The following is a 576716-nucleotide window of genomic DNA, read 5'->3' on the forward strand; positions in this document are numbered from 1 at the left end:
GATGCCAATCCTGAGCGGTCAATTCAGCATGTTGCTGGGCCCATCTGTACCACGCTGCATGGTGTCGTTAATGCAAAGATGAACCTAGCCATGGACGTCGGGAGTGAAGTTGCGCATCATGCATCATACTGCGCACAGTTTGAGTTGTAACACGACGTCCTGTGGCTGCACAAAAAGCATTATTCAACATGGTGGCATTGGTGTCAGGGTTCCTCCGAGCCATAATCCATAGGTAGCGGTCATCCACTGCAGTAGTAGCCCTTGGGCGGCCTGAGCGAGGCATGTCATCGACAGTTCCTGTCTCTCTGTATCTCCTCCATGTCCGAACAACATCGCTTTGGTTTACTCCGAGACGCCTGGACACTTTCCTTGTTGAGAGCCCTTCCAGTCACAGAGCAACAATGCGGACACGATCGAACCGCGGTACTGACCGTCTAGGCATGGTTGAACTACAGACAACACGAGCCGTGTACCTCCTTCCTGGTGGAATGACTAGAACTAATCGGCTGACGGACCCACTCCGTGTAATAGGCGCTGCTCACGCATGGTTGTTTAAATCTTTGGGCGGGTTGAGTGACATCTCTGAACAGTCAAAGCGGCTGTGTCTGTGATACTATATCCACAGTCAACGTCTGTCTTCAGGAGTTCTGGGAACCGGCGTGATGCAAATTTGTTTTGATGTGTGTATTTTTGTATACCTCAGGGAATTAAGTAAACGTTCTGTGCCAAATTGTAGTATATACTTTACACTATGTGCTTTCTGTGTACACTGGTTTTCGTTTCTGTAAGTTCTCAGTAGGTGGCAGCATTTGTCTGGAGAAAGCTATTTACCAAAGTGTCAGCAGGTCTTCGAGAAATAAAGTTAATTTCTGCTAGTTTTCAGCAATTTTTGACTAGACTGTGTTTAGAATTGGATGTAGTATGCTAACATATCCTACTCATAAGCCATTGTTTATTTCGCCACAACAATACAGCGATATATTTTTTTCGATGCAGCACTGGGTCTACATTAGTCAATATACCTAAACGTTTCGTTTTCTAATGGCACTGTTTTCGTAGTTTTTAGGTATTTGACATTGAGTTTTCTGAATATTGCACGTATTTAAGTTGTATTCTAATACAAATAGTATTCACCTTCAACATGTCCTAAATTTTTGGGGACTCACACCAGTTTGTTACATTTACTATTTTAGTCTTATTTTGTTCCAGAACAATGCACTGACCGCCAATATAAACTTTTCATATGTAAAATGTAGACTTACAAGGGGAGGCCGCCAATTGTGAAATTCAGATTCGATTCATACTGCGCATAATAGAAGCTCATGGCCAGAGGTGTAATGTGGCAAAGCACCAAGATGCACTTCTCAGCCGTTGTCGAGAAAATCGAGTTAAAAGAAACTGTTGCGGTGAAATACTCTCTACGATTATTTATTTTTTATAGCGTCGTGGTGCAGCGGTAAGCGCTCGGGTTCGAAATCTAAAGGACGCCGGATCGAATCTCGCGCCATGCAACTTTTTTTTATTATTTGTTTTTTTGTAATTCAAATGTACACACACACACACACACACACACACACACACACACACACACACACACACACACATATATATATATATATATATATATATAAAATTCCCAGCAATCAGTTGCAACAATTATGCATATAATAAGTTGTTGAAAGTCGTTTGTCGTGGAAAAATAAAACTTGAAATAAAACACAATATCACAAATAGTATTCAAGTGGATACAATTTATTGTAAAGTTCGGTATACACTCGCACATAATTAACAATTAGTGACCAGAAGTAGCTGGAGTATCGCACGAACCAGAGTGATAGTTATCACAGAAACATGGAAAGCAGAAAACAGCACGACATCGAGCACATCTGATAAACGATGCGTTTTTACAAGAACAATTGTTTTTTAAATTATCTGTTGGGAAACACACCTGATCGACATTCTGAAAAAATTATTCTATCATTCGTCAGGTTTGATGCATACCAAGCGTATCGTATCATATCGGCAAAAATCGGAGAAGAGAAATGATGGTGGACGATGGAGATATATATATTATATATATATATATATATATATATATATATATATATATATGTGTGTGTGTGTGTGTGTGTGTGTACATTTGAATTACAAAAAACAAAATAAAAAAATTTGCATGGCGCGAGATTCGATCCAGTTACCTTCGGATTACGAACCCAAGCACTTACCACTGCGCTACGACGCTGTAGGAAACTGTAAATCGTAGTGAGTATTTCACCGTAACGGTTTCTTTTAACTGTCGATTTTCTCGACAATGGCTGAGAAGTGCATCTTGGTGCTTTGCCACATTACACCTCTGGTCATGAGCTTTTATTATGCACAGTATGAATCGAATCTGAATTTCACAATTGGCGGCCTCCCCTTGTTAGTGCTCAGGAAGCTACAGGATTTAGACAAGAAAACCTGGGGGCTAAAAAGCAATCTCATGTTCGTGGAATGTTTCTCAAACCATCCTGATACAATTAGGAAGCGATAGCGTGATACGTTGTCTGACTAAAGGTTAAAGTCCCATAAAGGACGTTGTGAACTGTAGGCAGATACCATCACGGATGGTCTTTGACGTATTTGTATCCTACCATTAGTTTAGGTGGCATATTTTGTACTTCCAGCGTCTAATGAAAGTGTTGGTGAACCATGCGGACCTCTGTGGGTTGTGTGTGCGGTGAGCAGAGGTACTGTTTCTGTTTTGTTTTGTTTTGTTTTAGGGCGCAAAAACAAGTAGGGTCATACGCGCACATTTCGGAACTGAAGAACACGAAGACAAAGAGAAGAGTTAAAAACGACTACACGTTAATCCTAAACGACGGAAGACAGCTAAAACAGGGACGCGGAGAAAGGTCTATAAAATACGGCATAAAGAAACGGAGGTCCTGAACTAAAAATTAAATGGCCTTCGCCATATTGCTACGACGAATAAAAAGTAAACGCCGCCGACAGCCCTCGCGTCGTTCGCTAAAACGGCCGATAACTCAGACGGTAAACACAAACGAGAACGTAAAATATTCCGTCAGCGAGTACAAAGTGGTGGGGCAGCACCACTTAATAAATGGCAATGGTTAAAAAGACAGTGCCCGATGAGCAACCTAGCTAAAATGATCTCACAGCGAAAGGGCCGAGAGGAAGTAGTCCAAGCTGCTGGGAGAGGCTTAATAACACAGAGGTTGTTCCCGTGAAGTGAAGACCAATGACGATGCCAAAGGGACAACACCTGCTGGCAGACGGCAACACGGAGATCATTGGAGGGATTGTAAGAACTAGCGGGCTGAGGTACGAGGACTGCAGCCTTGGCAGCAGCGTCGGTGGCCTCGTTATCTGTCAGACCGACTTGACCAGGAACCCACAGAAACATCACAGTGGCTCCACCAAGAGTGAGCAAATGACAGTTGGCCGTTGTGGCCGAGTGGTTCTAGGCGCTTGAGTCCGGAACCGCGCGACTGCTACGGTTGCAGGTTCGAATCCTGCCTCGGGCATGGATGTGTGTGATGTGCTTAGGTTAGTTAGGTTTAAGTAGTTCTAAGTTCTAGGGGACTGATGACCTCAGCAGTTAAGTCCCATAGTGCTTAGAGCCATTTGAACCATATTTTGGAACAGCACCAGCACCGCCTTCTGCGGTTTGCATAGTTTGCAAGGAGACAACTTCTCTCGAAATGTTCCGAACATATAAAATGTTTGTTTTTTCTGTTGTTGTTGTTGTGGTCTTCAGTCCTGAGACTGGTTTGATGCAGCTCTCCATGCTACTCTATCCTGTGCAAGCTTTTTCATCTCCCAGTACCTACTGCAACCTACATCCTTCTGAATCTGCTTAGTGTATTCATCTCTTGGTCTCCCTCTACGATTTTTACCCTCCACGCTGCCCTCCAATACTAAATTGGTGATCCCTTGATGCCTCAGAACATGTCCTACCAACCGATCCCTTCTTCTGGTCAAGTTGTGCCACAAACTTCTCTTCTCCCCAATCCTATTCAATACTTCCTCATTAGTTATGTGATCTACCCATCTAATCTTCAGCATTCTTCTGTAGCACCACATTTCGAAAGCTTCTATTCTCTTCTTGTCCAAACTATTTATCGTCCATGTTTCACTTCCATACATGGCTACGCTCCATACGAATACTTGTTTTTTCTATCGGTCATAAACCTCTCCTCCTGACAGTATTTAACCATGTTTCTAAAAGACATGGTTTTGAAAGAGGAAACCTGCAATTAAATGCACGTTTATTATATTATCATGGTCAAAAGTGGTCCAAATGGCTCTGAGCACTATGGGACTTAACATCTATGGTCATCAGTCCCCTAGAACTTAGAACTACTTAAACCTAACTAACCTAAGGACATCACACAACACCCAGTCATCACGAGGTAGAGAAAATACCTGACCCCGCCGGGAATCGAACCCGGGTATTATCATGTTATAGATACATTAACAGGACGTGTCTTAACATACAAAGCATCAGAAAAACATCCACGGATTTGTGAAAGGTAATATCTCTCCTTTCTCGAATTTAACTTGTAAGTAGGCTGTTTAGGTTTTTATGTTGGTAACGCCACGTAGCGCTCTGTATGAAAACCACTGACAGTGCTGTCTGCAATCTGTGGCTGGTTGGTATTGTTGGAATATTTGCTATTGTAGTGTTGGGCAGCTGGATGCGAACAGCGCGTAGCGTTGTGCAGTTGGAGGTGAACCGCCAGCGGTGGTGGATGTGGGGAGAGAGGTGGCAGAGTTTTGAGAGCGGACGATCTGGACGTGTGTCCGTCAGAAAAAGGAAATTTGTAAGACTGGATGTCATGAACTGAGATTATTATATATATATATATATTATATATATATAATGCATTTTGAACACTATTAAGATAAATACATTGTTTGTTCTCTATCAAAATCTTTCATTTGATAACTATGCCTGTCAGTAGTTAGAATCTTTTATTTAGCTGGCAGTATTGGCGCTCGCTGTATTGCAGTAGTTTGAGTAACGAAGATTTTTGTGAGGTAAGTGATTCATGTAAGGTATAGGTTATTGTTAGTCACGGCCATTCTTTTGTAGGGATTATTGAAAGTCAGACTGCGTTGCGCTAAAAAAAAAAATTATTGTGTGTGAGTTTAGTGTTGTTCAGAATAAGTAAAGAGAGAAATGTCTGAGTACGTTCAGTTTTGCTCAGCTGTTTAAAAATCAAATAAGGTAGAGGTTTTCCAGCACTGTCATTCTTTACATTCAAAGGGGAAGTTTCAAGCTGTGCAATTAAACGCTGCACAACTCTTTACTATTTCTCTTCACGTAAGCTGGAATGTGTAGAGATTACGACTACGACTAACGAATACTGTATATATCCCCCGATAAATACACAATGTTCGATCTGTGTCCTTAAGAACCAGAATACACTTTTGCTTAACAGACTGTTGCCATCATAATGGCGACCAGGCGAATGTTCAAAATATCCCGCGACTGCAGCGTCCTCAGGGAGTAAAGATGTTTTTACAAGGTCTTTGGGCAGCGGCGACAAACGAGCGAACGATAATGGTGTAACACAACATCAATGCCTCGCAATTTGTCCATTAACAACGCCAAGTATTATAATGTTTCCAGATGTCTTCCATACGAAACAAATCCATGTACGTCACGCGCTGCTTATTACTCAATTAGTTGCTCGGTAGGATAATGGGAGAAGCAAACAAGAGACTGATCAACCGTCTCGTTTGAGTCTGAGGGTCTTGTAAACTGCGGCAGCAGTGGCTGCTTGTAAACGGCCGCGGCGTCAGCGGGTCACCAGGGTCAGGCGAGGGAGAGTCGACATGAGCATTCTACAAGCCGCAAAACGCCGACATCCCACAGCTAGTGGGGCAACGTTCAACACAAGCAGGCAGTTTGCTGACGGCATTGTTTATGGAGATGGGCAAACACCAGTTGACTAGGTAACTAACTGGATCCGTGGTTTAACATGAGAGCTGTCTGTTAGAACTTTGCCGGCCGGAGTGGCCGAGCGGTTCTAGGCGCTACAGTCTGGAAGCGCGCGACCGCTACTGTCGCAGGTTCGAATCCTGCCTCGGGCATGGATGTGTGTGATGTCCTTAGGTTAGTTAGGTTTAAGTAGTTCTAAGTGACTGATGACCTCAGATGTTAAGTCCCATAGTGCTCAGAGCCATTTGAACCATTTTTTTGTTAGAACTTTGTAGATGCGTTCTGCTGTTTTGAAGTCAGGTAACCAAATAAAACTTCTTTTCTGTGTTTATTTTTTTTGTGAGTATACGACTCCAGTAGAAAGAAGACCAGCGTATTGCAGATAAATGTACCTTAAATTAAAATTGGCCGTAATATTGATGTTTTATTGGTAGCAGAATCGATTTTCGATCACAGAATGTTCATCTTCAGTGCTGGATGTTGAAAATTTTACACAGCGATCAGTGAGTAAAAACAAAAAACCACAAATACACCTGAATATAAACCAACTGTTGGAAAGAACATACCTGTGGTGTACAAATTAAACTCAGACACTGGTATCAAGTTATCAATAACCAAAACTGAGAAGCGATCGCAATAACTGAAGCCGCTGTTTACATTCACCTATACAGCAGACCTCGGTGTGACAGGGTCTTGGAAAGCCCTTTATGTGGCGTGTGTCACGTGAAGACTTAACAATTCTTTATTTGCCAAGAGATTACTACAAAATACCAACGTGCACTAGCAAATCATTAACTGAATATTTCAATTTTAAAATTGTACATTAAAAACGCTGGCGTGTTATTTTCAAGCAACTTAAAAACATGTCAGAATAAAAATCAACAAGAAGTTATATGGTGTCAGATTACACGACTAGAAAAGAAGAAAAATATACAAGTAACATGACATCAAATGTAACAGAATTTTAATTTAACATATATGGTCGTTGTGCACACAGCACTCCATGGAGCCGCCAATCAATAAATGTACCTTAAATACCAGATTAAGACACTAGTATGTTCACCTATAGTTCTTTTTTGAGCGAATATTCGCCTTGTGTGTATATTTTGTAATCGCTTGTGAAAGGCTAATTGCAACTGGAAGAAACAGGGAACATTAAGAGAATTCCTTAGCCTACCGAATGCTCTCAATATGAGCAAAGAAATACAAATAATTCGAGAGCTATATCTCCTCTCGTTACGGTGAGTGATGAATCAATCATCACCAGAAAGGCAGCGCTAGCGAAAAGACAAGAAAATCTCTGTAAATGAGCGTCCAAATGATATCCATTAATTTCTTTCGTAACCAGAAGGTCCGCCAGCATTTATTAAGCTGTTTTACGAAGCACAATGTATTCTTTGAAACATTAAGTTAACGACATCGAAAAATACAGTTGCATCTCAAATCTGCGTGGCTAAATTTTATGTCATTTTCCTGAAACGACTTGTCTGTTTTCTCTCTTCTTGAATCGTACAAAATTTTAAGTTCCTTCAAGGAAACTGGAAGAAAGTCGCGCGTCAATTACTTTATGATATTAGAGGGAAATTGTAACTCATCATATGTAAACTGGGAGACTCAAGTGATTGGGGCGGATGGTGAGGATAGGCATTCGTTTTATACTGTTCTGAACGTCTCAACCGAGTATTACCTTGAGCAGTTTCTCAGAGAATCAACTGGTGAGGATAACGGTTAAGATGTTCTGGTTACAAACAGGTACGAACTTTTTAAATTCAGTTAACGGGAATAAATGGTCAGAGACCGTTATAGGCTTACTACGGCTGTCATTGGTAGTGTTAGAAAGACAGGAAGCTATTTATATTTGATAAAGGCGGAAACAATTAAATTTTAAAACATCTGAGCAGTCAGAATCAAACATTCATCTCTGAGATTGAAAATGTTGAGTATAAAGCTTGCTCCAAAAGCAAAGAGAAATTCTCCACAATTTTAAACTTATCCGAAGATCTGTTGACCAACAAACACTCCACGAATCGACAATCAGCGTAAGAAGATCAATTTGGGGAATTTCAATCAATTAGAAAATATAATTATATAGCCGGCCGTCGTGGCCGAGCGGTTCTAGGTGCTTCAGTCTGGAACCGCGCAACCGCTTCGGTCGCAGGTTCGAATCCTGCCTCAGGCATGGATGTGTGTGATGTCCTTAGGTTAGTTAAGTTTAAGTAGTTCTAAGTTCTAGGGGACTGATGACCTCAGATGTTAAGCCCCATAGTGCTCAGAGCCATTTTATTATAATTATATGTACCGAACTCTCTAAAAACCGTAAGATGTTTATGCCTTAGGTAAAGTCAATAAACGGATGAAAGTCATACATCCAGTCACTCAGGGGCCATAACAACACCGAAATTATGTCTTACGAAATAGTTTCTCTGAGGAAGATCGTGTAGGGCCCCGCAAGCACGCAGAAGTGCCACAACACGACGTGGCATGGACTCGATTTATGACGGAAGTAGTGCTGGAGGGAATGGACACCATGATTCCTGCAGTGCTGTCCATAAATCCGTAAGAGTGCGAGAGGGCGGAGATCTCTTCCGAACAGCACGTAGCAGAGCATCCTAGATATGCTCAATAATGTTCATGTCTGGGGAGTCTGATGCCCAGCGGAAGTTTTTAAACTCAGATGAATGTTCCTTGAGTCCCTCTGTAGCAATTCTGGACGCGTGAGGTGTCGCATTGTCGTGTTGGAGTAGCCCAAGCCCGTCAGAATGCACAATAGACACGAATGGAAAGCAGGTGATCAGACAGGAAGTTTACGTACGTTTACCTGTCAGAGTCGTATCTAGACGTATCAAGGGTCCCATATCACTCCAACTGCACACGCCCCACACAATTACAGAGCCTCCACCGGCTTGAACAGTCCTCTGCTGACATGCAGCGTCCATGGATTCATGAGCCCGTCTCCATACTCATACACGTCCATCCGCTCGATACAATTTGAAACGAGACTCGTCCAACCAGGGAACATGTTTCCAGTCATCAACAGTCCAGTGTCGCTGTTGACGAGCCCAGGCGAAGCGTAAAACTTTGTGTCGTACAGTCATCAAGGACACACGAGTGGGCCTTCGGCTCCGGAAGCCCTTACGCACGCTGACACTTGTTGGTGGTCCAGCATTGAAACCTGCAGCAATTTGCGGAAGGGTTGCACTTCTGTCACGTGTAACGATTCTCAGCAGTCGTCGTTGGTCCCGTTCTTGCAGGATCTTTTTCCGGCCGCAGCGATGTTGGAGATCTGATGTTTTTCTGGATTCCAGATATTCATGGTACACTCGTGAAATGATCGTACGGGAAACCCCATTCATTGCTACCTCGGAGATGTTGTGTACCATCGCTCGTGCGCCACGTTCAAACTCACTTAAATCTTGATAACCTGCCATTGTAGCAGCAGTAACCGACCTAACAACTGCCCCAGACACTTGTTGTCTTATATAGGCGTTGTCGACCGCAGTGCCATCGTCTGCCTTTTTACATATCTCTGTATTTGAACGCGCATGCCTATACCAGTTTCTTTGGCGTTACTGTGTATGCATGTAACACATAACTTTTAACATAAAATTTCAAATGCAGTAGTATAACTCAACATTATGGTATTTAAGGAAAAAAGAAATATTATTGAGATCGGTCTGTTGCAGAATTTTTGAAAATGAATTGTACTTGCGTATCATAGCCTTTCTGAAGACCGAAAATCTCCTATGCAGTTATCGTCACGGATTCTTGTGAAACGTAGCTCGCTTTATTCGCCGACGATATAAAGAAGGGAGTAGTCACTGGTGTCGATATTGATGCCGTCTTCCCCGACCTCCGGAAACCGTTCGGTGCACTTTCGTACTGTCAACTAATGAGCAAAATACAACTGCCCGGAATGCCAGACTATATTTGAGACTGTATTAAAAAGTTCATTACAAATGGAACATAGCATATCAATGTTAACGGAGAGAAATCTGCAGACGTAAAAGTAGCTTCGGCCGTGCCTCAGGGGAGTGTTATAAGACCGTTAATTTTCAATGCATACGAGTGTATTAATGACCTAATCGGAAATATCAAAAGCTCCGCTTTGCGGATGACAGTTGTACATAAATATAAACAGAGGACATTCTGAGAAACATCAATAAAACAATGTAAACAAAATTCATCACACGCCATTTTAACCACCATTTCTGAACTTAACTAGCATCAAAACCTTCATGCAACCGTAGCGGGGAAACGGTGCATCTGTGACGTTTTTGCCGCATGAAAAAGTATTTCTTTTTGTATCCTCTAAACACACTAAAATTACACTACTGGCCATTAAAATTGCTACACCATGAAGATGACAGGAAGAAGATGCTGTGATATGCAAATGATTAGCATTTCAGAGCATTCACTAAAGGCTGGCGCCGGTGGCGACCCCTACAACGTGCTGACACGAGGAAAATTTCCAACCGATTTCTCATAGACAAACATCAGTTGACCGGCGTTGCCTGGTGAAACGTTGTTGTGATGCCTCGTGTAAGGAGGAGAAATGCGTACCATCACGTTTCCGACTTTGATAAAGGTCGGATTGTAGCCTATCGCGATTGCGGTTTATCGTATCGCGACATTGCTGCTCGCATTGATCGAGATCCAATGACTGTTAGCAGAATATGGAATCGGTGGCTTCAGGAGGGTAATACGGAATGCGGTTTTGGATCCCAACGGCCTCGTATCACTAGCAGTCGAGATGACAGGCATCTTATCCGCATGGCTGTAACGGATCGTGCAGGCAAGTCTCGATCCCTGAGTCAACAGATGGGGACGTTTGCAAGACAACAACCATCTGCACGAACAGTTCGACGACGTTTGCAGCAGTATAGACTATCAGCTCGGAGACCGTGGCTGCGTTTACCCTTGACGCTGGATCACAGGCAGGAGCGCCTGCCCTGGTGTACTCAACGACGAACTTGGGTGCACGAATGGCAAAACGTCATATTTTCGGGTGAATCCAGGTTCTGTTTAGAGCATCAGGATGGTCGCGTCCGTGTTTGGCGACATCGCGGTGAACGCACATTGGAAGCGTGTATTGCTCACCCGGCGTGATGGTATGGGGTGCCATTGGTTACACGTCTCGGTCACCTCTTGTTCACATTGACGGCACTTTGAACAGTGGACGTTACGTTTAGATGTGTTACGACCTGTGGCTCTACCTTCGATCCCTGCGAAACCCTACATTTCGGTAGGATAATGGACGACCGCATGTTCCAAGTCCAGTACGGGCCTTTTCGGATACAGAAAATGTTCGACTACTGCCCAGGGCAGCACATTCTCCAGATCTCTCACCAACTGAAAACGTCTGGTCAATGGTGGCCGAGCTACTGGCTCGTCACAATACGCCAGTCACTACTCTTGATGAACTGTGGTATCGTGTTGAAGCTGCACGGGCAGCTGTACCTGTGCACGCCATCCAAACTCTGTTTGTCTCAATGCCCAGGCGTATCAAGGCCGTTATTACGGCCAGTGGTGGTTGTTCTGGTTACTGATTTCTCAGGATCTGTGCACCCAAATTGCGTGAAAATGTAATCACATGTCAGTTCTAGTATGATATATATTTGTCCAATGAGTACCCGTTTATCATCTGCAATTCTTCTTGGTGTCGCAATTTTAATGGCCAGTAGTGTAGTAGCTCATGTTGCCTGTGTGTTCTATAAAGGAAAGGAAAAAAGATTGAATAATATCTTTTCAGGTAGAAATGGACAGATGTCTACTGCTGACTTGGTATTTCTGTCAATCCGAAACAAAATAATGGAACAGTGGAGTGGAGGAATGACAAGACTTATAAAAACTGGTTTTCCCTGATAGATTCAACATGCGATTTTTCAGTGGTTTCCACAATGTTGCACAAGGAGAACATCGTCATTCAGAAAAAAAACTATACGCCTTGCTTGTTGCCAGTAGCAGCCGAATTGACTGATTCTCTTAAACAAAAATAAGTACAGAATCCAAACCGTGGTTTAACTTTGGATTCGTGGCGCTGTTGTGAAATGATGAACTTGAGAGCTCTCGTTAACGCCGGCTCAGCTCTGCAGTTCCCACGAATTATTTCCCAGTCCCTCTGGATGCTTGCTGAGAATTCTGTCAGATTAACGAACTGTGGGAGTGAGAGGCCAACTACTCTGGAGGAATTATTTTGACTTTCGCTCACTGGAGATGGTAACTAGATACTCTCTGTTACTTTAAGTTAATCTGAAGAACTCTTCGTTTTCGTGGAAGTATGAAAGCTATCTAGAAAGTGAACATGCAAAGCACAGAAAATTATTCACGAAATTCAATATTTTCATATCAGCTTAACTTACGTTTCGAGCGAAAATTTAGCGGCGCTTCGCCGCTACAACTACCAATGACCACATAAGTCTTCATCGTTACCACGACCGATGTCCACACATTTTGAAAGCTTGGTTAAAAAATTTTATATTCCAATGCTTTAGAAGTGTTCTATCGCCTCTTCACTCATTTCATCACATCCTTTTGAACCCTATCGACCCCTGCAAAAGCCTTTCCTCCCAAGTATTCCTTCAACTTTACAAATAAGTGTAAGATACACAGTGACATATCTAGACTTCACCGGTGGTGTGTCAAAGGTTAGTGCCAGAAGAACTGCACCAAGCCATTTGCAGTGTGAGGACAGTAGCGCAGCAAACGAGTTTCCTTGCCATATCCTTTAAATACCCGTGACAGGTTTTATCAAACATGGTTCAGATGGCTCTGAGCACTATGGGACTTAACATCTGACCCATTGTCATTAACGTCCCGATTGCGCTACGCAGTGCGCACTTACTTCATTCTGGTATAGTGAGGCTGTGCCGGGACGCAACAATCCCTTTGTTCTTCAGCATTACACTGACGTGACAAAAGTTGTGGGATAGCGATATGCACACAAACAGATGGTGGTAGTATCGCGTACACAAGGTAGAAAAGGACAGTGTACTGGCGGCGCTGTCATTTGCACTCAGGTAATTCATTTGAAAAGATTTCCGACGTGATTATAGCTGCACGACGGTAATTAACAGACCTTGAACGCGGACGACGCGAATTAACAGACTTTGAACGCGGAATGGTAGTTGTAGCTAGATGGGGCAATCCATTTTGGAAATCGAAGGGAATTCAGTATTCCGAGATCCACAGTGTCAAAAGCCTGCGGAGAATATCAAATTTCAGGCATTACCTGTCACCAAGGGCAACACGTTGACTAAAGGACTTCACTTAATGACCGAGAGCAGCATGGCTCATGTAGAGTTGCCTGTGCTAACAGCCAAGCAGCACTGCATGACATAACCTCATAAATCAAATGGCTCTGAGCACTATGGGACTTAACTGCTGTGGTCATCAGTCCCCTAGAACTTAGAACTACATAAACCTGACTTACCTAAGGACATCACACACATCCATGCCCGAGGCGGGATTCAAACCTGCGACCGTAGCGGTAGCGCGGTTCCAGACTGAAGCGCCTAGAACCGCTCGGCCACACCGGCCGGCCAGGTTTTATCCTTTCTTACAATTAACATCAAGGGGTTGATATAAAAGAAGAGTGTGTGTTGTGTGATTCGTTTGTATTCGTTCATTCTAACGTGTCCGGCGAACTACACAAGCTTCGTCAACCAACACAATTCAGTACAGAATAACGGCTTCTTGTTCTGCAAAAGGACAAACTTCGCACATGGGTATGCGATGAACATAACCGTTTTAAAACTAACGTTCCGAGCAATGACACCAACTGATAAAAAAAGAAAAAGCTTTTCTTACGTTTTCTTGAATTGAATCAGTATTACATGGATAACTATCGGGATTGCGTTTATTAATTAATCAAGACTTATCGTAACAATAAAACAAGGAATATTTGCAGTCCCCCTGTTTCATTTAGTACCCTTAAAGAATGTTAGCACGCACTGGAATCGAGAGAGGTGGTCCACTCTTAAGACACAAGATTTGTATTCGAGAGGGTCACGGTTCACTTTCCTATCTGCCGTTCATATTCAATGTTTCCATGATTCCCCTAAATAAATTAATTCAAGTGCTGGGACGATTCTTTGGAAAGACACTGCCGAGTTTCTTCCTCATTCGTTTTCATTCCGAACTTATGCTCCCTCTGCAGGGGCGCAGCTGTCGTCGGGACGTTGACCCCAAATCGCCCTTCGCTACGTTCTTATTCAACCGTTTTCTCCTCTTCCACGATCACCACTAACAATGCAATACTATACCGCAGACGTCAACACTGTGCTTCACAAGGTGGAGGTCACAACTTGTAGCATACCAAGTATAGAAGTGTGAAACCGGAACTTTTCTAAGCATGGTGCCAGCCGTCAGTATAGGGCCCGTGAGTCCGCGTTTGCAGCGCCATCTGCTTCCTGTGACGGCTGACGACGAATGTTAACACTCAGTAACCCAAATTCCATACACTGGTATCTGCTACAGATACTTAAACATGTCGAGTTTTGTGCCTACGAACTAAGATTTGCGGACAGCATTCGTTTTCTGTTATTATTTGAAGAAAACTGCAGCAGAATCGCATTGAATGTTTGTCGAAGCTTTCGGCGAACATACTCTTGGGAAAACACAGTGTTTCAAATGGTTAAAAAAAGTAAAAAATGCTGATTTTGACGCGAGAAACGACCAGCGCGGGAAACCACCGAAGAAGTCCGAAGTCAACGAATTGCAGACCTTATTGGATGAAGATGATATTCAAACTCAACAGGATCTCGCGGAACAATTGAATGTGACACAGAAAGCCCTTTCTCTTCGGTTGAAAGCTATGGGAAAGTTGCAGAAAGTGGGAAGATGTGCTCCGCATGAACTGAATGAAAGATAGCACCCAGGAATTTCTAAAGACCACATGTGAAATGCTGCTCGCCAGATACAAAAAAAAGTCGTTTCTCCATCGAATAGTGACAGTTGATGAGAAATGGATATATTTTGAGAATCATAAGCTTCGTAAATCATGGGTGAATCCAGGCAAACCATTGACATCTACAGCAAGACCAGATCACTTTGGAAAGAAGACAATGCTCTGTATTTGGTCGGATCGGAAGGGTGTCATCTATTATGAGCTGCTAAAAACTGGTGAAATCGTTAACACTAATCACTATCAGTAGAAAATGATCGATTTAAATCGAGAATTACGTGAAAAACGACCGGAATATGGAAAAAGGCAGCACAGTCATATTGCTCCATGATAACGCTCCATCAAACACATCAAAACGGGTCAGGGAAATGTCGAGGCGTTCAGTTGGGAAATACTAGGGCATGCGGCTTATTCTCCAGACTTGGCTCCTTCCAGTATACCAGGAACTGGCAGCTGCTGGAAGTAATAGTGACCATGGTAGTAACGATGTTGCGGAGGGCGGGATCTTATGTAGACGTATTTCCCTCAGACCGATGTCCAGTGCATATCAGAATGTATATTTTACCAATATCATCGTCTTTCCTATTCCGTTCGCATATAGAACGAGGGAAAAATGACTGACTATATATGCTTCTGAACGTGCACTACCCTCTCTTACATTATTCTCATGATTAATAAGCAAGATATACCGTGGTGACAGCTGAAGTAATCTTCGAATATAGGTTTTCTAAATTTTCCCTACAGGATTCCACTAGAACTATTTTATTTTTCATTTTGGCTTTACCCACCTGTACGACTTTAGCAGCCCGTCTCTGAATTTGTTGACTGTCTGTTATCATGCTGATTTGATAAGGACTCGAAATACTGGAATTATACTCAAGAATTGGTCCCATTAGAATCATGATGTGATTTCATTAACAGGTAATTTGCATTTTCCATTTCACCTGCCCAGATACAGATTTAAGATTATCATCCTACTTCAAACATCCCTAAATATTCATGTGAATTAACATGCTCAAGTTGATCATCTCTAATCTTGTAATCAGATACCATCAGGCACTTTCTCTTTGTTATAGGTGTTATCTTACGTTTATTCACATTTAAAGACGGCTGCCACTCATTAAACCAAGTGGAATTTTGCCCATGGCTTTCTGAATTTTGTCCAATGGCGATACTTTCCTGCATACAACAGCATCGCTAGCGAAGGATCCGATAGTGCTGCTGATTTTACCGGATAATGTGGAAGGGGTGATTAAAAAGTTTCATTTGGAGGGTGCTGACGCAGCATATATGCGACGTAGTGCGACTCCAGTATGGGTATATAAGCACCGAAATATCGGCAAGGGATTAGTGTGGCAACCGTGTCTCTCGGAGTTACGCGCGCTAAATGCGAAATGTTGACTATGGCGATATTATTACCAAATGCATTAAAACAGGAAAAACATGCTGTTATTCTTTTCTTCCCTTTCGAAGCACAAACATGAGTAGACAACCATCACAGAATGAAGAATCTGTAAATGGCAGCATGTCTGCTGAAAACCACTGTTATGAAATAGTGCACCAAATTCGTGAGTAGGGGGATAAGGTGAGCACCAGCACAATATGTTATTGTGGGTTGCCTACATCATGGGCAAGTATACATTCAAGGTTGGTTGATTTGTGGGAGAAGACCAATCAGCGAGGTCATCAGTCCCATTGAGCTAGGGAAGTGTGGAGTAGGAAATCAGCTGTGCCCTTTCAAAAGAACCACCTGGCATTTGCCTGAAGCGATTTAGGGAAATCACAGGAAACCTAAATCAGGATAACCGGATGTGGGACTGAACCATTGTTCTCCCGAATACGAGTCCTGTGTACTAATCACTGCGCCACATTGCACAGTAGATTCAGGGGCAAACCTGTTGTTCTCTTTTGATTAATAGGTCCTTAACCTGTTGTTATGCTAAGAGGATTATGACCCCTGGGGATAATCCATCCTTTTGGTTGACAGTTCCTTAACCTATTGTTTGGTGAAGTGGTTTTCCATGTCACCCCCACCCCTCCCACTGCTCCGTCTCCTTCCCCTCCTCCTCCCCCACCCCTCAGGGAACACCCCTCGCTGATACAAGCACACTTTTGACATCACTTAGATTGACCCTCTGTGAAATCCCGTAGCCCACCCCTCCCCTCCCTTACCTGGAAATTGGATGGGGGGGGGGGGGGAAGCCTCAGTTGATCGGACATTTGGTGGGAAATCGACTACAGTTTATGGAATATTGTTTAAACAACTTAGACAATGTGTAGAATAATGATTATTTAAAAAAATTATGGGATACAAGGCAGTGTATGGAATACAGTTTATCTAAAGAATTTGTTAGGAAACCGACTGCACTATGGAATATTTAAACAATTGTTGCGCTTTTATATTCTGACCACCATGGAAATGGTGAGAAGACTTAGTTTAAATTTGTTGCCAGAGTCAGAGATGTTGAGGATCTTATTTTTTTTACTTTCCTCTCTTTTCGAACCACATTTGTGTCTAAGCACACACGAGAAAATCGGAACAATTAAATATCTAAATGTTCATGATTTATTTCTAAATCCGCCACCACTTTCTGCACATGGACAAATAACTAAAATCTCAGCAACGAACTATTTTGTACAGATCGAGAAACATACAGCAGTCATATTGCACTAACAGTAAAACCCTGCAAGAGGGGTCTACAGATCATGAGTAGAATGAAGTGCAGCATAGTAGCCACTGTTTGGGGGCTCCTGTTCATGTGTCTGTCGCCAAGGCACCACCGTGAAGGTCAAAACCGCCGAATGTTCTAATAACAGATCACATTACCAAATAACACCGATCACGGAACACATATCAGACTCCTTTGATCTCACGGCCCCTAAAAAACAGCATCAAGTGGTGGCATTCTATTGGTCAGGAAATTCCAAACTCGCTTCCTGTCTCTGTCCTCCTCGAGAGGTCACTCCCTGTTTGTCTGTGTGATCCAACATCCCAAAACATGCAGATGGAGGTTTTCATCTCTCCTCAGAATGCAGTGTTCCTATTAGCTAATGCCAGAGACAAAGGGAGAGCTGACTCAGTTTTGATGAGAAGAATAGAGTGGCATAAGCCATTTTCACTACCCTATCACATTAATTGCTTAACTATTTACAGTAATCAAATAGATTGCTTAAAACACACATCTCTACCTTACAACGATACTTCTTCGTAATGAACTATATTTTCGACGTTTGAGTATCGCACAAAAACTTTATGAAAATCAAGTAATGAAATTTCCACCACAAATAGATTGTGGCACTAAATATATCCAAGGTCCTGTGCACACTAACGTTGAACAGCACAAATACCCTAACCTATCACAACATACCACTAAACATATCAGGCGAATATTGGGTGAAAGAAAATCCTACCATTCACGCAAACTACCGATCTCGAAGTGCGTGCTGTTGACCGTCTACAGGGTAGCCCCCATCCGCACCCCTGGGGTGACATGGAAAACCATTTGACCAAACAATAGGTTAAGGACCTGTCAACCAAAAGGATGGATTATCCCCACGGGTCATAATCCACTTAGCAGAACAATAGGTTAAGGACCTGATAATCAAAAGAGAACAACAGGTTTGCTCCTGAATGTATACCTGTCCCTGATATAGGCAACCCACAGTAACAAACTGTCCTGATGCTTAGCTTTGCCCCATACTTCTGTGTTGGTCACGATTTGACATAAGATCCTGGTCGATCTGGGAGCTCAGCAGAAGTTACTCCAATTTAAGTGGGAGACACTCGAACACCCGCCCTATAGATCTGAGCTTTCAAATGGTTCAAATGGCTCTGAGCACGATGCAACGTATCATCGGAGGTCATCAGTGCCCTAGAACTTAGAACTACTTAAACCTAACTAACCTAAGGACAACACACACATCCATGCCCGAGGCAGGATTCGAACCTGCGACCGTAACAGCAGCGCGGTTCCAGACTGAAGCACCTAGAACCGCTCGGCCACAGCGGCCGGCTGTTGTAAAGCGCATGCAGAGTGTAAATTAATATAGTTTGTGTCGAAGTGTGTGTAATGATTTAACAACTGGACATTAAAATGGAGGTAGACAGATGGACACTAAGCGAAAAAAGCCGCCTATACTGTCGCAGTAAGTAAATAACTAAATACACATCCATATCGACAGATAAGCAATAGTCATGGCGATACTTTAAAGCGTGTTCCATCTTTTTGTCATAGAGTCAGCACCCAGCATTATGCTAGCAATAATGATGTAATTTCCTGAAACCATCTGAAGATTAACGTGAAAAGGTTGGAAAACCAGTTCACGGAATAAAACATAATTATTCAAAAGAGCGAATGGTTGTAGTTTTGTATAAATTATTTACATTCAGTTTACAGTCACGGTTCTAAAATATCCGTAATGGATAAGAATAATGTTTTATGCTTCATGTCTATGTAGGACACAGCATAATACGCTCTTCGAACAGAAACTTCTATATCGCTCCTTATGCAGGTTGTAAAGGGTGGAAGTGCAGATATTTCTACTGTTGAATGAGGACGACGTACTGAACAACATTACATCAGTATCTACATCATTTGGAGAATAAGTCGTATATTTTTAGGTTGGTTAGTAGCCCCATGTACAGGGGGCATGGACAAGTCATTAAAGCGTATTTTCCCCTTCGCAGAGTGTTGAAGTGCGGATGCGTGATCGCAAAATAGATAGTCTGCACTGACAGGCGTCGTTCACTTCGCAGCCCAGGTATGGCCATGTAGAAAACATCATGTTGTAATGTTTGTGACGTGTTTGTGGGAAGTCTGTTGGACACAGAGAAAAAATAACTAAGACTCTAATGTACTTCCACATTAAGGTACCATGTATAAAATAGTTGTGCATATACCCGTTCATCCTGAATATTCAGAACATTAGAAATCCTATTGCATTTCCTTGGGGCATACCCTCTGTTACTCTCCTTTCCATGGAACATTAGCTACCCAGTGCAATGTTATGAGTTCTGTCCGTGAAATATTCCTTGAAACAATCACACATTTGCGAAGACACTTTGAATGATCGTATCTCAGCTGATGGCGAGGATGTGGTGCAGAGTAGAACGCCTTTCATAAATATACTATGACACAATCCATTTGTTCAACTATATATGTTGTTCGCAAGATGTCCTGCATGAATAAAGCAAGTTGTGTGGAGTCGTCTGCTGTCAGACACATTTCACGTACTCAAGCTCGCATCAGAAGGTACTTGTGTGTCTCAAGAAACTTATAGTCATCTAACTTGCATGCTGGGATAGTGTTTCGCTGGATCAAACCGTACGCATGTCTTCTGAATTCTGAACTGACCCAGCCAATAGAAAAACTTTACGGGCAGACTCTGTGAGGGCTACGTGGTTGGCAGACAAAAGGTCACTCTCGCCTGGACACAGTTCTTCCGCTTGGTACTGTGAGGACTTGCCGATCTGTTTAGATTCACCTTGTAATAACGAAATGGGCACAATGGACCGATTCGTTGTGGATCGTGGTGAGATCGCTACTGAGTCGCATGCTTGTGCTCCGTTTGCGTACCTTACGTGCCTTTACAGATTGTGGAAGATCAGAGTTACTTAAGAGAGTTGGTTTGCAGTAGTATTTAACGTGGGCAACGTTAGGTCTTTGTTCGAATTCACAAGTGCAGAAGAACACGGGACAATCAACAACCAAATTTTATTCATTCATCCCAGCTTTCAGGTTGTTTATTTCGTTGCTCTTTCACTCATCAAATAAATTTGGTGCTTTAACTCTGATATATGACTGTTTTAAAAAAATGGCTCTGAGCACTGTGGGACTTAACTTCTGAGGTCATCAGTCCCCTAGAACTTAGAACTACTTAAACCTAACTAACCCAAGGACATCACACACATCCATTCCCGAGGCAGGATTCGTACCTGCGACCGTAGCGGTCGCGCGGTTCCAGACTGTAGCGGCTAGAACCGCTCGTCCACTCAGGCCGGCGACTGTTTTCTTTGTCTATTATATGTGAATGGTAATGTCAAGACATGTGGTCTGTTGAGTGGAATTTCTGTATTAACCATGAGACATTCTAGGTTGGTTGGTTGGCTAGTTTGTAAAGTGAAGACACTAGACGTATTTCATTCAATTTATGGACAATATACTAAGCGTGCATATAATTTGGAATTCTTACGAACTCAGTTTTCACTCCCCAGATCGTTATTCAAGTTAACCTTTCACGTGTTCATTATCTCTGTGTGTGTTCACATATGAGTATGTTGTCGAAGGTACTATGTTCGCTTTAACTACACTCAAAGCCGAGAGGGAATAAACTGCTTTCAGCAGCGATTGTATTTTTATTTTACAAGCCATTTGCACCTATGTAGGTAAGTTTGTGCTCGCAGATACGGTGACTTCGAGATAAAATTCTGTTATCTCACTAGCGCGATCATTTCCATTTACTAGGTGTTGTAAAACACAGAGTACAAAACACATTTGTATCGCACGAATTACACCTATAGAATGTAATTCATAAACGCGTAGAGTGAGAAGCCATATGATGTGTGTTTGTAAGGATAGTTTCAGTTTTGTCTTGGTTTCACTGCTGTTAAACCCCCTTTAATTATTCCGTTGCGCAATGATAAAGCTATTGCCACTGCGAGACTTTAAACAAAGTTAGTCACATTGTGTTTATTCTTATACGAGTCAGATTTCATACAAAGGAGTAATATTTCAGTGCATTAGAAGTCGGAGTTATAGTCATCTGAAAGCGCACAGGTTAAAGTAAAAACTAGTGCAAGGATTTCGTGCGTTTTAACACGAGTGTTTTTCTGAAACTGTTCTGTTTCTTTGGGAGAATATCGCGTTTATCCATGAATGTCATATTTTGTTTGCTTAGTATGTGCTCCAGGATCCTACAACAAACAGATGTCAGCAACACTAGTCCGTAATTCTGTGCACCCGATATTTGAATCCTTTCTGTAAGCAGAAGTAACCAGCTCTTTTCCATTTACATGGCACTTTTCTCTATGCAAGCGATTCTCCGTAAATGTGAGCTACGAAAGCAGTTAACTATATGGTATATTCAATGTACACTACTGGCCATTAAAACTGCTACACCAAGAAGAAATGCAGATGATAAATGGGTATCAATTGGACAAATATATTATACTAGAACTGACATGTGATAACGTCTTCACGCAATTTGGGTGAATAGATCCTGAGAAATCAGTACCCAGAACAACCACCTCTGGCCGTAATAACGGCCTTGATACGCCGGGGCATTGAGTCAAACAGAGCTTGGATCGCGTATACAGGTACAGCTGCCCAAGCAGCTTCAACACGATACCACAGTTCATCAAGAGTAGTGACTGGCGTATTGTGACGAGCCGTTGTCAGTTGGTGAGAGATCTGGAGAATCTGCTGGCCATGGCAGCAGTCGAACATTTTCTGTATCCAGAAAGGCCCGTACAGGAGCTGAAACATGCGGTCGTGAAATGTAGGGTTTCGCAGGGATCTAATGAAGGGTAGAGCCACGGGTCGTAACACATCTGAAATGTAACGTCCACTGTTCAAACTGTCGTCAATGCGAAAAAGAGGTGACCGAGACGTGTAACCAATGGCACCCCATACCACCACGCCGGGTGATACGCCAGTACAGCGATGACGAATACCCGCTTCCAATGTGCGTATACCGCGATGTCGCCAAACACGGATGCGACCATCATGATCTGTAAACAGAACCTGGACTCATCCGAAAAAATGACATTTTGCCATTCGTGCACCCAGGTACGTCGTTGGGTACACCATCGCAGGCGCTCCTGTCTGTGATGCAGCATCAAGGGTAACCGCTGCCATGGTCTCCGAGCCGATAGTCCACGCTGCTGCAAACGCCGTCGAATTGTTGGTACAGATGGTTGTTGTCTTGCAAACGTCCCCATCTGTTGATTCAGGGATCGAGACGTGGCTGCACGATCCGTTACAGCCATGCGGATAAGATGCCTGTCATCTCGACTGCTAGTGATATGAGGCCGTTGGGATCCAGCACGGCGTTCCGTATTACCCTCCTGAGCCCACCGATTCCATATTCTGCTAACAGTCATTGGATGTCGACCAACGCGAGCAGCAATGTCGCGATACGATAAACCGCAATCCGACCTTTATCAAAGTCGTAAACGTGATGGTACGCATTTCTTCTCCTTACACGAGGCATCACAACAACGTTTCACCAGGCAACGCCGGTCGACTGCTGTTTGTGTATTAGAAAAGCTAATCATTTGATAACACAGCATCTTCTTCCTGGCGGTTAAATTTCGCGTCTGTAACATGTCATCTTCGTGGTGTAGCAATTTTAATGGCCAGTAGTGTACATTTTCAAGTGCGGTATTGACGAGGGCATGTTGAAAATTTTTTATATGAAAACTCTTAAAGCTTTTTTAATAAATACGTTATTAACATTCTTTGTCTTTATTCTTCATGTCTGCATATTTATTAGTCGATCGATGTCCAGTTATTTGCCGCCGGAGAGACGGCATTTGATTGCGTCCTCGAAAGGTATGGTTTCGGGCGAGAAGCTGGACCACAGACTGAGTGCCGCTGACTGGCTCGGCACCCCTTCCTCAATTTTACACCACGAAGACGACGTGCTACAGACGCGAAATTTAACCGACAGGAAGAAGATGCTGTGATATGCAAATGATTAGCTTTTCAGAGCATTCACACATCGCTGGCGCCGGTGGCGACACCTACAATGTGCTGGCATGAGGAAAGTTTCCAGACAGTTTCTCATACACAAACAGCAGTTGACCGGCGTTGCCCGGTGAAACGTTGTTGTGATGCCTCGTGTAAGGAGGAGAAATACGTACCACAACGTTTTCGACTTTGATCAAGGTGGGATTGTAGCCTATCGCGATTGCTGTTCATCGTATCGTGACATTGCTGCTCGCGTTGGTCGAGATCCAATGACTGTTAGCAGAATATCGAATCTGTGGGTTCAGGACGGTAATATGGAACGCCCTGCTCGGTCCCAACGGCCTCGTATCACTAGCAGTAGAGATGACAGGCGTGTTATCCGCGTGGCTGTAACGGATCGTGCAGCCACGTCTCGATTCCTGAGTCAACACATGGGGACGTTTGCAAGACAACAACCATCTGCACGAACAGTTCGACGACGTTTGCAGGAGCATGGACTATCAGTTCCGAGACCATGGCTGCGGTTACCCTTGACGCTGCATCACAGCCAGAAGAGCCTGTGTTGGTGTACTCAACGACGAACCTGGCAAAACGTCATTTTTTCGGATGAATATAGGTTCTGTTTACAGCATCATGATGGTCGCATCTGTGTTTGGCGACATCGCGGTGGACGCAGATTGGAAGCTTGTATTCGTCATCGCCATACTGGCGTATCACCCGGCGTGATGGTATGGGGTGCCATTGGTTACACGTCTCGGTCACCTCTTGTTTGCATTGACGGCACTTTGAACAGTGGACGTTACACATCAGATGTGTTACGACCCGTGGCTCTACCCTTCATTCGAGCCCTGCGAAATCCTACATTTCAGCAGGATAATGCACGTCCGCATGCTGCAGGTCCGGTACGGGCCTTTCTGGATACAGAAAATGTTCGACTGCTGCCCTGGCCTGCACATTCTCCAGAGCTCTCACCAACTGAACACGTCTGGTCAATGGTGGCCGAGCAACTGGCTCGTCACAATACGCCAGTCACTACTCTTGATGAACTGTGGTATCGTGTTAAAGCTGGATGGGCAGCTGTACCTGTACACGCCATCCAAGCTCTGTTTGACTCAATGCCCTGGCGTATCAAGGCCGTTATTACGACCAGAGGTGGTTGTTCTGGGTACTGATTTCTCAGGATCTGTGCACCCAAAGTGCGTGAAAATGTAATCACATGTCAGTTCTAGTATAATATATTTGTCCAATGAATACCCGTTTATCATCTGCATTTGTTCTTGGTGTAGCAATTTTTTGGCCAGTAGTGTATTTGGAGGATACGTTCATTAATATGTTCTGCAGAAATGATGAGCATTTTATGATGGTGTTTGGTTTGTGGGGCGCTCAACTGCGCAGTTATCAGCGCCCGTACAAATTCTCAACCTTTGCTCAGTCCAATCCCGCCACTTTCATGAATGATGATGAAATGAGGACAACACAAACACCTAGTCATCTCGAGGCAGGTGAAAATCCTCGACCCCGCCGGGAATCTAACCCGGGACCCCATGCACTGGAAGCGAGAACGCGACCGCGAGACCACGAGCTGCGGACATCAGCATTTGAGCCGCGTCGGCCAGTGGGTTCAAGGTCAACATCGATATCGCGGCGCAACGCCACCTGCTGGTAACATGTGCGTGCGGCTATCGTTGTCTCTATAAACCGAGGGTAATAGACCAGTGTCACTTGAGCGGATGTGCAGGATGTCTCGAAGACGCATGCGCCAACCCTTCAGGCAATTCAATGTGTTTGAAACAGGGCGCATTATAGAGTTGAGAGAATGTGGTGAATACATCCGGGAAACAGCTGCTCGTGTGGAACGAAGTGTTTCGGTAGTGTACCGGGCGTGTGCAGAATGGTTCACCGAAACCGTAGATCACATTGAGATGGATGAAGTCGCTCCACCCAGACCACAACACGAGAAGATTGACACCTCATTCGAATGATATTGCAGAATAGCTGCATCCCCATCAGCTCTAGTGAAACAGTGTAAGACTCTATCAGGGGTGACAGTCCGTCGCCGTTTATTACCGCAAGGGTTACGTGCGCGTCGTCCACTTCTCCGCTTACCTTTGACGAATGTGCAGAAACGTGCTAGAAAGCAATGGTATATGGAACGGTGTCACTGGGGACAGGGATAACATCAGATAGTGTTTTTGGACGAATCCAAGTTGTGTTTGTTTCAAAATGATGGACGCATTTTGGTTCGCTGCAGACAGGGGGAGTGGCATCACAGTGATTGCATTCGCACTCGACTTACAGCGCCAACTCAAGGCCTTACGGTGTGGAGTGCGAGGTATGTGTCGAGGGTAATGTGACCAGTGTGACCCACGTGAATGGCATTCTGTGGCCCGCAGCCACACACTTTCTGCTCAAAACCCCAGACGCCATTTTTCCGCAAGACAATGACCGACCACATGTTGCAGCATCAACACGTGCCTTCTTGGTGTCACAGGATGTCAGCCTTTTGCCCTGGCCCACTAGATCACCACACTTGTCCCCAGTCGAAAATGTGTGGGGTATGGTGAAACGACGGCCCAATGCCAACCACCACACATGAACTTTGTAACCAAATGAATGCAGCATGGAAGGGTATACCACAGGACGCAACGTGGACGGATATAACACAGGACGCCATTCGCGCCTTACAACGGGACCATCCATACTGTAAATCACGGATTTTGATGCGCTTCAAATATGTTGTAGAGGAACTTACCCTGAGTACCAGGCTATCCGGTTTTTTAGCGACGGGTCTTGGTTTTTGACAAAATTGATTTTGAAATTCTTTGCGTGCTTTGTATACCCATAACATAACATGTAACCCGAGCAAGTCAGTGGTTAAGGTGCACGGCTACCGCGCTGGAGGTACCGTGTTCGAATCCTGCTCGCATATGTTTTTTTTTATGAATGCAAGACCATCCGGGAAATTTGATTCTGACGTTCAAAAGCCAGTAGATGAATTAACTGGGAAATACAGAAATGTAGTCGTGTCCTGCACGAAATGCGAGAAGTTCAAGAAACTGGTATACGAAGAATTTTTGCGTTGTGTAATTCTTCCGTACATTATCGATTCGTGGGGAGGGCAAACCGATTCAACTTTATACGATATTCACTGATGAAAAGAAGGCGAGCACCTACAACCTAAAAGTGGTCCCACCGAAGTGCACTTCTTATTGGTAGCCCTGTGATGTTTATTTTTACCGACAGTTGAAAATTTTCACGAAACTTGTTCAGAATGGTCCCGACTTCATGGAAGACAATAGGGAGACCGCTTCTAGGGAAGATTCGATAAAATTACATTCGCTAATCCTACATCAATTCAGGGCACCTAATTTTGAAAGCATGATTAGACACGCATGGATCGCATCGAAATTAGCTGTTGAAAGAGAAATCTTTTTGAATGCAAAAGAATTGTGTTTCCCGGTATTGCTCATGATGAAAGCGTACGCCAGCAAGACGGTTGCTTTTATAAAATGCGCACGGTGCTGCAAAAATTTGTGTTTCGGTTGTTTCTATGATACGTATCACCCACAATACTGTTCTGGCACATCAAGCAATGTGGACGATGAAAAATAAGATTTTGTAATATTGTATAACAGAAAAAATTAATAACTGGATATATCTTTATAATTTCGCACACCTTACACTGTTTGTTAATATTCTTTGAAATAAAATTTAAAACTGCGGTCTATTTTGAAAAAAAAAGTACGAGCGGGATTTCAACACGGTACCTCAACCATGGTAGCCGTTAAACTTCACCATTGCGCTACACTGACTTACTCGGAATACATGATATGTTACGGGTATACAAAGCACGCAATGACATTCAAAATCGATTTTCTCAAAAACCAAGGCCCGTTGCTAAAAACACCGGATAGATACTCAGGGTAAGTGCCTCTACAATATAATTGAAGCGCATCGAAATCCGTGATTTACAGTATGGAGGGTCCCCTTGTTAAACGCGTCGATGCCATCGCTCGTCGAACAAGTTATCAGGGACCACGGCGGTCCCTGTGCCTACTAGGCAACAGCACACGTATTGAATCGAGATGACTGAAATGTTAATCGTTTCTGCAGAACATACTAATGTACATTTCCTGTAAATATGAAAAAAGAGAACACCTTGAACGGCTAGAGATAGCACGTTCATATTCAAAGGGACATCCTATATCTAGTCGTTCACGGTGTTCTGTTTTTTTTCTGAACATGAGACTAGAAAGACAGTAAATTTCCAACAAAAATTGTTTGAGAAGCCTATTGCTCCTCTGAGTTTACAAGGAAGTCCTGAATCACTCTGTGTAAACTGGGAAACCAGAAACTAACTGAACATCACCGGGACTTTTGTTTCTTCTCCGTCCAGTTTGTCTGAAGTACCGCTGCATATTTTCTATCCAGTTAAAACCTATTGTTTAATTCACTTCGACGCGCTCTCCAGTCAACTGTACTGTTATTACAGGATCTTTCCACGTATTTTTAAAATTTAATACACGTAAAATCAGAGTAAAGTCCCTACAACTCTTGTCACGTGTGTATTTTGCGCGTGGCTTTTTCCAGTTGTTGATATTCAAAGTTACGGTACAACGTTCCGTTTGAGATAGGTGCCGTTTCTTGATTTCCCTTCACATCCAGGAAGCGAAGAGTGGATGCTACTGCATGCGAAGTAACGGACGCACGGATGCGCGTGACGGAGTGCATCAGCGCGCGGAAGGAAGCCGTGGTTGCGCTTTAACCTTACATATCCTGCGCTCGCTTTCCAGCGAACTTAATAAACCCTCGTGTTAATTGAAGGGTAGCACGATATTTGCTGTTTCCGTTAATTCGCCTGGTGCGCTGGAATTCTGCTATAGGGCACAAGAGGACGGAAGAGTTCCAACGAGCAGTCGAGGCGGAATGGAAATATTGCTTATAGGGATGCAATAGAAATGAAAAATGCGAGTGATCAGGATCATTATTTCAAATTTAAATTCAAAATATTCCTTGTGACGCGGTATTTGTATCCTGTACAGATTTTGTTCTCAGTAGTTTTCATTATAGACATATTCCCTGTCAAGTATCTTGCTTTTCGTATTTAGTTTTCTAATCAGTGTTATGCAAACTATATGTTTACTGATCTGCGTCATGTCAGAGTAGCTTGGCTAGAAATGCTTAACGGAACCTATGAAAAAAAATACACTACTGGCCATTAAAATTGTTACACCAAGAAGAAATGCAGATGATAAACGGGTATTTATTGGAGAAATATATTATACTAGAACTGACATGTGATTACATTTTCGCGCAATTTGGGTGCATAGATCCTGAGAAGTTAGTACCCAGAACAACTACCTCGGGCCGTAATAACGGCCTTGATACGCCTGGGCATTGAGTCAAACAGAGCTTGGATGGCGTGTACAGGTACAGCTGCCCATGCAGCTTCAACACGATACCACCGTTAATCAAGAGTAGTGACTGGCGTATTGTGACGAACCAGTTGCTCGGCCACCATTGACCAGACGTTTTCAGTTTGTGAGAGATCTGGGGAATGTGCTGGCCAGTGCAGCAGTCGAACATTTTCTGTATGCAGAAAGGCCTGTACAGGACCTGCAACATGTGGCCGTGCATTATCCTGCTGAAATGTAGGGTTTGGCAGGGATCGAATGAAGGGTACAGCCACGGGTCGTAACACATCTGAAATGTAACGTCCACTGTTCAAAGTGCCGTCAATGCGAACAAGAGGTGACCGAGACATGTAACCAATGGCGTACCATACCATCACGCCAGGTGATACGCCAGTATGGCGATGACGAATACACGCTTCCAATGAGCGTTCACCGCGATGTCGACAAACACGGATGCGACCATCATGATGCTGTAAACAGAACCTGGATTCATCCGAAAAAATGACGTTTTGCCATTCGTGCACCCAGGTTCGTCGTTAAGTACACCAACGGCGCTACCGGCGCCAACCTTGTGTGAATGCTCTGAAAAGCTAATCATTTGCACATCACAGCATCTTCTTCCCGTCGGTTAAATTTCGCGTCTGTAGCACGTCATCTTCGTGGTGTAGCAATTTTAATGGCCAGTAGTGTATAATAATGTTGCTTTCATGCACCTCTTATAGCGTAAGAAGTCACGGGTCGGTGCTAAAGCTCATGACCATGCATTTACACTGAGGAAACAAAAATCATGGATTACCTCCTAATATCGTGTGAAACCTCCCTATGTCCAGCATAGTGCAGTAACTCGAAGTGGCATGGACTAAACAAGTCACTGGAAGTCTCTTGTAGAAGTATTGAGCCATGGTGCCTCTATAGACGTCCTTAATTGCGAAATTGTTGCTGGTCCATGATTTTTCGCACGAACTGACCTCTCGATTATGTCCCATAAATGGGGTTCATGTCGGTCGATCTGGGTGGCCAAATCATTCGCTCGAATTGTCCAGAATGTTCTCGTGTGTGAAATCTTATGGGACTTAACTGCTAAGGTCATCAGTCCCTAAGCTTACACACTACTTAACCTAAATTATCCTAACGACGAACACACACACCCATGCCCGAGGGAGGACTCGAACCTCCGCCGGGACCAGCCGCACAGTCCATGACTGTAGCGCCTTAGACCGCTCGGCTAATCCCACGCGGCAGAATGTTCTTCAAACCAATCACGAATAACTGTGGCCCGGTGACAAGGTGCCTTGTCATCCATAAAAATTAGCCCGTTGTTTGGAAACATGAAGTCCACGAATGGCTGCAAATTGTCTCCAAGAAGCCTACCATAACCATTTCCAGTCAATGATGGGCTCAGTTGCACCAGGGGACCCAGTCCATTCCACATAACGATAGCTCACACCATTATGGAGCCACTACTAGCTTCCACAATGCCTGATTGACAACTTAGCTCCATAGGTTCGACGGGTCTGCGCCACACTTGAGCACTACCATCAGTTCTTATCAACTAAAACCGCGACTCATCTCACCAGGCCATTGTTTCCCAGCCAACATGGTCACGAGCCCAGGAGACGCGCTACAGGCAATGTCGTACTGTTAGCAAAGGCATTCGCGTAGGCCGCCTGCTTCCATAGCCCATTAACGCCAAATTTCGCCGCACTGTCCTAATGGATACTTTCGTAGTACGTGCCATATTGTTTTCTGCGGTTATTTCACATGGTGTTCCTTGTTTGTAAGCACTGGTAACTGTACTCAAATGCTGCTGCTTTCGGTTGTTAAGTAAAGGCTGTCGGCCACTGCGTCGTCCGTGGTGAGATGTAACGCTTCAAATACTGCATTCTCAGCACACTGTCGACACTGTGGACCTCGGAATATTGAATTCCCTAACGATTTCAGAAATGGAATGTCCTATGCGTCTAGCTCCAACTAGCATTCCGCGTTCAAAGTCTGTTAATTCCTGTCGTGCGGTTATAATCATATCGGAAGGTTTATCAAACGAATCGTCCGAGTACAAATAACAGCTCCGACAGTGCACTGCCCTTTTATATCTTATGTATGCGATACTACCGTCATCTGTATACAGGGTGTTACAAAAAGGTACTGCCAAACTTTCAGGAAACATTCCTCACACACAAATAAAGAAAAGATGTTATGTGGACATGTGTCCGGAAACGCTTAATTTATATGTTAGAGCTCATTTTAGTTTCGTCAATAAGTACTGTACTTCCTCGATTCACCGCCAGTTGGCCCAATTGAACGAAGGTAATGTTGACTTCGGTGCTTGTGTTGACATGCGACTCATTGCTCTACAGTACTAGCATCAAGCACATCAGTACGTAGCATCAACAGGTTAGTGTTCATCACGAACGTGGTTTTGCAGTCATTGCAATGTTTACAAATGCGGAGTTGGCAGATGCCCATTTGATGTATGGTTTAGCACGGGGCAATAGCCGTGGCGCGGTGCGTTTGTATCGAGACAGATTTGCAGAACGAAGGTGTCCCGACACGAAGACGTTCGAAGCAATTGATCGGCGTCTTAGGGAGCACGGAACATTCCAGCCTATGACTCGCGACTGGGGAAGACCTAGGACGACGAGGACTCCCGCAATGGACGAGGGAATTCTTCGTGCAGTTGACGATAACCCTAATGTCAGCGTCAGAGAAGTTGCTGCTGTACAAGGTAACGTTGACCACGTCACTGTATGGAGAGTGCTACGGGAGAACCAGTTGTTTCCGTACCATGTACAGCGTGTGCAGGCACTATCAGCAGCTGATTGGACTCCACGGGTACACTTCTGCGAATGGTTCATCCAACAATGTGTCAATCCTCATTTCAGTGCAAATGTTCTCTTTACTGATGAGGATTCATTCCAACGTGATCAAATTGTAAATTTTCACAATCAACACGTGTGGGCTGACGAGAATCCGCACGCAATTGTGCAATCACGTCATCAACACAGATTTTCTGTGAACGTTTGGGCAGGCATTGTTGGGGATGTCTTGATTGGGCCCCATGTTCTTCCACCTACGCTCAATGGAGCACGTTATCATGATTTCATACGGGATACTCTACCTGTGCTGCTAGAACATGTGCCTTTACAAGTACGACACAACATGTGGTTCATGCACGATGGAGCTCCTGCACATTTCAGTCGAAGTGTTCGTACACTTCTCAACAACAGATTCGGTGACTGATGGATTGGTAGAGGCGGACCAATTCCATGGCCTCCACGCTCTCCTGACCTCAACCCTCTTGACTTTCGTTTATGGGGGCATTTGAAAGCTCTTGTCTACGCAACCCCGGTACCAAATGTAGAGACTCTTCGTGCTCGTATTGTGGACGGCTGTGATACAATACGCCATTCTCCAGGGCTGCATCAGCGCATCAGGGATTCCATGCGACGGAGGGTGGATGCATGTATCCTCGCTAACGGAGGACATTTTGAACATTTCCTGTAACAAAGTGTTTGAAGTCACGCTGGTACGTTCTGTTTCTGTTTGTTTCCATTCCATGATTAATGTGATTTGAAGAGAAGTAATAAAATGAGCTCTACCGTGGGAAGTAAGCGTTTCCGGACACATGTCCACATAACATATTTTTTTCTTTGTGTGTGAGGAATGTTTACTGAAAGTTTGGCCGTACCTTCTTGTAACACCCTGTATGTGCATATCGCAACCAGATGATTATCATCACCTCATCTACATCTACATTTATACTGCGCAAGCCACCCAACGGTGTGTGGCGGAAGGCACTTTACGTGCCACTGTCATTACCTCCCTTTCCTGTTCCAGTTGCGTATGGTTCGCGGGAAGAACGACTGCCGGAAAGTCTCCGTGCGCTCTCGAATCTCTCTAATTTTACATTCGTAATCTCCTCGGGAGTTATAAGTAGGGGGAAGCAATATATTCGACACCTCATGCAGAAACGTACCCTCTTGAAACCTGTACAGCAAGCTACACCGCGATGCAGAGCGCCTCTCTTGCAGAGTCTGCCACTTGAGTTTGCTAAACATCTCCGTAACGCTATCACGCTTACCAAATAACCCTGTGACGAAACGCGCCGCTCTTCTTTGAATCTTCTCTATCTCCTCTGTCAACCCGACCTGGTACGGATCCCACACTAATGAACAATACTCAAGTATAGGTCGACCGAGTGTTTTTGGAAGCCACCTCCTTTGATGATGGACTACGTTTTCTAAGGACTCTCTCAGTGAATCTCAACCTGGCACCCGCCTTACAAACAATTAATTTTATATGATCACTCCATTTCAAATCGTTCCGTACGCATAATCTCAGATATTTTACAGAAGTAACTGCTACCAGTGTTTGTTCCGCTATCGTATAATCACACAATAAATTATCCTTCTTTCTATGTATTCGCAATATATTACATTTGTCTATGTACAGTGTATACAATCAACAGAACAGGCTACAGATGCATAGAAGATTGTAATCTAGCACAGCAGAAGACGCGGTTGCTTTCATGGAGTGAGATAACGCTTTGGTCCAATTTACGACCGCCTTTTTTTGTTTTTTTTTGTTTTTTTTTTGTTTTAAGTCGTTGGTAGGTATTCAGAGGTATACGATACCGGCGTTCTACGCACATGTCAAGCGATTCTCGTAGATCACGAACCGTTGGTTTGTGGGCGTGGAGTTGATAGCTTAACAGATGTATTCCATCACGATCAAGGCAGACGATTCTGGTGGCCAAGACATCAATGTGAGTTCACTATCATGTTCCTCAGACAACTGTGACACGAGACTGGCCTTATGACACAGACAGTTATACTGCTCGAAGATGTCATGTTCCTCGGGGAAAGCCATCGATCATGAACATACACTATGTTATCAAAAGTATCCGGACATACGGCCAAATATGACTTACAAGTGCGTGGCGGCCTCCATCGGTAATGCTGCAATTCATTATGATGTTGACGAACCCTTAGCCTTGATGTCAGCTTCCACTCTCGCTCAGTCAGGTGCTGGAAGGTTTCTTGGGGAATGGCAGCCCATTCTTCACGGAGTGCTGCACTGAGGAGAGGTATCGATGTCTGTCGTTGAGGCCTGGCACGAAGTCCGCAATCCAAAACATCCCAAAGATATTCTACAGGATTAAGGCCAGGACTCTGTGCAGGCCAGTCCATTACAGGGATGTTATTGTCGTGTAACCACTCCGCCACGTGCAGTGCATTATGAACAGGTGCTCGATCGCGTAGAAAGATGCAATCGCCATCTCCGAATTGCTCTTCAACAGTGGGAAGCAAGAAAGTGCTTAAAACATCAGTGTAGGCCTGTGCTGTGATAGTGCCAAGCAAAACAATAAGGGGTGCAAGCCCCCGCCATGAAAAACACGACCACACCATAACACCACCGCCTCCGAATTTTGCTGTTTGCACTTCAAACGCTGGCAGATGACGTTCACCGGGCATTCGTCATACCCACACCCTGCCATCGTATCGCCACATTGTGTACCGTGATTCGTCACTCCACACAACGTTTTTCCGCTGTTCAATTGTCCAATGTTTACGCTCCTTACACAATGTGAGGCGTCGTTTGGCATTTACCGGCGTGATGTGTGGCTTATGTACAGCCGTTCTACCATGAAATCCAAGTTCTCCCGCCTAACTGTCATAGTACTTGCAGTGGATTCTGATGCAGTTTGGAATTCCTGTTTGATGGTCCGGATAAATGTCTGCCTATTACATATTACGACCATCTTCAACCGTCATCGGTCTCTGTCAGTCAACAGACGTGGTCGGCCTGTACGCTTTTGTGCTGTACGTGTCCCTTCACTTTGCCACTTCACTAACACATCGGAAACAGTGGTCCTAGGGATGTTTAGGAGTTTGAAAACCTCACGTACAGACGTATGACACAAGTGACACCCAATAACCTAACACTTTCGAAGTCCGTGAGTTCCGCGGAGCGCCCCATTCTGCTGTCTCACGACGTCTAATGACTACCGAGGTCGCTGATATGGAATACCTGGCAGTAGGTGACAGCATAATTCGCCTAATATGAAAAACATATGTTTTTGGAGGTGTCCGGATACGTTTGGTCACGTAGTGTATGTTCAATATATATGAAATATGTTACACGTGTGGGGATAGTTTTGATCACATAGTGTATTTTACAAATATTTATACTTGTATTTCGCCTTTATCTCTAGCGTATTTCGCACCGCAGTGTCATTCTGAAGCAGCTTAATGTTTATGACGTTCTATCTCCCGAACTATGTGTTGTACAATGACATAATTATGCAGGTACGTTCATTGGTACATTTCGCTACTGTCTACCAAATGTGTTGCCAATAGAGTCAGTAGCCAAGCAATAAATTAAAACGTCACACTTCATGCGGCAATTTTACTGCATGAATAGCGAGAATGTAGCAAGTGATAAATTCATTTCATTTCGTCATTTTCTGGGGTTGCCAGCGAGGGAAATGTTTCGTTAAGATTTGAAATTACGTGCAAAGTTTGTCCAATTCACTAACTGCTCTCATACCCAAATACTGGATGACTAAAGTTTGGGCATTCACGCACTTTGGGCTACACTGTTTTTCCACTACAACCCCCACCCTTCTGATAGGTAGTCGGTTCTTACCCCCACGGCGATGATTTATAGACTGTAAGTGATATGTGCACAAAGTTTGGATGATATCGGCCTAGTGGTTTAGGAGAAAATATGGAACATAAATACACACATACATTTGTGTAATATGTATCATATAGGGTGAACCAGAACTCCACCGCCAAATTGTAAGAGGTGGTAGTATCGAATAAAACAAGAAATAATGTCTAGTAAACATGCACTCTACAATGCATATCTTAAGAGTTATGAGCACTTTTTAATCTTGGTTGCTATGAAAGACATCCCTTCTACTGAACAAGTGCCCATAGCTGTCACGAAATGCGTTTTAGAGCCCATGTTTACTAGACATTTTTTCTTGTTTTGCTCCATAGTAGCACCTCTGAAAGTTTTTCTGTGGGGTTCTGGTTCATACCGTATAACGCCGACATTCGTAGCACTCCAGATGTGTAAATCGCCCAGTTCGCGAGAGATAACGGCGTTTTTCACGATCGGATGAAGACACGAGACAAAAACTTGTATTCAACACCAGTTGGATCTTATTAGCGAATGGTGCCGGGAGAACAGATTTAAAATGAACGAAGAGGCTGTCCCATACCTGAGGGTAAAACTAGACAAACACATTCTTCCACAAACATGTGGGAAAAATTACCAATAAAAACGCTAGGCATGGTAAAGAAATCATCCTCTTTTTCTGAGTAGTGAGATGAAAGTGTCTGCTAAATTTAGACTATACAAGAGTACAGTACTAGCACAGATTATTTCAGGACTGTCTGGCGTTTAACGAGCAAAACCTGCCTCAACGAAATTGAAATTGTCTAAAATAATTGTCTTAGATGGATTTTGGGAAAGGTGTACTCAACGACGAACCTAGGTGCACGAGTGGCAAAGTGTCATATTTTCGGATGAATCCAGGTTCTGTTTACAGCATCACGATGGTCGCATCCGTGTTTGGCGACATCGCGGTGAACGCACATTGGAAGCATGTATTCATCATCGCCATACTGGCGTACCACCCTGCGTGATGGTATGGGCTGCCATTGGTTACACGTTTCGGTCACCTCTTGTTCGCATTGACGGCACTTTGAACAGTGGACGTTACATTTCAGATGTGTTACGACCCGTGGCTCTACCCTTTATTCGATCCCTGCGAAACCCTACATTTCAGCAGGATAATGCACGACCGCATGTTGCAGGTCCTGTACGGGCCTTTCTGGATACAGAAAATGTTCGACTGCTGCTCTGGACAGCACATTCTCCAGAGCTCTCACCATCTGAAAACGTCTGGTCAATGGTGGCCGAGCAACTGGTTCGTCACAATACGCCAGTCACTACTCTTGATGAACTGTGGTATCGTGTTGAAGCTGCATGGGCAGCTGTACCTGTACACGCCATCCAAGCTCTGTTTGACGCAATGCCCAGGTGTATCAAGGCCGTTATTACAACCAGAGTTGGTTGTTCCGGGTACCGATTTCTCAGGATCTATGCTCCCAAATTGCGTGAAAATGTAATCACATGTCAGTTCTAGTATAATATATTTGTCCAATGAATACCCGTTTATCATCTACATTTCTTCTTGGTGTAGCAAATTTAATTGCCAGTAGTGTACGTAACGTTTCGCATTCGTAGCATTGTTTTCGGCTGAGAAAAAAAAAATGCGGTGCATTAATTTCTGGGCAACCCTCGTAGTTACCATCTGTAATGAAAGTCTGTGGCGGTGAGAACCACCAGCCCGATATTGGGTTTGGGTTGACAACGTGGAGAGAGAACGAGGGGAGGGGGGGGAGGTCGGCAGACAAAGAGGGGGAAGTAGGAGATGAACACTGATAAGGGGGAGGAGGAGATGGACAGAGTGGGGACGAACTGATGGACAGAGACAGGGGGCAAGAGCAGAGATACAGAAAGGGAGGTAGGAGGTGATGAACAGAGGAAGGGGCAGGAGGAGATGTGCGGAAATTAAGAAGGGGGGGGGGGGAGAAGAGACCAACGCACGACTCCAGTAAATAAACTGGACAGCAGTGGTAGACCTGCCTAATATCGTGGAGGGCCCCCGCGAGCACGCAGAAGTGCCGCAACACGACGTGACATGGACTCGAATGATGTCTGAAGTAGTGCTGGAAGGAATTGACACCATGAATCTTGCAGGGCTTTCCATAAATCCGTAAGAGTACGATGGGGTGGAAATCTCTTCTGAACAGCAAATTGCAAAGCATCCCAGATATGCTCAATAATGTTCATGTCTGAGGAATTTGGTGGCCATCGGAAGCGTTTAAACTCAGAGGGGTGTTCCTGGAGCCGCTATGTGGCGGTTCTGGACTAGAGATGGGTCGTTCGCGAACTAACGGGTCCAAAGGAACGGTTCACCAAGACGAACGGAACGAGCAAGGAACGAATTCTAAGGAATGGTCTTTCATAGTTCACTTCAGTCGCGGCTTTCTACTTAAAGTTCCCGAGAACGGGAAACGTTCAGTCTCGTTCGCGAACGGCACGTCGGCCGGTCTCGTTCCAGCCTCGGCCCCGTTCCCGTCTGTCTCGGTCTCGGCCTCTTACGCGGGGCCAGTCTTCGTACTTCCACTGCCGACTGCTCGTAATTCAGTGTCCAGTGGTTGTTGTTCGTTTCGTTCGTTTCGCACGCCCATTCTAGATCTGTTTCAAACCTTTTTGTTATTCTATTCAGCGTCCGCGACCGGTAATTAAAATGTATTTGATAGCTACGTAAACTACAAAAAAATTACGGGGTATGTAATACATACATCTCTTCAGGTAACAAAACGGCGTATCAGCTTACTTCACTATTTCGATAAACAGAAGAAGAAATACTTGTAAAAAGGCAAGATTTTTGTTATTACTCATGCAAAGGACGTTGGCACGGCACACACGAGTGGCCATTTTCCGTCTTTTTTTGACCCAAGGTAAAAGATGGTGTTCATTGTTATGGAAGGCAGACCAATCTACAACCGAATGAAGGCCGCTCTTCGTAATCGATTGAGTGGTGTCACATTTTGTAAAGAGAATACGATAGCTCCTACAATGATATTTCAGTGGCACCGGGTGGCGCACAAAAAACCAACAGCCGGCCGCCGTGGTCGAGCGGTTCTAAGCGCTTCAGTCCGGAAGCGCGCGGCTGCTACGGTCGCAGGTTCGAATCCTGCCTCGGGCATGGATGTGTGTGATGTCCTTAGGTTAGTTAGGCTTAAGTAGTTCTAAGTTCTAGGGGACTGATGACCTCAGGTGTTAAGTCCCATAGTGCTCAGAGCCATTTGAACCATTTTTTGAAAAATCGGCCCCGAGTACTAGACTGCTCATTGCCGCTTACCAATCGTCATCTATTGTTTGGAAGCATTAGCTTATTTGTTATTTCTTCACTGCCTAATTATTACATGTTTATCTATTCTGCTAGTAGCGGTCAACAAATCGTGCGTAATTGGCATGCAGTCTGTACTAGGGACCAGTTTTTCGTGCACCACCTTATATTGTTGCAGTGCGATCAGCCACATAACGCTACAGTTGACTAAACGAGATGTTTTGTAGAATCACGACAGTTACAAGTGTGTGTGAATTCAGTTATGAATAAAAACTCTGTACTCCATGTGCGAGGAAAGTGCCCCCTCTTGGCGCCTTCCATCTTCAGTCTACAAATTTTTAATTTTTCAGAAGAACCATATATCAAGCACAATGAACGGTCAAATGAGTAAAACTGAACGGTTCAAATGGCTCTGAGCACTATGGGACTCAACTGCTGTGGTCATTAGTCCCCTAGAACTTAGAACTACTTAAACCTAACTAACCTAAGGACATCACAAACATCCATGCCCGAGGCAGGATTCGAACCTGCGACCGTAGCAGTCGCACGGTTCCGGACTGCGCGCCTAGAACCGCGAGACCACCGCGGCCGGCAACTGAACGGTTCCCAAGAAAGAACGATCACTAGTGAACTAGTTCCCAAGGATGAACGACTTTGCCCATCTCTATTTTGGACGTGTCAGGTGTCGCATTTTCCTGCTGGAACAACCCAATTCCGTCGGGATACACAATGGACATGAATGGATGTAGGTGATCAGGCAGGATGCTTACGTACGTGTTACCTGTCAGAGTCGTACCTAGACGTGTCAGGGGGTCCATATCGTACCAACTGCACAAGCCCCACGCCATTACAGAGCCTCCACCGGCTTCAACAGTCCCCTGCTGACATGCAGGGTTCATGGATTCATGATGTCTCCATACCCGTACACGTCCATCCGCTCGATACAATTTGAAACGAGACTCGTCCGACCAGGTAACATGTTTCGAAACATCAACAGTCCAAAGTCGGTGTTTACGGGCCCAGGCGAGGCGTAAAGTTTTGTGCCGTGCAGTCATCAAGGATACACGACTGGAACTTCAGCTACGAAACCCCATATCGATGATGTTTCGTTGAATGGTTCGCACGCTGACACTTGTTGATAGCCCAGCATTGTAATATGGAGCAAGTTGCGGAAAGGTTGCACTTCTGTCACGCTGAAAGATTCTCCTCAGCCGTCGTTGGTCTTATTCATGCAGGATCTTTTTCCAGTCCCAGCGATGTCGGAGATTTGATGTTTTACCGCACTCCTGATATTCACGGTACGCTCGTGTAATGGCCGTACGGAAAAATCCCCACTTCATCGCTACCTCGGAGATGCCGTGCCCAATCGCTCGTGCGCCTACAGTAAACCACGTTCAAACTCACTCAAATATTGATAATATGCCATTGTAGCAGCAGTAAGCGATCGACCAACTGTGCCAGACACTTACTGTTTTATACAGGGTGTTACAAAAAGGTACGGCCAAACTTTCAGGAAACATTCCTCACACACAAAGAAAGAAAATATGTTATGTGGACATGTGTCCGGAAACGCTTACTTTCCATGTTAAGAGCTCATTTTATTACTTCTCTTCAAATCACATTAATCTTGGAATGGAAACACACAGCAACAGAACGTACCACCATGACTTCAAACACTTTGTTACAGGAAATGTTCAAAATGTCCTCCGTTAGCGAGGATACATGCACCCACCCTCCGTCGCATGGAATCCCTGATGCGCTGATGCAGCCCTGGAGAATGGCGTATTGTATCACAGCCGTCCACAATACAAGCACGAAGAGTCTCTACATTTGGTACCGGGGTTGCATAGACAAGAGCTTTCAAATGCCCCAGTAAATGAAAGTCAAGAGGGTTGAGGTCAGGAGAGCGTGGAGGCCATGGAATTGGTCCGCCTCTACCAATCCATCAGTCACCGAATCTGTTGTTGAGAAGCGTGCGAATACTTCGACTGAAATGTGCAGGAGCTCCATCGTGCATGAACCACATGTTGTGTCGTACTTGTAAAGGCAAATGTTCTAGCAGTACAGGTAAAGTATCCCGTATGAAATCATGATAACGTGCTCCATTGAGCGTAGGTGGAAGAACATGGGGCCCAATTAAGACATCACCAACAACTCCTGCCCCAACGTCCACAGAAAATCTGTGTTGATGACGTGATTGCACAATAGCGTGCGGATTCTCGTCAGCCCACACATGTTGATTGTGAAAATTTACAATTTGATCACGTTGGAATGAATCCTCATCCGTAAAGAGAACATTTGCACTGAAATGAGGATTGACACATTGTCGGATGAACCATTCGCAGTAGTGTACCCGTGGAGGCCAATCAGCTGCTGATAGTGCCTGCACACGTTGTACATGGTACGGAAACAACTGGTTCTCCCGTAGCACTCTCCATACAGTGACGTGGTCATCGTTACCTTGTACAGCAGCAACTTCTCCGACGCTGACATTAGGGTTATCGTCAACTGCACGAAGAATTGCCTCGTCCATTGCAGGTGTCCTCGTCGTTCTAGATCTTCCCCAGTCGCGAGTCATAGGCTGGAATGTTCCGTGCTCCCTAAGACGCCGATCAATTACTTTGAACGTCTTCCTGTCGGGACACCTTCGTTCTGCAAATCTGTCTCGATACAAACGTACCGCGCCACGACTATTGCCACGTGCCAATCTATACATCAAATGGGCATCTGCCAAATCCGCATTTGTAAACATTGCACTGACTGCAAAACCACGTTCATGATGAACACTAACCTGTTGATGCTACGTACTGATGTGCTTGATGCTAGTACTGTAGAGCAATGAGTCGCATGTCAACACAAGCACCGAAGCCAACATTACCTTCGTTCAATTGGGCCAACTGGCGGTGAATCGAGGTAGTGCAGTACATATTGACAAAACTAAAATGAGCTCTAACATGAAAATTAAGCGTTTCCGGACACATGTCCACATAACATCTTTTCTTTATTTGTGTGTGAGGAATGTTTCCTGAAAGTTTGGCCGCATCTTTTTGTAACACCCAGTATAGGCGTTGCCGACCGCAGCGCCGTATTCTGCCTGTTTACATATCTCTGCATTTGAATACGCATGCCTATATCAGTTGGCGCTTCAGCGTACATACCCAGGCTGACATCGAAATATGTGTCCAACGAAAAGAAAACCAACTGAAATCACTCAACAGAGGAAAGTCCACTGGACCTTACAGGATATCAGTTCGATTCTCCACAGAGTACGCGAAAGAACTTGACCCCCTTCTAACAGCCGTATACCGCAATCTCTAGAGGAACGGAAATTTCGAAATGATTGGAAAAGAGTACAGGTAGTTCCAGCTTTCAAGAAGGGTCGTCGAGGAGATATGCAAAACTATAGGCCTATATCTCTGACGTCGATCTTTTGCAGAATTTTAGAACATGTTCCTTGCTCTCGTATCATTTTATTTCTGGAAACCCAGAATCAACGCTGTAGGAATCAACACGGATTCCGGAAACAGCGATCGTGTGAGACCCAACTCCCTTTATTTGTTCACGAGACGCAGAAAATATTACATACAGGCTCGCAGGTAGATGCCATTTTCCTTGACTTCCGGAAGGCGTTCGATACAGTTTCGCACTGTCAACTGATAAACAAAGTAAGAGCCTACGGAATATCAGACCAGCTGTGTGGCTCGATTGAAGAGTTTTTAGCAAACAGAACACAGCATGTTGTTATCAATAGAGAGACGTCTACAGACGTAAAAGTAACCTCTGGCGTGCCATAGGGGAGTGTTACGGGACCATTGCTTTTGACAATATATATAAAAGACCTAGTAGATAGTGTCGGAAGTTCCATGCGGTTTATCGCAGATGATGCTGTAGAATACAGAGAAGTTACAGCATTAGAAAATTGCAGCGAAATGCAGGAAGATCTGCAGCGGATAGGCACTTGGTGCAGGGAGTGGCAACTGACCCTTAACATAGACAAATGTAATGTATTGCGAATACATAGAAAGAAGGATCCTTTATTGTATGATTATATGATAGCGGAACAAACACTGGTAGCAGTTACTTCTGTAAAATATCTGGGAGTATGCGTACGGAACGATTTGAAGTGGAATGATCATATAAAATTAATTGTTGGTAAGGTGGGTGCCAGGTTGATATTCATTGGGAGAGTCCTTAGAAAATGTAATCCATCAACACAGGAGGTGGCTTACAAAACACTCGTTCGACGTATACCTGAGTATTGCTCATCAGTGTGGGATACGTACCAGGTCGGGTTGACAGAGGAGGCAGAGAAGATCCAAAGAAGAGCGGCGCGTATCGTCACAGGTTTATTTGGTAAGCGTGATAGCGCTACGGAGATGTTTAGCAGACTCAAGTGGCAGACTCTGCAAGAGAGGCGCTCTGCATCGCGGTGTAGCTTGCTGTCCAGGTTTCGAGAGGGTGCGTTTCTGGATGAGGTATCGAATATATAGCTTCCCCTTACTTATACCTCCCGAGGAGATCACGAATGTAAAATTAGAGAGATTCGAGCGCTCACGGAGGCTTTCCGGCAGTCGTTCTTCCCGCGAACCATACGCGACTGGAACAGGAAAGGGAGGCAATGACAGTGGCACGTAAAGTGCCCTCCGCCACACACAGATGGGTGGCTTGCGGAGTATAAATGTAGATGTAGATGTAACTCAGCTAATTGTGAATAAGATATCCCCCTTTCGTTTCTGCTGCTTTTACGTCACGTGCCCGCAACACCACCAGGCCGCATTCAGTCTCGTGCTGTCAATAATTATAACTTTTTGGCTCACCATTGTAAGGATTTTTTTTTGGTCTTAAACAGTATAATAACCACATGTCTAGTATCGGTGTAATAATGACATACCGTTTAGTACAAGTACTGCCACTGCTAGGATAGAAACGGCCGGCGAGTGATATCGGCGAGAAGTGTTCCGATACGTGCAGCTGCGGGACGCTGTGGCGCGCGGCGATGCGTGGGCGTGTTGTGGGATGTGGGGTGGGGCGGTGGTGAGGTGCACCCCTGCGCGGATGCTGGTGGTGGCGGGGAGGCGATGCGGCCAGCGCGGAGAAAGCGCGGCGCTGCGCGGCGCGGCTGGTTCAGTGTGACGATGGCGCCCGTCGCTCGCCGTGTGCCTCCTGCTGCAGCCGCTGTGCTCGTCCTAGCGCTGGCCGCTGCCGGCGTCGCCGGGCACGCCACCGAGAAGGTCAGTCCCGCACCCGCACTGAAGCGGTCGGGGTTCCAGCAGCCGGACTCGGGCTCTGCTCGAGTTGACTTGCCTTAAGCTGGGTTTACACTAGCAAGTCGCTTGCAGAAGTTATTGCTGCAAGTTATTGCTAGCCGCTTGCAGCTGTGTTTACACAGCAGCGCAAGAATTAAGCCCGTCTCACACGGAACAAGATTCGCTGTAAGTTTCCTTGCTGGCTCGCGCGGCGGCTACCTTGCGGGCTCCGTCGTCTGCTAGCGGGCTACCTTGCTGGGAACCTTGTAAGATTTTCAGGACAGATCCGGTGCTATTTTTCTTGCAAGGTTCCCTGCCTGCTACGTGCGTTGGCCAATCGTGAGGCGTTTCGTTTGTGACGTCAGACGCGGAAAGCTTGGGCGGGAAGCCTTTGTTGATAGTCGCTTTTCTGCTGTTGTGAGGTGCGGTAGGAAGTTCTTACACTTATTAAATAATGGCACCGCAGTGGTCCAAGGAAGCGATTGAAGCACTGATTTGTACTTACAGGGAAGAACAGTGGCTGTACGTCGTGAAAAGCGCAAACTATTATAATAAACACTTGCGTGCAGAGACACTGGAAAGTGTTGCATATACCAATACATCCATTCGTATAATATTTGCAAAGGATGTACGATCTTCTATCCTATAAAATAAAGTCGTATATAACAGTCATTATTGGTATATTTATAAAATCAAACAGTAATGAAATTGTGATACTTTTCAAACAAAAGTAGGTGTTATGCAAACTAACCTCAACTCTTTATGAAGCATGGAGAGCACACCTGTTCCAGCGTTTCTCCTCTTAATCCTGTTTTTCGTCCATCCTTTCTTTCTTCCTCTCTCATTAGCATGCATTTCTGCATCGTTTAGCACCAAAACAGCTAATAACGCCAGTTTGCTCTGAACATCTGTACCTGAAGCAGCCATCTTCTTTCGATACAACATGCAGCCGATCACAACACAACTAGCTGCCGATCTTGCACCGTGGGAGAGCTTCGGCATGGAAGATAGCCGGCTCGTTTCTCTGCAAGCCGGCAGGCATGCACGCCACCTCGCAAACTTGCGGCGAACCTTGCTCCGTGTGAGACGGGCTTTAAGCAAGATTCTTCCACAAGTTCTTTGGCAAGAAACTTGCGTCAACAACTCGCTGATAGTGTTTACATATGCTTTCAGTACCACTACGAGTGTCAGCCGAAGTGTAAAATGACAAGTAGGCGGGTGAGATATGCTCCAGCTCTTGTAATTGTAATGCAAAACGTGAAAAAGAGAAGTATTTGGGTTAGAGAGTAGATAATGAGAAGATCGCAAAATGGTGCCTGTAATAACCTTTTGCAAGAACTTAGTATCGAGAGCACGGATACTTTTGAAAACTTTTGCAGAATGTCAAACGATCCTCAGTATTTGTTGATGTTAATAGCGCCCGTCATATCAAAACGAGACACAAACTTCGGTACCGCTATTTCACCAAAGGAACGTTTGTTAGTCACCCTATGATTTATAGCTACCGGTGAGCTACGAATAAAATAGGCATTTCATTTATTTATGTGAAACATACAACCAAAAAAAGTTTGAATTTTGAAATCTTTTCTTTGTAGGAGACTCATACAAGTCCCTAATGTACTTGTTTCATATTCCCGTCAGCATGATTTCTCTGATCGTACCCGATGAATGTAGAGCCTTTTTTAACGTCTCGAAAAGGGAAAATTATTTGAAGGTATGTGAAAACACAACAATGAAATTAAATTTTTATTGAAATAAACTGCATTTTACAGAATTATATGCTTATAAAAATGTTTTTTTTTTCTAATGCTCATAAAATGGAAAGTGACAAGCTAAGTAAATAGAACATGTAATAATTACACATCGTCTTTTTCTAGACTCCTAAAACAACAAGCGAGTGGATGCAGGTGGCAAAGGGGTTGTGTCTTAAAGTTATGCTACTTTCTATGTACTTATTTTATAGATGTGTCGAATATCGACGAGATTTCATTTAATGCGCTCATCTTCTTCACTCTATCCTTAAAGTCTCGGTTATGCACGTTCCGTATTTCGGGGTAGCTCTCCACGGCTTCAATAAAATGTTCTGTATCCTGCTTCATCCATTCCCGTTTCTCCTCCATTTCTGAAATTTTTTTGCATGTAATACGTAAAATGGTTGCATAAAATTAAGTCACCACATTAAGTAAAATGTTAAATATGACTTGCGATTCCTACTTGCAGGAAATAGAAACAAATCCTAAAAGCTGCAAGTTACTTGCAGATACTTCTCGCGTGGTGTTCACACTGGAAGCGGAAAACGTGCAGCAAGTCACTTCCGCAACAAATTGCTACAGTCGCAAGTCGACTTGGCGATATGTTTACACTCGCAAATCACACGGCAAGTTCCTCCGCGCAAGTAAATTGCTGCAATAACTTGCTAGTGTAAACCGAGCATTATGGGGGTTAGGACGTCAAACGGGCCTACTTGGAGCAGGAGAATCACCACAGGACATTTTAAGTTCTACTGTCTATACTTTTACAAATAAATTCATAAAACTTTGTCACCGTGACCAGGAAGGATTGAGGACTCACACTGATCGCAGTGGAAGTTCAAAAACGTAGCAAAATACCTTTTTTTACATGTGAAATTTCATAATTTTTTCACGTATTACTCGCTGCATTTGTTGCTATAGGTGCACTTTTCTTCCTAGGTAAGAGCGATTCTTCGGTGAATTATTCATAGCATACAAACAGTAGTTACAGATGTATGAAGCTCTAGAATTTTCCAAATCTATTACAAAACTGTGGAAAAATTGAGATAATTAACTATAAAACCTGAATTTTTTCTAAACATGAACTTTAAAATGTAACAGTTCATTCATTTTTTCATAAATTAAATAACTTCTACAGTTTCATACAATTGTAACTGTGGTTTGTATGCTGTGCAAAAGTCACCGAAGAATCTCTCTTACTTAGGAAGAAAAGTGTACCTATAGCAACAAAAATGGTTCGAATGGCTCAGAGCACTATGGGACTTAACATCTGTGGTCATCAGTCCCCTAGAACTTAGAACTACTTAAACCTAACTAACCTAAGGACATCACACACATCCATGCCAGAGGCAGGATTCGAAACTGCGACCGTAGCGGTCACGCGGTTCCAGACTAAAGCGCCTAGAACCGCACGACCACACCGGCCGACGTACCTATAGCAACAAATGCAGCCAGTAGTAAGTGAAAAAATGATGAAATTTCACATGTAAAAAAAAAGTGTGTTTCGTTACGTTTTTGAGCTTCCACTGCTATGAGTATGAATCCTGAAGGCCGAGCGGTTCTAGGCGCTTCAGTCTGGAACCGCGCTACCGCTACGGTCGCAGTTTCGAATCCTGCCTCGGGAATGGATGTGTGTGATGTCCTTAGGTTAGTTAGGTTTAAGTAGTTCTAAGTTCTAGGGGACTGATGACCTCTGGTGTTAAGTCCCATAGTGCTCAGAGCCATTTGAACCACTTTTGAATCCTGAATCCTTCCCGGTCATGTTGTTAAAGTTTTATGAATTTATTTGTAAAAGTATAGACAGTGGAAATTAAAATGTCCTGTGGTGCCTCCCCTGTTCCAAGTCGGCCCGTTTGACGTCCTACCCCCCTTAATACGAGTGTGTGCCGGAGTACACGTAATACGAGCGTTGTGCTACGCGCTGCACACTACGCGCAACAAAAGAAACTTATCCCATGTGACCGCAATTAGTCTCGCTCCACCTTCTCAAATATCTCAAAATAGTTGAGTTTCTCGTGGCCACTTGTTGACCTTCCTCGTTAGCTCAAAAAGTTTCGAGATTGGTTTAATATAAAAAGGGGGGAAAGGTTAAGAAATTTTTAACATTTTTATGCAGTGACAGCAACTGGTATTGTTTATATAAGAATATACAGCCTACAGTTGCAGGTTAACTTTACCGTTCACCTAGGTTTCAACGTTAGTAATAACGTCTTCTTTAGAACATAAAATATTATTTAAATGTTTGCCTAAAACAGGCCGTGTCCTAAGTCAACTTTATAAAACTTGATGCATAACCGTAAGGTTTTGTCACTTCATTAAACAAGCTGTAGCAGATTCACTCTAAGCCCGTTGTATGGGCCTCGTCGTGTGACTAGTCGACGATGAAGTTAACCTGCAACTGTAGGCTGTATATTCTTATATAAAGGTCGAGAAGGTGGTTTTCATGCTTCAGGCGTTGGTTCACAGTCCCACCCCACTCAATTACAAAGCTCAGAACGTTAGTACAACCGATGTTGTTCATTTCATGCGTCACATTGTCTAGAATGTTTGTTATGTCGTCAAAGCGTTGACCCTGGATATGAATGTATGCAGAATGAGATTTTCACTCTGCAGCGGAGTGCGCTCTGATATGAAACTTCCTGGTACTGGCGGAAGTAAAGCTGTGAGGACGGGGCGTGAGTCGTGCTTTTGGGTAGCTCAGATGGTAGAGAACTTGTCCGCGAAAGGCAAAGGTCCCGAGTTCGCGTCTTGGTCCATCACAGAGTTTTAATCTGCCAGGAAGTTTCATGAATGTATGCACTTTCTCGCTTTGTGCTAGATCTGCATCGATAACACAATGTCTCGTCTCCTGTGATGAATTTTTTCGAGAGAAGTGCTCACCACGCTTTGCATTTCAATCAAATCGCGGCAGACGTCAACGCGTCTTCGTTTTTGTTCGAGAGTTGAGGTGTGATGGACAAATTTGGCACACACTTTTCTCTTCTTCAAAAAGTGCTGGAGAATGTCTTGAACACTTGATCTACAGATTGCTATTTGTGAGACAACAACGATGAGACGCTACGGTCGCATGTCCACTGCCTCTACCTGCTCAAAGCTGACTGGTCGGCTGCGCATTTGTTGTTTACAGTTATTAGTTCAAGCTGCTACCGTTGTTCAGCGCTGATGTCGTTTATAAGCTGCAGTCTCCGCCCGCCATCCTTCTTCCATCTGTTGTCCACATTAAACTATACCCAGTCCAAGTAACTAATAAGGAAAGTCTTTTACGATGATTTGAGAGGAGAGAAGATTACAATACCCTTTCAGGTTTACTTAACTTGTCTTGCTGAGATCGCTTCAGTTCTTCTTGTCTAGGGGTCTGATTCTTGTAGCTGTAAATCTTAACATCAGGCCCTCACGGCTGGTTTGAACTAAATAAATTGGAAGATAATTGTTGCAGGATTTTTCTTTACGTAAATATATTTTCCATTGATTTTCTCACAGTTTAGTATATCATACAGTATTTTGATTTTTCACATTAAGGAAGCCGAAATTACATTGTTCGCACATATTATACAAAAATACATCCGATCATATCAGAGGCAAGCGTACCACTCGGAAATGACAATATTTCAAAGGGTTTACAATTTTTCTTAACAAATTAATTCCTACTAGCTTTTGTTACATTATTAATTTCGATTACTATTTCATAAATGACTCCAGAAATAATCATAGTAAACAGTACAGGATTGCGTTATTAATAACAGAAATTTTGAGTGTGCAAATAATTCGTAATTTCAAATGTTTCTAAGAAAAATAATTTTAACTGTACATTCAGAACTAGCACTTATAGATTATAACATCGGAACTAAAATATTTTATAAAGTAATTCCATTTCGTAAATTTTAGCTTGAAGTATGACACACTGTGTATAAAATTATGTGACAGTTTTCAGAAAAGCAACTGAGATAACACTGACCTGTTCAAAATTCGAAAATAATAAAGGTATCGACAACTACTGTTGAGGAAAAGTAATGCTAGAGGAAGATGTCCCGTTACAAAGTCAAAAATCAAATCATCTCTTAACTTTTTGGACGACTGTGTATTTGCATGTTGACTTTCGTCTTGGTATGTTCGGCCAGTGTTTAATGATTTTTCTGACATTTCGGCGGCACGATTGCCTGACGTAGTCAAAGATCCCCCCCTCCTATCAGCAATTTAAGGTGAATGTGTGATAATACCAGCCAACTATGGTTTCTAAACGTCAGGAAAATCATTTAAAAAAGGTCGGACGGTGATCCCGAGAAGAAAGCCAACAGGAAGTATCTTAGAAACGACGCCGCAATTTTTTAACTGTCTCGGTAGGCTGGTCTTGTACGAGCAAAATATCGAAAAATACAGTCCAGTCGTAGAGTTTTATGTAGAACCACGCTGCTTGTTAATTGAAATTTCGAGAAAGCTAGTAAATGTGTAGAAATGATGTTGAAAACATAATTTCAGGTAGCTATTAACAATTAGAGTGTAATTTCAGGAAATAAGTGCGCTCTTGGAAATAAAACAAAATTGGAAAGATATAGTTCAAATAAATAACGCAAATTTCAGTTCCTCGACAGAAAATTATGTAAAGACAACGATTGTGTGTTAACTTGATCAGATGAAGATACTATACCGTCATCAGAAGCGTCACCTTGAAGGCCATCCGAACCGAAAGTTTTCAGAAAATATGATCCCTACGTTGTCCATTGCATCTGATCTTGCTATTACTAATTATTAGGATATCGTGTCTCTTTAAGAATGGAAGAAGTAGAACCAGTATCCGCTTAAAAAAACGTAATAACTACATAAAATGAATAAAAAGAACTTTAACCCTCAATATCAGGTTTAGCAGAAATGTTGTAATATTATCCGTATCTGCCGTTATACACGTACGAAACGAAATTTGTACAGGTGTACTAAGCAGTATGAAACTACCGTACAAGTGGTCTGAAATAGCTTTTATAACACTGTACTAATAAAACGTTTAATACATACGATAATTGCTTGAGAAACGTCATAAAATAATCAAATATGTGTAGCCTTTAGAGGTTCCGTTCCGTTCCCTTGTCAGTTGACAACACTGGAAGACCTCCGTTTGCGATGGTGACAGAAACATAGTGACTGAACTAACGAGGAATCGCGTTGCATGCTCTTTAGGACGAGAGCAGATTCAATCAGAGCAGCGATTCTGGACGTACCCTCACTCACATGACGATCGGTGGGAACGAGTAACGTAATCGCTTGGTGGTTCAGGTGTTACGGTGTGAGGAGACAGAGTTACATGAGCGTACTGACCCTCAAATCTTTGACGACGGTACAGTTACAGCTCATCGATATCGTGACACTGTACTCCTTCCACATGTGCGTCTATTCAGCGATGCATTCGGCCATGGCTTCACTTTTGTGGATGGGAATGCGCGACCACATCGAAAAGCGGTCCTCTCTATCTGAGTTCTAGATACCTGTAACGGAAATAGTGGCTGATATCAGCAACTGCTCATTGCTTAGTTTAATCGAATGAGTTCTGTTTCTGTATTTTTTTTAAATAGGTCTTTGTCCTTCTGATCGTTTAACTGAGGTTCTGATAGCAAGAAGATTTTAGTAGATTTCGATTACTGAGAACAGGCTAGCTATTGAATGTGCTCCGTCCTCCAAGACGGTACTGAGCACTATCAGATTTTATAGAACGAATGCTTGATGATAGGGCTTTAGCAGCAATTCACGGAAGTAACAAATATTTACGGAAACTGCCCAGCTCATATCTTCCATTCATTTGAACTTACTGCTCTACTAAATCTGAACAGATACAACTGCTCTGCTGAATCAAATCACTAGTAATTTCCTTTCATTATGTGTTATATACTTATCGTTTGACAGTAACGGAAATAACTTACCAAATTTGAATGAATTGGCAAGCACAACAAACGCCATCCTGTGAGAACCTCCACTGGTTAAGTCAGTGGGCTAGTATTCACGGTGAAGCGGTAACAATCCGATATGGCCATCCTCTTATGCGAATTTCCTAAATCACAGAGACGAATGTCGGTCTACTTTCTTCGAGAAGACCCCGGCCGAAACCATCTAGCTTCCTTAATTAACTGAGGTTTCTTTTGTTCCTTCTGGGCTCAGTACTGACGGGACGTTAAAGCCTGAACTTGTTTCATTCCCCCATACGAAAGGAACAGAGTTCAGACTGCTGTCGGAGATACGATTTAAATTCTCGTGGTTCCCTAAATTGTTTCATATTACTCTTGGGATGAATTTTTTAACAAGACAACGGTCGATTACTTCCACAGACCAGCAATGAACTTCTCTCTCTCTCATTACCTCTGTGTCAATGGATCATAAAGAAACAGTAACAAAAACTGAGTATTCTGCGATGAATGGGTGTTTCTCAGAACCAAGAAGTATGCAATCAAGCGAACGTTTGTAATTGTTGTTCAAAACTTCAGGACTAAAGTAACTTTAGCGAGATGTGTAACGCCCGAGTAACATAGCTCGATGTTCTTGGACCACACATAGAAAAATCTTCTGCAATGTAGCTCAGAAGAGACTCACAGGGCCATAGACACGGGTTCCCAGGTAGATGCCGTGTTTCTTGACTTCCGCAAGGCGTTTGATACAGTTCCCCACAGTCGTTTAATGAACAAAGTAAGAGCATATGGAATATCTATCAATTGTGTGATTCGATTGAAGAGTTCCTAGATAACAGAACGCAGCATGTCATTCTGAATGGAGAGAAGTCTTCCTAAGTAAGAGCGATTTCAGGTGTGCCGCATGGGAGTGTGATAGGTCCGTTGCTATTCACAATATATATAAATGACCTTGTGGATAACATCGGAAGTTCACTGAGGCTTTTTGCGGATGATGCTGCAGTATATCGAAAGGTTGTAACAATGGAAAATTGTACTGAAATTCAAGAGGATCTGCAGCGAATTGACGCATGGTGCAGGGAATGGCAATTGAATCTCCATGTAGACAAGCGTAATGTGCTGTGAATACATAGAAAGATAGATCCTTTATCATTTAGCTTCGATATAGCAGGTCAGCAACTGGAAGCAGTTAATTCCATAAATTATCTAGGAGTAGGCATTAGGAGTGATTTAAAATGGAATGACCATATAAAATTAATAGTCGGTAAAGCAGATGCCAGACTGAGATTTTTTGGAAGAATCCTAAGGAAATGCAATCCGAAAATAAGTAGGTTGCACTGCACTTGTTCGCCCACTGCTTGAATACTGCTCACGAGTGTGGGATCCGTACCAGTGAGGGTTGATAGAAGAGAGAGAGAAGATCCAACGGAGAGCAGCGCGCTTCGTTAGAAAATCATTTAGTAATCGCGAAAGCGTTATGGAGATGATAGATAAACTCCAGTGGAAGACACTGCAAGAGAGACGCTCAGTAGCTCGGTACGGGCTTTTGCTGAAGTTTCGAGAACATACCTTCACCGAGGAGTCAAGCAGTAAATTGATCCTCCAACGTATATCTCGCGAAGAGACCACGAGGATAAAATCAGAGAGATTAGAGCCCACACAGAGGCATACCGACAATCTTTCTTTCCACGAACAATACGAGACTGGAATAGAAGGGAGAACCGATAGAGGTACTCAAAGTACCCTCCGCCACACATCGTCAGGTGGCTTGCGGAGTATAGATGTAGATGAAGGGAAATAACACATACGAGTATTCAAAAACAATAATTACACTGAACTCACCACGATTTATGGTAGTTCCTTGCTCCTTACAAAAACAGAACTATGAAGTATACACTCGAGCGAATGTTTGTAATAAACTGGTTTTCAAAACTTCAGGACGAATGTAACTTTTGCGTGATGTGTCACTCCCGAGTAGCATAGCTCGATGTTCTTGGACCATACATTAAAAAAAAAAGAGCTGCTGCAATGTAGCTCAGAAGGGACACGAAGGGAAATGACACTTTCATTCAAAGACAATAACTACACTGAACTCATAGCGATTTATGATAGTCTTCTGCGCCTTACAAAAGGCGGGACACGGTTCTTAGCAGGTTGTGTAATGACCACGGACAGCAATGCATGGTCTGCAACGTGATCCCATACTGGCTACAAAATCGATAAGGAGTTCTCGCAATAGGACGTCCCAACCCTCCACCAGCGCAGGATAGTCGTTGTTGCATATGGACGTGCTGCGAAACGTCTTCCCAGTGCATCCCACGCGCACTTGATGGGACAGACCAGTCCATTCGCCGAAAATATTTCCGCTCCACGAACTCCTCCACCTGCGCTTTTCGACGCGGTCGCGCAATTCCATCCATAAAAATAAAGTCACGGCCGAATGTATCTCTGAATAGACGCACATGTGGAAGGAGTACAGTGTCACGATATCGATGAGCTGTAACTGTACCGTCGTCAAAGATTTGGAGGTCAGTATGCTCATGTAACACTATGTCCCCCACACCATGACACGTGGATCAGCAAACGTATGTTTCCAGGATGCACCATGCAAAACTTTGGAAATTTGTGGTAAGTTCCTATTGGACCAAACTGCTAAGTTCATCGGTCCCTAGGCTTAAACACTACTTAATCTAACTTAAACTAACTTACACGCCGGTAAAGAACTAGAGAAAAAAACTAAACTATGTTATTAGGATTAAGTGTTAAAATGTAAGTAGACTGTTTAGGTTTATATGTTGGTAACGCCACAAAAACAAAAATCACTTGAGCTATTCCTGTACTACGGTAGATTTCTCGTGTTAACATAGAAACAAAGCAGCATATAAAAGTAATGAGGAAATTAAGCAAACAGTAAGCCATGTTTCCAGAATGAGATTTTCACTCTGCAGCGGAGTGTGCGCTGATATGAAACTTCCTGGTAGATTAAAACTGTGTGCGAAAGGCAAGGTCCCGAGTTCGAGTCTCGGTCCGGCACACAGTTTTAATCTGCCACGAAGTTTCAGTAAATCATGTGTTATTTCCGGTTAACATTATTTTATACACGGTCACGGTGACGGTGACTGTAGTCGACAGCTGAAACACATACAGCGACAAGCACCTGCAAAGATTGTGTTCAAGTGATAACGGAGATGAGGATTTAGTAGCCAGCCTTTTTTCTCGCATGCACTCTCTGAGTATCCTGCTTTGCCTGGGTACGTATTTGCTCCAATCTTCTATTAGTTCATCTCCTCCTTCCCCCTCTCTCTCTCCTCCACACCCTCTCCCTGTTCATCTCCTCATCTCCCTCTCTCTGTACATATACTCTTTCCCCTTTCTCTGTCCATGTATTCCTCTTTCCTTTTTCTCTCCATCTCCTCCTTTTCCCTTCCTTTGTGTCTTTCTCGTTCCCCCTCTCTCTGCCATCTTCTCTTCCCTTTCTCTGTGCATTTCTCCCTCCCCCTTGTTCTGCCCCTCTCCTCCTCAATGCCTGGGTCCATATTCTTTTCCTCCTCCTTCTCCTCCTCCTCCCTCCCCCCTCCCTCTCCCCCTTCTCTGTCCACATTATCACCCCCACTCCACTAAGAGATTGCTGGTTCTTACGCCCTCAGTATTTCTCTCCATGTAATATGAATACCAAGTTTGGTTGAAATCGATCCATGGGCCTAGGAGGAACCTTTCATCAACGGCGTTGCTGGCGTACGCACTTGTCACATATATTTAACATATTTACTCATATCTGTCCACATCTTTCAAATGTATCTCTAGCTGATTTCGCCCAACAGTTTCGTTTTCAAGCAGCTCATTGCCTATGACGTCTTATCTTCTGAACTATGTGTCGTACAATGATATAACTTTGCAGCTCCATCCAGTGGTATATGTCAGATACAGCCTGGAAAATGTGTTGCGAACAGAATCAGTAGTACAGAAGTAATAAATTAATACGTCATGCCTGGTGCGGCAGTTTTAGTGCACGAACAATGAAAATGTAGTTAGCGATAAACTTTTTTCCTTTCATTAACGGGTAAAAGTATCGTAAAGACTTCAAATTATGTGTTAAGTTTGTTGCATGTCACTAAGTACTCTCGTTCTCATATACTGGATGACTGAAATTACGCTCCTTGGGGACAAACACACAAACTAACTCTAATACTTGTCTTATCGTGTTAAATTTTTAACATAACATTATACCTCTTTATGAGTAGATTATACCAACATTTTAAATTTTTAAGTTCTTAAGATGAATGGCTGACATTGCGTTTCATCGCTTTCCTCCAGAGGTTACGTACTGAAAGTTTCTTTTGGTCAGTACTAATCGTGAGACTGTTGTGCCAGCCATTTTTTTTCTGAAAGCGCTGTTTCGACAAAAAGTTAACATTACTCAGATACTAAAGTTGATGAGGAGCACAGGCTACAGTATTCCTCATCGGATCAGCAGAAGATAAATCAATACTAACATTTTATAATCTATAATGTTGCAAACCTTTTATTGTTGTCCCACGATGCATGTGTTAGGTTCCTGACAACTAGGTTAATCCAAAAATAACGCATAGAGATCTATAAGAACAGTGAATAGGGGTTTGGATTTCGGGACACAGCAGACCTGTATATCACCTGGATTAGTATCGAAAAATCATATAAACTCATTGCCACTGCCCATATTAACAGACATCTCTTACTTTTTTTTAACGAAATCTAATGACAAGTGTGATGGGTATTAACGAATACCATCGGATGCTCGCTGATTTCGATATTGCAGATTTAGATATAATGAGACAACTTTCGCAAACTGGAGGATGAGCGGCGTGTGACCTAACAGAATACAGATACAGAAAAACATGAAAGTATATTTTCCAATGTTGAAGTATCTCGTATTAACCGTAATACAGTACAGTGTCTAAAGTTTTCTACAATTTCCTCCATGAAAAATGCTGCCAGAATTTTAATGTTTTGTGAGAGGCACAGATGCGGACACATTTACAGAATTATTTTTGAGCTGGTGTGTAAAGTGGCGTCTGCGTTGTGAATCACTGACGGTAACCTGGTGAAATTGCTGTCACTTCTGCCTTGATCTGACTGATGATTGTCTAGGCAAAGATTTTCTGTGCGCATATTTAGAATTGGATGAACGCTCCTATCTGTAACCTTCATATTCTGGAATACTGGCTTTCTCCAAAAGAGCATTACTGTGATACTAATGGATTTGTTGGCAGCCTTAGCAACTAACTTAATATTTTCTAATAGCGTTCGGACGCTCCTGCCATCTGGGAGACAACCTAACTTCAAAGAGACACTCATGGTGCACTGCTAATACAGAAAAATCTCAATATCATTCATTAAACTATTTATTAATAGAAAATGGATAACTCAGTCTTTCCAATGAAGTTTATTTAAACGCTGGGAAACACGTATTAGTTTCCTAAAGGTGATAGATTACTATTCTCGGATCTGTGGATGAGCAGTCGGGTGTAAAGTTCAGTGATTTGACGCACTGTTGCTGAAAATTGATACCTTACCGGATATTTTTTTTACAGAGTCCTTATTTCATCCTCGCAACAAACATGCACACTAGTTTTTTGTATCATCTTCATTTTCCTAGGGAGATATCAATATACCTTTGTTAATTCACACCTAGCGGTAATAATTTTTGTTTCCCTGTCTAATCGTACCATCCCGTAAGTCATACGATATCTGCTACAACGTTCTTTGGATGACACTGAGATTTTTCCACTTTTTCCGTCAGGAATGCGTTTGAATATGTTTTGAAAACTTTCAGTAAGCAATGGTGGATTCTATAGTTGTGCTTTACGTGCTGCACACTGCTCGACATCACCTATGGTATACATGGCTTGGAGTGTAAAGTACACTCCTGGAAATTGAAATAAGAACACCGTGAATTCATTGTCCCAGGAAGGGGAAACTTTATTGACACATTCCTGGGGTCAGATACATCACATGATCACACTGACAGAACCACAGGCACATAGACACAGGCAACAGAGCATGCACAATGTCGGCACTAGTACAGTGTATATCCACCTTTCGCAGCAATGCAGGCTGCTATTCTCCCATGGAGACGATCGTAGAGATGCTGGATGTAGTCCTGTGGAACGGCTTGCCATGCCATTTCTGCCTGGCGCCTCAGTTGGACCAGCGTTCGTGCTGGACGTGCAGACCGCGTGAGACGACGCTTCATCCAGTCCCAAACATGCTCAATGGGGGACAGATCCGGAGATCTTGCTGGCCAGGGTAGTTGACTTACACCTTCTAGAGCACGTTGGGTGGCACGGGATACATGCGGACGTGCATTGTCCTGTTGGAACAGCAAGTTCCCTTGCCGGTCTAGGAATGGTAGAACGATGGGTTCGATGACGGTTTGGATGTACCGTGCACTATTCAGTGTCCCCTCGACGATCACCAGTGGTGTACGGCCAGTGTAGGAGATCGCTCCCCACACCATGATGCCGGGTGTTGGCCCTGTGTGCCTCGGTCGTATGCAGTCCTGATTGTGCGCTCACCTGCACGGCGCCAAACACGCATACGACCATCATTGGCACCAAGGCAGAAGCGACTCTCATCGCTGAAGACGACACGTCTCCATTCGTCCCTCTATTCACGCCTGTCGCGACACCACTGGAGGCGCGCTGCACGATGTTGGGGCGTGAGCGGAAGACGGCCTAACGATGTGCGGGACCGTAGCCCAGCTTCATGGAGACGGTTGCGAATGGTCCTCGCCGATACCCCAGGAGCAACAGTGTCCCTAATTTGCTGGGAAGTGGCGGTGCGGTCCCCTACGGCACTGCGTAGGATCCTACGGTCTTGGCGTGCATCCGTGCGTCGCTGCGGTCCGGTCCCAGGTCGACGGGCACGTGCACGTGCACCTTCCGCCGACCACTGGCGACAACATCGATGTACTGTGGAGACCTCACGCCCCACGTGTTGAGCAATTCGGCGGTACGTCCACCCGGCCTCTTGCATGCCCACTATACGCCCTCGCTCAAAGTCCGTCAACTGCACATACGGTTCACGTCCACGCTGTCGCGGCATGCTACCAGTGTTAAAGACTGCGATGGAGTCCGTATGCCACGGCAAACTGGCTGACACTGACGGCGGCGGTGCACAAATGCTGTGCAGCTAGCGCCATTCGACGGCCAACACCGCGGTTCCTGGTGTGTCCGCTGTGCCGTGCGTGTGATCATTGCTTGTACAGCCCTCTCGCAGTGTCCGGAGCAAGTATGGTGGGTCTGACACACCAGTGTCAATGTGTTCCTTTTTCCATTTCCAGGAGTGTAGTTATATTCCAGATTTTATGGCGGTATTGTTAAGTTATTATTAACATACTCATTTGATGCTCGCTCTGCCTGTAGAATCCTCGAATCCTATGAATTCGTAAGCTTTCTTTTTCAATTTGTATATACAACACAATTTTTATTTTATTCTCAATATTTCCATTGTTTCTTGATTTATATAGAGATTTAATGTCAGTAGTGGTTAGTACAATACTTCATAGAACTTCTTATGGTTAAAGCGAGAATTTGAGTTTATCATTTTATTCTTGAAATATATTCTTAAATTAGCCAGAAATTTAGTCTGAATGGAATGTCTGAGCTGCATTACGAAGTTGTATTGAAATAAACTGTGCGACTTACGTCTTTGTCTGCATATGTTTTTATATTTTACAGTTCATAGCAGTTAGAGTGGTGAAATATTCGTATTATTTCTCTCACATTTTTCTGTGTCGGGAACAGAAATGACTAGTTTTAAGATCCCATAATTGTTCAGGAGTCTCATATTTATTCTCTTACCAGCTTTACCAGGCGAAGTGCTAAATGAAATTGTAACTGAGATGTAGTTATTGCTCATATGTTTGATTGTTAATTCTAGTTCATCTTATAGGAAAATAAACAGAATAAACAGACAATAAAAATGCATTGACTACCTGTGGTTCATTCTTCAGTACTCTTTTTGGTGTCTGTACTTCTTCCACAGGGGAAAGATAATACGATGCCTTTTACACATGCGGCATACGCCGGGACAAGGCAGCTACAAAATTCCAATATTTCGCACTAATTTGTTATATTGTTAAATGAAACCGTATGCAAAAATCTTATTGCAGGCTTCTAGGGTTGTATGGGGGACTTATTCGATGCCGGCCGCGGTGGTCTCGCGGTTAAGGCGCTCAGTCCGGCACCGCGCGACTGCTACGGTCGCAGGTTCGAATCCTGCCTCGGGCATGGATGTGTGTGATGTCCTTAGGTTAGTTAGGTTTAAGTAGTTCTAAGTTCTAGGGGACTGATGACCACAGCAGTTGAGTCCCATAGTGCTCAGAGCCATTTGAAAGAAACTGACGAAACGTTCGAAACTAGGAGGATTGGCTGTGGGGCTCCAAGGGCGCGCTGCACACTCGGCATTGAAGAGGAACGTCCTTCCTCACATAGAAAAGTACCCTAGGGCAAGTACTCAAACATAGCCCACATCGCGTATTCCTACAGCACATAGATCAGAGCTAATTGTCGTCCCCCCCCCCTCCCTCCCTTAGTGTGCATACCATGAAGCGGGAGATTAGAAAGCGATCCAATCTTCAAACTGATTTTACATCCGAACGGTACATTTCAGGGTGACTCAGCTGCCCCTACCGATGCTGTTTTATGCAATGCCCACTACGTCTGTGTCAGGAACAGTGTCCAGATAAGTGACAGCCATGTAATCGATGTAAGTTCCCTCTCATAGCTTTGGGCGACTGTTAGCAAACGGAATGATGCTGTAAAAAATACAAGTGAGGATTGGCCACGAGTTACACGGTATTTTTGGGCCAAGATGTACCTTACTTCTGCTATACTTATCCAAGTGTGTCCAGTTTTTCTTTGTATAATTAACGGTGTAGCCATAGAGGTTCTGGATGTCGCTGTAAGTACTTAATCTTCCGTAAATGGTTCAGAAACGTTGCCTTATAAAGTGTGTTTTACCATCTGAGACAACTAAATTAAATATAAAAATCGTAAGTGTGGAAGTAGCAACTTTCCAGAATATAACTCAATTAAAAGATTAACATACAGGGTGAATTAGCTGCCGTTACCAATGTCGTTCTATGCAAACGTACATAACAGAACAACGTTGTTGGCCAGCTGGCTCTGGAGACGTGAAGCACATTGTCCTTAGTAGATATTTACATTTTCTATGTGTCCTGCCAATAAAACGCAGTCTTTGGTTAGCCTTCCCCACAACATTTTCTGCGTGTTCCTTCCAATTTAGTTTGTTCATAATTGTAATTCACAGGTATTTAGTTAAATTTACGGCCTTCAGATTTGACTGATTTATCGTGTAACCGAAGTATAACGGATTCCTTTTAGCCCTCCTGTGCATGACCAGTCATTTTCATTATTTAGGGTGAACTGCCAATTTTCGCACCATACAGATATCCTTTCTGTATAATTTTGCAATTTGTTTAGATCTTTTTTTTTTTTTTTTTTTTTTGTATCCCACCTGGGAGGCGGCGCGTGGGTCTGCTCCTTTAAACTGAAGGGTAGGCCGAATGCAGGAAGTGAGTAGGAGCAGGAAAAGGTGAAAATCTCTCGGTACTGCAGTGTGAATTAAAATCACCTTTACTTTAGCAACAAGATGAATACATAACTTTGCACTGAGGTGCGAAGCCTTAGACCCGTCGTAAGTAGTGCAAAGTCACTATATGATTCGAAACTGAAGCAAAGTGTCCCAGCCCTTAGCTCTTGATCAAATGCGCTGAATATGAAGCGGAGCTCGTAGGGCTCCACAGCTACGGCTAGAGGGCGCTGTCGTCGGTGTCTGTCGTAGTGCCAACTTAAGAACTTTCACCTACGCCGTGGCATCGTAGCTATCGATATCACACTTCTGATGACTATTAGTTCTTTAAACGATAGCGTCATCTGCAAACAATCTAAGGCGGCTGCTCAGATTGTCTCTCAAATCGTTTATGTAGATAAGGAACAGCAAAGAGCCCCTAACACTACCTTGGTGAACGCCAGGAATCACTTCTGTTTTAATCGATGACTTTCCGTCAATTACTACGAACTGTGACCTCTCAGACAGGAAATCACGAATCCAGTCACATAACTGAGACGATATTCCATAAGCACGCAATTTCACTACAAGCCGCTTAAGTTTCTCAACGCTCTCCCAGTGCGTCTCCGTGTTTTACCTGGTTTCGCTACAGTTTGCTTCATGTGGTCATTCCACTTTAGCTGGCTCCGGATGACTTCTCCTTCATATTTTACTGCTGTTACCGTTTTCAATGCTTCGCTGTCAGTAGTGTAACAAAATAGCAATGGCTCTCTTCGCACATTTATGGACAACGCGTATTACATTTATTTATGTTCAGGGTCACCGCCAGTCCCCGTACCTTATTAAGGGTCACAACATGAGGTACAGGGCAGCTCAAAGTGTTAACGTGATTTCAGGAGCCCGTAAGAAACGCGGACAAGGAACCATTGAGTAGTTGATAGTAATTCTCAATTTGCGTAGTAAACGTGCCATAGCCGTAAAGACGAGGTGTTCCGCGTCGCGGGGCGAAGGTCACAGACTAGGAGCAGCAGGAGCACGTGCAACTGCAGGGAAGGCCGCTGGGTCATCGGCTGGCCTTGCTGCTGCCCTTGCTCCCACCACGGCTTCCTCCCTACTGCCCCACGCACCTCTCGCGTTACTCAATCGCTGTCCTGCGTAACTGGGAGCCCAAAAGCGGTGAGCTACGTAATCTATTAACACCACGCTACCTGTCAAAAATGAACCCCTGCTACCACATTATTACAAAATACTAAATTCTCGTACATGGTAAATCACCTAAACCTTACACTCCTATTATTTCGTGAACCGTACGTGATTTCGAAATCAGGCTTTCGGCACGAGGAAGGGAACGTTGCAAGCATTTATACCCACATCTATATACATACTTCGCGAGCAACAATATGGTTGGCAGCGGAGAGTATCTCGTTCCACTATTAGTCATTTCCTTTCCTGTTTCACTCGCAAATAGAGCGAGAGAAAAACGACTACCTATATGCCGCTGTGCGAGCCCTATGGTCTATTACACTACTGGCCATTAAAATTGCTACACCACGAAGATGACGTGCTACAGACGCGAAATTTAACCGACAGGAAGAAGATACTACGATATGCAAATGATTAGCTTTTCAGAGCATTCAGAAAAGGTTGGCGGGTTCCCGGGTTCGATTCCCGGCGGGGTCAGGGATTTTCTCTGTCTCGTGATGGCTGGGTGTTGTGTGCTGTCCTTAGGTTAGTTAGGTTTAATTAGTTCTAAGTTATGGGGGACTGATGACCGTAGCAGTTAAGTCCCATAGTGCTCAGAGCGATTTGAACCACAAAAGGTTGGAACCGATGGCGACAACTACAACGTGCTGAAATGAGGAAAGTTTCCAACTGATTTCTCCTTCCGCGCGACCGCTACGGTCGAGGTTCGAATCCTGCCACCCATGTGTGTGATGTCCTTAGGTTAGTTAGGTTTAAGTAGTTCTAAGATCTAAGGGACTAATGACTTTAGAAGTTAAGTCCCACAGTTCTCAGAACCATTTTTTTTTTTAAATTTCTCATACACAAACAGCAGTTGACCGGCGTTGCCTGGTGAAACGTTGTTCTGATGCCTCGTATAAGGAGGAGAAATGCGTACCATCACGTTTCCGACTTTGATAAAGGTCGGATTGTAGCCTATCGCGATTGCGATTTATCGTATTGCGACACTGCTGCTCGCGTTGGTCGAGATCCAATGACTGTTAGCAGAATATTGAATACTGAACGCCGTGCTGGATCCCAACGGCCTCGTATCACTAGCAGTCGAGATGACAGGCATCTTATCCGTATGGCTGTAACGGATCGTCCAGCCATGTCTCGATCCCTGAGTCAACAGATGGGGACGTTTGCAAGACGACAGCCAGCTACACGAAAAGTTGGACGACGTCTGCAGCAGCATGGACTATCAGCTCGGTGACCATGGCTGGGGTTACCCTTGACGCTGCATCACAGACAGGAGCGCCTGCGATGGTGTACTCAACGACGAACCTGGGTGCACGAATGGCAAAATGTCATTTTTTCGGATGAATCCAGGTTCTGTTTACAGCATCATGATGGTCGCATCTTTGTTTGGTGACATCGCGGTGAAAGCACATTGGAAGCGTGTATTCGTCATCTCTTGTTGGCATTGATGGCAGTATGAACAGTGAACGTTACATTTCAGATGTGTTACGACCCGTGGCTCTACCCTTCCTTCGAACCCTGCGAACCCTACATTTCAGCAGGATAATGTACGAACGCATGTTGCAGGTCCTGTACGGACCTTTCTGGACACAGAAAATGTTGGACTGCTGCCCTCGCCAGCACATTTTCCAAATCTCTCACCAATTGAAAACGTCTGGTCAATGGTGGCCGAGCAACTGGCTCGTCACAATACGCCAGTCATTACTCTTGATGAACTGTGGTATCGTGTTGAAGCTGCATGGGCAGCTGTACCTGTACACGCCATCCAAGCTCTGTTTGACTCAATGCCGAGGCGTCTCAAGGCCGTTATTACGGCCAGAGGTGGTTGTTCTGGGTACTGATTTCGCAGGATCTATGCAACCAAATTGCGTGAAAATGTAATCACATGTCAGTTCTAGTGTAATATATTCGTCGAATGCATACCAGTTTGTCATCTGCATTTCTTCTTGGTGTAGCAATTTTAATGGCCAGTAGTGCAATATTTAAGAAATACACTACTGGCCATTAAAATTGCTACACCAAGAAGAAATGCAGATGATAAACGGGTATTCATTGGACAAATATATTATACTAGAACTGACATGTGATTACATTTTCACGCTATTTGGATGCATAGATCCTGTGAAATCAATACCCAGAACAACCACCTCTGGCCGAAACAACGGCGTTGATACGCCTGGGCATTGACTCAAACAGAGCTTGGATGGCGTGTACAGGCACAGCTGTCCATGCAGGTTCAACACGATACCACAGTTCATCAAGAGTAATGACTGGCGTATTGTGCCGAGCCAGTTGCTCGGCCACCATTGACCAGACGTTTCCAGTTGGTGAGAGATCTGGGGATTATGCTGGCCAGGGCAGCAGTCGAACATTTTCTGTATCCAGAAAGTCCCATACAGGACCTGCAACATGCGGTCGTGCATTATCCTGCTGAATTGTAGGGTTTCGCAGGAATCGAATGAAGGCTAGAGCCACGGGACGCAACACATCTGAAATGTAACGTCCACTGTTCAAAGTGCCGTCAATGCGAACAAGAGGTGACCGAGACGTGTAACCAATGGCACCCCATACCATCACGCCGGATGATACGCCAGTATGGCGATGACGAATACACGGTTTCAATGTGTGTTTACCGCGGTGTCGTCAAACACCGATGTGACCATCATGGTGCTGTAAACAGAACCTGGATTCATCCGAAAAAATGACGTTTTCCCATCCGTGTGCCCAGGTTCGTCGTTGAGTACACCATCGCAGGCGCTCCTGTCTGTGATGCAGCGTCAAGGGTAACTGCAGCCACGGTCTCCGAGCTGATAGTCCATGCTGTTGCAAACGTCGTCGAACTGTTTGTGCAGATGGTTGTTGTCTTGCAAACGTCCCCATCTGTTCACTCAGGGATCGAGACATGGCTGCACAATCTGTTACAGCCATGTGGATAAGATGCCTGTCATCTCGACTGCTAGTGATACGAGGCCATTGGGATCCAGCACGGCGTTCCGTATTACCCTCCTGAACCCACCGATTCCATATTCTGCTAACAGTCATAGGATCTCGACCAACGCGAGCAGCAATGTCGCGACATCATAAACCGAAATCGCGATAGGCTACTATCCGACCTTTATGGAAGTCGGAAACGTGATGGTACGCATTTCTCCTCCTTACACGAGGCATCACAACAACGTTTCACCAGGCAATGCCAGTCAACTGCTGTTTGTGTATGAGAAATCGTTTGGAAACTTCCCTCATGTCAGCACGTTGTAGGTGTCGCCACCGGCGCCAACGTTGTGTGAATGCTCTGAAAAGGTAATCATTTACATATCACAGCATCTTCTTCCTGTCGGTTAAATTTCACGTCTGTAGCACATCTTTGTGGTGTAGCAATTTTAATGGCCAGTAGTGTAATATGAGAGATTTTTTTTTTTTTTTTTCCAATGTCCGACCGGTAGTGAAATGGCAACCACGGTGAAAATCAAAAATGTTTTATCCGTAATATTTAGCTCCACCTTCCACCTAGTTTTTTATGTAGTCGCTGCTCCCACTTTGACATCTGTCGCGGTGTGGTGCGAACTTCAGAAGGCAGTCTGCTGTGTTTTCTGTTAATTCGCTACGCCGGTCTGAAGTTCGCCGTCTGTGCCAAATTCCGTCCTCATAGCCAGCAGTTCAGTGGAGCGGATAGATGAAAACCAGCGGGAGTCAAGTTCGGGGTCTGTGATGCGTGATCAAACACTTCCCATGGGTAACGCTGCAAGTGCATCGTTGTGCCTGACGTGTGCAACCGAGTACTGTCATGAAGCTGGAACCGCGTGAGAGTCACGTTAAGCGCTAAGCGCAAATTGAGAAGCGTATAGCAAGTGTGACGTGACACCATTTTACGGCGCGACCCGCACGTTCCACAAGCGTCGTGCGGGCCTGCGCATGTTGAGGCGCGATGACGGGTCTGCCGTTCAGTAGCAGTGACGCGCACGTGCCAGAGTCCAGTTACTGATCTATTGCTTGCCAAACTGACAGTGTGTGATTCGTGAATTTAAGAGTTACTATTGTTACACTTGAGTTCCGAATAAGATTTGGATGCTAATGCTGAAGACGAAGTGTTGCTTTATTCATTAATGAATAAAAAATGCAAATCATCAAATACATATATCCTGTTTGAATGGAAAAGAAGTGGGCAATTTCAAACTACGACTTGGATGAGTGATACTGATTTTACAAATTACTTCAGAATGACTAGAGAGCAGTTTTCTGAGGTAAATAGGATCATCCAGCACACCATTGACTCAAATTGATGTAATGCACAGGAACCGATTGCAACTGAACAAACACTGGCAGTATTTTCGAGTAGTTGATGAACACTGACATTTATTTTCTTTATTTAAGAAATTCTTAAGTATTAGCGATAGGAAAGAATCTGTAACAGCAAATGCGAATGCGTTAATCATGGCTAGTGAAATGTAGGTCTAAGGATAAGTGCCGACCGGGGTGGCCAAGCGGTTAAAGGCGCTATAGTCTGGAACCGCGCGACCGCTGCGGTCGCAGCTTCGAATCCTGCCTCGGGCATGGATGTGTGTGATGTCCTTAGGTTAGTTAGGTTTAAGTAGTTCTAAGTTCCAGGGGACTGATGACCACAGAAGTTAAGTCCCATAGTGCTCAAAGCCATTTGAACCATCTAAGGATAAGTGAAGACAAAACTAAATACCTGGTTACTACTAGAATGCCAACAGCAGTAGATCAGGAAATGTTAAGAGTTGGAGCCGTGCAGTTTGAAAAAGTGAACACATTTAAGTATCTAGGCGTGGACATCACTTCGAGAAATGAGATTGAATCCGAACTGAAGAAGAGATTACGGGCGGGAAATGCGTGCTACTTCTCACTGAATAGATTACTTTCATCACGGATATTGTTTAGGAATTTAAAGATTAGAATATACAAAACTATTATTCTACCAGTTATGCTGTATGGGTGGTAGACTTGGTCTGTCACTGTGCAAAATGAAAAGCCGTTTCGAGTATTTGAAAACAAAATTTTGAGGAAAATTTTCGGAGCAAAAAGGGATGACATTAGCGGAGAGTGGCGAAAACTGCATAACGAAGGAGTTCACGAACTCTGTTCAAGCCCTGACATAATCAGTACTATTAAATTACGTAGGCTGCGATGGGCGGGTCGCGTAGTTCGAATGAATGAGGGCAGGGCAGCGCGCAGTGTACTGGTGGGGCACTTAGAGAGAAAACGTCCTGTGGGGAGACCGTGGCGTAGATGGGAGGACAATGTGAAGGCTGATTTGAGGAGCCTAGGTATTGAAGGTGAATGGATGTAAATAGCCCAAGACAGGGACAGATGGCGAAAATACGTTGCTGCGGTAATGGACTCTCGAGTCCGGTATGACCAGTGACTGAGAGTGTGTGATTTAAGAAATTGTAAAATGTTGCTTCCATGCATGTAGGTATTTTATTTTCAACCCACCGACGCAAAAAGTATCGTAAACTTCCCTGCGTTCCCTCACTGCCTCTATTATCTTATGCAATTGTGAAAAGTAAACTAGTCATCCACTGCACAACATGATAGTCTGTGTATTATCAGTAGCTGAGAATAAGGCACGTGACAGGAATGCGGAAGCTAGTAAGGTGTGCCTTGTGAGGGGAAAAGTTCACATCGTTCGTAAAACATTGTTATGAATGTAGGTCTGCCTTTGTTAGCAATACATTTCAACAAATTAAATATATCAAATGACCGCACTCTTTCAGGATACTCATACTTTCGGAATAATACCGACCACTTGTTCATTTGTGTATCCTGTTGCATAATTAGTATGTTATGCTGATACTGTGTATGCAACCACTTAAATGATTTTTCTCGTCACGACAAGCCAATTAAAACATTGAGATTCGTGGAGGTTCTTCGACTGTTTCTAGCTTCCAGTGGAAATGTGATGTCCACATGCATGTAGTATAATGTCTCTTATTAGATCCATATCCAAGTAATCGCAGTGAAACTTATATACTTCAGATCATGGACGCTTTTGACCAGGAACAGAAAGGGGTCACACCCGCGGAAATGAATCCCTTTCAGATTTTTGTAACATACCGTACAGTATGTAGATAACCTTGTTTTCCTTCCTGCTTTGATTCTCGATCACATGATTTTACAATACTTCTTGGTTCCTTATTCACTACCGTAACGATGAATGGACTGTCCCTTATTGCGATCTGAAAACAATGTTTAGCCAGAAGATTTAATCCCTGTGGCTGGTGGCTCACCGGTTATTGAATTATGCACTGTTCCTGACAAAAGAAAGAAACAAAACAAAAAAACTATACAGATGTAAGTCACTGAATAGTATACTGTACGAGGAGTGATTTTTAAGTAAGTACCGTTTTGAAATTAAAAAAAGACGTGCTAAGATATCGCAACAATTTTATTTTTACAGGAAAGCCTGTACCTTAATCTACGCACTGACGCCATTACAATTTGATTCTTCCTTGTTTACGTTTTGTACTGAGTGTTTAAGATGCCTCCGATAATCGTGAGCCCCGTCGACTGTGAAGTACGGGCTGTTATAAGATTTCTTAGTGCTAAAGGCATAAAAGCGATCGATATTCATCGTGAGATCTGCGAAGTTTACGGAGAAAACGTTACGAGTGATGGAATGGTAAGAAAGTGGGTGAGAGCATTTAAAGATAGCCGCAACGGAGTGGGTGTCCTTCGGTCGTTAATGAATGTTTGGTGCAGGAAGTAGACAACAAGGTGAGAGAAAACACACGCTTTACGATTTCCTCCTTTTGGGATGACTTTCCTAATGTTTCTCGTAGTGTTTTGTATGGCATTGTGACCGAGCACTTAAATTACCGAGAATTGTGTGCACGTTGGGTACCGAAAATGTTGACGGATGTGCACAAAACCAAACGTTGAGACAGTGCATTGACTTTCCTTGAGCGGTACCACAACGGCGGTGATGATTTCTTAAGCCAAATTGTTACGGGTGATGAAACATGGGTGGCCTACGTCACACCAGAATCAAAGCAACAGTCCATGGAAGTTGAGCAGGGGCATCGTTTTGCTGCAAGACAATGCCCGTCTGCATATGGCGAATCAGACCAAAGGTCTGATCACATCTTTTCGATGGTTCGATGGGAAACTGTAGATCATCCTCAGTGCAGCCCCGATCTTGCCCCCGGTGACTACCATCTGTTCCTGCACTTGCAGAAACACCTGGGCGGTCAGCGTCTTCAAGACGATGACGAAGTCAAAACAGTGGTGATGCAGTGGTTAACAAGTCAGGGGGCAGACTTCTATGAGGAGGGTATTCAAAAACACTGGTACAACGTTATGACAAGTGTCCCAATATTGACGGAAATTATGTAGAAAAGTAGATTAAGGAACAGGCTTTCATGCAAAAATAAAATTTCTGAAATATCTTAACACGTATTTTTTAAATTTCAAAACGGTACTTAAAAAACACGCCTCGTACTAATGGAGAAAGGTGGAGCGCTTAAATGGTGAAAATCGGAAGACTACTCAATGACAATAAAATTCGCAGCCGCGCGGTCTAGGGCGCCTTGTCAAGGTCCGTGCGACTGCGCCTGTCGGAGGTTCGAGTCCTCCCTCGGACGTGTGTGTGTGTGTGTGTGTGTGTGTGTGTGTGTGTGTGTGTGTGTGTGTTGTCCAAAGCGTAAGTTAGTTTAAGTTAGATTAAGTTGTGTGTAGGCTTAGGGACCGATGACCTCAGCAGTTTGGTCCTATAAGACCTTACCACAAATTTCCAAAATTTCCGATGACCAATGTGGTGTCACCGCCAGACACCACACTTGCTAGGTGGTAGCCTTTAAATCGGCCGCGGTCCATTAGTATACGCCGAACCCGCGTGTCGCCACTGTCAGTGCATGCAGACCGAGCGCCACCACACGGCAGGTCTAGAGAGACTTCCTAGCACTCGCCCCAGTTGTACAGCCGACTTTGCTAGCGAAGCTACACTGACCGATACGCTCTCAATTGCCGAGACGATAGTTAGCATAGCCTTCAGCTACGTCATTTGCTACGACCTAGCAAGGCGCCATAGCATTTGATATTATTTTATATTGTGGTTATAACATGTACCGTCAAGAGAGATGTTCTACAATTATGGATTAAAGTTAAGTATTATATCAACTACGTACTTTATTTGCTACTATTAATTCCCTTGTAATGTTCCAGACCTCACGCCAATCGGCTTCCTCTCATTGTGACTTGGCTGTCTTGCCAAGTCACAACAACCAATACTACCGCTGCCCATAGGCGCCGTGCCGAAGTGAACATATGGCAGGACAACTTTCCCGCTCCCAGCCTCACCCCTTTCGCAGTGCTAGCGTGCTGCGCGGCGCGTGGTTACAGTGCCACTATCGCAAAGTCGCGCGACCTAGTGTGGGCGTGAGTCGCGTCCCCTTCGCGTCGCGTCCCAGTTTGCGCGGTCCCATTCGAACTGGTGAAGTTACAAAAATGCGCCATCTCCTGCACCCCGCCACACGCGCTATACGCGGCTCAATTTGTGCCCATCGTCTTACAAGGGAACCTCCCCATCGCACCCCCCTCACATTTAGTTATAAGTTGGCACAGTAGATAGGCCTTGAAAAACTGAACACAGATCAATCGAGAAAACAGGAAGAAGTTGTGTGGAACTATGAAAAAATAAGCAAAATATACAAACTGAGTAGTCCATGTGCAAGATAGGAAACATCCAAGGATAGTGTGAGCTCAGTAGCGCCGTGGTCCCGTGGTTAGCGTGAGCAGCTGCGGAACGAGTGGTCCTTGGTTCAAGTCTTCCCTCGAGTGAAAAGTTTACTTTCTTTATTTTCGCAAAGTTATGATCTGTCCGTTCGTTCATTGACGTCTCTGTTCACTGTAATAAGTTTAGTGTCTGTGTTTTGCGACCGCACCGCAAAACCGTGTGATTAGTAGATGAAAGGACGTGCCTCTCCAATGGGAACCGAAAACATTTGATCGCAAGGTCATAGGTCAATCGATTTCTCCACAGGAAAACACGTCTGATATATTGTATACGACACTGGTGACGGCATGTGCGTCACATGACAGGAATATGTTCTCGACCCACCCAACTTGTACACTTGGTGAATGGGTAAAAAGATTCTTCTACCTTGCCCGATTTAGGTTTCTTGTGGATCAATAAATTGATGAAAACATAAGAGTTTGTCACATAAACTGCAACAAATGAATGCAACAGTTTCACAGTCGCACTGTTTTCCCTGTGCTCTGTCAAAACGTGTGTTTTTAAGGTTTTCAAATTTTTCCGTGTGTAGACCGTCAAATCCTGCATATGAACAAGCAAATCTGAACATATCTTGGAATTTTGGAGAGCGAAGTTGATTATGTGTGAGTGCATGAACTTTGATAATTGTCTGAAAATAAAAAATTAAACTTTTCACTCGAGGGATGACTTTAACCAAGGACCTCTAGTTCCACAGCTACCCACGCTAACCACAGGACCACGGCGCTCCTACGCTGACAGTATCCTTGATGTTGTCTATCTTGCACATGGACTACTCAGTTTGTATATTTTGCTTATTTTTTTCATAGTTCCACACTACTTCTTCCTGTTTTCTCGATTGAACTGTGTTCAGTTTTTCAAGGCCTATCCACTATGCCAACTTATAACTAAATGTGAGGGGGGTGCGATGGGGAGGTTCCCTTGTCAGCAGGCGTCTCACACTTGGCGGGAGACCCTATTGTTCTAAGGATGTTTATTTGATCACTGTGTACTCAGAAGCAAAAAATGCGACTTGACACAATCGACGGGCATACTAGAGACACTGCACAACACACCTGCGCTACGCTTCATCGGAGTTTTACTGCGGTTTTAATTTCGTGACCGATCGGAGGTTGAAAGGAAAATAGCTCTCACGGTAGTGGTACAGGTACTAAACGCCATGCACAATATGGTGGCTTGCGGGGTATTTATGTAGGTTTAGATTAATACCCACGACCACCACTTACACACATAAAAACCTTCATTCACCTCACGCTGACCTGTGCCTATGGAATCCCACATGCAATGCGTCTCATTTTCAGTACCTTTCATTCTCCTCTCACCGTTTCCTGTACCAGCTCATAAAGTTCCCGCACCACCTCTTCATTCAGATTACTATAACTACAGTTCTCCAAAAGCTGTATGTGCCTCGCCCTTTGATTTTATCTGTTACATGACCAGTTCCTATGCAGATGATTCACAGTTCTTTGTATGATTTCCATAACTGCCGTAGTCTCGTTTTATGAATAGTATTGTGATAAGTTTAGTGCATGTCCGCTGCTAGTCCTGGCGTCTTTTTGGACTCAGTAAATAATTGGTCTCTGTAATTGCTGGTTTCTTGCTCGTGGATGTGGAAGAAAGAAGACTGAAGAAGACTGAGCTTTTGGGCTCCTATAAGAAATTCAGAAGCTCGTGAAGGGAGAAGAGACCGTTTGTGATAGAAGGGACGAATGAGTACGTGGGTAGGAGCAGCTCCAGTTAAGATTTGTTGTAGGAAGGAAAAAATAATGGAGATATATTTCGTATATTGGAAGGTAACAGGATAGGTACTGTTCCGGACGTGGTTAAATTCTGCATAGGCCTCCAACTGCAGGTGTGGCCCCAGGATCCATCTGATCACCCCTCCTTCATCTCCTTTGACAGCCAAAGTTCCAAAACGACCATCTCCTTTGCACCTACCCCAATATGCTGACGAAACCGTTTCCCTTGCAGTTCATTCCAACCTCCATCTATGGCAACCATTTCTTCAACTACATCCAGACCACTTGACATTCTGGTGAAATCAGTATTTTTTTTCCCATGAATCCTGCAAAAACTCAGGCAGTAATTACAGGAAAAACAACTCGAGCATTCCATCCCATATATCTAATATGTGGAAACCCCACCTACAAACTACCAAAAATAAAGGCAACAACAGACGAAAACTATTAACGGCCGATCATGAGGGCTCTTAACAAAGGTCCCTCCAGAGGTTCCTAACGGATTTCTTGAAGCATCTCCGTAATACTTGCGTGTCGATCGAACCTGCCGGTAACAAATCTAGCAGCCCGCCTCTGAATTGCTTCGATATCTTCCTTTAGTCCTACCTGGTGGGGATCCCAAAAATTTGAGCAGTACTCAAGAATGGGTCGCATTATTGTGCTATACACTGTCCTTGACAGATGAACTACACCTTTCCTGAAATTCTTCCAACAAACCGAAGTCGACTATTCGGTTTCCGTACTACCATCCTTCTGTGCTCGTTTCATGTCATATTGCTTTGTAACTTCAAGCCTAGATACACTATGTGATCAAAAGTATCTGGACACCCCCAAAAACATACGTTTTCCATATCAGGTGCAGTGTGCTTCCACCTACTCCAAGGTACTCCATATCAGCGACCTCAGTAGTCATTAGACATTGCGAGAGAGCAGAATGGGCCACTCCGCGGGACTCAAGGACTTCGAGCGTGGTCAGGTGACTGGGTGTCACTTGTGTCATACGTCTGTACGCGAGATTTCCACACTCCTAAACATCCCTAGGTCCACTGATTTCGATGTGTTAGTGAAGCGGAAAAGTGAAGGGACACGTACAGCACAAAAGCGTACAGGCCGACCTCGTCTGCTGACTGACAGAGACCGCCGACAGTTGAAGAGGGTCGTAATGTGTAATAGGCAGACATCTACCCAGACCATCAAACAGGAATTCCAAACTCCATCAGGATCCACTGCAAGTACTATGAGAGTTATGCGGGAGGTGAGAAAACTTGGATTTCGTGGTCGAGCGGCTGCACATAAGCCACACATGACGCCGGTAAATGCCAAACGACGCCTCACTTTGTCTAAGGAGCGTAAACATTGGACGATTGAACAGTGGAAAAACGTCGAGTGGAGTGACGAATCACGGTACACAATGTGGCGATACGATGCCAGGGTGTGGGTTTGACGAATGTCCGGTGAACGTCATCTGCCGGCATGTGAAGTGCCAACAGTAAAATTCGGAGGCGGTGATGTTATGGTGTGGTCGTGTTTTTCATGGAGCGGGGCTTGCACCCCTTATTGTTTTGCGTGGCACTATCACAGCACAGGCCTACATTGATGTTTTAAGCGCCCTCTTGCTTCCCACAGTTGAAGAGCAATTCGGGGATGGCGATTGCATCTTTCAACACGATCGAACACCTGTTCATAATGCACGGCCTGAGGTGGAGTGGTTATATGACAATAACTCCCCTGTAGTGGACTGGCCTGCACAGAGTCCTGGCCTTAATCCTATATAACACCTTTGGGATATTCTGGAACGCCGACATCGTCCCAGGCCTCACTGACCGACATCGATACGTCTCCTCAGTACAGCACTCCGTGAAGAATCGGCTGCATTTCCCCAAGAATCCTTCCAGCACCTGATTGAACGTATTCCTGCGAGAGTGGAAGCTGTCATCAAGGCTAAGGGTGGGCCAACACCGCATTGAATTCCAGCATTACCGATGGAGGGCACCACGAACCTCTAAGTCATTTTCAGCCAGGTATCCGGATACTTTTGATCACATAGTGTATTTAATTAACTTGACTATATCAAGAAGCACACTAATAATGTTGTATTCGAATATTATGTGATTTTCCTACTCATCTGCACTAACTTACATTTTTCTATATTTAGAACAAGCTTTCATTCATCACACCAACTAGAAATTCGAAGTCGTCTTGCTTGCTTCCACAATCACTCAACGACGACAACTTACCGTACACCAAAGCGTCATCAGCATCCTACCACACTTCCCTGGGGCACTCTTCGCGACAACCTTGTCTGTGATGAACACTCTGCTTCAAGGACAACGTACTGGGTTCTATTACGGAAGGAGGCTTCGAGCCACTCACATATATGGGAATTTATTCCGTATGCTCTTACCTTCATTAACAGCCTGCAGTGGGGGACCGTGTCAAACGGTTTCGGAAATCTTGGAATACTAAAGCTGTCCGTTGCCCTTCATTCATGGTTCGCAGGATATCACGTGAGAAAAGGGCAAACAGAGTTTTGCACGAAAGGTGCTTTCTAAATCTTATTCGTGGACAAAAGGTCATCCGTCTCAACGAAGTTTATTGTGAAGAATATGTTCAAGGTTTCCTCTGCAAATCGATGTCAGGGTGATTGGTCTGTAATTTTGTGGGTCCGTTCTTTTGTCCTAACTGCAGTATATACGGGAGTGAAGTCATCTCTTTTCCTGTCGCTTGGTACATTGCTCTGGGCGAGAGATTCGTGATAAATGCAAGCCACGCAAGGGGCTAACGCAGTAGCGTACACTCTGTATAAACGAACTGGGGTTTAATCCAGAACTGGTGACTTCTTGGCTTTCAACGCTTTCAGTCGCTTCTCTACGCCATGGATGTCTATTACTATGTCCTCCATCCGGGAGTATGTACAATGGTTAAACGACGATATGTTTGTACGGTTCTCCTGCGTTAACGATTTCTTACATGTGGACTTCAGTTTTCCTTTTGCCATCTTCTATTGCCACACTAGACTGATCAACGAATGACTGGATAGAAGCCTTCGACCCACTTAGCGACGTCACGTAGGATTAGAATTTTTTCTGGTTCTCGGCAACATTTTTGCTAAGGTACGACAGTGGAAGTTGTATGCTTTAAGCATCGATCTTCTTACAGCCGCATGAATTTCTACTAACTTTTGCCTGTCGTCATTTACGCGTTCTCTTTTGAACCACAGTGCAATAGCCTTCGCTTCCTCAGCATTTTCCGAATTTCATTGTTGAACCACATTGGGTCTTTCTGACCTTAATCCACTTACTCAGAACATAATTCGTCACAGAACGAATTACAATCAGTTTAATCTTTGCCCATAATTCATCTACGTCCATCATACTGTAACCAAATGATGTCAGTTCTATGCCTAAGTGAAATGATGATAATTGCTTATCTGCTCTTTCTAGTAAAAATACTTTACTAGACTTCTTGATGGATGCTTTAGTGATTGATATTTTAGTAACCAATGTCACCATAATGACACCATAACCACGAATCCCTGTCTCTATACTGACACCGTCAATAGGGTCAGGTCTGTTTGGAGGTATAAGGTTGTAATGGTTCTTTATTTACGTGACCATTACGGCACTCCAACCCCAGTTCTCGATACCAGTAATATCGTACTACTTTTCTGCGAAGTAATAGACAAATTTTTGTAACAACATTCACATTTGGTTTGATTAATGTATAGGTACTTCGATGTATCTATATATTACAGTGATATGGTTCTTGTGTGTGTTCATTTCTGAGAGACTGTGATAATCTATGACTTACTTGTAACCGTTTTGGCGCGAATGCGCATAGAGCAGTCTTTGTTTCACTTTGCAGAAGTTAAGTTGTTATTTCGCTTTGTAAAAGAACAGTCAAGTCTTGTGTACGGTTAAAATGGAAATTAAATATATGAAGATTGATACAAAACTGTTTTCTTGGTGATGTGACAATTAAGAAGAAGTATATGTGAATTTACAAGAAGTTTAATAAAAATGTGGGTCGTGAACACCAAGTCAAAAATTATTTCTACCATACCATTGTTCTGATCTGGGATTGATTGATCATTAAGAATTTCCTGAAAAACGCATTTGTTAGATCTTCAAATATTGCTAAAATACAGATCTGAACCTTCTAGCAGTCAAAGTGGTATCAACCTAGAATCCACAAGATGAGTCATAACAACTTCGACGAAATCTACGTGGGAATCCATTCAAGATAAGTGCTAAAATTAATGACTTTTTTACAGTGACTTCATTATTTCCATTCTGACGATACCATCCACAGTCAATAACTTTGTTGTTTCCCGATAAAGCGAACATATGTTGCGTGAGCAACATTATTAATCTGATTTCTAACCTACTTTGCAAGTGGTGGTATTGTTAGAAGGTCTAAAATATTTCCATTTTGTATGGGCTGTCGAACTAGCTGCTCAAGAACGTTTTCGGAAAACGTATTGAAAGGCACTTCACAGGATTGCCTGTCTGTCCCGCTTGCAATGGTCTGTTAACACGCGTTCAGTGCAGCATCCAGTTGCTTTGACTATGAGAACTGCATTTACACAGCAGAAAAATAGCGCGCGACATTCTGCGACGAAGTAAACTGTGGAAAGTCAAAATAAAATGGCTCACTGTGTGATAAAGTTTCGACAGAACAAAATGGGAAATGGTTTTTTAAACATCTCTGCAAAACACTATGAAACATATTGCAGCGAGCAAGTGATTGTACAAGAATACAATTTGTGAGATTAGACGATAGGGCCTACAAGCTGAGAGACGTCACTAAGTGATCTCATCTGCGAGAAAATGAAAGCCGAGACAAGATAGCAAAACAGTAATAGACGATATGGACAAGTGAATTATTACGCTTAAGAGATAGGTATAGGCATGGGATTTGAAAACAATGAAAATGGTCCGAAAACAAGCAAGTGGTTTTTTTTTTGCGATGGATACATTTCATTTATTGAATTGAAATAGATGTTAATTATACGAACACGGCCTCAAGAGCGAAACAGTTGATTTGATTCATGATTATCGTTACCACCATTTTCGGCAGCGGCTGCTTGACATCCATTGCTACATAAATGCTTCCTCTGGACTTCTTTCAACTATACGCACCCATACAATTTCTCTATGTGCTTTAAAGTCATCTTCCCACCTTTCTTTAGACCACGTCTCGATCTTTTCTTATCAGATGGAAACCAACAAAGAATTTCTGTGATTCATCTAGCATCCATTCACCGAGCGAGGTGGAACACTGGTAGGACACTGGACCCATCTACATTTAGGTTTTCCGTGATTTCCCTAAATCGCTTCAGGCGAATGCCGAGATGGCTCCTTCGAAACGTCACAACCGGTTCCCTTTCCCATTCTTCTCAAATCTGAGCCCGTGCTCACTTCCAGATCATCTCGTCGTTGGCGGGACGTTTAATCCTAATGTTCCATCCTTCGTATCACCCATTCGTCTGGGTCCAGGGTACATCTGTCTACTTCATTTTCATTGTAGTACAAATGATACACACATCAAAAAAAGCTTTGCATCACACCGGTTCCCAAAACTCCTGAAGACAGATGTTGACTGTGGATATTGTATCACAGACACAGTCCCTTTGGCTGTTCAGAGATGTCACTAAACCCGCCCAAAGAGGTAAACAACCATGCATGAGCAGCGCCTATTAGACGGATGGGGTTCGACAGCCGATCAGTTCCAGTTATTCCACCAGGAAGGAGGCACACGACTCGTGTTGTCTGTAGTTCAACCATACCTAGACGTTCAGTACCGCGGTTCGATCGCGTCCTTATTGATACTTTGTACCAGGAAGGGCTCTCCACAAGGAAGGTGTCCAGGCGTCTCGGAATGAACCAAAGCGATGTTGTTCGGACATGGAGGAGATACAGAGAGACAGGAACTGTCGATGAGATGCATCGTTCAGGCCGCCCAAGGGCTACTATTGCATTGGATGACCGATATCTACAGATTATGGCTGCGAGGAAACCTGACACCAACGCCAGAATGTTGAATAATGCTTTTCGTGCAGCCACAGGACGTCGTGTTACGACTCCACAGTGAGCAATAGGCTGCATGATGCGCAGCTTCACTCCCGACGTCCGTGGCGAGGTCAGCGCAGTACAGATGGGCCCAACAATATGCCGAATGAACCGCTCGGGATTGGCATCTCGTTCTCTTCACCGACGAGTGTCGCATATACCTCCAACCAAACAATCGTCGGGAACGTGTTTGGAGGCAACCCGGTCAGGCTGAACGACTTAGACACACTGTCCAGCGAGTGCAGCAAGGTGGAGGTTCCCTGCTGTTTTGGGGTGGTATTATGTGGGGGCCGACGTACGCCACTAGTGGTCATGGAAGGCGCCGTAACGGCTGTACGGTAAGTGAATGCCATCCTCCAACCGATAGTGCAACCATATCAGCAGCATGTTGGGGAGGCACTAATCTTCATGGACGACAATTCGCTTCCCCATCGTGCACATCTTGTGAATGACTTCCTTCAGGATTATGACATCGCTCGACTAGAGTGGGCAGCATGTTCTCCAGACATAAACCGTATCGAACATGCTTGGGATAGATTGAAAAGTGCTATTTACGAACGACGTGATCCACCAGCCACTCTGAGCGATCTACGCCGAATCTCCGTTGAGGAGTGGGACAATCTGGACCAACAGTGCCTTGATGAACTTGTCGATAGTATGCCACGACGAATACAGGCATGCATCAGTGCAAGAGGACGTGCTACTGGGTATTTGAGGTACCGGTGTGTACAGCAATCTGTCTCACCCATCTTGCACTTCAGATGGAATAGTTTTGTCATGGCTGCCTCTCCCAAGGCGGTTAGTAGTTCTGAGGGAATGTCGTCTACTCCCTGGGCCTTGCTTCGACTTAAATCTTTCAGTACTCTGTCAAATTCTTCTCGCAGTATCATATCTCCCATCTCATCTTCACCTACTTTCCTTTCCATTTCTATGATATTGCCCTCAAACATGTCTACCTTGTGTAGATCCTCTATATACTCTAAGAACCTTCAACATCGCAGCGCGTCAGCAAACGTTGGTTAATATATTATTGTGGTTTTTATTGTTGTTCTGAAGAAGGTGTAGTTATCTACGCCGAAACCTGGGTTAACACTTAATACTACGTGCTTTTTTCGCAATCGAGGCGGGTTTTTAGTTTTTTAATACCTCTATATACTCCTTTCTCCTTTCAGATTTCCTTTTTCTGCTTAGGACTGGTTTTCCATCTGATCTCTTGATATTACTGCAGCTGCTTCTTTTTTCTCCAAAGGTCTCTTTAATTTCCCTATAGGCGGTATCTCTCTTTCACCTAGTGAAATATGCTTCTAAATCCTAATATTTGTCCTCTAGCCATTCTTGCTTAGCCATTTTGTGCTTTCAGTCAATTTGATTTCTTAGACGTTTCTATTTTCCCCTTTCATCAGTTAAATTCAATATCTCTTGTGTTATCCAGTGGTTCCTACTAGGCGTCGTCTTTTTTCTATTTGATCCTCTTCTGCCCTCACACTATTTCATCTCTTAAACCTTCCCATTAGTCTTCTACTATATTCTTTTCACCTGCTCTAGTCAACCGTTCTATAATGCTCCCTCTGAAGCTCCCAACAGCCTCTGGTTCTTTCAACTTATCCAAGTCTCATCTCCTTAATTTCCTACACTTTTGCAATTTCTTCAGTTTTAATCTATAGTTTATAACAAATAAACTGTCGTCAGAGTCCACATATAACACCGGAAATGTCGTAAAATTTAAAATCTGGTTCCTAAACATCTGTCTTACCATTATATAATCAGTCTGACGCCTTCTTTTGTCTCCAGTTCTCTTCATTGTGCCTTGATAAACTTGTGGATAGTATGCCACGACGAATACAGGCATGCATCAATGCAAGAGCACGTGCTACTGGGTATTAGAGGTACCGGTGTGTACAAAAATGGTTCAAATGGCTCTGAGCACTATGGGACTTAACTTCTGAGGTCATCAGTCCCCTAGAACTGAGAACTACTTAAACCTAACTAACCTAAGGACATCACACACATCTGTGACCGAGGCAGGATTCGAACCTGCGACCGTAGCGGTCGCGCGGTTCCAGACTGTAGCGCCTAGAGCCGCTCGGCCACTCCGGCCGGCCCGGTGTGTACAATAATCTGGACCACTACCTCTGAAGGTCTCGCTGTATGGTGGTGCAACATGCAATATGTGGTTTTCGTGAGCAATAAAAAGGGCGGAAATGATGTTTATGTTGATCCCTATTCCATTTTTCTGCACAGGTTCCGTAACTCTCGAAACCGACGTGATGTAAAACTTTTTTTGATGTGTGTGTTTTATTAAGATCACATACTGATCTTCGTGTATCTATATGCCGTTTCTAGATGACTGGAGCACAATAGCAGATATACTGAAAATGAGAGATGAAAATCAATATCATTTCTTAAGAAACTGATATGGACCCCAGACAACGGTGAAACTTCTTCGAAACATGTAGAAGAAAACTGTTGTTTCTCGAGGCAGAACCCTATTCCTATAAATGTACAGCATACTTTAATTTTAAAGGTAAAGTTTATGACCCAAAGAATCTGTTGTCACACGTAATTCCTGGCCACACATTAATATCAAAGTGAACTTGTTGTCCTGCTCTCGTGATCACTCGATTTGCATCTGCCCTCACCTAGCTATTCTTGTAATCCAGCCTATGTATGTGATGATGACGTACAAATATATCCGTGTCAGATATTTTGAAACTTTGACATGTGCTAAAGCACATTGCTTCACACCACATTACTGTACTCCACTTGAAAATGGGTAAATTTTTATAACTAAATAGTTTAAATAGTGAAATACGATGATAATGTATAAGCTATGTCAGTATGTCCACACCAGAATTTGAACCCTATCCACACGAATGCGAGTCTAGTGGCGACGCCGACAACGTGCTGAAATGAGGAAAGCTTCCAACCGATTTCTCATACACAAACAGCAGTTGACCGGCGTTGCCTGGTGAAACGTTGTTGTGATGTCACGTGTAAGGAGGAGAAATGCGTACCATCACGTTTCCGACTTTGATAAAGATCGGATCGTACCCTATCACGATTGCGGTTTATCGTATCGCGACATTGCTGCTCGCGTTGGTCGACATCTGTTAGCAGAATATGGAATCGGTGGGTTCAAGAGGGTAATACGGAACGCCGTGCTGAATCCCAACGGCCTCGTATCACTAGCAGTCGAGATGACAGGCATCTTATCCGCATGGCTGTAACGGACCGTGCAGCCACGTCTCGATCCCTGATTCAACAGATGGGGACGTTTGCAAGACAACAACCATCTGCAGGCATCCGGAGCAGGCGAGCGGTCTGGAACCTTGTGACCGCTACGGTCGCAGGTTCGAATTCTGCCTCGGGCATGGATGTGTGTGATGTCCTAAGGTTAGTTAGGTTTAAGTAGTTCTAAGTTCTAGGGGACTGATGGCCTCAGCAGTTAAGTCCCATAGTGCTCAGAGCCATTTGCACCATTGGAACCATCTGCACGAAGAGTTCGACGACGTTTGCAACAGCATGGATTATCAGCTCGGAGACCATGGCTGTGGTTACCCTTGACGCTGCATCAATGACTGGAGCGCCTGCGAAGGTGTACTCAACGACGAACTCAGTGCACGAACGGCAAAACGTCATTTTTTCGGATGAATCCAGGTTCTGTTTACAAATGGTTCAAATGGCTCTGAGCACTATGGGACTTAACATCTATGGTCATCAGTCCCCTAGAACTACTTAAACCTAACTAACCTAAGGACAGCACACAACACCCAGCCATCACGAGGCAGAGAAAATCCCTGACCCCGCCGGGAATCGAACCCCGGAACCCGGGCGTGGGAAGCGAGAACGCTACCGCACGACCACGAGATGCGGGCTCTGTTTACAGCACCCGTGTTTGGCGACATCGTGGTGAACGCACATTGGAAGCGTGTATTCGTCTTCGCCATACTGGCGTATCACCATGCGTGATGGTATGGGGTGCCGGTGGTCACACGTATCGGTCACCTCTTGTTCGCATTGACGGCACTTTGAACAGTGGACGTTACAGTTCAGATGTGTTACGACCCGTGGCTCTAACTTTCATTCGATCCCTGCGAAACCCTACATTTCAGCAGGATAATGCACGACCGCATGTTGCAGGTCCTGTACGGGCCTTTTGGATACAGAAAATGTTCGACTGCTGCCTTGGCCAGCATATTGTCCAGATCTCTCACCAATTGAAAACGTCTGGTCAATGGTGGCCGAGCAACTGGCTCGTCACAATACGCCAGTCATTACTCTCGATGAACTGTGGTATCGTGTTGAAGCTGCATGGGCAGCTGTACCTGTACTGATTTCTCAGAATCTATGCACCCAAATTGCGTGAAAATGTTATCACATGTCAGTTCTAGTATAATATATTCGTCCAATGAATACCCGTTTATCATCTGCATTTCTTCTTGGTGTAGCAATTTTAATGGCCAGTAGTGTAATATCTGTCAAGAGATACAGAAACCATTGGAAATTTCTAACTTATTGTTTGTTAGTCATGTGTGCGATTTAAAACAGTCGATTGCCGCAGTATTTTAATGTCGAAGCAGGCATATATGCCGACGAAGTGAACGTATAACACTGTAACTAAGCTCGAAACATCCGAGATGACCATTAAGGGTAGAAAGTAGTAATCAAGTGTTTTGGATCGCAACTATGACTGTAATAAAAATAGCTTTCTTTCATTTGCATACATAACCGCTACTTGTGTACAATGAAAGGGAATTATTGCGCTAGATTAAGTAACGTTGTAGAGTGGTACTGAACAGCAACGGATCATGTGGAGTTACTTCTTGTATAGTGCCTGTTAGCTGATTTTTCCGCGACCCTCTGTGTCCTGAATTTTTCGGGTTTATGTTTCTTTATATTATGCAACCGGACCAACAGAGATTCTGTGCATGGTTCATAGGTAATTCCAATGCGGAGCGTTTATATATACATTAACACCATTGACTGTACGTTAATGACATTCCCACAAGAGCTTTTTACTATTCTTTTATGCGAGACACTAAGAACTAGTTCAGACGTCCAGTAGGAAAAGGGTTCTTCGCAGATGTGGCACTTTCGTCGCACAAAACGTGAATGTTGGAAGTGAATGAAACTGGTAAACGCGTGTAGAGTGTGGTGTAGAGCTACATTGCATTTGTGACTTTGATAAGAGACGGGGAAGGGGAATGAAATCCTGGGATGGTACGTACGTACTCAATACTCTCAGATTATACGCAAAGCTACCATCGAGCTTAAAATTCTCTACCGACTGACAGAAAAGAGGAAGGAAGATTTCGCTTTAACGTCCCTTCGACGACGAGGTCACTGGAGACGCGACACAATCTCCAATTGATGAATGACGAGGAAGAAAACCGGCCACGACCTTTGAAATGAATCATCCTCGCATTCACCTTAAGCGGCTTAGGGAAATCACAGGAAACCTAAATCTACAGGATGAAAAATTATTTAACCGGACGAACTCTTAGAGGTTGCACGGGACATCAAAACAAATATTTCGTTCTAATGCCATAATTTTCAGTGAGCCTTATTTAATCTGGTAGAGGACGTATTCGCTTTGCAGTTGTAATGGTTCAAATGGCTCTAAGCACTATGGGACTTAACATCTGAGGTCATCAATCCCCTAGAACTTAGAACTACTTAAACCTAACTAACCTAAGGACATCACACCCGTCCATGCCCGGGACAGGATTCGAACCGGCGACCGTAGCAGCAGCGAGGTTCCTGACTGAAGCGCCTAGAACCGATCGGTCACAACGTCCGGCTCGGCTGTAATGATTGATTTTGTTCTTATAACGGTTCCTGTTGTACCGGCAGAGGACATACTTCGCTCTTCAGTTGTCATTGCTGTTTCACTTTAACGTTTAGTTGTAAGTCTTGACCAAGGACAGTCCTCGTTTACTAATGGAGCGATGCGCGTGGACCGAGTACACTGATATACACTCCTGGAAATTGAAATAAGAACACCGTGAATTCATTGTCCCAGGAAGGGGAAACTTTATTGACACATTCCTGGGGTCAGATACATCACATGATCACACTGACAGAACCACAGGCACATAGACACAGGCAACAGAGCATGCACAATGTCGGCACTAGTACAGTGTATATCCACCTTTCACAGCAATGCAGGCTGCTATTCTCCCATGGAGACGATCGTAGAGATGCTGGATGTAGTCCTGTGGAACGGCTTGCCATGCCATTTCCACCTGGCGCCTCAGTTGGACCAGCGTTCGTGCTGGACGTGCAGACCGCGTGAGACGACGCTTCATCCAGTCCCAAACATGCTCAATGGGGGACAGATCCGGAGATCTTGCTGGCCAGGGTAGTTGACTTACACCTTCTAGAGCACGTTGGGTGGCACGGGATACATGCGGACGTGCATTGTCCTGTTGGAACAGCAAGTTCCCTTGCCGGTCTAGGAATGGTAGAACGATGGGTTCGATGACGGTTTGGATGTACCGTGCACTATTCAGTGTCCCCTCGACGATCACCAGTGGTGTACGGCCAGTGTAGGAGATCGCTCCCCACACCATGATGCCGGGTGTTGGCCCTGTGTGCCTCGGTCGTATGCAGTCCTGATTGTGGCGCTCACCTGCACGGCGCCAAACACGCATACGACCATCATTGGCACCAAGGCAGAAGCGACTCTCATCGCTGAAGACGACACGTCTCCATTCGTCCCTCCATTCACGCCTGTCGCGACACCACTGGAGGCGGGCTGCACGATGTTGGGGCGTGAGCGGAAGACGGCCTAACGGTGTGCGGGACCGTAGCCCAGCTTCATGGAGACGGTTGCGAATGGTCCTCGCCGATACCCCAGGAGCAACAGTGTCCCTAATTTGCTGGGAAGTGGCGGTGCGGTCCCCTACGGCACTGCGTAGGATCCTACGGTCTTGGCGTGCATCCGTGCGTCGCTGCGGTCCGGTCCCAGGTCGACGGGCACGTGCACCTTCCGCCGACCACTGGCGACAACATCGATGTACTGTGGAGAACTCACGCCCCACGTGTTGAGCAATTCGGCGGTACGTCCACCCGGCCTCCCGAATGCCCACTATACGCCCTCGCTCAAAGTCCGTCAACTGCACATACGGTTCACGTCCACGCTGTCGCGGCATGCTACCAGTGTTAAAGACTGCGATGGAGCTCCGTATGCCACGGCAAACTGGCTGACACTGACGGCGGCGGTGCACAAATGCTGCGCAGCTAGCGCCATTCGACGGCCAACACCGCGGTTCCTGGTGTGTCCGCTGTGCCGTACGTGTGATCATTGCTTGTACAGCCCTCTCGCAGTGTCCGGAGCAAGTATGGTGGGTCTGACACACCAGTGTCAATGTGTTCTTTTTTCCATTTCCGGGAGTGTAGTTGGTGCCTACCACATAGCCAATCACAACGGACATGTGGCACGGCCGGTTTATTAACAACAATATCCTAATCGCCGTACTCCGCATCATTCAACGTTTACTGCCGTGTATCATCTACATCTACATTTATACTCCGCAAGCCACCCAACGGTGTGTGGCGGAGGGCACTTTACGTGCCACTGTCATTACCTCCTCTTTCTGTTCCAGTCGCGTATGGTACGCGGGAAGAACGACTGCCGGAAAGCCTCCGTGCGCGCTCGAATCTCTGTAACTTTACATTCGTGATCTCCTCGGGAGATAAGTAGGGGGAAGCAATATATTCGATACCTCATGCAAAAACGCACCCTCTCGAAACCTGGACAGCATGCTACACCGCAATGGAGAGCGCCTCTCTTGCAGAGTGTGCCACTTGAGTTTGCTAAACATCTCCGTAAGGCTATCACGCTTACCAAATAACCCTGTGACGAAACGCGCTGCTCTTCTTTGGATCTTCTCTATCTCTTCTGTCAACCCGACCTGGTACGGATCCCACACTGATGAGCAGGTCGAACGAGTGTTTTGTAAGCCACCTCCTTTGTTTATGGACTACGTTTTCTAAGGACTCTCTCAATGAACCTCAACCTGGCACCCGCCTTACCAACAATTTTATATGATCATTCCACTCCAAATCGTTCCGTACGCATACTCCCAGATATTTTACAGAAGTAACTGCTATCAGTGTCAACGTGAGACCGGGTCATTTAGCAGGTTACTGTACTGGGTCGAAGTCGCACAGTACGAACTCTGCAATTTGAGGAAGCTGTCCCGAAGCGTGTGGAGGAAGATCCTTCCATCAGCAGTCGTGCAATTGCGGGTAACATGGAGACGAATCAAACGAATGTAAGAAACGTCCTTCATGAGCAATTGTTACATCCACTTCACTTACGGTGTGTGCACAACCTGGAACTATGATTATCAGAGTACAGTTTTTCCCTGTGGTACTTAGAACAGTGTCGGCGCATCCTGGACTTCCATCCTCTGTTCCGTTTACGGACAAAGCAACGTTCGGGCGTGATGTCTTCAACATCCACAATTCTCATGTTTGGAGTGATTTTAATCCATATGTCACGTTTACATGCGCTCAAAAGCGGTTATACGTGAATGTGTAGCCAGGTTTTGTTCGTGACTGTTTAACTGGGCCATATCTCCTACCAAGGCCATTGAATGGCAGGCATTATTACAATTTCTCGCCAGAGCATTGGTAGAACTGTTGGATGACGTTCCACCCGCTACAAGACAGCGCATGTGGTGGATCCACTGTGATGGTTCGCCGGCACATTGGAGCCATCATGTGCGTCGATTCTTGAAGCGACATTTTCCAGAAAAGTGGATTCACAGAGGTGATCTTGCTCCATGGCCTACTCGATTCTCTAATTTGACCCGTCTGGACTTTTTGTGTGAGGAGAGAAGCGCAATCTTGTTTACAAAATCCCTGTTGAATCAGAAGAGGGTCTGGTTGCCCGGAGTAGCAGCAGAAATGAAGGACACCCCTGCTGTCTTTGACCGTTCTAGACGGAACATGACTCGGAGGTCTAACCTTTATCTACAAGTCAATGGACCCTTTTTGAACATCTACTGCAACTGAAGTAACTGTGTTGAGTTGACGTTGTATCTCGGTAATAAAGAATTACAGATCGTTTGTGCCATTGTTTGTCTACTGTAAGAAAGATGTGATGTCCTTGTAAAATGATGTCTCACAGGAAAACACATTAGAAAAAGTGTTTTCAGCGTCCCATGCAACCTCTTAGAGTTAAGTGGTTTTAAAAATTTTCAAGAGAAGATATTTGTTTTATTGTCCCGTGTGACCTCCCAGAGTTTGCCGGTTTAAATAATTCGCATCATGTATATGGCGAGAATGTGTTTGAAACACTGTTCTCCCGAATTACAAGTCCAGTGTGTTACCCCCGCAACAGAGTTCTCGAGATATGTAGTTAAAGTTATGAGGCTCTTATCCTGAGCATAAGCACACAGAACACTACGCTAAAACCTCTGCTCTGCTCGACGATCCCTTCAGGTAATGAGCATATATTCCATCATCAGTACACGAACTGGCTACAAGCAGGTCGTTAGCACTCATGACAGTAGCGTGCGGGCCGCGCGAGATTAGCCGAGCGGTCTAGGGCGCTGCAGCCATGGACTGTGCGGTTGGTCCCGGCGGAGGTTCGAGTCCTCCCTCGGGCATGGGTGTGTGTGTTTGTCCTTAGGATAATTTAGGTTAAGTAGTGTGTAAGCTTAGGGACTGATGACCTTAGCAGCTAAGTCGCATAAGATTTCACACACAGTAGCGTGCGTTTTGTGCTTTCAGCGAGGAAGGAAGAATGCTGAGGTGATCTTGTTAACTTACATCGGATCAATGTCATACTCTAATGTTGAATTAGAGTTTAAGGATTCGGGAACGACGAGTTTGTAACGTATTGCTGTGTTTACGACGTTGCTCATCAAGCCATATACGTTATCTCGCATTTCTAGCTGCTTCTCTCACACAATCAATGGTAAAAATTCAGAAATTCAGGGTCGCCACCAGCCCAAGCCCTTCCTAACCATTTAGAAAAAAACGGAGCTGGAAAATTATTAGTTTAATTACTATCATAATTTAATTACAAGTACGCAAATTTCTTTAAGCAGCCAGATAAATAGCACTCCATGTCGTGTATGAAGCAACTTGATTAATTCAGGATTGGAAATCGGAGTAAGTGGGTAAGATGAACACAACAGAATTTATCTTTCACGTAGATTATTTATTGTATCTAAGTATTTGGCTGCACATCCTAACTACACATAACTGATGCCTGACTAGAAATATTTAAGCAAGAATTGCGTTAGAATGTAACAGAGCACAATTTAACTACAGCAAGAAGAAACACAGAAAACGGGGGTGGGAGACAATGATACTATAATCTCCTTTGCATTCATACCATAAAAATACCTCAGTGAGATTCGCATTACGCTTCTACGCATGCACTATTCTGGACAGAGGTTTAACGAATGCACGAGGCTGTCCGATAATTATTCAACATACTAACTGCGTCTGCTGCTTGCAAACGGCCTAACTAGAGCCCATGGTGCATTCCGAAATCAAACTGTTGGCCTGCTTTGTAGAAAGCGAACGAAAGAACAGATATTCTTGCAGAAATTATAGCTCATTAAACAAGCAAACTGTTAAAATAAAGCCTATTGCGGTGCCGTGGTGGACCAGAAGGGTCATTGATTACCAAACACGTGGCACAAAATCGACACACAAAGACAAAAGGAGCTTCCACACTTTTAACACAAACACCCAAAAATCGCCTATTTAAAGCAATATAATTAATGCACATTTGGAAAAATAACTCGCTTCAGTTAAGCTGAAGTTCGTAAGTATTTCAACAGTTACACATAACAAAGTCCTAACTCAACCTGCTTCCTATTACCTGAAACCCCCCTTAAGAGCTACGATCCGTACTCACCAAGCGTTCACCGAAGAGTGCCCCGTCCTCCTTCGAGATTAGCTAGCTCCCCGTGCAGCGGAAGTTACCAGAGGGGTAGCCCTCCGTCACCAACCTCTCACACAAAAACAGCCTTCGACTAAGATGGGTAAACCTCTCTGTTCAGGTACTGGAAACCTAAGCTGGTCATCCTGTGCTCTCGTTCAAACGAGAAGCAACATCGTCTGCTCCCAGCATAAGATGACCAGCTCAGCGTTTACTACAAAACAAAACCGAAACCCCACATCAAAACACACATATAATAAACAATAGGCCTTATTTGAGTGCTCAGTCTTTCTGGAAGAGTTCATGAATTGAGCTAAAATCAGGTAATAAAGTGAATAAGTTGTACCGAATTCGACAAGCGTCTTATGAAACGACTTCACAGAGACGTTTCAAGGTCCTAAAAACAATGTAGAAGCTCGGTTTTAGCAAGGAAGGAGGGAGAAAGCAGCATTATGTTTTCCAAAGGAACTATCCCAGAATTCATCTTAAGCTATGAAGGGAACCGCCAGAAAACCTAAATCTGGGTGGTCGGACAGAAATATGAACCTCGGGCCTCCAAAACGAGAACAGTGTCTGAAGTACGAGAGACTGGGGCACATTCGCCTCTGGGGTACGATGGCCAATTAGCATTATTTCGATAAGAATACGCTTCCGACTAAGGAGGTTGTTGGCACCAATACCGTTGTCTATCCACAAACGTACCAGTGCTGTTAGATCGTCCAGCGAGGAAGGGCACAAATTTTATGATTTCTTGTCAGTGGAATTCAGTTTTGTTGGCTCAAGATTTTTTTTTTGTGCACAGTAGAACACTGCTCTTACTAAACAAGCAAGTACAGCTATTAACATCCGTAGATTAAGGGTTATTTTGACCATGTATAGGGCGATAAATGTTTAAAACGTTTACGCAAGTGAACTAAAATAATTCCAAGATAGCGACGGGGCACAATGGCCTACTTAAATAAGGGCACGTTGGCTCACATGGCAACCTGTACCGATGGCTCTTTTGTAAGTCTTTTATTGATAGGTCCAATAAGGTCAAAGTATGGATTACACCCAACGCAATTTTTACGTAAGTAAATTGTGTCCTGCATTGATTTTAAGCCGGTGACATCTATTCGGAGTTTGATTTTCTTTTCCCAAAACCCATAGCTTTTGTTCAAGTATTCACCTAAAACGATTGTAATATAAATTTGAAATTATTACTTACGAGACATTCCAGGACATATATTTTCAAGTATCAGATCTACTTGTATCTTCGAATACAGACATTTATTCGTCGTCATTCTACTATTTTGTTTTTAGGATGACACGAAACTGTAAAAAGGAAACTGGAAGGGTCAATGTTTTTGAGGCAACTATAAGATTAACAATGGTTTCGTCCGCCCTCGTGGTCTCGCGGTAGCGTTCTCGCTTCCCGAGCACGGGGTCCCGGGTTCGATTCCCGGCGGGGTCAGAGATTTTTCCTGCCTCGAGATGACTGGGTGGTGTTGTGTCGTCTTCATCATCATCATTCATCCCGATTACGGTCGGAGGAAGGCAACGGCAAACCACCTCCACTAGGATCTTGCCTAGTAAGGCGGTGCGGGTCTCCCGCATCGTTCCCCAACGCTCTGTAAAGAAGCATGGGACTTCATTTCCATTTTTTTTAGAAGTAAAACAGCATGAAAGATCAGTTATGGAAGTAAGCAAAGAATTTAACATTCCTAGAAAATTTTTATAGAAGTGCTGCAATAAATTCAAAGATTTAGAAACTTCCGTAAAGGCAACAAAATTGTTAGATAGATTTGGCTTCGCAGAAACATTTCAAGTAACAGATTTCCTTGTTTTGTAGTGTTTTATTTGATATTTTCGCTATTTTATAATAACACCAAATATAATTGAAATAATAGTGTATATAAAACTAAGATCACTATTACTTTTTAAAGCTTGATTTATTCAAGGATTATCTAAATTCGTAGCTAACACAAACTCATTTTTCTAGATGTTTGAACGTGAAGAGGAAAACATGCATGAAGAGTACTTCTCTAAAGTTAATGACAGATACAGTGCCCTTTCAGCAGAAGAAGTTGGAAGATTTGCTACCACCTGGACAGTTGCTGTCAACGTCAAAGAGACCAATGTTGGATCGGCTATGGAATGGCGAGACCTGATTGGTTTTCAGGATTTCCAAAATGATATCAGACATTCTGGACTCAAACTAGTTTGGTGCGCTGTATTAGCTTCAACAAACGCAATACAGCCTCCTTTTTTGACAACCCGAAAATTTTTTTTCGAGTTTGAAACTGACCCATGCTGACACCTGGAACCTAGATGAAACTGGAATCCCTACAGTACACAAGCCTGACAAAATAGTCGTGCGGAGGGGATGGCGCCATATAGGGTAGCTAACATTTGTTTATCACTATGGCTTTAGCTGTTAGTACGGTTTTGAATAGAGCGTGCCTCCATTAGGCTTTCCGAAGATCCTGCAAGATGAAGAAGATGAGGATGCCTTGTGCCTTAAGCGTCTTAAACTATATTTTCTCACAACAACCCAGGTGATGAATAGATTCCATGCACATATTATAAGGGGTGGGCACATCTGTCATGTCGGCCATCCTGATTTAGGTTTTCCGTGATTTCCCTAAATCGTTTCAGGCAAATGCCGGGATGGTTCCTTTGAAAGGGCACGGCCGATTTCCTTCCCAATCCTTCCCTAACCCGAGCTTGCGCTCCGTCTCTAATGACCTCGTTGTCGACGGGACGTTAAACACTAACCACTACCACCACCACCACCACCACCACCACCACCACCACCACCACCATCTGTCATGTGTTTATATGATGAGGAAGAACGTTTTTAATGGATTATGAACTCGGTAGATCTTTTAGGGCATTCCGACGAAGACTGATAACATTTTTAGACATATTTTTCTTGTCAGGCTATTATTATAACAATGATAACAGGATTTACAATGGTAGTGTGTGTCATAAAGGTCTAGGAATTAGTATTAAAATAAACTGAGTATTAAAGTCGATATAGTTTCAATTAAATAACCGATGTCAATAACTAAATTAAAAGAAAATCATTTGGGTGAATTGCCCCAACTGCTGGGATTATTACTCTAAATATTTTTTTGTGAATAGAAAGACAGTGGGAAGCCTTAATTACTAAGTTGTAATGGTGCAGAACTAACGTACCAATGTTTACACACAAAAGCACTCCGTCTTCAGGCCACAAGTTGCCCATGGGTACCATCCAACCGCCGTGTCATCCTTACCTGAGGATGTGGATAGGAGGGGCGTGTGGTCAGCACACCACTCTCCCGGCCGTTACGATGGTTTTCTTCGACTGGAGCCGCTACTATTCGGTCGAGTAGCTCCTCAATTGGCATCACGAGGCTGGTGCACCCCCGAATTACACATAGAGAGACCAATGAAAATATTTAAAACATTTAAACTGCCAGCTGAATAAAGTCAAGAAGGAAAACATTCGTTCGCTTAATCGTTTTTGTGAGAACATTGGATGGGCAGAAACTTTGGCCAGTTTTAAGAATATTAGTTGTTTTTTGCGTTTTTTTATCCATTTATTTCACCTCACCAGATTAGGACTTTTAGGCCCTCTCTTGCATCTAAACATATACGTTTAATGTTCAACGATAGGATATGTATAGTACAAGAGCAATAGGTAACGGTAATAATAATAATAATAATAATAATAATAATAATAATAATAATAATAATAGATATAATTATGAATATATGGAAATTACACTGAGTTCGCACAATAATCTCGAAAAATTCGCGTTTCCCGTTCGAAAGTTAGCAAGCGAATGAGCTTCGTAGTCGTTGTCCCCTACGACCGGTGGGCCGGTTTTACCTGCACCGGGAACTGACTGCTCGATTACAGCTGCCGAGGACTGCTCTAAGGTCAAAATGAAACTAACGGAATACGAAGTCCTGTATTATTTTATTACAATCCCTTAAGTAGGCGCTACAATCCTTTCTTGGAAATTTATTTGCAATCCCAAAGTTTCCTTTGTCTTGTTTCTTTTTTCTTTTGATGCATTTTATGAAAATATCAATAAATACAGAAGACCGAGGATTTTCAGTGTAAGCTATACAAAACTGGAAAATAAAGAAGAAAAAGTTTCCGCGGAGGGAAACGATTCCACGACCCTCGGATTACGGTGCTGTGCTCTTTCTACTACGCCAACACCTATCTCGAAACTTAGCTAGCATAAATGACTCATGCCTCGCCCGACCCATGCAAAAAATGCCATTTTTTCTAAACTCTTGGCCGTCTGCAGCTCTCATTTCTGTCACTTTGATTCCAGTACAAGCCATGCATTTACCATAAGTACGGAGATGATGAGCAAGCGCAAAGGATGAAGAAGGCGGCCTCTTACGTCCTTTAAGAAACTTAGTCTCGTCTAAATTGATCTACGGAGCCAGAAACACGGGCTCTGGAACAAGATTTTAGGGGACTGGTTCGTGGACACAAGCGGAAATCTTGAAAAATTTGTTAGTTTTCCAAACAGTGTAGCTCAAAGAATAAGAGTTGTCAGCCCATGTATGCCTGCCACCTTTTAATAGGTCCTCTGGGAACCGTTTAATATGTGAACCATAGCTCTTGGCTTCACATTTTTTCCTGAATTGTATTTTGTGTAGCAAGCCAAGTAAACCGCGTTAATTATTTATGTACAGGGTAGATACACATAATTTTTTATTTTTGATACTATAATTTTTTATGATACAATCAAACAGTTTCGGCCCTCAAACGTCAAGGAATAGTCTACTATTTAATGAAGTGTGTTTTAAGACAGCACACAGAATTTCAACCCTTTATATGTAAAAGTTTGTAACAACTGTGTACCAGACCCTAAAAAAAATAAAAAAAAATAAAAAACTGAACTTCAAGTTTAAGTTAAAGCTTGGTTTTCTACCTACCCTGCTTAACACTAATGCATCCCACGTCCATTTTCATCTCGTTTCTGGTATTGTTCGTCCTCCCATTTCTTTTTCCTATTTCGTCTCCTTATTCGTGCTTCCTTTGTGGCTTCCAACACTGATTTCTTTGCGTCGAGGGGTCTCCTGTGGTCAATGGCAACTAAAGTTCTTTGCATATTTAGTCCAACAGTCACGCCCATCATTTCTATAATCTTAAACCTTGACACTGCACCATCACTGAAGCTTTGCAGAGCATTCAGCACACGTATTTTCATAGTATTTAGTCCTGTCACAACAATTTTTGGTTTCTGTTCCCATATACAGTTATTAAAACTCATTGCGGTTTTGAGTTCTACCATGAAACTACTTCTCTAATAAGACATTAGAGACAAGAACTTCATTAAAAAAACAATTGGGAAGATACTGTTTTTAACATACCTGTCTGTGCGACATGGGGGCGTTGTCACGTGTGCAGGCACTTTTACATCTACATTTATACTCCGCAACCCACCCAACGGTGTGTGGCGGAGGGCACTTTACGTGCCACTGTCATTACTTCCCTTTCTGTTCCAGTCGCGTATGGTTCGCGGGAAGAACGACTGCCGGAAAGCCTCCGTGCGCGCTCGAATCTCTCTAATTTTACATTCGTGATCTCCTCGGGAGGTATAAGTAGCGGGAAGCAATATATTCGATACCTCATCCAGAAACGCACCCTCTCGAAACCTGGACAGCAAGCTACACCGCGATGCAGAGCGCCTCTCTTGCAGAGTCTGCCACTTGAGTCTGCTAAACATCTCCGTAACGCTATCACGCTTACCAAATAAACCTGTGACGAAACGCGCCGCTCTTCTCTATCTCCTCCGTCAACCCGATCTGGTACGGATCCCACACTGATGAGCAATACTCAAGTATAGGACGAACGAGTGTTTTGTAAGCCACCTCCTTTGTTGATGGACTACATTTTCTAAGGACTCTCCCAATGAATCTCAACACTGCACCCGCCTTACCAACAATTAATTTTATATGATCACTCGACTTCAAATCGTTCCGTACGCATACTCCCAGATATTTTACAGAAGTAACTGCTACCAGGGTTTGTTCCGCTATCATATAATCATACAATAAAGGATCCTTCTTTCTATGTATTCGCAATACATTACATTTGTCTATGTTAAGGGTCAGTTGCCACTCCCTGCACCAAGTGCCTATCCGCTGCAGATCTTCATGCATTTCGCTGCAATTTTCTAATGCTGCAACTTCGTATAATTTTGAGATCTTCTTCGGTACAATTTTTTCGAGGTAAACTTTTTCTTATTCAGAAAACTGCAGATAATTTTTTAAGACTAAAAGTAAAAAATCGGTTTTTTGACGCTTATTCACGTACTAGTCCCCTTAAACATGGGTCCGTGTGAACGCACCTACGACCTATGGGTTATATCGAGATCTGCCTCGAGGTCTGCACGCATGATTCAAGTGGATAAACCAGTCGGCGGAGTGCATGCGACCGTGGGTGACGGGGCGTAGCGCTGGTCACTGAGAACGCCTTTCTGCTGCAACCTGAATTCTGTGTAGACTCTTGGGAGCTGGCTGCGGGTGAAAGGCACAGAGAGCGTACTCATTCCGCGCAAGGGAACTCGGTTTATTCCTCAACCAATAACGCGCTGCCTTTCGAGTGCACGCGGCCGGATATCCCACCGGAGCTGACTCGGCGTGAGTTGGCACTCCTATGTCATCGCAGCTAAAAGTCTTCGCTCATTGAACCACACTCTCCACTGCCCATAATCATTCCTAGTATCCCCCCCCCCCCTTTGCTTTCAGACACGAGACTAGGAAAGTATGTAAATATATTCAGATTTTTTTAAGCTTTCTCCAATTAAGAGTACACACGACCATCCACATGAACGGCGTCTCATCCCGTTTCTCCCCTGCGTGTGAACTTCGTAGTTGCAGGTACGAGAAACCAATCTCATTGAGACGGATAAAAACTGCTAGTAACTGAATGACTGGCATTCTGCAAAAATAAACAGATTAGGAAGTGAGATACTGAAACGAAACGACAGTATCGAACTAGTGACCACGAGCTTTCTTGTGGGATTTCTCAGCCGCCTGGAGCAAATCTTTCTGTCTAACGACATTTCGGCGGCTTTCGCACGGTTGAAGATCAGATGAAATGATAAGGACAACAATAATACCCCATCCCCGAGCGAAGAAAATCACCCGGCACTCCGCAGTCTAGAGGCAGCAACACTAAACACTGATCACTAGACCATCACCTGTAGACTAATGAGAAACTAAAAAGAGCCAACGAGTTTTGCTATTTGGACAGTAACATAACCGACGATGGCCTAAGTAGAGAAGATACAAAATACAGACTGGCAGTAGCAAGAAAAGCATTTCTGAAAAAGAAAACTTTTTTAACATCGAATATACAGGGTATTACAAACTTGTGTTACTTGTAGGGGGAGGGGGGTGGGGTGAGTATATGATATTCTGAACAAAAACCCATGTCGGGAAACTTACCGTTTTTGTCCTACGGCCGGCCGGGGTGGCTGAGCGGTCTTAGGCGCTACAGTCTGGAACCGCGCGACCGCTACGGTCGCAGGTTCGAATCCTGCCTCGGGCATGGATGTGTGTGATGTCCTTAGGTTGGTTAGGTTTAAGTAGTTCTAAGTTCTAAGGGACTGATGACTTCAACAGTTATGCTCAGAACAATTTGAACCTTTTTTTTTCTTTTTTTTTTGTCCTACGACAGTTTCAGTTCAGTTGCTGAACTCATCCACTTCTGCTTGAGGAACTGAATTAGGCGTGACGCAGTACAGTTATAGGCTAACAATTCGAAAGGATACGTATCGAAACATCCATTTATCACTTTAACACGTTTCTTTGTATTAACACTTAAACATTACGTCTTTACATTATTCTAAACCAAAAAAGAACCCAGCACACTGTACGTACAGAACAGCACTGATGCATTACAACAGTGCCTCGATGTGACGACCACCAACATGTTTAAATATATTGTACTCTCCATTCTGCCTACCCTGTTGCATACCAGGACAAGCAACTCTGAGACTTTTCTCTTCCACTCTCCCCGCACCCAGCAGACGTGGATGCGGAAACGATGCGTTTCCGGACATGCGTTCCTATTCAAAATTATATACTCACTCCCCTCTTCAAGTCCTAGAAGTTGTAACTGTAATTTTTGAACACACTGTAAAATTACGTTTCGTTCATGGTCCAGCCTAATAGTGATTCTTGGTGGAAAGTTCTGTAGAGTTTTTTGGTAACCTTTCTATGTGTTTTCGAGTGAGCTTAATCCGATTTTTTAAAGTACCATCAGAAGTTCGGCCCGGAAATTGGTTAAAAATGGAAGAAAACACGAAAAAATGGGACTCTTTTGGGGTTTTCTGTTATAACTCTGAAAAGATGCAATTTCCGACAAAGCGATCTATGTATTTCATCCTCTTTATTTTAAGAGGCTGAAATTTCCCACAAAATAGATCTCAGTGACTGTCAGACCAACGGTATGGCGCTTAGCGCACGTTGAAGTTACTGTAATTTCCGGCGCCACAACCAAACCCCCACCTCCTGATCCCTCATTGTGCTGTGATGATCGTTCAAACCGCAAAATGAAACCTCCTGCGATGCCGAAATCCTCAGCTCTGAAATAGCGCTAACTTCATCACTCGCTACACGCCATGCGATCGGTCTACCGAAAAAGTCATTGAGGTCTATTCCGTGGGAAATTTTATCCTCTTTATTTTCGTAAACAGACTACTCTGCCGTAAACTACGTTGACAAACCCAAAAAATCCCATTTTATTGTGTTTTTTTCTATTTTTGATCCATTTCCGGCCGGTATTTTGGTGGGGCTTTAAAAATTCGGATTCAGCACCCTTGAAAACATACAGATGGCTTGTCAAAAAACTTTCCGCTTTTTGGCCGCATCATTTGAGTGGACTATCTTCGTAGTTGATGTTTCTTGGAGACCCTCCAACTGTGGCATTCATTACCTACATCATACAATTGAGTGTTAGGAAGTCATTCCTGAAGGCGTTTGTGTGCAGTGTAACCTTGTACGGAAGTGAAACGTGCACAATAAAAAGTTCAGGCAAGTAGAGAATGTGGTGTTACAGGTCATGCTGAAGATTAGACGGGTAGATCGAATAACTAATGAAGAGATACAGAGTCGAATTGGGGAAAAAAGAAGTTTGCGGCACAACTTAACTAATATAAGAGATTGCTTTATTGGTCACATATCAAGGCATCAAGAAATCGTCGGTTAGGTACTGGAAGGAATTGCGCGGGTAACAATTATAGAGGGAGGCCAAGGATCGTGCAGAATAGATTAGCGTGATGAGCTGCATTAGACCAGTCTTCGGAATTAAGAACACAACAACAATAGCATTTCCGGTTCATTTTGACATGGAACATTTGAGGGATGCGGTCACGATATCGACACGAGCGCCTCATCGAATTTATGTCCAGATCTACGGACACTCTCTTCAACCTACTGTATGTTGAATGCTGGAGGGTATTTCGCACTGTTATTTGCTACTGAGTTTCCTGTCCAACCATCGAACAGAGCGTGGGAAAAATAACTTTACGTCTCTGAAAATGTGGTAATCTCAATTACACCTTTCTAACAACGCTGGTACGTATAATGTGACAGAGACAGTAGGATTATTATAAAATTTCTCTCTGATACTGGTTCTCTGAACTTTCTTTTAACGTTTTGTTAAGAGATCGTCATCATTCCTATAGATACGCCGGTGTTAGATGCCTGAAAATCTCGTTAAGACTTTCATAGTGAGCAAACTAGCACCTTACAAGCTTATTGACATGCCTCTGAATAAAGTCCATCTTCTGCTTCAGTTTTACCAGGGTGGAACTCCCAACATTCAGGACTAGGACACACATCTGTCTCGTACACCTTATGTTCTGCCGAAGTCCTACATTATCCGGTAATTCTTTCAATAAATCCAGGTTTCGCATCCGATTTTATTTGTTTTCCTCGTTCAATATCAAATGGTGCAAATGGCTCTGAGCACTATGGGACTTAACCTCTGAGGTCATCAGTCCCCTAGACTTAGAACTACTTAAACCTAACTAACCTAAGGACATCACACACACCCATGCCCGAGGCAGGATTCGAACTTGCGACCGTAGCGATCGCGCGGTTCCAGACTGTAGCGCGTAGAACCGCTCGGCCACCCTGGCCGGCCGTTCAATATCACTTCGTCACGTTACTCCTAGGTATTTAATAAATATGACTCAGTCCAATAGCAAAACACTAATACTGTACTCTAAAGCTATGGGCTTGATTCGCCTGCTCGTGCATATCATCTAGCATAGTTTCAGACTGAAGGGAAACCTATTGCCTAAATGAGGTTAAACTGCAAGATAATGCCCATAAACAAGAGAAACTACTCAATGGTATAAGAGTGCAACATTAGTGGTAAGCTATTCCAGTACCTCTCACAGTATAAATACCTAAGCGTAAGCCGGCCAGGGTGGCCGAGCTTTTCTAGGCGCTACAGTCTAAAACCGCGCGACCGCTACGGTCGCAGGTTCGAATCCTGCCTCGGGCGTGGATGTGTGTGATGTCCTTAGGTTAGTTAGGTTTAAGTAGTTCTAAGTTCTGGGGGACTGACGGCTTCAGAAGTTAAGTCCCATAGTGCTCAGAGCCATTTGAACCATTTGAACCTTCCTTCCGCTTAAAAGAGTCTAGGGCGACCTGTTCTGGAGCACTGTTTCGGTATTTGGGGTCCTCATCCAATAAACCTGGCAGTAAAATCGGAAGGAATTTAGAGACGCATTGCTAGTATCGTAACATTTCGGTACAACTAATTCTCAAGTAATAAAGGTATGTTCATGGGACGTGAGTGTTAATAGTCTGGAGAAAGACGAAGTTGTTCTCGTGAAACCTTGTTTGGTATGTTTAGAGCACCGGTATTTGCAGGCATTAGCGTACTCACAGAAAAAGACATTTAGCCATTTTCCCCCATTCCATTCGCGAACAGGTTTAAATGGCTCTGAGCACTATGGGACCTAACATCTGAGGTCATCAGGCCCCTAGAACTACTTAAACCTAACTAACCTAAGGACATCACACACATCCATGCCCGAGGCAAGATTCGAACCTGCGACCGTAGCGGTCACACGGTTCCAGACTGAAGCGCCTAGAACCGTTCGGCCACAGCTGCCGGCATTAGAGAACAGAATACGATAAGGAATGGCTTGTGTTGTTAAAAATTACCCTTCGGCATACGCTGCATAGTGTTTTCCCGAGTATACGTCATGGATATTTTGTGTAACAGACTTCGCACAAGTTGTGCTGGGGCTCAAGACTGCATCAGATGACTAAATATCGATAAGCATTCGACTGCAGCCTGTTAGAGTCAGGATATGCCGGATTATTTTTGAGGAAAACCACATTAAAAATTGCTGATAGTTGCCAGAGAGGGCGTGTTGTTTACCCATCTCGAATACGACTTGGATGTTTTGACAACTGTGCAGTATGCTCGAGCTGTTGATCTATGTGGAATCATACAAAGACGTATATTACATAAAGAACTACATTCAGAGCTGCCACAAATAGCTGAATCCTGGGCAGAACTTGAAATTTGCAAATAACTTTCGGTACTAAGTTGGAAGAATGGGACACGTTAGATGCGGTGGTTCCATGTCACGGAACATTAGGATCATTTCTTATTTCTGCTTTGTAGTTATAAGAGAGGATGGGAATATGTTTGAATTTTTTACAGTATGGCGTATACCACGTAATTTCTGTTCGGAAAAAATTAAAAAAATTGTCCCTTCGCCTACGAATTTCTCATCTACTTTAGGCAGTGTATGTCTAATGTGTGTCCACCCTTTATACTCCATAAACATGAAGAGAATTGAGCAAATGACAGTCCGAAAAATCAGAACGTCGTGTTTTGAGAGCATTAAGTACAATCTGTGAACATCCGTCTATTTGAATGAAACACTATGACTGTGGCAAACGACAGTACCGACCATGTGTGTAAATTTTTGCTCGCCTTTCTCCACTAACCGCAGGCTGAGATCTGTTTATTGCTCTGCTGCGTGAGTCAGCTGCAATTGAGGCACTGTAATGGCCCGTTATTTACTGCTTAGACACGCCGCGCAGATGTCTGGCCACAGGTGTCTTTTCTCAGATTTATGACAATCGATTCCGTCTGTCACATTACTGACCCCTTATTTTTAAGAAATGTGTGGCCCGTCACGCCAAAGAGACATCTTTCTTCGGTTTTTGTGAAGATGATTCAGCGTCTGACGAACGAAGAAGCGAGTCATCACTGGTGTACACGGAAGGAGCTACACGAGCGACGCTTTGTGTTACCGGCGTTGCTAAACTTCTTTTAGCTCCCGCCGAGAAACTACGTTCCCTGTTTTCTGTTTTCATTCTTGCCCTGCAATTCATTACTTATTTCTGTTCGTAGCTACGAGCCTTTTGCGAATATTATACATTTTCCGGTATTTCCACACACTAATAGGAAATTCAAACTTCTCATTATTTTAATTGTAAACGGTTTCTCACGAAAAAAAGTTGCCCCAATTTCTGATTTTTCATCCGGAACATAAATACGTCACCTTCTCACATTTAGGCAGAAAATCTTCCACCATGCTCAGGGCGAGACAGTTATTAACTTGTCTCGACAACAGTTGGAAAGTTTCCAGCCGAAATTTGGTATCATTTCCCTTTTAATACTAGTTTTAAACATTCCTGTAAACATTACTGTAAACATTTCAATGTGTTAGATCTGATTACTGAGCCAATCTTTGTTCGATATCCTATACAGTTCCTTTTTTGACGTAGATATCGTTTTCACATCCATATACAGAATTTAGTAGCAGACTTCATGGATGTACACTACTGGCCATTAAGATTGCTACACCACGAAGATGACGTGCTACAGACGCGAAATTTAACCGACAGGAAGAAGATGCTGTGATGTGCAAATGATTAGCGTTTCAGAAGGTTGGCTCCGGTAGCGACACCTACACCGTGCTGACATGAGGAAAGTTTCCAGCCGATTTCTCATACACAAACAGCAGTTGACCGGCGTTGCCTGGTGAAACGTTGTTGTGATGCCTCTTGTAAGGAAGAGAAATGCATAGCATCGCGTTTCCGACTTTGATAAAGGTCTGATTGTAGCCTATCGCGATTGCGGTTTATCGTATCGCGACATTCCTGCTCGCGTTGGTCGAGATCCAATGACTGTTAGCAGAATATGGAAACGGTGGGTTCAGGAGGGTAATACGGAACGCCGTGCTGGATCTCAACGGCCTCGTACCACTAGCAGTCGAGATGACAGGCATCTTACCCGCATGGCTGTAACGGATCGTGCAGCCACGTCTCGATCCCTGAGACAACAGGTGGGGACGTTTGCAAGACAACAACCATCTGCACGAACAGTTCGACGACGTTTGCAGCAGCATGGACTATCAGTTCGGAGACCATGGCTGCGGTTACCCTTGACGCTGCATCACAGACAGGAGCGCCTGCGATGGCGTACTCAACGACGAACCTGGGTACACAAATGGGAAAACGTCATTTTTTTCGGATGAATCCAGGTTCTGTTTACAGCATCATGATGGTCGCATCCGTGTTTGGCGACATCGCGGCGAACGCACATTGGAAGCGTGTATTGGTCATCGGCATACTGGCGTATCACCCGGCGTGATGGTATGGGGTGTCATTGGTTACACGTCTCGGTCACCTCTTGTTGGCATTGACGGCACTTGGAACAGTGGACATTACATTTCAGATGTGTTACGACCTGTGGCTCTACCCTTCATTGGATCCCTGCGAAACCCTACATTTCAGCAGGATAATGCACGACCGTATGTTGCAGGTCCTATACGGGCCTTTCTGGATACAGAAAATGTTCGACTGCTGCCCTGGCCAGCACATTCTCCGGATCTCTCACCAATTGAAAACGTCTGGTCAATGGTGGCCGAGCAACTGGCTCGTCACAATACACCAGTCACTACTCTTGATGAACTGTGGTATCGTGTTGAAGCTGCACGGGCAGCTGTACCTGTACACGCCATCCAAGCTCTGTTTGACGCAATGCCCAGGCATATGGCTGTTATTACGGCCAGAGGTGGTTGTTCTGGGCACTGATTTCTCAGGATCTATGCACCCAAATTGCGTGAAAATGTAATCACATGTCAGTTCTTGTGTAACATATTTGTCCAATGAATACCCGTTTATCATCTGCATTTCTTCTTAGTGTAGTAATTTTAATGGCCAGTAGTGTACTTCAAATAACTTCACGGATATCGTATAGTGAACACTGTGTTTTGGGTAATTAACGTGACAGAATTTGTTCGACGACTTGTTGTCCACTATTTCACGACTGTTGTATTAATACCGTTAAAATATCCAGCTGACTGACTTTAGTTATAGTGTCGTCAAGAAACTTAAGATACTTACTGCTGTCAAAGATATAGGTCGCGCTATTGCAATTAATCAGGAGTGGCACCTCGGGCATGTCCGCAGTGCATTATAAGTGTCAGTCATGGTCATAATATTGTTCCGTGTCGTTGTGAGTGCATTATGTCCGAGGTAAGTGATTTCGAACGTGTGCAGACTGTTGGTACTCGTTTGATGGGTGCTTCCGCGACCAAGCTACCCGAAGTGTTGGGTATTTCAAAACGCCCCGTATCGAAGATTTATACCGCATACAGGGAAAGCGGAAGAACATCAGCCACTAAGTCACAACGCCGACGACAGTTTGTGTTGATTGAACGTGACGGACGGTCACTGATGAGGATTGTGACAATAAGTAAGTCGATGACAGCTGCAAAAGTTACTGCAGAACTAAATGTCGCACTCTCGAACCCTGTCAGCACCAAGACAAAACCAAGGGAGTTCCAGAAGTAGAGGATTGCAGGGTGAGCTGGATTTACAAAACCACTCACCAGTGATGCAAAAGCCTATAACAGGAAAACGTGTTGTCGAAGTCATAAGACCAGGATTATAGAGCAACGGGCGAAAGTTATTTGGTCGGATGAATATTGTTTCAAACTGTTTGCAACTTCTGGCCTACTTTACGCGTCGAGAGCAGCACATGTCAGGGGTTCGGTAATGATTTGGGCAGCCATATCGTGGTATTCCGTGGGCCCCATGGTTACTCAGCAAGGTCACATTACTTCCGGGGGTTATGTGACCATTTCGGCTGAACAGGCCCATCCCATGGTACAAATTTTTTCCCCAATGTTGACGCTTTGTTCCAAGACGACATCCCACTGTTCACATAGCATTGTCCAGGGATGGTTCTGTGAGCACGAGGATGAAACATAGCATCTCTGCTGGCAACCACAGTTACCAGGTGTCAATACTATTGTGCCTTTCTGGTCTACTTTGGCGGAAGGGTGCTAGATCACTATCCATTTCCATCATCGTTACCTGATAGTGTCACTATTTTGCAGAAAAATTCCACTGAAACCCACACAGGACTATTTTTATCACGTCTGAGACGAGTGGGCGCTATTTTGGATGCCAGCGGTTTCCTTCACCGTAATAGGCATGGTAACGTGTTGTTTTTGGCGTTTTCATATTTTGTGTCATTCTCTGTACATAGTCCCTAGTATTGAATATCCTCACGATGGTTTACAGCGGCCGAAGACTTTTCTTTTGTGATAATTCGTTATTACAATCTAGACAAACACCTTGTGATCTCATTTGGAGGCACTAGATACACTTTTGCCCACAAATACGACATCGTCCCATCTATTAGCGTCCATATTACCATTGATTTTACGAATTACAATCTTTTCTTGCAGGAAAACTAATATAGGGCCTCTCTCTTGACTCTTGGTCAATGTAACATTTTTTGGGCACGTATATTCAATAGACATGGATACGCTGGTGTATCGCTTTGGAAGGGCTCGGTCGAAGCGTTAGTGATCTAACACTTTCCATTTCTGTGAGGGTAGATTTAGTTTAACTGGAAACAGGAAGTGCACCTAATCATAAAATAACTTTGCCTCATAGTAACTGGAGTAAAAATTGCAGCAGAGACTGCGACTTCGTTTGAAAAACGTGAAAAGCTGCAGTCTAGCAAAGGCCCTGCTTGACGGCTGGGAGCTGATGTCAGTTTTAACTGCCGTACATGCTTATCAACAAACTATTCTAAATTTTATATTAGTACATAAATTTTTATGTCCGCTTTCATAGATAAGTGAACATTGTGTTTGATTGCCACAAGGAAATTCTGCACCCTTCCCTGGAATTACGAGGGGCGTTCAATAAGTAATGCAACACAGCTTTTTCAGAAAGCAGGTTGGTTTTCTTTCAGGATTAAAGATTATTTCCAACTCTTTTGGCTTCAAAACCCTATTTTTTCAACATAATCTCCGTTTAATGCGAACCTGCCAGGTTAGCTGAGGGCGCTAATGCGCTGCTTCCTGTACTCGGGTAGGCGCGCCGGCACCGGATCCAATCCGCCTGGCGGACCGCCGGCGCGAGCCGGTGTGCCAGCCAGCCCGGATGTGGTTTTTAGGCGGTTTTCCACATCCCACAAGGTGAATGCTGGGCTGGTTCGCACGTCCCGCCTCAGTTACACGACTCGCAGCCATTTGAAAACGTACAAACTATTTCACGGCTTACACTAGATGCAGACAGCTGGGGTACACTGATTCCATCCCGGGGGTACGGGGTGGCGACAGGAAGGGCATCCAACCGCCCTCGACACTAACCTCGTCAAATACCATATTAAAAAGGCCGACCCCGCGTAGAAGTGGGACAAAAGCCCTAAGCAAATGAATGTATCTCCGTTTAATGCAACGGCCTTACGCCGCCTTACTAGGAGGACCCGTATGCTCGTACGGTACAACTCTACTGGTTGACGTCTGAGTCGAAGTCTTTTGCTGCGTCAGTAACCTCTTCATCATCCACGAACTGCTTCCCACGTAGTGCATCTCCCATTGGGCTACAAACTCGTTGTTGTTTACGGCCTTTTGTTAGGCTGCGGGCACACACCTTTGAGCATCTCAAGTGGTACACGAGTTGTGCAGCGAGTCAAGATCGGTCAAGTATGCGCGACCTCTGACGCCTTACCCATCGACTCACCGTGCTTTTGTTCACTGTCATGTGTCTGTAGACATTCTGCAAGCACCTATGAATATCTGCGATGTTCTCGTTTTCCGCCAAAAGAAACTCAGTGACTGCTCTCTGCTTGGAAAGCACCTCCGTTACAAACGACGCTTTGAAAGCTACTTATGTAGAACTAACGAGCTACTTGAAGGGAACGTAGCGGCTTCCATTCTGAAAACTGAGTTTAACGGCAGGGAGTTTTATTCCAACGACCGTACATGCTGTTCTGTATTACCTTCTATGACAGCTGCTCCAAAAGACGAAGCGCAGTCGGTCGGAAGCGTCCTGTCGTACCCTGGAATCATCGTGAAGCTGCATTCTTTTTTGAAAAAATTCTACTGAAAATTCGATAGAAGCTGCTACACTGCCTCCTTTCAAGGGAATTATGTGACGTCAGACACAGTTACCCTTTTAGCACCATCCTTGCAGGAATTTTGTGGCTTGGTCTAGTATAAATGTGTCATGTCGGATGCAGCGGTTGTGGTGATTGGTGACGCTGGTGATAGACTGTAGTCAGAATCATCAGGTGGATGACAAATCCAATTATGATAGCTTAACAATCGAAAATGGTAGGATTATAAACATGACTGAATTTGTGAATTCCTCTCAAGAGAGGTCACAGTTCGTAGTAATTGACCGAAAGTCATAAAGTAAAACAGAAGTGACTTATGGCGTTCTACGAGGTAGTGTTACAGGCCCTCTGTTGTTGCTTATCTATATAAATGATTTAGAAGACAATCTGAGCAGCCATTTTAGGTTGTTTGCAGAGGATACTGTCATTGGTCGTCTAGTAAACTCATCCGAAGATGAAAAAAATTGTAAAATGATTTACGAAAGGTATCTGTATGGTGCAAAAATTGGCAATTGACCCTAAAAAATGAAAAGTGTGAGGAGTCATCCACATGAGTGCTGAAAGGAATTCGTTAAACTTCGGTTACACTATAAATCAGTCAAAACTAAAGGCTATAAATGGAGCTAAATAGCTAGGAATTACAATTACGAACATTTAAATAGGAAAGAACACATAGCAAATATTTTGGGGAAGGCAAACCAAAGACTGCGTTCTATTGGCAGAACACTTAGAAAATGTAACAGATCTACTAAAGATACTGCCTACATTACACTTGTCCGTCCTCTTTTGGAGTACTGCTACCATCTTTATCAAATGGTATTGACGGAGTACATCGAGAAAGTTCAAAGAAGGGCAGCACGTTTTGTATTTCTCGAAATACGGGAGAGAGTGTCTTGGACATGATACAGGACTTGGGGCTGACATTATTAAAACAAAGGTGTGTTTCGTTGCGGCGGAATCTTCTCACGAAATTTAAATCAACTTTCTCCTCCGAATGTGAAAATGCTCTGTGGACGCGGACCTACATAGGGAAGAATGATCATCAGAATAAAATAAGGGAAATCAGAGCTCGCACAGTAAGATACAGGTGCTCGGTTTTTTTTTCGTGCTCTCTTCGATATTGAAATAGAGAATTTTTGTCAAAGTGGTTCGATAAAACCTTTGCTAGGCACTTAGGTATGGTCTGCAAAGTATCCATGTAGATGTAGAAGTAAATCCCAAGTTCCAAATGTTTATAATCCACATATAATGGGTGGATTTACTGTCGAAAGTGGTCGCAGATTCAGCAACCCTACAGAATTTATGAGTAGACTGTGGTCGTAGTGAAGCATCTTTTCGTGAAAGCTACCCCCGCCTGCGACACGCTGCCCAATGCTGACGTGCCCTCGTGCGGCCCTGGAGAACTGCTGCGCTACCCTGACTGTGCGCCTTCCGACTTTTTTCTTCTTCGCTGTTCGGCGAGTGCGTGCAGGGGCTTACCCATCCGTCATAGCTCACTATTTAACGTTCTTCTGGCTTATAGCTATTAAACGAAAGTCAGACTAGCGAGTTCCTGCTGCTAGCTGGCTTAATGGTCCTTACAGAGTGCCGCAGCTGCTCGTCACGGTTCCGACTCGAATTAACTCGTACGCCGCGACTGCAGAGCCCATGCCCGTCTATCTTCAAGTAGCATGTGATCTTTTTGCTGTAAGATTGGATTTTTTTGTGTAGATCCGCCGCTCACTGGTAATAAGCTCCTCTGGAATCACAAATAAAGGAGCTTTCTTTGCGTACTATTACAGAGTAGGAGAAACTGTTAATGAGAACTTGTTTACGTCGTTCAAATGGCTCTGAGCACTATGGGACTTAACTGCTGAGGTCATCAATCGCCTAGAACTTAGAACTGCTTAAACCTAACTAACCTAAGGACATCACACACATCCATGCCCGAGGCAGGATTCGAACCTGCGACCGTAGCGGTCGCTCGGCTCCAGACTGTAGCGCCTAGAACCACACGGCCACCCCGGCCGGCTTACGTCGTTCGTAGACAGAGATTTGTAACGTGAAACGCAACAATTTTTTCTCCAAAAAATGCTGAAATATTATGTGAAATGATTTTTCTAATGTAATGAATAAAATAAATTAGATAAACATTTGACTCGCCGCTGAATGATACTTGAAATCACGTACAGCAAATAAGGTGGCAATTAAGAATGTAAAGTTCAATGTTTAAATTAGAATATTAGGATTTTAAAGATTATTAGAGCTGTACATAATTTCCAGTATCTCCACATGTACATCACACTCCGCAAGCCAGCTAATGGTGTGTGGCGGAGGTTACTTTCGGTACCACTATCTGATCCCTCCAACCCTGTTCCACTCGCGAATTTAAAAGCACAAGTGTTTTGCTAGTGTATTTTATTTCTTACTTTTAGACAAATCATTTCACAGAACATTTCACTGTTTTTTTCAAAATCTTTTTTATGTTCAGTTTTTTTCAGAAAGCGTGATATATAATATATTTAAATATTGATATGTATTTTATTATTTTCTTAATTACCTTTATTACTTTCAAGCAAATATTATTTTTTCGAAAACAGAGTTCAGACTGGTCAATTTACTACCCGCATTTGTTTGGCTATGAGAATTCGGACAAAATACATTGTGTAATTTGTAGGGAGTCTTATTTTCGCTCCGGTCAAACATCTGTACAGAAAGAGAGAACATAGAGGTCAATTTCGTACAAAGAAGTCACATAAATGGTATAAAGGTACATCTACATGGATACTCTGCAAATCACATTTAAGTGCCTGGCAGAGGGTTCATCGAACCGCCTTCACAATTCTCTATTATTCCAATTTCGTATAGCGCGCGGAAACAATGAACACCTATATCTTTCCGTATGAGCTCTGATTTCCCTTATTTTATCTTGGTCATCGTTCCTCCCTATGTAGGTCGGTGTCAACAAAATATTTTCGCATTCGTAGGAGAAAGTTGGTGATTGGAGTTTAGTGAGAAGATTCCGTCGCAACGAAAAACGTCTTTCTTTTAATAATGTCCATCCCAAATACTGTATTATTTCTATGACACTCTCTCCCATATTTCGCGATAATACAAAACGTGCTGCCTTTCCTTGAACTTTTTCGATGTACTCCGTCAGTCCTATCCGGTAGGGATCCCACACCGCGCAGCAGTATTCTAAAAGAGGACGGACAAGCGTAGTGTAGGAAGTCTCCTTAGTAGGCCTGTTACATTTTCTAAGTGTCCTGCCAATAAAACGCAGTCTTTGGTTAGCCTTCCCCACAACATTTTCTATGTGTTCCTTCCAATTTAAGTTGTTCGTAACTGTAGTACCTAGGTATTTAGTTGAATTTATGGCTTTTAGACTAGACTGATTTATCGTGTAACCGAAGTTCAATGAGTTCCTTTTAGCAATCATGTGAATGACCTCACACTTTTCGTTATTTAAGGTCAACTGCCACTTTTCGCACCATTCCGATATTTCCTCTAAATCGTTTTGCAGTTTGTTTTGATCATCTGATGACTTTATTAGTCGATAAACGACAGCGTCATCTGCAAACAACCGAAAACTGCTGCTCAGATTGTCTCCCAAAACGTTTATATAGATAAGGAACAGCGAAGGACCTATAACACTACCTTGGGGAACACCAGAAATCACTTCTGTTTTACTCGATGACTTTCCGTCAATTACTACGAACTGTGGCCTCTCTGATAGGAAATCGCAAGTCCAGTCCAATAACTGAGACGATATTTCATAAGCACGCAATTTCACTACAAGCCGCTTGTGTGGTACAGTGTCAAAAGCCTTCCAGAAATCCAGAAATACGGAATCGATCTGAAATCCCTTGTCAATAGCACTCAGCACTTCATGTGAATAAAGAGCTAGTTGTGTTTCACAAGAACGATGTTTTCTAAACCCATGTTCACTGTGTGTTCAAAATGGCTGAAATGGCTCTAAGCACTATGGGACTTAAGAGCTGATGTCATCAGTCCCCTAAACTTAGAGCTACTGAAACCTAACTAACCTAAGGACATCACACACATCCATGCCCGACGCAGGATTCGAACCAGCGACCGTAGCAGCCGCGTGTTTCCGGACCGAAGCGCCTAGAACCGCACGGCCACCACGGCCGGCTGACTGTGTGTCAATAGACCGTTTTCTTCGAGGTAATTCATTATGTTCGAACTGAATGTGTATTCCAAAACCCTGCTGCATATCGACGTTAACGATATGGGCCTGTAATTTAGTGGATTACTCCTAATACCTTTCTTGAATATTGGTGTGACCTGTGCAACTTTCCTGTCTTTGGGTACGGATCTTTCGTCGAGCGAACGGTTGTTAAGTATGGAGCTACTGCATCAGCATACTCCGAAAGGAACCTAATTGCCGGCCGGGGTGGCCGAGCTGTTCTAGGCGCTACAGTCGGGAACCGCGCGACCGCTGCGGTGGCAGGTTCAAATCCTGCCTCGGGCTTGGATGTGTGTGATGTCCTTAGGTTAGTTAGGTTTAAGTAGTTCTAAGTTCTAGGGGACTAATGACCACAGCAGTCATTTGAACCATTTTTTTGAACAGACGTGTCTTTAGAAAGGGTGAGAGGAGCTGTGACAACCTTCCCTTCGGCACAGTGGCGTTGGACAGAATTGTGGCGAAATTTGGTGCTAATGTGTCATCATTAGCCCACCTTACAGCTCACATGACCTTCATAGCTCTGGCCTTGTCTTCGCATGTGGCGACATCTCCCTGTTTGAGGCGTCGCGGAACCCGAGTATGACGTCACTGGGCGCCACGCTCTTGCAACATTACGGAGGAAGGTTGCGGGCAGCATTGAGCCGAATCTCAAACTTCTGCCCATCAATGGGAGACAACTGCGGGGTTTCCAAAAAGTAACAGCTTAATTACACTACTGGCCATTAAAATTGCTACACCACGAAGATGACGTGCTACAGACGCGAAATTTAACCGACACGGAGAAGATGCTATGATTCGCAAATGCTTAGCTTTTGAGCATTTACACAAGGTTGGCGCCGGTGGCGACACCTACAACGTGCTGACATGGGGAAAGTTTCCAACCGATTCCTCATACACAAACAGCAGTTGACCGGCGATGCCTGGTGAAACGTTGTTGTGATGCCTCGTGCAAGGAGGAAAGATGCGCATCATCACGTTTCCGACTATGATGAAGGTCGGATTGTAGCCTGCAGCGCTTGCGCTTTATCGTACCGCGACATAGCTGCTGGCGTTGGTCGAGATCCAATGACTGTTGGCAGAATATGGAATCGGTGGGTTCAGGAGGGTAATATGGAATGCCGTGCTGGATCCCAACGACCTCGTATCACTAGCAGTCGGGATAACAGGCATCATATCCGCATGGCTGTAACGGATCGTGCAGCCACGTCTCGATCCCTGAGTCAACAGATGGGGACGTTTGCATGACGACAACCATCTGCACCAACAGTTCGACGACGTTTCCAGCAGCATGGACTATCAGCTCGGAGACCGTGGCTGCGGTTACCCTTGACGCTGCATCACAAACAGGAGCGCCTGCGATGGCGTACTCAACGACGAACCTGGGTGCACGAATGGGAAAACGTCATTTTTTCGGATGAATCCAGGTTCTGTTTACAGCATCGTGATGGTAGCATCCGTGTTTGGCGACATCGCGGTGAACGCACATTGGAAGCTTGTATTAGTCATCGCCATACTGGCGTATCACCCGGCGTGATGTTATGGGGTGCCATTGGTTACACGTCTCGGTCACCTCTTGTTCGCATTGACGGCACTTTGAACAGTGAACGATACATTTCAGATGTGTTACGACCTTTGGCTCTACCCTTCATTTCTAGGCGCTACAGTCCGGAGGTGCGCGACCACGACGGTCGCAGGATCGAATCCTGCCTCGGGCATGGATGTGTGTGATGTCCTTAGGTTAGTTACGTTTAAGTAGTTCTAAGTTCTAGGGGTCTGATGACCCCAGAAGTTAAGTCCCATAGTGCTCAGAGCCATTGCTACCCTTCGTTTGATCCGTGCGAAACCCTACATTTCAGCAGGATAATGCATGACCGCATGTTGCAGGTCCTGTACGGGCCTTTCTGGATACAGAAAATGTTCGACTGCTGCCCTGGCCAGCACGTTCTCCAGATCTCTCATCAACTGAAAACGTCTGGTCAATGGTGGCCGTGCAACTGGCTCGTCACAATACGCCAGGCACTACTCTTGATGAACTGTGGTATCGTGTTGAACCTGTATGGGCAACTGTTCCTGTACACGCCAACCAAGCTCTGTTTCACTCAATGCCCAGGCGTATCAAGGCCGTTATTACGGCCAGAGGTGGTTGTTCTCGGTACTGATGTCTCAGGATCTATGCACCCAAATTGCGTGAAAATGTAATCTCATGTCAGTTCTAGTATAATATATTTGTCCCATGAATACCCGTTTATCATCTGCATTTCTTCTTGGTGTAGCAATTTTAATGGCCAGTAGTGTATGTTACGCTGTGTAGTTAGATATCTAGTGGGCTAGTGATTATTGCCTTTGGAGTCTCGTGGGCAAAAGCGAAGCCGACGACGCTTATTTAGACAGATTTTCGAAGTGTAGTAATGCGGAGAATTAATTCGGACCCGCCCATAAGTGCTTGCGACGAAATGTGCGGAGCACAACGTCGCGTAGTTTGTCTCGCGCACTTGGACCGGCCACAATTAAGTTTCCCTGCTACGTCACGGAAACTCAGAGTACGCACGACAGTATCGTTTCAAACATCCACGATATTTTTTAAGGCAATACTAATTACCAGACGATTCATCCGGAATACCACTCAACCCATTCTGTAACATTATCCTTGTCTACTCGACAAGTTCTTCTCGATGTTGATCGACTCCATCTCCGGTGGAAACGTGTGAGATGCGAGTAAGCTGAGGAGGACGATCAGGAAAAGAGCGTGTAGGCTTTACGCTAGGCCTGAAGAGGGTTGTGCCGCTAGAGAGGTTTTGCGCCTACGCGATGGCAGTGGAGCAAGATGAGGGCCACGGCGCGCCGCAGTGTGCCAAGAGCAAGGCGAGCGTGCGACTTTTCCCCTCCCGCATCCTCTTTGGCGCGGCGAGCTGCCAAGCCATCTCTCTCAGTCCAGACCCGCCCTGGGAAGGGCTCTAGCTTTCAGGCATGTACCTCCCAGCGCTGGTGACGAGTAACATAGATATGCTTGAAAATGTGCAGATGGGTTGCACGTATGAAATTTCAGCTCATTACTAAGAGGGAACATCGTGAAAAGGTCTGACACTGGAAGACAGTTTTTAACGTAAAAAATGTAGTTATATTTCGACATCGTTCATACACTGAAGCGCCAAAGAAACTGGCACACGCATGCGTATTCAAATACAGAGATATGTAAACAGGCAGAATACGGCGCTGCTGTCGGCAACGCCTATACAGGGTGGTCCATTGTTCGTGACCAGACCAAATTTCTCACGCAATAAGCGTCAAACGAAAAAACTACAAAGAACGAAACTTGTCTAGCTTGAAGGGGGAAACCATACGGTGCTGTGATTGGCCCGCTAGATGGCGCTGCCAAAGGTCAAACGGGTATCAATTGTATTTTTAAAAATAGGAACCACCATTTTTATTACATATGCGTGTAGTACGTACAGAAATATGAATTTTTTAGTTGGACCACTTTTTTCGCTTTGTGATAGTTGGCACTGTAATAGTCACAAACATATGGCTCACAATTTTAGACGAACACTTTGTAACAGGTAGGTTTTTTAAATTAAAATACAGAACGTAGGTACGTTTGAACGTTTTATTTCGGTTGTTACAATGTGATACATGTACCTTTGTGAACTTATCATTTCTGAGAACGCATGCTGTTACAGCGTGATTACCTGTAAATACCACATTAATGAAATAAATGCTCAAAATGATGTCCGTCAACCTCAATGCATTTGGCAATACGTGTAACGACATTCCTCTCAATAGCGAGTAGTTCGCCTTCCGTAATGTTCGCACATGCATTGACAATGCGCTGACGCATTTTGTCAGGCGTTGTCGATGGATCACGATAGCAAATATCCTTCAACATTCCCCACAGAAAGAAATCTGGGGACATCAGATACGGTGAACGTGCGGGTAATGGTATGACGCTTCGACGACCAATCCACTGTCATGAAATATGCTATTCAATACCGTTTCAAAGGCACGCGAGCTATGTGTCGGACATCTATCATGTTGGAAGTACATCGCCATTCTGTCATGCAGTGAAACATCTTGTAGTAACATCGGTAGAACATTACGTAGGAAATCAGCATACATTGCACGATTTAGAATGCCATCGATAAAATGGGGGTCAATTATCCTTGCTCCCATTATGCCGCACCATACATTAACCCGCCAAGGTCGCTTATGTCCCACTTGTTGCCGCCATCGCGGATTTTCCGTTGCCCAGTAGTGCATATTATGCCGGTTTACGTTACCGTTGTTGGTGTGACGCTTCGTCGCTAAATAGAACGAGTGGAAAAAATCTGTCGTCCCGTAATTTCTCAAGTGCCCAGTAGCAGAACCGTACACGACGTTCAAAGTCGTCGTCATGCAGTTCCTGGTGCATAGAAATATGGTACGGGTGCAATCGATGTTGATGTAGCATTCTCAACACCGACGTTTTTGAGATTCCCGATTGTCGCGCAATTTGTCTGCTACTAATGTGCGGATTAGCCACGACAGCAGCTAAAACACCTACTTGGGCATCAAGTGTTGCAGGTCGTGGTTGACGTTTCACATGTGGCTGAACGCTTCCTCTTTCCTTAAATAACGTAACTATCCGGCGAACGGTCCGGACACTTGGATGATGTCGTCCATGATATCGAGCAGCATACACAGCACACGCCCGTTGGGCATTTTGATCACAATAGCCATACAACAACATGATATCGACCTTTTCTGCAATTGGTAAACGGTCCATTTTAACACGGGTAATGTATCACGAAGCAAATACTGTCCGCACTGGAGAAATGTTGCGTGATACCACGTTTGTGACTATTACAGCGCCATCTACCACAAAGCGAAAAAAGTGGTCCAACTGAAACATACATATTTCCTTACGTACTATACCAATATGTAATAAAAAATAGGGGTTACTATCTAAAAAAACGCAGTTGATATCCGTTTGACCTACGGCAGCGCCATCTAGCGGGCCAACCATAGCGCCATCTGGTTTCCCCCTTCAAGCTAGATGAGTTTCGTTCTTTGTAGTTTTTTCGCTTGATGCTTATTTCGTGAGATATTTGGCCCGGTCACTATCAATGGACCGCCCTGTATAAGACAACAACTGTCTGGTGCAGTTTTTAAATCGGTTAATGCTGCTACAATGGCAGATAATCAAGATGTGAGTGAGTTTGAACGTGGTGTTATAGTCCGCGCACCAGCGATGGGACACAGCATCTCTGAGGTAGCGATGAAGTGGAGATTTTCCCGTACGACCACTGCACAAGAATACCATGAATATCAGGAATCCGGTAAAATATCAAATCTCCGACATCGCTGCGGCCGGAAAAGGTCCTGCAAGAACTGGACCAACGAAGACGTATCTGGGATGCCTTGCAACGTGCTGTTCAGAAGAGATCTACACCCTTAGTACTCTTACGGATTTACGGACAGCCCTGCAGGATTTATGGTGTACGTTCCCTCCAGCACTACTTCAGACATTAGTCGAGTCCATGCCACGTCGTGTTGTGGCACTTCTTCGTGCTCGCGGGGGCCCTACACGATATTACGCAGGTGTACCAGTTTCTACTGAGTGGTTCAAATGGCTCTGAGCACTATGCGACTTAGCTTCTGAGGTTATCAGTCCCCTAGAACTTAGAATTAAACCTAAGTAACCTAAGGAGATTACACACATCCCTGTCCGAGTCGGGATTCGAACCTGCGACCGTAGCGGTCGCTCGGTTCCAGACTGTAGCGTCTAGAACCGAACGGCCACTCCGGTCGGCCTACTGAGTGGATTTTATCGCTGACGTGCTGTTCTGGAAGATTTTAAAAATACCCATGTACAGCTGTCATAAACTAATCGTTGCACTCAAAATGATTTCCACCCACAAATTTCTTTACAGGTGGAAACGGGTGGAACCAGAGCGTGTCAGATCTGTAGATCAGGGTGGATGTTCCAATACGTCATCTTACAAAACCTAGAATTTCCCACTGTTAACGAGAATTTGTGTGAGAGCGCATTCTCCGCAAGACAGATAATTCCCTTGTTTCTGTCGGAGACCAGAACTCTTCTCACCTATTTTTTCCCATCATTTTCGTTCAGGTGACGACCGCAGTACCTTGTACTTGTTCCTTTACCCTTCGAAAGGAAATCAATAAGCAGCATCCTTTATTCGTCGCACATGACAGTGACTATAATCTCCCAGGCGGATGGAAACCACTTCGCCTGTTTTTACTCAGGATCACCATCTTCCATTCACTGCTTTGATTACTGTTTCGCTACTGCCGTGAAGTGGTACATTCACGTCACGTAGACGGTAATGTATTGGCTTACAGCATCAGATGAAATACTTTTGATTACCGAGAAATTGGATTTCACATTTTTGATCAGCATTCAACAAATACCGGTACCCCTCCTTCACAAATCTCTCCTACAGACAATTCATGTAAAACTCGATACTACCCTGTCTTCTGATGGAGTTAGTTGTTTCATACATCTTTAATCAACATGTTGTTGAACGGTGTTTCCATCAGTGGTTTCAATGTTGGGACGTTCTTCTTGTAGATCATCTTCACGGAAGTGCTGCCATATTTGAATTATTCAGCTGCCTAAATCATAACTATCGAAAATGAAGTAGCAAACTCCTTATAATATTGCAGAAAGATTGGAAGAATTTTCGTTGGAGATAAATAGTTCAAAATAAATAATTTCACAATGGCGTGGTTTTCAAATTTACCATCATGAATGAAACACAAACGAATGTATTAAATAGTGAAAGCAAGGTATTATTCAGATCTAATTTTCACAAGAAAAAAATGGCTCTGAGCACTATGGGACTTAACATATGAGGTCATCAGTCCCCTGGAACTTAGAACTACTTAAACCTTACTAACCTAAGGACATCACACACGTCCATGCCCGAGGCTGGATTCGAACCTGCGACCATAGCGGTCGCGCGGTTCCAGACTGAAGCGCCTAGAACTACTCGGCCACACCGGCCACGAATTTTCACAAGAGAAACTTTAATGCGCAGCATACACCAACATAACCAAAATATAATGATATCGAATCAACGCAATCTGTATGTCAATTCGAGAACTTTTCACCCCGCGATTTTAAATCGTCATGTCATGAAGCCACCAAGACATCATTTACATTTTATGCCCTAGGGTGCTCTATTAAAGATGATACATAGGAGAAATCGACAAAAATACTGTCTCATATGAAGTTATTATCGTCGGCGTTATAATCTTCAGTCCGGAGACTGGTTTGATGCAACTCTGTACGCTAGTCTAACCTGCGCAAGCCTCTACCTAACTTCTATAACGTGCGTGAGCGTACTTTACATACATAGGCCCAACATCAAACCAAATTGCAACTCATTTAAAGAGAAGAATGTTAATATCAGTTTCTCTCCTAGTAGTAAATTACAGCAAAACGTGATCCATGATGTAAGTCTTTCCTATGTCCCCTAAAGTAAATCAGAAATATACAGGCTCCAGTGTGATTCGTACCCAAAACCCTTCATTGGTCAGACAGGGAGAAATTTCAAGACTAGGTGCAAAGAGCACCTCGATGCCTTAAGGCTTGCCGGCCAAGGTGGTCGTGCGGTTCTAGCGCTGCAGTTCGGAACCGCGGGACTGCTCCGGTCGCAGGTTCGAATCCTGCCTCGGGCATGGATGTGTGTGATGTCCTTAGGTTAGTTAGGTTTAAGTAGTTCTAAGTTCTTGGGGACTGATGAGCACAGATGTTAAGTCCCATAGTGCTCAGAGCCAGCCTTAAGGCTTGGAAACTTGACCAAATCTACATTTGCAGTCCACAATGCAGAAGAAAACGATTCAGTGACAAACACTGAAAGCAACATGAAAAATATTACATTTAGTAGAAAAAGGAGTCTCTACGAATATTTTAGAGGAAATAAAAATGCATACACACAAAAACACTTCCCCCTGATAATAACCTTAATGAGCAGACCGAATGGTTAACACTCCTTTCCTGAAAACTTCCAAAAGTACTTTTTATACTCCAATACAAATAATATTTGCACACCTATCTGCAGAATAATTAGCTCATCTTATAATATTGTACGTACCTACAACAGTCAGTATTATTTTTTGCTCTGGATATTGATAATTTTGCCGCGCGGTATTAGCCGAGCGGTCTCAGGCGCTGCAGTCATGGACTGTGCGGCTGGTCCCGGCGGAGGTTCGAGTCCTCCCTCGGGCATGGGTGTGTGTGTTTGTCCTTAAGATAATTTAGGTTAAGTAGTGTGTAAGCTTAGGGACTGATGACCTTAGCAGTTAAGTCCCATAAGATTTCACACACATTTGTACATTGATAACTTTTAGTGTATTATCATCATCGGTCTTCAAATGGTACATAAGGATTTCACACGTTTCTTGCCCACATTTGTATCTCTATCGTTATATAAAATAAGTTTGTAATGCTATAATTCACAAAATCCCATGTATTAATCGTTTCTGTCTGTATTTAATGGGCCGGCCATAGTGGCCGAGCGGTTCTAGGCGCTTCAGTCTGGAACGGCGCGACCGCTACGATCGCATGTTCGAATCCAGCCTTGGGCATGGATGTCTGTGATGTCCTTAGGTTAGTTAGGTTTAAGTAGTTCTAAGTTCTAGGTGACTGATGACGTCATATGTTAAGTCCCACAGTGCTCAGAGCCATTTGAACCATTGGTTGACGGGCGTCTGCGCTCGAAGTACGGCTTGAAGACATCCTTTCTCACCACTCGACCAAAGATAAGAATTCTCTGGTAGGCGATAACATGGGCTACAGATTCTGAGTCATGCAAGTGATTCGCAACTCGCGCACTGGTACATCAGAAAAATGGTTCATATGGCTCTGAGCACTATGGGACTTAACTTCTGAGGTCATCCGTCCCCCAGAACTTAGAACTACTTAAACCTAACTAACCTTAGGACGTCACACACATCCATGCCCGAGGCAGGATTCGAACCTGCGACCGTAGCGGTCGCGCGGTTCCACACTATAGTGCCTAGAACAGCTCGGCCACTTCGGTCAGCGGTACATCAGAGGAGCGACATTTTAACAGAAAGCTTTCGACCTGCATTCGGTAAGATTATGGCTCAAATCCCCATCTGGACACCCCGCGTAGATTTTCCATTGTTTTCCCAAATCAACTCTGGAGGGTACAAGAATGGAATGTTAATCAGGGAACAACTAGGTTTGTTCACAGATCTGTTCTTTCCGAGAGCGACGCACTTGTACATACCGAAATGGCACGATTCGAAAGGCGGCGTGAACTGGAGGAAGATCATCTGAGCCGCATGCGAGCGTAGGTTTCGATTAAGTCTGGTGGCGCCTTCCGTATGCAGAAAAAAACAGGTACGAGATGTTTTGGTAGGGGCGTTGTTACATGCGGGTCCAGTGCAGAGAAAGCTGCGGTGTGCTGTGCTGTCATTATGGCGCATCGGCCGACGTTACCTCACTCGGCCGCCCAGCTGCCGGACAGGGCTTCTTGCCTCTCTGTTTTCTTCTCCCACCACACTTTCTCTTCGCTTCCCTAGAATCTGCTGTTTTACGCCCGCGTCCTGTTCCGGTTTAATTCAGATCTGTGCAGACCGACAGCAGCTTCACTGTCATTCGTCACTGGTCACACGGGTTCCCAGGTAGATGCCGTGTTTCTTGACTTCCGCAAGGCGTTGATACAGCTCCCCACAGTCGTTTAATGAACAAAGTAAGAGTATAAGGACTATCAGACCAATTGCGTGATTGGATTGAAGAGTTCCTAGATAACAGAACGGAGCATGTCATTCTCAATGTAGAGAAGTCTTCCGAAGTAGGAGTGATTTCAGGTGTGCCGCAGGGGAGTGTCGTAGGACCGTTGCTATTCACAATATACATAAATGACCTCGTGGATAACATCGGAAGTTCACTGAGGCTTTTTGCGGATGATGCTGTGGTATATTGAGCGGTTGTAACAATGGAAAATTGTACTGAAATGCAGGAGGATCTGCAGCGAAATGACACATGGTGCAGGGAATGGCAATTGAATCTCAATGTAGAAAAGTGTAATGTGCTGCGAATACAACACAGCAGGTCAGCAACTGGAAGCAGTTAATTCCATAAATTATCTGGGAGTACGCATAATGAGTGATTTAAAACGGAATGATGATATAAAGTTGATCGTCGGTAAAGCAGATCCCAGACTGAGATTCATTGGAAGAATCCTAAGGAAATGCAATCCGAAAACAAAAGAAGTAGGTTACAGTACGCTTATTCGCCCACTGCTTGAATACTGCTCAGCAGTGTGGGATCCGTACCAGATAGGGTTGATAGAAGAGATAGAAAGATCCAACGGAGAGCAGCACGCTTCATTACAGGATCATTTAGAAATCGCGAAAGCTTTACGGAGATGATAGATAAACTCTAGTGGAAGACTCTGCAGGAGAGACGCTTAGTAGCTCGGTACGGGCTTTTGTTGAAGTTTCGAGAACATACCTTCACCGAGGAGTATACTGCTCCCTCCTACGTATATCTCGCGAAGAGGCCATGAGGATAAAATGAGGGAGATAAGAGCCCACACAGAGGCATACCGACAATCTTTCTTTCCACGAACAATATGAGACTGGAATAGAAGGGAGAACCGATAGAGGTACTCAAGGTACCCTCCGCCCCACACCGTCGGGTGGCTTGCGGAGTATGGATGTAGATGTAGTAGATGGTGAAATAGCAGACAGTATTTGGGAATAGTTGATATTTATATGTAAAAAGAATAGCTCGTTCTATTTAAACTCAGACATCAAAAATCAGAGTCAGTCCTAACGCACGCCTGGTGCAGCGGCGCTCGACTCTAAAATTGCTGGTTCTAATCCTGGTTAACAAGCTCCTTGTTCAGGCCTCGAAGGCCCAAGAGATGTCGACCGACCGCCGTGTCATCCTCTGCCTTCTGGCGCCATGCGTATGCGGTGTATGGAGGAGCAGGTGGTCAGCCGTTTTCAGATGTTGGATCCGCTACTTCTCATTCAAGTAGCTGTTCACTGCACCTCGAACCAGTCCTCCTTCCAAGGAAAATCTTTGGCAGTACCGGGAATCGAATCCAGATCCTCTGCGTGGAAGCCACCTGCGCTCAGCACTCAACTACTGAGGCGGACTTCCAATCCTGCTAAGGCAACAAAATTTCTCCGCTCGTATTCGGCCTGTAAGAGGAGGAGAGGTAGCATTAGACTTTGCAACAACGACTTCACTAATTTGAAACTTGTCCCATGTGTCTCATGGAGAGTGGGGGGGGGGGGATGTGGATGCGGAACTGCGAATAGTGGTCCGTCCGTTGGTTGGGAATGTTAGCCTGGCGGCCGCCTTGGTGCCTTTAGAGAGGAGTAGGCCTTGTATCGGCATCGGGTTTTACCTTTTCTGTTCTTTTATAATCATGTTGTTGTTGTTGTTGTTGTTGTTGTGGTCTTCAGTCCTGAGACTGGTTTGATGCAGCTCTCCATGCTACTCTATCCTGTGCAAGCTTCATCTCCCAGTACCTACTGCAGCTTACATCCTTCTGAATCTGCTTAGTGTATTCATCTCTTGGACTCCCTCTACGATTTTTACCCTCCACGCTGCCCTCCAGTACTAAATTGCTGATCCCTTGATGCCTCAGAACATGTCCTACCAACCGATCCCTTCTTCTAGTCAAGTTGTGCCACGAACTCCTCTTCTCCCCAATTCTACTCAATACCTCCTCATTAGTTATGTGATCTACCCATCTAATCTCCAGCATTCTTCTGTAGCACCACATTTCGAAAGCTTCTATTCTCGTCCAAACTATTTATCGTCCACGTTTCACTTCCACACGTGGCTACACTCCATACAAATACTTTCACAAACGACTTCCTGACACTTAAATCAATACTCGATGTTAACAAATTTCTCTTCTTTAGAAACGCTTTCCTTGCCATTGCCAGTCTACATTTTATATCCTCTCTACTTCGACCATCATCAGTTATTTTGTCTCCAAATAGCAAAACTCATTTACTACTTTAAGCGTCTCATTTCCTACTCTACTTCCCTCAGCGTCACCAAATTTAATTCGACTACATTCCATTATCCTCGTTTTGCTTTTGTTGATGTTCATCTTATACCCCCCTTTCAAGACACTGTCCATTCCATTCAACTGCTCTTCCAAGTCCTTTGCTGTCTCTGACAGAATTACAATGTCATCTTCTCCATGGATTTTAATACCTACTCCGAACTTTTCTTTTGCTTCCTTTACTGCTTGCTCAATATACAGATTGAATAACATCGGGGATAGGCTACAGCCCTGTCTCACTCCCTTCCCAACCACTGCTTCCCTTTCATGTCCCTCGACTCTTATAACTGCCATCTGGTTTCTGTGCAAATTGTAAATAGCCTTTCGCTCCCTGTATTTTACCCCTGCCACCTTCAGAATTTGAAAGAGAGTATTCCAGTCAACATTGTCAAAAGCTTTCTCTAAGTCTACAAATGCTAGAAACGTAGGTTTGCCTTTCCTTAATCTTTCTTTTAAGATAAGTCGTAGGGTCAGTATTGTCTCACGTGTTCCAACATTTCTACGGAATCCAAACTGATCTTCGCCGAGGTCGGCTTCTACCAGTTTTTCCATTCGTCAGTAAAGAATTCGCGTTAGTACTTTGCAGCTGTGACTTATTAAATTGATAGTTCGGTAATTTTCACATCTGTCAACACCTGCTTTCTTTGGGATTGGAATTATTATATTCTTCTTGAAGTCCGAGGGAATTTCGCCTGTCTCATACATCTTGCTCACCAACAGCACAAAAATGATACCACAGTGTACACGTACTCATTACAACTACCTATACTCAACATATGCACTTAGCAGGATATCACGTGCTTTTTTTTTTTTTTTTTTTTTTAGCTTGACACAGAAGTTTATGCACACACGTTCTTCCCACATACCCGCGATCGTTAGTTTCGCACGACACGCAACATACGACAATGGGGAAATGCCCATGTAAACTAAACGCGACCACATAGCACAAAGGCGCTAGAGCCACTAGCTCTCATAAGATGTTTGATGTTCTACGTGGCGGCGTTTCGTCGTGCTAGCTAGACTTCACCAGCTACACATACATTCCCCGAACTTTTGGGTAGCACCTCGCATTATCATGGACAAAATAACTTACGCTAAGGTGACAAAAGTCATGGGATACCTCCTAATATCGTGGCGAACTTTCTTTTTCCCGGCGTTGTGCAGCAACTCGACGTGTCACAGACTCGGTAAATAGTTGGAAGTCCTCTGGAGAAAAACTGAGCCATGCTACTTCGGTTGCCGTCCATAATTGCAAAAGTGATGATGATGAGTTGGAGTGAGGGGGTGCTCGACATCACGGTCATCAGCGCCCTGACGAAGAATCAACATGAAATCTCATGGATGGGGACGAAGGCTGTCTCCACATGCAGAGCAGTTTATAACGTACTAAAGTCTGCCGTCCTTCCCCACCAGTTTAGGGATGAGGCCTGATAGTTCACAAAATTTCACCACTCTGTTAACACTGGTATCGGTATCTGCGAGGACGGTGGGCAGATCTCCAGCGAGAGCAAGGACTGCCCTATTATCAGTATACAGGACACACGTAGCCACAATATGCTGAACTGAAAGCGGCACGCCAAAAACTTCACAGAAAGGTGGATCCTCCCCCCGGAGGAGGAAGCTGTGTGTAAAAGGGCTGACACCAAGTCGGCCAAGCTTTTGTGGTCGGTTTGAGTGTCCGCAGTTTTTGTCCGACACCTGCAACCATTCAGTCTCCCATGATGCATCTGTCAGAAAATGAGACAATGGCGTGCAACGGGATGGGACATTGATGGACAGCACCATCCCAACATGCTTCCTCGGCAGCTTTATCAACGACGTCGTTACCCTGTATCCCAACGCGGCCAGGTACCCAGCAAAAGACCACCTCCTTGCTACGGCGTTGGAGCCGCTGTAAGCGGTCATGGATGAGCTGAATCAGCGGGTCTACCGGATACATTTGGTGAAGCGGTTGGAGTGCGCTGAGAGAGTCGGAACAGACAAGAAAACTCGTACGGTGATGTCTGTGAACCCTCTCCAGTGCCATTAGAATGCCATATAACTCCGCGTCATAATTTGTAAATTGTTCTGGAAGACGCACTTTAAAAACCCTATCAGGGAAAACCACAGAACAATCGAGAGCAATCCCCTGCTGGGATCCATCTTTTAAAGGCACATTCTTAGCCATAGCATGTAAAACTATTTTTTTAATCAGAGAACCCTGTTTAATGAAGCATGAAACCAATGAAAGTTATCTTGTGCGCGGTCGCATGTGATCGCTGGTGAGACACATAAAGGATGTCTAGTCTTCTGTTAATTACTTCTTCTGTTAATTACTTCTTCTGTTATATGTTCTGGAATGGAGTCGAGTGAGAGCTTCGCGCGTTAGACTGGCCGCGCTAATCTGAACCCTCTAATTTTATAAAAAGTCACTGCGTACTGCAGGGCACATACTCGCGCATACTAGTAATTATATAAGAAAATTTCCACTGCGCACGGACGAGATACCGACGTGCGGATAATCAACATACCACTAGTGATTAATATTGTATTCCCAATGTAAGTAGCATAGTGCACTTAAGTAATTATAGTTATGATTAACGCTATTGTGATTTCATTATTTGTTTAATGCATGATCCTAAAATTTCAACATTATATGTAAACTGTATTTTCATATACAAGGTGAGTCACCTAACATTACCGCTGGATATATTTCGTATACCACATCAAATACTGACGAATCGATTCCACAGACCGAACGTGAGGAGAGGGGCTAGTGTAACAGGTTAATACAAACCATACAAAAATGCACGGAAGTATGTTTTTTAACACAAACCTACGTTTTTTTAAATGGAACCCCGTTAGTTTTGTTAGCACATCTGAACATATAAACAAATACGTAATCAGTGCCGTTTGTTGCATTGTAAAAAGTTAATTATATCCGGAGATATTGTAAACTAAAGTTGACGCTTGAGTACCACTCCTCCGCTGTTCGATCGTGTGTATCGGAGAGCACCGAATTACGTAGGGATCCAAAGGGAACGGTGATGGACCTTAGGTACAGAAGAGACTGGAACAGCACATTACGTCCACATGCTAACACATTCTTATTAGTCTTTTTCACTGACGCACATGTACATTACCATGAGGGGTGAGGTACACGTTCGACGGGCGTTTCATAGGACGTGGAGGACGCATAAATTGGCCAGCCCGTTCTCCTGATCTTACACCTCTGGACTTCTTTCTGTGGGGTACGTTAAAGGAGAATGTGTACCGTGATGTGCCTACAACCCGAGAGGATATGAAACAACGTATTGTGGCAGCCTGCGGCGACATTACACCAGATGTACTGCTGCGTGTACGACATTCATTACGCCAGAGATTGCAATTGTGTGCAGCAAATGATGGCCACCACATTGAACATCTATTGGTCTGACATGTCGGGACACACTGTATTCCACTCCGTAATTGAAAACGGAAACCACGTGTGTACGTGTACCTCACCCCTCATGGTAATGTACATGTGCGTCAGTGAAAAAGACCAACAATATATATATATATATATATATATATATATATATATATATATATGGGGTGTTTCAAAAATGACCGGTATATTTGAAACGGCAATAAAAACTAAACGAGCAGCGATAGAAATATACCGTTTGTTGCAATATGCTTGGGACAACAGTACATTTTCAGGCGGACAAACTTTCGAAATTACAGTAGTTACAATTTTCAACAACAGATGGCGCTGCAAGTGATGTGAAAGATATAGAAGACAACGCAGTCTGTGGGTGCGCCATTCTGTACGTCGTCTTTCTGCTGTAAGCGTGTGCTGTTCACAACGTGCAAGTGTGCTGTAGACAACATGGTTTATTCCTTAGAACAGAGGATTTTTCTGGTGTTGGAATTCCACTGCCTAGAACACAGTGTTGTTGCAACAAGACGAAGTTTTCAACGGAGGTTTAATGTAACCAAAGGACCCAAAAGTGATACAATAAAGGATCTGTTTGAAAAATTTCAACAGACTGGGAACATGACGGATGAACGTGCTGGAAAGGTAGGGCGACCGCGTACGGCAACCACAGAGGGCAACGCGCAGCTAGTGCAGCAGGTGATCCAACAGCGGCCTCGGGTTTCCGTTCGCCGTGTTGCAGCTGCGGTCCAAATGACGCCAACGTCCACGTATCGTCTCATGCGCCAGAGTTTACACCTCTATCCATACAAAATTCAAACGCGGCAACCCCTCAGCGCCGCTACCATTGCTGCACGAGAGACATTCGCTAACGATATAGTGCACAGGATTGATGACGGCGATATGCATGTGGGCAGCATTTGGTTTACTGACAAAGCTTATTTATACCTGGATGGCTTCGTCAATAAACAGAACTGGCGCATATGGGGAACCGAAAAGCCCCGTGTTGCAGTCCCATCGTCCCTGCATCCTCAAAAAGTACTGGTCTGGGCCGCCATTTCAAAGGAATCACTGGCCCATTTTTCAGATCCGAAACGATTACTGCATCACGCTATCTGGACATTCTTCGTGAATTTGTGGCGGTACAAACTGCCTTAGACGACACTGCGAACACCTCGTGGTTTATGCAAGATGGTGCCCGGCCACATCGCACGGCCGACGTCTTTAATTTCCTGAATGAATATTTCGATGATCGTGTGATTGCTTTGGGCTATCCGAAACATACAGGAGGCGGCGTGGATTGGCCTCCCTATTCGCCAGACATGAACCCCTGTGACTTCTTTCTGTGGGGACACTTGAAAGACCAGGTGTACCGCCAGAATCCAGAAACAATTGAACAGCTGAAGCAGTACATCTCATCTGCATGTGAAGCTATTCCGCCAGACACGTTGTCAAAGGTTTCGGGTAATTTCATTCAGAGACTACGCCATATTATTGCTACGCATGGTGGATATGTGGAAAATATCGTACTATAGAGTTTCCCAGACCGCAGCGCCATCTGTTGTTGAAAATTGTAACTACTGTAATTTCGAAAGTTTGTCTGCCTGAAAATGTACTGTTGTCCCAAGCGTATTGCAAGAAACGGTGTATTTCTATCGCTGCTCGTTTAGTTTTTATTGCCGTTTCAAATATACCGGTCATTTTTGAAACACCCTGTATATATATGTACACACTTTGCAACCTCCAAGGCGCTTGGAATGGCTTGCAGGAGATCAATCTTCGTGCAGGATGTAGGGCACAAAAGGCACTGGAGCATGTGACTTGTGGTTTGTTCTTGTCCACAATCACAGGACGTATCTTCTGTTATGAAGCCCCATCTCTTCAGGTTCTCTCTGGATCGTCCAACTCCTGATCGTAATCTGTTTAAAGATTTCCACAGCAGCCAGCTCTCGTTGTGTCCAGGTGGCAGTTCTTCAGCTTCTAGCGTCTGCAGGTGAGACGTCGACTTCTTCCATAACTCCAGCCTTGCCTTCTCTGGTGAAATGGTGAGCTTCTCGGATGTTCTCAGGAAGCTCTTTCGCGATTTCAGCCGTTGCCGTGGTGGATTATGTCCGTGCAGTGGATGGGCACTGTTCTGTTCCACTTTCAGTCTCTCCTTGTTGGCAGCCACTGTTCTGCGTACCCATGGTGGCGCTATTCCAACCAGGCAGTAGAGCTTATCAGTTCGGGTAGGTCTTAAGCAACCTGTGATGAACCTGCAGGTTTCGTTGAGAGCAATGTCTACCTGTCTGGCATGAAATGACCTGTACCAGACCGGGAAGCATACTCAGCAGTAGAGATGCACAGTGCCATTGCAGAACAGCGAATAGTTTATGGATGTCATCCCCACTGTGTCCCCGCCAGTTTGCGAATTAGGTTGTTTCCAGCGGAGATTTTCATTTTGGTGTTCTTGCAGTGAGTTTTGAATGTCAGAGTTCTATCGAGAATGGCTCCCAAGTATTTAGGTGTGTGATGATGCTGGAGTTGGATGCCTGACCATGCAATATGTAGCTCACGATTAGCTTCCCTGTTCCTTAAATGAAAGGCACACACTTGTGTCTTCGAAGGGTTTGGTCTGGGTTGGTTCCGATTGTAGTAGCTTGACAGTGTTCTAAGTGCTGTTGTCAGGTTTCTTTCCACTCTTTCAAAGCATGAGCTCCACCAGTGCACTGCCCTTTTGTAGCTTGTGTACGTCATACTACTGCCAGTTGTTTCTATGCATATCACTATCCCGTAACTTTTGTCGCCGCAGTGTAAACAGTAGTTTGTGGCTGCCATTCCCTGGTAGCTCGGTAGGCGTGGGAGAGTGTGGAAAGCAGGCCGCCGCGGGCTACGAGCTTGGCCGTGGCGGCAGCCCCGGCGCGTGAACTTGGCAGCAACGTCGCTGCGTGCTTACACGCACAAGCAGAGCGTGAAGGGAGAAGCGGCAAGTTAACACGCGCCCACCGCACACCGCGAGCGGTTCGCAGCCTCAGTACCCTCGCGGTTACGTCACAGCGTGCGAGAGTCCGCGTGGACCAATACCCGAAAAGTTGCGTTGACGTCCGGCAAGTATGATGCTGCAAAACACTGTGTACTCGACAAATTAACAGAGAGCCGGGCTCAGAGAGCTGTTTGCGTACCGTCGCGTACGACGACGGTATTTGATTTACCACTATCGGTTGCGAGCAATGGCTCGTCCTCCAGAGGTACACAGGTAGATAACTTAAAAGAAAAGACAATCGTGAATTTTAAATTCCATATAAATAGACTTTTATCAAAGATATAAATTTGATGACGAACCATATCTCTGAGACACGAATCGATATTGTAACATTCGTGCAAAAATACACTACTGGCCATTAAAATTGCTACACCAAGAAGAAATGCAGATGATAAACGGGTATTCATTGGACAAATATATTGTATTAGGACTGACATCTGATTGCATTTTCACGCAGATCCTGAGAAATCACTACCCAGAACAACCACCTCTGGCCGTAATAACGGCCTTGATACGCCTGGGAATTGAGTCAAACAGAGCTTGGATGGCGTGTATAGGTACAGCTGCCTATGCTGCTTCAACACGATACCACACTTCATCGAGAGTAGTGACTGGCGTATTGTGACGAGCCAGTTGCTCGGCCAACATTGACCAGACGTTTTCAATTGGTAAGAGATCCGGAGAATGTGCTGGCCAGGGCAGCAGTCGAACATTTTCTGTATCCAAAAAGGCCCGTACAGGACCTGCAACATGTATTCGTGCATTATCCTGCTGAAATGTACGGTTTCGCAGGGATCGAATGAAGGGTAGAGCCACGGATCGTAACACATCTGAAATGTAACGTCCACTGTTCAAAGTGCCGTCAATGCGAACAAGAGGTGACCGAGACGTGTAACCAATAGCACCCCATAGCATCACGCCGGGTGATACGCTAGTATGGCCATGACGAATACACGCTTCCGATGTGCGTTCACCGCGATGTCGCCAAACACGTATGCGACCATCATGATGCTGTAAACAGAACCTGGATTCATCCGAAAAAATGACATTTTGCCATTCGTGCGCCCAGGTTCGTCGTTGAGTACACCATCGCAGGCGCTCCTGTCTGTGATGCAGCATCAAGGGTAACCGCAGCCATTGTGTCCGAGCTGATAGTCCATGCTGCTGCAAACGTCGTCGAACTGTTCGTGCAAATGGTTGTTGTCCTGCAAACGTCCCCATCTGTTGACTCAGGGATCGAGACGTGGCTGCACGATCCATTACAGCGCTGCGGATAAGATGCCTGTCATCTCGACTGCTAGTGGTACGAGGCCGTTGGGATCCAGCACGGCGTTCCGTATTACCCTCCTGAACCCACCGATTCCATATTCTGCTAACAGTCATTGGATCTCGACCAACGCGAGCAGCAATGTCACGAAACGAGAACCGCAATCGCGATAGGCTTTATTAAAGTCGGAAACGTGATGGTACGCATTTCTCCTTCTTACACGAGGCATCACAACAACGTTGCACCTGGCAACTCCGGTCAACCTCTGTTTTTGTATGAGAAATCGGTTGGAAACTTTCCTCGTGTCAGCACATTGTAGGTGTCGCCACCGGCGCCAACCTTGTGTGAATGCAATGAAAAGCTAATCATTTGCATATCACAGCATATTCTTCCTGTCGGTTAAATTTCGCGTCTGTAGCACGTCATCTTCGTGGTGTAGCAATTTTAATGGCCAGTAGTGTATTGTGTTATGAGGGACGTTCACCTGAGTTTCCAAGGGACCTGTGGTAGTAATCGCAGACACCATGTTGTCCGTGGACTACGTAAACATTAGTTCGGATCACGTGCACCAATTCAAGCTTGATGTCTTTTCCTACGGCGATGGAATCTTACAGCAGGAAATCTGTTCGCGTCAGAAGTCCAGAATTGTGGAAAAGTCGTTTGAAGAGCATGATGATGAACTCATATTGATCTCTTGGTCACCGAATTCGCCAGATCTGATGCCGATGGAACACGCGCGGGACGGTATGGAGCACCAGCTTCGCGCCCACGAACGAAAGGTTTGTAGTTTACTGGGATTGAGTGGAAGTGCGCAGACATCTGACGCGACACATATACGGAAACATCTCAAAGCTTTGTCGATTCGATGCCGCGGACAACTGTCGCTGAATGTGGGCAAACAGCAAACATTTTACGAAACTGGTGGTCCTAATGTTTTGGCTTATCTCTGTGTGTGTGTGTGTGTGTGTGTGTGTGTGTGTGTGTGTGTGTGTGTGTGTGTGTGTGGTGGGTAAATTACTTCTGACTCACATTCTGAATATTACCATTAACTCATCTGGCATTGTACCCGTCCTCGCTGTCTGTGGAGAAACAGCAGCCGTTCACTACCCATTGGCATGTTGCGAAAGAAAATTATTCCGCGGTTGCTTCCCAACAGTCCGCTATGTTGTAGAGCTGCGAGTGTTTTCTGTACACCACGAACATTTCTGTGGTTGCTCTAGGACAGCGCAAATGTCCGTTGGGTTCCTTTCACCCGAGGGAGAGGGGGAAACGTCACCTGCGAACGGCTTGTGGCACTTTTCTGCAACCAGCTAGGCGAAAGCCCGCCACGCCCTATTTACTGCTTCCTGAATTGTAACAACGCATGTCACAGACAGAAAAGTTTACAAAAATAATCAAAAATGTATTTAAAGAATTCTGAAGGTTCGAGGATAAAGTTGTACACCACCTACTATGTTATTCGTGTGTATGACCAGAATCGTCATGCTTATAGTTGGCGAATATGTCTTCCGTTCTAAACGTAGATATGATAGAACAACTGCCGTTTACTATACACGTTACTGCACATAAAAATCAATTTATTCGTTATTTATACAATATTGAGGTATTACTGAATACATGAAACGTATTCGCAGTTGCGAATGTGGGCAACCATTAATTGTATAATGGAATGATGACAACGAAAATTTGTACACATTAAATGCATTCTCAATTGCGAATAATGACAACCTTCAGTTATAGAATGGCATGGCAGTGAAAATTTGGGCCGGATCGGAGTTCGAACCCGGATTTCCCGCTTATCGTGAGCAGTCGCCTTACCATTAGGATATCCGAGCACGCTCCACGGCGAGACCCAAATTTCTACATGTCGTCAACTGTGTCTACAACCTGTACTCCTACATTGGGTATGTATATTCCCGTAAAAGGGAGATGTTTAATTGAAAGTTGCTTGCCCGGCGAAAAAATACCATACTACAGTGCCTGTGTTGTTCAGAATTACGATGCAATGTTCCTTCGGACCTACATGTCAGAAGGAACATTACATCGTAATTCTAAACAACAAGGGTGCTGCAGTATCGTATCGAAAGTACCGAGTGATCAAAAAGGCAGTAAAAATTTGAAAACTTAATAACCACGGAATAATGTAGATAGAGAGGTAAAAATTAACACACATCCTTGGAATGACATGGGGTTTTATTAGAACCAAAAAAAAAAAAACAAAAGTTCAAAAAATGTCCGACAGACGGCGCTTCATCTGATCAGAATAGCAATAATTAGCATAACAAAGTAAGACAAAGCAAAGATGACGTTCTTTACAGGAAATGCTCAATATGTCCACCATCATTGGTTCAAATGGCTCTGAGCACTATGGGACTTAACATCTATGGTCATCTGTCCCCTAGAACTTAGAACTACTTAAACCTAACTTAACCTAAGGACATCACACAACACCCAGTCATCACGAGGCAGAGAGAATCCCTGACCCCGTCGGGAATCGAACCCGGCAACCCGGGCGCGTCCACCATCATTCCTCAACAATAGCTGTAGTCGAGGAATAATGTTGTGAACAGCACTGTAAAGCATTTACGGAGTTATGGTGAGGCATTGGCGTCAGATGTCGTCTTTCAGCATCCCTAGAGGTGCCTAGAACCGCTCGGCCACACCAGCCGGCCCTAATATCGTGTCGAACGTCCTTTCGCTCGGTGTAGTGCAGCAACTCAACGTGGCATGGACTCAACAAGTCGTTAGAAGTCCCCTGCAGGAATATTGAGCCATACTGCCTCTACAGCAGCCCATAATAGCAGAAGTGTGGCCGACGCAGGATTTTGTGCACGAACACCATAAATATTCGATGCGATTCATGTAAGGCGATCTGGATGGCCAAATCATTCTCTAGAATCGTCCAGAATGTTATTGAAACCAATAGCGCACAACTGTGGCCCAGGTGACATGGCGCATTGTCATCCATAAAATTTCCATCGTTTTCGGGAATATGAAGTGCATAAATGGTTGCAAAAGAGCTCCAAGAAGCCGAACATAATCATTTCCAATCAATTATTGGGTTCAGTGGGACCAGAGGACACAGTTAATTCCGTGTAAAGACAACCCACACCATTATGGAACCACCACCGACTTGCAGTGTGTTCAAAAACGTGTGTGAAATCTTATGGGACTTAACTGCTAAGGTCATCAGTCCCTAAGCTTACACACCACTTAACCTAAATTATCCTAAGGACAAACACACACATCCATGTCCGAGGGAGGACTCTAACCTCCGCCGGGACCAGCGCCCTACACCGCTCGGCTAATAATGCGCGGCACTTGCAGAGTGCCTTGTTAACAACTTGTGTCCATGGCTTCGTGAGGTCTGCGCCACTCACGAACCCTAGCATCAGCTCTTACCAATCGAAATCTGGACTCATCTGACCACGCCACAGTTCTCCAGTCGTCTAGGGTCCAATCGATATGGCCACGAGCCCAGGAGAGGGGCTGCAACAGGTGCCGTGCTGTTAACAAAAGCACTTACGTCGGCCGTCTGCAACTATAGCCCACTAACGCCAGATTTCGCCGCACTGTCCGAACGGATACGTTCCACATTGATTTCTGCGGTTATTTCGCTCAGTATTGCTTGTCTGTTAGCACTGACAACTCCACACAAACGCCGCTGCTCTCGGTCGTTAAGTGAAGGCCGTCGGCCACTGTGTTGTCCGTGGTGAGAGGTAATGCCTGAAATGTGGTGTTCTCGGCACACTGTTCACACTGTGCAGCTCGTAATATTGAATTCCTTAACGATTTCTGAAGTGGAATGTCCCATGCATTCAACTCACATTCAGCGTTCAAAGTCTGTTTATTCCCATCGTGCGTCCATAACTACGTCGGAAGCCTTTTTACATGGATCACCTGAGCTCCGAGAAAGGACTGTCCTTTTGTACCTTGTATACGCGATAAAATCGTTATCTATATACAGGGCTGTTACAAATGATTGAAGCGATTTCATAAATTCACTGTAGCTCCATTCATTGACATATGGTCACGACACACTACAGATACGTAGAAAAACTCATAAAGTTTTGTTCGGCTGAAGCCGCACTTCAGGTTTCTGCCGTCAGAGCGCTCAAGAGCGCAGTGAGACAAAATGGCGACAGGAGCCGAGAAAGCGTATGTCGTGCTTGAAATGCACTCACATCAGTCAGTCATAACAGTGCAACGACACTTCAGGACGAAGTTCAACAAAGATCCACCAACTGCTAACTCCATTCGGCGATGGTATGCGCAGTTTAAAGCTTCTGGATGCCTCACGGTTTAAAGTTTACGGCCCCTTTTTCTTCTGCGAAAAAAACGTTACAGGACACGTGTATCTGGACATGCTGGAAAATTGGCTCATGCCACAACTGGAGACCGACAGCGCCGACTTCATCTTTCAACAGGATGGTGCTCCACCGCACTTCCATCATGATGTTCGGCATTTCTTAAACAGGAGATTGGAAAACCGATGGATCGGTTGAGGTGGAGATCATGATCAGCAATTCATGTCATGGCCTCCACGATCTCCCGACTTAACCCCATGCGATTTGTTTCTGTGGGGTTATGTGAAAGATTCAGTGTTTAAACCTCCTCTACCAAGAAACGTGCCAGAACTGCGAGTTCGCATCAACGATGCTTTCGAACTCATTGATGGTGACATGCTGCGCCGAGTGTGGGAGGAACTTGATTATCGGCTTGATGTCTGCCGAATCACTAAAGGGGCACATATCGAACATTTGTGAATGCCTAAAAAAACTTTTTGAGTTTTTGTATGTGTGGGCAAAGCATTGTGAAAATATCTCAAATAATAAAGTTATTGTAGAGCTGTGAATTCGCTTCGATCATTTGTAATAACCCTGTATGTGCATATCGCTATCCCATGATTTTTGTCACCTCAGTGCAAATCTCATTAGAGAGAAAGCAACGGAAGAGATTATAAATGATGTTTTCCAAAGAATTAGTAAGTGGTTCTCAGAAATACACTCTCACTAAGTTTTGAAACACACCATATTCAGTTCTGTAGAACAAATAGTCACCAACAATTTATGTAGCAGATGAGCAGCAGTCAGTGAATAGGGTAGAATGTTCTAAATTTTTCAATGTACGCCGGCCGGAGTGGCCGTGCGGTTCTAGGCGCTACAGTCTCGAGCCGAGCGACCGCTACGGTCCCAGGTTCGAATCCTGCCTCGGGCATGGATGTGTGTGATGTCCCTATGTTAGTTAGGTTTAATTAGTTCTAAGTTCTAGGTGACTGATGACCTCAGAAATTAAGTTGCATAGTGCTCAGAGCCAATTTTTTTTTTTTTTTTTATGTACATAGTGATGAAAACTTGAACTGGAAGAATTACATTACTGAGATTCTGAAAATTTAAGTTCAAATACTTTTGCTCTTCGTGTAATTGTTAATCTCGGAAATAAACAAATTAACCTCCGAACATATGTTGCATATTTCTACTCAACAACGCCTTATGGGAAAACTGTCTAGGGTAACTCACCTCTTAGAAAGTATTGATTGTACAAAAGCGAGGAGTGAGAATAATATGTGGTGATCACCCGCGGACGTCATGGAGCTATCTCTTCAAGGAGCTGAGCGTTTTAACTGCGCCGTCACAATACATATATTCGCTAATGAAATTCGTCGTAAACAATCCATCACAATTTAAGAACATGGATGTTCATACCCACAACACGAGACGGGAAAATGACTTTTATAACCCGTTATTAAATCTGTCATTGACTCGGAAAGTAGTTCAATATGCTGGAAAAAAAGTCCTTGATGATTTGCGCAATAAAATAATATATCTGACATATAGCAAACCAAATTTTAGAACTAACCTAAAATCAGTTCTCTCGGACAGCTCCCACTGTTTCATAGACGAATTTCTATTTAACAAACAAACTAGAAAAAAGAACCGCTTGTTGAAGAGTATAGTTGCGTGTGTGTAAAAAAAAAAATTACCTGTCTGTTGGTGCATACATATCCTGTACACTGACTCTTTCCACATCATTTCAATAAAAGAATCGTTAAACCGGCATATGAAACATGTAACTAACTAAGGAGGAGTTTCCATTATTAAATGTCCCCCATCCTCATTTCTTTTCACAACGGTCTCAGAGTCAACTGGCACAGCAGTGAAAATGGCAGCTAGAGACGCAACGGAATGGAACGTCGCTAACGCGGCGTCATCTGGAAGAAGCGTTGCTTTGAACTTCCTGTAGGACGTGGGGTGACGCAATGTACATTCCGGCCACTGACAGGATCGTTCCGTCATCAGTGCCTTCCGACTTCTTTTTGATGAATCGATGCAGCATATCATAAAAAGTACACAGAATGAAATGGTAGTAATGGAATAAAAAAAAACACTTAGACCGTATCGCTAGAGGAACTGGGGCAATGAATGGTATCGTGTATGCCAGACGTGCTTTTTGGGCTAAAGGTGTCCCCTTGAACGATTTTTAGTCGCGTTTTTGGGGCCTTAATTTCATCACGGATAAAATGACAACACACATTTTCCACAATCTTATAAAATTCCTCCAACAAGAAGTCGTCCCGAGCTTAGCGCACCTCTCCTGACATTTTCACTCTTATTTCTGAAGCGCGGAACAAGTTCGTGCATAACTGCCTCCGATGTTATCGCACTTGCGAAAATATTACAAGTTATAGGCAGTAACTTCCAAAGTGCAGGTTTACCCAGTATGCCAAACAAATATGACAAACATTGTCTCAGGTTTTGGATAGCTGCAGACTTGGCATTCAAGTACATTTGTAATGCCTTCCCATATCTTGGTAAAGAGGAAGGCCGACCAGTTGGCAGAATATATAGTTCTTCGCCTCATGGAGCCACTTATAATCCAAGGAAGGGGTGTGACAACAGACAACTTCATCACATCCATTCAACTTATCAAGAAACTTCGTGAGACGAAAACGTCGTTAGTGGGGACAATGAACAAGATCCGCCGAGGAATCGCTAACTGGGGGACGAAGGAGAATTCTAAAATAGAATGAGATTTCCACCTTGCAGCGGAGTGTGTGCTGATATGAAACTTCCTGGCAGATTAAAACTGTGTGCCGGACCGAGACTCGAACTCGGGACCTTGCCTTTCGCGGGCAAGTGCTCTACCAACTTTTTTTTGTATTATTATTTCTTTTTTTAATCTCATTTTGTTCTATATTGTTCGTTGAATTTGTTCGTAGCGGACGTCCGATGACACTCGTTCAGGTTGTTCGTTGATCCGTTTACTCAATTTTTTATTACAGAGGGTAGCTAAACCCTCTGACCGAACACGCTGAGCTACCGTGCCGGCATAACTGAGCTACCCAATCACGGCTCACGCACCGGTCTCACAGCTATACTTCTGCCAGTACCTTGTCCCCTACCTGTGAGGACGGGGCGTGAGTCGTGCTTGGGCAGCTCAGTTGGTAGAGCACTTGCCCGCGAAAGGCAAGGTCGCGAGTTCGAGTCTTGGATCTGGCACACAGTTTTAATGTGCCAGGACGTTTTATATCAGCGCACACTCCGCTGCAGAGTGAAAATCTCATTCTGGAAACATCCCCCAGGCTGTGGCTAAGCCATGTCTCCGCAATATCCTTTCTTTCAGGAGTGCTAGTTCTGCAATGTTCACAGGAGAGCTTCTGTAAAGTTTGGAAGGTAGGAGACGAGGTACCGGCAGAAGTAAAGCTGTGAGGACGAGGCCTGAGTCGTGCTTGGGTAGCTCAGGTGGTAGAGCACTTGTCCGCGAAAGGCAAGCTCCCGAGTTCGGCACACAGTTTTAATATGCCAGGAGGTTTCAGTTCTAAAATACATTCCATCATTGTCCTGAAAAGGTCATACGCCAGATTATACGTTGGCAGTGTACCAAGGAAAAAAGAGTAAAATAGTCATTATTCTCAGCACACTGTTATCTTGAAGTGCCAGTGAGCGAAGGAGAAGAAAAGAAACCAGGAACTGTTATTTTTTATAGCATTTATTATAAATTTCAAGTTGAGACCTCTACCCGTTCCAGAGAAAAAGGGGTCTTAACAATTGGACAGACAGACAGACGAACAACAAATAGCAAATATATATATAGTAATTACAAATTAGGGCCCGCCCAGTTAGCCGTGCGGTCTAACAGGATTGGGAAGGAGCGCCTGGTCCCCGACACGAATCCGCCCGGCGAACTTGTGTCGAGGTCCGGTGAGCTGGCCAGTCTGTGCATGGTTTTTAGGGGGTTTTCCATCTGCCTCGGCGAATGCGGGCTGGTTCCCCTTATTCCGCCTCGGCTACAGTATGTCGGCGGTTGCTGCGCAAACAAGTTCTCCACGTACGCCTATACCACCATTACTCTACCACGCAAACATAGGGGTTACACTCGTCTGGTGAGAGGCGTTCCCTGGGGAAAGGGGGGGGGGGGAGGGTCCACCGGGGGCCGACCCGCACAACAACCCTGAAAGAGTGGTTCGGTGTGGAGCGGCGGAGGGATGAAGTGGACTGCGGTAGTCGTCGTGGGGTTGTGGACCACTGCGGCGGGGACGGAGCCTCTCCGTCGTTTCTAGGCCCCAGGTTAACATTCAATACAATACAATTAAAAATTAACGGTTATCTAAATTTCCTTTTCCTTGTATCGTGAAACCTTGCTTCTTGTCTAATTACATGACTCTAGGCCAACGGGAAGATCTCTATAGCGCTACAAGAGAGAGTTTGCGAGTATTGGAATATGTGACATAAATGGCCGTATCTTTTGACTGCGTTGATCTGGAGGCTTAAAGTTTTCACGCCGCCGAGGAACTGTAGACCATAAATTTCAGCTTGATACCCCTGTCCATTTCTGAGAAAAAGTGGCCATAACAGTCGGACACACATACAAACAAGAAAGTGATCCTATCAGGGCTTTGTTTTTACCAGTCAAGGTATGGAAGCATAAAAACGAAAGAAGTGTCAAATTGGAAGGTACAAAGGAAACAACACCACCGACATCTGAAAGAAATATAGAAAGCCCTCTGCCGAAAATGTCTCCAAGAAGGTACCTTCTCAACTTATCAGTTCAATATTTAGAAACAAACGAGTGAAACAAACGAGGAAATGTTAGGAACAATTAGAAATAGGTCGCATTTCTGGGTAGATATGCAACATTTTGCATCCTAAGCTACAGCTTTGACGTAAAATTTTGATTGAAATGCATGGAAAAATATAGGTTTTTCTTTAACTGTGTTGTGGAGTTTTGCAAATTTCATTATGGTTCAAACGGCCCCTTACTGCTGTTATAATGGCATCAAATTTTCCGTTGTTCTAGTGTTACACGCTTAAGACGGATGAAATTTGTTCCTCATCGTGATTTATCGACTGAGCTGAATACTCGTGACTGGTTCTCGAACCCACGTACGTGCTTTTGGCGTTATCTCTCTTCCAAATATGAACTATTTGTATAATGGTGCGTTCCACATTTACTGTTACTCTCTCCTCGACCAGATTATAAATGTCGTAATGTGATGCTCCGCTTTCTTTTTATCTGGTTGCAAGACATTGCTACGTCTTATAACAGGAAAGCGCAAAAACAACAAAGAGGGAATTAATTGCTCGTTTGAAAACTAATGAGGGGGAACGAAGCGGCGGCATCGCGAGTCGGAGTAGCCCGTTTGGGGAGCTAAATTCCCAAGACAGTTATCTCCACCAGGATCGCTGTAAAATAACAGGCTATTGAGATAGCGCGAGAACAATGGAACCGCGTTCCAGACGCTGAACAATGGCGCGTGTAGGTTGTTAATATGAGCCTTCTTGTGTAACAAGCGACTAACCATTGTCAATTTCTGAGCGCGGCAGACACAGCTAACGCTCTTTTAAGGTTCATTCTGAATTGTGCACGCCAGAAATTTGATAGTCCTCACACACGGACAGCGCTGCTTACATAGATTTTATCTGTTTGGCTGTCAGTTATTTCAAACTGGCATTTACAATTATGAAATATTTAGATCCCATACAGATGACCCATAGTCCTCTGGGAGAGTAAATAAAGAAAAGTTGCAGTCCTCTAGACTTACACCAAGAACTGTTTTAAGTCGCCAGAGAAGATGTGGACACGGGGGGCGGGGGACAGGTCAGTTATTGAAGAAGGAAAAGATTTTCTTACAGTTTTTAGTAATTCGGAACTGTGCCATTGTTTCTGAAGAACATGTGCCCGCCAAGGTATTATACGTTTGCTTATGTGACAGTATGAGCTTCCTGATGCTTCTTCCTCTTACCTTATGAAGAGAGGGCAATATTGCATACAGCTTGGCTAACACTGTAAAATTTAACCAGACCGGCAATCAGCCAAATCGCAGTGGAGAACGTAACCTACCTGTTGGGTGCCTTGGACCAACGGTCGTTCACCGGCTGCTAGATTAGATCTAATTTACTGCACAGCCTGGCGAGCTAATGCTCCACTTCAAAGGAACAAGTTCCTGAACGAGATCTATAGCTCTTGCCTGTGTAGGATAGCCATTAATGCGATGTGAAAACAAACTGACAGTCATTAATGCAAAAATTTTTTTTATCATTACAGTATTTTATTTCGCTTCATGTTACTGCATGTGGTACGGCCATGCCTTCATTCTATCAAAGAACCAATTGTCTGAGTGGATTTGTGGGGGACCTAGTAATGTTGATGTAACTGATACGAATACCGTGCTATAATCACCTCTTTGCCGGAACTTATTCTCTGTCTTGCCTGAAACATACTGACGACGTGTTTATTTCCTTGAATTATAAAACAACCAGAAATGTTCCGACACACCAGCACGGCTGTGGTCGTTGTTGTGCTGATGTAAGTTCGAGCATTACAGACACCTATCGAAGTAAATTGTCTGAACAAACTTAATTGATGTACCCATAACACCACTTTCAAATAGATCTGGAGCTACTATATTCTGTTGGCATGCAGTTAGCTAATCAGGAAAAAGACTATTAGGGTTTTACGTTCCGACGACGACGACGTGATTAGACGTGGAGTACGCGATCGTATTGGAAGTCACGTGAAAGGAAATTGCCGTGACTTCTGTGGACGAACTGTTCCGTCGTGGATTTATACGATTCCTGGAAAGGAATTTGAATCTCGCTCCTCTCCAGTGCAACTTCAATATGCTAATCACTGCGACACCTCGTTCGACGAGGAAACTTCGCGTAATAAAAACAACGGTAGACGAATAAGTAAACTTGCTGCCAGAGACAGGAAGGCAATAAAATAATTGTTACCTCTTAGAAGACCATTGACACGATTTTCTTAAAGTGTTTCATTCCTATGTTAGGGAAGGCTTGTAGCAGCATAGTGTCTGCTATTCACATGTACAGATTATAAATACAACTGAGTAGATAATATTAAAATTCAAACAAGAAAAAGTATTAATCACATTAATTAGAAAAGGTAATACTGACACGGCAATGCATGTGTGTGATGGAGTTGGCGTTGTTATGACACTGAAGATATGTTTTTGTAAATTTGTCGTAATTTATTATGGCCCCAAACTGCTGAGGTCATCTGTCCCTAGACTTACACATTACTTAATCGAACTTAAACTAGCTTACGCTTTGGACAACACACACACCCATGCCCGAGGGAGGACTCGAACCTCCGACGGAGGGACTGAAGGTATTGACGTTCGATCTGCTGTGGTTCGACTGAAGATACACTACTGGCCATTAAAATTGCTACACCACGAAGATGACATGCTACAGACGCGAAATTTAACCCACAGGAAGAAGATGCTGTGATATGCAAATGATTAGCTTTTCAGAGCCTTCACACAAGGTTGGCGCCGGCGGCGACACCTACAACGTGCTGACATGAGGAAAGTTTCCAACCGATTTCTCATACACAAACAGCAGTTGACCGGCGTTGCCTGGTGAAACGTTATTGTGATGCCTCGGGTAAGGAGGAGAAATGCGTACCATCACGTTTCCGACTTTGATAAAGGTCGGATTGTAGCCTATCGCGATTGCAGTTTATCATATCGCGACATTGCCGCTCGCGTTGGTCGAGATCCAATGACTGTTAGCAGAATATGGTATACGGAACGCCGTGCTGGATCCCAACGGCCTCTTACCACTAGCAGTCGAGATGACAGGCATCTTATCCGCTTGACTGTAACGGAACGTGCAGCCACGTCTCGATCCCTGAGTCAACAGATGGGGACGTTTGCAATACAACAATCATCTGCACGAACAGTTCGACGACGTTTGCAGCAGCATGGCGTATCAGCTCGGAGACCATGGCTGCGGTTACCCTTGACGCTGCATCACAGACAGGAGCGCCTGCAATGGTGAACTCAACGATGAACCTGGGTGCACGAATGGCAAAACGTCATTTTTTCGGATGAATCCAGGTTCTGTTTACAGCATAATGATGGTCGCATACGTGTTTGGCGACATCGCGGTGAACGCACATCGGAAGCGTGTATTCATCATAGCCACACTGGCGTATCATCCGGCGTGATGTTATGTGGTGCCATTGGTTACACGTCTCGGTCACCTCTTGTTCGCACTGACGGCACTTTGAACAGTGGACGTTACATTTCAGATGTGTTACGTCCCGTGTCTCTACCCTTCATTCGATCCCTGCGAAACCCCACATTTCAGCAGGATAATGCACGACCGCATGTTGCAGGTCCTGTACGGGCCTTTCTGGATACAGAAATTGTTCGACTGCTGCCCTGGCCAGCACATTCTCCAGATCTCTCACCAATTGAAAATGTCTGGTCGATGGTGGCCGAGCAACTGGCTCGTCACAATACGCCTGTGGTGTCACCGCCAGACACCACACTTGCTAGGTGGTAGCTTTAAATCGGCCGCGGTCCGTTAGTACATGTCGGACTCGCGTGTCGCCACTGTCAGTGATAGCAGACCGAGCGCCACCACACGGCAGGTCTAGAGAGACTGACTAGCACTCGCCCCAATTGTACGGACGACTTCGCTAGCGATGCACACTGACGAAGCCTCGCTCATTTGCAGAGCAGATAGAATAGCCTTCAGCTAAGTCAATGGCTACGATCTAGCAAGGCGCCATTAGCAGTATATTGTTTGAAACTACAGAGTCTCAGTTGTATCATCAAGAACGCTGTATACAACGATGGATTAAAGTTAAGTATTCCAGAAGCTACGGACTTTTCTTTATAGCATTCATTACGTATCCTGTTACAGACCTATCTCTTGCCTGCGTGAGCTAAACGCGTGCATATCGGCTTCCTCAAAGCGCACTGTGTCGGCACTTCTGTCGACACATCAACGCCAATCACTACTCTTGATGAACTGTGGTATCGTGTTGAAGCTGCATGGGCAGCTGTGCCTGTACACGCCATCCAAGCTGTGTTTGACTCAATGCCCAGGTGTATCAAGGCCGTTATTACGTCCATAGGTGGTTGTTCTGGGTACTGATTTCTCAGGATCTATGCACCCAAACTGCGTGAAAATGTAATCTCGTGTCAGTTCTAGTATAATATATTTGTCCTATGAATACCCGTTTATCATCTGTATTTCTTCTTGGTGTAGCAATTTTAATGACCAGTAGTGTAGTTCCAGTATTGGGTAAACTATGGGATAGAATAAAATTGTGGAAAGGAGAGTTGAGGTGGATGTATGTCGGAAGATGATGAGTGTGTATGTTTAGAAAAAGGAAATTGTCAGGGCTTTGATGGTTTAGGCAACGATATGCATTATGGCTCTGGTGGGGATTGGATGCGGTAGGGTTGAAGATATTGTGTAGGATGAGCTGGGAGTGGAACTGAGCAGAGGTATCTAGGTAGGAAAAAGTGTAATTGGAGAATTTAGGGCGATATAGTTTAGGGGAAGTGTGGAGCGGTCAGTCAGTGTGGTTTTTTGGAGAATGTAGGGTACCTAAAAGAGCTGGATACGTTGGAGGACGGTTGTGACAAAACAGACTAAAATTTGAGTTGTGGGAGCTGAACGTAAAACCTTCTCTGGATGGAGGTATTTATAGCAGACTGCCTAAGATTGATGAAATGAGATGGGGTAGGTTAGGCTGTAATTATTAGATGGAGTTGGATTTTGTAGGTTAGGTTATTGTTTCAGAAAGATTTTGGATTGTACATTCATGTTCAGAAAAAAAAAAACAGAACACTTTGAACGACTAGAGGTAGGACGTTCATATCCACAGGCCATGTACATTAGTATGTTCTGCAGAAATAATTAGCATTTGTCACCTCAGTTCAGCATGTGTCCCGTTGCCTAGTAGGCACAGGCTTCGCCATGGGCCCTGATAACTTGTTCCACGCGTGATGGCATCGACGCGTATACGGCGCTAATAGCGACCTGTGGTGTAACCATCTATGCTGCACTCACCTGATTCCAAAGTTCATCTGTGGTGGTTGGCGTAAGTGTCACAGTGATGCACCTGTCGTTTCACCATTTCTCACATATTTTCGATTGACTACAAGTCTGGCGATCTGGTGGGCGAGGGCAAAAGGCTGACATCCTGTGACACCAAGAAGGCACGTGTTCGTGCAGCAACATGAGGTCGCGCATGTCGTCGTGAAAAATGGCATCTGGGGTGTTCTGCAGAAAGGGTATGACTATGAGTAGCAGGATGTCATTCACGTAGGTCACACTGGTCACATTGCCCTCGACACGTACCAACTATGATTTGTGATTGGACCCGATAGCACCCCACATCATAAGGCCTTGAGTTGGCGCTGTCTGTCCTGTGCGAATGCAGTCACTGTGATGCTGCTCCCCCTGTCTGCGGTGAACCAAAATACGGCCATCATTTTCAAACAAACAGTGCCTGTATTCGTCCAAAAACACTATCTGATGCCATTCCTGACCTCAGTGACGTCGTTCCATACATCATTGCCGTCTAGCATGTTTCTGCACATTCGTCAAAGACAGGAGGAGACGTGGACGACGCGCATGTAACCCGTGCCGTGATAAACGGTACGGATTGTCACCGCTGGTAGCGTACGATATGTTACACTGTTCCACCAGAGGCGAGGAGGACGCAGATCTATCCTGCAATGCCATTCGGAAGAGGTGTCGACTTTCTCGGGGGAGGGGGGGGGGGGGTTCTGGTTGATGCGACCCGACCCATCTCGTCGTGTTCCACGGTCTACCGTGACCGAGCGAGGTGGCGCAGTGGTTAGACACTGGACTCGCATTCGGAAAGACGACGGTTCAATCCCGCGTCCGGCCATCCTGATTTAGGTTTTCCGTGATTTCCCTAAATCGCTACAGGCAAATGCCGGGATGGTTCCTTTGAAACGGTACGGCCGACCTCCTTTCCTAATCCTATGAGACCGATGACCTCGCTGTCTGATCTCCTTCCCCAAAACAACCCCAGCCCAACCCAACCCAAGGTCTCCCGTGAACTATTCAGCACATTCACGTTGCACTGCCGAAACACGTCGACCCTCACGAGCAGCAATTTCCCAGATGGACGCCTCACATTCTCTCATACCAATAATGCGCCCTCTTTGAAACTCACTGATTTGGCAGTACAGTTCGCGCAAACGTCTTCGAGACATCCTGCACGTCTCCTCAAGTCACACTGATCCATTACCTTTTTTGTATAACGACAGCCGCAGGCACACTTTACCGTTAGGTGGTTTTGCACTGCGATATCGATGTTGACCTTGAACCCGCGGGCCGACATGGTTCAAATCCTAATCATTTCTGTAAAACATACTAATGTGTACATATGCGGTGAATATGAACGTCCTATCTCTTCAAGGCGTACAGTTTCTTTTCTGAAAATGCGTTTAGTTGGGCATGTTGGAAGTATTTATACAATTTGTGGTCAGATGGTCATTGTAGGCTAAGCATTTTACGCAACAGTGTAATTACCAGGTGTACCGGTATGAAATGAGCGTTTCTTGTGCAAATGAAACACTAATTTTGAATTGAAAAGTAAAAACATTTTATTCAAAGTACTGGCTATTGCTTTCTATACATTCTGACCACATTTCTGGCAATTTGTGGCCACCACGCCAATAGAAATGTTCGTCTTTTGAAGCAAACCAATCAGACACCCAGTTTTCGACTTCTACGTAGGAATCGAAGTGTTCCTCAACCAATGCGTGTCCCATTGATGAAAACAAATGGTAGTCGGAAGGGGCGAAGTCTGGTGAATACTGCGGGTGGGGTAGCAGCTCCCAGCCAAGTGTTTTGATTGTATCCTGAACCAGTTTTGATTGTATCCTGAACCAGTTTTGCTTTGTGTGAAGGTGCATTGTAGTGTAAAAAAATTACTTTGCCATGTCTTCTGGCCCATTCTGGTCTTTTTTCGATCAGTGCATAGTTCAAATTGATCATTTGTTGTCTGTAGCGATTAGTATTCACAGTTTCACCGGGTTTTAGAAGCTCATGATACACCACACCTTTCTGATCCCACCAAACACAGAGCATTGTCTTCTTGCCGAATCGATCTGGTTTTGCAGTCGACGTTGATGGTTGTCCCGGATTAACCCATTATTTTTCCCGTTTAGGATTATTAAAATAAATCCATTTCTCATCGCCAACAATTTGATGCAAAATTGATTTTCTTTCATGTCTTTGAAGCAAAATTTGACAAATGGTTTTTCGGTTTTCCATCTATCTTTCATTCAATTCATGTGGCACCCATTTTCCACACTTTTGGATCTTTCCCATCGCTTTCAAATGGCAGAAATTGTTTGTTGTGCAACATTTAGCATTTCTGCCATTTGTTTCTGACTCAAAGTATCATCTTCATCCAATATTGCTTGCAATTCGGCGTCTTCGAACTTTTTTGGTGGTCTTCCACGTTCTTCATTTCTTACACCAAAATCTTTATTTCTGAACCGTTGAAACCATCTTTTGTATGCTGCTTCTGATACAGCATGATCACCATATGCCTCGACAAGCATTCGATGCGACTCTGCATCAATTTTTTCCAAATGAAAACAAAAAATTAATGCTTTCCGCAAATCATCACTTTCTGGTACAAAATTCGACATTGTTAACACGAAGGAAACATATTATCTTGATTGTTCCATGACTTGATGTATACTAAATATCTTTGACAGATGTCATACCAACCAAACAAAAAAAATAAGGCCTTTTTCACAGCAAATGTTCCCTATCAACACATTTGTATCTTAACGCTCATATCATACCGGTACACCTGGTAGTATGGGATCAGGAAAGTTCAACACTAAATCTACCGTAGGAAATATAAATGCCATTAATGATGAGGTGGTCGATCCTGAGGCAACGCTGACAAGGAATGTGATAATGGCGTGGTTGAAAATGTGGAGGTCTTTATGAATTTGCATTTCTGGCAGAATGCTGAGTTCCCATTCGACACCCTCTGCTGTGATCTCATTGTCAGCTCCATTGATCACAGCAGTAAGGACAAGCAGGCGGCGGGGATGCTGGTGTGGGAGCAACGATGTGTAATGACCAAGTAGAGTTTACTCAACGGAAGAGATTGGATATCAGCTTCTGGCATGTGTGAACCAATATAACTGATTATAAGTAATGATGACGAAAATATCCTTAAACTGATAGTCGATATGATCGACATGTCAGTGCCAAGTCTTCTTTGAATGGCAGAGGAGGATTCCCTCTTTTATGGGTCTATGGAATGAATAATTAATAATTAATCTAAGAGTCTAACGGCAATTACACCCATTTTTTTCAATACTGATCACATAACTGTTACAAGTTATGGATTCTTATAAACAATCTTTTACTAGTCAAGATCACAAAAATTATTTATAATCATGATAATTAGTTTCGGCTAAAGCAGTTAGCCATCTTCAGATATGAAATTTTGTAGAAAAGTGCGACACAAACTGTCATTACGCTGAAGGTTACACAAAGTTAGTATATAACAAACATGTCGAACATTGGTGCGTCTAATCACCAGACCGGCAGGAGAGACATTGTCATCCTTAAATTACATACTAGTGCTTAACACCATGCATAGTCCACCTTTTTATACTGGTACAGCTCGTTGAACATTAATATACACAAAACCTAAAAATATGTAAATCAAATAGAAAATATGACGCATTATTTTATTATACCATTGCAAGGTTGAAAACAGGTAATTCTTACCCAAATGTCTGGTGTCGTCGTATAAATTGTACACGAATATTGAATCATATAATATCCACATTTGATGATGATGATGTTTGATTTGCAGGGCGCTCAACTGCGCGGTCTTCAGCGCCCATACAAAGTCTCAATTTTTACACAGTCCAATTTTTTTCCCACAGTCAAATCTAGCCACTGTCACGAATGATGATGAGGATGGAATGATGAGGAAAACACAAAGTCACAGTCATGAGGCACAGAAAAAACCCTAACCCGGGCGGGAATCGAACCCGGGACACTGTGATCCACAGGAAGCAACGCTGGCCACTATTTTTGGTTGTTCGTTAGTGTTCGTTGTATTTGTTCGGGGAGGGTGTTCCATGAGTCTTGTTCGAGTTCATCGTTCATCCATAAACTCAGTTTTTATTTATTACAGAGGGCAGCTAACCCTCTGACCGAACACGCTGTCACTAGACCACGAGCTGCGAACTTCCACATATGAAGAGTGCCTATCACAAACTGGCGGAGAAATTTATCCCTGTCGCGTAGCATCAGTGAATAACAGAGTAATATTACGTGCTGGGGCTTATGGGGAAAAGCTACGATTGCTCTTCAAAAATGGTTCAAATGGCTCTGAGCACTATGGGACTTAACTGCTGTGGTCATCAGTCCCCTAGAACTTAGAACTATTTAAACCTAACTAACCTAAGGACATCACACACATCCATGCCCGAGGCACGATTCGAACCTGCAACCGTAGCGGTCGCGCGGTTCCTCACTGAAGCGCCTAGAACCGCTCGGCCACACCGGCCGGCCTGTGAGAGAATCGGGAATCTCAAAAACGTAGGTGTTGAGAATGCTACAACATCGATTGCACCCGTACCATATTTCTATGCACCAGGAATTCCATGGCGACGTCTTTGAACGTCGTGTACAGTTCTTCCACTGGGCACAAGAGAAATTACGGGACGATGACAGATCTTTTGCACGCCTTCTATGTAGCGACGAAGAGTCATTCACCAACAGCGGTAACGTAAACCGGCATAATATGCACTATTGGGCAACGGGGAATCCACGATGGCTGCGACAAGTGGAACATCAGCGACCTTGGCGGGTTAATGTATGGTGCGGCATTATGGGAGGAAGGATAATTGGCCCCCATTTTATCGATGGAAATCTAAATGGTGCAATGTATGCTGATTTCCCACGTAATGTTCTACCGATGTTACTACAAGATGTTTCACTGCATGACAGAATGGCGATGTACTTCCAACATGATGGATGTACGGCACATAGCTCGCGTGCGGATGATGTGGTATTGAATAGCATATTTCATGACAGGTGGATTGGTCGTCGAAGCACCATACCATGGCCCGCACGTTCACCGGATCTGACGTCCCTGGATTTCTTTCTGTGGGGAAAGTTGAAGGATATTTGCTTTCGATGTCCACCGACAACGCGTGACAACATGCGTTAGCGAACTGTCATGTAGTGCGAACATTACGGAAAGCGAACTACTCGCTGTTGAGAGGAATGTCGTTACACGTATTACCAAATGCATTGAGGTTGACGGACATCATTTTGAGAATTTATTGCATTAATGTGGTATTTACAGGTAATCACGCTGTAACAGCATGCGCTCTCAAAATGGTTCAAATGGCTCTGAGCACTATGGGACTTAACATCTGTGGTCATCAGTCCCCTAGAACTTAGAACTACTTAAACCTAACTAACCTAAGGACATCACACACATCCACGCCCGAGTCAGGATTCGAACCTGCGACCGTAGCAGTCGCGCGATTCCGGACTGCGACATGCGCTCTCCGAAATGATAAGTTCACAAAGGTACATGTATCACATTGGAACAGCCGAAATAAAATGTTGAAACGTACCTACGTTCTGTATTTTAATTTAAAAAACCTACCTGTTACCAACTGATCGTCTAAAATTGTGAGCCATATGTTTGTGACTATTACAGCACCATCTATCACAAAGCGAAAAAGTGGTCTAACTAAAACATTCATATTTCTTTACATACTACACGAATATGCAATAAAAATGGGGGTTACTATTTAAAAAAACGCAGTTGATACCGTTTGCCCTATGGCAGCGCCATCTATCGGGCCAACCATAGTGCCATGTGGTTTCTCCCTTCAACCTAGAGAAGTTTCGTTCTTTGTAGTGTTTTCATTTGACGTTTATTTCGTACCCGGTCACGATCAAAGGACCACCCTGTATAGTTTACTGCCGGCCTGGTGATTAGACACAGCACCGTTTGTCATATTTGCGTAACCTATTGTTATGTCACACTACTCTTCCTCACGGGCAATTTTCTATGAAATACCTGGTCTGAAGATGATTATATGTTTGAGCCCAAATTCTTAAACATGATAATTTTTGCGATCTTGACTAATGAAGGATTATTTATAAGAATCGCCGACCGCGGTGGTCTAGCGGCCCTGGCGCTGCAGTCCGGAACCGCGGGACTGCTACGGTCGTAGGTTCGAATCCTGCCTCGGGCATGGGTGTGTGTGATGTCCTTAGGTTAGTTAGGTTTAAGTAGTTCTAAGTTCTAGGGGACTTATGACCTAAGATGTTGAGTCCCATAGTGCTCAGAGCCATTTGAACCATTTGAGCCATTTATAAGAATCCGTAAATTTCGACATTTCTAGATCGCTTATTTCCTTTCTGTTTATGCCACGAAACAACAGTTTACCCAACTAATGAGGTTAAACCTGAAGGATGGGATGTTAACATGAATTGATTATCCCGTACTTCGTGGCGCTGTAGAAAGCAAAAGGCACCCGACGTGCTGGTGCGACGTAGGACCGACGTAAACAGAAAAAAAGACAAAACCCTTAAAGTTTCGGTGCCGGCCGTGGAATGCCGAGCCTCTCTCTTGTCGTTTACTAACGCGTATGGCGGAACTGGTCGTGAAACGCTTCTTGTTAGTGGAAGTTGTTCACACGTCTAGCCCGTTGCGAAAATGTGTTAGCAGTCCAAATAAGTTGTTTCGTCAGGGGTACATTAGGTAACGCGCCAGATGAACTGTCTCGTGTGAAAGACGCTGCGAGAAAGCGACAGAGGTGCAGCTTCCTGGACTGCTCTCCTTCAGCTGGCGTTCTGGTGCGATGGCGGTGCTTTCAGTCGGGCTAAGTTCTCATGACGAAAATAAGACGCGCCTCTTCATACTGTGAGTTTAGACATCTAACTTACAACCGATCATATGAGCTCGCGTTAATGCCGCTTTCTTGGAAAAAACCTCTAGACATATGCGAACGCGCGTTGACGCGCAGTTAGAAAGATAGGGGACGCCCGTGTGCTGTTCAGTCGACCACACGTTACCGTAGTGGCGTATTTTCTATGTATTTCTGTTACTTCTCTCTGCTGTACGTTGCAAAAATGAGTGAAACCGAAACCGAGAAAATTGACATCAAGCTACTAACTGACGGAAAACGGCAAGCATATTGGAATATTGCGTCGGAACTGCATAAAGATAAAATTTTTAGACGAAGAGCTTGGCAAAAATAGGTTTCATACTTATGTAAAGTCAACTGTTAGACAGAGAAAAGGCAGATTAGTTGGACAGAATTCATTTTGTTGAAGTGTGCCATAGTAAAGAGTAGCAATCAATGTTGAGCCACATCTTTGCAAAAACATATTCTGTGATAATTATAAACTCCACATCAAGGAAATAGCTGTGTTGTCTTAAGTCACGTTACCTCCATTAGCTATTGTCATCCAGCCAAACTTTTTCAAAAAACTTAGCTTTTACGCTTATAAATACGAAACGTATCCACAAGGCATAAAATTGACTATAACAAGCACCGGGGTCCCTATACCCTAACCAATACTCACTCACTCTTTCTCTTCATTAATCACCATAATAACTGCCTCATTCTATTACAGAATGCATCATAAATCTCGTAATTGTCGTCTCATGTACCTCAAAAACATAAATTCCATTATCCTGTTAAAGCATTAATCATATTCGCTGTCTTCGTCTCAATATATCCTTCAAATAACAATTACCTGCTCTGTTTTCATCCATTTATTTCCACGTAAACAACGCTTCATACCTATAATCGTAAATATTACAGTAGCATTGCTACCTCACAATAGATCCTGAAGAACATCTTACATCAAAATACATATCATTCTTCTTTCCAGAAAACACAATTGCCATCTTAAGAGTCTGTATATCTCATCAGTAGTGGTAGAAAGTGTTAAATGTCTGTGTATTATCATCACTGTGTATAAACAAAAATATTTCTCAAGTGAACAACACATTGCTGATAACCTGTGAATCCTCTCAAAACTGGTTTAAAAAAATACTCTCAATGTTCATTTTATTATAAATTATTTGGGCTTATTCGGTTTCTGTATCAAATTTCAAAGTTCGTAGCAGTTTCTTTAGCGTACGCGTCGTGGCAGCAAATCACTCGAGTTATAGCGCGAAAAAATGGTTCAAAAGGCTCTGAGCCCTGTGGGACTTAACTGCTGAGGTCATCAGTCCCCTAGAACTTAGAACTACTTAAACCTAACTAACCTAAGGACATCACACACATCCATGCCCGAGGCAGGATTCGAACCTGCGACCGTAGCTGTCGCGCGGTTCCAGATGAAGAACCTAGAACCGCTCGGCAACTCCGGCGATAAACGAAGTTAGTTTGGCGACGATAGTTGACCGATTCTCCTCAAAAGTTGTCTGCCGCGCGACGGGAGTCGCTCTGGTATGCGGTGCAATAACACTGTTTATCGCTAACTGTTGCTCTGTGCTGTAACGCGCGAAATATTTTAGTAACAGGTGACATGTCGTTTACTTACTACTCAACTTCATTGTTAAGAAGTACACTTCTGTTCATATCGTACAGTTGCCATGATCAAATTAACATTCATTAACAAAATACACTATTGCATTGCTGGTGCGCCTCTGTCTGAGGTTGCAAGGGAAACCGTAACAATGGCTGCCACGTTAATAATCCATGGTGCTTCATGTGTCGTGGCAACACTTCGAATTCTCAACACGGCGGCCACTGTTGCGCCTTTCCTTGAAGCGGCAGCAGAGAGACGCGCGCCAACAGTCTGGATACTTACCTTTCTACAAATAAGCTCATCTCGTAACTCACGTTACGTAACAAGCTGTGAGAACCTTCACGCTCGACCGAACAAAAGGTCTGACCTTATAATAAACTTGATCATTATGAGCACCTTTCTTTCCTTCGCTACTGCCTTTATCCCGCATTGTGCGCAGGGTGAAGTACGGATTTGTCATGGTGAATTTGAAAGGGGTGGCCAGATGCCCTTCCTGCCGCCACCCCGTACCCCCCCAGACGGAATTAGTGTACTCCAGCTGTCTGCGTCTAGTGGAAATCGTGAAATGGTGTGAATGTGTTTCAAATGTCTGAGAGTCGTGTAACTGAGGCGGGATGTGGGGGACCAGCCCAGTATTCACCTAGAAGGATGTGGAAAACTGCCTAAAACCCACACCCAGGTTGGCCGGCACACCGGCCGTCGACGTTAATCCGCCGGGCGGATTCGATCCGGGGCCGGCGTGCCTATCCGGGTCCAGGAAGCAGCGCGTTAGCGCTCTCGGCTATCCTGGACGGTGATCATATTGAGCACCATATCTGATAATAATGTTGATGATCAACGAAAATCACCTCAGTTGTATTACTACGCATTTATGTGTTAGGACCAGTTTCGTTCGTCGAAGACCTTCAGCACAACTCGGCAACCTGAATATGTTCAACGAACGAAACTGGTCCTAACACAATTAACGTGTAAACCTACTGGTAGAGCTCATTTGGGTATTCATCAATCATTCACACGTCTGTCGTCTAAGGCATTAGTCTCCTGAAGCCGTTGAGATCTCACACGGAGTTATGTATGGCCCTTCTGAATCCATCGATTCCATACTCGCTTAAACATTAGTGAGATTCCGTCCAACGCGAGTAGCGATATCGCTGAATCATCAATAGGTCACGACAAGGCACGAAAGGCCTCGAGAACTCACGATCCTGTCACTGTTCCGACACGTGCTGGTAGCCTTCTCTCCTTCTCACTCGAGGCATGACAGAATCTTCTCACAAGCAGCTAATATTCGAATGCAAGTTCGGAATGAAAAAACCACTACATAATCTTTCCTTATACTCGTATACACAACGTAAAAGGCGTTACTCCTCCCTGCCATCTGCGGTTGCGAAAATACTAACATCAGCATATCGAAGCATCCACGGAAATGTGACGTTTGTTGCATGCCGCCTTCATGCTGTTGCAAATTTAGTGGCCAGCAGTTTATACAGGGTGGTCCTATGATCATGACCGGGTCAAATATCTCACGAAATAAGCGTCAAATGAAAAAGCTACAAAGAACGAAAGTTCTCTAGGTTGAAGGGAGAAACCACATGGCGCTATGGTTGGCCCGATAGATGGCGCTGCCATAGGGCAAACGGCTATCAACTGCGTTTTTTTAAATAGTAACCCCCATTTTTATTGCATATTCGTGTAGTACGTAAAGAAATATGAATGTTTTAGTTGGACCACTTTTTCGCTTTGTGACAGATGGTGCTGTAATAGTCACAAACATACGACTCACAATTTTAGACTATCAGTTGGTAACAGGTAGGTTTTTTAAATTAAAATACAGAACGTAGGTACGTTTCAACATTTTATTTCGGTTGTTCCAATGTGATGCATGTACCTTTGTGAACTTATCATTTCTGAGAACGCATGCTGTTACAGCGTGATTACCTGTAAACACCACATTAATGCAATAAAGGCTCAAAATGATGTCCGTCAACCTCAATGCATTTGGTAATACGTGTAACGACATTCCTCTCAACAGCGAGCAGTTAGCCTTCCGTAATGTTCGCACTACATGACAATTCGCTGACGCATGTTGTCAGGCGTTGTTGGTGGACATCGAAAGCAAATATCCTTCAACTTTCCCCACAGAAAGAAATCCAGGGACGTCAGATCCGGTGAACGTGTGGGCCATGGTATGGTGCTTCGACGACCAACCCACCTGTCATGGAATATGCTATTCAATACCACTTCATCCGCACGCGAGCTATGTGCCGGACATCCATCATGTTGGAAGTACATCGCCATTCTGTCATGCAGTGAAACATCTTGTAGTAAAAACTGTAGAACATTACGTAGGAAATCAGCATACATTGCACGAGTCAGATTGCCATCGATAAAATGGGGGCCAATTATCCTTCCTCCCATAATGCCGCACCATACATTAACCCGCCAAGGTCGCTGATGTTCCACTTGTCGCAGCCATCGTGGATTTTCCGTTGCCTAATAGTGCATATTATGCCGGTTTACGTTACCGCTGTTGGTGAATGACGCTTCGCCGCTAAATAGAACGCGTGCAAAAAATCTGTAATCGTCCCGTAATTGCTCTTGTGCCCAGTGGCAGAACTTTACACGACGTGCAATGTCATCGCCATGCAATTCCTGGTGCATAGAAGTAAGGTACGGGTGCAATCGATGTTGATGTAGCATTCTGAACACCAACTTTTTTGAGATTCCCGATCTTCACGCAATTTGTCTGCTACTGATGTGCGGATTAGCCGCAACAGCAGCTAAAACACCTATTTGGGCATCATTATTTGTTGCAGGTCGTGGTTGACGTTTTGCATGTGGCTGAACACTTCCTGTTTCCTTAAATAACGTAACTATCCGACGAACGGTCCGGGCACTTGGACGATGTCGTCCAGGATACCGAGCAGCATACATAGCTCACGCCCGTTGGGCATTTACATCACAACAGCCATACATCAACACGATATCGATCTTTTCCGCAATTGGTAAACGGTCCATTTTAACATGGGTAATGTATCACGAAGCAAATATCGCCCACACTGGCGGAATGTTACGTGATACCACGTACTTATACGTTTGTGACTATTACAGTGCCATCTATCACAAAGCGAAAAAAGTGGTTCAACAAAGACATTCATATTGCATTACGTACTATACGAATATGTAATAAAAATGGGGTTTCCTATTTTTAAAAACGCAGTTGATATCCATTTGACCTATGGCAGTGCCATCTCGGGGGCCAACCATAGCGCCATCTGGTTTCCCCCTTCAAGCAAGACGAGTTTCGTTCTTTTTAGTTTTCTCGTTTGATGCTTATTTCGTGAGATATTTGGCCCGGTCACTATCAATGGACCACCCTGTATATCTTATAGCTGGAACTTATTCTGATTATTACAAATTTTTATAAACGTGGGTGTGGCTACTGTAAAAGGTTTGAACAAAAATATGGAAACAGCACGACAAATGCATGCCTGAACATGAATGCAGATGTTAGCCAGGCCTGTTGTATTTGACCACGAGCGGCACCTGTGCGATATCGACAAGACGTCATCAGAACTGTGCTCTGTGTAGTTGTGAGTGCGTTATGTGGGAGATGGCCAAATTGTTGGTGTTCATACGGCGGTTGCTTCTGTAGCCAAGGTAGCTAGCTCAACTATATGGTGTTTCAAGAGACATCGTACCGAAGATCCATACCACATACAGAGAAAGCGGGAAAACATCATCCGCTAAATCACAACTCGGAAGAAAGTGTTCGTTGAGTGATCGTAACAGACGGCCATTGAAGAGGATTGTAACGAAATGTAAGGGGACGACAGCTTCAAATGTCGATGCTGAATTGAATGTCGCACTCGTGAACGGTATTAGCACCGAAACAACGCGAAGGGAGCTTCATCAGCTGGGAATTAAAGAGCGAGCTGAAATTCCAACAACACTCATCACTGATACAAACGCCCGTAGCGGGAAATCGTGGTGTAGAAACAATAAAATCTGGACTATAGAGCAGTGGAAGAAACTCATTTGATCGGATGATCCTTATTTTATATTGTTTCCAAGTAATGTCAGTGTTTCCGTCGTAAGAGCGAAACGTGGCGGGGTTTACGTGACGATTTTGGTAGCCATAGCGTAGTACTACACTACTGGCCATTAAAATTGCTACAGCAAGAAGAAATGCAGATGATAAACGGGTATTCATTGGACAAATATATTATACTAGAACGGACATGTGATTACATTTTCACGCAATTTATGTGCGTAGATCCTGAGAAATCACTACACAGAACAACCACCTCTGGCCATAATAACGGCCTTGATGTGCCTGGGCATTGAGTCAGAGCTTGGATGGCATGTAGAGGTACAGCTGCCCTTGCAGCTTCAACACGATACCACAGTTCATCAAGAGTAGCGACTGGCGTACTGTGACGAGCCAGTTGCTCGGTCACCATTCACCAGAAGTTTTCAGTTGCTGAGAGATCTGGAGAATGTGTTGGCCAGGGCAGCAGTTGAACATTTTCTGTATCCAGAAAGGCCCGTACAGGACCTACAACATGCGGTCGTGCATTATCCTGCTGAAATGTATAGTTTCGCAGGGATCGAATGAAGGGTAGAGCCACGGGTCGTAACACACCTGAAATGTAACGTCCACTGTTCAAAGTGACGTCAATGCGAACAAGAGGTGACCGAGACGTGTAACCAATGGCACCCCATACCATCACGCCGGGCGATACGCCAGTATGGCGATGACGAATACACGCTTCCAATGTGCGTTCACCGCGATGTCGCCAAACACGGATGCAACCATCATGATGCTGTAAACAGAACCTGGATTCATCCGAAAAAAAATGACGTTTTGCCATTTGTGCACCCAGGTTCGTCGTTAAGTACACCATCGCAGGCGCTCCTGCCTGTGATGCAGCGTCGAGGGTAACCGCAGCCATGGTCTCCGAGCTGATAGTCCATGCTGCTGCAAACGTCGTCTAACTGTTCGTGCAGATGGTTGTCGTCTTGCAAACGTCCCCATCTGTTGACTCAGGGATCGATACGTGGTTGCACGATCCGTTACAGCCATGCGGATAAGATGCCCGTCATCTCGACTGCTAGTGATAAGAGGCCGTTGGGATCAAGCACGGCGTTCCGTATTCCATATTCTGCTAACAGTCATTGGATCTCGTCCAATGTGAGCAGCAATCTGGCGGCACGATAAACTGCAATCGCGATAGGCTACAATCCGACCTTCATCAAAGTCGGAAACGTGATGGTACGCATTTCCTCCTGCTTACACGAGGCATCACAACAACGTTTCACCAGGCAACGCCAGTCAGCTGCTGTTTGTGTATGAGAAATCGGTTGGAAACTTTCCTCATGTCAGCACGTTGTAGGTGTCGCCACCGGCGCCAACCTTGTGTGAATGCTCTGAAAACTAATCATTTGCATGTCACAGTATCATCATCTTGTCGGTTAAATTTCGCGCTTGTAGCACGTCATCTTCGTGGAGTAGCAATTTTAATGTCCAGTAGTGTATTATTAGCATTTTCTGCGTAGGTCTGCTGCACTGTAGGATACCTGTGACGCATCTTCTCTACTTAATTTTCCACACTCTGATAATCTCCGACATTACTGCGCGCTCAGCGGTACACCTTCAATTCGTGGTGCTTCACTTCGAGACGTTAATTAAGTTAGCAGAGCATGCAATTTGTTCGTACTCTGACGACGAACACTATAATAAACTTTCTGATGTCATGAAAACCCTGCAGTAAAATCCAGTACATAGAAATTATCTCGGGGAAGTCGTGAACGGCAGCGTCGTATCAGATTGGAAGGATGTAACGGTCTTCATTTTCTCCGAGGTGAATCCATCAGCGTTGCTGTCAGTGCCAACTGATAGCCTTCGAAATAACATAGGTGCGCACACGATCGGGTGTACAAGTTGCAGGACTGGGCGGGCTTGTAGAAGCGAAGCGACTTAATCCATATTTTTGTTGCTACCAGAACGACAAACTTTCAGTACTAGTGAAATTTTACGTCTAACTTAAAAATTTAAATACGCGGATACATTGTCTGCTTCACTCGAAGAAGCTGTTAATTTTGGAGGACGTAATACATTAGTTAGTTAGTTAAATGGGGATTGTAGAATATTTTCGTGGATTCTAATACTGGAAATCTTGCGCAGATAATGAGTCCCTCATTTGATTTGAAAAATGGTTCAAATGGCTCTGAGCACTATGGGACTTAACATCTGTGGTCATCAGTCCCCTAGAACTTAGAACTACTTAAACCTAACTAACCTAAGGACATCACACACATCCATGCCCGAGGCAGGATTCGAACCTGCGACCGTAGCAGTCTCGCGGTTCCGGACTGAGCGCCTAGAACCGCTAGACCACCGCGGCCGGCTATTTGATTTGATTTTGGCAGGGAAGCTAAGACAGCTTAGGTCTAACCCGCCACTGCCCTCACCGAAACCGAGTTTATTGTGCGGTATCGCACCCTGTATATCTAGTAAAGCCAACTATGGCCCTTAAATAGAGCAAGGAGTCCCTTTACCAGTTTTTTGCTAGACACAATTTCTTCAGGTCTAGTTATCCCGAAGATTCTTTATCTTTTGCGCTCCAATGCCATGCCTTCGGAGATTAGGTGTGCTGCAGTTTCTTCATCCTACAGATCCTACATTTAGGGTCTTCTTCCGTTATACCCATTGTGTGTAGGTGTTTTTTGAAATTCCCATGGCCGGTCATCAGTCCAGTCATGAATTTAATCTCTTTCCTGTTCAATCCCAGGATTACAGAGCTTCTTTTAAAACACGGCTTATGCATCATTACCTTACCATGTTTTCGTTTATGCACCTTGGTTCAATATTCTACGTGCTGTTTCCTAAGCCAGTTCCGAAGATCTAGTTTTATTATAGCATCGGTGATTGTCAGGAGAGATTCCGGTCCAATAGATGTAGTCGTTGCCCCCATCCTGGCCAATCTGTCGGCTTGTTCATTGCCACAGATCCCTGAGTGGCCAGAGACCCACACTAGGTTTACCCTATTGCTTCCCCCCTATCTCCACCACGGCCCTGTGGCATTCTGCAACAATCTTAGATCTCGTTGCAGAATGAGTCCCTATTCCTTAGCTGAACATTTTTGCTTGTGCTAAACTTACCTACAAATTTTCCCTGGAATGATGTGCTATTCAGTGAAAACATGAAGAAAGGAGAGAGTTGAACAAATCGTCAACAACGAGTAACTGCGAATGTTTTGGTTTTTTTGGGGGGGGGGGATACCAAACAGCGAGGTTATCGGTCTCATCGGATTAGGGAAGGACGGGGAAGGACGTCGGTCGTGCCCTTTCAAAGGAACCATCCCGGAATTTACCTGGAGTGATTTAGGGATATCACAGAAAACCTAGATCAGGATGGCCGGACTCGAGATTGAACCGTCGTCCTCCCGAATGTGAGTCCAGTGTGCTAACCACTGCGCCACTTCGCTCGGTGGGGAATGGGGCACAATGATTTCCGACAGTAACGGAAGATGCAAGTAAAGGTATCCCGCGGAAAGTATAAGCACTAACTACTTTTCCCAAATAGAGATACCAAGTATGATCAGAATAAGTTTAGGATTGACACGGGACAAACGCAGCTATAGACGTGGAGCAGAGTTAGTCGCGTTCTGCACGGAAAACGTCTTAACCTTATATTTCTTTCTACTTGCTCTACCTTGTAATTTATTCACTGTAAAAGGATGGAACTGGAATCAGAATCTGACAGAGCTCTACTGCCCTTTGATTTTAAAACAGTAATATCTTATTTGTCAGACTCGATCATTACGTACATCACTTGATTATCGATTTCGATTTAATATCATAGATCGTGTGTGCCAGGGGCCCTCCAAACCAGTTGCCTGTCACACATGATTAGTGACGACATCCGACGATGATAACGATTCCTCGAAACCGGTGATGTAGTGATGTACACTGCGGTCCATACTGATTAGCAAAGTATTATGGTACCGTAGTCAGATTGCTGTTGTGCTCCTCAATTGAGCAGTGTCAAAATGGTGATTTGACATTAATATCTAGTACAAGTTTTAAGATTTTATACGAGAAGTTAATGTGATTCCGTTTACTAACAACGTTCTCGACATGTTAGAAATTTGTTTGATATTGAATTTAGGTGGATACGATATGGAAATAGAATTCTGCTTTAAAAACGATTTTTTCATGGTGTCAGAGATTTTTGAGAAGAGATAATATTGTAGTTACATGTGACACATAATGTTCCATCCACTTGTGCAATAGCTAGGCAGATGATCGATCGGTTTTATCGCGAGAAAAAGATCACTTGATTTGTATGTTACCTCGTATTACGTTTTCTAATCAGTCGAGTTATTTCTGAAGTAATACGAATAAACCTCAAAAGTTCTTTTGTATTATTCAAGATGAAGCAACATACTTTAAATACGGATGTTTCTCAATTCCTGTTATAGGCTTCTTGGGGTTGTGGAGGGAAATTAGTAGACAAAGTTTTGTTAAGGAACCCATATCTGGAAATTTACCGTTTGGATGTAAAGTAAGTTTGAAGACTGCGTCACTTTCGAATCACCCGTTTCACACTAACAAGGGGAGGCCGCCAATTGTGAAATTCAGATTCGATTCATACTGCGCATAATAAAAGCTCATGGCCAGAGGTGTAATGTGGCAAAGCACCAATATGCACTTCTCAGCCGTTGTCGAGAAAATCGACAGTTAAAAGAAACCGTTGCAGTGAAATACTCTCTACGATTAATAGTTTTCCGCAGCGTCGTAGCGCAGCGGTAAGATCTCGGGTTAGTAATCCGAAGGTCGCCGGATCGAAACAGTTCCGTTTCAGCCGCGCTCGCGAGTGGCCGCTGTTAACTGTTGCGCTGCACTTCAGTGTTTACATCGCTGTACTTGTGCTTCGCCGAGTGCCGTCTGTCCGTTAATCTCCGTGTTCGTTCCTGTTCCTTGTGATCTGATCGCTCTTTCTGGTCTTGCTGCTGCTACTTGGAATTTCGGTTGTTTAACCGAAATTGCTTCGCTGGATTAACCATGGCTACAAACCTCAGGAAGAATACTCTGGTATTTGCTTTTGACAAAGAATCCCGTCCTGTTCAGCCGACATCCCTGGAAATTGATGACTGGATTACACAGGTAATTGGTCTAAATTCTGAAACCGTTCATACCTGGCAACTGGATCAGGAAAAATACTGTGTTTTTGTCAAGTTAATCAGTGCTTCGACTGTTGATAAAGTGTTACGAAAGTGGGGCTATGAAGTAGATTTTGTGCATAGAAATGGTTATAAAAGTAAGGTTTCCATCTATAGAGCGGACATTCATTACAAAACCGTTCGTGTCTTGAATCTCCCCATTGAAATTGAAAATGATAAGATTAAGGAAGCTCTTTCAAACTACGGAGACGTTAAATCAATTGCAAATGAAAGATGGTCGCCTCGCTTTAAACTGCAGTGTTTTAACGGGGTCCGCTGTGTAGAGATGGACTTTAAGACGAATATTCCGTCTCACATAACTGTTTGTGGGTATAAGGCACAAATTGTTTATACAGGTCAGGAAGCTACATGTCATATATGTAACGAAACCGGCCACTTCAGACAGGAATGTCCGCGGCGAACTGTTGTGCTTAAAAGTAATTTGATACAGCGTCAGAAGCTTACCTTAAATGATCTGTTACCAAAGAATAGCCCGGAACAACTGGTTGAGGATGTTTACGCAGCGGGACAAGCTGATGTCTCCCTTCACGATAACAGTCAATTTCCCCCGTTAACAACAAAAGGAAACCCCGTTGCCACTACTCGTGAAACTGAAATGCAACCGAAAAACGACCTCTGGAGATAACTGATAGTTGCTCAGAGGACGAGCTGTCTTTTCCCACTCCCTCACTTCGCAAGCAAAAACAGTGCGATGAGAAGGCAGAGGAACCTGAAGGCAAAATGCGAATGGAAACTAATGAACAGAAAGATAATACACATACGGTACCAGAAAATGAAAGGGGTGTAAGTAGCATTAATTTGCAAGAAACAACAGGTGCAGTAGCCGATTGCGAAGATCAGAATCTATCTGTTAATAAACAAATTCAGGGAGAGGATGCAAAACTGCAGTCTCCATTTGTTTCCCTCGATCAGAAAGTGAGTGAAATTAATAAAGAACGAGGAAGTGGTGGCCAAACTGAAATCACGGTCAACACCTCAGGGCAGGCGCCGGCAACCGAAATTGCGAAAGCGTCTGCTGCTGCTCCAGATAAGCCGCGAAGTAAAATACCGACGCAACCAAATGAGAATGTAGCTCGTAACCAAGGGAAGGGAAAATCCAGTAGGGGCGACCCAAGCCCAAAGAATGTTCAGTCCGAAACGGTCGTACACGAATCACTGGAGGAAAAATCAGAAAGTTTACCAGGAAATCAGTCTGCTTGCGGCACAAGAGAAAACATCAGAAGTAGAAAAAAACGGGACAGTAACTAATAAACTGATTGAAGTGTTATTCCATGTTCAGCCTTCCGAGAAAACTGTTACAGCTAAACTGAACCCTGAACCACAGTAAACTAAATTAGTTCAACAAAACAACTACATAGTGACAGCACAATGACGCAATCTTATTCTGTCACCACTATAAACATAAATAAAATCACGACCGGTTTGAAATTATCGGCCCTTAAGGAATTTTTGTACGAATCCGCGACTGATATTGCCCTGTTACAAGAAGTTCTAATTTCGGATTTGGTAATTCCCGGTTTTGTCAGTTACATAAATGTGTCTCCCGAAACAAGTGTTGGAACAGCTATTTTGGTGAGGGAAGGGATTACAGTAAGCGAGGTGGAACGACTGGAATCCGGAAGGGGAATAGGACTAAATATCTATGATGTGACTATCATCAACTTGTACGCCCCTTCAGGAAGTTCTCATCGAGCTGACAGGGCACGTTTCTTCGAAGATGACCTGATATACTTGTTAAGGAAATCACCAAGACAGTTATTACTTGGAGGTGATTTTAATTGTGTTTTAAATCGAAAAGCTCAGTTACCTAATTTTAATTTCTCAAGTGAACTAAAACAATTAGTTACTGGTTTAGAATTAAAGGATATATGGGAAATCAAATACCCCTCCACTGTTGAGTTCACTTATGTCACGGCAACATCACGTAGCAGGATTGATAGACTATATATTTCTAAAAATCTTGTAACTTCCGTGACAAAAGTAGAAACCGTTCCTACGTACTTTTCAGACCATTCAAGTGTCTTAGCTTGCATAAATCTAACAAGACAGCCGGTTCGCCGATTCAAGAATCAGTGGAATTTGAACACTTCCTTGTTAGTTAATCATGATTTAGAAGATCTGATTAAAGAAACATGGGCAATATGCCTGCGAGCCCGTAGTAGATATGCCACTGCTATTGACTGGTGGGTTAAAATGGCAAAGCCAAAGTTGAGGAAAGTTCTTATTCAATACAGTGCCCAGAGCGCAAGGGAAATGAAATGCACTATAGAGTATTACTATTCCGTTTTGAGAGATCTATATGATCAAGTCTCAGCAGGTTCCTCACTTCGGATAGCAGACATAAAAAAAGTCAAAGCCAAGTTACTTAATATCAAGAGAAGTCAAATGGAAGGGTTGAAGATAAAATCGAAGGCAAATTCGGTGTCAGCAGATGAAACTACTTCCCTATATCATTTAGTGAAGCCTACGAAAAACGGGAGAAGGACTTTTATTGAAGAAATTCGAACAAAACACGGCACGATTCTCAGAACCCAGCAGGATATCATGGACGAGATTTATCGCTATTATTGCGAACTATATTCTGTACATCAAAGTAGTGATGCTTCCTTGGAAGAATTCCTTGACATCCTAGCCCCACAGCTGACAGAAGATGACAACGAAAATTTTCTCGAGGTTGTCAGTGAAGAAGACGTGTATGAGACTCTGTGCGCCTCGCCACCAAAAAAATCCCCAGGACCGGATGGTCTGCCAGCAGAGTTTTACATCCGTTACTGGCCAATAGTAGGTGCGAAAATTACGGACATTGTAAATGAGGTTATTCAGGGTAAAATGATTCCGGCTGAGTTTAAGGAGAGTAAAATTGTTCTGGTGCCAAAAAATAATGGAAACAAAGATTTAAATAATTTTCGTCCAATTTCACTGCTGAATTCTGATTATAAATTAATAGCTAAAATAATAAACAAGAGAATTTCATGCCTTACAGATGAAATTATTAGTCAACATCAGAACTGTGCGCAAGGCAGAACCATTTTTCAAAATCTAGCGGAATTCAGGGATATCGTTGCAATAACTTCTGTAACAAACATAAAGTGTGCTTTATTGTTTTTAGATTTTTATAAGGCGTTCGATGTAGTTAACCATGAATATCTTCTACAGACATTGAAGAAAATAGGTTTCAACGATAGGGTTATCCAGTTGATTAAGAACATAGCAACTGGAATAAATGCTAAAATAGCGGTGAATTGTCAACAATCCAGGCCGATGCAAATACAACGAGGTGTTCCTCAAGGAAGTCCTCTGTCCATGTCGCTCTTCGCAATTTCGCTGGAACCTTTCCTCCGACACGTCCATGCTACATTAAAAGGCTTAACATTATCAGGAAACAAAACAGTTATAAGAGCCTATGCTGACGATATAGGGGTCATTATAGGGAATAATGACGAGGTAACCACGCTAGCAACAGTGATTGATTCGTACTGTAGAGCATCTGGAGCCAATGCAAACGGAAAAAAAGTAAGATGTTAAATCTCAGAGGTTTTGATAATATCAACGTCGAGTGGGCAAAATTAGTCGGACAACATAAAACACTTGGGATCACCCTGACAGCATGCCCTATGAAAATGACGGCTTTAAATTGGAAAGTTGCAGCAGATAAAGTGCAAGGAGCCATTGTAGAGAATTTAACTCGATATATGAACCAAGTTCAACGAACACAGTATATCAACTCATGCATCCTTGCTAAGGCTTATTATACTGCCCAGCTGTTTCCAATACCGAGAATGATAGCGAGAAGAATAATGTCCAAAATCACAAAATTTTTGTGGAGAGGTGAAGTGTTCAGAGTACCTGCTAAAGTAGCCACTTTAGATCCTAAAAGTGGTGGACTAGGATTAACTGACATAACGGATAAAGCCTCTGCTCTTTTTATCAAAAGGCAAGTTAATTTAATAAGAGACTCGCGAGAAAGCATAACCAGCCAACTTTTCGAGATCATTAAACCTCCAAGCCTGCTTCCCCCGATTGACGTGCAGAATATCAACAGTCGCTTACAGCACGTGAGGATTTTCTATGTTGAGTTTAGTTATGTCAGTGTCGAACTCAGGCAGTCCCGACACTTAACATCGAGAGCCATAATGCGGGAACGAAAGAAAAGCTAAGGAAGAAACAAAATAGAACGACAGTTTCCAGACATTGAGTGGACTGAGATTTGGAAGAACATTAGTTCTAATGTGCTCACGTCTAATATAAAAACGTCATGGTACAAGACAGTTAACAACATAGTTAGCACCAATGAAAGACTGCACGCAATCGGACTCTGTGAAACAAATTTATGTCAACAATGCCATCTAGTTGACACAGTAATTCATAGATATACTTGCAGTGGTCACATGAATAGTTGGAAGTGGATCCGGGAGCAAATAGCTCTGATTACAAGAACATCCCCTGAGTATATATCGCTGTCATTGATAAACAGGCCTGAAGCACGCTATTTCCCAGAAGCAAAAAATAACGCTGTGTACTGGTTGCTGGGAAATTTTGTTAACTACGTCCTTAACAAATTAGGATCCGATAGCATCATAGAGTTCAAGGTACACATGCTGTGTGAGTTCCACAAAATTAGAAGCTATTCGAATCACAAGAAAAAGTTCGGTAATATGCTAAAAATTGTATTTGAAAGAATGGGCATTGGTTAATATAAAAAAGAAGACTGTGTTGACAGTGATGTATTATAGTTACCTTAAGGATACTATTTAAGATTTTACAGTATATTTATTATGTGTGCTTTCTCTACTTCAGAGAGTAGTTTTTTGAAATTTATAAGCTAATGTACAGAGCTTATGTGACATTGAGATTGTGTGTCTAATAGTGCCAAACACAAAACATGAAAGGTGCATTATTGGCTTATACTAAAATTTGGAAACAGACAGTTTTTTATAGAAATTTCCTTATCGATTGGTTAAAACCATAAGATTCTATCCGATAAATGTAATATTCAATGGCTGGCACATTGCCCTGTTCATTTTTGCAGTGAAAGACTGATTATATAGATCTGATCACTTGAAATACTTAGATTCAATTAATGTCCAGAAAGTGTAGTTGGAAGGCTAGTCAACTTTATTATATATCTCCTTTCCGCCATTCTCAAGTATTTATGTTTAATTTAATTCTTTCTGGTGATTTAGTCAGTAACACAATCTTCTGTTGTCTTTCCTTAATGTCAGAGCAATTGAAATGATCAAACCGCTTTGTTTAAATAACTTCATGTATGTATAACTTAGTATGTATTTGCAATGTGTAACATTGTTTTTTTTAATAAAGGTTTTATATAAAAAAAAACTCGCGCCATGCAATTTTTTTTTATTATTAGTTTTTTGTAATTCATATATATATATATATATATATATATATATATATATACTATTAATGAATTGCTTATGCATGTTGGTGAAGGCGGATCGCTCTCCAATTGTACCGCCTCCATTTTTCCGTTTGTTTAACAGGGTGTACCAAAGCTCTCCCGTCCGCACTGATTTTCGACGATTTTATAAGTTGCGCTAGGGACCGCATCTACCTTCTTTCGAAGTTAGCTGGCAACTACGCTGTTATGAGGCGGCTCGCTTCGGCCCATTCAACATCTGTCCTTCAAGTGTAACGAGCGAGTAACGGAGTTTGTATTTCATACCTGCCACAGCAAATATGTGTGCGTGGGGTCTATATTCTAATTCGAACGTTTGACTTACGCTATACGTATTCGTTTCGGAATATCGTTTCTACGTCTTCCGTTAACTATACATGGTTAACATTATGAAGACAGTTAATAACATTTGTGAAATACAACTTTGTTTGCGGAAAACGTAATGATGTTCGAAGTCGTTAGTTTTTCCACGACAAACGACTTTCAACAACTTATTATATGCATAATTGTTGCAGCTGATTGCCGGGATATATATATATATATATATATATATATATATATATATATATATATATATATATATATATATAATTTGAATTACAAAAACAAATACTAAAAAAAAACGTTCCATGACGCGAGATTCGATCCGGCGACCTTCGGATTACGAATCAGAGCGCTTACCGCTGCACCACGACGCTGTAGAAAATTATTAATCGTAGAGGGTATTTCACCGCAACGGTTTCTTTTAACTGTCGATTTTCTCGACAACGGCTGAGAAGTGCATCTTTGTGCTTTGCCACATTACACCTCTGGCCAAGAGCTTTTATTATGCGCAATATGAATCGAATCTGAATTTTACAATTGGCGGCCTCCCCTTGTAAGCGTACAGCGGAGACAATGAACGCTGACGTGAGTGCTATACTGCAACCCATCGCGTTTCGAGTACTCATCGTCGAGTTCTCTTCTATGTGACGAAGGATATCCTCTTAAAGATCGAGAGTGAGGCGCGTCTGTGAAACACCACAATCGACCCTTCCAGCTGCGAGCGTACCAGTTTCTCGCAGCCCTCGTTGTATTTACACAAAAATGGTAGGCTCATGCGATATTATCACAACAGGAACTTCTTTTCAGTTTGTGTGCGTACCGCCAAGAGGGAGATTCGAACATGATACGACCTTCAAACTTATTTTATTCCCAAGCGGTACATTTCCGAACATGGGTCCCCTATGAAAACTTCATCTACTAAGTCTCTTCTACAAGCTCAAGAAACCTGTAACAGGAATTGTGAAACTCCCTGTGTATCTGTTGAGCCGAATAGTTATGAGAGAAAAAAAGTACCTTTGTATTATACACTGAAGCGCCAAAGAAACTCGTATAGGCATGCGTATTCAAATACAGAGATATGTAAACAGGCAGAACACGGCGCTACGGTCGGCAACGCCTATATAAGACAAAAAGTGCCTGGCGCAGTTGTTAGATTGGTTACTAGTGCTGTAATGGCAGATCATCAAGATTTAAGTGAGTTTGAACGTGGTGTTGTAGTCGGCGCACGAGCGGTAGGACACAGCATCTCCGAGGTAGCGATGAAGTGCGGATTTTCCCGTACGACCATTTTATGAGTGTACCGTAAATATCAGGAATCCGGTAAAACATGACATCTCCGACATCGCTGATACCGGAAAAATATCCTGTAAGAACGGGACCAACGACGACTGAAGAGGATCTTTCAACGTGACAAACGTGTAACCATCCCGCAAATTGTTGCTGATTTAAATGCAGGGCCATCAATAAGTGTCAGCGTGTGAACAAGTCAACGAAACATCATCAATATGGTTTTTCGGAGCCGAGGGCCCACTCGGGTACCCTTGATGACTGCATGACACAAGGCTTTACGCTTCGGCTGGGTCAGATTGGATTGATGACTGGACATATGTTGCCTGGTCGGACGAGTCTCGTTTCAAATTGTATCGAGTGGATGGTCGTGAACGGGTATGGAGACAACCTTATGAATCCATGGACCTTGAATGTCAGCAGGGGGCTGTTCAAGCTGGTGGAGGCTCTGTAATGGCGTGGGGCGTGTGCAGTTGGAGCGATATGGGACCGCTGATACTTCTAGATACGACTGTGACAGGTGACACGTACATAAGCATCCTGTCTGGTCATCTGCATCCGTTCATCTCCATTGTGCATTCGACAGACTTTTGCAATTCTACCAGGACAATGCGACACCCCACACGTCCAGAATTGCTGCAGAGTGGTTTCAGGAACATTCTTCCGAGTTTAAACACTTCCGCTTGGCACCAAACTCCCCAGTCTTGAAGATTATTGAGCATATCTGGGATGCCTTGCAACGTGCTGTTCAGAAGAGATCTCCACCCCCTCGTACTCTTACGGATTTATGCACAGCCCTGCAGGATTCATGGTATTAATTGCCTCCAGCACTACTTCAGACATTAGTCGAGTCCATGCCACGTCGTGTTGCAGCACTTCTGCGTGCTCGCGGGGCCTATACACAATATCATGCAGGTATACCAGTTTCAAAATGGTTCAAATGGCTCTGAGCACTATGGGACTTAACTTCTGAGGTCATCAGTCCCCTAGAACTTAGAACTACTTAAACCTAACCAACCTAAGGATATCATGCACATCCATGCCCGAGGCAGGATTCGAACCTGCGACTGTAGTGTACCAGTTTCTTTGGCTCTTCAATTTAGCAGTGACATATTAAGCAATGTGATACATCTCAGCTTTCCGGCACGTCGAATAGTGTTGCAGATTAAACTCGCAGCGGAATGCACGCAACGAACTACAGTACACGACAGTAAGCCGCCTGAAACTGAAACATAGTACATACAGTAATTATTGTAGTTACGGGGGTTTGGGAAGGAAACCCGTAACATTTACTACATGCATAGATTGAGCATCAACCCACAACGTACTTGATTACTGTCAGTCCCACGGTAGTTTCGAGTAGATTGTTAACCACTGTGATACATCACTCGGTCTGAACTGTGGTAAGATATTGGGAGATAATAAGAATCTAATTATTTCAGTCAGACGGACTTCACCTTCTTGGCCAATATTCCTATTTCTATTTTCTTGCGTGCTGACATACATTTGTGGAATGTTTTTAACCCGAGACCTGTCTGCTTGAGGAAAAAAGAGACTTATTACCCAAACCAACTAACGAACACACATTTGAAACATAAGACGTTCCTATTTCACTTTTGTATGTCTCTTACCCACTCTTAAATTTTGCGCTTGTGAGAGGTTTCAGTGTCTTGGAGAGTCACAGTCGACTAAACTTTGTTCTTCTTTTCGCATGGTGGAAAGTATTATCGAATAATAGAAAGCAACATTATTTTCATGTGTAACCACTAGTAACTGTTGTAACTATGAGGACCAAGAACTTCAAATGGCTCTGAGCACTATGGGACTTAACATCTATGGTCATCAGTCCCCTAGAACTTAGAACTACTTAAACCTAACTAACCTAAGGACAGCACACAACACCCAGCCATCACGAGGTAGAGAAAATCCCTGACCCCGCCGGGAATCGAACCCGGGAACCAAGAACTACTTGTAATCTTCTTTGAGCAAAACATTATGTAATAATTAATACACAGTCGTGACTGAAGTTAATAGAGGAAACATCTGTGACAGTGATAAACGGAAAATTCCTTAGAAAGCACTGCTCCATTACACGATACAAGCTTTCACGGCCGGCAGTGTTCATTTGTGCGGAAAACGAAATATTCCAGGGGATTAACTACTGTGGTCTAAGAAACGTTCGCTTGCTGACGTTACTTCGATGATTGCGGTGGTCACCTTCAGCGTCACCCAGCAATATGCGAACAGTTCTCGCTGAATGCAGAGGGCTCCGTTGCTTTTGTCTATTGATTCATGCGGATCTGCTGCCTGCACTGCCTTCTAAATCTACATCTACAATACTCACGCTACCTAAGGGTGTGTTGTGTAGGATACCTCTTGCACCAATGTTATCTCCTTCCTTCACTGTTCCATTCGCATATGGTCCTTGGGAGAACGACTGCCTAGAAACTTCGTATGAGCTCTAATTTCCCTGATTTCATGGTGTGGTCACTTCGCGAGACAAATGTGAGAGGATGTAATATACTGCCCGGCTCTTCTCGAAATTTCAACAGTAACATCTCCGCGATACACAGTGCCCCTCTTGTATTGACTACCACTGGAGTCTGAGCATTCTGCAACGCTCTCGCGCCGACTAAACGATCCCATGACGAAACGTGCAGCTCTTCGTTGGATCTTCTGTCTCTTAACCCTAGTTGATAACAGTTCCAAATTGATGAATAATACTAAAGAATCCGTTGAACGACTGTTTTGTTCAAATGGTTCAAATGGCTCTAAGCACTAAGGGACTTAACATCTGATGTCATCAATCCCCTAGAGTTAGAACAACTTAAATCTGACTAAGCTAAGGACATCACACACATCCATGCCCGAGGCAGGATTCGAACCTGCGACCGGATCAGCAGCGCGGTTCCGGACTGAAACGCCTAGTACCGCTCGGTCACAGCGGCCGGCTGACTGTTTTGTGAGCCACTTCTGTCGTAGATGGATTCTTCCATTGAATCTCAGACTGGCATGTGCTTTCCTTACAATTAGTGTTATGTGACAATCCCAATTGTGGGTCGCTCTGGACACCTAGATTTGTTACTGCTTCCAGTAAGTTTTCACCACCAACAGCCTAAACGAACAGTAATGAATCTCTTCACCTGTTTATGAGCAATACGTTACATTTATTTATGTTCAGGGTCAACTGTGAGTGGCTGTACCAATCATCGATCCTCCGTAGGTGTTCCAGCATTTTCCTACAGTCTTCTGCCGTTGCCACTTTCCTGTAGACTCCAGCATCGTCCGCAGAAAGCTCCATGAGGCTACCTACGTTATCCAATACATCATTCCTAGTGCTGGTGTACTTATTTTGACTGAGCGAGGTGACGCAGTGGTTAGCACACTGGACTCGTACACGGGAGGACGACAGTTCAAACCCGCGTCCGGCCATATTGGTTTAGGTTTTCCGTGATTTCCCTAAATCGCTTCAAGCAAATACCGGGATGGTTCCTTTCAAAGGGCACGGCCGACTTCCTTCTCCATCCTTCCCTAATCCGACGGGACAGATGACCTCGCTGTTTGGTCCCCTCCCCCACACCAACAAACCAACCATCCGTATTCTGGTTATCCCTGATGCCTTCGTACTGAAATGCTACGGTTTATGGAATTTCACTGGTTTCATTATACAAAACAGGCCAAAAGTTTCATCGCTTAATGTTCGAGTCTTAAGTATGTTACGGAAATAATTGAGTCAGCCGCTGCAGAGAAAGCTTATGAAAAACAGCACCACCAAATAATTTAATACGTATGCGAGAAATTGCCAATGGACCGAGAAGTATTCTTTCGAAAGCTCGTCGGAATTTATAAGACATGATGTGACTAGAAGCTGGAGAATATTTTATTAGCTGAATGAGATGTTCGTTAAGCAGATGAGGGGTTTTTCCAGCCGCTGAAAGAAAGACCATCAGAGAATAACATATCCTAGTGTGCAGACTAGGGACGAAAATAAATTTGGGATGATGTGTCACTGCCAATGAACACAGCTCGATGAAACTCTGACTATACATACACTCATGCTCATAAATTAAGGATAACGCTGATACATGGTGAAACAACGCTCTGGTGGGCGGTTTGCTGGTTTAAACCACCTCGGGGTATGACCATGCGGTGCATTTGACCTGCGGTCGTCGCACGGTGACGCTGGCAGCAGTCCACATACGCAGAGGTGTGTTGGTGCAGGTCAGAGTACGGTGCAGCGAGTAAGTGTGCAGATTTTTTTCAGGCGTGCTAATGGTGACTGTGTGTTGAAAATGGCTCAAAGAACACATATTGATGAGGTTATGAGGGGTAGAATACTAGGGTGACTGGAGGCTGGTCAAACACAGCAGGTCATAGCATGGACCCTCCGTGTGCCACAAAGCGTGATCTCAAGATTATGGCAACGATTCCAGCAGACAGGAAACGTGTCCAGGCGCAACAGTACGGGACATCCACAGTGTACAACATAACAAGAAGACCGATATCTCACCATCAGTGCCCGCAGACGACCACGGAGTAAGAGGTGCATTCAAGTTCTAAGGCCTACGATTTTTTTCTAATTAACTACTCACCTGAAATCGATGAATCTGGCGTTACTTCTCGACGTAATCGCCCTGCAGACGTACACATTTTTCACAACGCTGACGCCATGATTCCATGGCAGCGGCGAAGGCTTCTTTAGGAGTCTGTTTTGACCACTGAAAAATCGCTGAGGCAATAGTAGCTCGGCTGGTGAATGTGCGGCCACGGAGAGTGTCTTTCATTGTTGGAAAAAGCCAAAAGTCACTAAGAGCCAGGTCAGGTGAGTAGGGAGCATGAGGAATCACTTCAAAGTTGTTATCACGAAGAAACTGTTGCGTAACGTTAGCTCGATGTGCGGGTGCATTGTCTTGGTGAAACAGCACACGCGCAGCCCTTCCCGGACGTTTTTGTTGCAGTGCAGGAAGGAATTTGTTCTTCAAAACATTTTCGTAGGATGCACCTGTTACCGTGGTGCCCTTTGGAACGCAATGGGTAAGGATTACGCCCTCGCTGTCCCAGAACATGGACACCATCCTTTTTTCAGCACTGGCGGTTACTCGAAATTTTTTTGGTGGCGGTGAATCTGTGTGCTTCCATTGAGCTGACTGGCGCTTTGTTTCTGGATTGAAAAATGGCATCTACGTCTCATCCATTGTCACAACCGACGAAAAGAAAGTCCCATTCATGCTGTCGTTGCGCGTCAACATTGCTTGGCAATATGCCACACGGGCAGCCGTGTGGTCGTCCGTCAGCATTCGTGGCACCCACCTGGATGACACTTTTCGCATTTTCAGGTCGTCATGCAGGATTGTGTGCACAGAACCCACAGAAATGCCAACTCTGGAGGCGATCTGTTCAACAGTCATTCAGCGATCCCCCAAAACAATTCTCTCCACTTTCTCGATCATGTCGTCAGACCGGCTTGTGCGAGCCCGAGGTTGTTTCGGTTTGTTGTCACACGATGTTCTGCCTTCATCAAACTGTCGCACCCTCGAACGCACTTTCGACACATCCATAACTCCATCACCACATGTCTCCTTCAACTGTCGATGAATTTCAATTGGTTTCACAGCACGCAAATTCAGAAAACGAATGATTGCACTCTGTTCAAGTAAGGAAAACGTTGCCATTTTAAGTATTTAAAACAGTTCTCATTCTCGCCGCTGGCAAAATTCCATCCGCCGTACGGTGCTGCCATCTCTGGGACGTATTGACAATGAATGCGGCCTCATTTTAACACAATGCGCATGTTTCTATCTCTTTCCAGTCCGGAGAAAAAAAATCGGAGGCCTTAGAACTTGAATGCACCTCATACTGCAGGTAGCCTTGCTCAGGACCTTACCGCAGCCATTGGAACAGTTGTCTCCAGACACCCACTCTACAGACGACTGAACAGACATGATTTATTCGCCCAGAGACCTGCAAGGTGCATTCCACTCACCCCTGGTTACAGGAGTGCCGTTATAGCCTGGTGTCAAGAACACAGTACATGGTCATTGGAATAGTGGTCCCAGATTATGTTTACGGACGAGTCCAGGTATAGTCTGAACAGTGATTCTCGCTGGGTTTTCATCTGGCTTGAACCAAGAACCAGATACCAACCCCTTAATGTCCTTGAAAGGGACCTGTATGGGGGTCGTGGTTTGATGGTGTGGGGTGGGATTATGATTGGTGCACGTACACCCCTGCATGTCTTTGACAGAGGAACTGTAACAGGTCAGGTGTATCGGGACGTCATTTTGCACCGGTATATCCTCCTTTTCAGGGGTGCAGTGGGTCCCACATTCCTCCTGATGGATGATAATGCACGACGCCACCGTGCTGCCATCGTGGAGGAGTACCTTGAAACAGAAGATATTAGGCGAATGGAGTGGCCTGCCTGTTCTCCAGACCTAAACCCCATCGAGCACGTCTGGGATGCTCTAGATCGGCGTATCGCTGCGCGTCTTCAAACCCCCTACGACACTTCAGGAGCTCCGACAGGCACTGGTGCAAGAATAGGAGGCTATGTCCGAGCAGCTGCTCGAGCACCTGATCCAGAGTATGCCATCCCGTTGTGCGGCCTGTGTACGTGTGCATGGTGATCATATCCCATATTGATGTCGGGATACATGCACAGGAAGCAGTGGCGTTTTGTAGCACATGTGTTTCGGGACGGTTTTCTCAACATATCACCAATACCGTGGACTTACAGATCTGTGTCGTGTGTGTTCCCTAGGTGCCTATACTATTAGCGCCAGTTTCGTGTAGTGCGACGTTGTGCGGCGCCACATTCTGCAATTATCCCTAATTCATGAGCATGAGTGTAGAAAGAGGTGCTACAGTATATCACAGAAAGTAATTGAAAGAAATACGCAATGAGACAAACAGAAATGACACTTCTTATTCAAATACAATAATTGAACTGAAGTCACCGCGATTTATGATGGTGACCTGCACATTACAAAAGGCGGAACATTTTTCTTAATAGGGCGCGTGATCACCACGGCTGGCAATGAATGATCTGCAACGTGCTCCATTTCTGGCCACGATGTTGGTATGGATTTCTTGTGGACGGGGGTTACATTCCTCCAGCATCGCGGTTGACAGCTGCGAGACGGTCGCTGGTGCTTGTGGCGTGCTGTAATACTTCTCTCCAAGGTACCCCACGCGTGTTCAATGGGATTTAAGTCTGGGGAACGGGCACGCCATTCCATTACCTCAAAAAGGCGCTTTTAGTGAAGCTGTATTATCAGAATGGGGAATGTGCTAGTTCAGCGTTACGATCCTATCGCCATAGGAAGGGGATTCGAACGGGTAAAGGTCCGTTGACAAATGCAGCTGTGGAGAGAATGATTTCTAAGTTCGAAGCCACGGGTTGTTTAGATGATAGACCCCGTAGTGGCCGACCGAGCACAAGGCGTAATGCTGCTGAGACAGTTCAGGAAGAAATGGTGGCTGTAGCGGGTTCGTCTATGCACTGGGAAGTCAGCGCCCGTGCAGTCGCACGTCGCACCGGCATTCCATACACTACTGTTTGGTTGGCACTTAGGCGTACCCTCCGATGCTATTCGTACAAAATCCATCGGCATCATGAACTGTTACCTGGCGATTTAGTGAAGCGGAGGGCATTTGCGGTGTGGGCGTTTCAAAAGATGGCGGAAGATGACGATTGGTTGAGTAACGTGTTGTGGACCGACGAAGCTGATTTCACGCTCCGAGGGTCTGTCAACGTCCACAACAGCAGAATTTGGGCTACTGAAAATCCTAGAACTGTCGTGGAAACTCCACTGCACGACGAGAAAGTCACGGTATGGGTTGGATTTGCATCTACCGTTCTCAGGCCTTTTTTCTTCGAGGAAATGCGTGATTCTGGTTTTGTAACTGCTACCGTGACGGGTGAGAGGTACGCCGATATCTTACAGAATCGCATCATCCCCAGCCAGGCTGATAAACACCTGCTGGAATGTACGATGTTTATGCAGGATGGCACTCCACGCCGTATTGAGAGACGCGTGAAAGATTTCTTGCTCGCTTCGTTTGGTGATCGTGTGCTGAGCCGCCACTTTCGTCATGCTTGGCCTCCCAGATCCCCAGACCTCAGTCCGTGCGATTATTGGCTTTGGGGTTACCTGAAGTCGCAAGTGTATCGTGATCGACCGACATCTCTATCGATGCTGAAAGACAACATCCGACGCCAATGCCTCACCATAACTCCAGAAATGCTTTACAGTGCTGTTCACGACATTATTCCTCGACTACAGCTATTGTTGAGGAATGATGGTGGACATATTGAGCATTTCCTGTAAAGAACATTATCTTTGCTTTGTCTTACTTTGTTATGCTAATTATTGCTATTCTGATCAGATGAAGCACCATCTGTCGGACATTTTTTGAACGTTTGTATTTTTTTGGTTCTAATAAAACCCCATGTCATTCCAAGCATGTATGTCAATTTATACCTATCTACCTACATTATTCCGTGATTTATTCAGTTTTCAAATTTATACTGACTTTTTGATCACGCGGTAGATAGCTCACGAAAGTCTTGTTAGACTGGTTCTTGTGTACTTCTCGTAAGTGTGGGATATTTACCAAATAAGAGCCTCGCGTTTCATCATAGATTCGTTCGGGAGGAAGGAAGGAAGGAAACAAGATTAGAGCTTAACGTCCCGTCGACGTCGAAGTCATTAGAAATGGAGCACAAACTCTGACTGTGTTAAGGACAGGGAAGGAAGTCGGCTGTGCTCTTGCAAAGAAGCTATCCTGAAATTTTCCTGGAGCGATTTAGGAAAAGCACGCAAAACGTAAATCTGTATGGTCGGACAGAGATTCGAACCCTCCTCGTTCAGAATACGACTCCAGTGTGCAAACCACTGCTCCACATCGCTCGCTTAGACGCTTCAAATAGTGACGTTGTGCACCACGGAGTGGTTTATTGTAAAAATTCCGGGACCGTACGTTCCTGGAACAATGAGGCAACGCCGCGCAGGGTAGCCGCGCAGTCTCAGGCGCTTTGCCACGGTTCGCGCCGTCTCCCCCGGCGGAGGGTCGAGTCCTCCCTCAGGCATGGGTGTCTGTGTTGTCCTTAGCGTAAGTTGAAGTTAGATTAAGTAATGTGTAAGCCTAGGGACCGATGACCTCAGCAGTTTGGTCCCGTAGGAACTTAACACAAATTAATGAGACAACATATTAGTTTTCTGCTTCATGTATTTCTCGAAATCAAGGTGAGCGTAAAAATGCGATAAATTAGAGCTTTTACTGAGTCTTACCAACAATCGTTCTTTCCGCTACAATCCATCAATGGAACAGGAAAGGGGAAAAGTAATCGTGTTACTCCAAACCGTTCGGTTGCTTGCGGAGTATAGATGTACACGTAAAATATTTCAGACGACGAAAGGTTGAAGCATCTAGTGGTCATCAGTTGACATGGACGAGGAAAAATCATATCATTATCATAAATATTTTGGGCAACGTAGCAGTTTCATTCGAACTAAGTCAGATCACGTCTCATAGATTTAATACGAAATAGTTTTGCCCGTGTTATTAAGAAGACGATGCAATGTTCCTTCAGACATGCATACATCGCCGTAGGAACATTGTATCACACTTCTTAATAACACAAGCACTGCTATTTCGTATTTATTCTCCAATTTCAGGCCCTCGAGTCTTATTAAATAAGTCCTTCCTGGACGGGAATACACGTAACGTACGAGTGCAGGTTGTGATACATGGACGGCGCCAAATGGAAGTTTAGGTGTGGCCGTGATTCGTGCGCGGATAACCGATGCGGCTAAGGCGACCGCTCGCGTAAAGCCCGAAATCCGGATTCGAGTACCGGTCCGGCACAAATTTCATTGTGGTCATTCCAATATAAGGCCTACGGTGGGTCATGTTCGTAATTGTGGATACATTGTCTGTGTTGTAGGTTTAAAAGAGTCCTACGTTCCCGGTTAACAGTTACTCCTTCAGCTTATCCGCAGTCTATAGTATTACAAGTGGTTTGCTTTTATTTAGGTAAAGATTTGGAAACTGCAGTTTACTTCACTTGCGATACATTTTGAAACTGTTTCATTGGTTACCTCCACTTCAGTCTATCCGTCTACTCAACAACTCAGTTCAGATAAGAGGTGGCACACCACACATAAAGCTCATGGCAAAGCAACGGATTTTTTGTCATCTCTTGCTTCCGATCTGTGAGTAATGTGTCAGCTTAGCACGTCTGTCCAGGGAACGACTGAGAAGTGTTTATGTGGTGCAGTGTTCCGTCTGTGTACTTATGGATGGTTATGGAAATCAGAATCAGTGAGAAGATGGAAGACGGCTACAGCACGCGATTTACTTCCTCGTAGGGACATCGAAAGAAATCATCGAGCCCCAGCGCGAACGTGACGGACAAATCACCAAGAAAATTCTGCTGTGATCGCAGACTTTGACACACAGTATGATTGTCATATACTCGTTTCTCTCATACATCACCAGCTCGCTGAAGACTTTCGGGATCTGGATATTCCTTTCAGTAGTAGCTTTCGAAACTTCTGTTTCCGAGTCGAGTACCAGGTATTTAGGCTACTCGTGTTTTTCATACTGGGAACCACAGCCATGAATTTTTACATGAAGGTGGAACTTTTCCACTTACGCTGTGATTATTTACACCTCTTCTTTGTTCCATAACTAGCAGAATTTTTGAGCGAGCATGTACATTAGCACATTGTATGAATACGCTGCCATTTTCGAACGTGTGACGCATTTGTGGAACGAAGAAAAGGCGGAATGAATACATCTGAAGCAGAAGAATACCGCCTTGTTTCATTTAGACCATCTGCTAACGTGGACACAACGAGAGATTGATCAGTTCCATACGACATCGCGGATAAAGGCTCCAGCGACTAACCGTACCTGGAGACGAAAACAGTAACATATTTTGCGTTAAAATTTGTGCCTTGTGTCTTAAGAAGAAAAATGTACGCTTTACTTATACTCGGATTTTCACAACTATAGGTACAAATGAAACTGGGCGAGTAGAGGACAATGAAACAAGCAAATAACCCTAATAAACACAGGATCGGATACCAATGGCTTCCCAGATACGACTTATTACGGCTGAGTACATGAGCAGCTTGTAACAGAGTCAGCGAGGATCCAATCTAGATATATGCGCACTTGAGGACAAACACATTAAAATCAGTGCGCTACAAGGCCACCGTTCATATGAAGGCAGGCTTCAGCACGTTTCATCATCCAAACTCATATACGTTTAAAAATCCCTGACGTGTTCCGAATGCACTGACAATCATCCAAAATGCGTTCCCGCAGTTCGTCGACACTCTCAACAGTGCTGGAAAGCAGCAGAGGTTTTAAATATCCCCCCCCAACACACACACACACACACACACACACACACCACACACACCACACACACAGAAAATACGAGTACTTCCGAAATAAACATAGCCTTAGTGTTGTAACGTCGGCGTGAATACAATTGTGCATACTTTTTATCGGGTAAACTACAGGTTTTTGGATGTACCGGGTGATCAAAAAGTCAGTATAAATTTTAAAACTGAATAAATCATGGGATAATGTAGATAGAGAGGTACAAATTGACATACATGCTTGGAATAACATGGGGTTTTATTAGAACCAAAAAATACAAAAGTTCAAAAAATGTCCGACAGATGGCGCTTCATCTGATCAGAATAGCAATAATTAGTATAACAAAGTAAGACAAAGCAAAGATAATGTTCTTTACAGGAAATGCTCAATATGTCCACCATCATTCCTCAACAATAGCTGTAATTGAGGAATAATGTCGTGAACAGCACTGTAAAGCATGTCCGGAGTTATGGTGAGGCATTGGCGTCGGATGTTGTCTTTCAGCATCCCTAGACATGTCGGTCGATCACGATACACTTGCGACTTCAGGTAACCCCAAAGCCAATAATCGCACGGACTGAAGTCTGAGGACCTGGGAGGCCAAGGTTGATGAAAGTGGCGGCTGAGCACATGATCACCACCAAACGACGCGCGCAAGAGGTCTTTCACGCGTCTAGCAATATGGGGTGGAGCGCCATCCTGCATAAACATCATACGTTCCAGCAGGTGATTATCAGCCAGGCTGGGTTCTGTAACATATCGGCGTACCTCTCACCCGTCACGGTAGCAGCTACAAAACCAGAATCATGCATTTCCTCGAAGAAAAAAGGCCTGAGAACGGTAGATGTGGTAAATCCAACCCATACCGTTACTTTCTCGTCGTGCAATGGAGTTTCCACGACAGTTCTAGGATTTTCGGTAGCACAAATTCTGCAGTAGTGGGCGTTGACAGACCCTCGGAGCGTGAAATCAGCTTCGTCGGTCCACAACACGTTACTTAACCAATCGTCATCTTCCACCATCTTTTGAAACGCCCACACCGCAAATGCCCTCCGCTTCACTAAATCGCCAGGTAACAGTTCACGATGCCGATGGATTTTGTACGGATAGCATCGGAGGGTACGCCTCAGTGCCAACCAAACCGTAGTGCATGGAATGCCGGTGCGACGTGCGACTGCACGAGCGCTGACTTCCCCGTGCATAGACGAACCCGCTACAGTCTCTATTTTTTCCTGAACTGTTCAAGTGGTTCAAATGGCTCTGAGAACTATGGAACTTAACTGCTGTGGTCATAAGTCCCCTAGAACTTAGAACTACTTAAACCTAACTAACCTAAGGACATCATACACATCCATGCCCGAGGCAGGATTCGAACCTGCGACCGTAGCGGTCACGCGGCTCCAGACTGTAGCGCCTAGAACCGCACGGCCACTCCGGCCGGCTTTCTGAATTGTCTCAGCAGCATTACGCCTTGTGCTCGGTCGGCCACTACGGGGTCTATCATCTAAACAACCCTTGGCTTCGAACTTCGAAATCATTCTCGCCACAGCTGCATTTGTCAACGGACCTTTATCCGTTCGAATCCCCTTCCTGTGGCGATAGGATCGTAACGCTGAAGTAGCACATTCCCCATTCTGACAATACAGCTTCACTAAAGGCGCCTTTTCAAGTAACGTCAACATGCTGCGACTGCTGGCGCATCTCAGTCTCTCTCTCATTACAGCTCCTTTTATACACTGTTGTCATGCGCAGTCACTGGCGTTTTGCTGTCCAGCGCGATCTGTCGGACATTTTGTGAACTTTTTTTGGTTCTAATAAAACCCCATGTCATTCCAAGCATGTGTGTCAATTTTTACCTCTCTATCTACATTATTCCGTGGTTTATTAAGTTTTCAAAATTATACTGACTTTTTGATCACCCGGTATGTGTTGCGAAATGTAAGTTGGGACGTAACGGAAAAGAAAGGGATGGTCTTGTCCGCTATGTAAGATTGTGAACTGTCGACTGAAACAGCTGGCAATTTTAAACGGGCGCTTAAGAGTTTTGGACAGGGAATTAGTCTCCAGGTGAGGCCACGGAGGCGGTGAAGGGCCAGAGAAAGCGCCACGGCGAAGGTCGGCCGCTCCGATCTGCTCAAGATGCACCCAGCAGACACGCACGTCGTTTACCTTCGTCCTTTCCGGTCACTCCTTTCACTCCGACTGGCCACAGCTTGCATTAATCTCTCCAGAATACGAACGCTGGTCACGTCACCTCGAAAGGCGGGCCACTCTTTCTTCCCGTTCCGCGTGCCGACTTTACTAAAGGAGCCCACTCCTCTTGGTACATATTCAGTTTCATTTTAGCGGGCGGGATACTTAAATGTTCAGGAGCTACTGCCAGAGATGTATAAACAGATCCGCAGTCATACCACTATTTATTCTGCGATTTGAAACAGCGTAACACTTAGTCGACCATTTTTAGGACATATCGACTTTCGTAAGCGATGTGCACTCAGGTTTGTAAAGAAGCAGCGTACAGGGTTTAAAAAAAATGGTTCAAATGGCTCTGAGCACTATGGGACTTAACTTCTGAGCTCATCACTCCCCCAGAACTACTTAAACCTAACTAACCTAAGGACATCACCCACATCCATGCCCGAGGCAGGATTCGAACCTGCGACCGTAGCGGTTGCGCGGTTCCAGACTGTAGCGCCTAGAACCGCTCGGCCACTTCGGCCGGCTTACAGGGTATGGAGGACATTTATTAGCCTGTCAGTAAAGGACTATATTTTTTCCGATGTTTCCTCAGCATTCCATCTTCATATGATTTTCGTCCAGTCAGTCCAGAGGAAACACATAATATTCACAAACCACTGTCTAATCCTTTCCAAGGTAATCAACGAGAAGAATACCTTTAGCAGTTCAGATAAAACTTTTCAGTAGATTAAAGCGACTTCGCCTTTTTTGTGGAAGGCTACCGTTACCAGTGACTGGTCAGTTAGTTGCAGGAAATAGTGGACCTACGTATCATCCACAGTCATTTTCATCGTGTGCTAGTCAGCATTCAGAAATGGCAGAAAATGCCATTTCCGGTCCGTCACAAATCTTAATTACACAAAAATTTCTGCTTAAATTTGATGATCAGCAGTGCCGAATGGAGTGTGATTTCTTAAGATGAAACAATGGTCAGCTGTCTCTTGCGGTGTCTGTGGTAGCAAACGTTCCTAGGACTTAAGCTGATTAGAGGTGACAGTAAATTTATAGCTGCGTCTAGATTATACTGTGACTGCTAATAAGACACATGCGCTAGCTTTGCATCTCTTGAATTATCCCTCGTATCCATGACGTGATTTGGTTAGAGAATGTGTCAGCATATCACCAGTTATAGAATTAATCGGAAACGACCTTCGCCACGCGGGATTAGCCAGGCGGTCTTGGGAGCTGCAGTCATGGACTGTGCGGTTGGTCCCGGCGGAGGTTCGCGTTCTCCCTCGGGCATGGGTGTGTGTGTTTGTCCTTAGGATAATTTAGGTGGAGTAGTGAGTAAGATTAGGGACTGATGACCATAGCAGTTAAGTCCCGTAAGATTTCACACACATCGGAACATTTGGAAACGATCTTCAGGAAATTTAAGGAGGTAGTGGGTTCTTCCCGACGTAGACACTTATTAGCGTTCCATTATTAGAGGATAAAAAGACAAATAATATTAGCTACTTAGCTAATGAAATAATATATAGAGCGGTAACCATGAAGTTATACCAGGGTCGTCCACACAGTAAAGAACGTTTTGGCATAACTACATGAAAACACAAGATATCAACACAAAACTTTATTTAAAAAGTTACAGTACCTTACTCAGTTATTTGTAGTTTGGATAGCTGTCACGGCACTTACTGTAAGGTGGGACCAATTTTTCCGTTCTTATATTGTACTCCTCTGTTGCCAAAGTCACTGCTTTTTTGAGGTCTCTGTTGTTGGTAAACTGTTTCCTACCCAAAAATTTCTTTAGTTTCGGGAACAAGTGGAAACCAGTTGGCGTCACATAAGATGTTTAAGTTCCTGCTCTGTTCGTACTGATGCCGCAATGACTGATGGGCTCACACTCATATCTTCATCGTGTGTACAGGTTATTTCCTGATTAAACATAACACACCATACCTCACTAAAGACCAGTTCATTGCACTATCACAATAAATATTCTTTATTTGCCAGTAAATTTTGCAGGGCCGAACTTTTTGGGCATTTAGGAAACGAATGACAGAACGCACTTCGCATTTGGCGGGATTTTCGATGGGTGCCGACATTTCGAAAGGCTACAGAACAAAGAGCGGTGATCGCTCGGCAACAAGGCTCGGCTCACACTGACTGAGACTGGAGGAGGAGCTAACTAGCTCGCTTGCGACCGCCGTGGTGGGGGATCGGCCCTGGATGCATCGTGCTTTATTTTCTAGACGGCCTTCATCATTATCACCTCGAGAAAATCAAGCTGCGGGCATGAACACTGGTGATGGTGTTAGTCCTTTTCTATGTATTCAGCCTTCACGGCGGCACTTTTTCCCAATGACTGATGACTTTGAGGAGATCTTGGTTCATTTTGGCTGTTCACGAAACTTTACACTTCCAAAATAAACTTTTCGTCGTTCTGTAAATACTTGCCATACAAAGGACTCCTCATCTGAGGAAAGAACAACAAGTCACTAGGTGACACGTGAGGAGACTGCGGCAGTAAGGCAGTGTCTGACAGTGCAAAGAAGAAGTATGAGCTACTGCCCTGTGTACGGCGAGCTGGGACGTTGTGGAACAAAGCCACCCCCTTGGACAGCTTCTCGTGACACTTCATCTCGAGAGTCTCCCATAAAATTGTTAGGGTGAGTTCTGTAGTGTGCACCTGTGACACTCTGCCATTTCTGAGCATTATCTGCTAGCACCACAATGTGGTAGACTCTAAACACATTCAGCATCACCTTGCCTGATGATGGTTTATTTTCGCCTTAGTCAGCTGTTTCCACTTATTCCCCTATTAGCTCGTTTGTGAGACGCTGGTCTTTCAACTTCCAGGCTCTACTTCTCTTGCGATACCCGGTGCTTCACTGAGAGATAGTCTGATACCTCGTTCTTCATCATTCAGACTCATCTGAACAGACTGGAAGCATATGCGACATCTAACCAGCGTTGAAAATATATGAATGCGTGGTATCTGTTCTTTCGGACATGTCCAAAAGAGCAGACAACAAGCGGTATCTGCAGATGTTATATATATTATGTAAACTGAAGGTTGACTTGGGAGAATGGAAAGGAAAGGAAAAAAGGAAAAAAGGAGGGAAAGGGGGGGAAAGGGGGGAAAGGGGGGAAAGGGGGGAAAGGGGGAAAGGGGGGAAAGGGGGGAAAGGGGGGAAAGGGGGGAAAGGGGGGAAAGGGGGGAAAGGGGGGAAAGGGGGGAAAGGGGGGAAAGGGGGGAAAGGGGGGAAAGGGGGGAAAGGGGGGAAAGGGGGGAAAGGGGGGAAAGGGGGGAAAAGGAAAAGGAAAAGGAAAAGGAAAAGGAAAAGGAAAAGGAAAAGGAAAAGGAAAAAGAAAAGGAAATGAGAGGAATTGTTGATGTCAGCTGCATCAGAACTGTGTGTTGAATCAGCCATGATGAATTAAAATGTGTGCACGACTGGGATTCGAAGCCCATATTCAAAAGAACGGACAGCACACATTCATATACACTGTGTGATAAAAAGTATCCGGACACCTGGCTGAAAATGACTTACAAGCTCGTGGCGCCTTCCATCGGTAATGCTGGAATTCAGTATGGTGATGGTCCACCTTGGCCTTGATGACGGCTTCCACTGTCGCAAATATACGTTCAATCAGGTGATGGAAGGTTTCTTGGGGAATGGTAACTCATTCTTCACAGAGTGCTGCACTGAGGAGAGGTATCGATGTCGGTCGGTGAGACCTGGCACGAAGTCGGCGTTCCAAAACATCGCAAGGTGTTCTATAGGATTCAGGTCAGGACTCTGTGCAGGCCAGTCTATTACAGGGATGTTATTGTCGTGTAACCACTCCGCCACATGCCGTGCGTTATGAACAGGTGTTCGATCGTGCTGAAAGATGCAGTCGCCATCCCTGAATTGCTCTTCAACAGTGAGAAGCAAGAAGGTGTTTAAAACATCAATATAAGCCTGTGCTGTGATTGTGCCACGCAAAACAACAAGGTGTGCAAGCCCCCTCCATGAAAAATACTACACTACATTTGCAGGCAGAGTCGTTCGCCTGGCATTCGCCATACCCATACCCTGCCATCGGATCGCCACATTGTGTACCGTGATTCATCACTCCACACAACGTTTTTCCACTGTTCAATCGTCCAACGCTTACGCTCCTTACACCAAGCGAGGCGACGTTAGGTATTTACCGGCGTGATGTGTGGCTTATGAGTACTCGCTCGACCATGAAATCCAAGTTTTCTCACCTCCTGCTTAACCGCCACACTACTTGCAGTGGATCATGATGCAGTCTGGAATGCCTTTGTGATGGTCTGGATAGATGTCTACCTATTACACATTATGACGCTCTTCAACTGTCGGCGGTCTCTGTCAGTCAACAGACGAGATCGGCCTGTACTCTTTTGTGCTGTACGTATCCATTCACGTTTCCATTTCGCTATCACATCGGAAACAGTGGACCTGAGGATGTTTAGGAGTGTGGAAATCTCGCGTACAGACACATGACACAAGTGACACCCAATCACCTGACCACCTGACCGCGTTCGAAGTCCGTGAGTTCCGCGGAGCGCCCAGTTCTGCTCTATCGTGAGGTCTAATGATTACTGAGGTCGCTGATATGGAGTACGTGGCAGTAGGCGGCAGCTCTATGCACCTAATATGAAAAACGTATGTTTTTGGGGGTGTCCGGATACTTTTGATCACATAGTGTAACTGATTCGTCTCGATGGTCAATGAATTCACCACCTTCAGTGCGGATGCACAATTATGTTCGACCTCCAACGGGAATCAAAGTAGCGAGGGTGAAGGACATAGACGGGGGCTGCATATAGGTGACGCTAGGTAGGAATGTTGTTCAGCCGCAAGGAGGCCGAAATAGTCCGCGTAATTGCGAAAAATACTGTGTCTGGCTGGTGCAGTGGTTAACACAGTGCCTCGTAAACTGCCGGCATGGTAGAGGGTCAGCTGCTTTCTGTAATTAAAAAAAAACTAAGTTGATGAGTCAACGACGAACTTGAACGGGTGTCATGGGCCATCCACCCCGAACAAATCCAACGAACAGTAACGAAAGAAATGAGATAAAAAAAAGTAAGCAGGAGATCCCGTGTTCGAATCCCGGACCGGCCCACGTTTTGACTCGTGGACGCTGATTCCGCATACAGTCCTGATGCAGCTGACTTCAATAGTTCCTTCCCTTTCCTATCCTTTCTGTCCCCTCTACTTATAAATTAGAAAGTGTTTCATATGATGGCGCACTGTTGTAGTTCAGTTCCACCACCTCAGAGTTGTTCCATTCAACTGTAGTAAACAATACTCCATTTCAACAGTGGGCTGCACCATTTTGTTTGGTGGCTAATTGAGACTCCATTTCTGTGTGTACTGCAGATGTGTCTCCAACTAGACGAAAAATTAATTACCTAACTTTATTTCTTCATGACGATAATTGAAACTTTATGACTACTTCTCATGCGGCGTACATTCAAGTTATTTGTGTACCAGCCGAGAACTGCTGCTATCGCAGTACAAAAAAAGGCAAATATACTTCCGGATATTAAAAGACTGATTGAAAAGTGGGGTATCACCTGCCTCATTCTTTCTCAGCACCTTTAAAATTTTTCCCAGTATTCGCGATGTTTCGAACATGCAGCTCTCCTCTCACGCCCACAAACCTCCCTAACGGTAACTCGCTCACACGCACTAGTCCATCACTATAGGTTGCTCATACTACCCTCTCCAACCTGTCCACCCTCACTGTCATTCAGGCCATCTCATTCTCACTATCTCTCCGTGTTTCCCTGTCACTGTCTCCTGTCTCACAGCCAGTCTCCTTCGTTCTGTCCTACTACTACTGTCGCCTTTCATTGTTACTGTCTCCTTCCTGCTGTCTCTTAATGATCTCTCATTCATTCCTTCCCACCGTTGCTGTCTCGTCCTCTCTTCCTCGTTGTCATTGTTACAGACTCTGTCCCTCATTATCAGTGGCTCTCACCCACTTCCAATTCTACCTTCGCTTTATTCCTCTCCCTGTCTACTTCACTCTTTTCGTAACACAATTCTTTCATTGTCTACTATGTTCCAAAGCCACTGTGAACCTCTTCTCTTACATTGCTATTCTCTCCTTCACTCGTTCAATACCGCAACCACTACCTACTGCCTTCCAGTATTTACACTACTGGCACTTAACATTGCTACACCACGAAGATGACGTCCTACAGACGCGAAATTTAACCGACACGAAGAAGATGCTGTGATATGCAAATCATTACCTTTTCAGAGCATTCACACAAGGTTGGCGCCGGTGGCGACACCTACAACGTGTTGACATGAGGTACGTTTCCAACCGATTTCTCATACACAAACAGCAGTTGACCGGCGTTGCCCGGTGAAACGTTGTTGTGATGCCTCGTGTGAGGAGGAGAAATGCGTACCATCACGTTTCCGACTTTGCTAAAGGTCGGATTGTAGCCTATCGCGATTGCGGTTTTTCGTATCGCGACATTGCTGCTCGCGTTGGTCGAGATCCAATGACTGTTAGCAAAATATGGAATCGGTGGGTTCAGGAGGGTAATACGGAACGCCGTGCTGGATCCCAACGGTCTCGTGTCACTAGCAGTCGAGATGTCAGGCATCTTATCCGCATGGCTGTAACGGATCGTGCAGCCACGTCTAGATCCCTGAGTCAACAAATGGGGAAGTTTGCAAGACAACAACCATCTGCACGAACAGTTCGACGACGTTTGCAGCAGCATGGACTATCAGCTCGGAGACTATGGGTGCGGTTACCCTTGATGCTGCAACACGGACATGGACACCTGCGGTGGTGGACTCAATGACGAACCTGGGGCATGAATGGCACAACGTCATTATTTCTGATGAATCCAGGTTCTGTTTACAGGATCATGATGGTCGCATCGGTGTTAGGCAACATCGCGGTGAACGCACATTGGAAGCGTGTATTCGTCATCGCCATACTGGCGTATCACCCGGCGTGATGGTATGGGGTGCCACTGGTTACACGTCTCTGTCACCTCTTGTTCGCACTGACGGCACTTTGAACAGTGGACGTTACATTTCAGATGTGTTACGACCCGTGGCTCTACCTTTCATTCGATCCCTGCAATACCCTACATTTCATCAGGATAATCTCTCACCAATTGAAAACGTCTGGTCAAAGGTAGCCGAGCAACTGGCTCGTCACAATACGCCAGTCACTACTTTTGGTGAACTGTGGTACCGTGTTGAAGCTGCATGGGCACCTGTACACGCCATCCAAGCTCTGTTTGACTCAATGCCCAGGCGTATCAAGGCCGTTATTACGGCCAGAGGTGGTTGTTCTGGGTACGGGTTTCTCAGAATCTATGCACCCAAATTGTGTGAAAACGTAATCACATGTCGGTTCTAGTATAATATATTTGTCCAATGAATACCCGTTTATCATCTGCATTTGTTCTTGGTGTAGCAATTTTAATGGGCAGTAGTGTACATTTCTTTTCTCTCCTTCGCTCTTTCTATACCGCAACCACTACCTATTGTCTTCCAAAAAAATGGCTCTGAGCACTATGCGTCTTAACTTCTGAGGTCATCAGTCGCCTAGAACGTAGAATTAAACCTAACTAACCTAAGGACATCACACACATCCATGCCCGAGGCAGGATTCGCTCGCCCACCCCGGTTCTAGGCGCTACAGTCTGGAGCCGAGCGACCGCTACGGTCACAGGTTCGAATCCTGCCTCGGGCATGGATGTGCGTGATGTCCTTAGGTTAGTTAGGTTTAAGTAGTTCTAAGTGCTAGGGGACTGATGACCTCAGAATTTAAGTCCCATAGTGCTCAGAGCCATTTTAAATTTTGATAGTTTTCTTATGGCGAAATTGAAATAATATAAAACCGGATGTCATGCGCACCAAAATGTTGCGTGTACTTCAGTACTGAATCGACATGGGGTTCCCATTCCCAAAAACCTTCTGATGGTAATGGAGATAATTTACAGCATATGCATCCACGCTGCGTCACTTTATTAATGACGTTTTCGCTTCACACCGGATTTTACGTGAAAAATAGATTAACATTTAATCTCCGTTTCTCGGAAACTGGTAAAGATAGCAACAAAGTTTTCGTGTTTGTTTTATATCGGGATCATAGGAATATATAGTCAAAATTTCAGCTATCTGCTGTGCATAGCCGTCTTGGAATTCGTGGCTCCGTTTTGGTACTGAAAAACCATGTTCTTCGGGTTTTCTCAGGAACTGCTTACGAACTAATTGGTGCCTCCATGAACCTCTTGAGGTGCACCATAGATCACATCCGATGCAAAAAAAAAAAAAAAATCATGCGATTTACAGAATTTACCTAAGCTAAAGGACGTGTGTAATATTCAAGTACTGTAGGGTAGTTATAGTAAAACAACCCCTCTATTGGGTATACGATCCCTAGTCCATGGGATATCCAAAACACTTGACTCTACCTTTCTATCACCAACGGGACCCGAGTTCTTAACCCCTGAAAAATCCTGTTTTTTATGCGCGGCATTGTGGACGTGTTAGGTAGCGCATGCGGTTCCACGCATACCGATTCTAAGAACGATCTTAATGCAAGAAGAGGGAGACTCGTGATTAGGAGAGCACGAATTAAACACGGACGGGGAAGGAAGTCAGCTGTTGGCTTGCATGAGGAATCATTGCGGCATCCGCCGTAAATAATTTGGAGAAGTCGCGATAGACTTCCATTTAGTTAGATGGACGGGAAATCGGTGCAGATGACATGTCCAATCTCTTAATCATTGCGTCACCTCGAGAGATGATGGAAGGAGGGAAAATTAGGTTATAACCTTCTGTCGGCGACGAGTCATTAGGAAAGGAAGGAAGGGGAATTAGAGTTTAACGTCTCTTCGACACCAAGACCGTTAGAGGCTCGCGTTACGAAAGAATGAGGAAGGAAATCGACTATGCCCTTTTCAAAGAAATCATGCCAGCATTTGCGTGGAGCGATTTCGCAAAATCATGGAAAACCTAAATCAGGATGGCTGGAAGGGGATTTGAACCGTCGTCCTTCCGAATACGGGCCCAGTGGCTCACCACTGCACGTCCACGCTCGACGTTAAAATCTTCTATTATCAATGAAGTGAAGAGCTCGCAGAAGACATTAATTTAAATTTTTGCAAAACGAGTTGAAGCTTCGTAAGACATAACGCATATTTTAGATGACTTTTATCCTTAGGTATCCGGAAGCTAAATACGGCTGTGCCATGACAAACATAATTTACGTAAATTTCTAATGTTCAATCTTTGCTTTACGATTAAGGCAATTTAGCAGTGACATTATAATCATCACAAAGTACAATTTTGATTGCAAAATTGTTAAGATTAGATTTTAGATTATATTTACTTTCATTCCAATTGATCCGTAGTGAGGAGGTCCTCCAAGATGTACAACGTGTCAGAAAAAACAATATTACATGCCAAATATTTACAACTAAAACAAATAAACTAATGTACGTACCAAATGTCCCAAGAGGAAAGATCTTCATTTTCTTTAATGAACACTATATAAAAGGATCATTTTACAACACTCATTTACTAAGATCGCATTAATGCACTGAATTCAAAATTTACAAAAAAAACGGTTTTTTATTTGTAAGATAATAAACACAATACACATGTAATAGAACTACTGCAATACTTATTTACAGTGAACTCTATACTGCACTGAAATGGTGCATAAGTTAGATTGTACTTTATATATACACACGAAGGTTGGAATTTTAATAGTGACAACTATTTATTTACAGCTCGTACAAAATAGATACGTGTTTCGAAGTTTTACTGACCTTCAAAGTAGTCACCAGCATTGTGTATAACCCGCTGCCAGTGATGTGGAAGTTGTAGGATACTCTTAGCAGTGCCATTTGTGTTGACAGTTCGCACGGCGCGATCTATTGTCCGACGAATTTGTAGCAGTTGTGAAGCGAATGCCGTGAAGTGTTTCCTTCAGTTTAGAAATTGAGTTGAACTCACGAGGGCTTAAGTCAGGGGAGTGTAGTAGGTGATATAGCACTTATCAGATCAATCAGTCAAACAAATCAGTAACAGCTTGCAATGTACGTGCTTGAGCACTGCCCTGCAAAATGGTGGTCAGGTCCTGCAGAAAGTGTAATCACTTCTGTCTCTAAGCTGGTCATCGGTTGTGTTCCAAAAATAAACAGCATAGAGACGGAAGTGACGACATTTTCTGCAGGACCTGACCATTTTGCAGGAATGCTCAAGCACGTACAGTGCAAGCTGTTTCTGATATTTTTGACTGATGGAACTGCTAAGTGCTATACCACCTACTGCATTCCCCTGACTTAAGCCCTCGTAAGTTCAAGTGGATTTGTAGACTGAAGGAAACACTTCACAGCATTCGCTTCACAACTGCTACAAATTCGTCGGGCAATAGACCGCGTCGTTAGAACTGTCAGCACAACTGGCACTGCGATGAGTATCCTACGACTTCCACATCGCTCGCATCGGGTTATGCACAATGCTGGTGACTACTTTGAAGGTCAGTAAAACTTTGCAACACGTATCTATTTTGCACGAGCTGTGAATAAATAGTTACCAATAATAAAGTTCCAACCTTCGTATATCGCCCAAGAGAACAATCTGTATTCGATCCACCCGATAAAAGACCAAATATTAGAAAATTCACCCTTTCCCACATGCTGCACCGAACATTCCTATAGCGTACAATATTAAAATAGTGCGGAAATAAACAGTACTGGTGCTGATTTAAAAGTCGTTCGCTAACACTGAATATATTACTGTGCAGTCATCAAACAGTTCGTGGCAATTGGAGCTTTGGATAAATGAGCAATACGCTGTTCAAAATGGAGAGATAAATCAGTTATTTTTAGGTACATAAAAGCAAGCACCGTAGGAAAATTTTAAAATCACACGTTGTTATTTAAAATCAACCCGTCTCCAGCGTCGCATTTGACAGGGATACATACCGCGATATTTCCGCTTATTTCATTTATATTTTGTATTGTGATTTACCTCCTGTGGATAACAAAGCTCGTTTTTGGCAACGATGGGAAAGAAATAAGTTGAAGTTTGTTGAAAAAATTGCCATGTTATTCACCCTGAAATGTATGAAGGAAGACCACTAACAGTTTAGATCAAGACTGATTGACGAAGAGTTTAAATTAATCTCTCATTCTGCTACTCTAAGTTTTCCTTAGTGAGTCCACGATATGCCTCTTCTTTGGAGATAACTAATCTAGTTAGATCTGTGCGGAATCTGTAAACGTAAGAGAGGGATAATGGCTGATAGAAAGAGTGTGTCTTTTGTCAGCAGCGCTTGGAATGTTCGGATGGTAGAACGTAGCCTGCAAGAAGTAACGTTTCTGGTCCGACGCCCTTCGCGCCAATAGATTCAATGTGGACTGGAGGTTCATTCCAGCACACACAGCTGCGGAGTGAAAGTTTCAGCCTAGAAACGAAGTAATTTCCTCCGAAATATGAGCTTAGCACAAGGCAGTCCAATTACCACTACGCTCGTGTCTAGCTGCACAAGATCCTGAATATGATGTTCCCACATATTTATCTGATGTGCCTTCAACGGATTGAAGACTAGTTAATGGGACAATAAATGTTATCAAATTTGAAAAACGACTGGTTACGTATTACACCTACATAAACCTCGAATTACGAGCTCAGTGTTTAGCCCCTGCTCCAGCCGATTCATGAGCTGTTGGCTGTAGCGTCAAGGTAAGATGGTGTTAATTCCCCGAAGTAATTACCCAACCTATGTGCTGCAGCGCTCATTTGAAGTGGTTGTCTTCGCTTTATAATTCTCTTTGTAATTAATTTGCCCTGTGCAATTTCCGTACAGTTATGACCTTCCGAGTACTGTTCTTATCGGCAATGTCCGTTTATTGTAGCAACCACACCTGCTGACTGTCCACACTGTGTTACTGCCACTTCTTTCTGTGTCCAGATTAAATTTAAAAGTTTTATTCTAGGAGAAGAACGTTGTGTACGTCGTACGTCTGCTATTCGTGCAAAATATTTTGTGTTTATTTTCATTTTTCAGCTGTTTGTACACTACTGGTCATTAAAATTGCTACACCAAGAAGAAATGCAGATGGTAAACTGGTATTCATTGGACAAATATATTATGCGAGAACTGACATGTGATTACATTTTCACGCAATTTGGGTGCATAGATCCTGAGAAATCAGCACTCAGAACTACCACCTCTGGCCGTAATAACGGCCTTGATACGCCTTGGCATTGAGTCAAACAGAGCTTGGATGGCGTGTACAGGCACAGCTGCCCATGCAGCTTCAACACCGTACCACAGTTCATCAAGAGTAGTGACTGGCGTATTGTGACGAGCCAGTTGCTCGGCCACCATTGACCAGACGTTTTCAGTTGGTGAGGGATCTCGAGATGTGCTGGCCAGGGCAGCAGTCGAACATTTTCTGTGTCCAGAAAGGCCCGTACAGGACCTACAACATGCGGTCGTGCATTATCCTGCTGAAATGTAGGGTTTCGCAGGGATCCAATGAAGGGTAGAGCCACGGGTCGTAACACATCTGAAATGTAACGTCCACTGTTCAAAGTGCCGTCAATGCGAACAAGAGGTGACCGAGACGTGTAACCAATGGCATCCCATACCATCACGCCGGGTGATACGCCAGTATGGTGATGACGAATACACGCTTCCAATGTGCGTTCACCGAGATGTCGCCAAACACGGATGCGACCATCATGATGCAGTAAACAGAACCTGGATTCGTCCGAAAAAATGACGTTTTGCCATTCGTGCAACCAGGTTCGTCGTTGAGTAAACCATCGCAGGCACTCCCGTCTGTGATGCAGCGTCAAGGGTAACCACAGCTATGGCCTCCGAGCTGATAATCCATGCTGCTGCAAACGTCGTCGAACTGTTCGTGCAAATGGTTGTTGTCCTGCAAACGTCCCCATCCATTGACTCAGGGATCGAGACGTGGCTGCACGATCCGTTACAGCCATGCGGATAAGATGCCTGTCATCTCGACTGCTAGTGATACGAGACCGTTGGGATCCAGCACGGCGTTCCGTATTACCCTCCTGAACCGACCGATTCCATATTCTGCTAACAGTCATTGGATCTCGACCAACGCGAGCAGCAATGTCGCGATACGATAAACCGCAATCGCGATAGGCTACAATCGGACCTTTATCAATGTCGGAAACGTGATGGCACGCTTTCCTCCTCCTTACACTAGGCATCGTAACAACATTTCACCAGGCAACGCCGGTCAACTGCTGTTTGTGTATGAGAAATCAGTTAGAAACTTTGCTCATGTCAGCAAGTTGTAGGTGTCGCCACCGGCGTCAACCTTGTGTGAATGCTCTGAAAAGCTAATCATTTGCATGTCACAGCATCTTCTTCCTGTCGGTTAAATTTCGCGTCTGTAGCACGTCATCTTCTTGGTGTAGCAGTTTTAATGGTCAGTAGTGTATTAGAAGAACGTTGGTGTACTCTTCAGTTCGTATCACTGTTGTCCCTCTCGCTCTTCCACGCTTTCTCCATCGCATCGTCTACGAAATTTGTGCCTTGTCTGTTATTCTTCGCTAAGTTATTTCATGGTCTTTCGTTAGGTACGCTTTTCGATGTCACCGGTAGGCAGCCTGTCCCATTACGTTAACCGTAATGCCTACCGAATACCGAATAGCTCTCATGGGTCAGCCGCAAAGCATCAGGTGGCATGCTGCCGAAGGACAACACTTTGTCGTCTCCATAATGAAAGTTCCACTTTCGGAACGCTGTAGAAAGAGAACAACTGCAGAGAATGACGCCAAATGTAATCGGTATATTATTGACTCAGGGCAAACGTCGCGGAACAAAAAAGATTAACGAAAAATTTAGCAGTATACAGCGCTGTAAACGCCTTAACGTAAATGGGTTCGGCTACAAATGACGAGTCGCAATACGGCAGCTCTGATTTGAGTTGCACATTCCATCGTCCGTAGTGTTCAATTTGCATGACTGCCCAAATTCGGCAGTCAACAGTCAACACTGTTAGGTAAGCCCATCGACTACGGAAATGTCGTTCCACATCGGATGGGCAAAATCGGTTTTTAAGTGTCCTGACGTCAGAAACAACATAAAAAGCAAAATGACATTGGTTTTCAATTTCGCTGTGGCCGAAAGGTTCTAGGCGCTTCAGTCCGAAACTGCACTGCTGCTGCGGTCGCAGGTTCGAATCCTACCTCGGGCAAGGATGTGTGTGATGTTCTTAGGTTAGTTAGGTTTAAGTAGTTCTAAGTCTATGTGACTGATGACCTCTGATGTTAAGTCCCATAGTGCTTAGAGCCATTTGAACCATTCGGGGCCTCCCGACCAACAATGCCACATGATCATTTCATTATTTTCTTCATCGTCAAAAACAGGCCTTTTCACTATAGAAATACAGTAACATCAGACGCGTGCGAAGCTCTGTACTTCGTGAAATTATGTAAATTACATGAAATGTTACCGTAATTTGTAACAATGGTAATATTTCAAGCAATTTACCTCACTCCACGACGTACAGAGCTTCCAACTAGTCTGATGTTACTGTATTTCTATAGTGAAAAGGCCTATTTTTGACGATGACGTGTATACATGTTGGAGGATTTTAAAGTCTGACATGTGCTGAAGCAAAATCTTTCGGGGTAGCACTTGAAAATGGCCGAAAGACTGAAACTGCAATAGTGAAATTAATAATTTACATAGTCAACGGCGAATATGATGGCTTTTAAAAAATTCTACATGACTGTGAACCCCGACCGTGAGAAGCTACTCCGTATTTCTCGTAGTGGTCATTTCGTGAGACATGTGTGGGACGAAGTAAGATGTTGCCCAACTATTCCAGGTACCCACTCAATTTTAATAGCAAACCTTTTCGTGGTGCATTACGTGTCTCTGGTAATGTCTGCGACTAGTGTTCAGCAATTCCATGACGCTGTCGGTTCTGCTAAACGATCCCATGGGGAAAAGCATCGCTCTTCATTGGATCTTCTCAATCTCTCCTACTCATCTACATCTAGATCTTCATCTACAGCTACATCCTCCGCAAGCCACAGTATAATGGGTACCATGTAACCCTATGTTTCACTTGCAAACTGAGCGAGGGAAAAACGACTCTCTGTATGCCTCCACACGAACCCAAATCCCTCTAATCTTATCTTCATGGACCTTACACGAAATGTACGTTGGCGGCAGTAAAATCGTCCTGCAGTTAGCCTCAAGTGCCACTTCTCCAAATTTTCTCAATCCTGATGGTCGAAAATAACGTCACCCTTCCTCCAGTGATTCTAATTTGAGTTCCCGATGCATCTCCATAATACTTGTTTGTTTTTCGAGCCTTACATTACCAAATCTAGCAGCCCGCCTCTGAACTGTTTTGATGTCTTCCTTCATTCCGACCAGGTGCGGATCCCAAAAACTCTAACAGCAATCAACAATGGGTCGCACTAATAGCCTGTATGTGGTCTCCTTTACAGATGAACCACACTTTCCTAAAATTCTCCCAATAAACCGAAATCGACCATTCATTTTTCCTGCTACAGCTCTTACGTGATCATTCTATTTCATATTGCTTTGCAGTGTTACGCCCAGATATTTAATCGGCATGACTGTGTCAAGCAGGACACTACTAACACTGTATTCGAAAATTTATGAGTTTGTTTTTCCTACTCATCCGCATTAACTTACATTTTTCTACATTTAGAGCTAGAACCCGATAAGGATTACAGACTGATGAGCAATACTTAAGAACCAGTCGAACAAGTGTTTTGTAAGCCATCTCTTTCGTGGATGATTTACATTTCCTTAACATTCTTCCAGCGAATCTCAGCCCCGCATCTGCTGTTACTGCAATTGGTTTTATGTTGTCATTCCACTCTAGCTAGCTCCAGGAAGTTACTCCTCGGTATTTTACGGTAGTGAGAATCGCCAATTGGCTAACCGAACTGTAGAGGATTTCGTCTCCTATTTACAGACAGTACGTTGCATTTATTTACATTCAAGGTCAACTGCCTTGCCCTGTTTCAGTCACCGCTAACGGAAACGAATCCGATGTCTCTTCTCTTGAAGATGATCCACGTGATTATCGTCCCAAAACAACAAACACAGATGGAAACATCGACGAAATGTTCAGTTTGCTATTGTACCATCGAATGTTAAAAATGTAGGAAACAGGTGAAGCAAATAGTTGATGAAGCAATATCAGAAGAATGAGTACGGTACATTTTACAAAAATATTTTCACGCAGAAGAAGGTTTGTTCAGCACTTGCACATACAAGAGCGTGGAGTGAACTGCCACCGGCCAAAACACATACGGCATATAAACAGTTACAGAACATTTCAGTAGAATGCTTCTTGAAAGTTGTAGATACTTTAGAATGTACTCAAACCGAATATAGAAATTAAAATTATACAGTTTTGAACTCATGACCCTTCATGCAACAGTCTAGTATCATAACCACTACACCATGGTGACTGTACTACTCTATTTCTTCTGGTAACAATAGTTCTCTATGAGAAAGCAATATGGGCGCCGCATTTCTGAAATACAAAGTTTTCAGTAATATTTGCGTCGTTTTAAAATAAAACCAATAGATTTTGTGGGTGTCTTATTACTGTGAATGACAAGTGGTTCCACAACATTACGTCAGATGCGGAATAGTAATCATTATAGTGGGCTGTAATCGGTGGCTGCGCTAAAACAGGCAAAGCCGATTTCATCTGCTGTAAATGCTATGGCCAGTTTCTTCTGGAAGGACAACAGGTTTTTTAACGTTGGTTACGTGGCAAACGGTAAAATAACAAAAGATGAAATTACTAAAATTACTCAAACCTTCTCGACCCACTCGATGAAAAAAAAAATGTGTTAGAAGAGACATGTCTTCCAAAAGAAAACAATCGTTCTTCGTCATGGCAATATAGCTCTCAACAATGGTGTATTATGAATGGCAAAACTCTGAGATTATTAGTACGAATTGTTGGAACAGTATTCCATTGCCCCAGATTTGACACCTTCTACTTTCTGCAATTCCCACACATGAAGAATTGTTTTGGTTGGAAAATTGCTTCCACTTAGCGATTCACTTCACGAGGATGGGCTACAGGAGAAGTATGGCACTTTTGAATTCAGCCTCTCTGTTCCTAATTCTCGAAAATAAAAGACCAGAAGCCCTTAAAACCTTCTTCAACTATGTATAAATTTCCGTTGGCGACAGACAGTGTGACTGACAGAATGCCATGACTGCACGCTATTATAATTTGCTATTTCAAAGAAACACACAAAACCCGACTATTTTAAAATCGAAGTAAAAAAAACTGTCTCGCAGATCAAGTTGAACTAGATCTATTTCAATACGCAGCATAACGATACACGAGCACCGAAAACAAAATTTCTTTGGTACGAGTGTCAACGTATTCTCTGTTCAGGAGGAAAATTTGCTCCTGCTCTCGTAATTCTCATTTAAATACTTCGTAAACGATGTAAACGTTTGATTGATTGTGGACAAAGAGAAAATAAAAATGCGATCTTCTGGTGCTGGGTAGTCAGGTTGTACCGTTTGGCACGCACAAGCCGTATCTGGAAATCGTCCCTCAACGGCCATTAACCACGCGTTACAACGTGGCGTTGACTGCATCACGCAACCATTTATCACTTTATTCACCTACAAAGTATGTTCGCATACGATTAATGTCGAAATTTCGTGTCGTTCCATTGTTCTGCCTGTAACAGCGTTACTAACACGGAATACCGCATGGCACCCTATAGAGCCAGATGTCTCAGTGTAATGTGAGTTGAGACCATCAATACCGACGTTTTCCCCTTTGGTTATGACACTGGACATGAATTCCAGTGCAGCAATTTCCAATTTCCTGTCCGGCGAACATTAAGTGTACTGTTGTTTCCGTAAAATCGTTCGTGGCAAATTTCAGTTCGGTTCCTTTAAAATCGATGACCGATTTCCTTCCCCAAGCTTATAGAACTAGGACGTGTCCACAGTCTCTAATAACTTCATCAAAAGGACCTTACTCTTAAATTTATTTAGTAGTACGTAGTACGTACCAAAAAGTGACAAGAGAACTGGACGTGATAATTACAGTAGATGTCCTGTCAAACCAAGACTGTCACAGATATAATTTCTTCCGATCTTTTGAGAACATTCAGCAAACACTCTGGTTTTTGAAGTGTAGGATTAATTTAGAATTTACACGAAGTGCTTTACAAGTACTGTCCGAGATTAAACTAAAATGATCACTTAGAATTCCTGAAAAGAAGGATAAAATCGACAGTCAAGAACCACAATAAGAATTGCGTCGTTCGCTATCCAACCACAATAAATAAGCAATGAAAGAGACAGAAGAGTAAAATTATGTTATATAGTTGTTGTCCATGTGGTGCTATTCCATTATTGGTAACAAGTGATCTTATTGAGGAATCATCTGAACAGTCTAAATAATAGCCACAGTGGAAATTGTTATCTAGGAGATTCTGTTGAAGGTGTCGGTCTGAATATTATTGTACTGGGGTATCCTGACATGTGTGAGAAATTTCTTAAAAGTATCGAGAGACAAACATTTCCTACTCCAAGTTGAAGTTGATACACTAGATTAAGGATCACTGTAATGTTTAGCTGAATTCAATATCTGTTGTAGCTGAACTAATACGAGTTTCTGACAAATTTAGAAGTCAGAATAGCTTGGTTAGTTTGGTACAAAGATCAAACTATTGTCGTTGACAAGTCCATTTTGAGCTTAAGTTAGAACAGCAGTAGTGTCCATGTGTGCTCACAGAACAAAACTTTACATTTTTTGACTTCTTTAATGTGTGGTACAAAGATCGAACTAAGCTCTTTGACTGTGTTGTAAGTTATATCAGCAGTATCAGTAAGTGAGTTGCATGTATTTTGATAAGTGATACAGACATCTTAGATGTGGAAAAATTTAATTTGAGGGATCATCATGTTTTGAAAAATGTGCTACAATATCGAACGGTAGTCATCAACAAGTGCTGCTTAACCTGCAAGTTCTATCAGCAGTGCTATTGTGAAAGCGATGTGTGTCTTTTTTCTAAATTTTATGGAACACTTAAGTTATTAAAGTAGTGCATGTGTTTTGTACTCTATATCTTAAATATTTTAGACATAATTTTATTTTGGGACAAGATCGAATTTTTTTGCAGTCAAGGATCTGTAATTATATTTGCATGTCATGACAAGCCACCTGCGTGTGTTTTTATAGTGGAAATTGTAAATGATTTGATAATTTTTGTTTTTCTGTTTGATATCTCGAAAAGCCAATAAAACAAACTTCGCTCTCTACTTGTGGAACCTTGTCCATCGTTTTCTTTGAATATGTTGTATGTCTGCAAATGGTTCAAAAATGGCTCTGAGCACTATGGGACTTAACATCTGTGGTCATCGATATTGTAGCACATTTTTCAAAACATGATGATCCCTCAAATTAAATTTTTCCACATCTAAGATGTCTGTATCACTTATCAAACTTCTTAAACCTAACTAACCTAAGGACATCACACACATCCATGCCCGAGGCAGGATTCGAACCTGCGACCGTAGCAGTCTCGCGGTTCCGGACTGAGCGCCTAGAACCGCTAGACCACCGCGGCCGGCCTAGGTATGTTTGCATCTCGTATTCAGAGCATTATAAAGTTACATTTTCGAACTGCGAAAATATGCAGTTTAAGCGATACAACGCCTTCCTAACCTCTAAAATAATGATCGGTCAGTTCGTTTGCCTTTAGCTGTGTTGTCTGCTTAAATCTCATACTTTGGAGTATTACTAATAGAATATATTATTTAGTAGGAAGAAAATGAAATACAGTCTATAAATATTTTAGAGAGCCTTGATACCATAGTTGGGATTAGTAAATGCTACATAAATGTCCGTTTTTGTACATAACCTCAAGTACACCTAGATCAAATGTAATAAAAAGTAATATTAGCTTGTCAATAGTATTGGTTATGTTTTTCTATTGTAGAATGTGATGCATTATGTTCTTCCGCCCTAAATTTGTGCCTGGTGATGTGTGTGATACATTATTGAATAACTTGTAAAAACATCAGGTGATCATAGTTTGATCTTTTTACTACGAGTAACATAACCTCATGTAAGTCTATGATCGAAATCCAACACCCTTTGTGTGTTTTGATATGTATTAAGACAATTCAGACACAGAACGATTTTTACTCACTGTGTGCAACCTTGTCCATCATTTTTTAAATTATGATTTCTGTTTTTATCTTGTACTTATATCTGGAGCATTACGATTAGATCTTGGTATTATTTAGTAGTTGATTATGGAAAGGAAATACAGACTGCAAGCTTTTAGACAGCGCTGACAACCTATTTCGGACTATTAAATGTCACAGCCTTTCTCGAAGGTTAATTTCTTTACATAACCTCATTTAGGCGTAAATCAAATGTCAGCTGCTGGCGTAGCATATTATTTTTAACCATGTGTGCCTTGTGCAGCTATAGAACAATTTACGCTTGGAGATAGCATTAGGAAACTTAATCTGAGAGTCCGCAGTCTTGTTTTAGACATCAGTTTTGACGGAAATGTAGTTTTTTACACGGAAATACTTCACTGTACCTTTCATCAAGTGTTGTACAGAAATCGAACTACAATCATCCGCAATTGCCACTTAACCTGTAAATTCTTAACATAAACAGTGTGTGTGTGTGTGTGTGTGTGTGTGTGTGTGTTTTATACTTGCTGAAGGCTAAACTTAAGTATTTTACACATGGAGAAACTGCATGTTGCATCCGTTAAGTAATATTTTGATAAATAATTCAGGTATTTCATATAATTTTTGAAATGGCATAAAATTCAGACCCTTCAGCTACTTTTGAATCGCGCAGAATTCAGATTGTTGACATACTGTTGAATATTGTGCAAAAATATTCTGAATGTTCGAATAATTTTGAACGTGGCATCATCATCATGGATTGCAGTGTCAGTGGGCTGCGAAGCATAGCTGTGCTAGTTGCACCATTTTGAATTCTGAAATTATTTTGTGAATGTTTTGTTAATTTTCCAGTAGCACAGCTAGCTTTTTGCGGCGATTTTGGTTTCTGAATTTTTCACCGGACCATCTTAGATTTTTAAAATTCCCAACGGCGCTATCTTGCATTCTGCAATTGCAGCGCTGGCAGGTGTTGTTTGCTTGAACTGTGGCCCAGGTTTACCATAGCTACTGTGTCGCTCGGTACACGTGAGCCTTCTAACGTTTCTGAAATGAGTACAACGTGCACATTTAAGTAGGCCGTCATCTGAAGTGGTTACAGCTCGATGCGAAGACCAGCAGCTGACACTCAGCATATGTAACTGTAACGAAATGCGCCTAATAAGACAAACAATGTAGCAATAATTAAACACCACCTACAGGTCGTTTTGCACACATTAGTGACTACAGATGATACTTAAATCCATCAACACACTTCTGAATCCAAGAAATAATCAAAGTCATGAAGAAAGGATGGTGGGAATCCAGAAATTAGCTCAAAGACCTTATCATATACAAATGTAACACCCTATGCTTATAGGCTTTAATATCTCTGAGACACTAGGAAAAAGTCAGAACTATACTTGCTGTCTACTGGGCTTCAGTACTTGATCGATTTTAACGGAACTTGATCCAAAAACGACCTACACTGACACACAAGAATGTATTCTTTCGCCAGGACAGCACACCAGCCAACAACTTCCACATTGGCGGAAGTGCATAAAAAATGGTCCAAATGGCTCTGAGCACTATGGGACTTAACATCTGAGATCATCAATCCCCTAGACTTAGAACTAATTAAACCTAACTAACCTATGGACACCACACAGTCGGACGAGGTGGCCGAGCGGTTCTAGGCGCTACAGTCTGGAACCGTGCGACCGCTACGTTTGCAGGTTCGAATCCTGCCTCGAGTATGGACGTGTGTGATGTCCTTAGGTTAGTTAGGTTTAAGTAGTTCTAAGTTCTATGGGACTGATGACCTCAGAAGTTAAGTCCCATAGTGCTCAGAGCCATTTGAACCATTTTGACACCACACACACCCATGCCCGAGGCAGGATTCGAACCTGCTACAGTAGCAGCATCGCGGTTCCGGCCTGAAGCACCTAGAACCGCTCGGCTACCTCGGCCGGCGGAAGTGCATAATTGTTGGGTTTAATTGGTTCGTTATCTGCCTTATTCTCCATGTTTAATCGAAGTGATTTCTTTCTTTTCGCTAACCTGAAGAACATTTGATTCGAAGGGAAGAAATTTGCATCGAACGAAGAAATGACTGTTTTACATTCTGACGACATCTACCTAAATCTGTGATGTTCTCAAGGAAGGAAACAATGTTCAGAAGTAGAATGGTTTGGCAAAAATTGTTTATGACACATTATCAGGGTTATCAATCTTTCCTCATATAACTGCCAATTCAAATAATGTTTCCTTTAACCTGTAATTTGAATTCAGTTTCTCACTTCAGACGAACAAGGTCCCATTCAAAGGAAAAGCGTCTGTAGGCTTCCGTTATAACGCCACGCTTCTGCTGCTAGAGTGGGCACAGTTCGTCTCTCAGCACTTTCTGTTCGTTCTTTGCAACAGCAAAAATTAACTAGCTGAAAATTTCACGGTTTACTTGCCCAAATTGAAGTCAGAATTGGCGCTGCTTGTGAGGTAAACTAAGTGGTTCAGCATCTGATGCAATGTTGCTAACGGCGCACGAATTCATTTCTCCACCGATATTTCGTACAACGACGCGAACTGTGATGAAATATTTCCTCCTTTTATGTCCCACATACTTTCTCCAGAGATACGTGCAACAGGTTTTAAGAACATGTGAGCCTCGGATAGTGTTATAGTTTTCTCCGGAATAATACATTTATAATCAGGTCACGAAACTGTGCGCTACTTGGTTTCGAAGTAGAAGCCGATGCTGAAAGAAATCATGAACGTCTTTAGGTGTGAACCTAGGTATTGGAGACAAAGATCGAGGGAGAAAAACTGTAGCATATTGTAAGTACCGTAAGATACAAGAAATATAGGAAATTCCTTCAGTGCATTACTACCAGAATGATGATACTGGTTCAGAAAGGAAATGAAAGTCTCAGGGATATTTATAATATGACAGTACGCAATAAACCGTCGTCGAACATAATGAAAACAAATTGCCATCTCCAAAGGCGAAACTAATTCTGTCAAATTAAATGCAGGTGATAATTACTTTAATTGAAGAACAAATAGAAAACTTTTAAGGTTCATTATTCACTAAGTGACGATATGGAATGAATTCACAAGGACACTAACATAGAGAAGGTTGTCAACATGTGCGTAATTGTAAGTTCATCGACGTTAAATAGTGCTCCCACGTACACCTAGTCTTTAACTATGGAATCTGTTTTTGGAATCAAATGTTTGACGTGTATGCACGATATTCAAAATACAGAAAAAAGCTGTAATAACATCAACTAAAACAAATTGGGATCATTGTAAAAAAAAAATCTGCATAAGGAGTTGAGAATTCTAAGTGCACTGTCTGAGTGCATCTTTCAGCCGTTCTACATCTTCATCTACATCCATACTCCGCAAGCCACCTGACGGTGTGTGGCGGAGGGTACCTTGAGTACCTCTATCGGTTCTCCCTTCTATTCCAGTCTCGTATTGTTCGTCGAAAGAAGGATTGTCGGTATGCTTCTGTCTGGGCTCTAATCTCTCTGATTTTATCCTCATGGTCTCTTCGCGAGATATACGTAGGAGGGAGCAATATACTGTTTGACTCCTCGGTGAAGGTATGTTCTCGAAACTTCAACAAAAGCCCGTACCGAGCTACTGAGCGTCTCTCCTGCAGAGTCTTCCACTGGAGTTTATCTGTCATCTCCGTAACTCTTTCGCGATTACTAAATGATCCTGTAACGAAGCGCGCTGCTCTCCGTTGGATCTTCTCTATCTCTTCTATCAGCCCTATCTGGTACAGATCCCACACCGGTGAGCAGTATTCGAGCAGTGGGCGAACAAGTGTACTGTAACCTACTTCCTTCGTTTTCTGACTGCATTTCCTTAGGATTCTTCCAACGAATCTCAGTCTGGCATCTGCTTTACCGACGATTAATTTTATATGGTCATTCCATTTTAAATCACTCGCAGATAATTTATGGAATTAACTGCTTCCAGTTGCTGACCTGCTATATTGCAGCTAAATGGTAAAGGATCTTTCTTACTATGTATTCGCAGCACATTACACTTGTCTACATTGAGATTCAATTGCCATTCCTTACACCATGCGTCAATTCGTTGCAGATCCTCCTGCATTTCAGTACAATTTTCTATTGATACAACCTCTCGATATACTACAGCATTATCCGCAAAAAGTCTCAGTGAACTTCCGATGTTATCCACAAGGTCATTTATGTATATTGTGAATAGCAACGGTCCTACGACACTCCCCTGCGGCACACCTGAAATCACTCTTATAAATTAGGAAAAAGAATATTAGTACGTGTTGTAATAATAACTCTAAGAAGGAATATACGAAACAGGTGAATAAAACTGTACAATAAATTTCATAAGGAAATTAAATAAATAATAAAAACTAATATTTTAAAAAGGCGACTGAAGCATTTCTCTCGACTAATACATACTATACAGAAAACGCAGAGTAGGATTTGGTATTAAGGTGACATAAATGAGTAATAAAACAAGCCTGGCATTCTGAAACATGCTTTCCACAGTGTAAAACTTGTTGTAATACATTTTTATGCCTAATATATAAGATGGATAAACTGACCGGAATTCATATTCTCGTAGTCTGTGCAGTGTGCGTACTGACTAGACACGTGTTGCACTCTTTTTTTGCACATATTGCATAAATCCTTGTGAAACCAGACCAATAAGTAATTGTATTATTGTATGTGTGAATTTATTTTATTGTTGAACTAAGCTGAAATATCTATTATCATTATAAAGTGACCTGAGAATGAACATACAACTAACTAGCCATGAAAAGAAAACTAGATAGTTTACGTGTAATTGCTGAAGAAGTTTTGTTCGGGTTATTTTGCGAAAGAACAATGTATACGCAAAGAAAACAGCACATAATACTAGTGTGAGCTGTGTCTCGGAAGTCATTAAGAGGGCCTACTGAAGAATGAGAGAGAAATGATAGAGATACGTGTTGTTACAGTTGTCCCGATCACAGCACTCCATACGAAAGTAAATGGAGGTATTTAGAAAACTCACTTGACGTTGAAAAGCCACTCAGGGAAAGTGTACGAACATACGAGTCAATGAAGAAACAAATACATCAGCAGCTGATGTCCATTAGTCTGCAAGTTAAAGTGGCCTCTTCACCCCCCCCCCCCCCCCCCCCCACACACACACACACACACACACACACACACACACACACACACAGAGAGAGAGAGAGAGAGAGAGAGAGAGAGAGAGAGAGAGAGGGGGGGGGGGGAGGGAGGAAGGTGTGCGGCGTTAACTTCCCCAGGCAACATTATGGCGGATTTTTCTTGTCAAGCTAACTAGAAGTGCGGGACACCTAGACAGTTTTCAGCAATTATGACTGATTATACGTTGGGGAATCCACAGAAATAGAGAAACCCAAACTGACAGCTTAATGGATCATACTTTATTTTGTTAGCTTTTTCTTCAATAACTGGGTTATTTATAAAAAGCGCGAAAGTAATGTGAAAGGAATAGCCATGGCTAAAAATGTTAATTACTTTCTCGCAAATGGAGAGTGCAAGGCCTGCTCTCTACGGTGCTGTGAGTATCAAGCAGTTTAGCAACGGCGTGAGAAGTCATTAGGGCGTACTCGTACAGGTCCTCATAGCGGTGGTCTAACGTAGTCAGTAGGTTTCATTGCGGTAAGTATGGGTAACGAGCGTTTTGTGGTAGGTAAAGTCATGTTTACTCCTGGTAACTACACATACATAAGACTCAATTCAAATTACAGATGCTTTAAATGTGTCATACGGTTACGTAGGACAATGACATTCCCACGAAAACACAAGTGGCCAAACTTATCTTAAATATTCTCAAACGTAACACCTTACTGCAGACTCTAGTTAAATAACACGAGCTTTAAAACTGTATCATTCGGTTACGCAGGACAGTGACCACTTGTGTTTTCGTGGGAATGTCAAACTTGTACATTAAATACACCACTATTCACGGATTATGCCTTATGGCTGTTCTGACTGGCCGACTGCTGGAGGAAGCGTCGTGGGACATGTGATCAGCATGCAGTCAACCCTTGCAACCGATATTGCCAGTAGATGAATCCTGATGTTGACGCTGCAAATTCATTCAAGCGGCTCCTGATTTGGACTCACAGTGGCTGAGTGGACCCAATACCAGACTTCCCTACCTCAGAAATATCTTAGAATGTGCTCGGAATCGAACCCGAGTCCTTCCGCACCAAAGAGCAACGCTAACCTTTTTTTTTTTTCTTCTTCGTATGTGTTTCTTCGTCGAGATCGGTTCTGTGCGGAGGTCGCATGACGTCTCTCAAAATATTAAAGACGAAATATTTACTCACTTTTCCATTACCAAGGGTGGCCAACCGAACCTGCTTAGCCACAGCGCTGGCAAATCATTCGGCTACGCAGGTAGTCTCTTTATTCTCAAAATAAATGAATGTCTCTTATTTACGTATAAAAATTTGTTTCAACAACTTTGTTTTATTTATGTTCATGTGAAAATTGTTCATAACAGTCCAGCTATCGCTTTGTTCCCTTCAATCTTGGAAGTCAACAGATATTGTAAAAATTAAGTTTTATAGCAAAATTTCAAACTTAAACGTGCGATTAACATTAACAGTCACTATTTATATTTCACTGAATAGGTAATAATGTCAAAAATACCGAATACAAGAAACTGCATCCTTAACATCAGACAATAAGGTTACACTTTTTGTAACAGTTTAATATACTGAAGAGCCAAAGGAACTGGGGCACCTGCCTAATATCGCGTAGCGCCCCCGTGAGCACGCATAAGTACCGCAACACGACGTGGCATGGACTCGACTAATGTCTAAAGTAGCGCTGGTGGAAACTGACACCATGAATCCTGCAGGGCTGTCCAGAAAATCCGTAAGTGTACGAGGGGGTGGAGAACTCTTCTGAACAGCATGTTGCAAGACATCCCTGATATGCTCAATAATGTTCATGTCTGGGGAACTTGGTGACCAGCGAAAGCGTTTAAACTCAGAAGAGTGTTCCTGGAGCCACTATGTAGCAATTCTGGACGTGTGGGGTGTCGTATTGTCCTGCTGGAATTGCTCAAGTCTGTCGCAATTCACAATGCACATGAATGGATGCAGGTGATCAGACAGGATGCTTACGAACCTGTCGAAGTCGTATCTAGACGTATCAGGGATCCCATACCACTCCAGCTGCACACGCCCCACACCATTACAGAGCCTCCACCAACTTTAACACTCCCCTGCTGACTTGCAGGGTCCACGGATTCATGAGGTTGCCTCCATACCCGTACACGTCCACCCGTTCGATACAATCTGAAAGGAGACTCGTCCGACCACGAAACATGTTTCCAGTCATCAACAGTCCAATGTCGGTGTCGACGCGCCCAGGCGAGGCCTAAAGCTTTGTGTCGTGTAGCCGTCAAGGGAACACAAGTGAGCCTTCGGCTTCGAAAGCCCATCTCTATGATGTTTCAAAATGTTCAAATGTGTGTGAAATCTTATGGGACTTAACTGCCAAGGTCATCAGTCCCTAAGCTTACACACTACTTAAATTATCCTAAGGACAACCGCACAGACCCATGCCCGAGGGAGGACTCTAACCTCCGCCGGGACCAGCCGCACAGTCCATGACTGCAGCGCCCTAGACCGCTCGGATAATCCGGCGCGGCTCGATGATGTTTCGTTGAATGGTTCGCACGCTGACACTTGTTGAAATCTGTAGCAATTTGCGGAAGGGTTGCACTTCTGTCATGTTGAACGATTCTCTTCAGTCGTCGTTGGTTACGTTGTTACAGGATCTTTTTCCGGCCGCAGCGATGTCGGAGAGTTGATGTTTTACTGGATTCCTGATATTCACGATAAACTCGTGAAATGGTCCAACGGGAAAATATCCACTTCATCTCTACCTCGGGGATGCTGTGTCCCATCGCTCGTGAGCCTACTGTAACACCACGCTCAAACTCACCGAAATCTTGATAACCTACCATTGAACCAGCAGTAACCGACGTAACAACTGCGTCAGACACTTGTCTTATATAGGCGTTACCTCTGTATTTCAATACGCATGCCTTCACCAGTTTCTTTGGCGCTTCAGTGTATATCAGTTTAATTTGAGATTAGGATCTTAACGGAACATTTACTCTGAATGATAAGCTGAAAAGAGTTGATGCTCGCAATGCCCAGAGTCCTCTATGTAAAAGATACACAGCTTAAAATAAAGCTTGATTTATGACCGGTATCTATCACAATTGTACAAAAATAATTTTTTATTTTTCATTCACAGACTCTTTACCTCCAGACGTGGTAATAGATTTCCAAGAAACATCAACTCAAAAACTGTGCACAAGTGCGGATTAATATGTTATTAGAACATAAGAGAGCCCGAAATTTCCCCAGAACAGACCGTATACGTTTCTATCGTATTGTTAATTCATGCAATGGTGAAGTGTGATGGTGTGTCTGAACATTTCTAAAGCACACACATATAGGGCATGTCAGAAAAAGTATCCGATTTCGATATAGCGAAACAGATCGAGGACTTTATTGTAAAACATTCTGAATCACAAAGAAACCTTTGCGTTTTGCCATTCCACGCACCGTTCATATTTTGAAAATGAGGTCTTGTAGGTGGCCTCCGTTATTACGTTGACACTCAGACAATCTGCGACGTACATCGTTCTCTGCACGTTCAAGCATCTATATAGGAATGTTTCTGACTTGTGCACGAATAATGTCCTTGAGTTCTGCGGTCGTGTGTGGACGTCTAGCATACACCCTGTGTTGCGGGAACCCCCAAAGGAAGTACTCATGGACCGATAAGTAGAGAGATCTGAGAAGCCACAAATGTTTCCATTCCTTGAAATGATGGAGTTACCAAACACTGTACGCACTGCTGTCAGTGAAATTTGAGGAGAATCTTGCTGAAACTAAGACTCATTTTCAGGAAACTGTTCAAGTTCAGGTGCATAGAATGTGTCAACCATGGCAGCATACCGCTGAGATTATGACTGTGTTCGTCTTCAAAAATGAAACGACCGATTAACCCACTGAAGAGACAGCGCACCACACTAACTTTGCTCTGTGTGAGGGGCGTTTATAGAGTTCGTGGGGATTACCCCCGCATGGGTCACGACACTTTTGTTTGTTGACGTAACCACTGAGATTGAAATGTACCTCGTCACTCGTTCATTGCAAGTTTAAGAAGCCATCACCGTCCATAAAATTAGACATCATTTCAACAGTCAGTCTTTCGCTTTTCGTAATCACATTCATTCAACTGTTGTACAACCTGTGTCTTCTAAGCTTGCAACTTTAAATCATTCCTTAAAATTCTGTCTACACTAGGACTGGACATTTCAATTACTGCCGCAATTTGTCTCACAGAACGCTTTATACTGTTGGTTATAACATTTTGCGCCTCTTTTATAGTTTCTTGCGAGAGACAACTTCAGGGATTTCCTGGTGATTTCAGCTTAAGTGCACTTCCCGTAACTTCAAAATTTTTCGTCCGTAGCTTGATTGCATGTACCGATGGTACGGGATCATTTCGTCTAAGGCAAAAATGCCGACAGTATTCCCATCTAGCAGCAGCAACGCAGTCGCTGTTTTTGTAATTGGCCTTCCCAGGCACAGCACGTTCAGTCTCGCTCCAGAGCTCCATCTCAGCAAATGGCGTATCTACTTGAAACATATTACAAACATTCAGTGTCGCCAGTAACACCATTCTCTTTTCAAAGAGTAATTAAAACAAGCCCTCTTTCTGCCACACCGTGTGTATTATAGTAATGGATACATGACACTGTAATTGTCTTATCCTTGACACCAAATTATTTATTTTATCTTCATGCGCTTTTTGTTTCAGATCACTCAGAACACTGTGACACAATATAATGGTCTGAATACCGTTTATGCTACATTGGGCTATTGTAATGTTACATACATTAATAAAGGTTTACAAAAGCATTTCCAAATAGCAAATTCATATCTCTCGTCATTAAAATTGCAGCACCAGGAGAATAAAAAACGAAATTTTACTTATTTGCGTATGCAGCATGTGACAAAAATACAAGGTCACAATTACGAAATTATATGAAATAAAATAGTCATAAATGATGAACAGTTTGCGTTAGGTCGTTCAAACTGCACTGTTGGCCGCGGGACATTATGGGAATTGGTATGCACATTGTAGTCTCCCCCTCCTTCCTTTTTCTATCTATTGTCTGTATTAAACAATGGCCAGTCCAAGTAATTAATAAGCAAAGTCTTTTATGAAGATTTAAGAGGAGCAAAGATTACAATATACTTTCACGTTTACTTAGCTTGTCTTGTTGAGATGGCTCCAGTTGTTCTTGTCTAGTGGTCTGATTCTTGAAGCTGAAAATCTAACATCAGGTCCTCACGGTTGGTTTGAACTAAATAAATTGGAAGATTGTTGTTGCAGAATTTTTTAACGTATTTTCCACTGATTTTTTTCACATTTTAGTGTATCATACAGTATTATGATTTTTCACATTAACAAAGCCGAAATTACATTTTTCCCAAGTATTATACAAAAATACGTCCTATCAAATCAGGGGCAAGCTTACGACTCTCACACTCTATGGAAATAATATTCCAATTTTTCTTAACAAATGAATTCCTACTAGTTTTCGTTACATTATTAATTTCGATTATTATTTCATAAATGAATCCAGAAATAAACATAGTAAACAGTACAGGATTGGGTAACTGATAATTGAAATTTTAAATGGGCAAATAACTCGTTATTTCAAATGTTTCTACAAAAATAAATTTAACTGTACATTCAGAACTAGTACTTATCGATTGTAACATTGAAACTAAAATATTTCATAAAGTAATTCCTTTTCAAAATTTTAGTTTGCAATATAACAAATTGTATATAAAATTATACGAAAATTTACAAAAAAGCAACTGAGATAATACTACCATGTTCAAAATTCGAAAAAAATAATACTGTTATCGACAACAACTGTTAAGGGAATGTTACAGGAGGATGTCGCGTTACAACATGCATGGTTTCGTTTAGGATCGAAGCCCACTTTCATTTGGATGGGTTTGTCAATAAGTAATATTGGCGCATTTGGGAGACTGAGAATCCGCAGTTTGCGATTGAGAAGTCTCTTCACCCACAACGGGTGACTGTGTGGTGTGCAATGTGCAGTCACGGAATAATCGGTGCGATATTCCTTGATGCCACGTTGTCTACCGAACGGTACGTGAAGATTTTGCAAGATGATTTCATCCGCATTATCCTAAGTGACCCTGATTTCGACAAGAAGTGGTTCATGCAAGATGGAGCTCGTCCCCATCGAAGCAGGAGAGTGTTTGAAATCCTGGAGGAGCACTTTGGGGACCACATTCTGGCTCTGGGGTACGCAGAGGCCACTGGCATAAGCCTCGATTGACCACCATATTCTCCAGATCTGAACACACGTGAGTCCATTTTGTGGACTCCATTACAGACAAGGTGTAAGGCAACAACCCCAATATCATTGCTTTACTGGAAACAGCCATTCAGGAGGTCATAAAAGCATCGATTTTCCGACACCTTAGCGGGTCATGCAGAAATTGGCTACCGTCTGCGCCACATCATCATCATCATCATCATCATCAATGATGGCAAGCATATCGAACATGCCACAACCTAAATCCAAATATCTGCAATGTCGTCTACATGTTAAAAAAGTGTGTGCACGCAGTAGTTTGTAACTAATTTACGTTTCTTTTATGTAGTTCAATAATTGTCAACCTGTAGGTTTGTAGGCAATTTGGTAATATACAGGGTGCGAGCGTGGAGGGTAAAAATCGAAGAGGGAGACCAAGAGATGAATACACTAAGGTGATTCAGAAGGATGTAAGTTGCAGTAGGTACTGGGAGATCAATGAGCTTGCACTGGATAGAGTAGCATGGAGAGCTGCATCAAACCAGCCTCTGGGCTGAAGACAGCAACAACAACAGGGTGCGAAATGCAGTACACAGATCTGTCGCCTCCACAGCAACATACGATCTAACTCAACCGGACATTTAGACGAAATAAGCTTGGATGACAGATAATGGTACGTCATTACAGCCTTCTTCAGTTCTGTGCCAGACTCCATAAAGTGTAGTAGCTGGAGAGCGGTGGCGTGCCAATCTGTCAGGCACTGATGATCATATGTTTTTAATGGTTGACAGGTCTGAGCCGGCCGTGGTGGCCGAGCGGTTCTAGGCGCTACAGTCTGGAACCGCGTGACCGCTACGGTCACAGGTTCGAGTCCTGCCTCGGGCATGGATGTGTGTGGTGTTCTCATGTTAGTTAGGTTTAATTAGTTCTAAGTTCTAGGCGACTGATGACCCCAGAAGTTAAGTCGCATAGTGCTCAGAGCCATTTGAACCAACAGGTCTGAAGAACCTGCTGACCATTGCTTCAGTAGAACGCATTCTGTGTCGAGGTAGGTCAGGGCGGCACAGCACGGCCAACATGCTGTCTTGTATTACTTTGTTGAAAGATAACGTCACGAAGGCCTCGAAGATAGGTACAGTCACGAGCCTTAACGCATCAGAAATATAACGGCTGCTGTCCAATTCACCGGCTATGCGAACCAATAGTAATCGTGTTTGCCCAAAAGCATTCCCTGCCATCCCACCTGGTCCTGTGGCGGTATGACGATAAAAAATGCATTCTGGCAACGTTCGTTCTCGTCGGAGCCTACACACATATGGATATAGCCCTCGTGATGCTGTATGCATGAAAAGGACTCGCCCGAAAACATGGCATGGTGTCCAGTGTTGTTGTTGGATGCAACACTGTCGGTGAGCCTCTCTCTCCTGTCGCATCAGTAGAAACTGTAACAACGGACGCAATACAGACAGCAAACGATGTTAAAAAAAATGTTCAAATGTGTGTGTGAAACCTTATGAGACTTAACTGCTAAGGTCATCAGTCCCTAAGCTTACACACTACTTAACCTAAATTATCCTAAGGTCGAACACACACACACACACACACACACACACACACACACACACACACACCCATGCCCGAGGGAGGACACGAACCTCCACCGGGACCAGCCGTACAGTCCATGACTGCAGCGCCTGAGACCGCTCGGATAATCACGCGCGGCAAACGATGTTCCATATTGTTCCTGTGGTCAGCTGCCCTACTGAAAACAACTACATTTTTTGATTCAAGGTACGTAACTTGGCTGTACGGCCCTGCGCGGCCGAGTGAGCATAATGCTTATCCTCTCGGATGCTAGTCAAATGGGGCCGTTGACGTCTCGCATGGCGGTGATCTTGGGACTCCGGAATCCATTGGTCCCTTATTCGCATTACAACCGTGGGATACCGACCAACGAGAGCGTCAATACCGCGAAACGATAAACTTTAGTCCTCATGGGGCACGCGGGTGTACTCTGCTACTGTTCAATTCTGACACGTGCTGGGAGAAGTTTCCTCCTTACGCGAAGTATAACACGATTTTCTCACAAACAAACAACGTCCAAATGCGATTTCGGAATGAGATACCTGCTGCGTAATATTTGCTTATTCAGAATGGGATGGCATAACTCAAATTGCTTCGTGTGACTGCACTGAAATAAGAGAGCGCGAGGAAAAGTAATGCCCAGAACTTTTTATGCTATTCTCATTATCGTTTAATGTATTACATGTCAGGCATGTTGCTCGGTCTACTTTCCCACTTCCTTGACGCAAAGTACATCCCTCTGCCGCCAGACGGCCTAGAATTCTAACATGTAACTTGGTGTGTAACGTAACTATATCGGTGCGTGAGAAACAGCATGTTGTAATCGAGTTTCTAACCGCAGAAAACGTGCCTCCAAATGAAATCCATAGAAGAAGGAAAGCTGTGTATGGCGATGATTGCGTCGAAATCAGTTATGTGCGACGATGGTTTGTTCGTGCTCGTAATGAAGGCAACGATGGTGCTAACCTCAACGTGTTTGACACAGCTCGAAGTAGACGACCGCATACGTCGATCGACGAGAGTTATCAGAATCGGGATGAACTTATCAGAGAAAATCTTCGGATGAAACAGACACAGCTCCCAGTTTAGAGATCGTGTACAGGTCGTCATTGCAGAAATGCACAACAAAAAACTGTGTGCAACGTTGGTGCTTCTACAATGAAGAGCCAGAGAAACTGGTACACCTGGCTAATACTGTGTGGGAACCAGCGAGCAAGCAGAAGTACCACAACACAACGTGGCATGAACTCGACTAATGTGCGAAGTAGTGCTGGAGGGAATTGACACCATCAATCCTGCAGGGCCTGTTCATAAATCAGTAAGAGTACGAGGGGGTGGAGATCTCTTCCGAACAGCACGTTGCAAGGCATCCCTGTTATGCTCAATAATGCTCATGTCTAGCGATTTTGGTGGCCAGCGGAAGTGTTTAAACTCAGAACAGTGTTCCTGAAGCCACTCTGTAGCAATCCAGGACATGTGGTGTGTCGCATTGTCCTGCTGGAATTGCCCAGGTCCATCGGAATGCATAATGGACATGAATGGATGCAGGTGATCAGACAGGATTCGTACGTACGTGTCACCTGTCAGAGTCGTATTTAGGTGTGTCAGGGGTCTCATAGCACTCCAGCTGCACACGCCCCACGCCATTACAAAGCCTCCATCACCTCGAACAGTCCCCTGCTGACATGCAGAGTCCATGAATTCATGAGGTTGTCTCCATACCCGTACATGTCCACCCGCCCGATACAATTTGAAACGAGACTCGTCCGACCAGGAAATTTATTTCCAGTCATCAACGGTCCAGTGTCGGTGTTGCCGGGCCCAGGCGAAGCGTAAGGCTTTGTGTCGTGCAGTCATCAAGGGTACACGAATGAGCCTTCGGCTCCAAAAGCCCGTCTCGATGATGTTTCGTTGAATGATTCGCAAGATGGCAGTTATTGATGACCCCTGCATTGAAATCTGTAGCAATTTGCGGAAGGGTGGCACTTCTGTCACGTTGAAAGACTCTCGTCAGTCGTCGTTTGTCCCGTTCTTGCAGGATCTTTTTCCGGCCGCAGCGATGTCGGAGATTTGATGTTTTACTGGATTCCTGATGTTCACGGTACAGTAATGAAATAGTCGTAAGGGAAAATCCCCACTTCATCGCTGTGTCCTACCGCTCTTGGGCCAACTATCACACAACGTTCGCACTCACTTAAATCTTGATAACCAGCCATTGTAGCAGATGTAACCGATCCAACAAGTGCGCCAGACACTTGTCTTATATGGGCGTTGCCGACTGTAGTGCCGTGTTGTGCCTGTTTACATTTCTTTGTATTTGAATACGCATGCCTATACGAGTTTCTTTGGCGCTTCAGTGTGCTTTCTCTGATGATTTCATCAGCCCGATCTGTTAAGACTCGTTGGTTACCGTGCGCGGTCGTCCACTTTGAGCTCTGTTCAAAAATGGTTCATATGGCTCTGAGCACTATGGGACTTAACTACTGAGGTCATCAGTCCCCTCGACTTAGAACTACTTAAACCTAACTAACCGAAGGACATCACACACATCCATGCCCGAGGCAGGATTCGAACCTGCGACCGTAGCGGTCACGCAGTTCCAGACTGAAGCGCCTAGAAACGCTCGGTCACAGCGGCCGGCACTCTGAGCTCTGTCTCAAACGTTCAGGTTAGCATCACCGTTCCCTTCATTACGAGCATTAACAACCAAACGTCGTCCATTACTGCTGTCGATACAATCATTAGCGTACACAGCTTTCATAGTTCTATGGATTTCAATTGCAAGTACGTTTTCTGCGGTTAGAAACTCGGTTACAGCACGCTGTTTCCCACATACGGACGTATTTACGTTGTACGCCAACAGGTAACAAGCCACAATTCCGAGTTCTCTAGCGGCAGGAGGTTGCAACGTGCGTCACCGAAGTGGGAAAGTCGACGGAGTAATATGCATGACATGTAATACCTCTGCCGATATTGGGAACAGAATAAAAAATTCGGAGACGTTACTTTTCAGTACACTCGCGTATAAAATATTTCCATTCAAATCTTGTAGCGCGCTTCGTGCTAGTTTGGCCTTTGTTCCACGTCATCTCGTGTTATTGCTATGTAAATGGTCATCGACGCAGATAGCATTGTATTTAACATAAACACAAAACAGAATACTCTTAGATTCAGTTGAGGGATCGTTAAGTTTCACAGCAATGCGGAATATATTGCGACCTGTAACAAAACTGAAGTAAACATGGCAACTGACAAGCTGCGCCCTCTGCGGAAGGAGCCTGCTAGATCTCACTGGAAAGGCACATGGCAGCACATCGCTCTCCTGAGCGCTAATGCCGACTCTCGAAGGCGGAGTTCCTACTTCTCCTTCAAGTAGCTTTCAGCTGTTCTCAGAAGGATGGGTAGGTCCTGTTCCACTGCTCTCAACAAGGAAAACTCTCTTCACCGTATGACGAACGAAATCGGTTCCTCCTAGTGCCGGTCGGTAACACAGACCTCTCAGCTATGTACGTGGGCTTGCACTTAATGCTTTCACCTATTAAAATCCCTTACCGTCACTGAATGATACTTATTTCTCCATTATTCTCTACTGTTCTACAAAACATATTTCAGACTGTTTTTACTTACAAGTGATACCATTGTCAGCACTAATAAGAACTGTCTATCCCTGCCGTAGCTATTTAGATATAGTTTATTGCATCAGAAGATCGCAGAACGAATTCACTGCGTCCCAATTCTTAGACGCACCCTATCCGCTTAATACGCGTTTCACATATAGCCGTGAAGGCAATTGCTTGTAACGGCATCGTTTTCTGCGCCTCTGTTTCGCGGTTGCAGGTGACCTACGTTCGTCACAGTGAGTTGTTATCCTCCCCACGAAGTGTTGCTGGATGACGGCCTCGGATTCCTTGGATGTGCAGGCCAATACTTCAGAAGCGCTACTGTTCGACTAGCCCAGAGGCGTGGCATCATATAGAAATGATGCTCCTCCGAAGTCTTTCTGTACGCTGAATCGCAATACACTCCGGAGTGCGTCTGGCTAGCTAGGAACATATTACATTCGATATTCCATGTGGCGTTTCTTGGCGCTTTGCACAGTCCACGTCTACATACGAGTATATTGGCCGTTCCTAGCAAGTGGTATATATGGCATCTTCTTCTTCTCAGACATTCCTGTACTTCCTTCTTTAAGATTAGACGGAAGTATGTGGAGGGTGGTCCACTGATAGTGACCGGGCCAAATATCTCACGAGATAAGCATCAAACGAAAAAATTGCAAAGAACGAAACTAGTCTAGCTTGAAGGGGGAAACCAGATGGCGCTATGGTTGGCCCGCTAGATGGCGATGCCATACGTCAAACGCATATCAACTGCGTTTTTTTTTAAATACGAAACCCCATTTTTATTACATATTCGTGTAGTACATAAAGAAATATGAATGTTTTAGTTGGACCACTTTTTTCGCTTTGTGATAGATGGCGCTGTAATAGTCACACACAAATAAGTACGTGGTATCACGTAACATTCCGCCAGTGCGGACGGTATTTGCTTCGTGATACATTACCCGTGTTAAGATGGAACGTTTACCAATTGCGGAAAAGGTCGATATCGTGTTGATGTATGGATATTGTGATCAAAATGCCCAACGGGCGTGTGCTATGTATGTTGCTCCGTATCCTGGACGACATCGTCCTAGTGTCGGACCGTTCGCCGGATAGTTACGTTATTTAAGGAAACAGGAAGTGTTCAGCCACATGTGAAATGTCAACCACGACCTGCAACAAATGATGATACCCAAGTAGGTATTTTAGCTGATGTCGCGGCTAATCCGCACATCAGTAGCCGACAAATTCCGCGAGAATCGGGAATATCGGTGTTGAGAATGCCATATCAACATCGATTGCACCCGTACCGTATTTCTATGCACAAGGAGCCGGCCGGAGTGGCCGTACGGTTCTACGCGCTACAGTCTCGAACCGCGCGACCGTTACCGTCGCAGGTTCGAATTCTGCGTCGGGCATGAATGTGTGTGATGTGCTTAGGTTAGTTAGGTTTAAGTAGTTCTAAGTTCTAGGGGACTGATGACCTGAGACGTTAAGTCCCATAGCGCTCAGAGCCATTTTTTTTGCACCAGGAATTGCATGGCGACGACTTTGAACGTCGTGCACAGTTCTGCCACTGGGCACAAGAGAAATTACGGGACGATGACAGATTTTTTGCACGCGTTCTATTTAGCGACGAAGCGTCATTCACAAACAGCAGTAACGTAAACCGGCATAGTATGCATTATTGGGCAACGGAAAATCCACGATGACTGCGACAGGTGGAACATCAGCGACCTTGGCGGGTTAATGTATGGTGCGGCATTATGGAAGAAAGGATAATTGGCGCCCATTTTATCGATGACAATCTAAATGGTGCAATGTGTGTTGATTTCCTACGCTATGTTCTATCGATGTTACTACAAGATGTTTCATTGTATGACAGAATGGCGATGTACTTCCAACATGATGCATGTCAGGCACATAGCTCGCCTGCGGTTGAAGCGGTATTAAATAGCATACTTCATGACAGGTCGATTGGTCGTTGAAGCGCCATACCGTGGCCCGCACATTCACCGGATCTGACGTCCCTGAATTTCTTTCTGTGGGGAAAGTTGAAGGATATCTGCTATCGTGATCCACCGACAACGCCTGACAACATGCGTCAGCGCATTGTCAATGCACGTGCGAACATTACGGAAGGCGAACTACTCGCTGTTGAGAGGAGTGTCGTTACACATATTGTCAAATGCATTGAGGTTGACGGACACCATTTTGAGCATTTATAGCATTAATGTGGTATTTGTAGTTTTAGGTAATCACGCGTTCTCAGAAATGATAAGTTCATAAAGGTACATGTATCACATTGGAACAACGGAAAGAAAGTGTTCAAACGTACCTACGTTCTGTATTCTAATTTTAAAAAACCTACCTGTTACCAACAGTTCGTCTAAAATTGTGAGCCATATGTCTGCGACTATTACAACGCCATCTATCAAAAAGCGAAAAAAGTGGTCCAACTAAAACATTCATCTTTCTTTACGTACTACACGAATATGTAATAAAAATGGACTTCCTATTTAAAAAAAACGCAGTTGATATCCGTTTAACCTATGGCAGCGCCATCTAGCGGGCCAACCATAGCGCCATCTGATTTCCCCCTTCAAGCTAGACTAGTTTCGTTCTTTGTAGTTCTTTCGTTTGACGCTTATTTCCATGAGATATTTGGCCCGGTCATGATCAATGAACCACCTTGTATACATATCTCAAGGGCAAATGCTGTGGGGATGGCGTTTTAGTGGCAGAAAACTTAGAAGATGCAACATTTCTGTTAAAGAGACTGCCTACACTACGATTGTCCGTCCTCTGTCACAGTATTGCTGAGCGGTATGGCATCCTTACCAGACAGGACTGACGGAGGACTCGGAAAAATTTCAAAGAAGGGAACTCGTTTTATACACTCCTGGAAATTGAAATAAGAACACCGTGAATTCATTGTCCCAGGAAGGGGAAACTTTATTGACACATTCCTGGGGTCAGATACATCACATTATCACACTGACAGAACCACAGGCACATAGACACAGGCAACAGAGCATGCACAATGTCGGAACTAGTACAGTGTATATCCACCTTTCGCAGCAATGCAGGCTGCTATTCTCCCATGGAGACGATCGTAGAGATGCTGGATGTAGTCCAGTGGAACGGCTTGCCATGCCATTTCCACCTGGCGCCTCAGTTGGACCAGCGTTCGTGCTGGACGTGCAGACCGCGTGAGACGACGCTTCATCCAGTCCCAAACATGCTCAATGGGGGACAGATCCGGAGATCTTGCTGGCCAGGGTAGTTGACTTACACCTTCTAGAGCACGTTGGGTGGCACGGGATACATGCGGACGTGCATTGTCCTGTTGGAACAGCAAGTTCCCTTGCCGGTCTAGGAATGGTAGAACGATGGGTTCGATGACGGTTTGGATGTACTGTGCACTATTCAGTGTCCCCTCGACGATCACCAGTGGTGTACGGCCAGTGTAGGAGATCGCTCCCCACACCATGATGCCGGGTGTTGGCCCTGTGTGCCTCGGTCGTATGCAGTCCTGATTGTGGCGCTCACCTGCACGGCGCCAAACACGCATACGACCATCATTGGCACCAAGGCAGAAGCGACTCTCATCGCTGAAGACGACACGTCTCCATTCGTCCCTCCATTCACGCCTGTCGCGACACCACTGGAGGCGGGCTGCACGATGTTGGGGCGTGAGCGGAAGACGGCCTAACGGTGTGCGGGACCGCAGCCCAGCTTCATGGAGACGGTTGCGAATGGTCCTCGCCGATACCCCAGGAGCAACAGTGTCCCTAATTTGCTGGGAAGTGGCGGTGCGGTCCCCTACGGCACTGCGTAGGATCCAACGGTCTTGGCGTGCATCCGTGCGTCGCTGCGGTCCGGTCCCAGGTCGACGGGCACGTGCACCTTCCGCCGACCACTGGCGACAACATCGATGTACTGTGGAGACCTCACACCCCACGTGTTGAGCAATTCGGCGGTACGTCCACCCGGCCTCCCGCATGCCCACTATACGCCCTCGCTCAAAGTCCGTCAACTGCACATACGGTTCACGTCCACGCTGTCGCGGCATGCTACCAGTGTTAAAGACTGCGATGGAGTCCGTATGCCACGGCAAACTGGCTGACACTGACGGCGGCAGTGCACAAATGCTGCGCAGCTAGCGCCATTCGACGGCCAACACCGCGGTTCCTGGTGTGTCCTCTGTGCCGTGCGTGTGACCATTGCTTGTACAGCCCTCTCGCAGTGTCCGGAGCAAGTATGGTGGGTCTGACACACCGGTGTCAATGTGTTCTTTTTTCCATTTCCAGGAGTGTATTTTCGCTAAGTAGGGGAGAAAGTGCCAAGGATATGATACGCGAGTTGGGGTGGCAATCATTAAAACAAAGAAGTTTTGCACTGCAGTGAGATTTTTCACGAAATTTCAATCTCCAACTTTCTCCTCTGAATGTGAAAATATTTTGCTAATGCCCACTTATATAGGGAGAAATTATTATCGAAATAAAATAAGAGAAATCAGAGCTCGTACCGAAAGATTTGATTGATTGTTTTTCCTGCACGCTGTTCGAGAGTGGAACTGTAGAGAAATAGTTTCAAGATGATTCTATGAATGCCCTGCCAACACTAATGTGTGAACTGCAAAGTAGCGATGTAGACGTAGACAGATTGTCACAAAGTGTGTCAGTCCTCATGAGTGGTTTAATAGCCACAAACCAAATGTTTGTTAATAGCATATTGATATTAAGCAATTTTACTTTGTTAATCACGAGTTTCGCAGTATCATCTTACGTTGTGTATACTTTTCGTATGTGTCTGAGTTAACAAGACAAACTTCTTTATATGAAAACGGTGGTTTCAGAGCACCAGATGAGAGTATTACTAAGCGCTCTTGATTTAAAATTGGGATAGCTTATTTCATGGCGAAGGAGGAAATGAGAACATTGTATTCACGATCAGCAGGAGTCAGGAAGGTGAGGCTACAGTATGATTGTACATTTTATGTAAAACAATAGTAGAGATACATAGCTATTGTGGTCTTGCGACTGTATCTGATACTTGCCTCAGTTTTGGTTTGTAATCATCGTTGTAACTACATACAGGTGCAATTTTGAGTTGTTGGTCCTGTACTCGGACGAAGTGGGTTGTTAGTGAAAGGCGACATGTAGTGGAGAAGTCGTCGGAGATATTCAGCTTGTCCTGGAGTGGGCCGAACGTAGGCTGATGAGAGTTGACTTGTCCCGTTGCCAATAGAGCACGGAACTATATGGCATTCACGTATCTGTAGCTGTTTGTGTATGCGTATGGATAGACGTGTGTGGGTGTGCCAAGCGCTGATTCGCTGAATGGTGAAAGGAGATTACTTATAGTCTCTGAGCATGTTAGGGGCCTCTACGTTCCTACATAAATCATATTTCTGGCGGCTATTGGTGTGGTGTCACCGCCAGACACCACACTTGCTAGGTGGTAGCCTTTAAATCGGCCGCGGTCCGTTACTATACGTCGAACCCGCGTGTCGCCACTGTCAGTGATTGCAGACCGAGCGCCGCCACACGGCAGGTCTAGAGAGACTTCCTAGCACTCGCCCCAGTTGTACAGTCGACTTTGCTAGCGATGGTTCACTGACAAATTACGCTCTCATTTGCCGAGACGATAGTTAGCATAGCCTTCAGCTATGTCATTTGCTACGACCTAGCAAGGCGCCATTATCAATTGCTATTTATCTTGTGATGCATGTACCGTCAGACCGATGTTCACCAATTATGGATTAAAGTTCAGTATTCCAGAAGCTACGTAGTTTTTTTTACTAGACTCAACTCCTTTAACTGTTCCAGACCTCACGCCAGCCTGCGTGAGCTTAAACGCGTGCCTTTCGGCTACCTCATAGTGGCTTGGCTGTCTTGCCAAGTCACAACAATTGGGGTAACTTCGATTCTGTTAAGAGGTTATGCTTTAGAGTAAAGGGTCGTACAACTACCCTGAGAGAAATGAGATGGCGTGAGACGTGTGCTTCGGAGATTCGCTTCCCTGCGAAGTCCTCGTCCTTTCTGGGTGCAATTCACTCAACCACTATTTTTTCAAGATGTGGTGAGAACGCTTGAGAGAATCCTCTTCTTTACATGTACTACTAATGATCAGAAGCTCTGATTGGGAGTGCACGACCTCTCTCTATGAGTTAGAAATGAGCTGCAAATGCGTAGGAATATGGAAAGGGTGGCATTAGGCTAGATGATACCTGTGCAGCGCGAATTAGAAGAAAAAGAAGGAACGTCTCTTCAGCAGCATGATAATTGGAAGCAGAGCACTAGCCATGTGTGATAAATATAGGGGCTGCAGTTGACGGTAACCTTGTGGACACGCTATCATCACATGAGATAGTAAATGATGTTTTCTTTTAAGTTAGTGACAGGTTTCGTTGAAATGGGCTAGCGTTAAGCTTTGGAAAAAATAATCAGCTCATCCGATTTTGTGCCGTCAGAGACACCCTACCTCCTATTAACATAATATACCAATAAGAAATACTAAACGAGGTTCTAAGTGCTTAGGTGTGCATATTTATGACTGCTTAATCTGGAAAAACAATATAATAGACGTAATAAAATTTTTAGGTTCGGCTATTTTTGCTATAACAATAATGACCAACATTTGGGATATAGAAACCAATAAGTCTACATATTTTGCATATTTTCATTCACTGATGTCTTACGGGATAATATACTAGGATAATTGCTCACTTAGAAAAGGGGTAAATTGCATAAAAGAGAGTAATTAGAATTATAAGTGCTATTCACAAACGTAAATTTTGTAGGAATTTCTGTAATCAACTGCAAATGTTAACCTCAGTATCACTGTAAATTTGTTCACTTATGAAATTTGTTATCAACAAGCCATATGAGTTTGAGAGTAAAAGACATATTCATAAATACAACACTAGAAGGAAGTATTATCTGCTTTACCCTTTGTTGAATGTAACTCTGGCATATAAATGGGTGAAACAAACGACTATGAAACTCTTTGGCAATCTATCCACGGAAATAAAATGTTTGACAGATGGCAGAAAAAAAAATGCTCAAATATGTGTGAAATCTTATGGGACTTAACTGCTAAGGTCATCAGCCCCTAAGCTTACATACTATTTAACCTAAATTATCCTAAGGACAAACACACACACCCATGCCCGCGGGAGGACTCGAACCTCCGCCGCGATCAGCCTCACAGTCTATGACTGCAGCGCCCCAGACGCTCGGCTAATCCCGCGCGGCAGATGGCACAAATCTTCTCAAACGTTGGTTACAGGTTTGAAAGGTGCTCCTATACCATAGAGGAATTCTTTAAAAAAATCAGTCATTTATACAGAAAAATCTGTAAACAGCCAGCATGTAGTCATAAAAATATTTTTCATTTTTTCATATTTTTGATATGCACTTTGTTTGTTAAAATGGTAGTTCATTATAACGTTTATCGGAAATATGATCTATGGAACACGTAAATGTTTGAAATTTAAGGAAGGATTGCTGGATCAGATCCACATACTAGTTACATTTCTTAATTGCTGCTTCCTTACACGGCAGTACGCGGGTTGGGTGTGCTCCTGGAAGAACATCGGCTGCTGTAAGTAACATGGACACTCACGATAGTGTCCACTCAAGTACTCTTCCTAAGTCTAAAGTAACGTTTTCACGGCAATTCTGAAGAGAAGGAGCTATCTGTTGTTTAAGTACTGAGAAGGTCAAATAGCAGAATATCTCAAATCGGTAAACATGGCTTTACTTTTTATTAATTGACAACGACCAATTACTGGCACGTGTTTCTGCAGCTGCCAGTAGATTGAACCTGACAGACGAAAAATCAAGTGGTCCCAAACTGAAGCTTATGTCAAAATCGCCTGACAAATGCGGTCAACGAGGCTAACAATTTCAGACAATGAAACGAGATTAAATCACTGCTGCTGTCAGGCAGTAGTAATCTCAAAGTTATTATTGGTGTAAATAAACCAGTTCAGTGTTAAATGCGTTTTTCGATGTAACCAAAATATTTTCAGCACTCACTGCCCGTAGACTGTGTATGAATTAGCTAACATCTTTGTTACAGTAAGGTTTCTGCGTTCTCTTCTCGTTAATAAATGTAAGTCTTACTTTGACGCTGTGTGTTATTTGCAAGAACTGTCGTAGTTACTAAATATTTTTGAAGCACGGTGAGCTGATTTGCCACTATACAAAAAATGGCTCTGAGCACTATGGGACTCAACTGCTGTGGTCATAAGTCCCTTAGAACTTAGAACTACTTAAACCTAACTAACCTAAGGACATCACACACATCCATGCCCGAGGCAGGATTCGAACCTGCGACCGCAGCGGTCGTGCGGTTCCAGACTGTAGCGCCTTTAACCGCTCGGCCACTCCGGCCGGCTGCCACTATACAGGAACTAAATATCAGACTGCATATGCTAGAAGTTTATAAAGGTTTATTTATTCATATCGGTCGTGACTGCGGAAGCCCGGCACTGACACGGTTAACTGACAATTTCGACAGATTTTAGCGAAATTTTAACAGCATATTTGTTTAATTTTATGTATTGTTGCAGAGTTCACTTGGTGACCCATATTCGGATATGTTGGCCGTCATCTACTAGCATTTCTTCTTCTCGGCGTTTCTCAAACGCTCGTGGCCAGCATTTTAGAGGGTTTCCTAGCACTGATTACTCTGCTGGATTATACTTCAATTTATATCTGCGTAACTTCCCCACATATAAGCGTTCTTCTTTTCATATAGAAAGGTATTTACGTTTTAACATTACGATGATTATCAAGAATTTAACAAGCGTAAAAAAGAATAATAATTATTATAATATTTGGAATATCACAGGGAAGTGTGGTAGGAGCGTTGCTGTTTACAATACATAAAAATGATCAAGTAGAAAGTGTCGGATGCTCTTTAAGGGGGGTAGGACGTCAAACGAGCCGACTTGGAGCTGGAGAGGCACCACAGGACATTTTAATTTCCACTGTCTATACTTTTACAAATAAATTCATAAAACTTTGTCACCATGACCAGGAAGGATTGAGGACTCACACTCATCACAGTGGAAGTTCAAAAACGTAGCAAAATACCTTTTTCTTACATGTGAAATTTCATCATTTTTTCACTTGCTAATCGCAGCATTTGTTGCTATATGTTCACTTTTCTTCATAAGTAAGAGAGATGGTTCGATGAATTTTGCACAGCATACAAATCATACTTAAAGGTGTATGAAACTCTAGAATTTTCCAAATCTATTAAAAACTGTGGTAAAAATTTGAGGTAATTAACTACAAAATTAGTGTTTTTTCTAAACATGAAGTTTAAAATACAACAGATCATTCGTTTTTTCATAAATTAAATAAATTCTAGATTTTCATACACCTGTAAGTATGGTATGTATGCTATGCAAACTTCATCGAAGAATCTCTCTAACTTATGAAGAAAAGTGTACCTATAGCAACAAATGCAGCCATCAGTAAGTGAAAAAATTATGAAATTTCACACGTAAAAAAAATTATTTTGTTATGTTTTCGAACTTCCACTGCAATGAGTGTGGATCCTGAATCCTTCCTGGTGATGCTGACAAAGTTTTATGAATTTATTTGTAAAAGTATAGACACTGGAAATTAAAATGTCCTGTGATGCCTCTCCTGCTTCAAGTCTGCACGTTTGACGTCCTCCCCTCCTTAAGGCTATTCGCAGATGATGCAGTTGTCTTTACCAATGTAGAAACGCCAGAAGATAGTAAGAATTTGCAGAACGATCTGCAGAGAACTGATGAATGATGCAGGCTCTGGCAGCTGACCCTGAACGTAAATAAATGTAACATATTGCGCATACATAGGAAATGAAATCCACTACCGTACAGCTACTCTACTGATGATGAACAGCTGGAGACAGCGTCGGCCGTAAAATATCTTGGCGTAACTAGTCAGAGCGTCTGTAAGTGGACTGACCACATTAAAGAGATAGTGGGAAAAACAGATACCAGATTCAGATTCATCGGAAAAATCTTAAGGAAATGTAACTCATCCACGAAAGAAGTGGCTTATAAGGCGCTTGTTCGTCCGATTCTTGAGTATCGCTCATCTATCTGGGATCCCTATCAGGTAGAACTGATAGAGGAGATAGGGAAGATCCAACGAAGAGCGGTACGTTTCGCGACGGGAGCGTTTAGCTGGTGAGAGAGCGTTAGGGAGATGCTAAACAAACTCCACTGGCAGAAGTTACAAGAGAGGCGTTGTGAATCACAGAGAGATTTACTATTGAAATTTCGGGACAGCACTTTCCGGGAGGAGTCGGACAACATATTACTTCTCCCCAAATACATCTCACATATTGACCACGAGGAGAAAATTCGAGACATTAGAACCAATACAGAGGCTAACCGACAATCATTCTTCCCACTCACTATTCGCAAGTGGAACAGGGTTGGAGGGATCAGACAGTGGTACCGAAAGCACCCTCCGCCACACACCATTAGGTGGCTTGCTGAGTATGAAGTAGATGTAGATGTACTGACAACGAAGAATCGCAGCTGCATCACCCAATTTGACGACATAATTTCAGATCTTTTACGAGGGTCACTCCAAAAGAAACACACACTATCTTTTTAAATCCATCTTTTATTGTACATGTTTGAAAGTTTTACAGTGTATACTTACATCCTTTAGGAACAATATTTTCATTTCTCCACATAATTTCCATACCTCTCAACTGCCTTACGCCATCTTGGAACCAGCGCCTGTATACCCGCACGGTCAAATTCTGGACCAACCTGTTAGAGCCACTGTTTGGCTGCGTGCACAAGGGAGTCGTCATCTTCAAACCTTGTTCCTCACGAAGAGAGTCTTTCAGTTTCCCAAAGAGATGATAGTCACATGGAAACACGTCAGGACTGTAAGGCTGGTGTTTCAGTGTTATCCATCCGAGTTTTGTGATAGCTTCCACGGTTTTTTGACTGACATGTGGCCGTGCATTGTCGTGCAACAGCAAAACATCCTGGTTCTGCCGATGTAGTCGAACACGACTCAGTCGAGCTTGAAGTTTCTTCAGTGTCGTCACATATGCATAAGAATTTATAGTGGTTCCACTTGGCATGATGTCCACAAGCAAGAGTCCTTCTGAATCGAAAAACACCGTAGCCGTAACTTTTCCAGTAGAAGGTGTGGTTTTGAATTTTTTTCTTAAGTGAATTTGCATGATCCCACTCCATTGATTGCCTCTTCGTCTCTGGTGAAAAATGATGGAGCTATGTTTCATCACCTGTCATAGTTCTTCCAAGAAATTCATCTCCACCATTCTCGTACTGTTCCAAAGGTTCGCTGCATACCGTTTTTCTTGTTCTTTTGTGAGCCACTGTCAACATCCTGGGAATCCACCTGGCACAAACCTTTTTTAACGTCAACACTTTCAGTATTCTGCAAACACTTCCTTCCCCTATCCCAACGTAGCGTGACAATTTGTTCACTGTGGTGCGTCTGTCAGCAGTCAGCAATTCGTTAACTCTCTGCACATTGTCTGGAGTGTGTGCAGTTCGAGGCCAGCCGCTGCGAGGACAATCCTCAATATTGCCGTGCCCGCTTTCATCACGTAAGCTGCTTGCCCACCGACTAACTGTACTGCAATCGACAGCAGCATCTCCGTACCCCTTTTTCAATCTCGAGTGGATGTTTCCCATGGTCTCGTTTTCACAGCACAGGATTTCTGTGATAGCACGTTGCTTCTGACGAACGTCAAGTGTAGCAATCGCGTTGAAGACATGCTGTGACGGTGCCACTCACGGGAACAGATTGAACTAAAGGAAGGTAGGAGACGAGGTACTGGCAGAAGTAAAGCTGTGAGGACGGGGCGTGAGTCGTGCTTGGGTAGCTCAGTTGGTAGAGCACTTGCCCGCGAAAGGCAGAGGTCCCGAGTTCGAGTCTCGGTCCGGCACATAAGTTTGAAAACAAGCGGGAAGGATGTATCTACACACTGTAAAACTTTCACACATGCAGAATGAAAACTGTTTTTTCCAAAATAGTGTGCATTCCTTTTGGAGTGACCCTCGTAATTTCACCCATACCCTGATGTGACAGTATTATCGTACTATCGTGGCTGGACCCTTCGAAATACATGCAATATACTCTCGACGGCAGTTCCATACATTCTGATATTGGAGTGATTTGAAATTTACGAGATACTATCATGTCTACGGGAAACGAAAGTAGTTTTATATCATTTTCGTATTAGTAACGACCGCCCAGTAAACTCAGTGGCAACTCTGGTACTTACCATGGTCGTAGGTTCCACTCTCTGGAGCATTATCAGTTTAAATGGCAAACCAGGGAACCGTAAAATTCTTCAACAAAGACATTCGAGCAGCGGTGGCAGGAGATTCTCATACACTCGAACAGCGGTTATGGGATTGCAGAGAAAATAGGAGAGCGTACTGAAAAGTAATGTCTCTGATTTTCTTATGTGAAAACTCTTAAAGATTTATAAATAAAAGAAACGTTATTAACGTTCTAAATTTTTGTCCTTCACGTTTATATACAGGATGCGTCAAAAAAACGTACACACACTTTGAAGCGTCATAGAAAATTTTTTTCGCGTTCTACAGGGTTAAATTTCTGGAAATGGAAAGCTATAAGCCCAATTGGAAAAATAAATGTACTTTGCAAATGTGATTAATGTTCAAACTGGTGGCCTTCAGCATCAATACATTTCTGAGTACGAGTCACCACTGATTCCGTACATCGTACCAAAGTGTCCAGTGAGAGTTCTGCTCACACCGCTTGAATCTCATTCCAAAGTGTGTCCAGGCTACTTGGTTTACGTTTGTACACCTGATCTTTTACAGTGCCCCATAAGAAGAAATCCAGCGGCGCGAGGTCTGTAGAGTGTGCAGGAAACTCGATTGGTCCCCTGCGTCCTATCCACTGGCCTGGCACATTGTGATCCAGGTATGGTCGTACGTCCCTATGATAGTGCGGCGGGATGCCATCTTGTTGGAAATAAAACTCATCATTACCGTATAATGCACGAATGGCAGGGAATATGCAGTCAGCAAGCATTGTTAGGTACGTTTCTCGAGTAACAGTACCTTCAAAGCGGAAAGGCCCAATGAGTCCCCTTGCAGACAAACCACACCACACATTTACACCAGGCAAATTCACAGCCTTTTCAACTGTAATGTGAGGATTGTCTTCAGCCCAGTACACACAATTGTGCCTATTGACAGTTCCATTGAGTTTGAATTGGGCTTCATCCGATCAAATTATGCTACCCATAAATCCCGGTTCACGTCTCACCATCTCCTGAACCCATTCACAAAATTCTAACCTTCGATCTGGATCGTCGTCACTTAGCTGTTGCACCAGCCTTTGAATGTACACACGAAACTTGCCTTTCTTCAGAATGCGTAGCACACTACTAGCACTTACATTACTCTCACATGCCGCTTGCCTTGAAGATTTTTGAGGCGAACGCTGAAGCAGTTCCAAGACCGCCGTTGTGGAATCATCACTTGTAGCTGTACGAGGTCGCCCTGATCGACCTTTATGCACATCACACACTGTTCCATGAATTTCGAATTTGTCTCGTAGGCGTGTAATTGCTAACCTTGAAGGTGGTTCTGTACCATAATCACTTCTCCACTGTCTTCGAACCGCAGCTACATTCTCAAACTTCCAGTACCACTTAATTATCTGCTTCCGCGCTTCAAAGCTCAAACTGACGTCCGCCATGTTGCAGTTACTTCCTTGCCACTGTTGCCACCTGTTGAAGAAACATAACATTACTTTTTCACAGGTATTTAACCTTGTAGAACGGGAAATAAATTGTGTATTACAGTTCAAAGTGTGTATAAATTTTTTTGACGCACTCTGTCCCTACAGCCCTGTGCCACTGGAGGACTCCGAATTGTACCGTGTAACAAGTCCGTGTGCAACTTAACTATGTCGGTGTACTGCGAGACCCTCAGAAAACATAAAGCGCGGATTCGAAGAGTACATCCACACATGGACCACATTCTCCTTTATCATGACAATGTCAGACCACAAATGAGAGTTGCGACATCTGCGACAATCTTACGTCTTGGGCTCACTGTCATCAATCATCCTACATAAAGTCCCGACATGGCCCTACCAGACTTTCATCTGTTTCCAAAACTTAAAGAACACTTTCGAGGACTTAACTTTGATGGTGATGAAATGGTGCAGGCAGAGGTGAGCTTGTAGCTCCGTTAACAAAATCAAACATTCTACGGTGTCAGCATCAAGAAACTGGTCACTCGTTAGGAGTAATGTGTTCGTCACCAGGGTAATCCTGTTGAGAAATAAATATGTAAACATGAAGAATAATGATGTAGAGTGTTAATAACGTTTGTTTTATTTAAAGAGCTTTAAGAATATTTACATAAAAGATTCGGAAGCATTACTTTCAGGATGCACTCGGAAATCGTTGTACTGTCGGTTTCTACTTAAAACCTTGAGTGTTTTAGTTGTAAACCATTCGCTGTCTCCAGACCTCTCACGGCAGGATGCCTGGCTGTGTTCAGGCAAACGGAGCCTTTCCCACGCTGGTGACAGTACGGTATCATCCTCTCGTGCTCTAGAGAGTGGTAGCTGGCCCATCCTGCATGACACATACCGTACCCGTTCAGCTACTCTGTCAACTGATTCTCGCTATTACCGCTCCCTACTTAGAACAGCTAACGGAAAGCAAGCTTCGCAAGCCGGACTTAACGGTGACCGCGAAGTTATGCCTTTCTCCCTGCTCGTGTGAAAGACCGGACGCTGCGGCCGTGTTTGCACTGGCCGCTCTCAAATAATGAAACTCTCCCTTCTGGCTGGCGGCAACGCCCATCTGTAGGAGATGGTTCGAGTCCTGTCGGTGTGTAGCTGGTAACAGGAGGTTCATCTCCGTGCTCCCTGTATCCCGCATAGTTCTCGATGGCGATACAGTAAAATTCAATAGTTTTCTCCACATTCGAGACGAAGTATCGGGCGGTAATCTTCGAACAACTCCAGTACACCAATCAAAAATGCACTACTGACCATTAAAATTGCTACACCACGAAGATGACCTGCTACAGACGCGAATTTTAACCGACAGGAAGAAGATGTTGTGATATGTAAATGATTAGCTTTTCAGAGCATTCACACAGGGTTGGCTCCGGTGGCGACACCTACAACGTGCTGAAATGAGGAATGTTTCCAACCGATTTCTCATACACAAACGGCAGTTGACCGGCGTCGCCTGGTGAAACGTTGTTGTGATGCCTCGTGTAAGGAGGAGAAATGCGTACCATCACGTTTCCGACTCTGATAAAAGTCGGATTGTAGCCTATCGCGATTGCGGTTTATCGTATCGCGACATTGCTGCTCGCGTTGGTCGAGATCCAATGACTGTTAGCAGAATATGGAATCGGCGGGTTCAGGAGAGTAAACGAAACGCCGTTCTGAATCCCAACGGCCTCGTATCACTAGCAGTCGAGATGACAGGCATCTTATCCGCATGGCTGTAACGGACCGTGCAGCCACTTCTCGATCCCTGAGACAACAGATGGGGACGTTTGCAAGAGAAAAACCATCTGCACGAACAGTTCGACGACGTTTGCAGCAACATGGATTATCAGCTCGGAGACCGTGGCTGCGGTTACCCTTGACGCTGCATTCCGGACAGGAGCGCCTGCGATGGTGTACTCAACGACGAACCTGGGTGCACGAATGGCAAAACGTCATTTTTTCGGATGAATCCAGGTTCTGTTTACAGCATCATCATGGTCGCATCCGTGTTTGGCGACATCGCGGTGAACGCACAGTGGAAGCGTGTATTTGTCATCGCCATACTGCCGTATCAGCCGGCGTGATGGTATGGGGTGCCATTGGTTACACGTCTCGGTCACCTCTTGTTCGCATTGACGGCACTTTGAACAGTGGACGTTACATTTCAGATGTGTTACGACCCGTGGCTCTACCCTTCATTCGATCCCAGCGAAACCCTACATTTCAGCAGGATAATGTTGCAGGTCCTGTACGGGCCTTTCTGGATATAGAAAATGTTCGACTGCTGACCTGGCCAGCACATTCTCTAGATCTCTCACCAATTGAAAACTTCTCGTCAGTGATGACCGATCAACTGGCTCGTCGCAATACGCCAGTCACTACTCTTGATGAACTGTGGTATCGTGCTGAAGCTGCATGGGCAGCTGTACCTGTACACGCCATCCAAGCTCTGTTTGACTCAATGCCCAGGCGTATCAAGGCCGTTATTACGGCCAGTGGTGGTTGTTCTGGGTATTGGTTTCTCAGGATCTATGCACCCAAATTACGTGAAAATGTAATCACATGTCAGTTCTAGTATAATATATTTGTCCAATGAATACCCGTTTATCATCTGCATTTCTTCTTGGTGTAGCAATTTTAATGGCCAGTAGTGTACTTTCAAAATGGTATTTTGGGATAGCGAGGTTCAAAATTCCGCCTAGTCATCTAAATTTATGTTCTAGATGGTTTTCGAAACTTCATGAGACGAATTCAAGGATGCTTCCTTTGAACAGGCCACGCCAAACCTATCTACCCGAACTTGCCCCGTCTGCATTTCCAACGAAATGCTTTTTAAATTATCAACTTTCTTTTTTATGCAGAAGGGTCGGGTTACGAATTCTCTTCATGCTATACAGATTTAGGTTTCCTAATGTTTTCCTAAAACGTTCCACTAAATGATGGGGTGGTTCCTTCGAAATCGATACTATAGATTCCTTCTCTCATACTTACCCAATCTAAGCCAGATTTTCGTTTCTAATTGCCTAGATGGCGACAGGTCGTTAAATTTTCCCGTCCTTCCTTTTTCCTGCACAAAACGAGTGCTAAGTTGTCGGTGTAAAAATTCTGAAAGCTACATCACTGAGAAAGCGTCTAACATTATTGGGTACATCCACACAGCTTGGTCATTGACGCACCGGAGGCAAGTCATGTTATCATCTGTGGATACCGGTGCAGCAAGTCTTTTACATAATGACACATCCCAAAGCATATCACTACTACTATCGGCCTTCATTCTGACGGCATCGATGATTTGTACAGCCAGCTTCATGTTTACATTCGCACATCCACGCAGTGGAATTAAACAGTGCCTCACAAGGCCGACAGACGTTTTCCCACTCACTAACTATTCGATTATCATTTTGGTTTCATTACGCGGGACGTTTTCGCTCATGAAGCCACGTAGCTTTCAGCTACATTGGGCTATAGCACACTCATTAGATACGAGCGGAAAAATGCTCCTATCGGAGCACAAAAAAGGCAAATATGCTCCTGTTTAAATGACTGGCTGGAAAGTGGGATAACAGACGCCCCATTCTACCTTGCTCCCCTACCTGTAACTTGTTCACGCCCGCTACCCCATCACCCTAAGTCGCTCATATCCATCCACTCCCACTTGCCCATCGTGTCTCAGCCATTCAGCCGAACTCATTGTCAGTATCTCCGTATCTTTCTAATTGTCACCTTCTAACGTCTCACAGCCACAATCTCCTTCGTTCTGTCCTGGTACTACAGTCTCCTCTTGCTCTCACCGTCTCCCTCCTGCTCTCTCTTACTGCTACTGTGTCACTGATTCCTTACCGCTGCTGCTGTCTCTTCTAACTGTCACAATCTCTCTCTTTCTCACTGTCACTCTCACAGAGTCCGTCTGTGTCGCTGGCTCTCATCCACTTCCACTTTCTCCTCCTCTTTATTCCTCTCCAACTGACACTGTCTCCTTCACCCTTTTCCTGGCGCTATTCTGCCCCTGTATGCTGAGTCAAAGTCAGGTGATTTTGCAGGCCAGTCGAGATATATTAGGGTGGAAGACTGTTCGGAAAACCAGTCTCATATTCTCCCAGCCCGATGAACTTTGCTGTCGTCCTCTTCATGTACATGTGTGAACAACTGCGTCTTGCGAAATGAACGACTCGAGATGTTCATTGCAAGCAGTTCCCATCACAATGTTCACTCGCTAACAGGTTGAGACGGGCCTTCATTCACTTCACGCAGTAATAACTGTCAGGTTTGGAAGCGGTTTTGATTCGCAGACCGTGAAACGTGCCTCCGGTCCTTTTTTCAGGATCTTTTTCCGGCTACAATTCTGAAGTCGTGTTTGGTGGCCACGTATGTTACATCACTGCTTGTAGACACGTGAACAGTCCACCGCGAAACACCAACAAATTCAGCAACTTCACACGCTGTATGGCCACGGGCACAGCCAAACACGATTGCCCACTTCCACCACTGTCATATCCTTGCCTTTACCCATGTTAACGTACAATGTCCGCTTGAAACATAAATGTCTCACTGATCGGTACTGCCTCACGTTCATGTGGAGGCAGTGCGCAAGCGGTTGAGCCATCTGTAAGGGCTTAACACGTCATCTGTTTGTGCGCACTGTGTTGACTACTATTTTTGTCCGATAAGCTTACTATTGTTCGTTCGTACACTACGCACATTTCAGCTGCATCATGCAGTACCGCAACACAGTGAATTACAAAAAGAGACCTGCATGTTAGCTAATATTTCCAGTTTCTCTTCGGTTCACACAGGGTTTCATACAGGGTGTCCCACTCGAAGGAGGCGCCACAAACATACATTTGCTTCAATGAGGCTTAAAGGCTTTGCATAAAAATCAAGAAATGCAATGAAATAAACATGTCATACCTCTTTCATGGGGAAATAAACGTCAATCACAGAAGGTGCGGGGAGTGACCGCCCTTAACTTGTAAACACAGTTGAACGCGACGCTGCAGATTCTCGAATGTTGTTGCCATCACCTCTGGTGTCACTGCCTGGATTTGACGGATGATGTTCTCCCGTAAATCTTCCGTATTGTGTGGTTTGTTCCTGTAGACCTCGCCATTTGGGCCACCCCCGACGAGAAAGTCAGGTGGTATTAAATCAGGTGACAATGGGGCCCACAGTCCATTCGAAATCACTCTGCCAGGGAAAAATGAGTCGACCTCAGCCGTCCGTGGTCACTCGAGATGCTTGGCATGTGGGGCCGTCCTGTTGTACCAGCCGAGGGTAAGTTCTTCATCGTACAACTGGTTTATAAATTCCCGAAACATTTCGATGTAAATTGCACTTTTCACAGTAGACGCGAAAAAAATTGATCCGATAATATGACGCTTCTGATATTGCACAGAACACGCCGATGTTTTGCTAATGCAGGGGTTGCTCGACCAGTCCATGTGGATTTTCATTACGCTACGAACGTGTATTCTGGGAGTTTACATAGCCATAGAGGTGAAACCATGATTCATCACTGAACCATGTGTACTGCAGTACTCCTGGCCTCTGAACAATGAATTACTGAAACTGTGGTGTCACCGCCAGACACCACACTTGCTAGGTGGTAGCCTTTAAATCGACCGCGGTCCGTTAGTACACGTCGGACCCGCGTGTCGCCACTGTCAGTGATTTCAGACCGAGCGCCACCACACGGCAGGTCTAAAGAGACTTCCTAGCACTCGCCCCAGTTGTACAGCAGACTTTGCCAGAGATGGATCACTGACAAATACGCTCTCATTTGCCGAGACGATAGTTAGCATAGCCTTCAGCTACGTCATATGCTACGACCTAGCAAGGCGCCATTACCAGTTAATATTGAGATTGTAAAACATGTACCGTCAAGAGCGATGTACGCCAATTATGGATTAAAGTTAAGTATTCCAGCAGCAACGTACCTTATTGGCTATATTAATTACATTGTCCTGTTCCAGACCTCACGCCAGTTTGCGTGAGCTTAAACGCGTGTATTTCGGCCTCCTCTAGCAACACGGTGTTGGCTCTTCTGCCAACACATCAGAAACCAACTGTAAAATGTTATGCGTTTGTCTTTCTCCTTGTAATTCAGTTCCTGAACAACGGTAATCGTGTATGGATAAATGCCAGCTTTCTTCGCAGCTCTGTTACGTGTGCTCCGTGACATTCCACATTCCTGAGATAAACGTCGAACATACTTTGCAGGAGAGGCCCAACAATCGTTGTTTCACGTCAGTCACGTTTTCTTCCGATAATAGGTGCCGTCCCCCGCCGTGAAGATCCAACACGGTTCCACTGCTCCCTATCTAGTTTACTAACTTTTGTATGCAACGTTTTAGACGGTATATGCTGGCCACCAAACCGTTCAACAAACATTCGTTGACATGTCTTAATGGAACCAGTAATCCAATACTATTTCACAAGAAGCACGCACTCTTCGACAGAGTAGCGATACATTGTGACTGAAGACTGAGCTCCAGCCACAGAGACGCGCTGAAACAATGTTGCACCAAACAATGTCGCAGAGTGCAGTGTTGCCACATCAAACGTCACAAATTGTATGGTGCAATTTCAGCGGAATTGCGACATAGGTTTGTGGGGCCTCTTTCGAATGGGACACCCTTTGTTTTCATCATGTTTATGGCCTATAATCCACTTAGTTTTTATCATTATTTCCGTCAACCGCTGACCTTGCTTACATGCGACTGAGTATTTCACTAAGTTTCTTCTGCTTTACCGTGTTCGATCTATTATTATCAGCTTCTCCTGCTTCACTCAGTTTCTCATGTTTCAAAAAAAATGGTTCAAATGGCTCTGATCACTATGGGACTTAACACCTGAGGTCATCAGTCCCCTAGAACTTTGAACTACTCAAACCTAACTAACCTAAGGACATCGCACACATCCATGCCCGAGGCAGGATTCGAACCTGCGACCGTAGCAGTAGCGCGGTTCCAGACTGAAGCACCTAGAACCGCTCGGTCACAACGGCTGGCTTCTACTGCTTCACCCAGTTTCTTCTCATTCATCAAGTTTCCATTGATTTACTCAGTTTGTCATGATTCTCTCAGTCTGCCTTGATTCATTCAGTTCCCAGCGTAATTTTTTCTTCTTTTTTTGGATCAGTTCCTTTCGTTTGATTCAGTTCATCTTTTTTTATCCAGTTCTTCCAGCCAGATGTACGCATCATTTCATATTCATCAGTGATCCAGTCAGTAATTTTTCCTCTTTCAATGAACCATCTTGCCAGTAACTTCTTCTCTGAATATAATTTCACAACCTGTTTTATCCAGATAGCATGAATTGAAGTCCCTTATTTCCAGACGGGAAGATATGATTTTGAACAGTGAATCTCTACAAATGTTATGACAACCTTTACGAAAGGCCACATTCCCATTCTTTCTGCGTTCAAGTACAGTTGAAAAATCTGCGTCTCTGAGGATCTTAATGTTGGCATGAAATTTAACATCAACTGCACGTTTGGAGGACGCGATATAACGACCATTTGGACACCATCCAAGGGTGACATATATGTTGATTTGCCAAAGTCTTTATTTGCATTTTCAGTGACATGATATGTTCGATAGGCTATGATGTCTCGATCAACGAAGCTTTCCAGTCCGGATACATTGGGTACGCCTGTACCACCACGAACAACAGCGACTGTCAACCATCCGTTACCATGAGTAAACGAATCATTGATGTCGATGCTGAAGTTCAGTCTGCAACCACAAAACACGGCAGGTCCGTCCAATAGTGAATGTGCTGCGACAGATTTGATGGTATTCTTTTTCTTGTCGGCGGCGGATGTGGTCATTTCCACGTCTTCAATTGTTTTATATATTGTCTGTCTTGCACGACGACGGTATCTTCTGTATGGCAGTTCTTCCAGCCAGATGTACGCATCATTTCATATTCATCAGTGATCCAGTCAGTAATTTTTCCTCTTGCCTCTTTCCTCTTGCCAGTAACTTCTTCTCTGAATATAATTTCACAACCTGTTTTATACAGATAGCATAAATTGAAGTCCCTTATTTCCAGACGGGAAGATATGATCTTTAACAGCGAATCTCTACAAATGTTATGACGACCTTTACGAAAGGCCACATTCCCATTCTTTCTGCGTTCAAGTACAGTTGAAAAATCTGCGTCTCTGAGGATCTTAATGTTGGCATGAAATTTAACATCAACTGCACGTTTGGAGGACGCGATATAACGACCATTTGGACACCATCCAATGAACATATTAGCGATTCGCTTGTTCCGCCTCGCGCGAAATTCCTTACGTATATTAAAGCAGCGGGATCTTGACACAAAGGGAACCGCTACGCGCCTCTCAGGGAATGGCCCTTCATCAATTTACATTTACATCGCTTCGCCGCCGCGTGTTAGCTAACAAAGCTCAGCGTTACGACGAGCGGTGTATTCTCCATGCGGAAAATTAATGAGTGGTGAATATTTCAGGATGTAGTTTACCAGTCTTCTGGATGGAAATGAAAACGTGTACTTCTCCGTAATATTTGTGATGCTGCATTCGTGTCAGTCACGCTGTTGACTAATGATCGAGTGTGCTTTCCGTAGCTAATTCATCTCATTAGTGACGCTGAAATCGTCGTAGAATTTGGAAGGACATGGGATATAGTCGTCGATACGCTGTTTTCCGTTACTTTTAAATTCCACTGAGCTGCACAAATCGAATAGGATGGAGTATCTGGATTATACTGTGTACCAAAACACTATTGTGACAACCTTCTGGACGCTCCTAAATATTTTTGAAAATACATAACATTCAAAAAACCACTAGCTGCACTATATTTTAATAAACAGCTGAAAATGTACAAGTCCAGAAACATGCCACTAATTAGAATAAAATAAGTTTTGAAGTAGCTGGTTTTTTATGTCATGTTTTCCACAGAGAAGAGTCTCTGCTGCTAACACAAAATTTCATTCAACAACGAAATGTCAAGATCATTAGAGGGCCATCACACGTTTCAGGTTCTGAGGCAAACAAATAATATATCAAGAGAGATCCTAGGACATGTCCCTCACGCTTCCAGCAGCATCGTAAATAAACTCACGAATCGCCTGTTATATGAAAGAAGGCATGTAAGATCAGCTTCCCAATGTGATAAAGGAATAACCAAATCCTAATTAAAAATTTTCTTTTTTCTTTTTATCTAGAACAGACAAATTGTTTCTGGCGCAGAATGACACAATGTCAATAGTGATCCTGAACATTTTTCGTGACATGCACCAGCTGTAACGTGCCGTAACACGGCTTGAGAGTGCGGATTCAATATTTATCTGCCGAGAATTTAGCAGCTGTCACTGTAAGCTTTGTCTCTTGCAAAATGTCGTATGCGGATGGAAAATTTGCTAAAATATACTATGTGATGAAAAGTATCTGGACAGCTGGCTGACAATGACTCAAATTCGTGGTTGCCCTCCATCGGCAATGCTGGAATTGAATATGCTGTTGGCCCATCCTTAGCCTTGATGACTGCTTCCACTCTCGCAGACATACGTTCAATCAGGTGCTGGAAGGTTTCTTGGGGAATGGCAGCACATTCTTCACGGACTGCTGCACTGAGGAGAGGTATCGATGTCAGTAGGTAAGGCCTGGTACGAAGTCGGCATTCCAAAACATCCCAAAGGTGTTCTGCAGGATTCAGGTCAGGACTCTGTGCAGGCCACTCCATCACAGTGATGTGCCACACAAAACAATAAGGGGTGCTAGCCCGTCCATGAAAAACACGACCACACCATAACACCACCGCCTCGGAATTTTACTGTTGGCACTACACACGTTGGCAGATGACGTTCAACGGGCATTCGCCATACCCACACCCTGACATCGGATCGCCACATTGTATACCGTGATTCGTCACTCCACACAATGTTTCTCCACTGTTCAATCGTCCAGTGTTTACGCACCTTACACCAAGCGAGGCGTCGTTTGGGATTTACCGGCGTGATGTGTGGCTAATGAGCAGCCGCTCGACCATGATATCCACGTTTTCTCACCTCCCACCTAACTATCATGGTACTTGCAGTGGATCCTGATGTATTTTGGAATTACTGTGTTATGGTCTTGATAGATGTCTGCTTATTACACGTGACCCTCTTCAACTATCAGCGGTATGTGTCAGTCAACAGACGACGTCGGCCTGTACGCTTTTGTGCTGCACGTGTCCCTTCACGTTTCCACTTCACTATCACGTCGGAAACAGTGGACCTAGGGATGTTTAAGTGTGTGGAAATCTCTCGTACAGATGTATCACACAAGTGACACCCAATTACCTGACGACGTTCGAAGTCCATGAGTTCCGCGGTGCGCCCCATTACTACTGAGGTCGCAGATATGGAGTACCTGGCAGTAGTTAGCAGCACGATGCACCTAATATGAAAAACGTATGTTATTTGGGGTGTCCGGATACTTTTGTTCACATGGTGTATCTGTTTTCAGCAACAGTTTTCAGCCGGCCGGAGTGGCCAGCGGGTTAAAGGCGCTACAGTCTGGAACCGCACGACCGCTACGGTCGCAGGTTCGAATCCTGCCTCGGGCATGGATGTGTGTGATGTCCTTAGGTTAATTAGGTTTCAGTAGTTCTAAGTTCTAGGGGACTTATGGCCACAGCAGTTGAGTTCCATAGTGCTCAGAGCCATTTGAGCAGTTTTCAAACTTGGATGCCATATATTGAAAAAACCTTTTTTTCTGTATGGTCTTTCTTATAAATTGTGGTTTCTGAGAGTGATCGTTAGTCATCTTTCTGTGTTTTTACGAGAACCCGCTTACCTCTCTTCAGAGTAAAATGTCGTGATGAGTCGGCCTTTTTCTAACTATTGTTTCTAATACACAATAATAAAACTACAGCAATTATCGTTTTTGGAGAAAGTCTTCACTGAAATGGTGGTTCAAATGGCTCTGAGCACTATGGGACTTAATATCTATGGTCATCAGTCCCCTAGAACTCAGAACTACTTAAACCTAACCAACCTAAGGACATCACACAACACCTAGTCATCACGAGGCAGAGAAAATCCCTGACCCCGCCGGGAATCGAACCCGGGAACTCGGGCGTGGGAAGCGAGAACGCTACCGCACGACCACGAGCTGCGGACGTCTTCACTGAGAAAAATAAATATTTATTTATCATTAACTTGCAATAAGTATAAATGACATGCATATCTGTAGTCTGAAAATCACTATCTGTATCAATATACAAAGGGAAAACGTTGTTTAACATTGTTTCCAAAAATCTCGAGACGTTTTTGACTGATTTACTTCAAATTTTCAGAAATGGTTCAAATGGCTCTGAGCACTATGGGACTCAACTTCTGAGGCCATTAGTCCCCTAGAACTTAGAACTAGTTAAACCTAACTAACCTAAGGACATCACAAACATCCATGCCCGAGGCAGGATTCGAACCTGCGACCGTAGCGGTCGCGCGGTTCCAGACTGCAGCGCCTTTAACCGCACGGCCACTTCGGCCGGCTCAAATTTTCACACGATACTCTAACAAACATTAGGATGGACATAAGCTAGATATCTTTTGAACGACAATGTATAGGTTTTCTTTTAAAACCTACCGCGAGAGAGAAATTTCTGTTCTGCGCTGTGAAAACGTAGGGTTCCCCTTTTTCTTTCTGGTAGGGGGACCAGAAAGTAATGTCTTCTTATATTAAATTCGAACTCATAAATTGCTTACAAGTTTTTATTTGTAATCAGTAATGTAATAAAGCTCGTTATCAACAGCCTATTGCCATCTAGTGAGCAAATTTCAATGCCAGATCGACAAAAATCAATTGGTCTTCGAACAAAGAAAATCTGGAGATGACTTTTTTGTCAATTAGAAAATTTAGCCTTTAAATCAGTATTGTAACATAAGACCAAACAAATAATTCTGAGAATGGAAAAATTACTTTGTCCAACGTAAATGGGTTATAGTATCGTTCTCATTTCATTAGACATTGCGAATTCTGACATCCAGAGGGATTGGCAGTACTTCTTTTTGTATCTTGCGTGTGTGGAACGAGTTAATTAGGTCGAGGTAATATTTAATAGGACACGTCAATACTCCTAAGCACTCTGATATAGGTTATTAAACTACTGGAATCGTGCTCACCAATTTTGAGAGTCAAACACCATGTGAGTACTGTGGTTTAAACTCAGTTTCCCATTGCTTTTGTTCGTCACTTTAAGCGAATACGGGACTGACTCTTTCAACAAGATCGCAAACATATTTGTACTCTTCAGGTTAATGTTTCGACGTTGATATAAATGCACTGGGAAGCTAAATTCTAGATTTCTTCTCTTACTGAGAATTTGCCGGTGTTGACTATTGTATAGTAGCTGCAGAACATTAGAATGCTTATATACATCGAGTGCAAATCATGATTTTCAGGTCGGCGTCACAGACCAACAGTCGTTAACAAGAACACGACTCTGTCGAAAAGTTCACTAAGCCCACTGACTGTTCAGAATCCACTGGTGAATTGCGAAAAAAATTTGTGAGTGAATTATGAATCCACATATGCTGAAGAACGGGACTGTCTTTTACTAAATTTCCGTCTACGTCGAGTTTTTTTTTAATTTTTGGTTCGAACAGATCTGATATAAGGTCTTATTCTAGTATTTAAGTCTTCGTAGAGAATTTTACAAGGAGTCTGATTCGTACGCTAGATGTGGCTAATAAACTTGATTCTGTGACTTATAATAATGGGTTCTCTATGTTCATCTATACCAGTATTCGAACTGTCATACTGATTGCATAGCCTTCCCATTTGTTGATCGTAATCGATAAAAGCTCCTACATATGAAAACGCTCCCGTTACTACATTTGACCGAGTTACGGTTCAGCTGTCATAACTAGAGATTAGGGTTGATTCAAAAACTACCTATTATGTTATCTTTGTTGTATACACTCCTGGAAATGGAAAAAAGAACACATTGACACCGGTGTGTCAAACCCACCATACTTGCCCCGGACACTGCGAGAGGGCTGTACAAGCAATGATCACACGCACGGCACAGCGGACACACCAGGAACCGCGGTGTTGGCCGTCGAATGGCGCTAGCTGCGCAGCATTTGTGCACCGCCGCCGTCAGTGTCAGCCAGTTTGCCGTGGCATACGGAGCTCCATCGCAGTCTTTAACACTGGTAGCATGCCGCGACAGCGTGGACGTGAACCGTATGTGCAGTTGACGGACTTTGAGCGAGGGTGTATAGTGGGCATGCGGGAGGCCGGGTGGACGTACCGCCGAATTGCTCAACACGTGGGGCGTGAGGTCTCCACAGTACATCGATGTTGTCGCCAGTGGTCGGCGGAAGGTGCACGTGCCCGTCGACCTGGGACCGGACCGCAGCGACGCACGGATGCACGCCAAGACCGTAGGATCCTACGCAGTGCCGTAGGGGACCGCACCGCCACTTCCCAGCAAATTAGGGACACTGTTGCTCCTGGGGTATCGGCGAGGACCATTCGCAACCGTATCCATGAAGCTGGGCTACGGTCCCGCACACCGTTAGGCCGTCTTCCGCTCACGCCCCAACATCGTGCAGCCCGCCTCCAGTGGTGTCGCGACAGGCGTGAATGGAGGGACGAATGGAGACGTGTCGTCTTCAGCGATGAGAGTCGCTTCTGCCTTGGTGCCAATGATGGTCGTATGCGTGTTTGGCGCCGTGCAGGTGAGCGCCACAATCAGGACTGCATACGATTGAGGCACACAGGGCCAACACTCGGCATCATGGTGTGGGGAGCGATCTCCTACACTGGCCGTACACCACTAGTGATCGTCGAGGGGACACTGAATAGTGCACGGTACATCCAAACCATCATAGAACCCATCGTTCTACCATTCCTAGACCGGCAAGGGAACTTGCTGTTCCAACAGGACAATGCACGTCCGCATGTATCCCGTGCCACCCAACGTGCTCTAGAAGGTGTAAGTCAACTACCCTGGCCAGCAAGATCTCCGGATCTGTCCCCCATTGAGCATGTTTGGGACTGGATGAAGCGTCGCCTCACGTGGTCTGCACGTCCAGCACGAACGCTGGTCCAACTGAGGCGCCAGGTGGAAATGGCATGGCAAGCCGTTCCACAGGACTACATACAGCATCTCTACGATCGTCTCCATGGGAGAATAGCAGCCTGCATTGCTGCGAAAGGTGGATATACACTGTACTAGTGCCGACATTGTGCATGCTCTGTTGCCTGTGTCTATGTGCCTGTGGTTCTGTCAGTGTGATCATGTGATGTATCTGACCCCAGGAATGTGTCAATAAAGTTTCCCCTTCCTGGGAAAATGAATTCACGGTGTTCTTATTTCAATTTCCAGGAGTGTATATTCGTAGATTATTGTTGATAAAGAGAGACCGAAGGTTATGGCGATTAGAGCGAATTTTTCACGTCATTCGCTGAAATGTAACAAAATGTAACATTCGGAGAGAATTTTCCCAAGTGTGCCGGAAATATTAGGTATCTTACCTTGGCTGAGGGATACCAGGATGAAGTTAGCCAAGTGTCTTAATTGTCTGCCTGCTTAGCGCCACGTCCAATGGCTAATATAAACCAACTGACGGACGATATCAACTTGTCATGGTTCTGCATTTTTCCACCAAAAGCCAGTTTTGAAATTGCGGTATATGACATATACTCAGTATACAAAAAATACAAATAACAGAGATTTTACACACCTCATGCAATTCTCAAATATTTATTTATATTTTGTGTGTTAAATTATCTGGAATGCGTAAATAATGTAGTGCACAAGTAAAAATGCCATTTTACTTTACTATACATTAAAGAATGGTAGAATTTTGATACTCTCCACAGAAGGGTAGGTACAGTAAGTCCCGCTATATAATTGGACGCAGCTGCGAAATCGATACATCACAATAACTCGAAATAGTTTGTGCTATCTAAAGAAGACTGGGAATTAACGTCCAGTCAATGACGAGGTGCGTGTGTGGTATCAATTACTCCAATGCAGAAAGTCCAATGTACTGGCTTTTCTCTAGCTTCCATAGACTGTTATATACAATGCAAGATAAATATGGTTATGTTATTCAGTGTTAACAAATTTCTCTTCTTCAGAAACGCTTTTCTTGCCGTCGCGATCATATATTTTATATACTCTCAACTCCGGCCATCATTAGTTATTTTTCTGCCCATATAACAAACCTCACCTACCACTTTTGGTGTTTCATTTCCTAATCCCATTCCCTCATCATCAACTGATTTGATTCTATTACACTTCATTACCTTTGTTTCGCTCTTATTGACGTTCATCTTATATCCTCCTTTCAAGACACTATCCATTCCATTCAATTGATCTTCCAAGTCCTTTGCTGTCTCTGACAGAATTACAATGCCATCGGCAGACTTCAAAGTTTTCATTTCTTCTCACTCTCTACAGCTCTGTCTCACTCCCTTCTCAAGAACAGCTTCCGTTTCATGTCCCTCGACTCTTATAACTGCAGTATGGTTTCTTCACAACTTGTACATAGCCTGCTACCTTCAGAATTTCAAAGAGAATTTTCTAGTCATCATTGTCAAAAGCTCACTCTAAGTCTACCAATGGTATAAATATAGGTTTATCTTTCCTTAATCTATCTTCTAAGATAAGTCAGTATTGTCTAACGTGTTCCTACATTTCTCCGGAATCCAAACTGTTCTTCCCGAGGTGGCTTCTACAGGTTTTTCCGTTTTCTATAAAGAATCCGTGTTAGTATTTTGCAATCATGACGTATTAAAGTGATAGTTCGGTAATATTCATATCTGTAAGCCCCTACTTTCTTGGAATTGGAATTATTATATTCTTTTTTAAGTCGAAGAGTATTTCACATGTCTCATTCATCGTGCGCACCAGATGGAAGAGTTTTGTCGTAGCTGGCTCTCCCCAGGCAAACAGCAGCCAGAATGTAGTCTACTCCTGGGGCATTTTTTCCACTTAGGTCTTCAGCGCTCTGTCACATTCTCCTCGTAGTAACACATTTCCCATCTCACCTCCATGTACGTCCTCTTCCATTTCTATAATATTGCCTTCAAGTTCATCTCGCTTGTACAAACCCTCTATACAGGGTGGTCCATTGATTGTGACTGGGCCAAATATCTCACGAAATAAGCGTCAAACGAAAAAAAACTATAAAGAACGAAACTTGTCTAGCTTGAAGGAGGAAACGAGATGGCGCTATGGTTGGCCCGCTAGATGGCGCTGCCATAGGTCAAACGGATATCAACTGCGTTTTTTTAAAATAGGAACCCCCATTTTTATTACATATTCGTGTAGTATATAAAGAAATATGAATGTTATAGTTGGACCACTTTTTTCGCTTCGTGATAGATGGCGCTGTAATAGTCACAAACATATGGCTCAATTTTAGACGAACAGTTAGTAACACGTAGGTTTTTTTAAATTAGAGTACAGAACGTAGGTACGTTTCAACATTTTATTTCGGTTGTTCCAATGTGATACATGTACCTTTATGAACTTATCATTTCTGAGAACGCATGCTGTTACAGCCTGATTACCTGTAAAATACCACACTGATGCACTAAATGCTCAAAATGATATCCGTCAGCCTCAATGCATTTGGCAATACGGGTAACGACATTCCTCTCAACAGCGAGTAGTTCGCCATCCGTAATGTTCACACATGCACTGACCATGCGCTGACGCATGTTGTCAGCCGTTGTCGGTGGATCACGATAGCAAGTATCCTTCAACTTTCCCCACGTAAAGAAATCCGGGGACGTCAGATCCGGCGAACGTGCGATGACCAATCCACCTGTCATAAAATACGCTATTCAATACCGCTTCAACCGCAAGCAAGCTATTTGCCGGACATCCGTCATGTTGGAAGTACATCGCCATTCTGTCATGCAGTGAAACATCTTGTAGTAACATCGGTAGAACATTACGTAGAAAATCAGCATACATTGCACCATTTAGGTTGCCATCGATAAAATGGGGGCCAATTATCCTTCCTCCCATAATGCCGCACCATACATTAACCCGCCAAGGTCGCTGATGTTCCACTTGTCGCAGCCATCGTGGATTTTCCGTTGCCGAATACTGCATATTATGCCGGTTTACGTTACCGCTGTTGGTGACTGACGCTTCGTCGCTAAATATAACGCGTGCAAAAAATCTGTCATCGTCCCGTAATTTCTCTTGTGCCTAGTGGCAGAACTGTACACGACGTTCAAAGTCGTCGCCATGCAATTCCTGGTGCACAGAAATATGGTACGGGTGCAATCGATGATCATGTAGCATTCTCAACACCGACGTTTTTGCGATTCCCGATTCTCGCGCAATTTGTCTGCTACTGATGTGCGGATTAGCCGCGACAGCAGCTAAAACACCTACTTGGGCATCATCATTTGTTGCAGGTCGTGGTTGACGTGTCACATGTGGCTGAACACTTCCTGTTTCCTTAAATAACGTAACTATCCGGCGTACGGTCCGGACACTTGGATGATGTCGTCCAGGATACGGAGCAGCATACATAGCACATGCCCGTTGGGCATTTTGATCACAATAGCCATACATCAACACGATATCGACCCTCTCCGCAATTGGTAAACGGTCCATTTTAACACGGATAACGTATCAGGAAGCAAATACCGTCCGCACTGGCGGAATGTTACGTGATACCACGTACTTACACGTTTGTGACTATTACAGCGCCATCCATCACAAAGCGAAACAGGAGGTCCAACTGAAACATCCGTATTAATTTACATACTAAAGGAATATGTAATAAAAATGGGGGTTCCTATTTAAAAAAAAACGCAGCTGATATCCGTTTGACCTATGGCAGCGCCATCTAGCGTACCAGCTGTAGCGCCATCTGGTTTCCTCTTCAAGCTAGACTAGTTTCGTTCTTTGTATTTTTTTCGTTTGATGCTTATTTCGTGAGATATTTGGCCCGGTCACTATCAATGGACCACCCTGTATACTCGATCCACCTTTCAGCTTTCCATTCTTTGCTTAGGACTGAGCTCGCGGGGGTCCTACTCGACATATACACATCGTTAAACGTCATTCCAATTTATATATATTTTAGAGAAAGTCCTAATGGAACATTCATCTCTTGCTGCTGTTGCTTGTCACAAAAGATAGTGTATTAGGACTGAGAGGACTCAGAGAGACTTGCGGTCTGCTATGTGCTAATAAAATGGACCGAGTGGCAAGGGTCGCGGGGTACGGCTGGGCGCCACGGCTGCGGCGGGAGCCTTCCTCGCCAGCTCGGGCCTGACGCAATCTTCTGCGAATGCGGTTCTCGTGAAAGTGCCGTAATGACACGGCTGCTAAGCATACCGGCCCGCTCACATATCACGGCATTCACTGCTGGACGTCTGGGGGACCATCCCAACTCTCGCTGGACCATACGACCGCGCAGCGTTAACAACTGGTTTTGAATTGCAGAGCACTTTCGTTCAGTTCCTGGTTGATGCTTTCTGGTCTGCGTTTCTCGCACAACCTTATACGAGGGTGAGTCAAATGAAAACCTTAAATATTTTTTAAATATTATTTATTGTGCAGAAGTGGTACAAAGCTGTATCACTTTTCAACATAATCTCCCCCACGCTCAAGTCCTCCAGCGCTTACGAAGTGTATAAATTCCTATAGAAAAAAATTCTTTTGGTATTTCGCGCAACCACTCATGCATCGCGTGGCGTACCTCTTCATCAGAAGGGAACTTGTTTCCTCCCATTGCGTCCTTGAGTAGTCCAAACATATAGAAATCACTTGGTGATGAGGAATGGCGCCGTATCTTGCTTGCTCTCTTCGTTTCCGGTTGGTGGAAGTGAACCCAGGTTTCGTCACCAGTAACGATTCTTGGAAGGATGCCGCCACCTTCTCGTTCAATGCGCCGAAGAAGTTCTTCATAAGCATCAACACGTCGTTCTCTCATTTCAGGAGTCAGCTGCTGTGGCACCCATCTTGCAGACACTTTGTGGAACTGGAGCACATCATGCACAATGTGGTGTGGTGACCCATGACTAATCTGTAAAAATGCTGCAATGTCATTCAGTGTCACTCGGCGGTTTTCCTTCACTATGGCTTCAACTGCTGCAATGTTCTGTGGAGTCACAACTCGTTGTGTCTGACCTGGACGAGGAGCATCTTCCACTGAAGTCACACCATTTGCGAACTTCCTACTCCATTCGTAGACTCGCTGCTGTGACAAACATGCATCACCGTACTGAACCTTCATTCGTCGATGAATTTCAATAGGTCTCACACCTTCACTACGCAAAAACCTAATAATAGAACGCTGTTCTTCCCTGGTGCAAGTCGCAAGTGGGGCGGCCATTTTTATACTGATACTGCGACGGTATGTGTCCATCTGCACTACGCTGCCACCTACAGGCCATTCTGCACGCTGTTTGTAGCACACTTACCAACTTACAGGATATCGGCGAGAAATTTCGATTTGTTATTACAAATTTAAGGTCTTCATTTGACTCACCCTCGTATCTACGTCTACAGATACAAGGTTAATTATTTTTAGGAGGCAATATTTCTTTAACTAACTGATTTTCATGGTTTCTTTCCTTTGGAACCAAGTACTAGACTGCACATCTCGGTGTGATGTCATGAACATCAGGCACCACATTCGGGCAATTTACTCGTCACAGCACCTTGTCAGGGATGAGTGTGTTGTCCGGGGCTATAAATAGGTTTTTACCACAGTCATATATAGGATGGTGTCAGACTCCGAGGAAAGCCATTTCGAGTGCAGGTGCTGGATGACATTTTCACTGCCACTATTTCTCCGGCAAGGGAGCGAGATGTGGTGACGTGAGGTTCCTGATCACCAATCTTCACGCCATTGTCCTGGATTAAAATTCTAACCTCTCTGCAGTATCTCATGAAATGATGGCATGTGACACTATCGATAGTGTAGCTCGACGGCCTTCTCACCGTAAGAGACAAACACTACACTGTACACTCACCTACACTCTACAAATCCACGTACAACACAAACCTTCACATATTCGCAAGGAAAGGGACTAACTGCATGCAACAAGAACACCATTTTGGCTGGGTGGCCAATGAACTACGATATTTACATTTAATTTTTAATCTCCAGACGTGTGACAGCTTACATTCAAGGCGAACAGGGAATGAAAAAATAGGTCTTATGAAACCAAAAACACAAATGTAATGGGAAATAAATGCGAAAAAATTACTAAAATAAGGACAGTCTGCTCGAAAATACATATCTTTGCATACCTGTAAAATAGAAATTTGCAGATGGGTAACATCCATTTCGGCGTTGATAGAAAGTTGTTCGGATCCCCCTTTCCATTCTATCAACGAAATGGTCGAGACGTTGTAGCTGAAGTCTTGATGGTGGCTCTCCTGAGGTCATCCAGTGTGCGAGGAAGGTCTCTGGGACAACATGCTGCATGTTTAAATGGTCCGACCAAGCTCAGCTGGCTTCTTAACAGCCATTCTATTCAGTTGATTCATGAATCCAGGACGAAGATGTTCCCAAGATGGGCACTGTGAGAGCTCATGCATTATCATCTTGAAAAAGGAAGGTATCGTCGAAATGCTGACTGCGGGGCAGGGAAATATGAGGGTCACTCTAAAAGAAACGCACACTTTTTTTAAAAATCTATCTTTTATTCTACATGTTTGAAAGTTTTACAGTGTATACACACATCCTTTAGGGACAGTATTTTCATTTCTCCACATAATTTCCATCCCTCTCAACTGCCTTACGCCATCTTGGAACCAGCGCCTGCACACCCGCACAGTGAAATTCTGGACCAACCTGTTGGAGCCACTGTTTGGCTGCGTGCACAAGGGACTCATCATCTTCAAACTTTTTTTCCACGAAAAGAGTCTTTCAGTTTCCCAAAGAGATGATAGTCACATGGAGCCAGGTCAGGACTGTAAGGCGGGTGTTTCAGTGTTGTCCATCCGAGTTTTGTGATCGCTTCCATGATTTTTTGACTGACATGTGGCCGTGCATTGTCGTGCAACAGCAAAACATCAGTCGAGCTTGAAGTTTCTTCAGTGTCGTCACATATGCATCAGAATTTATGGTGGTTCCACTCGGCATGATGTCCACAAGCAAGAGTCATTCTGAATCGAAAAACACTGTGGCCATAAGTTTTCCAGCAGAAGGTGTGGTTTGGAATTTTTTTTTCTTGGGTGAATTTGCATGATGCCACTCCATTGATTGCCTCTTCGTCTCTGGTGAAAAATGATGGAGCCATGTTTCATCACCTGTCACAATTCTTCCAAGAAATTCACATCCACCGTTCTTGTACTATTCCAAAAGTTCGCTGCATACCGTTTTTCTTGTTTCTTTGTGAGCCACTGTCAACATCCTGGGAATCCACCTGGCACAAACCTTTTTTAACGCCAACACTTTCAGTATTCTGCAAACACTTCCTCCCCTATCCCAACGTAGCGTGACAATACGTTCACTGTGATGCGTCTGTCAGCAGTTAGCAATTCGTTAACTCTCAGCACATTGTCTGGAGTGTGTGCATTACGAGGCCTGCCGCTGCGAGGACAATCCTCAATAGTGCTGTGCCAGCTTTCATCTTCACGTAACCTGCTTGCCCACCAACTAACTGTACTGCGATCGACAGCAGCATCTCCATACACGTTTTTCAACCTCTTGTGGATGTTTCCCACTGTCTCGTTTTCACAGCACAGGAATTCTACGACAGCACGTTGCTTCTGACGAAAGTCAAGTGTAGCAGCCATCTTGAAGACATGCTGTGACGGCGCCACTCACGGGAACAGGTTGAACTAAGTTTGAAAACAAGCGGGAAGGATGTATCTACACATTGCAAAACTTTCACACATGAAGAATGAAAACTGTATTTTTACAAAAATAGTGTGCATTTCTTTTGGAGTGACCCTAATTTGTTGAAGGATCCTGCCACGATACTTCTCAGTCCTCAAATTTTCTTCTGTAACAATGAAAATCTGCGGACGTCAGTGCATGATACCGGCCCTACACATTATTCACCCTACTCCCTGCTGAAAATATGAGACTACATGTCTGACACGTGCAGTAGTGATTTGCCACATCCACATTCTTCTTCGAGGATCATTAAGCTTCAGAAAAATCTGGACCCGTCGGTGAAGAGAACCCGACGTCATTGATCCAGGTTCCATTCCGAGTGTTTTCTTGCCCACCGTCTTGAAGCATCGTGTCTCTTGTGATGGAAGGAGGGTAAAGTGGTAGTGTGTTTGTACAGCTATTCGTATTGGACCTCTAAGGGCCAAATGGAACGTGTGGAGATGGTCGCGCATTGTGTTGGTCGCTAGGTCTACACAACACTCCATAAACGCCGTGCGCAGTTTTGTTGCATTCTCCTGGTCATACCTATGAGCCATAAGTTGTAGGCAGCGACCATTAGCCAGTGCTGTCATCCGCGAGTGACCACTACGAGACATATTTTCAACATTTTGTTTCTCACGGTGGTGGCTGAATGTTCTGATGGCGTCGTTACGGTGTACGTCGGTACTGAGCAGGCAACTTAACGGTGCTAACAACGCTTCTTGCCGTAAAATAATTATGTGCGCGCTGTCTGAGCTTGACACGACCGTTCGGAGCATGTTGACACACCGAACGGAGTACACAGTGTCTCATTCTCGATTTTAGAAACAGCATGCTCTACTGAGCTTCGGTAATGCTGATACAATAGCTCCATACTTAACAATCCTTCACAATCATATACAACCATTCGCTCGACAAAAGATCCGTACACAAAGACTGGAAAGCTGGACAGATCATGCCAATATTCAAGAAAGGTAGTATGAGTAATCCACTAAATTACAGGCACGTATCATTAACGTCGATATGCAGTAGGATTTTGGAATACACATTCTGTTCGAACATTATGAATTACCTTGAAGAAAACAGTCTATCGACACACGGTCAACACGGATTTAGAAAACATCGTTCTTGCGAGACATAACTAGCTCTTTACTCGCACGAAGTGTTGAGTGCTATTGAAAAGGGATTTCAAATTGTTTCCGTATTTCTGGATTTCCGAAAGGCTTTTGACACTGTACCATACAAGAGGCTTGTAGTAAAATTGCGTGCTTTTGGAACTGCTTTGCAATTATGTGACTGGAGTCGTTATTTCCTGTCAGAGAGATCACAGTTCGTATTAATTGACGGAAAGTCATCAGGTAAAACAGAAGAGATGTCTGGCGTTCCCCAAGGTAGTGTTACAGGGCCTTTGCTGTTCCTTACCTATATAAACGATTTAGGAGACAATATAAGTAGCCGCCTTAGGTTGTTTGCAGATGACACTGTCGTTTATCGACTAGGAAATTCATCAGAAGATCAAAACAAATTGCAAAACGATTTAGAAAAGATATCTGTTTGGTGTGAAAATTGGCAATTGATCCTAAACAACGAAAAGTGTGAGGTCATCTACATTAGTGTTAAAAGTAATCCGTTAAACTTCGGTTACACGATAAATCAGTCAAATCTAAAGGCCGTTAATTCAACTAAATACCTAGTAATTGCAATTATGAACAACTTAAAATGGAAAGAACACGTAGAAAATGTTATGGGGAAGGCTGGCAAAATATTGGGTCTTATTGGCAGCGCACATAGAAAATGTAACAAATCTACTAAAGAGACTGCCTACACTACACTTATCCGTCCTCTTTTAGTATACTGGTGGGCGGCGTGGGATCCTTACCAGATAGGACTGACCGAGTACATCGGAAAACTTTAAAGAAGGGCAAAACGTTTTGCATTATCGCGAAATAGAGGAGAGTGTGTCACTGAAATTATACAGTATTTTGGGTGGACATCATTGAAACAAAGGCGTTTTTCGTTGCGGCGGAATCTTACTAACGAAATTTCAATCACTAACTTTCTTCTCCGAATGTGAAAATATTCTGCTGACGCCGACCTACATGGGGAGAAACTATCACCATAATAAAATAAGGGAAATCTGACCTCGCAGGGAAAGATGTAGGTGTTAGCTTATTCCGCGCGCTGTACGAGATTGGAATAGTAGAGAATTGTGAAGGTGGTTCGATGAACACTCTGCCAAGTACTTAAATGTGATTTGCAGAGTATCCATGTAGATGTAGATACCTCTAGACAGGTGTCGTTTCTTTCAAGCCATGTGAATTCTCGTTATGACGCCTCAGAACGTTAGGTTTAAACTTTCAGAATCCAGCTTTCTGATCGGGTCATACTGTTAATTTCGGAAGATCCCACGCTCTGTCGGTGTGAATATGTGTGAGAGCTTGTTTAACACCATCACTTAGGTGTGACTGGTCGGCGCTTGGAATCCTTGCCACCACTGGCCAATAAGCTCTTGCTTTGACGGAATTTAAAAAACAGCAAAGTTCTAGAGCAAACATAAGGAGAAGACTTCACTGTAGGATTTGGAAGAGGACACTTCACTTTAACGTTTTGGTGAGTAAACACTTGGCTGTAGGCTTATGCAAACAATGACTTCACTTTTTCAGAAAGTTAGGAGCTTTGCTGCCACTACACTAGTGGAAATCAGTATAAAGGCATTGATTTTTTAGCAAAATTAACATTGTCGATTTGAATAGTTGTGCATAGAGTATATGCAATAGTATGAGATCCAGTATGCCGACAGATTCAGTCAAATGGTATCGCATTTGACGTCTGTAGTACAGTATATAACAAGACATCAGCGATTCGTGGTAGACGGTGGAACTCAGTATAAAGGCAGTAGTCTCTGTGTGGTATTAGTGTGGGCGTACGAGTGTTTATGGCAAAAGGGAAGCAGACGTAATTAGTGAGAGTACTTGTTGTGTACATAAACCACAATTGTGACAATGCCACGCGGAAAACAGTTATTATGTGATGAAAAACCAGAAGTCGGTATGTACAAGGAAATGGGATTCTATCGTCATACGCCAAGAAGTTGAACCATTCAAACACAGTGAATGATGATTTCGTTAGATTGGGAGTATGGTATGGACAGAACGGAAAATGTTGTCAAAGTAGAAAAATATCTGATGCATCGAAACGGTTACTTTTGCGCAAAGAAATACCACAAACCGTTATTATTCTCAACTTTTTGCTGATTTACTGTCCCTGGCAACTGCCAGACGAGTACAACGAATTTTGTCATATGACAAACATCTTGCATCCAAAAACGACTGCAGAAACCTGCTCTAATACCCAGCTGAGAAACATATGTCATGGACTTCAGATTGGGGTAAAGTGATCTTCAGTGATGAGAATAAGTTTAATTTAGGTGGGCCGGATGGTTTTCAGTATTACTGGTATGATACGAGAACATAGTGGCAGGTAAGAATGAGCAGAAATTTGGGTGGTCGAAGTTTTATGATTTGGGCAGCCTTTTCCACTAAAGGTAAATCACACATTGCTTGGGAGGAACACTAGAGTGGACTTTAACATTTACGAGAGCTAATTAGAATGTATGAGGACCTATGAGACGAAAGTCTAGTGTTTCAGCAAGATACAGTGTCTGTGCAGGTTTCTGTTACAACCAAAACGTGGTTTGAAGATGAAGATATCGATGTCTTGCCCTGGTTTGCATGTATCCGAGATACGAACCACGTGGAAAACCTTTGGGGAATGCTTGCAAGACGTGTCTATCGCAATGGGAGGCAATTTGAGGCCATATACGAGAAGAGTGGGTGAAAATTTCATCGCAAAAACTACAAACCTTAACAAAATTAATGTTGAAGATAATTTTCGAGGTAACTGAGAAGAACGGAGAGTGTGGAAAGTACTAACAATGCAACAACACAACAGAGCAGTTTCCATCCAGGAACTTCAAACGCGTTGTTTTGTTACTCGTGTTATGAAAAACTATATAATTCCGTGACGATTGTTTATGTCTTATGTGTATCTACTATTTTCATTATAAATCCGTTACATGTGTGGTTTGATATGGTACTATTACTTTTGTAGGAGCTCTGCCTGTATACTGATTTGCAATACTGTAGAAAGATGTCTGTACTTAAGCACTAAGTACAGAGATAAGGCTGAAATCATTTTCTCCAGCCGCTGCTGCCGCCGCTTACTTCACGCATGCTCCGCGTGTTGCGCTAAGCTGGACCACAGTTGAAAGTGCGAGCGTCGTTAAGACGCGAAGTTAATTCGCTCCTTTCAGGAGCCAAGTACATAGATTTAAATTCACGTATACTACTTGTTGCTCTAAATGCAAATTTTGGCAATATAAAGGTGTTCGCTTCTCTCCTTTCATGTACTTTCTATATCTAATTAAAAGTTTTTGCAGTCACTAGCCGCGTTCGCGAATTATCAACGTAACTTGTGTTCCATTCACCCCATCGACATGTGTCAAGATCATACTTTTGAGTTATAATCCCTTGTCTGTCATGGTTCTTTATGGATATATGTGGGTAACTTTCATGGTTAAAGATAATAAATCTAAATGTTATCGTGACTATTTGTTTCCATTCACAACTAGAAGCTCCCTCCTCCCATTAATATGTGTATGTGAGTGGTGTGGTACCCATTTGTTTCACGCTTAATTGGGCCATCCCTTCTAATATTCATTTAAATAAGATGTTTTCCGTTGCCCAACAGTGTCCCTGTTTTAAATTAATTTGCAGGATCACTTAGTGGTCATCTGAGTTTGGTCCTGTGCATCCTAGGGGTATGTTGCATCCTCACCCCACACTCCACAAAGTGTTAATAAAACCATTGTGAAATCTCTATAGAATACAAGACCGATCCCGTGGGGCCATTGGGATGTAATGTTCATCAGTGCTTGCAATCAATTCTTAGCAACTCTATGATGTTTAATCATTTACGTTACACTGACTTTATATTTAGCTTATAGTAATGCGTCGTTTATGCTGAGGAAGTGGATATGCTCTGGTGGAAGATGGTGGGTTGGGGTAAGTTACAAGCCGCTCAGAAGCTGATTGATTGCTTTGTAACATCTAGTAGATTGTAGTACATTCCCTCCCCCCCCCCCCCCCCCCCCCCCCCCCCGTGACTGAGTAATCAGTGCAGATGGCTGCCATGCGAAGGATCCGGGATCCAATGCCAGTGCTGCCAAGGATTTTTCCTTGCTAGAAGGACTGGTACTGGGTGCATTCAGCCTCCTGCTGCCAATTGAGGAGCTACACGATGTAATATTTCTGGCTTAGTCAGCCATCGTATTAGGCTCCAAGAAGCTGTTCCCAGAGCAGTGGAGATGCAAGAAGTATATAGATGACGAAATGTGGTGTGAGGTACCTGTGACAGATGTTAAATTCGGTACCATTCCCGCGAGAAAGACCGCCTGTATAACGCTACTGCTCTGCGACTGGCTGCTGTGTTCGGAGCAAGGGCGCCAAAACGTTAAAGTATAGTTACTATTATTAGTTAAACTATTCATTGGAATGACTTCACTTTTTAATATAAATATCTCTCAACAGCTGACTATCAATCAGTCATTTTAGAATTATTAAAAACAATTTAAATCAAAAACGAAAGACTGACAACATTGCAGACGAAGGACTTCGGAAGCGTTCGGGTCACGCCTTTTCTGGTATGGCGCGCGAAGTGTTTCGGGCTGTTCGTCACTCAGGATTAGGCAGTCGAGAAGAACAGACATATTGTCTGTCGCAGGATGTGTTTGCCAGCATCCGGTATTAAAAGATTCACTCCGTTAGTCATGAAGCACAGACACGTGCCACAAATAGTGTAAAGATACATTTTCGTAAACATTGTGTTTGCTAATGTACTTTACTGTATCAAAAGGTGTTGTATTAAGATCATGTAGTCTTCTCGTGTGGCTATATTAAAATACGTGAGTGGCACCCCAAAGAAGTGATATATTATTTCAGAACAGAACCTCGCTGAAAGTCAGTTTCAGCCTCGAGATACAGAACCTACGACCTGCGTGCTGTTTTCTGGGCTGGAGGCATCAACTTGAAGGTAGCAGGTTAGTGAATTATAACAGAACCTTCGTATTCCACACAGTGCAGTGGAAACAATTAGGCGCCTCACGTGTACTGCATGCACAGAACGAATGTGCTCAGTGAGACGTCATCTGCAGTAATGCAGGGGACGTAAAGGAGGATGATCGTTATTAACACCAACAATCAATTCAGTCTTCCTTTCTTGCCGTAACGACTGAGTATTAGCCGCTCCATGGTGTGGAAAGCCTGCAAAATGTCCGGGAGTGCTGTGTGCTGGCCACATACCCCCGTACCACATCCGCGTTAGGCCGGGAGACAGAGGATGACACGGCGGTCAGTCGACATCTTTTGGGCCTTCATGGCTTGGACGAGGAGCTCGTTCAGTTCGTAGCACAACTCAGACCAACATCAGGTGCTGCTGGAAGGAGGGCCTCGACCCGCGGGCACCTCCAGTGAAGTGTTTTAGTAAGAATCTGACCACTGCTACGATTACCACTGCCGAGGAGTGGCACTATCTTGTGTAGTCAACGGTCCCAGTTGTGACCCAGCAGTGTAAGGCCTGGTGCGGCCCAGTCAGCGCGGAACGTAGAATATCGCCCGGCCACGGCAAGTAACGTCTATGGAGCGAACCCTGGACTGGCGGCGACTGGTGCTGGCGAGCGCCCCAGTGGATCTGTGGCTAATAGGGACTCAGTTCGACCCTCGGTCCATCAGGCAACGGCTGGACTCCTTGGCAAGCGCTCCTATCAGGGTGACACAGCGGAGGCGACTGCGTAACAGTTGACGAGTCGATGACTCGATCATTTGACGTACGCCCAGCCTGACCGAACGGCCAGTATTTATTCGCGCCAAAACAGGTTCGTTGCGGTTACGATATGCCAGGTGTCGTACGACGTCGTGCCTCAACGCTGTGTCAGCGTCCTGCCGTAATCGGCCCGCATTACATCATCGGTCTCATCTCCCTATTCTCTTATCGTTACATTTATTACTTTCCGAAGCAGGTTACGCAAACAGAATGTCTATTTTTCTGTTTCCAACTTCATTTCCACTGTCCGTGGAAAATAACAGTCCACCAAATTGGCGCTATAGTCTAACGTGAAATATGTCAAACCATTCCCATGTATCCAGAAGGAGATTTTCACTCTGCAGCGGAGTGTGCGCTGATATGAAACTTCCTGGCAGATTAAAACTGTGTGCCGGACCGAGATTCGAACTCGGGACCTTTGCCTTTCGCGTGCAAGTGCTCTACAGTCTGAGCTACCCAAGCACGACTCACGCTCCGTCCTCACAACTTTACTTCTGCCAGTATCTCGTCTCCTACCTCAGGCAAAGGTCCCGAGTTCGAGTCTCGGTCCGGCACACAAATAGTTCAAATACCTATGAGTACTATGGGACTTAACATCTGGGGTCATCAGTCCCCTAGCACTTAGAACTACTTAAACCTAACTAACTTAAGGATATCACACAGATCCATGCCCGAGGCAGGATTCGAACCTGCGGCCATAGCGGTCGCGTGGTTCCAGACTGTAGCGCCTAGAACCGCTCGGCCACCTAGACCGGCTCCGGCACACAGTTTCAATCTTCCAGGAAGTTTCATATCAGCGTACACTCCGCTACAGAGTGAAAATCTCCTTCTGGAAACATGCCCCAGGCTGTGGCTAAGCCATGTCCCGCATATCCTTTCTTCCAGGATTGCTAGTTCTGCAGGGTTCGGAGGAGAGCTTCTGTAAAGTTTGGAAGGTAAGAGACGAGATACTGGCAGAAGTAAAGCTGTCAGGACGGGGCGTGAGTCGTGCTTGGGTAGCTCAGACTGTAGAGCACTTGCCCGCGAAAGGCAAAGGTCCTGAGTTCGAGTCTCGGTCAGGACACAGTTTTAATCTGCCAGGAAGTTTTATTCCCATGTTTGTATTTGAGTTTCTGAAGTAGTAGCCTTATAGCAATCCAGCTAAAGTCCTTGAGCAATTTCCTTTTCAAATCCATGTCTACTTCTGTTAAAATATGTTTTTCTGCAGATAACGATCTGTTTTAAAAATCTGTTGCATAATAATCGGTACGTATCCAACAGCATGCGCTACCTACTATGTTCCAAAACTCCGCGCATAAAAACGGGAGTTTTTTCCGGGATTCATGCCTCGGGTTCTATAGGTGATAGAAATGTAGGGTCAAGTGTTTTGGGAAGCCTTCGGGCTAAAGACCATTTTTGTACAAAACAGAAAGAACGTCTTACTGTAACCTTCCCATACACTACAGGTTCAAAGTTTAAATATCGCATACTTCCTCCAGCTCAGACAAATGGAGCAAATCGGTTAGTTCTTTTTGCGTTATATGTGGTCTACGGTGTGCCTCAAGGGGCTTATGGAGGCACCATTTAGTTCTTGGGTTGTTCCTGAGAAAACCCGAAAAACATGATTTTTGTGTACCAAAACCTTCCCGCGCGTTCCAAGACGGATGTACACAGAAAACGGTTGAAATTTTTGTAATATATTGCTAAGACCCCGGCATCGAGCATCCGTGAGAAGTTTCTTGATATCTTTGTACTTTTGTGCTGACTGAAGTTAAATCATCTTTGAAGAATGGGAATTTAGGGCAAACTTTTTAGGAACTGTACCCGGAGAAACACAAGAAATTGTATGGTTGATAAAACTTTTCCTAGGAGAGAAAATTGGCAATTTTGTTAAGAACATTTTCGTTGGCCTGATATTAAAGTTAAAGTTAAAGTTAACGTACTTGTACTCATAAAATACGCACTTAATATCTGATGTGAGATGGAATCTAAACAATAAATAAGCGTAGCAGATTCCTCAGATTTTAACGAAGTATTCGCTAGGTATTATTCAAGACGTGCCATCTTTCCGTTTCCAGACATGTTTATCCGTTTATCCGGTATCGAAAAACACCCCATAAACTTGGTTTTTGGGTACCAAAACAGAGCCGCGGATTCCGACACGGCTATGCACAGCAAATGGCTGTAATTTTTACGATGTATTCCTAACATCCTGATCTCGAACCACCTTGAATTTTTTTTACATCTCTATTCCGAGTCGAAGAGGTTCAAAGTTACCCTCCTTACACGTGTAAAAAGCGCACGTAAAATTTGGTTTGAGGTGTAAAATTAGTTTTGTTTTATTTCAGTTTAATGTAAGTAAACTATCAAAATTTTACTTACCCATGAAGTCCTTTTCATAAGAGTGTCAGGCGCTGCTGTAGTAGGGAATAGAAGGGAACCATCAGAAAAATGATCTTATCGCAGCACCAAAAAGGCGATTAGGCTACTGTTTTAAAAGCCTCATCAATGGGAAGAAACGAATGAGATATTAACAGTGGGAGATAGCAGAAGGGAGACAGTGAGGCCGAACGGCACAATAACCCTGGGTTCGGTGTGGGGCGGCGGTGGGGTGAGTGGACTGCTGTAGCCTGCTGTGGAGTTGTGAACCACTGAGGGCTACAGCGGGACGAAGCCTCTCCGTCGTTTCTAGGTCCCCAGTCCAATACTGAACAATACAATAAGTGTCTAACAGATTCTGCATGCTAGAAGAGTTTTCATCGCGATAGACAATTCGTACAGTTTAGCATGAAGCGTGCTGCCTTGCGCTAAAAAGACTGAGTCAGCCGGGGATCAAGTTTACGTGCCGGATTAACAGTCGTTAAGCTCATATGCTTGTCCGACTTCATGTAAGTTTAGTTGGGTCCCGTCAATCGCCTTGACAGGTGACGGGCTGTTCTCCCATCTGACCTTCGAAACCCAACATATAAGCGCCTAACAAATGAGAAAACGCTCGGTAACATTTGCACGTATCACAAAAGGCTGTTTCTCATTGTTCTGCGTTGCCATGAATTATGCCAGCTCTACCGCTTTTCACAGATGTTTTAGGCTGACTATTTTGCTTTTTACGAGGTTTCGACGGATGATTGTGACTGCCTAGACCTTATAGTGGATCAAGGACGTTTTAAGGGGCGCGGTACAAACGTATCTCCTTGAAAGTGTAGTTTAGTTTGATGGACAGCCAACTAATGAAACTTCCGGCAGTTTTGTACGTCATAGCGCTTGTCAAAAACAACACACCCTAAGTCATAAATAACAGGAAATGTGAGTAATAGTCTTTCCTTTCTTCTTATAGCTCTGTCAGTCGGTGTAATTCATTGTGTTTGCCGGGAGAGTTACTGATTTTAGCCCTACTGATCGTATTATGATTGAAGCAAAACAGTGTGACACTAGTGAAGACCAAGAAAAACGAACCATCGACATTTCTAAGTATCAGTTGAGAAAATGAAAAACATTTGCTGATTATTTTCGTTCCATTAATATAGGTAGTGTAATACGAATCGATAGTTAATCACTTATGAAAACAGCACTGGTTAAAGAGCGGCAAAAAGGCTGTCTCATATGGGAGCAGCGCTGCCCTTGTGAAAATCACGCTTGCCGAAGCTCTATTTGTTCACGGTTTTCCCACTTGCGCATTAAAAATTTAGAAAAATAATTGCTTTAAAATACAGCAAAATATATATTTGGTACCTGTTCTGCGATTACTGGAACGGATTGGACTTCGCTTTAACGTTCAAAAGTATATTATGGCAGTATTCCTGTTCTTCTTTTGCCTTTATCCCGTACCTCCACGGCGTCGGCATAGTTATCAGCGGATTTGGCTTTGTTAATGTTAGAGTATGTCCAGATACCCTTTTCTTAGTCACCCCCTTTACCTCCAGGACGGAATTTGTGTACTCCAGCTGTCTGTGTGGAGTGGTTGTTATCCATGAGCAAGTGTGCGAACGCTTTCCAAATTTTTACGAATCTAGTAACTGAGGCGGGGCGTGGTTAACAGCCCAGTATTCACGTAGTCGGATGTGGGAAATCACCTAAAGGCCACATCCAGGCTAGCCGGCACACCAGCACTTGTTATTCGACAGACGGAACGGAAGCGGCATGCTAACACGCGGGCTATACGGGTATGTCTATTACGGCAGTACTGCTGATATAATACTCGTATAAACACCATACTTCTTTTAGAAGGTCTATTTAATCGGTGACTGCGTAAGCTGGTTTGAAATATTTGTGACTTAAGCAATCTGGTGCAAGAGAGAATATTTCCATTTTTTGTCCAGTTACAGTTGTCTTAAAAATAACATTATAGTAGGTGATTACACGTAATTTATCTTTTCTTACGAGAGAGCTAACGCTCGTATACAGAGTACTTCAGGAGGAAAAGTATTTTTAGAGATGGTAGTATAGATAAATGCGAATAAAACATTTAATATAACGTGCGACAAATTTTAATGGTTAGAATGTAACCGAAACAATTACTCACACAAGGTGTTAACCAAAGGCAGATAATTAAGTTAAAAGTTGATTTTCATGAATTCTACCTCCGACTTCAATGCACTTTCGAATTTTCTTGAAAACGCAACGTGCATCTTTCCTGAGACTGTCCTAGCGTCTTTTTATTAGAACACCACTATTCACTAATCATAATCGGTTCTACATTATTAAGGCTTTCGTGGCCATTTGTTGACAAACTGCCTATTTGCTTCTGTCTCGGGTTCTTCGGCCGACGTTCGTCTGATGATTTTACTTACGTTTCGCCAGCACGAGTGGCTGGCATTGTCAAAGCTTCACCCTCCATTGCCAGTTCACCACCGGCAATGGAGGGTGAAGCTTTGACAATGCCAGCCACTCGTGCTGGCGAAACGTAAGTAAAATCATCAGACGAACGTCGGCCGAAGAACCCGAGACAGAAGCAAATAGGCAGTTTGTCAATAATCGGTTCTTTTGTTATATTTACTTTTTCTATGTAGTCTTCCCCTTTCAACCGTCCCCACAGGCAATAATCAAAATACGTAAGTTCCAGGTACCATGGTGGCCAAAATACATTAGATTTACTGCCGATTCGTCTTCCTGGGAATTTTAGATTTAGACAATGTGTCACTTCAGGACTATAATGTGCAGGGGCTCCGTCGTGGTGGGGGATCATACTCATCCTCTTAAGAACCTTTTCCAATAATGCTAGAAGTTCGTTTTAAAGAAAGTATATATGACGTGGTCCTGTGATACAATGCGGTAACACACCAAGTCTGTTCCGCTGACTGTCAGCATACACCACACATGTACAGAGCAGCCTTCTTGAAAATGTGTTTACACAAAGACATGTAGATTTTCATCAGACCACAAATGTGGGTTACGAGTGTTATTGATACCGCCACAACTGGAAGAAGCTTCATCAGTAAACTGTATTACTCGGTGATCTGCAATTAGTCAACAAGAGTTCAATAGTCTACTCTCATTTCTTTCTCGAAGGTACTAAATCCACTGGAAATGAAAGGGATAGAGGCCTTGCATACGTACGTACGTAATGCCTGCCATATTGTTGTATGTGGAACTCAGATACGTGTTGAAATTCTGTGTGTGTCTGTTGAAGGACTACGTGCAGAATTCTTAAAGGATACAGAAGAACTGTCTAAAAAATGACGATCACAGTTCAAAAATTCAGCTATGTAAACTCAGACATAACTTCACAACTTGAATTTCAGAACAAAAGTGACAGTCGATAAATAAAGCCATAGAAACTGAAGTACCAACACGTGAGATAAGAACTTCTAGAGAGAAGCTGTATCTCCATAGTCAATAAAAATTCGACACATGTAATATGAAATGTTTTATTCGAATTAGTCCATGATGTCAACTCCTAAAGTATGTACTGTTACTGCTGTACTCGTATTGTGCTACAGGTTAAGCTACTCTTCCCCCCAGCTAAGCCCATTAAACTACAAGCCGCGACGGAGGCTCGTGCAACAATGATTTGGCGTTTGGCGGAGAAGCGAAAGGGAAAGAGGCGGCAGAGAGATCAGGATTGCGAAACGTTTACGTCTGGTCGTGGTGCGCATCTGTCGTGGCGTAACTCTCTTCCGTCCACCGTACCCGGAACTCCTCAATAGTGCCAATCAGACGCCGATGCTCCAAGATACGTCGCACAATTACGGCCGCTGATGCAGCTGCAGACCGAAATTTCACTTGAGCCAGTTACAAAACCGTCGACAGTTGGCTGACAGGCGATCATTATCATTTTCTTTCGGGGAGCGAAACCGAGCACGCTTTTACATGAGTGACAAGTGCTTGTTTGACATCGATCGAGGAGGACAGCTGATTGTCGCTAGAAGTATGCTACCCAGAAACTATCACGGAATCGTCCGACTGATTACTCTATTAACCCTCATGAAACTGATGGCAGTAATAACTGAACGATGCGAACCCAAATGACATTGTTCCGACTGTTTGTGCTACAATTTCTTCATTAAAGTAATGGCAGTTCGAATGCTGACAGACCTGTTACGACATGTCTGTGTTACGCTTGCAGAACGACTGTTTGTTTAGAGTAGCTTAAGGCATTACATCACTTCGACAATACCGTTATTAAAGTCGCATTTGCAACTAAACTATTTCTCTAAATGGAAGAGGATAAGAGAACAACCGTTCTTTTCCTACACGGCCAGGCATTTTTGTGTACACAGCTGATCCAGACACCACTAATATTTCAGAAAGGGTTCCAGATAATGAATCAAGGTTTTTAGACAAATGATGGGTCACAAAGATGTAAGTATTTTGCTGTGTGGTTAATAATCGTAATGTTTTATCTGTTTGAAATATTGGATTAGCTACAATGTTTTATTTTTTAATAAAATGTTGTGCTTCTTTTATCAACATTTGATAACAGTTGAAAATCATGTGTCTTATAGAATGAGACTTGGTGATGTCTATAGTGAAATTCTAACATCTAATCTTAGTGGCAAAGCTGTTGTCACAGCGCAGTTACCACCTTATCACATCTAAATCCACATCTGTACTCTGCAATTCACATCCGTGTGCTTGGGTTTACATAACAACTTTCAGACTATTTCCCGACCGTTCCACTCTCGGGGAGCAAGTGTGAAAAATGAACACTCAAATTTTTCGGTGCGAGCTTTGATTTCTCTTATTTTATTACGATGGTTGTTTCTCCCTATGTAGGTGGGAGTCAACAAAACATTTTCGCATTTGGTGATCGGAATTTTGTGAAAGATCTCGCCGCAACGAAAAACGTCGATGTTTTAATGATTGCCACCCCAGCTCGCGTATCATATCCTTGACAGCCTCTCCTGTATTTCTCTATAAAACAAAACAAGCTGCCTTTCTCTGAACCCTTTAGATGTCCTCAGTCAGTCGTATCTGGTAAGGATCATGCAATGCTCTAGCAGATGACGGAAAAGCATACCGTAGGTAGTTCCTTAAGTACATTAGTTGCACCTTCTAAGTGTTTTGCCAATAAAACACAGTCTTTGGCTCTCCTTCTCTACAATATTTCCTATGTGATGGTTACAATTTAAGTTGTTCTTAACTGTAATCCCTAGGTATTTAGTTGAATCGACAACCTTTAGGTTGTGTAATTTAACGTGTAACCGAAATGTGGCGGATTCTTCTTAGCACTCCTGTGGAGGACCTCACATTTTTTCATTGCTTATGATAAATTGTTACTTTTTGCACCATTCAGATATTTTGTCTAAGTCATTCTGTAATTTGTGTTGACCTTCCGATGACTTTACGAAGTGGTAAGCGAGATCCGCTGTCGGTAGCACTCATTACTTCGTGTGCATAAAGGTTCAGTTGTGTTTCACAAGAACTACATTTGCTGAATCGGCGCTCATTGTGTCAGTCGATCGTTTTCTTGCTCCGAAATCTTACTGCATATTGATGTCAGTGATATCGGTCTTCCATGTCCCTTCTTGTGTATTGGTATGACCTGTGGAACTTTCCATCCTTAGATACGGAGCTTTCGTCGAGCGAATGGTTGATTGTTAAATATGGAGCTGTTTCATCGGCATGATGGCGTCATGTGAATTTTATCTACTTTTTAAATAGATATATTTTGCGTTTATTTTGGTGGATTTGGATGTTGGGTGTTCAGTCTCGCTACAGTGATCTTATGGTCACTAATCCCTGCATCTGCCATGACGTTCTCTGTTTGCTCAAGACTTTGAAAAGAGGTCCAGTTTTCTACGACAATAATTGGCACTTCATGTGACCTACCGAGCTAACTGCTAAAAATAATTTTCAGACAATGCATGCAGTACAATTTCGGAGGATGTTTTATGTCTATGTATTTATGTCTATGTATTTTTGCCAATTTACCGAGGATAGAGTGAAGTCACCTCCAACTATAAATGTATGACCCGGGTACCTATTCGAAATGAGATTCAGATTTTTCTTGAACCCTCAGTAATTATATCATGTGAGTCAGGGGGTCGGTAAAAGGAACCAATTATTAATTAATCATTTTTGGTGAGTGTAATCTCTACCGATACTAACTCGTAACAACTATGTCCTTCAATTTTACGACAATATGAACTACTTCTAACAGTAACATACACAACACCCCGAAATGAACACCCTAGTGTTCTCGGTACAAGCTTCGGCTTTAGCCGGGTATCAGTGCCTGTAACTGTTCCTGCTCCAATGCTTTTTATGAGCGCTTGGAGCTCAGGTTCTTTCCCAACACAGCTACGACAATTTACAACTACAATACCAATGATTTCCATGTTTTTCCTTCTCCGGTATTTGACTTTAATCGTTTGAGACTGAATCCCTGTTTTTACGCTTCAACATCCCTGGAACCTAGAAAAACCGACATGTTTACTAGGCAATCGGTGAGAAATTATGAGATGTTAGCAGTCGTGTACATCAAATCTGCCATACTTTCCATGGCTGATTTCTTATGGATTCTCATGTGCCTAGGAAAGATGGCAGGCTTTTCAATGTCAGTCTTCTGAAGAGTAAGACAAAGCGCTACGAGATAGTCGCTAGTGAAGTCCTGTATGCTGATGATGCTGCAATTGTTGCGAACTCCGCAGAAGAGCTGCAAGAGCTAGTATCAAAATTTAGTCACGCATGCCACCTATTCTCGATGAGTGTAAACAGCAGTAAGACCGTAATTACGGTTCAGGGTCCTAACACAAAGCCGAATATCACACTAGATAGCACTACGCTGCAAGTCGTAGATAACTTCTGCTATATTGGATCTACTATAGAATCAAACATGTCTGTGGACAAGGAAATTGATGCTCGCATTGGAAGAGCTGCGGCAACTTTTGGCAAACTCTCTACACGTGTTTGGAAAAACAACAAACTCTCTTTGACCACCAAAATTCTTGTATATCAAACTTGCGTCCTCAGCATCCTTTTGTATGCATCGGCAACATGGACTACCTATGCCAAACAAGAACGTCGCCTTAATGCTTTCCACATGCGGTGGCTGAGATCCGTCCTCGGAGTAACGTGGAAGGACCGGGTGACCAACGAAGCAGTGCTATTTAAAACTAACTGCAACAGTATTTCAGCTATCTTGAAGCAGAGACGACTCCGCTGGCTGAGACACGTCCACCGTATGGATCCTGACAGATTATCGCGTGAGGTGATGCTGGGAGAGATCTCTATAGCCAAAATACCTGTGGGACGTCCTGTATTGAGGTTCAAGGACTCCTGTAAACGAGATATGGAGAGCTTTGGAATCGACAGAAACAGATGGGAGGCACGGGCTAGCATGAGACCAGAGTGGCGTGATGATATATCATCTGGAATGTCGAAGCATGATGAAGGCTTGTTAGACAGATTAAGGCAGAAAAAGCTTCGCAATGCTACCACTGCTCCTGCCTCAGCAGCCAGATACACTTGTGACAATTGCGGCAAGAGATGCCGTGCTGCCATTGGCTTGACAAGTCATATGAAAAAAATGCAACCCATAAACACACAGACACTGCAACAATCATCTACCAAGATGTCGTGGCCAATATATATTGGTTAGGTAAATAAGAAATTGTCTTGTCCATGCACAAAGACGAATTTCAAGTCTGCTATTTTTAAAATTGTACTGCTACATACTGCATTAGAAATGAAGTCAAATATGAACTTAATAGACGTAATAGTTGTGATTATATGGTTTATTATGGTGGGAATGTTGTGTTTGGTTCACGTAGGTAAACTGGAATATTACGTTGCCATAAAATTCGATATATTTGTTTATTGACAAATCTGAGTCTTCTCTGTATCTTTTCAACCGTTGAGATGTGAATGATTGAATTCAGTCATGACCGTACTTCTCTCGAAGATGTTTCACATGAAAGACATGACATAATTGCATCCGCAAAGGTAAATATTGACGATGCGCAAAATGTGGCTTTGTTAGGTATGTTACAAAAAGTGCCATAAATACTTCGGACGAAAGTGTGTGTGTGTGGTACACTTTACACACACACACACACACACACACACACACACACACACACACACACACACACACAAAAAAAAGATCAAGTTTTGTATAAAAAGGGTGATTTATTTGTTGAACCTTGCCGAAAAGAAATCGTGGAAACATATCTCAGCAATATTTGGATCGTTACATAAGCAATCCAACGAATTTTGTGCACTCCCTCTTTACTGCGGATGATGTGTAGTTCACAACCTAATGTCAGAAACGAAACATCAATCAAAACAGCGGTGAAAGACAAATAGGACGTAACAGTTTGTGAGAAAAAACTGGAACTGGAAAATAATTCGCTTTTTATTGGACAATGCACATATTTACGAAAGCGTGAAGTCATAACCTTCCTTTAGTATACAGGGTGGCGCTGCCATAGGTCAAACGGATATCAACTGCGTTTTTTTTTTTAAATAGGAACCCCCATATTTATTACATATTCGTGTAGTACGTAAAGAAATATGAATGTTTTAGTTATACCATATCTTTCGCTTTGTGATAGATGGCGCTGTAATAGCCACAAACGTTTAAGTACGTGGTATCACGTAACATTCCGCCAGTGCGGACGGTATTTGCTTCGTGATACATTACCCGTGTGAAAATGGACAGTTTACTAATTGCAGAAAAGGTCGATACCGTGTTGATGTATGGCTATTGTGATCAAAATGGCCAACGGGCGTGTGCTATGTACGCTGCTCGGTATCCTGGACGACATCATCCAAGTGTCCGGACCGTTCGCCGGATAGTTACGTTATTTTAGGAAATAGGAATTGTTCAGCCACATGTGAAAGGTCAACCACGACCGGCAACAAATGATGATGCCCAAGTACGTGTTTTAGCTGCTGTCGCGGCTAATCCGCACATCAGTAGCAGACAAATTGCGCGAGAATCGGGAATCTCAGAAACGTCGGTGTTGAGAATGCTACAACATCGATTGCACCGTTACCATATTTCTATGCACCAGGAATTGTATGGCGACGACATTGAACGTCGTGTACAGTTCTGCCACAGCGCACAAGAGAAATTACGGGACGATGGCAGATTTTTTGCACGCGTTCTATTTAGCGACGAAGTGTCATTCACCAACAGCGGTAACGTAAACCGGCATAATATGCACTATTGGGCAACGGAAAATCCACGATGGCTGCGACAAGTGGAACATCAACGACCTTGGCGGGTTAATGTATGGTGCGGCATTATGGGAGAAAGGATAATTGGCCCCCATTTTATCGATGGCAATCGAAATGGTGCAATGTATGCCGATTTCCTACGTAGTTTTCTACCGATGTTACTACAAGATGTTTCACTGCATGACAGAACGGCGATGTACTTCCAACATGATGGATGTCCGATACATAGCTCGCGTGCGGTTGAAGCGGTATTGAATAGCATATTTCATGACAAGTGGATTGGTCGTCGAAGCACCATACCATGGCCCGCACGTTCACCGGATCTGACGTTCCCGGATTTCTTTGTGTGGGGGAAAGTTGAAGGATATTTGCCATCGTGATGCACCGACAACGCCTGACAACATGCGTCAGCGCATTGTCAATGCATGTGCGAACATTACTGAAGGCGAACTACACGCTGTTGAGAGGAATGTCGTAACACGTATTGCCAAATTCATTGAGGTTGACGGACATCATTTTGAACATTTATTGCATTCATGTGGTTTTGGCAGGTAATCACACTGTAACAGCATGCCTTCTCAGAAAAGATAAGTTCACAAAGGTACATGTATCACATTGGAACAACCGAAATAAAATGTTGAAACACACCTACGTTCTGTATTTTAATTTAAAAAACCTATCTGTTCCCAGCTGTTCGTCTAAAATTGTGAGCCGTATGTTTGTGACTACTACAGCGCCACAAAGCGAAAAAAGTGGTCCAACTAAAACATTCATATATCTTTACGTACTACACGAATATGTAATAAAAATGGAGTTTCCTACTTAAGAAAACGCAGTTGATATTGTGTGACCTATGGCAGCGCCATCTAGCAAACCAATCGTAGCGCCGTCTGGTTTCCCCCTTCAAGCTAGACGAGTTTCGTTCTTTGTAGTTTTTTCGTTTGATGGTTATTTCTTGAGATATTTTGTCCGGTCACTATCAATGGACCACCCTGCATACCGAGCGAGGTGGCGCAGTGTCTAAGATGATGTACTTGCACACGCGAGGATGGCGTTCGATTACGAAGATTAAATTACAATTTGCATTTCCTGTCCCAGTCCATGCCCGTGCACTCTCTCTAATGATCTCGTCGTGAACGAGACGTTAAACCCTGACCTTCATTTCCGCTTCTTATAACGGAGGACGAGTGGGTATCGTGCGATCTGCTTATTTCCCTTCTCGATAATGTTACACGTAGCGCTCGCAATGCTCGAAATAATACATATTTTCAAAAATTCTTGTTGGCAGACGAAGCGGCAGATCTTCCGGGAGCAGGTGCTGCCCCACACCGGCGGCAAGATTCCGTCGGGGGCGTTCCGGGCTGACCGGCTGGTGCTCAACAGGCTCAACAAGGAGGGCATCGCCGTGCCAGACGGCATCTTGCTGGACGCCCGCAAGCGCCATAAGGACCCCTCCCAGCGCGGAGGCTCCGACCTGGAGGCCGCCGTCGTGAGTACACTTCGCTCCCTTCTAAGTGTTCTGACTTGGCAAGACGGCCAAGTCACTATGAGGTGAAGCCGAAAGGCAAGCGCTTAAGCTCACGCAGGCTGGCGTGAGGTCTGGAACAGTTAAGGGAATTAATAGTAGCAAATACTTAACTTTAATCCATAATTGGTGAACATTGGTCTGACGGTACAGGCATCACAAGTTAAATATCTATTGATAATGGCGCCTTGCTAGGTCGTAGCAAATGACGTAGCTGAAGGCTATGCTAACTATCGTCTCGGCAAATGAGAGCGTATTTGTCAGTGAACCTTTCCTAGCAAAGTCGGCTGTACAACTGGGGCGAGTGCTAGAACGTCTCTCTAGACCTGCCGTGTGGTGGCGCTCGGTCTGCAATCACTGACAGTGGCGACACGCGGGTCCGACGTGTACTAACGGACCGCGGCCGATTTAAAGGCTACCACCTAGCAAGTGTGGTGTCTGGCGGTGACACCACACTAAGTCCCACACCTGTGTTGCTACCATTATTCTGCTATCGTTATCATCATCTGTATATTCGCAGTATCGTATTTCACAACAAGTTTATGCAGACAGCTTATAAATAACAAGATCAACCTAACAAGCAACATTTTTCAATAATAGAACGCAGTGACAATTACTGAACCATATGAAAAAACGGGGTAAGATAGATACTGCCTATAGGAAAATTAAAGAGACCTTTGGAGAGAAGAGAACCAGTTGTATGAATATCAAGAGCTCAGATGGAAACCCAGTTCTAAGCAAAGAAGGGAAAGCAGAAAGGTGGAAGCAGTATATAGAGGGTCTATACAAGGGCGATGTACTTGAGGACAGTATTATGCAGATGGAAGAGAATGTAAATGAAGATGAAATGGGAGATATGATACTGCGTGAAGAGTTTGACAGAGCACTGAAAGACCTGAGTCGAAACAAGGCCCCGGGAGTAGACAACATTCCATTAGAACTACTGACGGCTCTGGGAGAGCCAGTCCTGACAAAACTCTACCATCTGGTGAGCAAGCTGTAAGAGATAGGCGAAGTACCCTCAGACTTCAAGAATAATGTAATAATTCCAATCCCAAAGAAAGCAGGTGTTGACAAATGTGAAAATTACCAAACTCTCAGTTTAATAAGTCACAGCTGCAAAATACTAACACGAATTCTTTACAGACGAATGGAAAAACTGGTAGAAGCCGACCTCGGGGAAGATCAGTTTGGATTCCGTAGAAATATTGGAACACATGAGGCAATACAGACCTTACGACTTATCTTAGAAGAGAGATTAAGGAAAGGCAAACCTACGTTTCTAGCATTTGTAGACTTAGAGAAAGCTTTTGACAATGTTGATTGGAATACTCTCTTTCAAATTCTAAAGGTGGCAGCGATTAAATACAGGGAGCGAAAGGCTATTTACAAATTGTACAGAAACCAGATGGCAGTTATAAGAGTCGAGGGGCAGGAAAGGGAAGCAGCGGTTGGGAAGGGAGTGACACAGGGTTGTAGTTGTAGCCTCTCCCCGATGCTATTCAATCTGAATATTGAGCAAGCAGTAAAGGAAACAAAAGAAAAATTTATAGTATGTTTCAAAATCCATGGAGAAGAAATAAAAACTTTGAGGTTCGCCGATGACATTGTAATTCTGTCAGAGACAGCAAAGGACTTGGAAGAGCAGTTGAACAGAATGGACAGTGTCTTGAAAAGAGGATATAAGATGAACATCAACAAAAGCAAAACGAGGATAATGGGATGCAGTCGAATTAAGTCGGGTGAAGCTGAGAGAATTAGATTAGGAAATGAGACGCTTAAAGTAGTAAAGGAGTTTTGCTATTTGGGCAGCAAAATAACTGATGATGGTCGAAGTAGAGAGGATATAAAACGTAGACTGGCAATGGCAACGAAAGCGTTTCTGAAGAAGAGAAATTTGTTAACATCGATTATAGATTTAAGTGTCAGGAAGTCAATTCTGAAAGTATTTGTATGGAGTGTAGCCATGTATGGAAGTGAAATGTGGACGATAAATAGTTTAGACAAGAAGAGAATAGAAGCTTTTGAAATGTGGTGGTACAGAAGAATGCTGAACATTAGATGGGTAGATCACATAATTTATAAGGAGGTATTGAACAGAATTGGGGAGAAGAGTAGTTTGTGGCACAACTTGACAAAAAGAAGGGACCGGTTGGTAGGACATGTTCTGAGGCATCAAGGAATCACAAATTTAGCATTGGAGCGCAGCGTGGAGGGTAAAAATCGTAGAGGGAGACCAAGACACTAAGCAGATTCAGAAGGATACAGGTTGCAGTAGGCACTGGGAGATGAAGAACCTTGCACAGGATAGAGTAGCATGGAGAGCTGCATCAAACCGGTCTCAGGGCTGAAGACCACAAAAACGATGAAAAAAGCGTAAATTAGTTACCAACTACGGCGAGCACACACTTTATTAAACATGTAAACGTCACTACAGATATTTGCATTTCTCAGCAATGGGTTTTGGGTTATTGCTGTACACCTTCTCCTTAGCACAGGCCCACAAAAAGGAGTCGCATGTGTTCAGATCCGGAGAATATGGCGGCCAACCGAGGCCCTTGCCAGTGGCCTCTGGGTACCCCAGATTCAGAATGCGATCCATGAAGTGCTCCTGCAGGACATGAATCACTCTCCTGGTTCGATGGGGTCAAGCTCTGTCTTGCATGAACCACATCTTATCGAAGTCCGGGTCACTTGGGATAATGTGGATAAAATCATATTCTAAAGCCTTCACGTACCGTTCTGTAGTTTATATCTACGTGATTACTCTGCTATTCACACTGAAGTGCCTGGCAGTGGGTTCAGTGAACCACCTTCAAGCTGTCTCTCTACCTTTCCGCTCTCGAAAGGCGCACGAGGAAAACGAGCACTTAAATTTTTCTGTGCGAGCCCTGATTCATCTTATTTTATCGTGATTATCTTTCCTCCCTATGTAGTTGGGTGCCAACAGAAGTTTTCGCAATCGGAGGAGAAAACTGATGATGGAAATCACTGTGCCATCAATGAATTTTTCTTTCTTTGGGGCTTTGTCCCGCGTCAGCGCGGGATCGGCCGTGTTATTACGGATTTGGATGTGTTAGTTTCAGAGGGTGGCCGGATGCCCTTCCTGCCGCCACTCCGACCCCAAGTAGTGTACCCCAGCTGTCCGTGTCAAGTGTAAACCATGAAATTGTGGGAACGTGTTCTCTTCAAATGTCAGTGAGTCGTGTAACTGAGGCGGAACGTGGGGACCAGCCCGGTATTCACCTAGCAGGATGTGGAAAACCACCTAAAAACTACATCTAGGCTTGCCAGCAGACCGGCCCTCGTCGTTAATCCGCCGGGCGGATTTGATCTAGGGTCGGAGGGCCTACCTGAGTCCAGGAAGTAGCGCGTTAGCTCTCTCGGCTACCCTGACGGGTCAAGAATAATTAGGACATGCATAAATATGTAGTATGACGTAAATGGGAATGAGATTTTCACTCTGCAGTGGAGTATGCAGTGATATGAATCTTCCTGACAGATTAAAACTGTGTGCTGGACCGAGACTCGAACTCGGGAACTTTGCCTTTCGCGGGCAAGTGTTCTACCATCTGAGCTACCCAAGCACTCCGTGCCATCAAAGGACATCGCACCGATTGTTCCGTGACTGGACATCGCACACAGTAACCTGTTGAGGCTGAAGAGACTTCTGGACCTCGAAACACTGATTCTCAGTCCCTTAAATGCGCCAGTTTTGATTATTGACGAATCCGTCCAAATGAACGTGGACTACGTTGCTAAACCAAACCATACTACACATACTAATTCCCATCATTCCCCACGGCCAACCATGCAATTTGAACGTCCTTAACGCAAACCGTTCAGAAGTTACTATTTTATTTCATATAGTTCAAAAATTGTCACCCTGTATGTTAGAGAAAGAAATACCAACACAAATACAGTTTCTAACTATAAAGGGCGATCAAAGAATTCCCATCTGAGAGCGTTGTTGCAACTTAGCACGACTCCGATGCCGGTACACGGGATGTCTCTGCTAAGAGTATTCAGGCACATTTTCTCTGGTGTTTCGGCATATACGAGGTGCATTCAAGTTCTAAGGCCTCCGATTTTTTTTCTAATTAACTACTCACCCGAAATCGATGAAACTGGCGTTACTTCTCGACGTAATCACCCTGCAGACGTACACATTTTTCAAAACGCTGACGCCATGATTCTATGGCAGCGGCGAAGGCTTCTTTAGGAGTCTCTTTTGACCACTGAAAAATCGCTGAGGCAATAGCAGCTCGGCTGGTGAATGTGCGGCCACGGAGAGTGTCTCTCATTGTTGGAAAAAGCCAAAAGTCACTAGGAGCCAGGTCAGGTGAGTAGGGAGCATGAGGAATCACTTCAAAGTTGTTATCACGAAGAAACTGTTGCGTAGCTCGATGTGCGGGTGCGTTGTCTTGGTGAAATAGCACACTTGCAGCCCTTCCCAGACGTTTTTGTTGCAGTGCAGGAAGGAAGGAATTTGTTCTTCAAAACATTTTCGTAGGATGCACCTGTTACCGTAGTGCCCTTTGGAACGCAATGGGTAAGGATTACGCCCTCGCTGTCCCAGAACATGGACACCATCATTTTTTCAGCACTGGCGGTTACCCGAAATTTTTTTGGTGGTGGTGAATCTGTGTGCTTCCATTGAGCTGACTGGCGGTTTGTTTCTGGATTGAAAAATGGCATCCACGTCTCATCCATTGTCACAACCGACAAAAAGAAAGTCCCATTCATGCTGTCGTTGCGCGTCAACATTGCTTGGCAACATGCCACACGGGCAGCCATGTGGTCGTCCGTCAGCATTCATGGCACCCACCTGGATGACACTTTTCGCATTTTCAGGTCATCATGCAGGATTGTGTGCACAGAACCCACAGAAATGCCAACTCTGGAGGCAATCTGTTCAACAGTCATTCAGCGATCCCCCAAAACAATTCTCTCCACTTTCTCGATCATGTCGTCAGACCGGCTTGTGTGAGCCCGAGGTCGTTTCGGTTTGTTGTCACACGATGTTCTGCCTTCATTAAACTGTCGCACCCACGAACGCACTTTCGACACATCCATAACTCCATCACCACATGTCTCCTTCAACTGTCGATGAATTTCAATTGGTTTCACACCACACAAATTCAGAAAACGAATGATTGCACGCTGTTCAAGTAAGGAAAACGTCGCCATTTTAAGTATTTAAAACAGTTCTCATTCTCGCCGCTGGCGGTAAAATTCCATCTGTCGTACGGTGCTGCCATCTCTGGGACGTATTGACAATGAACGCGGCCTCATTTTAAAACAATGTGCATGTTTGTATCTCTTTCCAGTCCGGAGAACAAAAAATCGGAGGCCTTAGAACTTGAATGCACCTCGTATTTGCAGTTTCGTTTGTGTGATGTGTAGCTAGAGTCAGCCCAAACAAATTCTGCTCATCACGCCTTGATTTAGGGCTGGTCCAGCTACACATTGCAAAAACGAAACTGCAAATATCTTCCAGAACACCACAGAAAATGTGCCTGACAACCCATAGGAGAGAAACCCTGTATAAGATTGGCATTTAGGCAAGATATTAGTGTGCCTTTCATGCTTTTCCGACGTGTGTGCGGTAAATGCAGAAATGTGAACTATGGCGAAGTTATTACCAAAGGCGTTCAAACAGGATCAACACACGGTTATTCTTTTCTTGCATGCCAAAGCACAAACACCGGTGGACAACCATCGGAAAATGAAGTACGTCTGTCGAAGACCACGACTGTGGAATGGTGCACAAAGTTCCGTGGCGGTCGCGGTTTGACACAAGGCTCCAGTCGACCTGGGCGACCAGCCTATCGTATTTCACGGACTGTAAGACGCACTTTTTCTTCGAAAAATAGTCGCAATATCCAAGTGCATCTTACACTCGAAATAATATAAAAATGTTCAGCGTCTGATTAAAAATTCCTGTCAGTCTTAAAAATGGCCATATTTTCGATACCGTGGGAAACCTATCTCTGCATTGCAACATTTGATTCACTGACAGCACCGGTGCACTGATATGACGAACATGAGTCGCGGGGAGTCACAAGTTTGCTAACAATGTCTCCCTTCCACCCCGCCATCACAAACCCAGAACACCGTCTAGCCTATGATGGCTCATTGCAGTCTGCGCTGCTATTGAACTAGAATTGCAAATGATTTCTGTTATCGGTACCAGTGTAATGTTTTCATTAATAGCTTCTTATGTAGTGGAAAAAAGTAAAAGGTATTCATAAGATGCCGGCTATAGATTGAAAGTAATAGCATACGCAGAAAATCATGGAAACACACCAGCTGAGCGGCATTTCGGCCCTCCCTCCCACCAACACAAAAAAATCACGATTGGCGTGCTAGAAAAGAAGAACTAAAATAATGAGGAAGATTAAATGTGCAAATAACGGGATGAATGCAAAATGGGCAAAACTAGAAGATGACATAGTGAAATGGATTCAAGGACACCATTAAAATGGCACTGGAATTCATATGAAAATGATTCAAATACACGCCCGTAAGCTAGCGCTACAGTAGAGCTTAACAGACTTAAAGGGTGGAGTTGGTTGTTACTACAAGTTTATGAAGGGCCATGGACTTAGCATGTTAACCGAAACCACAATATCTCAAAAAATGCCACAAGAGCATGAAGAGAAAATACACTACGTGATCAAAATTATCCGGACACCCTTAAAAACATACGTTTTTCGTATAGGTGCAATGTGCTGCCACCTACTGCCAGGTATTCCATATCAGCGACCTCAGGAGTCATTACACATCTTGAGAGAGCAGAATGGGGCGCTCCGCGGAACTCAAGGACTTCGAAGGTGATCAGGTGATTTGGTGTCATTTGTGTCATACGTCTGTACGCGAGATTTCCACACTTCTAAACATCGCTAGGTCCTCTGTTTCCGATGTGATAGTGAAGTGGAAACGTGAACGGACACGTACAACACAAAAGCGTACAGGCCCACCTCGTCTGTTGACTAAACAGAAATCGCCGACAGTTGAAGCGCGTCGTAATGTGTAATAGGTAGACATCCATCCAGACCATCACACAGGAATTCCAAACTGTATCAGAATCTACTGCAAGTACTTTGACAGTTAGGCGGGAGGTGTGGAAACTTGTATTTCATGGTCGAGCGGCTGCTCGTAAGCCACACATCATGCCAGTAAATGCCAAACGATGCCTTAGTTGGTGTAAGAAGCGTAAACGTTGGACGACTGAACAGCGGAATAACATTGTGTGGAGTGGCGAATCCGATGGCAGGGTGTGGGTATGGCGAATGCCTGGTGAACGTCATCTGCCAGCATGTGTAGTGCCAACAGTAAAATTCGGAGGCGGTGTTTTACATGAAGGGGGCTTGCACCCCTTGTTGTTTTACGTGGCACTATCACAGCACAGGCCTACATTGATGTTTTAAGCACCTTATTGCTGCCCACTGTTGAAGAGCAATTCGGAGATGGTGATTGCATCTTTCACCACGATCGAGCACCTGTTCATAATGTATGGTCTGTTGCGGAGTGGTTACACGACAGTAACATCCCCGTAAAAGACTGGCCTCCACCGAGTCCTGACCTGAATTCTATAGAACACCTTTGGGATGTTTTGGAACGCCGACTTCGTGCCAGGCCTCACAGACCGACATCGATACCTCTCCTCCGTGCAACACCCCGTGAAGAATGGGCTTCCATTCTCCAAGAAACCTTACAGCACCTGACTGAAAGTATGACTGCGAGAGTGAAAGCTGTCATAAATGCTAAGGGTGGGGCAACACCATATTGAATTCCAGCATTACCGATAGAGGGCGCCACGAACTTGTAAGTCATTTTCAGCCAGGTGTCGGGATACTTTTGATCACATAGTGTATTATCTTTCCATTGCTTTATTTTTCAGCATCGACAGAAAACCATTGTGGAAGCAAGCCAAATAGCGAATATGGACGAAACTACTGACATTTTATGGGCCGAGTAACAGAACTGTTGCCATGACAGGTGGTGAAACTGTAACTACAAAAACAAGGGGATATGAAAAACTGCATTACAACGTTGTCCTTTCATGTTGTGCTGACAGTACTAAACTTAACCCAATGATCATTTTAAAGCACAAAACAAAAATAAAACCTTCTAGAATACCGCCAGATGTTGTTGTTCACGTTTATGACTAGGGTTGGATGGACGAAGCTGGTATGAAATTATGGATTGACAGTGTGTGGGAGAGACGGGAAGGTCCTTTATAGAAGAAGAGTTCTCTTCTTGTGCTAGTAGTTTAGTAGTAATTTGGAAAATTCTGTGAAAGAGAATTTGAGACAGGGAAATGCAGAGCTTTCTGTTATTCCGGGAGGACTTACTTCATAATTGCAACGTCTTTAAGTCTCGATAAATAAACCATTTACAGTGTGTATGAGACACGAATGGAACAAATGGATGATGAATGAAACCCAATATGAATTCACTCCGATGTGAGCTATAAGAGGACCTACAATCGAACAGGTAGGTCAGTGGATAAAACAGTCGTTGTCTAGAGTGAGAGAACACTTTATTGTTAAATCTTTCAAGTGCGGCATAGGTAACGCTCTCGATGGCGTGAAGACCATCTTAATATACGAATAGGACAACGAAGAGGTAGTAGTAGTAGTAGTAGTAGTAGAAGTAGAAGAAGAAGAAGAAGAAGGTTCAGATGACGATTTTCAGGGATTTTAAAGTTGAGTTCGGTTCTATAAACTAAGAGTTTTTTATTCTGGCTTTGCAGTCTAATAAGAAAATGGTAATAATCTTATTTAGAAAAAAAATGCTTGAAAATTAAAGCGCGTCTTGTAGTCTGTAGCGCTTTATAGCACGTAAAATACGATAATCATTACGCCGACTAAACTGGGAGACACACTCTCCATGCGATTATCACGCTTTCGATCGTTTAAAAAAAGGCCTTGAAGGGACGACGATTCATGTCGGATGTGGATGTGCAGTAGGCAGTAGGCAGTTGTGGACTTCTTTACGCATCAGGATACGGTGTTTTACTACTCGTATTCTTCAACCTGGTGCGTCGGTGGAATATTGTCTCCCTAATCACGGCGGTTTTGGCTGATCAGCATACCAATTCTGTACTGTATGGCCTTCGAAGGGAAACTTTTGGATCGCCCCCTATGGTATGTATGTATGTTCTACGTCTTCTCCTAAGTCCCTAGGTCGATTTCAATCATACTTGGTACACGTACTACTTACTATATGGAAACAAACACTGTGCTGGTTAGAACCACTCACCTTGTGCAGAGGTGGTGGGGGGGGGGGGGGGTGTGAGGGTTGAGTAGGAGATGCCATGGAAATATAGCTCAGGAACATCTAAAGGTACTGCAACCAAAATTTGTAAATACGTGAGCCGTTATTTGTATAAATATGCCGTTCTACCACTAAGGGTGGGGATGACAATGAGAAGGGGTGACATGTAGAAGTATCCGAAACAAAAGATGGTATTCCTTTCCTGTAATTAGTTGACTTGGAATACTTTAAAAGAGAGAAGCACAATCTGTTTTTTATATGTGGTTTTCAGTACGTCTTCAAAGTCGCAACAATGAGCACTGTAGCAAGCCAATAATTTTGTCCATGTTTTTCGGGCCAAAGATCGTGCCATACAGCACAATATCTCAGGTACAGTTAACGTCCTCTCTGAAGTCGTGTGGCGTAAAAGAGCAGAGAATGAAACAGTTGCCAGCGCGAAATACACAGCTGGCCACCGTAAATGCAACACCCTGAAGGAAGCATCCGAATCAAGTGAAATTTACACCATGGGTTTGCAGCGATGAGATATGCAACTGATTAGAATTTCAGCGCAGACGCACATCACGCGCGCCTGTGGTGCCACCTCATAGCGCCATTTAAGGCTTGGCGATTTCGACGAGTGTACGTTCGGCACGTGTGTTTACCTTGTGGTTGTTTCACAAGACGATCAGCTATGTCTCGTAGACAACAGTGAACATCGTATGATCAAGTATCCGAGTTCGACAGAGGAAGGATAGTGGCTTACCGAGATTGTGGATTATCATACAGAGAAATCGCTAGTCGTGTTGGACGAAACCAAACAACTGTAATGCGGATATGTGACCGTTGAATGCAGGAGGGTACGACGGACCGACGTGGTCGATCGCATTCACCTCGGTGCACCACTGCACGTGCTGATAGGCAAATTGTGCGCATGGCAGTGACGGATCGCTCAGTGACATCCCGAACCATAGCACAGCACATTGCGTCTGTAACGCATCATCCAGTGTCTGCGCGTACCATTCGACGCCGTTTACAGCAGAGTGGTCAGTCCGCAAGACGTCCATTGCTTCGTCTACCATTGACACAGAACCACAGACGTCTCCGTCGCCAATGGTGTGATGACAGACGGATGTGGACGGCAGAATGGAATGACGTTGTCTTTACTGACGAGGCACGCTTCTGTCTGCAACACCGCGATGGTCGGATTCGAGTGTGGAGACACCGTGAAGAGAGGATGCTGGACAGCTGCATTATGCACCGCCACATTGGTCTTGCACCGGGTATTATGGTATGGGGCGGTATTGGATATTACTCTCGCACGCCTCTAGTACGGATTGCCGGTACTTTAAATAGCCGGCGCTACATATCCGAGGTGCTGGAGCCAGTTGTCCTTCCTTACCTTCAGGGCTCGGCCACAGCCATATTTCAACAGGATAATGCGCGACCACACGTGGCACGCATTGTCCAAAGGTTCTTCGTCAATAACCAGATTGAATTGCTTCCCTGGCCGGCTCGCTCTCCGGATCTTTCGCCGATAGAAAACATGTGGTCCATGGTTGCTCAACGAGTGACCCAGATTACATCCCCAGCTGCCACACCAGATGATCTTTGGCAACGTGTGGAAGCTGCTTGGGCTGCTGTACCCCAGGAACACATCCAACGTCTCTTTGACTCAATGCCGAGACGTGTGGCAGCGGTGATCTCCAACAATGGTGGCTACTCTGGCTACTGATTCTGGCAGGAACCACATGTCACAGACGTCTGTAAACGTAATCATTTGATACTTGGTCAACATGTTATCTACAAAATAAATTTTGTTGTGCTACCTCTTGTCTTTCTTGGTGTTGCATTTACGGTGGCCAGCAGTGTATATGCGTCATATGCGTACGCAGGTGTAGCTGCTAGTATGAAATATAGACAGAGGATGCTCCCCCCCCTTTCCCCTCTCTTGATTCTCCACTTCCTCCCAATCGTCTACTCTATAATTATTACACGTCCCCACAATCATGTCTCGTTGATGCTATAATGGTCGCTTCATTAGTGTCTCAAAAAAAAAAAAAATAATAAAAGTCGCTTATTTCATAGGATGACTGAGCAGAATGAACCTTAAGACAGACGCATGGAGCCACCTCAATTAGGAGATATGCTCGCCGTAGCTGAAACAAGTGGAGGGCGTATTGGTATATTTACCATGCAAGTCGTGGTCAGATGATGCGCAGTCTCAGATGTTGTCATTGTTCGGACAGCACTTAACGTATGTTGCATATCCCCATTCTGAACATACTCTGATGAACCAGAACATTACGCCCACTGGCTAATGTGATATTGAACGCCGCTTGGAGGAGTTGCGGGCACGCGTCCCGCTAAGGAAGGTGTGTCTCGGCCACCAAATTCGCCTGATCCGAATCCGATGGAGCACATCTGGGACACTGTCGGGTGTCAGCTCCGCATGCACAAACCACCGGTCTTTAGTCTACCGGAACTGATTGACCCGTACATAGACAACTGGTGTCACATACGGCTGAAATCTGCCAGCGACTTGTCGAATCCGTGCCAGGCAGAACTACTGCTGTATTGCATTCAAAAATGGTTCAAATGGCTCTGAGCACTATAGGACTTAACTTCTGAGGTCATCAGTCCCCTGGACTTAGAACTACTTAAACCTACCTAACTTAAGGACAGCACACACGTCCATGCCCGAGGCAGGATTCGAACCTGCGACCGTAGCGGTCGCGCGGTTCCGGACTGTAGCGCCTAGAACCGCTCGGCCAGTCCGGCCGGCTGTATTGCATTCATAAGGTGAACCAGCACGGTGTTAAGCACGTGGTTGGCTGGTTGATTTGGGGGAGGGGACCAAACAGCGAGGTAATCTGTCCCATCGGATTAGGGAGGGATGGGGAAGGTAGTCGGCCGTGCCATTTCAAAGGAACTGTCCCGGCATTTGCTTGAAGCGATTTAGGGAAATCATGGAAAACCGAAATCAGGATGACTGGAGGCGGGTTTGAACCGTCGTCTTCCCGAATGCGAGTCTGGCGTCCTAACCACTGCACAACGTTACCTCACTATTGGAGGGATATTTAACACTAATCCTTATTCCTTCAAAGTGCACCACCCGTGTTCGTTGCAGAGTTCAGTAACCAATGCGCTACCAATGCTCATCGCTGCTGGAATGATTCTCTGAATACTCCACAGACATGGTAGCAATTTAGTGAATCAGCATGTCATCTGATCTGAATTCTTCAAATTAAAATCGTACTACTGGTCAATAATGACGAGAAAAAACGAATTCAAACTCGTGTCAGCAGCGCTTATCACGTGGAGTTTTGTTGAAGTATGGTCATCTGATGTTTATCTCGTGACACTGACACATCTTTGACTACATGTGACCTCCTAAACCTAATTAAGTACGTGCCACGTCGGCAGCAGAAACATTTCTTAAATTCAAATTTTTTTCATGTTACTGTAAGGGACAGAATAAAAATCATGCATGTTTTCTTCACAATACATTCAAAGAAAATGTTTCAATAAATAGCTTTGGTGGGGTCAGTGTGGTACATCTTTACGGATGGTTCAAATGGCTCTGAGCACTATGGGACTCAACTGCTGTGGTCGTAAGTCCCCTAGAACTTAGAACTACTTAAACCTAACTAACCTAAGGACAGCACACAACACCCAGCCATCACGAGGCAGAGAAAATCCCTGACCCCGCCGGGAATCGAACCCGGGAACCCGGGCGTGGGAAGCGAGAACGCTACCGCACGACCACGAGATGCGGGCATCTTTACGGAGAAAATGAGTATTAATGTTTTGCGGCAACAGAAACGAACTGTGGATTTACTGGCGCGCCTGTGATACGGCTCCCATTTTTGTATGTGGCTGGCTGTATCGTTTCTTAAACTCTGTTAGACACCAAATATTGAATATGACCACTTAATGGATACAAAAAAAACTTGTCTGTGCTGTCGATGAAGAATTGAGTTCTAGGTGAAAAATTTAATGGTTATTGAGCACTGACTAACACATTAAAAAAACTAGTTTCTAGTCTTTTATTGTTTGATTTTTGCGATTATTGTTAGAGTTTCATACATCAGTCAGTACAACACCACAGAAGCACAAGATGTCTCTTCCACGCATTCAATACACTCATCTGCACTAAAAAGTGTAGTCAGCAACAGTCTGAAAAACTTGTAAGTATAGGTTGGGCTGAGAAATATTTGTTAAGGAAATACGATACGCTACGCCTCTTCCGAGTTAATTAGCATTGAAGTTAGTCAACCAGGCCGTTGAGCACGCAAAATCGAGAGACCCGCCACAGACGGTGTCGCCAGATGTGTTCTTCGTTTGGGTTCTTTGACCAAACAAGAGAGTGATACAAAAATTGGACATGGTGCGGTAGTTAGGATCGAACCCGAGCCAAAGGTATGGGCAGTCTCGTTCGCTATCATTTGCGCTGTGAGAACCACTGACCGTAATTGTATCTGGCGGGCCGCTAGAATCTACGCGCCCAACGGTCTAATTGGCTAACTTCAATACTAATTACTTAGGAAGAGGCGGGACTTACCGAATTCTTTTCTTAACAATTACTTCTTAGCATAACCCTTACAGGTTTTGGAGACTGTTTTGACCACCCTGTATAGTTGCTCATCTGATTTATCATCCACTGGACGAAAGAAGAAATTGGTAAAAAGACTCATCAAAGAAACTCTACAGGGTTCCTGCTGTACCCCAATATAATATTGTTGAGTGTCTGAATTCACTGTTTCCCTGTATTAAAGTATCATCTAGGGGCTTCCGTTTCCAACGCGCTATTTTCTAAGAAATGGTTCTCTCGTGTTACGTGAGCACATACAAAAAGTATTATTTATTTATTTATATGTACATGTAAATCCAGCTTTCTTTTAGCCATAATGCCCTCATCATGAAATATTTATTTTATGTTTATGGCCACTATCAGTGATTGCAGACCGAGCGCCGCCACACGGCAGGTCTAGAGAGACTTCCTAGCATTCGCCCCAGTTGTACAGCCGACTTTGCTAGCGATGGTTCACTGACTAAATACGCTATCATTTGCCGAGACAATAGTTTAGCATAGCCTTCAGCTACGTTATTTGCTACGACCTAGCAAGGCGCCATGTTCAGTTACTATTGATATTGTGAATCATGTACCGCCAAGAGCGACGTTCACCATTAATGGAATGGCTCTGAGCACTATGGGACTTAACATCTGTGGTCATCAGTCCCGTAGAACTTAGAACTACTTAAACGTAACTAACCTAAGGACATCACACACATCCATGCCCGAGGCAGGATTCGAACCTGCGACCGTAGCAGACCATTAATGGATTAAAGTAAAGTATTCCACCAGCTACGTCCGTTTTTCTAAATTCTGATTTCCTTGTTCTGTTCCAGACCTCACGCCAGCCTGCGTGAGCTAAAACGTGTGCCTTTCGGCCTCCTCTAGTAACACGGTGTTGGCTCTCCTGCGAACCACAACATGGAGTATGTCTCTTATAAAATTAGGCGAGCAGAGAAAAATAGATAAGAGTTTATCACAAGAGAACAGGCACAAGAGTGTGTGTATTTTCCCCCGTATCGTGATCACAATCACCGATACCACGCATACAGCGTAAGACGTAGCCAGGACGTATAAGAAAATCAGAATAAAAATTGCCAACTGATATTTAAAGAGCAGTTTGTTTTGTTAGGACTACCAAACACGTCCATTGCTTATGGTGTAAATATTTAAAGAGTACAAGAACTATTCTGTCACATTGTGCGCAACTGAAAGGTTGGAGATCGATAGTTACTTTGATGCAGCTGATCGCTGCTGAACTGCGATGAACTAATAGTCTCACATCAAAATTTACGTGTTCTGCTTGTGAGAACAACATTCATGAATTCAAAAATATCTCTTTGTCGCTCCAGGGCGTACTTAAAACTAAGCACGTGACTTTTGTTAATTAAATGTTTTACTGCTATATTGTTCCTACTATGAGCGTGATATACAAACAACGTAAGGTAGAAATGAGAAAGAATGATGCAGTTTAGATAATATATACACCGATAGTAGTTTGCAACGACGAGGGCGAGCGGGCTGAGAAGAGGGGTGACTCAGCCAATCACTGACTGTACCAGGTGCAGAAGTATGAAACCGGAATTTCTCTATAAATGGTTCTAGCCGTCAGTGTAGGGCCCGTCTGAAGCGCCATCTGCTTCCTGTAACGGCTGACGACGAACGTCAAAACCCAGTAACCCAAGTTCCGTGCTTCGGTATCTGTTTCAAACCCATAAAGAATGTCCAGTTTTGAAACTTTCTGGCAGATTAAAACTGTGTGCCGGACCGAGGTTCGAACTCGGGACTTTTGCCTTTCGCGGGCAAGTGCTCTACCATCGGAGCTACCCAAGCACGACTCACGCCCCGTCCTCACAGCCTTACATCTGCCAGTATCTCGTCTCCTACCTTCCAAACTTCACAGAAGCTCTCCTGCGAACCTTGCAGAACTAGCACTCCTGGAAGAAAGGATATTGCGGAGACACAGCCTGGGGGATGTTTCCAGAATAATATTTTCACTTCTGCAGCGGAGTGTGCGCTGATATGAAACTTTTTACCGATGGTAGAGCACTTGCCCGCGAAAGGCAAAGGTCCCGAGTTCGAGTCTCGGTCCGCCACACAGTTTTAATCTGCCACAAAGTTCCATATGAGTGCATACTCCGCTGCAGAGTGAAAATCTCATTCATGTCCAGTTTTGTGCCTACGAACTACGATTTGTAGACAGCATTGGTTTTCTGATATCAGTATAAGAAAGCTGCCCCGGAATCGCATCGAATGCCTGTCGAAGCTTTCGGCGAACATGCTCCTGGGAAAACACAGTGTTTCGGGTGGTTCAAAAAATTGAAAAGTGATGTTTTTTGTGAGAAACGACGAGTGCGGGAAACTACCGAAAAAGTTCGAAGACAACGAACTGCACGCCTTATTGAATGAAGATGATACTCAAACTCAACAGTAACGCGCGGAACAATTGAATGTGACACAGAAAGCCATTTCTCTCCGGTTGAAAGCTGTGGGAATGTTGCAGAAAGGGGGAAAATGGGTTCCGCGTGAACTGAATGAAAGACAGGAAGCAAATCGAATGACCACTTGTGAAATGCTGCTCGCCAGACAAAAAAGAAACTCATTTCTCCATCAAACAGTGACAGGTGATGAAAAATGGATCCCAAACGTCGTAAATCATGGGTGAATCCAGGCAAACTATCGACATCCACTGCAAGAGCAAATCGCTTTGGAAAGAAGACAATGCTCTGTGTTTGATAGGCTCAGAAGGGTGTCATCTATTATAAGCTGCTAAAACCCGGTGAAAACGTTAACACTGATGGCTACCAACAGCAAATGATCGACTTAAATCAAGCATTACGTGAAAAACGACCGGAATATGGAAGAAGGTAACAGGCAGTAATATTGCTCCACGGTATAACGCCCTATCACACACAGCAACTCGGGTCAGGGAAACGACCGAGATATTCAGTTGGGATATACTAGGGCATGCGGCTTGTGCTCCAGAATGGCTCCGTCCGATTATGATCTGTTTGCATCACTGGGACACGCTCTCGCTGAACAACGCTTCATTTCGTGTTAAAATGTACGAAAATGCCTAGCTGGTTGGTTCGCTTCAAAAGAAGAACTTTTTTTTGGCGTTGCATTCATAGCCTGCCGGAGACGTGGGAGAAATGTATCAATAGCAATGCAGATTATCTTGAATAAAATATTGTTTATAAGCTTCAAACAAAATACGTGCAATTATTGCAACGAAATTCCGGTTTCATATTTATACACCTTGCATACCATCATTTAGGTTTTCCGTCGTTGCTATAACGAACTACAGAGGCTCTTTAAAGGAAGAAGTCACCCATTTACTCTCGGGTCCTTGTAAATAATGTTCAGAGATTTAGGTGAAGGTGGTCTGTGCCAGTGAGAGTTCTCGAGCTCTGAGTCAATATGATGCTGCCTCCAAACTTTAAAACAGCTTCTCCTGTTTAATTTATGAATAGAAGTGCACGGAAACTGACAGGACAGATCTTAAAATTTCACATAATGAACATTATGGTAAAAACAAATACATTCGGGTTTGTACAGAGAAGTGTTGACAGTGGTTCTACTTTTCAAACTGGCAGGATCAGTACTTTTTTGTTATTGGTGAAACGCATTATAATTACAATGGGGTAACGTTGCACAATATCGTTACCAAAAAGACAATTCCAGCGCTGTAAAGTCGTCATGCTCTGTTACCCTGAGAGTATGTGTATTTTTGTGTTCAAACGTCATGACATATTCAGCCAACTCAAAGGTTGTGAGAGTCACAAATACAGCTACCTAAACATTCGTTTATAACTTCAGAATGTCTTTTCCTTATTGGAATATGATATTTAGTTCCGTTTCAGACACCTGTCGTCTTTTATACGGGGAGTCTCAAACCTTTGGGTAAAATTGAAATAGGTGATACTGGCACCACAACCGACTGTTTTTAGACAGGGAACACATGGTCGGAAATGTATACAGGATGGTTCATTGATCGTGACCGGGCCAAATATCTCACGAAATAAGAGTCAAGCGAAAAAACTACAAAGTACGAAACTTGTCTAACTTGAAGGAGGAAACCAGATGGCGCTATGATTGGCCCGCTAGATGGCGCTGCCATAGGTCAAACAGATATCAACTGCCTTTTTTTAAATAGGAACCCCCATTTTCATTTCATATTCGTGTAGTACGTAAAGAAATACGAATGTTTTAGTTGGACCACTTTTTTCGCTTTGTGATGGATGGCGCTGTAACAGTCACAAACATATGCCTCACAATTTTAGACGAATAGTTGGTAACAGGTAGGTTTTTTAAATTAAAATACAGAACACAGGTACGTTTGAACATTTAATTTCGGTTGTTCCAATGTGATACATGCACCTTAGTGAACTTATCTTTTCTGAGAACGCATGCTGTTACAGCATGATTACCTGTAAATACCACATTAATGCAATAAACGCTCCAAATGATGTCCGTCAACCTCAATGCATTTGGCAATACGTGTAACGACATTCCTCTCAACAGCGAGTAGTTCGCCTTTCGTAATGTTCGCACATGCATTGACAATGCGCTGACGCATGGTGTCAGGCGTTGTCGGTGGATCACGATAGCAAATATCCTTCAACTTTCCCCACAGAAAGAAATCCGGTGAAGGTGTGGGCCATGGTATGGTGCTTCGACGACCAACCCACCTGCCATGAAATACGCTATTCAATACCGCTTCAACCGCAAGCGATCTATGTGCCGGACATCCATCATGTAGGAAGTACATCGCCATTCTGTCATGCAGTGAAACATCTTGTAGTAACATCGGTAGAAAACTACGTAGGAAATCGGCATACATTGCACCATTTCGATTGCCATCGATAAAATGGGGGCCAATTATCCTTCCTCCCATAATGCCGCACCATACATTAACCCGCCAAGGTCGGTGATGTTCCACTTGTCGCAGCCATCGTGGATTTTCCGTTGCCCAATAGTGCATATTATGCCGGTTTACGTTACCGCTGTTGGTGAATGACACCTCGCCGCTAAATATAACGCGTGCAAAAAATCTGTCATCGTCCCGTAATTTCTCTCTTGCCCAGTGGCAGAACTGTACACGACGTTCAAAGTCGTCGCCATGCAATTCCTGGTGCAGAGAAATATGGTACGGGTGCAATCGATGTTGATGCATCATTCTCAACAGCGACGTTTATGAGATTCCCGATGCTCGCGCAATTTGTCTGCTACTGATGTGCGGCTTAGCCGTGACAGTAGCTAAAACACCTACTTGGGCGTCATCCTTTCTTGCAGGTCGTGGTTGACGTTTCATATGTAGCTGAACACTTCCTGTTTGCTTAAATAATATAACTATCCGGCGAACGGTCCGGTCACTTGGATGATGTCGTCCGGGATACCGAGCAGCATACATGGCACACGCCCGTTGGGCATTTTGATCACAATAGCCATACATCAACACGATATCGACCTTTCCGCAATTGGTAAACGGTCCATTTTACACGGGTAATGTATCACGAAGCAAATACCGTCCGCATTGGCGGAATGTTACGTGATACCACGTACTTATTTGTGTGTGACTATTACAGCGCCATCTATCACAAAGCGAAAAAAGTGGTCCAACTAAAACATTCACATTTCTTTACGTACTACATGAATATGTAATAAAAAATGGAGTTCCTATTTACAAAAACGCAGTTGATATCCGTTTGACCTATGGCAGCGCCATCTAGCGGGCGAGCCATAGCGCCATCTGGTTTCCCCCTTCAAGCTAGACGAGTTTCGTTCTTGGTAGTTTTTTTCGTTTGATGCTAATTTCGTGAGATATTTGGCCCGGTCACTATCAGTGGACCACCCTGTATTTATTGTGTTATCGACATACTCAGCGTACACGAGATAACAACAACGTAGGTCGTAGTGACTGTTAAAAGAGACGATCGCCAGTCTCCATGACTGCATGGCAGTGGCGCATGAAGTTCTGCAGCACTCTTTCAAAGATCCCTGGTGTCTGTTGTACCAGGAGACAGGCAGCTTGCACCTTAGCAAGCAGGTTTTCATCTGTTTTTACGCGGCTTTCATACACCAACGTCTTGACGTAACCCCAGAGGAGAAAGTCCAGAAGTGTAAGATTCAGCGATCGCACTGGCCATGGGACAGAACCTCACCTTCGAATCCAACGATGTAGATACGTGCTGTTCAGGAGCTTGCGGACATTAACATCGAAGTGGGCTGCTGCACTGTCGTGTTGAAACCACAGCCTTTCGCGGAAAATAAGAACTGTGGCAGCACTTCTCGCCGGAACACCTAGTAATCTTGGCCGGCTGTCTGTGGAGTAAACGACCCTGTCTCTCGTAAGTTGGTATACACTGAGATAAACTTCTTCGAGTTAGGGTGACGCCTATTGGGAAATCGTTCTCTGTACATTCGTGCTGCTTTACAGCCGCAACATACGGCCCCGTCGCACATTAATGCATTTCTGCCAACTCTCGTGACGATCAACGTGTCGTCTTTTACTACGCGTCATGAACTGTACGCAGTAGAGATGGGTAGTTCGCGAACGAACGGGTGCAAAGGAACGGTTCACCAAGATGAACGAAAGGACCGAGGAACGAATTCCAAGGAACGATCGGTTCATAGTTCACTTCTGTCGCGGCGGTCTACTTATAGTTCCCGGGAACGAAGAACGATCGGTTCATAGTTCACTAGTTCACTTCGGTCGCGGCGGTCACTTCGGCAGTTCTCGTTCCAGCCTCGGTCGCGTGCTCGTCTCAGTCTCGGTCTCGGTCTCCCTCGGCCGCACTCGTTCTTCGCATGACCACCTGTCTCAGTTCCACTGCCGACTGCTTCTAGTTATTTCAGTATCCAGTTGTTCGTTTCGTTCACTGTGCTCGCCTATTTTACACGTGTTCCAAACTGTTCTTGCACTTCGTTCTGGTTATTCAGCGTTTTCGACCGGTAATCAAAAAGTATTGTATAGTAACGTAAATTACATAGAAATTACGTTGTCTGTAATAGATAGGTCTTTTCGGGTAACAAAAGGGCATATCAGCTGACTTCATTATAACGATGAACAGCAGAAGACATACTTATAACAAGGCAAGTTTTTTTTGTTATTCAGATATTTTTTGGTTTCATCGACTTGATATAGCAGCTAACTTTCAATAATTTGCTTAATTTTTAGTGTAAGAAAATTCAGATAAAACGATTTTCGTGTATCTTTCATCTACAAAACATTACATTTAGGAAGGCTCTAATTACTTTTAAGTTTGGTTGTTTCCAATTTGCATTATCTGCTAGTTTGGTTTCTTTGAAAAAAAAAAAAGTGGATTGTGGGTCATTTTTGCTCAGTAGGAAAAGCGGTGCCTCTCCATTTGAAAAGACATAGATTGCCATAAAATCGTGTTTACTTATTATCTCAAAAACATTTGTTCAGAAGGAGCTTTCAAACCAAAAACTTTATTACTGTGAACTTAATTATTATTATTATTGCTGCATTAACTTTAATAATGCAACATAAAAACCTAATTTTTACTAAACGTTTGACGCAAGTATGAGAAAACCACATTTCATTTTATGCTTCCATAAAGTCTCTACTTTGCCTACGAACTCAGAGACAACGTGAAGTATGTATAGGGTCTAAACGATTATTGTTTACAACGTAACATAGCTATGTAGTGGAAGTTGAAACGAAGAATTTTATACAAGACACTTGTGGTCTATTAAGTTGGGAAACAGCCACCAACAGGTTTACAAGACTACATGAGGTATAGCCCATGCGCGTCACGTGAGATTTTCATGTTCTCTTCTCCAGGTCTCTATACATCGTCATCGACTGTTTCGCATTTTTTGCTTGCATAAGCTTGCTATTTCTTCACTGCCTAATTATTAAATGTTTGTCGGTTTGTTGTATCTGCTCGTAACGGGCAACACATCGTCCGTAATTGGCGAGCAGTCTGTACTCGGGGCCGGTTTTCCGTGCGCCACCCTATATTATTTCCCTGCCATCAGTCACACAAGGCTACGGTTGGCTAAACGAGAGGTTCTGCAGAATCACAGAAATTACATCTAAAAGTGTATAAGAATTCTGTAATGAATAAAAACTCTATACTCCAGGGAGGAGGCAAGTGCCCCTTCTCGGTGCCCTCCATCCTTCAGTCACCTACACTACTGGTTTTCAGTTTTTTATAAGAACCATATACCAAGCACAAATGAACGGTGAACGAGTAAAAACGAACGGTTCCCAAAAAAGAACGATCAGCAGTGAACTAGTTCCCAAGGATGAACTAGTTTGCCCATCTCTAGTACGTAGTGACACCTCACTGTGGACACATTACAAGCTGTCTGATGCTCTGGACAAGTGATACCACGGATAGTCGTGTGCGTGCGGCACAGTTCAATGCGCCGGTGCGATTCATGCGGTCGTCACATGACACACGTGCTATGAGCTATGGTGTATAGAGTATGTCAGTTTGGTGGTCAGAGGGCAACGCTGTTTATAACCCGCTACCTGCTCCAGTGTGCAACAGAAACCCGGGATCTTTGCGAGAATGCCGCAGAACTGCGTGCGCCGTAGAAATACACTACTAGCCATTAAAATTGCTACACCAAGAAAAAATGCAGATGATAAACGTATATTCATTGGACAAATATATTATACTATAACTGACATGTGATTACATTTTCACGCAATTTGGGTGCATAGATCCTGAGAAATCAGTACCCAGAACAACCACCTCTCGCCGTAGTAACGGCCATGTTACGCCTGGGCATTGAGTCAAACAGAGCTTGGATGGTGTGTACAGGTACAGCTGCCCATGCAGCTTAAACACGATACCACAGTTCATCAAGACTAGTGACTGGCGTATTGTGATGTGCCAGTTCCTCGGCCATCATTGACCAGACGTTTTCAATTGGTGAGAGATCTGGAGAATGGGCTGGCCAGGGCAGCAGTCGAACATTTTCTGTACCCACAAAGACCCGTACAGGACCTGCAACATCCGGTCGTGCATTATCCTGCTGAAATGTAGGGTTTCACAGGGATCGAATGAAGGGTAGAGCCACGGGTCGTAACACATCTGAAATGTAACGTCCACTGTTCGAAGTGCCATCAATGCGAACAAGAAGTGACCGAGGCGTGTAACCAATGGCACCCCACACCATCACGCCAGGTGATACGCCAGTATGGCGATGACGAATACACGCTTCCAATGTGCGTTCACCGCGTTCACCGCGACCATCATGATGCTGTAAACAGAACCTGGATTCATCCGAACAAATGACGTTTTGCCATTCGTGCACCCAAGTTCGTTGTTGAGTACACCATCGGAGGTGCTCCTGTCTGTGATGCAGCGTCAAGGGTAACCACAGCCACGGTAGCTGATAGTCCATACTGCTGCAAACGTCGTCGAACTGTTCGTGCAGATGGTTGTTGACTTGCAAACGTCCCCATCTGTTGACTCAGGGATCGAGACGTGGCTGCACGGTCCGTTACAGCCATGCGGCTAAGATGCCTGTCATCTTGACTGCTAGTGATACGAGGCCGTTGGGATCCAGCACGGCGTTCCGTATTACCCTTCTGAACCCACCGATTCAATATTCTGCTAACAGTCATTGGGTCTCGACCAACGAGAGCAGCAATGTCGCGATACGATAAACCGCAATCGCGATAGGCTACACTCCGATCTTTATCAAAGTCGAAAACATGATGGTACGCATTTCCCTTCCTTATACGAGGCATCACAACAACGTTTCACCAGGCAACGCCGGTCAACTGCTGTTTGTGTATGAGAAATGGGTTGGGAACTTTCCTCATGTCAGCACGTTGTAGGTGTCGCGACCGGCGCCAACCTTGTGTGAATGCTGTGAAAAGCTCATCATTTGCATATCACAGCATCTTCTTCCTGTCGGTTAAATTTCGCGTCTGTAGCACGTCATCTTCGTGGTGTAGCAATTTTAATGGCCAGTTGTGTACAAGCGTTGAGATTGGTGGTCGTTGCTATGAACAACTGCTACGAATTACGTTGCTGTTAAGCACTTTTATGTCAGTAACACAATAAATATGAATTTTCGACAATTGGTTCCCTAACTCAAAACTATCTGTTGTGGACCTGTTTCAGTCTGACTCAGAAGGTTTGACACACACTGTGCTAAATCCATTTTCAGTGTTCTTCTTGTGGAAAATACAGTTTTGGTTTACACCATAATTTTGACATGAATTAAATGTTACAGTTATCAGCCCGTCTAGCCAAAATCAGTGTTTCCTTTCATCCGGTGAACTGTGAACGATTTTTTCGTAATGCTCTTTGTAACAAGTGGCACCTAGTGAACGAACAGTGTTACAAAAAGTCGTTCACAGTTCTCGTAAGATGAATCGGATATTCTCGCCAGAGCAGGAGCGAACTGTTTCACATCACTTAACTTACACTATAGGAAATATAAAAACTATGAAACCGAAACATCTCTCGGTGAAAATGGAATTTTAGAAATTTGTGGTAACGACTATGGCACCAAACTACTGAGGTCTCGGTCCCTAGGCTTACGCACTACTTAATCTAACTTAGGCTAACTTACATTAACGACAACACACACACCCATGCCCGAGGGAGGACTCGAACCTCCGACGGGGGGGGGGGGGGGGGGGGGGGGCAGCCGCGCAAACCGTGACGAGATGCCTGAGACCGCACGGCTACCCCGTGCGGCCTCTCCGTGGATATGTGCCGATTTTTCGTAAGTGTAAAGCAAATGGTGCCCTTAACCTACAAAAAGATGAGAGTAAACATTTATTTCGAAAAGACGGACGAGTAACTGTTAGATTTTATTCACGTAAAATTATTGTATGAGCTGTTTGAAATTGTATCTTTCAGAAAATACTCTTTGAAGGTGCCCTAGAAATAAGAAGTGAAACGAGCCCCGAACGTAAACAAACATAGTGCAACAAGAAAAACGTGTTCTTTAAATCGAATATTTACAGTAGCGACAATAAGTATTTTGACACACGTTTTCGCCGCTGGGGTGTACGTCTTGCGCTTCCCTGCCTAGCCAGCACGTCACGACTCACTGTGCAGCGGCACGCGTCCATATGAACACATGCATCGATTCAGTGCAGTGGCGGCAAGTACAACGCTAACAGTGTTGGTCTGGTTGGTCCAAAAGCATTTTGACACTGTGGTTTACTGTCGGAAAACAAATGCCTACGCCAGTATTACGTTGAATACCTTTGGTTTACATTAGCTTTTGTTTTGACGCAGTTTGCAACATGTGTTGCATGGGAGGCAACGGCAGCACAATATGGAATGCATTTCTCTGCAAAGAAAAGTGAAATAATCGTCACAACAAGGAAGAAGAATAGACCAAATGTGGATATAACTTGTGGAGGGGAAAAACTACAAGTGGTAGAGAACTTCAAGTACCTGGGAAGCGTGATTGAAAGTAAGGGGGGAAACGCAATGGAAATAAATGAAAGGTGCAGAAAAGCAGGGCAGTTCTACAAATGCATTAGGGGGCTTATTTGGAGCAAGGAGGTGCCACAGAAATCCAAGGGAATTGTATACCGAACCTACTTTGTCCCCATATTGACATACGGAAGTGAGACATGGGTAATGCACAAAAGCGACAAAAGTAGAATACAGGCTAGTGAAATGAAGTTCCAGAGGAGCAGGTTGGGTGTAACAAGACGAGACAGACTGCGAAATGTGTATGTGAGGGAAAGACTAAAGGAGGAACCAGTACAGGACAGGATAGAAAAATCAAGACTGCAGTGGTATGGACACACGAAGAGAATGGATGAGGGAAGAATTCCAAAGAGGATGTTTGATCTGCAACTGGAGGGGAAGAGGCCCAGAGGAAGACCAAGAGATAGATGGGTGAAGGAATGTGTGATGAGAAGAGGAGAGAACTGGACGAAGGTGGAAGAGGGGGAATGGTGGAAAGACAGAACACGATGGAGAGTCTTGTGTTCCCGACAGACCCAGCCAGTGGCTGGAAACTGTCCAAGATGATGATGCAACATGTCGAAGGTCAGAGTACTCAGCAGACCTAAACAATGTGCTAATTGATACTCTCCAGCGAAGCAAGCCTCAGGCAGATGTCGCTCGGGATTTTGGTTTGTCCAGACATATTGTGAGTGTTTGGAATAAGAAGAAACGATTAACACGGAGCACAGAACAAACAAACAAAGAACGGGTAGGCCCAGTAAAATCACTCATAAGGAGGATGACAAAGGGCGACCCAAATAAGCCTGCTGTTGACATAAACAGAGAGCTGAGTGAATTCCACAACATGGAAATATCGAACAGTACCGTAAAACAGATCCTCGGAGGTTCTAATCTTCATGGCCGGTGCCCAAGCAAAAAGCCATTAATATCGGCAAACAGGTGGAGAGCCCTGCTTGAATTTGCGTATGGACTGGACACCTCAACAGTGGTAGCGTGTGCTCTGGAGCGGTGAAAGTAAGTTTAATTTGTTTATCTTCAGGTGCGACTCAAAATGTTCGAAGACCGATCATGCAAGGAACGATGTCAGATGCCAGCAACCGCTCTTAACCACGGTGTTGGGAATCTTCTACCGTGCCGGTCGGAGTGGCCAAGTGGTTCTAGGCGCTACAGTCTGGAACCGCGCGACCGCTACGATCGCAGGTTCGAATCCTGCCTCGGGCATGAATGTGTGTGATGTCCGTAGATTAGTTAGGTTTAAGTAGTTCTAATTTCTAGGCCCTAGGGGAATGATGACCTGAGAAGTTAAGTCCCATAGTGCTCAGAGCCATTTGAACCATTTCTTCTCCCGTTCAGGTGTCTGCCCTCTAGTGCCTACTGAAGGCCCTACGGATCGTTTCAAATATTGTGAAATTTCTAAAACGCACGTGCTGCCTCACGCCAAAGATAAAATGGGACGAAACTGGAAATTTAAGCACGACAATGATCCTAAGCACACCTCATGTTAGAGACTTCTTGATAAGGATGCGAGTAAAGATGCTGAAGTGGTCTAGGCACAGCTCAGTTCTCAATCCGATCGAACGCCTGTCGGAGGGACTCGATCGAATCCTTGAGGCAACGAAAATTCTCCAGTCGCGGCCAATTATTGTAATCTTTGGTTAAAGAATGGCTGAAAATCCCCCAGCATCGTTTGGCTGCCCTAATTGACTCCTTGCCCTCACACAATATGGCTGTAATTAAGGCGAAAGGTTGTGCAAGCAAGTACTAACGACTATGTACACTGATTCGCGTTCCACAATTCTTTGAAGCTGTAACATGAATTTTGTCAAACTAAAATGATTTTGTAAAACTGTCTGTGTTATTGCCAGTTATGGAACGCATTGTTATTTGTTTTGTTATAATAGCGCAGTTAGCTCTGTTAATCGAGTGACGCAACAGTTATAAAGATTTTCGTTTGAATAATTTGGCCGGCAACTGTGGCCGAGCGGTTCTAGGCGCTTCAGTGCGGAACCGCTCTGCTGCTACGGTCGCAGGTTCGAATCCTGCCTCGGGTATGGGTGTGTGTGATGTCCTTTGGTTAGTTAGGTTCAAGTAGTTCTAAGTTCTAGGGGACTGATGACCTCAGACGTTAAGTCCCATAGTGCTTAGAGCCATTTGAATAATTTGTCTTTATTATGAAAAGGTGTTTGTCAAAATACTTATTGTTGCTACTTCATATATTTGCTGCGGACAGTGGCCACACAACCAAAAGTGTTATAACAATCTAAGATTGATAACTAAACTGAGCAAAACGACTGGACACAAGTAGATAGAAAGAAACAAAGGAAGAGCGGAAAAAATGATAGTACACATACCACACGCTGCATGTTAGATTTCGGACTCCATATCTACCGGGTGATCAAAAAGTCAGTATAAATTTGAAAACTGAATAAATCACGGAATAATACAGATAGAGACAGGCAAATTGACACACATGCTTGGAATGACATGGGGTATTATTAGAACCAAAAAATAAATAAAAAAATACAAAATTTCAAAAAATGTCCAACAATGGCGCTTCATCTGATCAGAACAGCAATAATTAGCATAAAGTAAGACAAAGCAAAAACGATGTTCTTTACAGGAAATGCTCAATATGTCCACCATCATATCTCAACAGTAGCTGTAGCCGAGGAATAATGTTGTTAACAGCCCTGTAAAGCATGCCCGGAGTTACGGTGAGGCATTGGCGTCGGATGTTGTCTTTCAGCATCCCGAGATATGTCGGTCGATCACGATACACTTGCGACTTCAGGTAACCTAAAAGCCAATAATCGCACGGACTGAGGTCTGGGGACCTGGGAGGCCAAGGATGACGAAAGTGGCGGATGAGCACACGATCATCACCAAACGACGCCATCTGTCGGACATTTTGTGAACTTTTTTTTGTTCTAATAAAACCCCATGTCATTCCAAGCATGTGTGTCAATTTTTACCTCTCTATCTACATTATTCCGTGGTTTATTAACTTTCCTAATTTATACTGACTTTTTGATCACCTGGTACTTGCGGACTTAGTGCAAAAGAAAGCGGAACGTCGTGGAATTAGTAAATTAGCTGTATTTTTTAAGCACATTTGACAATTGTTTCATGCATTTTCCGGTATAAAGTTAAAGAAACATGTATAATTAATGATTTAATAATGATATAAATGTTTGTTAGTTAGTATACACCTCGTGGAACGCCTTTCATATTGAAAATATTCGTTACACTTACACAGAACACAAATACTTGTCTTTATCGACAAGACTATTTTGTATCCTGGTAGGCCGCACGCACCACTAACAATGAATTGCCGCGTTTGACCTGAAATATAACGAATGAAATGAACAGCTGATCGTCCGCACAACTGGCATTCAGCAGTCCCAACACTACTGTAGCCAACCTGACAGTCCAGAATTCCCATCTAGAAACCTCTTTTTCCCCTTTTTGACCACGTTTTCGAGATTATGGCCCACTGTGCGCTGTGGCGATAGGAGGGACTTGCAAGTACAGAGACACGATGTACGGCGATAACGTCAGGCTGTGGGGCAAAATTGTTTAACAGGTGACTGTGCTGGGGCAGCGTGTTACGAATGTGTGTGTGTGTGTGTGGGTCAGGTGAAGGTGACGCTGACGGACGACGGACGATACACGGCGCCGGAGGGCCGGCTGCACGCCACGCACCCGGAGACCGTAGACTCGACGTACATCATCCGGCCGCCGTTCAAGGGCTTCGGCCGCCAGCACGGGCTGTGGCCGCCGACGCCGCGACCTGCGCACAGCTTCGCCGTTCCAGCCAGCCGCCCCCTGCAGCAGCCGCCGCCGCCGCCGCCTCAAACGCTCTACGGCCGACCGGTAAGCATGCCCGTTGAGAATACAGGGCTATTACAAATGATTGAAGCGATTTCATAAATTCACTGTAGCTCCATTCATTGACATATGGTCACGACACACTACAGATACGTAGAAAAACTCAAAACGGCTGAAGCCGCACTTCAGGTTTCTGCCGCCAGAGCGCTCGAGAGCGCAGTGAGACAAAATGGCGATAGGAGCCGAGAAAGCGTGTGTCGTGCTTGAAATGCACTCACATCAGTCAGTCATAACAGTGCAACGACACTTCAGGACGAAGTTCAACAAAGATCCACCAACTGCTAACTCCATTCGGCGATGGTATGCGCATTTTAAAGCTTCTGGATGCCTCTGTAAGGGGAAATCAACGGGTCGGCCTGCAGTGAGCGAAGAAACGGTTGAACGCGTGCGGGCAAGTTTCACGCGTAGCCCGCGGAAGTCGACGAATAAAGCAAGCAGGGAGCTGAACGTACCACAGCCGACGGTTTGGAAAATCTTACGGAAAAGGCTAAAGCAGAAGCCTTACCGTTTACAATTGCTACAAGCCCTGACACCCGATGACAAAGTCAAACGCTTTGAATTTTCGGCGCGGTTGCAACAGCTCATGGAAGAGGATGCGTTCAGTGCGAAACTTGTTTTCAGTGATGAAGCAACATTTTTTCTTAATGGTGAAGTGAACAGACACAAAGTGCGAATCTGGGCGGTAGAGAATCCTCACACATTCGTGCAGCAAATTCGTAATTCACCAAAAGTTAACGTGTTTTGTGCAATCTCACGGTTTAAAGTTTACGGCCCCTTTTTCTTCTGCGAAAAAAACGTTACAGGACACGTGTATCTGGACATGCTGGAAAATTGGCTCATGCCACAACTGGAGACCGACAGCGCCGACTTCATCTTTCAACAGGATGGTGTTCCACCGCACTTCCATCATGATGTTCGGCATTTCTTAAACAGGAGATTGGAAAACCGATGGATCGGTGGAGGTGGAGATCATGATCAGCAATTCATGTCATGGCCTCCACGCTCTCCCGACTTAACCCCATGAGATTTCTTTCTGTGGGGTTATGTGAAAGATTCAGTGTTTAAACCTCCTCTACCAAGAAACGTGCCAGAACTGCGAGCTCGCATCAACGATGCTTTCGAACTCATTGATGGGGACATGCTGCGCTGAGTGTGGGAGGAATCTGATTATCGGCTTGATGTCTGGCGAATCACTAAAGGGGCACATATCGAACATTTGTGAATGCCTAAAAAGACTTTTTGAGTTTTTGTAGGTGTGTGCAAAGCATTGTGAAAATATCCCAAATAATAAAGTTATTGTAGAGCTGTGAAATCGCTTCAATCATTTGTAATAACCCTGTATATCGATGTATCGACACATCAATACTTCTCTGAAAGACGTCGATTGCTATCGGCGATATTTTTTCAACGACACTAGATATTAAAACGGCAGGGTTGATTGCAAATATTTTTATGTTATATTACATATTTTTCGCAATTTTTGGTAGATTTTAGAAATTATAGAGTAAGATAATTTTCCTTACTAATTTTTGAGCTTTAATCACTTCCAGTTTTACTCTTTGACTGTCTGAATGTTTGAAGTACGAGGGTCACAAAAAAAATGCACACTATTTTCGTAAAAATACAGTTTCCATTCTGCATGTGTGAAAGTCTTAACAGTGTGTAGATACATCCTTCCCGCTTGTTTTCAAACTTAGTTCAACCTGTTCCTGTGAGTGGCGCCATCACAGCATATCTCCAACATGGCTGCTACACTTCACGTTCGGCAGAAGTAACGTGCTGTCGTAGAATTCCTGTGCTATGAAAACGAGACACTGGGAAACATCCACAAGAGGTTGAAAGAGGTTTATGGAGATGCTGCTGTCGCTCGCAGTACAGTTGGTCGGTGGGCAAGCAGGTTACGTGATGAAAGCGGGAACGGTAATATTGAAGATTGTCCTCGCAGCGGCGGGCCTCGTACTGCACACACTCCAGATAATGTGCAGTGAGTTAACGAATTGGTGACTGCTGACATGCGCATCACAGTGAACGAATTGTCACGCTACGCTGGGATAGGGGAACGAAGTGTTCGCAGAATACTGGAACTGTTAGCGTTAAAAAAGGTTTGTGCCAGGTGGGTCCCCACGATGTTGACAGTGGCTCACAAAGAAACAAGAAAAACGGTATGCAGCGAACTTTTGGAACAGTACGAGAATGGTGGACATGAATGTCTTGGAAGAATTGTGACAGGTGATGAAACATAGCTCCATCTATTTTCACCAGAGACGAAGAGGCAAGCAATGGAGTGGCGTCATGCAAATTCACCCAAGAAAAAAATTCCAAACCACACCTTCTGTTGAAAAGTTATGGCTACGGTGTTTTTCGATTCCGAAGGACTCTTGCTTGTGGACATCATGCCAAGTGGAACCACCATAAACTCTGATGTATATGTGACGACACTGAAGAAACTTCAAGCTCGACTGAATCGTGTTCGACCATCTCGGCAATAGCAGGATGTTTTGCTGTTGCACGCCAATGCACGGCCACATGTCAGTCAAAAAACCATGGAAGCGATCACAAAACTCGGATGGACAACAATGAAACACCCGCCTTACAGTCCTGACCTGGCTCCATGTGACTATCGTCTCTTTGGGAAACTGAAAGACTCTCTTCGTGGAACAAGGTTTGAAGATGACGACTCCCTTGTGAACGCTTCCTAACAGTGGTTCTAACAGGTTGGTCCAGAATTTTACCGTGCGGGTATACAGGCGCTGGTTCCAAGGTGGCGTAAGGCAGTTGAGAGAGGTGGACATTATGTGGATAAATGAAAATTTTGTTCCTAAAGGATGTATCTACACACTGTAAAACTTTCAAACATGTAGAATAAAAGATGGATTTATAGTGTGCATTTCTTTTGGAGTGACCCTCGTAAGTATAGGTGACACAAAAAAATACTATTGCACTGGGGGTGGTGTGGGGGGTGGAAGTGTGAATGGAATAACAAGATTTCCGATGTAAAGAAGTAAAATACCCCACCAGTGGCGTTAAAATACAATTTTTAACGCAACTGGTGTGCTATTTCTTCACATCGGCATTCTTAAAAAACAGTTGCTGAAAATGATGAACAAAAATCTAAGTGACAGGATTAGTCTTTGCAGTGGTTGGAGACGTGCGAGGTGAAATGCTGACTATCGGCGCTCGCCGCTACCGACAGAAACTGCAATGTTTAACTTCACCACACAATTTTGACACTACGGGTGCTAGGTCGCTGGTGTTGGCAGAAATGATAAAACAGGGAAGTCAACATGAAGAGTTCCGAACAAATCCGATGTTCGATGAAACTAAACGACGGACCCGTCGGACATCTTTTATTGTGCCGCTTACATGCAGTTACCATTGCTACCAAAATAGTTATCACCAAACGTGAGCGTGCATCGTTTTCCTTTCAGTTCTTGCTCTAAGGGGATAAGCATGCTGCCAGTAATACTTAAATATACGGCTCTAATACTGGCAGTATACTTACAGTATGCAGCCAGTACTTCTATAGGCCGGTACTTCGATATTTTTTTCGTCAATATGTCTATGTACACTACTGGTCATTAAAATTGCTACACCATGAAGATGACGTGCTACAGACGCGAAATTTAAACGACAGGAAGAATATGCTGTGATATGCGCAGGTGACCACAGCATGTAAGAAAGGTAAATATACGCACTCGTAAAATTACAGACAAATATACTTAAATTCTGTTTGCTGCAGACTCTTTGAACATATTCTCAGTTCGCATATAATTAATTTTCTTGAGACTGAGGAGCTTATGTCCACGAATCAGCATGGTTGTAGAAAGAAGGGATCGGTCGAGTTAAACTGAACTTGCCCTTTTCTCACGTGATATACTGAGCACTATGGATAAAGGGCAACAGGTAGATTCCATATTTCTAGATTTCCGGCAAATATTTGACACGGTGCACCATTGCAGGCTGTTAATGAAGGTAGGAGAATATGGAATTAATTCACAAATAATAGAACCCAGTATGTTGTCCTCGACGGCGAGCGTTCATCGGAGAAAAGAGTATCGTCAGGAATGCCCCAGGGAAGTGTGGTAGGACTGCTGCTGTTCTCTATATACATAAATGATTTGGAGGACAGGGTGGGCAGCAATCTGTGGTTGTTTGCTGATGATGCCTTGGTGTACGGTAAGGTGTCGAAGTTGAAAAAATGGTTCAAATGGCTCTGAGCACTATGGGACTTAACAGCTGTGGTCATCAGTCCCCTAGAACTTAGAACTACTTGAACCTAACTAACCGAAGGACATCACACACATCCATGCCCGAGGCAGGATTCGAACCTGAGACCGGAGCGGTCACGCGGTTCCAGACTGAAGCGCCTAGAACCGCACGGCCACACCGGCCGGCTTGTCCAAGTTGAGTGACTGTACGAAGATACAAGACGACTTCAACAAAATTTCTAGTTGGTGTGACGAATGGTAGCTAGCCCTAAATGTGGAAAAATATAAGTTAATGCGGATGAGTAGTAAGATCAAACCTGTAATGTTCGAATACAGTATTACTAGTTTCCTGCTTGACACAGTCAAGTCGTTTAAATATCTGGGTGTAACGTTGCAAAACGATATGTGGTGGAACGAGCATGTGAGAAGTGTGGTAGGGAAGGTGAACGGTCGACTTAGGTTTATTGGGAGAATTTTGAGTGGTTCACCTGTAAAGGAGACTGTATATAGGACGCTGGTGCGACCTATTCTTGAGTACTGCTCGAGTGTTTGGGATTCGTACGAGGTCGAATTGAAGAAAGGCATCGAAGCAATTCAGAGGCAGGCTGCCAGATTTATTATCGGTAGGTTCGAACAACACGTAAGTGTTACAGAGATGCTTCGGGAACTAAAATGGGAATCGCTGGAGGGAAGGCGACCTTTTTTTTTTTTTTTTTTTTTTTTGGAGCAACACTATTGAGAAAATGTAGAGAACCGGCGTCTGAAGCTGACTGCCAAACGATTCTACTGCCACCAACATACAGTGCGTGTTAGGACCACGAAGATGTGTTGTTGTGGTCTTCAGTGAAGAGACTGGCTTGGTGCAGCTCTCCATGCTACTCTATCCTGTGCAACCTTATTCATCTCCACGTACCTACTGCGTCCTACATCCTTCTGAATCTACTTAGTGTATTCGTCTGTTGGTCTCCCTCTACGATTTTTATCCTCCACGCTGCCCTCCAATACTAAATTGGTGATCCCTTCATGCCTTACAACATGTCCTACCAACCGATCCCTTCTTCTAGTCACGTTGTGCCTGAAGTTCCTCTTCTACTCAATTCTATTCATTACCTCCTCACTAGTTACGTGATACCACGAAGATAAGAGACGAGAAATTGGGGCTCATACGAAGGCATGCAGACAGTCGTTTTTCCCTCGCTCTGTTTGCGAGGGGAACAGGACAGGAAATGACAGTTCTACAGAGTACCCTCCACCACGCACCGTACGGTGGCTTGCGGAGTATCTGTTTGGATGTAGATGTAGCGGAGAAACGTGATTCGTCGCTGAACACATTTTGGTGCAATTCATCAGCAGTCCACGTTTCCTCGTCAGGACTCCACCCAAAAGGCAGCCGTTTGTGTCATGATGTTAACGTCAGCCTACACATGGGTCTGTTATTAAATAGTCCGGCTGCTGCTCGTCTCCGACTAATAGTACGGGATGACAGAACATTCCAAGGAGTCCATTAGTTGCTCTGGGCTGGCAGGCGCAGATATGAAGGAGTCACATCATACGTGGGGCACAATACGGTGACCGTCCCTTGTGGTGGTCAGACTTGCTCGGCCGGAACCTTCACGAAGACTATTTCTGACTTCATTTTCCTATGCATTCAAACATCGGGCCACTGTCAGAAAAGAGCGCCCCAACAAATCTGGATACTGCACCATTCGACTATCTGGCCAAATGGAGACCCACAATATCGCCTGTTCCAAATCTCTTCAAGTCCAGATGGCGCTGTTTCACACGAGTAGACAGCATCTTCGTGCCATTCACAGTGATCACTCAACGTCTGACGCTGTTCGAGCCCTTTTTATGCACTACCAAACCTGGGAAGAACACTAAACACCAATAACACTAATGCACCCTTGTCCCCTTTTTACCGGTTACAGTGATTTGCCAATATAACCATTTACATCTCCGCCGATGGTGCGTACGTCTACGAGTTACATTGACATTCTCTGGATGCTTTACATTCTGTCATGCAGTTTATATTGTGAACAGTAACTGTCTTACAGGGTGTCTACGTCGACAAGAAAAAAAAATTCCCGGATTTTTCCCGGATTTCCCGGTTAAAAACACAATTTCTCCCGGATGAAATTACGTATAAAGCGGGTGAAAATACATCCGTGTTATGTAACAGTATGCTTTCCCTCGGAGCTGTAAAATCTATCAGTCCTTTGAATCGTAAAGGTCTTATACCGGCGGACGACGTCCCAGCACTTTAGGAAACGAAATCCAGGAAAAACAATGCGTTTGGAAATTTGTTTGATGCGAGTCAATATGCACAGAGTTTATTTTCGTATTGCGAAAGTATATACATAAATTCCACAAATTCCAGCACGGTAGCTTCTGAAACTCTAAAATAGAGATTGCGTTGAGCGATGCACTTTTGTCAGCCAGTCATAGCTCATGTCACGTGATCTCGCTAGCGAATGACGGCAGTTATTCAGAGCACGAGGCCTACGAGAAAGACAGGCCGCGGCGCTTAAGTTACGAAGGTAGGCCGAGCTCGCTCAACTCAACAAAGTGCGTTTCTACTGCGGTTAACTCGTAAGTAGATGTGTATGTACGAACGAGAATTGCATCGTCTACTGGCATCCACTGTTATTAGTCCTACAATGATAGGAAGTCCGTAGGCCTACTAACACTCTCTAATTTGACAATTAAATTCGTGCCAAAATGATTATCAGTTGCATAGAAAAGTCGAGGTGTTCTGGCATGAAAAGACCTATGACATTACTCAGTAGCACATTATGCACATTTTTTTGAAGGTCAATTATACTTTTTGCCATCGATCGCATAATTTTTTATCTATGTAAGAACAACATTAAATATGAAAACTAACTTGAAGCTCGTTCTTTTTTTAGCGTGTGCTACACGTTAAGTCATATCAAATACAAATGTGCCGATAAAATTTTAAATAGTGGCATAAATGACTTATCTTCTGGGCCCGACGTTTTTCAAATGGCTGATCCTCAAAGTGTTATACCACCGGGCGTGGTGGCGCAGTGGTTAGCACACTGGACTCGCATTCGGGAGGACGACGGTTCAATCCCGTCTCCGGCCATCCTGATTTAGGTTTTCCGTGATTTCCCTAAATCGTTTCAGGCAAATGCCGGGATGGTTCCTTTGAAAGGGCACGGCCGATTTCCTTCCCAATCCTTCCCTAACCCGAGCTTGCGCTCCGTCTCTAATGACCTCGTTGTCGACGGGACGTTCGTTAGTTGTTACGGACGTACTGCATAATCTTCGACCTAAAGCCTTTGACACTTTACGGTGTCGGCAAACTGGTCTGTGCATTGTGTAAATTACCCATTTTCTATGCAACTAAACTTTTATTTTGGTGTTATTCTCTGATTTATGTTTCATAGCTGCAGTATTATTCAGCAGTAGTGGACTAAAGTTCTTTGTCAGAGTATCAGATCTTACACGTCAAACCTACAAAACTTTAACTGAAATCTAAAACAATGAAAAATCCCGGAATTCTAAGAAATTCCCCGATTTGTCCCGGATGAAAAAATTCCGGGGTTTTTCCCGGATCTCGCGGATGTCGCTGGCCGTATACACCCTGTCTTACCACACTTCCTTGAGGTACTCTGGAAATTACCGTTACACCTTGAAAGATTACCGTCAAACCTCCTTGCCTACGGACGCCAGATGAAAGTTGATGTCGTCAAGCCCTGAATGAAAATTGCGCAATGGATAACTGGGGAGGGGAGCTTGAGAGCGCTACTTAGAGAGCGTGCCCTTTCTGTACGATACTAGGCAAGGGGCTGGAGGGCTCACACGCCGATGTGTGGGTTCCTACATTCTATATCTTTTATCTTAAATGAATTGCTTTAACTTGACTTCTTTGTGATTTTTAAGGTATGTTAAAGATTGATGACAACTGATAACCTATTTATTTTAGACATTATCACTCGACTTTATTGCAGGAATTGTTCCAGTTTACAGATATTACAACTTTACAACTTATAGCTCGGGTATATTATATACTAATCTGCATGCACATTTCTACGAGCAAGACGGAAATGCGTTGGCCTAATGTATACCACCAAAGTCTCCCAATATTTTACATGGGACATCCACTATGTGAGGAGGATAACGGGCAAACTGGGGACCAGATGCATTAACACAGAGGGTCAAATTTCCGAAATTAAACGAGAACATTCATTTCCTTACACAATCCAAAGCTAGAAATAAAAGAATTAGTACAAATATTCAAATACCTCTCTTCCATGCGTAAACATTGAGACAGACGCACTGAGGGCATGTCTGCTCACTTACCCGTCTTCTGTAACACTCCCAGAATATCGCGGGCACCCAGAGGTCTTCCGGGGCCCCGGTGGAGGGGATGGTCGAACCACTTGACCGTGACCAACCTCTCCACCCCAAATCTTGTGAAACTGGAACGTCTCTGACTTTGACCTGCCTGTGATGTCTCTCTGATCCTCCACCCAGGAGTGAGGTTGGCACTACTATACAACAGAACTACTTCCCAACTAAGATTTGGCCACGCTTTGTGGAAAGGTGTGGAGGAGGATTAGGAAAGTTCAAGTGCAGATTAACATTCACGTACAAGAAATGCATAATACACGACACATATAAATACGTATTATGAAGCCTGACATTTATTTCCACCCGTCCACATGGGTTCTCTTGCACCCGCGGCCGGCCGCGTCGTGCAATAAAATTCGAGGCGGAGCCCCCTCCGTTTGTATTTCCCGGTGCGAGAGAGCAGCGAAACCTGCTGCTTATGGAGCGGAAACTACTGTACCGTTTTCAACCTATCCATTTGTTCCTTTAAGAGCGACCTGTTGATTTCTGTCTGCAAGGAATCCCTTAGTCCAGTCACGAATCTGAACCGATACTCTGTAAGCTCATATTCTTTTCACTAAAACAACTTATGGTAGTGTATCAAATGCTTTTATTGAATACAAGCAACATGGCATCAACCAGGGCACCAATGTCTGCGGTGGTCTACATTTTTTTTTTTTTTGATCAATTTTTCCATCGCCTCTGTACCTTCGTTCTTGGGGGGGGGGGGGGGGGGACATGTATCGGCAACCAACTGGTACAGGCCTGCTACGAGACCACCTGCCACGGAATCTCGTGCATGTGCTCATCTGTACGTGGGAACAGTCACTCGCGACCACTCAACTGCTGCCTTGCTCGCGTACCCTAGTGGGAAGTCTTTTGACTTCACGTAACAATCTTGACTCCGACATAAAGCACTCCGTTTTCAGGCCACGAGTGGCCTGCCGGGACAATCCGACCGCCGTGTCATCGTCAGATGAGGATGTGGATAGGAGGGGCAAGGGGTCAGCACGCCGCTCTCTTGGTCGTTATGATGGCGTTCTTGACCGAAGCCGCTACTATTCGGTCAAGTAGCTCCTCAATTGGCATCGCGAGGCTGAGTGCACCCCGAAAAATGGCAACAGCGCATGGCGGCCTGGATGGTCACCCATCCAAGTGCCGACTACGCCCGACAGCACTTAACGTCGGTGATCTCACGGGAACCGGGGTATCCACTGCGGAGGGGCCGTTGCCCTTGACTCCGACATGCGTATAGCAAATAAAAATAAACGAAATACAGTTAGTTGAGAGACTTTTATTCGTTAAGTAGCTTATGCAGTGTCACGTGTTGCAGGCTGCGGCGTGGGCCCCCCGCGCCTTCCCGCGGCTGTCGGACTCCGAGGCGGACGCCAGCTTCAGCTGCGCCGGCCGCTCGCCGGACCGCCTCTACGCAGACCTGCGGTCCCGCTGCCAGGTCAGTCTTTCCCTCACGCTACCTGCCTATTGCTGCTTCTTCTGTCTTAATGTTTTTCCGTCACTACTTGCTACGACAATTGAAGAACCTATTTCCAAAATGACTGTTCTGCGAGAAATGAAAATTTTCAGATGAGAGTAATTTTAAGTAATCTGCCCAATTTTCGTCTCTGTAATATTTTTTGGTACATGCCTCCACTTTAATATTCTAAATACGGACATAAAAGAGTAAAAAAACCTGCGACTAAGAAAATAGGTTTCGCAGTTAAGTTACTTCGTAGAAAAATCACTGATTTTTTAACTTTATCGTAATTAAAGGAAGTGTTATTCTTACATTTTTAAAGTAAAAAAAAAATCAGGTACCAAATACATAATCTAAAGCACCATTTAAATTACTGTATTTAGGAAAAAAATATTTAACTACTGTTCAAAATTTTTTGATCGTCCATGACAAAAACTACACTACTGGCCATTACAATTGCTACACCACGATGATGACGTGCTACAGACGCGAAATTTAACCGACAGGAAGAAGATGACATTCTGATATGCAAATGATTAGCTTTTCAGTGCATTCACACAAGGTTGGCACCGGTGGCGACACCTACAACCTGCTGACATGAGGAAAGTTTCCAATCGATTTCTCATACACAAACAGCAGTTGACCAGCGTTGCCTGGTGAAACGTTGTTGTGATGCCTCGTGTGAGGAGGAGAAATGTGTACCATCACGTTTCCGACTTTGATAAAGGACGGATTGTAGCCTATCGCGATTTCGGTTTATCGTATCGCGACATTGCTGCTCGCGTTGGTCGAGATCCAATGACTGTTAGCAGAATATGGAATCGGTGGGTTCAGGAGGGTAATACAGAACGCCGTGCTGCGTCCCAAAGGCCTCGTATCACTAGCAGTCGTGATGACAGGCATCTTACCCGCATGGCTATAACGGATGGTGCAGCCACGTATCGATCCCTGAGTCAACAGATAGGGACGTTTGCAAGACAAAAACCATCTGCACGAACAGTTCGACGACGTTTGTAGCAGCATGGACTATCAGCTCAGAGACCATGGCTGAGGTTACCCTTGACGCTGCATCACAGACAGGAGCGCCTGCGATGGTGTACTCAACGACGAACCTGGGCGCACGAATGGCGAAACGTCATTTTTTCGGATGAATCCAGGTTCTGTTTACAGCATCATGATGGTGGCATCCGTGTTAGGCGACATCGCGGTGAACGCACATTGGAAGCGTGTATTCGTCATCGCCATACTGGCGTATCTCCCGGTGTGATGGTATAGGGTGCCACTGGTTACACGTCTCGGTCACCTCTTGTTCGCATTGACGGCACTTTAAACAGTGGACGTTGCATTTCAAATGTCTTACGACCCGTGGCTCTACCCTTCATTCGATCCCTGCGAAACCCTACATTTCACCAGGACAATGCACGACCGCATGTTGCAGGTCCTGTTCGGGCCTTTCTGGATACAGAAAATGTTCGACTGCTGCACTAGCCAGCACATTCTAGAGATCTCTCACCAATTGAAAACGTCTGATCAATGGTGGATGAGCAACTGGCTCGTCACAGTACGCCAGTCACTACTCTTGATGAACTGTGGTATCGTGTTGAAACTGCATGGGCAGCTGTACCTGTACACGCCATCCAAGCTCTGTTTGACTCAATGCCCAGGCGTATGAAGGCCGTTATTACGGCCAGAGGTGGTTGTTCTGGGTACTGATTTCTCAGGATCTATGCATCCAAATTGAATGACAATGTTATCACATGTCAGTTCTAGTATAATATATTTGTCCAATGAATACCCGATTATCTTCTGCATTTCTTCTTGGTGTAGCAATTTTAATAGCCAGTAGTTTATATACTTTCTTTCAATGTACAAACATATCGCACAAATTAAATAGACCAACAAAATAAATGTCTCTCTCTGTCTCTGAGTACAATACAATATGGTTTAGATTACAGCCTCTTCAAAGTACCCATTTTTTACCCTCAGTACAACAGCACTAGCTCTTGGCATTCTGGAGATAATATTTTGCTATGTTCTCGCAAATATTGCAATCCAGCAGGTCTGTAAATTATTCTACAGGTTTCAACATTAGATGACCTCGGTTGTTTGAGCTTTCTGTCAAGTTCATTCCATAAGAGTTCAATGAGATTTGTGTCAGGAGACTGACGTGACCAAATCATATTCTTTAGCTAGCCACATTTCTCCTTTTCGTTGACATACCCTTGCACATTTTAGGAGCATGTTTGGTATTATTGTCCTACGGCATAACAAATCCATGACCAATAAGTTTATTGCCAGACGGAACTGCATTGTTAATCAGTATCTTGTGATACCGATTAACTCTCACTCGATCACCGACTTTATTAGCCGCAAACTTCCCCATAACATGAGCGATCCTCCACCTTGCTTCATCATTGCCGTCACGCAGTGACTCTTCATACGTTGTCCACGAACTCCACAAACAGATATTCGACGATGGCTTTCAAATATTCTGTCTTAGATTTATCCGTGAATAAGGCGTTGGACCATTGCTGTACGCTTCAATTTTGATGTTACTGTGCCCGTTACAATCGTTTCACTTTTTCTATGCACCCCTTTAAACGTTACTCTCGCAGATGGCGTTACGCTGGTGAGACAGAATTTGGAGCAGCTCGCATACTGTTTACTTAATCCTGAATTTCTGATGCATTACGAGTCCTTTGACGTTTACTCTGTACACATAGGAACTGATGTTCCCTGTGTGATGTTACTCGGGGCCTTCCATATCGCGAAACACTTACATTGGAACACGTCTGCTTGAACCGCTGCAATGTACACTCAAGAGCCAAAGAAACTGCTATACCTGCCTGATATCGTGTAGGGCCCCCGCGAGCACGAAGAAGTGCCGCAACACGACGTAGCATGGACTCGACTAATGTTGAAGTAGTGCTGGAGGGAACTGACACTATCAGTCCTCCAGCACAGTCCACAAATCCGTAAGAGTATGACTTGTACAGAACTCTTCTAACCAGCATCTTGCAACTCATTTCATCCCAGATAAACTCAACAATGTTCATGTTTGGGGAGGTTGGTGGCCAGAGGAAGTGTATAAACTCAGAAGAGTGTTCCTGGAGCCACTCTGTAGCGATTCTGTGGGGTGTCGAATTGTCTTCCTGGAAACGCTCAAGTCCGTCGAAATGCACAATGGGCATGAATGGATGCAGGTGATCAGACGGGATGCTTACGTACATGTCACCTATCAGAGTCGTATCTAGACGTATCATGGGTCGCATATCACTAACTGCACGCGCCTCACACCATTACAGAGCCCCCACCAGCTTGAACAGTCCCCTGTTGACATGCAGGGTCTATGGATTCATGAGGTTGTCTTCATACCGTACGCCGGCCGAAGTGGCCGCGCGGTTCTGGCGCTGCAGTCTGGAACCGCGAGACCGCTACGGTCGCAGGTTCGAATCCTGCCTCGGGCATGGATGTGTGTGATGTCCTTAGGTTAGTTAGGTTTAACTATTTCTAAGTTCTAGGGGACTAATGACCTCAGCAGTTGAGTCCCATAGTGCTCAGAGCCATTTGAACCATTTTTCCATACCGTACACGTCCATCCGTTCAATACAATTTGAAACGAGACTCGTCCGACCAGGCAACATGTTTCCAGTCATCAACAGTCCGATGTCGGTGTTGTCGAGCCCAGGCGGGGCGTAAAGTTTTGTATCGTGCAGTCATCAAGGGTTCACGTGTGGGCCTTGCGCTCCGACAGCCCATATCGGTGATTTTTCGTTGACTGGTTCGCACGCTGACACTTGTTGATGGCGCAACATCGAAATCTGCAGCAATTTGCGGAAGGGCTGCACTTCCGTCACGTTGAACGATTCTCTTCAGTCGTCGCTGGTCCCGTTCTTGAAGGATATTTTTACGACCGCAGCTATGTCGGAGATTTGATGTTTTACCGGATTCCACGGCACTCTCATGAAATGGTCATACGGGAAATTCCCCATTTCATCGCTACCTCGGAGATGCTGTGTCCCACCTCTCGTGCGCCGACTATAACACAACGTTTAAACTCTCTTAAATCTCGATAACCTTCCATTTTAGCAGCAGTAACTGATCTAATAACTGCGCCAGACACTTGTTGTCTTAATAGGCGTTGCCTACCGCAGCGCCGTTTTCTGCCTGTTTACATGTGTCTGTATTTGATTACGCATGCCTATCCTAGTTTCTTTGGCGCTCCGGTGTATAACTACTGTAGATTGGGCTGCGTCAACTTTTGTTGCTATTGTCTTACTAGAACAGCTTTCCTAATGCAGAGCTACAATTACAGAGTCTTTTTAAGGTCCCAATCTACTGCTTCTGTCCCATTGGGAGGTAACATGGTATGAATGTGATCAGGTGTACAAGCACGCTGTTAGATTCCCACAAAATATACTATAAACTAATATCAGCTGAATGCTACACAATTGAAGGATTGAGAGCTATACGAAGGGAACTGTCATAGCCAGCGGCACGTTAGTGGTGTTGTGGATACCCATCACCGCCACCGTATGCGTACAACCAGTCAGATACACAACAGAAGCTCTTAGTCTTTATATGTTTGTACTTGTTTTATTACCGGAACGGGGATATGATAGAACATTCGAAACGAAATCACTGTTTCAACCACAAATACGTTGTTGTGATAAGTGATCTAAAACTTTTGATCGGAAGTCTATATTGCGCTAGAAATATGTAAGGGAGTGGTAAACTTCGTACAAAGTGATAATTCATCATTACTTCCCGTGGTACAGCAGTCAGGGAACTGAAAGGAAACACCTTGTCGGCAAATGGTTTAGCATTATGTCCCTTCGATCTTCACCTTCTTGGCATTTTTCCTGTACATTCATGGGGTCGACACGGTAATTATTGAGTTTGGCAATGTTAGTGGTAGAGGGTCGCATTATACCCCCTCAGCCGCCACCCCTTTCCTTCTGATACGGAATTTGCGTACTCCGTGTGTCTGCGTGTACTGGTATCACGCGTGAAAGTGTGCGAACGAGTTTCCAAGATTGTTGTTAAGCGTGTAACAGATGGGACGTTAGTACTAATCCGGTATTCACCTAGTCAGAGATGAGAACGAAAAACGTCAGATAACAACAAAAATTTGGCTGGCCTTCGCCATTTATCCACTGGGTGGCTTCGATCTGGGAGAGCCACGTCCCTCCGAATCACCGAAGCTGAGTGCTAGCACGCGCCGCCATCCGGACGTGTTCATAACCCTCATTCAGATAAAGGCAAATTCACATCATATAGTTTTACCTAATTACGCTTTCTGCCTAAAATCTGTGTGTGAGATGCTAGAGATGGCTACCTTTCAGACGTTTTAACATTTTTTTGTTACACATTGCAAGTAAATTAGAATAACATTCTATGCATGAGATCGATTTCGAGCTAACAGGGATCACTCTGTTGTGTTTCTATTGGGTGACCGGAAATGTGGAAGTTTGGAAATAAACACAGGAAGGAGATACGACACTTTGGATACAACACTAATTTGTCGATACAGTTTTAAAGGGGTAACCTGCGCATCGAAAAGAAAAATAGCGTGTAGAGTGCCGGAATAACGCGACTTGGAGCAGGAGAGGCACCACAGGACATTTTTATTTCCAATGTCTATACTTTTACAAATAAATTCATAAAACTTTGTCAGCATCACCAGGAAGGATTCCGGATTCACACTCATTGCAGTGTGGAAGTTCGAAAACATAACAAAATAATTTTTTTTTACCTGCGAAATTTCATCATTTTTTTCACTTACTAATGGGTGCATTTGTTGCTATAGGTACACTTTTCTTCATAAGTTAGAGAGATTCTTCGATGAATTTTGCACAGCATACATACCATACTCACAGGTGTATGAAACTCTAGAATTTATTTAATTTATGAAAAAAAACGAATGAACTTACACGAGTAAGTGAAAAAATGATGAAATTTCACATGTAAAAAAAAAAAAAAAACCATTTCGTTATGTTTTCGAACTTCCACTACTATGAGTGTGAATTCTGAATCCTTCCCGGTCATGCTGACAAAGTTTATGAATTTATACTCGTATGTAAAAGTATGGACGGTGGAAATTAAAATGTCCTGTGGTGCCTCTCCTGTTTCACGTCGGCCCGTTTGACGTCCTACCCCCCTTAAGGTGAAATCCAAAATGGTTCAAATGGCTCTGAGCACTATGGGACTCAACTGCTGTGGTCATCAGTTCCCTAGAACTTAGAACTACTTAAACCTAACTAACCTAAAGGCATCACACACATCCATGCCCGAGGCAGGATTCGAACCTGCGACCTTAGCGGTCACGCAGCTCCAGACTGTAGTGCCCAGAACCGCAAGGCCACTTTTAAATTCACGGAACCGCAAGATTATATACTCTTTGTAGAATGTTACAACAAATTCTGCTTTTTGACACACAGCTTACAGTTCTGGGAGAGCTATGGTTTCAACCTTAAACCTATCAGGTCTGAAACGTGATGTAAGAAAGGAAACTAAATTTCACATTTTTCAGTGAGATCGAAATCTTTCAGTGACTTCCATTTTTAAATTCAAATGGACATAACTAACAGCACAACGCTTTTTGTACACTCACTTTCATGTACAATATGGACTAAGCTGTAGGTTTTGAGTCTCCTCCCTTATGTGGAAATTCGCGAACAAGTAACATTTCTCGTTGGGTATTGGTAGTTCATTTGGCTATTGAATAAAATTAGATATCTACAGAAAGATTTACAATATGTAACTTAGTAACTGAGAAACACGTAACTTTGAAATGCTGTCGGTCCTTCCGTAGTACTGAGTTACTCTATGTACAATGAGCGTAATATTCTTGATAGTAACAGCCTCGAATGCCGACACCTTGATAATCTCGGAATATTAGTAATGCTTAGTGGTGTCGTACTACATCGATGTACTTTCCTCACTGTATCAGTTTGGATTCCGTAGAAACGTAGGAACACGCGAGGCGATACTGACCTTACGACTTATCTTAGAAGATAGGTTAAGGAAAGGCAAACCTACGTTTATAGCATTCGTAGACTTAGAGAAAGATTTTAACAATGTTGACTGGAATACTCTCTTTCAAATTCTAAAGGTGGCAGGGATAAAATACAGGGAGCGAAAGGCAGTTTACAATTCGTACAGACACCAGATTGCAGTTATAAGAGTCGAGGGGCATGAAAGGGAAGCAGTCGTCGGGAAGGGAGTGAGACAGGGTTGTACCCTATCCGCGATGTTATTCAGTCTGTATATTGAGCAAGCAGTAAAGGAAACAAAAGAAAAATTCGGAGTAGGAATCAAAATCCAGGAGGAAGAAATAAAAATCTTGAGGTTGCTCAGTGACATTGTAATTCTGTCAGAGACAGCAAAGGACCTGGTAGAGCAATTGAACGGAGTGGACAGTGTCTTGAAAGGAGGATATAAGATGAACATCAACAAAAGCAAAACGTGGATAATGGAATGTAGTTGAATCATGTCAGGTGATGCTGAGGGAGTTAGATTAGGAAATGAGTCACTTAAAGTAGTAAAGGAGTTTTGCTGTTTGTGGAGCAAAATAACTGATGATGGTCGAAGTAGAGAGGATATAAAATGTAGACTGGCAATGGCAAGGAAAGCGTTTCTGAAGAAAAATTTATTAACATCGAGTATAGACCTAAGTGTCAGAAAGTCGTTTCTGAAAGTATTTGTATGGAGTGTAGCCATGTATGGAAGTGAAACATGGACGATAAATAGTCTGGACAAGAAGAGAATAGAAGCTTTCGAAATGTGGTGCTACAGAAGAATGCTGAAGATTAGATGGGTAGATCACATACCTAATGGGGAGATATTGAATATAACTGTGGAGAAGAGAAATTTGTGGCACAACTTGACTAGAAGAAAGGATCGGTTGGTAGGACATGTTCTGAGGCATCAAGGGATCACCAATTTAGTATTGGAGGGCAGCGTGGAGGGTAAAAATCGCAGACGGAGACCAACAGATGAATACACTAAGCAGATTCTGAAGGATGTAGGCTGCAGTAGGTACTGGGAGATGAAGAAGCTTGTACAGGATAGAATAGCATGGAGAGCTGCATCAAACCAGTCTCTGGACTGAAGACCACAACAACAACATAGTAGTCAACCAATTTTTATGAATTAGAGAAATCTAGTGGTTAGAATGCAAGCCTAAGAAATACAGAAGGCGTAAATGATCGAAGTTTGTGTTCATAGAGTCCATATTTGATTCCAATGCACTTTCGAATTCTCTTGACAACACCACACGTAGCTCTTCTGAGATGTTATTCGTCTCCTTTTATGTGGACAGTAGTATTCGTAATCCAAACGACCCGTTGGTCTCTGCTGCTTACTTTTTCTTTGCAGATTTCTCCTTTAAACCGTACCCACAGGCAAAAATCTAAAGCGGTAAAGTTCGGGGACCTTGGCGCGCAACAAACGTGATCATTTATATGAAAGTTGTTCTTTCGGACTTGTCACCACTGATACATCATATGTAAATAGAATGTGGAGAGGGAGAAAATAAACGAAAAGGTTGGAATCACTGCTGCCAGCTGCATCGAGACATTACGCGGAATCATCGGCGACGAGTGAAAATGTGTACTGGACTGGGATTCGAAGCCGGGATCTCCTTACTAGGCAGGTGCGTTAAACACTGCGCTATCCGGAAACAGGGACTGTGGATTGGCCGTGACGCATGCCGAGATATTCCGCGCATTTACACTAACGCTGTGTCTCAAATGACGCAGTGGTTAACGTTCGTACCTGGTATGCAGGCGATTCCGGGTTCGAACCCCGACCTGTCACACATTTTCACTCGTCGCTGCTGATTTTGCGTAATGACCTGATTCAGCTGACAGCACTGATTCTCTCCCTGTCCTTTTTCCCTATGTCCACCTTAAATTTACAAAGATGATCATTTCTACCGATCCATCTGCCGGGGGACGTTAGGTTTAGGTTATGTGTCATCCGACCACCACGATGTGCAGCATCCCGTCGTGCAGAAAAAGATATCCATCCTTGAAACCGAAGGAACCTATTCCAGGAATGCTGGAAGCTTGTTTTCAAGAAAGTTTAGGTAACGAGGGCCTGTAAGAAGGCGTTGTAATGCAACAGACCAAATCAGCTGTCATACCAAATCACACATTTACAGAGATTTCTTGAAAATGCATGTCTACAAAGGCCTGTAGGTTTTCATCGTACCACTTATGTGAGTTACGACTGGTAACGATACTGTCACGAATTTAAGTGATTTCACCAGTAAACAGTATTAATGGGATTACTCGGCGATCTGCAATTACCGAATGACAAAATTTCAATCGTCTACTTTCATCTCCTTTTCGAAGATGCTGAATCCGCTGTAAATATTGAGAATGGACACCGTGTATATGTAACATCCGCCATTGTATTCTTTGTGCAACAGCTATTCATACTGGAATTCTGCGTGTGCTTCTTGAAGGACCACGTTTTACCAATTATATAATGTGTTCTGTTTCCGTCACGCCCTGCTCATTTGCTTTTTCAGATGAAATATGACTGCAACAGTGAGCCAAATTTTAGTGCAAACACAAGTACACATTCTCGAATCTGGTACTCTACGGTTACGAAATCGTGTACCGTATTCGACCCGAGCAGCGTTTCCATTACAAAACCTATGCACAGTTACTGTATCTGAGTCAATCCATGGTTACGGACGTAACATTTGTACAACTGACATTAAAGTGTCGATGTTAAAATAAAAACAGATGGACATGAATATGAACAATACACAGCGAAGGTTTGATGATGCGAGTTCTGTTGTTTTGTCACTGCATAAAAACACATGAAATCTTACAGACTAACAAAACTTCCACTTTTAATAGAACGACACATCTGTAGACTCAGCATACGCAATTAAGAGCTTCACGCTTTAACAATATCGAAGAAACTGCCAAAGAACCACAATCACTGTTGAAAAATTCACTCATGTAAATGCATGGTATCTCTTTAATCAGCGTTGTGGGTAAAATCTTCTCAGGTATTGTTGAAAGGAAAGTGCGAGTATTAGTTGAGGACCAATTGGATGAAAATCAGTGTGGGTTTAGGCCTCTTAGAGGTTGTCAGGACCAGATCTTTAGCTTACGGCAAATAATGCAGAAGTGTTATGAGTGGAACAGGGAATTGTATCTATGCTTTATAGATCTAGAAAAGGCATATGACCGGGTTCCTAGGAGGAAGTTATTGTCTGTTCTACAAGCTTATGGAATAGGAGGCAAACTTTTGCAAGCAATTAAAGGTCTTTACATGGATAGTCAGGCAGCAGTTAAGAGTTGACGGTAAATTGAGTTCATGGTTCAGAGTAGTTTCAGGGGTAAGACAAGGCTGCAACCTGTCTCCACTGTTGTTCATATTATTTATGGATCATATGTTGAAAACAATAGACTGGCTGGGTGAGATTAAGATAAGTGAACACAAAATAAGCAGTCTTGCATATGCGGATGACTTAGTTGTGATGGCAGATTCGATTGAAAGTTTGCAAAGTAATATTTCAGAGCTAGATCAGAAATGTAAGGACTATGGTATGAAGATTAGCATCTCCAAAACGAAAGTAATGCCAGTGGGAAAGAAATATAAACGGATTGAGTGCCAAATAGGAGTAACAAAGTTAGAACAGGTGGACGGTTTCAAGTACTTAGGATGCATATTCTCACAGGATGGCAACATAGTGAAAGAACTGGAAGCGAGGTGTAGCAAAGCTAATGCAGTGAGTGCTCAGCTACGATCTACTCTCTTCTGCAAGAAGGAAGTCAGTACCAAGACTAAGTTATCTGTGCACCGTTCAATCTTTCGACCAACTTTGTTGTATGGGAGCGAAAGCTGGGTGGACTCAGGTTACCTTATCAACAAGGTTGAAGCTACGGATATGAAAGTAGCTAGGATGATTGCAGGTACTAGTAGATGGGAACAATGGCAGGAGGGTGTCCACAATGAGGAAATCAAAGAAAAACTGGGAATGAACTGTATAGATGTAGCAGTCAGGGCGAACAGGTTTAGATGGTGGGGTCATGTTACACGCATGGGAGAAGCAAGATTACCCAAGAGACTCATGGATTCAGCAGTAGAGGGTAGGAGGAGTCGGGGCAGACCGAGGAGAAGGTACCTGGATTCGGTTAAGAATGATTTTGAAGTAATAGGTTTAACATCAGAAGAGGCACCAATGTTAGCACTGAATAGGGGATCATGGAGGAACTGTATAAGGGGGGCTATGCTCCAGACTGAACGCTGAAAGGCATAATCAATCTTAAATGATGATGATGATGATGATGATGATGATGTAAATACGGGGTGTACATAAAGTCGGGAAACTCTTTCAATTATTTATTGCACAAGAACTATACATTGTACAGATGTCATACATATTGCATCTTGAAGAGAAACTCTTTTTTTTTTACAAACATTCTCTATGCGAACCATTAGTGACCCAGCAAACGTCAATACGGTAAAGGAATTCCTGCCATAGCCGTCCCAGTATGGCATCGTTGATTGTGGCAGCTGGTTCAAATGGCTCTGAGCACTATGGGACTTAACATCTATGGTCATCAGTCCCCTAGAACTTAGAACTACTTAAACCTAACTAACCTAAGGACATCACACAACACCCAGTCATCACGAGGCAGAGAAAATCCCTGACCCCGCCGGGAATCGAACCCGGGAACCCGGGCGCGAGAAGCGAGAACGCCACCGCACGACCACGAGCTGCGGACAATTGTGGCAGCTGCTTCCCGTATTCTCTCCCGGAGCTCTGCTACATCACGTGGTAGAGGCGGTACATACACCAGATCTTTAATGTGTCCCCACAGAAAAAAGTCACACGGAGTGAGATCTGGTGATCGGGGAGGCCATTTCATGAAACAGCTCGCTCCGCACCTGAACTCGCCATGTTTGCGACTAGCGCTGACTATCGGCAAATTACCAAACTAGGCTGTGAAAAAAACTTTCAGGGTTTCTTTTCAGTATGACGTATGTATGAGATCGATACAATGTTTGGTGGTGGTGGTGGTTAGTGTTTGACGTCCCGTCGACAACGAGGTCATTAGAGACGGAGCGCAAGCTCGGGTTAGGGAAGGATTGGGAAGGAAATCGGCCGTGCCCTTTCAAAGGAACCATCCCGGCATTTGCCTGAAACGATTTAGGGAAATCACGGAAAACCTAAATCAGGATGGCCGGAGACGGGATTGAACCGTCGTCCTCCCGAATGCGAGTCCAGTGTGGGTACAATGTTTTGTTCTTGTGCAATAAATAATTGAAAGTGTTCTCGGACTTTATGTACACCCTGTATGAGCACCAGTTAACAATTTCAACTTCAGAACAGACATGACAGTTGATAAATATGTCAATTGCAACTGGAGAGTCAATAAGCAAAATGGAAAGTTATCTTTGGAGCCAGCTGTACTGCGCAATCAATAAAAACTGGATACATGTTATAAAAATGTTTTATTCCAATTAATCTGTGCGACCGCAGCTTCTAAAATATTTAATATTCCTCCTGAGAAACTCTGTTCACAAATTTCACGTGGATCAAATGCTACAGTAAACATCTGCGTACATCTGAAGCGTACTACAGGCTAGAGGAGGGCATGCCCGGGATCGGCATTGGCGAGGTCAGGCTCTCGCCTTCCGCAATACCAAACCAGCAGGGTCACTCGTGGGCGTCCCGTCCTTTCTGGGTCACTGAAGGTTTCACGCTCCTTCACAATGAGTTCTCTCTCAGGCCGTTGGCCTTGTTTCAAGTTCGCGTTTCCCGAGCATTCATTAATATCTGCCAGCCTTGCCCCGCCTTAAGCACGGCGGATAAACTCTGAATAAACAGCACACGCTATCTACATCTACATCCATACTCCGCAAGCCACCTGACGGTGTGTGGCGGAGGGTACCTTGAGTACCACTATCGGTTCTCCATTCTATTCCAATCTCGTATTGTTCGTGGAAAGAAAGATTGTCGGTATGCTTCTGTGTGGGCTCTAATCTCTCTGATTTTATCCTCACGGTCTCATCGCGAGGTATACGTAGGAGGGAGCAATATACTGCTTGACTCCTCGGTGAAGGTATGTTCTCGAAACTTCAACAAAAGCCCGTACCGAGCTACTGAGCGTCTCTCTCGCAGTCTCTTCCACTGGAGTTTATCATCTCCGTAACTCTTTCGCGATTACTAAATGATCCTGTAACGAAGCGCGCTGCTCTCCGTTGGATCGTCTCTATCTCTTCTATCAACCCTATCTGGTACGGATCCGACACTGGTGAGCAGTATTCAAGCAGTGGGCGAACAAATGAACTGTAACCTACTTCCTTTGTTTTCGGACTACATTTCCTTAGGATTCTTCCAATGAATCTCCGTCTGGCATCTGCTTTACAGACGATTAATTTTATATGGTCATCCATTTTAAATCACTCCTAATGCCTACTCCCAGATAATTTATGGAATTAACTGCTTCCAATTGCTGACCTGCTATATTGTAGCTAAATGATAATGGATCTTTCTGTCTATGTATTCGCAGCGCACTACACGTGTCTACATTGAGATTCAATTGCCATTCCCTGCACCATGCGTCAATTCGCTGCAGATCCTCCTGCATTTCAGTACAATTTTCCATTGTTACAACCTCTCGATATACTACAGCATCATCCGCAAAAATTCTCAGTAAACTTACGATGTTATCCACAAGGTCATTTATGTACATTGTGAATAGCAACGGTCCTACGACACTCCCCTGTGGCACACTTGAGATCACTCTTACTTCGGAAGACTTCTCTTCATTGAGAATGACATGCTGCGTTCTGTTATCCAATCACACGATTGGTCTGATAGTCCATATGCTCTTACTTTGTTCATTAAACGACTGTGGGGAACTGTATCAAACGCCTTGCGGAAGTCAAGAAACGCGACATCTACCTGGGAACCCGTGTCTATGGTCTTCTGAGTCTCGTGGACGAATAGCGCGAGCTGGGTTTCACACGATCGTCTTTTTCGAAACCCATGCTGATTCCTACAGAGTGGATTTCTAGTCTCAAGAAAAGTCACTATACTCGAACATAATACGTGTTCCAAAATTCTACAACTGATCGACGTTAGAGATATAGGTATAGGTATACAGTTCTGCACATGTGTTCAACGTCCCTTCTTGAAAACGGGGATGACCTGTGCCCTTTCCCAATCCTTTTGAACGCTACGCTCTTCTAGAGACCTACGGTACACCGCTGCAAGAAAGGGTGGGGAGGCAAGTTCCTTTGCGTACTCCGTGTAAAATCGAACTGGTATCCCATCAGGTCAAGCGGCCTTTCCTCTTTTGAGCGATTTTAATTGTTTCTCTATCCCTCTGTCGTCTATTTCGTTATCTACCATTTTGTCATCTGTGCGACAATCTAGAGAAGGAACTACAGCGCAGTCTTCCTTTGTAAAATGACACTGGGGAAATTGAACATACGCACGAATATCCGCATTGTCTTCCCATTCCATTACACTACCGACTGCGCTACATATTGGGAAATATTGCAGTGTTGCGAGGCACATATCTGCAACGCTGAGGCGATTATGCACTCACATTTAAACGTAAGTAGGTTGAAGGTGAACGAAAGGAGTCTTGTGCCTGATTAATTTTCTCGGCAGTTATGAAACGTTGTTCCCATTAATGACTGTCAACGTCCTTGTAGAGGACAAATCGTAATGACACGATGGAGAAAGGGTAATATGTTGAATGCATTAATGTTTTGCAGCCAATTCAGATTCCCACGCCAAAGGCGACATCAGTAACTGAGATTTTGAGCTGTCTTATGTAACGAGGTGACTTAACTGTTAAGACACTGCCGCGAGAAATGCATGCCTGAACATAAATTCAGGTGCTATCGAAGCCCACAGATGGCACTGTAATGTTTGACAACGAACGGCCTCTGTGTAGTTCCCTCAATAAGATACAAGTGTCAGGCGTGACTAGAGTTTTCTGTATAGTTTTGAGTGCATTATGTTACAGGTGAGTGAATTCGAACGCGTGCAAATTGCTGGTGTTCGTGTGGTGAGTGTTTCAAGAGGCACCGTACTTTGCATACAAAGAAAGCGGAAAAGATCATCCAGTAAGTCACAACGCGGACAGAAGTGTGTGTTGAGTGATCATGTCGGACGGTCACTGAAGATGCTTGTGACGGGAAATACGAGGACGACAGCTGTACAAGTCTCTGTACAGCTGGATGTCGCACTTGAGAATGCTGTCAGCAGCAAAACAACACGAATCGAGCTCCGTGCGTAGGGAATTGCAGGGCTAGTTGACGTTTCAAAACCACACGTCGACGACACAAATCCCCGTAACAAAAAAACGTGGTGCCGAAGCCATAAAACCTGGGCACTGGAGCAATAGAAGAAAGTGATTTGGCTGGGTCAGTCTTGTTTCACATCGTTTCCAAGTTCTGCCCGAGTTTACGTCCCAAGAATGAAATGTAGCGGGGGTTCGGTGATGATTTGGGCAATCATGTCTTGGTATTCTATGGGCTACGTTGTTATTCTGTTGGCATTATTCACAAGGATTATGAGACCATTTTGGCTGGTGAGGTCCACCCCACAGTACATTGATTGTTCCCCAGTGGTGTTTCAAAACGACAGGGCCATTGTTCACACAGCTCCCATCGATCAGGACAGGTTTTGTGAGCACAAGGATGAACTGTCGTATCCCCACGGCAGCCATCAGATCTCTATAGTATGGAACCTTTGTGGTCTGTTTTGGGGAGAAGGGTGCGTGATAACTTCCATCTCAATACCTGAACTTGCCACTCATTTGCAGGAAGAATGGTATAAGGTTCCGTTAAAAACCACACAGGACCTGTATTTACACTACTAGCCATTAAAATTGCTACACCACGAATATGACGTGCTACAGACGCGAAATTTAACCGACAGGAAGAACATGCTATGATATGCAAATGATTAGCTTTTCAGAGCATTCACACAAGGTTGGCGACGGTGGCGACACCTACAACGCGCTGATATGAGGAAAGTTTCCATCCGATTTCTCATATACAAACAGCTGTTGACCGGTGTTGCGTGGTGAAACGTTGTTGTGATGCCTCGTGTAAGGAGGAGAAATGCGTACCATCACGTTTCCGACTTTGATAAAGGTCGGATTGTAGCCTATCGCGATTGCAGTTTATGGTATCGTGATATTGCTGCTCGCGTTGGTCGAGATCCAATGACTGTTAGCAGAATATGGAATCGGCGGGTTCGGGAGGGTAATACGGTACACCGTGCTGGATCCCAACGGCCTCGTATCACTAGCAGTCGAGATGACAGGCATCTTATCCGCATGGCTGTAACGGATCGTGCAGCCACGTCTCGATACCTGAGTCAACAGATGGGGACGTTTGCAAGACAACAACCATCTGCACGAACAGTTCGATGACGTTTGTAGCAGCATGGACTATCAGCTCTGAGACCATGGCTGCTGTTACCCTTGACGCTGCATCACAGGAAAGAGCGCCTGCGATGGTGTACTCAACGACGAACCTGGGTGCACTAATGGCAAAACGACATTTTTTCGGATGAATCCAGGTTCTGTTTACAGCATCATGATGGTCGCATCCGTGTTTGGCGACATCGCGGTGAACGCACATTGGAAGCTTGAATTCGTCATCACCATACTGACGTATCACCCAGCGTGATGGTATAGGGTGCCATTGGTTACACGTCTAGGTCACCTCTTGTTCGCATTGAAAGCACTTTGAACAGTGGACGTTTTACGACCCGTGGCTCTACCCTTCATTCGATCCCTGCGAAACCCTACATTTCAGCAGGATAATGCACGACCGCATGTTGAGGTACTGTACGGGCCTTTCTAGATACAGAAAATGCTCGGGTGCTGCCCCGGTCAGCACATTCTCCAGATCTCTCACCAATTGAAAACGTCTAGTATAATATATTTGTCCAATGAATACCCGTTTATCATCTGCATTTGTTCTTGGTGTAGCAATTTTAATGGCCAGTAGTGTATTTGTAAGAGTTAAGTATGAAAAATTTTCTGGGAAAATGAGTGTTACACTCACTGATTCAAAACTGACACCCATCTTAGAGTTCACGAAAAAATATATGCTGTATCTAAGGCGGTTTGCGAGCAGAGATATGTTTCGGAATCGATAATACGATCAGAAAAAGTATCGGCAATGAGACGTAAAACTTGATATTCTTGCTACAAGACATGTAAAATCAGCTTCGTAAATATTAAGGGATAGCATTTCAATGACAAAGAAGAAAAATAAAGAAATTCGAAGGAAGAAAGCTAAGAGATATGTATCTCATCTGGTCTTGCTGTGTTCATGGGAGAAGGAGAAGCCATTTGGTGGAAGCGTTTTTACTTGAACTGCCATGGAATTCGCCTCAGGTGATTTCGGTAAACCGTGGAAAAGTTATATCAGCATTGCAATACGTGGATGTTAGTTCCGCTCCTCCTGGATGCGAGTTGAGTATCAGATCCCGTGCAACAAATCTCTCGATTCATCAACTGGGTTTGAACTGCGTTTTTAGTAACTAAAAACCTTGTTTATTTGTTTTGCTCCACCGTATAAAATCTAATAACACAATTGTCCTTCAAATGGGGAGATATTGTAGTGGTATCGAAGCTACCATTTATGGCAAACATAATGTTTTTAAAATAATTCCAGAAAAATGTATTCAATATCCGTTAACTAAATTGTCTAATTTTCTTCTTGTCTATGATCGGTAAATGCAGTTGTTCATTTATTGATTCTTCCTTCCTCTAATTGCTAAACATTCATCTGCTGTGCGTTTCAAGAACACACATTGTGATATAAACCTAATTCTAGCTAATTTTATTCTACTTGTTTAATAAGAGAAAGGACTCGATACCGTCTCATAACAACGAAGCAGAGTACTTCTGAGTTCGTTGAAAGCTCAATGATCCATACAAGACACGATTTTAAAATAGCGACTGAAAAACATGATCACAGTGAAGAATTCCCTGAAATGATGTTATCTGACAGACAGCCCACAATTTTTGCAAAATTCATCAAACAAGCTTATTTCAACACAGACGGGGATTTTCTGTCACACATTCTACCCCACGCAATGCTCGTTGTAACCCAGAAAGCAAAATGAAACTCTGGGCGGGGCTGGCAAGCTGGAAATGAACTTTCCCTTAGCACAGTTCCGCCCAGGTAGATCCCAAGCGGATGAGTCTGTCGTCTAAACATGTAGAGGCAAGCTGGTTTCTCCGCTAAGGTTAAAGGCCAACGGATGCGAATTTGTTCGCACTGTTCCCGTTGTACTGCTACGGACATACGCTGTAGATCAGTTTCAGAGCGCGAAAGAGATCGCTAACTGCATATGACACTACAGGTATTCCAACCTTCCCGGAAACGAACTGCGTTTCCCAGATGTGAGATAATTCTTCTCCCCTCGCAGTTCATAGAGCTGACGGCACTTTTAGTGTAAAATTGTTGGCGATTACCAAATTAAATCTTAAAAAAATTGAATAAAGTACGGTCTCAGCTATAAAGAGAGTACCGTACTCTCTCACTAGACGCAAGGTAAGAATTACGAGGACGCTAAAACGAAATTCCTCTTTCCCGAGCGTAATAGATTAAATGGATTTCCGTGAGTATAAGTGTCGCAGACACCAGCTTACCACTGGACATCGAAAAATTGTATCGTCATTTTGGGGGCCTGATCTTCATTAAGTGCAGTCAGCTGTGGTATTCTAGACCGTGAGGAAGAGATCAGAACTCTGCGAGGTAGCAAAATGGAGTTTGGCTACCTTTGTGAAGTACGTCCTAGTAGAAAACAGACTCACCTTCTGCCAGCTAATGAAGAAATTTACTATGGGATTTTACCGCCGGCGATTTTTGGAGGCTTATATCGACGCTAGTGATGGGTATATGGGAAAGGGAAGGAAGTCAGTCGAGAGTTAAGTGTTGGAACGAGTGAGTTATAACAGGGTATATTCATCTGTGGAGGAGAGACTCGTGTTAAACTGAGCAAAGCGATGGCATAGCGTACAAAATGACGTTTCCGTCTGTTCTCGCTGCTGGCGAGAATACGTTTATTTAACGTGGAGTGTCGACATCTCAGAGGCTGCCAAATGAATAGACAACGAAAATGACGTTTTATAAATATTTCGTAAGAATTGGGTGAACGACAATGAATTAAATCGATGTGAAAATGATGCAAGTGTCTTCCAGAGGTGAGTGGATGAACTCCTTGGAATCTCAGTAACTCGCATGGTGCGTTGGTCCCAATCTTAACTGGCAATGGGTGCTTTCTGCCAACGTTACGTGGCGAACGTTGCTTTATATCGATGTTATCGATGCTACGCGCAGAGGGTGCTTTGTACCGATGTTGTGTGGCAGAGGGTGCTTCGTAACAATGACCCATGACAGAGGATGCTGCGTGCCAATGTTGCATGACAGAGGGTGCTGTGCACCAATCTTGTGTGCCAGAGTGTACTTCGTACCAGTGTAACCTGGTGAAGGGTGCTTTGTACCAGTGTTGCATGGTAGGGGGTGCTTTATACTGATGTCATGTGGCAGAGGGTGCTTCGTACTGATGTGTGATAGAGAGCCCTTAGTACCAATGTTGCTGGTTGGTTGAGTTTGGGGAGGGACCAAATAGCGAGGTCATTGGTTCCATCGGATTAGTGAAGGAAGTCGGCTGTGCCCTTTCATCCCGGCATTTGCGAGAAGCGATTTAGGGGACTCACGGAAAACCTAAATCAGGATGGCTAGACGCGGGTTTGAACCATCGTATTCCCGAATGTGGCAGAGGTTGCTTTGTAATGTTATTACATTGCAGAGTACGATTCATGCCAGAGTTGCTGGGCGGAGGGACCTTCGTATCAATGTTGCGCGGCAAAAGCGAGTTGCATGCCATTGTTGTGTGGCAAAGGGTGCTTCGTACTAAAGTTGCATGGCAGAGTGTGCTTCAACTGATGTCGTACAGTAGAGGGTGCTTCATACTAATGTTACGTGGTACAGCGCCCTTCATACCAATGTTGCGAGGCAATGGTTGCTTCGCAGTATTACCACGTTGCAAAGGGTGCATCGTGTTTAAGTTGTATGGGGGAGAGAGCTTTACCAATGGCTCATGGGAGAGGGTGCATATTCCCGATGTTGGGCGGCAGAGGGTGCATATTCCCGATGTTGGGCGGCAGAGGGTGCATATTCCCGATGTTGGGCGGCAGAGGGTGCATATTCCCGATGTTGGGCGGCAGAGGGTGCATATTCCCGATGTTGGGCGGCAGAGGGTGCATATTCTCGATGTTGGGCGGCAGAGGGTGCTTCGTAACAATGACCCATGACAGAGGATGCTGCGTGCCAATGTTGCATGACAGAGGGTGCTGTGCACCAATCTTGTGTGCCAGAGTGTACTTCGTACCAGTGTAACCTGGTGAAGGGTGCTTTGTACCAGTGTTGCATGGTAGGGGGTGCTTTATACTGATGTCATGTGGCAGAGGGTGCTTCGTACTGATGTGTGATAGAGAGCCCTTAGTACCAATGTTGCTGGTTGGTTGAGTTTGGGGAGGGACCAAATAGCGAGGTCATTGGTTCCATCGGATTAGTGAAGGAAGTCGGCTGTGCCCTTTCATCCCGGCATTTGCGAGAAGCGATTTAGGGGACTCACGGAAAACCTAAATCAGGATGGCTAGACGCGGGTTTGAACCATCGTATTCCCGAATGTGGCAGAGGTTGCTTTGTAATGTTATTACATTGCAGAGTACGATTCATGCCAGAGTTGCTGGGCGGAGGGACCTTCGTATCAATGTTGCGCGGCAAAAGCGAGTTGCATGCCATTGTTGTGTGGCAAAGGGTGCTTCGTACTAAAGTTGCATGGCAGAGTGTGCTTCAACTGATGTCGTACAGTAGAGGGTGCTTCATACTAATGTTACGTGGTACAGCGCCCTTCATACCAATGTTGCGAGGCAATGGTTGCTTCGCAGTATTACCACGTTGCAAAGGGTGCATCGTGTTTAAGTTGTATGGGGGAGAGAGCTTTACCAATGGCTCATGGGAGAGGGTGCATATTCCCGATGTTGGGCGGCAGAGGGTGCATATTCCCGATGTTGGGCGGCAGAGGGTGCATATTCCCGATGTTGGGCGGCAGAGGGTGCATATTCCCGATGTTGGGCGGCAGAGGGTGCATATTCCCGATGTTGGGCGGCAGAGGGTGCATATTCTCGATGTTGGGCGGCAGAGGGTGCTTCGTAACAATGACCCATGACAGAGGATGCTGCGTGCCAATGTTGCATGACAGAGGGTGCTGTGCACCAATCTTGTGTGCCAGAGTGTACTTCGTACCAGTGTAACCTGGTGAAGGGTGCTTTGTACCAGTGTTGCATGGTAGGGGGTGCTTTATACTGATGTCATGTGGCAGAGGGTGCTTCGTACTGATGTGTGATAGAGAGCCCTTAGTACCAATGTTGCTGGTTGGTTGAGTTTGGGGAGGGACCAAATAGCGAGGTCATTGGTTCCATCGGATTAGTGAAGGAAGTCGGCTGTGCCCTTTCATCCCGGCATTTGCGAGAAGCGATTTAGGGGACTCACGGAAAACCTAAATCAGGATGGCTAGACGCGGGTTTGAACCATCGTATTCCCGAATGTGGCAGAGGTTGCTTTGTAATGTTATTACATTGCAGAGTACGATTCATGCCAGAGTTGCTGGGCGGAGGGACCTTCGTATCAATGTTGCGCGGCAAAAGCGAGTTGCATGCCATTGTTGTGTGGCAAAGGGTGCTTCGTACTAAAGTTGCATGGCAGAGTGTGCTTCAACTGATGTCGTACAGTAGAGGGTGCTTCATACTAATGTTACGTGGTACAGCGCCCTTCATACCAATGTTGCGAGGCAATGGTTGCTTCGCAGTATTACCACGTTGCAAAGGGTGCATCGTGTTTAAGTTGTATGGGGGAGAGAGCTTTACCAATGGCTCATGGGAGAGGGTGCATATTCCCGATGTTGGGCGGCAGAGGGTGCATATTCCCGATGTTGGGCGGCAGAGGGTGCATATTCCCGATGTTGGGCGGCAGAGGGTGCTTCGTACCCACGTTCGGGCGCCAGAGGGTGCTTCGTACCCACGTTCGGGCGCCAGAGGGTGCTTCGTACCCACGTTCGGGCGCCAGAGGGTGCTTCGTACCCACGTTCGGGCGCCAGAGGGTGCTTCGTACCCACGTTCGGGCGCCAGAGGGTGCTTCGTACCCACGTTCGGGCGCCAGAGGGTGCTTCGTACCCACGTTCGGGCGCCAGAGGGTGCTTCGTACCCACGTTCGGGCGCCAGAGGGTGCTTCGTACCCACGTTCGGGCGCCAGAGGGTGCTTCGTACCCACGTTCGGGCGCCAGAGGGTGCTTCGTACCCACGTTCGGGCGCCAGAGGGTGCTTCGTACCCACGTTCGGGCGCCAGAGGGTGCTTCGTACCCACGTTCGGGCGCCAGAGGGTGCTTCGTACCCACGTTCGGGCGCCAGAGGGTGCTTCGTACCCACGTTCGGGCGCCAGAGGGTGCTTCGTACCCACGTTCGGGCGCCAGAGGGTGCTTCGTACCCACGTTCGGGCGCCAGAGGGTGCTTCGTACCCACGTTCGGGCGCCAGAGGGTGTTTCGTACCCACGTTCGGGCGGCAGAGGGTGCTTCGTACCCACGTTCGGGCGGCAGAGGGTGCTTCGTACCGATATGTGGCAGAAGGTGCTTCACATTAATGTTGCGTAACAGAGGTGCCTCCTGCGAAAGTTACATGGCCTAGGGTGCTTTGAACCAATGTTGCGTGTCAGTGGGTGCCGCATATCAATGTTGCATCATGTCAGTGGGTGCTGTGTACCAATGAGTGTTGGATGACAATGTTTAGTGGCAGCAGGTGCATCCTACTAATGTTGTGTGGCACAGAATGCTTCGTAGCAATGTTACGTTAGGAGAGGTCACACAAAGAATGTAGTTCGTGCTGGACTGGCTCTGGAGATGGCCGGCCATGAAGCGGCTATAGGTTGCGCCGATTACGCGGCAGTTGGCCGGACTACTCTGTGTGCGTGTGCGTGTGCGTGTGCGTGTGTGTGTGTGTGTGTGTGTGTGTGTGTGTGTGTGTGTGTGTGTTGAACCGGGGACCTAGAAACGACGGAGAGGCTTCGTCCCGCCGTAGCCCTCAGTGGTTCACAACCCCATAACAGGCCACAGCAGTCCACCCGCCCCACCGCCGCCCTACACTGAACCCAGGGTTATTGTGCGGATCGGCCCCCAGGGGACCGGCACGCCTTCTCACTCGGAAAACAACGCGTTAGACCGCGTGGCTAGCCGGGCAGGCTGGACCACTCTGTATTGGCAGTGCTGTTGGGTCGCTGGGAAACGGCTACAAATCGTGCCGAACTTGCGCTGCAATCGGGCGGACCGGTCAACATGGTACCTTGCAGCTCCCATTACTGCCGTGAGACGCCACTAAAAACACCAATTAAATATGGAACAGATGACATTCGTGTCTGCTGTGAACTTTCCTGGCATGCACTGCTTAAATTGTTTGTTACATGAAAGTGGTGATATTCAGTTACCTAACATCGTTCTCTGAATTTTTATGATAACTCTATGCAGTGGCCCGCCAACAACAGTTAATGCCGTGCCAGATAAGTTGTAAGGCTGTAGATACTTAGTGCTACCTGTGCGACGCCAGAGTGGGTAGTTAGTTCAGTTTTAAAAACAAATTACTATTTCTCGAGACTTCGTGGCGAGCCAGCTATTAATGAAACCCTCCCAGTTTGGTAGATACGGCGTGGTATTAATGAAAGATTAGCAGCTTGCTCTCTCTCTCTCTCTCTCTCTCTCTCTCTCTCTCTCTCTCTCTCTCTCATACCTATAGGTTTTTCCCTTCTGACGGAATATTGAATGGGTGTGTGTTGTTTAAATGTGTGTGAAATCCTATGGGACTTAACTGCTAAGGTCATCAGTCCCTAAGCTTACACAGTACTTAACCTAAATTATCCTAAGGACAACCACACACACCCACGCCCGAGGGAGGACTCGAACCTCCGCCGAGACCAGCCGCACAGTCCATGACTGCAGCGCCTGAGACCGCTCTGCTAATCCCGCGCGGCAGAATGGGTGAGCATACACGATTCCTGTGACTTTGAAGGATATAAAAGTATACATTATGGCAACGTTCCGTATCATTACTCCAAAAACATTTCAGGCTGCTTCTTCAGTTAATCTATATTTATAGATGTGTCTTTCTGTCGATGATCAAAACATGGATACCATGCTGTGGAAAGGAATACAACGAGTGTTTTCAATAATAACTGTGCTCTTTTTTTATTAAGTATGCATTCGTGGTTTAATGTTACGAGGTACATTGGTTTTGATAAAATTTGTTATTAGGTTCAATGCAAAAAGTCAGCAGCTTGAATCATCACATTAACAATACTGAAATCACAAGCTGAAGTAGCAGATGCAGCCGCATGAGCCTACGCAGAGAGTAAAACGGAACCGCTGCGTCGCTCGTAAAGATGCGCTTCTCGAGATCCTATTAGTACTAAACCTGTCAGCCATTTGCACTGTTGTTCACGTCCAGAATTTTTATGATGCTACTCTCTGCAGTTATAAACCATGTAAATGAATGGGATGGGCAGCATTTCACAGCACTTTGCGATCCTGTCAGAGGGCAGGCTGTCTGTAGTAATTGTTCTCCAAGAGACAAAGGTTTTTGCGTTACTGTCGTGGAAGACTTTGTGGGATGGTTATTTTTTGTGAGGGGGAGGGGGGCAGTTAAGCGGTAATATAACAGTCCAGGTTTCAATTATTTATGATCTCTTCAATCAGATACAGTGGAACTTTTGAACTGAATCATTTTAATTGTGTATTGTCGAAGGAAATATTCATTAGTACTGACGCCTGATGGGAGAAACAAGTACAACTTGCGAAACAATATGGTCTGTTGCAACATTTAGCCACTACGCATGTCCTGGATAGGACTATGATCTCCTGCCATGTAAGACCACTGAGAGAGCCTTATAATTCATTACCATTAACGCAGTTACATATTTCCTTGAACTGCGTAATTTTACTGTTTACGGAATGACTTGTTGAGGAAGGCCTCTAAACTGGAGTGTCTATAGAGGATGCTAGATTACAGCACATTCTTCCCTCGAACGTGGTGGCGCATTGGTTAAATGGGAGCATTCATATTCGGGAGCAACGAGATTCACATGCACGTCCGGTCATCAAGAGTTTCTTAGGCAGTGTCCTACGTAAGAGTCAGAAGCGACCGACAGCGAGCGACGTCTGGATAAGCGAAACTCCAGCGCCAAGCTGCAGCATCGGGCAAAAGAAAGCTCGTGTGTCCTGCGACCATCTCGCGCTACAAGATGGCTGCTTAAAGCCGACTAACTGTTTCTATAAAACGGCGCCCCATAAAATGTAGAATACTGTAGCTGCAGAGTAAGGCTACAAAATTAGCTTTATTTAGGAAAATAAAGCTAACAGGAATGCTGTGCATGGAATTTGCAAACGAAGGAATTTTCATAGAGAATTTCATAATTTATATTATCAACTACGAAGATCACCAGACAAATTCTTCGAATACACGTGAATGAACAGTGGAGCATTCGACGGTCACATCAATAAATTAAAAACGAATGTTTTTTTACAAGATCAAGGAGTTAACAGGGGATAAATATGGAAAAATGACTGACTATCTTAAATACAAAGAATGAGAGTGTCAAATAAGAGTTACCTGTGGTGTAACAGTAGCGTTCCAGATTTGTGAAAGATCATGGGTTCGATCTCAGTTGCTTCATATATTTTAACTGACTTGGCTACAATTCTGTATATTAAGTTTCATATACAGGGTGCTCCATTGACAGTGACCGGGCCAAATATCTCACGAAATAAGCATCAAACGCAAAAACTACAAAGCCGAAACTCGTCCAGCTTGAAGGGGGAAACCAGATGCCGCTATGGTTGGCCCGCTAGATGGCGCTGCCATAGGTCAAACGGATATCAACTGCGTTTTTTAAAATAGGAACCCCCTTTTTTATTTTCATCAGCAGTCATTGTTAAGGCCAAGCGTTTCAGTTGATCTAAATAGTCTGTAACAGCAAAGCACACAATTTTTTTGAGAAGAAAGTTAAATGTTTTGTGAAATGATATGTTTAAAAGTATGAAATAAAAAGTATTAGGGAAACATTTGATGCACCTCATTTTCCCCTTCATGATTTCGAGCACCATTCAAAGGCACGTAGAACGTTTCTCTGATCTTTTTATTTCTTTTATACAAATTATTCCACAAAATATTCGACCGACTTCTTTCATTGTTTTATTTTCAAGTTTTATTCAGAAAGCATGATCTTACTGACTCCTCGTTTGCCTTCCTAACGTCTTCTGTTCTCGAAAATCCTGAATTTGCTATTTGATTCGAAGGAAGTCTCTTCGACATTTAAATACCGCGCCAATGTATCTTTTTATGTGCAAAATAGCTAGGATTTTGACAGATGAACTTTTTGACACTTAATTTACATAGCGTAGCAGCAGTTTTTCGTGAAATATTTCAATTTTTCCTCAACTCATTAATCAAGTTTGTCTTAATTAACCTGATTACTTTGAAGCAGTTAAATATTTTCATGCAAAACTAGACCTCGCGGTGGGAACTTTGATACCCCGTTTGCCTGTTTATCTCTCTTTGCTTGGCTACGAAAATTCGGTCAAAACCTCATGGTGTAATTTATAGGTAGTCTTGCTTTCGTTCTGCTCACGCGTTTGAAAAAACGTATCGAGTGTTATTCACACGATAAAATAGTCCTTTCTGCGTGCTGTCATTTCCAAAAAACGACGTTTCGTTATCTTGAACAATTTATGAGATACGACGATTTTTACGACTATACCGAAGCGCAGGAAAGGATTTGGACGCGACGCGAACGACCCATCCGTGGATATAAGAGACAATGTCTCAAGAACGAAGAGAGATGATATTTTGGTCTCAACTTTCAATACAATTTAGATATATTAGTTACATTTCATACTCTATAATGTATGGTCTTAAGTGAACTATACGGAAAGTCTACGCAATGTGATTTTCTCTCTGCCAATTCTTAAAAATTTCGCACAGTGATGTACTCATTAACTATGACGAATAACGAAAATAAATTTAGAAAATTATCGAGTGAAGATATCAAGCTAATATATGAGGAAGAATCAAATTTTTTCACCGAATAGTTTTCTTAAAATCATAAGTATTTCATAGCTGCCGTCGCGTCCGCTCCACTGCTTTGCCGAGAAGATACGTGGTTGTCGTTCTCTGTCGCGCGTGCTGCAGCGACAAGATTCAAACACGTTTGAATTCACACGTCGCTCGTTGTAGCAGAGAACAGGTAGTACCACGGACGTCGTCCACGTAGGACACTTCCTAACCATACCTGCGGCGGTGTTTCGTCGTACGAAGCTGTCGCGCTCTGTCGCTCGCTTCTGTCGTTTACGTAGGACGCGGCCTTACGTTGAATGCCGGGATGCTTTATTTGAAAAGAACGCGAGATTTCCGGCGTTATCCTACTTCAGTCTGACCATGTGTTTCGTCGACAATGACCTCTTTGTCAATGGAATGTTGACCACTAATACTTCTTTTCCTATTTTCGCCTTAGTTTTCATCGCTGAGTGCGTGTTACGGTCATTATCCTCAACATATTTCACAGCTGCCATTGTAAGTATTTATAGCAAATCTAAATTTCTCCTTATACTTGCATTAGCAACTTATGTGATCCAGTTTTCGTATACACAACTATCCGTTTTACTCTTTAAAAAATGGTTCAAATGGCTCTGAGCACTATGGGAGTTAACTTCTGATGTTATCAGTCCCCTAGAACTTAGAACTACTTAAACCTAACGAACCTAAGGACATCACACACATCCACGCCCGAGGCAGGATTCGAACCTGCGACCGTAGCGGTCGCGCGGTTCCAGCCTGTAGCGCCCAGAACCGCTCGGCCACCCCGGCCAGCTGTTTTACTCTTAAATGAGATTACTATGTGCACAACTTTCATCATCGATTTGATTTAAAATTTCCTCTTTCTCCATATTTTTCCTTCGTCTAGAGATGTAGTCAATGTGGTTTTTGAAATACTATCAGCACTATAATTTCTTGCTTCCCTTTTGTCAGCAATTCGTATCCACACAGTGCAAAGAATCAAAAGTATTACGAGAATATCCATTCCCATTCCTTAATATTAGGCTGATAATATACAGAGGAGGACAGTCTTCTATGCATATTTGTTACCGAAATACAATGATTTGTTGTGAGTTCAACGAATGTACGTGATTATAAAAATGGAAAGAGACATTGCGATCGTTCACAGTTTTGTCTAACGAATTATTTCCTTTTTTGTAACTAGTTTTGTGTTTAAGGTCATCTTCATCCAGTGGCATACATTATTTATTCAGTTTTTCACATTGTTTACAAGTTATTTACTGTACACCCTGTTGTACCGTCAGAAGATTACTATCTGTGACTACTAACGTTGGGAACCATTGAGTTGATTCCCGATGACAACCTGTTGTGACTGTAGAAAATTTTAATTTTTATTCTTGCTTTTGTGACCATAATAAGAGTCCAGGCTCCATAGGCAAACAGCCAGCCGACATTAAGAAATAGTCCACCAGGATGTAGGGACAAGGTGAGCGGCGGAGGCTGCCAAGTATGGCTTGTTGATCAAACAACTTAGTGTTTGACTTCCTGCCAGAGGAAGCAGCATGAATTAAACTTGCGCAATGGAAGACGCAAACACCAGGGCGATAATGCAGCAAGAGAGAGTGTCAGTCACGTGCGGAAAAGACTCGTGTGGAACCAAATTATGTTGTGTGCAGCTAGAAACGAAAGTGTCGTGTGGAACCATATGTAACAGTTGTGATACTAAATGTGACACTTCTGTCACTAAATGTAACTGGGTTTTCTCTTTTGATGCTGTCAATTGTCAGGATGAGCATTTTAAAGCATTCTGTTAGGGTGAAAATATTAAATAAATTAACTTTTCTCTCTTAACAACATGTGGGCAGGGTGGGTTCTTCCTTGGCTCGGGTATGAGGTCGAATAAAACATCATTTTTACATAAGGTAACTTTTATTGAAGATTTGTACAACTGTATCTTACTGGATGTTCTGGTTCGGAGAGCGGCAGCTGTGTCGTTTGTGAAGTCTTCTGCTGCGGCAGCGGCGGCGGCGGCGTCTGATTACGCATAGCGGTGTGTATCTCGTGTCGCCGTCTCGCCCAGTTGACTGGAGACGCGCAGCGCGAGGTGGCCCGTTTAATTATTGCGAGCGAAGTCGTGCATCGGATGGTGATACCTTGGATGTGGAGTCCCAGTGTTTCTCTTCTCTAAGCGGCCGCGTGTGTTGTGCGTCGACCCGCGGAGCAGTGCGGCGGGGCAAGGCCAGTGTTCCGGACTCGAACCACGGTCTCCCGCTTGCCAGTCTTCGGCTGTCAGGTCTTCATGCCAGCTCACAGGTGACTGCTGAGGTGAGGCCGTCTCCTTCCCGTCCTCACGAGTCACCCGGGTACGTAAAAATCAGACTTCAAATACCTCTTAACTTCTGTCTTCTGGCGCCGCGGCTGCTGCTTGCTATTCCATTACAGCGGCGGACTTGGTTCGTCTGTGCATGATGCAGACTCTTCTTGCATGACGGTCTTCAGCACCGAAACTGACTGAAAACTACTGCTACTCTTCTTTTCTTCTTCGTCGCTCGTCTCCGTCTTTGTCTGTCGTCTCCGTCTTCGTCTGTCGGGCCCACTGCGTCTCACGTATTTATTCACTTCAGTTTACTGGAGGTGAACGACTTCACGGTCATTGCCTCTTCTGTCACGTTGAAAAGCTTCTCGAAGAATCTTCTTAACGTCGGTCATTGGCTCTTGGGATGTAGGCGAGGGCCTTTGCTCACATGCGACAACTGAGAAACACGTGAGCCGGTCGGGCGATGCCCTGATGGCTGAATCGACAGCGCCCGCTTATGTGGAACTTGCTGACTTCGCGGTCATTGTCTCTTCTGTTCTGCTGTTTGCCCGCTGTTTGCCAGTATGTAACTCTCTAAACTAAACCAAGTTTTTCATTTATATTCTAATTTCTAGTTCACTTTGATTTCACTAATTTATTTACTTAAGTACCACTCAACATTCCTCCACCCTTCGGAGAAATTCGCCCTCGAATTTACCACTCAACATTCCTCCACTCTTCACACGGCAAAAGCACTAACATAAGCAATGAAAACTCTCGACTTAGAAGATTACACACGCTTCACATTAAGTATGTTGAATATACTTTATCACTTTACTAAAGCACTGTACGCTCATGAATCACATAGTTCACACATAAATGGTTATAATAAGTGTAACAAATCTTGATGACAATGAATAAACAAAAATAGATTATTCACTTAGAAAGTTACATAGCAACACCTGTTTAATCTACCCTATATTAATGCAAGAATATCTATTCTACAGTATTGTTTACTTTAACATAAGACTGTTTAGTAAAGAGTGAAGTACAATAAACAAAATTATTTCAGTAATGCTCAAAAGCAACCGCTGAAGTACACCAGTTAAGAGTGTGGTATCCAGTTAACAGGGATTTGATGAAGTGGTATATTATTATTTGGCTTATTTTTTCGTCTTAAATAAAAGAAAACTGTACAAAGCAGAAACACCAACATAAAGGTTCCAGATATACCCGTTCCTAGCATTATAATTTTAGTTTTGCGTTCACCTTTTAATTTTAAGACATGTTGCACCATAACATTGGCATCAATTTTGCCTTGCTGTGAGTTTATGAACATATCTAATGACTTCAGAAGGGAACTGTCAAGGGAGTCATTGAGGTAGGACAGGTTTTGTGTAGGACATGCTAGCAAAAACAAACACAAAGAAAAGAAGGAATACATTGTTAACTACAAGATCTACATGTTTCTACGTTCAACTTTTCTTTCTTAAAAATACACCATTATCATGTATTAATTATTCACATTTGTATATTATCCACAGTCTACTAAGATTCCACTAGGACATTCGCACCCTTGATCGAAGATTGTGTGGTGCCATGTCTGTATGTTGTGTTGGCGTGGCCACTCTTTTTCCTTTTCGGGTACTTCCTCCACCCTTCGGAAAAGCGTGTCAGAGAAAACACCCTTGGCTCAATATGAGGTGTGAATGACCGTCACTAAAGGTCCACAGTTAGTATTGTTTAATGTGTGAAAGGATAGAGGTTTGCATAGCAGTCTTAATACTTTCTTTGTTTAGAAGCGTATTCTCTCTCATAATTTTAAGAGTTTGTCGAAAATATTTAAACATCTTTTGAATTCTGTGTGGTAATATTGTGTAACTAATAGTTTGTAAAATGATGACACGAAATCGTACAAAGTCAGAGTCAGCACCACAAGCGGTTTCTACTGAGGAAGCTATTCAGAGCTTAGTTAAACAGTTGAGTGAGGTTAGGCAAACCAGTTGTAAAATGATGACACGAAATCGTACAAAGTCAGAGTCAGCACCACAAGCGGTTTCTACTGAGGAAGCTATTCAGAGCTTAGTTAAACAGTTGAGTGAGGTTAGGCAAACCAGTTCAATCCCTCCCACCCTACATGCCTCAGCAGCAGCCTTGGTAACTCCTTTTTCAGGTAAACCTGGCGAAGACATAACAGCCTTTTTTGATGATTTAGTAGCAGCTGCAAAGTTAGGATCATGGTCAGATGAACAGCTCTTACAAATGACAAAGTTAAGATTGCTAGGAGAGGCTAAAGCACACGTATTATACCATGAAAAATTACGGAATGCTACAACATTTGATGAATTGAAGAAAGGATTACTTAAACGTTTTCAAAAACAGAACAGCTGTAGATTTTATAGGGAAAAATTAAACACTATCACTCAGAGGCAAAACGAGTCGTTAGAAAGCTTTGTAGATAGGATTAGAAAAGTTAATATTAACACCTATCAGTTGACAACTAGTGATGAAGCAAATAAAGTTATTTTACAAGAGGCAGAAGATAGAGCTCTGGATACATTTTTACGTGGGTTGCCACCTGAAACATCCAGTCGTGTCAGGGCAGAATTTCCTAAAAATTTAGCGGAAGCTGTATCTGTGGCGACAGCTTTCGAAGAAATTGACATTGCTACCAGATACAAGGAGAAGCGAAATGTATTTTCAGCAGGAGTACGATGTTTTAGGTGCGATCGACAGGGACATATAGCAAAGAACTGCAGACAACCTAAATGCACTAACTGTCGAAGAATAGGTCACACATTCAAGGAATGCAGGTCTAAGAAAGCTTGTGGAAATAGGAATCAGTTAAACTCAAACGGGAATGTCGGAACCGCCGCCAGGCGTTCCCAATAAAATTTCATGCCATTAAGGCGAATGTGAAGGCGGAATGCTGGTTATCTGCTACCATACAGGATAAAGAGGCAAGGATACTGGTGGATACAGGCGCAAACGTTTCAATAGTAAGTAATGAATGTATTGGAGAAAAGAAATATGACCCTCCAAGGTATAGATTGAGTGGAGTAGGAGGAGGTACAGTGAAGTCATTAGGATGTACATCACTGATTTTCTATATTCACGGTGTACAATTTCAGGAAGATGTAGAAGTGGTAACAAAGGTAACTGACGGGTACGACGCGATCCTAGGGTTGGATTTCCTGAATAAACATCACGCTAAAATCGACCTCAGACAGCAAACTGTAGAACTTAGCGGAATAGTGTTTCAGCTAGGTGACACCGCTGCAAAGGGCCCACTGCCGCAAGATTTCCCCAACCGGAAGGCGAAATCAACTACACTGCGTGCAACGTCCTTGAAGGTTGATTCGCGGGATCAGATACCATCTGGCTCAGGAAAACTTTTCTGGATGACCGTTGACCCCGAGGTACCTACAGATACAATATGTCTAATAGAGCCATTAGAGGAAAATGAGGAATTAGATGTATCACATTGTTTTGTACGTAGGAGTGTTGTACGGGTTCAAGACGTTGAGGGAGAAAGAAAAGTACCGGTACATATTGACAATTTCGGAGTGGAGGACAAAGAGTTGCATAAGGGAATATTAGTAGCTACAGTCAGTACTTTTGAAGAAGAAGATTTCATTTGGTCAGATATTAATGATGGTCAGAAACCAGACGCCTATAAAAACGCATTACGCCAGAAGATTGAGCATTTGAAAGGAAATGATAGAGACACGATAGAAGCAGTTTTAGTTGAGTTTCAAGATTTATTTAATGCAGAAGGTCCACTGCCAGCAACAGATATCACACAGCATAGGATCCCAGCAGGAAATAGCCCCCCAGTTTATAGGAAGCCTTATAGAGTTCCGCATCACTTACAGCCAGTACTGGATGAATTTATAGAACAGCATCTAAAAGATGGAATTATAGAATATTCTGATTCGCCTTATAATTCAAATATCGTAATTATTCCAAAGAAGTCTCCCGACGGTACGAAACGATATAGATTTTGTTGTGACTACAGACACCTTAACAAACAAACTATCTCAGATGTTTATCCTCTTCCAAACATTACAGATATCATTGACAGTTTAGGTAACAGTAAATACTTTTCAAAAATCGATCTACGTAGAGGATATCATCAATTGGAAGTTGCACCTGAAGATAGGCATAAAACAGCGTTTTCTACCCCTGGAGGCCACTGGCAATTTAAAAGAATGCCTTTCGGTTTGAAAAATGCACCAGCAACTTTTCAAAGACTACTCGATGGAGTATTGCGAGGACTCAAAACTCAGCAATGTTGTGTATATCTAGACGATATTATTGTATTCTCCAAACACAGTCCAGTATTAGCCTACCCAGATTATAATAAAGAATTTATTTTATCCTGTGACGCAAGTGTTCATTCAGTAGGAGTTGTTTTGAGTCAGAATATTAATGGCGCGGAACACCCCATAGCCTACGCTTCGAGACAGCTAACAACGGCAGAAAGAAATTATTCCACAACGGAGAAAGAATTGTTAAGTATTATTTATGGCATCAAATATTTTAAATGCTACTTGTATGGTAGGAAATTCAAGGTTATTACAGACCACGCAGCTTTAAAATGGTTGCTTGGATTAAAGGATCCATCTAGTCGTCTTACCCGTTGGGCCCTATGTCTTTCCGAAATGGATTTCGAAGTTATCCATAAGCCAGGCAAAAAACACACGAATGCAGATTGTCTAAGTCGGAAAATAGCACTTTTGGAAGCAACAGGCCGAGATACTGAGGACTGGAGAAAGGCACAAGATGAGGATACAGAATGCAAAAAATACGCAACTCAAAAACAATTTTGCTTTGAAGATGGAGTATTATGCCATAAAACAAAACTTGGACCGCGAATTGTTGTTCCCCAACACCTTAGACAAGAAATAATGGCAGAGGCCCACGATAATATCCTTGCAGGACACGGTGGACAGCGGACAACCGAAAGACGTGTAGCAGAGCGATTTTGGTGGCAAATCAGAAAGCAGGATGTTGCGCAGTACGTTCGTAATTGCATTGCGTGCGCACAACGAGCTGAACTTTCTCGTTTGAAAGTACCCTTACAGAGGTTCCCCGAGGCTTCATGTCCATTTCAAATTTGTGGACTGGATCTCTACGGGCCATTTCATAAAACACCTGCTGGTAATAAGTATGTTCTTACAATTATAGATCACTTTTCACGCTATCTAGCTATGGTGAGTCTCCCAGATCAGCAAGCAAACACAGTTGCCCAAGCTTTAGTTAACAACTGGATACTTAAATTTGGCGTACCTGAAGCTATTATCACAGATCAGGGATCTAATTTTATGTCTGAATTAATGAAACAGCTTTGCCACTTACTAAAAATACGTAAATTACGCATAACTCCGTTACACCCTAAATGCAACGGGCGCACAGAAAGAGTTCATTGGACAATTGGCAAGATGCTTAGTTATTATATTAACGAACAACATTCTAATTGGGATACGTATTTACCAATAATCGTGTCGGTATACAACGCCAAAACGCATGAAGCAACTGGCATGTCACCTTATGGGAGAAAAATGCCGTCCCCTTTTGATGTAATCAGGCAGAAAAACGGAAAAGTCGGAGAAACAGTAAGAGATTTCAGTCGAATGATGAAGGATTTATGGAAAAAGGTTCAAAAATCTAATACAAAGGTTTTGGAACGACAGGAACGATTAGGTAATGCCCAAGCTAAATACCCAAATTACAAAATCAGTCAGTGGGTGATGCTTTCAACTACATATATTGCGAAAGGAAAAACGAAGAAATTTGTAACAAACTACAGAAGTCCTTATCAAATTATTGAGATCACGTCACCAGTCAACGTTAAACTGCAACTGCCCACCCGAACTACTATTGTCCATGCAAGTCGTTTAAAACCTTTTAAGGGCGCTCCAGATGTAATTCCTTCAACAATAGTGTCTGCTTTTCCGAAGGGTGGAGGAAGTACCCGAAAAGGAAAAAGAGTGGCCACGCCAGCACAACATACAGACATGGCACCATACAGTCTTCGACCAAGAGTGCGAATGTCCTAGTGGAATCTCAGTAGACTGTGGATAGTATACAAATGTAGATAATTAATAAATGATAATGGTTTACTTTTTAAGCAAAAAAAAGGTTGAACGTAGATTGATGTAGATCTTGTAGTTAACAATGTATTTCCTCTTTTCTTTATTTTTGTTTTTACTAGGTTTGTAGGTCCATAACCATGTTTGCTTTTTTCAGAAAACGCCATGCAAGCATTTCCTACACAAAACCCATCCTACCTCAATGACTCCCTTGACAGTTCCCTTCTGAAGTCATTAGATATGTCATAAACTCACAGCAAGGCAAAATTGATGCCAATGTTATGATGAAACATGTTTTAAAGTTAAAAAGTGAACACAAAACTAAAAGTATAAATTTAGGAACGGGTATATCTGGAACCTTTGTGTTGGTGCTTCTGCTTTGTACGGTTTTGTTTTATTTAAGACGAAAAAATAAGCCAAATACTATACCACTTCATCAAATCCCTGTTAATTGGATACCACACTCTTAACTGGTGTACTTCAGTGGTTACTTGTGAGCATTAGTGTATTAATTTTGTTTATGTACTTCAGTCTTTATTAAACAGTCTCATGTTAAAATAAACAATACTGTAGAATAGATATTCTTGCATTGGTATAGGATAGATTAAACAGGTGTTGATATGTAATTTTCTAAGTTAAAAATCTATTTTTTTGTTTATTCATTGTCATCAAGATTTGTTACACTTATTACAATGATTTATGTGTGAACTATGTGATTCATGAGCGTACAGTGCTTTAGGAAAGTGATAAAGTGTTTTCAACATACTTAATGTGAAGAGTGTGTAATCTTCTAAGTCGAGAGTTTTCATTGCTTATGTTAGTGCTTTTGCCGTGTGAAGAGTGGAGGAATGTTGAGTGGTAAATTCGATGGCGAATTTCTCCGAAGGGTGGAGGAATGTTGAGTGGTACTTAAGTAAATAAATTAGTGAAATCAAAGTGAAGTAGAAATTAGAATATAAATGAAAAACTTGGTTTAGTTTAGAGAGTTACATACTGGCATTCAGCGGGCAGAACAGCAGAACAGAAGAGACAATGACCGTGAAGTCAGCAAGTTCCACATAAGCGGGCGCTGTCGATTCAGCCGTCAGGGCATCGCCCGACCGGCTCACGTGTTTCTCAGTCGTCACATGTGATCAAAGGCCCTCGCCTACATTCCAAGAGCCAATGACCAACGTTAAGAAGATTCTTCGAGAAGCTTTTCAACGTGACAGAAGAGGGAATGGCCGTGAAGTTGTTCACCTCCAGTGAACTGAAGTGAATAAATACGCGAGACGCGGTGGGCCCGACAGACGGATACGAAGACGAAGACGAGGATGGAGACGGAGACAGAGACGAGAGTCGAGAGACGAAGAAGTGTAGCAGTAGCTTTCAGTCAGTTTCGGTGCTGAAGACCGTCATGCAAGAAGAGACTACATCATGCACAGTAGCACCAAGTCCGCCGTGTAATGGAATAGCAAGCAGGAGCCTCGGCGCCAGAAGACGTAAGTTAAAAGGTATTTGAAGTTTGATTTTTACGTACCCGGGTGACTCGTGAGGATGGGAAGGAGACGGCCTCACATCAGCAGTCACCTGTGAGCGGGGATGAAGATCTGACAGCCGAAGACTGGCAAGCGGGAGTCCGTGGTTCGAGTCCGGGACACTGGCCTTCCCTCGCCGCGCCGCTCCGCTGGCCGACGCACAACACACGCGGCCGCATAGAGAAGAGAGACACTGGGACTCCACATCCAAGGTATCACCATCCGATGCACGACTTCGCTCGCAATAATGAAACGGGCCACCTCGCGCTGCGCGTCTCCAGTCAACTGGGCGAGACGGCGACACGAGATACACACCGCTACGCGTAATCAGACGCCGCCGCCGCCGCTGCCGCAGCAGAAGACTTCACAAACGACACAGCTGCCGCTCTCCGAACCAGAACATCCAGTAAGATGCAGTTGTACAAATCTTCAATACAAGTTATCTTATGTAAAAATGATGTTTCATTCGGCCTCATACCCGAGCCAAGGAAGAAACCACCCTGCCCGCATGTTGTTAAGAGAGGAAAGTTAATTTATTTAATATTTTCACCCTGACAGAATGCTTTAGAATGCTCATCCTGACAATTGACAGCATCAAAAGAGAAAACCTAGTTACATTTGGTGACAGAAGTGTTACATTTAGTATCACAACTGTTACACATAGGCATTCTTGTGCAATCCGATCACTTAGAAATGAAAGTGTCATGTGAAGCAAATTAACTCGTGTGCACCCAAGTACATGAGAAACGAAATAAGAGGCCAGACAGCGGAATAGCTAGAGGCAGAGATTCAGATGCAGATTCAGAGCCAGTGCCGGCAGTTTGGAGATTCTGCAGCGACATACCAGCGGGACCGAGTAAGCCCATAGCAGCCAATACAGTTGATAAAGACTTCAACTACAAGAAGAAGGTGATAGACTCTGGTGGACACTCAGGAACTGCAGGTCAAGTAGGATTTTTAGAGTTTCATTGGAATAGTACTGAACAGGGACTGTCAGTCTTTGTCTCAATTACTTAGATTTCAGTGCTAACCAAGAACAAGTGATTGCTTTGTACTTGAAACTTCCTGGCAGATTAAAACTGTGTGCCCGACCGAGACTCGAACTCGGGACCTTTGCCTTTCGCGGGCAAGTGCTCTACCAACTGAGCTACCGAAGCACGACTCACTCCCGGTACTCACAGCTTTACTTCTGCCAGTATCTCGTCTCCTACCTTCCAAACTTTACAGAAGCTTTCAGGAGTGCTAGTTCTGCAAGGTTCGCAGGAGAGCTTCTGTAAAGTTTGGAAGGTAGGAGACGAGATACTGGCAGAAGTAAAGCTGAGTACCGGGCGTGAGTCGTGCTTCGGTAGCTCAGTTGGTAGAGCACTTGCCCGCGAAAGGCAAAGGTCCCGAGTTCGAGTCTCGGTCGGGCACACAGTTTTAATCTGCCAGGAAGTTTCATATCAGCGCACACTCCGCTGCAGAGTGAAAATCTCCTTCTGCTTTGTACTTGTTTCTTATATGTACCGGCAATTGGCTTTGAAGTAGCAAGTCCAAACAGATAGACTGAATCTTACTAAGGGGTTTATGTTCCAACACCTCACGTAAGTATATGTGAGAATAAACTTGATAGAAACTAACCAATCTTTTCTGCCTTTTACAATTCTGTAACCTATTTTCAGGAATCTTATTTGCTTCAAACCAAGAAGATTCTCTCCCTCTTATCTCCGATATAAAGGTTGACAGCAATTTATAACCAACCCATTGTCGTTAACGTCCCGATTGCGCTACGCAGTTCGCACTTACTTCATTCTGGTATAGTGATGCTGTGCCGGGACACGACAAACCTAGTACTTTCCTCTAAAGAGAAAGATGCGAAACCGGAAGATACATTTACATATTTGCACCGAAAGCCTTCGTACGGTGTGTCATGGAGAACACAGAGCATAACAAAACCATTTATCCCTCTTCCTGTTCCATTTGCGGATAGTATGGAAGATGAAAGGGTGTTAGTGTCCCTCGTATACGCCAAAAGTCGTCTAATTTTACCCTTGCAGTCATTACGTGTACTTTAAGTTGGAAGAAGCGATATATTCCTTGACGCGTGTTGAAAAATGGAAGCTCATACTGTTGAGAGTAACGCTATGAACGATGCACAACGCCTTACTCTTAAGGTCTCCCGTAGGAGCTTTGAAAGCATTACTATGGCGCTCTTAAAAATGTGCACCTCTTCTCGGTGTCTGTTCTACCTCTTCCTTAAATAAAACTTGGTTGAGGTACCAGTTCAACGGACAGTACTCAACTACCATCATTAGATTCTCAGTACGGTATTTGACGTAACCGAGGCTTCATTTATACAATCATTTCACTCAACAATCACTCCCATATACTTGACACTTGTGCTCGGTTATATTGACTGATTGCGTATTCTGTCCTATTTACACTCGTTATATTTCATTTACTTATACTTACGGTAAGCTTCGTGCGAAGTAGTGATGCACTGTGAGTATTACTATATTCAGTCACATTTTTTAACGCTGTGACTCACACTGCCGCTCCCCCGGTATAGCTGTGTAGTCTGCAATCAGCCTCTGACAGCTTCTAACGTTCGTATAATTTATACAAGGTATCAGAAAAAGTATCCCATAATTTGAGACCAAAACAAGAGAAAAATTTCCAGTAAACACTAGCCCTAAAATTCTTACCTTAAGGTCTATGAGCACTTTTTGATCTTCGTTACTGCTATTACGAACGACCTAGAGTTTGCAGTAAACATATAAGTAAACAAATATGAACCTAGTATTCTGTTACTGCGAAACAGCAGAGCTACTAATGTAAACTGCTTGCTATTACGTTCGACCTGCACTTGTGATTCATCGGTAAAGGAGGTGCTGGATGAGGTACCCATTCATAGCAAGGCATGTTTCTGTCCGACTTCGTACGGAATCCTACACCCTTTGAAAGACTCTAGGCTGGTCATGGACGCACTGGCAGGTATTAATGATGCGTTCCTGTGATGTTTGCACATCGCTAATAGGGCTTGCAAACACCAAAGATTTCACGTGACCCTAAAGTCAAAAGTCCTAGGGACTAAGATCGAGGGAACGAATTGGCCAACACATTGAACCACCCAGACCAATTCATTGCCCATTAAATGGCTGTGTAAAGTGTTCTCGGACATTTCGGAGAAAATGGACTGCTGCTCCATACATGAAACACATCTCCAGCCGTCGTCGGAATGGTACCTCTTCTAGTAGAACAGGAAGGTTTTTTGATACAAATTAATTCCTGCCCATACATTAACTGGAAGTCGGTGCAGATCGCTTGCTTCTCCAACTGCATTTGGATTTGCATCAGCTCACATATGTTGGTAATGAAAACTGACAATCACATCTCGCGTAAAACCAGCATCATCTGTGAACAGTATTTTTGTCCAGAAAAGTGAGGGGGGGTGAGGGGAGGAGGGGAAGAGGGGGAGGGGGGAGGAGGAGGAGGAGGAGAAGATTAATGTTTAAAACTTTCATCCATTCTGGATTTTGCTTAACGTCCCGTCGACAACGAGGTCATTAGAGATGGAGTACAAGATCGGATTAGGGAAGGATAGAATGGGGAAGGAAATTGGCCGTGTTCTTTCAAAGGAACCATCCCGGCATTTGCCTGAAGCTATTTAGGGAAATCACGGAAAGCCCAAATCAGGTTGGCCACACGTGGGTTTGAACCGTCGTCCTCCCACTGCGCCATCTCGCTCTGTGTGAAAAGTGAATCTTCACATCCTTGCCACAGCCATTGGCAGAACTGCATTTTGGCAGGTTGATCTTGAAGCCGAAGGGCTTGGCCACCCTGTACATGATATCTGTGTAGCAATTGCTCATACCAGTAAATGCTGAAATTCTATGTGCGCTACTTCCACGATCTTTCCCCACACGTTGCACTACTCGACCGTCCACAACAGAGATAGGTTCAAATGGCTCTGAGCACTATGGGACTTAACTGCTGAGGTCATCAGTCCCCTAGAACTTAGAACTACTTAAACATAACTAACCTAAGGACATCACACACATCCATGCCCGAGGTAGGATTCGAACCTGCGACCTAGAACCGCTCGGCCACCCCGGCCGGCCCAACAGAGGTAGGGATGGACCAACGTCTGCCACTATCCGCCGTTGTTGGAGCTATGGAGCCAGAGAGTGCTAGTCGCTGGAAAAGGCGACTGAATAATTGTATGGACATTACCTGAGTTTTGAATATTTTTCAGCATACAGGACATGGGCTCTGTGGCTTGCTTCAATCGGCAAGAACATAACAGATCATGGTTGCGGAATGATAGGCTTCCATTATACTGGTAAATGCAAAGATAAAACTACGATGTAAAACCATTTCGCAACTTTATCAAAACACAAACTGGTTCCATTAGAACCAACGCATGCGCAGCACTGTGGATACGGTTTAGAGTAACAACACCAACAGATGTTTACTGCATGCTGTATCCGTGGACAGTAACAGAGGAATGTGTCTTCATTTGTTTACTGCGTCAAAATCAAAGAGGTCGCAGTAGAAGAGACGTGTTTCCCAGTAGCGAAGAAGAACAAGTACCCATTACTCGAAGTTATGCATTATATGGCCCATGTTTATGGACGTTTTTTGTTGTAGTCTCTACTACCACTTCTTAAAATATGGAATACTTCTTTGAACATACTGTACAAACTGCGAACGATAACGGACCTGACACACATCCAGTGAGGACGCGAATGCGTTTGCGATAACATCTCAGAATTAAGGAAAACACGATGAGGCCTGTTTTCTAGGTTTTCAGTCGAGTCGCATATCCGCCCCTTTTTTTTGTAAGCAAGATTTTGTTTGCTGGGCGACGATGTGAAATTTTATCGAAATGTTTCTGGAAAACAAGAAGCAGAATCGACCTGGGATCTGCCAACTACAATCTTAGGCGAAAACATCAATTGAGTTTCACATGATTGATGTTTACTGAATCTGTGTTGATTCCTACAGGGAAGTTGATTGGTTGCCAAATACGTTAGCATACGCGGCCTACCTGAATAAATAGAGCGCAGCTTGGGCGCTAATAACCTCAAAGTTGGGCGTTGTAACCTGAAACGTACCAGTAAGCTGTAAGTACGACGTGTAAACCGCCGACGTGTCTTCTAATCGACGAGCTTCTATACTTCTTTATAAGTCACAAGGTGTGGCCAACAATTGTTTGCCACGGGTTGGGATGAAATTTGCAAAAATTTTAAAAAATGGTTCAAATGGCTCTGAGCACTATGGGATTTAGCATCTATGGTTATCAGTCCCCTAGAACTTAGAACTACTTAAACCTAACTAACCTAAATAACCTAAGGACAGCACACAACACCCAGTCATCACGAGGCAGAGAAAATCCCTGACCCCGCCGGGAATCGAACCCGGACCCCGGGCGTGGGAAGCGAGAACGCTACCGCACAACCACGAGCTGCGGACGCACAAATTTTAGTTATTGTAAAATAAGAGGTATCTTTATCGACTTTTAGCTCGTCATTCATTAGCGTTGAAGAGAATCGATCTAGAATGATTTCTTTGTGGCTCATATTGACTATAACTAGTTGGCGAGAGGTCCCTAAAGGTCACACTCTAGATTTGAGGACCAGCTAGTCAACTGTTTATAGTCGGTAGAATATCTGCATCGAGTTTATAAGACATTACGGGGTGAAAATGAATGTGTAACTTCTGTGTGAATTTTCACACAGTTTCGTGACTCAGAATTGGTGGCCTCCGCTTATCAGCTTGAACAGTAGATTCTGTATCTCTAGATCTCCAGATAACTTTCTACAGTCTATCCCACTACAGACTGTTAAAGGTCCGAGTAGAGTAAATATAAGCTGAAATATGTGACTGGATAGAAGCCGTTGTCAACAACATAATCCAGTACACTGTCCTGGAGCGCGAGTGTTTAACAGAAACAAAAGTAACGTTAGGAGCGCCCCAGGAAAGTGTGATGCGACGGTTGCTATTCTCCACGTACATAATAGATCTGTTGGATAGTTCGGACAGCAGTCTGAAACGGCTGAGGTCACACTTTTGTACAGGAAAGAGTCGTCGTGGAATGAGTGATGATTTGAACGTAATTTCAATATGATACAATGTAGATAAGTATAAACTAATGTGGATGCATAGGAGAAACGTTGCTGTAATGTCCGAATATAGTACTAATGATAAACTGCTTAACTGTCACCTAAAATTTTAAGGTTGAATAACAAGTACACCGTTTTTGTTCAGCCGATTTTTGTTTATTTCAAAATAGTTTTCGGTTTGTTTGGTCATCTTCGGGAAAAAACTGACTAGCGGCTGATAGGGTCCCTTTCAGACGCTAGTCAGTTGCCTCCTGAAGATGGCCTAACCTACCGGAAACTAGTTTGAAAGAAACAAAAAATCAATAGAACAAAAGTTTACTTGTTATTCAACCGTAAATATGAATTTTTCTACCGAGAAGTAATCGAAGAATCCATAAATAAGACGTCACCTAAAATATTTAGGCGCAATGTTGCGAAACGACATGAAATGGTGCGATATCAGTTGTAGAGAATGCAGATGGTCGTCTACGGTTTATTGACAGGCTTCTGGGAAAGTATGTTGATTCTATAAAGGAGATCAGCTACAGAAATCTTATGCGGCCCGTGCTTGAGTACTGGTGCGTTTGGGGGGTTCTCAGCAGCTCAAATTTAAGGAAGTATCATAAAGGGGATAGGACGTCAAACGGGCCGACTTGGAGCAGGAGAGGCACCAGAGGACATTTTAATTTCCACTGTCTATACTTTTACAAATAAATTCATAAAACTTTGTCAGTATGACCAGGAAGGATTCAGGATTCACGCTCATAGCAGTGAAAGTTCAAACACACAGCAAAATAATTTTTTTACATGTGAAATTTCATCATTTTTCCACTTACTATTGGCTGCATTTGTTGCCATAGGTATACTTTTCTCCATAAGTAAGAGATTCTTCGATGAATTTTGCACAGCATACAAACCATACTTAAAGGTGAGATTTTCACTCTGCAGAGGAGTGTGCGCTGACATGAAACTTCCTGCTAGATTGAAACTGTGTGCCGGACCGAGACTCGAACTCGGGACCTTTGCCTTTCGCGGGCAAGTGCTCTACCATCTGAGCTATCCAAGCACGAATCGCGCCCCGTCTTCACAGCTTCAATTCTGCCAATATCTCGTCTCCTACCTTTCTTTCAGGAGTGCTAGTTCTGCATGGTTCGCAGGAGTGCTTCTGTAAGGTTTAGAAGGTAGAAGACGAGATACTGGCAGAAATGAATCTGTGAGTACGGGGCGTGAATCGTGCTTGGGTAGCTCAGATGGTGCCGGCACGGTAGCGCAGCGTGTTCGGTCAGAGGGTTTAGCTCCCCTCTGTAATAAAAAAAACTGAGTGAACGGATCAACGAACAACCTGAACGGATGTCATCTGACGTCCGCCACGAACAAATTCAACGAACAATATAGAACAAAATGAGATAAAAAAATATGGTAGAGCACTAGCCCGCGAAAGGCAAAGGTCCCGAGTTCGAGTGGCCGTCCGGCACACAGTTTTAATCTGCCAGGAAGTTTCATTCTTAAAGGTGTATGAAAATTTAAAATTTATTTAATTTATGAAAGAAGGAATGTGCTGTTACAGTCTAAACTTCAAGTCTAGAAAATTTTATAGTTAATTATCTCAGTTTTTACCACAGCTTTTAATAGATTTGGAAAATTTAATGGTTTTACATTAAGGAGTTTGTGTTTAATAAGAAACGCAAAATTTATCGAAGAATGTCTCTTACTTATGCAAAAAAATGTACCTATGGCAACAAATGCTGCCAATTGTAAGTGAAAAAAAATCATGAAATTTCACAAGTTAAATTTTTCTTAACTTGTTACGTTTTTGAACTTCCACTGCCATGAGTGAGAATCCTGAATCCTTCCCGGTCATGTTGTTAAAGTTTTATGAATTTATTTGTAAAAGTATAGACAGTGGAAATCAAAATGTCCTGTGGTGCCTCTCTGCTCCAACTCGGCCTGTTTGACGTTCTACCCCCCTTATGCAATTCAGAGACGCGCTGCCAGATATTTAAAAAAAAAATGGTTCAAATGGCTCTGAGCACTATGGGACTTAACATCTATGGTCATCAGTCCCCTAGAACTTAGAACTACTTAAACCTAAGTAACCTAAGGACAGCACACAACACCCAGTCATCACGAGGCAGAGAAACCAGATATTTTAACTGAGCGTTGCGATCGGCTCGAAACACTCGCGAAGAAATAGAAATATAGATAACCAGTATTTATGAGAAACTGCTGAACGATTCTACTGCTTCTAAATTCATTTTTCGAAACAACGTAGATGTACAGGGTGTTTGTAATTAAACTTACACTACTTGAGAGAGCCCGCATGAAAAACGAGAGATCGTAGAACAACGAAACTTTGTGGAAACTTTTGTAAGCACATGCGGAAGCGAAATAACGGATAAACCACAGAAAGAAACACATTTTAATTTTCACATGAGAGGGTAACATTTGTTAATTGAGAACCATGTTTACGTGCCAGGTTACCAACGTTGCTCAATGTGACGGCCATCTCCATCCACGACAGTCTGGAACCGCACTAAAGATACCATTTCACAGTTGTTTACAGCACTTTTCCAGTGGTGGACCGTACAATGTTCAGCTGCCATGACAGAGCTTGTTGACTGCTTGGTGATCGCACTTTGCATCCAGCAATCTCAGCCATGGAAACAGTAGCTTCTGCAACTATTTGCGTCGGCCTGTCCCAAAAAGCTAGCTAATTCTAACTTCCGAATCATGTTCTTGAATCCCCGTGCGGAAAGAGGGCGTCTCCGAATTCCTTTAATGCCTCGATACACGCGAAGAGCAGCAACATTATTGCTATAGTTTTGATAAAACAGCTTTACGAGTAAAGTCCTGCTCATCTTCTCCCACGTTGACTGACTGCAGCTGTAACGTACACAGATGCTTGTCTTTCAACTGAGACCCACGAGAAAGATAGGCCGCAGCGCGTACGTCATAGCGTGTGGCACTGCCGGTGTTTTGAGTGGCAGCAGCAGTCTCCGGCTGGGAGCGAGTAACTGTTTAAGACGAGTTTAATAATTCTTGACTGAGTGATTAAATGCATGCAAGTTCTCAATACCACACGAAAAAATTAAGACATTCAGTGGGTCTCTTTTCAATGAAATATTGTTTTCCTGTGGGTCCTGCACGAAACCGAGCGTTCACAGACAAGCCGAATAGTCACAAGTTCATTGCAGGGCTCATGTATCTCGTAGGCCCAGGTTTCAACCCTACGTCGCCGTACCAGTACCGTCGCCTAATGGTAAGTCATGACACTATTACACTACTGGCCATTAAAATAGCTACACCACGAAGATGACGTCCTACAGACCCGAAATTTAACCGACAGGAAGAAGATGATGTGATATGCAAATGATTAGCTTTTCAGAGCATTCACACAAGGTTGGCGCCGGTGGCGACGCCTAGAACGTGCTGACATCAGGAACGTTTCCAACCGATTTCTCATACACAAACAGCAGTTGACCGGCGTTGCCTGGTGAAACGTTGTTGTGATGCCTCGTGAAAGGAGGAGAATGCTACCATCACGTTTCCGACTTTGATAAAGGTCGGATTGTAGCCTATCGCGATTTCGGTTTATCGTATCGCGACATTGCTGCTCGCGTTGGTCGATATCCAATGACTGTTAGCAGAATATAGAATCGGTGGGTTCAGGAGGGTAATACGGAACGCCGTGCTGCATCCCAACGGCCTCGTATCACTAGCAGTCGAGATGACAGGCATCTTATCCGCATGGCTGTAACGGATCGTGCAGCCATGTCTCGATCCCTGAGTTAACAGATGGGGACGTTTGCAAGACAACAACCGTCTGCACGAACAGTTCGACGACGTTTGCAGCAGCATGGACTATCAGCTTGGAGACCATGGCTGCGATTACCCTTGACGCTTCATCACAGACAGGAGCGCCGGCGATGTTGTACTCTACGACGAACCTGGGTGCACGAATGGCAAAACGCCAGTTTTTCGGATGACTCCAGGTTCTCTTTATACAGCATCATGATGGTCGCATCCGTGTTTGGCGATATCGCGGTGAACGCACATTGAAAGGGTGTATTCGTCATGGCCATAATGGCGTATCACCATGCGTGATGGTATTGGGTGCCATTGGTTACACGTCTCGGTCACCCCTTGTTCGCATTGACGGCACTTTGAACAGTGGTTGCTACATTTCATATTTGTTACGACCCGTGGCTCTACCCTTCATTCCATCCCTGCGAAACCCTACATTTCAGCAGGATAATGCACGACCGCATGTTGCAGGTCCTGTACGGGCCTTTGTGGATACAGAAAATGTTTGACTGTTGCCCTGGCCAGCACATTCTCCAGATCTCTCACAAACTGAAAACGTCTGGTCAATGGTGGCCGAGCAACTGGCTCGTCACAATACGCCAGTCACTACTCTTGATGAACTGTGGTATCGTGTTGAAGCTGCATGGGCACCTGTACTTGTACACGCCATCCAAGCTCTGTTTGACTCAATGCCCAGGCGTATCAAGGCCGTTATTACGGCCAGAGGTGGTTGTTCTGGATACTGATTTCTCAGGATCTATGCACTCAAATTGCGTGAAAATGTAATGACATGTCAGTTCTAGTATAATATATTTGTCAAATGAATACCCCTTTATCACCTGCATTTCGTCTTGGTGTAGTAATTTTAACAGCCAGTAGTGTAAAAATGTAAATCCGGTAGCGCACAGTATGAACATTACTCCTATAACGCTGGGTACCCATACGCTAAATAGTTTTCCGTCTACACTGGCTTAAGTAGAGAAAGTTTACTAATAAGCAGCCTGAATAAGGTCTTCCCTCGATGCATCATTAGTAATGGTACGAAGTACCTTCATCACCCATTGTACAGTGGTATGTACACTGATGAGACAAAATAACATGACGATCTCTTAACAGCGTGTTAGTCCACTTTTCGAACGCAGTATAGCAACATTTGTGCCTCGGATGGATTTGACAGGTATTTGGTAGGTTACCGGAGATACGTGGCACAGTTTCTCCGCACAGTTCTACATCTACATTTATACTCCGCAAACCACCCAACGGTGTGCCACTGTCATTACCTCCCTTTCCTGTTCCAGTCGCGTATGGTTCGCGGGAAAACGACTGCCAGAAAGCCTCCGTGCGCTCTCGAATCTCTCTAATTTTACATTCGTGATCTCCTCGGGAGGTATAAGTAGGGGGGAAGCAATATATTCGATACCTCATCCAGAAACGCACCCTCTCGAAACCTGGACAGCAAGCTACAGCGCGATGCAGAGCGCCTCTCTTGCAGAGTCTGCCACTTGAGTTTGCTAAACATCTCTGTAACGCTATCACGCTTACCAAATAACCCTGTGACGAAACGCGCCGCTCTTCTTTGGATATTCTCTATCTCCTCTGTCAACCCGACCTGGTACGGATCCCACACTGATGAGCATTTCTCAAGTATAGGTCGAACGAGTGTTTTGTAAGCCACCTCCTTTGTTGATGGACTACATTTTCTAAGGACTCTCCCAATGAATATCAACCTGGCACCCGCCTTACCAAAAATTAATTTTATATGATCATTCCACTTCAGATCGTTCCGTACGCATACTCCCAGATATTTTACAGAAGTAACTGCTACCAGTGTTTGTTCCGCTATCATATAGTCATACAATGAAGGATCCTTCTTTCTATGTATTCGTAATACACTACATTTGTCTATGTTAAGGGTCAGTTGGCACTCCCTGCACCAAGTGCCTATTCGCTGCAGATCTTCCTGCATTTCGCTGCCATTTTCTAATGCTCCAACTTCTCTGTATACTACAGCATCATCCGCGAAAAGCCGCATGGAACTTCCGACACTATCTACTAGGTCATTTATATATATTGTGAAAAGCAATGTTCCCATAACACTCCCCTGTGGCACGCCAGAGGTTACTTTAACGTCTGTAGACGTCTCTCCATTGAGAACAACATGCTGTGTCCTGTTTGCTAAAAACTCTTCAATCCAGCCACACAGCTGATCTGATATTCCGTAGGCTCTTACTTTGTTTATCAGGCGACAGTGCGGAACTGTATCGAACGCCTTCCGGAAGTAAAGGAAAATGGCATCTACCTGGGAGCCTGTATCTATTTTTTCTGCGTCTCATGAACAAATAAAGCGAGTTGGGTTTCACACGATCGCTGTTTCCGGAATCCATGTTGATTCCTACAGAGTAGATTCTGGGTTTCCAGAAACGATGTTCTAAAATTTTACAACAGATCGATGTCAGAGATATAGGCCTATAGTTTTGCTCATCTGCTCGACGACCCTTCTTGAAAACTGGGACTACCTGTGCTCATTTGGAACCTTACACATTTAGTGTAAATCACGGGCAGGTAGTTTGTGGACCACGGTGCTGGCGTCTTGCAGCCAGCCACACGTGTTCCATCGGATTCATGTCAGGTGAATTTGGTGGCCCAGACATTAACGTGGGTTCATTATTATGCTCAAAAAACTGTAGCACAATTCTTGTCTTGTGACGCAGGCAGTTATACTGTTGGAAGACGCCACCGCCTCCGTGGAAGGCAACAAGCAAGAAGGAATTTGACATTGGCACGGTGCGTGTTGTGAGCAGGAGTTCGCTTGGATAACGGTATATCCAGACATGAGCATCGACCTGGTATAACAAGAAACGTTATTCATCCAACCAGGCGATACGTTTCCACTTATCCACGGTCCAATTTCGGCGTTCTCACTCAATCTGCAGAAGAAATCGTTAGGTCAACAAACGACCACTTAGGGGTGATCTGCTGCGGAGCCCCAATTCAGAGCAGTTTGCACTGTAAGGTGTGCTTCGTAACACTTTTGTCTGCTCCGGCGTTGTAATTTTTCGTCAGATTTGTCACAGATCGCCGCGTATCCTGCTTTACAGAGCGGGCAAGCCTCCGACCTTTAGGATCTGTCATGCGGCGTGGATGTGCAGCAACTTATCACGTGCTCATGGTATCAGCATCCTTCAACCACTTTCCGTAGATGCTCACGACAGTAAAACGCGAACAGTGGACCAGATCTGCCGTTTCCGAGATTCTCGTGCCCAGTCCCAAAGTCTGGGCTGTAACAATCTGCCCTATGTCAAAGTCGCTTATATCGGTGGATTTCCCCCATTTGCGGCCAGTATGTTCGGCAGAACTATTTCCCATTCGTCTCTCCTCCCCTTATATACACACATCAAAAAAGGTTTTGCATCACTTCGGTTCCGATAGTTCCGGAATCTGTACAAAAAAAATTGGAATAGAGATCAACATAAACAATATTTCCGCCCTTTTTATTGCTCATGAAGACCACACACTGCATGTTGTACCACTATACAGCGAGACCTACGGAGGTGGTGGTCCAGCCTGCTGTACACACCGGTACCTCTAATACCCAGTAGCACGTCCTCTTTCATTGATGCATGCCTGTATTCGTCGTGGCACACTATTCACAAGTTTATCACGGCACTGGTGATCCAGATTGTCCCACTCCTCACTCAACGATGATTCGGCGTAGATCCCTCAGAGTGGTTGGTGGGTCACGTCGTCCATAAACAGCCCTTTTCAGTCTATCCCAGGCATGTTCGATAGGGTTCATATCTGGAGAACATGCTGGCCACTCTAGTAGAGAGATGTCGTTATCCTGAACGAAATCATTCACAAGATGTGCACGATGGGGGGTCGGAATTGGCGTCCATGAAGACGAATGCCTCGCCAATACACTGCCGATACGGTTGCACTATCGGTCGGGGGATGGCATTCACGTATCGTACAGCCATTACAGTGCCTTCCACGACCGCCAGCGGCGTACTTCGGCCCTACATAATGCCACCCCAAAACAGCATGGAACCTCCACATTGCTGCACTCGCTGGGCAGTGTGTCTAAGGCGTTCTACCTGACCGGGTTCCCTCCAAACACGTCTCCGGCGATTGTCTGGTTGAAGGCATACGCGACACTCATCGATGAAGAGAATGTGATGGCAGTCCTGAGCGGGCCGTTCAGCATGTTGATGAGCCCATCTGCACCGCGCTGCGTGGTGTCGTGGTTGCAAAGACGGACCTCGCCATGGACGTCGGGAGTGAAGTTGCGCATCATGCAGCCTATTGCGCACAGTTTGAGTCGTAACACGACGTTCTGTGGCTGCACGAAAAGCATCATTCAACATGGTGGCGTTGCTGTCAGGGTTCCTCCGAGCCATAATCCGCAGGTAGCGATCATCTACTGCAGTGATAGCCCTTGGGCGGCCTGAGCGAGGCATGTCATCGATAGTTCCTGTCTCTCTGTATCTCCTTCAAACATCGCTTTGGTTCACTCCGAGACGCCTGGACACTTCCCTTGTTGAGAGCCCTTCCTGGCACAAAGTAACAATGCGGAGCAATCGCCCCGCGTTATTGACGTTTTAGGTATGGTTGAACTACAGACAACACGAGCCGTGTACCTCCTTCCTGGTGGAACGACTGGAAGTGATCGGCTGTCGGACCCCCTCCATCTAATAGCCGCTGCTCACGCATGGTTGTTTACATCTTTGAGCGCGTTTAGTGACATCTCAGAACAGTCAAAGGGACTGTGTCTGTGATACAATATCCACAGTCAACTTCTATCTTCGGGAGTTCTGGGAACCGGGGTGATGCAAAACTTTTTTTGATGTTTGTACTTTCCTTACTCCGGCATGTACCTTCTACGCCACCTGGAGATGGCCTGTTTGGAGGTGGGCAATGGTCATAATGTTTTTGAGCATCAACGTAGGTAGAGGTAGAATTGGAAGGTCCTCCTAACGCTATTGTACAATGGCGCAGATGAAGCGGTTGTATAACGACCGTTGGAGCACAAGCTGCATATGACGATGGCCAGTCAGAGGGGCGCAGGGAAAGCGACCATGCGGGCAACGAGCTGCGGGTCGTATCTGCACCTCTCTGGAGCTCAATGGGCAGGCATGCCGCGACTCGTGCGAGATAACACTATCCACGCGCTAGAAATGCATTTAATGCGGCAAAGGCATCGCAACCTCCTCCTCTGTGTGCTCGAGCGCATCAACTTCCGTTTTTGCTTGCGTGAGAGAATGTTGCTGGTACTGGTTAATAAAGCGTTCTTTAAGGAATAATTATGAAAAATCGATTGCACAAACTACCTGGTGTTTACCTAGGTTTCAGCGTGGGTAACCACGCCTTCTTCAGAAAAATATAAAACAGCTTGCCTAAATCGGCATAGTCAAAGGCTAAAATCAACACTTACAGCGGCAAGACCTTTTTTTTTTTTTTTTTTTTTTTTTTTTACAAATACACGGTACCTACGTACCAAGTCAATAATACTACTTATCTCAACTCTGTGTGTGCTGCCTCGCCCCAGCCAACGTACGATGGTACGATGGTCACAGGCAGTTCGGTGGAGAGCCTGTGACCATCGTACTCTATTAGTATTTACTGTAATAGTTAAAAGTCAAGAAATTAAAATTGTGAAAATTTACACCAAAAATTATATGTTTAGGGAAAAAAATCATAACTTTTTTCAGTTGTTATTTTAAAGTGATTGTAGAGCAATACAGTCCCAAAACATAGGAGAACATGTGATAAAAACACATTTATATATTCAACAGTTCCAGAGAAAACTGGGCATTTATATAGCCAATTTAACATTGTCGAGATAGGGCTCAGCTACTGAGACAAAAGTAAATTAATCTTCACTACAGTAGTGACTGACTAAAATGCATAAATTTTTAACAAGATATTTTGAAGGTTTTTTAATGTCGCGAACTATAAAAATTTATTGTGTACCGTTTTTGAGGATAGAAGGCGTGTTCTTCGTGTCCTAAACGTCGCAGAGCTTTATGATTATTTTCGACACTTTGCAGTTTCTTAAGAAGGAAGAAGTAATCCAGTATGACTGGTGTAGTTAAGTTCCTGGTACGGAGTGTTAGTGCAAGATCGCATTTAAACTTCTGTTCGCGACTGCGGTGTTCGATTGGCCCTTCTTCTGATTCCTGGTGGTTCAAGTGGCTCTGAGCACTATGGGAGTTAACATTTTAGGTCATCAGTCCCCTAGAACTACTTAAACCTAACTAACCTAAGCACATCACACACATCCATGCCCGAGGCAGGATTCGAACCTGCGACCGTACCAGTCACGCGGTTCCGGACTGAAGCGCCTAGAACCGCACGGCCACCCCGGCCGGCCTGATTCCTAAAAGCAAGTTTGTTTCGATTAGCCAAAGCGGATGTTATTTTTCGTTGGCAGCCTACTGTTGGGTACTAGAACAAAAAGCTCTCTGTATTAGATGTTGGTTGCAGAAACGCTCTTGACAGGATGTGTAGAAGCGGAAATAAACGTAATTGTTACCGTCGAAACTTAAGTGTTTATTTTTTAAAATTTGTATATGGCAGATTTGACGGTTATACTTTTGAGCTGTTATACCTATATTTTTTGTGAAATTCCAGTGACGTTTTAAGGAACGAGTTTGGAGATATCTTTGTGCTATCACATTGCTACTCGGCCCATGTCAGAAGTTTAAGAGTTCTTACTATTACGAAAAAAATGTTCTTGCTGTTGAAGGTTAAGAGGTTGATTCAAGTATGCCAACAGAACGTTTTCTTGACTAGCGGTTGCGAAATCGTGCGTGCCGTACTACGCTTAAAGCACATGGGCAGTGACCGAGATCGTTTATTTCGTGGTAATAAGAGGAGAAAAAATATTCCAATATTTTTGATAATTGGTGACAAATTTCAAAATTACGTGAGAAAGACACAGATGTAGTCTTTCGCCTATGATGTTCAATTTATACATCGAAGAAGTAATGACGGAAATAAACGAAAGGTTCAACAGTGAGACTGAAGCTGAAGTGGAAGGATATGATTAAATTCGCTGATGACGTTGCTATCCTCAGTGAAAGTGAAGAAGGATCACAGGATCGGTTGACTGGAATGAACAGTCTAGTAAGTACAGAACATGGATTGAGAGTGAATCGAAGAAAGATGAAAGTAATGATTAGGAGCAGAAATGAGAACAGCGAGAAACTTAACATCAGAACTGGAGGTCTCGCAGTAGACGAAAATAAGGAATTTTGCTACGTAGGCAGCAAAATGCCTCATAACAGACGGAGGAAGTAGGACATAAAAAGCTGACTAGCACCGGCAAAAAGGGCATTCCTTGCCAAAAGAAGTCTACTCGTATCAAAAATAGGCCTCAATTTGAGGAAGAAATTTCTGAGAATGTATATTTTGGACACAGCATTGTACTCTAGTGGAAAATAGAGATAGGAAAACCGGAACAAAAGAGACGCGAAGCATTTCATATGTGGTACTACAGACGGATGTCGAAAATTAGGTGGACTGATAAGGTATGGAATGAGGAGGCCGTTCCCAGAATCGGTGAGATAATGAATATATGCAAGATACTGACAAAATGAAGGGACAGGATGATAGGACATCTGTGAAGACACCGGGGAATAGTTTCCATGGTACTAGGAGCTGTCGAAGGTAAAAACTGTAGAGGAAGACAGAGGTTGGAATACATCCAGCAAATAGTTGAGGATGTACTCTGAGACGAAAAGAGTGGGGAAAATTTACCAGGACTCGAATCTGGGTGCTGCTATTGAGATTGAAGAGAAAGAAATTTGTTATTTCCGAGTTTTTTCTAATTATTTTCATTTATTCTCTGTCCAGAGTAATCTACTGGCTTACGTACTTCCTATGTCGCTTGCAGCAGTCAGCAGATACTGTACAGGACTCTGTAGGTACATGGCAACCTTGCTCTGCTTCAGGAGCCATGTACTGACAAGATACGACACGCCTGGGTAGCCGAGCGCGTTGAAGCGCCACTTCCGGGGTACAGGGAGGAGAGCCGGCTGGTGAACCGGCCAGGTGTCCCACATCCAGCTGCGTAAATACCGCCCTGGTCCCTACGTTCCGCCTCAGATACTCGCTACGCAAACAATTAGAAAAGTCTTCTCATACTTTAGTACGAAATTTAGACGCAGCCAGATGAAGTACACGAATTTCGTCCCGGTGCGAGTGGGAGACTCAGAAACGGCTTCGGGCCACCAGCTACCGCTAAACATTACCTCAACATTGTAACAGTACTGACCCCGCAAGAGACCGGAAAAAGGCGAAACAAGAACACGCAGAAGACAAAGATGTTAATGAATAGACGGTATTCAAAAGCAAAACTAGCAAGGAAAGGCCATGACGTTGGCATCACAGATCTACTTCAAACTTTGTACACCTTTTGTGGGCCATTAAAACAACATAATGTGCAAACAGTAAGGTGCACTACTCTGGCAGTTCCGACAAAATCACAAGTTTTTTAAGCGTCTATCGCGTAACTGATGTACTTTTAAGTGGGGAATGGCCGTTAGAGTTTATGGTGGTCAATTTCTCTGTAATAAAAACCTGAATGAAGAGATCAATAAAGAACGAGAATTTTCTTGAAATTTTAGTGAATTTCGTCTATTTGACTACTTACTCTTTTTAATTAAATTTACTTATTACAACAAACATATTTATAACTATCGACAAGCAAATGAAGAAACGCATAGTTTTTCTGAAAATGTGTGCCTTTCGTGATTTACCCGCCAGGTTAGCCGAGAGCGCTAATGCGCTGCTTCCTGGACTCGAGTAGGCGCTCCGGTCCCAGATCGAATCCGCCCGCCGGATTAATGACGAGGGCCGGTGTGCTGGCCAGCCTGGATGTAGTTTTTAGGCGGTTTTCCACATCCTCCTAGGTGAATACCGGCCTGGTCCCCACGTCCCGCCTCAGTTACACGACTCAAAGACATTTGTAACACATCCGCACTTTTCCATGATTTACACTGCACGCAGACATATGGGGTACTCTGATTCCGCCCCAGGGGGTACGGGATGGCGGCAGGAAGGGCATCCGGCCACCCCTTCAAATTAACATGCCAAATCCGATATAACCATGCCAACCCCGCGCAAAATGCGGGACAAAGGCGCAAGCGATAGATAGTACGCCTTTCGTATTTGCGAAATCTTTTACACCTGCAATCTGGTAAGGTACCAGGAACTACTTTGCACTTCAACGCTTCAAGCTGCAGACACAGAGGCAGGCTTCATTTGGCAGTTAACCTGCGTAGCGCTGAGACGTTGCTAATGTAACAAGAACGAATAATGTAGACGCAAATTTTTTTAATATCACAGAATTTACACCTGTGCTACAAAAATGAAGGTTTGAGCGGGAGTCGAACTATCGTCTCGTACACTTTCGTCTTACGAAGCTCGAATGCTAACCACCAGGAACTCTAAATCTGCCACCTACGCACAGATAAATCAAGTACGTAACAGACAATTAAAACTTCTCTTGCGATTTTCTCGGAATTACCAGAGTAGTGCACCTTGCAATTTGCGCATTATGTTGTATTAATGGTCTACTAAATGTATACGAAATTTGAAGTAAATTTGTGATCCCAACGTCATGGCTTCCCCTTGTAAGTCATCACATATAAGACACAGAACATATTTGCATTAAACTGCCACTGTCATCGCTAAAAGTTAAACGTCCAGTACTGGAGTGATATTTAGTTTAGTACCGACCAATTTAATCCACGCATGCGCATTATATGCCCACTAGGTGAATATATAAGTTTAAATAAAAAATAAAACGTTTCTCGTGTAAGTTCAGTATTACACTCAGTACAACTTGCATAACAGAAGATTCACATTGCTGTACCTGCTTTACAAAAGTTTCTTTTGACATGGAGCTTGCTAGTTCACAAAGCATATAGAACGTATGCTTCTTTAATTCACTTTTAACTAAACAAGAAATACATTTAATATGACAGAAATTCATAAGTCTATGTAGAATTGAGCAGTGGGCGAAATAGAATTATATATATGTGATGTGCTGGTCAAATCAGTTGAAAATCTAATTACGTTCACACAAATTGACAGAAAAGAATATTACAAAATTACACTTTTTAAATGAAAACGCTACAGACAGAGATGCAGGGTGCTCCGGGACAAATGGTCAATATTCAGGGATGTGACAGGAACGAAAGTCTAGTAAACTTGGGCTCCAAAATATATATCTTAAGAAATATGAGGACCCGTACGGTAGAAGAGACGTATTTCACATCAGCGGACATGATCAACTGCTCTTAAGGTATTCCCTTTAGAGCACATGTTTCCGGATATTACTCCTGTTTTTGATCTATAATACCACCTCTCAAAATATGGAAGACAAAGAACTTGCATCTGAAGAGATTTGTTTCATACAGAACATGTTGTTGTTGTTGTTTTTGTGGTCTTCAGTCCTGAGACTGGTTTGATGCGGCTCTCCATGCTACTTTATCCTGTGCAAGCGCCGGCCGGTGTGGCCGTGCGGTTCAGTCTGGAACCGCGTGACCGCTACGGTCGCAGGTTCGAATCCTGCCTCGGGCATGGATGTGTGTGATGTCCTTAGGTTAGTTAGGTTTAAATCGTTCTAAGTTCTAGGGGACTGATGACCACAGATGTTAAGTCCCATAGTGCTCAGAGCCATTTGAACCATTTGAATTTGAACCTGTGCAAGCTTCTTCATCTCCCAGTACCTACTGCAGCCTACATCCTTCTGAATCTGCTTAGTGTATTCATCTCTTGGTCTCCCTCTACGATTTTTACTCTCCACGCTGCCCTCCAGTACTAAATTTATGAGCCCTTGATGCCTCAGAACATGTCCTACCAACCGATCGCTTCTTTCAGTCAAGTTGTGCCACAAACTCCTCTTCTCCCCAATTCCATTCAATACCTCCTCATTAGTTATGTGATTTATCCATCTAATCTTCAGCATTCTTTTGTAGCACCACATTTCGAAAGCTTCTATTCTCTTCTTGTCCAAACTATTTATTGTCTATGTTTCACTTCCATACATGGCTACACTCCATACAAATACTTTCAGAAACGACTTCCCTACACTTAAATCTATACTCGATGTTAAGAAATTTCTCTTCTTCAGAAACGCTTTCCTTGCCATTGCCAGTCTACATACAGAACATAGCGCTTAGAGTTCATCTTTACAAGACTTTTTTCCTCGTATGATCGTTCCTGTCATATCCCTGAATGTTAACTATCAGACTAAACAATAGAGCTGAGACAGTGCTGAGATTATAGATAAATGTTTACAGAGATCTTATATTCATAGTGAATAAAAAAAGTTTTCTGTTTATTGAAATATGTTCAAGTATCTCGTAGAATCAGTTTTAAATAGGTCTGATAATTTCCTTTGTTCCGTAGGAGGTTCGAGTCCTGCCTCGGGCATGGGTGTGTTTGTTGTCCTTAGCGTCAGTCAGTTTAAGTTAGATTAAGTGGTGTGTAAGCCTAGGGACCGATGGCCTCTGTAGTTTGGTCCCATAGGAACATACTACAAATTTCCAATTTCCTTTGTTTTTTCCTTACTGGGCTTTCGTATATTTTCTCTTTTTAGAGTTTTATTAGGCTTTCGCCTTGTTGCATGGGTCTTAGTGAAAGTAAGTGACGAGGAACCAATACAAGAAGTGAGAGCTGAGAGTAAACCAGTAAATGAGATACTGCTTGCACAACGCCACTTAACAGTTGCGCCGAAATTGCGAGCTCTCAGAACTTGTAATATACCAGTAGCCCTTGTTTGGGAGGTAGTCTAAGGGGATCTCCCTTGGCAGAGAGAACGCCGTCAGTGGAGTTCCTTATTTGCATTCAGGCTTTGGAGAGATCATGACTTCTGCAATTTGTGAAAATCGCTGGCGAGCCGGAGATCTGGTTAGAGGCGTAGATGGGAGGGGAAGGGCGGAGGCGGGCTACCTAAAATGCATCTCACTAACCTCACCAGAAGAAAAAGGTCACGTTACGAAGTCTGCGAACCTTGATACGAGCTGCCATTTTGTTTGACATGGAGTGCACAACACGTTAGATGTACGAGTTGTCGATGTCCAACCTTCAGTCCGGAACCGCGCTGCTGCTACGGTCCCAGATTCGAATCCTGCCTCGGGCATGGATGTGTATGATGTCCTTAGGTTAGTTAGGTTTAAGTAGTTCTAAGTCTAGGGGAATGATGACCTGAGATGTTAAGTCCGTTAGTGCTCAGAGCCATTTTTTGATGTCCGACCTGTTACGATAAACTACGCAGATCGGCCAGATAGTAAGAATATCGACCTTGATATTTGTTGCAGTGCTTGAGATGATTAATGAGATTATCCCTTGACGTTCATATACTGAGTATTTACGGGCTAACCAATAATGGGATTACTCTAGGACGTTCCTCTTGTTACGCGATCACAACTTTAGTTTAATACATTGCGAACATTGCCATGCTGGAAGAGATATCTCGAATTTTTTTGTTAAGACGACGGACATATCGGGAAACCTGGTTGTCGAACACCTCGACGTGGCAGAAGTGGTTTAATGTACGTTCGATTTTAACCTGACAACCTGTTTCTGCGTAGTAAAAAGATCTATAGAATACCCCATGACCTCCTACAGTTTGTCATGGTTTAGAATGAACACGTCACACATCCATGATATAAAGCCAGATATTTGATTCGTCTGAGGATTCAGGGAGGGCATTGCTTGAAGATGCACTGGTGACGTCTGTTCTTCCACTGTATTTGGGCAACTCTGTGGGCGGAAGTAAGTGTATATTATGCTGAATTCTCTTATAAATATCCATATGATACAGTACCCTCCAGACACAAGCCACCCCCCCCCCTTCTTCCTTGTTACACCCGCGAATGGCGCGTTGGAAGACTGATTGTGGAAATTTTGGGAACAATGATCGCCTTTTGACCTAAATTTTGAATCTGAGTTGTTGTAGATTGAACTTTTTCACGCTGTTGCTGAAACAGATGCAGATTTCCTGGTCAACACTTTCCACCATCTAGCAAAGCGTCATATAAACGAATGCAGATTGCTGTTTGCAGTTATGACAATGACGCTATCACTAGAGACCGATAAGGAAGGTAATCAGCCGTATTCTATCCACAGAAATAATTTACGAATTTTGACTGATCGATTTGGGGACAGAACGGAAAACGCAAATCAGGGTGGCTCACTGGGATATGATTCATGCCCTACCCGACTGCGAATCCATTGTGCTAACCATTGTATCATCCAAATAACTTCACACTACATTCACAGGCAACAGAAGCTAATACGTACTGTAATATTTCAGGTGACTAATTGGCTGCCCGACTTTATATCCAGACAAGATATTTTTCGAAATTAGAATTATATTAATACCGTCAGCTGCGCACGGGCGTTGATATGGATCAACAGAGACAGGTGAAAATGTGTGCCCCGACCGGGACTCGAACCCGGGATCTCCCGCTTACATGGCAGACGCTCTGTCCATCTGAGCCACCGAGGGCACAGATGATAGTGCGACTGCAGGGACTATCTCGCGCACACCTCCCGCGAGACTCACATTCTCACCTTGTTTGTCCATACACTACATTCGTAGTGTCCCACCCCAACACACTCATTACTCGTGGAAGACATTCTTCCAAGTCCCGTGAGAGTTCGGGGAATACGTGCGCATCCGCACAGAGGAGGAAGGTCATGGCCGGTATCGCCAGAACTATATACTTATATAGATATGGTGTCTGTTTTTTCGGACATGTCCGAAAGAACAGACACCATATCCATGTAAGTATAAAGATATTTTTCCGTTGTGTGGTGTTGAATTAAATTCATTCTTGAGAAAGAAAGATCCTACGTCACTGATACGTTTTCAGAGCTTCTTACTTCGCACTCTGAACGTAACTAAATTTACAGGATACAGAAGAACGAGACCGACAAACAACGAGGGTTGTAGAGGGTTGCTTCTGGAATAGACCGTGGATAGAACTCACATTCGAAAAAATGATGCAACGACGCCTTAGGGCGTAAACAGTGTTAAGACAGACGTGGACGCATTGGACGCCATCGAAAGACCTAAATTCCGTCAGGCACACAACGAGAAGTCCCATTTACAGTGCGTTAACGTGTAAACTCACATTTGGTGATGTAGGGACGGACTAACTCGCTCCAACGCTGACGCTATATGGCTGTGTTGGAAGACGTCTCCGAACATGGGTCCCTGCCTTCAAATTGTTGCACAATTTTTTAAAAAATAATTTATGTTTATTGGTACTAGTGTGAAGAACTTTTCACATATAACGTTTCGAAATCTACGTCATATTCCGCAAGCCACCTAATGTTGCTTGGCGGAGGGTACTTCTGGTATCACTAACTCATCCTCCCCTTCCTTGTTCCATCCACGAATGGCACGTTGGAAGAATGATTGTAGAAATTTGTGGTAAGTTCCTATGGGACGAAACTGCTGAGGTCACCGGTCCCTAGGCTTACACACTACTTAAACTAACTTACGTGAAGGAACACACACACACACACACACACACACACACACACACACACACACACACACACGAGGGAGGACTCGAACCTCTGACAAGGGAGGCCGCGCGAAACGTGGCAAAGCGCGCCCCAGACCACGCGGATATCTCGTGCGGCAAGACTGATTATCTTTGAGCCTCTGTATAAGGCCTACTTCCTCGAATTTTCTCGTCGTGGTCATTTCGCGTGATGTACGTGGGAGGAAGTAATACGTTGTCCGACTCTTTCTGGGCAGCGCTCTCTCGAAATTTTAATGGTAAATCTTTCCATAATGCACAGCGCCTGTCTTGTAACGTCTTTCACAGGAGTTTGTTGAGCATGCATGTAACGCTCTCGCGCCGACTAAACGATCCCGTGATGAAACGCGCCGCTCTTCATTGGGTCTTCTGAGTTCTGCCTGGTAAGGATCCTACATAGATGAACAGAATCAGTCGAACAAGAACCTTGTAAGCCATTTCCTTCGTGGATGAATTGCATTTCTTTAACCCTTTCAGTCCAGAATTTTTTGTACGAATATATAAAAATACGTACTCGTTCTCAAAATTATAATTTTTTAAATTTTTATGGACCAAAATAATTAATTTTGAAATATCCGCTGCTACAATAAATAGACTGGTTATTCAGTAACTATCACGCAAAATAACGTCAATAATATTCAGTTATACAGTGGATTATAACTAACTAACTAACCACTTCCGTGTATTTTTGCGGTCACAAACTGCTGCGCGCTCGCTACATTGGCTTGTTGATATTTTCATAGTGATGCCCAACAGCTGGCAGCACTGGTGCTTGATGAAAAGGCTGAACAGTCACGAATGTGTACATGTGGCTTCCACCGGGGAAAAATGTTTCTGTAGCAGCTAAGACACATTAAAAGATAATGTACATAATTGTAGCCAGAGGGTCTGAAAAGATTAAGATTTTTCCTCTGAATCTATCTGGCGTTTTCATCAACTTAGGAAAATGTATCACGAACACAGCCCCTCGAATTTGTCGGTATCGTTTTGTTACGCACTGCATAAAAAGGGGTTCATTGCTATGCGGGGACCGCTTCCGTAGCAAGGATTGCCAACGGACGTCTGTTCGGTGCTCGACTCTGAGGTAAGCCAGTTCGAATCCTTGTGGTGAATGAAATTGTCACTGCCAGTATTTATCCGGAAAGGGGAGAAGAGATAGTGGTGTGAATCTGCTAATCACCAGTCTCCTGGATTGAATTTCAAACCTCTCCGCAGAGTCTCATGAAGCCAGGGTATGTTACATTGTTGCTGGTGACACGTCCATCGAGTGGGACGTTAAGGTCGGGGGGCCCTGGAGAAGAGTAGGCTATGTGCTGGCATCTCATTATCATGCAACACAAACGTAACACTACACTATACAGGCGCTCTTTATACTCACCTACACCCTGAAAATACACATACGGCAGACCTATCACAGGCAAATGCCGGGATAGTTCCTCTGAAAGGGCACAGCCGACTTCCTTCCCTGTCCTTCCCTAATCCGTTGAGACCGATGACCTCGCTGTTTGGTCTCTCCCCCCAAAACCAACCAACCAACACCTACCACATATCCGCAAGGAAAGGGACCGATGTGCACGGAGGAACAACGCCCTTTCCGATAGGCGGCTGAACCCATTCCATGGAATATCCTACCCAACGATGTCATACGACGTGCACAGTTTTAATTAGAGTTGTGGGCAGATATAGGTCAGGGTGGGCAAATTAATATCACCCCTATAGGAGAAACTTGGTTACCCTACTTAAGATCTCTACATCGAACAGAATTTCTTGCGAATTTCTTGCCGTTTGTACAAAAACACTGAATTTTAATTTCAAGAATAATTCGGGGAACTGAACTGGGACATAATATTTAATATCTGCCGGAGACTTGATCTGTGACTAACGATTGGAAGTTTGGATCATAGACAGGTGGGAGGGGTTGATGATGACACAACAGATGTTTTAGAAACATTCAGAGCTGTTCATTACTCGCTTTCAAATCCCAGAAAAAAAAGTTTGGCTCACCGCAGTCTGGAAGATACATTCATTGGTAGTGTTTATTTCTCTGATTCGTTATTCAAACGATCTTAAGCTAGCGTCTCAACACTGATAGGACCCAGCGCAGACCTTCCCATTATGCAAAATTCTCTTGCGATTGTGGGAAAACGAATTCCTTGTTTCCAGCTCATTAACTAGCAACGCAGCTAGTGATGGAGAGGATTTTTAACAAATAATTTATGCTTTTGGAGCTGTTTTGTAGTATAAGTGCGTAGAACGTTTCGTCCAGAATGTCTGTCAGCTCTGGAAGAGCGGCATAAACATAACGGCAAAAGTTGAATAACATATTGTTGCAACATTTGATGAATTTGTGGGTAAGATGATTTACAGTATTTTGTATTTGGGTCCTTTGAACTGTTGGACTAAAAATTTCGAAGCTATGAACGAAACATCGACAGAGCTTGATACTTATACCACTGCCCATTAAAATTGCTAAACCATGAAGATGACATCCCACAGACGCGAAATTTAACCGGCAGGAAGAAGATGCTGTGATATGAAAATGATTAGCTTTTCAGAGCATTCACACAAGGTTGGCGCTGGTGGCGACACCTACAACGTGGTGACATGAGGAAAGTTTCCAACCGATTTCTCATACACAAACAGCAGCTGACCGGCGTTGCCTGGTGAAACTTTGTTGTGATGCCTCGTGTAAGGAGGAGAAATGTGTACCATCACGTTTCCGACTTTGATAAAGGTCGGATTGTAGCCAATCGCGATTGCGGTTTATCGTATCGCGACATTGCTGCTCGCGTTGGTCGAGATCCAATGACTATTAGCAGAATATGGAATCTGTGGGTTCAGGAGGGTAATACGGAACGCCGTGCTGGATCCCAGCAGCCTCGTATCACTAGCAGTCGAGATGACAGGCATCTATCTGCATGGCTGTAACGGATTGTGCAGCCACGTCTCGATCCCTGAGACAAGAGATGAGGACGTTTGCAAGTCAACAACCATCTGCACGAACAGTTCGACGACGTTTGCAGCAGCATGGACTATCAGCTCGGAGACCATGGCTGCGGTTACCCTTGACGCAGCATCATCGACAGGAGCGCCTGCGATGGTGTACTCAACGACAAACCTGGGTGCACGAATGGCAAAACGTCATTTTTTCGGATGAATCCAGGTTCTGTTTACAGCATCATTACGGTCGCATCCGTGTTTGGCGACATCGCGGTGAACGCACATTGGAAGCGTGTATTCGTCATCGCCATACTGGCGTATCTCCCGGCGTGATGGTATGGATGCCATTGGTTACACGTCTCGGTCACCTCTTGTTCGCATTGACGGCACTTTGAACAGTGGACGTTACATTTCAGATGTTTTACGACCCGTGGCTCTACCCTTCATTCGATCCCTGCGAAACCCTACATTTCAGCAGGATAATGCGCGACCCCATGTTGCAGGTCCTGTACGGGCCTTTCTGGATACAGAAAATGTTCGACTGCTGCCCTGGCCAGCACATTCTCCAGATCTCCCACCAATTGAAAACGTCTGGTCAATGGTGGCCGAGGAACTGGTTCGTCACAATACGCCAGTCACTACTCTTGATGAAATGAGGTATCGTGTTGAAGCTGTACCTGTACACGCCATCCAAGCTCTGTTTGACTCAATGGCCAAGCGTATCAAGGCCGTTATTACGGCCAGAGGTGGTTGTTCTGGGTTTTGATTTTTCAGGATCTATGCACCCAAACTGCCTGAAAATGTAATCGCATGTCAGTTCTAGTATAATATATTTGTCCAATGAATACCCGTTTATCATCTGCATTTCTTCTTGTGTAGCGATTTTAATGGCCAGTAGTGTAGGTTAAAATGGCTCTGAGCACTATGGGACTTAACTTCTGAGGTCATCAGTCCCCTAGAACTTAGAACTAACCTAAGGACATAATACACATCCATGCCCGAGGCAAGATTCGAATCTGCGACCGTAGCAGTCGCGCGGTTCCTGACTGTAGCGCCTAGAATCGCTCGGCCACCCCGGCCGGCAGTAAAATAGGACAGGCGGCGAACTGTATCGGAACTAACATCAGACTTTAATTCTGGCCAGAGGACAAGTGTCTCTGAACTCACAGTGCACCGAACACCGCTAACGATGAGCGTCTACAGCCGACGACTCATGCATGTGCCAAAGTGGGCGTTGGCGCACTGGCAGAGCGCTGCATGGTTTGATGAATCTCGATACATTCTTCATCATGCCCACGGGAGGGCGCGTATATGTCGTCTTCCAGGGGAACAACTCCTTGACACTTGTTCTGTGGGATGGACACAGGCTGGCGGCGGCTCCATTATGCTCTGGGGAACATTCACGTAGGCATCCATGTGTCCTGTGGAGCTCTTTCAAGGCACCATGATGGTCAAGAAGTATCGTAGTAACGTACACTGGTTGCAGACCACGTACACCCCTTCGTGACGCTCACGTTTTTGGACGGTAGTGGCATTGTTCAACAAGATAATGCACCATGTCACAAGGCCAGGAGTGGTTCGAGGGACACAGTGCCTAATTCCACTTGATGTGCTGACCCACACCCACAATTCGACAGATCCGAACCCAATCGAACACATCTGAGATGTGACTGAACGTGGAGTTAGAGCTCATCGTCCCCCTTCCCGGAATATACGGGAATTAGATGACTCGCGTGTACAGATGCAAGCACAGCCGCTGTTGTCAGTGCCAAAGGAAGACGTACCGGATATCTGGTAAATGGTCACGATGTTCTGTCTGATAAGAGTATACTGAGTGACAAAAAAATCTGAAGCATTCGGTAGACATTTTGGATGTCAATGTAACTTCATACTCGAACGCACTATCGGCTGGTACGTGAATAGAGTTGTAATTTTCTGTATTTGGTAAAACGGCCACCAGAGTTCATTGGTGTTGTTGGTGTGTATTGTTGCTACCTGGCCTTGTAGGCTGCTTATATGAACAGCGTCAGATGTTGAGTGGTCGCTGTGAAGGACACGTAGATGAAACGTACTCTTCTGAGCCACCTAACAGAGTTTGAAAAGGGCCTCATTATGAATCTCCATTTGGTCGATAGGTCGAACTGCGCAATATACAGATTTCTACATCTACATGGATATTCTGCAAATCACATTCAAGTGCCTGGCAGAGGGTTCATCGAGCCTACTTCACAATTGTCTATTATTCCAATCTCGTGTAGCGTGCGGAAAGAATGAACACCTATATCTTTCCGTACGAGTTCTGATTTCCCTTATTTTATCCTGGTGATCTTTCGCCCTATGTAGGTCGGTGTCAAAAAAAATATTTTCGCATTTGGAGGAGAATGTTGGTGATGGGAATTTCGTGAGAAGATTCCGTCGCAACGAAAATTATTTCCAGCCCAAATCCTGTATCATTTCTGTGACATTCTCTCCCATATTTCGCGATAATACAAAACGTGCTGTCTTTCTTTGAACTTTTTCGATGTACTCGGTCAGTGCTACCTGGTAAGGATCCCACACCGTGCAGCAGTATTCTGAAAGAGGTCGGACAAGCGTAGTGTAGGCAGTCTCCTTAGTAGGTCTGTTACATTTTCTAAGTATTCTTTCCAATTTAAGTTGTTCGTAATTGTAATACCTAGGTATTTAGTTGAATTTATGGCTTTTAGATTAGACTGATTTATCGTGAAACCGAATTTTAACGAGTTCCTTTTCGCACTCATGTGGATGACCTCACTCTTTTCGTTATTTAGGGTCAACCGCCACTTTTCGCACCATTCAGATGTTATTTTCTAAATCGTTTTTCTGTTTGTTTTGATCTTCTGATGACTTTATTAGTCGATAAACGACAGCGTCATCTGCAAACAACCGAAGGCGGCTGCTCAGAGTGTCTCCCAAATCGTTTATATAGATAAGAAACAGCAAAGGGCCTGTAACACTACCTTGGGGAACGCGTGAAATCACTTCTGTTTTACTCGATGACTTCTGTCAGTTACTACGAACTGTGACCTCTCTGACAGGTAATCACAAATCCAGTCACATAACTGAGACGATATTCCATAAGCACGCAATTTTACTAAGAGCCGCTTGTGTGGTACAGTGTCAAAAGCCTTCCGGAAATCCAGGAATACGGAATCGATCTGAAATCCCTTGTCAATAGGACTCAGCACTTCACGTGAATAAAGAGCTTATTGTGTTTCACAGGAACGATGTTTTCTAAACCCATGCTGAGAGTGTGTCAATAGACCGTTTCCTTCGAGATAATTCATAACGTTCGAACACAATATATGTTCTAAAATCCTGCTGCATATCGACGTTAACGATATGGGCATGTAATTTAGTGGATTACTCCTATCTTCCATGAAAGTTGGTGTGACCTGTGCAACTTTCCAGTCTTTGGGTACGGATCTTTCGTCGAGTGAACGGTTGTATATGATTGTTAAGTATGGAGCTAATGCATCAGCATACACCGAAAGGGACCAAATTGGTATAGAGTCTGGACCAGAAGACTTGCTTTTATTAAATGATTTAAGTTGCTTCACTACTCCGTGGATATTTACTTCTACGTTACTCATGTTGGCAGCTGTTCTTGATTCGAATTCTGGAATATTTACTTCGACTTCTTTTGTGAAGGCATTCCGGAAGGCTGTGTTCAGTAAATCTGCTTTGGCAGCACTGTCTTCGACAGTATCTCCATTGTTATTGCGCAAAGAAGGCATTGATTGTTTCTTGCCGTTAACATACTTCACATACGACCAGAATCTCTTTGGATTTTCTGCCAGGTTTCGAGTTTTGTGATCGCTTCCATGGTTTTTTGACTGACATGTGGCCGTGCATTGTCGTGGAACAGCAAAACATCCTGCTTTTGCCGATGTGGTCGAACACGACTCAGTCGAGCTTGAAGTTTCTTCAGTGTCGTCACATATGCATCAGAATTTATGGTGGTTCCACTTGGCATGATGTCCACAAGCAAGAGTCCTTCGGAATCGTAAAACACCGTAGCCATAACTTTTCCAGCAGAAGGTGTGCCTTTGAATTTTTTTTTTCTTTGGTGAATTAGCATGACGCCACTCCATTGATTGCCTCTTCGTCTCTGGTGAAAAATGATGTAGCCATGTTTCATCACCTGCAACAATTCTTCCAAGAAATTCATCTCCACCATTCTCGTAATGTTCCAAAAGTCCGCTGCATACCGTTTTTCTTGTTTCTTTGTGAGCCACTGTCAACATCTTGGGAACCTACCTGGTACGAACCTTTTTTAACGCCAACACTTTCAGTATTCTGCAAAACACTTCCTTCCACTATCCCAACGTAGCGAGACATTTCGTTCACTGTGATGCGTCTGTCAGCAGTCACCAATTCGTTAACTCTCTGCAGACTGTCTGGAGTGTGTGCAGTGCGAAGCCTGCCGCTGCGAGGACAATCCTCAAAATTGCCCTGCCCGCTTTCATCACGTAACCTGCTTGCCCACAGAGTAACTGTACTGCGATCGACAGCAGCATCTCCATACACCTTTTTCAACCTCTTATGGATGTTTCCCACTGTTTCGTTTTGACAGCACAGGAATTCTATGACAGCACGTTGCTTCTGACGAACGTCAAGTGTAGCAGCCATCTTGAAGACATGCTGTGACGGCGCCACTCACGGGAACAGGTTGAACTAAGTTTGAAAACAAGCGGGAAGGATGTATCTACACACTGTAAAACTTTCACAAATGCAGAATGACAACTGTATTTTTACAAAAAATAGTGTGCATTTCTTTTGGAGTGAGTACATATTCAACAGCCACAGTGCACAATGCTGCAAAAGGGTACGTCGTATCAATTCATATTGCATTCGCGTGAGGAGCGAAATAATAGTCACTGCTTGTATGCTATAGTAACATGTCTTGTCTTATCTTTGTGGTGCCTATACGAGGTGTAAGACGAAAGCAGTGGAATTGTTGCACTGTGCTTCACATAACCAACAGGCTTTCGCGCGAACACGTCGTCCTTCATCCACAGACTGCAATTTGTGCACGTCTTTTGAACTTTCGTGTGGCAGCTTCAGGCCTGTTAGGATCGTCGGCTACTGAGACCCACTTGCTTAGTCTTCCATTCGTCTTCGCTACTAATAATTTCACGCATTCGTCTCATTTCGTCTCAGTTCGTAGAACTACCCCAGGAGAATTAAAATATCTGACAGACTCCAGAAGTTTACGACCAATCTTGTAATGGGGTACTATCGGGTTCCTCCCTTGTTTACGGGAATTCTCCTGGAATCATCCTTATTTAAACACAGTTTCAGTTAGTACACCAAGTAAAATTACTAAGTCATTCTAGGTTTCCTTAAAAAAATTTATGTATTATAGTGACCTGAAGAGAATAATGTTGCCCAATAATGTGAGAGTGCTACTGGTCCTACCTGATAACTTAAGTAATTACGCTTTTTGACACACTCGATGTTACATTTTTTTGCGTTCTCCGTCCAATGTAACGCGCTCTGTTCTATTCGTTAATATCACTATAGATTGGTTAGTCTCCACGAAAAAGGAAGGAAAAAGTGCACGACACCTGTTGGTTCACTTTGTTTGTGAATATAGAACCCATATATTCATTCAAGAAATCGATGGCGAACGACGCAGTTGGTAGGATAACTTATGTTACAAGATACCCAAGCACTAAAGCGTGTATGTTCATACCTCAGGGAGGCAAAGCGCAAAAAATTAAATGAATGAATACATGCAGCTCTTGGTCCCCTCTACGGCATCTAAGGCCGGACAGTGAAAGGCCACAAAAGCCGACAATTAGCTGGACAGAGGAGGTCAGGCGGTCGCAGACACTGTCTAGGCGGAGAAAGCGGCTCACATGCCGCATCTTGTCATATCAATGACGCAATGACCATGTCTGCTGCATAACACTCGTTTTCGAATGCAGTAACCACATTACAAACACGGTAACGTTAGAAACGGAAAACGGGAGACTGCCAATGAGACAAAGAGCACTTCTCCACAGTTTCATGGGTTTGTGCGGAAGGAGAATTTAAATGAAATGGAAACTATGGTTATGAAATTTGACTGAGAATCCTTAGATGGACTTGTGGCCGTAATTCTTACGGCAGAGCTGTCTAAGAATCCGAAGAAGCTGAGACCATACCTAAAATTTATCAACAGAGCCAAATAAACCGACTGAAATGGAAAGTATTATAACATGAGGCACCAGCCCGATGCTTATTGGGCTTTGTGGAGCTTTTCGTTGGTTAAACTTCCATTCCATTCGCAACTGCTGTCCATCGTCAACATGAGTATCAAGTGTGACCTCCACGATCACGAACACAATATTGTATGAAGACGTGCTGAAAAGAAATATCTCCGACTTCTTTTTATGTGAGGTCTCTTAAAGCTTTTGAAATTAAACAAACGTTACTAACATTCTACATCTTAATTCTTCACGTCTAAATATTCGCAGTCCCCTCCCGCTAGAAAGCTCTGTATTGCAGCATTTAACATGGCGGTGTGTACCTAACTACACTATGTGATCTAAAGTATCTGGACACATGGCTGAAAATGACTTACAACTTCGTGACGCCCCTCAACGTTAATGATGGAATTCAGTATGGTGTTGGCCCACCCTTAGCCTTGATGACAGCTTCCACCCTCTCAGGCTGGAAGGTTTCTTGGGAAATGGCAGCCCATTTTTCACAGAGTGCTGCACTGAGGAGAGATATCGATATCGGTCGGTGAGGCCTGGCATCAAGTCGGCATTCCAAAACAGCCCAAAGGTGTTCTGTAGGATTCAGGTCAGGACTCTGTGCAGGCCAGACCATTACCGGGATGTAACTGTCGTGTAACCACACCGCCACAGGCCGTGCATTACGAATAGGTGCTCGATCGTGTTGAAAGATGCAATCGCCACCGCCGAATTGCTCTTCAACAGTGGGAAACAAGTAGGTGCTTAAAACATCAATGTAGGCCTGTGCTGTGATAGTGCCAAGCAAAACAACAAGGGGTGCAAGCCCGCTCCTTGAAAAACACGACCACACCATAACATACCGCCTCCGAATTTTACTGTTGTCACTACACACGCTGGCAGATGACGTTCACCGGGCATTCACCATACCCACACCCTGCCATCGGATCGCCACATTGTGTACCGCGATTCGTCACTCCACATAACATTTTTCCACTGCTCAATCGTCCAATGTTTACGCTCCTTACGCTAAGATAGGCGTCGTTCGGCATTTACCGGCGTGATGGATGGCTTATGAGCAGCCGCTCGACCATGAAATCGAAGTTTTCTCACCTCCCACCTAATTGTCATAGTACTTGCAGTGGATCCTGATACAGTTCGGAATTCATGTGTGATGGTCTGGATAGATGTCTGCCTATTACACATTACGACCCTGTTCAGCTGTCGACGGTCTCTGTCAGTCAACAGACGAGGTCGGCCTGTACGCTTTTGTGCTGTACGTGTCCCTTCACGTTTCCACTTCACTATCACATTGATAACAGTGGACCTAGGGATGTTTAGGAGTGTGGAAATCTGGCGTACAGACGTATGACAGAAGTGACACCCAATCATCGGATCACGTACGATGTCCAGGAGTTCCGCGGAGCGGCCTATTCTGCTCTCTCACGATGTCTAATGACTACTGAGGTCACTGATATGGGGTACCTGGCAGTAGGTGGCAGCACAATGCACCTAATATAAAAAACGTATGTTTTTGCGGTGCCCGGATACTTTTGATCACATAGTGTGGGTCGATCCGTGAGAAACAGCTTCCTGTAATCGAGTACCGAATTCGAAGAATTCTTCCGCTCATGGAGCACTCTCTCCTTCACAATGAAAATGCCAGACCACACACGAGCGCAGCGACATCGGCAACAATCCGACGCAGTTGGTTAACTTTCATCGATCACCCTCCGTACAGCCCCGACTTGACCCCATCCGATTTTCATCTATTTCCGAAACTTAAAGAACACTTTCGAGGAGTGATGCGGCGGTGCAAGCAGAGGTGAGATTGTGGCTGCATCAACAAAATCAAACATTCTACAGTGACTGTATCAACCAACTGGTCTTAGAACTGGGCCGGTCGCCAGCGTGACTATCTTGAGAAATAAATATGTAAATATGAAGAATAAAGCTGTAAAATGTTGATGACGTTTGTTTTATATAAAAATCTCTAAGAGTTTTCACATAAAAATTCAGAGGCATTACTTTTCAGTACATCCTCGTATTAGTTGTGTTGTGATAGAAAACAGCCTTTGAATATCATATTGAGGAATGCCATGCCTGAAATACGTGCTGTATCAGTTTATGAAAATTCCTGGAGGCTTGTACGAAAGTGTTCGTCTTCTCACTGCGTCCCAGACATAATCAATGGGCGATAAATTAAATGACCGGTCATGCCAATCAAGGATATGTACATTGCTCAAGGTGTTTTTGATGTGAAATGCAGTGTAGGGGTCTTGCAATATTCTGTTGGAATTTGCAATTTCGTCCCCGGTCATGAAGGGCATGACAACAGGCTTTACCATTCTTCCCACTAACTGGGGAGCAATCTGCCTCCCTTCCACAGTTACCAAATCAGTCATGGTATATCTGGGAGCAACCTACATAAAAATTCCAGGAGCTGGAGAAGTGTGACTTTCGACAATCGCTGATTCCCGTGACCTTCCTCTAGGTTGTCTACAGACAGGTTGACGTCGATATGATCCCAACAGTTAGAAGCGAGACTACGCTGAACGTCACAGAACGCCACCCAACTTCTCAGTTGACTCCGGCTGTACGCCACGCACGTCTTTGCTATCTGTGGTACGGTATCGGCGGTAAAGGGTGCATGAAAACACGAGGTTTCAACCCGTTTTTCAGTAACCTATTTCCGACGACTCTTAGTACACTACCTGTAGGTTCTGTCCCGATTTCAGTTGTAGTCGGAGCCAGTCAAAGAATCCTACGTTCTTCTCGTGGTGTAGTTCTCTTCTGGAAGTATGTGGGCCTACTCCACTTGGCATACTGTTGTCTTGAGCCCATTTCGTCACGACTAATTCTGCAGTCATGACACTACAGCCAACTGTCTACACGATCCGTCGGTATGATGCTGCCATGTCCCTCATGCCAGTGATTCACTCACTCTCAGAGTCCGCAAGATGGTGATCTTCTCCACGTGCACGCCCTCTCCAGACGCTGTGCTGAGATTTCTACTTGAAAATTTTCAATAGTGTTTGACGCACCCAATAGCCATCATGTATTCACGCCATTCTTCGTCTGTAGGTACGGCTTTTCTTTGAACTGAAAAAAGCCCGCATAAGGATGAAACTGCAGTCAACATATCCCAGAGCCATGACAATTTTGGAAGCGTTTGCTCAACGTGTTCATGTTGTAACACTTTCTGTTTTCGCGTGTGTAGTTTGTTCAATTGCTACCTAACCATACCGGTGCTGTAAATGATGACAGCAAAGTAGAGGTTGAAATACTGAAATCTGCTTTTTGGAAATCTTCACCGAATGATGACTATACTATAGTTTCTTTGTTTAACGACCAGACGAATTTAACTTAGAACGAAAAAATGAATGAATATAAGATTTCACCAATAACCTTTGCAAAATTATTGGAATAAAGTGTGTCTCACTTGCAAATGACTTTGCTGCACTTTCTGAACATGTCATCTGCTATAGCACAAACTAATCTTTTCGAAGAAACACCCTGTAAAAAAAACACTCATCGATATTTCTGAAAACAGATATTGGCACAATTGAGAAGGTTAAATTTAAATATCTTACAGAGATAATACAAGAAAATTGTCTGAAAAATGCTGCTGTGAAGGAAAGAATATGTAAAGTAGGAATGGCATTTGGCATAACGAAAGATTTTTACAACAAAAATATATGCTAAAATAAGCCATTACCGTACAGTAGTGAAACCAGAATGTCTGTATGCAAACGAATGTCGAGCAATAAACTATAATTTAGATAAATTAGAAATACTAGACAGACTGATCATTAGGAAAATATTAGGCCCACGCGAAACAATGAAAGGTTAGAAATTACGTAGTAACGCTGAAATTTATCGGAATATAGAAGCGGGCTATATTTTGGCCATTTATATCGAATGGTAGACAATAGATTAACCAAAAAGATCAAATATTTGTGGGATAAGAAGCCACAACAAATAGACTCCATTAAATAATAAATATTCAAATAAAATGAATTTTTAATTAAACACGTTTTTAAATTTTATTAAAAATTCTAAACTAATTTCGCCTAGCTCTATTCATATTCCTAACCTCATTCAAAAAGTGCTGAAAATTTGTGATACAGAACGACAATATTTGTAAGATTTATAACGAAAAACATTGGTCGCATGCAGTACATAATTGATGCATGAATAACTCGCCTATTATCTGTTGCAAGCACCCTACGTTTTTCGTTATAAATCTTACAAGTACTGTTAGAGCTATTAAAACTTCGCAAGAGCAAAATTTCGGGACTATTGTGCGGGGCTTGGAACTTGTATGGAGCTAGGAGAAATTATTTTATACCTTTAGCCCGTTTGAAAAAAAGTGTTATAGTACAAATTTATCTTTATTTAAATAATTATTTTCTGCTTTTTATTATTGTGTGTGTGAAATTTCTCAGTGGATTTTAAAAATCTTAATGCCATTATATTTTTTGTTTAAATAATTATGTATGTACGAGTATGTACTAGCTTTGTACGAGTATGTCACATATCCTGTAAACTCCCCCCCCCCCCTCTCTCCCCATTCTTTCTGTCCATCTCCTCTAATTCCTACCCCCTTCCCCCTCCCCAACCCCTCTTAATCACTGCGCAGCTGAGCCGTCTGCATACTGCCTGGAACACATTTCACACACTTCATTGTTTCCACAACAAAACACTGTTTCGAAATCTGGCAGAAAATCCAAGGAGATTCTGATCGTACGCACAACTACACCAGCTGCACGACACAATCAATATCTCCACTACGCAACTGTAATGGAAAACGTTACCGATGACAATGTCACTAATGCGGTGTTACTGAACACGGTTTTCAGAAATTCCTTCACCAAAGAAGACAAAGCAAATAATTCAGAATTCGAATAAAGAGCAGCTTCCAACATAGTTAACGTAGAAGTATACATCCTCGGCGTAGCGAAGCAGCTTAAATCATTTAATAAAGACCAGTCTGCCGTTTCACCTTGTATACCAAGTAGACTTATTTCAGAGTATGCTGATGCAATATCTCAGTACTTAGCAATCATATAAAACTGCTAGTTTGACGAGACAGACTCGCACCTAAAGACTAGAAAGCTGCACAAGTCTCACCAATACTCAAGACAGGAAATAGAAGTAATCCGCTGGTTTACAAACCCATAACACTGACGTCGATTTGAAATAGGATTTTGGAACATATTCTGTCTTCGAACACTACGAATTACCTCGAAGAAAAAAATTCATTGACACATACTGAGCATGGATTCAGAAACTACCGTTCCTGTGAAACACAAATAGCTCTTTATTCACATGAGAGCTATCTACAGGGGATCTCAAACTGATTCCATATTTCTAGGTTTCCAGAAGGCTTTTGACACCGTTCCCCACAAGCGACTTGTTATCAAATTGTGTATCTATGGAGTATTGTCCGAGTTGTGTGCCTGGATCCGTGATGTCCTGTCAGAAAAGTCACAGTTCGTAGTAACTGACGGAAAGTCAGGGAGTAAAACAGAAGTGATATCTGGCTCTCACCAAGGATGTATTATAGGCCCTCTGCTGTTTCTAATTTACATAAACGATTTAGGAGAGAACTGAGCAACCCTCTTGGATTCTCTGCAGATGATGGTGTCATTCACCGTCTTATAAAGTCATCAGATGAACAAAACCAATTGCAGAATGATTTAGATATGTGCATAGTGAAAAAAAGTGACAATTACCTCTAAATAATGAAAACTGTGAAGTCATTCACTACTAGCCTAGTGAAAGTAATTCACTAAATTTCTGTTACACGATAAAGCACAGAAACCCAAAGGCTATGAATTCAACTGAATACTGAAGGATTTCAATTACGAATAACTGAAATTGGGACGATCATATAGATAATGTTGTGGGGAAAACGAACTACAGACTACAATTTGTTGGCAGAACACGTAGAAGATGCGACAGGACTACGAAGGAGACTACCTACACTAAGCTAGTCCTCCTTCCTCTTTTGGAGAACTACTGCGTGGTGTGGGATACGCATCAGATAGGACTGACGAAGGACATCGAAGAAGTTCAAAGAAGGGGAGCTCGTTTTGTATCATGGCGAAGTAGGGGAGCGAGTGTCACGAATATGATACGCGAGTTGGGGGCGACAGTCATTAAAACAAAGGCGTTTTTCGTTGCGGTGAGACCTTTTCACGAAATTTCAGTCACCAACTTTCTCCTCCGAATGCGGAAATATTTTTTTGACACCTACCTACATAGGAAGAAATGATCATAGCAATAAAATAAGAGAAATCAGAGCTTTATGTTTGGTTTTCGCTGCACTCTGTTTGAGAGTGAAACAGTAGAGAAGCCGGCCGCGGTGGTCTAGCGGTTCTGGCGCTGCAGTCCGGAACCGCGGGACTGCTACGGTCGCAGGTTCGAATCCTGCTTCGGGCATGGGTGTGTGTGAGGTCCTTAGGTTAGTTAGGTTTAAGTAGTTCTAAGTTCTAGGGGACTTACGACCTAAGATGTTGAGTCCCATAGTGCTCAGAGCCATTTGATTTGAACAGTAGAGAAATAGCCTGAAGGTGGTTGGATAAATACACTTCCAGGCACTTAAGTGTGAACTGCAGAGTAGCCATGTAGACGATGATACGCGCACAACGTGTTGGTCCTGCAAGGCTGCCGAGACGTCACACGCTGCTGCCTTTTTCACCCTTATCAGCATTCCCAGCCCAAACCCACCCCCAACCCTCCCGAACAGACCGACAAGAAAGCGGGTTAATATTGTATTGTCATCCAGTTCTAAGCTATGACTAAAATTTCAAGTGTGCAGCCCAAGGGGAAGTTGGTTTAAAGTCAGTTACAGAATTTGGACCGGACAAACAAACATCAGAAAGAGACCTAATAAAAAAAGGATATAGAAAAATGTAAAAACTGAAGAAACAACTGAACAAGTGTTTAAGGGAAAACAATCGAATATAAGAAGCTTCCAAGGCAGAAGAGTGAAGATTACTGGTCTGAAGTGGTCAGGAGACAGGAAAAAAAGGCAATGAACAGATGAAAGAGTACTGAAAGAAAAGTAGACAACGAATAAGGAACTAAATTGGCAAAATGGCTCTGAGCACTATGGGACTTAACATCTATGATCATCAGTCCCCTAGAACTTAGAACTACTTAAACCTAACCAACCTAAGGACAGCACACAACACCCAGCCATCACGAGGCAGAGAAAATCCGTGACCCCGCCGGGAATCGAACCCGGGCGTAGGAAGCGAGAACGCTATCGCACGACCACGAGATGCGGGACTAAATTGGCACCTGGTCCTTAGGCGGACAATCAGAGTAGAAAAGAAAATAACACAAATGACAAAATATACAGTAATCAGAACGTGGCGTTTAAGAAATTTCAGTCTTATTAACATAAAGCAGTTTCTTCATTAGGTTCTTGGTGAATGTGAGTAATGACATCTAACAGAGAAGATATACTGAAGGGTGCGACGTTCGTGTCTTCAGCATCAGTGCGTCAGAGGGACGTGAGGCAGACAACATATTACTTCGTCCCCTTTGTATCTCACGAAATGAAATAATAGGATTTGATGCAAATATTGTGGCTGATTAACAATCTTATGCATCATTTGCGAACAAAACTGAAAAGTGTGGGTAAGAGTGGTGTAACACTCACCAATCACTGTAAAGCAGGGTTGCCACTTGTTTTTCTATTACCTGAAAAGTTCTAAGCAGGGGGTGGATGTTGGGTTGAGTTGGAACGAGATCGTTTAAAATGAAATCAAGACAAATACAATAAGAAACGCAGAAGTGTTTTCTTTTTCGCGTCGACTACTGCTTTTAAAACGCCGAGAACTTGTTTTCCCGACATCGAGGTATCACCCTCACTTCACATGTACAAACAACTAAAGCGTCAAAATAACGATTTAGTGATATTATGGCAAATGATTTTCGAAAGCCGTTATTCATTTGTCGCCCAGCTTCCGGGTGTGATCTTCCGTATGGTGCGGAGTAGAGATACTGATTAGTATAATCGACTATGGTGGCACAGAAATCACCATAAGGGGCATTTTGAGTTATGTTTTTAGTGGTTTCCTCAACATTCCTTGCGAATGTAGAACGTTTTCTTTAACAAACCCACGGCCGAATCGTTCTTCGTCTTTACCAAGGTCACGCTGTCCGTCATTACAGTTTTGATAGTTTTGTAGAGCATTGGAACACGGTGATATATTCCAAAATAAACCTATAATTTTTACTAGTTCAGATTCATGAGGCGTTTAGTTAATATGATGACAGAAGTAACGAATAAATTTCTTTATGTGAAAACGTCAATAGAAAAATGAATACAACGGAAACTTTGACTTGGAGAAAGGATTATTCCACTTTAAACTTCAAGGCAGAATTAAACTGTGTGTCAGACCGGGGCTCGAACCTAGGAGCTTTCCCTTTCACGGCACAGTGCTAACCGACTGAGCTATCCAAGCACGACTCACGATCCCCCCCTATAGCTTCATTTGACCAGTACCTTATGGCAAAGGCAAATGTCCCAGGTTAGACTACTTGCCTGGCACACAGTTTTAATCTGCCAGGAAGTTTCAAATCAGCGCACACTCCGCGATAGAAAGAAAATTAATTCTGGATTATTCCACGTGTTGCTACTAAGGGAAGAGACACCGTCCTTTCATTGACGAGATTATAAAAGTGAGCACAAGTTCGGTTACACAAGCATAAGGAAGGAATCTGGCTCCTACGTATAGAAGGAACCATCCGAGCATTTGTCTGAAGTAATTTAAGAAAAAGTCGGAATATCAAAATGTGCATGGCCTTGATGAGTTTTTAAACCTGTTCCCAGTCTAGCAATTTCACCAGTGCCTCTTGTCGGCGTGTTTGCTTTATGTGATTTTCAGGAAAATGTAACTGACTTCAGGGCATATGTATCATCAGCAGCAGATGAAGTTCAAAGAAACGTCGTATGTCTTTCGAATAGATAACTAGAATGCTAGTGAATAAAAATGTCGAGAACTGTCGATATTTCAAGTGGTGACCTCCCATTCATTCTCAGTGCAAGAGCTTCCAACTGATATTTTTTAATTATACTGCGAGCAAATCCGATAGTGTAGGCGGAAGTTGGGCAAGCTTTATATTAGACAGTGAGAATGCAAAGTGTGCATTTCTTGGTTTAAAAATGAAGGGATGTTAGTTATCGAAATACTGGCGGTTTTTTAACAGGAGCTCATATCTGGAAGTTCGAAAACTTCCTGTTTCCTGCAAAGGAGTAAAGATTCAAATAACGTATTCTACTCTATTGTATTTGTTATGTGAGAGAGCGAAACTACTTCGCTGTTATTAGAGATTGTGACTTTTGCAAGCTGTCTTCTAAGTCACTGGACTCGCATTCGAGAGGCACGGAGTTCAAATTCCGATCTGTCCTCCAGGATTTAAAGTTTACCGTTTTTTCTCTAAATAACTTTGGAGATTATGGAAATGGTTCCTTCCGAAAGAACTTATTTGATTTTCTGTTCCAAATCTGTCGAGCCCGTGGTGGTTCTCCGTTACTATTGGTCCCGTAGATGATGGGATATTCCATCGATACCTTTACTCCTTCCTCACTCGTGTGGTAACAATGCCCAGTACTAACCGACGCCGGGAAAATAGCTGTAGATTATCAGTGGAAGAAGAGACACCATGTGTACAAAGTGACAAGTGAATACTCCACATTTCGTTTGCACCTAGTTATGGCTATTGTAACAGCCCCGATAGCTGAGTGGTCAGCATGACGGGCTTTGGGTTCGATTCCTTCGTGGGTCGAAGATTTTCTCCGCTCAGGGACTGGGTGTTGTGTTGTCTTCATCATCATTTCATCCCCATCCGGCGCACAGGTCGCCCAATGTGGCGTCGAATGTAGTAAGACCTGCACCAAGGCGGCCGGACCTGCCCCGCAAGGGGCCTCCCGGCCAATGACGCCAAACGCTCGTTTCTATTGCCATGGCTATTGTTACCACATTCGTTACAAATAAACTATTTTTTACGGCAGTCTCTCCTTCAGCATGACAACGCCAGACCACACACGAGTACTGCGACATCTGCAACAATCCGACGCCTTGGGTTCACTGTCATCGATCATCCTCCAAACAGCCCCGACTTGGCCCATCCCATTTTCATCTGCTTCCAAAACTTAAATAATGCTTACGAGACTCTGAGCACTATGGGACTTAAAATTTGAGGTCATCAGTCCCTAGAACTCAGAATTACTTAAACCTAACTAGCCTAAGGACATCACACACATCCATGTCCGAGGCAGGATTCGAACCTGCGACCGTAGCGGTCGGGCGGTTCCAGACTGGAGCATCTAGAACCGCTCGACCACCCGGCCGGTCGCGTACGAGGACTTCTTTGGTAACGACGGAGTGGCGCAAGCAGAGGTGAGATTGTGGGTATGTGAACAAAGTCAAATATTCTACAGTGACGGTATCAACAAGACTGATCCCTCGCTGGAAGAAATTTGTTCGTCGCCAGGGTGACTGTTGAGAAATAAATATGGAGTCATGAAGGATAAAGTAGAATGAAGACGCAGAATGTGAATAACTTTTTTTTTTTAATTTAAAAAGCTTTAAGAGTTTTCACATACAAAACTCGGAGACATTACCTTACAGCAGGTTTTCCTAAATTTGAATTCCTATTCTACTTCGACGAAACAGTAGCAGGAGAGTGGAACATATTACGGAATATTCCCGCCTTACGGGGACGGTAAGTTTCCAGGCATGAGTTCCTGTTCGAAATTGTAAATCATAGGTACCTGTTGCAGTACATTAAAACGGGTAACGGTAGTTAGAAACATCTTATATATACAGCAAAGTTCGATCTTGTCTCCACGGCCACTGAGATGACCCCTCCAATTGTTGGCGTGGTGATGATTATCAATGTTGTTTCAAAGCTAGTGTGTACAGTCACTGTTACACGTTTTAAAAATGGTTAAAATGCCTCTGAGCACTATGGGACTTAACATCTATGGTCATCAGTCCCCAGAACTTAGAACTACTTAAACCTAACTAACCTAAGGACATCACACAACACCCAGTCATCACGAGGCAGAGAAAATCCTTGACCCCGCCGGGAATCGAACCCGGGCGCGGGAAGCGAGAATGCTACCACACGACCACGAGCTGCGGATTACACGTTTTAGATATCTTTTATTTGATACTATAAAGTTTGTATTGCGCATTTATGCAGTCATTGTAGCATGTTCTAGAGATCTTTTTATTTGATACTGTAATGTTTATATTGTACATTTATGTCACAATAGCCAACGAGGCCATCCAGGCATAACTTGAACGCTGAGCGGTCATCGCCACGGTTCTCAGGACTTCAGCCACACACGTTGCTCGAACCGGAGATGGTATATCGCAATTTCGTGATCAATTCCTGCGTAAACGTGCAGCAGTTCCGCATTTAGCAAAGGAATTGGTTACGCAACATGCGAAGCTGGTGCGTAGCAGGAAGAGAAGCGGGCAGCTGCTGATTGTGGGGGAAGCACTCATCTGCACTCCTCAAATTGCGGTGCTCTCCCACCGCTGCAGCTGGAAAGCTGCTGTTTTGGTGAGAGCTACGGCGGAGCAGGATAATTTTCACTGCCGTGATAGCAGCTTTTCAGCTACAATCTGCTCAAGGAAGGATACATTATTTGCTTTTATGCGCCGTAGTTTCTTCTTGCAAATGGAAAGGAGTGTTCGTTTTACATGTTTAATCGCGGAATACAGCTCCAAACAACAACTGGTTTTTAGATGTATGTACACTACTGGCCATCAAAATTGCTACACCAAGAAGAAATGTAGTTGATAAACGGGTATTCATTGGACAAATATATTATACTAGAACTGACATGTGATTACATTTACACGCAATTCGCAATTTCGGTGCATAGATCCTGAGAAATCAGTACCCAGAACAACCACCTCTGGCCGTAATAACGGCCTTGATACGCCTGGGCATTGAGTCAAACAGAGCTTGGATGGCCCTTACAGGTACAGTTGCCCATGCAGCTTCAACACGATACCACAGTTCATCAAGAGTAGTGACTGGCGTATTGTGACGAGCCAGTTGCTCGGCCACCCTTGACCAGACGTTTTCAATTGGTGAGAGATCTGGAGAATGTGCTGGCCGGGACAGCAGTCGAACATTTTCTGTATCCAGAAAGGCCCGTACAGGACCTACAACATGCGATCGTGCATTATCCTGCTGAAATGTGGGGTTTCGCAGCGATCGAATGGAGCGTAGAGCCACGGGTCGTAACACATCTGAAATGTAACGTCCACTGTTCAAAGAGCCGTCAATGCGAACAAGAGGTGACCCAGACGTGTAACCAATGGGACCCCATACCATCACGCTGGGTGATACGCCAGTATGGCGATGACGAATACACGCTTCCAATGTGCGCTCACGTGCGATGTTGCGAAACACGGATGCGAACATCATGATGCTGTAAACAGAACCAGGATTCATCCGAAAAAATGACGTTTTGCCATTCGTGCACCCAGGTTCGTCGTTGAGTACACCATCGCAGGCGCTCCTGTGTGTGATGCAGCGTCAAGGGTAACCGCAGCCGTGGTCTCCGAGCTGATAGCCCATGCTACTGCAAACGTCGTCGAACTGTTCGTGCAGATGGTTGTTGTCTTGCAAACGTCCCCATCTGTTGACTCAGGGATCGAGACGTGGCTGAGCGATCCGTTACAGCCATGCGTATAAGATGCCTGTCATCTCGATTGCTAGTGATACGAGGCCGTTGGGATCCAGCAAGGCGTTCCGTATTTTCCTCCTGAACCCACCGATTCCATATTCTGCTAACAGTCATTGTATCTCGACCAACGCGAGCAGCAATGTCGCGATACGATAAACCGCAATCGCGATAGGCTACAAGCCGACCCTTATCAAAGTCGGAAACTTGATGGTACGCATTTCTCCTCCTTACACGAGGCATCACAACGAAGTTTCACTAGGCAACGCCGGTCAACTGCTGTTTGTGTATGAGATATCGGTTGGGAACTTTCCTCATGTCAGCACGTTGTAGGTGTCGCCACCGGCGCCAACCTTGTGTGAATGGTCTGAAAAGCTAATGATTTGCATATCAAGCGGCTTCTTCCTGTCGGTTACATTTCGCGTCTGTAGCACGTCATCTTCGTGGTGTAGCAATTTTAATGGTCAGTAGTGTATGTCACACCAACGACAATCCTTATCAACGCGGTGTTTCTCACGGTAGTCGCCTCTGACAGCGGCAGTTTTGTCCAATTATAGGTACTTTTGTTACACACTTGACGTAGTGGCTTGTGAAGAGCCCAGTGCCTGCACTGCTTCGGAGTGTCCCACGCATGAGAAAGCCACGATTTGCCACGATCATATCGATTTGACCTGGGTTTTGCCATCGTACAATGGAAATAAATTTTGAAACTTCCTGGCAGATTAAAACTGTGCGCTGAACCGAGACTTAAACTTGCAGGAGAGCTTCTGTAAAGTGTGGAAGGTAGGAGACGAGGTACTGGCAGAAGTAAGGCTGTGAGGACGGGGTGTGAGTCGTGCTTGGGTAGCTCAGACGGTAGAGCCCGTGCCCGCGAAAGACAAAGGTCCCGAGTTCGAGTCTCGTTTCGGAAGTTTCATATCAGCGCACACTCCGATGCAGAGTGAAAATCTCATTCTGGAAATAAAATGTTTTTCCAACTTGCATGTTTCTAGTGACTGGTTTTAAGTTGGAGAAAAGACTATAAACATCATAGAAAGGACCACTTCTAGACGAAATGTATGAAGCGACTATACACAGAGCGACTAAGTATATATTCAATGGATGGAATTTACTCGATGAGGTCGTCTTTCTATAGAACATTAGAACACAAACCGAAACTAAGATACTGGATTTATCATGCTGGATGTTCACAATATAATTTCGGTTCATAAACTTCGGTGTCACTCAGTGACTCTGAGGAATCTCTGATGCAAATACTGTTTTAAATAGCCATCTGTGATAAGTTTAGTGTAGGGGGATGATGCATAGTAATATAATAATAAAAATATTAGCGGAGGGAATTACTTGTAAACAAATATCCTAATTTGACACTTGTGGGATCCCGCCATCTCTTACAGAATACCCAGAGAAAAAAGCGGTTAAATAATTGGCAACAACTCAGGAGCAAATTGATCGAAACAGTAGAAACAATAATCCCTCTGCAGACAGAGGAAAGTGCACCCTTGGTGTAATGAGGACAGAGTACGTAGTTCAATATCGACAGAATACATGTAACAATTGGAACAGCAGTAAGACGCAATGCAATTACAAAACAATCTTGATGTTGAGGGAAGAGAGACAGTCAAATTAATCAGAAAGACATAGGAAATAGGGAAAGGATTAGCTAGTTGAAATCGAGAAAGGCTTCGGAAGAAACGACCCACGATAATTCAACGAGAACCTAAAAAGTAAGCTCATATGATATCCAGCCCAAAGTTTCTGCTTCAAAAAAGAAAGTAAGCAGATGGCTTTAAACAATCAAGAAAACTGGAAGGAAGTTTTCAGATATTTCAAAGAATACTTAACTGCGCAGAATCACCAGAAAGATTCTCGCTAAAAGAATCTAAAGACACTAATCCAAATTCATGATCGGCAAATTACGAAGGAGCTGCCAGACAGATCAAAAGACTCAATAGCAATAAAGCGTCGGGGAAGATGGAATCATAGCAGAAATCCTCAAATCAGTAGGCTCAAACACCATAAAAAACACAAAAATCCTGCAACGCATTTGGCAAACAGAGCAAATTACAGAAGACTGGAAAAATGTGTTAGTTCACCTATCACTCGAGAAGGGAGACGGAACAGAACTGCAGGGGAATCTCACTGATATCAGCTGCATAAAAGTTCTGTCAATGTGTCTTCTCGATAGAGCACAGAAAAAATTTGAACTAAAAATTAGACATCAGAAAGGATTCAGAACAGGCCGTTCATGTCCAGAAAAAAATTTTGAACCTGAAGGTATTCTAAACATCAGAGACTCTGTAGTAAAAATGTAGTCTGTACAGTTGTTGAGTTCAAATAAGCCTATGACTCAGTTGACTGCGAATAGCTCTTCCGAGCACACACATCAAAAACCGTTTTGCATCACCCCGGTTCCCAGAAATCCTGAAGACAGACGTTGACTGTGGATATTGTACCACAGACACAGTCCCTTTGACTGTTCAGAGATGTCACTAAACCCGCCCAAAGATGTAAACAACCATGCATGAGCGGCGCCTATTAGACGGAGGGGGTCCGACAGCCGATCAGTTCGGCGTTCCACAAAGGAGCAGCTATACGGCTCGTGTTGTCTGCAGTTCAACCATGCCTAGACGGTCAATACCGCGGTTCGATCGCGTCCGCATGGTTACTTTCTGAATGGAAGGGCTCTCAACAAGGGAAGTAAATTTGGAAATTTCTGGTAAGGTCTTATGGGGCCAAACTGCTCAGGTCATCGGTCCCTAAGCTTACGCCCTATTTAATCTAACTTAAACTAACTTACGCTAAGGACGACACACACATCCATGCTCGAGGGAGGACTCCTACCTCCGACAACGGTAGGGAGGAGGGGGGGGGGGGGCGCCAAGGGAAGTATTCAGGCGTCTCGGAGTGAACCAGTGAACCAAAGCGATGTTGTTCGGACCTGGAGGAGATACAGAGAGACAGGAACTGTCGATGTCATGCCTCGCTCAGGCCGCCCAAGGGCTACTACTGCAGTGGATGACCGCTACCTACGGATTATGGCTCGGAGGCACAACCCACAGCAACGCCACCATGTTGAATAGTGCTTTTCGTGCAGCCACAGGACGTCGTGTCACGATTCAAACTGTGCGCAATAGGCTGCTTGATGCCCAACTTCACTCCCGACGTTCATGGCGAGGTCCATATTTGCAACCACGACACCATGCAGCGCGGTAAAGATGGTCCCAACAACATGCCGAATGCACCGCTCAGGATTGGTATCACGTTCTCTTCATCGATGAGCGTCGCATATGCCTTCAACCACACAATCGTCGTAGACGTGTTTGGAGGCAACCCGGTCGGGTAGAACGCCTCAGACACACTGTCCAGCGAGTGCAGCAAGGTGGAGGTTCCCTGCTGTTTTGGGATGTCGTTATGTGGGGTCGACGTATGCTGCTGGTGGTCATGGAAGGCGCCGTAAAGGCTGTACGATACGTGAATGCCATCCTCCGACCGATAATGCAACCATATCGGGAGCATATTGGCGAGGCATTCGTCTTCATGGACGGCAATTCTCACCCCCATCGTGCACATCTTGTGAATGACTTCCTTCAGGATAACGACAGCGCTCGACTAGAGTGGCCAGCATGTTCTCCAGACATGAACGCTATCGAGCATGCCTGGGATAGATTAAAAAAGGCTGTTTATGGACGACGTGACCCACCAACCACTCTGAAGGATCCACGCCGAATCGCCGTTGAGGAGTGGGACAATCTGGACAAACAGTGCCTTGATGAACTTGTGGATTGTATCCCACGACGAATACAGGCGTGCACCGATGCAAGAGGACGTGCTACTGGATGTTAGAGGTACCATCATGTACAGCAATCTGGACCACCACCTCTGAGATCTCACTGTATGGTGCTACAACATGCAATGTGTGGTTTTCATGAGTAATAAAAAAGGCGGAAATGATGTTTATGTTGATCTCTATTTCAAATTTCTGTACAGGTGCCGTAATTCTCTGAACCGAGGTGATGCAAAACTTTTTTTGATGTGTGTATTAAAATAATTTATATATGTGAAACCACCTGCAATCATAAAACAGATACTGACAGATATAATTTCAAAGCTTAAATTATTGGGGGGGGGGGGGGGGACTCTCAAATTCGTTCGAAATCAAAAAGGGAGTAAAACAAGGAGATGGGCTTTCTCCATTACTTTTCAGGTGTGTCCTTGAGAAGGTGACACAAGAATGGCGCAAACAGAAATCAGTTCTCAAAAGTCACCAGCCAATCACTTTAGGTAGACGCAAGTTACAGAACAGACATGTTCGTCTAGCTTTATTTCCTGAAGATCGCGCTCCGGCTAGAATCATAAACACAGATATCTGCTATCTGTCTATTTAATGTACCTCGACAGTGCGGACGTAACGATGTATCGTCAACGTGGTTTTTTAGTGTGGCTTAGCGCGTTCCGGGAACAATGCACAACTATACAATCGCAAATTGTACTAATTCATATTTAATTCAAAGGACTTCATAATTTATAGGTTATGCACTAGTAAATAACAATTACAAGGTCTCCAGTAGTATGTCACATAAAAAATAAGTACAAAATATCCTGTTTTACACCCTATTCAATACCGGATTGGCGGGAACGGCGAATTGGTACCAGCTGCAATCGTAAATTTTGCGAGGGTTCAGTATCTAGGTTTAAGAAAACCGACCTGGCGTTTCCCAGCCTGGGAGCTGAAACTAACTGTTCTTAGCATTCTCCTGTGCTCCATCGCAGTTACATAACTTACGTCTGCCGGACGGAATACGCACCCGCTATCAGCAAGAGGGCACATTTCCACGCGGATTGCATCTCACTGCAAGAACATCCGCTACTAAATTCAATTTATTCGAGTGCCCATTGTTATAACGAGGAAATGCTCTTCTTTCGAAATACCAGTTTCAGTGGTTCAACCTAATGACACTCTTTCGTTTCCTTTCGTTCTGCAGAACATGAATCCCAAAGACCGTTATAAAATCATTTCCGATGTTCTACCTCGCTATCGTTACTTCGTTTTGAAACGCTTCCTGGTAGAATGTAATAATTAATTTTATGTCCTCGCATTTAGTCCTGCGCAGGAAAATCAAACCTAGCGTTAAGTGGGGCGTTACTTAATAACTTCGTACGTAGGACAATCACAGCTATGAGTAGTCATCTTGGGTATTAATAAACCGCTTAAGCTGTATTTAGTCCTTTATTATTGGATCACTACAGGTTTCGTGGCACTAAAAGCCACATCTTCAGGTGAACATCTGCATAACAGTAAGTCCAAAAGGAAAAACCACTCTGAGATATACACTGGTATGATAAATTATTTTAAGATAAAAGAAACTTAAAACATAAGAGCGGGAAAGCTCGGAACCTTTTTACCCATCATTCGTTGTCCGTCAGAAGAAAACATCTCTTAAAGGCGGTATGTCATAGGATAAAACAGACTGATTCCAATAAAGTGGATGGGAATTAAACAGCCGGCCGGTGTGGCCGTGTGGTTCTAAGCGCGTCAGTTTAGAACCGCGTGACCGCTACGGTCGCAGGTTAGAATCCTGCCTCGGGCATGGATGTGTGTGATGTCCTTAGATTAGTTAGGTTTAAGTAGTTCTAAGTTCTAGGGGACTGATGACCTCAGTAGTTAAGTCCCATAGTGCTCAGAGCCATTTGAACTAAACAAATCATACCACAATGATCTATTAGCAAGGAGAAAATAAATGAAAACTATTAAGACATAATTTTGGGCCAGAATGAAAAACCAGGAAGTGGTTGCCACAAAACGGCAAATCTTAAAATAATTTACCATACTAGTGTACAAAAAATGGCTCTGAGCACTATGGGACTTAACATCTGAGGTCATCAGTCCCCTAGAACTTAGAACTACTTAAACCTAACTAGACTAACGACATGACACACATCTATGCCCGAGGCAGGATTCGAACCTGCGACCGTAACGGTCGCGCGGTTCCAGACTGAAGCGCCTAGAACCGCTCGGCCACACTGGCCGGGACCAGTGTACATCTCAGGCTTGTTATTCCTTCTGGATTTATTGTTACACAGATGTTCACTTGAAGATGTGGCTTTTAGTGCCACGAAACCGGTAGTGATCCAATAATAAAGGACTAAATACAGCTGAAGCGGTTCATTAGTAACCAACGTGAGTTTTGTAACAGTTAAATTAGTAAAGATTTCACATTTGGCGGTAACCACTTTGCTAACAAAGGTAACTGCAGGTAAGTGGCACAATAAAAGGCATCCAATGGGTCCGCCGTTAAGTTTCGTCACATATCGGATTTGTCTGGAACATTTCGTGTCGACTTTCCTGTTCTTTCATTTCTGCAAACGCCAGCGACTTAGAAATGTTAGAGTCAAAACTGCGTGGTAAAGTTAAACGTTGCAGTTTCTGTTGGTATCACAGAGCGCGGATTACGTCATCATTTCCCCTCACACTCTCCGCCCACCGCAAAATACCAATCTTGTCATTTTGATTTTTGTTCATCAGTTTCAGCAACTGTTTTTGAAAAATGCCGATGTGAAGAAATAGTACACCAGTTGTGTTAAAAATTGTTTTTTAACACAACTTTTGTACTATTTCTTCACATCGGATATTTTGTTATTCCATTCACTCCGCCACCCCTCCCCCCCCCCCCTTCACCCTCCAGTGTAATGGGACTACTACTTTTGTGCCATCTACACTAGCTCACACAGTCAAACACTGGACGTGATGAAAGCTCAAAAAGTAGTAAGACTCCTTCACGCAGTCAAAGTAAAATTGTGTTCTACTACAATTTTAAAAGAACAACTTCAAATATTTATCGAAAATTGCAAAAAGAATGTGATTAAAATAAAAATATCGACACTCAGATTTCCCAGTGCGATATCGATATTTCGGTGAAAGAAGATATTGACGACATATATCGATGCCAGGAAAGCTTATCGATACATCGGTATTTTATCGACTGCCCTACTTGCAACTGTACCCACTGTTGTCATGTGGTCGACCACCTCCTCTCCTTCGGGCAGCAATGCCTGTGGTTCGGAGCGCCCTCCACGCACGTGAAACAATGCTGTGAGCATACCAAGCTCATGAACTACATTCGACATACTATGTCTTTCTTCCATATTCCCGATGATTTTCCCCCTTGTGAAGTCATCCAGATTTTGTCTCCTAGCCATGTCTTAACGACGATTACCGAAGCACTGCACAACAACTGGTCGCTGATTAAAATAGATGGTCTTTTCCCATTCCTTCATCTTCTTCATGTTGTTTGGCCAGCCCCATCTGCGCTACAGTTAGGCTGATCTCCGGGCCTTCTGTGCGCTACTGGGAGACCTCTGGGGACGTGCTGCCACGTTTTCATTCATTTCCGCTGAGTTGTTAATATCTTATGTTACTTTGTCTATCTCCCTCTTAAGGTTTTCAGAGCAGCATATTTCTCATTAGGCAGTTAACCGTTCCAACCCTGATTACATCTTCTCTTACCCTGTCCCGTTGCCGATAAAAATGCTGTATTACACCGAAGAAATTACTGCACTATTATTCTACATTTTAGAGGGTGTATCAAAAAGAATCATCCGATTTAAAAAAAATCATAACTATTAAGTTATTTGAGATATGTGCGTGAACAACTTACTGTTGGAAAGAGCAAACGCTCGAGTTTTACATGGTTTACGCTAGGTAGCAGCAGTGTGCGCCCACTTTAGTTCTAGTAAAAATGGTGTCGGGACAACAGAAAGCGTTTTGTGTTCTACTTTACGTACTAGGGATGGTGTGGATCCTCCTACAGCACAGAGCATTGGACGATGGCATGAACAATTCCGAGAAACAAGTTGATTGTGCAGAGGCCGGCTCCTAGTATCTGATACAGACGTTGGACGCATCCGCCATAGTTTCACAAGGAGTCAGCAGAAATCCGTTCGCCGTGCACCTCGACAACTGAACATGCCCCCGACGTCCGTCTGACATGTGTTGGGCTGACGTTTGCACAGTAAACCATACAAAATTCAGCTACTGCAAGTTCTTCGTGAAGGTGACAAACAACAACGTGTGGAGTTTTGTAATTTCGTTCCTGGCAAGATGGAGGATGACAAGTTTTCTTCCATGCTTAGTTTTTAGTGATGGGGCAACATTCCATTTAAACCAGGGCTTCACAACATAGATGCTCGCGGAGCAAGCTGTGAGCAGCAAGGCGCGAGCACGGAGCAGCGCGAGCACGCTACCCCCACTACCGGACCAGAGCGGAGTGTGGGGAGAGTCACGTGGGGCACACAACAGTTGCCGCCAGTCGATGTAAATCCGCGGCCACCTGCAGGGATATCACTCACGAATTATTTCTGCGACAAATGAAACAAATAAAGGAGAATGTACACCTGACACATAATTTTACTAGCTTAGTGTATGCCTCTACCATCTGTAGACACTGAAACTAAAGAATTCCACGACAATCCTATATTTTCAACACTTTCTTCAACACTACTTAAAATATCACCTCCGATTGCAGTGTTCTTCATGGCTACTACATCGAGGAGCTCCTCCCTCATCTGAAGATCTCTATGAACACCTCTAATAAATATGGCAAGCTGCGCTGTTCCACTTTCGTCCAGAGCTAGAGAATACGCCATAAAATCTTTACACATATTTGCAAGCTGGCTCTGGACATCGTCTGCCATGTCCTGTATGCGACGCATAATGGTCATGTTAGATAATGGCACAATCCGAAACTGTTCAACTTGAGATGGACACAAATGTTCCGCTGCAACTACCAAACATTCTTTTATTAAATCGCCATCAGTTAAGGGGCGCAGGGATTTTGCTAAAAGCAAAGCAATTTTGTAACCCACTCTGAGAACTGCCTCAGTTGATTTTTCTTCGTCGTCCAGATCTTCTTCAGATAGCTTCCTTTTAAGTTTTATAACTTCCTGTGCACGATCTGGTCAATCACATTTTCCATGTCCCGTAGTCTTTCGCGTGGTACGACATATAATGTCGCTGCAAATTAAATTTCGTAAAAGATTTCAGCGTTTTGTGACATACTAAACATTTTGCAACACCATCTTCTTCAGTAAACAGATACAATTCCTCCCAATGGGGGTTGAACTGCGAAAGCATGGTTGGGGTTACACAACGGCAACTTCACATGATTCTTAACCAGCGAAGTGACTGTTAAGAGCTGATCGTAGTACTTTAAACGTTACACAGTCGGCGCGAATTCAATAGGCACGCTGCGGCCCTATTCAAACGTGCGCGCGCATTTCCCCTCCCTCTACTCCCTACTCCACGACCTTGCAGCTGCTCGCGAGCACGTGCCTGAGCAGACGCGAGTACTTGCGCTCAAAACCGGCCAGTTGTTAAGCCCTGATTTAAACGGAAAGATGAAACGTCATAATATAGAATATGGGGTACGGAACACCCACATGAAGTTGTACAATATGAGAGGGACTACCCAAAATGTGACGCGTTTTGTGCAGTTTCACGGGAAAAGGTGTATGGTCCATTTTTCTTTGCCGTGAGCACTGTTACAGGAAGCATGTGCTTGAGAACTTTCTCTTCCCACGAACTTCATTTACCAACAGAATGGGGCACCGCCACAATGGCATCTGGAAGTGCGGGAATTTTTAAATCAAAGGATTACTAAACGATAAATCGGTCGCACTGGACCAAATGATGCAGCCTTACATTACTGGCCTCCAAAGTCACCGGACCTGACTGTATGTAATTATTTCTTGTGGGGGTTTATAAAAGACTCTGCTTATGTGCCTCCATTACCAACAATAATGAAGGAACTGAGACATCGCATAACAGCAGTTGTGGAAGCTGTAACTCGAGACAAGATCGCTGAAGTGTCGGAACAGTTTGAATACCGCATTGACATATGCTGGTCATTTCAAGGGGGGCATATTGAACACCTATGAAAAGGTAAGAAAAAAAATTGTTTTGAGTTTCCCGTTCATCAAAAAACAAAAAAATTGTTCAAATGGCTCTGAGCACCATGGGACTTAACAGCTGTGGTCATCAGTCCCCTAGAACTTAGAACTACTTAAACCTAACTAACCTAAGGACATCACACACATCCATGCCCGAGGCAGGATTCGAACGTGCGACCGTAGCAGTCGTGCGGTTCCGGACTGCGTGCCTAGAACCGCGAGACCACCGCGGCCGGCATCAAAAAACAAAATTCATTGTATAGGTCCATTATTTTCAGTAATACAGACGTACCAAATCGGATAATTCTTTTTGATACACCCTGTGCAGGTAGTTCTGATATATTGCATAGACACACTATCGTTCTAAGGCGTCAGAAAAAACTTACAAAGCATAACAATTTACTATTTTAAAGGAAACATTCAAAATAAGTGGGCACCTTGAGAACTCTGGAAATAAATGAAAGCGTGGCAGCACGTTCCCAGAAATCCCCCAGTCGTGCACAGAAGGCAAAGTCGCTATCGCCAAGCGTAAACGTGCATCGTTTTCCTTTCAGTTCTTGCTCTAAGGGGGATAAACAGCCTGCTAGCTTGTTGATGTACGGAATATCTAACAATAAATCAGTACTTAAATATACAGCTCTAATTGGCGGTTTATTTACAATGTGCAGCTGATATTTTTCTTGGCCAGTACGTTGTAATTTCTTCGTCGAAAAATCTATAACTATTCTCGATACATCGAGGGCCGGTAACGACGTTTTAAGTATCGATGTATCGGACAACCGGTATTCTTAAAAATATCACCAGTTCTAGCTGCAACTGCCTCGTGATGACTGGGTGTTGTGCGATGTCCTTAGGTTTTAAGTAGTTCTAAGTTCTAGGGGACTGATGACCATAGATGTTAAGTCCCATAGTGCTCAGAGCCATTTGAACCATTTTTTCTAGCTGCAACTATGTTTAATAGGACTGCACGGCACGCAATCACGCTCCGCAAAGACACGGCGACTGCATGGGGGTGATCTCTCTGCCTGACGACCAGTGCGTTGCGTTTAGTTGACATTCGCAGATCAGCGGCACCGTTTGCGGTGGTGCCAAGAGCATTGATACTGAACCAACGAGGAGTGTTGTCGTGTAATCTTCTCAGACGAGAGTCCGCAGCTGGTGGTCGTGTGGTAGCGTTCTCGCTTCCCATGCCCGGGTTCCATTCCCGGCGGGGTCAGGGATTTTCTCTGCCTCGTGATGACTGGGTGTTGTGTGATGTCCTTAGGTTAGTTAGGTGTAAGTAGTTCTAAGTTCTAGGGGACTGATGACCATAGATGTTAAGTCGCATAGTGCTCAGAGCCATTTGAACCATTTTTCTCAGACGAGAGCAGGTTGAAACGTCCCCTTTGGAAAATTATAAATGAGCTGTGAACTACGTTATTTGATACAAAGACAGCTGAGTGAAACTGAACGTACTCAGACGGTTCTCTCTTTACTTATTCTGATCATCACTAAACTGACACACGAAATTTTTAGCGCAACGCAGTCTGACTTTCAATAATCCTTACAAAAGAATGGCCTTGACTAACAATAACCTGTACCTTTCATGAATCACTTACTTCACAAAAATCTTCGTTACTCGAACTACTGCAATACAGCGAGCGCCAATACTGCCAGCTAAATAAAAGATTCTAACTACTGAAGGCACTAACTACTGATAGGCATAGTTAGCAAATTAAAGATTTTGATAGAGAAAAATCAATGCATTTACCTTAATAATGTTCAAAAGTCATTATATATATATATATATATATATATATATATATATATATATATATATATAATATAAGTTCATGACATCCAGTCTTACATATTTCCTTTTTCTGACGGACACACGTCCAGATCGTCCGCTCTCAAAACTCCGCCATCTCTCTCCCCACATCCACCAGTGCTGGCGGCTCATCTCCAACTGCACAACGCTACGCGCTGTTCACATCCAACTGTCCAACACTGCAATAGTGAATATTCCAACAATGCCAACCAGCCACAGACTGTACACAGCACAGTCAGTGATTTTCATACAGAGCGCTACGTGGCGTCACCAACATAAAAACCTAAACAGCCTACTTACAAGGTTCAGCCTGAATAGTAATTATGGACGTAACCTCATATGGTGAGAGGTGGGAACTCGTAATGGACCCTGAAACATTGTCAAACATGTTCGTTTTGGGGGTGCAGGGGCTCTTGGGAGGGGGGGGGGGGGATGGGGGTAAGGCATACTCAAATCGATTTCGAAACACGGTACGCTCATCGGGCAATGTTTTTGTGAAACTGCACTCCTTACCCAAATGCGTGTGTTTTGGGGTTCTTTCGGCCCTGACTTGATTTTAGGGGTTCTGTACCTCAGTCGGTAGAAACGAAACCCCTATAGATCACATTGTTTTCTGTCTGTCCGTCCCACTGTTAAGACCCCGTCAGGGACGGGAAGAGTTATGAAGCTGAAGTTTGTTATATAGTGAGACGTACAGCGTGTACAGCGGTATAAAAAATTCAAGCTCCTAAGTCAACAGAGTCAAAAGGTATGGGTTATTTATGAAACATATTTCGACACTCGCAAACTCATTCATAAAACCTGTAGGGAACTTCCCGATGACCTATAGTTCAAATGGTTCAAATAACTCTGAGCACTATGGGACTCAACATCTGAGGTCATGAGTCCCCTAGAACTTAGAACTACTTAATATTAACTAACCTAAGGACATCACACACATCCATGCCCGAGGCAGGATTCGAACCTGCGATCGTAGCGGTCGCGCGGTTCCAGACTGTAGCGCCTAGAACCGCTCGGCCACACCGGCCGGCGACCTATAGTTATTAAATTTCACAAGAAGCAAGGTTTCACAGTACAAGTAACCGAAACAAACAGGGAAATTGTTGATTTGCGGTCATATCACACAAAAAACGATTCTTTTCCATTTGTCGTTCGTCCGTCTGTCCGTTCGTTCTTATGTTAAGACCCCTTTTTCTCAAGAACGGGTACAGGTATCAAGCTGAAAATAATGTCAAATACTAAGTCTACGGTCCCTGGGCTTTCGGAGCTGAAGGCTCACACGTGTACCCTTGATGACTGCATGACACAAAGCTTTAAGCCTCGTCTCGGCCCGTCAACATCGACATTGGACTGTTGATGACTGGATACATGTTGTCTGGTCAGACGAGTTTCGTTTCAAATTGCCTCGAGCGGATGGACGTGTATGGCTATGGAGACAACCTTATGAATCCATGGACCCTGCATGTGAAAAGGGGACTGTTAAAGTTGCTGGAAGCTCTGTAATAGTGTGGAGCATGTGCAGTTGGAGCGATATGGGACCCCTGATACGTCTAGATACGACTCTGAAAGGTGACACATACGTAAGCATATGTCTGATCACTTGCATCCATTCATGTTCATTGTGCATTCCGACGGACTTGGTCAATTCCTGCAGGATAAGGTAATACCCCACACGCTCAGAATTGGCACAGAGTGACTCCAGGAAAACTCTTTTGACTTTAAACACTTTTGCTGGCCATCAGACTCCCCAGACATGAACATTATTGAACCAATCTGGGAAGCCTTACAACGTGCTGTTCAGAAGAGATCTCCAACCCCTCGTACTCTTACGGATTTATGGGCAGCCCTACAGGATTCACGGTTTCAGTTGCCTCCAGCACTACTTCAGACACTGTATTGTATTATACTGAATGGAACTGGAGACCTAGAAATGACGGAGAAACTTCATCCCCACCGTAGCCCTCAGTGGTTCAGAACAGGCTACAGCAGTCCACTCACCCCACCGCCGCCCCACACTGAACCCAAGGTTATTGTGCGGTTCGGCTCCTAGTGGACCCCCCACGAATGTCTCACACCAGACGAGTGTAACCCTAACGTGTGCGTGGTAGACTAAATTATGATGCATGCGTACGTAGAGACAGTGTTTGCGCAGAGATCGCTGACACAGTGTAACTGAGGCGGACTCAGGGGAACCAGCCCGCATTCGCCGAGGCAGATGGAAAACCGTCTTAAAAACCATCCACAGACTGGCCAGCACACCGGACGTCGACACTAATCCGCCGGGCGGATTCGTGCCATGGACCTCCACGCCTTCCCACCCGGAAAGCAGTGCGTTAGATAGCACGGCACTTAAGACAGTCGAGTCCGTGCCACGTCGTGTTGCGGTACTTCTGTGTGCTTTCAGTGGCCCTACACGATTTTAGGCAGGTGTACCAGTTTCTTTGGCTCTTCAGTGTATCTACATACTTGTTGAGCCTGCGTAAGGTCGAATGGCAGCCGTAAGAGCGAGCGGGCTCGAAGCTGCACCCTCTTCTTCCCCGCCGCATTGCTGCGTGATTTGGTGTGTACCGTAACAATCTTCTGTATCATGAGGAACTTAAACAGAAAAAGACTATATCCAGTGGACTTTAGATCGTAACTCTCCGCATCCTAATGGCTTTAGACATTCAGAAGCGAGTGCTTGAGGAAAATAAGATTGTACATGAAGATATTATCGGTTTTCAGTTGGATTTCATTTTGAACTCCCTTTTCATGAGACTGAAAACTTCCGAATTACGTGAATGTGTTGTGAATTCCACTTGTGGCATTCGAAAATTTAGAAATTTATATGACTCGATTAATAACCACAAATCGTACCTGCTGGCTATGGTATCCATAGTGTATACATATTCAACCTACCTTTGAAGTTTTCGAATGACGCTATTTCACGATGGTTACGTCTGCATGGAACTGTTCTAAGAGTGACTAATCAAAAGTGATCGTCTGCTTGCATATGCCAAGTTGATAGCGGTGTTAGGATTGTTCCTACTGACCCAAACAAGTATATACCTTCGTTATATGGCCACTGGTGGCACACAGTCATTCATCTCGTACAGTGGGCAGACCTCCCCCCCCACCGACAACTCACCTGCTATTTTGCGGGTAGACTGAGTACTTCTGGGCAAACTGTAGTAAGCACAGGTCGGCTCAACTTCCCCGAGAAGCGAGCCAGCTGCTGCCCTTCCCCTTCCCCCACCACCCTTCGCTGCCACGCTCTCGCTCGATATTCTGGCCGCCACGGCGAGAACTCCTGCCGGTGTGAACGAAACCCACTACTGTCACTCGGCAGCCGCACTCCCTATTAAACTGAGAACCATACTCGTGACTCGGAGGAAGATATGGTGGCTGAGGGGGCGACCCCGCACACGACGTGGAAGCAGTGGTCGAGCCATGCTCTTCTGACTGCAGCCTCGATGCTGAAACGGTTACATCTGCCACTGATCTAGGCGTCGATATTCCCTGCGGAACAAGCAGTGGAACTCCGTTTTTATGTAATGACAGTGCTGTCTTACCCGTCGCAGGCTACATTCAGCGTTCCGGCGTCGAAAAAAAACCTAAAGAGAGGTGTAACAAGAACATGAAAGGTAAACGGGAGGGAGACACCCTACATCTATCATCCAATAAGAAAAATATTCAAGTACCGCATTCCAGAGCGCAGAAGAAAGCTGAGCATTTAAATCCTATTCTGTTGAAAATGATCAGGTCTATTAAGGCAGCCGCAACCCCTTCAGAATCTACATCGTGTGCCACTGCCAGCGCTACAGCCGTGGAAGAAGACACACCGTTAGCACCCGAAACATCATCCTGGTGGGTCCCCACGAGCAGGCAGAAGTGCCGCAACACGACGTGGCATGGACTCGACCAATGTCTGAAGTAGTGTTGCAGAGAACTGACACCATGAATCCTGTAGGGCTGTCCATAAATCCTGAAGACTACGACCGGGTGGAGATCTCTTCTCAACAGCATGTTGCAAGGCATCCCAGATATGCTCAATAATGTTCATGTCTGGGGAGTTTGGAGGCCAGTGCAAGTCTTTAAACTCAGAATAGTGTTGCTGGAGCCACTCTGTAGCAATTACGGACGTATGGGGTGTCGCATTGTCCTGCTGGAATTGCCCAAGGCCGTCAGAATGCAAAATGGACGCGAATGGATGCAGGTGATCAAACACGATGCTGACGTACGTGTCACCTGTCAGAGTCGTATCTAGATGTATCAGGGGTCCCGTGTCACTCCAACTGCACACGCCCCACTCCATTACAGAGCCTCCATCAGCTTCAACAGTCCCCTGTTGACATGCAGGATCCATTGATTCATGAGGTTGTCTCCATACCCACACACATCCATCCCTCGATATAATTTCAAATGAAACTCGTCCGGCCAGACAACATGTTTCCAGTCATCAACAGTCCATTGTCTGTGTTGATGGGACCAGACGAGGTGTGAAGCTTAGTGTCGCGCAGTCATCAAGGGTACACGTGTGGGCCTTTGGCTCCGAAAGCCCATATCGACGATGTTTCGTTGAATGGTACGCACATTGACACTTGTTGATGGCCCACCATTGAAATCTACAGCAGTTTGCTGAAGGGTTGCACTTCCGTCATGTTAAACGATTCTCTTCCGTCGTCGCTGGTCCCATTGTTGCAGGATCTTTTTCCAGCCGCAGCTGTGTCAGAGATTTGATGTTTTACTGTGTTCCTGATGTTCACGGTACACTCGTGAAATGGTCGTACAGGAAAATCCCCACTACATCGCTACCTCGGAGATGCTGTGTCCCATTGCTCGTGCGCCGACAATAACACCACGTTCAAACTCACTCAGATCTAGATAACATGCCATTGTAGCAGCAGTAACCTATCTAACAACTGCACGAGAGACTTGTTGTCTTATATAGGCGTTGCCGACCGCAGCGCCATTTTTGCCTGTTTACATATCTCTGTATTTGAATATGCATGCCTATACCAGTTTCCTTGGCGCTTCAGTGTAGAAGTACAACTGATATTAATTGGATTACATGTGGCCATAAAATCCGTGATCTTGCAGACGTTCTGTACGGCACTGCGGTCGATATTGCTCTTCTTCATGAATTTACCACTTCTGATATTATTGATTTAGGTTATGCTGACATTTTCAACGTGAGTAGTGAAGATTCTATTGGAACCACAATCCTGATGCGTTACAGCATTCCATTCACTGATGTCCATGTCTTCTTAATGGCTGATGCATCTCATCTCATGTACCGTCAACGTACACAGATAATAAACGTTTCTGCTCCATTAGGATCAACCAAACGACACAAGCTTCCCTTGTTTTTTTAAAAAAAAGAGCTACCAAGTGTAAACAACACCTGTGGTTGTACGCTACTCATTGCCGGAGACTGACTGTGTCGTCCATGCTAAGGATGAGGCACCCAGCTTAAATAAGTCTCACGAAATGCAAACACTCGTTACTGATTTTCGCCTTGTTGAGACTTTGGAACAGTTACACGACCTGCTGCGTCCCATTTTCCTATCTGTCCCACTGTGCAGCAAGCAGGCTGTAATGATTGACAGCATAGCGCCAGTCAGTTTTTCTGACTACTGTGCCTGCTCCTGTTTTATAAATCTTCAATGTCAACAGGTCTCTCGTGGTTTCAGTTGCTGGAAGCTCAATACTAGCCTCCTGCAGGGCACAGAGCTTAAAAATGAGGTAAGACGCAAATGGCAGCAAAATCATTTTTAAAGACAACGCCATTCGCTCAGTAAAGCCTAGGCTTAAGTGAATAGTGAAACATTACGCCAGGCAGAAACGCATGAGGCAAAAATCGAGTATAGTTTTACTATCAATGTATCAGGGACCTGTACCAGAGAACTACTGTTGTTGATGATGCTGCAATATGTGCAAAGCCCAAGTATTTTAAAGATAAAATCACTGAAATGTGGTGAAAGCAGCTCTCTGGAGTCTTTGTTCAGTCTCGACCAAAGAAAGGGTATGTTTCGTGTTTCGCTCATTGTACGTTGATGGGAAGTTCAACGGATTACTGAAGCTGTGAAAGAATCCGGCCAGCGAGTAGATACCCAGAGGGGGTTATGGACTGCACCTAAGCATATTGTTGTACCCTGTATAACAGACAAGATATCGACAGTAAGGCATGTTACACGGTGCTAAGCTCCATCCAAGAGGACTTTTAAGAGGCGGATAGTCACTCTGAAAGCTCCATTCGCGATCGACGAAATTGAGGAAGCAACTTCCCGCACAGCGAAGGGAAAGTCGCCAAGGTCTGATGGTCTCGGAGCAGAGTTGTACCAGTACTACTGGGACGTTTTCAAAGACACCACTGAAGGTGCTGCTAATGGCATGTGGCGAGGCACAACAGTACCCGACGCTCTGAAAGAAAGGATAGTAGTTCCTCCCCCGAAAAACAGTTGGAGCATGCGTGTATGCAGCCTGTCACACTGCTTAATGAAGGTGGGCTAAACCAAACCATGCTTATACTAATTTCCATCATACCCCACGGCCTACCATGCAGTTTGAACGTCCTAACGCAAGCCGTTCAGATTTTATGGAGATTTCATTTCATACAGTTCAATAATTGTCCCCCTGTGTGCCTTAGTTGGCAGTGGGACATCGTGCAAAAGTTAACATTCATCTTTACATTTTACACAGCACTTTATAGGCTCCTTCCACTTGTGTTGAAAAGTTAACATGTTGTCGTTTAAACACTCTGAGCCAGAAAGAAAGGGCAACTCTCACCTTGATATATGAGGCATATTTTTTAAATAAGGTCCATTTCAACGTGAGCACACAACGAAAGGTTCTTTCAAAAAAGTAAATTTATTTTCAGAAAGTACATACCTCACTCTATTTTTCGACATAGTTGCCAAGTTTGTTGAAACACATATCATACCTCTCAATCAATTTTAAAATACCCTCCTCATAAAAACTTGCCGCCTGCTTCGATAACCGAGAGTTCAATGCCGTTTTCATGTCGTCATCACTGAAACGGCTGCCACTGACGTGTTGTTTAAGGTGGAGGAACAGATGGTAATCGCTCGGCGCAAGATCAGGACTGTAGTGTGGATGGTCTAAAACATCCCACCTAAAACTGTCCAATTAATCACGGGTCTGACCTGCAGTGTGAGGGTTTTCATTGTCATGGAGAAGGACAATTCCCTTTGTCAGCACGCCGCGTCGTTTGTTTTGAATCGCTCTGCGTAGTTTTCTCAGGGTTTGGCAGTGTGCTTCTGCATTGATAGTGATTCCTTGTTGCATGAAGTCGACCAACAAAACACCATGCCTATCCCAAAACACCGACGCCATGATTTTGCGCTGGGACAGGTCTGTCTGGCCTTCACCTTTACAGGCCAGTGTGTGTGTGTGTGTGTGTGTGTGTGTGTGTGTGTGTGTGTGTGCGCGCGCAAATTCCATGCTCTGTTGCTTCGATTCGAGCGTGATACGCGAAACCCATGTTTCGTCTCCAGTTATGATCTCAGTCAAGAAGCCGTCACCTTCTTCGTGATAATGAGTCAAGAACTTCATCGCACACTCAAATCTTTGGTTTTTGTGGTCCTCTGTTACGAGTTTTAGGACCCAGCAGCAGCACTGTTTCCTAAATTTTAGGTGTTCAGAAACATTGTTGTAAAGCACTGATCTCGACACGTCAGGAAATTCGTTTGACAGACATTTTATTGTGGAGCGCCTGTTCTCACAAATCGTCGCTGCAACTGAAGCCACGAAATCGTCTGTAGTCAAAGAAGGGCGACCGGGGCGGTCCTAATCATGGACGTTGTCACGGCCATCTTTGAAGTCTCGTACTCTCTTACGCACTTTGCTTTCACTCATAACAGTATCGTTGTACACTTAGCAAATCTATCGATGAATTTCTGCAGCAGACAGGTTCCTTGCTGACAAAAGCCGTATCACTGAGCGAACCTCACACTCGGCGGGCGAGCTGATAATCAAACATTTTGAAAGCACAGAACAGACCCGTACAGGTTAGCTACAGAGCTGGAACTGATCACAGTTGTTCCAGAGGCATGCCGGTACACGACGCACGCGCTCGTTGCGGTATGCGCGCGAACTACTTGTGTATACAACAAAACGGACCTTACATAAAAGACACACCTCGTATATTCCGTTATTTTTGTGCGACAAAGATGAATGATTTGTGCTAGTTTCTGCCACAGTGCCTACAAAATTTTTTAGGTTTCAGACCGTATTGAAACATAGTCAGCACCTTTATCATCCGTTGATGAAAAGATCTGCGAAGCAGAAAATATTTTTTCCATCTATCCGACAAAGTTTAGTGTCGAATTCACCCTACCATTGAAATACACAGAGCCGTACTGAGAAATCTTAAGAACATACTACCACCATTTTAGTGCACATTATTCAAAACGAGTAAACGAGAGACCTGATTCCTCGGTTTTACAATCAAAACGTATCAATAAAAATTTGTTTACGACTAAACTCTACTTAAATTTTTACTTTTGAGCACAGATTCCTATGCAATTTCTGTCTTGCCGTGCATGGAACAGATAAAAAATGTTACGCTTCTCGTAAGAGCAATTACGGCGTAATACTTACAAGGAGTAGCCTTCAACGGAAAAGCCCCGTTATGCATCCACTTCGGCGCTTACGTGTCCCTAACCTACCCATGTTATCTTTCCGACGAGGCGGGACGTACAGTTTAACGTGGAATCTGCACCATGAGTCGTTCCTGGCGAATCTCCATATTGTTGAGCGGTAAAGGCTAGGTCCAAGGCGTACTCAAATAGTCCGTGCTCCGACCAGTATTCGATTCCATGACATTTTGGTTTCCAAGTACGCACTTTACCACTAGACCACCAGAATTCTTTATTTTGAAAATAAAAATGTAAAGCCTGTATAGCGTGAGAGAACACTTGAGACTGGCAGTCTTACAGAAGCTCTAAATTTAGCACGGACAGCAATGCGAGATGCTTATAATAGTTTCCACACTTGTCTCGAAACCTGGCCAAAATGAGACAACCAATGCCTTCTCTATTAACGTCGGTAAGTAGCAGGATTTTGGAGCGTATATTGTATTCGAACATTACGAATTGCATCGAAGAGAATGGTCTATTGACAAACATTCAACAAGGATTTGGAAAACATTGTTCTTGTGAAACACAACTAGCTCTTTACGCACGCGAAGTGTTGAGTACTATTGACAAGGGATTTCCAACTGATTCGGTATTTCTATATTTCCAGAAGGCTTTTGACGCTGTACCACACAAGCGGCTTGTAGTGAAAGTGCGTACTTATGGAATATCGTGTAAGTTATGTGACTGGATTCGTGACTTCCTGTCAGAGAGATCACAGTTCGCAGTTACCGGCGGAAAGTCATCGCGTAAAACAGAAGTGATTTCTGGCGTTCCCCAAGGTGGCGTTATAGGCCTTCTGCTTTTCCTTATCTATATAAACGATTTAGGAGACAATCTGAACGGCCGTCTTAGGTTGTATGCAGATGGTGCTGTCGTTTATCGTTTAGTAAAGTCATCAGAAGACCAAAATAAATTGCAAAACAATATAGAAAAGATATCTGTATGGTTCAAGAGTTGGCAATTGACCCTAAATAAGGAAAAGCATCAGGTCATCCACATGAGTGCTGAAAGGAGTCCGTTAAACTTGGGTACACGATAAATCTAAAGACTGTAAATTCAACCAAATACCTAGTAATTACATTTACGAACAACTTAAATTGAAAAGAACACACAGAAAATGTTGTGGGGAAGGCAAACCAAAGACTGCGTTTTATTGGCAGGGCACTTCGAAAATGTAACAGGTTCACTAAAAAGACTGTCTACACTACGCTTGTTCGTCCTCTTTTGGAGTAATCCTGCGCGGTCTGGGATCCCTACCAGATAGAATTAACAGAGAATATCGAGAAAGTTCAAAGAAGAGTAGCACGTTTTGTATTATCACGAAATAGGGGAGTGTGTGTCACTGACACGCCAGGGTAGCCGAAAGCGCTAATGCGCTGCTTCCTGGACTTGGGTAGGCGCGCCAGCCCCGGTTCGAATCCACCTGGCGGATTAACGACGAGGGCCAGTATGCCAGCCAGCCTGGATGTGTTTTCAGGTGGTTTTCCACATCCCACTAGGTGAATACCGGGCTTGTCCCCAAGTTCCGCCTCAGTTACACGACTCACAGACATTTGAAAACGTTCGCACTATTTCATGACTTACACTCGACGCAGACAGCTGGGGTACACTACTTCCATCCCTGGGGGTTCAGGGTGGCGGCAAGAAGGGCATCCGGCCACCCTCTGCCATTAACACTGCCAAATCCGCTATAACACAGCCGACCCCGCGGTGGAGCGGGACACGGGCCCGAGGAAGAAAGAAAGGGGAGTGTGTGTCACTGACATGATGTAGGATTTGGGGTGGACATAATTAAAACAAAGGCGTTTTTCGATGCAGCGGAGTCTTCTTTCGGAATTTCAATCACCAACTTTCTCATCCAAATGAGAAAATATTTTGTTGATGCCGACCTACATAGAGAGAACCGAGCATCATAATAAAGTAACGGAAATCAGAGCTCACACGGAAAGATGTGTGTGTTCGTGTTTCTGCGCGCTGTTAGCGATTGAAATAATAGAGAATTATTGTGAAGCTGGTTCGATTAACCCTCTACCAGGCACTTAACTGTGATTTGCAGAGTATCCATATAGATGTAGATGTACATGTGTCGACAGTTCAGCCGCCTACGGGAAGTACGAGGTGATCAAAAAGACAGTATAAATTTGAAAACTGAATAAATCACGGAATAATGTAGATAGAGAGGTACAAATTGACACACATGCTTGGAATGACATGGGGTTTTATTAAAACCAAAAAAATACAAAAGTTCAAAAAATGTCCGACAGATGGCGCTTCATCTGATCAGAATAGCAATAATTAGCGTAACAAAGTAGGACAAAGCAAAGATGATGTTCTTTACAGGAAATGCTCAATATGTCCACCATCATACCTCAACAATAGCTGTAGTCGAGGAATAATGTTGTGAACAGCACTGTAAAGCATGTCCGGAGGCATTGGCAACGGATGCTATCTTTCAGCATCCCTAGAGCTGTCGGTCGATCACGATACACTTGCGATTTCAGGTAACACCAAAGCCAATAATCGCACGGACTGAGGTCTGGGGACCTGGGAGGCCAAGCATGACGAAAGTGCCGGCTGAGCACACGATGACCACCAAACGACGCGCGCAAGAGATCTTTCACGCGTCTAGCAATATAGGGTGGAGCGCCATCGTGCATAAACATCGTACGTTCCAGCAGGTGTTTATCAGCCAGGCTGGGGATGATGCGATTCTGTAACATACCGGCGTACCTCTCACCCGGCACGGTAGCAGTTACCTGCTGTCCAGCGCCATCTGTCGGACATTTTGTGAACTTTGTTTTTTTTTTGTTCTAATAAAATCCCATGTCATTCCAAGCATGTGTGTCAATTTTTACCTCTTTATCTACATACACTATTCCGTGGGTTATTAAGTTTTCAAGTTTATACTAATTTTTTGATCACCCTGTACATCGTGATTTTTTCACACATGTTGATGAAATGTTTGTTGTTGCAGGGTTTTCACGTGTGCCAGAGGGACGGACGGCGGGATTCGTTCCTGTGTCCTCACGGTACGGCCTTCAACGAGCTGACGGAGCAGTGTGACTGGTGGCATAACGTCAAGTGCTTCTGAACCTGCGGGAGCATTCAGTTCAGCCGTTGCCTGCAGCTTATCCATCACTACCTCACGGTGGAACACTCATACGACATACAATAGAAATCACGTTCCACCCTTTCGCTTCTCCTCACCTCTCCAGTTCCACCAATTTTCATATACTGGACGTGCCCCTAAAATATTTTTTTTCGACTTCATTTCGGGGCACAGTGCATACGTCATGGAATTCATCGTCATATCAACATCAATCTTCAAGATTATATAAGCCTCATCATTTTTCAGTAGTTCACTTTTTTTTCTATTCGCAACATCTTGTTCCATATATTATAATAATCTATTCGTAATCTGCTAGCACATCAGTATTTGTTTGCGTGCGTGGGTGGTCATTAATCGCTTCCATAGTCCCATTAATTTCATTAATAAGTACCGGAAGACTGTATGATTAAACGTGATATTAAAAAAAATGCTACAAGAATTTAAAATACGCTTATCCACCTCGTATTCCTCAGCTTCCATTTAATGTAGATAATTTCTCATTTGATTCAATAACTGTATGGAATGCAGGCAAATTAGACTGTTGAAAAGAAGGTAGCGAAGACCCTGTAATAGCAAGTTGTCAGCCCACAAATTGAACGACATGACAAATATTCACCCGTTCAAAGTTTACGAAATCCTATAGAATGATTATCGTTTACAGATAACTTTTTGTCGTTAACAAATCGAAAAGAAGGTACGTTTGTTTATATTTTGACAAGAGCAGCTACCAACTCCGGTTCCTCCGTGGTTAAAATCTCAACTTCTCAATACGGAATCCAAGTTTTATGGTTTTCGTTGAACCTAGTTCGGAATGCTGTTCCGTACTGATTATTATCACTGACCATTTTACTGACTGATAAAGTACTGATTTATATTTACTGCCTCATGTTATCGTTACGCCCAGTTTTAAGCTGAGTGCAACAAAAATACGTGTAAACACAGTAGAGAAACATTGTTTGAAAATAGGAGCTCCCTCAGAAATCAAATTTTTCCGAAGTAATCACATTTAACTCACTGGAAGAAAACGAAGACTTATGTTTCCATTTAACGTTCACTCTCGGGAGCAGGGGAGAACGTTTTATGTTCTCAAAGTGTATCATGAAAGTGACAAAGGCTGTCCTCGATTACTAATGGGACTCAGCACTCAAGACTAAATGACTGCCATAGATAAATTAAGGTTTCTCGCAAACTAAAGTATGTACATGTTTCCACCCATACGCTGCAACGATATCTGCGAGCTCTAAGAAACGAATTACTGAAACTGCTAGTACCACAAAAGACCATAAAATACTTGTTGTACAGTGCAGGCAGCCACGTCGTTCCAGGTTAACACTTCATGTTGTTATAGTTGGATCCCAGTGGAAGAAACGGCGTATTTATATCCAATTGCCACCAATAGGCTATGGCCCATCGTGCCTCTCGAAACGTCGCGTCAAGAAGAGGACCACAAACTATTGTGCCAATCACTTTATAAGTTCACATAGCTAATGAAATAAATTATAAAAACATAGAAGAGTCAATGAAACAAATGGGTGATGGAGCAGTATTCCGAAATACAAGATATATCTAATGGACTCTATACAAGTTAACACGGTGATCAGAGACTGGAATAGAAGAAACTAATTCTACACTTCCTGGATCACTGTTTTTATTTGTGACTATGTCGCAGCTTGTATTCTCAACATGTCATACGACATACCTGGAAACTGCGTGCCGGATTAGGACTTGAAACAAGATTCCTACATTTCGCAGGCAGTGCAAGAAACATGAATTCACATGGATCAGAACAGTGCTGAAGTTTGGAGCTGTAATGCTTAACTTTCGTGAGTATTAAGCAACGTGCACGAGTTGCATTAAAAAGTTCAACACAATTGCAATAATTTAGATAACCATTAATAATATACCCAAATATCAAGCATTAAAATGTGTTTCGTCAATTAATTCCGTCTGTACAAAATTTTTTAACCTGTGCAATTATTAGGGGTACTCAAAAAAATTGCTTTTAAAACAAGTATATGAAGTCACGAACAATTTCCGGTAGATTTATAAAAGAAAAAATTTGCATTGATTAACAGGTTGAATGATAGTGAAATTTATTAATTTTAACTTTTAGAGCTGATTTATCTTCTTCTGAATTCAGACCTGGAACATAAGTTGGGCAAGTCCTCACTAAAATGTCTCAGGGTTACGCACAAGGTAATTGGCTACTAAGTAACAATTTGCATTTGCATATACATCAAAGACACAATTAGGATTGCCAAATAATTCTTTATTATTTATTCTCAAACCCTTACACAGCTCTGAAACCGGCTGCTGCACAAGAATCCTTTATAAGATAGTAGGGGGCGCGAGGTTTCACGTTTAGGATGAAAAGATGATTTGATGTTAACGGGTATTTAGTTTGCATCAATAATTTTTCTGAAAGTTCTCCAATTATTACACAAAACTGTAAATACTAACTCGTCTATGCGAATGGTTCAGACGATACTGTTACACGTTCCTCGCGTGCGTCGGAATTTTTCCACTGTCTGCGCACTCTGTGTGAAACTGAATGTCTCGACACTCAGAATAATATGAGTCTTTCTTTACACTTCGGTACCTGGGAGTGGTTTTACAGTACGATGGAGATTTCCACCCAACGAAAATACAAGTATTTTCCGGAGTTTTGGGCTGACAGTCTTGAACCTTCACGTGTGTTTTCGGTATTTCTCTCAGAACTATTGACTGTATTATTTTCAAACAATTTCGGCAGAAATATTCTAGCATATAGCTATTAAAATGAATAATAAACTATCTGAGACTTGGATGTTGTTCCCCAGCATTGTTCATCTATTCCATCAGTGCTTTTTGGCAACATTACTACAAAACCTGTTCGTGAACACTGAATTTGGCAACCTAACAGAATGGCACTCCACAGGACAAACCGCTCTTGTGCGCTGTGCCTTAATCAGCATCACGATACTTATATTCATCTTGTGGAAAGGTAGCATACTATGTACGATCAGCTATACGAATGTATACAATAACCATTTCATTTTCATTTTTATATTGTTCTTTTTTATACTTTATATGTGTATATTTGTAGTAAAAATAAAAAAATATAATTGAAGTTTTTATTCTGTCTATATCCAATAGTCCCTTGTGTGCTACCCATAAGACACGCACAGTTTTAACTATGAGACGCTGTGGCTAGGTCTGTTTTAACAACAAGTAAGCACTTCATATATCAGTTGTTGCAAAACAGAACGTTAGAGCCAAACTTTGTACTTTAAAGGGTTTTCGTTGTAGCGTATCTGCAACCAAAGAAAATTCACTATAAAGTACAACTTCTTATAATAACTTAATAATGAGCTTACAACTCTGGGAAGCATATGAGCTTAAATTTTCCTCTGAAAATGCGTATTTATGTCAAGTCATATAGCAGTTTTTGTATGTCATATTGGAATTTTTTTTAAATTCATATTTTTTCTGACATTTAAGGCATTTTCATGAAAATGAAATAGTAATAACTACACACTAATGAACTGAATCAAACATTCGATTGATACTAACGTCTGCGTCTTCTTACTAACCACATCAGTGTATCCCATTAACTGTAGGGTAGAGTGCTGTACGCAGAGAATAATGTACCCAGGAACATATCATGTTTCTTGGTCGTTACATCAGTCTAGTGACCGCTTTTAAAAGAACAAGAAGAAATGCGCACTAGAGACCGCCAAGTGCAGTTTCTGCCATTTTCTACAGTTTTTAATGTTAGACGTTAGGTTGTGTTTTGCGTATCTTCCGTAAATATTTCGCTTTCCACACATTTAAGTGCTGTATGATATATTAAAGCTATTTGGAAGATATTGTTAATTCTTCAGCTACAGAATTTTATGGTGAGTAAAATGCTATATATTTTTAGAACTATTTATAAAACTTGTTGACATTTAAGTCATACGTCGTCGGTCATGCACTACCGTGTATTTTGAAACAAAAGAAGGTCCTTTACCATGGAACATGTGTATCCTACATATGTGTGTGTCGTGTTGTTGTTGTTGTTGTTGTTGTTGTTGTTGTTGTCGTCTTCAGTCCAGAGACTGGTTTGATGCAGCTCTCCATGCTACTCAGTCCTGTGCAATTTGTTTCATCTCCCAGTGCCTACTGTAACCTACAGCCTTCTGAATCTGTTTAGTGTGGTCATCTCTTGGTCTCCCTCTACGACTTTTACCCTCCACGCTGCCCTCCAATATTAAATTGGTGATCCCTTGATGCCTCAGAATGTGCCCTACCAACCTATCCCTTCTTCTAGTCAAGTTATGCCACAAATTTCTCTTCTCTCCAATTCTATTCAATACCTTGTTAGTTATGTGATCTACCCATCTAATCTTCAGCATTCTTCTGTAGCACCACATTTTGAAAGCTTCCATTCTCTCCTTGTCTAAACTATTTATCGTCCATGTTTCACTTCCATACGTGGCTACACTCCATACAAATACTTTCAGAAGCCACTTCTTGACACTTATATCTGTACTCGATGTTAACAAATTTCTCTTCTTCAGAAATGCTTTCCTTGCCATTGCCAGTCTACATTTTATATGCTCTCTACTTCGACCATCATCAAGTATTTTGCTCCCCAAATAGCAAAACTCCTTTACTACTTTAAGCGTCTCATTTCCTAATCTAATTCTCTCAGCATCATCCGACTTAATTCGACTACATTCCATTAGCCTCGTTTTGCTTTTGTTGATGTTCATCTTATATCCTCCTTTCAAGACACTGTCCATTCTGTTCAACTGCTCTTCCAAGTCCTTTGCTGTCTCTGACAGAATTACAATGTCATCGGCGAACCTCAAAGTTTTCATTTCTTCTCCATGGATTTTAATACATACTCCGAATTTTTCTTTTGTTTCCTTTACTGCTTGCTCAACATACAGATTAAATAACATCGGGGATAGGCTACAACCCTGTCTCACTCCCTTCCGAACCACTGCTTCCATTTCATGTGTGTGTATTGTGTATTAAACCAGGGACCTAGAAACGACGGAGAGGCTTCGTCCCGCCGTAGACCTCAGTGGTCCACAACCCCACAACAGACCACAGCAGTCTCCCCCCCCCCCCCCCATCTATGTGCATTACATTTCTTTTGGACAGTGTCCCACAAATAGGACACATACTTTGCCTGTAGCATTCGGCGTCAATTGTATCAAACAAATTATGCACCGACCCTTTAATGTCATACTGTGCACTTTACTGCTGTGATGCAGTTTTGCGGCGTCCTTGGAGTGGATCAGTTTCATATAAGGTACTATTTTTGAATGTTATTCAACTCTCTTTGTAACTCTGAAGTTATGGAACAGACTCTTTATAAGCCTCCAAGTACTTTGGATGATTAAACGTAGGTCATTAAACAAACAAACAAACACCGTCCGGACAGGTCTTGAAGGCCCAACGGTACCGACCGGCCGCCGTGTCGTCCTCAGATCTTAGGTGTGACCAGATACAGAGGGCCATATGGTCAGCACTAAGATAGGTTACAAGCCGTCCCAAACAATGAGTTTTGTCAAGGTGCAATATTCCATTAGACCCATATGAACGAAACACATTCAAGGACGCACTCAACTAGACACTTTTAAAAAGCCATATAATCAAAACTATTCCGCAGATCCAGTTGACGCTTGATATACATTAATTTGTAAAGCGTACGAAAACAAGAAAATGCAACAAATTTTATCCCTATGCTTAGTCACAACACAAGCCAAACGACTTTTGGCATCGATTTCTTTATTGTGGATGAGTTCCTACTACACCACAAATATACCAGTCGGAACTTTTCGTCTTGGCCACATATGACAGTATATTTTATACTTTAGAATGTTCTCTTTTTTGTATTTCTCTTGTGTAGACTTCATCATTCCATAAACAGGGAGTCAGATGATATAGGTAACTTATATTTTCCTAATACAGTGCTAACTTTCATGAAGAGTTGGAATAAACTTAAATGGTATTTTTATGCGATATTTTTTTATGAGACATGGCTATACACAGGAAGAAAAGGGAACAGCTACCTGTAACTTTAGCAGAGTTCGTGCACAGTTTTTAGGCAATGAACGACCAGTTGCACACCTCTTCAGCGCAACAACGTTACCAACATTGGTCGCGTTCAGTGAAGATCGGAACTCGAAACATTCGAGACGGCGTTCGAGACTCATTCTTTCAAAAGCATAGCCAGTCCCGGAGTGAGACTCGGGCGCCGTCTGCAAAGTGTTATTACGACAAAACGAATCATTCAACAGAACAGAATCATTTTCATCGCTGTTGTCAGAATAACTTACTACTCTACGTTTCTTTACACGTCCAATATTGTCACTGGCACAAGAATCGGCCTCAGAAACACAAAAACTTTGATTCACACTGTAAAGTGTCAGACAAATCCAACACCTTCCATGAAAACCCTGACGTGTTAGCAAATCCGGCAATATGTCACATAGCTCCGAATAAATCCTGACATTAAATTAACCAAAGTAATATGATCAACGAGTGAGCAAATGGAATACCACAGACTAACACAAGAACGTCTAAATGCATGTCATACTTTCCCACCATGAAACAGACGCAGTTCCGAGAACAGAAGCCGAGAGCAGAGCGGTGTAGGCTAGAAGGCCCTACGATAAGAGCGGGACAAGGGGACTCCCGCATCGCCGGCCGACCGCCAAGAGGTCCATCCCCCAGCCCATGTTAAAAGATAGAGCCCTCCAGAAGAACAGTATAGATCTTACGATATCACTAAAAGGGCCACACCAGCTGCAAGTTTTAGCGTGAGACTATACGCATCTCTGTTACGCAGCAAACATTAAAAACATTGACCCACCACGAAAAGTATAACGTTTCTCTTTGGATAGACAGAATTTTTGTAGGCGGAGCTTAAGGTTAACACTGAGACGCTGATTGGTCAGTTGAAAACACAGCCAGATACCTTTTTCTTAAACCAACTTCAGTAAACAGTAGTAAGGATAAGTTCGAGAGAGATGCTACTGAGACAGCGAGGTGTGTGAAGCTGCGCCGCCAGCCGCCCCTAACGCTGCCTAACCACCGACAAGGTAATGAACGCACATGATGCCTCATAAGAGCGCATAAGACTTCACTCGGAACTGCAGAAGTCTTATCTGTTACATCCCCTTTCTACGTAATACTAGTGTCGATCATCAATTAAACTTCGTGGTATTCACATTTGCTACTTGAAGTTACAATCTGAAACGCGATGATTTTTCTGTTATATAATTATTGAGAAGCCACATCAGCCACTGTAATTTACGATAAGTTAAATAAGTAATTGAGGGTAACTGTAGACCATTTTTGATAGTTCTCTTTTCTATGAAACTTAATTTAAACCTAGATTATAGATGTGATATGGCATAGGTCATCCTTCGATCCTTTATAGAACTTGGAAACCCATTCCAGGAATATTCGTTCACATTTTTGTTGAACGCAGTTGGTTTTTACCATCCTGTATTAAAACATTTCCTTTTATCAATAGTGCAATTTATAAACAATGTTTGTGAGTAGAATAAAATTTCCAATGGTAAACGTAACTCCTTTTTCGACGTTATTTTACCAGCTAACTAAAAATAGGAAAGCCTTGAACCCCTTCCACTAAATTTAGTTAGTATTACGATTCTTTTACAGGGAGTGCAGTGGAGCTGACGCTGAAATCATTAAGTATTTGGATATATCATCGCTAGTCTCACTGAACTCTTCTGAACTCTACATGTCATGTGTGGTCTGGCGTCTCCTTACCAGCAACAGGTCCCAGGTTCAAACTAGTCAATTCCCTAAAAAACACGCTCAGAGCGTCGTTGCGCGAAAGTGGTAGGGAGACACGACTTAGAACAGACAGAGACCACGCAGAATGTTAGAACACGTTCATCCGGATCTTAACCACCACTAGGAACATATGAATACTCAATGTCAAAGACATTCGAAAGTATTTCAGAGTCGGGTATTCCCTTCCGTTTTCTCAACAGCGCAAAAAGTAAAAGCGGGAGAAACTTTTAGAAGAAGCTATAAATATTTGAAATATCAAAATACAATCAAAATGCTAAATAAGCAAAAAATACGTGAAGGCAATCAAGTTTGATATATCGACTACTGCTGTAAATATCTATATCGATTAAGTGATTAAAATATATCACAGCAGGTGACGTTTACTGACAGCGAGAATAAAACGCCAGTTATGTCGAGATCCATCCTCAACGGGTGGCGCTCGAAAGAAAAGTAAACTCGGGATCCGCCTGCAATGCGTTAAGCTAGCACTCAAGCAATGTAATGTTCTATAAATGGCGGCATACGACTTTAATCTCCCAAAATTCGTAACATATCATTTACTTTTGATATTAACTGCATAAGGAAGACTATCAGCTTAAACCCAGAAGACTGTGCAAAGTACCAAAAGTCTTCTGAAATTTGCAGCCGCGAAATGAAATCCGATAAAAGGGGGATAAGGTTCATTTTAAGAATGCTACAGTTCTAACTCATGGGCTTATCTATTAATGTTCAGTTGCAAGCGAGGACGTAGATATCCGCCCGAATAAAGACAGGGAGTCTCTCCGGATGAAAGTTAGTGACAAACCTGATGGATTCGGAAAATATGGAGTATGGAAGGTCAGGAGAGGAGATAGTAGACACCGCCAGAGAAACAAGGCCGATCGTCGGCGAGGTATGCCACATACACGACAGCAGTCTGGCAAGAATAATTCTCTTTACAAGTACTGGATGTCAAAGGCAAACGTTGATGGTGCAATGAAGTGGCCTCACTTCTAAATAAATAATTTGCGAGTCACTGCACTGTGCGTTGTGGAGGATAGTTCTTACCGATGTTAACAAGTCTCTTTCTCATTCTATTCACCTACGGAACGAAGGAAACATGATTGTACCTCTCCGCATGTGCCCAAGCCTCTCTTGATTTATCCTCATGGTCGCTACGCAAGATGTACGACAGAGACAGCAGAAGTGTTCCTCAGATTTCCTCGAATATTGGTTTTCTGAATTTGACTAATAGGGTTTGAGTTAATAATGTCACCTTTCTGCAGAAAGATTCGTATTGAACTTCCCTGAGCTTCTCTGTTGCACTTTCCTGTAGAACATGCTAACCTGTTACGACTCTTTAGTTGGTTCGACGCTTGCTGTCTAGTCTACTTCATAAAAGCTGCGAATACCCGAGCAGAAATCGAGAATGTGTCGTATTAGCTCGTACTTGTGCGAGGTTCTCTTTTCAGACTGAGACTGTAGATGTAAGTCCAAGTGAAGTGATAAAAAAGAAAATCTAGACTGGATAGTACGAAAAGACGAAATCAAGCCTGTTAATCGACAACCAAATGAGCCGGGAAAAGGGAAAGTTAACATCAAAACAGTGAAGCACATGTGGGCGAGGGTGCGGAAAAAACTGATAACTGAAGGTCAAAAGAGACCTAACGACCAGACCAGTTACATTAAAGACAATAAGTACCTACTGTATATCACGTAGGAACGCAACTGGACGTTGATCACAATAAACACAGAAAGTTTTAAACATGTAATGGAAGAGTTAGTGTGGGTAAGATGAAAATTCTGATCTTACACAGAGATGGTTTATCGGTACAGAGATGGCAGCGATGGTGTATTGCTACACGTTCCCCAATAACTCAAATAACCGACAACTTGATCGGAAGACTCGTTTAGTTTATATATCTCTTTAAGTGAATTTTGATCAACTGAATACAATGTAATACTTTGAAGTTACAAAATACATTGTTTTTGTTGTGTATAGACAAGACAGCCTAGACACAATGAGAGGAAGCCGAAAAGCACGTGCTTAAACTCACGCAGGCTGGCGTGAGGTCTGAAACAGGATACGTAATGAATGCTATAAAGAAAAGTCCGTAGCTGCTGGAATACTTAACTTTAATCCACATTTGTAGAACATCGGTCCTGATGATACATGCTTCACAATATTAATTATCAAAGCTGTGGCGCCTTGCTAGGTCGTAGGCAATGACTTAGCTGAAGGCTATGCTAACTATCGTCTCTGCAAATGAGAGCGTATTGGTCAGTGAACTGTAGCTAGCTACGTCGGCTGTACAACTGGAGCGAGTGCCAGTACGTCTCTCTAGATCTGCCGTGTGGTGGCGCTCGGTCTGCTATCACTGACAGTGGCGACACGCGGATCCGACGTATACTAACGGACCGCGGCCGATTTAAAGGCTACCACCTAGCAAGTGTGGTGTCTGGCGGTGACACCACAGTTTTAGACGGTTTATTGTTTGTTTCAGTCGGTTTATTGCCAATGGAAGTTCATCCGGTCTTGGTGAAAGTTCATGAAAGGTCTATTCTTTCATTTTCAACAGCTAAGAAATGGGCAGTCGAACTTAAACAATAAGAAAGAACATATGAAGGGTATCTGATGATAGGGGATTTCATACGTATAAAATACATCTACATCTACATCTACATTTATACTCCGCAAGCCACCCAACGGTGTGTGGCGGAGGGCACTTTACGTGCCACTGTCATTACCTCCCTTTCCTGTTCCAGTCGCGTATGGTTCGCGGGAAGAACGACTGTCTGAAAGCCTCCGTGCGCGCTCTAATCTCTCTAATTTTACATTCGTGATCTCCTCGGGAGGTATAAGTAGGGGGAAGCAATATATTCGATACCTCATCCAAAAACGCACCCTCTCGAAACCTGGCGAGCAAGCTACACCGCGATGCAGAGCGCCTCTCTTGCAGTCTGCCACTTGAGTATATTAAACATCTCCGTAACGCTATCACGGTTACCAAATAACCCTGTGACGAAACGCGCCGCTCTTCTTTGGATCTTCTCTATCTCCTCCGTCAGACCGATCTGGTACGGATCCCACACTGATGAGCAATACTCAAGTATACGTCGAACGAGTGTTTTGTAAGCCACCTCCTTTGTTGATGGACTACATTTTCTAAGCACTCTCCCAATGAATCTCAACCTGGTACCCGCCTTACCAACAATTAATTTTATATGATCATTCCACTTCAAATCGTTCCGCACGCATACTCCCAGATATTTTACAGAAGTAACTGCTACCAGTGTTTGTTCCGCTATCATATAATCATACAATAAAGGATCCTTCTTTCTATGTATTCGCAATACATTACATTTGTCTATGTTAAGGGTCAGTTGCCACTCCCTGCACCAAGTGCCTATCCGCTGCAGATCTTCCTGCATTTCGCTACAATTTTCTAATGCTGCAACTTCTCTGTATACTACAGCATCATCCGCGAAAAGCCGCATGGAACTTCCGACACTATCTACTAGGTCATTTATATATATTGTGAAAAGCAATGTTCCCATAACACTCCCCTGTGGCACGCCAGAGGTTACTTTAACGTCTGTAGACGTCTCTCCATTGATAACAACATGCTGTGTTCTGTTTGCTAAAAACTCTTCAATCCAGCCACACAGCTGGTCTGACATTCCGTAGGCTCTTACTTTGTTTATCAGGCGACAGTGCGGAACTGTATCGAACGCCTTCCGGAAGTCAAGAAAAATAGCATCTACCTGGGAGCCTGTATCTAATATTTTCTGGGTCTCATGAACAAATAAAGCGAGTTGGGTCTCTCACGATCGCTGTTTCCGGAATCCATGTTGATTCCTACATAGTAGATTCTGGGTTTCCAAAAACGACATGATACTCGAGCAAAAAACATGTTCTAAAATTCTACAACAGATCGACGTCAGAGATATAGGTCTATAGTTTTGCGCATCTGCTCGACGACCCTTCTTGAAGACTGGGACTATCTGTGCTCTTTTCCAATCATTTGGAACCCTCCGTTCCTCTAGAGACTTGCGGTACACGGCTGTTAGAAGGGGGGCAAGTTCTTTCGCGTACTGTGTGTAGAATCGAATTGGTATCCCGTCAGGTCCAGTGGACTTTCCTCTATTGAGTGATTCCAGTTGCTTTTCTATTCCTTGGACACTTATTTCGATGTCAGCCATTTTTTCGTTTGTGCGAGGATTTAGAGAATGAACTGCAGTGCGGTCTTCCTCTGTGAAACAGCTTTGGAAAAAGGTGTTTAGTATTTCAGCTTTACGCGTGTCATCCTCTGTTTCAATGCCATCATCATCCCGGAGTGTCTGGATATGCTGTTTCGAGCCACTTACTGATTTAACGTAAGACCAGAACTTCCTAGGATTTTCTGTCAAGTCGGTACATAGAATTTTACTTTCGAATTCACTGAACGCTTCACGCATAGCCCTCCTTACGCTAACTTTGACATCGTTTAGCTTCTGTTTGTCTGAGAGGTTTTGGCTGCGTTTAAACTTGGAGTGGAGCTCTCTTTGCTTTCGCAGTAGTTTCCTAACTTTGTTGTTGTACCACGGTGGGTTTTTCCCGTCCCTCACAGTTTTACTCGGCACGTACCTGTCTAAAACGCATTTTACGATTGCCTTGAACTTTTTCCATAAACACTCAACATTGTCAGTGTCGGAACAGAAATTTTCGTTTTGATCTGTTAGGTAGTCTGAAATCTGCCTTCTATTACTCTTGCTAAACAGATAAACCTTCCTCCCTTTTTTTATGTTCCTATTAACTTCCATATTCAGGGATGCTGCAACGGCCTTATGATCACTGATTCCCTGTTCTGTACATACAGAGTCGAAAAGTTCGGGTCTGTTTGTTATCAGTAGGTCAAAGATGTTATCTCCACGAGTCGGTTCTCTGTTTAATTGCTCGAGGTAATTTTCGGATAGTGCACTCAGTATAATGTCACTCGATGCTCTGTCCCTACCACCCGTCATAAACATCTGAGTGTCCCAGTCTATATCTGGTAAATTGAAATCTCCACCTAAGACTATAACATGCTGAGAAAATTTATGTGAAATGTATTCCAAATTTTCTCTCAGTTGTTCTGCCACTAATGCTGCTGAGTCGGGAGGTCGGTAAAAGGAGCCAATTATTAACCTAGTTCGGTTGTTGAGTGTGACCTCCACCCATAATAATTCACAGGAACTATCCACTTCTACTTCACTACAGGATAAACTACTACTAACAGCGACGAACACTCCACCACCGGTTGCATGCAATCTATCCTTTCTAAACACCGTCTGTACCTTTGTAAAAATTTCGGCAGAATTTATCTCTGGCTTAAGCCAGCTTTCTGTACCTATAACGATTTCAGCTTCGGTGCTTTCTATCAGCGCTTGAAGTTCTGGTACTTTACCAACGCAGCTTCGACAGTTGACAATTACAATACCGATTGCTGCTTGGTCCCCGCATGTCCTGACTTTGCCCCGCACCCGTTGAGGCTGTTGCCCTTTCTGTACTTGCCCAAGGCCATCTAACCTAAAAAACCGCCCAGCCCACGCCACACAACCCCTGCAACCCGTGTAGCCGCTTGTTGCGTGTAGTGGACTCCTGACCTATCCAGCGGAACCCGAAACCCCACCACCCTATGGCGCAAGTCGAGGAATCTGCAGCCCACACGGTCGCAGAACCGTCTCAGCCTCTGATTCAGACCCTCCACTCGGCTCTGTACCAAAGGTCCGCAGTCAGTCCTGTCGACGATGCTGCAGATGGTGAGCTCTGCTTTCATCCCGCTAGCGAGACTGGCAGTCTTCACCAAATCAGATAGCCGCCGGAAGCCAGAGAGGATTTCCTCCGATCCATAGCGACACACATCATTGGTGCCGACATGAGCGACCACCTGCAGATGGGTGCACCCTGTACCCTTCATGGCATCCGGAAGGACCCTTTCCACAAATGGAAGCTGACACTGTTCGCATATCAGAAGCGTACGCTACAATTTGCTGGAATTAAGTATTGTATTGTATTAAATGTTAACCGGGGACCTAGAAACGACGGAGAGGCGCCGTCCTCGCCACAGCCGCAGTGGTCCACAACCCCACGACGACTACCGCAGTCCACTTCACCCCTCCGCCGCCCCACACCGAATCCAGGGTTATTGTGCGTTTCGGTCCCCGGTGGACCCCACAGGGAACGTCTCACACCAGACGAGTGTAACCCCTATGTTTGTGTGGTAGAGTAATGGTGGTGTACGCGTACGTGGAGAACTTGTTTGCGCAGCAATCGCGGACATAGTGTAACTGAGGCGGAATAAGGGGAACCAGCCCGCATTCGCCGAGGCAGATGGAAAACCGCCTAAAAACCATCCACAGACTGGCCGGTTCACCAGTCCTCGACACAAATCCGCCGGGCGCATTCGTGCCGGGGACCAGGCGCTCCTTCCCGGCCGGAAAGCCGTGCGTCAGACCGCACGGCCAACCGGGCGGGCGAATTAAGTATTAGTAAGTTTTGTGTTGGATTGGTGTCCCATTTGTTGACGGATGGGAAAAATTAAATAAATAAATTTGCCCGCATTGTTTCCATCGTTCTTAAAACAATTCAACAGATTCTGTATGACGGCCACGTAGTTTCACCTCTTTGCGGCAGGAACGAAACAGTATTCATGTCAGTGACGGTGGAGGTGGAAATAAGCGCACGGGGGGAGTGGGAGGGGGGGCGACAGGAAAGGGGAGCAGGTCGTTGGAACTGCTCGAAAAACTAAGCCGTTTTCACCTGACGGAAATTGCGTATCCAACATTTTCTGTGGTGGAAAAGGGATCCTCCTTGTCGATAACAATGGAAATTATAGTAAAATAATATGCGAAAAGCACAAGAGTCGAAAACATGTGAGAGGAGGCCTCACTGTAATATAAAATAAATCGTCGTTCTTCAGGACAATGTATCTGCCTTCAAAAGTACTTTGGCAACACTGCATTTTTATGTGCTAATTGTTACTAGCTTCTGAAGAATTTTGACAGGTAGAGACCGATATTTCGCAGGCCAGTCAAAACCAAGTTTCAGAACGAAATCGACTCACATGAAAAACATTGGTTAAAATGCGTTGATCTAAAGGGGCAGTAACAAACAAAAAAGGTGCATTTTTACATAAGAAACAATATCTTTCATTACCAACCTCATAAATTTTCCGATTTTCCTCATGATTTATAGTTGACATCTAGAAGACACAGAATAATTTTTCTTGTGTTTGAGGACAGAATATGGATATAATCTGGTTATCCAATTACAGCGCCCCTAAAAAAGGCATACAAATTTTGGACGTCCTATCTTTCTGCGTGCCGTGTTTTTGTACCGATGTGCGTTACACAAAGCCGGATCTCTAGGAGCGCAGCGCCGGAAATTTCCCTTGATGATATGTTGCGCGCCGCCGATACATATCAAGTAGCACTACGAACGTGCATTTGAATATAATGGCTAGTTACCGAAAGCATTCCACAAGGAAGAAACCCCGGGCTTATTAATACTACCTTCGCTTTCTCTCGCACACCCTGCGTCATATTCATCCGGTTATCTTGCGAGAAAGAAAGTGCTCGACATCTCTGATATAGAGCTCTTTGTTTAGTGACATGTCATTTTGAATCTGCCATGGCTGCACGTCGTGTTCTGCGGCTGATCCTCTGCTAAGCCAATTACGCCTTGTCTGCTTGGCCGTGGTAATGTATACGCGGAGAGAAATGCCAGCAGAGTTAATGTTAAATAGGTACCTTCATTTATCGCGGTCCATTAGGGTCAGATGCATTTTATGAGCAGAGCTTACCTCCCACATACAGCAGTCACGGATGTCTGCAAAAACGCACAATGTGATCAGATTAGAACGCTTTTTCGAGACTCAACCGCCTTGTAATCATTTAATAAATGTGCAGACTTTCGCTCAAACCAATCTACACGATGTATTTAGCGTTATTTTAAAACGAAAATTTCACTCGGTAGCAGTGTGTGCGCTGAGCTAAACCTACCAGACAGATTAAAGAAGAAGCGCTTCTCGAGCTCCTGTTATATAATTAGTCGTGCGCTTTGATGCTCAAATTCGCCGGCCGGGATGGCCGAACGGTTCTAAGCCCTACAGTTTGGAACCGCGCTACCGCTACGGTCGCAGGTTCGAATCCTGCCTCGATCATGGATGTGTGTGATGTCCTTAGGTTAGTTAGGTTTAAGTAGTTCTAAATCTAGAGGACTGATGACATCAGCAGTTAAGTCCCATAGTGCTCAGAGCCATTTGAACCATTTCGATGCTCAAATTCATTAACAACAAACGGTCAATTTCTGTTTCAGTACACTGGTTATTCATAGAGGCCGACACTATATAGAATTTTAGTGGATCCCCTAACGAATTAACGAACAAATGACATCTACATTTATACTTATGGTGTGTGGCGAAGGGTACTTTGTGCAACGGTCACTTCCCCCTTTCCTGTTCCAGTCGCGAATGGTTGGAGGAAAGAATGACTACCGCTAAACCTGACCTACACTCTCTCTAATTTTACCATCATGGGCTTTTCGCGAGATATACGTAGGAGCAAGCAATAAATTGGTTGACTCTTCTAGCACCGTATGCTCTCGGATTTTTAACAGTAAACCATACCATGACTCAGGATGCCTCTATCGCAGCGTCTGCGGCTGCACTTGGCTGAGCTTCTCCGCGACGCTTTCGAGCTTACTAAATGAATCTGTCACGAGACGCGCAGCTCTTCTTTGGATCTTTTCTATTTCCTCTACCCGTTCTATCTGGCACTGATCCTTAACTGCCGAGCAGTATTGATGTACTGGCTGAACGAGGGTTTTGTAAGCTACATTCTTTGTGGGTGGACTGCATTTCCTGAAGATTATTCCACTGATTCTCAGTCTGGAAACTGCCTCATCTGCGATCAGTTTTATATGGTCGTTGCACTCTAAATAAAACAGTTGAATGTCCTCTCGACGGCGCACCATTAGAGACAGTAAAGGTCTTCTACATCTGCATCTACGTAGATACTCCACAAGCCACCGTACGGTGTGTGGTGGAGGGTACCCTGTGCCACTACTTGTCATTTCTATTCCTGTTCCACTCGTAAATAGAGCGAGCGAAACCGACTGTCTGTATGCCTCCATATGAGCATTAGTTTCTCGTATGTTATCCTTACGCGCAATGTACACTAATGGCCATTAAAATTGTTACACCAAGAAGAAATGCAGATGACAAACGGGTATTCATTGGACAAATATATTATACTAGAACTGACATGTGATTACATTTCCACGCAATTTGGGTGCATAGATCCTGAGAAATCAGTACCCAGAACAACCACCTCTGGCCTTAACGGCCTTGATACGCCTGGGCATTGAGTCAAACAGAGCTTGGATGGCGTGTACAGTTACAGCTGCCCATGCAGCTTCAACACGATACCACAGTTCATCAAGAGTAGTGACTAGCGTATCGTGATGAGCCAGTTGCTCGGTGACGTCATTCTGGAGACTGTGCTGGCCAGGGCAGCAGTCGAACATTTCTGTATCCAGAAATCGAATGAAGGGTAGACCCACGGGTCGTAACACATCTGAAATGTAACGTCCACTGTTCAAAGTACCGCCAATGCGAACAAGAGGTTTCCGAGACGTGTAACCAATGGCACCCCATACCATCGCGCCGGGTGATACGCCAGTATGGCGATGTCGAATACACGCTTCCAATGTGCCTTCACCGCGATGTCGCCAAACACGGATGCGGCCATCATGATGCTGTAAACAGAACCTGGATTCATCCGAAAAATGACGTTTTGCCATTCGTGCACCCAGGTTCACCGTTGAGTACACCAACGCAGGCGCACCTTTCTGTGATGCAGCGCCAAGGGTAACAGCAGCCATGGTCTCCGAGCTGACAGTCCATGCTGCTGTGAACGTCGTCGACCTGTTCGTGCAGATGGTTGTTCTCTTGCAAAAGTCGCCATCTGTTGACTCAGGGATCGAGATGGGGCTGCACGATCCGTTACAGCCATGCGGACAAGATGTCTGTCATCTCGACTGCTAGTGATACGAGGCCGTTGGGATCCAGCACGGCGTTCCGTATTACCCTCCTGAAGCCATCGATTCAATATTCTGCTAATAGTCATTGCATCTCGACTAACGCGAGCAGCAATGTCGCGATACGACAAACCGCAATCTCGATAGGCTACAATCCGACATTTATCAAAGTCGGAAACGTGATGGTACGCATTTCTCCTCCTTACACGAGGCATCACAACAACGTTTCACCAGGCAACGCCGGTCAACTGCTGTTTGTGTATGATTAATCGGTTGGAAACTTTTCTCATGTCAGGATGTTGTAGGTGTCTCCACCGGCGCCAAGCTTGTGTAAATGCTCTGAAAAGCTAATCATTTGCGTATCACAGCATCTTCTTCCTGTCGGTTAAATTTCGCGTCTGTAGCACATCATCTTCGTGGTGTAGCCCATTTTAATGGCCAGTAGTGTATGTTGACGGCAGTAGAGTCGTTCGGCAGTCAACTTCAAATGCTGCTTCTCTAAACTTTATCAACAGTTTTTCTCAAAAAGAACGTCAGCTTCCCTCGAGGGATTACCATTTGAGTTTCTAACATTCTGTGTGGTGTCTGTCTGTTCTGTATCATGTCTCCCTACCACTTTCGCGCAACGACGCTCTGAGCGGGTTTTTTAGGGAATTGACTAGTTTGAACCTGGGACCTTTTGCTGGTAAGGAGACGCCATACCACACATGACATGTAAAGTTCAGAAGAGTTCAGTGAGACTAGCGATGATATAATCAAATACTTAATGATTTCAGTGTCAGCTCCACTGCACTCCCTGTAAAAGAGTCTTAATACTAACTAAATTTAGTGGAAGGGGTTCAAGGCTTTCCTATTTTTAGTTAGCTGGTAAAATAACGTCGAAAAAGCAGTTAAGTTTACCATTGGAAATTTTATTCTACTCACAAAACATTGTTTATAAATTGCACTATTGATAAAAGGAAATGTCTTAATACAGGATAGTAAAAACCAACTGCGTTCAACAAAAATGTGAACGAATATTCCCGGAATGGGTTTCCAAGTTCTATAAAGGATCGAAGGATGACCTGTGCCATATCACATCTATAATCTAGGTTTAAATTAAGTTTCACAAAAGAGAAAACTATCAAAATGGTCTACAGCGACCCTCAACTATCTTTAATTACTTATCTAACTCGTCGTAAATTACAGTGGCTGATGTTGCTTCTCAATAACTATATAACAGAAAAATCGTCGTGTTTCAGATTTTAACTTCAAGTGGCAAATGTGAACATCATGAGCTTTAATTGACGATCGACACTAGTATTTCGCAAAAAGAGGGTGTAACATATGAGACTTCTGCAATTCTGAGTGAAGCTTTATGCGCTGTTATGCGGCATCGCGTGCGTTCATTACCTTGTCGGTGTTCGTCAGGGGCCGGCGGGCAGGACACCTCCGCTCACCTCGCCGTCACGGAAGCAACTCTCTCCTAACTTCTCCTTACTGCCATTTACCGAAGTTGGTTTAAAAAAACTATCCGGCTGTGTTTTCATCTGACCAATCAGGGTCTCAATGTTAACCTTAAGCTCCGCCAAAAAAATTCTGTCTATCCAATGAGAAACGTTATACTTTTCGTGGTGGGGCAATGTTTTTAAAGTTTGCAACGTAACAGAGACGCGAAAAAGTCTCACGCTAAAACTTGCGGGTTAGCTGGCGACGTGGGTGTCCGTCCGTCCCGTATCGTAGGGCCTTCCAGCTTAACACGGTTCTGCTCTCGGCTTCTGTTCTCGTTTCTCCCCTCGGAACTGCGTCTGTCTCACGGTGGGAAGGTATGACATGCATTTGGGCATTATTGTGTTAGTCTGTGGTATTCCATTTGCTCACTCGTTACTCGTATTACTTTGGTTAATTTAATGTCGCGATTTATTCGGAGCTATGTGACATACTACTGGCTTTGCTTATCATGTCAGGGTTTTCATGGAAGGTGTTGGATTTACCTGACACCTTACAAGTTTCCGAAGCATGTGTTGTTCGAGCCTACGGGTAACAAATCCAGCAGCCCGCCTCTGAATTGCTTCGATGTCTTCCTTCAATCCGACCTGGTACGGATCCCAAACACTCGAGGAGTACTCAAGAGTAGGTCGTACCAGCGTCCTATATATGGTCTCCTTTACACTCTTTCCCAAATTTCTCCCAACAAACGGAAGTCGACCATTCGCCTTCCCTTCAAAGTTCTGACATGCTGGTTCCACCTCATATCGCGTTGAAACGTTACGCACCGATATTTAAACGTCTTGACTGTGCAAGCAGGACACTAGTAATACTGCATCCGAATATTACAGTTTGATCTTCCTACTCATCCGTATTAACTTACATTTTTCCACATTTAGGGCTAGCTGCCATTATCACACCAACTGGAAATTTTCTCTAAGTCGTCTTGTATCTTCCTACAGTCACTCAACTTTGACACCTTACCGTACACCACGGCATCATCAGTAAACGACCACAGATTGCTGCCCTCCCTGTCTGCCAAATCATTTATGTATATAGTGAAAAAAAGCGGTTCTATCACACTTCTTTGGGACACACCTGACGATACCCTTGTCTCTGAAGAACATTCACCGACGAGGAGAACGTACTGGGTTCTGTTATTTAAGAAGTCTTCGAGCCACTCACATATCCGTGAACTTATTCCATGTGCTCGTACCTTCGTTAACAGCCTGCAATGGGGCACTGTTGGGATGAAGAAACCGTATCGGAATTTGAGGGAGCAAATGTAGGGAAACGACTGAAAATCTAAATCCACGTGATGTGTGAGAAATTTAAACCGCACTTTGTAATATTTCTGGCTTATTCAACCATCATATTAGGCTCCAGGAAGCTATTCCTAGGGCAGTGGAGATGCAAGAAGCATAGAGATGACGCAATGTGGGATGAGGTACCGGTGACAGATGTTAGATTCGGTACCATTCCCGTGAGAAAGACCGCCTGCATGATGCTGCTGCTCTGTGATTGGCTGCTGTGTTCGGCGGTAGGGCGCCAAGACGTTAACTTTAGTTGCTATTATCAATTAAACCTGTCATCCAAATTACTTCATTTTTTAAAATAAACATCTCTCAACAGCCAGCTATCAATCAGTCATTTCAAAATTATAAAAATCAAAGTATTACTAAAACAAAAGACTGACGATATTACTGCCGATGCACTTCGGTGGCGTTCGGGTCACGCCTTGCTGGCTTGGCGCGCGAAGTGTCTCGGACAGTCCGGCTCTCCAGTTCTGATCGTTCCAGTAGACAGACATGTTGTCTGTGGCAGGATGTATTTCATGTTATTTTAGCCAGATATAATGACTGTGGAAAGATATGTTCAATACGTTGTGATGAAGAATAGTTTCTCGTGTCTATATCAATAAAAAACGCGAGTGGCATCCCAAATGAGTTATAGTTTATTCGTAGCAGCAGTTCCTTGCGAAGTTAATTTCAGCCTCAAGAAAAAGAATCCACGACCTGCGTGCTGTTTCCTGCGCTGGGGACATCATCATCATGAAGACAGCAGGGCAGTGGAAACAACTAGGTGCCTCACGTGTACTGCATGCACAGTACAAATGTGCTCAGTGACCCGTCATCTGCAGTAATGCAGAGGAGGTAAAGAAGGACGAAAGTATTAGCACTATCTCACTTTTATTCCTTTTTTCTCGCGTAACTTTTCCCGAATACATCTCCTGCAGCGTAACCTCTGCACCAACTTGATCTATCTGCAAAGTGCAGTCTATCCTCCCGTTGTAATACGCAGAAAGAACATGGTTAAAATATCTTAACTCTGAGGAGGTGTATAACAGTGTACCTGCAAAAAGAAGTGAAGCTTGCAGATAAGATGTACACACAGACCAAGATACGCCCTTCCTTATGCGACCGGGAATACGTGTTACGCCGAGCTCAGTAAATTAACAGTCGTTAAAAGAAGTGTAATCCCAAGATCATGTGTCAGTACACTATCTGATCAAAAGTATCCGGACACCCCCCTATGTAACGAATAATTGACCACTAAATGTCGGCGGGTACATCAGTACGGAAGGAAGCAGGGAGAATTGTGTTGTCTATATGCCACTCCACCCTGCTCCGGACGATCGTGCGGTTTTTGTTTTAAATGTGTTGAGGCTCAGCTAATCACTTTCCTGTGTAACTCCGGACTGCAACGATTCTGCGCGTTAGCGCCTTCCATTAGGCAGTTGTTTTCTTCAGTACTTTGACCACCAGAGTGCAGCAGATCATTTCCAACTTCAACATGAAGACGCAGCTATGCGCCCGAGATAGATAGAATATGTTGTCCTGTATTTCGGTAGTTTAAGGCAATTCCTGCATTATTTTAGACTGAAAATGTTTCATTCAACTTACGTAAGGTGTCCAAACATATGTATGAAGTGCCTTGTGGATATTATACGTGTGTGTGTGTGTGTGTGTGTGTGTGTGTGTGTGTGTGTGTGTGTGTGTGTGTGTGTGTGTGGTCCATAGCGTAAGTTAGATTAAGTAGTGTGTAGGCTTATCGACGGGTGACCTCAGCAGTTTGGTCCCATAAGAATTTACCACAAGTTTCCAAAATTACGATCATGATAGCGACTTCTTGAACAGCTATCACTGTGAGAATTTTTCAGTATTTTTTACCTAATTCCATAGGTCATAAAGTATGGAAACTGATTCCTATCAGATCAACTTCTAAGAAATTTTCTGTCTACATCTACACCATCTACATCTACATTATACTCCGCAAGCCATCTAATGGTGTGTGGCGGAGGGTACTTTCGGTATCACTATCTGATCCCTCCAACCCTGATCCACTCGCGAATAGTGAATGGGAAGAATGATTGTCGGTAAGCCTCTGTATTGGCTCTACTTCCCTACTTTCTCGAATTTTCTCCTCGTGGTCAGTACGCGAGATGTATGTGGGGGAAGTAATATGTTGTCCGACTCCTCCTAAAAAGAGCTGTCCCGAAATTTCAATAATAAATCTCTCCGTGGTCTACAACGTCTCTCTTGTAACGTCTGCCAGTGGAGTTTGCTTACTATCTCCGTAACGCTCTCTTGCCAGCTAATCGATCCCGTGGAGAAACGTGCCGCTCTTCGTTGGATCTTCTCTATCTCCTCTATCACTCCTACCTGATAGGGATTCCAGATAGATGAACAATACTCAAGAACCGGGCGAACAAGCGCCTTATAAGCCACTTTTTTCGAGGATGGGTTACATTTCCTTAAGATTCGTCCGATGAATCTGAGTCTGGTGCCTGCTTTTCCCACTATCTGTTTTATATGGTCATTCCACTTACGGTCGCTCTGGATAGTTACGCCTAGATATTTTACGACAGACAATGTCTCCAGCTGTTTCTCATCAATAGTGTAGCTGTACAATAGTGGATATCTCCTCCTATGTATGCGCAATATGTTACATTTATTTACGTTCAGGGTCAGCTGCCAGAGCGTGCACCGTTCATCAATTCTCTGCAAATTGTATCTTCTGGCGTTGCTACTTTGGTATGGACAACTGCTTCATCTGCGAACAGCCTTAAAGAGCATTCAACGGTTTCGACACTTGCATCAGGGTGGAAAGGGATAGAGTCACATGAGCTCAGTGGCTTTGAATGCCGACTGGTTATTGCATGCCACCACAGTAACAAATCCTACAGATATTTCAGTCTATGTAAAGCTCCACAAGTCGACTTTTATTGACATGCCTGTTAAGTGGAAACGCAAAGTAGTAACTACAGTTGAAACAAGACGAGGCAGACCTCAGGTATTGACTGAGTGGGAACATCGAGAGTTGCGGACGGTGGTTGTAAAAATATTGCCAGAAGACAGCGTAAAAAATCATTAGGGAGTTCCAAAGTACACTACTGGCTATTAAAACTGATACGCCACGAAGATGACGTGCTACAGACGCGAAATTTAACCGACAGGCGCTGCAGTCCGGAACCGCGGGACTGTTACGGTCGCAGGTTCGAATCCTGCCTCTGGCATGGGTGTGTGTGATGTCCTTAGGTTAGTTAGGTTTAAGTAGTTCTAAGTTCTAGGGGACTTATGACCTAAGATGTTGAGTCCCATAGTGCTCAGAGCCATTTGAACCATTTAACCGACAGGAAGAAGATGCTGTGATATGCAAATGATTAGCTTTTCAGAGCATTCACACAAAGTTGGCGACACCTACAACGTGCTGACATGAGGAAAGTTTCCAACCGACTTCTCATACACAAACAGCAGTTGACCGGCGTTGCCTGGTGAAACGTTGTTGTGATGCCTCGTGTAACGAGGAGAAATGCGTACCATCACGTTTCCGACTTTGATAAGGGTCGGATTGTAGCCTATCGCGATTGCGGTTTATCGTATCGCGACATTGCTGCTCGCGTTGGTCGAGATCCAATGACTGTTAGCGGAATACGGAATTGGTGGTTTCAGGAGGGTAACACGGAACGCCGTGCTGGATCCCAACGGCCTCGTATCACTAGCAGTCGAGATGACAGGCATCTTATCCGATTGGCTGTAACGGATCGTGCAGCCACGTCTCGATCTCTGAGTCAACGGATGGGGACGTTTGCGAGACAACAACCATCTGCACGAACAGTTCGACGACGTTTGCAGCAGCATGGATTATCAGCTCGAAGACCATGGCTGCAGTTACCCTTGACGCTGCATCACACACAGGGGCGCCTGCGATGGTGTACTGAACGACGAACCTGTGTGCAGGAATGGCAAAACGTCATTTTTTCGGATGAATCCAGGTTCTGTTTACAGCATCATGATGGTCGCATCTGTGTTTGGCGACATCGCGGTGAACGCGCATTGGAAGTGTGTATTCGTCATCGCCATACTGGCGTATCACCCGGCGTGATGGTATGGGGTGACATTGGTTACACGTCTCGGTCACCTCTTGTTCGCATTAACGGCCCTTTGAACAGTGGACGTCGCATTTGAGATGTGTTACGACCTGTGGCTCTACCCTTCATTCGATCCCTGCGAAACCCTACATTTCAGCAGGATAATGCACGACCGCATGTTGCAGGTCCTGTACGGGCCTTTCTGGATACAGAAAATGTTCGACTGTTGCCCTGTCCAGCACATTCTCCAGATATCTCACCAACTGATAACGTCTGGTGAATGGTGGCCGAGGAACTGGCTCGTCACAATACGCCAGTCACTACTCTTGATGAACTGTGGTATCGTGTTGAAGCTGTGTGGGCATCTGTACCTGTACACGCCAACCAAGCTCTGTTTCACTCAATGCCCAGGCGTATCAAGGCCGTTATTACGGTCAGAGGTGGTTGTTCTGGGTATTGATTTCTCAGGATCTATACACCCAAATTACGTGAAAATGTGATCACATGTCAGTTGTAGCATAATATATTTGTCCAATGAAAACCCGTTTATCATCTGCATTTCTTCTTGTTGTAGCAGTTTTAATGGCCAGTAGTGTAGTATCGGCAGGCCAGGTAGCACAGCGACTGTAGGTAAGGAGTTGGAAAGAATGGGGTACAATGGTGCATCAGCTCCTCGTAAGACAGGCATATCTGTAGTCAGTGCCAAGCGACGCTTGAGGTAGCGTCAAGAGCGACGTCATTGGGCGGGAAATGAGTGTAAAAGAGTGGTTTGGAGTGATGAGTCACGCTATACCGAGTGGCAGTCCGATGGAAGGGTTAGGGTTTGACGAATGGTGGGAGAACGTTACTGGCCATTGTAAGGTGCAATATTTTTGGTTTACTTATTCTATGATTGAAGACAACTCTATAAGTCGAAATGACATGTTTAATGTCGCAATATTAGCACCAAATTACAGTTTTCAATGTGACAAAAAAAAAAAAAAAAGAAAAACAACAGTTGTCAGGATAACACATCTCGTCAACGTCATAAAGTGAAATAATCCTAAACACAACATTATGAAATATTAACTCTCAGAAGGTTAAATAACCCTAAACACGACAATATTGAAGTTTAACTAGAAGTTTCCTTACAAAATTGTTCCTACACTTACCTTATGATGTTGGTCAGTACTATGAAAATCGTCCGATTCCGGTTCAAAGCTCTGTACTATTTTTAGGATGACAGTCAAGTCTACAGTGGATGGTTAGTTATGTGACAAATTTAGCAAACGATTACCAAAGGTCGGTCGAGTTTACAGATGACACAAGCTGGTGAACCAACAAATTTACGCCTCGGCAGCACACGGTATTTACCTTAAGCTGCGATGAGCTGCCGTCTGCTAGGCCGCTCTCTTCCGCTGAAATTCCTATAAAACTAATTATACCTTTGATGAATTTTCCAGCAGAAACCTTCCCTATGTTTCTTGTTATGCGAGAGAACATGTACTCATCCCTAGTCTTAGAATGTGGCGATACACACGAGCATGGTTGGAGCAGCATGCATATTATAATGCCCTCTCAGTTCTCGCAAGAACAATTAACTAATTAGTTGGTTCATTACTCCACAGTGGGAGCTAAATGATGCTGCAGCTAACCTCTAGCTGGATATCAGCCGTTGTGAACGTCGTGTTCAAACAAAATGGCTCTGAGCACTATGGGACTTAACATCTGTGGTCATCAGTCCCCTAGAACTTAGAACTACTTAAACCTAACTAACCTAAGGACACCACACACATCCATGCCCGAGGCAGGATTCGAACCTGCGACCGTAGCAGTCCCGCGGTTCCGGACTGAGCGCCTGAACCGCTAGACCAACGCGGCCGGCAGTGTTCAAACAAATTACTGCTCTGCTTCATACAGAGCGTTATGTGCTCCATTTGCACGCCAATTCAGAGAAGAGTCCTCCAAATTTCCGTCTTGTCTTACTCATAGACGAACTGTCTCCCCGCCTGAGTTCTTTCGTTCTTCACGTCACTGCTTTTTTCGACCAATAGGAGAGTTTCTCTTATTCTGTGGAAACTTTCTACCAATCGAAACTTTGGCTCTTTCCTCCTTCCGAGCGCGTTTCCGCCAGTCGCACGTTTTGTGCCTGTTCCAGACGCCTAAATGTGTACATTGACACTCTCACGTGTGTACCAGTCTCTAGACATGTGATCGAAAATGCGTCACTGGCCTTGTTACGTATCCATTTGGAATTCCGAAATGCAGTTTTCTAAAAGGTTTCCTTCCTGTCCTCCCTCAGAAGGGCTGTTATACTCTCTCTTCCCATCTGAGTCACCTGGTTGGTCGTTTACTTTCCGCCTGGGACACCCCTTTAAATTGTTTCTGTGGTACCACCTGTAGTGCGGCTTTGCCTCTATCCTCATCCCTCTGAATTCTCAATTTAGGACACCATTTATATTTCTATTCAAATGACTATTTTAGACTCTACAAATTCCCCTGTATTAAGTGCTAAATACAACTAATTCAACAAATAAAATGCGAAGTATAATAATTTTAGCTGAATTTCCAATTAAGAAACACAGAGTTGCATCGAACGTATAGTGCAGGAAAATTAACGTCCAATAGTAAAATTACGTAAATACCTAAATGGATGAGCATAAAATATTGCGTAGGATGACCTGCTTAAAAGTTAAAATCAGTTTACCTATTTAGCCACAATCGATCGACAAAGTTCGGCAATTTTTATCAACCTGTCGGAAAAGTTTGTTATGGCTATATTCTAACGTTAGCTCGCCCGGTTAGCCGTGCGGTCTATCGCACTGCTTTCCGGGCGGGAAGGCGTTCTGGTCCCCGGCACGAATCCGCCCGGCGGATTTGTGTCGAGGTCCGGTGTGTGGTTTTTAAGGCGGTTTATCATCTGCCTCGGCGAATGCGGGCTGGTTCGCCTTAATCCGTCTCAGTTACACTATGTCAGCGATTACTGCGCAAATACTTTCTCCACGTACACCACAATTACTCGACCACGCAAACATTGGGCTTACACTCGTCTGGTGTGAGACGTTCCCGTGGGGGTCCACTGGGGCCGAACCGCACAATAACCTTGGGTTCGGTGTGGGGCAGCGGTGGGGTGGGTGGACTGCTGTGTCCTGTTGTTGGGTTGTAAACCACTGAGGGCTATGGCGGGACAAAGCCTCTCCATTTCTAGGTCCCCAGTTCCATACAACACAACACAACATTCTAACGTCTGTAACTAAAATATGGATACTATTCCAAATGAAAAATGTCGTGCACTAAAGTTGTAGGGCATCAAAATCTGCGTAAAAAGCGCTCCTAATTTATAAAATTCGCTCACTCCTATTCAAAGATACCTATAAATACTTGGAACTGTCCGTAACGCTAAATGCCTGCTAAGACTTTTTTGTAAAGTCAAGCTACTTTTGAACCCCGAATCACCCACATTCTCCAAATATTCAAATTTAAGGGCTATTCAGTTAGCTACCTACCTTCCTACATAGTTAGCTCTTTGTATTAATATTAATTATTTACCATGCCAGTTCAATATAACAACAAATGGGTTTAAAGCTGAAAAAACCTATAAAACTGATGACAGAGTAATTTTTACAACCATTCTTTAAGAAATTATTGCTCTGTATTGACATGCATTTACAATTTATTTTTTTGTTGTTTTTCTGTGTTTCGGGAAAGATGATCCAGGGAAGGAAACGTCGTCGTCGGATTCTCCGTCTTCTTTCGGCATGGCATCAAAATCGATTTCATCTTCGACGACGTCAACCTCATTTTCGATTTGCGACGAATCACGGAAGATGTCTTCTTATGTTAGAAAGTGAAGTTATAAAACCCACCTTCCCATCGCTGCATGCAGCCGAGCTCTTTATAGGCGGTTTCCTGCAGGATCAAACTCCTGGCATCCGTTCTTCCACGTGCAGGATATTATGCCGAGCAGTTCCTGGGGCTCTGGTGGTTGGATAGTTGCAGTGGGAATCAGACCATTTTTTGCGGTCTTCTATGCCCATTTCAGTGGCTTGAGTTTATTTTTCAAATGGTTCAAATGGCTCTGAGCACTATGGGACTCAACTGCTGAGGTCATGAGTCCCCTAGAACTTAGAACTAGTTGAACCTAACTAACCTAATGACATCACACACATCCATACCCGAGGCAGGATTCGAACCTGCGACCGTAGCGGTCGTGCGGTTCCAGACTGCAGCGCCTTTAACCGCACGGCCACTTCGGCCGGCGACCTTATTCTTCCTCGAGATCCGAGCATGGATGTAGACCCTGAGGGAGTACTGACGAGCGACGACCGCTGGTGGCCGAGCGGTTCTGGGCGCTTCAGTCTGGAACCGCGCGACCGCTACGGTCGCAGGTTCGAATCCTGCCTCGGGCATGGATGTGTGTGATTTCGTTAGGTTAGTTAGGTTTAAGTAGTTGTAAGTTCTAGGGGACTGATGACCTGAGATGTTAAGTCCCATAGTGCTCAGAGCCATTTGAACCATTTTTTGAAGTATTGACGAGCGGTGGCTTCGGTGGGAGGAAAACATGCCAAACTGAATTTATTGTTTATTGATAAAGCTCTCTGGAGCTGTGGCAGACGAATGTCATACAGAGGTATGGAGCTGCCACCGGTGTACAAACACACTGTGAACTTCACTCCTGCCTCAGCGATCTTATTGCGAGTGACGCTGGCATCCTCAGCGTCTGAGGCAACGCGCTGGATGCTAGCGTTCTTTTGAAAAGTGTTTATAAATTTGAGTTTGGTCTGTCGAAGATATGCGGGGTGTTGACACAAACGCTAAATGCAAGGAGAAAAAACACATGTTTTTGGGATTTTTCAGAGAGCTTAGATCTATTGGGTGTGTAAATGGATGTGTCTTGGTTGCTTTTTCCGGTTTTCACAACGAAGATATTGGTGACGTGTTGTTCTTGCTTACTATTATCAGCTACGTGGCTAGTCAGCAGAACCAACACATCCATCTGTCCCGACTTTTCTATAGCTGCGCTGATAGTCGCGGGGTCTGCATCCTGAATGGTCTGCTTGACCTGATACCCTTCACCACACTACTTTTCTGTCAACGTTGAGATAAGACGTTTATTATTAACAAGGGAATGGTCCAAACCGACATGTCGAAACCTATCCTGAAATTTTTCACACAGGAAGAATACACTGAAAGAAGTGCACTGTCGAAATTTTAGCTGCTAAGGTGCGCTGGAACTATCTAAAAATGTTTGATTTACTCATTTTTGCAGCACGAAGAACAGCTTATAACAGCGGTTTGTACAGCCCTTCCCGCCAAACACGACAATCGGCGAATATGCATACACAAACTGACAAGACAAATTAGCAAAAAGTCGAAAACGCACACACACACACACACACACACACACACACACACACACACACACGAATTTTATGCACTTAAGCCATACTAAAGGTGTGCTCAAATAATTAATTTCTGTATAGTTTGCAGGTCATATTGAAAGCTGAACTGCAGCAGATGTAATTTTTACACGACTATTAGAGGAAAGAAAATCAAGTTAGTGTAGGATATTACGAACGACTTCCATCATCAAGAATTCGTTGACATGAAATACTTTGTAACAGTTCCTGTAGCACAGTTCTTGTGATAATTTTTGAATAATGCGTATTTTACTAACAGTGAAACAGTTCGTTGTTTATTCCCTGTAGCCGTCACATAAATGCGAAGTGTCAGCCCCGGATCTACGATATTTTCGAACCGAGGCAAAAACTTGATAGTGGCGCGCGCCCTCCCCATATATATATATATATATATATATATATATTCATTCGAGGAAGTGTATGACATGTTATTTGGTCCTAAGTGTGCCAAAGTGCAGTGCCATGCCTCTTCACACACCATTCTTCTATCGGACGTCACTATACTTCGCTCTGTGGAATTCAAACATGTATATTTTGTGATGGAAGCCATCAAACCTATATTCAGGACAGTGGAAATTAATACGTCCTGTGATGCCTCTCCTGCTCCAAGTCTGCAGGTTTGACATCCTATCCCCCTTACAAAAATATCACAATTAATACTGAGTGGGATTAATTGTGACCGGGAGAATAAGAACTCTTCAGAAAATTTTCACTCTTTATTGCCTATTAGCTAATAACATTCTCTTTTGTGTGTCATAAAATTAAATATAGGAAACATAAAACCAGTAAAGACAAGCGACAAGCAAGACAGTACACCTTCCTTCAATCCTTAGGTCCCAGCATATTTTCGTGTCTCTAATCTTGTTCCAGCTTTACACGGCGTGCTTTCTTTTATGCGAAAGTATCTATTACGTCATCAAAGTTCGTCAAACGTTTTTCTACATGAAAAATCAAAATTTTGGTGTCTAATACTGAAAAAGTTGTTAATACGAATAGCACACAGGACTGGTGTGGTTTCTCGATTTGATTACGTCTATTTCGTCATTGTCTGCTAGATAAAATAATATAGGCATTTCTTATATTGCAGCAATTATAAGACACACCAAATAAGCGAGACAGTTTTCAGATAAACAGTCATTTTTATCCACCTCATTTCATAAATAACACGACTTAGGCGGCCTTGCGGCCGTGCGGTTCTAGGCGCTACAGTCCGGAACCGCGCTGCTGCTATGGAAGGCGTAGTACACAGTTAGCAGAGCCTGTTCTGGTAATGGTGCGCATGGAGCGGTCTACTGCCTGTCCAATGTCTGGAACAGTTCTGAAGCGAATGCCACGAAGTGGTTCCTTCATCTTCGGAATCAAATGAAAGCCACAAGGATTTAAGTCCGGGTAGTGTCGTGGATGGTACAGTACTTCCCAGTGCCATCGACCAGAGCAGCCACAGCTTGTGCTGTATGCGCCCGCGCATTATCGTGCAAAATGATCGGTGGATTGCTCAGAAAGTGTCGCCGCTTCTTTCGCAAAGCTGGTCGCAGGTGATGCACCAAAAACGATCAATAATACCGTGCATTGACGGTCTGCCGCAGAGGAACGTAATGCGTTAGGATAACACCATCACAGTCGTACACGAGAATCACCATAACTTTAGGCCGCTCCATTCGCGCCATCAACAGAACAGGCTCTGCTAACGATTACTACGCATTCCACATCACTGGCAACGGGTTCTACACAACGCTGGCGACTACTTTGAAAGACAGTAACGGTTCAAACATGTAAGTCTTTTGTATCGGTTGTGAATAAATAGTTGCCACTATTTAAGTTCCAACCCTCATAAATTTGGAAATATATTATTTCGTATAATTTGTGTGACGTCCCCGTATCTTCTCCTTCCTTGTTCTAATAATCTTGTCATCACTAATTCTGTAACTATTCCTCCCTTTGTCAAAAGTTGTTCTCCGATTAACTTGACCAACCCTGCCACAATCACCGGTTCAGTTATCCCACGTTTATTCTCCGGTTAGATGTTATAACGTTTTCGTACAACGCGTTTACCACGCTATTCCGTGAATAGAACTTCAGTGGCTGCTAACCAGGGACTGCACGACTGGCTCTTAGTAGTGAAGCGATCTGGCAAAAATTTTCTCGGGTACACCGAGAAGACAATATGTAATCTCTCTTATCTGTCATTCCTGTTAGTCGTTTATTTCCGCTCTGGTAGTCCGAATCTATGGATTTCGATAATTATTGTAACAACTTTTATCATTCGCACACTCAATCAACCACACAAACAAACAACGACTGGTATTCACCCGATCGGGTTTATTCGGCTTAGCTCGTATCGCCTGTTCCCTGTTGTCGGCGGTGAAGATTTTTATTTCTTGATGCAATGGGCATTCCCCTAGCAAGAGACATCACGTGAACTATGCACGCTACGGAAACAGTAATCCACTGATCTTTATCACTAGCATTTTTGTATACGATTTTGTCATTGCATTCATCGACTGCACCAGCAGCTCTGTTTTTTTCGTTAGAAAAATGATAAAGTGTGGTTTGCATGCAGTTCTTACCGAAATCTAGCTGGCTAGCTGGCTGGCTTTATACACAACTTTTTAATGGATAACACGAAGCTTCGTCTTCACGTCAGCTGCCAATTTATCTATAGTATTACCCATTAATGACATCTTTAAGTAAAGGGTAATTTTGCTACTTCCTTTTCCGTACAATTTCTTAAATCTGTTTAAGCAGGTCGAATAAGTGTGGAAATCAGTAACGTTCATCTCATTTTCAATTCAGAGGACGCAGTATTTTAGATCTCCATGGGTAACGGTGGACTGATTCAGACCTGCAATTCCAAATCTTTCGAATAGTTTCTCTTTCATGCTTTTGTTTCATTTTAGCGCATACTTCTTATTTTGTGCCAATGTTTCTTCCATTGAATGATTCATGTTCATATTTCACGAAACGAAAGCGACTTTGCACTGTTTCGTTTAACCAAAAAAATTTACAACCTTTTCTTTGTGACTGAACGGTATTACTGTACGAGTTTGATTTGGGCTAGGAAGACACTATATTTTGTGTTCTGGAATTTAATTAGCACAACGATAATCGTTCGAACCACAATTCATAGGATCGTCAGATTTATTTCTATTTCTTGTAATATTTTCATAACTTCTAATGAAATGTCGACATCATTCGAGTGAGTGTCCGAGAAATTAACAAATAAATAGCGTAGAAGAAGTAGATAATTACGATTGCATACCACGTTGTTCATATTTCATCTTGGCAACGTTGAAAGCATTAATTGGATTCCACATTACTATGAAATCTTGGAACCTGCACAAAGGCAGATGCTACCAGCAAGCATATACGAAAAAAAACAAGAAAAAAAAGAAAGAAGAAAGAAAATTAATTCCGTTTTATCTCATTGCTAACAATCAGCGGCACTCCAAAGGCAGCCGCTAATTTCTATAGATATTAAATCAGTTGCAAATTCGAGTAATTAGTAATTGTGAACAGATCTGTCATAGGAACACTATCAATGGAAACTGACGTTCGCTTTACAAATTACCATCGCGTTGTGCTGTCAACCAAGGATACGTGTTTGCCGTGTTGCGCATGTGCTGTTTGCTACCGCTCGGAGATGGGTATGCATCCCTTCAGCCGCATGGCGTGCTACGAATTTGGCACTTTTCAACATTTTTAAAAAATATATTCAATGCGTCTTAGTAGCTAAAATTTTGATAGTGTTTCTTTCAGTGTATTCTTTCTGCATAAAGAATTTCAGGGCAGCTTTCCACATGTCGGATTGGACAGTTCCTGCGTAAGTTCGATTAATAAGAAACGTTCTTTTGGCAGAGTTGATGACATTGTCTCAACAAATGAAAAAGAAGCGGATGACATAGTGCGGGCTCTTTATTCACATTCAGCAGACTTTATGCTTTTCTCAGTTCCTTCCACAGAGTATCCAGCAAACACTATGGTGTAATTTGACACAAAGTGTTTTTCATCTAGTTTACATACTTTTAAAGGATGGAGGAAAATATTTCAATAATATCCCACACAATTAGACGTAAGAGGACCCCACCGTCAAGGACGAAGTCTGTGTTACTTGAGATTTTAACATTGCCTGTATTGAACAGTTTAAACAGGTCTGATTTTCTTGTATCCGTCGTCATCAAAAATAGTTAATGGGTATGTGGCTAATTCAAAGACGAAATATGTGTCGAGCTGTTGTAGTGACTTCATATGGAAAGGAATTTAGTGGAAAATTGTATCTGGTCTGACAGGGACTGGTTCACCACGTTTCTTGACTATACACTTCACGGGTCGTGTTGGCACCACTCGACTCCTCAGGAGCACTTCCTTAAAGGTTTCAAAAAAGTTAACAAAATCTCTTTCCAAGAATTTAGCGCTGCGAATATTTCCACGTTTTTATTGGTATCTTTACACTGGAGTTAGCAAATTTTAAAACTCAGGAGCTCTTTCTATGAAGAATTTGATGTTCTACAACTTTCATGCAAGACATTTTTTCATTTGAAGTAGCTGGTTTTGAGTTACAGGCATTGAAACATGAGCATAACTCAATTTTCCGACAAGTTAGTAAAAACTGCCAACCTTTGATGATCGATTGTGGCTAAAAAGCTCAATAGATTTTAACTTTCAAGTAAGACATTCAACACAAATTTTATGCTCATTTTGGAATTTTTCTGCAGAATGCATCATTTTAGAGGTATAAGGGAAAAATTGAGAAAATCCATAATTTTCGTGGTTTTCCGGCCCCCAAACGTTTAACACAAGTCAGACTTTATCGCAAACTCATATAACTGTAATTTGGAATGCCTAACGTCAATTTAAATTATTTCCAGGTTGTTCATATTTATTGAAAAGCGCGGCCTTTTTTCGGGCTAACTTTCCTGGGATACAATATAAAGTGGAGTAATATGAGAGGAAGAAATTTTCACATCAGAGATGAGGCTAGTATGATTCCACCCACCACTGGCATCAACTGCCTGCCTCATCCGACAAGGCATAGATGGTTAGCCTATCCATATATCACATCTTATGTGAGTCTCTCTCTCTCATATATCCAACGCTAGGTCTAGGGACCTTGTCGGCTAGTGTAAGTTCATGTGATGCTTCAGTCTGGCCCAGAAATTTTTAGTTGGATTCAAGTCTGGCGCTGGAACAGGTCGACATCAGCCTATTGTGGAAACCAATGCTGATCGGTGCGACTCATGTGAACCGGTGAGTGGCCGTGCTAGAACTGGATGACTTCATTGGGACTAGACAATGCAGGACGCTATCTGTAGTAGGTTGCTGAGACATTTGGGCACTAAATGATTGTCATACACCGGTCTGTGGCGTAGTGTGCTATGTTCAGCATGTTGTTGTTGTTGTTGTGGTCTTCAGTCCTGAGACTGGTTTGATGCAGCTCTCCATGCTACTCTATCCTGTGCAAGCTTTTTCATCTCCCAGTACCTACTGCAACCTACATCCTTCTGAATCTGCTTAGTGTATTCATCTCTTGGTCTCCCTCTACGATTTTTACCCTCCACGCTGCCCTCCAATACTAAATTGGTGATCCCTTGATGCCTCAGAACATGTCCTACCAACCGATCCCTTCTTCTGGTCAAGTTGTGCCACAAACTTCTCTTCTCCCCAATCCTATTCAATACTTCCTCATTAGTTATGTGATCTACCCATCTAATCTTCAGCATTCTTCTGTAGCACCACATTTCGAAAGCTTCTATTCTCTTCTTGTCCAAACTATTTATCGTCCATGTTTCACTTCCATACATGGCTACACTCCATACGAATACTTTCAGAAATGACTTCCTGACACTTAAATCAATACTGGATGTTAACAAATTTCTCTTCTTCAGAAACGCTTTCCTTGCCATTGCCAGCCTACATTTTATATCCTCTCTACTTCGACCATCATCAGTTATTTTGCTCCCCAAATAGCAAAACTCCTTTACTACTTTAAGTGCCTCATTTCCTAATCTAATTCCCTCAGCATCACCCGACTTAATTAGACTACATTCCATTATCCTTGTTTTGCTTTTGTTGATGTTCATCTTATATCCTCCTTTCAAGACACTGTCCATTCCATTCAACTGCTCTTCCAAATCCTTTGCTGTCTCAGACAGAATTACAATGTCATCGGCGAACCTAAACGTTGTTATTTCTTCTCCATGAATTTTAATACCTACTCCGAATTTTTCTTTTGTTTCCTTTACTGCTTGCTCAATATACAGATTGAACAACATCGGGGAGAGGCTACAACCCTGTCTTACTCCCTTCCCAACCACTGCTTCCCTTTCATGTCCCTCGACTCTTACAACTGCCATCTGGTTTCTGTACTAATTGTAAATAGCTTTTCGCTCCCTGTATTTTACCCCTGCCACCTTTAGAATTTGAAAGAGAGTATTCCAGTCAACATTGTCAAAAGCTTTCTCTAAGTCTACAAATGCTAGAAACGTAGGTTTGCCTTTCCTTAATCTTTCTTCTAAGATAAGTCGTAAGGTCAGTATTGCCTCGCGTGTTCCAGTGTTTCTACGGAATCCAAACTGATCTTCCCCGAGGTTGGCTTCTACTAGTTTTTCCATTCGTCTGTAAAGAATTCGTGTTAGTATTTTGCAGCTGTGACTTATTAAGCTGATAGTTCGGTAATTTTCACATCTGTCAACACCTGCTTTCTTTGGGATTGGAATTATTATATTCTTCTTGAAGTCTGAGGGTATTTCGCCTGTTTCATACATCTTGCTCACCAGATGGTAGAGTTTTGTCAGGACTGGCTCTCCCACGGCCGTCAGTAGTTCCAATGGAATATTGTCTACTCCAGGGGCCTTGTTTCGACTCAGGTCTTTCAGTGCTCTGTCAAACTCTTCACGCAGTATCATATCTCCCATTTCATCTTCATCTACATCCTCTTCCATTTCCATAATATTGTCCTCAAGTACATCGCCCTTGTATAGACCCTCTATATACTCCTTCCACCTTTCTGCTTTCCCTTCTTTGCTTAGAACTGGGTTTCCATCTGAGCTCTTGATATTCATACAAGTCGTTCTCTTATCTCCAAAGGTCTCTTTAATTTTCCTGTAGGCGGTATCTATCTTACCCCTAGTGAGATAGGCCTCTACATCCTTACATTTGTCCTCTAGCCATCCCTGCTTAGCCATTTTGCACTTCCTGACGATCTCATTTTTGAGACGTTTGTATTCCTTTTTGCCTGTTTCACTTACTGCATTTTTATATTTTCTCCTTTCATCAATTAAATTCAATATTTCTTCTGTTACCCAAGGATTTCTACTAGCCCTCGTCTTTTTACCTACTTGATCCTCTGCTGCCTTCACTACTTCATCCCTCAAAGCTACCCATTCTTCTTCTACTGTATTTATTTCCCCCATTCCTGTCAATTGCTCCCTCATGCTCTCCCTGAATCTCTGTACAACCTCTGGTTCTTTTAGTTTATCCAGGTCCCATCTCCTTAAATTCCCACCTTTTTACAGTTTCTTCAGTTTTAATCTACAGGTCATAACCAATAGATTGTGGACAGAGTCCACATCTGCCCCTGGAAATGTCTTACAATTTAAAACCTGGTTCCTAAATCTCTGTCTTACCATTATATAATCTATCTGATACCTTTTAGTATCTCCAGGGTTCTTCCATGTATACAACCTTCTTTCATGATTCTTAAACCAAGTGTTAGTTATGATTATGTTGTGCTCTGTGCAAAATTCGACCAGGCGGCTTCCTCTTTCATTTCTGTCCCCCAATCCATATTCACCTACTATGTTTCCTTCTCTCCCTTTTCCTACACTCGAATTCCAGTCACCCATGACTATTAAATTTTCGTCTCCCTTCACAATCTGAATAATTTCTTTTATTCCATCATACATTTCTTCAATTTCTTCGTCATCTGCAGAGCTAGTTGGCATATAAACTTGTACTACTGTAGTAGGCGTGGGCTTCGTATCTATCTTGGCCACAATAATGCGTTCACTATGCTGTTTGTAGTAGCTTACCCGCATTCCTATTTTCCTATTCATTATTAAACCTACTCCTGCATTACCCCTATTTGATTTTGTGTTTATAACCCTGTAGTCACCTGACCAGAAGTCTTGTTCCTCCTGCCACCGAACTTCACTAATTCCCACTATATCTAACTTCAACCTATCCATTTCCCTTTTTAAATTTTCTAACCTACCTGCCCGATTAAGGGATCTGACATTCCACGCTCCGATCCGTAGAACGCCAGTTTTCTTTCTCCTGATAACGACATCCTCTTGAGTAGTCCCCGCCCGGAGATCCGAATGGGGGACTATTTTACCTCCGGAATATTTTACCCAAGAGGACGCCATCATCATGTAATCATACAGTAAAGCTGCATGCCCTCGGGAAAAATTACGGCTGTAGTTTCCCCTTGCTTTCAGCCGTTCGCAGTACCAGCACAGCAAGGCCGTTTTGGTTATTGTTACAAGGCCAGATCAGTCAATCATCCAGACTGTTGCCCTTGCAACTACTGAAAAGGCTGCTGCCCCTCTTCAGGAACCGCACGTTTGTCTGGCCTCTCAACAGATACCCCTCCGTTGTGGTTGCACCTACGGTACGGCTATCTGTATCGCTGAGGCACGCAAGCCTCCCCACCAACGGCAAGGTCCATGGTTCATGGGGGGGGATGTTCAGCACACCATGGCTATATCCGTGTTACACTTGCTGACCTTAATTATTTCCTAGAAAAGCACATCCTCAGCGGCTACCACGTAACTATACCGCCCTGCTCGTAACCCTAGAGCACTAAAGGGGTGCAACTGTAACGTTTTTACTAAAGCAACGTTAATTTTACTGCTGCATATTTTATTCACAGGGAGTCGTAGTTTACAATTTATGCACTAGCTAATAACAAGGTCTCAAATGGTATGTTACATAAAAAAGTAAGTACAAAATGTTCTGTTTTACACCCTATACTGGCAGTTTCGCATCGGCGGGAACCGCGAACTGGTGATGCAGGCAATCGTAAATTTTAAGAGGAGTTAATAATGTAGGTTTAATTATATATTGGAGCAGAAACATCACGGAGATCATATAGTTAAAAGTAAGAGTTACAGTGTATATACAGGACGTTTGTTCAAAAACGGTTCAAATGGCTCTGAGCACTATAGGACTTCACTTCTGAGGTCATCAGTCCCCTAGAAGTTAGAACTACTTAAACCTAACTAACCTAAGGACATCACACACATCCATGCCCGAGGCAGGATTCGAACCTGCGACTGTAGCGGTCACGCGGTTCCAGACTGTAGCGCCTAGAACCGCTCGGCCACCCCGGCCAGCCAGGACGTTTGTCTTAACTTGAAACAACTACATATGCGGAAAAAGACGTATCTTACGAAACGAATGTTCTAGATGGTGAAACCTTCCCTTAGAAAAATTTATAAATTACCGTGCTAGTAAACCCCTTACGTTATTTGATTTTCAAACAGCTGAGCAAAACTGAACGTACTGAGACATTTCTCTCTTTACTTATTCTGATCATCACTAAACTGAAACACAATATTTTTAGTGCAACGCAATCTGACTTTCAATAATCACTACAAAAGAATGGCCGTGACTAACAGTAACCTATACCTTTCATGAATCACTTACCTCACAAAAATCTTCTTTACTCGAAATACTGCAATACAGTGAGCGCCAATACTGCCAGCTAAATAAAGGATTCTAACTGCCGGCCGCGGTGGTCTCGCGGTTCTAGGCGCTCAGTCCGGAGCCGCGTGATTGCTACGGTCGCAGGTTCGAATCCTGCCTTGGACATGGATGTATGTGATGTCCTTAGGTTAGTTAGGTTTAAGTAGTTCTAAGTTCTAGGGGACTGATGACCACAGATGTTAAGTCCCATAGTGCTCAGAGCCATTTGAACCATTTGATTCTAACTACTGAAGGCACTAACTACTGATAGGCATCGTTAGCAAATGAAATTTTTTTATAGAGAACAAACAATGTATTTACCTTAATAATGTTCAAAAGTCAGCATATATATAGCAGCTCATGATATCCAGTATTACAAATTTACTCTTTCTGATGGACACACGTCCAGATCGTCCGCTCTCAGAACTGCGCCATCTCTCTCCCCACATCCACCACTGCTGGCGGCTCACCTCCAACTGCGCAACGCTACGCGCTGTTCACATCCAACTGCCCAACACTACAATAGCGAATATTCCAACAATGCAACCCATTCACACACTGTACACAGCACAGTCAGTGATTCTCATAAAGAGCGCTACGTGTCGTTACCAACATAAAAACCTAAACAGCCTACTTACAATGAAAACTTAATACTAGTAAAGGAGCCCTCTATCTGTCTGTGCTACAACTGGCCACCTCCTAACCAACCCTCTTGCGTGGGCGGGGTCAGCTTTGTATTTTAAAGCGGGAATCCTCCATTTTTGTTGCATATCCGGATTCTACGCCAAAAACATAAATAAATAAATAAATAAATAAATAAATACGTACGGTTTACTCAGACCATTGTTTTCCATTCGTGGTGGATGGCGCTCTAATCGATAAATATGAAGCGTGCTTTTTTTTCAATTAAGAACCGACACATTTGAGTCTACATTTCATTTTCGATCTAACTGTAAATCTTTGTGTTCTGACGTTTTCAAGAAGGGACGTAGAACAGATGTGCAGAACTATAGACCTATATCTCTAACGTCGATCAGTTGTAGAATTTTGGAACACGTATTATGTTCGAGTATAATGACTTTTCTGGAGACTAGAAATCTACTCTGTAGGAATCAGCATGGGTTTCGAAATAGACGATCGTGTGAAACCCAGCTCGCGCTATTCGTCCACGAGACTCAGAAGACCATAGACACGGGTTCCCAGGTAGATGTCGCGTTTCTTGACTTCCGCAAGGCGTTTGATACAGTTCCCCACAGTCGTTTAATGAACAAAGTAAGAGCATATGGACTATCAGACCAATCGTGTGATTGGATAACAGAACGCAGCATGTCATTCTCAATGAAGAGAAGTCTTCTGAAGTAAGAGTGATCTCAAGTGTGCCACAGGGGAGTGTCGTAGGACCGTTGCTATTCACAATATACATAAATGACCTTGTGGATAACATCGGAATTTTACTGAGAATTTTTGCGGATGATGCTGTAGTATATCGAGAGGTTGTAACAATGGAAAATTGTACTGAAATGCAGGAGGATCTGCAGCGAATTGACGCATGGTGCAGGGAATGGCAATTGAATCTCAATGTAGACAAGTGTAATGTGTTGCGAATACATAGAAAGATAGATCCCTTATCATTTAGCTACAAAATAGCAGATCAGCAACTGGAAGCAGTTAATTCCATAAATTATCTGGGAGTACGCATTAGGAGTGATTTAAAATGGAATGATCATATAAAATTAATCGTCGGTAAAGCAGATGCCAGACAGATTCATTGGAAGGATTATAAGGAAATGCAATCCGAAAACAAAGGAAGTAGGTTACAGTACGCTTGTTCGCCCACTGCTTGAATACTGCTCGGCAGTGTGGGATCCGTACCAGATAGTGTTGATAGAAGAGATAGAGAAGATCCAACCGAGAGCAGCGCGCATCGCTACAGGATCATTTAGTAATCGCGAAAGCGTTACGGAGATGATAGATAAACTCCAGTGGAAGACTCTTCAGGAGAGACGCTCGGTAGCTGGGTACGGGCTTTTGTTAAAGTTTCGAGAACATACCTCCACCGAGGAGTCAAGCAGTATGTTGCTCCCTCCTACGTATATCTCGCGAAGAGACCATGAGGATAAAATCAGAGAGATTAGAGCCCACACAGAGGCATACCGACAATCCTCCTTTCCACGAACAATACGAGACTGGAATAGAAGGGAGAACCGATGGAGGTACTCAGGGTACCCTCCGCCACACACCGTCAGGTGGCTTGCGGAGTATGGATGTAGATGTAGGTTGATGTTGGTTTTCAAACGTTACTTGAGTATTGAAAATGTGATGGTACAGTATAAATAATGTTACTAGATACTGAAATTCCTGGCAGGTAAGCCAGTGTATGGTAACGAAGATTTCTGTTACCCACGAGGTTGATTGTGGTGACTTCCCAAACGATCGGAACGCGTGGTTTCGGTGACCGCCATCAAACCCTGGCATCAGGGTGACTGATTTCGGTGTGTGTTTCCATCTACCAGCCATTAGCTCTCTCGCTGGCCGCTACACGGGCACTGACAATACAAACCGCAACCACTGTAATAAAGTAAAATGTCCATGAAATCATAGTCACTGGCGGATTTTCCATTGGTACTCACCGAAATCAAGCACTCCAATAGTGAGAGGCAAGGATGCTCACCGTAATCAAGCAGCCCGATGGGAATAGAAAATTATTACATCCAGTTCGTTGTTCCCAGATGACGCTAAACGTAGTTTCTAACCAGATACTGAAACGGATAATCATATTGTACTGTACAAAATGGCTCTGAGCACTATGGGACTCAACTTCTGAGGTCATAAGTCCCCTAGAACTTAGAACTAGTTAAACCTAACTAACCTAAGGACATCACAAACATCCATGCCCGAGGCAGGATTCGAACCGGCGTCAGTAGCGGTCTTGCGGTTCCAGACTGCAGCGCCTTTAACCACACGGCCACTTCGGCCGGCTATTGTACTGTACAGTCAAATTTGCATCACTGTAGTAAATTTCGAATATAATTATCAATACTGGGTAATTACACGCCAGCACAGAAAATCAGAAAGGCCTATAATTAAAACCGTTGCAATAAGAAGGGAATAAACACACTACAAAAAGTGTGTTACACGTGGCTGTGTCGCCGTTTCCTGCGCGAGTTGCTTTCTCACTGGCGCGAGCTGTACACAACCGAAGATACCCGAGCTTATCAAGAAATTGTAACAGTTTTGTTTTGTTGACTGTACACCTGACACAGGTATGACGCCAACACATACATACCCACGCCCCGACATGTATAAACTTAAATCTTTTGAAGATTTGTGATCAAGTGTTTAACAAAACTTAACGTAATATTACGGGTATGGCATTCGAAATGTTATCTTCAATGCTGGAAAGAATAGTATGCCTGTAACACCACGGTCGGAGCAGTCGTTACTAAGATGATGTACCCGTAATATTATGGGCAAAGTATTCTTTCCGGCATTGACGATAACGTAATATTACTGGTATGTCACTAAGTGTTGAACAAATCTGGCTTATAATTCTCTTTACATCCGTTCACGAAGAAAATGTCAAGCTAGTTTGTGCTGCGTAGCAGAAAACTGAGATAACATACGAACTTAGAGATGGTAGCATCGTAGCATTGCGTGTGTTACTTTCACCAGTGACTAGTCTACAGAGCCAACACATCGCTTTGCTGTCAGTGTGGCAACAAGGAAGTTATAGGGTATCCAGAGTCGTAACTAGTCGCTTACTAACTGTAACACATGATACGCAAGAAGACTGGCTTGAAGGAATCACCATTCAGACCAAGCGCTAACGTAACGGAAATTTATTGCTAGACGAAAGTAGTTTTCGTCAGAACGGACGATGCGCTAGCTCCGACGTCCATTGCGTCAGTTGTGTGTCATGCGATAGTGAGAAGTGAAAGGCAAACTGATCTTGTGGCTCGTGTTCCAAAAGGAAGAAAGAGTGGTTACACGAAATGCAGACGACGTCTCTTATTTGCTACAACTGTCAGCTGATTTACCCCGTAGGAAAGGGAAATTGTCTGACTCGGGCATTTACAACCTGTACGCAATATTATGATGTAAAACTTCGTGGAAGGCTTAACAACTTTCAAATGGAATTAGGTTTCAAATTACTTAAGTGCTAACATAAGATACATTTAAATAAACTTATATTCACATTTAAAATCTGTTATTTGAATAAGACGGTAACTAAAATTTTCTTCCAAAAGGTAAAGTAAATTTACAAGTAGCTAGAATTGATAGTGAGAGATACCAATAAAATGTGAAAAAATCTAAATGTATGGGCTTCGGAACTCAGCAAAACTAAACTGCTATGAATGCGACAGATAGAGAAACGTAAAAATTTCTTCGTAATAAAAGATAAGGAATTGAAACGATAATGTGTGTTTATAAAACAGCTTTTTACTGAATGTGAGTGAGACAACAGACTAACAAGTCAGTCAAATCGTGAAGTAGTAGTATTGTGGATCGAAGTCCACTCATTCTCGTCTTCCCTTCAAATCAGAAAAATTTCGATAATTTTTTTAATGGTGAACACATATCGACTTTCAATCCTATACTGAATAGTTTGTGTATTGTTGGTGCCTAGATATTTTTCATCTAGAGTGATATATCCTGTTTTTAGAGGCAATCAGCTGTTATTCACTGTGTCCCATTTCATTACTTGTGAAATTTTTAGTTTCCTGAAAAGAAATATTTAATATTTTTGAAGTATTTATCGAAATGAGACACTTCGCCACCTATAGTCAGGATTTCAGAAGAGCAGTTGATCTAATTTGACGTCACACACTTTCAAAAACACATGTAATAAAATTCTTAACTGTCAGCGATAAATAGTTGAAACTTTTCACGATATTTTACGAAATTTTCACTGTATGAATCACATCTAATTGAGAAACTACACTTTTATGGAATCAAATTAGTGCCAAGACACAAATTACAGTTATATCTAAGAAAAAGTAAACGGCATTTCACGTTAGATAGTTAGAACGTCCTGAAACTTCTTTCCTTAGTATACATAAATTACCTCAGGTTGTGTGTTCTGGAGTTGGGTCTGGTCGCCATCACACGAGAAATTTCAACCTGCAAAAATTCAAGAGAAAAGTCTCTGAACCACATCAAAATTAAATTACATCTACAACAAAGTGTAGTCGGTTTTATAAATATATAGGTACAATCATTTGGACAAAAGTGGAACCAACGACGAAATACAGCACAGAATAGAAAGGGGAAAGTGGCAATTAAGTAGCTACACTCTTACTTGGAATAAAAATACGTCCAAAAATTTGAAAGGAGGATGTATAAACGGTGATCAAAAAGTTTCCTATTGAGGGCGTTGCTGCAGCGTATACACAGGGTGGTCCATTGATCATGACCAGCCCAAATATCTCACGAAAGAAGCGTCAAACGAAAAAACCTCAAAGAACGAAACTTGTCCAGCTTGAAGGGGGAAACCAGATGGCGATATGGTTGGCCCGCTAGATGGCGCTGCCATAGGTCAAACGGATATCAACTGCGTTTTTTTTAAATAGGAACCCCCATTTTTTTATTACATATTCGTGTAGTACGTAAAGAAATATATATGTTTTAGTTGGACAACTTATTTCGCTTTGTGATAGATGGCGCTGTAATAGTCACAAACATATGGCTCTCAATTTTAGACGAACAGTTGGTTACACGTAGGTTTTTTAAATTAAAATATAGAACGTACGTATGTTTGAACATTTTATTTCAGTTGTTCCATTGTGATACATGTACCTTTGTGAACTTATCATTTCTGAGAACGCATGCTGTTACAGCGTGATTACCTGTAAATACCACATTAATGCAATAAATGCTCAAAATTATATCCGTCAAGCTCAATGCACTTGGCAAAACGTGTAACGACATTCCTCTCAACAGCGAGTAGTTCGCTTTCCGCAATGTTCGCACATGCATTGACAATGCGCTGACGCATGTTGTCAAGCGTTGTCGGTGGCTCGCTACAGCAAATATGCTTCAACTTTCCCCACAGAAAGAAATCCGGGGACATCAGATCCGGCGAACGTGCGGGCCATCGTATGGTGCTTCGATGACCAATCCATCTGTCATGAAATATGCTATTCAATACCGCTTCAACCGTACGCGAGCTATGTGCTGGACATCCATCATGTTGGAAGTACATCGCTATTCTGTCATGCAGTGAAACATCTTGTAGTAACATCGGTAGAACAGTACGTAGAAAATCAGCATACATTGCACCATTTAGATTGCCATCGATAAAATGGAGGCCAATTATCCTTCCTCCCATAATGCCGCACCATACATTAACCCGCCAAGGTCGCTGATGTTCCACCTGTCGCAGCCATCGTGGGTTTTCCGTTGTCCAACAGCGCATATTAATGCCGATTTACGTTACCGCTGTTGGTGAATGACGCTTCGTCGCTAAATAGAACGCGTTCAAAAAAATCTGTCATTGTCCCGTAATTTCTCTTGTGCCCAGTGGCAGAACTGTACACAACTTTCAAAGTCGTCGCCATGCAATTCCTGGTGCATAGAAATATGGTACGGGTGCAATCGATGTTGATGTAGCATTCTCTACACCAACGTCTTTCAGATTCCCGATTCTCACGCAATTTGTCTGCTACTGATGTGCGGATTTGCCGCGACAGCAGCTAAAATACCTACTTGGGAATCATCATTTGTTGCAGGACGTGGTTGACGTTTCACATGTGGCTAAACACTTCCTGTTTCCTTAAATAACGTAACTATGCGTCGAACGGTCCGGACACTTGGATGATGTCGTCCAGGATACCGAGCAGCTTACATAGCACATGCCCGTTGGGCATTTTGATCACAATAGCCATACATCAACACGATATCGACCTTTTCCGCAATTGGTAAACGGTCCATTTTAACACGGGTAGTGTATCACTAAGAAAATACCGTCCGCACTGGCGGAATTTTATGTGATACCATGTACTTATATGTTTGTGACTATTACAGCGCCATCTATCACAAAGGGAAAAAAGCTGTCCAACTAAAACACTCATATTTCTTTACGTACTACACGAATATGTAATAAAAAAATGGGGGTTCCTATTTAAGAAAACTCAGTTGATATCCGTTTGATCTATGGCAGCGCCATCTGGTTTTCCCCTTCAAGCCAGACAAGTTTCGTTCTTTGCAGTTTTTTCGCTTGAGCTCATTTCGTGAGATATTTGGCTCGGTCAGGATCAATGGACCACCCTGTGTAACTTAACGTGATTTCGACACAGGTGTATAAGCATCGACATGTAGGCAAGAGATCAGTGTGGCATTCGTTCTTTATAACGTGCGTGCGGTAAATGCCGAAACGTGAACTATGACGACGTTATCATCAAATGCGTCCAAATAGGACAGACATGCTGTTTGTTTTTTTTTTTTTTTTCTTATCTCCCAAAGGACAAACACCGATAGACATCCATCGGAGAATTAAGAATGTGTACGGGGCAGCATGTCTGTGGAGAACAAGCGTTGTGGAATGGTGCGGTAAGTTCTGTGCTGGTTGGGGTTCGACGCAAGACGCCGGTCTATCTAGGACGCCAGCCGAACGCATTACGGACAAGGGGGAGATATTCCAGCACCCATCCTATAGCGCTGATCGCTCCCCATGCGATTATTATGTCTTCGGTTCCTTAAAAGAGCGCTTGACAGATCGCTGGTTCCTGTCGCACGAGGATGTAAAGCAGGAAGTTGCGTACTTCCCCACTCAGCAGGTAAACAACTTGGTCCGTGGGTGGGATGATTGCCTCAATGCTCGTGGAAATTTTGCCTGATTGGCATAGCGATTCTGGTCTGCACGGCCTTCGAATGAAAACTTTTTCATCGGACCTTATGCAAAACTATAGTGGAGAGCATTGCTCTGTGTGGCACTAAATTGTGGGAAGTCTCCACGGTCAATGAGCAGAAATTAAAGACTATGGAAATGGAATTTAGAAGACGAAGTAACAAGATGAGGCAAAATAGGAAATGAAGTGCTAAGAGAACAAATGGGAATTATGGAGAAATTGTAGACACAATTGAAAACAAACGTCTAGCATGGCACGGACTTATTAGAATATTGCCAGAGGAAAGATTGCCAGAGGAAATATTGCCTGTAAAATATGGCATTGGAGACCTCCACAGTAAAAGAGGAAAACCCCAGCTACAATGGAACGATGGAATGAGGCGTGCGTCGCAGGATAGAGCCAGGCAGGAAGCGGACTGGGAAGGTAGAAGAGGAGATGGAAGCTTACGTGCGAGAGACGCCAAACGGTGTAGTAAAATCGCCGGAAGAGGCGAGAGACATAAATGGCCTCTCATTTTATACAAGCAAAGAGCAGTCAGTAATCATTTTCTGATGATGATACAAGTCTTACTGCTAATTAAATTGAGAAAGAATCTACAATAAATAGCATAAGGGATGCGCCTTGAAATATTATTAAACTGTTTTCTGAAAGTACGATGTTTCAAAATGACAAAGAATTAATTGTGTTGTGGAAATCTATAAATTAATTTGCTTTAATTCATTCGTTTCAGTAATATATTTTTAAGGCAACTCGTCTGGATTATAAAGAGTGTGGACACACATGTACATTTTGTATTAATTTGTTTAATTATTCGGGAACAATAGTAACAGCTTTGGAATATGTACAAAAATATATGAAATTTACGTGGAACAAATAATATTTGAGATTAATGCAACGTTCAAGAACAATTTCTGATACTCAAAATGTCCTGATGCACAAAGTTCGTATATGAAGAGTCCACAAAAAAACTGGTTAAGTCACATGTTGCACATTTCTCAGGAGGGTCAATTTAATCTTTCAAGATTACAAAAAAATACATAAAACACTTCAATCGAGTGTAACAGATAGGATTACGATGCCAAATTTAGTGACTGTAGAGGATTTGCATTAGAAGAAATTACAAATTTACGTGATTAAAAAAAAAACAATACATGCGAATTAAGTGCGTTTAGACGTGATAAGTCTAAGACTTTTTGGTAGGCTTTCATCCCTTAAATAAGTCATTTGTGTTATTTAACATTGGCAGTTTCTTTGTGTCGGTCTTGGACTCTGGTTCGTTATGTGGTACACTGGAATAGAAATTTCTTGCGTCTTGACCACACAACTGTTTAAGTAATGTATTGGCAGGAACTCTGAAAATACGCGCCTAGAATTAGATACTTGCACAACAGTCGTGTTTATCTTACAAAAAGTTTCATATTACAAAACACCATTACATGCGGCTATAAGAATTTGTCAGGTCCTTGTGACTAGTACTCACACTCTACGTCTACTTGTAGCCCACCACAATTCTCCAAATCTACTGGTGTTCAGGGTACATTTGAAGGAATCATGTGTTTGAACAACTTACCTTCCTTCACAATGACAGATTCTATGAACGGTCTTGTCTTGAAATAACCCTTAGGTTTGTAACATGCTTTTAAGAAGGTCGTCCAATTTGTTACAATTTATTGTTAAGAGGAATGACTTTTGAAGTCCTTGGATTCACTCTTGCGGTTAGAAAAGCTTTAAACTAGTCTTTTGGTAACTATGCAATAACTTCATTTTTTATCAAACCAAAGTTTTTGTCACATTCCATGTAAGAGTGTCCTCTTAGTGGAAATACTATTTTGACACCTTCTAATCTTTTAGTAGTATGAAAGAGGTAGTGAAGGTATAAAGACTGTAAAGTTCTTATTCTGTCCAAAGTAAGCACAACAGAACAAGAACACAACAAGAGTTTCACATAATTGTGCCAAAAACTAATAACTTCGTTCGTTTCTTTATTCCCTAGACCTTCATGCAAGTATATAGTATTGCATATCTGTTGGACATTTTATGAGTGTTGAAATTGCAAAACGATAAATCCATGAAAATCAATGAAGACCTTTTGAAAAACTCGAATTTCACTCATGATATCATTTCGTTTGACTCGTACACTATATCGGAAAGAGAAATATTTGGCACTGGAATCGTCATGCCTAGGCCTTCTGCGAGTAGTTAATGTCACAGAAATGAAGCTGGTTAAATAGGAAGATTGATATTTCCAGTTAACTAACGAATTAAAATTCTTGATAAGCTCTTTTCCTTCGTGGGATTTGATTTTTTTGAAATACTCAATGAGCACTTTAAGTCACTGCCTAACTCATGAGACAATGCCCTAAGGCCCCTAAGATGATTTATGAACTCATGACTTCTCACCTTCATCTTGAAATGATACATTTTCAAGATCCAGAGAGAACCACCCAAGTATCGTACCTCAAGCTATACACTATTACTATAAGGAAACAACACAATGGAAGAAACTCAACCGATCACATTTGCAGTCACAACCCAACTGACCTAGCAGGTGTAATGCAAACAATAGTAGCAGACCTTGAACTTGCTCCATTCTTTCTGTGAGAACAACAACTTAGAACTCCTTTACGACACCACTACATGTAAAACTCTTTGTATCTAGGTGCTTACCACGTCATTTGAGAGTCATTTCAACTGTCATCTAGTACCAACGGCTGGTCATCAGAATATGTCCTAAACTCGTTTCATAATTAAACAGACGTAGCCCGTTTTTCCATGGGTTCTTCATATGATAACGCATTATTTCTAGGCATTTCTTGGAAAAGAAAACACCAATGACAGTTCCGTACCCGTACAGATTTAAAAGTCAGTCTGCATAATCTGTGATTGACGATATATTCTGTAACTTTATTTCTGGCCTACCAACAATGTTTTCCAAACGACCTTCCACCTAGTACCTAATGAATGTGGGCAACACAGGAATTTATTCTTGGTAAACTGCTCACGCCATTGTCTTCGTCTAACATACGCTGATCAGCCAGAACAACATGACCACCGACCTACGTACGATATAAACTCGTCCAGGGGTAACAGTGTCACCTGGCAAGGAATGACTGTTAGACACACGCACGATGCATGTAATATCAGTGAGCATGCTGTCCATGTGTAGAATCGGGAAGGTGTAGAATCTGAGTTTGACCGAGGGCAATCTGTGATGGCCTCGAGGCTCGGCACTGGCAATTCAATTCAAAAACTACAGGCCCTATCGGATGTTCAAGGAATGTTGCGGTGAGTGTTACCAACACGTGGCGAAATCAAGGTGAAACTACATCCATACGTCATGGGGTAGTGCGGGCACCCCTCATTACAGATGTCGGACGTCGTAGGCTGGGTAGACTGGTAACACAGGACAGGCGACGAAATGTAGCGGAACTAACATCAGACTTAAATGCTGGGCAGAATACAAGTGTTTCTGAAAACACTGTGCACTGAACACTCCCAACGATGAGCCACCGCAGCCGACGACCCATCCATGTGCCCAAGTTAACACCACGACATCGGCAACTACAACTGAAATGGGCGCTCGACCATCGGCACTGATCGTTGGCGCAATGGCAGAGCCTTGCATGAAACCCGATACTTCCTTCATCATGCCGATGGGAGGGAACAGCTCCTCGACGCCCGTACCGCAGGACGGAGAAAAGCTGGCAGCGGCTCCATTATCTACATCTACATCCATATTCCGCAAGCCATCTGACGGTGTGCGGCGGAGGGTACTTTGAGTACCTCTATCGGTTCTCCCTTCTATTGCAGTCTCGTATTGTTCGCGGGAAGAAAGATTGTCGGTGTACCTCTGTGTGGCCTCTGATTTTATCCTCATGGTCTCTTCGCGAGATAAACGTAGGAGGGAGCAATATACTGCTTGACTCCTCGGTGAAGGTTTTTTTTTGTGGTTTTAGGGCGCACAACTTCAATGGTCATTAGCGGCCTGACTACGTTAAGAATGCACCGCGAGGCACAAGTTTAAAACAACTACTAAAAGGGAAAACACGATAAAAGACAGACTGACAGGCATAGGATTAAAAAACAGCATCATCAAATGTCCTTAGAGGTGTTTGTCAAATTGATAAAACGAAGAACGCGAGCAGCTGCTCGTGGGTCATCCGCTAAAATGGCATCTAGAGTACATGGCAGGCCAAGATCAAGACGCAGTGTGTTAAAATCCGGACAGGACGTTAAAATGTGGCGGACCGTCAGCAATTGCCCACATGGGCAGAACGGCGCCGGCGCAGCCGCCAGTAGATGGCGATGGCTGAACCGGCAGTGTCCAATGCGTAACCGGGCCAAAACTACCTCCTCCCGCCGAGAAGGGCGGGAGGAGGACGTCCAAGCCGCGGGAAGAGGTTTCAAGCCCCGAAGCTTGTTGTCTGTAAGTGCAGCCCAATCGGCATGCCACAGCGATAAAATGCGCCGACAAATTACCCTGCTACAATCCGACGAAGGGACACAACAAGAAGCTGTCCGAGGCTGGAGGACCGCAGCCTTGGCCGCGGCATCTGCAGCTTCATTCCCAGGGATACCGACATGGCCAGGGACCCACATAAAGCTAACCGGAGAACCGACGTCCACCAGCTGCTGAAGAGAGCGTTGGATCCGGTACACGAAAGGGTGAACCGGATACGGATCACTGAGGCTCTGGATGGCGCTTAGGGAATCGGAGGAGATGACATAAGCAGAATGTCGGTGGCGGCAGATGTAAAGAACAGCCTGGTAGAGGGCAAAGAGCTCAGCTGTGAAGACCGAACAATGGCCATGGAGCCGGTATTTGAAACTTTGTGCCCCGACAATAAAGGAACACCCGACCCCGTCATTGGTCTTTGAGCCATCTGTATAAATGAAGGTCATATTGATGAACTTCGAACGAAGTTCAACAAAACGGGAGTGGTAGACCGAACCGGGGGTAACCTCTTTTGGGAGCGAGCTGAGGTCAAGGTGAACGCGGACCTGAGCCTGGAGCCAAGGTGGCGTGTGGCTCTCGCCCACTCGAAAGGTTACAGGGAGTGAAAAATTAAGGTGTTGAAGGAGGCGACGAAAGCGAACTCCAGGGGGTAGCAGGGCAGAGACATACAACCCGTATTGACGGTCGAGAGAGTCGTCAAAAAAGGAACGATAAGACGGGTGGTCGGGCATTGACAGTAGCCGACAGGCATACCGACAAAGCAGTATATCGCGCCGGTAGGTGAGTGGCAATTCACCAGCGTCAGCATGAAGACTCTCTACGGGACTAGTATAAAACGCTCCGATCGCAAGTCGTAAACCCCGATGTTGTATGGAGTTGAGGCGGCGTAAGATGGATGGCCGTGCAGTGGAGTATACGAAGCTCCCATAATCCAGCTTGGAGCGGACGATCGACCGATATAGACGAAGCAGGACGGTTCGATCCGCTCCCCACGACGTACCACTGAGAACACGGAGGACATTTAAAGAACGGGTACAACGGGCAGCCAAATATGACACATGTGGAGGCCAGCTAAGTTTCCTGTCAAATGTACGACCTAAAAATTTTGTTGTCTCCACGATTGGGAGAGCAATGGGACCGAGTCGTAAGGACGGTGGAAGAAACTCTTTGTAGCGCCAGAAGTTAATACAGACCGTCTTCTCGGCAGAAAAACTGAAGCCATTGGCGACACTCCAGGAGTAAAGACGGTCAAGAGAACGCTGAAGACAGCGCTCCAGGACACGTGTACACTGCGCGCTGCAATAGATGGTAAAATCGTCCACGAAAAGGGAGCCTGATACATCAGCTGGGAGGCAATCCATTATTGGATTGATCGCGATGGCGAAGAGAGCGACGCTCAAAACTGAGCCCTGTGGCACCCCATTCTCCTGGCGAAAGGTGTCGGACAGGACAGAACCCACACGTACCCGAAACTGTCGATCCATTAAAAAGGAACGAATAAAAAGAGGGAGGCGACCGCGAAAGCCCCATGTATGCATGGTGCGGAGAATGCCCGCCCTCCAACAGGTGTCGTAAGCCTTCTCCAAATCAAAGAACACAGCCGCGGTCGGGCGCTTCCGCAAGAAGTTATTCATAATGAAGGTCGACAAGGTAACCAGATGGTCAACAGCAGAGCGGCGCCTACGAAATCCACATTGTACATTGGTAAGTAGGCGTCGAGACTCGAGCAGCCAAACCAATCGAGAGTTAACCATTCGCTCCATCACTTTACAGACACAGCTGGTAAGCGAAATGGGTCGATAACTGGAAGGCAAGTGCTTGTCCTTCCCCGGCTTAGGAATCGGGACAACAATAGACTCGCGCCAGCATGCGGGAACATGTCCCTCAATCCAGATGCGATTGTAAGTACGAAGAAGAAAACCTTTACCCGCAGGAGAAAGGTTCTTCAGCATCTGAATATGAATAGAATCAGGCCCTGGAGCGGAGGACCGTGATCGGCCAAGTGCGTTTTCGAGTTCCCGCATGGTGAATGGGGCATTATAACTTTCACGATTCGAGGAGCGGAAGTTAGGTGGCCTAGCCTCCTCTGCCTGTTTGCGGGGGAGGAAGGCAGGGTGGTAATGAGCGGAGCTCGAAACCTCGGCGAAAAAGCGGCCGAAGGCATTGGAGACATCCTCAGGGGCCACAAGGACGTCATTCGCGACCGTCAAGCCAGAAACTGGTGAGTAGACCTTAGTGCCAGATAGCCGGCGCAGGCTACCCCAGACAACAGAAGGAGTAAAACTGTTGAAGGTGCTTGTGAATGCAGCCCAGCTGGCTTTCTTGCTTTCTTTAATAATACGACGACACTGTGCACGTAATCGTTTATAATTGATACAATTTGCCACTGTAGGGTGGCGTTTAAAGGTGCGTAAAGCACGTCGACGAGCACGTAAAGCGTCTCTACATGCTGCGGTCCACCAGGGGACCGGTACGCGACGTGGAGAAGAAGTGGGGTGAGGGATGAAATACACTCCTGGAAATTGAAATAAGAACACCGTGAATTCATTGTCCCAGGAAGGGGAAACTTTATTGATACATTCCTGGGGTCAGATACATCACATGATCACACTGACAGAACCACAGGCACATAGACACAGGCAACAGAGCATGCACAATGTCGGCACTAGTACAGTGTATATCCACCTTTCGCAGCAATGCAGGCTGCTATTCTCCCATGGAGACGATCGTACAGATGCTGGATGTAGTCCTGTGGAACGGCTTGCCATGCCATTTCCACCTGGCGCCTCAGTTGGACCAGCGTTCGTGCTGGACGTGCAGACCGCGTGAGACGACGCTTCATCCAGTCCCAAACATGCTCAATGGGGGACAGATCCGGAGATCTTGCTGGCCAGGGTAGTTGACTTACACCTTCTAGAGCACGTTGGGTGGCACGGGATACATGCGGACGTGCATTGTCCTGTTGGAACAGCAAGTTCCCTTGCCGGTCTAGGAATGGTAGAACGATGGGTTCGATGACGGTTTGGATGTACCGTGCACTATTCAGTGTCCCCTCGACGATCACCAGTGGTGTACGGCCAGTGTAGGAGATCGCTCCCCACACCATGATGCCGGGTGTTGGCCCTGTGTGCCTCGGTCGTATGCAGTCCTGGTTGTGGCGCTCACCTGCACGGCGCCAAACACGCATACGACCATCATTGGCACCAAGGCAGAAGCGACTCTCATCGCTGAAGACGACACGTTTCCATTCGTCCCTTCATTCACGTCTGTCGCGACACCACTGGAGGCGGGCTGCACGATGTTGGGGCGTGAGCGGAAGACGGCCTAACGGTGTGCGGGACCGTAGCCCAGCTTCATGGATACGGTTGCGAATGGTCCTCGCCGATACCCCAGGAGCAACAGTGTCCCTAATTTGCTGGGAAGTGGCGGTGCGGTCCCCTACGGCACTGCGTAGGATCCTACGGTCTTGGCGTGCATCCGTGCGTCGCTGCGGTCCGGTCCCAGGTCGACGGGCACGTGCACCTTCCGCCGACCACTGGCGACAACATCGATGTACTGTGGAGACCTCACGCCCCACGTGTTGAGCAATTCGGCGGTACGTCCACCCGGCCTCCCGCATGCCCACTATACACCCTCGCTCAAAGTCCGTCAACTGCACATACGGTTCACGTCCACGCTGTCGCGGCATGCTACCAGTGTTAAAGACTGCGATGGAGCTCCGTATGCCACGGCAAACTGGCTGACACTGACGGCGGCGGTGCACAAATGCTGCGCAGCTAGCGCCATTCGACGGCCAACACCGCGGTTCCTGGTGTGTCCGCTGTGCCGTGCGTGTTATCATTGCTTGTACAGCCCTCTCGCAGTGTCTGGAGCAAGTATGGTGCGTCTGACACACCGGTGTCAATGTGTTCTTTTTTCCATTTCCAGGAGTGTATTCAGCAGCAGCGAGAATGACTTCCGTGAGGTGTGCGACCTGACTATCGCATCTTGTGAAGGTTTGATCCTGAAAGGTCGCCCTGGAAGAGAAGAGCCCCCAGTCTGCTTGGGAGATGGTCCAACTAGATGAGCACAGAGAGGGGGTATGCTGCAGGAGATGGATAACACACGGGAAGTGGTCGCTCGAATATGTATCAGAAAGTGCATACCACTCAAACCGGCGTGCAAGTTGGGGAGTACATATAGAGAGGTCTAAATGGGAATAGGTGTGAGATGTGTCCGTAAGAAAAGTAGGGGCGCCAGTATTGAGGCAGACAAGATTGAGCTGGTTGAAAAGGTCTGCTAACAGGGAGCCCTTCGGGCAGGATGCTGGAGAGCCCCAAAGGGGATGGTGGGCATTGAAGTCGCCAGTTAACAAAAATGGTGCAGGTAGCTGAGCAATAAGTTGCATCAAGTCTGCCCTGGTAACGGCAGATGACGGAGTGTAAACGGTACAAATGGAAAATGTAAAAGTGGGGAGAGTAATGCGGATGGCAACTGCCTGCAGGCTGGTGTGCAACGTGATGGGATCGTAGCAAATATCATCCCGGACCAGCAACATAACCCCTCCATGAGCCGGGATACCTACCACAGGGGGTAGGTCAAAACGCACAGAGCTGTAGTGTGCCAAGGCAATTTGATCGCATGGGCGTAGCTTCGTTTCCTGGAGGGCTACGACGAGCGGACGGTGCAAGCGGAGCAGCAACTTCAAGTCCTCTCGGTTGGAGCGAATGCTGCGAATATTCCAGTGAATAAGTGCCATCGTAAGAAGAAAAGGAAGATGAAAGAAGGGGTCACCTCGAAGGCCGCTGAGGGTCTGGCTTCGAGCGAGCACTGCCGCCGCTATCAGTAGGCGCACAGTCATCGTCCATTGGGTCTATAGGTTCATCGGCCATCTTGGGAAGATGGCCGGGAGGGGGAGCTTCCTCCGCCGGTGAACGGCCAGGTGTTCGGCTACCAGCGGTGCGGCCAGGCGAAACGGATGACGGCCTGGGGCGGCAACCGCTGGGTGGCGCAGGAGAAGAAATGCGCCGTGGAGGAGAAGGAGAACTGTGCTTCCTATGAGACTTCTTGGAAGGTCTTTTAGTGGAAGTACTGGTCGACGGCTGGGAGTGCGAGGTACATAGGAAGTCTGCACGGGACGGTTCCTTCTTGAAGGCCCGTGCATCAGACTTCTGGGTTTTCGTCTTAGCAGAAGCTGATGAAGGGGCTGGTGTCTGTGGGGTGATGGGACGAAGAGGAGAAGTCGACCGCGCGATCTTAGAACTGGCCGAACGGACGACCGTGGTGCTGAAGGTCAGATCGCATGTCTGGGTTGCCACCTCCCTGGTAGTCCGAGGAGAGGCGAGGACAGTACTGTATTTCCCCGCTGGGAGCAGCGTGGGCTTCCTACTAGCCAATAGCTTGCGAGCAGCCGAGGTGGACACTTTCTCTTTGACCCGAATTTCTTGGATACAGCGTTTTTCCTTATAGACAGGACAGTCACGGGAGGATGCGGCATGGTCACCCTGACAGTTTACACAATGAGGAGACGGAGATGGACAGTCACCCTCATGGGCATCCCTGCCACAAGTGACACATTTAGCCGCATTGGAACAAGACTGTCGAGTGTGATTGAAACGCTGACACTGGTAGCAGCGCGTAGGTGTCGGGACATAGGGGCGAAGAGAAATAACCTCGTAGCCCGCCTTGATGCGCGATGGCAGCTTAACACTATCGAAGGTCAAGAAAAGTGTCCGGGTCGGTACAAGGTCATTGTTGACCTTTTTCATGACCCTATGGACAGCCGTCACGCCCTGCTCAGCGAGGAAAGATTGAATCTCCTCGTCAGTCAATCCGTCGAGGGAGCTAGTATAGACTACACCACGAGACGAATTCAAAGTTCGGTGAGCCTCCACCCAGACAGGGAACGTGTACAGGAGTGTGGCCCGAAGCAGTTTTTGTGCCTGAAAGGCGCTCTCAGTTTCTAGTAATAAGGTACCGTTACGCAACCTGGTACAAGATTTGACAGTTCCGGCTATGGCATCTACGCCCTTCTGGATAACGAAAGGGTTGACAGAGGAAAAATCCTTTCCGTCCTCAGATCGAGAAACGACGAGGAACTGTGGGGCAGGCGGTAGTACTTTTGTCACTGGTCGCTGGTCATGTTTCCGTTTTTGGGCAGAAGTCGAGAGAGATGGAGTGAAATCCATTGCGGAGGAATCCCCCATGATTGCCAGCGTCTCCGATGGCGCGCTCCTTCCTTGTGGGGACCCTCTCAGAGGGCACTCCCGCCTTAGGTGAATGTTTACACCTCAGGTCACACCTCCCGAGAAACAGACGGAGGGACCAATCGGCATGGTCAGAAGGTATCAGCTCAGGCAATCACCCCTCCCTGGGCCTGGCCTTTACCAGGGGGTACGTGCGTGCCTTACATGTCTACGCAGGGCGGGGAATTACGCGTTACCCCGTCACCGGCTACGCGTGTGAACGCGTGGGTCGGCCTTCAGGCACGCACAGGGAGGAAGGAAGAAGAGGAAAAAGAAGAGGGAGAGAGAGGACAGACTGTCTCAAACGCCAAGGCGGAGACCAGAGAAGACAGGGAGAAGAAGGCAATGAGAAGGCAAGGAGAAGAAGGCAATGAGAAGGCAAGGAGAAGAAGGCAATGAGAAGGCAAGGAGAAGAAGGCAATGAGAAGGCAAGGACAAGAAGGCAATGAGAAGGCAAGGAGAAGAAGACAAGGGAAAGAGTAAGGAAGACAGTGAGGTGGAGAAGAGCAAAGAAAGGAACCAACCAAAGGAAGGAAGAAACGAGAAGTGAAAAAACAAAATGACCGCAAATAGAAGTCGTGGAACCGTCCGTCTCCGGACGCAGACGCTAACGACCCCCTTGAGGGGGTGGGACTCCTTTTAGTCGCCTCTTACGACAGGCAGGAATACCTCGGGCCTATTCTAATCCCCGGACCCGCAGGGGGGTCGGTGAAGGTATGTTCTCGAAACTTAAACAAAAGCCCGTACCGAGCTACTGAGCGTCTCTCCTGCAGTCTCTTCCACTGGAGTTTATCTATCGTGTCCGTAACGCTTTCGCGATTACTAAATGATCCTGTAACGAAGCGCGATGCTCTCCGTTGGATCTTCTCTCTCTCTTCTACAAACCCCACCTGGTACGGATTTCACACTGGTGAGCAATATTCAAGCAGTGGGCGAACAAGTGTACTGTAACCTACCTCCTTTGTTTTCGGATTGCATTTCCTTAGGATTCTTCCAATGAATCACAGTCTGGCATCTGCTTTACCGACGATCAACTTTATATGATCATTCCATTTTAAATCACTCCTAATGCCTAATCTCTGATAATTTATGGAATTAACTGCTTCCAGTAGCTGACCTGCTATATTGTAGCTAAATGATAAAGGATCTTTCTTTCAATGTATTGGCAACACATAACACTTGTCTACATTGAGATTCAACTGAAATTCCCTGCGCCATACGTAAATTCGTTGCAGATCCTCCTGCGTTACAGTACAATTTTCCATTGTTACATCCTCTCGATATACTACAGCATCATCCGCAAGAAGCATCAGTGAACCTTCGATGTTATCCACAAGGTCTTTTATGTATATTGTGAACAGCAACGGTCCTACGACAGTCCCCTGCGGCACACCTGAATTCACTCTTACTTCGGAAGACTTCTCTCCATTGAGAATGACATGCTGCGTTCTGTTATCTAGGAACTCTTCAATCCAATCTCACAATCGGTCTGATAGTCCATATGCTCTTACTTTGTTCATTAAACGACTGTGGGGAACTGTATCGAACGCCTTGCGGAAGTTAAGAAACACGGCATCTACCTGTGAACCCGTGTCTATGGCCCTCTGAGTCTCGTGGACGAATAGCGCGAGCTGGGTTTCACACGATGGTCTTTTTCGAAACCCATGCTGATTCCTACAGAGTAGATTTGTAGTCTCCAGAAAAGTCATTATGCTCGAACATAATACGTGTTCCGAAATTCTACAACTGATCGACGTTAGAGATATAGGTATATAGTTCTGCACATCTGTTCGACGTCCCTTCTTGAAAACGGGGATGACCTGTGCCCTCTTCCAATCCTCTAGAAGGCTACGCTCTTCTAGAGACCTACGGTACACGCTGCAAGAAGGGGGGGGGGGGGGCAAGTTCCTTCGCGTACTCTGTGTAAAATCGAACAAGCAACTACACTACAGTCTTCCTCTGTGGAACAGTTTTGGAAAAAGACATTCAGTATTTCAGACTTTAGTCTGTCATCCTCTGTTTCAGCACCATTTTGGTCACAGAGTGTCTGGACATTTTGTTTTGATCCACCTACCGCTTTGACATAAGACCAAAATTTCTTAGGATTTTCTACCAAGTCAGTGGGGAACATTCATGTGAGCATCCATGGGCACAGTGGAGCTCGTGCAAGGCACCACGACGGCCAAGGTGTATCGTACTCTGGCTGCAGATCACGTACGCCCCTCCATAACGATCACGTTTCCCGAGGGCAGTGGCGTATTTCAGTAGCATAATACGCAATGCCACAAGGCCAGGAGAGTTATGAAGTGGTTCGAGGAATACAGTGGTGGGTTCTAATTGATGTTCTGGCCGCCCACGTCGCCAGATCTGTACTCGGTCGAACACATCTGGGATGTGACTGAACGTGGCGTCAGAGCTCATCGCCAACCTCCCCAGACTTTACGAGAATCAGGTGACTTGTGTGTGCGGATGTGGTGCCAATTACCTCCAGCGGCCGGCCAAGGCCTCGTTGCTTCCATGCCACGACGCGTCGCCGCTGTTATCCGCGACAAAGGTGGACATACCAGCTGTTGAGTAGATTGTCATTATGTCCTGGCTGATCAGTATATATGGATTAGGTATGTGCCCATTCTGTCTATCCTTCCTTCCGCGTTGTAGTTCAAGTTTTTCTTGAGTATAGTTTCTGATCTCTTAGTCTATTCACATCTTGTTTCTACCTCTTTGTATATTGTGTTATTACCTAAATAATAGCATGTAAATTCAACTCGTTTCTAACATCTTCATTGATTATTAAATCTGTACTTGCCACAAGAATCTCTTCTCTGCCACTTGTATTTTGGTGCCATTGTCGAACGATAAACAGAACACATAATTACAAAATCCAGAAAAGACGCAAAAATTAGTTTTTATACCAGGGGGCGCTGAAGAGTAATTCCTCCTAATGTTTTATTTGAGAACTCAAAGCTTTTTGAATAAAGCAAACGTTAACATTCTACATCTTCATTCTTCATATCTACAGATTTCTCAGCATAGTCACCCTGGCGACGAACACGTTTCTACCAACGAGGGACCAGTTTGTTGATACTGTGACTGCAAAATGTTTGACACTGTTGACAGAGCCGCAGTGTCGCCTCCGCTTACACCGCTTTATCACTATGAAAGCGAACTTCTTGCAGATATTCTTTAAATTTGGGAAACAGATGAAAATCGGATACGGCAAAGTCGTGACTGTATGGAGGATGATCGATGACAGGGAACCCAAGGCGTCGGTTTGTTTCAGAAGTCGCAGCGCTCGTGTGCAGACAGCCGTTGTAATGCTGAAGGAGAAGGTGCTTCATGTTTGAAGTAACTCTTCGTAACTCAGCTACAGCACGCCGTTCCTCACGCACCGACATAGTTACGTTACACACAGCAATGTTGCATGCTACAATCCGGAGACCTCTAACGGCGGAGGGTTGCAAATATGTGGACGTGAAGAGTAAAGATGTAGAATATTAACAAAGTCTGCTTTATGTAAAAATCTTTAAGAATTTTCACGTAAAAAATTCGGAGGCATTACTTTTCAGCATGCCCCGGTAAAACTATGGCAATACCATTACTGCTGTAAACTGGTCTCTGTTTATAATTTATTTGAAATACTTTTAGGATGAAAATAGTACACATCATACCAGCAGTTTCCTCCTTTCCAGATTCCAAGGAAACTGAAGTATACTGATTTAATAACAACGAAGCTGATTTTTCAGCATATGAAATTTTGTTTCAGCAGCATCCACCCTGGAGATTTTTCACGTATATCGATACATATTATAAAATGTATGTATGAAACATGGACGATAAATAGTTTGGACAAGAAGAGAATAGAAGCTTTCGAAATGTGGTGCTACAGAAGAATGCTGAAGATTAGATGGGTAGATCACATAACTAATGAGGAAGTATTGAATAGGATTGGGGAGAAGAGAAGTTTGTGGCACAACTTGACCAGAAGAAGGGATCGGTTGGTAGGACATGTTCTGAGGCATCAAGGGATTACCAATTTAGTATTGGAGGGCAGCGTGGAGGGTAAAAATCGTAGAGGGAGACCGAGAGATGAATACACTAAGCAGATTCAGAAGGATGTAGGTTGCAGTAGGTACTGGGAGATGAAAAAGCTTGCACAGGATAGAGTAGCATGGAGAGCTGCATCAAACCAGTCTCAGGACTGAAGACCACAACAACAACAACATGTATGTTCCACATCATCTCCGAAACTACTGGAGCGATTTCAACCAAACTACCTATCAAAGGGTTAGGATGGGGCAGCAAAAGGAGTATAGTCTGTGATACTGAAACTTATCCACCCATTGTTTGAGAATGAGAGCAGTTAGTGTCTTGCAACAATCTTTAGAGATAGTTTGACTTTCGTGAAACTTCCAGAATGAGATTCTCACTCTGCAGCCGAGTGTGCGCTGATATGAAACATCCTGGCAGATTAAAACTGTGTGCCGGACCGAGACTCGAACTCGGGACCTCTGCCTTTCGCGGGCAAGTGCTCTACCAACTGAGCTACCCAAGCACGACTCACGCCCCGTCCTCACAGCTTTACTTCCGCCAGTACCTCGTCTCCTACTTTCCAAACTTCACAGAAGCTCTCCTGCGAACCTTGCAGAACTAGCACTCCTGGAAGAAAGGATATTGCGGAGACATGGCTTAACCACAGCCTGGGGGATGTTTCCAGAATGAGATTTTCACTCTGCAGCGGAGTGTGCGCTGATACGCAAGGTTCGCAGGAGAGCTTCTGCGAAGTTTGGAAAGTAGGAGACGAGGTACTGGCGGAAGTAAAGCTGTGAGGGCGGGGCGTGAGTCGTGCTTGGGTAGCTCAGTTGGTAGATCAGTTGCCGGCGAAAGGCAAAGGTCCCGAGTTCGTGAAACTTCTTTACGGGCATCGCTTATCTCATTATTGCTGTCCACGAAGTAAACCTGCCGCATCAGGTATGACGTTTTAATTTATTACTTCTTCACTACCAACAGCATTCTCGACACATATTCCAGACAGTATTCACATATACCACTCAATGAATCGGCAAAAGTACGTAATTGTACGACACATTGTTTAGAGTATATGACGTCATTAAGGTTGAATTGCGTTAAAACGAAACTGCGCGGTGAAATTCGATACAGATAGAGACAAAATATGCTTACAAGTATTTTTTAAAATACGTTAAATACATATATGTGACATATGCGTCATCTGGCAAAGCCAGAGATAAAAAGCTACGTATTATCTAGAAAGAGATACTGTGGGGATAAGAAACAACAGGCAGCAGTTGGGATGAGTGTGATAACTTGGTGGTGAAGAGGAAAGGTGGTGAGAATGAGACCGACAGAGAGGGGAAAGGAGGAGATGGACAGAAAGAGGGGAAGGGGATGAGATGGATGGAGAAAGGGGGAGGAGTAGATGGAGAGAGAGTGGGGAGCAGGAGACTGACAGAGGAGGAGGTGGACAGAGAGAAATGGGATGAGGAGACTGACAAAGAGAAGGGAAGGAGGAGATGGACAGAGGCAGGGAGGAGCAAGAGATTGACTTAGAGGAGATGATGAGATGAACTTAGCGATGGAAAAGGAGATGGATTTAGAAGGAGAAGTAGGTGACAGTCACAGAAAGGGGGAGGAGCTGATGCACAGAGGTAGGGGGCCGAGCAGATGGACAGGGAGACGGGTAGGTGGAGATGGATAGAGAGTGAGGGAGGTGGGGATGGGCAGAGGGGGAAGGAGGAAAAGGACTAACAGAAGACTGTTATAAATACACACCCAGGCAACGCTGGGTATTCAGCTAGTATATTGATAAATGACACATATAACCAAAATATCGCTACAGTTTGGAAACTTTTCCCTGAATTACGTAAAATCATTCCATCGAAACAAGTTTCATGCGTATTGCAGGTAGATTTTTCCGTGTAATGTAGTTTATAGCCGGCTGCGCTGGCCGAGCGGTTCCAGGCGCTTCAGTCCGGAACCGCGCGACTGCTACGGTCGCAGGTTCGAATCCTGCCTCGGGCACAGATGTGTATGATGTCCTTAGGTTAGTTAGGTTTAGGTAGTTCTAAGTTATAGGGGACTGGGGGACTGATGACCTCAGATGTTAAGTCCCATAGTGATCAGAGCCATTTGAACCACTTTTTTTTTTTTTTGTATACCGCAACCTCGCGAACAATTGTAAAGTATGTGCTGAGCGTTAGCGTTGTTCTTGACCTGTTTCTCGGTTGCACGAGAATGCGTCCATAGTATTTATCTACCACTTCAAGACCCTTAACCTTGTAGAAGGTTATCCTAACTGCAATACTGTGATCGAAAGATTCACTTAAAAAGTGCGCAAGCAGCTCGAAAGCGGTTTGAAATTTAGTAGAAAGAAAGAAGCCTAGAAACTTCCTGGCACATTAAAATTGGAAGACTAGAATTTGACGTCCCTGCAAATTCTTTGTGGCTGGTAGAACGAATGACCTGCACTACTCCGTCTGAATATTGTTTGGTTGGTTGATTTGGGATAGGGGACCAAACAGGGATGTCATCGGTGTCATCGGATTAGGAACGGATGGGGAAGTAAGTCGGCGGTGCCCTTTCAAAGAAACCATCCTGGCATTTGTGTCTGAATATAGTTAAATGTCATACACACAAGTCTGAAACATTTCGACGACTCTGCCCAACAGTTGAGACGCTGTTATTATATTGTTTCCACGTCACTTTTTCAGGTTTGTGATAACGCAGAGTGACTAATTGGTAGTACGTACTTAACTTTGAGTTATGCAAAATCCTATGGCTAATATGTTCGTACTAGCTAAAAAGGAATGGTAACTTGTTATACTGGAGTATTTAGGGTTAAATTTGAAATAATTGTTTTTAAAATGTGCAGAAGAATTTTTTACTTTCGTAAAAAGCCCTTAAGTTCAGCAAGATCAAAAATGTATATCCTGAATTTCGAAAACTAATCTCGTATTCAATATGTCCACAACAGTTATCAATTTCGCATGACGTCTGATATTTCTGTATTCGTTACATACAACTGAGATATAAGAGTGAGCGCGTCTTGTGCTTACAGCAATGTAGGCAAAGGAGATTAGTACGTGAAGCTTGGCATGCAAGTGGCAAACAAGAAAATCTGCCTCAAACAGCGTATTGATTTTCCACCGTGAGTCAGTATCCTTCAATGAGTTGTGGAACGTAAACGCAAATATTTTATGTCATATTTGTACGAGAAAGCCTTAGGTGATAGAAATATAGAAACTCTGCTGCACTTTAGTTTCAAATTTTATTTAAAAGGTGGTATTTATTGTGATGTCCGAAGTCGCACGCAGTACTTAAGGCATGCTAAATCTCCAGTTTACCGGGAACGAAAGTAAGAATTGCTTCAGTGAAATAATACGAAAGATAACGGAGGAGCCAGTCGTAGGTTATTCTTAGTCGGCTTCTGACCCTGAATACATAATCAGAAGTGTAAAGACGCTTTCTGACAGGTAACACTCCTGCACCTTTTGACCCTAATTAGGGCCGAGTAGACAGGTCTTTACTCACGTTTCAACTAACAATGAATCCTGTACGTAGATGACCTCCTCCATACCTCAGCACGGCCTTGGCCTGCCCCAAGAGAAAAGTTTTGTGCCTCGTCGGATACTAAAGAATGAAAAATATATTTCACTAACTTACAAGACCTTTTACTCTCTTTCCAATGACCTCGTCCTTACCAATATATTAAATTCTAATTTTTCTTTCTTCATTCCTTCTTGCATTAGGAACTTAAGCATAGAAATAAATTTTATGGGAGGAGATTACGTATTAAGAAGCCGCATCTGGGATACTTCCTCGACTATCAGATATTTGCAAATAATCACTATTGTATTTTCCGTTTAGCATCTACATAGAAATCAAAATGAAACTATCATTTTGCCGGGAAGTGTGCGCCGTAGCGGAATTTCTTGATAATGTCGGATTGAGGCAATATTCCGACATTTGTAAGTCTTGTTTCGTCGCGTGAAACCACCTCAGATGGTAAATGATTGCTCTCAAATGTTATTTCTCTGAATAACAGTTTTGCGAGAGCAGTGTGCTTGCAATTTAGACGAACGTAAAACAGAAACAAATCAATATCAAAAATATTTGCGTAGAAATGTTCATGAACAAAAATTCTAAGCTGACAAGGGGACCCTCCATACTGTAAATCACGGATTTTGATGCGCTTAAAATATGTTGTAGAGGCACTTACCAGTACCTGGCTATCCGGTGTTTTATCGACGGGAGTTGGTTTTTGAGAAAATATCTTGAAGTTCATTGTGTGCTCTGTATATCTGTAACATTAAAGACATTTTAAATACGTCAGCGTAGCGCAGCGGTAAAGCTAAACAGCTACTGCACTGGAGGTACCATGTTCGAATCCTGCTCGTGTAATTTTTTTTTTCAAACTCGACCGAATTTTTCAATGTTATTTTAAAAGAATATCAACAAACAGTGTAAGGTGTGTGAAATTATAAAGATATATTCAGTTCTTAATTTTTTCAATTATTCATTCCGTTTGTGGTTCGCATCATATCCTCTCAATTCATCTTCTTCGTTGAAATCTATCAATTCATCATCAATAATGATCTGTCTTTCGGCCAAGAGATCCTGTATTGCGATACATTTCTCATCGCCAATTACAACGGAATAGGCAGATATCACGCTAGGCGGTGTATTCGTGTGCGAGATTCAAATCACGGAGTAGATTTTCGGAGTATTTAATGGCCTTTTGATTATTCAAAAATGGTTCAAATGGCTCTGAGCACAATGGGACTTAACATCTATGGTCATCAGTCCCCTAGAACTTAGAACTACTTAAACCTAACTAACCTAAGGACATCACACAACACCCAGTCATCACGAGGCAGAGAAAATCCCTGACCCCGCCGGGAATCGAACCCGGGAACCCGGGCGTGGGAAGCGAGAACGCTACCACACGACCACGAGCTGCGGACTTTTGATTATTCGTTCAACTCCTCTACTTATCGATATTCTTCTGCTTGCACTACTGGAGAAACACTTTGTTCTTCCATTTCTCAGAATTTTTGTAACACACGGCAATAGAGACGCTTTGTGAGCAACTGACGCTGTAGTTAGATGCGAACGTATAGGAATGCAACTCGCATCCTCATTGGCCTAGAAGCTGGGGTTCCCGTTACGGCTAACGGTACTCACGAGAGAGGAGACGATAATGGGCGGAGATCGATTTCAGGTAATACAAGAAGCGACCGTTGTACGAACATTTGGAACTCCAACTGCAAATCACAAACGGAATGAATATTTGAAAAATTAATAACTGAATACAACTTTATAATTTCGCGCACCTTTCGCTGTTTTTTGATATTTTTTGAAATAAAATTGAAAAATTCGGTCAATTTTGGAAAAAAAAGTAGACGACCAGGATTCGAACATCGTACCGCCATTGCGGTAGCCGTGAACCTTAACCGCTGCACTACGCTTACAAACTTGTATGATCTCTCATGTTACCGTTATACAAAGCACGCAATGAACTTCAAAATCGATTTTCTCAGAAACCAAGGCTCGTCGCTAAAAAACAGGATAGCCAGGTACTCAGGGTAAGTGCCTCTACAATATATTTGAAGCGCATCAAAATCCGTGATTTACACTACGGAGGGTCACCTTATGAGTGTAAACTCCGGTTACCAAAATAAAAATCGTGATACATAAATTAGTAATCCGTACATAACGTGCTGAAAAAAAAAGAATCAAAGAGCTCACTGGAAATTTCTCTATAGGTGATTCAGTGGTTGTAAATCTGCACTTCAGTTCTAAGGGAACAGACGGCTTAAGCCAAGTTCTTAAAGAAAATTTCAATTATCGATCTTTTTTCGACTTAGGCGAACAAATAACGTACACCGTGCCCCAGAAAAATGGCTGTGCTAATTTAGTACTTACCTGGTGGAAAGTTTTCGCCTTAAGCAAAATGTTGCTGAACGGAAAGCGGCCATGAAAACTGGGTGATGGAGCGGCACGGTCATTTCTACGCGGGTAAGATGCACGCTCAATTAAGACCTTCCTCGGGAAGTCGGTAATTTAGCGCTGAAGGTTAAGGCCGCTACACGCACACCAAGCGGATTGAAATCGTGACCACCTGTGGCGCGAGAATATCTTGACCGTACACGGGGCTACAGCCTGGTGAAAGGGGAGCGCATCCTAGCGAAATTGTTCGTCATACTCTTCACAAAAAAATATTCTTCCACGTGGAAAATACGTAAATCATAGCCAGCACAGCCAGGCAGGGAAAGTACGAAGGAGCTTAAGAGGCATTTCTTTTAGCCTATACGTATCTACATCTGCATCGCAATGGTACTCCGAAAGCTATGGCCAATTTTATGGCGGATTATTCGTTGCAGTAGTATTAAATGTTCTATAGCCCACTTAACATTTCATTCATGAGCTTTCCGGGGGTGGGGGGGGGGGCATTATTGCCTGAGTTTTGTATCATGCTCTAATGTTATTGCTTTCATCAGAAATGCATGAAAGGATGTGAAGATGGATTCATGCGCTGGGAGGTGGCTTCCTTGTAGTGTATATCATGGGTGTGAACTACGTGTTTCTAAAAGTCTGGCATAAATACGAAATTAACTGGTATTAAATTACGTTGTTATTTTTTAATTATTTTCATGCTTAATCAATCCGATCTGAAATGAAACGGAGATTTACGACAGTCGAGCTTGGATTGCATCAGAGTTGGTTAAGCTACATTTTTCGTGGATATGGTTCCCAGAACCTTATCAAACACTGATGCCTTTCCCACTGTAAGATCTACAGGGTCCTTACGTTTTATTATGGGTAGTTAAATGCAAACCATACAGATGGAGAAAAAGTAAGTAAACTGTTTATGATTTAAAAAGTAATCGTCATAACTGTTAATACATTTATCCTTCTGTTAGACAAGACGGTCAATGCTTTCACACAAAAATGCTTGCGGTTGACTGCGGAAACATGATTATATCCTCTTTGTCCGAAGCATATCGACGGCTCCAAAAGTATGGAAATCGCGTGGTGGACAGATCGGTAATGTACCGGGTGATCAAAAAGTCAGCATAAATTTGAAAACTGAACAGATCACGGAATAATGTAGATAGAGGGGTACAAATTGACACACATGCTTGGAACGACATGGGGTTTTATTAGAACCAAAAAAATACAAACGTTCAAAAAATGTTCGACAGAGGGCGCTTCATCTGATCAGAATAGCAATAATTAGCATAACAAAGTAAGACAAAGCAAAGATAATGTTCTTTACAGGAAATGCTCAATATGTCCACCATCATTCCTCAACAATAGCTGTAGTCGAGGAATAATGTTGTGAACAGCACTGTAAAGCATGTCCGGAGTTATGGTGTTGTCTTTCAGCATCCCTAGAGATGTCGGTCGATCACGATACACTTGCGACTTCAGGTAACCCCAAAGCCAATAATCGCAAGGACTGAGGTCTGGGGACCGGGGAGGCCTAGCATGACGAAAGTGGCAGCTGAGCACGACGATCATCACCAAACGAAGGGCGCAAGAAATCTTTCACGCGTCTAGCAATACTTTGTTGTTTTTTTGTTGTAATAAAATCCCCATGTCATTCCAAGCATGTGTGTCAATTTTTACCTCTCTATCTACATTATTCTGTGGTTTATTAAGTTTTCAAATTTATACTGACTTTTTGATTACCCGGTACGTACGACGTGTAAGGGCTTCCCAGCGGAACTTCTTCAGCGTACTAGAGACAAATGTATTAACAGATATGGTGAATATTTCTGAAATAATAAGCACTTTACTTACTTTCTTCCATTTGTCTCGTTTCCGTTTGTCTGCCTCTCATACATCATTCGGAAAGGTCACACTACGATATTTAAATGAAGTCGCCGATTCTAGTGACTATTCGCTGATGGAATATTTGATACGCTTGACTTTGGTATTCTTACCGTGATTTCGGCGCATCATTCACTCAAGTTCGAAGAGCGCTGCCAGTTACCAGGCTAAGAATTGATACTGCGAAAGTTCTATTGAACTCGCGAAGAGTTCGCGCGAGAGTTATGCCAGCGTAGTCCATCTCTTAGAGAGTTGTTGACATTGCTGAGACAACGAATAAGTTATTTATGTATCGATGTCAGTAACAGTGCTCACATTTATCAATATATTTTAGTCGTTTTCCACTTCCTCAGAAATTTAGATGAAGTCTAAAATTTTGCCGGAAGGTGACGAGTATAACAGTCGTTAAAAAGTCGATATATTTCATCACAGTCTCCTGTCTGGAAACCTGTTGGCAGACGGGGAATTCCATATTAACATATACACGGTGACAATTATTGAACTATATGAAATAAAATCGTCGTAACTTCTGAACGGTTTGCGTTCGGACGTTCGAACTGCACGGTTGGCCGTGGGGCATGATGGCAATTAGTATGCGCACGCATGGTTTGGTTTAACGATGAAGCCCCCTGGCATTTGGATGGGTTCGTCAATAAGCAAAATTGGCACGTTTGGCGGACTGAGAATCCGCATTTCGCGATCGAGAAGTCTCTTCACCCTCAACAGATGACTGTGTGGATGTAATATCCAGTCACGGAATGGCTCAAATGGCTCTGAGCACTATGGGACTCAACTGCTGAGGTCATTAGTCCCCTAGAACTTAGAACTAGTTAAACCTAACTAACCTAAGGACATCACAAATATCCATGCCCGAGCCAGGATTCGAACCTGCGACCGTAGCGGTCTTGCGGTTCCAGATTGCAGCGCCTTTAACCGCACGGCCACTTCGGCCGGCACAGCTGCGATATTCCTTGATGGCACGGTGACTACCGAACGGTACTTGAAGGTTTTGGTAGATGATTTCATCCCCATTATCAAAAGTGACCCTGATTTCGACAAGATGTGGTTCGTGCAAGACGGAGCTCAGCCCCATCGAGGCAGTAGTGTGTTTGATGTCCTGGAGGAGCACTTTGAGGACCGCATTCTGGCTCTGGGGTATCCAGAGGTCACTGGCACGGTTCTCGATTGGCCGCCATATTCTCAGGATATAAACACATGCTACTCCTTTTTGTGGGCTGTATTCAAGACAAGGCGTCCGAAAAATGGTTCAAATGGCTCTGAGCACTATGGGACTTAACTTCTGAGGTCATCAGTCCTCTAGAACTTAGAACTACTTAAAGCTAACTAACCTAAGGACATCACACACAGCCATGCCCGAGGCAAGATTCGAACCTGCGACCGTAGCGGTCGCGCGTGTTCAGACTGTAGCGCCTAGAACCGCTCGGCCACTCCGGCCGGCAATTAAGAGTGTGCGCGCCGTAGTTTGTAACTAATTTACGTTTTTTCATACAGTTCAATAATTGTCATCGTGTATATTTCTCTATCCTCCATCAAAGCACCCGTGTGATGGTCGTACACAAGATATTCAGGAATAGTTACTGGACACAAGGGTGTCCACGAAACGGGCCGCCCTTAAATTCTGGTCTAACTATCCTGAGTATTTTGATTTTTGCTCTGACGCGGTATCGGAATGTCAGTTCTGACTAATGCTAAGATACCCCACCTTTAAAAAAAAATGCAGAACCCTCAAGGACTGTGTTCAGGGTGTAACACGCCCGGAGTACAAATGGGTGGGGTACTTTAAACTGGTTGTCGTTTCGACCGTGCGCCCTGTCCACACCACGTATCTGATAATCCCGTGGCGGTCGTATTGTTCTGCTCCACACTGCTGCTGGCTTACCTGAAATTATCTATCGAAATATGCAAGCGGGTTCAGAGGAGCTACTCAACGTTAAAACACAACATTGTTCTACGTCTGGTACGAACAACTATATTCTGAGACGATAAAGAAAAACGCAGGTTGCACTGTTTACATTCTAATTCATAAGTGTTTATCCCAATTAATGGATGATTACCAGTCCACAATATCACTTAGACGATCGTACGCGTAACCGACACGACGCGGTTGATTGTTGATAATGCGGAAACGCGATGATCGATCGCACGTCCTCACGCTCTCTACAAGACACTGGCACTTGTTTGCACTCTTTTGTGGTAACTAATTTTCGCTTATTCACATTGAGTGACCGAACATGGCGCGGATGATTGATACTGTACGGCACGACACGCAACGACAGCATACACAAATACATTATCGGCGGCACTGCTCATTTTATAATTACTTCTTGACGCACTTTCCTCTGAATCATTTCCATATTCCATCACTTTACTGTAATAGCACTTGTAGCAACACTAACAATGCCTCTTACATGCAGAGCTACCCACAACACAACAGATCCGTGTCCCGTGCTCGTCCCGACAGACGCGGCTGCCCGCAAAGATACTCCACAACTAAGCCAGCGATATGACAATATACAAGGCGCTCCAGTCTATATGTGCATACTGCAGGATTGTAGTGTTATTGACTTGTCATGGCCACCGGCGATCAGATGGCACTCCGGAGGCTTGTCTGTGCGCCCTCTTTTTTTCTCTGTACACAGTAATTGTGATGAGTTTAGAGGTGAACTGTGATTGCAGCATTCAGTCTAGGGTACAACTATGGCTCAAATGGCTCTGAGCACTATGGGACTTAACATCTGTGGTCATCAGTCCCCTAGAACTTACAACCACTTAAACCTAACTAACCTAAGGACACCACATACACCCATGCCCGAGGCAAGATTCGAACCTGCGACCGTAGCGGTCCCGCGGTTCCAGACTGAAGCGCCTAGAACCGCACGGCCACAGGTACAACTATGCCCCACCGACGAGTAAGTATCCTGTCGGACGACAGCAGGCTTTTGAACGAGGTCACACTGTGAGTCTGCGGGAATCTGGATGGCCATACTGCTGCACATGTAGGGCACAGGTTATTGATGGTATGTCGCTGCCACAGGTTCTGGACGTCTGAGTAGTGCAGACACACATCAAAATCGACGCGTTTTTCGACCAGCCGTGAACGACCGAACATTATCCAGGAAAGAAATTCTCGTACATGTAGCGCCGGTTGTGTCACCGAGCATCATTGGAAACGGTCTGTTTGGAGCAGGACTAAGATCACGTGTGCCTCTGGCCGTCCACCGCGACACTGCCGAGAGCTGCTACTCTACTGTCGTGAAAGAGTCAACTGGAGGGTGGAATGGTACACTGTCGTCTTCAGTGACGAGAGGTTCTGTCTGTATACCAGTGATGGATGTATACGTGTACAGCGAAGACTTGGTGAGAGGCCTATTCCGGAGTGCACGACCCACGACATATACATCCCATCCCAGGCCTCATCGTGTGGGGAGTCATCAGTTGTTCCTCCAGGGAACTTCACAGCAAACATAAACAAGGCCAAAACCTTGCAGACAAACAAAAATTACACGAAGGGAAATGTAGTGTGAGGAGGGCTGTGCGAGAGGAGTTCAATGAATTCGAAAGTAAAGGTCTATGTACTGACTTGGCAGAAAATCCTAAGAAATTTTGGTCTTATGTCAAAGCGGTAGGTGGATCAAAACAAAATGTTTAGACACTCTGTGACCAAAATGGTACTGAAACACAGGATGACAGACTAAAGGCCGAAATACTGAATGTCTATTTCCAAAGCTGTTTCACAGAGGAAGACTGCACTGTAGTTCCTTCTCTAGACTGTCGCACATATGACAAAATGGTAGATATCGAAATAGATGACTGAGGGATAGAGAAACAATTAAAATCGCTCAAAAGAGGAAAGGCCGCTGGACCTGATAGGATACCCGTTCGATTTTACACAGAGTGCGCGATGGAACTTGCCCCCTTTCTTGCAGCGGTGTACCGTAGGTCTTTAGAAGAGCGTAGCGTTACAAAAGATTACAAAAGGGAACAGGTCATCCCAGTTTTCAGGAAGGGGCGTCGAACAGATGTGCAGAACTATAGACCTATATCTCTAACGTCGATCAGTTGTAGAATTTTGGAACACGTAATATGTTCGAGTATAATGACTTTTCTGGAGACTAGAAATCTACTCTGTAGGAATCAGCATGAGTTTCGAAAAAGACGGTCGTGTGAAACCCAGCTCGCGCTATTCGTCCACGAGACTCTGAGGGTCATAGACACGTGTTCACAGGTAGATGCCGTGTTTCTTAACTTCCGCAAGGCGTTCGATACAGTTCCCACAGTCGTTTAACGAATAAAGTAAGAGCATATGGACTATCAGACCTATTGTGAGATTGGATTGAAGAGTTCCTAGATAACAGAACGCAGCACGTCATTCTCAATGGAGAGGTCTTCCAAAGTAAGGGTGAATTCAGGTGTGCCGCAGGGGAGTGTCGTAGGACCGTTGCTATTCACAATATACATAAATGACCTTGTGGATGACATCGGAAGTTCACTGAGGCTTTTTGCGGATGACGCTGTGGTACATCGACAGGTTGTAACAATGGAAAATTGTACTGAAATGCAGGATAATCTAAAACGAATTGACGCATGGTGCAGGGAATGGCAATTGACTCTCAATGTAGACAAGTGTAATGTGCTGCGAATAAATAGAAAGAAAAATTCTTTATCATTTAGACACAATATAGCAGGTCAGCAACTGGAAGCAGTTAATTCCATAAATTGTCTGGGAGTTGGCATTAGGAGTGATCCAAAATGGAATGACCATATAAAATTAATCGCCGGTAAAGCAGATGCCAGACAGATTCATTGGAAGAATTATAAGGAAATGCAATTCGAAAACAAAGGAAGTAGGTTACAGTACACTTGTTCGCCCACTGCTTGAATATTACTCACTGGTGTGGGATCCGTACCAGATAGGGTTGATAGAAGAGATAGAGAAGATCCAACGAAGAGCAACGCGCTTCGTTACAGGATCATTTAGTAACCGCGAAAACTTTACGGAGATGATAAACTCCAGTGGAAGACTCTGCAGGAGAGACGCTCAGTAGCTCAGTACAGGCTGTAGTTGAAGTTTCGAGAACATACCTTCACCGAGGAGACAAGCAGTAGGGGAAGGCGGTGCAAGACGGGGAGGTGGGGTAAGACGGGGAAGGGCTATAAGCTACAGTTAGAGTGCTGCCATCTGTGGATAGCTACGTCAACATCATCAATACACAGGTCCCATGAGTTGACATTGCTGAACCTTAGTTTCGAGGCAGTTGCTGTGAGCTTTGCAAGGTACGCACAATTGTTATACTGATCTGCAATGTTTTACACCTTTCGAGGTCCTAAAACATGTGTTTCGTGAACATTTGTCCAGACTGTATATATAGCACTGAATAGTACGTCTTATTAACAGTAAACTGCTGTGTCAGTAGTCAATGTTCACTAAATAGTGTTCATGTAGGCGTAACATAACCTGACAGCATATTAGGGGGCATGATGGGGAGCTTCCCCGATTGCCCCTACTATTTGTCCAACCATTACGTTCTCATCGTCTCATGTGTTTACCTCGCTGCGGGTTTTGAACACATACATTATACGTTGAATATAATTGTAAATAGAATGGTATTCGTTATTCCAACGTTTCCTAATTAATTACAAAGTATGCCGTAGGCTATATGGTGAATAGAAATACACAAAATGTTCAAAGTCAGTATTCTTGCTATGCTTTAACGACTGACTATTGGAAATATGGTATTTACTATATAATATGGATTACCAGGAATGATCTGACTCAATAGTACGTTCCACGTGTTTTATTTCAGGTGGTTCGCAAGTATCGGTGACAAACATCTAGGCAAGATTGGTCATTGGAGTCAATGGAAGGCGCTGTAAATGCTGTTATAGGTCATATGGGCTCTTTCAGGGTTGCTCGACAGTTCAATGTGCCACAGACAACGATTGAACGACATGTGGCAAAGAAACGTGCTAATCCTGGCTATACAGTTGTGAAAAGGTTAGGACCAATCAGTAGTGTGTTTACCCCAGAACAAGAGACAGAACTTAAAGACTACTTAACACAAATGGAAGGACAGTATTTTGGCCTAACACTTAAAGAACTTTGTGGTTGGTTGGTTTGGGGGAAGAGACCAAACAGCGAGGTCATCGGTCTCATCAGATTAGGGAAGGACGGAGAAGGAAGTCGGCCGTGCCCTTTCAAAGGAACCATCCCGGCATTTGCCTGGAGTGATTTAGGGAAATCACGGAAAACCTAAATCAGGATGGCCGGACGCGGGATTGAACCGTCGTCCTCCCGAATGCGAGTCCAGTGTGCTAGCCACTGCGCCACCTCGCTCGGTAGAACTTTGTGAATTTGCTTTTCAGCTAGCTGAACGAAACAACATCAAACATCCATTTAATACTGCAGCCAAATCTGCTGGAAGAGATTGGTTAAATGGGCTTCTTGCACGAAATCCTACCTTAACAATACGAAAACCAGAGGCCACATCAATCGCACGAGCAATGGGGTTTAATCGAGTTGCTGTAGATCGCTTTTTCGATCTGTTAGAAAGTCAATTAGAGACATTCAAGTTTACGGGAGACAGAATTTTCAATTGCGATGAGACTGGTTTAAAAGTCATTCCAAAAGGTCTCACAAAGGTGGTTGCTTTCAAAGGGCGCAGACAGGTGGGAGCAGTTACTTCCGCAGAAAGAGGCCAGACTGTGACTGCAGAAATCTGTGTTTTAGCGTCGGGGTGCTACGTACCACCTATGTTAATTTATCCTCGAAAACGAATACAACAAGCGTTTGAGACTGGCCTGCCCCCCGGTGCCTGGGCAGAAGTCCAAGAAACTGGTTGGATGCCGAAAGAACTATTTTTGACTTGGTTTAAGAAGTTTATTGCATTTACTGGAGCGTCAAAGGAAAGACCAATACTTCTCATATTGGACGACCACAAAACGCACACCGAGAATTTAGAACTGATAGATGTGGCCCGCGAAAATGGGGTTGTCTTGCTGTGTTTGCCACTACACTGCTCACACCGTCTTCAACCATTGGACGTGGCATTTATGAAACCTCTTAGTAAATATTACGAAGATGAAGTAAGATCGTGGCTTCGCACCCATCCTGGAAAAGTTGTTACGTTGCATCAGGTCGCAAGTTTATTCGGCAAAGTCTTCATTCATTCAGCTACAATGTCCACGGCAGTGAACGGGTTTCGGAAAACAGGCGTTTGGCCTGTAAACAGAAATGTGTTTCAAGAAAGTGATTACCTTCCCTGTTCAACTACAGACATTCATCAAGCTCACACATCTGAAGTTACAGAAACAGAAGACCAAATACCAGAGATGTTGTCAAGCCGTAAAACACTTGAACAATTAACAACTAACGATCAAGCCTCTGTTTCGTCTAACTTTCAGGTTACCAGCCCTGAAATGGTGTTAGCTATTCCAAAGGTGGATAAAAATATCAAAAGGAAACCATCGAACAGGCGTGGAAAACCCGTTGTTTTAACCGAATCTCCTAATAGGGGTGAACTGTGGTGTCACCGCCAGACACCACACTTGCTAGGTGGTAGCCTTTAAATCGGCCGCGGTCCGGTAGTATACGTCGGACCCGCGTGTCGCCACTATCAGTGATTGCAGACCGAGCGCCGCCACACGGCAGGTCTAGAGAGACTTCCTAGCACTCGCCCCAGTTGTACAGCCGACTTAGCTAGCGATGGTTCACTGACAAATTACGCTCTCATTTGCCGAGACGATAGTTAGCATAGTCTTCAGCTACGTCATTTGCTACGACCTAGCTATTTATCTTGTGATGCATGTACCGTCAGACCGATGTTCACCAATTATGGATTAAAGTTAAGTATTCCAGAAGATACGTACTTTTTTTACTAGACTCAACTCCTTTAACTGTTCCAGACCTCACGCCAGCCTGCGTGAGCTTAAACGCGTGCCTTTCTGCTACCTCATAGTGGCTTGGCTGTCTTGCCAAGTCACAACATGAACTATCTGAAGAAATTAAGCGAAAAGGAGTCCCCAAACGTGCTGCATGTAAATGAAAACTCTTCTCGAAGACATTTAATAAACCTGGGATACCACCAAAAGGACATAATGACAACGAAAAAGTGACGACGTTATTGACGTCTTAACCACCCCTTCACGCTCAAGGGATAATAAATTGAGGTCGAATGACAACGAGGAAGAGAGTGCAGAATGTTTATACTGCTATGACTTCTCTGAAGGGGGCTGGATACGGTGAATTAGCTGCGGACGCTGGGCCCACGACACTTATGCAGGGGTAGAAAGTGATGATGACGAAGCTGTCAACACTTGTGTACTATGTGAAAGTAAGAGGCCTAAATAAAACATAATACCTGATTCCATAATTCGCAGAACCATGTTTCGAAACCTCATCGTCACATGATTTCGTTATTCCAATCCTTATTTAAGCTTTAGAGATGAATTTATGCTAGTTCCCCATCCTACCCCGCATATGGGGCAAGACGGGGAATTGATCGATTCTGTTTCAAACAGAGATATTTCTAATCAAATGTAACAAGTTTGCAGGTTTCTTTGCATGCTATTGTAATTCAATGGTTAAGTAAACAAATGATTATCAAACCTACTTGAATTTGTATATTTTTGTCCCTTTTGTAAGGGTTTAAAGTTAGCTTCCCCATCTTGCCCCGCCTTCCCCTATATTGCTCCCTCCCACGTATATCTCACGAAGAGACCATGAGGATAAAATCAGAGAGATTAGAGCCCACATAGACGCAAACCGACAGTCTTTCTTTCCACGAACAATACGAGACTGGAATAGAATGGAGAACTGAAAGCGGTACTCAAAGTACCCTCCGCCCCACATCGTCAGGTGGCTTGCGGAGTATGGATGTAGATGTAGAAGTAAAGCGACCAGTGCCCGCTACATTGCACAGGTTGTTATCCCCGTGCTACTGGTATTTCTTTGACAGAAGGATGATGTGTATTTTCAGCAGAAAAATGCACGTCCACATACGGCTGCCGCTACGCAACGTGTTCTTCGTGGTGTACAATTTTTCTGACCGGGAAAAGCACCACATCTCTCGCCAAATTAACACATATGAAGTGGGAGCTTACGTCCTCCAAAGCCTACAACAACGATTTCTGAATTGCGACAAAGGGTGCAAGATGCTTAGTATAATCTTTTTGGAGGATGTCGTCCGGCACCTTTATGATCCTTTGAATTGAATATACACCTGCTCTGCCGCGAGATGGGGTACACTGTGTATTGATACGATTGTTTGGGCATAATTTACTGTGACATGTGTGTTTCATTTGGCCATAATGTGTTATCGTATGCTCGTACACTATGAACTTCCTATCACATCGCTTGTTAGTAAAATGTGCCTTGTCATTTCGGGCGCTGCATTTCTTTCCGCCGGGGTATTTTATGGGGACCACCTCGGTTTCTTTCTCACGTTTCCCAAAAAAACTGATTTATCCCTCACTCATAGTCTCTCTGATGTTGAAAGCTGAGTGGAACGAAACACAAAATGGTTCAAATGGCTCTGAGCACTATGGAACATAACTTCTGAGGTCATCAGTCCCCTAGAACTTAGAACTACCTAAACTTAACTAACCTAAGGACATCACACACATATATGCCCAAGGCAGGATTCGAACCTATGACTGTAGCGGTCGCGCAGTTCCAGACTGTAGCGCCTAGAACCGCTCAGCCACCTCTGACGGCAACGAAACACAAAATTAAATTTAAAATATCTCGCACGTAATTATTCAAAACCTCATGCAATGTACAATGAGTTGAATGTGAGTTTATCTGAACTCATCCCTGTGACAAAATACACTACTGGCCATTAAAATTGCTACACCAGGAAGAAATGCTGATGATAAACGGGTGTTCATTGGATAAATATATTATACTAGAACTGGCATGTGATTACATTTTCACACAATTTGGGTGCTGCGTAGATTCTGAGAAATCAGCACCCAGAACAACCACCTCTGGCCGTAATAGCGGCCTTGATACGCCTGGGCATTAAGTCAAACAGAGCTTGGATGGCGTGTACAGGTACAGCTGCTTATGCAGCTTCAACACGATACCACAATACATCAAGAATAGTGACTGGTGTATTGTGACGAGCCAGTTGCTCGGCCACCATTGACCAGACGTCTTCAATTGGTGAGAGATCTGGAGAATGTGCTGGCCAGGGCAGCAGTCTAACATTTTCTGTATCCAGGAAGGCCCGAACAGGACCTGCAACATTCGGTCGTGCATTATCCTGCTGAAATGTAGGGTTTTGAAGGGATCGAAAAGGGTAGAGCCACGGGTCGTAACAAAAATGGTTCAAATGGCTCTGAGCACTATGGGACTCAACTGCTGAGGTCATTAGTCCCCTAGAACTTAGAACTAGTTAAAAATAACTAACCTAAGGACATCACAAACATCCATGCCCGAGGCAGGATTCGAACCTGTGACCGTAGTGGTCTTGCGGTTCCAGACTGCAGCGCCTTTAACCGCACGGCCACTTCGGCCGACTGGGTCGTAACACATCTCAAATGTAACGTCCACTGTCAAAGTGCCGTCAATGCGAACAAGAGGTGACCGAGACGTGTAACCAACAGTACCCCATAACACCACGCCGGGTGATACGCCAGTATGGCGATGACGAATACACGCTTCCAATGTGCATTCACCGCGATGTCGCCAAACACGGATGCGACCATCAGGATGCTGTAAACAGAACCTGGATTCATCCGAAAAAATGACGTTTTGCCATTCGTGCACCCAGGTTCGACGTTGAGTACACCATCACAGGCGCTCCTGTCTGTGATGCAGCGTCAAGGGTAACGGCAGCCACGGTCTCCGAGCTGATAATCCATGCTGCTGCAAACGTCAAATTGATCGTGCAGATGGTTGTTGTCTTGTAAACGTCCCCATTTGTTGACTCAGGGATCGAGACGTGGCTGCACGATCCGTTACAACCATGCGGATAACATGCCTGTCGTCTCGACTGCTAGTGATACGAGGCCGTTGGGATTCAGCACCGCGTTCCGTCTTACCCTCCTGAACCCACCGATTCCATATTCTGATAACAGTCATTGGATCTCAACCAACGCGAGCAGCAACGTCGTGATACGATAAACCGCAATCGCGATAGGCTACAATCCGACCTTTATCAAAGTCGGAAACGTGATGGTACGTATTTCTCCTCCTTTCGCGAGGCATCACAACAACGTTTCACCAGGCAACGCCGGTGAACTGCTGTTTGTGTATGAGAAATCGGTTGGAAACTTTCCTCATGTCAGCACGTTGTAGGTGTCGCCACCGGCGCCAACGTTGTGTGAATGCTCTGAAAAGCTTATCGTTTGCATAATGCAGTATCTTCCTGTCGGTTAAATTTCGCGTCTGTAGCAAGTCAACTTCGTGGTGTAGCAATTTTAATGACCAGTAGTGTAACTAATTCAGAGTGGCATAATACAGAGTGGTTATAGTTAAACTTTCCCGCTTTAATACGGAAAATAATTACCGTACGAGTACCAAACTTGGAAGCATTAATGTCTAGAGTATGGGGTTCACGATTTCCATGCGTCACAGCGCCACCGTCCAGTTCTAACTATGGCCACCAGGTGCCGTGATTCATAGTTTCACACATTTGACCGGTGGCAGTCCACTTTTGACCTGCCAACATGAGTTTGGACAAAAGGAGCAGTCCATTATTGGTGAAGCTCTACTACAAAAACAACAGTAATGCTGCAGCTGCACTTCGTGAATATCGCTGGCTGAAAGGATTACGGAAGGGTCCTCATTCTCCAACTGCTGTGCGGAGCATGATGAAGTTCGAATCAAGTGGAGAGCCGGGCGTCGCTCCGGGGAAGAGGCCGACGACTGGTTGCACCATAGGTGGTTGATGAAATCGCTGTTGCTACGGCAGATAACGCTGCGCGCAATTCCCGATCATCAGGCAGTGCGCGTGCTGTGTCATGACAGTTGAACATCCCGTGGTCTACTGTACGGAGGGTGCTTAGAACGTTTCGCAGATGGTATCCGTACAAGATCCATGTTGTACAGCAGCTTGCACCACAGGACTCACAACGACGTGTTGACTTCGCTCTCCAATTTCTCGCAAGACCTAAAGTTGACGAGGGCTGCCCATGGACCGCCCTATGGAGAGACAAAGATCATTTTTGTCTTACGGGTGAAGTAAACACACAGAATTGCCCATTGTGGGGATATGCACTGTGCATGAAGTTCCTCTGTATGGTGAACGTGTCACCGTATGGTGAACGTGTCACCGTATGGTGAGGCTTCACGGCTACGTTCATCGTTGGCCCATTTTTTTTTGAATAGGTTGACGATTCAGGACCAAAGACGTGCAGTGTGACTGGCCAGCGTTACTGCGCCAGCATGTTATACCCGCCTTACAGAAGAGAGGCGCATTGAACACAACAGTTTTCATGCAACATGGGGCCCCACAGCACATCACTCGTGGAGTTCACCCGCTTCTCTGAATCATTTCCAAACGGTCGAATTATCAGCCGATTGTTTCCAAATGCTTGGCCGGCACAAACACTTGATCTCACACCCTGTGATTTCTGGTTGTGAGGCTACCTGCAGGATAGAATTTACCAGGGAAACATTCGCGCCTGTGCTGATCTTAAGCGCAGCACATGAAGAGAGGTAGCCAACATACCTACGGACATGCAATCCTGTGCTTTCAGACTCTTCTCCACACTGATGGCCGCCATAGTGAGACCTTTTTGTAGCAGTAGTGACACCCGAATGTAATGGTATGGTATGGTGTACCGTAGCACCCCTTTAAAGTATGTCAATTGAACTGATTTTCCATTATTTCTCACCATGTCCTTGACACTATGCTACGAAGTTTGGTCTACATTTACATTTATACTACTCAAGCCATCCAACGGTGTGTGACGGAGGGCACTTTCCGTGCCACTGTCATTACCTCCCTTTCCTGTTCCAATCGCGTATGGTTTGCGGGAAGAACGACTGCCGGAAAGCCTCCATGCGCGCTTGAATCTCTCTAATTTTATATTCGTGATCTCCTTGGGAGGTATAAGTAGGGGGAAGCAATATATTCGATACCCCATCCAGAAACGCACCCTCTCGAAACCTGGACAACAAGCTACATCGCGATGCAGAGCGCCTCTCTTGCAGTGTTTGCCACTTGAGCTTGCTAAACATCTCCGTAACGCTATCACGCTTACCATGTAACCCTGTGACGAAACGCGCTGCTCTTCTCTGGATCTTCTCTATCTCCTCCGTCATCCCGTTTCTAAGGACTCTCCCAATGAATCTCAAACTGGCACCCGCCTTACCAACAATTAATTTTATATGATCATTCTGTTGTATCTAGACAAGACAGCCTACACACAATGAGAGGAAGCGGAGAGGCACGCGCTTAAACTCACGCAGGCTGGCGTGAGGTCTGAAACAGGATACGTAATGAATGCTATAAAGAAAAGTACGTAGCTTCTGGAATACTTAACTTTAATCCATAATTGTATAACATCGCTCTTTATGATATATGCCTCATATAATAAATATCAATTGAATACGGCGCCTTGCTAGGTCGTAGCAATTGACTTAGCTGAAGGCTATGCTAACTATCTTCTCGGCAAATGAGTCTTCGTCAGTGTAGCATCGCTAGCAAAGTCGGCTGTACAACTGCGGCGAGTGCCAGGACGTCTCTCTAGACCTGCCGTGTGGTGGCGCTCGGTCTGCTGTCACTGACAGTGGCGACACGCGGGTCCGACGTATACTACCGGACCGCGGCCGATTTAAAATGCTACGACCTAGCAAGTGTGGTGTCTGGCGGTGACACCACACATTCCACCTCAAATCGTTCCGTACGCATACTCTGATATTTTACAGGAGTAACTGCTACCAGTGTTTGTTCCGCTATCATATAGTCATACAATAAAGGATCGTTCTTTCTATGTATTCCTCCTACGGTAATTAGTTTCCATGTTACAACTTGTTAAATAGGGTAAGTTTAATTATAACCACCCGGCACTTTTAATCAGCCGTAGATTCGTTCCAGATCCCGATGATAGCGAGCGCCCTAGCCACTATTACGAGGGCAATGGAAAACTTCTCGGCCTTCTTTTAAAGCAGCTGTAGAACACCTTCTTTTCGTCTATTTATCGCTGATGCAGATTCATCTGAAGTTATTTAAGTTTTGTAATGAGTCAGCTCCTTTGCTGTCAACAGTTAAGAAATGAGCGACTGGGTTCAAACTTGGCCGAACGCTTGTTGAAGTTGATCCACGCAATGGACGTCCCAAGTCTCAACGACAGAGTAAATGTGCTATATGGACTTCGATTATCGACAGTTAAAGATATACGAAATAGCAGTCACCTGATGCATATCGAGATATAGAGTAAGATACAGCTTTACATGCTGAATTAACTATGCAAAAGCGTGTAGCATTTGACAAACTGCCTATTGGCTTCTGTCTCGGGTTCTTCGGCCGACGTTCATCTAATGATTTTTCTGACGTTTCGCCAGCGCGAGTGGCTGGCATTGTCAAAGCTTCACCCTCCACTGCCGGTGGTGAACTGGAGGCGAGCTCGCGGCCGCTGACTATATGTACCTGGCGCGCCGACGTCCGAGGGCTTCTCCGCGGTCATTTCCGGTGCGGTTCTCCTCTTGCTACCGGCGACGGTCGTTCGCTGCAGTACGGGAAGCCAGGATCCGTTTACCTTAAGGCTTTCTTCTTTCTTGTTCAAACTGTTCGCGTGTTTATGTATTTCTACAGCTTCTCTGAACAAGCGCGTGTGATAGTGCTTCTCTACAGCCAGAACTTCCGTGTCGGCGAATTTTATTACGTGGTCGGTCTCATTCAGTGCGTGCTCTGCCACGGCCGATTTCTCCATCTGCCCTAACATGCAATGTCGCTTATGCTCTTTGATCCTGGTGTTGATGGATCGTCCAGTCATTCCGACATAAACTTTTCCGCATGTGCATGGTATACGGTATATTCCCGACATTGCAAGTGGGTTTCTTTTCTCGTTCGCCGATCTAAGACACTCTTTGATCCTCCTTGTCGGTTTGAAAATCGCCTTTACGCCATGTTTGCGCAATATACGGCCGATTCTGTCCGTCACTCTGGGAATGTATGGCAGAAAGGCAGTACCCCACATTTCTTTTTCTGGTTCCTTACTTCGCCCAGTGTTTGGCTCTGTTACACTTCTAGCATTTGTTGAATCGGGTACAGATCCGATTAAAGGTTTCTCAGCAATATTTGAACCGTTTCGCACAGAACCAAATGGTAGTAGTTTACACTGCACAAGCAAAGATGCAGCCAGTATCAACTGCCAAGAAGGTTATGTCTAATTGCGTAATGGCTTCTGAGATTAGTCTTACTGATTTCCTTTGAAAAGTATGAAACTGTAACGGGTGAGTGCTACACATTTCTTATGGATGAGTGAACGAAAAATAGGTGATCTGAGGTCTCGACTTCAAAGGGAAAAAAACATTTTATGGAGGTGGTTCAGAATGAGGTTCAAATGAGGGATTTGAACTATAAATTGTTAAAAAATCTTGTTCATCAAATTCGGCACCCTCTGACTTACAGCTACTCTGATATGTGAAGTAATTTGTGGCTGAAACACATCTGAGTCACGTAAATATTTGTTGTCGAACAGACATATGAAGTCCCTCTCACTGGACACAACGGCTGTGTGTGTGTGTGTGTGTGTGTGTGTGTGTGTGTGTGTGTGTGTGTGTGTGTGTGTGTGTGTGTGTGTGTGTGTGTGTGTGTGTGTGTGTGGTATTTTCTCATGTACATATAGATTTATAATTCCTCAAGAATATCCATTGCAAATCCTTTTGGTATTCTGTGCAGAACCTGGAGTGCATTTTCGATCGTATCAGCAGTGTGATTTTGATTTTTCAAGTGTAGGAAGAAGCTAGACTGATTACATTCACTCTCTCTAATGCGTTCTTTATAGCTCACGTTAAAATTTCTTCCTGTTTGGCCAAAGACGATCGCAACAAATTTAGTTTGTAAAATTAACATCGCTGTTTATCTGCACGATCTTTGTAAACATATAGCGTCGTAAGATTGGAAATGTCAAATTACTGTCATATCGTAATTAACATTTCATTCTCAATATTTTGAGATCATTTATCATCTTACTAAAACAGTGACAGTTTTAAGACAGTGCACTAACGATGTAATATGGATGCCACATCAATCTAGACATCAGTACAATACACCTAATTTAATATAAATGATATACACATTTATACACGTTCTAACCAAAATTGTAATTGCAGGTACTTGAAAATAGCGATAAAGCCGAAACAGTCCGTCATAAATAAAGATTACTTATTATAAGCTGCTATTTGGTGCATCTACTCTAATAACATGTCATTAACAGACATATATTATGCTGCTGTTCCTATCGAAGAAAAACCAAGTGTTAGTCTTGAGCGGTGATACGAATGTCATGATCTATTCCTTATTGTGGATTTAGGCTTCCGGAAATGTTGTGGTTCGAATGACATGTTCATACAACGTCTCATTAAAATGAAACTCACTTTGACAGGAATCGCTGTGTCGTAATGATGTAACAATCTACTTAACCAACAAACTGCCGCTTATATACATAGACGGAATATTAGTAGTGAAATACCATCACAATCATGCAGGTACTTGAAGAACAGGTAAAGATCTGCCAGAAAAATTCGTTCTGTTCTCCCTCCGATTCAATATTTAAAAAACCGGTCTAAGTGAAGCAGTAGGCTCATATGCGAAACTGCTTCAAGACTCAAACGACGTACGTATGTGTGTGCCAGGTGTCATACTGGACTGGCAGAGAGACTACGAAAGCCACGAACAACCTATTTAATATTTCAAAATGAAAAGGCTCTGTTTATCTGACAGCAGCCATCTTTACGAGATACAGACTTCCAGCCTCACGCTGCTCGAAACTGATCCATATGAACCGTATATTAAAAATGCTACAAAGTATTTGGGATCACTAATTGATCATCAACTCAGCTTGAATTAATACCCTAAGAAAATTATGCAAAGCTGTGAAAGAGTTATTATCGTCCTGCATCTGTTGATCGTGATAAACCAGAGTGCTGACCAACACTCTCGCCTAATGATATACTCTCATTTCGACTGTGCATGCCTGTACTTTGGTTCAGAAGCCAGGTGTTGTCTTCGTCATTTTGACGAACGCTACAAATAATTCAATGCCTTCTCTTGCTGGCAGTATGGGTAATGTAACTGATGATGATGATGATAAACAGAAGGCCGAAATTATAAACCTAGCCTACAGAAACTCGTTTCCGGTAGAGGGCTGCAGCACCATTCCCCATTTCAGTAATCGAACAAACGAAAGGATGGCTGACACAGCGTTTAGTGTATCTGGGATTGTAAAACAGTTAAGATCCTTAGACGACAGGAAGGCATCTGGCCCAGACAGTATCTCTGTAAGATTTTATGTTTACTAAGATGAAATGGGAGATAAGATACTGCGTGAAGAGTTTAACAGAGCACTGAAAGACCTGAGCCGAAACAAGGCCGCGGGAGTAGACAACATTCCATTAGAACTACTGATGGCCTTGGGAGAGCCAGTCATGACAAAACTCTACCATCTGGTGAGCAAGATGTATGAGACGGGCGAAATATCCACAGACTTCAAGAAGAATATAATAATTCCAATCCCAAAGAAAGCGGGTGTTGACAGATGTGAAAATTACCGAACTATTAGTTTAATAAGTCACAGCTGCAAAATACTAACACGAATTCTTTACAGACGAATGGAAAAACTGGTAGAAGCGTACCTCGGGGAAGATCAGTTTGGATTCCGTAGAAATGTTGGAACACGTGAGGCAATACTAACCTTACGACATACCTTAGAAGAAAGATTAAGAAAAGGCAAACCTACGTTTATAGCATTCGTAGACTTAGAGAAAGCTTTTGACAACGTTAACTGGAATACTCTCTTTCAAATTCTGAAGGTGGCAGGGGTAAAACACAGGGAGCGAAAGGCTATTTACAATTTGTACAGAAACCAGATGGCAGTTATAAGAGTCGAGGGACATGAAAGGGAAGCAGTGGTTGGGAAGGGAGTGAGACAGGGCTGTAGCCTATCCCCGATGTTATTCAATCTGTATATTGAGCAAGCAGTAAAGGAAACAAAAGAAAAATTCGGAGTAGGTATTAAAATTCATGGAGAAGAAGTAAAAACTTTGAGGTTCGCCGATGACATTGTAATTCTGTCAGAGACAGCAAAGGACTTGGAAGAGCAGTTGAACGGAATGGACAGTGTCTTGAAAGGAGGATATAAGATGAACATCAACAAAAGCAAAACGAGGATAATGGAATGTAGTCAAATTAAATCGGGGGATGCTGAGGGGATTAGATTAGGAAATGAGACAAAGTAGTAAAGGAGTTTTGCTATTTAGGGAGCAAAATAACTGATGATGGTCGAAGTAGAGAGTATATCAAATGTAGACTGGCAATGGCAAGGAAAGCGTTTCTGAAGAAGAGAAATTTGTTAACATCCAGTATAGATTTAAGTGTCAGGAAGTCGTTTCTGAAAGTATTTGTATGGAGTGTAGCCATGTATGGAAGTGCAACATGGACGATAACCAGTTTGGACAAGAAGAGAATAGAAGCTTTCGAAATGTGGTGCTACAGAAGAATGCTGAAGATAAGGTGGGTAGATCACGTAACTAATGAGGAGGTATTGAATAGGATTGGGGAGAAGAGAAGTTTGTGGCACAACTTGACTAGAAGAAGGGATCGGTTGGTAGGACATGTTTTGAGGCATCAAGGGATCACAAATTTAGCATTGGAGGGCAGCGTGGAGGGTAAAAATCGTAGAGGGAGACCAAGAGATCAATACACTAAGCAGATTCAGAAGGATGTAGGTTGCAGTAGGTACTGGGAGATGAAGAAGCTTGCACAGGATAGAGTAGCATGGAGAGCTGCATCAAACCAGTCTCAGGACTGAAGACCACAACAACAACAACAACAAGCTACAAATATAGCACCAGTCTTATCCACCCACTATCAGAGTTCATTGGAACAACGGAAAGTTCCAAGGGACTGGAAGAAGGCCCAGGTCATACAAATCTATAACGAGGGTAGAAAAACAGATGCCAATAATTACCGGCCAATTTCACTGACATCGATTTGTTGTAGAATGATGGAACATATTTTGTGTTCAGACATAATGACCTTTCTAGACTCTGAGAAGCTCATCTGCAGAAACCAGCACGGTTTTAGGAAACAGCTGTCATGCAAGGCACAGCTGGCCCTCTTTGTGCATGATATACAACAGGCTCTAGATACCGACTCCCAGGTTGATGCCATATTCCTCTACTTTCGAAAGGCGTTCGACTCAGTTCCGCACTGTCGCTTGCTACAAAAAGTGCGCGCTTACGGTCTACTGACATATGCGGTTGGATAGAAAGTTTTCTAACAGACAGGAAGCAGTATGTCGTCCTGAACGGGGTGACTTCAACAGAAACAAGCGTAACTTCAGGTGTGCCCCAGGGCAGCGTAATAGGTCCTCTGCTTTTTACGATTTACATAAGCGATCTGGTTGGTGGTATTGACAGCGGCCTTAGACTGTTTGCCGATGATGCTGTAGTCTTCAGGAAAGTAGTATCACACGAAAGTTGTGAACAAATCAATGAGGATTTGCAGAAAATAAACGCGTGGTGTAACGACTGGCAGTTACCTCTCAATATTAGTAAGTGTAACCTTCTGCGTATAACAAGGCGAAAATCCCCATTCATGTACTAGTACAAAATAAATGCCCAGTCTTGGGAAGCGGTAACGTCCGTCAAGTATCTGGGTGTGACTATTCGAAATGATCTCTAATGGAATAATCAGATTACACAAGTAACGGGTAAAGCGAAATTTAGATTGCGGTTTATTGGTAGCATCCTGAAGCGATGCAGTCCTTCAACAAAGGAAATGACTTACAATACGTTATTTCGTCCAGTCTTGGAGTATTGTTCGTCTGTGTGGGACCCTTACCGGTTGGGTCTGATTCAAGAGATTGGGAAGGTACAAAGAACAGCGGCAAGATTCGTGACTTTTACATTTAACCATCGCGAGAGCGTTACAAATCAAATACACTCCTGGAAATGGAAAAAAGAACACATTGACACCGGTGTGTCAGACCCACCATACTTGCTCCGGACACTGCGAGAGGGCTGTACAAGCAATGATCACACGCACGGCACAGCGGACACACCAGGAACCGCGGTGTTGGCCGTCGAATGGCGCTAGCTGCGCAGCATTTGTGCACCGCCGCCGTCAGTGTCAGCCAGTTTGCCGTGGCATACGGAGCTCCATCGCAGTCTTTAACACTGGTAGCATGCCGCGACAGCGTGGACGTGAACCGTATGTGCAGTTGACGGACTTTGAGTGAGGGCGTATAGTGGGCATGCGGGAGGCCGGGTGGACGTACCGCCAAATTGCTCAACACGTGGGCGTGAGGTCTCCACAGTACATCGATGTTGTCGCCAGTGGTCGGCGGAAGGTGCACGTGCCCGTCGACCTGGGACCGGACCGCAGCGACGCACGGATGCACGCCAAGACCGTAGGATCCTACGCAGTGCCGTAGGGGACCGCACCGCCACTTCCCAGCAAATTAGGGACACTGTTGCTCCTGGGGTATCGGCGAGGACCATTCGCAACCGTCTCCATGAAGCTGGGCTACGGTCCCGCACACCGTTAGGCCGTCTTCCGCTCACGCCCCAACATCGTGCAGCCCGCCTCCAGTGGTGTCGCGACAGGCGTGAATGGAGGGACGAATGGAGACGTGTCGTCTTCAGTGATGAGAGTCGCTTCTGCCTTGGTGCCAATGATGGTCGTATGCGTGTTTGGCGCCATGCAGGTGAGCACCACAATCAGGACTGCATACGACCGAGGCACATAGGGCCAACACCCGGCCTCATGGTGTGGGGAGCGATCTCCTACTTTGGCCGTACACCACTGGTGATCGTCGAGGGGACACTGAATAGTGCACGGTACATCCAAACCGTCATCGAACCCATCGTTCTACCATTCCTAGACCGGCAAGGGAACTTGCTGTTCCAACAGGACAATGCACGTCCGCATGTATCCCGTGCCACCCAACGTGCTCTAGAAGGTGTAAGTCAACTACCCTGGCCAGCAAGATCTCCGGATCTGTCCCCCATTGAGCATGTTTGGGACTGGATGAAGCGTCGTCTCACGCGGTCTGCACGTCCAGCACGAACGCTGGTCCAACTGAGGCGCCAGGTGGAAATGGCATGGCAAGCCGTTCCACAGGACTACATCCAGCATCTGTACGATCGTCTCCATGGGAGAATAGCAGCCTGCATTGCTGCGAAAGGTGGATATACACTGTACTAGTGCCGACATTGTGCATGCTCTGTTGCCTGTGTCTATGTGCCTGTGTCTATGTGCCTGTGGTTCTGTAAGTGTGATCATGTGATGTATCTGACCCCAGGAATGTGTCAATAAAGTTTCCCCTTCCTGGGACAATGAATTCACGGTGTTCTTATTTCAATTTCCAGGAGTGTACAAAGTTTGAAGTGGGGCACTCTTGCAGATAGAAGGCGCGCTAAACGGAAAGGGCTCCTTACTAAATTCCGAAATCCGATCTTCACCGAGGATGTAGAACATATATTATTACCACCAACTTTCAAATCACGCAATGATCACCATTCAAAGATGAGGGAAATTAGAGCTCGTACTGAGGTGTTCAGACAGTCGTTTTTCCCTTGTGCGATCTGCGAGTGGAACAGAGGGCGGGGGAGGGGGGAATATGACTTTGGTGCGAATTGTGCCCTCCGTCACACACCGCTTGGTGGTTAGCGAAGTATATATGTAGATGTAGACACATACTGCTATAAGGCACTTCACATCTGTCTAGGTGACGTGTTGCACACCCCAAAGGATGCATCCTGGACTGAAATAAATGAATCCCACTTTAGTAAAACGTCTTGTGAAGCATTCTAGATAAAGCAAGTACTCGTATTACACTGAGATTTTGGGTTTATAATTAACTCGCTCCACCCATCTCCTAGTATGCGGACACGATATGACTATAGGCATCAGCAACAGTTGATCGGCTCAGAGGTTGTGTTTCCTTGTAATCAAGTACAGAATAAATTCAAGTTTCTCAATTAAAACGAAAGCTAAATCGAGCTGATGCACTGGCATCACTGCTAAAGCCCAAATAAACCGATGAGCAGTGTTCATCAGAGGCAAGGGCATTGTCAAGAGTGCCCCAGGAAAGCGTGATAAATCCGGTCTTGTCCTCTACATGCATAAATGATCTGACAGACCTGGCGAGCAGCAATCTGCGACTGACTGCTGACGACAATGTGGTACACGGGAGACAATCGTCGGACACAGGATGACTCTGGCAGAATTTGTATTTGATGCATGGCAGATTGCTCTAAATGCAGAAAAAATGTAAGTTACAGCAGATGATTAGGAAAAACAATCCTGTTATTTTGGATTAGTGGTGCGTTGCTTGGAAATTCACGTGGATTAAATATCTAGGCGTAACGTTGCAAAGTGATATGAAATGGAACGAGCGAGTAAGGAAGGTAATAGTGAAGGTGAATGATAGACTTACGTGTATTGGGAGAGATTTAGGAAAGTTTAGTTAACCTATAAAGGAGACCGCGTACAGGACACTAGTGCGATCCATTCTTGAATACTGATCGCGTGTTTGGGATCCATACCATGTAGGGTTAAACGGGGTGGGGGGGGGGGGGCATCGTACCAATTCAAAAAAAAGGCCGCTAGATTTGTTACCGGTAGATTCAACCAACACGCAAGTGTTACGGAGATGGTTCGAGAACTCAGAAGATAATCCCTGGAGCGGAGAAGACGTTGTTTTCGAATAACGCTATCGAGGATGTTTAGAGAACAGCCATTTGCATCTGACTGCAGAAAGGTTCTTCTGTCGCCAGTTTACAATTCGCATAAGGACCACGAAGACAAGGTAACGGAAATAAAGGGTCGTGCGGAGTCATATACACAGTCTGAAAATGAAAGCGAGCATAGATACCAGAAAAAAAAGAAGAAATGACCTGTGAAATGTACAAGTGGAGACCACATTTCGATTAAAGGGATGTGCGGACAATCCTGCGCTATAGTCTGATGTTATTAACTGTTTTTTTTTTGTCTCCGACGAAATATCACTGCAAACTACACTGAAGAGCCAGAGAAACTGGTACACCTAACTAATATCGTATAGCGCCCCAGTGAAAACGCAGAAGTGCCGCATCACGAAGTGGCATGGACTCGACTGATGTCTGAAGTAGTGCTGGAGGGAACTGACACCATGAATCAAGCAGGGCTGTCCATAAATCCTTAAGAGTACGAGGGGCTGGAGATCTCTTCTGAACAGAACGTTGCAAGGAATCCCAGATATGCTCATTAATGTTAATGTCTGTGGAGTCTGGTGACCAGCAGAAGTGTTTAAAATCAGAGGGGTGTTCCTGAAGCCACTCTGTAGCAATTCTGGGCGTGTGGGGTGTCGCGCTGTCCTGCTGGAATTGCCCAAGGCCGTCGGAATGACCAATGGACGTGAATGGACGCAGGTGATCAGACACGATGCTTACGTAGATGTCACCTGTCAGAGTCGTATCTAGACGCCTCAGGGGTCCCATGTCACTCCAACTGCGCACGCCCCACACCATTACAGAGCCTCCATCAGCTTGAACAGTCCCCTGGTGACATGCAGGGTCCAAGGATTCCTGAGGTTTTCATACGCTGTATACAATTTGAAACAAGACTCGTCCGACTAGGCAACATGTTTCCAGTCACCAACAGTCCAATATCGCAATTGACAGGTCCAGGCGAGGCGTAAAGCTCTGTGTCGTGCAGTGATCAAGGGTATACGATTGGGCCTTCGGCACCGAAAGCCCATATCGGTGATGTTCCTTGAATGGATTGCACGCTGACACTTGCTAATGTCCAAGCATTAAAATATGCAGCAATTTGCGGAAGGGTTGCACTTCTGTCACTTTGACCGATTCTCTTCAGTCGTCGTTGGTTCCGTTCTTGGAGAATCTTTCTCCGGCCGCAGCGATGTCGGAGATTTGATGTTTTACCGGATTCCTGATATTCACGGTGCACTCGTGAAATGGTCGTTCGGGAATATCCCCACTTCATCGCTACCTCGGATATAATGTGTCCCATCGTTCGTGTGCCGACTATAACAAAACTTTCAAATTCACTTAAATCTTGATAACCTGTCATTTTAACAGCAGTAACCGATCTCACAACTGCTCCAGACACTTGTTGTCATATATGAGTTGCCCACCGCAGCGACGTAATGTGCCATCTTTCAATATGCATGCCTATACCAGTTTCCTTGGCGCCTCAGTGTATACAGGGTGGTCCACTGATCGTGACTGGGCCAAATATCTCAGGATATAAGTGTCAAACGAAAAAACTACAAAGAACGAAACTCGTCTAGCTTGAAGGGGCAAACCAAATGGCGCTATGGTTGGCCCGCTAGATGGCGCTCCCATAGGTCAAACGGATAACGACTGCGTTTTTTTTTCAATAGGAACCCCCATTTTTTGTTATCTGTTCGTGTAGTACGTAAAGAAATATGAATGTTTTAGTTGGACCACTTTTTCGCTTTGTGATAGATGTAGCTGTAATAGTCACAAACGTGTAAGTACGTGGTATCATGTAACATTCCGCCAGTGCGGGCGGCATTTGCTTCGTGATACATTACACGTGTTAAAATTGACCGTTTACCAATTGCGGAAAAGGTCGATATCGTGTTGATGTATGGCTATTGTGATCAAAATGCCCAACGGGTGTGTGCTATGTATGCTGCTCGGTATCCAGGACGACATCATCCAAGTATCCGGACCGGTCGCCGGATATTTAAGGAAACAGGAAGTGTTCAGCCACATGGGAAACGTCAACCACGACCTGCAACAAATGATTTTGTCCAAGTAGGTGTTTTAGCTGCTCTCGCGGCTAATCCGCACATCAGTAGCAGACAAATTGCGCGACAATCGGGAATCTCAAAAACGTCGGTGTTGAGAATGCTACATCAACATCGATTGTATCCGTACCATATTTCTATCCACCAGAAACTACATGGCGACGACTTTGAACGTCGTGTACAGTTCTGCCACTGGGCACAAGAGAAATTACGGGACAATGACAGATTTTTTGCACGCTTTCTATTTAGCGACGAAGCGTCATTCACCATCAGCGGTAACGTAAATGGGCATAATATGCACTATTGGGCAACGGAAAATCCACGATGGCTGCGACATGTGGAACATCAGCGACCTTAGCGGGTTAATGTATGGTGCGGCATTATAGGAGGAAGGATAATTGACCTCCAATTCATCGATGGCAATCTAAATGGTGCAATGTATGCTGATTTCCTACGTAATGTTCTACCGATGTTACTACAAGATGTTTCACTGCATGACAGAATGGCGATGTACTTCCAACATGATGGATGTCCGGCAAATAGCTCGCGTGCCGTTGAAGCAGTATTGAATAGCATATTTTGTGACAGGTAGATTGGTCGTCGAAGCACCATACCATGACTCTCACGTTCACCGGATCTGACGTCCTCGTATCTCCTTCTGTGGGGAAAGTTGAAGGATATTTGTTATTTGCTATCGTGATCCACCGACAACGCCTGAAAACATGCGTCAGCGCATTGTCAATGCATGTGCGAACATTACGGAAGGCGAACTACTCGCTGTTGAGAGGAATGACGTTATACGTATTGCCCAATGCATTGAGGTTGACGGACATCATTTTGAGCATTTATTGCATTAATGTGGCCGGCCGCTGGTGGCCGAGCGGTTCTGGCGCTACAGTCTGGAACCGCGCGACCGCTACGGTCGCAGGTTCGAATCCTGCCTCGGGCATGGATATGTGTGTGGTCCTTAGGTTAGTTAGGTTTAAGTAGTTCTAAGTTGTAGGGGACTTATGACCTCAGCAGTTGAGTCCCATAGTGCTGAGAGCCATTTGAACCATTTGCATTAATGTGGTATTTACGGGTAATTACACAGTAACAGCATGCGTTCTCAGAAATGATAAGTTCACAAAGGTACATGTATCACATTGGAACAATCGAAATTAAATGTTGAAACGTACTTACGTTCTGTATTTTAATTTAATAAACCTACCTGTTACGAACTGTTCGTCTAAAATTGTGAACCATATGTTTGTGAATATTACAGCGCCATCTATCGCAAAGCTAAGAAAGTGGTCCAACTAAAACATTCGTATTTCTTTACGCACTACATGAATATATAATAAAAATGGAGGTTTACATTTTAAAAAAACGCAGTTGATATCCGTTTGACCTATGGCAACGCCATCTAGCGGGCCAACCACAGCTCCATCTGATTTCCCCCTTCCAGCTAGACAAGTTTCGTTCTTTGTAGTTTTTTCGTTTGACGCTTATTTCGTGAGATATTTGGCCCGGTCACGATCAATGGACCACCCTGTATACGCATTTCAGACCACTGACCATGTCTTAAGACAAGAAAGATAAACTGTGGCGAAGACACACATTTTAGCATAGACAGAATCTTCTGCCTACAGCTCCAAAGGGGACGCGATGGCAAGATTAAGGTAATTACTGCGTTCACTGAGACATTTCAGCATTTATTATTCCCGTGCTCTATACATGAAGGGAACAGGAAGAAATCCTGATCTGTGATAGAATGACATGCACTTCAAGTAGCTTGCGGAGTACAGATGTAGATGCGGGTTTCTATTGTATTCTACTTTATGGAACTGGGCACCTAGAAACGACAGAGGCTTCGTCCCCGCTGCAGCCCGCAGTGTACACAACTTCGCAACACGCTACAGCAGTCCACTCACCCCACCGCCGCCCTACACCGAACCCAGGGTTATTGTGTCGTTCGCAACCCCAGTGGACCCCACCGGGAACGTCTCATTCCAGACGAGTGTAACCCCAATGTTTGCGTGGTAGAGTAATGATAGTGTACGCGAACGTGGAGTAAGTGTTAGCGCAGCAATCGCCGACATAGTCTAACTGAGGCGGAATGAGGGGAACCAGACGGCATTCGCCGAGACAGATGGAAAACCGCCTAAAAACCATCCACAGACTGGCCGACACACCGGACCCCGACACTAACCTGCCGGGCGGATTCGTGATAGGGACCAGCACGTCTTCCCGCCCGGAATTCAGTGCGTTAGACCGCACGGCTAACCGGGCGCGCAGATGTGGGGTTAGTAAAATAATTCTGTATCTATAGCGGACACCATAGCCGAACAAACGATGAAGTTATAATTTGTGGGTAGCAGATGCGGAACTGAACTACAGTTCTTCATTATAGAGACGTAATTTTGCCAACTTTTCAATGTATACAGATTTCGAGGCTCTGACGTATCTCCCTTGTTGTCGAAGCGAACGAGATTCGATGCACAAGAATGTGTTTCACTTTATTGTTTGATCCGCTTGTCATATGCTGCATGATATTGCAACACTTCTATTCCACAAGAACAATCGCATTCTCGCCTACGACTTTCGGAGAATGGACAACTCTCACAACACTGCGTCATTTATCGTGTTGCAAACAAACAGCGTGTGGGTAGCACAGCAGTCTTTCCATTTTCAGACGCGAGAACTTGCATACTCAGAGGTACAGCGCGGGCCTAGCGGTGAATCCAGCTCAGGGTCTGCACATTCTGTGCTGACATACTTTTTCGGACTCAGAAGAGAAACTCAGAAAGCAGCTTTGGGCATTTCCTTATTAGTTGTTTGCATGCGGTACGGTGTTTCTGATCCGAGAGTGTACGGTACAAAGAATTCCAGTTCTCAGTATTGATGTGGAGAGTAAAGAAATAATCAGGTAACCAAATCGCGGATACCGTGACTTACACCGAGCGAAGTAGCGCAATGGTATTCGAGAGGACGACGGTTTAAACCCGCGTCTGGCCATTCAGAATTAGGTTTCCGGTGACTTCCCTAATTCGCTCTAGGCAAAAGCCGGAATGGTTCCTTTGAGAGGGCACAGCTGATTCGTTCCCCATCCTCGACTCAATCCGAGCTTGTGCTCCATCTCTAATGAACTCTATGTCGACGGGACGTTAAACCCAATATTCATTTTTTCTCCTTCCATTGCTAAGCGCATAAATTACTTCTGCTAGAAAGCACAAATACACTGACGGAAAAAAATCGCAACACTAAGAAGTGCGACCAAAACGAAATTTGGTAGGCGTGTTTCTACATCTGAAAAATGATGTCGATTCAAATTTCGCGCTGGATGTTCTTCCGAGATACTGCAGAAATACACTACTGCCCATTAAAATTGCTACACCACAAAGATGACCTGCTACAGACGCGAAATTTAACCGACAGGAAGATGATGCTGTGATATGCAAATGATTAGCTTTTCAGACCATTCACACAAGGTTGGCGCCGGTGGCGACACCTACAACGTGCTGACACGAGGAAAGTTTCCAACCGATTTCTCATACACAAACAGCAGTTGACCGGCGTTATCTGGTGAAACATCGTTGTGGTGCCTCGTGTAAGGAGGAGAAATGCGTACCATCACGTTTCCGACTTTGATAAAGGTCGGATTGAAGCCTATAGCGACTGCGGTTTATCGTATCGCGACATTGCTGCTCGCGTTGGTCGAGATCCAATGACTGTTGGCAGAATAAGGAATCGGTGGGTTCAGGAGGGTAATACAGAACGCCGTGCTGGATCCCAACGGCCTCGTATCACTAGAAGTCGAGATGACAGGCATCTCATCGGCATGGCTGTAACGGATCGTGCAGCCACGTCTCGATCCCGGAGTCAACAGACGGGGACGTTTGCAAGACAACAACCATCTTTACTAACAGTTCGACGACGTTTGCAGCAGCATGGACTATCAGCTCGGAGACCATGGCTGCGGTTACCCTTGACGCTGCATCACAGACAGGAGAGCCTGCGATGGTGTACTCAACGACGAACCTGGATGCACGAATGGCAAAACGTCATTTTTTCGGATGAGTGCAGGTTCTGTTTACAGCATCATTATGGTCGCATTCGTGTTTGGCGACATCGCGGTGAACGCACATTGGAAGCGTGTATTCGTCATCGCCATACTGGCGTATCACCCGGCGTGATGGTATGGGTTGCCAATGGTTAACACGTCTCGGTCACCTCTTGTTCGCATTGACGTCACTTTGAACAGTGCACGTTACATTTCAGATGTGTTACGACCCGTGGTTCTACCCTTCATTCGATCCCTGAGAAACCCTACATTTCAGCAGGATAATGCACGACCGCATGTTGCAGGTCCTGTACGGGCCTTTCTGGATACAGAAAATGTTCGACTGCTGCCCTGGCCAGAACATTCTCCAGATCTCTCACTAACTGAAAACGTCTGGTCAATGGTGGCCGAGCAACTGGCTCGTCTCAGTAAGCCAGTCACTACTCTTGATGAACTGTGGTATCGTGTTGAAGCTGCATGGACAGCTGTACCTGTACACGCCATCCAAGCCCTGTTCGACTCAATGCCCACGGGTATCAAGACCGTTATTAAGGCCAGAGGTGGTTGTTCTGGATACTGATTTCTCAGGAACTATGCACCCAAATTGCGTGAAAATGTAATCACATGTCAGTTCTAGTATAATATATTTGTCGAATGAGTACCCGTTATCATCTGCATTTCTTCTTGGTGTAGCCAGTAGTGTATTTGGCAGGAATGTATCCACTATTCGTGGTTACTAGCAGTGGTGGCCGGGAGAATGTGCGGCCGCAAGGAGACCGGGCTCTGGACGACTACAAGGCACTACCGAGAGGGAAGAGCATCGTGTTCGGCTGATGCCTCTGGCGCATCGTGCTGTATATGCAGCGGCAATTTGAGTAGCAGTCGGCACCACAGTGACAACGAACTGTTACAAATCGGTTCAAGAACACCTGCGAGCTAGACACCCTGTAGACTGCATTCCACTGACCGCAAGCCACTGCCATTTGCTACTTCCGTGGTGTCAAGCGAGAGCTCTGTGGAGGACAGGCTGGAGGTCTGTTGTGTTTTGCGATGGAAACTGGTTCTGCCTCGGAGCCAGTGATGGCCGTATGTGAACGTAGACCTCGAGCTATGGTCTGGGGGCTGATTTCGTATGACAGCACGAGCAATCTCGTGGTTATCCCACGCATCTTCACTGCAAAACTGCACGTCACTCTGGTGATTCAAGCTGCCGTGCTGCAATTCATGAACATCATTCCACGGGCTGTTTTCCAGCAGGATAACACTAGCGCACATACCGCTGTTGCAGCCCGACATGCTCTACAGTGTTTGGAGATGCTGTCTTGGCCTGCTCGATCACCAGATCTGTCCCCAATCGAGCACTTACGGGACATAATTGGACGACAACTCTAGCAGCATCCACCACCAGCATTTAACAACCCCTGTACTGACCGACAAAGTCCAACAGGTATGGAACTCCATCCCACAAACTGACATCCGGCACCTGTGCAGCACATGCTCATTTTAGCGCTTGAATTCATCATTCTGACGGCTACACCGCTTGCTAATGTACCAGTATTCCGCATTTGCAATGGTTTATCTCGTGTTTACATTAACTTATGATGTTGCACTATGAATCACTTAAATATGTTACCTAGACAAATGTATTCCCGAAATTTCGTTACTCTACATTAGTTACGTTTTGATCTTACGATTTTTTTTGCATTTAGTGTAGTTTACTCATCACATTTTCGACTTCCATTCGACTGACGACAAAATTAATCAGTTCAATGAGCTCGGCTAAGGAGTTGCGTCTTCTGTATCAAATTAAAGACGTAGTCATTATTAGGCACAGATAATCAGACGCTCAGCAGGAACTTTACTGTTAAATAATTTATTAGAATTACTGTTTTTCCAATATGTTGACCTGAATATTCACTACAAAATCTTTCTTCTTTCTGTTAATGATATTGTACTGTAACATTTACGGGTTTAGCGGGCGTAATTTCAAGCCAAAGCTTGACTTCATAGTTTAATTGAGACTGCGTTAGCTGAGATGTGGCATACGAAATGGAATGAGACGCAGACAACAGATGGTGCAGAGGGCACTGATTCCTTGATAAATTGAGCTAGTTTAGTGGTCGGTGAATCAGGCTGGCTGGCACAACAGGAGATGTAGGGATTAGCCCGGTGCCAGTCTGCCAAATCTCCAGTATTTATTAATTTTTTTAAATGTAACTCGTATTTAACTAACAATCATCAAAGGTACCCTCTCAATAGTAATCCATCATATTCTCACTAGAGACTATTTTAATAGACACTTTTAGTAATATTAGAATAATTACATACAGATGAAGCACTTTATGTATCATCGGCTTCCGCCAAAAGTGCGCACCGACAGAAGTTATTCGTGCTGACCATTTCAGTCGGTAAGCTGGTTCCATATGGTACACTTCAGTCTGGGGACCGTCCGATTAAGATCTGAGTTTCACAACGTCTACACTGGAGCTCCGAAGAAACTGGTATAGGCGTGCGTATTCAAATAAAGAGACAGGTGAACAGACAGAATACGGCGCCCTGGTCGGCAACGCCTATATAAGATAACGAATGTCTGGTGCTGTTGTCAGATCGGTAAGTGCTGCTACAATGTTAGGTTATCACGATTTAAGGGAGATTGAACGTGGTGTTATAGTCGGTGCACTAGCGATGGGACACAGCATCCCGAAGTAGCGATGAAGTGGGGATTTTCCCGTACGACCATTTCACGAGTGTAGCGTGAATACCAGGAATCCGGTAAAACATCAAATCTCCAACATCGCTACGGCAGGAAAAACATCCTGCAAGAACGGGACCAACGACGACTGAATAAACTCTTTCAACGTAACGGAAGTGCAACACTTCCGCAAATTGCTGCAGATATTAATGCTGGGCCATCAGCAAATGTCAGTGTGCGAACTATTCACCGAAACACCGTCGATATGGCCTTTCGGAGCCGAAGGCCCACTCGTATATCCTTGATGACTGCACGACGCAAAGCTTTACGCCTCGCCCGGGCCTGTCAACACCCACACTGGACTGTTGGTGACTGGGAACTAGTCGGACGAGTCTTGTTTCAAATTGTATAGAGCGTATGAAGACAACCTCTGGAATCCTTGGACCCTGCATGTCAGCAGGGGACTGTTCAAGCTGATGGAGTCTCTGTAATGGTGTGGGGCGTGTGCAGTTGGAGTGACATGGGACCCCTGATGTGTCTAGATACGACTCTGACAGGTGACATGTACGTAAGCATCGTGTCTGATCACCTGCATCCATTCACGTCCATTGCGCATTCCTACAGACCTGGGCAATTCCAGCAGGGCAATGCGACACCCCACATGTCCAGAATTGCTACGGAGTGGCTTCCGCTCACATTTCTATGTTTAAACACTTCCGCTGGCCACCGAGCTACCCAGATATGAACATTATTGAGCATATTTGGGATTCTTTCCACCGTGCTATTCTGAAGAGATTTCCATCCCGTCGAACTTTTACGGAATTATGGACAGCTCTGAGGGATACTGTGGTGTCACCGCCAGACACCACACTTGCTAGGTGGTAGCCTTTAAATCGGCCGCGGTCCGTTGGTATATGTCGGACCCGCGTGTCGCCACTGTCAGTGATTGCAGACCGAGCGCCGCCGCACGGCAGGTCTAGAGAGACTTCCTAGCACTCGCCCCAGTTGTACAGCCGACTTTGCTAGCGATGGTTCACTGACAAATTACGCTCTCATTTGCCGAGACGATAGTTAGCATAGCCTTCAGCTACGTCATTTGCTACGACCTAGCAAGGCGCCATTATCATTTGCTATTTATCTTGCGATGCATGTACCGTCAGACCATGTTCACCAATTATGGATTAAAGTTAAGTATTCCAACAGCTAAGACCTTTTTTGCTAAAGTCTAACTTCCTTAAATGTTCCAGACCTCACGCCAGCCTGCGTGAGCTTAACGCGTGCCTTTCGGCTACCCGTCACTGTGGATTGGTTGTCTTGCCAGTCGACAACAGATACATGGTGTCAATTCCTCCAGCACTAGTTCATACATTAGTCGAGACCATGCCACGTCGTGTTGCGGAACTTCATCGTGCTCGCGCGGGCCCTACACGATATTAGGCAAGTGTACCAGTTCCTTTGGCTCTTCAACCATGTTGCACTGGACGCTCACTGTCAAAAAATGGTTCAAATGGCTCTGAGCACTATGGGACTTAACAGAGGTGGTCATCAGTCCTCTAGAACTTAGAACTACTTAAACCTAACTAACCTAAGGACATCACACACATCCATGCCCGAGGCAGGATTCGAACCTGCGACCGTAGCGGTCGCGCGGTTCCAGACTGAAGCGCCTAGAACCATTCGGCCACTCCGGCCGGCCGGGGTAGAGTCGTCGCTCTCACTGAGGAAGGAGGATGTTCCATCAGAGAAGCTGGCAGACGGTATGGCGTACCACATACCACTGCAACGAGATGGTGGAGGATCTGCCTTGAAAGAGGCACCACCAACAGGGCTCCTGGCTCAGGCAGGAAGAGAGTGGTATCACAGCAGGAAGACAGGGACCTGGTGTCTAGGAGCAGAGAAAATCCGTTTCTGAACACGAAGCAGTTGCGGCGGGAGACCAGCTTCCCCGGCTCCAGTGACACGATTCGCCGAAGGCTGAGGGACGCTGGACTGCATGCACGACGATCCGCCGTGAAACAAGAGCTCAGCGAAGACAACGTTTTATATCGGCTACCATTTGCGGAGCTCCATCTGAGGCCGTCGTGGGACAGCGTCATTTTCACTGATGAGAAGGTGTTTTCCACCAATAACGACGGACCACGAATCGTTTACAGGCCGCAAGGGACTCGCCATCGACGCGAATATGTAACCACGACGAGAAGTGGCCGGCTATCTGTTACCTGCTGGGGTTGGAATTCTGCGAGAGGGACGGGAATTCTTCACAGGGTAGAAGGAACTTTGTACAGCGCGCAGTATGCCCACATATTGGAAAATATGATGCTTCCATCAGTGGGAATGCTGTACGCAGAAGGGAACGTCACATTCACAAGTCTGCAATTGTTCAGCAGCGGCTCTCCACGATTGGCGTCAACGTCATGGACTGGCCGCCACGGGCGGCTGATATGAACTCCATGGAAAACATGTGGGCTGAGGTCGTCAGAACATTAACAGAGAACTAGCCACGAAACCAACCTACTACTGCGGACGCTCTTTGGGACTGCGTCCTGGAAGCCTGGGAGGAAGTTGCTTCTTCAGGCTGCTACGTCTGACGGCTTATACATTCTATGCCAAGACGCGTGATAGAAGTACAAAATAATGAAGGATTCTGGATAAAATATTAGAATTCTTAAAATGTTTTGTTATGTCTTTTTCGTCATTTTTCCTCATTGGGATCTAGTGGAAGATCGCGTGGCAACAGAAAAGATACAATATGGGTTAGCTTTCCTTTGAGTTGCCCTTTTAATTCAAGTGGGTTTCTTTTGAATATACAGTTTGTTAAGTACTCTATTTTGATTTCATTTATACCCTGTCTACATACTTACAAACTAATCAGCGTAGATGGACTGTCACAGCAGTTTTTGTTATTTCAAATACGTCTCTCTCTTCCCCTCCATCCATGAATACACCCTCCGTCCCGCACACAATACGCCAACGATTTCATATTATGTTTACTCGCCGCGCGGGATTAGCAGAGAGGTCAGAGGGCTGCAGTCATGGACTGTGAGGCTGGTCCCGGCGGAGGTTCGAGACCTCCCTCGGGCATGGGTGTGTATGTTTGTCCTTAGGATAATTTAGGTTAAGTAGTGTGTAAGATTAGGGACTGATGACCTTAGCAGTTAAGTCCCATAAGATTTCACACACATATGAAGATTTATGTTTACTCGTTGTTAATATCTCTTCTATTCTCCCTCACACTCTCTCTCTCTCTCTCTCTCTCTCTCTCTCTCTCTCTCTCTCTCTCTCTCTGTGACACTATCGCCGCAAGTGCCCTTCTATTACACCCCCCCCGCAAAACTTTGTAAACAAATCTAGCGGTTTCCAATGACGCTACATTTTCTCTTTTAATTGCTGCTGTCTTTACTCTCTATCACTCCTCTCACCACCTATGAAACCGTATTCTTTGATCTCCCCTTCCCTATAACCCATTCTTCGTTCTGAGAACAGTCCTTCCTTATCTCTCGGTACTAAGATAAAACGAACTGTGGCACACATCTAAGTAAGCAATACTTTGCAAGCATTTCACGCTTATATTTTGCACTTCTGCACTTCTATCCATTCCCAGATCCCGCCCTCCTTCCTGTTACGCGTCCCTTGACGTCTGCATCTACATCTAAATGAATACTCTGCAATTCATAATTATGTGCTTGACAGGGGGTTCTGTGGTCTGGTGGATTAATCTTGTATTGATGTGTAAAACGTGTAGGTTTACATCTCACGTCAGGCGTAGATTTTTAACACACACAAGTAGCTCTCCTTCACCCCTAGTAACACCAAGTGCAGAACGCCAGTAAGCTCCGTAGTTAAATATCCTCAGTAAAGATAACATCCCTTCGCTGCCGACTGGGCATTCGTTTGAGCTGTGACAGATGGAGAAACCCCGTAAGGCAGAGACTCTGTCACCAGCAAGCGGTCGTAAACTAGAAAACGTATTTCATTCAATGAACCAATGGCCATGTAAGTTCACAAGGGTCTTACTTTATTTGAAACTGAGACGTTGAAAATTGTGGTGCTGGACTGGGATTAGATTTCGATTTCAGTGTGTTCCCGAAGATTGCAAACTCTTCTAGGCGTCCTCGAAAGGCACCTATCGGGTTTCGAATCCTGATCAGCACAAAATATTCATTATTTCATTTCAAGCCCTAGCATGTGCACTCCGAACTACTGGTGAAAAATAGTTGCATTTTCAACGTCTCTTCGTGCGTTGTCAGCTGTAACGTGTTCGTTTCAACTCACAGCCACATTATGAGCGTTTTATAACAACATTACAAGATCAAACGTTTCCTTACATCTTTTCAAGTTCAAACATTCCTCTCCATCCCACTGGTGAAAACGGATTTGGGTTTGACGTTGTGTTCGTTGTCATCACCAACGACGACATGTTGTGGAATCAACTTCTAGCCAGCAGAGTATTTTCCATCACATCATTGAAAGTACAAACATGCCATTCATAGCTATTATTGGAAAAGAATTTGATAGTTAAAGTTTCTTCATGACCACGTGTGCGGGGTTTGAATTCCATTCAGCACAGAACATTTCGTTGCCTGATGTCTAAATAAACATGCGCCCATCTCGCAACTGGTGAACCAAAAATAGCTATTTGTCGTCTGTTCCTGGCTAGAAAACGACGGTGCTAGATGCTGGGTTCGAATCCCAGTAAAGGCAAAAACAATTCTATTGTCAATTAAGGTTCCAGCATTTTGCTATTGGTGAAAACATTTGATATTTAACCTCTGATTTTATGTACAGTCGTGCTCAAAAGTATCCGAACGACCTGAATTGCGTTTCAACTGACTCCCATGCAACCCACATAACGCAGCTGTCTAGCAGGTCCTCTAATCGCTCCTTGGTACAGTCGTTTGACTATTGAAAATGGTTCCAACAAATCACCACTGGAAAACACTGCTCTGTATCGCAATAACTCAAGATGTAAATTAATACCACGATACTACAAATATCAGGGAACACCTCATCACAGATAAGACTGTCCTTAAGGCTTGTAAGCTCACATTTATTGCAATAAATGACATACCTGAAATGTTAACACTCATTATTACGTCAGACAGGTAATGAAAGTAGTAAGTTCGTCGTATTCATGATTTCCTCTTCAAAGTAACATACCATACTTGTTATTTAACACAGAGTGTCATTAAAAATTTACGTTATTCACGAGCAGCTAGTTGAGAATATGTATGAACTTCAAATGACACGACGAACCGCCTCGTTCTGCATATGGATTCACACTCAGGTCATGCAGGCTAGGCCGCGGTGGCCGTGCGGTTCTAGGCACTTCAGTCCGGAACCGCGTGACTGCTACGGTCCCAGGTTCGAATCCTGCCTCGGGCATGGGTGTGTGTGATGTCCTTAGGTTAGTTAGGTTTAAGAAGTTATAGGGGACTGATGACCTCAGATGTTGAGTCCCACAGTGCTCAGAGCCATTTGAGCCAATCATGCAGGCTAAGACTTCGTGGCTGACGGAAATTAACAGTCGTTCCTGACTAGGCATAAAGAGACCGATATACCTCATTTTTGGACAGTGTCAGTTAGCAAATATCAACTTTAAATTACATAACGTAATATTTTCAACGGACGGGAATTCCTACCTAGCATCTACTGTCAGCTAACGAATTTTTCTCGACCAGCAGCTCGGAATAACATCCTTGAACTTACAGTGATCTCGCAAATAGTTCTGTGTCTCACTGGGAGTAAAAACGTCAGATATCGTTGGTGTTGACAACGAATGAAAATTAATTAAAAATAAAAATTATTATCCACCAGCAGATAGGTGTTCTCATGCTAGAGCTTGATCATACATAGTGAAAAGTTTAGTGCTGGGACAGGATTCCAACCCATTCATGCGCAATATGTAGAGACGTTGAGGAATCTGCAGTTTTGAACAAACAACAAGTTGTAGTCGAGCTGTATTGTCACGAAGGGATCAAATTCCGCGTTAAGGGCGGTCTGTGTTGCATTCCCAGATCAGAAACAATTTTATCGACATACAGAAGCTCAAACGAAAGATGGAATAAGTGTCCTGGGACCATACACAGGGTTTGTTCGTCACTAGAAATAAATAACTAGTATAAGAAAGGTCACTGGTGACAAAGTTTCTACATGTCGCCACTCCTTACTTTATTGTGGTTCCACCTAATGTCTACTTCGTAGAGAAGGAATATCATGTTTAATGTGATTTTTAGACCACAATGCTATTATAACTTCTTCACTTGGCGTAGCCAGAAGAGAATAGAATCTGTCTCTCCGTATAAAAAAACATCGGCAGAAGTTGGAATCGAACCGAGACCATCATATGAAACTATCATCAGTCCAACAGATCCTCTTCTCTATGACTCATTTCTCTTTCATAACACTGTTGCGGCACACAAGATGAGAATTCTGACACACAGGCTCCCTGTAGTGTTTTGCAGAATGTTCAGTACATTCATTTACTTGGTTGACCGAATCGCCATGAACTAGCTGCCTTGGCTACCCAGTGCATACATTTGACTCTATTTTGTAATCACCGAAATAAAATAACGTAACTGCCACCTACACAGAACTGCCAACAGTGTAGGATGCAGAAATTTAAATAGGAAGTGTTCCTTTCCGTTTGAGCTGCTCTATTGCGCTATCTGTTTGTTGAAACCATCGTGCAGTGCAAAAGAAATGCTGTAACTGTCTGTCTCTCAGAAGTCTGGATCCGGCCATATGCATTATCTCACAGCACTGTGGAATGCCGAAGTTCTGGAGGAACTGTTGTTCACTTCCAGAGGTGCTGTAGCTACGTCACAGCCAGTAGCGTAACGGTAAGCGTCGCGCACTGTTGATAGGATGTCGCGTGCTGTATTACATTCGCTGCTACATTTTTTAAAACACAATTCTGCTGTCTGCTGAAGTTAACAATTTAATGGAACTTTGAACATAATTCTCTTCACTTTTCAACCCAAAATAGTCGCATGTGGAAAAAAGGCTAAATTGTGCGTCATATTGTTCTTTTCAGCTTTAATAGACGGCCAGGCAGCAGATGCATCTCGAAGCCTTTGTAATATGTATGGGGAGAGTGCATCGTGCCAAAATAGTCAGAAAAGTATTTTCTACATTAGCTGTCGTCTGGTAGTGGCATTTTATTCTTCTTCAAACCTTGTTTGACAGCTTTAACTCAGAACAAGTTTTCTACATGCATGTAATCAATAAACTGCATGTGCATTGTCAGACTGTTACAGATAACATCAGAGAATTCGCATATATCGTTGATGATTAATTTCTCTCTCATGTTTAGTATTGTTTTAACAACACTAAAAGAAACCTTACGAAAACTGTGCACTGTATTGTAAGAAATGAAATAAAACTACCCACAATAACCTTACGTCGAAAATAAGTCTGTTTTCAAAAAATGGCTCTGAACACTATGGGACTTAACTGCTGTGGTCATCAGTCCCCTAGAACTTAGAACTACTTAAACCTAACTAACCTAAGAACATCACACACATCCATGCCCGAGGCAGGATTCGAACCTGCGACCGTAGCAGCAGTGCGGTTCCAGACTTTAGCGCCTTAACCGCTCGGTCACTCCGGCCGGCGAAGTCTGTTTTAACAAAACTGAGTATCTGTACACAAGCGTGCCTCTATCTGCACGAATTAGTAAAACACTATTCACTTAGATTTCGATTGGGCCTGTGTTGAAATGGTAGCTGTGTCATACTCAACAGGTATGCAAACGTGGCATTTCATAAATAAAGTTACGTATTCCTAGAAACCCAAAATTTGCTTGTCAGCAGCGGAAAGAGGCGTCACCTGTTGTGCAGCATTGTAAGTTTTTAACCATTGTACTTTGAGCTGAAAGTATTTTCTTTCGATTTGCTAATCAATTTATTTCCTTCATGCTTATCACCCTGGCATGTGAGTCTTAAGTGAAGAACATTATTGAAGTTCGTATCGTGGATGCTCGATTCGAATTTATTCAGAGACGCTTGTATTGTATAGCAGCTTGGCAGTCAGAAAGGCGAGTCTACGACCATTAACACAACTTACTGAGTCGAGCTGACAAGAGGATTTGATGTGTAAAGGTTTTCTTCTGATTTTGTTACAGAATTTTTTCTGGGAATTCGCAGCTCCATGAAATACGCAAAAAAAAAAAAAAAAAAAAAAAAAAAAAAAAAAAAAAAAAAAAAAGCTGGCACGCGCTGCCCCTACCACGGTTAGAACTGACGATTTTCTAAACCGTTGGAACATGAGACACGGGCGGTACCACGGGGCTACGGACACACTGCTGGCAGCAGACCACTCTCGTCATGGTATTGGTCGCTCAGCCTCATAACGCATCGTGAAAGATGTTAAAAGTTGTCACTTATGTGAAGAATTGCATTTCTTTATTAAAAAAATTGAAATTTCTGTCTCGGTGTCTTTTTTTTTTTTAAAAAAAAACTCTTTATTGATACAACAACAACAACAACAACTACAACATTAACTCAATTGAAAACAAGTTTGATACAATGACTCATAAATAAAAGCAAACATTGTTTGATACATATTGACCCACCACCTTACAAAATTAGTGGGTCCTATTATGATAAATTTGAAAAATCGTGCAGCTGATTATTATTATTATTTTTATTGTTAATTGGCACTAGCTACGGACAGGGTTAATCTACCTACGTGATTACTTGGTTAATCTATGACTAGCTACTCTGCAGCGATTACATGTGTGCCAGATGATGTTTATAAACCTACTGTTAGGCCTGCTCACTGAGCTAACCCCAGCGAGCGTGCCCCTGGCACAGGGCTGGCCAATACTTTTATTTCGCTGCAGTCCCTACCTATGTTATTTGTTGTTGATATTCTAATTCTACATTATTCGGTATATCTAATTCCTATAAAATCTGGTGCGTAAGTCAAGTCCGGGAAAGGTGCTCCTGCTCTCCTAATCCGATAACGCGGCGGATTCCAGTTGTGTACCAACTGGCCAGTTCCGCGCTCGGCGGCAACTGCAGGTGCACCTGAGTCTTTATCGGGTTATTATTTGTCCTATTGGTTCCTAATGAAGTCCCTCAGAATCTTTTTTGAGATTGCATTAGCCAAATTGTTGAGGACATTGAAGGTCTCAGCACGTCGTAGTAATGTATATGTATCTCTATTTGGTAACTGATTTCTTAGTTCTAGCCCCACGTCGTCATGCAACGTACAGTCATAGACGACGTGTTCGGGTGTTCCCTCCAGAGCACCACAGTCACACGCTGGCGTTGCCTGTTTGCCAAATCGACATAAATATGTCGGATATGGCCCGTGACCTGTTAGAAAGTGCAGCAGACCTCTACTTGGCTCAAAGTAGCTCATTTGTAGCCGTTCTTTGATATTAGGTAGTAATTGGAAAACCCTCCTTCCCGTTTCCTCACTTTCCCATTGCTGTTGCCAAAGTTCTTCCCCCCTTCTCTTTATTGAGTACTTGTCCCCCACTTGTACCCCCATGATTTCCCTGGTTTTATCTATTTTCCCTTTGGAGACCCAGTACCACGCCCCCTGCTCCCTAATTTTTATATCTAGTGGACATAATCCTATTATTACTAACAGAGCCCCCCCAGGTGTTGTTCGGTAAGCTCCTACAGAGCGCAACAGCATGTTTCGCTGCACCCTTCTAACAGTCACTGCAGGCACTACCCTCGTGAGCCTGTGTGCCCACACCCCACTGGCATATCCAACTAAAGACGTTAAAATACTATTATGGTAGAGTTTGATTAAGGATGGAGGTAGATGAAACCTCCTGTGGCCTATATTTATGAGATTATTTAGGACCTCTAGCGCACGTTGTGATATGTGTTCTATGTGGGTGTTGTAGCTCCATTTTTCATCTACTATGATTCCTAGATACCTGGCCTCTCGTCGCCGAAGAACTGGTGTTCCCTCAATTCTAACCGTTGGATTCCTAGCAAGACTACCTTTCATTAATAGATACGTTGATTTGTGTGGTGCAACTTTCATTTTGGATTCTTGGCACCATCTCTGAAGTACTGTCATTGTGTGTTCTACCTTTGGCTCAAGTTCCTCTCGGCTACGGCCGCCTACCAGCAGGAGGAGGTCATCAGCGTAAGCTATCACGTCTAGCACGTCCTCACTTTGTTGTAGTTTCTCCAAGAGGGGTTCTATATTAATATCCCAAAAGAGTGGCCCCAGAACTGATCCCTGGGGACACCCCTTCGTGATGGTTTTACTCATTCTCCCGCTAGGCGATGATAGCCATACCTCCCTGTCCATGCAATAGCTCCTCAGACAGCCATAGAGGGGCCCTGGACACTCCTTCTCTCGCAAGCGAGAGAAGAGCGAGGGCCACCACAGGTTGTCGAAGGCGCCACTGATGTCCACCATGATGCCTACCACATACTTGTGCTGGGTTGAGCCACAGACCTCGGCCGCTAGGGCAATTGCGTCAGACGCAGATCGCCCCGGCCTGAAGCCGAACTGCCTGTCGCTCATCCCGCACAGTATCCTGTGAGCTGTCAGTCTGTCAGCTAGTAGCTTCTCCAGTAATTTCCCTAAGTTGTCTAAGAGGCAGATTGGCCTATAGGATTTTGGTTCTGTAGGGTCCTTATCCTTCCCTTTTTGTATGATGACATTTGCCCTTTTCCATATTTTAGGAAAACTGCCGGTTCTCAGGCCTTCGTTGAACAATCCTGTGAGGGGTGTTACTAGCTGAGGGGCAAGAAACTGCACCACCTCCGCGACTATGCCGTCTGGCCCTGGTGCTTTACCCTTTTTCAGTAATTTAATTTGTTCTGCCACTTCTTCCTCCGAAAAGGGGTACACCATAGTGTTATTTATGTATTCATGTAGATCCTCTCTGCGAATTTGTTGTTGGAGTTCATCCTCCTCAGTATCTTCGTCATCCGGCAGCAGAGTGCGCAGGAGAACTTCGGCAGTTTCCTGCCACGACTCTGTCATTCTGCCTCCGTCTCTGACCGTCGAGAGGACTGCGGGGGACCTGATTTTCTCTCTAACCAACTTATAAGGTATTCCCCAGGGGTCGGTGGCTAACTGGCTCAAAACATATTTTTCCCAACTTTTTATTCTTACCTCCTTTAATTCTTTTTGAAATTTTTCCTTTTCCTCCCTGTACTGCTGCAGCCAGTATTGTTTCTCCTGCCAGACGGCACTTCGCTGGTAGTACCTTCTCGCCCGTCTTACAGACTGACGCATACTCTCAAGATCGGCAGACCATGGCGAAGGGGAAGCCGCCACGGCTCTCCTCCTGGTTGGCACAGCGGCCTTGACCGCGCTGACTATAGTCCCTACCAGTTCTTCGGCATACCTATCTACATCCAGGTCACCTTCCGGCAATGGCGGAATGCCACACTCCCGAGCCAGGCAGTCCCAGTCAGTTCTATTGTAATTAAGTTGAGTCTCCCATCCGAGGTCCCAGCGGCACCCTTCCTCTCTGAGGCAGAAGGTAATCAGGTTGTGATCGCTTGTAGTGGCATTTTCGTTGACTTTCCAGTCCTCAATGATACTAATGGCATTGGCAGTTACCAGGGTGACGTCAATATTTGTCCCCTGCCCTCCGCCTCCTCTGTAGGTTGGGGGATTTCCTGGTTTATTTGCCACTACAAGTTGGGAGGCCATGATTAGTTCCTCAGCCTTCTCACCATTGGCGTCCCTTGTGCCGCTGTACCACATGGGGGACTTGGCATTGATGTCAGCGGTGACAATAACCCTGCGCCCACGCAGCGCTGTGATAGTTCTCGCAAGGTGGTCAGAGAATTCTTCAAAATTTCCTCCATATTGGAAATACATGTTTACTAGATGTATTAGTCCAAGCGGGGTTTGTAGTTCAACCACATTGCAGTGGCTGTTTGACAGTTGTACTAGACATGTGGCTCTTAGGGTCTTGTTTGTAACTATTGTGACTGCCTCTGGCTCTTCTCCTGTGGAGATTACCTGCCAAGTGGTAGACATGAAGGAGATCTGTCATGCCACGTCGTGTTGCGGAACTTCTTCGTGCTCGCGCGGGCCCTACACGATATTAGGCAAGTGTACCAGTTCCTTTGGCTCTTCAACCATGTTGCACTGGACGCTCACTGTCAAAAAATGGTTCAAATGGCTCTGAGCACTATGGGACTTAACAGAGGTGGTCATCAGTCCTCTAGAACTTAGAACTACTTAAACCTAACTAACCTAAGGACATCACACACATCCATGCCCGAGGCAGGATTCGAACCTGCGACCGTAGCGGTCGCGCGGTTCCAGACTGAAGCGCCTAGAACCATTCGGCCACTCCGGCCGGCCGGGGTAGAGTCGTCGCTCTCACTGAGGAAGGAGGATGTTCCATCAGAGAAGCTGGCAGACGGTATGGCGTACCACATACCACTGCAACGAGATGGTGGAGGATCTGCCTTGAAAGAGGCACCACCAACAGGGCTCCTGACTCAGGCAGGAAGAGAGTGGTATCACAGCAGGAAGACAGGGACCTGGTGTCTAGGAGCAGAGAAAATCCGTTTCTGAACACGAAGCAGTTGCGGCGGGAGACCAGCTTCCCCGGCTCCAGTGACACGATTCGCCGAAGGCTGAGGGACGCTGGACTGCATGCACGACGATCCGCCGTGAAACAAGAGCTCAGCGAAGACAACGTTTTATATCGGCTACCATTTGCGGAGCTCCATCTGAGGCCGTCGTGGGACAGCGTCATTTTCACTGATGAGAAGGTGTTTTCCACCAATAACGACGGACCACGAATCGTTTACAGGCCGCAAGGGACTCGCCATCGACGCGAATATGTAACCACGACGAGAAGTGGCCGGCTATCTGTTACCTGCTGGGGTTGGAATTCTGCGAGAGGGACGGGAATTCTTCACAGGATAGAAGGAACTTTGTACAGCGCGCAGTATGCCCACATATTGGAAAATATGATGCTTCCATCAGTGGGAATGCTGTACGCAGAAGGGAACGTCACATTCACAAGTCTGCATTTGTTCAGCAGCGGCTCTCCACGATTGGCGTCAACGTCATGGACTGGCCGCCACGGGCGGCTGATATGAACTCCATGGAAAACATGTGGGCTGAGGTCGTCAGAACATTAACAGAGAACTAGCCACGAAACCAACCTACTACTGCGGACGCTCTTTGGGACTGCGTCCTGGAAGCCTGGGAGGAAGTTGCTTCTTCAGGCTGTTACGTCTGACGGCTTATACATTCTATGCCAAGACGCGTGATAGAAGTACAAAATAATGAAGGATTCTGGATAAAATATTAGAATTCTTAAAATGTTTTGTTATGTCTTTTTCGTCATTTTTCCTCATTGGGATCTAGTGGAAGATCGCGTGGCAACAGAAAAGATACAATATGGGTTAGCTTTCCTTTGAGTTGCCCTTTTAATTCAAGTGGGTTTCTTTTGAATATACAGTTTGTTAAGTACTCTATTTTGATTTCATTTATACCCTGTCTACATACTTACAAACTAATCAGCGTAGATGGACTGTCACAGCAGTTTTTGTTATTTCAAATACGTCTCTCTCTTCCCCTCCATCCATGAATACACCCTCCGTCCTGCACACAATACGCCAACGATTTCATATTATGTTTACTCGCCGCGCGGGATTAGCCGAGAGGTCAGGGGGGCTGCAGTCATGGACTGTGAGGCTGGTCCCGGCGGAGGTTCGAGACCTCCCTCGGGCATGGGTGTGTATGTTTGTCCTTAGGATAATTTAGGTTAAGTAGTGTGTAAGATTAGGGACTGATGACCTTAGCAGTTAAGTCCCATAAGATTTCACACACATATGAAGATTTATGTTTACTCGTTGTTAATATCTCTTCTATTCTCCCTCACACTCTCTCTCTCTCTCTCTCTCTCTCTCTCTCTCTCTCTCTGACACTATCGCCGCAAGTGCCCTTCTATTACACCCCCCCCGCAAAACTTTGTAAACAAATCTAGCGGTTTCCAATGACGCTACATTTTCTCTTTTAATTGCTGCTGTCTTTACTCTCTATCACTCCTCTCACCACCTATGAAACCGTATTCTTTGATCTCCCCTTCCCTATAACCCATTCTTCGTTCTGAGAACAGTCCTTCCTTATCTCTCGGTACTAAGATAAAACGAACTGTGGCACACATCTAAGTAAGCAATACTTTGCAAGCATTTCACGCTTATATTTTGCACTTCTGCACTTCTATCCATTCCCAGATCCCGCCCTCCTTCCTGTTACGCGTCCCTTGACGTCTGCATCTACATCTAAATGAATACTCTGCAATTCATAATTATGTGCTTGACAGGGGGTTCTGTGGTCTGGTGGATTAATCTTGTATTGATGTGTAAAACGTGTAGGTTTACATCTCACGTCAGGCGTAGATTTTTAACACACACAAGTAGCTCTCCTTCACCCCTAGTAACACCAAGTGCAGAACGCCAGTAAGCTCCGTAGTTAAATATCCTCAGTAAAGATAACATCCCTTCGCTGCCGACTGGGCATTCGTTTGAGCTGTGACAGATGGAGAAACCCCGTAAGGCAGAGACTCTGTCACCAGCAAGCGGTCGTAAACTAGAAAACGTATTTCATTCAATGAACCAATGGCCATGTAAGTTCACAAGGGTCTTACTTTATTTGAAACTGAGACGTTGAAAATTGTGGCGCTGGACTGGGATTAGATTTCGATTTCAGTGTGTTCCCGAAAATTGCAAACTCTTCTAGGCGTCCTCGAAAGGCACCTATCGGGTTTCGAATCCTGATCAGCACAAAATATTCATTATTTCATTTCAAGCCCTAGCATGTGCACTCCGAACTACTGGTGAAAAATAGTTGCATTTTCAACGTCTCTTCGTGCGTTGTCAGCTGTAGCGTGTTCGTTTCAACTCACAGCCACATGATGAGCGTTTTATAACAACATTACAAGATCAAACGTTTCCTTACACCTTTTCAAGTTCAAACATTCCTCTCCATCCCACTGGTGAAAACGGATTTGGGTTTGACGTTGTGTTCGTTGTGATCACCAACGACGAAATGTTGTGGAATCAACTTCTAGCCAGCAGAGTATTTTCCATCACATCATTGAAAGTACAAACATGCCATTCATAGCTATTATTGGAAAAGAATTTGATAGTTAAAGTTTCTTCATGACCACGTGTGCGGGGTTTGAATTCCATTCAGCACAGAACATTTCGTTGCCTGATGTCTAAATAAACATGCGCCCATCTCGCTACTGGTGAACCAAAAATAGCTATTTGTCGTCTGTTCCTGGCTAGAAAACGACGGTGCTAGATGCTGGGTTCGAATCCCAGTAAAGGCAAAAACAATTCTATTGTCAATTAAGGTTCCAGCATTTTGCTATTGGTGAAAACATTTGATATTTAACTTCAGATTTATGTACAGTCGTGCTCAAAAGTATCCGAACGACCTGAATTGCGTTTCACCTGACTCCCATGCAACCCACATAACGCAGCTGTCTAGCAGGTCCTCTAATCGCTCCTTGGTACAGTCGTTTGACTATTGAAAATGGTTCCAACAAATCACCACTGGAAAACACTGCTCTGTATCGCAATAACTCAAGATGTAAATTAATACCACGATACTACAAATATCAGGGAACACCTCATCACAGATAAGACTGTCCTTAAGGCTTGTAAGCTCACATTTATTGCAATAAATGACATACCTGAAATGTTAACACTCATTATTACGTCAGATAGGTAATGAACGTAGTAAGTTCGTCGTATTCATGATTTCCTCTTCAAAGTAACATACCATACTTGTTATTTAACACAAAATGTCATTAAAAATTTACGTTATTCACGAGCAGCTAGTTGAGAATATGTATGAACTTCAAATAACACGACGAACCGCCTCGTTCTGCATATGGATTCAAACTCAGGTCATGCAGGCTAGGCCGCGGTGGTCGTGCGGTTCTAGGCACTTCAGTCCGGAACCGCGTGACTGCTACGGTCCCAGGTTCGAATCCTGCCTCGGGCATGGATGTGTGTGATGTCCTTAGGTTAGTTAGTTTTAAGAAGTTATAGGGGACTGATGACCTCAGATGTTGAGTCCCATAGTGCTCAGAGCCATTTGAGCCAATCATGCAGGCTAAGATTTCGTGGCTGACGGAAATTAACAGTCATTCCTGACTAGGCATAAAGAGACCGATATACCTCATTTTTGGACAGTATCAGTTAGCAAATATCAACTTTAAATTACATAACGTAATATTTTCAACGGACGGGAATTCCTACCCAGCATCTACTGTCAGCTAACGAATTTTTCTCGACCAGCAGCTCGGAATAACATCCTTGAACTTACAGTGATCTCGCAAATAGTTCTGTGTCTCACTGGGAGTAAAAACGTCAGATATCGTTGGTGTTGACAACGAATGAAAATTAATTAAAAATAAAAATTATTATCCACCAGCAGATAGGTGTTCTCATGCTAGAGCTTGATCATACATAGTGAAAAGTTTAGTGCTGGGACAGGATTCCAACCCATTCATGCGCAATATGTAGAGACGTTGAGGAGTCTGCAGTTTTGAACAAACAACAAGTTGTAGTCGAGCTGTATTGTCACGAAGGGATCAAATTCCGCGTTAAGGGCGGTCTGTGTTGCATTCCCAGTTCAGAAACAATTTTATCGACATACAGAAGCTCAAATGAAAGATGGAATAAGTGTCCTGGGACCATACACAGGGTTTGTTCGTCACTAGAAATAAATAACTAGTATAAGAAAGGTCACTGGTGACAAAGTTTCTACATGTCGCCACTCCTTACTTTATTGTGGTTCCACCTAATGTCTACTTCGTAGAGAAGGAATATCATGTTTAATGTGATTTTTAGACCACAATGCTATTATAACTTTTTCACTTGGCGTAGCCAGAAGAGAATAGAATCTGTCTCTCCGTATAAAAAAACATCGGCAGAAGTTGGAATCGAACCGAGACCATCATCATATGAAACTATCATCAGTCCAACAGATCCTCTTCTCTGACTCATTTCTCTTTCATAACACTGTTGCGGCACACAAGATGAGAATTCTGACACACAGGCTCCCTGTAGTGGTTTGCAGGATGTTCAGTACATTCATTTACTTGGTTGAGCGAATCGCCATGAACCAGGTGCCTTGGCTACCCAGTGCATACATTTGACTCTATTTTGTAATCACCGAAATAAAATAACGTAAATGTCACCTACACAGAACTGCCAACAGTGCAGGATGCAGAAATTTAAATAGGAAGTGTTCCTTTCCATTTGAGCTACTCTATTGCGCTATCTGTTTGTTGAAACCATCGTGCAGTGCAAAAGAAATGCTGTAACTGTCTGTCTCTCAGAAGTCTGGATCCGACCATATGCATTATCTCACAGCACTGTGGAATGCCGAAGTTCTGGAGGAACTGTTGTTCACTTCCAGAGGTGCTGTAGCTACGTCACAGCCAGTAGCGTAACGGTAAGCGTCGCGCACTGTTGATAGGATGTCGCGTGCTGTATTACATTCGCTACTACATTTCTTAAAACGCAATTCTGCTGTCTGCTGAAGTTAACAATTTAATGGAACTTTGAACATAATTCTCTTCACTTCTCAACCCAAAATAGTCGCATGTGGAAAAAAGGCTAAATTGTTCGTCATGTTGTTCTTTTCAGCTTTAATAGACGGCCAGGCAGCAGATGCATCTCGAAGCTTTTCTATTATGTATGGGGAGAGTGCATCGTGCCAAAATAGTCAGAAAAGTATTTTCTACATTAGCTGTCATCTGGTAGTGGCATTTTATTCTTCTTCAAACCTTGTTTGACAGCTTTAACTCAGAACAAGTTTTCTACATGCATGTAATCAATAAACTGCATGTGCATTGTCAGACTGTTACAGATAACATCAGAGAATTCGCATGTATCGTTGATGATTAATTTCTCTCTCATGTTTAGTATTGTTTTAACAACACTAAAAGAAACCTTACGAAAACTGTGCACTGTATTGTAAGAAATGAAATAAAACTACCCACAATAACCTTACGTCGAAAATAAGTCTGTTTTCAAAAAATGGCTCTGAGCACTATGGGACTTAACTGCTATGGTCATCAGTCCCCTAGAACTTAGAACTACTTAAACCTAACTAACCTAAGAACATCACACACATCCATGCCCGAGGCAGGATTCGAACCTGCGACCGTAGCAGCAGTGCGGTTCCAAACTTTAGCGCCTTAACCGCTCGGTCACTCCGGCCGGCGAAGTCTGTTTTAACAAAACTGAGTATCTGTACACAAGCGTGCCTCTATCTGCACGAATTAGTAAAACACTATTCACTTAGATTTCGATTGGGCCTGTGTTGAAATGGTAGCTGTGTCATACTCAACAGGTATGCAAACGTGGCATTTCATAAATGAAGTTACGTATTCCTAGAAACCCAAAATTTACTTGTCAGCAGCGGAAAGAGGCGTCACCTGTTGTGCAGCATTGTAAGTTTTTCACCATTGTACTTTGAGCTGAAAGTATTTTCTTTCGATTTGCTAATCAATTTATTTCCTTCATGGTTATCACCCTGGCATGTGAGTCCTAAGTGAAGAACATCATTGAATTTCGTATCGTGGATGCTCGATTCGAATTTCTTCAGAGACGCTTGTATTGTGTAGCAGCTTGGCAGTCAGAAAGGCGAGATCTACGACCATTAACACAACTTACTGAGTCGAGCTGACAAGAGGATTTGATGTGTAAAGGTTTTCTTCTGATTTTGTTACAGAATTTTTTTCTGGGAATTCGCAGCTCCATGAAATAATACGCAAAAAAAAAAAAAAAGCTGACACGCGCTGCCCCTACCACGGTTAGAACTGACGATTTTCTAAACCGTTGGAACATGAGTCACGGGCGGTACCACGGGGCTACGGACACACTGCTGGCAGCAGACCACTCTCGTCATGGTATTGGTCGCTCAGCCTCATAACGCATCGTGAAAGATGTTAAAAGTTGTCACTTATGTGAAGAATAGCATTTCTTTATTAAAAAAAATTGAAATTTCTGTCTCGGTGTCTTAGTTTACGTGAGGATTATATACCACGAGTCATTCAAATGGAAAGGGAATAGGAGGTGAATTTAGGCGGTCAGTTCAGTACCATTCGCGGAAGTGACTGCACTGTCATAGTGTTGCCAAATGTTTGTGACGATTTGCCAATTCTCAGGTGTGCTAGGAACAGCTCTGTAGCGTTATAGGACGAGAATCCTGTGCTCGTGTCGTAGGAGGATACGGAGAGGAGGCTCGTGGTTTGGTTAATATGCAGCGTTTTCTCCTACTAGCTGTGTCAAACATTCAGGTGTCTAATCTTCCATCACGACTACAGTTTCCCACAAAATATATACGAATAAAACACCTTGTTACTTTGTTACAAAAGATTATTTCAGTACAATAAAAAGTCCTTGGAAATCAACTTTGCCAACCTGTCACGAAAAGTAAGATAAACACTTTGCACCTCGAAATCGATTACACCTATGTGCAGTCTTGTGATCATACCAGTAGAATTTCATGAATTGCACGAGAATGTAGAAAAATGTTGGTGCGAATGGAAGCTGTATGAAACACAATTACCTAATTATTCTGTACCATGTAATAATCAATTCATTTGATAATTCAGAAGAGAAGAAACTAAAAATTATGCCCATTAAGACAGAAACTAAAGTGCAGATGCGGGCGCTGTGCGGATCTGCGCTTTTTCATCTTCAGATCTATACAAATAATGTATACTTACCAGCGTATTCATTGCTTTCGTAATGTTTCCCTCTTGTTTAGTCTTCTTATGATGAACTGGATCCACACCCATGAGTCTGATTTTTTCTTTGTATCCTTCCATCTACTACTATCTTTATGTGTTATTGTTCGGTGTTCAAAAAGCAAAATATTATGCCTGCTTCCACGAGGTATTAAAATGGTCACAAAAAGGCTAACGAATTACAATCAAAATACAGTGAGACGCCAGTTTGTCTGTTGTCATGGTGTTAAGTCGACAGAAATACTTGGGTGTTATTGCCTGCATCACCGGCATCCCGTTGTCTTCTCCTATTGAGATTTTCATATTACCCTGAACACAAGGCACCGAGATAAATGTGTATATTCTCCGTGACGAAACATCCCATATTCCATTCATCCTGATCCATTCGTTGCATGCATCGGCGGCAATGAGTGATAGGAAAGCTGTTGTGGGGTGAAGAATAACAATAACAATGGCAGTAATTACAAATAAATAACCAAGGATGTTTACTGCATTACAGACGATTAACAAAATAACCAAGAATGGCTGAGTGTTTAATTGGCGCACTGAGTAGGTGTTCTTACCGCTTTGTTACTGAATTGTGTTCTAGTTGTTTGCAGAGAGAAAACAAAGAACCCTGTAGCCATACATATCGCTAGTACAACGGGATATTACCTATCAACTATCCTTGCTTTACATCACGAGACGAACATGGCGTCACTGAGCTGATATTTGAAATACATTTCTGTTTTACCTCTCTGTCTCTCTCTTTCTATTTTTATTTTAATGTTTTGAGGAAAGCATCGAGAAGCGCGATAATAAGCAAGTAGGCATATAACTTGTTTACAGTTATTTTCATCGGGATACATAACGCAAAAATACAACTTTTAAGTGTGTTATTGCGTAATTCCAGTTATTGACAGTCTATTCGTGAGCTTGCTCGCATTCAGTGGGGTGAAACCTATCACAGAAGCAAGCAAAACACAAATATTTCTTGTACCATGCGCAACACACAAACGAAATCTCGCTGCACTAACGTATTGTCCGATATATTGCACGGAAAACATATCTGATTCATGTTGCTAAATACAGCTCTATCAGATATCAATTCGGAAGCGTACCACGTATATCTTGAAATACGCAGAAAGGCCCATAGAGGTATTCGACTGAAACATAGCCATGACCAAAATTGTAACTGGGGTCGACAGCATCGCCGTCTACCACCTTGACAACTCGAACGGTGACAGTGTTCGGCCAGTTACTTGCGTTTACTGGTATCAAAGCTACAGCATGAAAACACAAAAATGTTATTAACTCGAAGATCATTAGTTTTGGAACCCATAGAAAGTAAAGCAGTCATCAGTCGCAAGAGTGGTTTGAACACCACAGTGCTTTAATAGGCACGGACGTGTTGGAGGTGGTATGCAGTTGCTTTCATCCGACCTTTGAGTTGACTTACCTAGCCAGTTAATAGGGGAACCTACAGTTTTACGTGGCTTTTGGACCACAGTGCAACTCGGCATTTTTCACAACAACAAACACTGAACCAGGGGAAATATGTGTAAAATGGCACATAAAAACCATGGGACTGTTGACGGATCGAACCTGAGACCTTCGTATCCATACTCTTGCTTTTTATCACCTTGCCACCATGCAACCAACACTGTGGTTTCTGCTTGCCATTAAAATTAAGGATCTCTCGTTTGTGCCTGCGTTGGCACTTGCGTGTCCCTTAGGAGACCTTACCTTTGGAATTACCCTCGTATACGTGTGTGTAAACGCCTTCCAATGCCCACTCAAGGAAGACAAGTATACCTAGTCTAGCTTAAATATTACAAATACGCCTCTGATTGTGGATGAACGCAGACTTAGGTTGATAATCATTTTGAATATTTATCAGTACTGTACCCATTGGTGTGAAACTCGTTTTCTACCAATGATTCCCACAGCTACAGGAACACTACTGACAAATTTCACGGAAGGAAAAGGGGAACGAAATGTCTCCCACTCGAAGGTCATGTTGTTTTACTTAAATGATTACAAAATCGGGTAAAACGAACAATGAGGTTGTCAGTATAAGCACATTACTGTTGTCAATATGATGTTGCACCGCCCAGGGCCTGTAATGATAAAGGGCCAGTTTAGGTAAGGCATATTGTACACAGACGTGGAAGAGAGAGCACCACTAAATTCTACAATCCGTATGCATTGCATACACACAGAAATTACTGTTACAGTGTACTTATGGAGCCCAATGAATGAAATGCATATTTTCCGGTGAGAAAGAGCACTGGCAAACAGTCTTCGCTACATTAGGTTACTTAAACTGGTGTCACTTTGGGCTAGAATTTATGGCCAGCGACTAAGTGTAAGGACAGTGAGTCGGATGCGGGTTTTGCAACTGTGAAATACTTTCCTTACATTATGGAAGCGAATATTAAATTTGAACTAATATTGCTAAAATTTTGGAGTTGGATAGCTTAGAATGAAAATCTTTCTGTTTATTGCAAAGGAAAACAATTGATTTTCTAAAACATTCTCTGTCATACACAACTAGAAATAGGTCACGTCGACCAAATCATATGGAAGAACCGACAGCGACGTATATTGAAGGCAGTAAGATCACTTGGCTTTTGGTTTGGCAGTATTCGACTGCCATTTCTAGGCGCAAGTAAATGAAGAAAGGCAGCGCGTTTTCGTTATCAAGTAACGTCTTCATCAATTACTTTAATGTGATCTAAGAGTAATTGCTGATGTTTGATATTAACATGAAAAGGATTCCGTAGACAGGGAAAGAACTTTTTCTCAGGCAACTACTTCTATAATGACCAAAAGGACTTAAATGATCTTCAAGCACATGTGTTCCAGCAGCGGTGTGAAGAAAATGATAGTAATAATGACGGTGATAATCGAATTATCCGGTAACTTCACACTTCACAGTGGAATTTCTGGAACTAAAAAATTTCCTGAATTAGTGAAAATTTCAAAATGGCTTCAAATCGAGGCTATGACGCCTAGAAGAGTCTTTACATCCTGCTGACGTGAGAACGGCATAATCTCCATGTCAGAAGCTTTCTTCTACTTAACCATTTAATAGACTCGCGTCTTTTTCCACCGTGACTAGTTTAGTAAGCTAAGCACATCATCCATTACAGCACACTCCTAGGGCTGGGAAATGTGGCCACAATGGTCTGGTGGAACGAACTATCACAAGCGCAATGCGTGGGTTCAGGCATTTACTTTTAAGAGGCACAAACAGATTTACTTTACGCCTGGTAACCTCAAGAGAATGCTGTTGTAATCCAGAATCCGCATTAAACATCACGTTCCTTCATTCCAAACTGGGCAGAGCCTGTTTACGTTGGAAAATGACAGAGGTGGAGGTCATGGTGAAAAGAAATACTGTCACCAGTAAAGTTACTTACATTAGAAAATTTTATTTTATTTGATGAACTGATAGCCGCCTAAAGGAACAGGGCTCTTATTTTACTTGTACTTGATTGAACTAGAGACAATGAAAAATTTGCTGGACTGTGATTCGAATTCATATCCCCTCTTTCGAGGATCTGAATCTCTCGGAACAGTATAGTTCAATCATTTCATTCCTTTTCCCAAGACTGCAGTCTTCTCTAGGTCTCCCCCAAAGGTAAATATGTGGGACCGAATCCTGATCCAGTACAAAAATATTCATAATTTCATTTCAAGCCCTATCACGTGCACACTGGCCTGCTAGTGAAAATTAACGTGTCTGCTCATGTTGCCAACAATTTCTGGACAAACACGCACACATCTTACTGTTGGTGGGTAAGCAATTGATACTTAAGCAATATCCGTGGACAATAAAGAAGAACGATAGGAGTGCGGTTCGATTGTCGCTCAGGCACAAAAATTTGTGTCCTTATTTTAGATTAAACACCTAGCAGCTGGCAAGAAAAACCGATACGTAACATTTGATTTTACTTAGTTAACAATCCGATAACGTCTTGGGTTCGTATTTCCGTTGCAGAACTTCACATCATGCGCTTCATCTTTAAATTCATACACACTTCGTTACTTCTGAATTGACGTATATCAGACATCTTTCATGGTTAGTTAACAGGGATGAAAGGGTCTTGCCATAACCAAAAATAATTAATTGCATTACTTTCTACTATTCAACAAAATGTTTTTTAAACTAATTTATAAAGGCGAATGTGTATTTAAAATAAAAAATTGGTGTAATTAATGAATTAAATTAAGCACATGATAAGTTAACTGCAAGCAAGATGACAGTAAGGGCAGTTTAAAAGTGAAATAATGGAGTGAAAGAGGGCTGCTATACTCGTTTTGTGAGTGACAAGGCTTATAATTCACGTAAAACTTGCCGGATCTAAATATGGGTTGTAGGATTTTTTATTATGGCGAATAGGAAAGCAAAGGTAGGGCGATTAGAAGCTCCTTGCTGAGTCGCTGCCATTGTTAATCCACTGACCGTATGGTGCTGCAAGCCACTGGGCCGGCTGTTGATGGGTGCACCTCTTCACAGGCTGCATACTGGTTACTTAGAAGGCATGGTAGCTTTTCCGAGTATCATCATGATTGTTGTTGATGAACATTAAATGAATGTTCTCACAATGATCGTTTCATGACGATATGTCAGATAACTACCAGGAATCCACTGACCATTGCATTGCTACCCTTTCGAGAGTGGTGAACTAGTGACCTCCTGACATCTGCCAGCCTACTTCCATGACCTACCAGAGAGACCTGCCAGCCCAGCCTCTATTCAGTTCAGCTGTGAGACTTTATTTGGGGGAAAATATAAATGCAGCATTACCAGAATGACTGACCTGGATGTTTAGCAACAGGGAAACACTGAAATGAAACTGTATAATGTATTCAATGTGATAACCAGGCCATACTATTCCATATACCTACACATAGATACAACAGACATTTTATCTGCAACGTATGCAGTCACTCTCTATTATCATTCAACTAAATACTCTGAGTGCTGTAGTGTTTGAGTCCTGTCCTTGTAAATGACCTACTGATAGTCATGACACGGCAGGCCAGTATTCACAGTTGCTCCACAGTATGAACCACATGACCTATAGGTTGGATAGACAACTGATGCACCATGACAACAAACAGGTTATTTGCAAGGATGGGGTGAGGCCCTAGACCTCTTGCACTCTTCACGCTTCACTTGATTAATGACATAGTGTTTACAGAGTGGATATATGTGTTGTAAATAAAAAGTGTGTGTGTGTGTGTGTGTGTGTGTGTGTGTGTGTGTGTGTGGAGTAGTATGACCCATTTATCATAGTGTATGTAGACGTATAAATGTAGGGGAGAGAGTCGAATATTGAACAGGTCAGTACAGAACTGTGGTAAAACTGAGTGGAAGCTGCGATATAAAACTATTAAATAAACCGTAATGCGCAATGAAACTTTCTTTTTACATGAGTGGAAAACAAGTTTTAAATTTAGTGGGGATATATAAGTGGCAGTATCACATGTCCTATGGTAAATTACCTTCTTCTGTTTCAATGTACGAGATAGTGCATGCTGACAAACTATGGCTTAACTGTCCACATGTTATATAAATACTCCTAAAACGTATAGAGTTTTAATCGCTATAAAATGCTGTATCTAAAGAATCAATAATATATTTCAAATAGATTTAACATATTATAGAGCACTAAAATGTGTAGAATGGGAAACATTTAAAGATGTTTTGCAACGAACAGCCTCTCGTTTAGCTTCAACAAAAGCTGTAGGAAGTGGCAGAAATTGCATATGACTATCTCTAGTGTGCATTACTGCGAGTGTGTCTGAAATCAGTCACTAGATTGAAGTACCGATCAGAGATGTTTGTTCCTATGTACACTATCTTCTGAGCACACCACTCTCCCATATACACTCCTGGAAATTGAAATAAGAACACCGTGAATTCATTGTCCCAGGAAGGGGAAACTTTATTGACACATTCCTGGAGTCAGATACATCACATGATCACACTGACAGAACCACAGGCACATAGACACAGGCAACAGAGCATGCACAATGTCGGCACTAGTACAGTGTATATCCACCTTTCGCAGCAATGCAGGCTGCTATTCTCCCATGGAGACGATCGTAGAGATGCTGGATGTAGTCCTGTGGAACGGCTTGCCATGCCATTTCCACCTGGCGCCTCAGTTGGACCAGCGTTCGTGCTGGACGTGCAGACCGCGTGAGACGACGCTTCATCCAGTCCCAAACATGCTCAATGGGGGACAGATCCGGAGATCTTGCTGGCCAGGATAGTTGACTTACACCTAGAGCACGTTGGGTGGCACGGGATACATGCGGACGTGCATTGTCCTGTTGGAACAGCAAGTTCCCTTGCCGGTCTAGGAATGGTAGAACGATGGGTTCGATGACGGTTTGGATGTACCGTGCACTATTCAGTGTCCCCTCGACGATCACTAGTGGTGTACGGCCAGTGTAGGAGATCGCTCCCCACACCATGATGCCGGGTGTTGGCCCTGTGTGCCTCGGTCGTATGCAGTCCTGATTGTCGCGCTCACCTGCACGGCGCCAAACACGCATACGACCATCATTGGCATCAAGGCAGAAGCGACTCTCATCGCTGAAGACGACACGTCTCCATTCGTCCCTCCATTCACGCCTGTCGCGACACCACTGGAGGCGGGCTGCACGATGTTGGGGCGTGAGCGGAAGACGGCCTAACGGTGTGCGGGACCGTAGCCCAGCTTCATGGAGACGGTTGCGAATGGTCCTCGCCGATACCCCAGGAGCAACAGTGTCCCTAATTTGCTGGGAAGTGGCGGTGCGGTCCCCTACGGCACTGCGTAGGATCCTACGGTCTTGGCGTGCATCCGTGCGTCGCTGCGGTCCGGTCCCAGGTCGACGGGCACGTGCACCTTCCGCCGACCACTGGCGACAACATCGATGTACTGTGGAGACCTCACGCCCCACGTGTTGAGCAATTCGGCGGTACGTCCACTCGGCCTCCCGCATGCCCACTATACGCCCTCGCTCAAAGTCCGTCAACTGCACATACGGTTCACGTCCACGCTGTCGCGGCATGCTACCAGTGTTAAAGACTGCGATGGAGCTCCGTATGCCACGGCAAACTGGTTGACACTGACGGCGGCGGTGCACAAATGCTGCGCAGCTAGCGCCATTCGACGGCCAACACCGCGGTTCCTGGTGTGTCCGCTGTGCCGTGCGTGTGATCATTGCTTGTACAGCCCTCTCGCAGTGTCCGGAGCAAGTATGGTGGGTCTGACACCGGTGTCAATGTGTTCTTTTTTCCATTTCCAGGAGTGTACATGTAAGAGTGCACGTGCATGAATTTCGCTCTCTCTCTCTCTCTCTCTCTCTCTTTATATATATATATATATATATATATATATATATATATATATAGAGAGAGAGAGAGAGAGAGAGAGAGAGAGTGTGTGTGTGTGTGTGTGTGTGTGTGTGTGTGTGTGTGTGTGTGTGTGAATTGTATATAGTGCACAGCTTCGTTTCATTGTTCATCTGCTGCTAGCTATCCAAGTAAACTGTCATAGTTTTGTATATATTTTTCCCGTATGTAAAGAATCATAGCTGAACCGTAAAGTTGGTGAAAAAAAGTAAACTGTAAATGAGTGACAACTGTAAATAAAAAGTGCAACAAGAACTGTAAGAAAAGTGCAAATCAAATCAATTGACAACAGCAAAAAGAAATTCACTGACATTTACTAGGGCCTTCCTGAGAAAAGTGTATAAAAATGTATCTATTACATACTGAAACATTTAGTCAAAAATTAAATAATTTGATGCCCCATAACGTTGTTCTTACTTTACAGACCACACTTTGAATCCGAAACCCTATCACAGTAGCTTATAAATTGATTTATTATTATTAAATGTAAAAGCCACATGTAGTGGTGGTGAACAATTTGAAACATTTACGGTAGCTTGTTCAGATTGGTCACTTAGTTGAGGAGTGGCATGATATTATTGCTGCTCTAGGAGAAAATAAACGTTGAGAAAAACATTAACTACTGTAATGACATAAAACACGCTTGGCATTGTAGACCATTGTTTTAGAACATATAAAAAGCAAAATATTACCAAATTTGAGCAGGGGGCATTTTCCCACCATTTTGTTGAATTTCTCATTTAGCAAAATTGGACTATGACATCGTAGATGTCGGGAATCTGCTTTGTCTCAGCGAAGAATTAGCCTTGGGTGTGTGTGTGTGTGGGGGGGGGGGGGGGTAAAATACTTTGTGTGAAGGAAAAGTGAGATGGCTCCGCCATCTTTTATCACCATTTTGGAATGTAATGTCGTAGAGGCAGCCATTTTGGCCACCCTTTACGTTTGGGACAAATGGGATAGCACCACCTACTTGGCTGAACATATTGGACCCATCATCTTGGAATCGGGGTAACCTTGACATTGTGGGAAAAAGGGAGGGGTAATAAATCATCTAACGCTCAGGATGACAGGTAGGGGAGAGGGGGCAACCAATCATTTCTTTCTTCATGGTGACAGCTCATTTGCGTAAGTTACAATAAACACCCAAACTCCTACTTGCAGCATCCACACATATGTAAAGTGCTTACTCATACCCATTATGAACAGATCAAAGCAGCCCTGGTTTGGGTCAAGGCACGTTGCTGTATCCCTGACACTGAACTGGCAGATATTGGTGAATCAGGTAATTTGTACTGGAACAAGAGTCCAGCTTGTAATTCTGCAATCCAAAGTGAGGGCCTTAAGGGTCAAGTAAGGCAAATAAGTTACCAGATTCAGTGCATGGCCTATGCAGCAATATACAACTAGTTGTCGATGTGTATTTGATATGACTCTAAACTATGTTCATAGTTGCTTATGGCAACGATCACGAGGATTAGCTGAAGTCATGAGCTCTTCAACAAGCACCTTCATTGTAGTGGTTTGGCTCCTTCTTTCCGGAGTACCTAACAAGAAGATATCTACTACCCTCATGTAATCAAAAGTATCCGGACACCTGACTGAAAAAGACTTACAAGTTCGTTGCGCCCTCAATCGGTAATGCTGGAATTCAGTATGCCTTGATGACAGCTTCCACTATCGCACGCATACGTACAATCAAGTGTTAGGTTTCTTGGGGAATGGCAGGCCATTCTTCACGGAGTGCTGCACTGAGGAGGGGTATCGATGTCGGTCGGTGAGGCCTGGCGTTCCAAAACATCCCAAAGGTTTCTATAGGATTCAGGTCAGGACTCCATGCAGGCCAGTCCATTACAGGGATGTTATTGTCGTGTAACCACTCCGCCACAGGCCATGCATTATGAACAGATGCTCGATCGTGTTGAAAGATGCAATCACCGTCCTCGAATTGCTCTTCAACAGTGGGAAGCAAGAAGATGCTTAAAACATCAATGGAGGACTGTGCTGTGATAGTGCCGCGCAAAACAACAAGCATGAAAAACACGACCAAACCATTACGCCACCGCCTCCGAATTTTACTGTTGGCACTACACACACAGGCAGATGATGTTCACCGGGTATTCGCCATACCCAAACCCTGCCATCGGATCTCAACTTTGTGTACTGTGATTCGTCACTTCACACAACGGTTTTCCTCTGTTCAATCGTCCAATGTTTACGCTCCTTACACCAAGCGAGGCGTCGTTTGGCATTTACCGGCGTAATGTGTGGCTAATAGGCAGCTGTTCGGCCATGAAATCCAAGTTTTCTCACCTCCTGCCTGTCATAGTACTTGCAGTGGATCCTTATGCTGTTTGAAATTCCTGTGTGATGGTCTGGATAGATGCCTGCCTATTACACATTACGACTCTCTTCAACTGTCAGTGGTCTCTGTCAGTCAACAGATGAGGTCGTTCTGTACGCTTTTGTGCTTTAAGTGTCCCTACACGTTTCCACTTCACTATCATATCAGAAACAGTAGACCTAGGGATGTTTAGGAGTGCGGAAATATCGCGTACAGACATATGGCAGAAGTGCCACCCAATCACCTGACCACGTTCGAAGTCTGTGAGTTCCACGGAGCGTCCCGTTGTGCTCTCTCACGATGTCCAATGACTACTGAGGTCGCTGATATGGAATGCTTGGCAGTAGGTGGCTGCAAAATGCACTTAATACGAAAAACGTATTTTTTTTGGCAGTGTCCGGATACTTTTGCTCACATAGTGTAGTTTCATCCTAATAAGTGCTTTGATGGCTCTGAGCACTGTGGGACTTAGCATCTGAGGTCATCGTCCCCTAGAAATTAGAACTACTTAAACCTAAGGACATCACACACATCCATGTCCGAGGCAGGATTCGAACCTGCGACCCTAGCGGTCGCGCGGTTCCAGACAAGCGCCTAGAACCGCTCGTCCACAACGACCGGCAGTAAGTGCTTTGATACAAGACCTGATGAAATTGCTCTCTTTATTGATAACTTCCGTACGGTCATTATAACTGGAACAGAATGACAGGGGTAACGGTATACTGTACCGTTCCACCCCTCAGGAACCATGGACCTTCTTTGGGAGACTGTGCTTCGCGTGCCTCAACGATACAGACAGCCGTACCACAAGTACAGCAAGAGCAGAAGGGTACCTATTGAGAGGCTGGACAAATGTGTGGTTCCTGAAGAGGGTCAGCAGCTTTTTCAGTACAAGGGCAAAGTCGGGATGATTCACTGACGTGTCCTTGTAATATCAGCCAACATGGCCTTGCTGTGCTGGCACTGAAAATGGCATAAAGCATGGGGAAACGAAAGTCGTAATTTTTTCCAAGGGCATGCCGCTCTAAATGATTATCACATCCTCTTGGGTAAAATATTCCGGAGGTAAAATAGTCCGCCATTCCTATCTCCAGGTGGAGGCTACTTAGAAGGATGTCGTCATCAGCAGAAAAGTGGTCAATTACAAGTCGCTGCATGGATCCTTAGATCCCTTAATTGGGCATATAGGTTAGAAAATTTAAAAAGGGAACTGGACGTTTTGAAGTATACTAGGGATTAGTGAAGTATGGCAGCAAGAGGAATAGGACTTCTGGTATGATGAGTATGAGGTTATAAATACAAAAACAAATATCAATAATGCAGTAATAGGGCTAATAATGAATAAGAAATGAGATTTCGGGTTGGCTACTATGAACAGCATAGTGAATTCATTCTCATAGCTAAGACAGACACGAAGCCCCCACAAAGCACACAGCGACTACAGACCATTCATATGCCAACTATATCTGCAGATTATCAGGAGATTGAATAAAAATATGATAAGATAAAAAATATTGAGATAGTTAAGGTAGACGAAAATTTAATTGTGATGGAGGACTGGAACTCGACAGTAGCAAAAGGAAGAGAAGGAAAACTAGTGGATGAATATGGACTGGGGGAAAGCCGTAAAAGTGGAAGTCACCTGGTGGAATTTTACACAGAGCAACTGCAGTTGGTTTAAAAATCATGATAGTGCATTGTATACGTGGAAGAGACCTGGAGACACCGGAGGGATTCAAATTTATTGTACAGGGTGTCCATAATTAAAGTTCCAGTTTCAAAACGCTGTAGAAAGAGAGCCACAGCTCAGAATTACGTCATATTTGAACAGTATATTAAGTCGAAACAAGTCCCCAGGAGTAGACAACATTCCATTAGAACTACTGATAGCCTTGGGAGAGCCACCCATGACAAAACTCTACCATCTGGTGAGCAAGATGTACGAGACAGGCGAAATACCATCAGACTTTAAGAAGAATATAACAATTCCGATCCCAAAGGAAGCAGGTATTGACAGATGTGAAAATTACCAAACTATCAGTTTACTAAGTTACGGCTGCAAAATACTAACGCAAATTCTTTACAGAAGAATGGAAAAACTGGTAGAAGCTGACCTCGGGGAAGATCAGTTTGGATTCCGTAGAAATTTTGGAACACGTGAGGCAATACTAAGCCCACGACTTATCTTAGAAAATAGATTAAGAAAAGGTAAACCTACGTTTCTAGCATTTGTAGACTTAGAGAAAGCTTTTGACAATGTTGACTGGAATACTCTTTTTCAAATTCTGAAGGTGTAGGGGTAAAATACAGGTAGCAAAGGGCTATTTGCAATTTGTACAGAAACTAGATGGCAGAAGAGTCGAGGGGCATGAAAGGGAAGTAGTGTTTGGGAAGAGAGTGAGACAGGGTTGTAGCCTATCCACGATGTTATTCAACCTGTATATTGAGCAAGCAGTAAAGGAAACAAAAAAATTCGGAGTAGGAATTAAATTCCATGGAGAAGAAAAAAAAACTTTGAGGTTCGCCGATGACATTGTAATTCTGTCAGAGACAGCAAAGGACCTGGAAGAGCAGCTGAATGGAATGGACAGTGTCTTGAAAGCAGGATATAAGACAAACATCAACAAAAGCAAAACGAGGATAATGGAATGTAGTCGAATTAAATCGGGTGATGCTGAGGGAATTAGATTACGAAATGAGAAACTTAAAGTAGTAAATGAATTTTGCTATTTGGGGAGCAAAATAACTCATGAAGGTCGAAGTGGAGGGGATATAAAATGTAGACTGGCGATGGCAAGGAAAGCGTTTCTGAAGAAGAGAACTTTGTTAACATCGAGTCTAGATTTAAGTGTCAGGAAGTCGTTCCTGAAAGTATTTGTATGGAGTGTAGCTACGTATGGAAGTGAAACATGGACGATAAATAGTTTGGACAAGAAGATAATAGAAGCTTTCCAAATGTGGTGCTTCAGAAGAATGCTGAAGATTAGATGTGTAGATCACATAACTAATGAGGAGATATTGAATAGAATTGGGGAGAAGAGGAGTTTGTGGCGCAACTTGACTGGAAGAAGGGATCGCTTGGTAGGACATATTCTGAGGCATCAAGGGATCACCAATTTAGTATTGGAGGGCAGCGTGGAGGGTAAAAATCGTAGAGAGAGACCAAGAGATGAATACACTAAACAGATTCAGAAGCATGTAGGTTCCAGTAGGTACTGGGAGATGAAGAAGCTTGCACAGGATAGAGTAGCATTGACAGCTCCATCAAACCGGTCTCTGGACCGAAGACCACAACAACAACGTTATTGACATAGGGAGAAACGTTATGGAACAACAAAAAATTAAAATTTGACCAATAGATGGCGCTGTAAACGTCAGAATATGCACACAAACAGATACGCAGCGTACGGCTATTCCTCAGCTTGCCTCCGAGACGCCCAAAATAACTCTCCATGAAGTCTCATACGCTGCTATTAAAGCTCTTTTAAAAGAATGGTGACTAAGCCAGTAGCCCCGCAGAAGCTCCGGACACGCGGGGTTGGTCCCATGCCTGCTAAGGGTGTGAAGAAAATGACTACAAAATTCGAAAAGTCTGGTTCTGTTGGAGCGCAATGTGGTACAGGGAGGAAAGGATCTGATCCGACGTCTGTCGAAGATGTGGTCATAGCATATTGGGAATGGTCGAGCGGTGGTGTGCAAAGAATCAGTGCACAGGGAATTGCCCATACGTTGGACATGCCTGCGAGCTGCTGCACAAAATCCTACGAAACATCCTGCATTGCTATCCATACAAAATCACCCGTGATCAGGTGTTGCATCCTGCTGACTTGCCGGCATAAAAGCAAAGGTGGAACATTCTGTGGACAGACGAAACCCACTTCCATCTCTAAGGAAATTTCAATGTGCAGAATTGCATAATATGGGCAACGAAAAATCAGCAAGCACATTACCCGATACCACTTCATTCTGCAAAGGTGACTGGGGTGGGTTGACGACATCGTTTATCGTAGGGCCATACTTTTTCGAGGAGATGAATCCTGCGGTTCCCGTTACCTGTACTGTCACAGGTAAATACTTTGAGAATCTTTTGCGCACCAACGTCATTACAAACTTTCAACAGCGTGGATGTGTGGATAGGATCACTTTTATGTAAGATGGCGCTCCTCCGCACACTGCACAGCCAGTGAAGCGGCTGCTGCAGAAGTATTTCGGAAATGCTAGTAATATCAGCCGTCCAGATCACCTGATCTTGATCCGAGTGACTTCTGGCTATCGGTTTATCTGTATGACGTGTTCATTGCTCCAGTTACAAACGTAACTGGAATGAAGGCACACATTGCGCAACGCATTCTGAACGTGGCCCCCGAGACAGTCCAACCTGTTGTGGAAAGTGCAGAGTCTCGATTTCAGCTGTCGGCAGAAAACGATGGACAGCATATTGAGAATGTCTTGCACAAGTCTTGCGATTGTTAGAAACCAACATCATTTTGATTTTTATGCGGTTTTTGCCCTCAGAACAATTAAAAACGAATTTTTCCCATTCGATTTTGATACGATCTTGGCGTTCTGGATGGGCTTACCTGACTAACACTACCACAACAGTTGCCTGCCGAACTTGTGAAGTCATGCACATTGACGCCGCTTAAGAAGCCATCTATTGGTAAAATTTTCGATTTTTTTCATGACGTTTCCCCCTGCTTCAATAATATGCTTTTAAAATTTGACGTCATTCTGAGCAGTGGTTTCCTTCCCTTTTTACGGCGTTTTGAAACTGGAACTTGGAAACTGAAAATTCGTGGTAAGGTCTTACGCGACTAAACTGCTGAGGTCACCAGTCCCTAAGCTTACACACTACTTAATCTACTTTAAACTCACTCACGCTAAGGACGACACACAGACCCATGCCCGAGGGAGAACTCGAACCTCTGTTGGGGGGAGCCACGCAGACTGTGACAAAAAGCCTCAGACCGCTCGGCTAGCCCGTGCAGCACTGGACCTTGAATTATGGACACCCTGTACATAATTAGATGGCGTTTCTACTACTTACTTTGTGTAATTGTGTTGAAAGGCCTACCATATGCATATCCAAGCATGTAGAACATTCCTTTTTCCATTATTGGGAATATTCCTGATTGTAGTGTGACATCGACAGAGAAGAAACAGCCCCTCAGAGGGCTCCTATTTCCTATTTTAAAACTGCTACTTCCAACTCTCAGCTGTGTTTCGTAATAAATGGCATAAATAAAACAGCTTCTGAGCTCTACAAAACCAACCTCCACACCTACAGATCCTTAATCTGTCCCATCATCTGTTATGCCAGTCCCACCTGGATATCAGCCCCCACCAAATTCTGTAGTCCCTCCAGATCCTCGAACGCTATGCACTCTGCCTCGCCTTTTGTGTACGCCTCCTGTCCCAGATGCGGATCCTCTATGTCCTGATTCATTTCCCCTATCAGCTCCTTTTCCTAGAACGTATTCGCGTCCCCTGCACCTCCCGCCACCTTGATCCCCCTCGTCCTATGGTTGCTCCCCTCCTCTCCTCTCGAACCCCCGCCTGTTGCCGTGCCTTCACCGTTGTGTCCCCCCTACCCTCCACCCTTACAACCTTCATCTCCTTTCCCAAGGTAGCTTCCACCAACTCCCCCTCCCGGATGATGGCCTCTCTCCCTCCATTAATCCCTCCTATCAATTCTGATCCTCACCTCCCCCTCCCTCCCTCTGTCTTTTCCCTGGGCTCTCCCCCCCCCTTCCATCCTGTTCTTTCCCACTTACACCTCTCTTTGATTCCCTTCTCTCCCCTGAGTGCTTTTGCTTTCCCCTCCACCGCCTTCCCCACTCCTCCTCGTGTCCACTCTGTCCCCCTTTTTCTATGTCCTCTTCCTCCATCGGCTGCCTCCCTTTTACTTTTCCACTCCCCCTCCTTTTTTCCCCACTCATCAGTCCGAGTGCTCCCCCAGCCCCATCTGCCGCCGTTTCGCCTATAGTGCTGTTTTCAGTGGATGTTCAGTGTTGTGCGTCCCCTGTCAGTGTTGCGAACAGCCACCATACTGTCGCTAGTAGTGTTTTATATCTCGTACCAACAGACACCAGACTGTCGCCGCGTTTTTTTTTTGGTTGTGCCTGTCTACTTACTGTCTGTCTTCATCCGCATTGTCACTGCCGTGTTTTTATATTTCAAATTCCGCAGCTTTCCGCCGTTATTAACAGTCACCGTTTTATCACCTTTTTTATATTGTTTGTTATGTTACTATTGTGTTGTTTAACTCTTCTCTCGGCCGTAGAGCAGCGTATTAAGCTGCTGTCGGCCCGACCACACCTCTGGGGCGGGAATCGAAAATCAATAAAGGAATTAAAAAAAAACCTCTCGTGAACTGAATGTCACAGTTAACATTTCCTATAATCATTTTCTACTGAGTTTTCCCCCTCACACACTTTGTTTTATTCATTGGTCCCTTAATCCCTAACTTTATTCTCTTTCTTTACGTCTGCGCCGAAAAACACAGAGCAGCTTAACGGAGTACGATATCCACAGTTGGCTCCACTGTCTATGAAACACACATCGTAACTTACTCGCTCGTCACAACAATCACATATCTGATGTCGGGCAAATGGCCGACAGCGCGCTGTGACGTGGCGCTGAATCACAACGCACGCACGCTCTCGCTAACTTTGCACAGACACTTAACGGTTATCTGAAAGTCAAGTGTTCTAAGTGCATTACGTGCGCTATCGAAAATGAGTCGTGCTTGGTTTTAAAAAGCTGTAAGCGGCCCTGCAGTAGTACTGAGTGTCACAGAATGTTTTAAAAATTTGGGAGGTTGCAGAAAATAAAATTCTGAACATTTTGTAATGGGGAACCTATTGCCCGAAACATGAAATAAAGCTTTTGCAGCAGTTGGCGAGGTCTGACCTATCACTACTACAGATACAGGAAGTTACCAAACAAATGTTCAAATGCGTGTGAAATCTTATGGGACTTAACTGCTAAGGTCATCAGTCCCTAAGCTTACACACCACTTAACCTAAATTATCCTAAGGACAAACACACACATCCATGCCCGAGGGAGGACTCGAACCTCCGCCGGTACCAGCCGCACAGTCCATAACTGCAGCGCCTGAGACCGCTCGGCTAATCCCGCGCGGCAAGAAGTTAACAGCTGAAATGGAGTGGCCGAGCGGTTCTAGGCGCTACAGTGTGGAAGCGCGCGACCGCTACGGTCGCAGGTTCGAATCCTGCCTCGGGCATGGATTTGTGTGATGTCCTTAGGTTAGTAAGGTTTAAGTAGTTCTAAGTTCTAGGGGACTGATGACCTCCGAAGTTAAGTCCCATAGCGCTCAGAGCCATTTGAACCAGTTTGAACCAGCTGAGATGCTTATTAAACATTTCGGTTGGAATTATTAGAAATCACGTTGTTGGAGCGCACATACTAACAGGTCGTTGGGTGGTGTTTGAACTTTCTGGAGAATGCCTTGCTTGAACTTCCGGAGAACGTTCCCTTGCAAATGCGCATTGGTTTGTCCTTTTAGCATGATGGCGCTCCAGTGCACTTTGATCATCGGGCCAGGGCTTATCTCACAGATAATTTCAGGCAGAGTGTAACTGGGAGAGGAAGCCCAGTCCCTTGATCTGACCGCTCCCCTGACTTCAATTTTCTTGAGTTTTCCTCTGGCGTTATGTAAAGTCGCTTGTGTACGCAACACCACGGCGAACAGTATGCGAGATCACTGAGTGCATATTACAGCGTTTGACACCAACAGAGAGGAGCGTGGAATCTCACACTGAATTAAACAAAATATGGGTATCATTGCATATTATTTAATGGGGTTAGTGGTAGTCACATTGTAATTTACTATAAAGTAGCGGAGCTACAGATTTGGTTGACAATGTTTATTTGTACTCTACTGTTTTGTCAACGAAATTTTTCCAAACTACAGAATCTGCTGTATTATTTAGCCTACTGAATGTATAGGAACTTTATAGTGCGGGGTAGCTTCAACAGAAACAAGAATAACTTCAGGTGTGCCCCAGGGCAGCGTAATAGGTCCTCTGCTTTTTACGATTTACGTAAACGATCTGGTTGATGCTATTGACAGCGGCCTTAGACTGTTTGCCGATGATGCTGTAGTCGACAGGAAAGTAGTATCACACGAAAGTTGTGAACAAATCAATGAGGATTTGCAGAAAATAAATGCGTGGTGTAATGACTGGCAGTTATCTCTCAATATTAGTAAGTGTAATCTACTGCGTATAACAAGGCGAAAAACCCCATTAATGTACGAGTACAAAATAAATGATCAGTCTTTGGAAGCGGTAACATCAGTCAAGTATCTGGGTGCGACTATTCGAAATGATCTCAAATGGAATGATCAGATTACACAAGTAACGGGTAAGGCGAACTCTTGATTGCGGTTTATTGGTAGAATCCTGAAGCGATGCAGTCTTTCAACAAAGGAAATAGCTTACAATACGTTAGTTCGTCCAGTCTTGGAGTATTGTTCGATTGTATGGGACCCTTACCAGTTGGGTCTGATTCAAGGGATTGAGAAGGTCCAAACAAGAGGGGCAAGGTTCGTGACTGGTGCATTTAGCCATCGCGAGAGCGTTGCAAATCTCATAGAAAGTATGAAGTGGGACACACTTGCAGATAGACGACGTGCAAAACAGAAGGGGCAGCTCTCTCAATTCCGAAATCCAATCTTCACCGAGGATGTAGAGCATATATTATTACAACCAACTTTCAAATCGCGTAATGATCATCATTCAAAGATAAGGGAAATTAGATCTCGTACTGAGGCGTTCAGACAGTCGTTTCTCCCTAGCGTGATCCGCGAGAGGAAGAGAGGGAGGGGGGGGGGGGAATATAACTCTGGCGCGAATTGTGCCCTCCGCCACGCACCACTTGGTGGCTAGCGGAGTATATATGTAGCAGCTTTATTTTACATTTTCGGCTATCGATTTCTTTTTGCAAATTGTTCCGAACTGCATCCTCTAAGATCACCCAAATCTTTTAAATTTCATTTTGTAAAACACTCTGTATAGAGAGGTATTTCCTTCCACGCGCACGCACGCACACGCACACGCACACACACACACACACACACACACACACACACACACACACACACACACACACACACACACACACTGCTGTCGATCGGTGCATGTAATGTTCACGTAGCTGAGATTGCGTTCCTGTAATTATTTAACGTGTGCAGTGCTGGGGGAAGGCCTCATTTCTAAATAACTCACACGAAGCTGTGGTAAACTGTTCGTCAATTAATGTCACAAGAACCCACTTGCAAGGAATCTCTTCAGTGCGAGGTCGCAAAACGCCAATAATGTTTACGGCACTCGACGCCCCACATATTGTCTGTCGTGCAACCACAATATTGGCTGCTAATGGTAACAGGGGCGGAACTGGAAGTATCCAGTGGTGAGCACAGCATGAAGCTACGGAGCGCAGTTGAAGTGCTTAGTTGATGAGCAACTCACAACAGTGCTGCAGCGCTAGAGGTGTTGATACAAAGCAGAGCAATGGCAACGATAAAGCAGACAGTGCTTTATATCTACAACAGTTGCTGAAGTGGACATTTCGTCATAAAGGAACCTTAGGAACTTCGCACAGTGAGAAAGAAGTGGCAGATGGAATATTAGCGTTTCTGCAAGACGAGTCAGTGGAATGCGTGGTGTTGTATATGCTCGAGTATGCGGAGAATGAACATGAGGAGCACAAAGATGACGGTGCGTGCTTAACTAGTAAAAGTGGTATTGAAACATGTTTCGAGCCCGGTAGTTCATTACCCTTGTCGGTCCCGTCTCCCGTAAAACAAAGTAAAGAGATAGAGAGGCTGGCCAGTACTTACCTTAGCTCAGTACAGCCGAAAGATACACAAAACATAACAGAAAATTTACGTATCCTAGCTTTCGAAACTTTGTTCCTTCGTCAGGGAGGAGAGAGGGGAAGAAGGGAAAGTGGATTCAGTTACTCACACCCCAGGTTCTGAAGCAACAGGGGAAAGTTAAACAGGGATGGTAGCAAAGACGACGGCATGGGTGTCAGAGGGAAGCCAAAGATATTCTACTGTAAGTACTGTGCCAGCTTCAAACCAAAGAGGATGCGTACAGAAGTAAAGAGGTATATAGTATTAAACACAACTATGTAGGATGAAAATGTGGTGTCACCACCAGACACCACACTTGCTAGGTGGTAGCCTTTAAATCGGCCGCGGTCCGTTAGTATACGTCGGACCCGCGTGTCGCCACTATCAGTGATTGCAGACCGAGCGCCGCCACACGGCAGGTCTAGAGAGACTTCCTAGCACTCGCCCCAGTTGTACAACCGACTTTGCTAGCGATGGTTCACTGACAAAATACGCTCTCATTTGCCGAGACGATAGTTACCATAGCCTTCAGCTACGTCATTTGCTACGACCTAGCAAGGCGCCATTATCAGTTGCTATTGATCTTGTGATTAATGTATCGTCAAGAGCGACGTTCAGCATTAATGGATTAAAGTTAAGTATTCCACTAGCTACGTCCGTTTTTTCTAAATTCTAATTTCCTTGACCTGTTCCAGACCTCACGCCAGCCTGCGTGAGCTAAAACGCGTGCCTTTCGGCTTCCTCTTGTATCCCGGTGTTCGCTCTCCTGCCAACCCACAACAGAAAATATGCGTGAATGGTTAAAGAGGAAAGGGAAAGAGGAGAAGACTGAAGAGTAAATGGGAGTGAGGTTGGTTAACATAGGTACAGTCCAGGGAGATGGCGGGATGAAAGGGTGTGTTGGAGTGCAAGTTCCGAGGCACTAATGTTGGATGGAAGAAGCCAAATGGCACGTACGGGTAGCAGATTCCTAGGTCCTTAGAATTATGCTGGAGGGCATGCTCCGCTACTGGGTATTGGACATCTCCTAAGCGGACAGTTCGTCTGTGCCCGTTCAGGGGCTCAGCCCGTTTGTCATACCGATGTAAAAGGCTGTGCAGTGCAGGCATGTCAGCTGATAAATGACATGTGTTGTTTCACATGTGGCCCTGCCTTGAATTGTGTATGTTTTACCAGTACGGGGCTGGAGTAGGTGGTTGTGGGGGGGATGCATGGGGCAGGTTTTGCAGCGCGGTCGGTTACAGGGGTAGGAACCGCTGGGTAGAGAAGGTGGTCTGGGAATACTGTAGTGTTTTACAAGGATGTTACGGAGGTTAGCGGGGCGACGAAAGGCAACTCTGGGTGGTGTGGAGGAGAATATTGTCAAGGGATGATCTCATTTCAGGGCTTGACTTGAGAAAGTCAAGTTTTGTGTATCTATCGGCTGTACTGAGCTGAGCTAAGTACTGGCCAGCCCTTCTATCTCTTTGTTAGTATTTGTTTCACATCTTTACATGAGATTTTCCATTAATCATTTAAAACAAAGTAAAGGGCAGTCGTTGTCAAAGGAAGGGGTACTAAACATAATTATGTGCATGGAAGATCGTCGGACCATTGCAAAAAAGCAGTTATGAACATATTTCGAATAAGTCCGCAGCAATATGACCATGTAGTGCATAAGAAAAGCTATGGATATTCAAGGGAGAACTTGTTACAAAAACTTGTGTTTGCGACTTTCAAGGATGCTCGAGACGATTTGCAGGATGTGCATGATAGTGACCTACTACGTCATGTACATCAAATTGCTGGCAAGGCAGATTACACTTACGCTGAGGGAAGCAGTGGATGGTTGCGTAACTTGAAACGGTGCTACAGAATTGGAAGACGTAAGATAATGACATTTTAAAGAAAGCGTCAACTTCATGATGAATAGCAAACTGCGGAATCGGCCCGAAAATTTATAGGTAAGATAAACTTATCCCATCATTGACGAGGGAATTTGTTTTCAGCTCCGACCAATCGGGATTTGAAGAGGAAATGATTACGAAAGGAACCCTGGAAATTAAAGAAACAAAGAGAGTCGTATGAAGATCAACTAAGCCGAATGCCGTAACGCATTCGTATGCGATTAAACTGACTGTTAATGTGGATGGTAAATTAGCTTTTATTGTGCTGCGAGAAGTTGGAGGTGCTCTGTCCTCTACAGTTATTTCTCGTCTGCGTGATCTTGCAAGGGCAGTAGGAAACATTTACGTCACAGCAGGCAAGAGTGGGAAAATGGGCGTAAGAGAACTACAACCATGGTACGAGCATTGCTTGGTTAAAATAGCTAGCTTTTGCTCGATTTCTGGTCTGCGTATGAAGATCATACTCCTTTAAAGCAAACTGTCCCTTCTGGAAATTGTGTGACATTGCAGATCATACCACCTGAAACTAATGGACAAATTCACCCTCTGGATGTTTGTTTTTGCGGTGCCTATAAAACATATCACACTATCTGCAGCTACTTCTTAAAAGAGTTTCACGACAGACTGTTTCGCATTCGGTTGCATGCCATCACATTCCATCAGTTCTTATCACCACATTACACCAATATGAGTCTATATGCATTCCTTAAGAGTGGATACGTAGCTGATCGTCCTGCACGGTTTTTAACTCTCGAGGGGTTCGCCTTCGATCTGAATGATGTGAATCTTTGTCATCACTGTGGCCCGCCATTTTTCATACGATGCTTATGGTGCAGGTTAATGGTTTGCTTTGAACATTTCTCGAATGTCGACGATTCCAATGTTGTGAAGTGTAATATATACATCCCATAGAAAGTTGATCTTTGCACCTCCCGTAGACTCATTTTCTGTAGCCTTCGTGATGCACATGGTGAGTCATTAGTAGCTAATATTTTTTCCTGTCATAATTGCTAAAACAACACTTTCCAATGAGCTTTACTAAAAATCGAACTTGCGACCTTGCAATCAAGGGGTTCCTTGTTAGACTGTGGTCTCCACTATTCGTTACGTAAGTATACGCATATTAAATTTTATTCTTGATAGGCACAGTTTTGCAATAAATAAATGTTTTTCGTTCTAATGTAGAAAGTTCACAATCTTTGCGCAACACGTACACTGCTGGCCATTAAAATTGCTACACCACGAAGATGACGTGTTACAGACGCGAAATTTAACCGACAGGAAGAAGATGCTGTGAAATGCAAATGATTAGCTTTTCAGAGCATTCACACAAGGTTGGCGCCGGTGGCGACACCTACAACGTGCTGTCACGAGGAACGTTTCCCACCGATTTCTCATACACAAACAGCAGTTGACCGGCGTTGCCTGGTGAAACGTTGTGATGCCTCGTGTAAGGAGGAGAAATGCGTACCATCACGTTTCCGACTTTGATAAATGTCGGATTGTAGCCTATCGCGATTGCGGTTTATCGTATCGCGACATCGCTGCTCGCGTTGGTCGAGATCCAATGACTGTTAGCAGAATGTGGAATCGGTGGGTTCAGGAGGGTAATACGGAACGCCATACTGGATCCCAAAGGCCCCTTATCACTAGCAGTCGAGGTGACAGGCATCTTATCCGCATGGCTGTAACGGATAGTGCAGGCACGTCTCGATCCCTGAGTCAACAGATGGGGACGTTTGCAAGACAACAACCATCTGCACGAACAGTTCGACGACGTTTGCAGCAGCAAGGACTATCAGCTCGGAGACCATGGCTGCGGTTACCCTTGACGCTGCATCACAGACAGGAGCGCCTGGGATGGTGTACTCAACGACGAACCTGGGTGCACGAATGGCAAAACGTCATTTTTTCGGATGAATCCAGGTTCTGTTTACAGGATCATGATGGTCGCATCCGTGTCTGGCGACATCGCGGTGAACGCACATTGAAAGCGTGTATTCGTCATCGCCATACTGGCGTATCACCCCGCGTGATGGTGTAACGAATGTTGCCATTGGTTACACGTCTCGGTCACCTCTTGTTCGCATTGACGGCACTTTGAACAGTGGACGTTACATTTCAGACGTGTTACGACCCGTGGCTCTACCCTTCATTCGATCCCTGCGAAACCCTACACTTCAGCAGGATAATGCACGACCGCATGTTGCAGGTCCTGTACGGGCCTTTCTGGATACAGAAAATGTTCGACTGCTGCCCTGGCCAGCACATTCTCCAGATCTCTCACAAATTGAAAACGTCTGGCCGAGCAACTGGCTCGTCACAATACGCCAATCACTAATCTTGATGAACTGTCGTATAGTGTTGAAGCTGCATGGGCAGCTGTACCTGTACACGCCATCCAAGCTCTGTTTGACTCAGTGCCCAGGCGTACCAAGGCCGTTATTACGGCCAGAGGTGGTTGTTCTGGGTACTTATTTCACAGGATCTATGCACCCAAATTGCGTGAAAATGTAATCACATGTCAGTTCTAGTGTAATATATTTGTCCAATGAAAACCCGTTTATCATTTGCATTTCTTCTTGGTGTAGCAATTTTAATAACCAGTAGTGTAGTTCCTGTTCACAAGAGTGTGTAACCGTCGCGACACAATGAATGTATGCTCCACCGCACGATAACGAAGCGAATGTTCAGCCATTCGTGGAGTATTGTCATGTAGTGTGCAGTTTGTCTTGCAATTATCTCTTATGCTAAAGCATTAAGTCCACGTGTGGTCACGTCTACCGAGAATAGTCCTGACGTGGGTGATTATTAATCCCTACGCCACACGTATGCGAAAATCTGTAATATAATGGGCGATCAAAAAATCCAGGATCGATACGACAATCAGGCAAAATCACAGTGCGCATTGTGGCAATTATCCCACCGATGCACCAGGCTGAAGAGACTCATTGGTGTAACACTGTATTCTGCTGCGTGAAGAAGTCCCTAACTTCTTCCTGTACATCCACGTCTGACAGGAACCGTCACTCCTTCAAGGTGTAAGTAGGCTGTTTATGTTATCTTATTGGCAACGTTACGTAGCGCTCTGTGTGAAAATCACTGGCTGTGCTGTGTGCAGTCTGTGGCTAGTTTGCATTGTTGTCTGCCATTGTAGTGTTGGGCAGCTGGATGTGAACAGCCCATAGCGTTGGGCAGTTGGAAGTGAGCCGCCAGCAGTGGTGGATGTGGGGAGAGAGATGGCGGAGTTTTGAAATTTGTAAGACTGGATGTCATGAACTGCTATGTACATTATGACTTTTGAACACTATTGAGGCAAATACATTGTTCTCCATCAAAATCTTTCATTTGCTAACTATGCCTATTAGTAGTTAGTGCCTTCAGTAGTTTGAATCTTTTATTTAGCTGGCAGTAGTGGCGCTCGATGTATTGCAGTAGTTCGAGTAACGAAGATTTTTGGTGAGGTAAGTGATTTGTGAAAGGTATAGGTTAATGTTAGTCAGGGCCATTCTTTTGTAGGGATTATTGAAAGTCAGATTGCGTTGCGCTAAAAAAAATAGTGTGTCAGTTTAATCACAGTCATGTAAAAATTGTTCTAAGGGGACGTTTCAAAGGCCTTTTCTAAGGGACCGAAGGCGCTATAATCGCATGGGGAGAGATTAGAGCTATAGGGAGGGTGTCCGAGAGTCCCCCATTTGAGTTGGCCCAACTTCTGCGTTACAACATCTGCAGCCTGAGGACGCGTGTTTCATGAACTTGGCGCACCATTCCACAACAGTGGCTTTCGACAGACATGTTGCCCCATACACATTCTTCATTCTCCGATGGAAGTCTGCCGGTGTTCGACCTTTAGCAGCCAATAAAATAACAGCAGCACGTTAAGTCCTGATGGATGCGTTTGGTAATAACGGCGTCATAGTTCTCTTTTGTAGATTTACCGCATACACGTCGGAAAGAAACGAATGCCATACTAACCCTTTGCCTGTCGGTGCTTATGTACCAGTATAGGAGTCACATTACGTTGCATATACGGTGCAGCGACGCCCCCAAACGGAAACTTTTTGCTCCCCTCCTTATATTTACACAATTTTTCATACATTTATTCCAGATGGAGCACGTCGGAGCATTCGAAAACGCAATATACTTATGAAAAATTTGTACATTCACAGATGTACGTAAAACACTTTTTCGACGTTGTCGCCTTCGTTCTCTATGCACTTTGTGAGCCGAGAGATCAGTTTTGGTTGGTTGGTTGGTTTAAAGGCGAGAGAAGGGACCGAACTATGAGGTCATCAGTCCCTTGTTCCTAATAAAACGATGCCACAAGTGTGAGAATCTACATGGATATTTTGCAAATCACATTTAAGTGCCTGGCAGAGGGTTCATCGAACCACCTTCACTATTCTCTATTATTCCAATCTCGTACAGCACGCGGAAAGAATGAATACCTATATCTTTCCGTACGAGCTCTGATTTCCCTTATTTTACCGTGGTGATTGTTCCGCCCTATGTAGGTCGGTGTCAACAAAACATTTTCGCATTCGGAGGAGAAAGTTGGTGATTGGAATTTCGTGAGAAGATTCCGTAGCAACGAAAAACTTCTTTCTTTTAATGATGTGCAGCCCAAATCCTGTATCATTTCTGTGACACTCTCCCTCATATTTTGCGATAATACAAAACGTGCTGTCTTTCTTTGAACTTTTTCGATGTACTCCGTCAGTCCTATCTGGTAAGGATCCCACACCGGGCAGCAATATTCTGAAAGAGGAAAACAAGCGTGATGTAGGCAGTCTCCTTAGTAGGTCTGTTACATTTTCTAAGTGTCCTGCCAATAAAACGCAGCCTTTGGTTAGCCTTCCCCACAACATTTTCTATGTGTTCCTTCCAATTTAAGTTGTTCGTAACTGTAATACCTAGGTATTTAGCTGAATTTACCGCTTTTAGATTAGACTGTTTTATTGTGTAACCGAAGTTTAACGAGTTCCTTTTAGCACTCATGTGGATGACCTCACACTTTTCGTTATTCAGGGTCAACTGCCACTTTTCGCACCATTCAGATATTTTTTTCTAAATAGTTTTGCAGTTTTTTTGATCTTCTGATGACTTTATTAGTCGATAAACGATAGCGTCATCTGCAAACAACCGAAGACGGCTGCTCAGATTGTCTCCCAAATCGTTTATATAGGTAAGGAACAGCGAAGGGCCTATAACAATACCTTGGGGAACGCCAGAAATCACTTCTGTTTTACTTGATGATTTTCCGCCAATTACTACGAACTGTAACCCCTCTGATAGGAAATCACAAACCCAGTCACATAACTGAGACGACATTCCATAAGCACACAATTTCACTACAAGCCGCTTGTGTGGTAGAGTGTCGAAAGCCTTCCGGAAATCCAAGAATACGGAATCGATTTGAAACCCCTTGTCAATACCACTCAGCACTTCATGTGCATAAAGAGCTAGTTGTGTTTCACAGGAACAATGTTTTCTAAACCCATGTTGACTGTGTGTCAATAGACCGTTTCCTTCGAGGTAATTCGAACACAATATATGTTCTAAAATCCTGCTGCATATCGACGTTAACGATATGGGCCTGTAATTTAGTGGATTACTCCTACTACCTTTCTTGAATATTGGTGTGACCTGTGCAACTTTCCAGTCTTTGGAAATGAACGAAACATACAACACAAAACGGAAAGGAAGGAAAAGCCACCAGAACGAAGGGAAAGCAACGAACACTGAAAGGAACAAATGAGGACAAGAAAACAACAGAGACGCTAGAAACGGAAGAGAGTAAAAGATAAAAGCAGATTAGAGTGGTTGGCCAACCACGAGAATAAAAAGGGAAATCTAACCACTCTGCAACACATTAAAACCTCCACCCTAAAAGCACTACGGTGGAGGGGACAGAGGGACAAAGGACATGCACTAAAACCCACATAGAAGTATAAAACCCACTCTCACGGATAAAACGTAAAACCAAAGCTGCTGTGGAGGCATTGTTGCCCTACACCGAAAGCAGGGTGCCGGGAAAGTTAAAAGTCTGCCTCAGGCGGCTAAAAGTGGGCAGTCCAGCAAGAGGTGGACGACTGCCGTTTGGGAGCCACAGCGACACTGAGGTGGGTCCTCGCGAAGGAGTAGGTAACCGTGCGTTAGACACGTATGGCCAATGCGGAGCCGGCAGAGGACAACTGATTCCCTGCGAGAGGCCCGCATGGAAGACTTGCACACATTCGTAGTCTCCTTAATGACACGCAGTTTGTTGTGCGTGCTGTTACACCATTCCGTCTCCCAAAGCCAGAAAACCCTGCGGTGTAAGACAGAACGCAGGTCAGCTTCGGAGATGCCTATCTCCACAAGCGGTTTCCGCGTGGCCTGTTTGGCCAGCCTGTCGGCAAGTTCGTTGACGGGGATTCCGACGTGTCCTGGGGTCCACACGAACAGCACGGAACGGAGGGACTGTTCCAGGGCATACATGGACTCCTGATTGGACGCTACCAGATTGTGGCGAGGGTAGCACTGGTCGGTAGCTTGTAGGCTGCTCAATGAGTCAATACACAGGAGAAGTGACTCGCCAGGGCATGAGTGGATGTACTCAGGAGCACGAGATATGGCCGCCAGCCTTGCAATGAAAACACTGCAGCCAACTGGCAAGGAGTGCTGCTCAATATGTCCTCCATGAACATAGGCGAAGCCTACGTGACCATCAGCCATTGAGCCGTAGAGGTAAACCGCCTCAAAGCCCCGGAACACGTCAAGAATCGAGAGGAAGTGACAGCGGAGAGCGACGGGGTTAACGCAGTTCATAGGACCATGCAAAAGGTCCAGACGAAGCTGCGTCCGAGGCGTACACCATCGAGGCGTACACCATCGAGGCGTACGTGAATGCACCTCAAGTAGAGGTGGGAAACGAAAGGACTCCAGTTCAGAGAGAAGGGATCGCACGCAAACCGCAATCGTTAGCCCCGACCTGGGCCGCCGATGCGGGAGATGGACTGCCGCGGGCGGGAAAAGGAGACGGTAATTCAGATGCTCAGGGGAACTACAGATGTGTGCTGCGTAACTGGTGGAGGAGCTGCGCACGTCTAATCTGCAGCCTCCACCAGTACACTGGTCACCGGACTCGTCCTAAAAGCTCCTGTTGCTAATCGAACTCCACAGTGGAGCACAGGGTCGAGTAAATGCAATTCTGAAAGCGCTGCCGAACCATAAACCACACTCCCATAATGAATTCGGTATTGGACAAGGGCTCTCTAGAGCTGCAGCAGCGTACAGCGATCTGCACACCAATTGGTGCTTGCTCAGGCAAAGGAGGGCATTGAGGTGCTGTCAACACTTCTGCTTAAGCTGACAAAGATGAGGGAGCCCAGTCAATCGAGCGGCAAAAACCAGTCCTAGGAATTGATGTCTCCACTTCAGTGAGTGGATCGTCATTAAGGTGAAGTGCGGGTTCCGGATGAAAGGCACGACGCCGACTGAAGTGCATGACGCTCGACTTTGCGGTTGAAACCTTGAAGCTGTGGGCCAGAGCCCATGACTGCGCCTTGTGGATGGCTCCCTGGAGGCACCGCTCAGCACCAACAGTACTGGAGCAGCAGTACGAAATGCAGAATTCGTCTGCATACAGAGAAGGTGAGACAGAGGGCCCGACAGCTGCTGCTAGATCGTTAATGGCCACTAAAATTTGAGAGACACTCAATACAGAGCCCAGCGGGACTCCATTCTCTTTGATATGGATGGAATTATGGGAGTCACCAACTTAGGCACGGAAAGTACGGAGCGACAGGAAGTTTTGGATAAAAATCAGGGGTGGTCCCCGGAGACCCCACTCATATAATGTGGCAAGGATATGATGTCAAGTCGTGTCGTAAGCTTTACGTAAGTCAAAAATACGGCAATCAGGTGTTGCCGTATGGAAAAGGCTGTTCGGATGGCAGACTCGATGGACAGAAGATTATCAGTGGTAGAGCGACCCTGGCGGAAGCCGCCAAGACATGGAGCCAGCAAGCCACATGACTCCAGGACCCGACCCGACCCGACCACTGACATACCATACGTTCCAGCAGCATACAAAGAACGTTGGTGAGGCTGATGGCTATCCACATCATGCGGGTTTTTACCGGGTTAGAGCACCGGAATGAAGGTGCTTCCCTGCCACTGTGATGGAAAGACGCCATCACACCAGATTCGGTTGAGGATGACGAGATGATGTCGCTTGTAGTCAGATGAGAGATGTTTAATCATATGGCTGTGGAAGCGATCATGCCCAGGAACTGTGTCAGGGCAATGTGCAAGGGCACTGAGGAGCTCCCACTTTGTAAATGGGGCGTTATAGGATTCACTGAAGCATGTAGTGAATGACAGAACGTTCCCTTCCAGCCGCCGTTTGAGCGTGCGAAAGGCTAGTGGATAATTCTCTGATGCAAAGTGCTCGCCAAAGTGCTACACGTACATCTGACAATTATGCGTCAGCAAGGAGCATTAATGATATCATAGAAGGCAATGTTGTGCAACCTTAGTAACGACAAGATCTGACTATTCAGAAGTAGGATCTTACAATCTGAGACAGTGTTCCGAAACAAACTTCCGTCACAATGTCCGCAAACGTGACGTCAGATCCGTCTAGCAACAGCAATGTGAACGCCCATTGGCTGAAAGGTTGGACACATATATATATATATATATATATATATATATATATATATATATATATATATGTGTGTGTGTGTGTGTGTGTGTGTGTGTGTGTGTGTGTGTGTGTGTGTGTGTGTGTGTCGCAAGGTCGAGTAACCGGGGGCGGCTCCAAACGTGTGAAATCTTATGGAACTTAACGGCTAAGGTCATCAGTCCCTAAGCTTACACACTAATTAACATAAATTACCCTAAGGACAAACACACACACCCATGCCCGAGGGAGGACTCGAACCTCCGCCGGGACCAGCCTCACAGTCCATGACTGCAGCGCCTTAGACCGCTCGGTTAATCCCTCTTGGCGGGGGCGGCTCCAAAAGAACGGTCGCGAGTAAATATTCCAGCTGTTAAACATAAGATAAAGTGAAGGTTAATTACCAGTGAACGCCACGTGTCGTGGGCAATGTATATCACGACTATGGAAAGTGAGAAATGTGTTGATGTGTTGTAAAGGGTTGAATAACGGCATAGCCAAGAGCCGCCATATTGGAAATTCTGTGAAGTGTGTATCAAAGTATTCTTTATTAAAACGAGTACAATACAAAACATTGTTAACATTTAACAACCGGCATCTCGACCCACTCCACTTCGGCAGGATCACAGCCTACATGGAACCTGGCGCCTGAGCGCTACTACTGTGCGACGAGGGACTACCGAAGCAGCAAGACACCAGGTCAGTGATACAGAAACCAGGGAAGTAAGGCAGAGTCGCTTCCTTCTCGCTACAATGCCACATAAGGCGTTGTAATCGCCTGATTTAATTCAACTACATTCCACTATCCTTGTCTTTCTTTTGTTGATGTTCATCTTATATCCTCCTTTCAAGACACAGTCCATTTCGTTTAACTGCTCTTCGAAGTTCTTTGCTGACTGACAGCATCACAATGTCATCAGCAAACATCAAAGCTTTCAATTCTACTGCCTGGACTGAATAACATCGGGGATACCCTACAACCCTGTGTCACTCCTTTCTCAACCACTGATTCTCTTTCATGCCCCTCGACTCTTATAAGTGCTATCTGGTTTCTGTACAAGTTGTAAACAGCCCCTTCTACCATCAGAATTTCAAAGATAGTATTCCAGTGAACATTGCCAAAAGCTCTCTCTAAGTCTACAACTGCTGTAATCTTAGGTCTGCCTTTCGCGAAGCGGGCGTGGGAATGAATGAATGTCGGTAAACCGTATTAGCTGCAATTTCTCGAATTTTCTCATTGTGGTCATTTCGTGAGAGGTATGCAGGAGGAGGTAGTATGTTGGCTGATTCTTTTCGGAACACACACTCTCGGAATTTCAACAGTAAACCTTTCTACTCAACGCCTCTCTTGTAGCACCTGCCACTGGAGTTTATTGAGCATTTCTATAACACTCTCGCGCAGACTAAACGACCCCAGACGAAACGGGCCATTCTTTGTTGGAGCATGTATACATCTATTAACCCAATCACGTATGTTTCCCAGACTGATAAGTAATACTCAGGAATTGGTTGAACAAGTGTTTTGTAAGCCATTTCTTTCGTGACTGAGTTATATTTCCTTATGATTCTTCCCATGAATCCAGACCGGCATCCCCTTTTCCTAAAATTTGTGTTATGTGGTCATTCCTCTTAAGGTCTCCCCAGATGGATACTCCTAGATATTTCATGATAGTTACTGCTTACAGCTGTTTGTCGCCAATAGTGTAGCTGCCCATTAGTGGATTTCTGCTCCTATGATTGCGCAGTTGTTTGGTTTATTTACGTTCAGGGTCAACTGTCAGTCCCTATTCCCTTCATCAATCCTCTGCAAGTCTTCCTTCGGTTCGGTACTGTCTCCTGACGTTGCTGACCTTATACAAAACCGCATCACCTGCAAAGAGCCTCTTGGAGCTTCCGAAGTTATCCGCTAAATCATTTGTATGTAATTTTTTTATTTTATTTACAAGTCACATTCCGTAGGACCAAATTCAGGAGCAAATGTTCAAGGTTTTGGAACGTGTCAGTACATGAAATTACAACATAAAAGTAGTAACAGATAAAAATAAATGTTCATGAAACCGTAAAAAGGCAGTCCATAAGTTTAAGTAAACGCAGTCAACAATACAATGAGAATCAGCTTAATTTTTCAAGGGACTCCTCGACAGAATAGAAGGAGTGACCCATGAGGAAACTCTTCAGTTTCGATTTGAAAGCGCATGTATTACTGCTAAGATTTTTGAATTCGAGTGGTAGCTTATTGAAAATGGATGCACCACTATACCGCAC

At 44.1% G+C, this 576716-nt stretch overlaps 1 protein-coding gene and 1 non-coding gene across 2 annotated transcripts; one reads left to right on the forward strand and one right to left on the reverse strand.

Annotated features, from left to right (window-relative positions):
- Positions 1 to 44028: 44028 nt before the first annotated feature.
- On the forward strand, positions 44029 to 305713 carry LOC124722703. Its single transcript, XM_047247840.1, has 4 exons — positions 44029 to 44124; positions 276328 to 276528; positions 305473 to 305609; positions 305668 to 305713. The coding sequence occupies exons 1-4, from the start codon at positions 44029 to 44031 to the stop codon at positions 305711 to 305713; spliced, it is 480 nt and encodes a 159-aa protein (XP_047103796.1).
- Positions 305714 to 376185: 70472 nt separating this feature from the next.
- Trnat-ugu lies at positions 376186 to 376260 on the reverse strand. The gene has a single exon. It is a non-coding gene; the product is annotated as a tRNA-Thr (tRNA).
- Positions 376261 to 576716: the final 200456 nt, after the last annotated feature.

Source organism: Schistocerca piceifrons, chromosome X, assembly GCF_021461385.2.
Source record: "Schistocerca piceifrons isolate TAMUIC-IGC-003096 chromosome X, iqSchPice1.1, whole genome shotgun sequence".
Classification (NCBI taxonomy): Eukaryota; Metazoa; Arthropoda; class Insecta; order Orthoptera; family Acrididae; genus Schistocerca; species Schistocerca piceifrons.

Bases quoted from the DNA above. Each gene is read 5' to 3' on its own strand.
- LOC124722703 (XM_047247840.1), top strand. From the start codon at position 44,029: ATGGCGCCCGTCGCTCGCCGTGTGCCTCCTGCTGCAGCCGCTGTGCTC. The intron at 44,125-276,327 runs GTCAGTCCCGCA...TCTTGTTGGCAG, and splicing joins CCGGGCACGCCACCGAGAAG to ACGAAGCGGCAGATCTTCCG. The intron at 305,610-305,667 runs GCCGCCGACGCC...CGCCCCCTGCAG, and splicing joins GGCCGCCAGCACGGGCTGTG to CAGCCGCCGCCGCCGCCGCC.